The sequence below is a fragment of the Neopsephotus bourkii genome, unplaced genomic scaffold, assembly GCF_033783945.1.
Source record: "Neopsephotus bourkii isolate Nb327-2 ecotype Australia unplaced genomic scaffold, CSIRO-AGI_Nbou_v1 NB_1181, whole genome shotgun sequence".
Classification (NCBI taxonomy): domain Eukaryota; kingdom Metazoa; phylum Chordata; class Aves; order Psittaciformes; family Psittacidae; genus Neopsephotus; species Neopsephotus bourkii.
The window spans coordinates 4,692,743-5,163,965 of record NW_026901666.1 but is presented as its reverse complement, the minus strand read 5'-3'; the positions used below and the strand labels follow the sequence as shown (position 1 = coordinate 5,163,965).

The following is a 471,223-nucleotide window of genomic DNA, read 5'->3' as shown; positions in this document are numbered from 1 at the left end:
TGCAGGTTGCTGGAGGCCATGTCCAGATGTGTTTGGGCATCCCTGAGGGATGGCACTTGGAGACATAGCACCCACTAGCACTTGGAGACCTGTCCCACTCACACAGTGAAGCTCAGTGTTTCCTATGTAGTGCTTGTGCACCTAGGTAATAAAATAAGAAGCACAACAGTCAATGCTTAAATTTGTCATTTATATTCCATGAAGTGTTTAAAAGTCTTGCTTAAGCCTGGTCTCTCTTTGAAAAATCAGATCCTGCTCATAGAGTAACAGAGTATGACCTTGTTGAACCATGATTCCCTAAGACCAATCAAACCACTAATGATGGACGTGTGGTTATTTCTGGACATGGAGTTCCTATTACTTGGTTTAATTTCAGTTTTTCTTGAGCAAGTGTGGCCATGGAGATCTGTGGGATTTTTTCTGAATTTGGTAACAGGGACCAAACCGAGGCACTGGAAACATCAGTGTCTTTGGCTACTTCATTCAACAGACTTCTGAAGAATTTTCTCATAGAAGGAATTGGGGGGGCAAGGTAAGGGTTTGCCTTTCAGGTGTGGTTATGGTAATGGATGAAAGGCAATGAAGAGCAGCAAGCACACAGAAAAAAAAACAAACATGCAGAAAATTTGTACTGAACCATGGGCTGGCTGCAGAATTATTTCCTTGCTTGCTAAAATCTAGACCAACTCAGCCCTCCTGCTTGTTTTAGGCACAAAGGGTGCAGACTGGACTTGCTCTCCAGGAGGCTAGCAGGTCTAAACCTGACTGACCCAGTTTGTGTTGAGGAAAAGCTGATGCCACTTCTTAAAACATTATGATGATCTGGCTAGCCCAGAGGAGAAACAGCAAAGATGGAATATTCTCATATGACAAATCTGATGCACATGATCCACATGGGAGGTATTGAATGGAAAAAAGGGATGGGGGCTGGTGGAAGAAAAGCAATGCTGGAGGGGACCTGGGATCCCGAGGGGGTTGAGGCAGCAGTGAAGGTCAGTTCTGTCCAGAGTTGGGCTGACTGAAGTGCATACAGCAGGCCTGGGGAAAGTATAATTCTCTGCTTACCACTAGGGATCTGCTTGTGGATACTGGGAACGGTTTGAAGCCCCCAAGAGATGCATCTTCGAAGTGAAGCATGTCTGGTGTGGGGCCACATGGAGGCTGGGGAGGGGAAAGTAGCCCAGAGTTTTCTTTCAAAGGGAAGAGTAAATGTGAGGACTTTATTTCTTCTAAGGTAACATGCACAGTATTTTGAAATGGGTGTAAGGAAATCCTCCCTGCAGTAAGAATTTCCCTTCCCAGAGTCCAGGGAACCTGTATGTGCTTTTCTGGTTTTTGGTTTTTTCTGTTATGTCTTCCAGAGGTGATTACAAGCATTTGCGCACAGCTGCGAAGTGGAGATGTTGCGTGCAGGCTGACTCAAAGCATGGAGGTTTGAATGACTGATTTTATTTAGAAAGTTTCAAATCCACTTACTTTCCAACTGTGCTGGTTGTGCTCATTTATTAACTTCCTTCTCCACCTCATTTACTGCGTGTCAGATGTTCACACCCAGGAAATGTGTGCTTGCATAACTGAAACTTTACAACTTGAACGTTTAGTGGTACCTTCGGCTTCGAGGGTTTGGGGTTTTCTTAAATTGTGCTTTGCAGCCTCCCTTGTGCATGCAGCTTTATGGTAATAGCGTGCTGTTAGAGTAAAATGGACCCACTCTCTTCCTCCAGCAGGTTATAAAAGCTCTGACAAACAGCCCTGTGCAGCGTGGGAATTGGCTGGGGTTCGGGGGGAGGTGGGCAAACAAAGTGCTTCAAGCGAAAACATGAAGCAATGACAAGGAGCCAGGCTGCACGGATAAGAGCCAGATCTGTTCTGGTTTTGGTTCTTGAATTCACTTGTTTCATTTGGGCTATCGGCATTGTCTAAATACCATGCATAAATACCTGTGGTAGCCAAGTGCTCATTTCAAGATCACTTCTGCATGCCATTTTAGAGAAAAATAATTATTAGCTTTATATTTTTAATAATTCTCAGGGAATAATCTTGGCATGTATGCATAACTTCAGTATGAGGCTTTCACTGTTTGGAGGGTGCAAGTAAAGAATGAATGTGTATCGCATCCTGTAAAAGCATTACTGGTTTTGATTCTTAATTTGCAGCTAGTGTTTTGCAGGGCATGACTGCCCTTGCTCCTCTGTGCAGGAGCAGGACCTAATCCCCCAGGGATCTACTCCCTATACAGGGATCTAGTTCCCCTGCTTCCAGTATTCCTCCATGCTCTTCCGGCTCTGCACATTGCAAGATCTCAAGCCTGAGCTCTGCAAGACGGCCAAGTTATGCATTTGCACAAGTGATCTTCCCAGTGCAACCAGCCAAGATATTGGGTCTTGGGAGATGATGACTACACTGATGGTGCCGGACTGCTTTTCTTTTTACTTGTTGGGGTACCACATACCCCAGCACTTAAGGGAAAACCCTCAACATTGCCTGTGCAGACATTTAGACGTGAAGAGTCTTGTCTGAGCATTTTGACTTGAGGCAAATAGTACTTGTAATTGCATATAAGTGGGGAGACCCTAATTTTGAGCTAATGAATTTTGTGCTAATAAATTATTGCAATTCCTGTATGCTGGAGGGTAAGGGGGCTCTGCTTCCACCTCTTGGTGAAGCAGGAGAACAGCCGCAGAGCCACAGCACCCACTCTTGCAGATGCTCACCTGGAGATGTTGAGTTGTCCACAAAGAAGGGAAAAAGGTGGGCTCAGACCTCAGACTCCTGGTACATGTCATCCAGAGACCAAGGAGGATCTATGTCCCTCTTCATTGCTTGGCTAGAAAATGCCACAGCTTCCCTAGTCCTGTGGAAGGAACAGACTCCCACTGATGGAGAAGTTGTCTAAGCCCATCTCAGGGTTCCCAGGCTGAAATTCATTGTTGCCCATCCAAGAGGGATTAGCATATTGAGGGGAAGGTGTTGTTTGCCTATGGATTTAAGGACAGAAAAAATGCCCTGTTGTCTAGGCCAGTATGAACACACCGTGGTAGCTACAGGGAGCCACCAGGACAATCTCTGCTCCAGAATTAGCATGAGGAACATCAATTGCTCTTCTTATGGAGACCTGATGTTGCATTGTCTTGAGCAGTGTATGAAGAGAGAGGCTGTTTCAATGGTGCTGTCACCACTTGCTGCAAGGCTTACAGTGTGGTTTCCTACTGAATCCTCTCTAATCCAGGGAGCAGAGCAGATGCTCCACTGTGGAGCTAACTCATTTTGAGACAGTTACAGTTCTTGCTCACTGTAAAATTATTTCCAGATTAAACATACATATATGAGGTGTTATTTAGAGCAAGCAATTCACTGTTTTTTGGCTAATTGCAATCTCAAAAGAATAGATGCATATAAAGATACAAGGTGAGATGGGTTAAGATTGCAATCTAGCGAGGTGTTGAAATATGTGCAGTGATGAGAGAGTTACATGGACTTAACTGGCTTCTGTATTTAATAGTTGTACAGATACAGCTTTCCTGAAAGAGAAGCACTGACTTGCAAGAGTCCTCCTTTTCAATAAGCAAAGCTCCTATAACAAAATCCTGCAATGCTACAAGCAGCTTGTATCTCCCATACAGTCACACACGCTGCCGTTGCCTCGTATTTAGAAAACTATGTGATGTTCTGGAATGAGACCTGAACACTGATTTGTGACAAGTTGTGGTCCTAAATTTGCAATAATGAATCATAGATGGTTCCATATCAGTAATTTGCTTAGAGAACAGTGTGAGTGTTGCCTGCATATGTAGCACGCTGAAGACCTTACCTGAAACCACAAACCAGAACAGCTCTGAAAAAAAATTTGTGCCTTGGCTGAGAATGTGGAAATATGAGCTCTTCAGACCTCCACTTTGGATGTCCATGGCACAGTGCTGTGTTTTCTGCATCATGAATCAATGCCATATTGAGGAACTATGCAAAGGTTCAGATGTGGAATCAGAAATCTATAACCTGTGTTAGATGAGGATGAATTACTGGTGGCGGGTAAAGCTTCTTCATCACCATGGAAACACACGTCCCAGAACAGCAAGATGACCAGTGGTTTCCCATGCTGAAGATTCAGAGCCCGGTGAGATCAATGGCACTTTGCACATGATAGCAGAGCCTCAGGGACTGCAGAAGCAGGATCACAAACTTGGAAGTGAAACTGAAAGTAGGATCACCAGAGAAAAGGGTTTGGGAACTTCTGCTCTGTGGTTGGTAGCAATGGTGAGAGCCTTCACAACATGTAAATCCCTCAGCGGGAATGTGTCTACCACCAGGTTACGTTATCTTGCCAAGCTCAGTAACTTAGAGATGACCAAAAGCCTCAAAAAGCAGGATCTGAGCTGGGGAGAAGAAAGTTATAACCCAGATCAGTTAGCAAACCGAAAGTAGAAAATGTAGGTTTGAGTCCATGAGCTGAATTATAGTGGGAATTTAAGTCCGTATGTCCTCCTGGAAGGCTTCTAAGCACCAGACTGCTGCTTATTCCTACAGGCTTCTATGAAAAGCTTTGGGTTTAATAAATCTATTTTTTTTTCCAGGAACAACATTTTGTTATGAAAAATCCTCAAAAGAACCTGAAATTGTAGGCTTGCTAAGAAAAGGCATGTATTATTTCCAACATGTTGGCACTTCTTACAAGAACTCAGTGAGTTGTTTTGGTGCATGATTTTGTTAACCTGTGTCTATGCTCAAACTACACTGGTCTTCTGGGCTCTTATTCCTGCATATAAGCTGGTTTCCTGGCTAGTGCGGAGCTTTATGAACTCTTCTTGTCCTCCTCACCATAAGGGTTTCATAAATAATCCATGTGTTCTCCCAGTTCTCATACTTACAACTTTTTTTGCAGGGGGAGAAAATGACTGCTCCCTCCAAAGAAATCCCAGCTCTTGCTGATGCTATCTAGCATTTTCACATTGTCATAATTTGTCAAGCTCATTTTGTGGTCCTGCACAAGCATGCATCAGGGCATCTGGGTTTTGGCACACCACAGACATCACCTGCTTACTTAGAAATCAGGGGGGCTGCCCCTTTTTCTTTTGGGTCCAGAACAGGGATTTTCAGACTTTTCTCTGGAGGTAGGTGGGTGGTGTTAGAAGCTGGGCTGTGATCCTAGGGGAAATCAGCTTTGAGCTAATCAGCTCTGTAAAACCTCCACATTTATAGGGTACATGTATTATTTCCTTTTTTTCCCCTATCCTTTTTTGTTTGATAGAAGGTTTTTTCAACTTCCTTTGGTGTCTGTAGCAGAAAGAACTGCCCTTACGGCAGCTGCTGAGGGAAAGCTGTGCCCTTCCTGTGGCATGAAGCTTGTCTCTGGTGGTGCTTGCTTCAGGTAGCTACATGTGTGGCGTAGGTGCTATGAATGACCCAATGAGATGACTGCAGTACTGAGGACTTCTTACAAGGGGTTGATCAGAGGTGAAGAGAGAGAGGAAGGAGAAATCTTACGTGACTCTCTGGGCCAGTTCTTTGAGGGTGATGTAGAAGTCATTTGCCTGTGAGGCTCTCCCTCTGGCAAAGCTTAGCCTTACAGCTAAATATTCTCAGGAGTTCTGAACACGTGAAAGCCGGGATGACTGACACATCCAGCAATCTGGAAATTTCCTGATGTGTGTTTGAATGCAACTAAAGACTTTATTAAATGTGACAAACTACTGTGAAAACTCATCCACATCTAGAATTAAGTTTGTGCATCCAGGCCATCGTACAATTGCTTCTAGAGGAACTCATTCAGGTCTGTGGGAGCCCTGCCTTCAAGCTTGCCATGTCCTCTGTTGCCCCTTATCTCTTTTGGAGGACCAGAACAGCTTCAGAAGACCTGGCTATAGTTCTTGTAGTTGTTAGTATTCCATCTTGTTTCAAAAGTGCACCTTGCCCGTTCTCCTAAACTGGTGCAATTGGAAAGGGTAGATGAATTCAAGAAATTACAAAATTATGCACTCTTGCATATTGTAAATGCATAAAATACTGTTTTTCAGCCCTTACCACATAAAGAGTGGTTGTAATCACCTGGGTGCAGCAACAGTCAAGACAGAGGCTTAAGACAAGATTGGTGGGATTGCTGTAACCTGAAGTCAGCAATACTAAGCTGTTGCTGGCCAATCCGTGTGTCCATCTGAAAAACGTGAGCAAAGAAAACAACACAAAGGTTCGAGTTTCCCCTGTGTCCTGGGGCAAAAGTTTTGGAGATGCCAGAGATTCAAGTAGCCATGCATTTCTTAAGGTCTGAAGTTCACATCTGCCTTTAGTGACTTGGACCTAACCTTAACGTAAGCAACTGCTTTGGCATGTTACACTAAGGCTCTGTGTGGATGGTGTTGCAATGTCCTTTGGGCTGTGGGAGAAGACAGCACTTGAAATATGCATGTTTGTGCAAGTTCAATACAGCTTGCCTTAGCTGGAGCCTGACTTCCTTCCTTGGATGAAGCCAGAGATTTGTGGGTTCTAATAATGTGGCAGCTATCCAACTTGGCGTATAGAAACTAGAAGGGTGCGTCCTTGTTCCAGTTGCATAAAAATGTCAGAGTGTGTGAAGAGTAGATGAAGGTAGAAGGAAGACCTAGTTTATTTTCTTTCCTTCAAAGTGTATTGTGTTTCTTGTTACTAAGAATAATTTCATAATTGCAAACATATGGTGAAAATTTCTGAGTATCAGTAGGCAGCTGGGGTCTGAACCTGGGTCACTGAGGGGGGGAAATCTTGTGGCAAAATTTCTTGACATTTTTAACATAAGGAGCAAAAGGAATAGATGTTGGTTATGGTTATTTGGGTTGCTGATTTCTTGGGTGAAGAAAGTGTCTTTTGTGTCAGATACTGTGGTCACTTACGCTCTTGTGGTTGCGTGCCATGGAGCTTGTGTGCTATGGGTGTTCAGCACTGCCAGCCATGTGATGACCTGGCTGGCCCATGGTGATCTCAACGAACAAAACTAGTCCATCATGGGCTGTTCTTTCTTTGTCTTCCCAGCTTTCAACACACTCAGGGTCATGGTGTTCAGCTGTACCCTGTGGCCGTATGGACTAGATGTTTCCTTCTGAGAGCAAGAATTGAGACTGGTTTAACTACTGGTTTTCAGGAACAGAAGCTTTAAAACAAATCATCAGAAGTACAAAACATGTTGTACTGAGGTTTCATGTTTTACTTGTTACTCATGTTCCAAATGCAAAACTGGAGAGTGCTTCAACATCATTGTCACAATGTTCTTCTCCATGAGGAAAAAATGCCTTTGGTCTACTGGGAACGACAAACAATGCTGGCAAAAGGAAAGTCAACAAGGCTAAAATCAAAATGCTTTTATTTACAATCGCTCGTACCAGGGCATCTGAAGGCTTCTGTTGCAGTGCAGAGTCCTGTAGGGTTAAGTGCTATGCCGAAATAGAACAGAGCAGGCTTCCAGGCCCTGAAGTGTTTGAGATATGTGGGACTCCTCCACTGGCCAGATTGACAGTGACACAGTTGGAGACCATGTCACAGACATACTGGTTTTAATCAGAAAAAATAAAAAACAATAAATTTATAGACTTCTTTTTTCAATTGCAAATTAAATTTATCCCATTTTGTCAGCGGCTTTGAATGGCCACTGAGGAAGGATCCCTTTGGTGAGACAAAAAGGCTACAAAAATAAGAGAAATGAACGTCTGCAGCTGAAGAGCTTGACTGAGACTTGAAAAGTTTGCTTTGGATGGGAGCCAGGTCCTGCTGAGGTCTGCAGGAGTTTTGCTTTTGGCCTGAGTGGGGACAAGCTTTCACTCTTGGATATCATGTCCTGATGAAGAATTTAGTCTGAAATAATTTTCAAAACTTGTATTGTTTGACTTGAATCCAAGCGGGTTTTTGAAACTGAGTGGCTTTGTGTTACTTATTGACTCAGATTGTTCCCTTCAGCATCTTCCAGGGGTAAGCTCTCAGCAAAGGGCCACGCATAAGTAAAGATCAGATGTGAACAGGCCTGCTGCTGCATTCTTAAACTGACAGCTTCTTTAATCATGTGTGCATAAGAATTCCTGTGAGTCTGTTTAAGCTGTGTATTTTTCGTGTGAGATGCACCTTGGAGCCCTAGCACATGAGAGAGCTACAACCTGGTCACAGCCAGGGTCTGGAGAATGGCATCATCATCAGATCTTCCCCCTCCTTCCTGCAGAGGTCCTCTCAGGCAACTTTCTGAAAGAGGAAAAGTGAAATAGTAGAAGTATTTGATTCCTACTGCATGTGCATGCTCTTCTCGATTATTTTCCCCTCCTTTTTGAGAACATGGTGTCAGGAAAAGCAACTTGTTCAACTCACTGTCCTGAAAACCCTGGAACTGCAAGGCCAGGTTTTTCCCTCGGTATTAAGACCTGCTCTGGTATCACACTTCAGCAGTACATAGAATCATAGAATAGTTAGGGTTGGAAAGAACCTTAAGATCACCTAGTTCCAACCCCAACATAATTGTCAAGGTTTAAGGTTTGCCTCCTGAAGTCAGCTGGTTCCATAGCAAACCCTCACAAACTAGTATTTTTTTACTGAAATACAGTTTGAAATAATTTTTACAGGTTGCTTTTTGAAAACCGTGAAAACTGTTTGATAAAGATTTATAAGGCACAGGCTCTGTTCTGTTGTGCTTGAAGTTGTCTATCGTGGAGTGAATGATTTAGATTTAAAATCTGTGAATCAGTGACTGCAGTACAGGAGCTATCAAACATCAGGAGGCTTTCTTTTGCTAGAAGAACTTTGTTTTTCTCTGCTCTAAAATAAAACAGTGATACGGTCCTGCTGTGCCTTAGGCTGTCTGCTTAAAATCAAGGAAGGGCTAAAAAGACTGGCCATCTGGAAGCCTGTGCAGAAGGAGCATGCAAGTGTAGTTTGATGTGGAAGAGCATCTTTTGGACGTATTTTTGAACATTGGTCAACCCACTGAGGGCTTTTATGTGTGTGTGTGTGTTTGTTGTATGTATATGTGTTGAGTTGATGACAACTTCTGAGAGGCTTTTGCTTCATATTCTAGTCCTCATCACTTCCTTCCTATTTTGTTACATGGCTGAAGGGGAACACTAGGACACGGTATTTCTGCCTAGAAGCAGCTTCCCTCCTCGTGCTATGACTAGCACCAAAACCATTGCCACAGAGAACGGAGGGTGATGAAAATGCATTTTCTCTTCGGTCTAGGGTTTTATTTTGGTGTTGTTTCCCTGGCTGATTTCTCCCATAATGAGGACAGTGCTTTGCATAGCTAGTTTCACTGTTGTGATGAGTGGCAGTTGCACTTCCTCTCCCATGCATGGAGTGATGGATGGTCTCACCCTCGCCTTTTCTTCCCTCAGGCTTGCAGGGGTTGCGGGGGGCACAGCTGTAGCAGCTGCTTCTCATGGGTTTTTTGGCTGCAGCTGCTGCTGGGAGTAGGGATTCCTCTGGGTCAGTGATCTCCCAACTTCTTTGATCATGCACCCCTAGCTGCAGAGCTTTTGAACATCTGCTCAAAAATGAGCTTTGGAGACCACTGCTGTAAGTGATGAAAGCACCAGGAGGCTGGTGGCACAAATTTAACCAGATCTCGTTTTTACCAGGGCACAGTAAGGTCTTCCTCCTCTTCCCAGTTTTTTTGAGAGGGCTGGCTCCTGTGACTACAAAGCATGAATTGGAAAGCACATGAAATTGCTCAGCACGCTTTGCCTTGATGCTGCTTCTGAGATGAGCAGAAATTTGCCACCGTTCCTGGGAAAAGGGATGAATTTTTAGCACATGCAGCATTCTTCTTAGGTTGTATGCCTGAATGTTCAAGACCTGCACATGATGATGCATATTTGACTTAACCTGCACATTTGACTCCATGGAAGGTGCTGTGTCACTTATGATTAAAAGACTTCTCAGACATGAGGATTTAGAGCCTCAAAGTCACAAACATCCATAGGAAAGCATGGCAGCTCTTTTGTTTTTAAGAAATATTGGGCAAATCTGATTTTTTTGTTTCTTTTATTTTTTTGTGGACATATGCATGACACAAGCAATATGAATTCCACCTCCTAACAAATTCTATCAACGCATGCAGCCTCCATGAGGAGATGATTCTTGGTTTCTTAGAGGATGATGGAGAGAAGCATTTGAAAGCTGGTGCAGTTTTTTGGAAAGGACAAGTAGGCAATTTTCCTCCTCTCAATATGGTCCATATAGAAAGTGTTGAAGGACTAAAGGACATCAGGGTGTCATGGACATTTGTGCCATTAACTGCTGTTGCTTTTGTCAGCCATATGTACAGCTGCATTCTTTTTATAGTGCTGCATATGGCACTATCATAATTGAATTTTTCATAATAATTGATCTGACCTGTATCATTCTGTTCACTTTAGCAGAGCTAATTCAAACAGATTGAGATTAGGACCAAAAATATGGTCTGTTTAGCAGAGGAACCATAAAGAGCCTGACTTCACAGTAATGACGATGAACAATCTGTTTTACCCAGTCCATTTTGTACTATTTATATGTAGCACATGGTCAAGACTGATACCAGTTTTGTTTCCATTTGTGTATTCTATAAAATGTGATACAGGGGGAGCAGGTGGCTGCCTCTGTCCACATTAGCATCGTTGTTCCCCCCAGCAAGGCCAGCAGGTCTCGGAGTCTGTGGTTGGTGACTCTGCCTATGCTGTAAGGGATTAGAGCTGCAGTGTTTTTCCCCTGGACAGTGGGATATTAAAGACTCTCATATCGTTTGCTTAGCTTCATACAGCAAACTACAGGAATATCAATGAAGAAAATAGGAGGAATTGGTGAGCTGAGTCTGGCCTTGTAATTAGAGGGAAAAACCTCTTTGGTGATCTCTGAATCTCCCATTGCTGAAGCCAGAGCTTGGTTCTTCAGTTCAGATGCTCAAATAAAGAAACAGTTGTGTTGGGCTATGGACAACAGAGAACATTAGAATTTGTCCTACAAGATTAGGAAGCTACAAAAACGAGCTGCAGCTACTTTCTCTCCCAGTGCTCTCAGCTGCAGCTGAGAATCTAGACCAGACTTTATTTTTGGCAAGCGGGAAAAAATAAATCTCCTTTGATACTGTGCAAAAAAATGAAAGTAAATGTTGAGCCCCGTGTCTTGAGCAAGGATCTCTTCTGCTGTAAAACACCAGTGTTTTAGAGCTGAAATCCATTTGCTTTGATCACTGATGGGGGGTAATAAAGAGACATAAAAGGGATTTATTGTGAAATAATGGATTTGATCCTTAGTAATCTTTTCTTTGGGATTAAATTTGGAATCTTATTTTTGTGATCTCTGGAATTCGACTATGCTGGCGTAACAAATCAAAGCATGTGAGTTTCACTGCAGGATGAGGTTGAGCCGTGAATAGAGCCGAGTGAATTACTCGCACAGAACAAAGGAGCTGATGAATTTACAGTTCTATTTTTAATTACACAAGATCCACAAGCAAGCATAAAAAACAGAAAAAAACCCAACCTACCCCCGGCTCAAAGCAGAAAAGACCCCAGGCCCTCTCCATAGCACACCTGAGCTGTTGGGATCTCTGAGAACTATTGGTTACAGCTTCTTTTTTGAGGGTGTTCTGCTTATGGGAATAGCAAGTTCTGTCTGATCCTGTCACTATGACTGTGGACATAAGACGTAAAATGCTGGTGCAGATACCTGTTCTTTCCTATCTGGTATACCAAACAGTTCTTTCCAGAGAGGTTTGGCAATCCTGAGCTTTGGTGCCCACATTCACAAGCCTTAGGTGTCTCAACACATGGTTAATTCGGCCCAATATTTTCTGAGAAATCTTCCTGAGCAGTTTGTTTATGGTTGTGTTAAAACAAAATAGGTACAAAATGTGCTGTGAAACCTTGGGATGTAACTCTTGAGGTCCCAAATCTGTCACAGAAAGCTATTCCAAGGAACTTCTCCTGGTTTCCATGCCAAATTTCAACTTTCTGTGCTTGATACCCATTAAAACTTATGATACTAACATGGGGATCCCCACAAAAAAAAAAAAACCACAGCACAAACTTGTGAAGGACTTCCTGAAGCTGGGAAAGGCATGCCGTATAATCTCCCAGGAAGCAGCCAGTGACTTCAGCCTATTTTCCAGAGATAAAATGGTCTTGTGTTTCCTTTGGGGATAAAAAAGTGTTAAACCTTTCAATTTTTGGTTCTGAGAGAGTGAGCTACCTTTCCTATCAGTAGCGTATATTGAAGGGTTACAAACTGTGCATGAGTAGCTTGGAATAAATCCTGCTTGGCTAATGTTCAGAAGCTTTTCTTGAGTACATTGTGTCTCATTATGGCTGCTGAGAGCCTTGCACATCGCGTACAGCAGACACCACTCCAGTAAAACACCACTGAATGCCACCTGGCAGAACCACGGGTGTAAGCTATGCAGGTACAAAGACTGGTGTGAGAATTTCTCCCCTTTAAACCCTTAAGAAACAGCCGGAAGGACGATTAAGATGTAAAGCCTCCTGCTCTGGAATGGGTGTGCTCATGCATGTATCTTGCCTGCTGCCATTTGTGCAGAGCTGGTAGCTGTGTATATATATATATATACCATTGATGGGGGTGCCCAGCAGGACCCCCAAGCCCTCATGGTGCTTCGGACCTGCCTTGTGCACCACACTGCTTTCATCTGCTCAGTTTATAATGCCTATGGCTGCTTCCTTCCCTTTCAGCCACATTGGGGAACATTGCTCAGACTTCTCGTTTTTCTACTGTAGAATTTTGCTGTTGAATATTCCCTGGCCATTCCTCATCTCCTGTGCCTTTTCCTCCCATCTCCCACACATGCCCTTGGACAGAGCGCACCCTCAGCAGCTCTGCAGACAATGCAGAGCTTGGGGGAGTGGCTGACGTGCTGAAGAGCAGAGTGTTGGTCCAGAGGGATCTCGAGAAGCTTGGGGATTCAGCCAACAGAAACTTCCTGAAGCTTAGCAGTGAGATTTGTGAAGTCCTGCATTGGGGGTGGGAAAACCCCATTGAATAGATCCAGGCTGGAAAACAACTGGCTAAGCAGCTCTTCTGGAAAGGACCTAGGAGTTGCAGCAGATGCTATGTTGAATATGACCCAAGGTGTGCTGTCACTGCAAACAAGGCAAATAAAATCCTGGGCTACCTTAGGCACAGCATGGGCAGGAGATCAAAGGCTGTTGTTATCCCCTCTGTTCAGTGCCAGGGAGGTCATGTCTGGATACTTTGTCCTGTGTTGGACATTAACCACAAAGGTGATGCTTGGAGTATATCTGCAGAACTCTGCCAAATGTTGAAGGATCTGACACAAAAAGACCCCAAAAAGAGAGAGGACACAACCACAGAAGACATATCTGCTGGTAATACACTAATCAAAGAAAAGTCTGCATGGAAAACCACTAATTATATTGATATCACCTCTAATTAGGTGAAGTACCTGAGCTCCAAACTGCTGGAACCTGGTAGGGCCTTCTGGGGAAGTATAGCTGTATGCTTATGCTGGTCTTCAGTGATAAGTACTTGTTAGTGACTGCTGCTCAAGGCATGATCAGGGTACATGTTTGAGCAGAGATTGTTTTGTTCTTCTGCATCTTCCTTGGAAGCCCTTCTTCAGTGAGAAGGGTGGTAGACAGGTAGAAATGTGCCCAGGTTTGGAGAAAACTCAGAGGAGCTGTTGGAGGGGGAGCCTGAGATAGTGTGCAGGAAAAACAGGAGAGAGGATTTTTGCCCCATGCCTACCCTGCAGGGCTGGGAGAAGAGCTGCTCTGAAGAACTTCCTTGGAGATCTCTCCCCTTGGATCTCCTTGGAAGTCAAACTCTGACTTGGTGGATGCGAATGTGATTTTTTTCCTCCTGTTCTACTAGCTCAGTAGAGAATTGCCTGGCCATTGTGCCTGTAGACATCCTCAAGCTGGCTCAAGCTCAAGAAGCTACAACTTCTTCTGTTTTTCCAACAAAGATGGCAGAGTGCAAAACGCAGAAGCATCTCCCTCTCTCTGGGGAATCCCTTTCTCTTTGGAAGCCAGAGCCAGGTTCTTTCTTCTTGCCCCCTGCTCCACTGCCCCCTACCTTGTGTTTCTTTTCTGCAATGACATCTCCTATCACTGTTTCAGGTACATTTGTGGCTTTTTCCCCATTCTTCTTTTGCAAAACAGACCCAGTGCCCCTTCACAGAATTTTCTTCCTAACCTGAGCAGAAGACTTGTCACCAATGTCCCTCCAATTAGCATGCTTGGAGGAAAGGTTTTGGGAGACATCCCAATCTGGCTGAAATCACCAAGAGAAATGCATGTTGACTTTACTGGGGATTCTCTGTTACCACAGTCATGCTGCACAGATCTTTCAGCCATCTGAATGTGCTTCAGAGACATGGGCACTGATCCTGCAAGTTGATTTTGCAACCAGAGGTGAGAGGACTGAAAGGGAGGAGCTTGTCTGCAGGTCTCAGGTGAAGGTCACAGAGTTTTGCTGCCCATCAACCTTTTTTTTCCCTTTGGTAGAGGGTGATGGTTCCCAAAGATAAACACAGCTTATTTATTTAGAGAATTCTTGTTTAAAAAAAGGAAAAGGAATGGGAGGAAAAAGCAAACCACAAGTGCTGCCTTTCAAATGTCTGTGTTATCAAATATTTGGAAGTTTGGGGTCTGTAACTAAAGGATGGAGCCACAAGTTTCCATTAGCAGACAGCTTAACAAACGAACACACATGCTAAGAGCTGAGCAATGCAGCACCAAACTCGCCCTGTGCGCTAGCCTGTATTGCATCCACAGAGAATTTTTTTTTCTTTTCTGCAACGTTCATTTAATTCCTAGATTTGGATTCTTTGATCCAAAATTCCTGATCAGGAGAGTGCTCTGATGCTTGGGAATTTTGCTGAAGCACAAATTAGGGGTTTGTGCCAATGTAAGTTACATCCATAATGAAGGATCAGCAGATCATGGTTTGGGATGTCTGGAGTAAAGACCACACAGCATCTGTTTTTTCCCAAGGGAGTCACTCTCTACAGGAAAGCAAAGCCCACCTTTGCCCTGAACTCATGCAGTAGTAGTAAAGGAAAAATACACAGCTGTTGGGGAGGATCATACGGGCTTCAGATTTTGGTGGTGAACTTCTTCCAGCTTCCTGACCTGGCATTCCCCTTTTCTAGTACATGTTTTTCTATGGAGGTTGTGTCTGGCATTAACACTAGTTCTAGTCTAGGCTCACAGTGACTCACAAGTGACAACCTAGTGATACAACAGCAGATGTGATTTACAGTCCATAATGACTTTTGCATGAAGCAAAAGGGCACCATAATTAGAGAATCTGGGTCCCTACCTGCTAGAAGGAGGTAACAGTGATGTCTGCAAACCATGTCATGTTTTGCTTATGTTGTCTGAATACTTGTGCCTGTAATTTTTTAGTAGCTGGGAAGAAGTTAATCTAGTCACCGTTATGCCAAGAGGCAAAGCATACATGCTTATGCTAGGCTCCGTACTGGTCCCTTAGCACACCAGTGTGAACAGTCCTTCCATGTACACAGAACCTAAAGAGGAGGCTCTCTTCTGCAGCAGGTGCTGAATATCCAAGCAGTGAGAGCATGCCCAGGTGGAGGTATGCAATTTCACTTCTAATTCAGGTTTCTCAGCAGCAGCACACCTGAGGATGAATATATGGAAGACTTGAGAGAAACAGGGCAGAATCTCGATATGAATGATGTGGGTATAAATGACCATAGAAAATGTGGAAAAGCTGAATCTGTAAAAATACCCTCTGCTGTTGAGAAAAGCTTAGCAAAGAGATTTTCAGGTCAACAGTACTGTTTTTCTGAAACATAAGGGCATTTCTCCTGCTTTGTTTCAAAGCATTGTTCTGTAAAAAATCAAAATTCAGTTTAGCTGTTTAGTTTTTAAGTGCATGCAGCAAAGTTCATGTAAGGGGAATGAGGATTCCCCCCACTTCCCTGAGGATCTCTTTCCCTCTCTGAGTGCCTCTTCTCTGATCCTCCCCATGCCATGGTCAGGGACTATTGTGAGACCTCTCCAGAGTCCCTGTGGCCCTACCCAACAATCCCAGATCCTTCTCATCAACTTGTAGGTTGGGTGCTCCAAGCCCTAAGCAATTTGATAGAGGATTATCTTTAGTAATCTTTCCGTCACCTCTGTTTCTACTCCATAGAATCAATACACGATGTACCTAATGTAAAGGTACACATTGCATTATTGCACTTACTGCTCCAGGCCTAACAGCAATAAAGCATCCTGAGATGCACGTGTATTTGATTGCTTGATTTTTCTTGGAAGCAAAGAATTTCCCCCTCCTGCAGTGGAGCCCATGCTCCCCAAGTACTCCCTGCAGTTCAGGAGGTGAAACCGTTTTTAGCCTGTGGGTATGGCAGGCTTCTCAGTATAGTCATGCAAATCTCTTTCTACTGTTTCAGCAGTGCCCCGTGCACCAGCTGTCATGAGCTCTCAGGCTGGCATCTCGTCCGTGTATGCCTGAGCTTTGGTGTTTGCCAGCCACCCTAAGTGTGGTTAGCTGCACAGAAACCCAGTGCTGTCTCTCAGCAGCCAATCATGTTGTGGAGAAAGACACCATGGTTTGAAACTGCCTGAGTACTTCTTGTCTTCTGATTTGTGGTTCTCAAAGCCCGTTTTGATTGCTCCCTTCACTCTGCCTAACAGACACAATGTTAGAAGCTGTGCTTCATGAGCTTCTGATGATTGCTGCTGTACTTATCTGCTTTTCTCTCTTTCTTTTTTAAGCATATCCTCACAGGTGCTTCACTTATCTCTGACCAGCCCACGGCCCCTCTGCTATCTTTACAGGTTCCTGAATGGAGAACTGGTGTTCATCTGTTTTCCTTCTTATGTTCTAAGCTGGTTTGAAGGAGACATGTACATGCACTTGGCTGGACTCCAGATACTGCCTCTTTCCTGCACAAGAGGTTAAAGATAAAATCAAAACAGCCCAAATACACAAGCAACAGTTGAGTATGAGCTCTCATGCTTGGGAGTATGAGTATGACCTTGTCAAACTTGGGAGATGCATCTTGACATCCAAGGGCATATTCAAGGCAGTGAGACTGGTACGATTTTTCAGGCTTGTGGTTTTGTGCCTTTGCCATGCCCAGTGTGTGGTTTGTAGTTTACATTGAGGCATCCACACTTTTTTCCTTCTTTTGAAGAGCAAAGATGTTGGCCTGTGCTTCAGCTGAGTGGCCACTGACTTTCTTTGGAAGCATGTCAGCAGTTCAGGCAGGATAGCTCCTATAATTTGAGTATAGATTTAGTCCCAGGGACTCAGGGAGTTCTTTGCTCAGTATTTACTGTGGAAGCCTGAGATAGTATTAAAGAGAGGAATAGTCTGTGGATTTGAGGCCTGCTGCTGTAACTTGCCTTTTTCACTTCCCAGCAGATGTCCAAGTCACTTGGATGTCTGTGAGACATTTCCACGTGCTCTCATGTTCCCACGGTCTTCACACTAGTGTCTCCAGATTTCTGGGTGGGAGATGCTGAGGTACAAGAGAAACAATTGGAGATGGTCTTAAGTCAAAGTGAGCACAGGTGGGATCCTGACACTGTGTACCTGGGGCTAGATGAGAAATTGCCAGTGCCACCATGTACTGGATCTTAAGTCACTTTGGAAGCATTTGACATGGTGCTCTGAAAAAAACAAAAGCGAAAGACCTCAAATGTTGCAAAATTCACATCTCAAACACAGAAATCTCTGCTTGCTTTCCCTGGTGGAAGTGATCCAGCTGGTGTCTGGTTCTCTGAACATCAGTTGGGAGTCTTCTTTCCCACTGAGTGCATTTACTGCTTGTTTATCCCACTGAACATCAAGTTTGGAGAATGGTTTTGCTACTGGAAACAGTAGAGATCAAATAATGATGCTGAAGTGCTCAACAGGGGAAGAAAACAGGTATTGACACTGGATGTAAAGACTGCAGAGTAACCTGGTAGGAGGTCCACTCTGTAAGAACCATATCTAAATTATTAACAAACCCCCACACTGCTGATAGTATCTGGATGCAAAATGACATCTGTTTCTGCAGCGGCAGTGGGGCAGCCAGGAGGGAGCTGTCAGCCAGGTGGAGACCTCCACCAGTCTTTGCAGGCTTCTGGAAAATTGGACCTCAGCCTGTTGATGTCAAGGTGTATATTAATAATTGATATTGAAAATCCTCCATGATAAGTAGCAGGTAATGGAAAGCCCACATATGTATTCTATGAAGCATGAGAACCCAAATAGCTCAAGTTTAGAATCATAGAATTATAGAATAGTTAGGGTTCGAAAGGACATTATCAAGTTCCAACCCCCCTGCCATGGGCAGGGACACCCAAGGACTCGTCCAACCTGGTCTTGAACACCGCCAGGGATGGAGCATTCACAACTTCCCTGGGCAACCTATTCCAGTGCCTCACCGCCCTAACAGGAAAGAATTTCCTCCTTATATCCAATCTAAACTTCCCCTGTTTAAATTTTAACCCATTACCCCTTGTCCTAGCACTACAGTCCCTAATGAAGAGTCCCTCCCCAGCATCCCTATAGGCCCCCTTCAGATACTGGAAGGCTGCTATGAGGTCTCCACGCAGCCTTCTCTTCTCCAGGCTGAACAGCCCCAACTTTCTCAGCCTATCTTCATATGGGAGGTGCTCCAGTCCCCTGATCATCCTCGTGGCCCTCCTCTGGACTTGTTCCAACAGATCCATGTCCTTTTTATGCTGAGGACACCAGAACTGCACACAGTACTCCAAGTGAGGTCTCACAAGAGCAGAGTAGAGGGGCAGGATCACATCCTTCGATCTGCTGGTCACGCTCTTTTGGATGCAGCCCAGGATATGGTTGGCTTTCTGGGGTGTGAGCGCACACTGAAGCCAGCTCATGTTCATTTTCTCATCGACCAGCACCCCCAAGTCCTTCTCTGCAGGACTGCTCCGAATCTCTTCTCTGCCCAACCTGTAGCTGTGCCTGGGATTGTTCCGACCCAGGTGTAGGACCTTGCACTTGTCATGGTTAAACTTCATGAGGTTGGCATCAGCCCACCTCACAAGCGTGTCAAGGTCCCTCTGGATGGCATTCCTTCCCTCCAGCGTATCAACTGAACCACACAGCTTGGTGTCATCGGCAAACTTGCTGAGGGCGCACTCAATCCCACTGTCCATGTCAGTGACAAAGATGTTAAACAAGACCGGTTCCAACACACAACCCTGAGGGACACCACTCGTTACTGGTCTCCAGCTGGACATTGAGCCATTGACCACAACTCTTTGTGTGTGGCCATCCAGCCAGTTCTTTATCCACCGAGTGGTCCATTCATCAAATTGATGTCTCTCCAATTTAGAGACAAGGATGTCGTGTGGGACAGTGTCGAACGCTTTACACAAATCCAGGTAGATGACATCAACTGCTCTACCCCTGTCCATCAGTTCTGTAGCCCCATCATAGAAGGCCACCAAATTGGTCAGGCAGGATTTCCCCTTAGTGAAGCCATGCTGGCTGTCACCAAGCACCTTGTTGTTTTTCATGTGCCTTAGCATGCCTTCCAGGAGAATCTGCTCCAAGATTTTGCCAGGCACAGAGGTGAGACTGACTGGTCTGTAATTCCCCGGGTCATCCATTTTCCCCTTCTTGAAAATGGGGGTTATATTTCCCTTTTTCCAGTCGTCGGGAACTTCACCTGACTGCCATGATTTTTCAAATATGATGGCCAGCGGCTTAGCAACTTCATTTGCCAGCTCCTTCAGGACCCATGGATGGATTTCATCAGGACCCATGGACTTGTGCACGTTCAGATTTTTAAGATGGTCTCGAACCAATTCCTCTCCTACAGTGGGCCCAAGGTCTTCATTCTCACAGTCCCTGCGTCTGCCTTCCAAGACTTGGGTGGTGCGGTCAGAGCCTTTGCTAGAGAAGACCGAGGCAAAGAAGTCATTCAGAACCTCAGCCTTCTCCAAATCCTGTGTAGCTAGTTCACCTGAGAGCTTCCTGAGGGGGCCTACGTTCTCCCTAATCTGTTTTTTATTTGCTATGTACCTGTAGAATCCCTTCCTGATATCCTTAACATCCCTAGCCAAGTTTAATTCTAACTGGGCCTTAGCTTTCCTAACCTGGTCCCTAGCTTCCCGGACAACATCCCTGTACTCTTCCCAGGCCGCCTGTCCTTGCTTCCACTTTCTATAAGACTCTTTTTTCATTTGAATTTTCCTCAGCAGCTCCTTATCCATCCAAGGAGGTCTCCTGGCCCTCCTGCTGCACTTCCTTCTAGTTGGGATGCAACACTCCTGAGCTTGTAGCAGGTGATCCTTGAAGACCAACCAAGAGTCTTCGGCTCCCCTGCCCTCGAGGGCTGTATCCAATGGAACCTTACTAAGCAGGTTCCTGAAGAGGCTAAAGTCTGCTCTCTTGAAATCCAGGGCAGTGAGCTTGCTGCACGCTCTTCTCACTGTCCTGAGGATCTCAAATTCAACCATCTCGTGGTTGCTGCATCCAAGGCTGCCCTGCAGTGCCACATTTCCAACGAGCCCTTCCCTGTTGGTGAGCACGAGGGCAAGCATGGCACCTCTCCTTGTCGGTTCCTCTGTTACTTGCAGAAAGAAGTTGTCTTCCACACAATCGAGGAACCTCCTGGATTGCTTCTGATGGGCCCTACTGTCATTCCAACAGATGTCAAGGTGGTTGAAGTCACCCATGAGAATGAGGGCCTGTGAGCGTGAGGCTTTTCCTATCTGCCTATAGAGTGCTTCATCCACAGATTCCTCCTGATCAGGCGGTCTATAACAGAGCCCCACAGTAATGTCCCCCGTAGCTGTTTTCCCTTTAACCCTGACCCACAAGCTCTCTGCTATCTGCTCACCTGTCCCCAGACAGAGTTCCATACTCTCCAGCCTATCCCTAACATAAAGGGCAGCTCCCCCTCCCCGCCTGTCAGGCCTGTCTTTTCTAAAGAGTCTGTAACCTTCCATTCCAACACTCCAGTCATAGGAGCCATCCCACCATGTTTCTGTGATGCCTACTATATCATACCCCCGTAGATGAGCACACATCTCTAATTCCTCTTGTTTGTTACCCATGCTACAGGCATTTGTATAGAGGCATCTGAGCCGAGCTCCAAATGAAGCCGGCTCATTGGCTGGAGTGGCTGGAATATCTCTACATTACCCCAAGCATTTATTGTAGGTGCTGGCAACTGACTGGGAGTGTTGGGATGGAATGATGCACCCATTACTTATTGTTTTAGCTTTACATAGTTATTTTTCTTGCCTAAAAGGTGCAGTCTTGTGCTTAACGTTGTGTGATAGACCTAATTCCTTTCTGTGGCCTGCCCACCTTGGAGGGAAGATTGCGGTTTGCTGATCTAGCAAGTCCTGATATTTCTTTTTCCTACCCATGATCACACAAAATAGTTTCTCAAACATATATGTGTCATGCCCTCAATTTTGATTAAAGAAATATTTTTCTCAGAGAGAAAGAGGAATCTATAGGAAGGTTCTGCTCTTTTCAGCATTGTTAGGACAGGAGCAGAACAAACTACAACCTACAAAGCACTGCAGGCTGATGTCCTGATGATGCAGAGTCCTCAGCCCATGAAAAGCAAGAATGGCTAATAGCACAATGCAAGTAAAACTATACATTTCTAAATAAGTGTCTTCCTCTGGGCTGCAGTGGAGGGGTATTTATTTGCACGGAGGTAATGTTTCCACTCCTGTCATTGATATTCAAATGTTGTGCGTCCAATTCTGTTTTCATTTCATGCAAAACCAATATCTTGTTGAAAGAATAAAAAACAAGTGATTGTGTGTAGGAGGCCAAAGCACCACTGTGTGAATCTTCTGGGCTCAGCAAGAGTCAATATGTAACAGCTGAGCCTCTGTGCCAGAAACTCTTCTGTATTTCCCTGCCTCACTGACATATGTTGGTCATGCATTATGCCTGCCTCTAGTTTATTATGCAATAAGTAAGTGCAATGCTAAATACAAAGATTTAAATGTTGTTTAGGTTTTACAAAAAGTCCAGAGCAGTCCCTGAGTCACACTTAAAGAGCAAGGAAGCCTTACCAAAGAAATGGCTTATGGGTGATTTCACCAGGACATCCTTGTGCACAGCCAGGCAATACCAAAAAAGGTATTCCTGTATGTGTTTTCCAGATGTATTTTACCCAGTATTGGTTCCTGCATGAAGCCTTTATACCCTGAGTTGTGATATGATTGTGCTTGAATTGTTCTGATATGCAACATAGAAGGTAAGAGTTGCATTGCAGGATGGGCAGGGCATCACGCATCTTCCAACAAAGATGTGGTAAGAAAGCACATGAGATGATAGCACATTTTCATCTCAGATTCAGTCCAAATCTGCCACAAGATCAGAATTTCTGGTCAGATAAAACAGCTTCTGCAACTTAAAAAAAACAGAAGTGTGTATATATATACACACACATGTAACTTAGCAGATTTATTTAGGCCAATGTTTTGGAGCATGCTCTCTTCTCTCTAAATTATTTCATACAGTGGTGCCCACTGCAGGAATCTGTGGTCATCACTGAATTAGAGCTTACATGTAAATAACACAAGCATCAGGGTGACATTATTAAATAAAATTATAATTAAGCTATCCTGATGAGGAAGTCCAATTCACAGGCTGAAGAGTCAGGTCATGCTACAGCCTTGTGCTCATTTCCAGATGCATCCTTCCCTTCCTCCTGGGGCTGGCCTCCCAGGGCATCGCCATGGCTAAATCCTCAGGCAAAAAAGTGGCCCCTGGGTGAGTCCTCACTGTGACAGTGAGGGAGTGCAAAATTCCCAGCTGTGCTGCACAGTGGCCCTATCAAACCTATAGCTAGGCCCCATCCATGCCAGCAGACCCCCAGAAACAATTCTGAACGTCAGTGCTGTAGAAGCAGGTAGTAGAAAGAAAATTCATCCACTTCTTGCCAGGTGACAAAATGTTAATGCAACCCATATGCCCATACGTGAAAAAGAAACTGTATCTTATGCAAACCAGCTGTCCCTCAACGGAACAGCCTTGGCACTTCCACCTTGTCTTACATTTTTTAAGAGGGGTGTAAGGCTAATGAAGAAATCCCTGTAACAGCCCTTTGAAGTAGGGGCAGCTGGGCTGAATCCTTCCTCTTCCTCCAGCTATCCAAGCACCTGTGGCAGGGCAGGTGGGATTAGAGGCAGGACTTTATGGTTGGAGAAAGAGGATGTCACAAATGGATGGGAGCCCACCAAAGGGAAGAGGGTTTCCTGGGCTGGTACATACAGCTGGCAGCTGTTCTGCCAGAGGAGACCGGTGAATCTGTGAGGAAGCCACTGGAGATGTCAGGACCTCCTGGCACCTCAAAAGTTTTGAGCAGAGCTCAAGCTGAACAGGCTTCTCCTGTGTTTAATTTGATTTTCCTTGGGTTTTCAAAAAGAATCCTTGCAAAAATGCCTTTTCTTGAGCCTGGAACAGTGGTTAATAAATAAAAAAAGTACTGGAATTCCACTTTCCACTTGCTTAACTTCAGCATCTTCCCAGGCATGCTTCCGGAAAAGTACATTAATATAGTGGTTAAACCAAAAGATGCTACTACAACTGTCTCACTATCCAATATTGGATACTATGACATACCTGCTTTAGCACACCAGCTATAAAATACTGGCTTGATCTCCCTGGGTTGATGATTGCCTTGGTTATTTTAGCCTTAACAGGTTTATAACCATTTGAGTGATGGAGACCAAACAGGCCCTGATGTAAAATAGAAGGAATCCTCCACAAATGAGCATATTTACCTTATTTACAATTTACCTTATTAACTAGGTTAAAACCCTGGCTTGCTGCCTCTGTGAAAAGACAAACCAAAAAGTCAGCTAGAGGTGCCCCCATCTCCATTTACAAACCCAGGCATGGAGAGAACATGTGTGCCATGGACACCAAGAGCCTCTGCTGTAAGTAAGGATTTCAGTATTTCTAGTGAGATTTGGTATTTGGGGCTGGACTCTGCTCAGAGGGGTGCAGAAAGAGCCCCAGAGACACCAGCACAAGCTGCAGCATGGGAAATCCTCTGAAACTGAAAACCAGGCTTTTTAACACATTTGTTAGCAACCTGCTGCTCTGTTTTGCAGAATGGTAAAGCTGAGGGACAATGGTGGAGAACTGGAGATTCACTAACTGGTTGCAAATTGATGCACAAAGGGAAAATAACTCAAATGCCATGTATGAGATGGCAGGCTCTGGCTGATGATGAGCACTGCAGAATGAGATCTCGATGTGCTGATGGATGGCCCCATGAAAAGCACCAGTACATTGCTCAGGAGCACCAAAAAAGCCAAAAGACCACAGGGAATTACGAGGAAAGGAAAAGAAAGCATCACAATGCTAAGGCACAAATCCACCATGTTCCTATGTTTTGGATGCTGGGTGCAGTTTTAGTCTTCCCATCTCAAAAGGGATAAAGCAGAGCTGGGAAATCTTTGGGGAGGGTGAAACATTTGTAATGGCTTCTGTAAGAGGGACAGTATATAACCTCTCTGTCTATAAAAAATTAGAGTGCACTAAATAATCAGATGGCACTAACCTCAGCTGGAGGTAGATTCAGGTTAGACAAGAGGAGGGTGTTGTTCTCAGGATGTGTATTTCCCCTGCAGGGTCCCCTCGTGCATGGTTCTGGGGATGTGATGAGGTTTTGTGAGTTTAAAAAGGTGATGAAGAGGTTCATAAATCAGGAGTCTTTTCAAAGGTACTGCTCACTTCCAAAATGACCTATTCCATAAGATCCCTGAGCAGCAAAGTACCAGAAACTGAGAGCACCCAGGTGAAATTTCCATGCATGTTTTTCTTATTCTTAAGCCCTTCCCCAGGTTTTTGGCCAGAGTTTCAGACAGTATCCTGGGCTTAGTGGATTTGCGCCAATAGAACCATTTTCATGTTCTTCTGACACATGAAATCAAAGAGAGGTACCCTTGCGAAGAGGATGTAATGAGCAAGCCACCATGCTTCAGTGATTTCTGCTTTACATCATGATTCAAGCTAAACATTTAATAATGAAGCCCTGAATTCAGAGATTGAAGGATGAAAAAATAAAAAGTCCAAACGTGTGAAAGGGTGAAAAAGCATTCTCTTTCAATAAACTTGTGTTGTTAGGTTTCTGAGTAAAAGAACTACAGGATATCTCACAATCATTCAATCATTCATGAACTGAATCTGTAAGCAATATTGACAAGATAAAAGCCACTTGCACCAAAATGCTGAATAAGCAAAGAAACCTATGCAATTTGCAGTGTGTTCATGGCTTATTTTGCCAGCAGAAAAGGGTCTCAGACTTCCGGGTGATTCACTTACTGCTATTTGGCTCCACTTCAGAGGTGAAGGTTTCGGAATTACTCACAGCCCCATGCTAACGTATCGGAAGCCATGTACCGTTACTGAAGTATCTTGCAGTTTTGCCTCCTTTGAACCTCCAAGAGGTACTGACAGGTGACTTGACTTAAAAATGAGACCTCACTACTATTTTCTTTCCCAGCTTGATGCAAGTTTTATCCCAGTTTTAAGCAAGTCCTTGATTTAGACATACTGATTTGCTCATGGCTGACACTAATGAAGACTCAACAAAACAATCTCAGTACTTCACTGTAAAGAGACAAGTGGGTTCATCATTGATGATACAGTCATCACAAAGATTTTTCCATAGTATCAGAGCCTCTCTTTTCTAAGACAACTCATATAAGGAAGGAAAAGTCTTTGGTGCAGAGTGTTTGGGGCATGGGGCATGGTCTGGCAGAGATGGGACAACATAGAATGAGAAAGCTCAGCTTCTAACAAGCACAATCCTCTTTTTACTCTGTATATCATTTTTCCCTACCCAAACTTCTTACCCAAGAAAGAGAAGTAGTAAATGAGAAGGACATGTACTTGGTGGTGGGAAATGGGAAAAAGCGGTAGTCCTGTTATGGAGGAACTGGACTATTCAGTGCCCAGTTGTGAATGCTTGTATGTAGAAACTCTGCACAGAACAAACCCAGGTTTATTGTAGCTGGTCAAACCCAGGAGTATTAGAAACACCTGAGCTCTCTCACTCAGAGGGATATAGGAGTGTCTCTTCAGCTCTGCAAGGCGAGGAATCCTTGAACCAGAGAGCTAAGATCCAGTCTCCACTGTACCGGAGCAGCCAAAGCTCAGCATTGTAACTTCATTGATAAGGTACAGTTTCAGTGGGGTAAAATAGCTGAAAAGCACTGAGTTTAAGTTGCTGTAATTGCACAGAATTTTTTTCCTCACTCTGTGTTTAGTTTGTCTTTTCCCTACATACCTATCTAGGTACAACTTATACAATCTTGAAATGCCTAGAGCCATTCTAAGTAGTCCTAGTTTTGTGTGATCTTCAGCATGTCCAACACAAGCTCAATGCACATTCACATTGGAATTGCATTTACATATGTGTAAGCATGATGCCTGTGCTGAAACTAGAATCTGACATGAAAGAACCAAGGAAAAAAAAACAACAAAAAGATACCCAACACAGCTTTCCTCAAGCCATGTATCTAAAACACTTGCAACAGGAAAGTTTGGAAGCCAGAGAAAATTATTTGTTGTTCTGCTAGATACAGTTAGTTTTAAAGCCCACAGATGTATTTCTTTTCCTTCCATGGGTCTGTCATTAGAAAACTACAATGCACCCCACACAGACCTATTTCTAAAGGTGTAAAGCTTTGCCCACCATCAGAAGCAGAAGGGCTCATAGGAGATACTATAGTGGGGATCCTGTTGCAATAAATGCCTCAGACTTGCAAGGTTGGGAGCTGTAGTAAAAAATACTCAATGGCATCTCATCCCATGTGTATGGATTCACAAAACAACTGTGACTATGAAGCCACCCAAGGCTTCCCTGCCAAGCCAAATTCTGCTTTCTGGGGTGCAGGCCGAGCCTCAAGGTGTATTGCATGAACGTACCAGCCTGGTGCTTCTCTCCTGGGGTGGAGAGGCATGGTGACAGCAAAGCAGGCACATCCAGGGTTCCTCTAATTCACTTGTGTTTCACCAGCAGTGAATATGAGGCTTAAGGGTGGGTTGAACAAATCTCCTGCCTGCCCTGCACCTACTGTCTCTGGGCTGCCATAGGTCATAACATGGGTGCTACTGCTGATCTTAATGTTATCTTCATGGATATCTCCTGGCCAGATCCAACCAAAACTCTCTAAGGCAGTGCAAGGCTCATCTTTTCTACAGGTTGCTCCTCCCAGCACTGGAGCTATCTCTTGTTGGGTAGTGAGGAGGAAGATTGGTTCTGACAAGAATTCATGGGTTTCTCTAAGAGCCCTGGCTTTGCCCCATGTAGGACTCCTGGTGACAGCGTCCCTAGCCTCTGTGTTTCTGCTAGGAGTAGGCTTTTCAACTACATGGTCACCTTTGTTTGCTCCATGGAGCCTCCTTGGGCAAACAAATATTTTTATTAATACTCATCAGCAAAAATATAAACAGATACTGAGTGATATCCACAGGCTCAGTTCTGATTATTTGACCTCTGGTTTCTATTGACAACAGCAAAGTAAACAATTTCTGTAGCGACTCAATGCTGTTTTCAGCCAGGAATAAACAAGAACATGAGATGCACACAGTGAGGTATAAGTTATTAAACCAGAGACCTAAAGCCATTGAAACCAAAATGCTGCTCTTCGCTCATCTTTCAGGCTTGTTTTAAACCACGGCAGTTTGTTCAACATGTTTAACATGGACAATTTGTTTAACAGTGGTATAAATTTGAGCTAAGGCATCTTCCCCCCTAACCATTTTCATGTCAAGTTTTCAGATAAGCCCTGGAGTCTGGAGTCAGCTGTGAGTTTGAGGAGTGTAAATGGGCAGTGAATTTTCTGGCAAGCCTGTGGATGTACTTTGTATGTACTTGCATAGCTGGGTATCTTCATCTGAAAACTTGGCCAGTTCTCAGCTGCTCTTCATGTTTCTGAGACTGTCACCTACAAACATTAAGGCAAGGTAACACTGGCAGATGCACTGAGGACACATTCTAGTAATGGAGAGCCTCTCCAACACTGCAAAATAGAAGGTGAAAGGAGAGCTTTGCAAATAGCTTCATTCTGGAGGATCCCCATTGGGTTTTAGTGCCTCTTACGCCATTTCTATTTCACAGAGGGGCTCAGCTGGGATCTAGGAGTGGGTCCTTGGCCTCCCATCTAAACTGTCTGTGTTTGCTGTGCCTTTCTGCAACCCACCAAACCCTCCCACCAAGATCAGCTCAGAGTGGTTTGGTCACAGTAGCTGAACGATTATTTTAATGCAGATCTGCACAACAAGTGAAGTTGCAGAGAAGGATGTCCTTGCCAGATCAAAGTGAGTCTATGAATGCCTTGTTAGGAGGGACAAATCAGGGTGTGCTCATACCTGTAAAGTATTCCTCCAAATTAGAAAGTGGTTGGCATAACGTAAGGTTAACTCTTGGCCTGATCAAGTATGTGGAACTGTTGCAACAAGTCCAGAGGACAAGTCCAGAGGAGGGACACAAGGATGATCAGGGGACTGGAGCACCTCCTGTATGAAGGCAGGCTGAGAAAGTTGGGGCTGTTCTGCCTGGAGAAGAGAAGGCTGCGTGGAGACCTCATAGCAGCCTTCCAGTATCTGAAGGGGACCTATAGGGATGCTCGGGAGGGACTCTTCATTAGGGACTGTAGTGATAGGACAAGGGGTAACGGGTTCAAACTTAAACAGGGGAAGTTTAGATTGGATATAAGGAAGAAGTTCTTTACTGTGAGATTGGTGAGGCACTGGAATGGGCTGCTCAAGGAAGCTGTGAATGCTCCATCCCTGGTGGTGTTCAAGGCCAGGCTTGACAGAGCCTTGGGTGATATGGTTTAGTGTGAGGTGTCCCTGCCCATGGCAGGAGGGTTGGAACTAGACGATCTTAAGGTCGTTTCCAACCCTAACTATTCTGTGATTCTATGAGTCTGTATTTTAAATTTAAATCTTAAAAATAAACCAGAAAACCCCAAGGTCTGGATTCCTGAGAAACTCACATCTGTTATACTTCATAAACTTGCCTAAGCCACACAGATAAGTAAGTTTGCAAGATGACAACCCGAATACCTGGTGACTGCACAAGAGCGGCAACTATATCTGCAAGATAAAGGCAGTGCCAACTGCAAACCCAGCTTTCAGCTTGTATGAGAAATAAGGGAGAGAGCTGCTTCTGGAGGTTGCACTGAATAAACCCTGGCTCTAAGTTCAGATCCTCCAGCAGGTAAGTGCAAAATAACAGTTAAAACACCAAGCAAGCCACCATCCTTCTGCTGACCAGATGTGGTGGTCCACTTTTTGATCTCAGGCAGCACTTCCCAGTTTACAGTTTGAGTCTGTGCTGTGTGGCTTGTTTAATTTTCTGCCATCCCAAGACAGCAATGTTTGCAATACTTCACAGCTTCCCTACAATAAACAGCCACTTCTAATGCTGTAATAAGAAAAAAGGTTTGTAGGAGGTGAAGTATGGAATCTCAGAGCTCATCTGCCAACACTACCCATGGAGAACCCAGTCCCTATGAACTCTCATCCTCTAGACTAACTGGTCCTAAAAGGAGGCATACTGGTAACAAACAGAAGTTGGATGAATCAGAAGCAAGTTAAGTCTTCAAAAATCATCTTGTCCAGCTGGCATTACATAGATATCCTGGTAAGGAGATCTTCAGTGCACAATGGTGCAAGCTATTCTTGATGGTCACCTCCTGTAGGACCCACCCCTCCCTTTGCTGAGATGAAGGATGCTCTAGCATCTGATGCACCATCTGCCTGGGGTTTGCCCCAGATATAGTCAGATGCCCTGTGATCTCTGTGACCTGTTTGAAAAAAAGATGCTCTTGTTTTGGTTGAGTCAAAGCCATTGATTTCCACTTGTGGCACTGGAAGAGCAACCCCCCTCTGCTCTTTTTCTTTTTGAGATTAAATAATCAGTATTGGCTTTTAAGGAGTCACTGTTAAGGCTAATTCATTGCCTCAGTGCACATGCATCTCTTTCTGAGTTGATGCTCCCTTGAGTTTAGGATGCATACTATTTAAAGTTGCCTTTTCAGGCTTGCAAGATACTACTTATGACATGCAAACCAGTGTTTTGGTGCAACACAAGCCCTGGATTAAGATGGAAGCATTTGCCGAAGTTTCATTCGTAGTGAGAAAGGAAAACCCAAAAAACCCCAAGCAGAGGAAATAACAGAAAGATATCCCCAAAACTGACCCAACAAAACTACTCCACTGCTCCAGGGGCAGGTCACAGCATGGGGTGCAAGTCACAAGGCAGGATGCTCTGGCCTGCATTTCTGTCTTCAGATCAAGTAAAGACAGTGATCATGCAGTTTGGTTTCAGGGTGTTATTTAGGACTGATCAGAAATATTCCAGTGGAAGCTTTTCCTACGGAAAAAAAATTAAAATTGCAATCTGATGAACTTCAGGCAATTTTCAGAGTGAAGATCTCAACAGACTTTCTGCTGGAGCAACCGGTGGCTTCCCAGGCAGCCTGGCAGGTGGATTTCCAGCAAACACCCCCAAATCTCCTCCACCCCCTGGGATCCCAAAACGTTAGGGGAATCACAATCCCCAGTTTTGGAGCAAAACCAAGGGAATCAAAGATCAGAGAGGCTGGGGAAAGAGTCTTTATGGTTTGTTAAGATGTGTTTTCTTCCAGATGATGCAGTCAAATTCAGCCACACACTGGATGCAGAGCAGCAGTCAGTGCTTTGATACAGAGGTTTCTCAGGAATAAATTTCAGGAGACCTGTTTATTTGTCTTGCTCTCTTTTCTATCACACCAACCTGTCTTGTCAAGCTCCTGAGACTATTCCTTGGTCTTTGTGCTCAACCACTAACTAAAATCATAGAATCATAGAATCACAGAACAGTTAGGGTTGGAAAGGACCTTAAGATCATCAAGTTCCAACCCCCCTGCCATGGGCAAGGACACCTCACACTAAACCATATCACCCAAGGCTCTGTCCAACCTGGCCTTGAACACCGCCAGGGATGGAGCATTCCCAGCTTCCTTGAGCAACCCATTCCAGTGCCTCACCAATCTCACAGTAAAGAACTTCTTCCTTATATCCAATCTAAACTTCCCCTGTTTAAGTTTGAACCCATTACCTCTTGTCCTATCACTACAGTCTGTAAGGAAGAGTCCCTCCCCACCATCCCTATATGCCCCCTTCAGATACTGGAAGGCTGCTATGAGGTCTCCACGCAGCCTTCTCTTCTCCAGGCAGAACAGCCCCAACTTTCTCAACCTGTCTTCATATGAGAGGTGCCCCAGTCCCCTGATCATTCTCGTTACCCTCCTCTGGACTTGTTCCAAGACTTTCATGTCCTTTTTATGTTGAGGACACCAGAACTGCACACAGTACTCCAAGTGAGGTCTCACGAGAGCAGAGTAAAGGGGCAGGATCACCTCCTTCGACCTACTGGTCACGCTCCTTTTGATGCAGCCCACGATACGGTTGGCTTTCTGGGCTGCAAGCGCACACTGAAGCTGGCTCATGTTCATTTTGTCATCGACCAACACCCCCAAGTCCTTCTCCGCAGGGCTGCTCTGAATCTCTTCTCTGCCCAACCTGTAGCTGTGCCTGGGATTGCTCCAACCCAGGTGTAGGACCTTGCACTTGGCATGGTTAAACTTCATGAGGTTGGCATCAGCCCACCTCACAAGCGTGGCAAGGTCCCTCTGGATGGCATTCCTTCCCTCCAGCGTATCAACCGAGCCTCACAGCTTGGTGTCATTGGCAAACTTGCTGAGGGCGCACTCAATCCCACTGTCCATGTCAGCGACAAAGATGCTGAACAAGACCAGTCCCAACACCGATCCCTGAGGGACACCATTCGTTACTGGTCTCCAGGCGGACACTGAGCCATTGACCACAACTCTTTGCGTGCGGCCATCCAGCCAGTTCTTTATCCACCGAGTGGTCCACCTATCAAATTGATGTCTCTAAAATTTAGAGACAAGGATGTTGTGGGGGACAGTGTCAACCGCTTTGCACAGTTCTTCCTTTCCCACATGCCTGTGTAAAATAGCCTATAAAGTGAAATATCTTTAGACCTATGCAAAAACAATGACCTGTGCTCTTCTAAGTAGGTCTTCCATATGCTTTTCCACAGGACAGTGAGAGAGAGAGACCTTTTTGTGGCTGGGCAGAGCTCTCCATGGGTCTCTAGCTCTCCTAAGGCTGTACAAGGAGGTTTGAAATTCAGGAGAGGTTGGTGTTGGCTGCAGTGTCCCTAAGCCAGGCTCATCTCTCCAAGCCCATCTCTAAATGTGCACTGCAGGATTTGCTGCATTTCCCAAAGGCCTTAGCAGGGAGTTGAACGATTCACAAGTTTGAGGATGTTGCTATATAATTTAATGTCTCCAGAGAGCAGCCACCTTAACCAAAACCACCTGACATCTGTTTTGGGTGAGACTGGCATGCCCTAGGCATTTGCACCAGAATCATGGGAGGGGCAATTTAAGGAAGATGCAGGAAAGTAAGGAAGTCATGCCTCTGTAGAGGAATAAATGAGAAAAGCCAGTTTGTTGTGGTGGAAGACCACAGCTGCTTGTAGTTATTAATGTCTTTCATTTTCAGCACAGAAACGGTATAACCTGTGGTGCCTCTGCCATGAGCACCTCCAAGAAGGAGAGCTTCCCAAACTAAGAGAAGCAGTCTTTGCCATGATTCAAAAATGGGAAGGGCAGTGGCAAAAGTCAGTGATGTGTGGCTGAGGCTTGCCTGGCATTTCAGGGAACGGCTTGGGTGGGTTTTAATTTGCTTTCAGTTTGTTTGGATAATGTTACCTCTTTCACTGGGCTTTCTTCCTTTCCATGCTGGGAACCTTTCTGCTCCCACTCCCACCCAACTTGTCTTTCCTTAAAACACAACTTTCCATGCAGAGTAGGGAAGTAAAACCTCTGAATTCCATTGTTTTATAACCAGTTAGGATAACGTTAATTGCTCACAACTAGTCCAAAGAAATCTCAGATACCAAAGAACCTGCAATAAAATGCAATGTCTTTGAAGACTGTGCAAAACACCCTGGTTTTAGTATAGTGACTGCTATTAGCCAAGAATAATATGCATGTATCAGTCTAATGTTCTTAAATCTGAACTGCAGATGACTAATTAAGTAGACAAATCAATGCCTGATAGAGTTGAAGGGTTACAGCAGCTCCATGCTCCGCACTGACCTTTCAGTAGTTGCAAACTGGCTGGCTCTCCCATCCCTCCCCCACAGGCTGGGAGAGCTGTAAACATCCCTGTAATAATGAGACAATTGTAATATCCTATTTACTTTGCATTAAGAACAAGCCCAGCACAGGCTTAGGTGGCCCCAGGGGCTGGGCAAGCAAAGTCTTTCTGTGCCCTCCTGCCATGACCTAGCTGAGGCTTGCCCTTAAGCCCATGAGAGCACCAGGGACCATTGCACGCAGAGAAATGCCTCTGGTGCTCTTGCTCTGCACCTCCAAGCACGTCCAGCTCCAGCATCTCCAGGACCCCTTCTCTGAGATTAAAATAGTAACTCTATTCCCTCTTTGCCTCTCACCAGCTCTTCCCATCCCTGATTTTCCCCTGGGTGCAGGAGCAGAGGGTGGGGAGGAGAGCAGGAAGTTGCTGACGCGTGTGGTTGGATTTCAGTTTGAACACTGTCCAGAAAGGAGCACCAAATATTAGTAAACAGATCAGGAAACATCTCTGTGTTTGGCGATAACTCTGCTTTTCCAAGGCAGCAATCTCCAGTAGTTTTTCCGCTAGAGAAGACCTGCTTGGTCACTTTACTTAGACTGGAGCAGCTCAGATCCTGGACCCCCTTCAGACCCTGACCTTCAAATTCAAGTCTGTCCCCTTGGGGGCACTTGCTGCACCTCCTGACTTAGTGTATGGAGCCTGCACAGCAGAGGGTGCATGCTCTTGTGCATGCCCAGGGGATTACAGAACCCTGCCGCCATGTCCAGTATCTTTGTAATGATCCAGGCTGAAAAGGAAAGGATCAAGATGGTTGGCCTATTTTGCTTTTCAAAAGAAGATTATAAAGCAGTTTATTTGCCATGTGTTAGACAAGGAATTACTGCATACCAATGTGCTCTTTAGAGCAATGAATAAAAAAAGCCTACCAAGTCCCGGTGGTTCAAGCTGCAGACAGTCCCACTTGAAAAAAGACCCGGGAGTGAATCAAGCACTGAAGCAGGTAGCTGAACAAAGTCCTAGTTTTACCATTTATCAGCTAATGGATTTGAGATCAGAGAGCAGTAAAGTCATATGCTTCATAGGTAGAGCACATCATCAGCTCAGAGAAGCACATAGGATTGGGAACTACAAGAGGGATAAGATAGCAAACAACATTGCCTTCCAAGGAATTAGTTTGCTAAAATAAACATCTAACCTTGTCTAAAGCCAAAGCAAAAGCCATAGATCTTCCAGTGGAAGGAGGACATGGCTGGAGGACGTGGATGGCATTTCTGAATGCTGCTTGACACTGAAGGAGTGACTGGCTCTTTTTGAAGAACTACCCTGACACTACTGAGGTTACTGGAGGGCTTTCTATTATCCTAGCCATTGAAGATACACCCTTCTTTTTCACTGTAAACATTTTACCCAGCAGTGCAACTACAGTGAAAAACCTTTTGATTAAACCTGCAGATAGATCCCACCCAAGGGGACAAGGCACATTGTCTTGTGAAGGTTCATGTGTCAACTAGCTACTTCAGGTGAGAAGAATCATCCCAAACAAACACATCTCCCTGGTGATGCTAAAGATGTTCACATAAGGTCCTCACTGAAAACCCATCAGAGAACACACCATGTATGTGGGTCATCTCTCTGTTGAGTCAACCCACTAGCCGTGATGTTATTATTAAACTATTAGTCCCCTACTATTGTTACTACCAGTAGCAGTAGCAGCAACAACAACAACAACAATAATAATAATGCACTGCATTTAGTAATAACACTTTTGTGGTTGTTGCACATATGCCTTCTGAGAGACCTCTGGGCTGGAGAAGGAGATTCAGTTTCCTCCACCAATGGACAACATGAAGAGTATAATGCATCCAGCTTCCAAATGGAAAGCCTCAGCTCTGCACATACCATCAGCCAAGATGTCTGGAAGAAGGATTTTTAATCTGGCACCCATTGTATAGTTATGCCTGCATGCACTGTCTACATGAATTGCCCTGTAGAAGCATGCAAGGGGGATCTGATTGCTTTTTCTGGTGTATTTTCAAATGGTCTTACACCACACTGCCAGACCGGGAGGTATTTTGTTTCTCCAGAAGGCAGGGAAAGAAGCTACTGAATATATGTACAAGCCAAAAAATGCCACACCAATTGGTGAGAGGAGAAGTTGCACCAGCTGTGCCATGCACCCCTTCCTATGGCACCATGACACCCTCTGTGTGCCACTCCTCTGGCTTTTCTACCAGGTGTACAAGATCAGCAGTAGTTTTAAATGAGGCCACCAATGCTGTCTACAATAATTAACAAATGACATGCCCATTTGGGAACTAGGACCTCCTCTGAGATGCCATCACATAAATCACCTTTTGCTTTTGCCATTTCAATCTCCTTCCTACACTTTTGTCCTACCTTGTCTGGTTTATACAGATACGGCACTTCGGACACAGAGAACTGCTATCATAAAAGAAATTAAAGGGGAGCCCACCTCTCCTCCATCCCCTCTGGGTCTGGCCTGACAATCCTGTGCATGGTTGTGGGTCCTGATTTTGCAGGGGCTAAACCCTGCCAGCACCCACTGGGGTAGGACCTGTGCCGTGGGTCAGAGTGGTCTAAGCAGACCTCCAAACCACAGCCTGAGTGCAGGGGAGTCAAAACAATGGATGCAATTAGCAGCCCAGCACCTCAGCAGTGGGTAAGGGTGGATTAATTTAGGAGTAGTCTCATCCTTACAGGCAGTTTTGAGAAGGTTATTTTCATTGCACTACTCGCTCTCTGCAAAGGTTTTCATCCTGTGACCCTGGGACTAAGGGTGAGATTAGGAACAGTTCACATGCACTGAGATTAGACCCCAGATTTCCCTTCTGTGGCTCTTTGTAATGCAGTGGCATGCCTACGTCCATTTCTAGTTCCACATGCCCTCATTCTTCTGTCAGCAATCAGAGATGTTACTGTAGGGAGGTGAAAATTCCCTCTCTTGCACCCCATCCTGGGCATCCTTTATCTCCAGCAGTGCAATGTTAGGAAAACGTGCAGGTTTGGTGTCCTGAGGGAAGCCTGCAGGACCGGCTTTGCCATAAATCATCTATAATCAGCCCAGAGCACATGTTTTGTTTCGGAAACACCAACTGAAAGCATCCCGAGGAAATTCCTCATGCAGCTTCCAGGGCAGCTGGGAAGTTAATGCACACATTCAAGGCTCTTTGCTGGTAATGGGCTGCCGATTAGTCATGCATTCACCTTCTGCAGGGATCATCTTCAACTCTCATTCCCCCAGTGAAAGGGCTAAGCGTGCCCGTGTGTTTTAACAAGGTTTGCAAATAGTTTCTACCCATCTAGCCTGCATGTCAGGCTTACATGCAGCAAACAAAAACTATGCTGAGGCACAGGATGGAGCCTGAATCTTTTGCTGGCAATGGCCAACTGGGAATAAGAGTTACTTCTTTACAGCAGATGTGTAGCTCAAAGTTCACCATAAGTGCACTCACATTGAGAGCACAGCATGTATTGTTCTACAAGCAGGCTAAGCTCAACCCTTCAAAAGACTACAGAACAACTTATTTCATTATTTGAAGAATAAAGTAAGCGAGAGAGAGTGACAAAATTAACCCTCTGTTCGCTCTGTGGAAGCAGGGATTTCTTTCATGACCGTGAGTTAAACACCTGTGCTCACACATGCATGCAGAAAATCTGTCATACGGTCTCCTGTCCCTGTTTTTCTCACTAGTTTAGGGGTTGAATATCATATTCCATCAAAAACGACTAGCTGGACCAAGGCCAGATAGAGCACCCCCACATGAAGCCCTCTGTGCATACACTGCCTCAGTGAATAAAGCTTGGGATTTTCATCTGCAGTTATGACCTCCAGGGAAAATCAAAAGCAGCAAATCATGTTGGTTTTTTCTCAGAATTATCCATACAGAAATAGATTGTTCTCTTACAGACCAAATGAAAGAATACCTGCAGGCAAGAAAGGCAAAAGAAAACAAGTCCCATGGGAAAACTTCACCTGGGTATTTTTAGGTAGATTTGAGCAAAGAAAAGTACATTCCTACAATTGCCAGCAAAACCACTTCAACTGGTGGACCTTTGCCTATACTATTTATTTGTTCAGAGGAGGAGATGAATACATTCCCTCACTGTAACATTGACTTTAGCCTGATGCGGTTCCCTCTCATCCAGCATGACCAGATTCTGCCCAAAAGCTGACCCTAGCTCTTATAATTTGTAATAACTGCCATAACAAACCACCTTTATCTGCTTTTCCTGCAGCCATGCTCCAGCAGCACACCAGTGACTGGGGATAGGGAGGTTCACCTCCTGGTGTTTTCCTGGGGCACACATCCACCTCCTCAGGCTTGGCAGGACAAGGCCCATCTGGTTCACCTTGCTCTCTAGCCAGAGTAATGCAATGCCAGCAGCAACAAGGACCAACCACATCCCCTCCTATACACAACCATGCATCACTTGGTCATGTGGCTGGTACAGGAATTATTCTTGATATTCTCCCTGCACGACCAAATTCCTCTGTCTGGAACTAAGCTGCTCACTCAGCATGAGTCCTACCTGCAAGTTTAGCAGTAATGGAAAAACTCAGGAACACTTCACACCTAAAGAAACATCCATCCCAGGTCAGAAGGTTAATAACGGGGGGTTGTCAAAGACCAGGTGTAACATGTGTCTGCAAGGATGCACACATGTGGAGGGGTTTGGCAGAAAACTGCTGCTGCTCCAGATTTCTCAGTGAGCAGGACAAGGGAGTACATCATCTACTAGAGCTCTCCTTTATCCTCACAAATGCACCCCGTGCAGTGATTCCCCACCAAGAGAGAGGTAAGCCCCACTCCACCCCCAATATCTTCTCCGCTGGGTGAAGTCAACTCAGGTGGCCAGGAAGATGTGAGCAGGCCAGTCCCAGGGACACCCGGCTCACACAGGGAAAGGCTGTTCCCTTGGGGCCCATCAGGGTTTCCTGTGCTGCAGTTTGTGCAAATGCACAGCTGTGTCCTCTCATGGGCTCTTTGCCTTCCCTGTGCGAAGCTCCCCTGCCCCTGGGAGGGAGCATCCCTGGTCCTGGTGTGGCTCTGGGTAGTGCAGAGAGAGGAGGGGGCAGTTCCCTTGAGGTGTTGCTACTGATGCCAGAAAAGACCTGGGGTGCTAGTTGCATTGGTATCACTCTGCCAGGATGGTATCAGGTTGGTCTGCCTCACAGTAGGATGGTGAATACTCAAGGAGGGCGTCAGTGAATGGCATCTGTGTCCATTGCTGTAGTGGGGACACATGGGAAGCAGAGGACATGGTCCTTGGGGGTGGGAGCTGACTTGTAACGACCCTTTGTAGCCTCCTCATGAGCATCTGCCATGCAAAAGCGGTCCTGCCATGCAAAAGCGGTCAGCTCCCCCTTGCAGAGCAGCAAAGCAGATGGGTCCCTTTCATTTGATCTTTTGCTTCCACTTTCCAGTGCTTGGTCCTGAGGATGCAAATATGACAAACTCTCTTACTTGGCAAAACAGCCAGGAACCATCTCTTGCCACATCTGGGGTAGAAACCCCAGCTTTCTCCATAGCCCAGAGTTGTGTCCTGCTCCAAAATCCCTTGGCAAGTCCTTCAGCAAGGGCCAGGGTACTGGCTTAAACACTGGACTGTGATAAGTTAAGGGTTTTACTTATACTTGATCCAATGTGATTCACATTCCCAATCTGGACTCCAAAACTGTCTTTGAAATAAAAGGAGAGTGGGATTTGCACTGTGCAGGTGTGCTGAGGGAGGCAGCAAATCCAAAATGACCAGGGTGCGCAGGGTGCTGATAGTCCAGGATTTGGACCAGAATTGCTCCAGCATCTCCCTTTGAAGAGCAGTAATTATGCACAGCCAGTGGCTATTTCTATAACACATTTATGAGCAGCTTGAGAACAAAAATCTCTTTGTTCCAGAGGATTTCTGAAACTCCATTTCTCCTGTAATGGGGAATGGCCACATGCATGCTCACTGCTTGGTGGCTGCAAATGAAACGCTGGCTGTGTTTCACTAAGCTTTGAGATACTGAGCTGGGATTTTCTGTGCACTGAAAAGGTGAAGGAGAGCAGCTGAACCCCTCCTCCCCTGCCAGCTCATCCCCTTTCCCTCTGCTCTGGGCAAGGAAAGCAGCTGCTGGGACAGAGGCTGACCTATATTCCAGTGCTGAGCGGTGCCTTACTGGTCATCACTTTCCCATCCCCCCCCCAGCCTGGGCTTAAAAAGGCAGAGATGGCCAAACCTGTGCACAATGTGAGCGTCCCTTCCATGCCCTGAAACAAGCCAGAGGAAACAAGACCTCAGACCTTGCAGCAGGGTGTACTTCACTTTAAAGATCATGATGTGCGTGATCATCCTGGAGGGGAGATCTGAGTGGGCGATAGTGCTGAGAAAGGAAGGATGTTTCGGCACTGGCACAGGTGAGGGAGGAGGTGCCATTCAGCTCAACAGGAACCCTGTGCTGAAGAGATAATTTCAAGCTGAGCTGTGGTTTACCGCAGCGTCCTTGTGACCGGCTGAGCGGTCGGGTGGCAGGGGCGGTGGGGGACACACTCATTTTCCCACAGCCAGGTCCTTGCGCAGATGTGTCAGTAGTTGGCTGGGGCAAAGCAGCAGCTTTCCGCCCACCCACGTGGCCCCAGCTTGCATGAAACCCCCGTGCATTAAACACCCTTCTCCAGATTTCCAGAGCAATCAGGGAGAAGGGTGACAGCCACACACTGTGTGGTTCACAAGGACCTGGGTTTCTTGCCCCACTGGGACAATGTGCAAAGCTTACAGTGATGCTCAGCTGTTATGGGGTGAAAACTGGGGAATGACAAGAATCACGAGGCTTTGCAAGGATCTTTGCAGACCTCAGCACCACAACCTCCAAGATGACAGCAATCTGCTGAACACCTTCTTTCCTCAGTGCTAAATCTCTCCACCTGCAATTTGGTAATAGCTCTCCTGGGGTTATTTCTCACCTGGTTTCATTCATTTGCTTCCAGAGGAGAAACTTTGCTCAGCTCTTTCCAAAAACAAAGCCAGTCACCCTCACTCCTCCTTGGCAGACTGTTTCACTGTCATGTATAGCTGCTTCCTCCAGAGTGGCTGCAAGCCCCGGCGGTGTTGTGCATCACTGCAGCAGTGTCATCACTGGCTGATCTTGAAGGTGCCACCTGAATGTGAAAATGAACAAAAAACCCTAAGGAAGCTAATAGTGAGGCAGTGTGCTCAGACAGGCAGAGCTGCAGAAGGCTCCAGGATTTCAGGGCTTCAGCTCTGCCACGCAAAGCCGCTTACAGATGGCACATCCGAGACAGAACCTGGATTAGAGGCAAACCCAGCTCTGGCCTCAGGGAAATCTCTGTGCAGCAGCTCAAGGTGCTTGCTGGGCAGCTCAGGGAGTGCCCTTAACACCTCTGAGAGACCTTGGGCTCCTGATCCCAGCACCAGCCTCCCAATGGTGTGTCATCAGCCATTTGGAGTTTGTTACACTGAACTGTGCAGCATGGAACAGCCCAGCAAATGCTACCTTTGCCCAGGCACCCGCAAAGCCCTTCAGTGCCAGGACTCAGTCTGCAGCTGAGGTCAGGAGCAATGACCCAGACACAACTGCATGATTTGGTTGCCATGGGGCCAGGTTCCTCTTCTTCGCATTATTTCAAAGAGGGACTCATCTGGCAGCATTGCATGCCAAGTTGGTGCTGCTGCTTAACGATGTCTGCTTTTACGCAGGTGCTGGGCCAGTACAATGCTGTCACTCCGTCAAGAAGTGTGGTCATGGTGGAGGGTGGGGATGCCCACAACTTGCCCCTGAGCAACCTGCTGTAGCTGTGGCATTGCTGGGAGCAAGGTTGGGCCAGAGACCTTCGTTCTCAGTCACACATGCCCTCTAGAACAGCCAAATATGATGATGCTGGCACATCCCAAGGACAGCAAGATCTCTAGCAAATCCTAGCCCCTGGGAGACCAGGTCTGGTTCCAGTAGCTTTGGCTTCTGTGATGTTTCACAGCTCAGTGCTATGGAAACCTATCATGTATTTTCATCTGGGCAGCACCTCCCATCTGCAGCTGCTTTTAAAAAGTTAAAATAAAATCTCTTATTTTCATATGCTTGCACAAAAACATGGCCCAGAACCTTGGAGACATGCAGTTTGTGAATCAACGTGAGCTGAGGAGCTGGGCACTTGTCTCCTCTTCCTAGCTTGTTTTAGAAATGGACCACATTCCTAAAAAATGCACTAAGCACACCAAGAGGTGTGCAGATGGTTTTACAGGTCTGGGAGAGTTATTTCGATTAACAGCTACAATATGCTCCCATGCAGGCAGGGTTGTAGCAAGACATCCTCTCTGCAGCCTGGCATATGGGCAGAGCAGCCCTGGTTTGAATGGAAGGGCTGGGGAGGGGTTGGAAAGGGATTCCCCCCCCAGCAAGCATGACATGGGACATGTCCACTGGACATGACAGAGTCCTGGCCTTCAGCTGAGAAGGTGCCTATGGACTTATGCTATCATATGCAGCCACAGCTTCTTACCCTGCAGCTCACCTAGAGCTAGTTTCGCCTAGAGTGGAATGCTCCCCTCCAAGGCACTGCAACTCACATGATGAGCATCTGCACTCAGTTACCTTCCTTGACTTGGGAAGAGAGAGGTGTCTGACAGTGGGACACAGGACAAGCGTATCTGTCCTTGCTGGGGCTGCAGGTGTGAAACTGAGCGTAATGAGAGCTCTCTAAGCACATTGTTAATAGCACTTTCTGAAGTCAGGTTTTAAGGCTCTGATGGGCTCTCAGCAGTGTTCTGTGGCTTCCTGTTAACAGCTGGTTTCTAAAATACTTGTATCTAGTTCACAGTACTTTTAGTCCACCTGAGGGATCTGCAAGCAGGGTCAGATGCCAGGAGTGGGTAGAGACCACTCTACCCAGAGAGCAGGGTGGGATCCTTACCCATAGACTTTAACCTTATGCCAGAAGGATGCCCTTCAGGAGAGTCTGCCATGACTTCAAACCCATGTCTGCCAGGGTCTCCTCCAAAACTTGTGATGGCATGGGATATGACGGCTCCACCTTAGTACCCCTGACATGGTGTCAACAGCATAGACATGTGCCACATGTTCTGCCCACTAGGCTGAAAAGCACCAAACATCTCCTTGCCCATGTCAGAGATTTCAGTCGGTACTGTTTCCAAAAACACCTCTGCAAGAGCAGCATGGGGATGCACCTCATAGAAGAAGGAAGGAAGGCCTGCAAAGATTACCAAGGATGGCCTACGAGTGGAAGAGGTGGCAGAGTAAGGGGTCTGATGGGTCAGTACAGCACGCTTGGCTTTCTCAAATGATTGAGGACCATGCAACATCTGTGATGCAAAAATTGCCTTACATGGAGACAAATGTTGGGTGGATCATATCTGGCTGAGCCACATGTTTCACAATGTTTCTATTAGTGGGAGATGACAAGGTGTACTTGTGTCTACCAACCCTTCCTGCCAACCCCTAGTCTGCTATTTGACCAATAGTAAAAAATCTTTCACAGTGAAACACACAGCTGATGCCAGCCTTGGTAGGACAGTAACCAATAAGGAAGGATTGCTGTTAGAGACCTAAAGGTACAGTTAAACATTCAGAGATCAGCAAAATGCATCTCATGTACCTGAATACATTACAAATGCATTTGATGCCATGGGCCAGCCCTTCAAAGCGATATTCACCGGGTGGAAGTCAACACAACTGTGAGTTAAAAGTCTTTGAGCATTTATGGCCTGTCTTTCCTTGTGATAAGGAAGACAATAACATCATCATCTCAGAGCTGAAACACTTTAATTCAACTTTGGGCACTAGCTGTGGCTTGTGACATATAGGAGATCAGACGCAGCCGTCACCCTTGTCTGGGAACAAGGAGATAGTAGTTGTAATTGATAGATCTGCCAGTTAATTGAAAATTACGTTCATCCAGGGGAAAGCCCAGGAAATAAACCAGACAAGTCTCCTCTGTTGCCACCCTTTCAGATACAGTGGACTCTTTGAAACATCACCACTTGCTACCCGCCTTGCGTGGGAAAGTTAATACCGTTGTCTCCCTGTTCACATCTAGAAAATGAGATAGCACCACAGGAACCCCACAGAGACCTTAAGTGCCTGCTGCCTGGAGCGCATCCAGAGGAACACGTCCATGAACTTTTCTACTCCACCTCAAAGAAACAAGGCGGTTTTGTTTAAATCATCTTAATCTGGGAGGAAGCTATAGGAAAAAGGCATTTTGATAGACTGTAATGATAGAAGGAAGGGTGGGAGCAATTTGAGACTTACTGTGATTCACATTTGAAAACCTCTGAATTGAAAAATCTCATAATTCAAAAAATCTTTGAATCTGTGATCTGCTTATTAATGGGTATTTTGAGGTCTCACAGTGACCAAAGCTGTAAGATTGCTGAAAGGATGGGGTCAGAGACATCTCCACTTATCTGTCACTTGTGGTATTGAAAACTGTTGCTGATATAAAGCCCCTGTGACAGCATCATAGCTCTTCAGAGCATGCCTGTTTGTGAGGCAGTGAGAGGAACAACACACAGCATTAAGTCAAAGATGCCTCATTTCCAGTTTTCTGCAAGTCACATGCTTTCAGAATTGATCTCTATTTGGAGTTTTAGTGGCTTGGCTTGCTTCCATTCAAAATGGAAGGGGAAGGAAGTGCAAAATCCATCTTTGCAGAAAGGAGCAGAAAACAAACAGTGATGATAAGGAAAACAGCGCAAGCAAAGAGTCTGTAAAGATCCCCAAAAGTTACAGCCTGCTCCTTCACCCTTGCAGGAAAAGGACCCACATCCTTCCCTGTGCACTAAGGCAGAGCTCGCATGAAGGCAGACTGGTGGGATGGGTCCCCTGCCTGCCACAGTGACATCTTTAAATGGAACTGATAATCCAGCAGAAAACTCTCTTGTGCAGCATGTTACTCCTTTGGGGGTCTGCAGGACAGCCAGGTCTGGATGGAAACTGACGAGCACATATGAAAAATGGGGCTTGGATGCTTCTCTATGCCACCCTCTGCAGGGTAGGGCTCTTTGATTAAGGCTTTCCAACACTACAACATAAACCCTTTTTTCAGCTGGGACTTTGGTTGCTTTCAGACTTGTGCTAAATCAAGCCAATGCTAAATGCTTCACCAAATTAGATTTATTCCATGACCATGTGGCTCTTCATGGATACTTTGATACACGGAAGATAGGAGTTCACATGCCTTTGTAAAAGACTTGTGCACATACATGAGCACCAATCTTCCCCGTTTCTCCACAACATGCAGTGATTGAAAGCTGAGGGTTGGTTCAGATACAGTAGCAACACCTAATTTTAAACTCAAGGTCTTCATCGAAAGAATAAAAAAATATCAGTAAAACTGTATGCTGTCATGTGATGTCCTTCAAAGATTTTTTAAAATTAATTTAGGTTTTAAAGTTCTTACTGTCACTTAAAATACTGCATTAGAAACAGTCAAATGCAGCAGACAACACTGTTCAGTTACTGTGAATACAGAATGTCAGATTTTTGTGAAATGGAAGAGTAGAAGAGGCTGAATGTACTTCTCCAATGGTTAAAATTCTGTCTGCTGAAAACAGCATTTTGTTATTTTTAGTGCTGTAGTATAGAGAGGTACTAAACTTGTGACACGTAATTTAAGAGGAAGGGCAAGTTAAAATCAAATTTAGAATAAATAAATTATTTCTTGGTTAATTTCTGAGTAATTTCAAAATTTACTTCACAAACACAATTTAGCACCTTAGAAATACCTGAAACTGTGACCAGTAGCATTTTCAACACCATTATACTTGCTGATTATTTTTTAGTATTTCAAATCAAATTTCTTGTTCATTCCCTCACACATGTATTTATATCCTTCCCTGGATCTGTCCTTCTCTTTCTACATCTGTTCTGCCAAGACAAAGTATAGAGCTGTCTAGAACTCACCTTTCTTTCAGACTGGCTGTTTATTTCAAATTAGTTTAAACTCAAAGGGGTAATGATGCAACTGCTTGAAATGTCAGCCCAGTTTTCATATTAACACACTGCCATTGACCATGCTTAGATACAATACTTTTCCTCCTTCCTCTTGGCATTTGCCAGGCAAAGAGCTTCCATACTGGCTGCTCATACCCTGACTCCTCCACCACCTGGAAGGAGGAAAGGGCTGCTCTTTGTTTAGGAAAACCTGGACCAGCAAAGAGCTATGATGCACTGGCAAATACTGAATTATTTTAAGTTCACCCACTTTCCTGGCCAGTCTGCTTTACTGTGTTAAGCTCATGTCACAGCCCAGATGTCAGTGTCTATTCCCAATCTGCAACCAGGACTCCAGAAAACTGTGGGCAAGAAAGCTGATCAGCAGACAACTACTAACCCTCATTTATACATGGTCCATGCCTGAGACATGGTTAGACCTTGCACAGATCATGCAACTTGAGAAGCATAGCAAGGTATGCCCCATCACTGATTCCACATGAAAACACCACGTCAACACAACCCATGACCAGGGCTGATCTGCACCAGAAGAAATACCTGCATGTACATATGAAAGTTCTGGGATCAACTGTGCATGTTCCTTCTGCCACTTCCAGGGCTCAAAATGCTTGGAGGAGTAAACTCTGCAGCTCCATGGAGTTTTGCGTTGTTTTAATTCAGGCCCCTCTCCTTGACATAATTTTCAGGGGCTGTAAAAGTATCAGGAGACTCTCTGAAGCTCAGTGCTTCTGACTAGAGCCAGAAAAAGTTTCTACTTCAAGTAAAGTAACCACGCAAAATTAAATTCAATTCCCTCCCAATAATCATTAAAGCACAACAGTAGATCTTCCTTTATTTATTTTTGCAAGATAGAGGCCAGTGATGTTAACACCAAACTAGAATCCAATCCAATATAGCAAAATTCATCATAAATCTAGACTAAGTTTAGCAGCTGACTTTGTAATTGCTATAAATGAGACTTCACAACTTCTGCAAGACTCATAGCAGAATCTATGCAGCCATCAAAGTTGGAACGAGTAAATCCATCGCCCCCACAAACCAGGAGAGGTTGAGTATGAAGAATCATTTGTCCCAGAGAACTTGGCACAGCTTTTGTAACCTGCAAAAGAAAAGCATACATGGAGATGGAAAATAGTGTTTTATTTACCTGAATTTCAAACCAGAAAGGTCTGTATTCCTGAGAAACATGCCTTCAAACGAAGAACCCTTTCCAGCCCAGACTGTAGGTCCAAGCATCAACGATCAGCATACCATAGCAAAATACGGTATTTGTCTTCTGGAGTTACATAATTAAAATAAAGCTTTCCTTTATGTGGAAATTTAGAAACTTCACAGCCCTGCCCTGTCTCATTCTCCATCAGTCTCAGCAGAAATGAATTGCCTGACCCTGGATAAACAAGTCATGGAGATCTCTAAGCCAAAAGGTATGAAGATAAATGATCTCACATCAGTAAAGGTGGGCTTGTAATAACTGTCATGATGACCTGCCTATGCTCCATGTTGCTGAATAAGCATACACATAGCCTTGGGACAACCCACCCTGTCTCCAGCTCTGTTACGCTGGTCTCCTTTTTCATCTGAGTAGCACAACAAATTTTAGACACTGCTAGAGATACAAGCAACACCTTCTCCGTAAGTAGCATGGGACAAGTTCTGAATAAAGTTGCTTTGACAAATATTTAATATCATTCTCAATATATGCACTATATTCATTTTCAATATAATTTCCCTGGCACTTCACCCTCAATTAAACGTTTGTCTGTGGAGTGGCAGCTCTTGAGCAGTTCTGTATAATATGTCTAAAAGGGAATGGACTTTGCTTTGGCCAGTACCTATTAATCTGAAGCTACCTGTAATTCATGTGGAGAACAAGACCTTTTGATGTTGTATTTCATGACAAATACCAAAGTACGTCAAATGGCAGAATAAAAGTATACATCATTTGTGGTTTTACCATGCTTGGCTGTGTCACACATTGTTGTAGGCTGTTTCAAACCTGAGTGTCCATTCTGCACTAAACCAGTGCATCCCAGAGCAGCACTGTTGAATCTCAGAATGGAGATAAGGCAGCAGGAATGGCCTAAGGGTAAACATGAGAGCAAGGCAAACTCAGGCAGAAAGGATAAAAAAGATAATAAAATGGGGGACAACTTGATGATGAAGTGATCAGAGGAGGAAGGCGTGAAGAAATAGCCTGAGAAAAGGAAAAAAACCCAACAAGACCCATAAGGATGAAATACTGAAAAAGGGGAAAAAACATCTAGAAAGACAGAGAGAGAAAGATGAAAGAGCAGGAGCACAGCAGTAGACCAGCAATAGTGATCAAACCCTAGAGATCATAAAGCATGATGAGCACAATTTTTTTCAGTTGTTTCTTGACTTTCTGTCTTTGATACATAGATATGTTTTAGATCCAAACATATCTTTTGGTCCAAAGAAATGTTTTGGATTCCTGTGCAGTAAACCATTATTGTATCCCATCATACAACTGCCAGCTTTGGTGAACAAGACCTGAAGTCCAAGGCATCCTGTTCAGTCCAAGGAATTTTTCCATTGGTTCAAATGTACACTAAGCTAGCCAGTACCATTCTGTTACATGCTATTTCCAAGTATGGGTCAGCTGCAAAACACGTTTATGTTACTGGCTGAATTTTGTGTTACTGGCATGTTAGCATCTCTTTAAAGGAGGTAATTATCTGAAATTAAGTTGCAGCCAGTTGCAACCAATTCTCCATTATTTAACTTAGCAGAAGAGTCTATCCATGTATGGTAAATCCAGCTGGAGATTGTCTTTCTCAGCACTAATTTTAGGTCAGTAGTTTATTCCCAATTTTTTCTTACAGATTGAGGTCACTAAGCATAAACAACAAAGAAAGAGTTTAGCAGGAAAAGGCTTTTTGTGTGTCCTTCCTTCTTGACTACCCAGTGCGTATTTGATGCTGACTGTATTGAACAGCTTCTGGTTTGTCATACTGGTTTGACCACAGGATGAGTATTTTCACATCTCAGCCTGCATCTTCTTGCCTGTATGGAAGATTTTGTGCTCAAATGTAGTAAAGGCCACATTCTAAATATAGGGGCTGGGAAAAGAAATGATCCTACCCTTTCTTTAAGTTTTTCTGAAGGTGTTGTTCAACATAAATTCCGAATTACCCTCAGCTATATGGCCCAGCCTGTTGGATCTCCATCCTTAAAGACTTCAAGACTCAGCTAGACAAAGCCATGGTTGAGGTCACCTAGTACTGGTGACAGTTCTGCTTTGAACAACAGGTTGGACTAGAGACATGAAGAGGTCCCTTCTGACATCCCCTCTGAAGAGGTCAAATTTGTATGATTCTGTGTTTTCCCAGTATCCCTAAAGCGACTCTGCCAAAGGAACATGATGGGTTAGGGACTGTTGGCTCTGAATGCTAATAGTGTCGTAGTGTAATTAAAGCAGAGGATCCAGAACTGCAGCAGTAGAAGTTTGGAAGTCCTAATCCCTCATCTGCCATGGATAATTATAATGTCTGCATTTTAATCCCAGGATTGTGTTTGGCCATGTGAAGGATGTTACAGGCGGATTTAATTAACAAGTAGGATAAATCCTGTCTAAGAGTCAAGGGAAACATCCACCCATCTTATCAGTTCCCTTTGCTCCTGTGGCAACCGCTTATTATAACTGAAAGCAAATATAGCTTTAAGAGAAAGAGGGAGCTCTGTCCCAAATATTTAATTTAGGTAGTGATTATTTTATAGGGTGGCATTAGAGATCTCTTTATTGAGATAACAGATCTGACCTACACTGACCTGTTTGCAATCTAAGACATACTGACATTGATCCACTGAACTAAAGACTGGTGATAATTCCTCCTGTGACACAGCCATACAGCACAAGCAGCTGCTGAAGTCAGTGGTTTTGGTTAGTAGCAGCATGTTCAAAAGCAGGCACAGAGGCAGGAGAAAAAAGTGGGAAGAGCTGTAAATTGTACAGTGGTTAGAGAAAATAATAAAGTATCATTCAGCAGTATCATATCTGGATGTAATCTTTCAAAAGATAAACAGAACACACACCTAGTGATTTAGGGAGAGAACAGTTTTAAAGCAGTTGTGGAAAATCAGAGTTAATTCCTACAGTCACCGTTCCAGCTACCTCTAAAAGATGAAGCAAAAGATACACGATTATAATAAATCCTGTATGGCCGTAATTTTGAAAGGCTTCAAAAAGCATAGTTGTTTGGTATAATGCTATTGAGAATGCAGTATTTTTTTTATTCAGTCACAGGAAATTAACTGCCATTCTTGTATTTTCCTTTATTCATTTAGAGAAAAGATTCAGAGCAGCCCTGCAGAGAAGGACTCGGGGGTGCTGGTTGATGAGAAAATGAACATGAGCCGGCTTCAGTGTGCACTCACTGCCCAGAAAGCCAACCATATCCTGGGCTGCATCAAAAGGAGCATGACCAGCAGGTCGAAGGAGGTGATCCTGCCCCTTTATTCTGCTCTCATGAGACCTCACTTGGAGTACTGTGTGCAGTTCTGGTGTCCTCAACATAAAAAGGACATGGAACTGTTGGAACAAGTCCAGAGGAGGGCCACGAGAATGATCAGGGGGCTGGAGCACCTCCCGTATGAAGACAGGCTGAGAAAGTTGGGGCTGTTCAGCCTGGAGAAGAGGAGGCTGCGTGGAGACCTCATAGCAGCCTTCCAGTATCTGAAGGGGGCCTATAGGAATGCTGGAGAGGGTCTCTTTGCTGGGGACTTTAGTGATAGGACAAGGGGTAACAGGTTCAAACTTAAATAGGGGAAGTTTAGATTGGATATAAGGAAGAAGTTCTTTACTGTGAGATTGGTGAGGCACTGGAATGGGTTGCCCAGGGAAGTTGTGAATGCTCCATCCCCGGTGGTGTTCAAGGCCAGGTTGTACAGAGCCTTGGGTGACATGGTTTAGTGTGAGGTGTCCCTGCCCATGGCAGGGGGACTGGAACTTGATGATCTTAAGGTCCTTTCCAACCCTAACTATTCTATGATTCTATGTTTTCATGGTGAAATGAATCAGAATGGGCCATATATCATGCATATACTCACATGTCACTTTTGACACTATGCTAAAAGTGTAAGTAGTGCAAGGAAAACACAGATTAAGCCCTTTCATTGCACACATAAACAAAGCAGCTGACTTTGAGAAATTTTATTTGACAAGTTATTACTGCTCTGTGACAGCAGCAGTATCGGGTGTATTAATTCTGTTTAAAAATACTTGTTATTTAGCACTCCCTTTCCAGAGGGGTAAAACAAAGGTCTGTTTACTGGAAAGACAATTGTGTTCACAAGTAGTTTGAAGCAAGCAGGTAACAGCACAGAAGAAAAGAGCAGAAGTCACAACCAGAAAAAGATAACGTAAGAGTGACAACTGTACAAAGATACTGTTACTAGCAAAAAACCCCTGTGAGCTGATAAAGAGCAACATAGAAAACACACCATGATTTTTGTATGAGTCAGAAAAATAAACTTTGTGTTAATGAGAACAGGTTCCTAAACTGGATGCAGATCAAAGGGTATGAGCAGACTTCACAACAGTCATCTCCAGTAACTTTTCCAGATTTCATAAGAGGAAAAATTTTTAGGGGACTGCTTTAAGTAAATATTTTGCATCAACATCCACATTGAATTTCACCAATGTAATTTAACTTAAGAGGCTTTGGTAAACACGTAGATACACTCCAATACTTTAGGAAATTGCCAACAATTCCCTCGGATTTCTAAAAAAAGTCTGTAAAACATACACATTTTGCTATTATTACTCTTAAGCAGTTTACTTAAAAATATTTTTCGCATAACATACTATTAAATTGAACTGGACCAAATCAAACAATAACAGTTAGTACGTCTGAATGCCAGGACTTCTGCTACTCTGTGGTAAACGGGGAATTTTGCTAATAATGCCACATACTTTCATATACAGAAGAGACAGATCAAGTCATATTTTTAATTATCAGCTAAAATCCCACTGAAGTATGTGGGATATACTTCCTGTGCACTGCTCCTGTCTCTGCTTGCCAGGAATGCTGCAATGTACTGTTGATCAAGGTCCACTACATAAAAAAGATGACTAGAAATGATCTGGCTGTTGTTGGCCAGCCTTAGATGCTGTAGGTATAAGCTACAGCCAATTGCTGTGGAAGAATGAATTGTGGATATCAAACAACTATCCTCTTCCCTCCTGCTCACTGAGGATGAAAACCACTGAGTTGTATGATGCCCTGTTTCTTGCGATGCCCTGAAAGTCTGTACTATAGCACTACCCCAGCAGTGTCCTCCCAGCTGACTGATACCACCTGAGAGTACCTGAGAGTATCTCCATTTCTGACACTTGATGCTGGATGGTTTAGGTAGGGATGGCATAATCCTCTCCAGGTAACTGAGAATTAACTGCTGCACCTCTGTAGGGTCTGAATTCAGGTATTCGCTTCCAAACGTCACAGTTGTGTGAACTACAACTGAGGGCCCAATTTCAGGAGACTCTGAAATAAAGAAGAGAGATGTTTTTGAAAGATTACTCATTAATACCTGCCTTCCCTGCATGCTGACAATGTGCCTCTAGCCCAGGACTCAAAAACAAAAATATCTGTGGCACCACTGTGTTCTTCCAGCTGGAAAAAACCACAAGGAGTAACACCACAAGTTGTTCACAAGAAGCACAGTGAAGAAATACAGGCTTTTTCCGAAATCTGTGATGGTTTTCCCCTTGCAATAACCCTAGTTCCACACATCTCCTAGAGGAACCTCAAGGCATTCCTACACCCTGTAAGTAGCAGCTGGAAGGAGCAAGGAACACACTGGAAGTCAACTCTTCCCCTGTTTCCTCCAAACCATTTCAACAGGCTCTACAAAGAGGGCAACCACCTGATATTTGTGGCAAACTGGCAAAGGAAAACAACAAGAAAAAACATGTAATTTGTAGACATTTTTCCATTCAGGTTTACAAATAGTAAGAATTCCTGCCCCTACAACAGCAGTGCACTTGGAGGCATGTGGATCCTGCCACCCATCTGCAATGTAGCTGGGTTGGAGGTGAGGCTTCTCAAGGGGCTACACTTGCATCTGGAACTCATTTCATCACTAGCAATGGAAAAGGGGAAACCCTTTACCAAAGGCTGAAGCTCACCCAGCTGTGTGGTAAGATTAAGGCATTTACCATGCAACAGTGTTTACATGGTTGAAAGACTAGAAAAAAACCAATACTTCATCTTCATGGAAGGGAAGAAGTGGAACAGAAGCCAGGTCAAGTTAGACTGAGAAATCAGCACTTCGTTTTGTCCTGCACAAATGAACACGAATTTTGCTGATCTAGCAGCTTTCAAGAAATTGACATGCATGTGTTGGGGAGTGTGAACTTTCAATAACTTCTGCCCTCAGGCACATATGTGCAAATGAGCAAAACCAAAAAAAAAGAAAAAAAAAGAAAAGAAAAAAAAAAGAACAATTTGTCCCTTAAAAACCAACGAGGCTGCAGTGTCAGGGGAGGAACTGAAGGCACCTCAAGTGCTGAGGTTCATCCCAGCGGACTTACCCAAGCTTCGTTACGACTGGGGCTGATTGTAGGTGCTCTATAGCAAGGGACATTGGTCCCTGATGGCATGTTGGCTTGGCACTTTACAGACATCTGGACAGCCAACAACCAGTGGCCAGGGACACTGCCTAATATAGGGGATTTTCAAGCTCAGTGATTTCCGTGTGCCAAAGAATGATGAGGACCCAGAATACTCTTGTGTGAGCCACTCCTGCTGGGGTTGTTTCACTTCAAATGAGCAGGATGCATTTGCTGGTGCAGGGACATAACCTGGGTTCTGCTGTATTTCAGCTGAGAGCTCAAACTCGACAAGCTGGTTGTTAAATTAAGTGATCCCCTCTCACTCCATCCAACTGAAATTTCATCTTTTGGAAGCTAAATGTTTGAATTAGCACATTCCTAGAAAAATATTTTAGTTTCAGCAAATGAGCATTTTATGACCAAAGGATCCACAAAGAAAGAGGCAGCTGAACACTTTCTGACTAGTTCTGGCCATCAGATACCAATCTTGATAGAACTCTTTTATCTCTCTGTTGGTGTGTACAGCTCCAGCTTCTCCAGCTGGAAATTCCCTTTGAGAAGATGACAAATTCCAGCTTTTCAAAGGCAACCAAAATGTCTTTTTGTGGTAAGCTTTCTGTCGTTGGCTGATACTTCAGAAGACACTACTGAGGTGCAGCAGTACCAAGCATGAAAGCAATGGCTTTAACTTCCTTAAATTAAGGAAGGATCCCTTAATGAGTCTCTTGGGTGGGCAGCTCAGTCAGCCCTTGCTCTCAAAAACTGGGAAAATGTGGCAAAAAAGGTGGGAAGATGTTTCCTGGTTGTGTTCAGAAATGCACCCTTACAGACCATGTCTGCAGGCACCAAGCCATGGAGTTCTCCTTTTCTACATACGGCACTCCTAAGAGCAGAAGATCATTCACTTCACTCCCTGGGTTGGGCTTGCAAGCTCTGTTTTCAGCAAGTACTACAGCTTTTTTTCTCGGCGATTTCCTGAAGTGTCCAGAAACTGAGTTTGCTTCCTATAATCTGAGGCGCTGATTTTGCTCTTTGTATTTTAGGCTTGAAAGTAAGCCTAAGCTACCGGGGATGGACAGGCCCAACATACCCACCCAACAGTGGATTTGGGCTGAAGACAAGGCAGATCTGGGGACTAAGTACTACGAAACAAAGATCACTCTTGTCTAGAAGAGGAGTCAACCAAACAGGTCACCTTCTTCCCTGAGCCCTGGTTAACTGATTGCCTAACACCCAGCCTCAGCCTCATCTTCCTGAGAGTTCTTCTACCACCCCAAAGCCTGGTTTCACAGGCTAGCACAGGGCGTATCTCTGTTCACACAGCTTTTCCAGTTGTCTGGAAAAACAGCAGAAATGCTACTCAGTCTCTCCTTCCCATTTTGGGGGAGAAAACAGGTATTCTGACATTCCTACCTACAGATTCAGTGACAGCAGACCAAGTAGGGAAGCCTATTAGGTGTGTTGGAATTTATTACAGTGTGCTTGGTATTCTGGCAAATTCTTCCACATAAATTTGGCAAAAAGGCTCGCTAAAAGACATCTAACTTTTTAATAACATAAATACTCATTGCTTGCTGTGACTTGTTATAGCCAATGGTTCTTGGACACGGCCGCCTTCTTTCAAATCTCTCATCTCTTCCACAGCATGTACAAAACAAGTTTCAGGAGAACAGGCAGTTCGTTAAGTTTTTGATTTCTTCTTTGAGCTACTGATAGCTTGGAGAGCTTCCAGAGGCCACTGAGTCACAGCCTTCCAGTACTAAAACATGCAGCCTGCAAGGATCAAGTTTAGCCTGAAGCCCTTTTCTTTCTCTTGCAAAAACACTGGCTTAGAGGGGAGTTTAAAATACACTTTTCCCTGAAAACAATGGGTGTATCTCACCCTTGATGCACTGGGTATGAGCGACTGTTCAGCCACTGCAGAGATAAAACCATCATTTTTCTCCCTATGCATTCAGATCAGGCTGCAACAGCTTAAAAATTATAGCTTCTGGCAGGGCTTGTCATGAGATTTTTATTTCTTTTATCTGTGGCAAGAATGCAAGCCATCTACAGTCATGCTAGTAGGTGACAAAGTAGCATGGGAGATGTGGCATGTCCAAGAACACTTGGCAGTGTGAGGGGTAATGATCTAAGGGTGAATGGAAGCAGAATAAGAGCTTTCAACTTCTTCCAGTTCTCATCCCAGCTGCATGGCGAATAGTCTGATCAGTTGATGCAGTGGAAGGCATAAGATGCCAGGTAGGTCACACCTTGAATGAGATGGCAGTTGGCTGTAGCTTATACCTACTTGCTTAATGAGCAAGGAGCTACCTTGCCAGAGTTGGCAGCAGTTGCTGAGGGACCCCAGTGGGATCCTACGAGAGCAGCACAATGAGTTTGTGCCTGGCTCTCCTTCCTTTGTGAGCTGCATCACCACAGTGCCTACCCCCGTCCCTCCTGGTCTGCCTCTCTTGATTTGCACCAGGAAGAAAGTGACTTTTTGTGCAGAGACCCTGTTGAGGCTGCAGCCAGGAAGGGAAGTGCTGGTATCATTCTGTGCAGCAACAGCAGTTTGGCAGACATAGTTTCTGCCCAAGCTTTGAACTTTCCTCCGTGGCACAGGGAATATCCAATACTCTCAACTACAAATTTCCTTCCCTTCTGCATTAAGCTTTCCTCATTCTAATTTCTTTTGTTCTCCTGCATTGCACAGGACCAACACAGGATAGTAGATGCAAAGTGACAAATGTTGAGAATAAACACTTAACTTTAAAGGTCCATGTAAACAGAAAAGAACTGCATGATTTCTGGCTGATCCAGCCCAGCATTCACTCTGTGACAGGGAAAGTGTCGCAACAGCTGCTACATCCCTGCCGGGCCCAGCAGCAGTAGCTGAGCCTGTGCAGACCCTGGAGACTGTGGAGTAGCTTGTTTATGGGATGGGAAGAGTGGTGGAGCCAGGGTCTGATGTGGGCCCCAGATTTAACACGGCCACCATCTTTGGGATATCTTGGCTCATTCTGAGCAGCCTGCAAGACTAAGCAAAGTAGTAGAGATGAATAAATCCCTTTTTTTTAGGTCTCAAAGTATGAATTTCCACCACTCCCCCACAGAAAAGTATAGTTCACAAAGACCTTATGGGAGATGCTAAAGCACCTTAGAGCAAAAGTCCAGCTGCACTGTCAGTATGATCAGCAGTGTCTTCCCCTTTTAGCAAGTCTGAAACCACATACATGGATGTCCTGGGTTTAGCAGTAGCAGTCATTTTTCTCTTTCTTGGTAGCTGGTGCAGTGCTGTGTTTTGACTTTTGTGCTGGGAACAGAGCTGATAAAAATGATGTTTTCGTTTGGCCAAGGACTTTGTGGGCCTCATGCTCTGCCAGGGAGGAGGGGAGCCCGGAGGAAGCAGAGACAGGACACCTGACCCAAACAGACCAAAGAGGTATTCCATACCACAGCACGTCATGCCCAGGAGGTAACTGTGAGTTACCCGGAAGGGCTAGAGGGCCTGCAGGGTTGGAGGAGGTATCGGTCGGTGCTTGGTCGGGCTGGGGGGGCAAGTTATCGGTTGCCTGGTGATGAGGTGTTGTATTCTCTTTCCTTGTTATTACCTTTATCATTACTATTACTGGTGGTAGCAGCAGCAATTTGTGTTATACCTTAGTTACTAAACTGTTCTTATCTCAACCCGTGGGAGTTGCATTCTTTTTGATTCTCCTCTCCGTCCCTCCAGGAGTAGGGGGAGAGCAAGAAGGGGGGGGAGTGGGTAACAAGCTGTCTGGGTGGGTTCAAACCACGACAATGGAAAAGCAAATGGATGAATTGAAAATACAGGAAATAAAACAAATGCAGAATTAAGTAAGGGGGGAACTGAAAAGTGAGATTCTAACTGCATCTTCCACATCCTAAAGGAAAGGTGACAGAGATGACACAGTCAGACTTTTCTTAGAAGTGCAAAGCAACAGGACAAGAGCCAACAGGCACAACTGCATTGACAGAAAATCCCAACTGGACATGAGGATACAGCCCTTTCCCATGGGAGTGGGGCATTCCTAGGATGGGGCCTTGAGTGGTGGTGGGGTCTCCATCCTTGAGGTCTACCCTGATTCACCTGGACACCCGCTATAGCTGTGATGTTTGCAGTGCTGGGAGCAGGGTCAGACCAGAAGCCCCAACCCTGCTGCCTCCAACTGGGGCTTGGTAGGTTTGTATAAGCCCATGAAAACAGACGAGGAAGACTTCCAACACTGAGTACTGTGAAGGAGAAGCTGTCACAGGTAGAAGATGTATGAACTATCTGGAAGGGGTGTCAAAGACACAAAGCATGAAAGCAACTAGAGCTCACTATACACTGCACTTCAGCCAGTTATAACTGAATTAAGTACTAGCAAAGTCTCCCAATGTTGAACTCTCTGGGGAAACTGAATTTTAACCTACAACCTGGAAATGAGGGGAAAGATGTTTGGACTGTAAGTGGAAAGTGGCCATCAGCTTCTTAATATTTGGGACTGCCTCAACACTCATCATTAAATCCCAGCTGGAAGAATCACACAGGCTGGGTAAAAAAAAGAGGACACAATGCTGACAGCAAGAATTTATGCAGGATTAAGCCTGTTAGGAGTATTATCTTTCAGGAAAAGGACAGGGCTACTAAAAGATGTCCTGGGGAAAAGCATAGAGAACAAAGCCCAGGGCCACATCCCCAGCATAGTGGCTTGTGGCTCAAGAGCATCCAGCATCAGAAAGGTGGCTCCTAGCTTTAAATAACATATTTACTGTAGGATAATAGGTAGGATAGAAGAGCACAGTGTCCTGGGTGAAGCTGCTCAGCAAAGCTGCTTGGGCTAGAAGTGCAGCTGTCACTGTTATGGTGGGATAAAAACAATTGTGGGCAAATTCCTCCACACACTCTGTATTGCAGGACAGTGACAATGTGAACAGCCCCTGGTGCCAAGTCCTTCCATGAGGACCTTCTTCTGTCCTGGGAAGTTCTCAGATGTTTAAAGTCAGTTTAAAGTCAGCTTCTGTGGTGGCCGTGTCCTCCTTACCATCAGTCTCAGGGAAGGAAGCGGAAGGAGAGATCACCAAAGCATAAACACCTCAATAAAACAAAACATAACTTCTGTCCACAAAAATCTTCCCCCTTGAAAAATGTAAAAGCTACTCTTCCCTGGAGAATCTATGCCAAGGTCAGGAGGGTTCGACTAGATGATCTTTGAAGGTCCTTTCCAACCCAAACTGTCCTATGGTTCTCTGAAAACCTGAAGTCAGAACAGATACTGACAAAAATACAAGACATGGTTTTGCTCCCTGCCCCTCAGGATTTTTGAATCTTACTGGGAAGATGTGTTTTGCCATTCAAAACCCATTCTGGTCCTGGGTAACATGGGGAGAAGGGCTGCATCACTGCCACACCAAACAAACCCTCGAAGCCAGGCTGTAAAGGAAATAGTGCTGGGTTAACATGGAGGGCAGCATAGATGCTGGAACTGTATCCTTACTCCCTGGGAGGGGTCAGCAAGCTGCCAAAAGACATGCATGTAGGCCTTATAAAACTGTATCTAAAATAAAAAAAAGGAACAGTGATTAACTTTACCACACCTAGCAAGCAAGCTAGCGAGATCTAGGTTTGCTTTCAAAATGCCATGCTGCTAGTTAGCAAAACAGCAAGCTTTCCAAGTTATCCTCAGAAATTCTTGTGGTTCATAAGGTCCTGTATTCTCCCTGGAATAAAATCTGCTCTGTCTTGCAAAGCACATTTTGGAAGACTCCATGTAAAGAATGGCACTAACATTTTTATATTCAGAAATTGAGTATTCCATTATCCTTACAGGCAGCTTCATTATTAGTTTTCTAAAAGGAAGGCAGGGCAGGCAGGGGATTACAAAGAACCTGGCCATGTAATGAGGTGAAAACCTAAATAACTCTGTAACTCTTCCATCTTCCTAAAAGTTCTCATGTTAGTACTGAGAAGATAAAGGCATCTGTATTTTAAAATTAAAAAGGATACTCAAGAATTACACTGATCCTGAAAAACTGCAAGACAAGTCTTCCCTTTAAATTATATAACCTTGCAATCCTGAAGCAAAAGATTCCATTTTTATCTGTCATCTATCTTTAGTCTCCAGAATGTAAAGAGATGCAAACATTGCAGTATTACTTAGATAAGGCTTGAAATATTTTATACTGAAGAATTCCCACTGTCCCAGTGACCAGCTATAAATATTTATAGGGTGTTTAAGGCAGCCAATCACACAAATATTTAATATTCATTTATACCACATAGGGAATTCAACATACAGCTCTTGTAGGCTCTTTCTTATGTAATGCTTAAGCACATTACCTCTGCAGACAGAGATGCAGTTTTAAGAACAGCAGCTGAGATCCTCAGCTGATGCAAAAAGCCTTCCTTCTCAAAGGATCAATGTGCTCCAGATTACAGTAGTAACAACAGTACAGAAAAACAGAAACAACAGCTTCATTATCGATACTTCCACATAAATTGGGAAGAAAACAGATGTCACCCATAGTTATCAGTAAGGAACTAGGCTGTGTCACAATGAAGCCAACTAATGGTGGTAACGTGCTGCCAAGAAGAGCTGCCAGGGACTTCCCTGGGTGCCTTCCCCACGTGGCAGACTAAGCTGTGCCTAGGTCAGGCTCACTACCTCCTCCCATCACAGCGAGGGTTAGTCCATCACCGAAGATTCCTCTCTAACAGTGTAAACAAAGACAAAACTCTTCCAGGCTGCTCTGTTTCACCCCCCTGGACTATCAGAAAGATGGAATGTTCACCTGGCTTGTTCCCCATTACAGAAGTTCATGGAACATGCTGATGAGAGTTACGTTGAATGCAAACTTATGATTTAAAGAATACCATTACACATTAGATGTCTGAAGAACCAGCAGCCCTTGAGCAGTCTGCATAAAGAAACCAAGGGAAAAAGAAAAAGAGAGGAGATGCTTCCATATATCCTAGCCAGAAGAGGCATTGAGGCTGCAATTGCCATGCAACAAGCAGCAATTCAGAGCTCTGCAGCTCATCACAACACAGCGAGGTGCCAGTGGTCCTGGGGGAAGTGTGCAACTCTAAGAGCAAGTAAAGGCTGAGATTTCTACAGAATTACAGACTGCAACTCACCAGTTCTGCTAACAAACCCATTCTATTGTATAATTATATCAACAAGGCTGTTTCGGGTATTTCACTGATAAAATGTGAAACCTGTGTAAGAGAAAGTTTTATTCTCTGCTTTAACAAATGAGTCAAAGCAGGGACTACTATATCTCATACAAACAAAAAAAGTTGGGACTTCCACAGTGAGGGCTAGACTTTCCCTTTTATTCTTTGAGGGCTACACTACTTGACTTTAGGTAGACGCCATATAGATGGAGCTATTTTTTTGATAGTTACGTGTTTTAATTAAGAGTCCCTTATCAGAAAGCTAGAGCTATTTCATTTGGATTTCTATAGTTCAATGCTGTTAACTAAAATATTAGTATCTGAGGTGGTAACAAGGGTTAAATAAATCTCCTTAACTGCAGATACATCAAAGTATGTGTAGAAACACCAGAAAAATCAAATTTCTGTTTGTGTCTGATCCATTAGTCAGTTTTACTTGTGCTTAGAGAACTGCAGCCATGCTCCTCTATCTGTTGAGGATGTACACCATGTGATAAGCATTGCAGCCACATCTGATGGGCAGCAAAGCAATTTTCCCTCTTAAGACTATTGCAATGGAGGGATGCATGCATGCAGGTGCTTGAGAAAAAACACACAACTGAATATACAGGGACAGTGTATATGGCATAGGGGAGGAACGGTGGAAGTGGGACCATTCAGACATCAGCTGGAGAAGGTGATAGCTTTTTAGGAAGGATGACTACCCTGAAAGATCTCAGCTGCTTCACCCAGGAGATCCAAAATAAACCTTAGCCTGAGCATTTCTGCTGTCTCTCTCTGAATGCTCACATTTTCATTTTCACCACCATATTCTTCAGATGAATCACAACCAGTCAAGGTTGAAGAATGGAAGAATGGGAAGTATGGTAAGTGGGGCATGGTGTTAAAGCATCAGCAATGGGACACCCCCCCCCCCCCCAAAAAAAAAAGGGTGAACAAAGGACAGCAAGGTGCTGCTGTACATTGAAATGTTCTGGAGGTCAGGAGCATGGAAAGAAAAATACAAATGCAAAATATTTGCACATGTGCTAAAACAAGCATAAAGGAACTTCATATTCATGTGTTTTGGCTGCAATACTCCGCACATGTAAATAAATTTCACACTCAGCTCCTCCTCTTGCCCATGATTTCTTGATGTATGTGTGTGTGTGTATCTCTATTTTCAGTAGAGCTGTGCATGCATTTGAAGTGAATCGCTTGGTGACCACTTCTGATTTTTATACTTCTTTATGTCAGCATCGCTGAACACAATAGAGGCATGCTTTCCAACCCTCCTGTGCTCAGCTCAAGTGCTCACAGCCAGAAATACTGCTGCAGCTAACACGTACTGCTGTCTCCCAAGTACTACTTTTCCTGGAACCAAGTGTAAATCTGCAAAATGCAAGTTCATTGGAAGAGACAGCACAGTCAAGGCAGCTGGTTGTCTGTTTATATTTCAGAAGGAGAAAGACCTACCAGAAAGAACTCACCTTCAGTTGCTGGCCCCCAGCTTGTTTCAGCCCTGTGAAGGCATATAATTTGTTCTTCTTGGAAAATTTTGTTCATATAAACAGATCCCTTCACAATATGAGGGAAATTTTAGTGAAAAAGGTATGTGTCAACACTTATGTTCTGGTTGTTTCTATATATTAACAATATGGCACAAATAATACACTTTCTATTTGGTTAAGTTGCATTTATATGCAATTTATACTGAAAAATCAATATTCAGTATTCAATAATTCCATTTTAATTCCGTATTTGTTGCTGGCACTTTGAGGTAACATATGCAAGCAGTTGAGGAAAGGACAGGTGAATTTCTCCCTTGGGCTCTCTTCTTCGGCACAGCTAGCATCAGGCAGCTGGGATTGACAACACCAGTAGGTGCTATCAACTATCAACTACTTATCATCAAACACAACAATGGCAATATAATCTTACATGCGAGAAAATCTCCAGCTGCACATTGTCAGTTACAAGGAAACAATGCCAAAGAAAAAAATAGAATCACTCTGTATTTGGCTTTTCTTAGACTTTTTTTACATATTCACTATTGGTCCCTGCTAGAGAAAGCATATCAGGGTAGCTGCATCTTTATTTTGCTCAGTTCAGCCATTCTTTTGGTTCAAAAACTTTTCCTTCTTTTCAGACCAACAGGCTAAATTCTTGGGAAAAATAATAAAACTGGGCTTCCACAGTGGTGACTTGATCCATCTCTCCAGCACCTTTGCTCCCAGTATAAACTGCTGTTTCTGGAGGCAGTTCAAGTGCTATTGCTACCCAGCTGGCTTTGGTGCAAAGAAGGACATATTTGGAAGGGCCAACTTGAACTGTACGATCACCACAACAAGGAGGAGTGCAAGGTCCTGTGTCTGACACAGGACAACCCTATGCATTAACTGTGCTAAGCAATAGACCTTTCTGAAAAGATCATGCTGGTTATTGGTGGATCGACCATTGAACATAAGCCAGCAGTGCAAAGGTGGCAAATCACATCACATCAGGACCTTGAATAACATGATAGAATTTTGCAGCTGGATCTAAATTCAAACTTTGCATGAGAATAGGACCAAACAACCTCTAGTCGTCCTTTCCAACCTGAAGGACTGTGACTCTTCAGTTGGTAGAGGCAGGCAATGGAACAGAGGGTGATATCCACAGGCTGAACATTGGGAAGTTCAGATTGAAGATCAAGAAGCATCTCTTCCTCCAGCGGAGATGCAGCCCTGGGACAGGTCACCAGCAATGTGGGGGACCTCCATTCTGTTTTTTTTATTTTTAAGCTCAGAGAGACTAAAGAACAGCTGCCCCGACCTTGTGCTAGCACATCCTGCTGTGAATGGGAGCTGAAGCAGAGATCTTCAGAGGTCCTGGCCACTAGAACTGCTGTTACACTGTGACACATCCTTATGATAGCTTATTACATTAAATTGCATGTTTACGGTGAAAAGAGGAAGGGGATGCTCAACCTTATAGCTGTTTACTAGCATGGTGACAGTGTGTAGATATAAGGGTGACGGGCAAGGTTTTCAGTGCCCTGCCCATATGGTTATAACATAACTGAGGTCTGCAGACTGGCCAGGAAACAACGAATCCCAGCTGAACAAGGAAGACTACAAACAGAAGTCTTCTAGGTCTGAACCTCAACATGCTTTAGCACAGTGAATTTGGCAATACTTAATAATTACATATTTAGCAGCAGTCTATTATGAAAATCCTTCCTTATTCTGGGACAATGAGTAACAGTGCTTTGTAGGCCACCACAAAGGTGGGTAGGCTTTTACCCCTACTTCACGGATGTGGTTAAATCTGGGCATCATTGCAACGTGAGCAAGTAACAGAACTGGGAAGTGGTTTCAGCTCCTAATTAACTTGATGAAATTCAAATGCTGGTGTTTTTTTCTTGAGCTATTTTGTGCGAACATATTCATGGTATATGAAATACATTTAATAAATAAAACATATACTTTCTCAAGTACCACCTTCCAGAAACAGATAAGATGTGTGTGCCCTGTGGGCTGGTCTCCAAGCTTTACTGAGAAGCTGCACTTGTAATGGTGCAACCATTACAAGGGTTCTCCATGATTATAAAAGCACATTGGCTAACTCTAAATTAGACTGAATAGCCTCGATTATATAACTCATTACTACTTGCAAGCATGCTCTGTGGAAAGGACAGGAGTTGTAATGTAATGGATGATGGGAGATAAATTGGCACGTGTGTGAACCAATGCTTACAACAAAGGAACTCCAGCTCTTTCTTGGAATAGCAATATTTTGATGTCTCAAATCCCCTGACACCGGTTTTACAAATGCAGTAACGTAAACCATGTGCTGGGTGGTGATTTTCTGAGGACCTTCCCGCTTTCATTGTGTATTTTATTATAGGCCAAATGTGACATGAAATGCTATCCACTGTGGCGTGGAGTTAAATAATTGCTCTGTTGAGAATAGCAACACTCAATTAAACAGCATTTTTCATGATCTACACCCTGTATTGTCACTGTGTTTAAGGGAAATAATGGGAGCACTGACCTATATTGCGTTTCTTATTGTCGATGGAGATGAAGCGTACGCAGGGATTATCAGTGATGTACTGTGCAGCCCAGGGGACATCAATCCGTGTACCGGCTTCATAGAAAAGTCCCAGAGCGTAGCGGGAGGAGTAGCTCACAGATTCCAGTTGCTGCTTTTGACTTTCATTAATTACTGTGGAAAAAAAAACAACTCCATCAGTCAATTCCTCTTCTCTCAGAACATTAAATATGTGAATGCTGTGGTTACGCTGATTATTCCTTCCTGAAAATGACCAGACTGCTAAAACTAAGAATGTAATATTAAACCTAGTGCTTTGTAACATTTTTTCTGGGACACCTCTTCATGAAGTGTTAGTGGTGCATTACGCAGAGTACGGCCTCCACATGCAACCCTCCCCATCTGGTGACAGCTTATCTCCCAGTTCTCCCCTCGTTGCTTCTGAGTTGAAATTTCAATTATGGGTGACTTTTTTCCAAATCTTTTCTCAAAGGGTGAATAAATGGGAATAAGCGGCTTGGGTTGCCTCTAGCACATCAAGTAAAATATTGTATAACTCTTCAAAACCTCAAATGACTGCACATATCAACAAAATGAACACAAGGGACTCTTGAACCTCTGGGGAAAACAGCCCTGCAACTTCTGTGTTGCTACTCAAATGGACGTAGAAAACACTTCAGTACACGAAGGGCTCATACTGAAGTTCAGCTCCTTCAGCTGAAGATACTTTGCAGCAGTTTAAAACATTTCAGAGCAAATATGAATCCACTCCTCCCTATGATTAACTCTTATATCTTCTAATTACAGTAAGATCTGCTTTTTGTCTCAATTTTATAATCTTCATGAAAAGCTGTACAAAGTAGCATTAACCCCACCGTGCATTCAAATCTGATTTTCTTTCATGCCAAAGAGAAGTAGAACAGTTTGATTAATTGTGGAGTTAGGTACCACATCTCTTCCTACTGAATGGATGGCCAGTGCTTCTGGGAGCTGGAGCAGGATGCGCGAAGACAAGAAATCACAGTGGTGGTCCCACTTGTATGTGAAACTGCATGCTCAGTTGGGCTTGTTTGGAGATTTCGTATTGAGAGGTGAAAGAACAATAACTGAGGTGCTTCATTTTATGTAAAATTCAACTGACATGATGAATAGCTTGTATGAAGAAATGAGCAGCTGCCAGCTATATCTACCATGGCACTTCCCAAAGGTGTTGAGTGGTAACCTCAGAAAGACTTCAGCAAAAGTCCTGCCCCAAGACAGTCCAGCCTCCTGAGTGGGACAGGCTGAGGTGGGCTGGAAGGGGCAGCTCTCCATGCAAGGCTCCACAGGTGAGAGGCATCTGCAGACTCATGCACGCCAAGCTGGCCAGGAGTCACAGCAGTGAAGGCCAACTAGCCCAGTGTGAGAGCATCCAGCAGGTCAAGGGAAAGTATTATTCCCCTCAGGTAAGGTCTCATCTGGCACCTGGACACACTGTGCAATTTGTTGTGCCCCCAGTACAAGGGAGACAACAACAAACTGGATAAAATCCTGTGCAGGGTCACCAACGGGGTCCACTAAAGGGGTTGTCCACTCCCAGGAGATCAGGTAGACACGGCCACAAACAACCTGCTGCAGCTGCAGCGTTGCACCTGCTGGGAGCAGTGTTAGGCTGAAGACCCCTGCTCTGGTGTCTCCAGTCAAGAGTTGGTGGGCCTTGGTGATTCTGTGTACCGTACCCACACCACAGTCACCTCCAACTGATTGCAGTTAATGTGCTTTGAAGAACGCTGATGTGACGTGACCATGTCATGACTAATGCTGCTCCTCAGAATTTGCGACCAGGACAGCTTCATCTCACAGTCACTCCACCAGCACATTCTCTCCCCAGAAACTGGTATTTCCTGCTGTGCCAAACTGAGATTCTGTGAACCAGGGCTGTAAATCAAACCTCTGTTCACGGTGTCAGGATGCAGGCACTCCTGAGTCATGCAGTGCCAGCGAGGAGCAGGAGCCCAGAACCACTGGTGGAGCGTTTTCCAGCAGGATACACATTTGAGCGCACATTCAGTTATGCTGAAATCCTCAACAACTGCCACAAACCTGCAAAACCTACCTACCACCAATATGCATCAAGCTCCATTCTCACCACCATTACTGGTATACCGCTTTCTCAAACAGCACCAAGACTGCATGTATTCCTAGTCTATTTACATGTTGATGACAACGAGCAGGGGAGACTGAGCCCATCCTGATGGAGAGAAGGGCTGCTGTCACCCCAGATCTTACCAACCTGTGGGTGACCATTTCAGTCTACAGGTTCAGAGTTCAAAGTCTGTCATGACTAGTCCAGTCAGGCAACATTCCCACGTGGCCTCCCAAAATGTGTAGGGACACAACTTATGTCCCTGTTCAAGGACGTCTGACAGTCTCACTATGTAAGCCATGAAGCCTACTATGTCTCAGAAGCCTTGGTGAACCACCAGAGAAGGTTCACTAAGGATACTGAGGTCACTCATCACAGACAGGTGCCTTCTACAGGAGTATGCATGGCCTGCAGACTTTCACAATCTCTCACCTGAAAACGTACCAGTCTACTCTTAGGTCTCTGCCCCATCCTGTTGTTTCTCTAGTTGTGTATTTTTTTGAAGATGTCTCTCCACATTATTGCTCTGTACTTCATGAAGAAGACCAATTCCAGAGGCTGCTTTTTGCCTCCTGCCCTGAAGCAGTAACCTCAGGTACAGAGTGCTTTCCTAACTGAGATTACTGGCTGGTCTCCCCCACCCCACATGACATCCATTCCCATACCAGCCTTACCTAATCACCAGCACATGAGAAGATCACTGGTTAGGTTCCATCTCAAATCCCATCAGATATAAAGCTTGAAATGCCTCATAAAACTCATAAAAAGCTGGGGAGAAGAAAGAACAAGAAATAAGACATCTTGCACTGGGGGGGTGGTGCTGGAGCTGCCTGACAGAGGAAGCCAGAGGACAGGCCATCCCAGGAGAGCAGGACTGGCTGAGCAAGCATGATGGGGTTTGAAGAAGCTCCCTTTCCCTCTCCAGTCCAGTGACCCCTCTGAGAAGGTGTTTAGGCCATCTGCCTCCCACCTTGCCCTTGCATCTTTCCAAGGAAGATCAACTCCTTTCCATGGACCTCAGGAACTCCCCTAAGCACTGGGTCAAAGACCCTTAGACCTCTGCTGTCACCTTCCCTTGGCAAAGCTGCCTGTGTGTAAGTTATGGCACAGAAGGGTTCCTGCTTGTTATACTGCTGGTCTGTGACCAAGACCCAGTAACAGTATAGCATGGAGAATGCTGTTGGTATGCTACTGCCTTGAACAGGCTTTTCCACCACACATACATGCTCTCTGTGGAAGAACAACCCTGTACAGTATGTTCCAGAGAAAACCAGAAAGTTTTGATTGCAAGAACTTCTCTTCAAGGTCATCTCTTCTTGCTTCATCCGGAGCATGTCCCAGATGACTAACTGTTGGCTCCCATCTTGCCCCAGGACTTCAAGACATGATGTAGACACTCTATCTGTGTCTGCAACCTGGACAGCTGGTTCTGAAAACCGTAATGTGCAAAGGACCCTGCTCAGGCTCCCTCTGCCTTCATAGAACCATAGAACACGACAGGAAAGGATCCCAAGATCATCTAGTTCCAACCTCTCTGACACAGGCAGGGACACCTCACACTAAACCATGGCACCCAAGGCTCTGTACAACCTGGCCTTGAACACTCTCAGGGACAGAGCATTCACAACTTCCCTGGGCAACCTATTCCAGTGCTTCACCACCCTAACAGGAAAGAATTTCCTTCTTATATCCAGTCTAAACGTCCCCTGTTTAAATTTTAACCCATTACCCCTTGTCCTATCACTACAGTCCCTAATGAAGAGTCCCTCCCCAGCATCCCTATAGGCCCCCTTCAGATACTGGAAGGCTGCTATGAGGTCTCCATGCAGCCTTCTCTTCTCCAGGCTGAACAGCCCCAACTTTCTCAGCCTATCTTCATACGAGAGGTGCTCCAGTCCCCTGATCATCCTCGAGGCCCTCCTCTGGACTTGTTCCAACAGTTCCATGTCCTTTTTATTTTGAGGACACCAGAACTGCACACAATACTTCAGGTGAGGTCTCACAAGAGCAGAGCAGAGGGGCAGGATCACCTCCTTCAACCTGCTGGTCACACTCCTTTTGATGCAGCCCAGGATACAGTTGGCTTTCTGGGCTGCAAGCGCACACTGAAGCTGGCTCATGTTCATTTTCTCATCGACCAGCACCCCGAAGTCCTTCTCTGCAGGGCTGCTCTGAATCTCTTCTCTGCCCAGCCTGTAGCTGTGCCTGGGATTGCTCCGACCCAGGTGTAGGACCTGGCACTTGGCATGGTTAAACTTCATGAGGTTGGCATCAGCCCACCTCACAAGCATGTCAAGGTCCCTCTGGATGGCATTCCTTCCCTCCAGCGTATCAACCGAACCACACAGCTTGGTGTCATCGGCAAACTTGCTGAGGGCGCACTCAATCCCATTGTCCATGTCAGCGACAAAGATGTTGAACAAGACCGGTCCCAACACCGATTCCTGAGGGACACCACTTGTTACTGGTCTCCAGCTGGACATTGAACCATTGACCACAACTCTTTGTGTTGCAGCCATCCAGCCAGTTCTTTATCCCCCGAGTGGTGCATTCATCAAATTGATGTCTCTCCAATTTAGAGACGAGGATGTCGTGCAGGGCAGTGTCGAACGCTTTACACAAGTCCAGGTAGATGACATCAACTGCTCTACCACTGTCCATCAGTTCTGTAGCCCCATCATAGAAGGCCACCAAATTGGTCAGGCAGGATTTCCCCTTAGTGAAGCCATGCTGGCTGTCACCAAGCACCTTGTTGTTTTTCATGTGCCTTAGCATGCCTTCCAGGAGAATCTGCTCCAAGATTTTGCCAGGCACAGAGGTGAGACTGACTGGTCTGTAATTCCCCGGGTCATCCATTTTCCCCTTCTTGAAAATGGGGGTTATATTTCCCTTTTTTCAGTCGTCGGGAACCTCACCTGACTGCCATGATTTTTCAAATCTTAACATTTCAAAGCTTAGTAACTTCATTTGCCAGCTCCTTCAGGACCCGTGGATGGATTTCATCAGGACCCATGGACTTGTGCACATTCAGGTTCTTAAGCTGGTCTCCAACCAGATCCTCTCCTACAGTGGGCCTAAGGTCTTCAATCTCATAGTCCCTGTGTCTGCCTTCCTCTGGGGCAGCTTGCTCCCCTGGGGCACAGGGTTCTTGGGTGTGTAGGGCTACATGCCAACCTTCCAGAGCAGCCTGGCAGGGTGACCACCCCAGGCTGTGGCAGGACAGTGATTTCATCACAGCTTTTCATGCCATTCAAAGGTTTTGTGTTGACCCAGGCAATGGCAGGACTCCCCCAGCTCTGTAAGCCTCCTGCAAGCTGTCATCTCTGTCTTCCATTCTTACCCTCTTCCACAGCTTCTCTCCTGCTTCTGCAAGCACCCAGGACTGTGAGATTTCATGGTGTGGCACCACTGCTTAACAAAACCTGTGATGAGGAGGGGATTAAGCAGGGATGCAGGGCAGGCTGAAGGTCTGTCCTGGAGGAAAGGATACCAGCGTGACAGGACCTCGCACATCCCACCTCACTAGAAAAGCTCCCTGGCCTGTGTTAACTTCCCACTCAAGCAATGAATTTAAAAGCACAAGCATACAGCGCCAGCATCAAGGAACCGTCCCGGGGGATCTTTACTGCCAAATCGGAACACGATGTTAGTGATTTCAGCAGTGCTTGTTCCAGTTCCTCCTGGCAGGCCACAAGAGTCTGGACAGGGAACAGAGCTGCTGCTAAACACACAATGCCTGGCAGAAGGGACATATCTCATCCAGAAACTCCGCCTGTCCTCTTTCAGGTAAGGGCTCTGCACAGCTGGGTTTTGAGATGTTCATCACCACCAGGCCCCCTTCTTACAGCTATAATAAATAATCACAATGTTTTATGCATTCTTGCTGTGCTTCAAAAGAACATAAATGTCCTATAAACAAGCAAATAAATATGAGGCTGTAATATCCCATCTAAAACACTATTCTTTGTCCGGGTTACTTCGGCAACTCATTTCCCCTCAGGGAAAAGAAAATAAACAAGAACTCCTCCAGCCTCCAAAGCAAATTCCCCCAGCAAAGCTCAGCATCCAGAAACCTCTGCGCGGTGGGAATGCATCTGAGATGAACTGCCCAGCTGGCGGGGGGACTGAGAGTGGCCTCTGCTCCACAGCACACATGGGCTGCTGCGGGGAAAGGGACTGGTGGGTTTTAGTTTGCTCAGGCAAATGGCTTATTACATGGAGTGCTTCAGCAGGTACAACCTTCACAACACTAAGTGTTACCAAAGCCAAGCCTGCCAGTTGGCTCTGAAGTACCTCCTTTAAGACTTAACATTGTTTTATGTACCTGTCTTTGCAAGCTATAAAGTTTCAGAAGGTGTTACGGGTCACTGGAGATGGATGCTGAATAGCACTGTGGTAATCAAAAATAAGTTACAATTTTATCAGCTTTAAGTATACAGGTACACAGTACACACGCACACAGGGAGCTCGGCTGGGGCTTGTTGGCGAAAGCGGGTGAGGGAAGTCAACAATCCCAGCTGAGCAACTTCCCTCCCAGGAGAGGGATGAAGAGGGAGGGCAGGCGCTCTAAGGGTGTGGGCACCAGCCAGACGTGACAGAGCTGTGACTTAGTGGATCAAAGGGCTGTAACAGCTAGGGTAGCCTGCTCACAGCAGAGAGGGAAGGAACAGCTTCGGGAAGAAGTTACTTTCCAAAGCCTTGGGGAGATTGAATAATGTACAGAGTAATGACGGCTGGTTATACTGGTCAGTGGCAGAAGGCAACTCAGTGACAGGCTGCTCACTGACAAGAACTGTTGTAAGACTGAGGTTTTTCCCCTGCTCCATCCATTATGCATTTTAGCAAGGCCAACAAGTTGATCTCAGGACATGAAGTAAGCCTTCATTTTGGATTTCCATACTTTTATTGGAAAACCAGACTGTTGTTTTAATATTGTGTATGAAGCCACAAAACTATTAATTTTTCCCTTTCCAACAGAAATGGTTAAGATTATTTTAATAACATTTTGGAAAATAAAACCCCAACCAGCTCTCAGACCACAGAAGTGCCCTGCATAAGAATCAGCCATACTGACATTTTTAAAGCAGTAAATGAAGGCATGAAAATCTTTTATTTTCCACTGAAAAATTGAGCTACAGCTGCACTGCAAATGCCACTGAAGTAAATGTCCTCTGGAGATTTCATCACATAAAAGCAAGGGGCACGTATAGTTTATTTGCTGTTTCTCTAGACACTGACAGCAGAGTGGATTACTTATCTGTAACACACAATAAATACAGTAAGGGCCTTTTGTCTGCTGTTCCTGTACTTTAATGTCACCTTGCTGCCTCACTCATGGTGTGGGAAGGAGAGGACCAGAGATCCCATTAGGGCCAGCAAGAGAGAGGAGAGCCGAGGCTTGAGGCTTCAGCTGGCAGCACAGGCACCATGCCATTCAGGAGTCCAGGACTGAACCCTGCCTACCATCACTGAGGCCAGGGAAGCAAAAATAAACCCAGCTGCTCTGATGGCTAAGAACCAACTAGGATGATCAAGGTTTAATCCTCAATGTTTAGTCACTTCCCAGCAAGTAAGGGAGGGTACTGCAATATGCACCTTTATCTGGAGAAAGGCACCGCAGAAGCTAGGAAGCACCTTTATCATTCCCCACTAGCTTGTGGCAGTTGTTAGAAGCTCTAGCAAGGACTGGACTTGCAACTTTGAGCAAGCAGAGATGGGGAAAGAGACATGATGGGTCAATAAAGGATTCAGGTCAGTCTGGTAACTGAAGCAGACAGGTTACCCATAACTTCACACAAAGTCCTATGTACTTGTCACTGTAAGTCGCAGATGCTGGGTACAGGGAGAAATCATGTTCAGAACTGCAGGTAAAGGCAGATGCTACAATGTAAGATGCATTCAAAATAATACGTGCTTTGGAAAGTTTTGTTATTCCTAATTTAGTACTTCTAAAAGCTTGTGGATACTTACCTCTCTCAAGCCACCACCTGATTTCAGAGCTCAGCTGGGATGCTTGCATCCAGCTCTTGCATGCACATAAGGATGTGTAGGCAAACTTGGGTAAACAAATTGAGATCCTGGTTTGAAAGACTTCCAGGAATGGGAGGGAAAATGCTCTTATATTGGTCCACCATCCAGTCCTGATGGTACATAGGATGTTGTATCCTGACAACCAGCAGCTCCAAAAAAGACTACATACAGCTGGTGTTTTAATGCACACATCTACCACTTGATATGCTCAAAATCACTTACTAGGTATGCCAAGGTAAATCCAGAACCACCTAGACTTTACCAGCCACTGAACACTAAGAAAATAAAACTTATAGCAGTACTTTAAAGGAATGATAGTGCTACCAAAGTAGCAAAATATGAGGATGCTGGACTTGCAGTTTTTTCTTTCAGGAAAAAATTGCCCTTTTTAGTCTTAACTTTTTTTACTGGAAGCTCGTAATTCTTCTAATCTGACAGCTTCAGCTTTGGTTGTAATAGCATTAGAGCCTGGCTTGAGCTTTATGAGTTTTCCAGAGTATCCTCCCAGTTCAGTGTAACTCCAGCTCCTTGTGGGCTTGTTTTCAGCACTTTCTTAAGACATTCCTAGCAAGCAGTCTGGCACAGGTGTGTATGATGGTGCTAGTAGTTTCTGCTAAGCACAACAGCCCTGCTATCCCCCTGTATCTCTCCACAAGGACTACAGGAGGGAAAAGGTTCTTCTACAGTCACCCTGTGTGTTTCCTCCCTGCTCGAGTTTTAGTAAGCAAAAACTTCAGCTGAAGCTTTGCCAGTGACTGTGGCTTATGCAGTGCCTCAGAACCAGCTCCAGCTCCCACTTTGTCATATTTGAAAAGGAAATATTCCTTTCATCCCTAGAAATGTTCACCATCAAGGCTGGATGGCAAAAGGTCCCTACAACCTGGGAGGAAACCAGCTTTTATCACTGCCCAGCCACCCCAGTTTTCAGGGCCTTTGCTTCCTCTTCTGAAAACAAAATCAGCCCTGTACAACTCCAAGTGCCCACCTGCCATATGATGACACAAAGAGAAATAAAATGTCCTGCCCATTTCCTCTTGTTCTCTCTCTCACCTTCTGGAAAATTCTGTCAGACATACAGATTTAAGAAAATCTGACAAATTCATGACGGATCGTGGTAGGTGTTGCTTATTTTCCAGCAGATGGATAAGCTGGTGCACAAGCCCCCCTTTAACTCCTAGTGCTCAACTCAGCCTTTGACTAGGAAGGTTTCTCTTCACCTCCTTCATTTTTTTCATACTTCATTTCTGTGACCGCAAGCTTCTCTTGCAGCTACATTGTCAGTAACCCTGCCACTGACTTTATCCTCCCCAAGGTTTCATTATTTCCTTAGACTGCTTTGCTTAAGATTTTATTTGCAGCATCTGACAGTGACACGCTGACAGTGAGTCTAAACGCATCAATCAGATGATATTGGTGACAGAGTATTTGTAAGTGGCTAGTGATCACCATGATTTAAAAAGTTCAAGAGGAAACTGTGGTTAAACTGCAACAAAGATATTTTCAGCCTAGATACCAAGTTACGAGATTTTAACAAGATTCTCGCCCAGCAGAACAGGCAGCTCGGCTGAGCACCTGGAGATACAGTTTACTGTCAGAGCTGACAGAGGGCTGCCATAGCTCTGTTCAGGAGACAAATTATTCAGGATGGCACATTATCATAACCTTCACGTAACAAAGCCTCCTTGGATGACAACCTCTTTTTCCTTAGCTGTCTTGTGGAGGCCTTTTCTACTGTTCTCTTGGGCAAGAAGGCACTGCCCTGAGCTCTCTCTAGTTGAGTGGTGACAAAGGACAGATTTCTCAGGCAATCCCCCTCTGCACAGTCATCAACCCTGACACTGCGCCACAACACTGGCCCTCTGCCACCGTGCTGTCCATTTCAAGATGCAGACTGTTCCTGCTTCTGCCTTTGCGTAGGAGGGAGCAGAGGTTATGAGAAAGGCTTCAGTTTTAAGTCCAGCTTCCTTATCAAAGAGCTCAAGATTATTTTAAAAAGCAGCATAACAGTTAAATGCAGCCATGCCTATACCTGCGTTAAAATACTCACTAAAAAAAAGTTACACCATGTGTTACTTTTCCTTTGCTTATTATGCTCACTTTTTTTTGAATAATCCTGCCTGGATGCAACACGATGCTCCCTCCTGTGTGTATGCAACATCCAAACTAAAATTTATTTCAAATCACTGCAGTCCTGGCTGACTTGGCACAAGTCTTTATCTGAAGTTTGTCGCACATGGAGGTAAGGTACGTTTAGAAACACAAATGATTAACTGGAAAAGAAAGATGCTGGGGAAAAAGAAGATAAGTTTCTTTTATTAAGTTCATGATTTTGAGAACTAAGCTTGAATACCTGTCCACCAGCAGCTCCTAACAAGATGATTAACAATTCACTATTACACTAAAACCTTCATCAATTTTCACATGGAACATTTACAGTAGTCTCCTACAACACCACACACTCTGTTTAAGTCAACTTTTACTGTCATCAGAGAAATGAAATTGCACCATTACTAGGACTAGGGACAAAGCTGGCATGAGGACAGATTACCACCATGTCCAGCCTCCTGGATGAAGGGCAGGTGAGAAAAGAGGAGAGATAAGGAACCAGGGAAGATCTTGGCCAAACATTGGACAGTGCTGCAGCTGCTGTGCTAACATTCATTTAGCAGTTCTGAAAGGGCCATCCTGCTCTAAGAGCTGACACATTTGGGTGTGTGCACCCTGCCATCACCCTAAAGGCCAAGCCCAGCGCCTGCCTCTTCCAGCCCAAACTGGCAAATAACTTGGAGTTTTGTTGTAGGAGACTGGTATGGGAGGATGCTGCAAAGCTATCATTGCCTTCTCTCCCTTTAATTACTTCTGCTCGGGTCATACTTCTTACAAAAACAACCAACCTTGGTCCAAAGCAGTATTTGTTTTTTACTTTTAATATATAATTAATTTTTTAAATTTAACAGTCTTCTGTCCTCTTTCCCCAATTTCATAGCTTACTCTTAACCTGTATGCTCAATTAGACACAGCTGAGGAGCTCCATGCTGTTCTCTTCAGCATATATTCTTGGCGTCCAATTTGCAGATGGCTTTAATGCATTATATTGACATTAGATTCACAATTTTTGTGGTTTTATTTATGGAGAACTTTTCAGACTCGTTATTTGGATGACTGGGTTGTAAGTGCAGAAGCTAACAACCAAAAACCTAGTAATTGCTTTGGTGATGCCATCAGAAGCAACACAGCCCCTGAAGATGTGTACAATGACAGCACATAACTTTTTAGCCTCACAAACTTGAAGCGTACGCAATGCTCACACACAACACACCACAGAAATCCCATTCACTGTTGGGTTTTGTATACATGGTTTTGATTCAAAATTAATGACATCTTGGTTTACAATATGAATCTCTGTTAAGCTTCCACCTCGGGAAGAACAGGATATGACATTATAAGCAAATAAAACTAAAGGAGAAGACAATAACTGAATTTTCACAATCCAAACTCTTCTTACAGTTACACCACCACTAGGGAAAGAAAGACAGCCTTGTAATGGTTCAAAATGCCTATGACTTAGCTGGGAAATTTCTTCCAGTTTTAACTGGGAGTGAGCAGAGATATCTGACAGACTGGGCAGGTCAGGACAGACTGACTACTTCCAGCAAAGGAATGAAACCACCCAGGATTATCCAGGGGATTTTGGACATGCTTGGAAATTAGAATCCCTTACAAAGAACCCTAACAAATAAGTCAATAAAGTCCAAATAAAATATATAACACACATGTACACTCCAGTTTCTAGTTTGCAATCATTCATAGGTAATGCTATAGAATATATATATGACATGCTATCATAAAATGCTCAGTAGCATGACTGCAAATACAGTTTCCATACTATAGGCAGAGCATCATTTATTATGCGTGACTCTGTCGCAAAGCCTGATAGTTTCTGTGACTGAAGACAACAGAAGCTGAAGGCATCTTTGACAAAATCTGATTTTATCCTGAGACCTCTGTATAGACTTAAGATCCCATCTTTGAGCTAAGAGACTTGGAAAATTTTAGCTAAAAAATTAGTAAAGCTCATTCTCACATTTCCTCTGGATTAATTTGCAAATTAATTTGCAAAAGTTACTTTGTAACTTGATGTAGGAAGGAAGCTCTTCTAAGTCCTCTGTAATGACATGGCACAGCAGGAAGATGAATCTGGATTAATTTGCAAATTAATTAGGACTTAGAAGAGCTTCCTTCCTACATCAAGTTACGAAGTACTACACACAGTTCTGTTGCTCTCTGGTGCCAAAATGTAAAAAGCTCATTATTTACATAATCGACATCATAAAACATTTAGCAAATAACTTATGCACCTACTGTACACAGCACTGAGCTGAATAATGAAGTTGAGAGGATATATTTTATTTAAATATGACGCTAGTTGCCAAAACAGCATTAAAAGCTTTTCAAGACAACAAAGAAAGATGTTGACTTACTGCTCTGTGTTTTGACTCGGACAGAATAAATACATAAATAAATTGAATTAGATTTACCTGACCTTTCTGGCTACTGGGCTGCAGCTCCCCACTAACTACAGCGGAAGACCATAAAGGCGTGCAAAGCTAAAGCGTGGCAACTGGAGGCTCATCCACAAGGTCTCAATAGAGACTGACTCCTTGCAATGCTTCCCTATTACTAAACTGAAGTCAGTACCCAGTGGTAATGCACACTCACAGAACCAAAATGCAGCTTTACAGTAATGGACAACACAGTTATTTCAATTTAAATAAGTACTAGAGAAAATGCTCTCTTGCATTACTTACTGAGGAAACATTCAGCTGACCACTGGAAATTTCTACTTAGGAACAAAAAATTAACATATTTTTCGCTTTTGGAAGACGTCTACCTCGTTACCAGGAAAACGCAAAAACCACAACTGTACACAATATCAAAATTACAGACACACGAAGAACGTATCTAGCAGCATCATTATATCCCCCTCTTCTGTTTTCAATTTATTTAATTCATATTTAACATTCAGTTTTCTTTCACAGTCCTAGGGAGAGATAAGCTTATATTTTCATCAGATCTCAACTTCTCACTGAAGTTGGTCAGATTACGTGTCTATATCAGATATAGGAAGTTAAGATCCTTCCTTTCAATTGCTTTAAATATTTGCACTTCTGATCATAAAATGAAAGGGGAACAGAAAAAAAAACACTGCCATTTGCAAATAAAAAATAGAATGCATTACAGAGACTAGCATCTGTATTAACTTAAACCAGTATCTGAATGGAGATGGTGGATTATGGTGAGAAGCGGCAGTGTTGGAAGCAGTGCAGACATGAATCTTAGAAATGAGTGGAAGAATACCTCCAGAAGATGCTCCAATCAACTTGCATCCTATTTGAGTAGGCCAACTAGACAATCACACAACCAAGAGAAAAACACTAGAGAAAGAAGTTTCTCCCTTCCCATCCCTTCTCCTAACACTTACCTGGCTTTCTGTCACAAGGAAGACCCTGTGTCAGCTCCGAGTGCATCCCTGCCCACCATCAGCACTTTTGCTGGAAGTTATTTTGGTACTGCAAGCTTAATAAGACCTTGTATTTCCACACATTTTGGTAAGGAATACAAAAACAGGAGGTGCTCAGCCTAATGAAACCTGAACAGTAGCCAGAGTGTCCAGCTTTGGTCTACATCCTCAGCCTTTGACAATGACCTGTCTTGGGCAAGTCATGTAGCCTTCTTATACTGAGGTTTCTTAGTGCTAAAATGAAAATAATTATAATGATCTTTTTAATAATGTTGCGGGAATTAATCAATCAAATTTCTTCACTGACAGTAGATGTAGTAGAACTGAAGTAAATGTAGATAAGAAGTGGTCTGCTGCCAGTCCCTTCCCCTGTAATAGTACAGCTATAGTTTCCATGTTTTATATTGGTAAGGAAAAATTGTGTTAAATACTGGTGGATCTGTCTACGGTTTTAATTATTTAAGAGAAACGATTATTGGGGAACTAAATGATCTTACTTGTCTGCAGGGAATCTTTGGACACCTTTTACTAGAATTAATTATCTGTATTTTTGTTTTTTCAATTCATCATAAACACTCACAATTTTTTAATATTATTAACGGCCATGAACTTCCATCCACCACATAATTTCGCTTAAATGTTTCCAAGCTGCTCCTCTTCAGTTCATTAGTTTGGCCTGAAGCTACCTATATGTTTTATAATCCTCAGATAGGTCATCTAACACCTCTGCTAATTTCTACTTTCTTCTACTGCAATAAACCTGGACCTACTGACAAGAACCTCACTGCATACATCTTTCGTAAAGGAGAATGTTGGACCTAGCAAGAATAGTGTTCTTGCAGGATTACTCTCCTGACACATGCCTAGGCACATCTCCAACCACACTGACCTTGCGTGGTCACTTCACTGAAGAAACGTGAATTGCACTGTATCCAGATTTTGCAATACCTTGAAGTTGGACACCCGACTTCTCTAAGAGATGTAAACCATGATTTTACAGTCAAACATGTACATAACTATGAATATCACATGGTATGGGTGGGTGGTTTGTGGTTTTGGGGGAGTTCTGGTTGGGGTTTGTTTTGGTTTTTTTGATCTGCAAAGAATGATTCCCTTATGGAGCAAATGGGAACCAGCTGCCTAATCTATTCTGCTTCCACCACAACAAAGCTGAAACCAGTATTAATGCAAAGAAGCAAACAAAAAGCAGTGTAGAACCAATTCCAAAGTGAAAAGGGATTCTGAAATTAGTAAGACAAGTCCTGAAACATCTTAGATGGTTCTGTCCTTTCTCTTAGATTGGTGAGCTGAAAATCAGTAAGCAAGAAATATTGAATCCTACTGTTCATGTCACCATATGCTGAGGAAAGTGTCCACTAATTAAAAGCAAAAGGATCATTATCAGAAAGCTACCAGTGAGAAGTAGAAGAATGGCACTGGCACAGAGTAATGCAAGTACTGAGGTGCTAGAAAATTCATGACAAATCACAGACAAATATTTGCAGAAAAAAAAGACTAAATTATACTTGGAGGAAGTCTGTGATTTTCTACTGTTGGGATAAATCTTCTCATCACAAGCTTAAACACTGAATACATTTAAATGTAATTTAAGCTCCCAATGAGGCTTTCAAGTCAATGTTTTCAAAGGCATACAAATTATTTCAAAGGATGGGCTTGTATTCCACTACGACAAGATGGAGAGAACTGTGCTTGGTTTGTCATTACACTTACTTGGAAGACAAACAGTAGGAAGATGCAATAGGCTTCAAGGAAAGAGAGGAAGTCGTAAGGTAGGAAGTGAGAGACATTCAGGAAGATGACAGAAGTTAAAGACACTTGTTTCTCACCTCACCTTACGCACACACCTGTGTGTGTAAACACAACGCCCATACCAGGGCCTACACTACCTAGCACTAGTAGCTTTCTGGTTATCAGCCTTTTGCTTAATCACATCCAAATACTCCTTGTATCAAGAGGACTTTTATGAAGCCTTTAATTCACCCAAAATATTTTTTAGAAGCAGCCAATAAATGCACCTGCCTAACTTACTAGTATTTTAGGGGACTGTGGGGAAGGAAAGAAAACTTTATTCTCTCTAAAGGAAAATAAAACTTTCCTGAAGAGCAAGTTTATTATAAAACATATCTAATGGGAAAGTTTATTTTTAGACCCTGTCTGCACTGTAATAATTAGTTCATCAGGATCTGGGACAAGCAGTTTCAGGAATCCATATCCTGAGATAAAGCTAAATAATACCGGAGTGTCACAGGGCTGATGATCTTTATAAACATGTCATTAATATCTACAGATCCAAATTTAGACAGAATTTAAAGCTTAATATTCACAATATTGTGTACAAAATGTTAAAAAAATCAAATCCATTTATTTTAATTTGAGAAATATCTAAGCAGTCTTGAAAGATACAGAAAATCCACTTGCTGGGAAGAAGAATCACATAGATTGTGGCTATATTTCTTTCTGGTTTCTATTTTGCCTTTTTTTTCCCCTGCAGCTGAATTAGTTATATATAAAGTTTATGGGGCTTTCCTCCTAGAAGTTCTAATAAAGCAAAGACTGAAAAGCTGAAACAGTTTTATCCTTTTACTATTTACAGAAGCATATTTGGATTCTTATGTGCATATTTCAGTAACTAAAAGGGTAGGGGAGTGAGGAAAACATTGCTTCCAATGTGTTCCAGCACTGCAAGTGGAAGAATTAGATGCAGTGTATAGAAAGGGATAAGAAGGAGAGAAAAGGGAAGAAACCAGGGCTGAATAAAGAAATACAGAAGAACAGATGAGAATCAAGGTACCAGACAGTATGTACAGAAGTAAGACAGTATGAAATACAAGGCAACAGGGCCTGAGAAGACGAAAACATTTACAAACAAAAAAGCTTAAGGAAAATCACTTTTCAAAAAGCATGCAAAGGATGAACCAAGATAAATGTGAACTAAATGAGAAAAAATTAGAACTGAAGTTAAGAGAGAGGCAGACCAGAACGAAGGCTCACAGCTTAGGTTAACAGACACTTCTGTGCATTTCCATGGCAGATGTTTCATCTCCCTAAATTTAGAAAAGACAATGTGATGAATCCTTTTGCTGAATTGGCAGGGTACTTCATTTTCAATTATGCAGTTCAAGAATTAAAGTTGCCTTGGCGGGTACTAAATGTCTAAAAGCCTCGACTATATCCTGGTACCTTCACTGTAGACAATGTGTGTTTTGGAGATACTGCTTCTGCTAAATTAATTTTACTATTTTCTTCTTCAACTGCCCAGTGTTCTGCAGCACGTACCAGTCAGAGGGTCTGCGTACTTTCTTCAGGTCCAGACCTTAGCCACATAAACAGGCAAGCTCTTTCCCACTGAAATTTAAACATAAATTTAATGTTGAAACAAGGGACACAAAAGATGCACTGGTGGAATAAATCTAGTTTGTTGAACACTGCTGAGATTGTTATTGGTAGGAGTCCATCCAAATGGAGACATTTAAGTGAGGTTTACAGATGTCACTGGTTCCTTAAATAAAAAAGATGATTGGAACTTACTTTGTTTTTGCAATTGACTTAATCTAAAAAATCCACAGCAGTTGCTTTTAAAATGTCTCGCATAATTCAGGCAAGTTCACTTGACCACAATGAGCTCAACATTTAACGCCGGATTGCCTGCAACTGCAGAAAACTACACATCATGCTCTCAGTGGACCACAGCAGCCCATGCTGCTACTGCTAACGTCAGTGTGTCTGACGAGGACTGCTCTGCTTCATCAGACAGCTTTTGCCTGCACCACTTCATGTTTTAGAGCTCAAATGGGAAATAAGTTTATTGAGCTTTATACTGGATGTCTCCTATCAACCACAGCTTAGTGGAGCAGCTGTCATAGTTACCTTTATAGTTCAGGGTTAAAACTGATGTTATTGTCTTAAATTAAATATCTCCGCTTACTGATGTAAAGTTTAGAGAAAACCTGCAGACTGCAGTGACCAACACTTCACTGAAGCAAAGACAGCTACCAGTTTAAAAGATTAAATCTTTTAAAGATTACTCTCCATAACTTAGCATTTAGTTGCCAAATATAAATTAAAATTTCCACCCACCCACCCATCCTCCAACAGGGAATATCTCAGGTTCCAAGGAGACATTGTCAGAACTTAAAACACCTCTTTCATGATTTCCACTGTAACTGCTGAAAAGAATAACCTAGGGAGCTGCTTTTCTTCCCCCGGATATGTGACATGAGTTGCTATTTACTCTTCTGAACTGCAGAACCATGACAGAACAGATCTCTCTATCATAAAGTACCTTAAAAAAATAACATTCTGTAACCGAATGTGCAGTACCAATACCAGACCCAACAAGTTTCAATTTAATTCTACAATTTTAGAAAACAAACCAAAAGGCTAAGAGAATAAACAAATAAACCTGAATAATGTTTCAGGCCCACCAGTAGATGCAGTGGTAAAATACACTAAAATACAACAAATGCAGAAATTTTCATTTGTATTATTGTCCAAATATAGAACAGGAAGAAGACACTTGTATCACATAAGGACAGATGACAAAGCATCTTCAAACACAGAAATACAGTATTAAGAAAGCTGTTACTATTACAAGGACTTGACTAGCAACAAATAATAGTGGCCTCTGATGCAGATTTTTAACTTATCCTGGAATTCTAGGGAAATCAGAGATGTGGAAGGGTTTGAATATCATGCCAAAAAGAAGTGACTCAGTGACTCAGGGTGCAAAAGCTGACATCAGTCCCCAAGCATAGCAAATGAAATCTGATAAGGAGCTCACTTATTAGAAACAATAGAATTAATGTCAACATGACTCCAAAATAGGTCTTCCTGATCAAACCTAACGTCTCTTTGGAGGGACTGCCCATTTGGTTGATTAAAATAAGTACGTACAGGCAATACATGAATCTCTGTAAGGTATATAACTTAGCCCTTATGTCATAATGCTTAAAAGAGAGCACCATAATACAATGATAAAGCACATGCTGAACAGGTTAGGGACTGGTGGGCTTGACAGGTCTTGAGAAGCAGCTGTCAGTGGATCTCTACAGAGACTGGTAAGAAGCTTAAAAGTATACAAACAATTTAATTGTTGAAAAATTAATGGCAATGAAATTTGCTAATGGCACAAAGTCTGTCTGAGTGGGCAGTCATGCATGATCTGTATCACCATGCAGGAAGCTAAAGCCGCAAGTAGGAGGAGAGCTTAAATTTGTGTACAACACTTATCAGATGCATACTGAAATGCTGTGTCCAATTTTGATCTTTAAAAAGATCTGGAAGAAAAAGATGTCTTAGATGGGACAATTAAAGAAGCTCAGCACTTCTCTAGAGCGAGAATTGCCATCACTAGGAAGATCTGCAGCCAAGACCGCGAAAACACTTCAACAGGCAACACCTAGAAAGAAAAGATTTCAAAAGCACAGTTGGTTAACTAACAGGTGCTTCATCCTTGATGGTTTCTGCAAACCCAGAATGCTGAAGTGCCAGAGGGAAACCTAAGTATGCTTTATTGTCATCTGTGTTACTGAGCTTTATACATAAAGTATCTAGATGAAAGATGATTGTGACACACCAGCAAACAGACACTGATTGAATGATCTGCTTGATCCTTTCAGACTTTAAGCAATTCATAAGACCTGTCTGGTATCAATCCACAATTTTCAATGAGTCTGAAACAATTTCATGTTTTTTCCTAGGTATAACCTGCTCTTCATCAAAGCAGGGAATGAATTATGGAAGGGCAAGCACTCAAAGTCTGGCTTTCCTTCCAAAGGCTTGGTTGATTTATGCTCTGGAAACATATAGAATGTGCTCTCAGAAAGAAAGGGAACTCAGATGAGAAGCAGAGGGGAGTTTGCTGCATGTGCCTTTTCAACCACAACTTTAGACAGGAGCTGTCTCCTTCACCCTACTGCGTCAGCCCATATGACTCACGTAAGTCAAGATCAAAACATGACTTCTGCACATACGACAACTGACTTTGTACCAAAGATATTACATGGTTCTTAGTGATTCTGGTTCTTCATACTGTATGCAGTCTGACCGAGGAAACCCAGTATTCAATTACTGACTTGATCAAATAGCTGCTATTATTTAACAAAACAGCTTTCAAGAACAGTTATCAAACAGTCTCTCATTTCAAGAGAGTAACTGTCTGGCATTACTGAATAATTCTTAATGAATGGACAGGCCAAGAAAACTTCCCATTTTTTGGCAATAGAGCCTTAGCTGAAAAGAAATCTTACGTTTGTATAAAACTTTGTAAGAAGGGGGAGGGAGAAGGATGGAAGGAAATACCTTTAAAAAAAAACCAAAAAAAACACCCAAGTGTATCTCAGATTGCCTGCTTGGTAAGAAAATGTCTTAGGCTGCGAAGAGTGGAGGTGAACAGCAACTGGCATCAACCTGTTGCAGCCCTGCCACTTACTTCAGCTTGGTCCACTGGTATTACTGCAGCCTCACTGCCCAGAAAGCATGGTTCTCTCTTCTTCACCAGGACCGATTCACATAGCCCTTCTGCCTTACCACTTTGCAACCTGGATGAGTGGCCATGAGAGGAAGACGAGAGCCCACAAGCAGCCGGGCATTCGAGCTCAGAAAATAGGATTCAGGCTCTGTCCCTCGGCCCTCGTACAGCCGTGCGCGCAAAGCACTGCTAGCACCGCCATCTGCTGCAAGAGAGCTGAACGTCAGCCAAAGGCATCGCTGAAACACAGAGCCGTACAAACCACCTTCAGTCCTTAGGCATGAATGGTCACGTAGGAAGGTATTTAAAGGCAACTGTCTGCGCTGTGTGAAGCATTATGTAAGCATCAAACTTCCGAACCTCCAGCTCCCGAGTCAGGCACCGAAACTAAGTATAGGGCCCTGCCTCTTTACTTTCTGTGTCTTTTTGTTGTTGTTGTTTGTTTTGTGGTGTTTTTTTTTTTGTTTTGTTTTTCCATATTTCAAACTTTTCTCACAAGTTACACAAAGTCCAAAAATAAATTTTCAGACATGGTCCAAGTAGTTTACACTGTAAGGTGACTCTTTAACTCTGGATTTAGAGAACAAACCAAAACCAACCCCCCTGTTTTTTCTGTATGTTGCAGAATAAACTTGATACTGCTGTAACCACATGAAAAAAGTACTACCGTGATAGCTACAAAAACAGTATTTCTATTTCTCAATAGTTGCATGATACAATCAAAGCTCTCTGCCAATAACTGCCAGAGAGAAAACTCCTGCCACCCCACGCTCCCCCCAACACACTCATGACAGGGAGAAAAAAAAAAGTTAAAAGTGTTAGTAGAACTATGTTGGGAGATTTAAAAACAAAACAAAACCAACCCAACAAACCCCCAAAAAACACCTTCTGTGGAGTAGAATTACATTTCAAAAAAAGATCAAGCTCTTGATCAAGCACGACAAATTTGGGACCCAACATCTCAACTCACAGCAAAAACACCACTGATGCCCACGGGAAGTCTATCTGGGCCAAACTGTTTACTGAAAAACTATGTAGGTTGCAAAGTAACCGTGGCAATATGCACCACTTCACTGGAAAATATGATACTGGTCATTTCCTGGGCAACATTTAACACTGCGCTTTTATTATGTGTTGCATCATTGTTAATTTACATCTAGTAAGGAAAAAAGGTTAAAAGGCCTTCAATTAACACACTTAAAGCTGAATAAAACTGCCACTAGATCTTCAGGCTACTGTTCAGAAGGTTCGCTCTCAATCACTAGGATTGGAAATGACTTATTTTTGGCAAATCCCTTCATTCTGTGGAACATGGACTTGCCACAAAAGCAACAAAAGCCCACTGAGTGAGTGGTCCAGGCTTTGTGGAGTATTATGACCCTTTCCTGGATCAACTTGTGTATGTTCAAATGTAATCCAGAATAAGCAGCTAAATGTTATCACATTAATAGTAAATAACAGCAGTGCTTTTCAATTTAAACAGACAACCCAAAACAGGAAACTTCTTTTTGAAGAATAAATAGGCAGGAAAACTTTGTTATGTTTCAGAGCATTCTGATGAAAACCAACTGGCACAGGTTCTTGTCCAACAAGAATCTTGGAACAACCAACTTACCACTGGAAACTGATCCGGTATTTTCTCACCTAACTAACCAGAAGTCAGAAAGACAAACAAACAAAACCAATGCCACCACAAAGAAAACCTCTCTCGTTATGTGGAAGCAATTCTTTCCAAAAATCATGTAATCGTGTCTTGGACATTAACAGACGGTCAGCCTGTTAGTTCATACATAATGCACCTGCTTAATAAAAACACATTATTCTAGGTTTCCTACTTACATCTTTGGCTAAAAACAAAGCAGAGCAAGTACATCCTAAACACGTAGAAGTTGCAATTTATCTCTCATGCTCATTTGCTTAGCATTAACACATGCCCCTTCCTACCCTTGCTCTGTTTTGATTTATGAGAAGGGTAATAAAGTACAGGAGCTATCTCTTCCGGTGTTTGAAATCAATCTAGCATATCTGGTCCAAGTCCTAAAAATGAGGCTTTTTATACCATCACACAAATAAGAAAAGAGACTTCAGTATTCAAATTACATCAAATCACAGAATGACCATAATGGATATTTCCTGGTAAGAAATACCCTAAGCAACAGTCAATATCAGCCACTTAAATATGTATTTTTTATAAAACAGAAAACTCTTTATAAATAAAATATTTACCTATATGATTGCCATTTCTTTACTGCCATACTTAAAAAAAAAAAAAAAACAAAAAAAACCAAACAAAAAAAACCCCACGCTTTTTAAGTTAAGAAAACACTTCACGGTTGAAGCTTTCCTAGTCCAAGTCTCAGCCTGCAGCAGATTTTGCAGTTGAGTAATAAACCCTTTTAAAATACGGTTTATTACAGAAATACTGTCAGAGCCATAATTAAAAGTAGGCGCCACAACAGTAGAGCTGCTTACACAACAAATGGATTCTGCTAAGAACATCTGGCACATGCTGACCGCTGCACTAAGTGCTTTTATTTAAGCCCACCGTTTCAAATGGCACTGTCGGTACAGTCATCTGAATGAGATCATTCATACATCCCACTGCACAGCCCATGGAGCACTTGACAGAAACGAGAGAGATGAAACGGTTGCTAATGTCACTAGCAGCAGTTTGAAACCATGAATGTGCATATGTCTCCCACAACAAATGAAGGGATCGCTGTTGTCTGGAAAATGAAAAAGGCCCTTTAAACCACACTTTCAGGTCTGATACTTAATTCAACTTCGGCTCAAATCTGGTGCATGGGTTACAAAGAATTGTGCTCCTACATCAACAATATTTGTTTTCTTAAATTTTCATAAAGGGTGAAATCCTGGCCTCAGTGAAGTCACAGGAAGTTTTGCTAATGGCTTTAAAGCCCAAGTTTTACCCAAAGTTAACCAGAGAATCACCTGCTCATTAGAAAAATCGAGGCTTTTAGAAAAATGAAGCTTAATGACAGAAATTCATAATATGATGATGAAATGGATCAAGACTGATAGAGTCTGATAAATGCAAAGACAACCTCAGTATCCTTCTATCAAAGAAGTTCCAAGTCTGACTGTAAAAGCTGGCCTGTCCCAGGCAAGAATCTTCCCAGAGCGCAGTGACTCCCATCTTACTACAGCCTTCATTGCAACACGCGCACCATGTGTCTAGGTTTAATCCCACAGTTCCTTATCCTGAGGCAAACAGGATTCTTTCCCAGTCAATTATGTTAATTGCAAAAGAACTTGTCTGTCCCTAGGGAAACTGTGGGAAGATCACCGCATCACCAAGCCAGCGATTCTGGCCACATCCTCAGTACCACTATAAAACTGCAGGGAAAGAGAGAGAAAAAAGGGCTTTTGCTTCAGGCTTTACTAACGCTGTCAGCTGTACAAGCTGACCAGCTTCAGGAGGATGCAGAAGGTTGTCTGAATAGATGATGTCCCAAGACACAGGCTTTTTGTTTGTTTGTTGTTTAGTTTTTTTCCAGGGTACAACGCAGGCACAGTCTCCCCTCAATTTCTGCAAATGTCACTTGGGCATCAGTACAAGTGTCCCCATTGCCAAATTCCTTTTGCATTTGGTCTTCCCAAAAAAAAGGTGTTAGGTGTGTGCAGGACACCACAATCATATAAAGCATGCCTTGACATTCAGGTTTATTCAGTGAAAGAAATGCAGTGCTAGTACATGAAAGAAGCCCTGTTTAGGAATATATGAAGACATGAGATTGAAAACCATGTCTGCTAATGAAAAGGTCACAGTCTGTGCTCTATCCAGCCCACAAAGAGAAGGCCAAGGAATAACTTAATCCCACTGGGATTGCATAAGTATGGGAAACAAACATTTAATAGAGGGCTTTACACTTTGCCATACACTAGTTTAGTAAGATCTAATGGCTAGTTAAATCTAGACTCATTTCAAGGCATGACATAAAGGGAGAAATAAATCAATCAAAGGAAAGGAAAGGAAGATCTCTTGCCGTTCCCAAAAACTGAAAATCACAAGCCAGAGAAAACCCCACTAAATCATACCAAGCATTGTTTGGATCCTCCACCACTGAAATGGTTTATGCCAAGATTTCAAGTTTGTTTCTAGACTGGCCCCAGTTAAAACAGTATTATGGCCTGCAGGGGACTGTTTTATCTGGTCATAGATGTCCTTCTGGGCTTTCTAATCTGTAATCTGATTTTCAGTCACAGAATGGCACTATTATATACTCTTTGTTGGCTCCATCCTTGGAAGTGCCATGCGGTGCAGGATGTGGTAAATAAAAACTACATAGCACTTATCTTTAAACCTGGCTGGGATGAGATATGATAGAAAGACTATTTGTGGGCAATTTAAATGAATGTACTATATTTAACACAGCAAAAGGCACATAACAGGATCAAACAATTAAGATTTACTGAGAAAATACACTAATTCTAGTTGTTTAGAAGGAGTAAAGATGTCCTGCCCCTCAGAAAGCCACTAGATTTTCATTTTCCATTCATCAGTTTCTCTCCAAAGCCTGGGACTGAAAGAGGTATTTACTCATGTTGGGTTTAGTGACATCACATTTACGAACATATACATTCTCTGTCACACTGACAAATTTTGGTGTGTGAAACCAGAACTGAAAAATACACATACCTGAGTACAGTCTTTATCTTCAGCATTTAACCAGCTCCAACTTGCTTCTGATCACTTTTAATTCTTTGTGGATTTGCCAGAGTGGAAGTGGCCAAGTGGCTCTTCTACCTGCGCAAGACTGCTATGCTGCTCACTATTTCAACACGCTACACACTTGGCACAATAGGGGCAGGACCAGGTCTGCCAAACGCTTGGGTAGATTTTTACAATAAATAATAAGTCTATTTGGCCCAAGAATGCATTTTATTCAGTAAGTGCCCTATTCTTTCTCCAATTCTTAAGGTGATCAACAGACAAAAAGACGCTCTTATCTTGTATTTCACTTTGAAAAGAATGTCTGTAATTAGAAAGAAATTTAACTGGTACAAAGTTAGCCCAGTGGAAAACTGCAGGAACAGTGAAATGATCAAAGTAGTTTGTAAAAACAGACAAAAATAAACATTTGCTTTGTTTATCCAATGGGGCTCCGGAAAAGACATATTAAAGAGCATTTGAAGAGTACATTTTACAGCCTAAATAAGCATGGAAAAAATTTAATTCCAAATCTTGAGCAACTTATCTTTTGTGTATAACTTAAACGATTCATCACTGCTCTGAAATCAGTAGCCTCCTACTTCTTGCATGATAAGCAGATCCCTGTTTATTAAATATCAAGTAGCCCATTTTAATTTCACAGGAGTTGTATATACAATTACTTTAAGTTTTTCTGGAAGGCAGCACTGGATTCTTTTAATCTACTGATGTCTGTACTTCATGAGCTTATGAGTGGGAGCTCCTTTAAAATTAACATGAAAGAACTATACACACATAAAGAGCATATTCACAGCCAGACAAACAATAAATAGCTCAATGAGGTCAGACTGTGATATTACAGCAAAGACTTGTCTAGCATGTGTGCGTGTTATTTAAAAGTTCAAAAAGTCACATACATTTTTAACAAACTGAAAACATACATTATGACTTGATTACCATCCAGTCTTTGGAGCAATAGCTTAGTGGACTGGAATAATAACCCAACTTGAAGTTTATGATGTCCCATGTTTTTTTCTGCCCTAAAGGCTTAAGTCCCATGCAGCTCTGTAACCAGACAACAATACCCACCCTTTACTCACTCAACCTGGGATTCCCCTATATAACAAACTTCCTCCACTGTAACTAAAAGAAACTAAAACCAAGAATTATGCAAATATCTCCCCAACATACATACCTGTCTGAGAAAAAGGAAAATGAAAATAATTACTCCACTGTAGTTTAAATTCTACATAATGATTTTCTCTCACTTCATTTAGCATGAGAGAAACAGGAACACTCTGACTGCTTTGTGGTTAAGACTCAATGCATTTAGCAAACTTCCATGATCCCTGCAGTAGATTTAAGGCTCATGGGCTCTGTTTCATGTTATATTAGAAATTCCAGAGTTTTGAAAAAATTAACTCCTCAACACAGAGAAGTGCAAATGTAGCTGTTTAACCACCCTGACACCTTGTTTAAAATAAGTCTATTTCATTAAGTAAGGAAGTAAAAATGCCAGCATCACCCTTACTACATTTCCTCTGGAGTGCTGGGGGGGGGGAGCACATCAGCATGAAAATCAGGCAGCATTGTCAGCCCACAGAGAGAACTGTGGGTATCTGCACCTCCAAAACCTGGGAGTTGTGCACAGGGCCAGGCCCATCCTGGGTAAGCCAACACAGAAGTGGTCCGGCTGTTCCCAGCTTCCTGGAAGCCTCACTGAAAAGGGAATTTTTTTGCTGTCAGTTTGCAGGATTTGGGAAAGACCCTGGAGGGGGATTCCACCATCAGACTATGCTAAAATGTTGAACAACCTCCCCACAGGAAACTCAGCTGTCAGGGTTCATTTTGTCCTTCTGTTTCACAGACTTCATGTTTCTGAGATTTTGACAAAGACTTCTGCAGTACAATCCTGCTGGTGGCCTCACCTCCCCCCTCCTTGTGCCAGCTGCATCTCTTGAATAGCCCTTAGAAGCTGACCCACTAAAGCCATCCCTATAGGTAGGTAGGTGGCTGAACACAGGAGGAGCAAGCACCCCTACATTTGCAAAGGAAAAGGACCACCAAAACACAGTACATCCTCTGGGCCTCCATGACAGAAGCAAATGGGAAAAGTAGAAGCTGATTTTTGTTTCCCCCAGTGCACGCCTTTGTGCCATCTCTGGGAGCACACTTGAAGCTTTATGCGTATCCAGCTACTACAATACCTTCTCTCAGAATCACTGAGATGGAAAAGGTCAAAAATACCTCAGTACTAACGCCACAACAGGAGGAATATGCTCCTAATTGAACCAAGTATCTCTAATGAACAAAAGTACAAAATCACTAATTTTAAACTGATACAGTTACCAGCTTCAAAATCAAATATATCTTCAAACATAATAACTGCTGACTTCTAGAAAACCATTCAGAGAAGTGCCCCGTGGTGTCTCCATAAAATACAGTTACCTGTGGCAGCAGAGGAACCTCTTAAAACAGTGTTGCATCCTTTGTTTCACCAGTTGACACTATAGTGATTATCATTTCCAAGGGACCTAATCTGTACCTGAATTTAGACGTGCTTTCTCTACTTGCTTTATTGTTTAACTTTTAGCTGGCGACACCCCTTGGCACAGGACAGAGCCAGCCATAAAACTAGTGTCTACTTAAGTAATAAATCACTGCTTGCAGCACTCTCCAACGTTGCCATTCCATTTTAATCATAACTGAATTTTTGAAAACTGTTATTGATAATCCAAGAATACCTCTGTCCTGTATCAGTGATGAGATGAGATGCAAAGAGCTGTTGGACTCGATGATCTTAGTCTTTTACAACCTAAATGATTCTATTATTCTACTCATTCTGGCAAGTCCCTGATACCACTGGCTTCCTGCACAGATGTTTGAGGACGTCTCAGTCTATTCTAACAAGCATTTCAGCCCAATGGGCCTGCAAAGGTCTGTTTGAACAACCCCCAGCCTCCAGAAGCTCCAGGATGTGTGCCAGACAGAGAAGCTGTCTGTCAAGTCAAACCGCCAGCCTCACTGTAGTTTGGCGGCCATGACTTCACTGCTCCCTTAAAACATGGTAGATGTATGGGTTTTCTGCTTAATTGGTTTGAAGGGCTTGAAGCATTTCCACATGCCCCCTTATTTTCACACTATATAAAATATCTGCATTTAAAGAGCTATAAATTAAAAACCAAAACAAACAAAAAAACCCCACACACTGATTTTAAGGTTTTTATAAAACCTTGTACTCTGTCCCTCGATTTGTAAAATGTATACTCACAATGGAGGGTACCAGCAGGAAAAATCTCAAATAGTTCATGCATTCACATTAACCAGTAACAAATATGAACCACTTAATAGAATTCCTTTTACCTTAAAAGGGGTGGAATTTAAGATGCAGTTTTCAAACTGGCTATGAACAAGACTGCAGAAGCACAAAACCAGGTAACTAGGAAGTTGATTCAGGCTACCTGAAACACCATGGGCTTCCCTCAACAGCTCCTTCATGCAACTGATGGTACTATCATCAACTGAAAATTAAGTTTAAGGCCTGCACTCACAGATAACATTGCTGCACCTCAACTTTGGCACTATCAGACTGAGCATGCCAGCTGGCAATATCTCATCTGAAAGATCACACACATCACTGACAATTTTCAAGTTAAAAATCAAGTTGTGTACACATGATAGATGGAACAGGGAGGCAGTTTACAGTTCAAATCACTTGCCCAAACAGGCCTGTATTTAAAGGCTGCACGAAAAAGTCTCATGCTGATTTTATGTACTGTGACTAGCTGTTTCTAAAACGAAACCTCCATCGTGACGTGATCTGATCACTGTATTGTTTAACCAGTCACACTGGATTCACTCCAAAATTTCAGGCAGTCTGTTCAAAATTATCTAAACTGAAGCTCGCTATAATCACATCTGATTTAGCCTACAGCTGTGTTTTACCGACTTGACTAAAAGAATGAAAACAAAGGCCCAGTGAAAACTAAAGCCACAGGTAGGCCTCACCTTCAAAATACTAAGCTCAGTATTGTTCTTGTGCTACCCAGCAAAAGTCACTAATGTTGCTCATTGTAATAAGGGTGGATGTTAAGGCAGGACTTCATTTAAAATAGCCTACGAATGAGAAGCAATAGGCAATAAGTATCTATCTGATATAGTGAACAGCAAAACGCAAGACACTGTAGCCAAAACAGCTCATCCCATCTGAGGTTATTGCAAGCCTCACTTGCAAAAAAGTAGTACTGGTTCCCATATCAGAACATGCAATAAGAAATCCCATTAAAAAAAAAAACAAAAAAACCCCAACAAAATCCAACATACAAACACAAAAAACCCACACACAACCAAAAACCAAATCAAACCCTCAAGAGTCAAAGAACATCTGAAAACACTGAGAGACAACAGAGATGTCCACTCCCATGCTCACAAATAAAGACTACTGAAGCATTTCTTTATTCCCAAAACCCCGACATGCTACTGCCTGGACACAAGCATATGCAAATGATCCCTGAAACAAGAATAAGCAAAAAAAAAAAAACCAAGCAAACAAACAAAACTAAAAAAAAAACCAACCTAAAACCACCACCCAAAAAAAAAAAAAAAACCCAGAAAAAAAAGAAATAACCAGAAATTTGTATTTGCCTATCTTCCAGAATGCATAATGCCCTATTATGCTTGTGCGCATGAAGAACACAGAATATTCTCTTCATCATGATTCTAAAAACAAAGTTTCAAATCACACAGTGAACATCTTCAAACCTTGCACAAGATTTCTAATCCTAATACAATTGATGACTCATGATTTGTAGCCTCAGTAAGTGAAACTGCTGACATCAAGATCATTGCCAACTGTGAGCTGGCAAGATAATTATGTTCACTTAACTGTCAGCTAGCCAAATGGCTCCCAAAAATAGAACCAGAGATATGAGGGCTAATTAGAAGTGTCTGAACTACCAGGGTTCCCGTATTACTAACAAATTAATAAATAAATAATTGAGGAGAACTCAGCAGGTTTCCACTCCGCTACAAGCATGCTAGTAAATTATTTTCTTTACAGCATTCAGAGTATTAAAACTCCAATTTAATGACTGAGCCTGTGAAAAACTTCCTGCCTGGCAGTTTTGTCCTTTGTTCAGAGTGGAAGATTTACAACTAACTTTATTTTTAATGAGATGCACTGCAACTAAAGCACATCTCATTCCTTGATCACAATGATCAGACGTCTGTAGAGAGAAGATACAGACTATAAACTGTATTGAGAGCTTTTGAAGTACAATCCACTGTAAGCATCAGCTGATAATGAACTATTAATTACCGTGCATTTGTAAAAACATTTAAAATTTAGGGCTGGTCAGATTACACATAACCATTTACTATGAAAATGCATGCAGTACTGGATTACTTCCTACATTATCAGAAAGTGCAGAATTGTATGTGAAATTGTAGCCCATATGCAGATGACTCTTGGAGCTCAACCCAAATGCAAACTTAACTCCTTCAGCAAGAACCTCATCTTGCATCTATGCACTGCAGTCTTCTGCACTAAAGATGTTTAATCTCCTTAGTTTTCTTACATCCCCAGGACTCCCATTTCCAAAAGTCCACATCCCTTCTGCTACTGCCTGATTTGGACAATAATAACACGGGCTTACAATAGCTGGATATCAGCTATCGTTTTCACTACTTTTTATAGTACCTTCAGATGCTCTAGGATGAACCTGTTTGGGAAACATCATCAAGGCAGTAGTTTCTACTTTGTGCTCTAGATGAGATAGTGCTGTCTAAGCAGGACAAAGGCCTTCTAACTCAGAGCTCTGGTCCCTCTCTTTATGGTCTCCTCATTCTACATCCCACACTGCTGATGCTCCCATGCTCCACACCCCATATTCACATCATGCTTATTCCTCTGAACTTCTCCCACCTTCCTGCCATTTCTCCCATCACACTGTTTAAGCAGAAACTTCTGGCAAGCCACCCAGGACTCATCCTGCAGACACCCACCTGCATGCACAGCTTCATTTTATACACAGACAGTAGAGATAAGGGAAAAGCAAAACCTTTCATTTCCTAAGGGTGCTTGTTACAGCAGCTACTGTGCAAAATTCAGCAAACTTCAGTGAGCTGTTTGATTTAGAGATCACTGTTCTCTGTCATAAATATCACCACCTATGAAAACATTCTCATAAAGTGCAAAAACTTAGTCAAGCCACAGAAAGCAATATTTGCACCACACTGAAATGAACATGCCAAAATGAAGCATTTTTGGTATCAACTGGTTCCCACAGAAAGGGAACACTCACTCCAATTTCCCCAAACAGAAAAAAAAGCAAGGAAAGACATTTTTAGCTTGTACAAAAATGCAAAGAACTGATATAACCAACAAGGAAGTGTGGCTTGCGTGTAACACTATTAATCTAACTTGACTGAACAATATGTATTTTTTCATTTCATTCTTCCGCCTCCACTTTTTGTTTGCTGTTGAGGACAGATAAGTGCTACTCTCTCGGCACAGGCATTTCACTAAACAGTAGGTATTGTAATAGCAAAAAAAATCTTAGTCCCTCAGATTTTGCAGAACTTTACTTCAGGTCTATTTCACTGAAGGATCTCAGTTCCAGCTTCACTCTGGAAAAACACCTATTTACAGAACAGCACAAATGTTCCCTCTGTAGAAGGTGCTAACCCAGCCATATGAAGTATTTTTAAATCCCGATTAAATTCTATCAGCTTCTGCCAATCATGTACTACAAGTAGCAATAATAACTGGGACAAAGAATACTACTTCTGGAAATCAAGCGGCGTGTACAATCAGAAGTATGGCTGATTGAGCAAGGCATGTAAGGAGACCTAGCACATAAACAAAAGCACTATGGTCAAGTTGAAAGACTGGTTACTAAGCTGGAGACTGCTTAATAAGCAAAAATAGAAAGCAGTTTTGATCTAGGCTAGCCTTCAGGAGCAGCACATTTAGTACAGAGACAGAAACATTAACTGTAATTTTGACACTGAACAACAAAGTGTTAGTAGCAAAAGTTGATCACATTTTCTAACCATTGAATTATTATTTGTCTTCCTCTTGTGGTGGTGTAAAAGCTACCAAAGACACAAAAACCTTTACTAAAAGTAAGGTGAAGCAGGCTCTGCATGGAGAGAAAAAGAAGTCCTGTGATTAAAAATGCCAAGCCCAGGCTATACTTTAGACCTGACCAGAGCGGTGCCCAAGAAAGCAAGACTGACATGCGGATAAGACTCCTGGCTACCTTCACCAACCTGGGAAGTGTCCGTCAACCACAGCACTCCATAAAGCCAAGAAGATAGACATCTTGCTGGAGATGTTTTAGTCAGGCTTTCCTTGGGTGAGGCTGCACTGAAGACTGATGATAACATTATGAAATGGATGGGGAGCTCTTCACTCACCAATGTGAAAAACAAAAAAAGCCAATAAGCAGCAGGTGACACGTTAGGAGTTTTCCTATGGAAAAAGATAGAAGGGACCCATTTGTTCTAATAGTTAGCCAGAATTACAGTGTGTATCTATTCTTTTTTAAGGGATTTTTCAAAATCAGTTCACAGCTGTATGATCTTTTGAACCAACTTTGTCAGGCTACTAAATTAGCTTTTTCTATTTACTCTGAAGTGTCTTTTTAGGGAAGATTTAAAACTGAGGCAACAAATAAAAATGCTAAGTCGTCTTAGACATGGAAGTGTCTTAAATAACTGTCGCTGTGCCTTTGATCATTTAAGGGCATAAGTTTGACACAGGCTATAGAGAGAAGTCACAGCCTCTATTAGTTCAGCAGATACAGCATAATAAAAAGAAGACATACTTCCAAGGCTCACTAACCTTGCCTGCTTTTATCAAGTCTGAAACAGAAGCTGTAAATGTCAAACTAAGTACTAACTGAGAGCAACTGTTCTGACTGTAACTTTATTATGCTAATCTAGTAACAGTTTAGGTTAAAAAAATAAATAAATTGATAATTATTTGTCCTTTCTGCAAGACTCACGGATGCATCATCTTCCTCTTTGCTAACATCCTTTTACTACACTGGCATCTACTACCTTTTCTTTCATACTGTTTGACTGAAATACAGCTTGCCTCCTTAGGCAGGATGTTACGCAGGCAATGTTCAGGTTTGGGTTAATCTTCTAGTGCTCTGCCTGTAACAAACACAACCAAGTTCTTCAAGGCAGCCTGGGGATTTCAGACATACTTCCCATAGTGCAAGGTGGATGAATCCTGTAAACCACACCAAGTGCCTCAGTCACCTCTGAATCTGAATGGGATAACACAGCCTCTGGGCTATAATTTAGCCATTTGTTTCCTAGGAAAAATCAAAACCTTTTGCTGTCCCCACCTTCAGCTGGATTTATCCCTTTCCTGTTCTCAGCAGTTCTGCAAAACTCATCTTCTTAATTTCTGGCTTTTTTAGATAAAAGAGGCAATTGCATCCTTCAGTACTCAATGTGATTGAAGAATGCAACAAAGGCAAAATCTAGTAATGATAAAAGAGTCAACAGAAATTGTGCTATCAGCTATGACCAGGATGAGTTGAACAAACTGTCAGATCCAGTATCCTCTTTTTTGCTCATTATTAATTTGTCACAGTATTATTTTTAAAGTAAATTTAGTTTTTCTATGTACTTTTACAAGACTTTCTTACCCCCGATTTATCACAGTTCTGAGAAAGCAGGCATTACTGCATATTCACATAAATACCCAGCACGTGCTCGTAACTCCTTCTGGGTTTTTTCAGATGCTCAAATTTTCCATCAATTTTAATAACCAGCATTTCTTCTACTGACTGCTGCTCAGTTCTTCCTTCTTTTCCTGAGTTCAGAGAGTCCACATCTTATTTCCTCTTTCTGTTGGGACTTTTTTTTGTGTGGACAGTTCCTGAATTTTGTACTTTTTACATTTACCAAAGTTCCCCAAGATAATTAACTAAACCCAGAAATTCATACTCAGTGAGTATTGCCTCCTATGAATTTCACCTCAAACATTCCATGTACAATTAAGGCAATTCAGTTTAAAATTACTTTTTAAGTAAAACAAATACATATATCTGAATTGCAGATAAACATGTACCAAACCTGGCAGCGCACTTTTTCAGTGAAGGCCATGCTATAAAGTGTGAAGAGGTGACAAAGACATAAGGAAGAGACTCAAAATACCTTCCCACAGGAATACACATCCCTGTTCTTTACTGCAGTCTAAAATACACCTTGCCTTTTGATTCCAAGCGCTTCAATCATCTTAGCCTATCAGTATCATGGAAAGCTAGCAATTACTCTTATTAAACTCCACCAATAATGTTAATGGAGGAAAAAAACTCTCAAAGTATAGATTTTCCTAGAGCTAAACATATACTATTATAAAGCTGCTGTAACAAAAAGGGAGGTGTCAGAAATTTCAAAAAGAAATTGGTAAAGCCTTCAAGAGTCCATTAAAATCTCCCCTGGGAATAATCTGCAATCTGCTCTACTTCATGCAAACACCGGATTAAGCAACTGAGTGTAAAACATAATATAGGATTCTATTTCACTATGGGTTTCCTTCCCCTCAATCCCCCCATTTCAAGTGATTCAGCAGAAGCACTTTCTTCACACTACCAGCAGCCCTGTTACTTTGAGGAAGAAGGATTTAACTGATCACAGCATCACACAAATTTCACATATGCCTGTGATCCTGTTGCTAGCACCAGTCCGCGCTATGCTCTCTAAAACCAAAGTTCGGACTCTGTTGCTTTAACAGATGGCAGGTCCTCCTATCTCACTATTATTTGGTGCAAAAGTGAGATGACACCTACAGGGTCCTTCCTTTTCCCCCTCCTTCGCTTCCATCCCTTTTCACAATATCACATTTACACACTTTTCCAACCTACTGTCATTTTCACTGGCTTTAATGCTAGACATTCTAACGATTGATTTCTAGCAGCATTGCAAAATATTCAAATGGCATTTGCTCATGATGGCTCCAGGCATATTATAACATCTATGTTATACAGCCTTTTTCATAGATCATATCCTGTTATTACTATAACACCCTATTGGCTGTGAACCTGCATCCCTCAAATATGTTTCAACGAGTTGTCAGCTGCATTTCAAAGCAATCAAAGAGTGAATGAGGCACCTTAAAAATAACAATTTATTATTACTCATCACCTTGGGAGAGGATATGCTTTGGACTCATGAAAGCTGATGACTGTCTTCCACTTCCCTCTTTCATAAAGCAGCTTTATGTGAAATAGACAAAACCTGCAGGCTGCTGACAGTCAATGGGACTGCTGTAACAAAAAGGGAGAAATACAGTAACAGAGTTCTGAGAAAATACATGCAGGAACACGCATGCTAAGTAATACTGCAACTCTACCATTAAAAAAAATAAAAAATAAAAACCCAAACAAACGAAAAAAAACCAAACCAAAACACAATACCAAAAAAAGAAGCAAGTACAGGGGAGAACTTCAAAGTCAAAACTGGAACTAGAAACAAAGTGTACCAATTTTCTATAGCTGTCTACTGCTCTGGAGTGTGACTCAGCAGAACAAAGGCTTTTGTCTTCTTTTAGAAAGAGTCCATATTGCACAGGAAGTTGAAAAAGATCTGTCTGGAATGTGACCACAGTTCCATTTGTTTTCATGGGGATGTATCACAAAAAGTCCCTAGCTTTATAGAAACATTGCCATGACCCTGTTCTACATGAGCTGATCAGATCAGGATAAGGTCCTCTAGAAAACTCTAGTTTTCCTGTAAGCATGGAGAAACAGTCAACGGAAGAATAGAAATTCATACAAAAGAAAGAGATGAGCGTGACAGTCATAGCTGAGAGAATTCAATTTCTTACTTGCACTTAATGAATCTGCAAATACCTGTATTTATAAATTAAAATAGAAAGAACACTCCAAGGAGGACACAGGTACAGGACAAAGTCTGTGCTGTTACTGCAATCCAACACTGCATAACAGTCATGAAAAAAATGCCAGCAGGTTTAAGACTACACTTATATGTGAAATATTTGTACTTCCCTTTTTATATCCTATCTGTCACAGACATAAATGTTGAAGAAGGCTGAAATGGGAACATGAAAATCAAATAGTTTTGAAATCATCAATTAAAAAAAAAAACAACCACAAAAACAAAACAAAACAAAAAAAAACTTGCTTTAACAGTGCCAAGAGATGTTGTTATCCACTTGGATGTGATAAGACAAAGAAGCTGTAGTTTATTAGTGTGTTTAAATCAAACATCATGAGGCAGAAAATGCAAGCAAGCAATATGTTAATTTAAGGACAGTTTTTTCATGTTCATACACACACACTGTATTATCAGCATTTGGACCAGTCTCTATCACTCTTCCTTCTTCTCTAAGCAGTCCCGTATCAGTCATCAGTGAATTTTCTGATGAAAACACAGCATTATTCCACAGACAGAAATTACCTGCTAAAATACAAAGCAGCATACTGCCAGTTAAGAAGCCCATGTTTTTTCCACTATACAAAAGCTCATTTTCTTTACCTTAGTGAAGTAACGTGCACCCTCAGTTTGATGCAATAAAGCTCCATCTACTTTAATGCACTTTTTTTGTTGCTGTTTTTCTTAGAAATGTGACTGTGAAATTTCAATCCTCCCCTTTTCCTGCCTGCTGAAGGAAGTGCTGGAGTAGACCTCAACGCAAGAGTAAGGGCCTGCAATAGCACATATGCTAAGCTTTGCAGAGAAACTGACAACAGAATAATTTCTCTAGTTGTTCTGCAGAGTACATCACACAATTTTAACAAGAATGATATGATATGATTTGGTTTCCTCTAATTTTCTCACTTGAAACAATTATGAAATGGTGTTAACTGGTACCTGTGATAGATGCCTGATGTTTTAGTGTCTAGTACTTCAATGCTTTTCAGAGCACGTACCTGATGATGCGGAGAGAAAAGCATCAATCCACTGTGCTTGCTAAAATAAGTGAATTAATAACAGATTTAATCCAGAACTGGTTCAAAAGTTTTGTAGTTTGACCTACCAGATACAAACTTTAACGATGCCCTGTGTAGCACTCTGCAAAAAAACTATGAAACCCAACAAACCATTTTGTTAATTCATTGTAACACTTCACAAAATATGCCTCTGACATGCCATAGTAATGGTTTCTTTTACTGAAACCACGTTCTTCTTTTTCCTTCCTTTTTTTTTAAATACGCGCTCTCATAATGCAGGAAGGCAAACACAGAACATGGTCAACGAAGATAAACTAAGTCATTTCTCTCTTGTAACACAAGTTCTTTTAGTAACCTAAAACATGCCAAAGGGGAAGTCACATAATTCCTTTCAATCTATTTAATTTTCAATTCTTGAGTTATGCAATTATCTCTGCTGTCAGCAGTTGTCTTTCTTTGGCTAATATTACATAATATGCAGATATATAAAGCTATGTGTTACCATCATGTTGAGTTTCCTTCTATCCTTTTGTATCTATCTCACCTACTATTAAGGTTGCCCTTAATAAAAGGGGCAACAATAAAAACAACACTTCATAAATGCTGCAGTCTAGAGATGGAAAAATTAACACTGGGAACACAAACAGGCAAGCCTAAAAAGTCAGATTATTCAAATATGTGAGAGGTAGCAGAAAACACCTCAAGTCTGACAACAGTATTACACAGGGCAAAGATTAATACAAATACATTTAGAAAACACTGTATATTTTACTAAATATTCTGCTGCATCTCCATGTTCGTTACCATCTATAACTGAGTTTGTCTGCAGAGCTAGAGAGCGGAAAAGCACCAGACAGGCTTTCTTGTCTCAAAACTGAGTCTTAATCGAACCTTCCTATCCTACTCTGTGTTCATCTGTGTGGTAAGCGTTAACCTCCACTTGCAAAGGTTGAGATGCTAATAAAGAGAAGTTAAGCTTTCCTCAAAGCTGCAAACAGCACTGGCATACAAACCACATTCACACTACAGAGTTAACAAGTGTTGTCAGAACATGGACCTATGAAGACTACTGTTCCATTAATAACTGGGGTTTTATTTGTTTCTTAAGCAACTTTGTTGACTTGTAGACAAATACATCTAAAATATAATCACTAACAGAAAAGAGCAAGAAACGGAAAAAAAAAAGCTGTGCACATTTTAACACTTGACCCACAATCAGTACGTTGTTTCATGTGGCTTCAACCGTATTACACGTAAAGGGTGCCTTACCCATTTTATTTCTTTTGTTTTATCACACATTGTTTTATTTTACATCCTGTGTCTCATCTCAGACTTTTCAAAGGATTTAGACGTACTATCAAGCATACAACTTAAAAACCTGGTTACCCTGTCTCTTCTTTTACTTGTAAGGTTATTACTGCTATAAAGTATTAATGCTCAAAATGTAACAGTGGAAAAAAGAAATTGGCTCTGTGAAAGTTATTGACAGTTCAGGTGCAACCAACAAGGGGATTAAAAAAAAAATCCACACAAAACCAGATGGAATTAAAAAAGATTAAAATAAAATAAAATCCCTGCCATTACTACATCATACCAAATGCTGTATTGAAAAATCAAATTCTCCCATTCTCCTGCCACAACAAAACAGTGATTGGAAAATTGTTCATACCTTTTTCAACTATTAATGGCAACTATCGATTCTAACATCTAAATCGGACAAAGACTGCTGCCCAGGCTTATCTCCCTCCAAATCCCATTAAAAAATAAAATGCAGGTACTCGCTTAAAATTGAACCTTAAACCCCACAAAGTGTATCTTGACATTTGACTTTACAGCAAAACACAAGTACTGCCGGGGTGACACCAAATAAAAATTTAAACAGGGAGGTAACATTTATGGATAAAGGCAAATGACAGAAAAGAACAAACACTAATTAAAAGAAACCAATTATGTATCTCATTGCCTATAAGCACATGCATATCAGCAGCAGTTTTAGTACTGGCATATTTATGAGGGTTTAAAAATATAAACCCAAGGCCCCTAAAACTGGTATCAATACAAAACCCAGCTCAGGCCAGCAAGCCACACAAAATTCCTGCTTAGAGGGGTTCCAAAACCCTAGGCTACTTTAACAAACCTCAAACTGAAGCTGTTCACAAGGAACTACCAGACTTCTTTCCCATGGGATTACGATGGCCTTTTACTACCTCTTATATGTTTAAAAAAAAAAAAAAAAAAAAATGAAAACCAACCAAAAAAAAAAAATCCAAAAAACCAGATGTGTTACAGCCATTTTCCAAATATCTGATGGTGCTTCTACTTTTTCCACTGTATCCAAAGCAGAAAACATGGCATTGTGTGTTACCATCAGAGAGGAAAGAGCTAGAAAAAAACCACACATACTTCTAAAGAACAAAGGGACAAAAACTTTGAGAGACTGAAGTTTAAAAAGTGCTATCTCCTTTGTTTGCCACAATTATGACCTTTCACAGTGTTTTAAGCAGTATACAAATTAAGACTAAAATGCCTTCCCGGAAGCATTTTGACAGCACCACAAATACATAATTTATTAGTCTACCTTTTCCCAACCTTACAGATGCTAACCATGGCAGGGTACTGTAGCACAAGCATGATGCAAACAGACTTACACTGACATCTAAAGGTATCTGTTATATGATGCCCAAAACATGTTTGGGAAGTGCTATATAAAGTGCCTATGTAGTGCTAACAATACAGAGACTTAGAAATGTTAATTCTTATACCCAGGAGAAATTACACTTTCAAACATGAGATACTTTAAAATGTTTAAGTTTCCATACCCTATCACAAAGAGACAGCCCTCTGTAAATGCAAGGGAATACTGACATACAGAATACTAAAAGTTACCAGAAAATTGTATTTCTGAAGTTTAAGCAAGGATCTAGTTGGTAGATTTACATAAGCTGAAATATAAGTTTGGGAAAAGACACTGAAACCCTAGGAATCTCAGTTCAGTCAGTACTTAATTCTTCCAGTGATCCTTTGCAGATAAACTAAAAATATTCAAAACCCAAATTTGAGGCAACTTTCACTGTTTGAGTAAGAACTACATAGCATTTCCTTCAGAGTAGAATACTAAGTTTTTACTCACACGATTCTGTCTTACAGAAACAACCAACCTTTCCAACTGAGCTGGGCATTCTAAATTCTAAAAGTAGTTCAGCTATTTTGAAAACAAGTTTCAAAGCTATTTTTTTCCTGTTTCTAATCTGCCTTTGAGCATAACACATTATAAAATGCCAATGTTGGTTTCAAACTTGTTTGCAGCAAGCATGCCTTAATCAGAATAGATGAAATGGGGTTTGATCAATGTTCCAAAATACACTTTCTACTGTGCTGGTGAGAAAAGGATATGCAAACAGCCAGCAAATCTATTTCTTTTATGCTTTACCAAGTCATATAACACTTCCTTGTTCTGCAGTTACTTACTGTCTGCAAGATGCCTGAACCACTTGCTAACTGCATATAGTTAAGAAAATTTACTTTGCTAAAATTTCCACAAGCAGCTACCCTGCTTTACTTCAAGTATAAATCCCAATGAGCAGAGACCAAGTAATCTTTTATGTAGAGGTACATACTTATCCTCTTGTACCTGGTCTTCACAGAGGAGCACCAATCATCCACATATCAGTTTAGTTGTATTTTTAAAGCATTACTTTTGGAAATAGACTTGGAAGCTACTATTGGCATGTCCCTTATTCTTTTAAATATATAAAGTGAAAGGACAGCTTTGATCCCTTTAAATAAGGCAGTGAGTTCTTTACATCTTTAATAATTTGTAGTAATTGAGACCATTGCTATAATATAGGGTGCTTTATCAACTAAGTTAATGAAGTCAACCAATCACATCTTTGTTTCTTACCTAGCCCATTCCATTTCCTAAATTAAGTAATCTCTGGGACTGCGAGACTGCCTGCTTACTCTGCTAGCAGTAGAATGGAAAATCCACTTACACACACAATGCTTCCTGAATCATAACCAACATTCAAGCCCTCCCTAATCACCCTAACAGCAAATCCTGATCAGTGAAATCCAAACACTTACGATGACTCACCAGACAGCTGCTAGTAAGCTACTAACTAGTGTTTTAAATCTTCTTTCTCTCAAGTTTGAAGAGAAGTATGAAGACTTCTCATATGGAGTGAGATAACTGAGCATTTCAACGATTAAAACTTCAGTTCAATAAAATAAGGTACAAAAGTAAAGCTTAGCACATCCTTGGGGCAAACAGGATATTTTTGAAGTTTACTGTATTCAGCAGCTATATTTTCATTATTCAGTCCAGGCATTACAAGCTATATGAACTAAAAAAAAAAAAAAACCAACAAAAAAAACCAACAAAAAAAAAACCACAAAACCCAACAATAATAAAAAATTAAGCCATACGTAGAGCCATTCTGCAAACCCCATGTGCAAGCATTCAACCCCTCAAAAAAATCATGAGATGAAGAATTTATGGCAGATAGTAAAACACCTGCTAAAGAAAACAGAAATTCAGATAAATTTACTTAAGACCCAAAGATCTTTGGGAAGTCTCACATGTGTTGTTTATTAAAAGCTCAGGCAATATTTATGGTTTTCAAACACATCGTTAAGGTATATGACAAACACAAGACCTTAAGGCACACCATTTGACACAGCATGCTCATTCACAGAGACTTTAACCTCCACTCTTGGTCATCTAATCCAGGCACAAGTGAACACCCCTGGTCACCGGCTACCTTTCAGGAAACCCATGTGAGTCAGAACAGCAGAGCAGGTCGTACGATTACAAGCCTTGGAACAAGATTCACTCTGTCAAACGTACCACCAACATGAACCAACTTTTTAAAGCCAACTTGTGTTACAAAATACTGGAAACAACAGTTAACCTAGCAGGGAACTCAAATCTTAAGGAAGAGCAAGGCAACCACAGTAAACACAACCACAGCAAATGCAATTCTAAGGCAATGCAGGTAACTCCAAAACACCACACAGCTAAAATACTAACAGGCTGTGATAATATCCTGGATGAAAATTATGAAAGAAAAGGGCCACTGTTCTCAGCTTCTCTGACAACATAAGCCACTGCCAGTGCTGTCTGGTCTTTTCTGCTACTACACCCCCTAGCCTAATTTCAGTTGGGTTGACACAGCTGCTTGCTGGCCACACAGGGAAGAGGATTAAGGATCTGACCCAGATTTTAAAATGGTGAGGAATAAAGAACAGGCAAAAAGAGAGAGGACAAAGGAAACATGCCTGTATCCTACATTTCACAGTCAGCTTCAACTGATGCAACCGCAAGTTGCTAAATAGAAGGGTGTTCGCATCTCTCAGGTTTGCCCAGCTTTAGAGGCCCTCACAGCCACAGACTAAACCCGATTGACCTGCTGATACAAACACACGCTCTTTAAGCTGTGGAATTTTTCTCCTAGTGCTAGTTTTCAGCTACATCAGTGAGCTCACACATCTGACACCTTTAAGGCTGACAGTGAGCATTGCAAGGCTTTTGCAAAGTAAAAATCTTTACTACCTACATCATCTCACCTGGGGGCACATGAAAAGAAACAGAACTGAAGTTTCTACAGAAAGTGCCCGAGGGTAAATTATTGCCAAGGTTTCTTTTAATACAAGAGCATACCATATATTCTTGGAAGTTATGATGCCAAGTATGAAAAGCTGACTGCAAACTCAATGCAAATTTTATGTTTGACTAAATGGAGCCAAAATCTCATTAAGTTTAAAATTAATATTCATTTCTTCTTCCTGCTCTAATCCAGTCATGGACTGCAAAAATAATTTGCAAGTCTGCATATGTATCCATGGGACGTAAAGATAATCTTTATAAAGCACAGGCTCAACTACAGTGATGTCAGTGGCCAGAAACAATTAAAAAAAACCTACAAATCCACAAAACCCCATCCAGTCTAGAGGCACCGCCTAAGCTATGAGAATATAGCATAAAAAATGCATTCCAGTGAAGACTTCTACCTGCCTATTTGATTGCGGCACTAATTAAAAATAAATAAAATCCCAAAGCAAGCAATGAAATGTTAAAGCTGTGCGCAAACCTGCACCAGATTTCTTAAAGGTTTTCAACTCTATGAAAACAGCAGTTGCATATTTCACATCAAAACAAAGACTATAAAGTCAAAGTCAACCCATGGTCACCTTCACACATTTCTTTCCCAAGTATGCTGAGCAGGTGTGGTAACAGAAAAGGACAAAGAGCTTTTCTAAATGCATTTTCCCCATCTTCTCTCCCTGCCCCCAAACCAAAAAACAAATCCAAAACATACCAAAACACAAAGGCAGAAGTTAAAACAAAAAAGAATTTTACTCAAAGGGAGAGGCAAAATGTACATTATTATTGTTTCCCCAAGATCAACCATCAAAACTAGTTGAGATTCTGGATCTAAAATCCAAGTCTGACACAAATGACTTAAGACTTTGTGAAGAGTAAGTTTTTAGTAGCACATCCAAGCTTCTTAGAACACAGAAACTATCAGCTCATTAAATGCTTTTCCCATGAGACACAAATAAAGAAGTTACAAAATTGCTCAGTTTGGTCGCATTTTTTGGCAGGGAACTTACACCACCACACCACCGCCCGCCTCTACACTCATGGCAAAAAGCAGCTTTGGAAAGATTTCTCCATCTAAATACAATCCTTGGACACTACCAAAGACTGTGCTGTTGGGGAAAACTGAGAGGTATCTGTGTTTATTGTTGAGATAAATAAATTTTAGGACATTTATTTGTTCTGTTCCAAGTATGTCCTGTGTTCAAATACCATCACCTTTATTATTTAGAAAAGAAACCTAATATGTGCATACACACATGGGCTCATGTCTAGCTGATCCAATATTCCCGTGGTCCCATTCTCTATTTTGGGATACACTACTGGAATAACGTAATGAGACAATACAAGCATTAAAATTCTGTGATCAAGTCCCCTCGTATTGAAGCACTCCGCCAACCAGCACAAGCACTAGGGACAGGAAGAAAAGCATGTCCAGGTTATGGTAATTACAGGTAGCCAGATTAGGCTGAATTAAACGTGTTAACACAGAATAGCAGCACTGCCTTACATGGCAGAAGTTAATGTTTCTTAAAACTTGGTTTAGCTAAATCAGAACAATCTGCCAGTTTAATGTGCAGGTGCTCTGAATCTCTCTTGGGACTACACGGGAAACCTAAGTTTAGAATTCAAACCACAGATTCATGAGCATTTCTTCGCTCATATGGCTTGATCACTTGCACAGCCCCTGTGCTACTCTCCTATCCTTGCTGAAAAATGCATAATAATGTATAATGTGCCATTATGTCTGTGGGCCACATGGTGAACTGATGATCACACAACTGCTAAAAATAATTCCCTCGCATTCTGGGGAGAAGAGGACAGGGGGAGCTGCATTATTGTTGTCCCACTTGCTGGAGATAGGGTAGAGCAAGTAATGGGGACTGCTGGAAGAAATGTTTCTGCAACATCACTAGGCACAAAAAAGGGGAGAAAAAAAAAATAGTGGCTGTGATAGAGAGAGACACCCCCTCCCCCCCCTTGCAAGGTTTCTTTTTAAGGTCGTCCTGGTCTGGCCAAAGAATCTAATGTAAGTTCGCCTTGGAGCGGGAAGCAGTCGCCACACTCTCTCCAAGCCTTAAGACAAGGCAGAATACTTTAGTCTTCCAGCAGTGTATCTTGCTTTTTATCTTCTGTTTTACTCTGAGATCTGCCAAATCGAAGTTTCAGCTTTCTACCAAAGGCAAGAACTGTTGACTGACAATAAAATGCAAAGTAGCTCTTTTTATAATAAATGTTCTATTTCATTCTCCTTTTCAAACTTCTTATGCTCACACACACCAGATTTAATCCTCACACTTCTAAGACAAAGAGAGTTACTGGAATCAGTGTGGTAGCCTGATTTTTGAGAGGTTTTCAGTGTGTTCAATTAACAACTGCAGAACGAGTCTATTATCAGCACTCTAGATAAAAAGAAACACCTAGAAATGGGATAAGTCAAACACACTTTCATGAATACACATGCCTACTTCACCTTTTCTCTACAATTCCAGCTCCAGTAACCATTTAGAAAAAGACTTCCTTAGAAGGAAGGCTATACCTTAGCAGCAGAAGGCTGAGAACACGTAACAACTGCAGCTGCGTTAAAGACTGACATAGTGGTTTCAGTGCAGCTGAACAAACAAGTTGTATGCTCCTGTTCGTCCTTAGACCCTCCTGCTCCCACATGTGTAGCTCCACCCTCTCCTTTCTGCCTTCATTCTCATGCCTGCAGTATCATTCCATAAGCTAATCCAACTCCTTGACTGAGCAAAAACACCCCCAGAGAGGGAGAGAGAGATCCTTGTTGATCCGTGCATTGAGTCAACTCGCAGCAGGGTACAAAACACCACAGTGGAAGGTTAGAGGTGGAGCAGACACCAGCAGTGCAAGGTAGGGACAGGATGCCATTCACTGAATCACAGGTGAAATTCACAGCTAGAAGCAAAACAGAAAACAGCTCATCATAACTGTAACAGCTCTCCCCAGGGCAAGGCCAGAGGGTTTCACTACTAAGACAACCTAGGTTTCTGCTGCAGCACTGATAATCCAGAGTGTATTGCCCAAATTTACCAACACAGAGCCTTTCGACACCACCTCGGTCAGTACCAGGATGCTTCCACGTCAAATGAGTGACAGCTTTTTAAAGACCACATTAATATCAACAGCTAGTCTAATGCAAAGCTAATAACTTCTATTTCCAGATATCACAAATATTTGCACTGTGACCTCAGCTCCTAAGGTCTGATAAGTAACAAATCAGTGTACATGCTTACACTAGACATTTCAGATATGCTAGGTAATGAGAGCAAACGCAAAGCCTGGATAAGCCGTGTTAAGACTGGAAATGGAACTACAAAGTTCAGAATTTGTCATCATGCTATCCAGAACCAAACACATACACTCAGCAAGCACATGGGACTCGGGAAAAATTATCAGTTGTGCTTTCCTAATTCATATTATAAAGCCTCCCTGTGCAAATACAGGCCTGCTTTGCTTGTATCTTCTTGTTAGCTTGTATTATTTAAAACATGTGGGACATTCACAGAGATGGAAAAAAAAATAGGTCAGTCTTGAAACAGAAGCCAAGCCATTCTGTTTCATTAGCAGATTAAACATGCAGAATTGTAATTTTAAATTCCAAGTAAAGCAACTTAATGAAAACATTATGAACACAGATAAAAACTACTGTATATTGCTGCAATCTTTATTAGCCATGTTGCCAAATGTCATACTAGAAAGAGAACGGATAAAAAAGTTCATCAATCAGATTTCAAAATGCACAGAAAATATACTGTTTAGTGATCATATGGAATCTGGTATATAAATCTAAGATTTTTGTGACATCAGCAACCAACAGTCCCGTATGCCTGAAATACTACTAGATGATGAACATTAGCAAAATCTAGTTCTTACATTTGCAAAGATCCTACTTTGAAGCAAACCTACTCCTTTCCCAACATCAAATTTGCATGACAAAACTCAAACATTTTCCTTTTACCTTCTGTGCAATCACAACACTTACTACCAAATACAAACAAGTACACTAATTTATTTATTCAAGCTAGATGTCCTAAACATCATTTGACTGCTGCCACCTATTGCTGTTCCAAACATGTTGCAAGGAGCTAACCCTCACCCTTCTCCCCTTCTGCCTCTATCCTATACCAATACTCTGCTATTTAAAAAGCTTTAAAATTTACTAACTCTTCACATGCAGCATGCCACGTAAAGAAATGAAAGTGGTGGAAAATTAATCCATTTCAAAAAGATTATTTTTTTAATTAATTTTGTTTGGTAATTCTGCTGTAACTTCAAGTAAACACAGGGCAAATATGATTTCTGAATGAAAACCAACCAAATCAAACCAGTGAAGGGTAATTTCACCAGATACCAGTGTCAAAGACCCCTAAGAATGCCTGTTTCACAGACTACCAGTTCAACAACTTTACTAGTTTAAGATATTTCAAAGCTTAGGACTTCCAGCAACTGATGAGTTTATTTGAGCACAATAGCTATAGAAGAAAAGAATACAGGTTGAAAATGAAGAAGAATAAAGATAAATAAATCTAAAAATACTGGCAATAATAATAAGATGTCCTAAAGACACTGAAATAAAGATACAAGTTGGCATTTGCAAATGGAAGAGCAAATCAGCCACCATACCCAAAGGCAGTTACATTAAGAAAACTCAATTGCATTAATGCTTTTCTTGAAGCATCTAACTACAAATACAGGAGCCTAAATTTCAGGAGACATCTCTGAAAACACAGTCATAGGTGTCCAAACTGGTTTGTTGTTGAAGAAACATACCGCGTGTTTATGGCAATTATCTATGGGACCACTGCATAGAAGCATTCAACTATTTAAATATTCTCAAGCGAAGGACCAGTACCAGTATGACAGAGTTAATCTGAAGGCTCAAGCAGGAAAATGGTGAATTCCTGCAAGAGGTGAACTACCACTTCTGGTTAGTCATTTGAACTCTCCAGCTCAGGTTCTTTCACATGTAAATACCAGAGGCTAATGCCAATGGATCAAAGCATCACCTACTCCACACAGCTCTTTCTTTGCACCTTCACTTATTTTACAGCCTTTATCTATACATTAATGCTAACAATCCCTCATCATAATTCATTTAAAACTTCATTTTCTTTGAACTGATAGATCCAATTATACCTAAGTGGCTAAAATGGAACCTGGCACAGGTCCACAGTTTACAGTTCAATCTCTAGCGTGCAGCAAAACTGACCTGAAAATGCATCTCAGAGAACAATCTCAGATAGAGAAAGCAGAGGAAAATTGTGGCAGATATGGAATGTCTTTAAACTAGCTGCCTCTAATTAAGAAGCTGTCAAAGTAAGGATGATACACTGAAGTAAAGGAGGGCATGTACCAAAGACGTCACAGTCAAAAACAGACTGTTAGGGAAACAGACAAAGCCTGTTCCACTGACACTGTTCGTCACAAACCACAGCAGTGACCAAGATTAATACTACCACAAGGCACCAAGTCACACCTCATTTAGCTTCAGCATCTTCATTCTATATAATAAAGGCCTGCAAGATCAGCAATGAAGGTAGCTGTGCTCCTAAATCCTGCCCCTCCTTCACTTTAAGCGCTTTGCTTACAGTCTCAGGCTAGTTACACGTGACCTCTGAGCTAGCCACACAGACTGCTGTTGCTAGATAGAGAAAGCCCTCCCCTTCCTCCAACTCTGCACACCCCTCATTTTAGCTGCAGCATGAGCACAGCAGCAAAATGATTCCTCTCGCCCTGAGTGACAGCAAGGGGGAAGTCTTCAACAAGGAGCAGGAACCTCTCCTTCCAGGAGCAGCTGGAATTGCTAGTTTGCATACAAGGAATGCAAAAACATGTTTTTCATTAGAAACACTATTTTTGTCGCTGGATTTGGAAGACCAGAGCATACAGATGATTAAACTCTTTAAAAGTAAGGAAGCAGCCTCAGCATACGTGCAGGCTAATACTACCAACCAGGGAGTCATCTGGCAAGTCAGATCAACTTGCATAGCCAAGTGAAAACTAAGATTTCATCTGCACCAGAGTGGGTTTTGGGTCAAAACAGGGTGCACATATGACTCCCAGCATGGTACCCACACAGTACTGCTGACAGAACAGGCAAAAGGACAGTGTCACTGTAGTGGGGAGATGACAACTATTCCTTTCAGTAGCTGTCCACAGTTAATTACCTTAAGCTCAATGTGAAATCATACCTTAAATCCTGAAAGAGGTGGATCCAGGAAAGCACCGTTCTCTGTCAGCAAAACTCAGCTCTTCAACATGCAATTAATATAAGGTTGAGATTTAGAGATACAGTGATGTACCCTGACCCTGTGTAAGTCAAAAAGGACCAGACATCTACACCCTGTTCAAGTTCTGAAACATCTTCCTCATGTTCTCCTCACCTACTGTCCCACTGCTTTTTCTCTCAAAGGAACAGGAGTAAAGAAGTCAATAGCTCCAATGCTAAGGAATCCCTGAAGATGACTGGGGAGTCAGCCCTGTTGCCCAGGATAAAGAATTAACAATTGGCTGGGAATCTGGAAGCCAGTCTCACACACAGTACAGGCAGAAAGAGGGAGAGATAATGGGAGGAGAGGAGGAAAAGACAAAACTTGCTCAGTTTCCTCAGATAAAAGTTAACCCTGAAATTATACAGAAGATTAAGAAAAGTATGTCATGGAAAGCACCTGCTAGTTCTACCACTCCACCAGCAAGTGAAATGAACTGTTAACCTTAATTACATCTTCTGAAGTGAACCTGTCCACTTCTTGAACATGAAAGGACTTCATCAGCCCAAATAAAATAACCTGCAAAGGTGTCAACTGACTGAGGAAGGCCTTGAGATGCAGACTACAGGAACCTCAGGAAGACTTAGAGAAAAGAGTACTACACTACCTCTCATTTTCTTCTGTTCTCAGGATATTCACTATCGACCACTGATAGAAAGGACAGGATGGGACAGAGCCACTCCCTCAGTCATTTACTCCAGTAATGACACCACTGAGCAATCAGCCACCTCATCACACCTGACCCCTAGTGCTTGTACAGTTTGGGCTGTTGAGGTTTCCCGTTTGCTCTGAGCTGAGCTGATGTCTCTTGCAAACAGGAGAATGGCCCAACCCATTGTAGTTGTTATATACCACTCTCCTCCTACTTTCCAATGCCTGCAAAAGCATGCTTCAGTTAGTGACCAATGTTTTTAACATTAATTTACTGTATCTTCATGTAGCAGAACAGTACACATGTGGCCATCAAAAGGAAAATGTGTTAATTATGGAAAGGGTATCTATACATTTACCCTGCTCACATGACTCAGAGTATGAAGTGAAAGAGCATGCTCACCAACCAAGAAAATTCAGTGGTGGTATTGCTACTTTCCATGGTAAAGGGACAAGGAAAATGGGAGATCTTACAAACAATGAATGGCAGAGAAGTTCTGTTTTTACAGAAAATGCAATGCTGTAATGAAAATGCTTCTCTCCATTACCACAGTCAGACATCAATTTTCCCTTTGCTACCATAACACACTGTGCTGCATGCGGTTCAATATCTGGCTACCATCTATCCTCTCTGCTCCCCCTCATCCTCTTCCCTCCTACAGGTCCTGGTTACTATGAAACAACTTCAGATAGACCCTGCTAGTCACAATACACTTAAAGCTAGTAAAACATACCTGGATCTGACACTTCTTTCTCAGCAATAACCTTCTCTAAGCCTCCATGACACTGTTATATATATACACCCCAATAAATCACCAAAGGATAACTGAAATTTACTCACATCTGAGGAATACAACCCTCATGGGACAGTCAGAAAAAACAAATAAGCCAGAGGGTCTGAGAGGCTTTCATCTTATAAACTAGAGAGCAAGAGTTCCAATCCAAACTTTTTACCTCCCTGCATTTCATATGCTTTTAGGCTCACTCACTACAATGCCCTCACAATTTTCCCTACAGCACAGCTGTTATTCAAGTTTTACTCTCTGGGTCACCATAAGAGCAGACATACCAAAGGGAGCACGGAAAATCAGTATAACATGTCAACAAAGAGACAGTGACAAAGAAATTAACACACGGGGACCAGCTGAGGCCCTTGTCCAATTTTCAAGTTACAGAAATACAAGTCCTGGTTTAGAAGTAAAAAAAATAAAGATTAGATTAAAAATTGACTCATCCATTTAGGTATTTTTGCTATCAAGCTCATGCACCAGATATACAACCTTGAAATTATCCACCTCCTATCATTTTCAGATTCACCTATCAACAGATGGCTGAGCCTGATGAGTGCTTATTTGCTATACAAGGTGCTCAGTTGCCATTTTGGGTTAGATACCTGCGATTCTGAGGTATTAACTTACTGTTTACAATGTCACCTTGCAGGTGAAGAATTTGTGGAACAGGCATTGTGAGAATAACTATATCAAATAGCTCTGGTGGTCCCGTTTTCCTGGAGACTTCCCATTTCCCATCTCGGAGACAGATGTGAGTTACATGCTGTTCATAGAAGACATCTGCACCTGCTTGGAGAAAGAATAAGTTAAATACATGTAACAGGGAAATCCACAGAGAATTCACATAGAGATGCTTATATGCCAGCAGTGCAGCCAAAGTCAGTGAAGTGCTTGCAGGACTTGGAAATTTACAGGGCTCCCAGACATGTTTGTCCGTATCAGCAACTTCAAGACGTATGTAAACAAAAAAGGAACTTGAACTGTTTTTTATATTTAAATCTCAAATGAGAATGTTCAAGAATACCATTAAACCCACAGCCATTAAAACCTTTCATTTCATACAATAGCATCTAAAAAGTTACCTGACTGCTTTAAATAATATTTGACAACTGAGGAGATCCCCTGGGGTGCCACATAATTGCACGAGCCTTTTTTCACTACCATTCCTTCAATGGGTGCAGTCAGCTGCTGCAAGATGCCATGAGACAGAAGTTCCTCGTAGAAGCTTAAATGGAGCAAACGACACAGAGATGAAGATACGCTGCATGTAAACTCATAGCAGCTGTCATTATTTTTCACAATTAAATTTAAGCACAACCTAACTTTCAGATTTAGAGAACAGTTTTTAATGACCCCATGCAAACTGCATTTCAAGCGAGGCTATGCAAGAATGAGAACCATAGCTATAAAACAACAAACTAGCTTGCTGCTTTATTAGTGGCTGAGCTTTACACAAGACCAAGCCTAGCTACCATGCCTGTAATAGAAACTGTTAGCACTTCGACCTGAAGGTTTCAGGACTAATCGAGGCAGGAGGACAAACGACAATTACTTAAAGCTCTGAGTATCAGTATAAACTGCACTGCCACCGTAGAAAGCAGGAATATTTCAGCAGCTGGACGCAAGTGCCTAAAACACACCTCTTTTTCCCTGATCTCCACGGAAATTTTGCCGTTTTACACCGTAACACTGTTGTACCACCATCCCCTGCCCCAGCCTGAGGCAAACAAGCCTCCACACTCAGCGAGCACAAGCATGCCCCGCCAATGCAACCCTTCCCTACCCCTGCCGACAGCCACCGCTGCTCTCTGGGGCAGACACCTCACGCTTCTTTCATACCTAGCTTTCCAACACAATGCTTAGGCTACTCTTTACTCTTGAAAGCAGATCTCTGGTTTTAAGCAGGGGGACCATCAGCACCTGCGTTCCCCACAGTGCAGATCTGCATCACGGGTGAAAACAGCCGAGCCGCGACACCCGCGGGCAGGGCACGGCATCTGGCCACCGAACCCGTCCGACCCCGAATACCAGCCCCCACTTCCCCCACCCCACTTTGCACTTGAGAGGGGCGGGGTGCGGTGGGAGGCAGCCCGAGGCCGGGCCGGGCCGGGTCTCACCTGCGGCGCGGCTCCGAGCGCTCCGCCTCGAAGGTGATGTACTGCGCGCCCAGGTCGGCAGTGCACGCAGCGTCCCGCGTGCCGCGGCTCGTGCTCATGCGGCCCCCTGCACGACAGCCAGTCAGAAACCGCCACGTCACGCCAAGCTCTTTCCCCCCCACCCTCTCCCACTCCCCGTGTCGCGCCGCCTGCCGGACCGACCTGCGCCCCTCGCCTTGTCCCAGATCTCGACGCGGCCCAGCCCCGCCCCGCGCAGCAGCGACGCGCAGGCACCGCCCGTCAGCCCCGCTCCCACCACCAGCATCCGCGACATGGCCTGGCCTGGCCTGGCCCGGCCCCCCGCTCGGAGCCGTCACCTCTGCACCGCCACGCCCCCCCCCAGTGGACGTACCCCGCCCATGGGCGGTGCGGATACGGGCAAGCGCAAACACCGTGCACAGAGCATGGTTTTGGTCTGTAATTTCCCCCATTGTTCCACATACTCCACCCCGTGACTATAGGCACTCAAAGGTCATAATGCTCAATCTGATGTAGGAACGTCTCGTACATATTCACTCAAGGGAGGAAGTCAATAAATCAATTGCTTTATAATAATTCAGACTTTAATAACCACTACAATCACCAGAATAAAGAGCAAAACAGTCAATCCCAGCAAAGTGACAGCAGGGTGAAGAATCCTGTTAGGAACCAAGGCCGTCACGCTGCGGCAGCACAGGGCACCCGCTCTCCTGTGCGGAGCCGACCCTGCAGTACCGCACTTAGGCCACGAGGCGACAGCACCGGCAAGCACCCGGCGGGCGGCTCCTGCCCAGCGGCAGCACCGGCGCGGTTCTTTGCTCAGCGCGCTGAACGCCCGCCGGTAGCCCGTACATCGGGCGAAAGCGCAGTTTCACCACCGGGAGGCATCACCGCGCAGGCACGGCAGCATCGTGTTAGGCGCGGAGCCCACTGCAGTACCTGCTTCCTTTCGCCAGGCGGCAGCAGTGAACAGGAGCTGGCGTCACACCTCGCATAGGCGGAGACCGAGCTCGAGCACCAAACCTCGCGACTGCAGCGAGCGTGGCACTGGGCATGCGCCCTCACACAGGTCTCGCGATAGGAGCCTCTGCTACGGGCGGCTCTTCTAGTTAAGCTAAAGGGTATGTGTATCTCGATAATAGATGCGCGCGCACATCCTTAAGACAGCCACTGGTCCAAGGGCTCAGAATGGCACCGAACACCACCCTTGGTCCATACCAACCCTAAGATGGGATAAGGCAGTCTACACCGCCACATTCCCAACAGCATCATGATGCCACACCTGGAGCTCTAGCCACAGCCCTGAGGATCAGGTACGCACATCTGAGAACAGCTAGAATCAGCAACTAACTGTAGCCATGGCCCCTGTCTCCAAACCCAGGGAGAAATATGGTGCAAGAAGGAGACAGCATCACCAGAGCACACAAATGCATGCTCTACTCCTCACTGCTTCCACCACTATACCCCAGTGTTACTCCTTCATTGACGCTGGAACCAACAAGGCTACCACAGTTGCTTGCACATCCATGGAATGCTATTTGTTATAAAGACAGAAAAAAAAATCAGAAATATCCTCCAACTCATCAATTCATTAGGTTAGCAGAGCTCATGTTGTAACTCTACAGACTGCATATGAAATACTGTCTGCTTCAGTGTATGGTTTTATTAAGCTATACCAACTGACTCAAGGGATTAAACATTTTACTTTTATTATAAACTCAATTTCACTTCCTTCAGAAATAGAAACATCTTCACATATACCTAGACCTTCAGTTTTCAAATGAAGGTCTGAAAGAGAGCTGTATTTCAGCTAACTGCTGGAACTGTACTTCCACATGTTGGCACTGAACCTTAGCCAATGCCTAAGGTTACCAGAATGAGCACAGAAAGGTGCACTTCCCTTAGCATTTCATTTTCTTTCAAGTTTTACAGTGACAGACCATCTCATGTAATGCTACCAAAGTTAACTTTAAAAATCACATGAGCTCATTTAAACTGCTGAGGCACATCCTTTCTTCCGTGTAAGTCAGTTTCATAGGCTGCGACAATGAACTGAACTAAAGGTTATTTCAACATACTGCGCTCTTTACAAAGACATTGTTACTGTAGTAATTAAAAACCCCCAACAAATATGCATAGCAAAACCAACCTGCATACACGACAATTTGTTGTACCACCATTCATATAAAGCATTTCAATCCAAAATGGTCAGAAACAATCTTAAATATCTGCATAAGAATTTATAAACATTAGTAAAGATATACCACAGACTATAGCTTTCTAAGTTTTCAAGTGTAAGTTCTGGTAGATATCCATGTTTAAATGAAATGGACAATACCAGTAGAGATATATACCTCTATCATCTTTATTTATAAAGAAGTGACAACACTAAAAAACCACATTGATAGCCAGTGCTTTGAACAGTGAAGGTGGGATCTAAAAAAGTCTGATTAAACTAAACAACCTTAGGTCTTTATCCAAGTTGCATATCTGCCAGGAATGCTGAAATGCAAGAGTTTACACCTGCAATATTCCATAATGGAACAGCCACATGATATCAGATACAGTCTCCAATTTCCAAACCAATACATAGAAAAAAAAAAGCCATCACTAAGTATGAGAAGACCTCAGCAAGTTCTTATTGCTTTTTGTGTTAAATAATAATCTTCAAATAAACCAAAACCAAACAATCTCGACAGTATCTTCTTGCTCATCCTCCTGTTCATTCATTAACACTGGAAGCAATCAGTTATTATATGATGCAGCAACACAGGCATTTAAAGAAAAAAAAAAACTTATTTAAGTACACGGACATCCCCACCCTCCCTGCCCACCCTCACCCTGAAACCCACTATAACCACTTACTGCCTGGAGAGGACCAAAACTCGGTAGACAAAACCAGAAATCTGACTACAGGAAGAAGGAAACAGAGGGAGATATAGCTTCCTTAAATATTCAAAATCTGATGTCTTCCAAAACAAAGCACATCATCCTCATCATTTAAAAAGGGAAGTTGCTTTATATCTAATCCTTGCACATGCTGAGTAGTCCTCAAGTCCACTGAGCTCCACTGTGCAGCAGTCGATTTTGAATTCAACAATGCTTCAAAAACTACAGTAATATTCAATGCACTTTTTACTAAGGAGAGGAAAAAAGCAAACGCATGTTGATGTTGTTCTTGCCAATTCAGCATTTCTGCAGCAATTCCATTTGTCTCTTGCAGTGTTAAAGTTCTAACAGCATCAGTCTTCAGAATCGTCCTCAGAAGCTGTCGGAACAACACAGTATAATTAGAAGCCTTGACAAATGTCTGTGACTTCCCCTACCTTGAGTGATAAAAATAAAGGTAATTTTATAATATTAAACAGCAGATTATAATGCCTGCCTAAACCTTGTGTAATTACACAGCTTAATTTTTAAATGCATCTCATGTCTGAAAATTACAGCATTTTCAAATCAAATCTTGACATTATGAAATGCAGCGTCCTCCTGCTGTTCTTCCTCAAAAATAGAAGGAAGAAAACTTAATTACGCCAGAGATTCAAGTTTTGTGTAGTGTTTACAGTGGCTAATTCCAACAGTAGAGGAGAATATATTCAATCCATGACAGCAGCACCCAACACAAGGGAAAGAAATTACTTGAAATTAACAATTTGGATACTAAAATACCTACAAAGATTCAGCAGTACAAGCTTTTTTTTTTATGTATATATACTGCTTAATGCAATTAAGTCAGGCCCAGTCACAAACAGTTCCTCTCTCCAACCCCATTCTTTCAGCATATTCAAAATGAACACAAAGCCCACCTATGCACAGAATTTTGTTGCTGCAAGGTGACTTATAAAACAAACACATATTTAAAAATAAAAATCAGCACATATCTACAATAGGCTTGTAACGTGTTAAGCTTGTCTGTAACAGAAATTTAATCTGTCCTCTTAAGCAAATTCTGTAGGCAATAAAGTATTTATATTCAAGTAACTTGCTCCACCTCTGTACACAAAACAAAACAAGGTAATGTCTGTCTGCTCATTTCTCCAATTCTTCAAAGAGAAATGTAACTGAAGAACCATCAATGACAATTCTAAACCTCAGTATTCCTCAACTGCAAGTTAGATAAAGCCTGAATTAAACACATATTAGATTACTGTGTAAAATGGCAAATAACATTAATTTTTACTCTAACAAGGATGCATGTAACTCAGGAATAAATTCCGAACTTAAGTCCACCTTTGCTTTGAATGCAGAAATAATCTTCAAATCATCTTTTGCTCCTTGAACTAAAACTAAGACACACACACAATATCCCTTATCATAGTCTAAATCCAATGCACTGAAAATTCACATACAAGCTTTGCATGTTTTCAAACATTCACATGCACACTAGGGAAAAAGAAAAAAAGCAAGCAAGCAAACAAACAATGGCAGATCAACTAGCTACCCTTCTACTACCTATTCATTGTGCCCAGCATATAGTTCTGAATTCAAACACACTGAAGAAGCTATTTGGCAAAAAGTAAGCTAGTCCTTTGCCAAAACCGGCACCTGTTAAATTTCATTCCTGAAGTAGGTAGGCCAGACCAAGGAATACATACGGGTGTAAAGTGTGGATAGGGAAAAAAAAAAAAAAATGGAGGGAAGAAGAGGAAATGGCAAGAGAAGTATGTTAATTTAAGTGCAGTGAAACTCAACTTTGAACACTTCTTTTCTACTAGGACTCGTGTAAATGGCTACAACCCGGAGATCACCACCAGTTCCATAACTGTGTACTCCTAGAATTACAATAACCAAACTGTAACTAGTGAGGAATCTTGTTATCACTTGCAGAAAACGCTTCTGTGGTCCAAACAGAATGCTGTTGGGAAATTAATCATGGAGAATTAAAACCTCAGAATAATTCTACTGATAATGGAAAAAGCACTGCTGGGTAAAATAAAGTTTTCAGTAATTAAGTTCAGTATTATGAATCTTGGCAAGGAGGATTGTACTCATTTAGCTCTGAGTTGATCTAATGGGAGGGGAGAGGAAGAGGGGAAGCACCTACTTTCAATATCTTCCATATGTGCCTGAAGAGTTCTTGCAAGGTTAATAAACTAGAAACAAGGCAGAGAGAAAGTAGTTTAAAAGTTGCAAAGTTATCTGCAGAAATTTGCAACAAGTTAACAAAGTTTTCTTCAATTTTCCTTTACTTTTCACATCCCAAAACCTAATCCCAGTTGTAAAAAAAAAATTAAAAAAATCAATGCAAATCTAATATAAATCCCACACATTAGGCTTCAAAGTGCTATTTAAGTTATTTCAGTTTCCACTCTTATGTCAAATGTTTCTGGTAGCAGTTAGTGGCATCATCTTCATGTTCTACAGTCTGTAAAATAGATCAATTTTGAAAGTAAAATACATGAACAAGTGTCAGTGTTACAATAACTGTTCCTAGAAATTGTAATAAAAAATAAATAAATCACATAACCTGTAAGGACTGCATTATCTGGATCCATTTCATTTACTTGACTATTACTGTGGCAAAACAAAGGCCTCTGATTGAGATTAATGAAAAATGCATAAATACACTAAAGATTTTAACAGTTAATAAGAAGTTTAAGAGCACAATTACTATTGAACAATGGTGGCAGCTTAATCTTACAAGGATGTGGTATCAAAATCAAAGCCAAAATCCCTAGGAACACAAGCTCTTCAGGCATATTTGAATGTCTCAACCACATTGGTTTTGGTTGGTTTTTTTCTGTTTTGTTTGGGTTTTTTGTAAGTGACAATCTACATCACAGTTTCAGTGACAGTCCAGATGTTGAGACACAGCAAACAAAATGGAACAAGAATATAATGCTACAGTTCCCATAGCTCAAGTTGCATGCTTGGCATCAAACAGGCATCGGTGTTCTCACTAGTTTACAAATGCAGTGTCACGCAACTGCATAATGCTGCCTCCTACCACTAAAAACATATTATTTCTGCAATACATTCAAGCCAATAACCTGCACAGGATGCTTGCTAATATTAGATTATATACCTCTAAACCTGTAGCAGAGTAAAACTAGACATTTTGTTTGTGGATCATGGAATACAAGCTCTACGTTAGATGTGTATGGAAAAGAGAACCACTGTTCTAATACAGTAAGAGATTAGAGCACAATCCTGTCTCTACCCTAGACGGCTAGTACCTGATAGCAGCCATTCCAATAAGCCTTGGACAAGCTAAATATGGTAATATTGTCACTTAGTATGTAATAAAAAACAAACAAAAAAAACCACACCAGCTTTTCAGGAGTTCAGTTGGCAAAGGGTACCAAATAATTACCTAGAGTCAAACAAACGTGTATAATACAGGATTTCTGAATAAGTCACTATGTAACAATAACTTTCTATGGTGATCTCTTACTGGTAAAATGTGTACTTACCGTACTTCTAACTCAAGTCATTTAAGTAAGAAGAATCCAATCAAATACAATCAATAAAAGTACTGCCTAACACCAGAAAACCATACTATAGCTGGTCAGTTTCAGAATGTAATACACAAATACATTGTTAGGCACAGTCCAGCAGACCAGCACTGCAAGGTCCAGACCTTTGCAATGTAGACTGGCATAATGAAAAAAAATCTATCAAATAAGGTAGTCCAACATTCTTAACTGCATGTTTTGTACAGAGGGAGGCTACAAGCAAAGCAATGAACTACCAATAACCATGACAAAAATAATTTTGCAACACAGTAACTGCAGTAAAGTAGTACCCCCAGTTTAAAAATCAAAACATGGAGTTACTGCATCAACAAACCCAGACATAAACTTGTTGAATAAGCATGCTTCCTGGGTATCTAGTTCTTAGGTTGCTCAAGGTAACAATCTAGCTCCAAGTTCTCTTAACAAGCAATTCCAGCCATAAAAACACTGCATACTTACTCTAACACGTGTGCTGGCCTCACTTGCTGTTCCTAGCATATCAGAAAAGCGCTGCTCACATAAGTGTAACAACACTACAAGGTAGAGACCAGAGCTGATGAATTCATAGTCTGCCTTAAAGGAGATGAAAAGAAACATTCAGAATGTCAGTGATGTTTGCATAGAGTATTCAAGAAGTAGAACAAGAAATAAATTTTACTGGAAACTTTATATATTTGATCAAGCTGTTCCAGGAAATACTAAAAAAAAGTATTAAAAAAAAAATTAAATTACTGAAAAGCTACTTACACTTCTGGTTCTTCCCACCCACCCCAGATCTAACATGTTACCCTTGAAGATTATTTGTAGAACTTTTTCTATTCAAGACTTATTAGCATGATTAGTTCCCAGGAAGAAATCTAAGAATCCATGTATTGTATCACTGGGGAAGATAACAGCAACAAACTTTGCTGGTTTCTTTTCAGTGTTCCCAGCACTTTACAGAAAACCAAATTAAGGGAAATATTGTAAGATCTTTCTGATGTTATAAATGCTTTGAGAAATTATTTCCCCTGTTAAGATAACCTTTGAAAATGCCACTGCTGAACTGATCATTTAGAATCAATTCTTTAAGTAAAAGTTTCAAATTTCTTATTTCTATTGAAACACAGTGACTGTAACACTCAGCAGTGCTAAAAATTAAGATGGTGGCACTCTTGAGAAAGACTTTTCAGAGTCTCACCCAAGTACTGGGAACTAGAGTAGTAGGGTTAGAGCTTCTGCTAAACAGTAAAAAAAATAATTAGAGATTGATTTTTGCCCTCAAAACTGATGTCACTATTTTCTTTCAACTTCTGAGGTGGGTAAATTTCATTAGTCTGTCTGTATTCATAGAATAACTCAGAGAATAAGAAAAACTCTCTGAATAAACTTCATTAAAATAACACCAGTTTTTGTTATTTGTTCATTTTCAAATACTATACAACCCAGTAGTTCTAAGATGATGTATTTTATATGACAAGAGTAATACTAATGGGCCTTTGATTATTTTTAGTTTAGGAAGGTACTTGAAGGAGCAGCAAGAAGATGTTAGTAAAGAGATTGGTTTCTACCACTCTAATGAAAACAATAAAAAGTTTTTACGTGATGTTATGTTTAAAAAGTGGTATGTTTAAAACAATTACTGAGGTGTGTTAAAAACAGCTAAAAACAAAGACAATGACTTAATTTAAAATTCAATCTAATCATACTACTACTACCACTACACCCATGTGGCAGACACACTGGATTGCAAAGCTAAGATGACAGATCTGCAACAAAGAAAAGGATAAGATATATTACACTTACTGAAAGCTCAGCTATAGGAAGCACAGCAGGAAGATAGAATTTGTCTGAATATTAAGGAGAAAAATCTGTTCCATGTTGACATTACTTTATATGCGTAACAGTCCTTCTGAAAAGGAGATGCATTTGCCCTCTCTAAAGAGCACCCTCCCAGCACTAAACCAACACTTACCAAATTAGGCAAAATATACTAACTTGTTCATTTGCATGTGCCCTATAGAGCTCATGAATGTCAAAGTCTTCCAGATTCAGATGCAACTTCTCCTTGCACAGTTCACAAGTTGTTACTGCTTCCAAAGAAGAACCTGGTGGGGAGGAGCACGGGAAAGTCAGTATCAAGTTACAACAATCTATGACATGACATATGACAGAATTATACAAGCATGGCAAACTCTAATTAAATCTTGACTTAATTTTGCAGAGCAAGGTTAGAAGAAAGCTTCTAATACACACAGAGCTACTATCTACTAATACCAGAATTTAAAAGCTATAGCACGTTTATTCTCTGCCCAGCTCCACATTTTGTTTCATGTTCATGGCTCTTACTGGAAGTCTGGCATAAAATTGTTGCTTGAGCTGTTTGAATTCTACAGTGTAACCCAAAAATACACAAAAGTAATAATAAATATACTGGAATACCTTAAAGTTATGGCCAGAGTAGCATTTTGTCTTCAAAGAACCAGGTTTAAAGCAAGCTGATCCATAGGCAACAAGATGAACAAAGCAAGTTTATGGTGGATTTCATGCCTTATAAATACTTCAAACTAACTTCTTCTACAGGCTGAGCCTTCCAATATATCCCTACTCTGATGTGGGTCCTCTAATAATGAGTAAAAAAGTAGAAAGATGCTAGCACCTTCCTGTGGAAAAAGTATTCCATGATCTTCATGCCTTCAACCAAGCCAACTTTTTTTAAATCTTAGTATTATTACAGATAACTTACATTACAAACTGGTCAATTAATTTATTAAAAACATTTGTACTGTGTGCCATTTGTGAAGTGTTTCTTAAAATTCTACTGCACTTTGAAATTGGTTTTTGTTTTTTGTTTTTAACAGTTTTAAACTGCCTTGAACAGGAGGCAGTAACATTTTTGGATTGTCAAATCCCCATCATTCTGCTAGTCAGCCTGGTTATAAGTCTAAACAACTAGAACCACATCCATGAGAGTAGGGAACAAACTCGCACAACGCTGTAGAGCAGCTCTAGAGCTATGCTTCTGCAATGTTATATTTTGTCCAATTTCTTAGTAGACAATCCCAAAAATGCAAATGTCTACATGACAGTTATTGGATCTACTCACATGAGAAGCTGCAGACATACAATAACCCTGTACGTGCCACTCTGTTGTGTGTCCCCAGCTATCTGTTTTTCAAACAAATATCTTGATACTAGAAGAGTAATTCTCCTGATAAGCCTCCCAGTGTAACTGGAAGTCTATCCTGGTCTTGAGTCTGCTTTACCTGAATTAATCTTGGACTGCAGCCATTTTTTCATGCACTCCTGGTGAACATACTGCAGACTTCCAGTGCACTTGCATGGCTCTATTAAAAGGTTGTCAGAACTTGAAGAGGACATCTGACAGATTCTGCATAAGTCACCCTCCTCATCTTCAGAATCTTCTAAAAGCAGGCTGAATAGGAGTATCAACAAACAATGAGACACACTGTATGTAAGACATTTTATAATCACAGTTCCATTCAAACTTTTCTCAAACCAACAAGGACTAAAACAAATTTCTCTGAAGACAAGTGAGAACACAGCTGACACAGGACTGAGTTGCCACTTAAAGTTTCCTCTTAACAAGATTACAGAAAACTCATGTTAAGTCAGGTACATTTCATTATCTCAAAAGAACATTCTAATTTACCTCTCTTTAATTTTCTGGAGTCTTTCTGGATCTCTTGATGGTGGTATTTTAGATTTGCTATTTTCTTGTCCTTCAGACTGATTCCAGCCAGAGGGAATAATATCTACAGTTATCATAAGATTGTCAGACAGACTGTTTCCTAATGTTGGAGGCACTGCAAAGCGAAAGAGAGAACCAGGCAGAATTCCAGAACTTCTCCTACTGTGGGTTGAATCTGGTGGGGAGGCAGTAGCTGTAGGAATACCAGATACTGCAGGTGTTGGTGGTCTGTTAACAGAAGCCCAAGGAGGGATATCTGATGCTTCAAGAGAGGTCTCCTCACCTGACTCTCTTCTTCTGAAGATACGTTGTGATCTAGCAGTTGTATCAGAGGTCGAGATCCTTGCAGATTCATCTCTCCCTTCTCTTCTTCTTCTGGAAAAGAGTGGTGTACATCTATTCCTCAAAGATGATGATAACCAGGATCCTGTACTCCTGCTTTCAGAGTCTGGTCTGTAACTCTCCCCATCTGAATCAGAGTTATGACTTTGAGAAACTCCTGATAAACCCCATCTTCGTCTAAGAAAACTAAATCCCTGAGAAGCCTCAGATGTCTGAAGTCCTGGAACTTCTGGAGTTGCAGCTCCATTACTGCTCGACAGAGTAGAAGCTTGAACTCTCGGGACTACTGTTGACTCTTCAGAGCCTAATGATCTGGTATGCAATGAGTCTTGGCTAGACCTTCGAGAGAAAAATGTAGATGACATACTGGATGCTAAACGAGACAGAAGCTGTCTGGTTGTGCGCCTCCCTTCACCATCAGCTGCAGGCTCATTCAGTGACCTCTGAGAAGATAAAACCCTTTCAGAACCACTTGAAGAAGGAGTTTCATCTCTAATGGCAGTAAGAGAAAATGCTGGCTGCATGCTCCTCTGGGGAGATTCCAATTCATTTCTCCTTTGCCTTGAGGAATAGCTGAATCTTGAAGAGCTCATGTTAGAGTCTCTGTTGAAAAGGGATGGCTGATGATCAGAAGGCAACTGGCGGTTCATGGATGCATTCAGCCTCAAAGTGCTTAATGAGGTCTCTTTTGGTCTTGCTCCCTCTGCATACGAAGAGGCAGGCCTGTCTTGAAGATCTGTTGCAGAAAAGCAGAGAAAAGTAGTATAACAGGATGTGCTCTAATTGCTACATTTTAGATGGGTAACTCTGCAGAGTTCCAATTATTACATTCCAGATGGGTAACTCTAAAGCATAAATACAAAGGGCAGGATTTTGTGCTCCTTCATCAAAATTCTTTCAAATTTGGCAAGTAAGATTCCAGAGTAATATTAACTTTACATTTACTTACCAGAATTCTGAAGTTAAACTGAAACCTAGACTTATTTTAGTCTGGTAATCCACTTGGAATTTAATATCCCCTCAAATCTTCAGATTATCTCACTTTCTTATATGCAAATATGAAATTCTGACCATCTGTCAGAAGTTACATAAGAATAGCATATGTATTAAGAACAGCACACTATATACAATACTATTTAAAACTTAAAAGTCCATTCTGCCTATAAACTGAGAAAGATAAATCAAAATCTCAGCAATGAGGCAGACACAAGAGCACCCAAAACAAATGCATGGATAAAGCCAAGTATATTCCTCATCTATTACAACAAGCTACCCTTACTCTTCTCATCATAAAATCATCAAGAGCTGCAGTTAAACACTTCTTAAAGGTAGCAGAAAATTACTGGCTTTGGATAACAGAAACTGAATAGTATCTAAATAAGATGTGTATCTTACTACAATGTTTTAAACCAAGAATGCAAAAATAAAAAGAATATCCTAGAAATACTATAATTCCACTGCTCCAGTCTAAAAGCGTTATCTAACTTTTATCAAAGAAATGCAACAACCAAGTTAGCTCCCATGTTCAGCTATGTAACTGGCTTAAGCACAATCAGAGTTACCCATTCTGGATTAGTAATCTCATCTGCTCTCCCAGTAACTTTGATTATCTATACTCAACTAGACAATTATCACCACACTTTTGTGTCCTCCCCTGCTTATTAAGTGTGGACTTATAAGAAAGATTGAGAATAGACTTCTTGCAACAGGGCCTGTAGCAACAGGACAAGGTGTAATGGTTGTAATCTTACAGAGGGTAGATTCAGACTAGATGCAAGGAAGAAATGTTTAACGGTGAAGCTTGTTTAACACTGGAATAGGTTTCCTGGAGAGGTGGCAGATGTCCCATACCTGGAAACATTCAAAGTCAGGTTGGTCAGGGCTCTGAATAACTTGATGTAGTTGCAGTCCCTGTTCATTGCAGGGCATTTTCAACTAGATGACCTTTGAAGGTCCCTTCCAAACTAAACCATTCCATGATTGTTATAAGCATATTTTCCATAAATTCCTTTAAGTACCTCAACACATTGAGAAGAACTCTACTGTAGCTGAACTGCAGCCAATATTACATGAAGCAGCTGGGCAGGCTAACATCAGCTAGTCTCCTTCCTCAAACAGCTAGACTGGAGTGGGGGCGGGGGAAGGCAGGGAGGGAAGAAAGCAGCTGAAGCCCACTGACCTCATTAGAATGGAAAATACTTCCAATATTTTAACTACATAACAAGCATAGAGAAAAGACAGGAGGCAGAAGATTTCTCTACATACTCTGCAATTTAAACCTTTCGTGTTTGTAGCTTTGACGCCGTTGCTTTTTTTGGACAGGAGGAAGGGGTTGTTTGTGTTTGGGTTTTTTAGTTGGGCTTTTTTCGGTTTTGGTTTTCCCTTTTTTTTTTTTTTTCCCTTTTTTTTTTTTAATGGGCTGTGCATTGCAATCACTATTTATTGTTGAAACTATGTGGAAGATTCTAACTAAAGAAACATCTGCAGAGATGCCAGGCATCTGCCATATGGTTTTGATTACACAGCAAGGAACACGGTTGGGAGTTATTTTTATAGCACTTAACAGTGTCACTACTCCTAGAAAAGCAGCATGCACAGCACAAAGCAAGGGTCTCCTCCATCCATCTCTCCCATCAGGCTCTACCACATAAACTCCCAACTGCCCACTTACTAAAGCAGTGCAGAGTATGATGACATTAAATCATACCCTTGTGGTAAGGAAAGACTGCAGGATGAAATCTGGAACTAGTTTTTATCTTTTCTGCTTATCTCCTATAATTGTACGAATGTTTGGGGTATTTTGGGGGGGTGGGGGGAGTGTTTTTTCTTGTTAGATAGGTTTTGTTGCTTGGTTTGTTCTTTGGGGGGGAGTTGCATTGGTTTTTTTTTCTTTTACATGTTGGCGTCTTATTGTTCGGTTTGGTTTGGGGTTTAATTACACATTATGAAGTACCACTAATGCATCTGCAAAAGGAAGCAGATCAAGACAGACAACAAGCTTCCTTAAAGACGGCTCTGAAAGGCCACAGTATTGAACAGAAAGTGAAAATGACAGTACAGAAGTTAACACTAGTTCTAGCAGTTACTGTGGAACAAGCCTCTAACCTAGTGTAAAGTATGTGTTTATTCATTATTTTCAGTGTTGTAGCAGTTTCCCCTAGTAACTACTCAAAGAGAACCCAAATGGAAAGAGATCATTCATTAAAACCCCTTCCTGTGTCCAATTAACATATTTTTTCCCCATATGTAAACACAAATCTTATGATGAACAAGAAGCTTACTGACTACTCACATTGTTACAGCGGCAAGCACCAACAGCATTTTCTTATAACTGAATGCATCTATAAGCTAGAACATTCATATATCCTTTGATGGTTCAGCCAACCCACTGAAAGTCACCAGGCAACTTCATTTTAAAAGAGAACCTTAAAATCAAATAGATATTTTGGCTTTGTGTTTTGAATAAAATATTCAAAGAACACATGAAAAAGCTAACAAGCATGCTACCTATGGGTTTACAGGCTTACAGATGTACAATACATACATGTTGCAGATGAAAAGTCACTGTTTCTGTAGCTGTGATCCACCAGATTATTAACAGACAGATCTGTTCTTCTTTCCAACTCTCTTCGTTCTCTCACCAGCTCAGTTCCAAGGGAGCCAAGCATCACCGATGAAGACCTAGGAATCCTACTGCATCTCCAAGAAGAATCTATAAAGAAAAAGTAAGCAAATCTCCTGTTTCTGTAATCATTTAAACACCAATTAAACCTGCAACTTAGACGCACATACTGGTTATACCATATCAGGTGCAAATTTACAATGCCACTAAGCTGATCAAGTGGACAAGAGTAAACAGCACCTACTTAATCTTGCTGTGAGTTAGTTCTGAAAGCTGAACAGGAAAAAAGTAACAACACTTTTGTCAAGAGTCAGACCATTTAACACTCATACAGTAGAGGAGGAGGAAGAGAAATAGCATCTTGCTTCTAATGGTAGCTAGTTATTAAACAGGCTTTGCAATATGGCAAAACAGCAGCATGAGACTTAGTAAATGCTGCCATTCTAATGATGCTTCTAAAATTCTTTTTCCAGAAAGACAGCCAAAGCTTAAATGCAGCTTAGACACAACTATGACTAATACTGGTTTTGCTCATATTGCAGAGTAAACATTTCAAAGGGGCACTTGTTTTTTTGCTAACAGCTCCAACAACTGAATAGTGACCTGTACTTACTTTGACTTTGAACAAACTCTTGCTCCTAAAAAGGTGTTCTTCAATGGCTCTGAAAACTCCACCTCGATTTTGTTGTACTGACTTATAAATCCAAATTTAAACATTCATTGGTCAGCAGTACAATGAACAACCAATCTAAAAACGGAAAGACATTATGGTCCTATACCATTATAAGAAATGTTACTGGTTTCTTACTTTTGGTGAATGATCACCATCAGCAATACTGGGTTTTGAGCAAGAACTTTTATTTCGGGGGGGGCAGCTGTGTGGTTCCATAGGTGAATATAAAAAAAGAACCTCCATGCATCTTTGCAAGGGTAATCTGAATTAATTGAGCAGTCTGCTTAGAATTTCCAATTAAGTTTTTGACTGTTATTTCCTGACCCCTAGGCTTTCATTTGCATATTGTTTAACCCACATCTATCCAAGTATAGCATACTTATTTACAGCTTTAATGAATACCTCACATCTTCCTTAAAGAGCTCCTGATGTAGAATGTTTCTTTTCACCTAGCCTACAGAATAAGTTTAGGCCCTGTTAAAAAAAAAGTAAATTCTTTCTTCCCTGACCCCTAACAGCAGTGCTCTAACCAGCCATGACACTGCTTCTTGAAACAAAGTAAAGTTAAAATTTCCTTTCTGCTGTCCCTGGCACATGTAGTTTACCAACACCTTATTACTCATGAAATAACAGTAGCTACACTCATTCTTTCCTCAAAATCTTAACCCATTAAGATACATTTAAACCATGAAGTTCAGCTTTAGTGCAAATGGAATAGGTACAGGTAATAGTTTTGAAGGAACATGAGTACAATTGGGTTTTCAAAAGACCACATTAGCAGCATTCTCAGAACTTCAGATACTGCCATCAGTGCGAATATACTCTTCTGTTAGGCACAGAGTTTTAATATTTAGAAAAACTAAATCATGATATTTCAAAGCAAGTTTTTAAAACTTGAGAAAACCTGATCTTACTAAAGACAATTTTTATGTAACTCAGCTCTAGTAAGCAACCTCTCACCTGAAAAGGCAGTCAAGCCATTATTTCTCACAGAAGAGGTAGATGTACAAGACAGCTTAGGTCTCTTTGAATCACTATCTCGCTGCTGGCCATGGAGTCTTGAATATGCTCCCTGAGTTCTCTCAGACTCACCATAACACCCAGATGTGAAATGAGAGGAAGATGATGTAGACTGAAATAAAAAAATTGACACATTATTTCAGGTGTACTTCCACTGAACAAAAGCATACATAATGCAAGATTCACAAAAAAGTAAAGAATAATTTTAAGACGCAAAAATCACTATCCCCACATTTATGCAATACAGCCTTACCAAAAAAAACCAAAACAAACAAACCAAACTTGTTTCTATTATAATCATCATTATTTTTCCTTTACAGATAGATCTCACTTGCAGGGGAAAAAGATATTACCGACCTGTAAGATGCTATAAACATGATCAAATATAGCTTTGCAGATCTCCGAGTTAACCATAATTTTGCTGTCCAGAAACAGCAGAAACTGATCACCTTCATTTTTTTAACAGCTTAACTAATCAAGCTTATTTTTTTGCCAATCCAAAATACACTTAGCTAAGGAATCAGGTCTAACTTCTTGTAAGCTGTTTAAGCCACATATATTTTTATTATATTAAGCTCAAGTGTAACCAAAACGGTTCAGGGTAAAGAATGGGCACAAAGCAATTTTTGCAGGCAACAGCATTGGAAGAAAGTTTTTTGGTAACTATTACTAAATAAAAAAAGAAAAAAATGGGCTAGCTGTTTGTCTGGTTACTTGTAGCGAGAACATTTATTTTCTATTCAAAATATTATGTAATTTTTTAATACATAAAATTTGAGCTCAAAAAGCTCCGTTGAACTGTTTGTCTTCCCAGATAGTATCTACAACCAAGATCTTTTAAGGATCAGCCAGATTAAGAGTAAATGTTACAGTTGTGTCTTATTTTGTTATGTTTCTTACTAAGCTTATGCCAAAACTTTTTAGTCTTTAAAAACTAAAAAGCACTTCTCTTATCTCATCATAAAAGACAGATTGGAAGACAGAGAAACTACAGCAAGCAGTAAGCCAGGTTCATTTCCCTCTTGAACACTTCTCTTTTAATAATTTGCTGTTTGATAAGCAGAGATTTCAGAGCGTCTTTAGCAATATTGATGTGCATTAGAATCGAAGAGAAAAAAAAACCTAACCTTAATGGGAAAAAAAAGTATAATTTTGAAAATTCTACAGCATTAACTTAACTAGATACATAGGCCACTTGCAACCACAGCACTGCATTTCATCTATAGAGACACCTACTGTGACTTCCCCCCTTGAAGGCCATCATCTCCACACTAGCTCCTCCCTCCCCTTATTTCAAACTGTCACCTTTAAGTGACAGTAAGAAAACAAACAGTATTTAAGGTGATAGCACTTGCAAGTACCCAAATATCTTTTGCAGTTTGAAAGTGAGCAGAATTTTCACTTGTCCAGTCTTCCCACTAAGTATCTTCACAGTTGTCTGCTTTTCTCATTTTAGTATTCCTCCTACAATTGGAAGTAGTTTTAAGCTCTACAGTGCTTAAGCATATCAAAGAAGCAAACTAATTTATTTTTGCAGTTATGAAGGTACATTTCAGAGCCCAGCTAAGACAAGCTGTTAAGGCCCAAGTCTTGGATCACAGGTGACAGTTAAGCCTCTGTTTTCTTCCACAATATGCTGTAAAAGCGGCATCGACATAAGCACAGTCAGACTATGAACTCCACAACTAAGTTTCCTAAAGCAGATCTCCAAAACCATGGACTTATGTTAACTCACAAAGCTGGTAACACGGAAAAGCAAAAAAAAAAAAACAACCCTACACCTCCTAGAAATACCCAATAGAACAAGCTGAGCATAAACGGTATTAATTTTGCCATCCATCAGACTGTAACATGATTTAGTAAGACCTTGTCCAGAAAGATTACAGTGAGCCCCTGCTAGCAGGTTTGCAGATAGAAAGCACCAAGGTAAAACCCTTGTAAAAGAATTAGAAAAGGAGAAAAAAAAAAAAAGAAAAAAGAAAGCATAATACATTAACAACTCTCACCAATCTGCTCCTGCTTCCCAAAAATCTTCCAGAATGTGGATGATCAAGTGTCCCTGAGTAGTGAGCTGGAGAGGATGTTGTAAGCTTCCAAGGAGTTTCACGGGTGTCTCTTTCTCCAATACCCCAATCTCTACTGGAACTATTCAATACACTGGATTCCTGAAGAACAACATCAGTGTCATACACAACTTTAACTCAAAACTAACTTAATATCCAATCTGAATATTGAAAACACAGGGAAGTGGAGGTAACCACAAATCTGGAAACCCTTCATGAGAAACCCCAAGGGATACCCAAGAGGAAATGAAAGTCTTAAGAGACAACCACTGGTTTTTAAATTACTTCCTAGCAATTATCAGCTCCTTTATCCATCCTCTGATTTGACTGTGGACAGTAAAAAGTTGAAGTGTAAGGCTTTTGAGACATTACCCCAACTCTAAGTTACTCTAGCAACAGGAGAGAATTAAGGACCTCACTTTCAAGTGTTAAGTAAAAAAAACCTATACGTGTAGAAAATGATACTCTGTGAAAGCAAAAGTGGCTACTAATGAAAACGGGAACCGTTTAACACGGAAATCTGTCTGTCCTTAAGAGAACCTCAAGGAATGAGGTTCTACACTACTAGTTTCACTGAAAGTCAATAAACAGATGATAATTAAGGAAAGAGATTGCAATTTAATTTGCGCCACAGAATAATCCCCCAAATTGGTAAAATGAATAGAATTAACAGGAATCAAACCTTTTTATTTTTTTTACAGCTAAGCAGAGTTTGTAAGTGATTACTTGTCCATCCCCTTTCTAGGAACTATTAATACTACAACTACAGCAGTTTCTGTCATCATTTTAGAAGTTTAAGAAATAGTAATTCTCATCATTCTCACAAGCAAAATTAAATCTGAAAATAAAGTATCAGCCAGTAAGTTCTGTCTTATTTCAGAGTCTCAGTGGCATTCATCAGGTTTCCAAACTATTTCATATACGGATAAACTGCCATGGGTACAAGACTACACAGCTTTAAGACAAAAATAAAGCTCTCATAAAACACTCTTAATACAAGCTATACCTGCATTTAAGTGCTCTTGAAATACCTTCCTTTTTCTCTACCTGTCAGATACTGAAGATTTGAGAATTTCATTTAATTTTACACATCTGGATCACCACAGTAAAGACTTTACTCCAAGCACAATACACCTACACTAGCACAGCAAAGAAAGCCAGTTCATGGAACTACACCATCTACTGTTCTAATGCCAGCACAGCGCCTGCTAGCTGTGACACCTCTGCACTGTGTTCATCGTGTCTTTGACAGATGTCCCAAAGCCAAAACAGAAAACAAGCAACATACTGGGAATCAAAAAGTGGCTTTAAGACAAAGTAAATGATTTGTCATGGTGTCAGGAAAGCTCAAACTAGCTGCTATATCTGAAACTAAAATATATATATATATACACATACACACACACATATATACATAAGAAATTTATAAAGAAAAAAAGTATCTCCATTTGCTCTCTTTCAGTTCATCTTAACACTATTTAACACCCCTTGCTAGACCCTCACTGTTAAAGCAATACACCAGATAGTCTATTTTTGGTGTCTACTTTCACTAGCAGAAAAATGCGCTCAGGAGAACATTTTTACACATTACACTTGACCCTATCACTCCACCTAAAAAAAGAAAAAAAATAAAATAAAATAACACAACCAACAAAAAACCTTAATGTCTTGCAAAATGGTTAACAATATTGAATCATCAAGCATTGCATTTTAGGGTTTTTTTCTACATACCATTACACTATTTTTGTATTGTAACTCACCCAGAAAAAAATGCTTGCTATTCAGTATTCATCAGATTCATTTACAATTAGCTTGCTTATTATGCCTCCTCAGATGAGGAGAGACTATCACCTAGACTGATCTCAAAAATGTGTGACATACACACACATACTCAAAAGTCTGACAGCAGTCTCAAAAACTGTTTTCAGTTAAGTGATTATCAGGTATGGTCTCCAGCTGCAGAAATGACTTTGCATTAAAAAGCCAACTCCCTACATTGTCTTTCCTCTATATAACCAAAGCACTACTGAAAGCCATACAGTTTTTTTCTTCAAAATGACACATCTTTTAAATTGCTTGGAACTGAAGCAGCTCTTAATATTTTAAGGTAGTTTCTTAAAAGGATTAATCAAACAACAAGGCCCAACCATTCCACTCCTATCTGACTGGACTTTATTTAGACTACTTGTATCTTCTTGCCCTGGCCACCTGCAATATAAAACAGCTCTGTAAGTACCAAAGGTTAGTCAAGAAAGGGAGTTTCCTATGCATTTATCACTAAGCACTAGTCTTGTGTAACGAGCTCTCAGACTACTTTATGAATTAGAATAGAAGGGATACAACATAATCTGAACAATCATTTTCTCCTCCATTTCAACTCCAAAGTGTTACAAAGATCATTCCTCAGATTAGAAATGATTTGTTCATTAGGAAATAAATATACAGTGCAGTGCACATACTGCAGTTCATGTAGTAAGTGAGGTAAAGTAAGTAAGTCTCCTGTGTTACAATTTTGTTAACAGCAGTAACACATCTAACTTCACAGCACCAATTCAGCTCACCTTCTGATGAACAGCTTTCAGTATGAAAGGCACACTGTGTGGACCCATAAAACACTATAAAAGAGTAGGACTCTGATTCAATTTTGCCGAGCAGACGGTCAGTGAAAAGCTTGCAGGAACCCAAAATGCAAAAATGACTGAAGATTACCCTTATGCATTCTCTATTGCCTATTCTACTAATGACCACATATATGTCTGGTATGGCAAAATAAACTGTGCTAAAAATAATTAGTGCTCTATTACTTGTAAAACTATTTCTGGAAAAGGCATTACATAATACAGTGTCCCAGATAGCTTGTCAGCAGGGACCTGACTCATAACTATTTTATTGAAGAATATGAACATTTAATCATGGGGTTGAATTTCTACTATTTCTAAGACCAAGATGGGCTTACATTTTCAGACTCAAAGTTGAGGTGAAATTTGCCGACAGGAGCAGAATAAGAGATTTGAGCCAAACAGCCATCTGTTGTTTCTCAGTGCCCAAAATAATTTTTCAAGTAGTTTAATCTCTGCTTCCCATAAAACTCTTCCAATGTGAATGTATCTGTAAAGTGTTAGCTCTTACTCTTAAGCATGGCTGTTCTCCCCCACAAAAGCAATTTAGTTAGTGAAAAATATTGCATGTGAAACAGCAGATGACTTTACCTCAGTCCTGTTTATTGCACAGAAAGCCTGGATATATTAGCATATTGACATGATAGTATCATATAAAAGCCTAAAGGTCATCTTCTTGCCTACTGTCAATTCATAGAACCACAACATATTACTGTAACTTCTGCATCATCCACAAAAGTGTAACACCCTATAGAGATCAAAGTTCAAACAAAATCCTCACCTCCCCACAACAGAAAACCCCATTCACCCAGGTTTAAGACTGCAGTGCCTAGTGTAAGATCCATGGTATCAGAATGCCCTTCATTCATAAACCAGCTGATTTTTAAAGGTGCAGCTACAAAAGTCACAAATGGCAAGCCTAGAACTATGAATTCACACTGCAGAATACTGTTACTGGCCTGGTTATTAGATCCTTGCATTTTAGAATTAAACTAAATGCAAGGCCCTGCATGGGACTTTTTCCCTTTTTTTGGGGGGGGGGAGGGGAGGGGGACAGGAAGAGTTTGATTTTGGGGGCTTTGGTTTTTTTTGGGTTTTTTTTTCACTTTTTTGTTTTGTCTGGGGTTTAGGGTTTTTCTTGGTGAAAAACAGACATTAATTTCTACTTTACAGAAAGAGACATATTACCTGGTATCCAGATTCTAATCTCCATGAAGGTTCTCTTGCACTGTATGCACCAGCTAAACTGTTTCCAGTCAATGTTCTAGATCCTAGTGAAGAGCCAGAGGCCTGAAGAGAGATCCTTCGAGGAATTCTTGAGGGTTTTGACTCCATTCTTTGTATCCTGTAGAAGGACACACCAATTATTTTTATTTTTAAAAACAGGGATCCACATGCAAAACATGCACAAGTCATTTTGAGTGCATCATAAATATGATGCACACATACAAATATTTACACAGCCCTTTGGTATGACTATACATCATCAAAATGGGGAAACGAGTTCTTACTCTAGCTTTTGTAACCTTGTCTTTACATGTTGTCCCATTCCATGTTAGAAAACTTACAAAAACAGCAAAAAGGGCTATGTTACATTACAACATATTCTTGCTATTCTATGAGAAGTGGAATGTCCTTAAGAACCCTGTCACACTAGTATTAACACAAAATGGGCCAGGAGTCAGTGAAAGAGTCACACAAACACACACACACAAAAATATCAATAAAATAACTTTTTCAGTCTACCTGCCTCAATGAAGTATCTAACTTTCCTGAGACAACTCCCCTGAAATTAACATATACAAAAGACTACCTGGTGTCCCATACGTATATGTAAATCTACCTTTGAGACACTGAGCGTTTATTTGCTCTTGTTATCTCTTGGCATTTCAAGATAAATGCTGGTGCCTTTTCTCTGCGAGAAGTGATCCTGTAGAAATTCCCGTCCTCGAAAGAATACTCTGACTTACTGTTGCTCAGAAACTCCGGATAGTTCACTAACTGGCTTGCTAACATCCCCAGATTCTTCCTCCTCAGCATGGTACTGCCAGAATTAGACCACAAAAGGTAGCTTTTAAATAAAAAACTTAGTAGAACTGCAGTATCCTCATTGGTGTGGTGTGGGAAGAGTAGCACAGTAACTAGCAACTCTGAAACAGATGGCAGAAAACTCCATTGGTACAAGGTGATTTGCAGAAGTGGTACAATCTGTTTTATTTAACCACTTTTAATTTTGGCTTCAACCTTCTGGGAATGGGAATAAGCTATATTGGGGGGGGGGGGGAAGTCACTCAGTAAAGCACATTTTTTCCAACACATCAGCCATGCTCATCAGTAACACAATCTGTGAAAAACTGCTGCATCAACCCTAACCTATCTCATGTTTGACTGCAGTTCCAAGTTGAGTTCACATACTTTTAATCTTGGCTGAAAGTCATATTCCATTACGTAATCTACCTGGTAAAAGCTAGTTTGTACTGAACCCCATTGATTAAACTATTGGGCAGCTGACATTAATTTCCTTAATGGAAGGCTTTTGTAACAACTGTACTGGTGCATGCTCCAATGTGAGCTGTGTCGTAGAGCTACCAACAAAGTAAGCCTTAATACTCAATTTTTCTTGCAAGTAGAAATTTTGTGGGTTTGGGGTTTCTTTGCTTGTTTTTTTGCCACATAAACACCACCCTCATCCCCAAAAAACAGAACATACAGCATACCAACTTTAAGTAAACATTTATATTCTTGTACAAAAGACCTACTGGGTTGTATTATGGAGAAGCACACCAGCTTTTAGACCATGCTTCAGATATTAGCAACCCATTCACTTCTGCCAGAGACATGCCTGAGCTCTTGATCACTATTCCCAAGTTTACTCAATACAGTCCTACCAACTATAGCTGGTTTCTCTTACAATCAGTTAAACAAGACCAATTCAGGAATCTGAAATTCTTACTTGCCTAACTTTGGATTAGGAACCTGAAATAATGAATTCATTAAATTTCCCAGATCACATTTAAACCTGTAAAAGAATACTGAGCAACTGCATGCAATTATCAAAGTTGTAAATACAGCCATATTTATAAGAATGCTCTAAGCAGTGTTCCAAAGTACACAAGAACAGTGTTCCATCATGAAAGTTTAAAAGAAATTCAGTAAGGACAAGTCTAATATTCTAAGCCACGTCACTTCAAGTGGATCATGTGTGCAATAAAATGCGTGCAATAAAATGTGACAAACATACTTCTTCACATTTGTAACATTAGATAAGACACTATAATGATGGTTAACTTAAGCTTTAGAATAATCTGCCATTAATATGCACTGCCAAGTCTAGTACTCATCTGATGCTTAAGTGTGAAAAAAAGTAACTATTTAAGTTGCAAACTGTGAAGCTAAATTAATGTCACGCTAAGACAGACCAGAGTGTATGGTGGACAGTCTTGATGAGATCTGACACCCAAAGCACTGTTTATCTACATATTACCCTGACACAGAAAAATAAGGGATAGATACACAGAATAACAGATCAAATTTTTTAAGTACCTGACAAAAAGCAGCAGCATGACCATTTTTGTTACATAACGTTCTGGATCACTTTGCTTCAGACAGGTATGGAACCAGATAAATTAAGTAACATTGATAAAAAAAGTGAGACACAGGCATGCAGCATACACAAAGGTCCTAGAAGGGATGGAAGCTCCTACCAGTAGAAATTCATGGCCAGATGAACCGGGGGAAGACACACACGTAGAAAGTTGCAAGAACTTCAAGACTAACTTAGAGATCACCTCACACTAAAAAAATTGCTTATGAACCACCCACAGGTGAAACAAAATAAAAGCATTCAGATAGGAAAGGACAAGGTGAAAGACTGTGGACACCAGAAAACTATCTCTAAAAGCTGAAATAGAGTGCAAAGTTAGTAAATTGTTTCTACAAACACACATAAAAAGGCACAAGAGTAATTTTCTCCTCCAGAGGTAACCCCAAGAGGACAATACTATCAATCAGCTTAATCTTTTACATTAGCACAGGTTGCTATTTTAACCCGAGTATGTTAGGATGATACCATCTATACATTATTTTCTTTATCCAAGGAAAGAAATCTTGCAGAAACTATACACAAAGATGTTTAGTTAAAAGGCAGCAAGTTAGAAAATGCTAAATTTAATATGTTAGTTTATGCATGCATATTATGATTAATTTCTTTAACACCATACACTTTTCCTGCAGTCCTGGCCTCAGCCAGCAAATAACACAGAGCTGCTAAAAGGATGAATCAGAGTTGGGTAAGAACAGACATTTGACAAGAGGAGCCCTGCCTTGTTTGATGCAGAGGTGGAAAGGAACTGAAGGGGGGAGGGAGGGGGAAGAGGAGGAAGCCTTATGGTCTAATCAAAGAATTTCTGCTCAAGGAAACTGGATTTTATCTCTGCATTGTAACAAAGATTCAGGGGCATGAAGCATGTCATTCAAGTTAATTAAAAAAAAATATGACTTACACTGATCATGGTAACACACTGAGGCAGGTCAAGGTGAACACAGAATCACAGAATCTTAAGCTATTACAGAACACCACACAAAACAGTGGTCTCAAAAAAAAAAAAAATCCTATTATTAAACCCACAGTAATACTTGTCTGCAAGGGGAATAGTGTGTTTTTATAGGGTATTTCAGAATGAGAATGGTTCCCTTTTACAGTATCAGCATCTTAAGGAGTTTTTTTGAATGATCACAAAAGACACACAAATTAAAACCTTGAACATTTTGTTTACAGGTGAATTCAACAACTCCCAAGCGGTAATTAACATGCTGTAATGAGTTCTTTAAAAACAAAGCAGCCACCTCAATTTACACAAAATGTAGTGAGACAAAAAAAAAAAAAAACCAACAAAAAATCAACAAAAAAGCCCACAACTCTTAAATAACTTCTGAGCAACAAAAATAGTAACAGCAACAAACCAATCAAACAAAAAAAAAACAACAACAAAACACAACTAAATCATGTTGCAATCTTAACTGATTTAAAAGCCTGTTATTGCCACAAAAGAAAGGAACACCTTACTCAAATATCACACCTACTGCGTCCTTCACTGAGCACCCTTAACACACAACCCTGACAAAACACTCTTCTGGCTCCATCATTTTGACGCTACTTACTCTACCATCCAACAAATGAGAAGGGAAACAGCAGGGTGAGAAACGCTTTTCTCAAAGTGACTTATTTCATCCATTCATGCCATGTTACACAACTTAAAAACCAAAAACTCATGGAAAATATACGGAAACAACTCTTGTGTCTCCTGGAATAAGGGATATATAGGATGCCTCTCAAGAGCTGGTAAAAAAGAGAGTTCTGAAATCAAACCTTTTAAATTTAAAGTTGTACCTGGGAAACACACTGCCAAGTTGTAACAGGAGGTGGAGCTGAACAGCCTATTTTGAGCACACAGCTCAAATGTCCTACCCTTCTTGATCTGTCATCCCTCCAAATAGAATATAAAAGATCAACTAGGGCTAACAGAGCCACACATACAGATAACAAGAGAAGAAAGTCCAAGAGGTCTTTGTGGGAAAGCACAGTAATCTCAAAAGGCAAAAATAACATAGACAACAAATACATAAAATAAAAACCTCTAATCCCTCCTCTCTTTTGCCCTGACCCCTTCTACCAAAAACTGAGAGGCAATTTGAGGTAGTCATGTCTACCAGTAAGAAGAGCTTTAACTTCCACTCTTCGAGTAGTACGTGAAAGCATTCTTGTACCCTAAATCAGAAAGGAGCACACACTTCAATCCCAGCTTCTAAATTCAAGTTTTCTATCTTAGAGCTATGCAATGGCACCTTTACCTAAGACTTACACTTTTACGTTTACAGATTTTCGTACGGTTTGATATAGAACTGGTAAGTCTTTCCCCCCGAGCAACTTGAGATCACGTGTCCTCCTCACTGTTTACTCACAATCATGATCTTATGACAAACAAGATGGAATGCAGGGACAAGTCTCTCAGCCTGTGCAATTCTTTGTTGAGGTATTTTCTCAACCTTTAATCAAGGAAGGCTGACAAAACATCCAAACTCAGCAGCCTCTCAGGAGTACCAAGAGCAAGAAAAATATTTACAAGTGCCGATCGTTTGTCTCCGGTGCTGCAGCTAATGCCATGAAGGCTGGGCTATTCCAATGTATCGGAGCTAGTAGGTTCAAGGCAGCTGGCGCTCCACAGAGCCACTGAAAAGGGCACCATACACCTCTTCGCCGGGCTGGAACGGAGAGGCTCTGCCACCAAGGCTTAGGCCCCTACCGGAGCCCACGGCCGCACCCGCGATGCAGGCCCACGCCAGGCCGAACGGAAGCACCGACCGCTCTTGCCCCAGCCCTACAGGGCAAAAAGCTCCTCAACGGAAGGAAAAGCACGGAAGGACACAGGGCATCATACAGCTCAGCGGCCAGAGAAGGAGCGGAGACGTAAAGCCACCAGAGGTACTTTGCAGAAAGAAAGGCGGCGGAACCAGGCGCCTGCCCAGAGACAAAATGGTTCCCCCCAACCCTGGCGCGGAGCCGCCAGCCCCGGCTCCGTACACAGGCACAAGCTGGGCTGTACGGAGCCATCCTTCCCTCGCCAACACCGTAAGCAGTCGCTACTCACTCTCACAGCACAACCTTCGCGACGCAGACACCCAGAAGCTAAGGGCCAAATTGGACTGGGCCCACAGGCCGCCACACGAAGCAAAGCCAACCCAGCCGCCTCCCTGCAACACAATGGCGACAGGGCCGAGGCTGCGCAGCCGTCAGTCACCGCCCGCGCCCCGCCCGAGCTCAGCGCTCGCGAGAAATGCTGCGGGAGCACCGTGTGGCGGGGTGGGGGGTCAGTCTTTTTGTCCGGATAGGCCGGAGGGTGGGAGGTATTGAGGCTTTATGGGGTTTCTTCAGCCTACCTTAGCTCAGGTGTTAAGAGGGTACGGTTGCGGCACGTCATGAAATGAAGGCGGTCTGAACAATCTTTACATTAAATATAGAATTCCTTCTCTTTTCGTGAAGAAATACCCCAATAACAGCAGTTCAATGTTCAGGCTTAAGACTACAAGTAGAGGTTTGAGTTTCCTTCCTATGCTACCTGCTCTTCCTAGTGTTAATATTGTTTTATAACTACATACACCGTATCTCGTGAGCAGCCGAACGTAGCCTGGGTATGATTGCAGTTCCCTGAAGAACACGGTGGGATGAGGGTGTTGGGGGAAGCTGCCGCAGCTGCACACCACTGGAAGTGCCATTCGTTCATTTCAGTTATATTCATACTAGTTCTGTCCTTTTGAGAGTAATGGGCATTAGCAGACATTTCTGCTTGATGGGAAGGTTTTACATGACTTATGAAATCCTCCACAAAATCTCCATCAATCCTGAACAAATGATGGTTTCCAGTGTCCCTGCTCAGTATGGCATAGATCTCACTCAAAGCAGAGATCTCACTCAATTTAGTGTTCTCTGAACCAGGCTATGAATAAGATGAGTTGTGTTATTACAGTGGATTCTAGGCTTCTATCACTGCAGTCACAAGTCTCAGTATTTCACTAATCTAATATCTGTCACCACTACAGCAGGGCTTTCCTGAATCCCAATGTAACTGTGAGTGCCCTGGATTGCATTGTTGCATGTCAGATAAAGGGGTGTGCAGTAGTAGTGGGCTGGCCATTCATTAAGGAAGCAGGCAGGAAAGAAAAAAGAAGAAAAACACCCCCCCAAAACCAGAAAACATGACCAGCCACCCTGGCACAGGGCTACAACAGATACAAATCCAATGTGTGCATGCCTAATAGCTCTGACAGATCTAGGACACATGTAAGACCAGCCAGGCTAGTTAGAAGCTAGCCAGGTGGCATCTCTTAAATTATAGGATAGCCGTATATTTAGCAGTATCCTTGATTCTGTTTCACATTTATGCTTTTAAATGTGTTTTCCCATATATGTTCGGATTGTGACAGGTTTTCTTCACTGGTTCTCTTCCATAGAGAGATGATGGGCAAAGTACTAGGGGAGAAAAGGACAAAGGGCTGCCAAGAGCTGTAAACAGAGAGAGAAGCAAATGAACAAAAACTGGTAGGAGAGAAAGGCTGATGAGCATGTTGCCTTTCACCAGCATGCCCAAAGCGGTGCTTACTGGACTTTGAAAAATCTTGTCTATAGCAGCCAGAAGCAGGCTGCTGCCCCTGCCAATACCATTTATTTGGCATATCTGTCTCCAGGGAAAGAGGACAGCTGGGAATGGACTTCATGAATTATTTCAGCAGTAGCAGCTGCCCTTTTTCCTGATTAGCAAACAAGAACACTTATAGAAAGAGTTAGATCTACATTAAATTAAATTCATAAAGGAGGCTTTCTGTCTTTTAGGCATGCACAAAACAACTGCAGTTCACAGATCAAGTAAAACTTGTGAATGTAGAGGAGAGAGCATACGCCCCTCCTGCAGCCAGAACAGATCATGGCCAACACTAAGCAAGTCCATTATGCTTTTTTTAAAAATAAAAAAAAACACAACAAGTTGAAAGGTAAGTAAAGTAAGCTCTATTTAAGACAAAACTTCAGAGCTCTTCAACTCAGTCTCACTGTCATCAGAAGAGGATATACTGGGGGTGCTAAGAAAGATGTTATACCATTCACTACATTAACCCTGTCCAATGCAATGCGCAATTTTTATTATTTGAGGGTCGATGCAATACCCTTTTATTAGCAATCTATGAGCCATTTGCTGGCCATACTCTTGTCACAACTTTGTTCCTCTTAGAATAAAAACCCACTATCATCTGAGCTCATAGTCTTCCTTTTTTTTTCTTTAATCTGCATAGTCATCAAAGATCTACCCTGCAGTAATGCAATACCACATAAGTAATTTAATTGCAAATATAGAAAATGGGTAAAGGTTAAGATATAATGATCAATATTGCCACATTGAACAAAGACCTCTGCATTGTGAATCGTTGCTAAAATGTACTTGTAAATGGCAAAGCAGCAGGTTTAGAGGACCTCTGCTTCATCATGTCCTTTAATCACATCAACAACATGGAAATAAGCAGATTCCAGTCAGATAGTTATTAACAGAGTTACTATCCCTAACTAACCATCCTTGCAGAAAAGCTGTTTTTCCACAAATGACTGAACTTTTCACACAGCATGTCCTTACCTTCAGTAGATCATAGTCTGAAATGTTAAGGTGATCTGGAATTGATGTTGTCAAGTAGTCTAGTTTTTAATCTACCCATCTACTGTCATTCTTAAGTAAAATTGACTTCTAAAAAGCATCTGGAGATAGACACTTTCCAAAGAGTTTTCATAACATTTCTGACCAGACTGCAAGAATTTTATTAGAGCACTATTTTTTTTTATAATGCCATTTAGATTGCATCTTGAATTTTCATTTGTTATGAAGAACTTCAGGCAATATCCTAAGAATTGTGACCCCCTTCTTTTAGTGAGAAATGACAGCAAAAAGGGTCCCAAATCAAGAAAAGGTTTTTGGATGTGGCATGTCTTCACACATACGGTCCCAAGTATTACAGCAATCATTCACATTTATAAAGCAGGGCACAGGGAAGAGGAAGACCTCCATGGAGGGTAGATGTTGTGACCTAAAAAATGGAAAATGCATCCTTGAGTCAAAAGTCAGTCCATTCAACACTCGCTCTGAAATACAGGTTTTGGAATACACTAACTGCAGTGTATGTGTAGCTTAGATTGCAGAAAAGGAATAGGTTGACTAACCTGCAGACAGACAAAATCAGGGCAATCTCAAATAATACTTTTAATGGTGGGGGGGGGTGTTGTGCAGTGATGAGTTACTTTAGGTTATACATGAACTTATTATTTCTATTGTATCAGTTTAAGTACTATGGAGATGGTTCCTGTAGTTTATACAGATTGTGAGGTCTATATTCAGTTTGTATAACCCTTGCCTTTTCTTCTTTGTATTGTACTTTACCAACAGGCTGTCACATGCACTATAGTTATTGAGCATGACACTAAATGTACTTCAGGTTTCCCGGCTTCCAGCTGGCCAGGAGGACTTGTGCGATTGCACCTGCTTGACTTGCTAAACAATAACACTGCACCATACAAGTAACCATAAAACATGTTACAGAAAGAAAACTGGGATGTGAGGAAAAGCAGAGTTCATGTTAGAATGTCTGTGGTAAACATTGCACATGAAAGGTTTTTGAAAGTGGACTGTGAATTAGGAAGTTCTCCTCAGAGGACGAATCCAAATCACAGTCCACAGCTTAAACAAACCTTGTTAAGTATGGTGACTGTGAAAAGCTCATTCTAACCACCCAAAACACCAAGTACACAGTAGAGATATGAAATATATATATATATATTATAGAGACAAAAGAATTTAGAACAGATAAAGCGATAAAAAGACTACTATATTACTGCCAGTGAGAAACACTGTATAATTCTTAAAAAAATTAATAATGTACCAAAATATATGTCTACCCTTTACAATACAGGCATTTTAAACATAGTTTGTTTTTTTTTACAGCAAGGTCAAAACCACTGCTTTTAAACTACTTGATACAGGAAACATATAAATAAAAGCTAATTTTGATATGGGAAACTTTGAAACTAAAAGACTTTTTAACTTTATTGAAATCAAACTGAAATAATTCTGGCCCATACAGATGCCAGTTTTGTGAGATAAAACACTGGTACACGCCCATTTTAAAACAGTTTTCCTCTTGTTACTATTTCTTCTTGTTACTATTCCTCCTATAAATCTATTCTTCCTTTTCAGTATCCAGAAAAAAAAAATAAATCATTGTCCACTGTTCCTGATAATTATTTTTTTTTGCATAAAAATATTTACTTCATTCTGTTACCAGTTAATTTTAATCAAGAAAGTTTTGTGGGTTGGCTGATTTACATTTGTTCTTCCTTTAAAAGAGTGCAAAGTAGAATCCAGTTAGAGCATATAGATAGATTAAATTTGTCAGGTAATAATACTGCTGGTAGATGGACAAAGTTTGTAGCCATATCTTCTTTTAAAATTGACATTTTTGGCTACAGATACATTTTGCAAGGTAAAATAATGCCTCTTAAAAATTACAGAAATATTTTAGACTTGTTAAAAATTACTTTGTTTTATAAAGGTGGTTAGTTCTTTTTTACTGCACTTAATATTTCTGGAATTTTAATGATATAGGAGGTGTCAATGTTTTAAAATCTTTGTATAAAGTCTGCTTCCTTCCAGTGCATACTGCAACTCAGAAAGAAGTCTAAAGCTCTATGAGGCACAAAATTCAACTTTTAGTAATGTTTTATTCACCAAGGAATTCTTACAGCTCATTTGAATTAAAAACATCGATCAAAACACTTCGAATGGTTTGTCTTCACAGAATACCTATATTCGCATTCATTTATGTGGAATAACTAGTCTTCTTTCTAAAGCCCAGGCAAATATTAAACAGAGATATATAAACTTAATAATTAAGAACTAACATATCTTCAGCAGACAACAGGAATCACAACTGTTTATCCCCTTTCCAATAGCTTTTATTATGTGCTCTAAAAACAAACAAACAAAGCCACAACAAAGCAAAATGAAAAATCCCTGTGTGTTTTGATACTTTGTATACAAAGCTTCCTAATAAATAGGAATAATTCTTCATCTGAAATCACATATATGGTTTGATTTGCATTTTTTAATATATAAAGCATTTTTTAATATATGAAGCTTGTGAAAAGTCACAAATCATTTTAGAGAAATCAGAATGTTTAGACAGCAATATTCTCTTGTGTATTCCTACCCAGAATGATGTCTTCAGTTTAGGGATAGTGCTTGCAGATTTCAGAATACCTGATCTCTGCAGATACAGAAAACCCTAGGCGGCAGTTAATTTTTTTTTGCTTAACCCAGACTAGAGGAGTGGAAATTTCTCCTTTGAAAATGAAAATGTCTTTACTAATTGTCATTTAGGAAGAAATTTTTACTACTGAAAACTTGGGTAGCCTGAAGATAACCTTTCTATGTGCCTAAGTTATAAGAATCAATTAATTGTACAAAACTAACACATGTATATACAAAAACATATGTGGTTTTAAAAGTTTTTGAACAAGATGTAAGGTTTTACTGAAATCTATCTGAGCTCTGTTACTGAGGATAGTATACAAGTGAGGGTGGGGAGTACAGAATGGTTTACTACTGTGTTGATGAGAATGTACTGGAATCCAGGAACAGCATAATTATTGTTATTGTGTTATTGTGACTAATTTAGTGTTAAAGCAGAGAAGGAAGTAGGAGGAGCAAAGTATCACAAATTATTAGTCGTGTGTACACACAACATGGGGGTCATTGTGCTTTTCCTGTATTTGAAATACAAGCAGGAGGGTTTTTTTCTCTCTCTCCCTCTTAAATAACAACTTGCATTTATTTATTTATTTGTTTTCTTCATTTATGTTATCTCCATCGCTTTTACAGATAGGAACAAATGACTGATTAAAACAAAAAAGTTTTTCAACTTGCTGAGACTACACCTCTCTGTTGGTCCTGCTATATGGTTGAAAAGATTAATATCCCTTTTTCGATGTTCAACTAAGAAAAAGTCAAAATGAATAACTGTGGTTTTCTGTGTACTTAGTAAGAACACAGTAAATCTCTTCTTCTTGTGCCTAACACATATAAGAAAATAAATATCAAGAAGATTTGACTTGATTAATAAATCAAGTGTAGTGCGTACCGTTGTATGTACCTAGAATATGTATTTCACCTGTGGAAAAGCCACTCAGCTACTCCCTGCCTGCCTGCCTTTCTTCTGCTTTACAGTGCAGATGTGGTAAAGAATGTAATTTTTAAAAAACATGTAGTTATTGATTTAAAGCAAAAAGGTTTATACATAAATACAACAAAGGCCTCATTAGACTTTACCTGATAACAAGTGATTTGCACTTAACCCCCCCCCCCATATTTTATATGAGATAAAGATATTGTAAGTTTAAAGATAGCTCAAGATAAAGAAATTGAAGGAGAAAAGAATATGTTTTTGTTTTGACCAACGATGGGGAACCACCAGTCAGAGAGATAGGAAGAGAGAAGAGAGGAGCTGAGGCCACACATCTGCTTTTAGTGTAAGTTATTTTTGGAGGTTTTCATTGGGGAAGCCCCTATGGGCCTGAGACAACATATCTTCTCCTTTGCCTCCCAGAGAGGATTGGAAGTAACAAGAGGACAACATGGACAATGCTGGAAACAGATCAGGGAGTAAAGGTGATTTTTGACTCTGTGGGATATTGGACAACTGAGGCATTTTTGTTGTCTTTTGTTGAGTTTGATGTGATGATACACACTATCAATGTTTCACAGACTGATAATGGACACTCATGGTGTTTGTGGGAAGAGGCACCAAAAATCAGGCTTGCAGCCCAGAGCTATGCATCAAGGCCACCTCTTCAGTCTTCATTTTTATGATGACTGGTTATTTTATGTTCACAGATACAGACTGATGCTACAAGATATCCATCTGCTCTTTTTCAGGTCAAGCCATTAAAGCTCAAGCAAAAAACATAACCAGTTTTAATGCCTCATGCCTTTTTTTCTGAAAACATGCTATAGGCAAGTTACCTGAAGCAGGTTCTGCATTCATCTAATTTGCAGGAACTCAGGGGTTTCTCAGGCAGCACATAAAGCTGTGTACTCCTGAGTTCAGTGTGAAGTCCCAATAAGCAGGTCCAGCCTTTCCTTCTGCACTCTCCTACTCTTAGTGTGCTGAATCACACTAAGCTGTTTTGACCTCCATACAAATGTTCTCATTTATTTTTATGTCTCCCAATGGAACAGGCTGCCTATAGCATACTGCTATTATTATATGCTGACTTTCAGGATCTGCTTTTTGCCAGTACTTTATGTGAGGTCAGTGTAATTTGCTTGTATTTGGTAGGAGAAAAAGAAATGTTTTCACACTATACAACTCTAAAATATTTTCATACTTTATAATTTGTCTGTTTTCTGCACTCATCACTCTTTGTGACAGCTTTTCTGTTCCTTTCCACAATCCCACACTATCCCTCATCAGAACCCAAAGTTGCAGGCTGCTGCATGACTGTTAAACGAAATCTCAGGGAGAAGGAACTGGGGGAGGGGAAGGGGTTGTTGCATTTCTTGGAAAGAACATTTATAAATAAGAGATGCGAGTGTTAATACGGTGACTAATGAATGGGAACTATTAAGCGGCAGCATACCTGTGCAATTACGTTCCACATTGCCTGTCATGACTGGTAAAGCCCAGCATGCTTTGCATGTGAGCAGAGCTGTACTTTTATCTGTTTCTAAAAATGAGTATGACTGAAATAAAAATGCAGTGTGTGTCCTTGCCCTGGCACAATTAGGCGTACTGTGCTGCAGGGCTGACCTGATAGTTTTGAACAAAACCAGCCTCTGGCATAGGTTCCCACATGCATACTATAATAATGGACTTAGTACTCAAGTCTATCAGAGCTCCTCATGGGCATTAACTTCTAGGTGAGGATGCGGTCTTACAAAGAGGTGTACTGCTAGTCTGATTTAGCGTTATCTCTGTATCTAACATTACACAAGGATAGTTAGATAGTCTGTCCCACCCTTTGCAAGCTTTTGATACTTTCCATATAAGTGGATTTCCAAGGATAAAAATGTAGGAGTTGGCACTACTCCTATTATCATTCTTTTATATTTATGGTGTTCCAGCTGTACTATTCTTAATAGTTTGTCACTAAGTGTGTGAAGAAAGCAGAGGTGGTTATTGTCTCTGTCTTCACCTAAAAATCAGCGTGACTAAGAAGCAAAAAAACTTGCAGATCTTGCAGTTCTTCAGCATTACCCCAACATGGAGCATACACAAGGAATTTCTACACTAATTCCAGTAGAGAAACACTTGTGAGTGATGTTTCCTATGCTGTTGTTCATTTATGTTCTACACTGTTTTTCTGAAAGAAAAAAATTCATGTGAGTGTGAATGATGGGAAAGAAAGATTCCTACAAATTGAATATTAGGCTGCTGACATACTGTGATCAATTAGTTTTTAAAATATGCTAAACACAAGTCTTCCAAGGGCATAGGCAAGACTAAATAATTTAGCAAATAATTTTCTTACTGATTTAGTGTTAATAAAATGTTAGCTGTCGGCTGTATCATAGGTCCTATGTATGGTCCTCTGTTTTGGATTTGTGATGAAAATAGCGTTGATAATGAGAATGTTTTATTGCTGAATAGCGCAATCCGCATTCCCCATCCCTCCTGCACTGCTCACAAGGGAGGAGATAGAATAGTCAGAACAAAAGAGTAAAGTTGAGTGTGGGAAGAATGGGGGTGGATGGAGGGTGATTTTGGTATTGTCTTTGTTTCTCACCATCCTGCTCAATTTTAAATTGGCAATAAATTAAAGTTAATCTTCCTCCAGTCAGTTCTGTGTTGCCCTGATGGTAATTAAGAAATGATCTCCCTGTCCTATGAGCTATGAGCTTTTCCATCTTATTTTCTCCCTTTCAGCTGCTGAGGAGGGGGAGTGGTAGAGCAGCTTAGTGGGTGTCTGGCAGCCAGCAAAGGTAACCCACCATATAGACACTGTTGGAAACAAGATACTGGCCTGGGTATGCTCATTTTCTAACCCTGGATAGGCAGATTTGTGTGTTTATTCACATTCCTTGGATGTCCCATAAGTAGGAAAGGTGTCAAACTAAATCTCTGCCAATTACTGAGTTGTTTCTTTCTTGCAGTGCAAGTTTGATAGCTTTACTGGCAAGATGGCTCTAAAGCAACCTGAGGTGGGGTCTCTTAATTAGACTGGGCAGTTATTTGACAGAAGGAGAGTGAGAGACAAATAACACATAGCTGTCACATAGCAAATAGTTTTACTGTTTTCACTATGTCTGATTCACTATACGGCTGTTGGATATATCAGTACAGCAAGTTGAAAGTAATAAACTATGGAACATGGTGAACTCAAAATTGCAACTAATTTTGATCGGGTCCATGTATAGAAACATTTAGGAGCTGAATTGGAATTTAATTTTGTACACCTGGGAGTAAGACTCAGAAAAGAAAAAACAAACAAAAAAAAAAAAACAAACCCAGACAGCTAACCTCTGTTTTGTCTGTGCGTGGCTGAGTCTGTCTTTTCCTCTGGCCTTTTGCATGCACTTGCTCTTCTGCCACTGTGCATATCTAAAGACATTGCCACATGTCTCCAAGACTCTTTGCATGCACAAAATAGGCATTTTTAAGTCCTGTAATGAAGATTTAACAGCGTACCTAGCACACAGTATATTCAGCATAGCGCACATTAACAATTTAATTCATCTGGAGAGAGAGGTAGTGATCTCTACTGCTTACAAAACAGCCAGATGAATAGTTAACTTTATTACTGCCAGGTATGTGCCCCTAAATAAATTTGAATCTGCCTGGAAGGACTGAAACAAAAATCAGGACCTATAGTTAGTGACATATGGCTTTTCCATTTAAGGCAAGCTTGTGTGAACTTTGTAAAGTCTGAAACCAATTAATTAGATTATTTCCTTCCTAATACTGTATCTAAAATCATTGGGCATCTCATATGTAGTGGCTGACATAAGAAGGGATTCATTTGGTATCATACTGCCTTGATCCAGAAAAAGTGAATTTATATGTGTTAATTTCTGTTCCAGTTACTGTAGTACATCTAGCCTTTATCCCCATGCATAAAAGAAGTGGCAGCTGTTAATACCCTTCCCTTCTTCTTTTTTATATGCAATCTCAAAGATGATTTTTGTCCTCTCTGGCATGCCAGAAAAAGTGTGTGATCTAGAGAGGTCCTAAAAGATTTGACCTAGTGCCTGGCCAATGGTAGACAGTGGAGAAGGATAGCAGGGCTATCCAGGAAGCACTGTTACATGTGAGATAGCATGTTCCCACCCTGCAGATGCCATTTTCTTGGAGGTTTTTTTTTTGGCCAAAGTCCTAGGAGAAATACAGTCTTTACTGAATACAGGGCTTATTGCTTATTGTGTTCCATTTAGAGCCACATGCTAGTCTCTCGGAGGTCTATGTTCATCCTGGAAATCAGGACCTAATATTCAGGAATAATTAAATGCAGGCTTCTCCTATTTCATCATGCGTCTTAACTGTATAATTTGTTTTTTAGGAAAATAAGAATGCCTTTGTCTCCCCTACTGTAATGTAATTTATTTTTGTTTCTTTCTTAATTTTAAATGTCAAATACAATATAAAAGGCTTCCATTTTGACGCTTTGTACATTTTTTTTGTGTTGTAAAAAATTGTTTTATCTAAGCTTTATAGCCTGAATAACAAATATATAACATCACATTCATAAGACAGAATAAGAAAAATTAGGTCTTACATTTAAATCATATTCTAAATATAGTTATTTAGCACTTCTTAAAGTTTTCATTATTAAAGACTACTAACAAATCTATTGCTTCCTAAAGAAGTCAGGGGTGGGTTTGGCCACAAAGTGTGAAAATAAGAAATTATCACAGCTAGGAGTATCTACTTTCTTTGTAAATGTTTGTCGGGTATATGGGAACTAAAATGTTTGTGAAACAATCACATTTTTCGAGCTACTATTCATATTATTGCTACCATAAAAACCTTAAGTGTTTTGACTGCTGATTTAGCTGTACTTGGCAGAAAGTCATAGAAAGAAAAGGCCTGGCAGAATATTAGCATTTTTACTTCTCATTAAAGATGTGAAGAATAAAAAATCTAAAAATGCAACCAGTAGCATTTTACTCCTAAAACAATGAAATGTGGGAGAAAAGGCTTTTACAATGGGAGCAGCTCTTACACACTGAATAGCAGCTGGTAGAGGCCTATTTAGAAGACTTATGTGTGAATACTATGCTGAACAAAATGTGGAATTTAGGCTGTTGTTAAATGCAGATAAAGGTCAGAGATCATGATCTCCAGAAACGATTGTCTGCAATATTTCTAACTTCCTTTATGCACAGGAGGGATGTGCAATGCAAAACTCTAGACAAATCAGTGCAAAATAAGGTTTTCTTGGCAACCGGGAGGAATTTACTGCTCCTAACAAAGACCAGCATACAAATGGGTTTGAAATTCAGACACAGACAACTGCTGGAAAAGAACTGCAGAATAGTATTTGTCTTGCATCAGCTGGCTGCTAGGAAAAGGTTATAATCTTTATTTTCTAGGAAGTTTCCTCTTCATTGTAGGAGTTCCTTCTTATGAGTTCATACTTAGAATTTATAACTTCATTTTTTAGTTGTAACCATTTACAAATGGAAATAATGTTACAAAAACTGTAGTTAATATGTATTAGCAGACCTATCCCATTTACTTTTATTATAAACATGTGTCTAAACCTTCCTACCCACAGTGTTGCAGAAAGGCACTTACTATATACCGTAGTATATTTATAATCTTATCTATTAAAAATGAATATAAATTATGTTTTGGGTTTGTGTGTTTGTTTGCATGTTTGTTTGTTATTCATGTATCCATCACAGATATATGTTTTGGTTTTGACCTGTTGTCGTGGTTTAACCCCAGCCAGTAACTTAAGTACATGCGGCTGCCCGCTCACAACCCCACACCTAGTGGGATGGCAAGGAGAATTAGTAAAGGAGGTAAAACTTGGGTTGAGATAAAAACAGTTTAATAATTAAAATTAAATAAATAATTATTAATATAGCATAATAATAATATTTTTAATTACAAGGGAGACAACAAAGAGAGAAATAAAATCCAAGAAAAACAAGTGATGCACAATACAATTGCTCACCACCCACTGACTGATGGCCAGCTCATTTCCAGGCAGTGTTCAGTGCCTTATGACCAACTCTCCCCAGTTTCTCTTTGCCTAGTTCAGGTGAGTTGTCCTGGCTGTGTTCCCTCTCAGCTTCTTGTGCCCCTTCTCACTGCAGGGCATGAGATACTGAAAAGTCCTTGATCAGGGTAAGCGCTACTTTGCAACAACTAAAACAGTGGTGTGTTATCAGCATTGTTCTCAGACTAAAACCAAAACCACAGCACTGTACTTGAAAGAAAATTAACTCTGTCCAGCTGAAACCAGGACACCTGTGCACATATTGACATCTTATCATGCTCTTCTAGTAAAAACTAATATCTGGTATCTGCTAGTGGAGTACTTACTGACAAATTGTAATTGATCCTGCAGACTTCACTTAAATAAATAAGCTCTGTATATGTAACTGACAATTTACTAATAAACTTATATTTACAGATGTTACTGACATCCTCTATATGACAGCCTGGGATGTTCATACTTAGAGCTGTAGCTTGATAGTCAAGGAGCTGCCTTTATATGCTATGTATGTTATGGAACCTCTCACAGAAAATTGTATTGATACAGAGATACTGCCTGTACCAGCAATGTGTTCATAAGTTTGCAATAGGAACTTGGTCTTGGACACCACTGCCACATATTAAAAAGCGTATTTTATAGTTTACTGAAAACATACTGATTTTCTCTGGAAACAGTTTTGGGACAGCAGTTTTAACTAGTTTGGAAATGTAGCCTTGTTTTTACTCACTGATTACCTTGAGATCTTGCCACCGTACTAGACTAACTACAGCAATTTTTTTGTCTTGCAAGGACTGAGAAGTCTACTGCATTTCTCTTTTCCAGTAAGACCTGCAAAAAATCAGAAAGCATTTTAATTTCCTTTTTTCAAATATACATAGTTTTAATGTGTTTGTATAAATGTACTGTTCTAATTAATATCCATCTAACATATTTATGATCAAGAAAAATCAAGGATTCTAAGGCATCTTAAATGTTTTCAAAGAAAGTCAAGCTGCATAAGATTAACTTATGATTGTGATCATAATTTAAATAATTTTTTAAACTGAAAATGTATGCAAGAAGAACTTGACATATGGGCATGCATGGAAAGGCTTGCAAACATTTCTGCTTATATTGCTTGCCTATAGAGCACGCAGTAAATGTATTATTTAGCATAAAAGGCCAATCACATCTACTGGTAGCAAAATTACATAGCTTATTTTGTGTTTCAGGGAAGACAGAATTCATCATGTAAGCTGTTTCAGAATGGATATGGTTTAGTACATGGCTATTTTACCCATTTTCATCTATGTTGCAGCAATTTAGATTTCTGTTTCATGTTTCCCTTCTGATGAAGCTCCCTGTACCTGCAACATAATGGGCTTTCACATTAATCAGAATAGAAAGAAAGAAATCTTTATTGGCCACAAGTTCAGTTTTATGCTAGTGAAGCTTTTCTAGTTTAAGGCAGCTATACAATGAAAGAATTACAGAACGTAAACTTGTTTAAGCAAGCTAGAAATTCACACCACTATGCTGAGTTTTCCTTTACAGTAATTTTCAAGACTGCATGGGGAAGCAGTGGATGATGCTAACGTTCCTTTGCCCTAGAACAAATAGGATGATCAGTTCATGGCAACTGATGCGGTTTTTCTGATCTACCAACTTCTGCATAGTACTATTGGACTTAATAACAGATGAGATACAGTATCAGCCAAGTAATAATAAAATGGTAGATATCTTCGAAAGGTACTGTACAGCTAACTCAGCTAAAAGGTTTAGAATACAACAGAATATATCAGTTGGAAGGGACCTGCAGTGATCATCTAGTCCAACTGCCAGACCAACTGACCAATTCAGGGCTGACCAAGCTAAAGCATGTTATTAAGGGCGTCGTCCAAATGCTTCTTAAACACTGACAAGCTTGGGGCATCGACCACCTCTCTAGGAAGCCTGTTCCAGGGTTTGACCGCTCTCTTGATAAAGAAATGCCTCGTAATGTCCAGTCTAAACATCCTTTGACGCAGCTTTAAACCATTCACAAGTTTCCTATCGTTGTATACCAGGGAGAAGAGCTCAGCACCTCCTTCCCACGATTCTCTACCAGTGAGGTCACCACTCAGCCTCCTTTCCTCCAAACTATGCAAGCCTGAAGTCCTCAGCCACTTCTCACAGGATATTGCTTTCAGCCCTGTCACCAGCTTTGTTGCCTCATCTGGACACACTCACGAAACTTCACATCCTCCTGAAACTGTGGGGCCCAGCACTGCACACAGTATTTAAGCTGAGGCCATAGCAATGCTGAATAGAGCAGGATAATCACCTCTCTGGCCAGCTGGTTCTGCTGTGTTTCATGCACCCCAGGACGCAGTTCGCCTTCTTAGCTGCCAGGGCACACTACTGGCTCACACTGAGCTGCAGCTCATCAGCACTCCCAGTTTGCATAAAGCCTTTGTGAATTGCTTTGAAAGTATAACATAGACATTCATGCTGGACTACAAGAAATAAATGAAGAAAACAAATGCAAATACTCAGTTGTGAATTCAGGAAACATGTTATTTAGGCTAAACAGAAAAATGCTGGATCAGTTTTAAATAATGTCAAGTCATTAAAAATGCAAACTATGACTTGGATCTATAAGAGGAGCTAGGTATATAATAAAAGAATTGCATCTTTTTGTGGTCAGCTGACCCCTTGCCCAGGAGATGTAAAAATTAAGTTCAGTCTCCTTCTGGAGAAACCCTCTCATATGTTATATGAAATGTCCTCACATTACACTATTGGCTAAACTGTATATATGAGAAAATGAGGAGGGTGGGTTCTGTTATTGGAAGCTGTTATTCAGAAAAAGGTAAAAAAAATATCAATACCAATGAAATGAGGAAATGAGATTATCCCTTTCAAAACATTATTGCTTTTACCACTAATAATCAGACATATGCATAATTGGTTTGTTTTCACAGAAACAAATTATTCTTCTGGATTAAAAAAAAGTTTTACATATAGATTTTCACATCCAAGACATTTAAAAATTAAAGGGTCTATTTGGGGGGAAAAAAAAGAAAAAAAAGATGATCTTAACCCCATTAACATGTAAAGTAAGTAGACAGGAAACAGGACACTAGACAAGGAAAGCTTATTTCTCACTAGATAGACAGTGGTCTTAGCAAAAGGTGATCATGTATTTAAAGACTGTATCCTAAGCCATATGTACAGGAGATCGATGTAAAGACGATTAATACGCAAGTGCTTAAAGATTTCTAAATGTAAGATTCTCTTTATCGGGTTGTCCTGGAAAATAAATTGCTTATGTACAATTGCAATTCAGCAGATGGCACCCTTTCCTCTGAGGAGCTTAAGTACAAATATCCTGTACTGTAATGGGAGACAGTGTTCTTCTACAGGTGATAGGCTATTTGTTTTTCAGTTTGGATATAAAATCAAGATCCTTGGCATCTATAATTACATATTCTAGATCATTATTTGCAAGAGCTTAAATAGTGATACTTGTGTACTCCTTATATTCTCATTTATGAACCTCTGTCTTCCTCTTGCACTTTCAGATTTAACACTATTCCTCTTGTTTGAAATGGTCTGTAATGCTGCTATATATTGTCAAATAGATGTTGAGTTCCACTTCAACAACGTTAGCACCAAGTGGCAGGATCCTTATATGTAGTTTGCATCTTGGCTTGTTGTGTTGCAGTTACAAAATATTTTGACTCTTCAGAATGAAAATTGCTACGTATATGTAAAATAATTGTGTCTATAAAAGAGATACTTCAAAGCCTGGGTAAATAAAATGCATTTCTGTTTTAACTGAAATTTCAGTAGATTAAAAATAAGAAGACTATAGACAGCACCAAATAAGGAGAGAACTCTAAAACATACAGGCTGTCAACTACAGAAATCCATTGGAAACTTTCAGGTTTAAGACCGCTAGGTGGGGTTGTAAACAATATTGTCTTGGTGTTATTTGTTCGATTTGCTAGATTTCACTGAAAATATACACTGCCAAAAAATGTATTCTCCAGGAAATAAAGAAAGCAATAGTACACCAACAAAACAGAAATAAGGCTTTCATAGTAATTTATTTACCTTAAAGTACCAAATTCCGTATTCTAAAACATACACTAGGCTCAATGACCCTATTGTGTAATCACACAGTATCATGTTGTGCCTTTTTTCCCCCCCTTTTTGTATCTCAGTATCCATTTTCCTCACTGATGCAGAAGGCTTTTTTCCCCTTTGTTGTAGCAGTTTATTAGCACCAGTTGACCAGTAACAGTGACTGAAGAAATCAGAAACCGTGTGCTGCAGTAAAAACTGATTTTCATGTAATCTTCCTATTTCTTTTCCCCCTTGTGAGGAAAAACATTCAGATGAATAGATCTTGCTCTGAAAAGCTACACACTGAAGCAATTTTATAACTGAATTCTTATTGATTAACTGTATCTTAGTGATGTACAAAGAGGAGCAAGACCACACAGCAAGACAAACCCCAATCCTAATACTCTCAAACTGCTTTTAAATACCCTTTGAGAAATTGCTTTGTTGTTGCTTTGTTGTGTAATTTATGCATACTTTTTGAACGTAATGTGAGAAGGATAAGGTCACTTATTACATCATTGAAATGGCTGAGTCTGTATATTCTGGGGATAAGGTATCCTCTTTAATTTTTTAGCATATTCGTTGCATCTTTTAATAAATTTACCCCTTTTCTTTGTCTTCCTTACAAATAAGGCTTGCATCCATGTAAATGCATGCAAACACACCAGTCTTGTTTGTTTATATGTCATTAGCAATGTTAAAGATTCATTTTATAATATATGAGAGACTTTCTATTCAGTTACAATCATGAGGGTTTATATTATTTTCTTCTTGCCTTCTGAGTGTCAATCAATTAAGCACTGGTCATCTTTGAAATCAGTCATGGATTTTTTAACTGTCTCCTGCTTCATCTTCAAGATCATCTGTCTTATTAGCTCAGTCTATAATAAGAGCTTAGCATATTGCTGAACAAGTAGTATTGTCTGGAATTTAAATAATGTAGATCCAGTCGGAAAAATATTTGCATTCGAGGAAGAATGGATCAAATTATGGATCATTGCTGATCTATGAAGATAAAAACCCTGGACTTGAATCTAGCTCCAGAGAGCAAGCTAAGGATCTGACAGAAAGAAAGCTTACATCTTATTTTTTTATAACATACCTCCATCTACTTCTATTTACTGTGCAAAATCATAATATTCTTATGCTAAGATGTATATATATTTCTGTGACCACACTTGACGTAATTCAGTTTAGAATGTGTTGTGTGTGGATGGTGTCATTTAGTCTCTGCATTATTGTCATTTAATAATATAAAGAACAAATCTGGTACAAAATACTCATAATTTCTCATAATTTAGGGCATATTCATGGAATTTGTTAAATCACGTAATATCTTTTACTTGATATCAAAACCATAGATAGGTTCTTCTGTTTGCCTTAATATATAAGCATGACTGGCAATTTCGTATGAGGAGATAATGCAGGGGAAAAGAGAATACATGATTTTAGTTCCATCACCAAGCTCTGTGAGCTGCAAGAGGTGAAAATAAATACTCCTTTAAAGTAATCAGTCTGTATTTATCATTGTCAGCTCTAACACAACAAGTTAAGGATAATGTTTACTTTATGATAAACAGTCATCCGAGCAATTATCCAAAACAAATACATGCAATTAACGTTGATTATGGTCCTGAATCTGAATAGTTACTGACCTTAAAAAGAAAAAAAAAAAAAGGAAATAGAATTAGAAAAAAACAAACAAACAAAACCACAAAAACAACCAATAAACCAAACCAAACCAACCAAACAAACCACAAAAAAAAAAAAACCCAAACCCAGGGGAACTGGGTTTGCACATTACATCCTTCTAGCAATTTTGTTCCATTTGGGCAACAGTTCTAGAATTTTAAAAGCTTAGAGCCATCTAAAGATTCACACAGGATTTTTAAGTCTGGATTAAACTGATGTTCAAAGCCTCACTATTTGATTGGTATAATACCAAGTGCTTTACAAGAATCCAAATTGCTGTTTTCTGTCTAAGACTAAAATAAAAATTATATTGTGGCTTTCCAAAGATCTGTTTACTAATAGGCTCGGTGCTTTTTGCAGTGTCTTTTCATCAGCTGGGCGGTTATTATCTGGTGTGATATATCGATGACAATGATCCCTAAAACCATTTATCAGTGGGACTTCCTGTGCTCACCTTCACCTGTCATTACATGCTAAGACATGGCAGTTTTGGCTGAAACAGCAGTTGGAAACTTACCTGCAATGCAAGGTAAATCCACTCTGTAGAAAGCTAATGTTTATGGTGCTGTCAGGACTGCTTCTGAATGACAGAGGAAAAGATGACGTACGACACAGGGAAAAACTAACCACTAATACAGGAATTCACTTAATGTTAGTCTTCTTATTCCACCCAACTTCTGCTGCACATCTCTTTATGAAGTTAGTAAAATTGGGAGTCCTCCAAACAGGAACTAAGGTAGCTTTTTTAGCATTACATTTGACCAACTATTTGTTTTATTTTTTTGTCCACTTTTGCCAAATATATGATTCTTTCCACTAGTACTTTATAATGGGAGAAAGGAGTATCCTGTAAGATCCAACAACCCAAGACTCGTAACAAACCATCACTGTTGTGAAAGTAAAAAGAACAAGCATGAGGCACTCGTGTTCATCATGTGGAAAAAAAGCTAATGGAATAAAGTATAGCAATAATGCAAAAAGCTGAAAAAGAATAATATTATTTTTAGGAAATGTCCTCAATTTTGTACTAAAAATAATATATATATATAAAAAAATCTATTCCAGCATCTTTTCCAATCCTCTGCAATAAAAAAATACAGATAGCAATATATACACATTCTTGGAGGAGTCTGCAGTCAACCATATGCATCCATTAAGGACCCAGCAAAACAGCTAGTCCCATGCTGCAGGTGAAGGTCAGAATCAGTCTTAAAAATTTGTCTGAAAGAAATTTTAATAGAGATTCCTTTTCATTGCCTTAAGCCGTTAATCTTTCTCCCTCAGCATGCCTCTGGTTTATATTGATCTTTTGCAGATGTCAGGAACACATAGCTCTCCAAAAATACCCATGTGTTTTTGACTGCCTTCTTCCTTTCTCGTTGCACAGTTGCCTCCTGCTGCCTTTACAGTAAGGTTCACTTTCTGCTCCTCTGCCATTCCTCATAATCACCTTCTTTTGGACTTGAAAAAGACAGGAATAATTGTGTAGTCATTTACTGGTTGCTTTTTCTTTCACACATATCTGTCTAATGTAAATATTAAGCATACGTATTCCAATGTTTAGTTAGAGACTTCTTGTAGAATTACAGGAGTGGATGTGTTCTGGCCTGATGGACGGACTGTAATGGAGATGTGCTCTCAAAGGGAACAACTGTGTATCTCTGCTTACCCTGTAACTGGCGCCACTCTGAACCCTGCATAGGTTCCATACTCTCACCAGCATGGCTGGGAGACATAATTCCAGAATGCTTTCTGAAAGGCCCATATAAATGCTGTCTTAGTCAGATTGTTCAATGTCTTGAGCAATTTCAACCCATTTTGAAAGATGGATAGAAATCTCAAAGGTAACTGTGTTCCTGAAAGTTTTCTAAAAATCGGTGACTGTACAAAGGTGACTGCCAAAATAACGGTAGCCAGGATGCAAAATAACAGTAAACCCAGGATGCAAAGCAGCAGAGATTTCTAGATCTGGGAGTGGACAGAAGGAGAGAGAAGTTGCTTGCTGAGACAGAGATGCTTAGTGAAGATCCTGGGGAAGCGGTATAATCAGCAAGAAAACTTACTCAAGGCCTCAGCGGCTGGATCTTTCCAGGCATCAAGGAGAGTAATATGAATTAATACTTTCATAGACAAAAAGAATAGCAGGATGTACATGCCACATGTTCTAGTTGGAACAAACCTCCTAGCTAGTCAAGACTCATACAGATCTACATTAGCATAACAGGTGCCCTGGGAAGGACGTAACAGTTTTGCTTTAGGAACACCAATAAACACAAATTAAAGTAGCTCTATGACTAGTGAAACTAGCAAAGCCTAGCTACCTTTCAGTCTTCCAGAAGGCCATATTACAGCTTCCTCTGTAGTTAACAAAATGTTAATAGGAGATAGGACATGGAATCAATGCATAGGTATTTACATAGTTTTTTGACTAAAATCTCAATTTCCTTATTCAGTTTCCTTGAATAAGTTGAATTTTTAAATGAGGATTAAGCTCATGGAAAACCAAATGTTTAGCTCATGGAGACAAAAATACTCCTGAAATTAGCGACAAAATAAAATAAATTTGCCACCTTTTCACAAAGTGAAGACTTTGAGAAAATGTTTTTATTTAACTTGCCGTGCTTTCAAAGCAGCGGCAATAAAAATCAGCTTTGGATTGAGAGGCATGAGTAAAATCATTCTGGTCAGAAATGCCAGCATTCTGAGAGCAGGAATCTTCAATGAAACTACCTTTCCAGTCACAGGTCTCAAACTGCTACAGTGTAATTTTAGCAATGGCAGTACACATCAAATTAGAAGAAAATATTTTAAACATGTTTGTATGTTAAGGCCTTGACTGCATGGCAGTTGCCCTGTTTGAAAGCAACCAAAGTCAAACTACAATGCCGGGTATGTCAGCAATTGCTTGTGTATACTAAATGAAGAAGAATAACAAGCTTCTGCTTCTTGTACTGTAACAATGTACACACCAGAAAGGCATATGAGGAATTTATCAATTCAGAGGCAAGAAGCAGGCTACAAGTAATATTTTTTTTACAGGTGAAAATTAATCTGGAACAGGTATAGACACTTAAGGAGATTCTTTATAACATGGTGATTAGGCCATGAGCGAGACCTTTTTTACATGACAGCTTATTCCGGAACAAGTAGTTCTGATTTGGCATATGAGTTTATATGTATTAGGAATCATTTCCTCATTTTTCATATGTAGCATATTGAGATCCATATGTCCTAACTTTCCTTGACCAGTCTGGTTACTCAGATCAAGCACCTGTATTTTGTGAAGATCTTTGCTCAAACAGCAGCTCTAAACTTACGTCAGTTGCAGTTGTGAATTCGCTATACTTTCAGAAAACAGTGGTCAAACTGCATATTTAGGTAATGAAGATTAGTTACTGACCAGCTCCGAAAATTCTGTTTAAGAACTAACATTTCTTGTCGGAGGTAGAGATAGAAATTCTGCTCTCCTATGTGGTGTTCATTTGCCTTAACTTAAAGAACAGCAACTCAGTGTTTTATTAATCCTGTCCTCTAACTGTAGCAAGAGTCAGGAATTCAATAGACAACTGCCTCCTTTGTTTACAGCCCTGATACCCTACCAAACCACACTAGAATAATAAGCTCATGAGCACAAGGAGGCCAAACTGATGTCACACATACAGATTTAGTTCTGTTTGTTCTTAACTCAGAGAGCTTGTCTTTCGAGTCTTGACAATACTTTTTTATATAACAGCAAAGGCCAGTGAAGAGGTACAGGATTATTTCTATAATATATGTAGATTTTTGGTCCTTAGGCCTGCCCAGTTTATCGATGATTGCCATGTAATAGCTGTCAACTTTGTAGTCCCTGCCAGGAAGCTAAATCTGAGGTCTTTGCCTATGCAGTTTACAGAAAAATTTAAGCCAATGGAATAGGAATCAAAGTTGTCAGTTCCCAGTGCTCCCCTCCAAAGTCTGTTCTTTCTTCTTTTACATGCCACCCAGGTTTTAGGAATCCAGGCACTTCTTCCTTGGCCATCCAAATCTCTATTGGATTGGAGTGTTATTATAGACATACAGATCAGTATATAGTCTTCTGTGATGAAGATCTTGTGCATATCAGCAATCTCAGTACTGTCCTTTGGTATGGATTTTCAAGCATTCATGAAAGAGGGGTATTTTGAATTTTGGTTTTCTTGGGTCAAAAAACCCCACAATTCAAAAGATGACAGACAGTTGCATTTATTATTCTGAGTACATTTAAATATATAAATATAAGAATATATGAATATTTTTATATATTATATAAATATATATATGAAGCTACAAAATGTGAGACCAGCATAGCTGCACTTGTAGATCAGATTGAAATGGCTCTCATGAACGCGGTTTGTATTCCACTCAAATTAAGAACATATGGGCAGGTGCGGAAGAGAGAATTTCCAGGGCTGACTGCATGAAGCCAGCACTTCAAAGCATAAGTTGTTAGTGGGCTAGTTCTGCTGTGCTTTCAACCTAGCCCCAGTTGAAATCCAACTAGTGAGACTTGAGAGCAAAAAGCCTCACTTCTCAGCTTTCTCAAATTGTGTATGAAGCTTAGTCTTGTTAAACCAAAGCACATGCCCCCCAAATTATTTTGATTTCATATACTTAATCGCACATAAAAGCCAAGAAATCTATAAATGCTGATGACTGCAAGGGACAAGATCAAGGTAAGTCTCAGACCACCTTAAGAGGTAACTTAATGGCTGATAGTAAATACTACCGGTGTGCTTACAGAACTCGGACTTTCATGGAAGGACAAAGAAATCAAAATTCAGATTACTTTTGTCAATTCATTTGTCTTCAGACAAATTGGCGGAAGTTAGGATGGCTCAGAGAGCTGAATTAAAAACCCTATTTTTATCTGAACTCTTCAGTAGATGAATGGAAAAATATTAGTAAAAAGCAATGTGTAGCTCAAGATCTCAGAGCAGAAGCATATACTTTTGTACCCTGTAAGATGGAAAATTAATGGTGGGTAAGAACAGATTCAGAAGTTCAGTGTTTCCTTAGTAAACACATTTTCTTTATAAATGCCCCATGGAAGCAAAGGCAGACTATGGAGGGCTTGCTCAGTGATAAGCTTCAGATATAACTACAGGAATTTTTTGCTAACAGTTTTCTTGCCAGCACCTGGATCTCATGACAATAGTGCTGTAATGGTACTATGAAGGTTATCTATTAATGTTGTCTGAGATTTACCTTGATCTTCTCTCTTGCAGCCATCAGTATCTAAAGATTTCTTGGCTGTCTTCTATGTGTACTGAAGTATTTGGAATGAAATCATTTGAGGTTAGTCTGCAATGGGAAAATTGCCTGTTGGCAATTTGTCCTTACTCTTAAACAATGCTCAACACTGGACAAACTTGTTGAACTGCCTCTACTACCAACACTGATTTTTCACAGCACATAATATGTCTAATAGAGATCAAGCCTTTTTTTATACTACTTTGTCATTGGGATTCTTCATTCAATTTCTTCATTGGTATCTCACAGGAAGAACTATTTCTCTTTCTGTATGTCTTGAGAAAAAGAGAAAAAGATCCAAACCTGGCTTAGGGTTCTTGGCTTCATAGTTCAGACTGCACCTACACCCAAATACACATTTTTCAAGTTTAATCTTACCTATTTGCCCCGGAATGATAAAAAATGCTTCCCTAGCCTCTTGTTAAGTTAACGAACATTAAGAAAATTTCCTGCCATAACCTTCAGTACTTTTACTGTAGTTCCATGCTAGAGCTATGTCTAGCAGTGAAAAAAGGCTAAAAAATATGCCTAGTTTAGCTTTTTCAAACTCCTTTCATAGAAGATAACACCTTTTAAGAAGCAAGTACACCTACTCACCTGTATGTTTAAGTGCCTTGAAAAATTAAAGAAAATAAGTCTTTTGTTTTCCATCTAAACTATGTGCTGATGTCTACTTTCCTCCATTGCCTGCTTTCCTCCATGTGCAAATCTGCTCTTGCCTGCTCTAAACACTCACATATTTTACATTAAACATTTCTCATCGTCGCCTAGCACTTTTCATGTACCTAAATTGAGTCATTCAGAAGCACTGCCCTCTTTGACACCTGCACACATTTTAAACAAAAGAGCATAAACTGGATTTCACTGTATTTGGAAGAATTCTTGCCAGTGAGTGAGGTAGCTGAGAAAATTTAATTGTGCAATAAACCACTCCAGTTGAGTATGAAGTCACTTCCTGTTGATCTTACTCTAGCAAAACCAACTTCAAGCAGAGATTTGGTTTAATAACAAGGTGGGACATAGACCCAATGTTTTCAGGCACTCGGTGGCTGGTTTGGAATACAAAGTCTGGAAAAGCAAGGGTGAGTCAAGTCCAGAGCTGTCTGTCAATGGTGCTGTTGTGCCACACTGCACAACCAGGCAGCAAGGCCGTGCCTCCCCCCTCACAAGCGGGACAGCCAGCATGGCTCTCTGACTTTAAATGAAGTTTTGCCAATCACTGTGAACGTTACTGGATGGCTAATCAAGTATACAAGGCAGCTCTGCCCCACCATCCCAATCCTGCCACAGGGCTCTATGCTACACCTGGTAGAAGAAGAGTGCGTGCTACGAGAGTGAGTAGATGGGCAAGGGCTGTCATGCAAGAGTTCCACAGCACTGCAGGTGTTAGAGATCCCCACTATGGGTGTAAGGTGCAGTGAGGGTCCTGTTTCCTTACATCACCAACTACATGAAACCCCTGTTGTTTTATGTGAGCTTACAGCAGGCCTTGTTTGGATATGCATGAGTGTAAGGGAAGAGGTGGACACTGGAAAACAGCCTTGGGGCTTCAGGAGTAATGAAGGTACTGAGATGCTCCTTGGCTTCATGCTTCACCTTGTACTGGCATAGGACTGTGAAACCCAGGTTGGCTTTAGTTTGTGTGCTGTCTTCAACAACTAGAAATCAAAAACATGGCTGAATGTGGGCCAGTGACTATTAATATGGTAAAATCAGAGAAAATGTGCAGTGTCTAGCAGTTAACTCTATAGGGATTCCACTATTTGCTCTAACTTCTTTCTTTAATAGCTTCTAAAAGCTTTTGGTAAACTGCTGAAAGGAGAATAAAATTAGTATATATAGGTTATTAAAAATGCTGGGGAAAGCATCAAGGTTATTTTTAACTCTTGCATTTCACGAAAGTATGCAATCATATATTATCTGTTATGCAGCTGTATTTATATTTGCTGAGTAAGATTTCATGTTGAAATTCAAGACTAGACACTTGAAATGTTTTGGGTTTGGGTTGGGTTTTTTTTAGAATTTCTCTGTTTATGATAAAAAATAATGGCATGACAAGCATCAAAGGAACCTCTACTGATTTCTTTGATCAAATGTGACCAGAAAAATAATTTTTAGAAGCTAAAATTTGGACTGACATGCTTAATTTGAGAACAGTATCTATTAGAGCCATAAAAAGTTCAAACATTATACACTTTTCCCACTTATGAGAATTCTTATGTGCTTTCACAGAACCACAAATTAGTTGTTTTACTATGCCAGCAAGTGCTTCAGGCAAAGTTTTGTCGCAGAGCTTTGCCAAAAGCTCTCTGTAGGGGATAGTAATGAATTTATGCCATTTTTACTTACAACAAAGGAAGACAGTGTAATCTGGGGGGGAAAGAAGAAGGGAAAAGGTAGCAGGAAAGCCAAGACCGTGAAAGTTTTGAGTCGTCAGTATGTGTAGGTCAGCTTTCTCCTTTTCTTGTTACATTAAGTAGCTTTTGGTTACAACTGTTTGCCTAAGATACCCTCAGATATATAACAATAAACCTAGGGTGTTTTAAATTTTCACTAGTAAGGAAAACCCTTTTCACACTTGCTTTTGTATCAAGAAATGCTACTTATCTGATGTACAAAGCAGCGTAAAATTTCCTTACTACATGTTTCCATCCTTTCAGAAGCACTTTTGAAAAACATTCAAATTCAGATAGCTGCAATAATAATTTCTAGATCTGCAGTGCAGCACTCTGCCATCCTGAAAGAAGCCTGATCAGTATTTGGGTTATGTTGTTCCATGCATGGTGATGATGTTCTGGGGGTTCCAAGTGAGTGTCAAGAGTTGAGAAATCAAACTGATGATGCACAAAATGTGCTCAGATTAAGAAATAGTGGATTAGCAAGAGTTCCTGAAGGCTTGGAGATAGGATAAACATTAAAGACAAAAAAAAAGGCAATAGTATTGCATTCAGACAGAATACTTCTCAACTCTTCTACAAACTGTATAAACCAAATTCCCAGAAAACAGTTAGTTTACCAATATGAACAGCTAACCTTAGTACAAAATTCTTCCTAAGAAGTTTTTGCCTAGTGTTTGGAAGGTGGAACTTTGTAAGACTTGGAATCCCAAGATTATAATTTCAGCTCTCAGTTCTGTCCACCTCAATCGTTACCTGTAAAAAGGACACTATCATTAGCATTTTTCAAATTTAAGGGTTACTGTTTGTGAAGCAATGAAGAAAGAGCAAGTAAACGTAACAGAGATCACATTTACTTTTGAATCTAGCTGTCATCTAAGAATAGCACTCATGATATAAGGGAAAAAATTAAATATACTAATTGGTTGATTCTGTTATGCTAATGACATTCTTTAGACTAGTATTAGACACGTCTGTATTTCTTTCATTTAATGGTATTGTTGGAAAAGCCATTATCCCAATGGCTCAAGAAATGAGTCAGAGCACTTTGATATATTGTGTACTTTGTCTTAAATTACTTCACCAGTTATTGTGTTGGCCATATTTAATCAAATCAATAAAGTTATCTGTGATGATACAGTATCAGAGTAAGTTAAATAATTTTCTGGGAAAAAGTAGTTAATAGTTACTTCTGTAACTGGAAGTTACCAGGGGTTAATTTGATCAAACATACATGTGTATGTTGGATGAATGTTATTTTAGGATGTTGTTCTTTTTCTTTATGAACATGGTTTTGTAAATTCATGCAACTTTTCCTCCAGGTTAGCATTCCTGCAGTTATCCTTATTCTGTTTTACATATTTTCTATCTTACGGATGCATCAACAAGTTCTCAAAAGATAAAAGTGTGTTTATAATGTCTTCAGCAACATTATTTATCAACACAAAAAGGGTAGACTAAGAGAAAAGCTAGAAGCCTAAGTATCTGAACTGCATAAGCAAGTTTGAGCCTTAGAACTAAAGGTTTTGCAGGCATCAGAGATTTTGCTGAACTTTCTGTAAGAGTTCTTAATCTTTGTGACCTGGACAGATTCCAAGCTGGCTAATTACATAAGGTTATTTCCTGCATAGTTATAGTTTAATAAGAGATGCCATCACTTCCTGTCCTAAACTATTGTGTAGTCTTCTCTGCTGTGTTAACAGCTGTTGTACTCCACCCCAAAAGAGCTTCTTTTCACTCGTGGGCGTAATTACTACAGATTCACATGAAATTCTGAAGTGGGCTTTTTTGAAACCTTGCGGTTAAAAGAGCAACAGGCAGGGAAAAACCCTAAGACACTACATCCTTTGATCAGAGAAAAGTCAGCTTTAATTTTGGTCTAGAAAAAGGCATAAAGAAAATAAAGCAAAATATTTTATAAGGTATTTTGTAGATTTATACATGGAAGGGGAAATGCTTAATATGTCTAAGTAGCAAAAAGCATCTGACTTTTGGAAGAAGATAAAAATGAACTGGACTTGCAAGGTAGTATTTCCCTGTCTTATTTCTTATTAGAGACTTAAAAAATACACAGAAAAACCCCTTCCTAATTTTGTCTCTTTCACAGTGAGATGTGCGGTTAGAGGAGTGCACTTTCTAGTAAGTGCATTTGTAAGCTGTCTGTAACATAGGTTGATGCAGAAGGTGTTTAGTGAAGATTTTTAGGCTTTGATAGTATGTGTGAAGTTGCAGCCTAGGTTCTTTCCCATCCTTTGGAAGTTCTTATTTTGGCCCTTGTTCAGATCATGTTACTTCAAATCTGTATTTTCTGCAAAGAGGTGGAGTTGCTCTTCTGGGGTTTCATTTGGCTCAGCACCTTTGCAAAGCTTTGGAAGAAAAGCTACCTACATACTGATTTCCAGCAATTAGACAGCGTTGCTTAATGGAAGCAACTTAGTGGTACACACATCAATCTAGCTGTTACATTTGTTTTATATTGCTTACAAACTCACATGTGCTTTTAAAGATTGCTTATCCTTTTGTACTTTTAACATCTTTCATTATAGTGAGAAGTAGATCCTTGTTTCACCACTCTAGGATGACATAATAAAACCAGGGGTGTAACAGCATAAAGCCAGGAGTACTTAGACATACTAACTTGTATAAATAGCCATCAGAGTGGTAGCATTAGGGATTTAGGGACTGTAGTGATAGAACAAGGGGTAATGGGTTCAGACTTAAACAGGGGAAGTTTAGGTTAGATCTAGGGTAGAAGTTTCTTACTGTTAGGGTGGTGAGGCACTGGAATAGGTTGCCCAAGGAAGCTGTGAATGCTCCATCCCTGGCAGTGCTCAAGGCCAGGTTGGACAGAGCCTTGGGTGACATGGTTTAGTGTGAGGCATTCCTGCCCATGGCAGGGGGGTTGGAATTTGATGATCTTAAGGTCATTTCCAACCCTAACTATTCTATAAGTCTATGATTCTATAGCCTCTGCAATGCCAACAAGTATCTGTGAGGAGAATAAGCCTCTTAAACACAGAGTAAATTCAGCAAAAAGGCTATGTTTTTAACTGGTTTACACTGTTACTACTTTTGAATGTAATGATTTAAAATATAGATTGCACATTAAAATTGAATTATATATCAATTTTTAATGAAAATTGGGCTTTAGTTTTTTTTTTTTTATTAATAGCATCTTCAATGCTACCTGTTTCTAACCTTGATCAGAGGACTGACTAGTCCTACTAACTTTGCAAAGGCTGGTATTTTTTCTTTGATAGTAATGTTCCTCTGGTCCTTACTGTGTGTCAAGTCTGTCTTAAGGTATTTAATAAGAAGAAAATATACGCTTTGCAAACACTGTTCTAGGACACTATAACTGAAGTGTATAGTACAGTTTCTATCCTCTCGTGAATACTGCCGCCTTTTAAAACACTTTGAAAGACCGGAAAAGAAGGTCTGTCTAGAACAGACCATGTTACAAGATCAGAGTCTGGAAATGTTTATGTGAGTTTTAACTTTACTCAGTGACCTTAGAGCGTAACCCCACAAACAGCTGAATTGCTACAAATGAAGGGTTATAAACCTCTGCTGTTGACCTGTGAGTAGGGGTGGAGAAGAGACGAACCTCTTAAAATGGCTTTGCCTCTGGGGAGATCATTACAGTGAACTCCACCTAGATAGTCCCATAGGAATTTTGGGCTTGACGTTCCAGGCATTTATGTATAGTACATAATGGTCCTAGTGACATCACTATGATTATTCAAATGTGAAGGTTACATGTCTGTAAATACGGAGCTTATTTGGTTTTATTTCTGTTTTCTCCCGATTTGGCAATTAAGTTTATGAATGCATTGGTGGGTGCACCTAGTTGAAGAAATATTAATGATAGGGTCAATAAGCATAGCAGAAAAGACAAAAAGAACTACAAAACAATACTCTGACATGGTATATTTTTTTTTTCTGGCACTTACACTGGAAGCCTGATAAGAATGCTGTTAACTGTAGAAAATTTTAACTGTATTTGTGATTAATGAATCACACAAAGAAAGCAAAAGAAACAAGACCCCTGTTTTTGTAGTACACATACAGCAGTCTGAATTAGCATTTTTAAAAATTGAGAATTACAGGTTTAATATTGCCTGGGGGAGAATAGCCAAATTTGAAAGCTAGGAACCCTTCCGATGTAATAGTTAATCACTTTAAATGCATCAGTAGCATCCACTAACAATAGCTTCTCTTGAATAAGCATATTAAAATGAAGGAATTCTTAATAAAATTTTAAAACCTTAGTAAGTTTTGCAGTAGTAGAACTGATTTCTTTGGGGCCAATGGAAAAACACTAACTTTTTAAGCATATTTTGGTGTAGGCTAAAAAATACAACATAGTTACCTAAAACTATTTCAAACAGTTGACTGAAGGCAATGAGAAAGATGTTCATATTTTGATGACAAGTATACCTCAGTGGTTTAGATGACTGTGAGGAAAAGTATGTGTTGGCTTGTGGTTTTGTATTCAAGTTCATCAAATTCTGTCCTGCTGAGCGCTACACAAAATAAAGATTACTTAACATTGTCCAAACATACACACGTCTTTATTTTTCACAAGGTACTATGGTTTGGCTTATTAACAGCAAGAAATATATTTAGAATTGTTATTTAGAGTAGTTGTAATAATAATAATAGATAATAGAATTTATTTTAAAGGTTACAAGCAGAGATATTTAAAATGTTACAAGCAGCAATATATACATAAGAGCTAGTAAATTTGACAGTGAATTATCCAAATCCATTGTTTTTTTCCCCTTATAAAATCCTGTTATCTCCTGAGTGACAATATTGTTTTCTTGGAAAATGCATGAGTTTTTGATGCATAACATTCTGAGCAAAACATCTTTTTATTGCACCCATACTCGTTCTTATCCCACACTTTTTTCAAGGCCATTATTAGTAAATTTTGAGGTTAGAGAGGTACTGACCCAATCAAACATGTACGGAGCTTGGCCTCTGAGTTAATTAAATATGGGTTAATAACATAAGGAAATCATTGTCCTTATTACAGTTATTAGGTAGTTAGTCAAATTATAGCTTCAAAGGAATGCGGAGCATGGAGAACTCAGGACTAAATTATGCATTTGAACCTTAGGCCAGCTTTTACTGTTGAGACAGTTTTCTGCTAAAAGAAATTGTGTGTCATTGAAATTAAATGCCTTCCTGGGGATGGAAGGTTCCATTTTTTAATGAAATTACTGAGTGTGGTGTAGTGAAATGATTAAAATCAGTATTCCGGGAATGTGGCGGACAAAAAAATCAATAAATGCTAGCAAACCTTTACTGCTGGATGTGAATTCTGGGAATGAAATAAACTAGTGCTAAAATAATAATTAAAAACATATCGGCACATTAATGTATTTAGCATGAATCTCTTGAGAGATCATCTTCACTAATTTTTAGCATACATTTTACTGTGTAATGAGAAGCTTTCTTTTTCTCATATCCGTATTAGGCAGCATTTTTGCCCTTCCCCCCATGTTCCTGCACTGCAATCATTGTGCTTGCACTTATTATGTTACAAATGACCGAGGTAAGGCTGACATTCTCATTGCATGCAAAAAGAGCTAGTCTGCCAAGGTTTTTTTTTTTTTTTCCTAATGAAGCAGCTTTGTGAAATCTCCCCATGTGTTAATACTAATGAAGATCCTCCAGCACAATTAAAATCACAGCCAGTGGCTGAAGAGGAAACAGAAAACAATGGCATCTTTCTACATATGCATATTCCTTTATGCTGAGATCAGCTTTATTTAGAAATAATGTTGATTTAAAAAAATGCTTGTATGCAATCTTTAACAAGCTGCACATATTCTTGAATTCTACAAGTATGATTTTTACTAGATCACACTGAAATCATGTAGATTTTCTTCATTGCACAGTGGTATAACTTTATAGGGTTAGGGTTTATGGGGAGTAATCGTTTGGCTCTTGAAGTGTACTTTAACCCTGCCTGAGTCTGAGGCTATGCCAAAGAGAGAGAGAGAAAAAAAGGAGGATACCATGCAGGTAGTTTGAAGGGTTGCTGTAGAGAAGCACAGCTTTATGTTTTTCCAAATTACCTGTGTACGTTATTTCAGGAAAGACGAGAATGTGGTTATTTAAAGGATTAACTGGATTTAAAATAATAAATTATTGTGTCAATAGTTGGTGAAATTAAATACTTCCTCATAACTTGCACTTAATTCCCCCACCCTATTTGCCCCTTAGATTTAATTTATCTAGTTATTCAAAAGTTGAACGTTGCTTCCACTGGGAATTTCTGGTTTGCTGGGCTTCTTTCAAATGTCTGCTTTTTCTTAAATGGTTCACCTTTTCTTTATCTATTTTTTTCCCTATGAGACGGATATTGTTTGCATCACAGACTCTTTGTTGCTGTATTACAATTTATTATTTTACTTGAATTTAATCTGCAGCCCAAGAATTGGATACTTAAGATCGGCAGCTGCGTTCTCTCCCGCCACGGTTAGAAACGGCCAAACGCAAATCTACACCCTTGTCGCTGTTTGTCAGACCGGGGCCGCTCACAACTTTCCCGGACCCGGAACGACTGCGCAGAGCGAGCGAGGGCTGTGCCTGCGGCACCACCCGCCCCGGCCCTTCCCGAGCCCACGGGCCATTTGTCACCGGGGCTGGAGCGAGACGAAAGACACTCTCGTCTCCCGCTCCCGTTCACACGGACGTGCTCTGCCGGGCTGGCTGACGTCACTCGAGCTGCCGAAACCGAACAAACCCGAGGAGAGGAGCCATAGGCTCGGCTCGGCCGGCGCGGGGCACCGAGCGCCGCCGCTGCCCCCGCCCCCTCCGCGAGCTGCGTCGGAGCCTGTCGAGCTGCGGGGAGGGCCGGCCGCCGGCACGCACACCCACCCCGCCCGCCCGCCGCCACCTGAGCCGCGGGCAGCGCTCTCCCTGAGCTGCGGAGGTGAGTTAAACCGCTCCTCCCGAGCCGCGCGGATAGAACTGGAAGGGGGCTGGTGGTGGGGGAGTTTTTCCTCAGGATGAACGCCTGAAACGTTCCGGCGTTTTGCCGCGCTGAGCTCGTGCCCGGGTTTCCCAGTTGAGCCTGTGTCTGCTGCGCTGACCGTTTCCCCGCCGGTGCGTGTCGCCCCTTTGTTGTGGCGGGCCGGCCGCGTCCCTGGGCGCGGGCGCCGGCCGTGCGGTGGGGCCCTGCCCGGGTAGGAGGCGGAGGGGCCGCGGGCAGGCGACTCCTGGGGAAGCGGACGGGGCCGGGGTGTCTGCAGACGGGACGGCGCGGGTCCCAAGCGATATTAAACTTTACTCATGGCCGCAAACCCGTCCCTTGGCCGGGCGGCGCCGGTCACGTCTCTGCCGGCGGCCGCCCGCAGCCTTTTGGGCGGATCTTTTGTGTGGAGCAGCGCGGTGCGGTGGGCTCCGCGCCGGCCCTCCCGCCTGGCTTGTCCCCCCGCCTGCACACCCGCTGTCCTCTCGCTCCGTCGCCGAGCTGCCGCGTTCCCCTCGTCCGGCGCCAGCCGGGGCTGTCAGGGCGGCCGGTCTCGCCAGCCGGCAGTGCGCGGGCGCGGAGCGGCGTGAGGCGTTCCGCGGGGCTGTGCGGAGCGGGTACCGGCTACTCACGGGCGTCTCCTGGATCCGCGGCCCCGAGCGCGGGCGCGCAGGAGAGCGTCGCTCCGCGGTGTGCGGCGGGGCGGGCCGGGAGCGGGGCCCTCCGCCTTCATCTTTTGTGCTTCCTTGTGAAGAGGAACAAGCAGCTGCGGCCCTGGGCCGAGTTGTGGAAATTTATCCCTTTGTGTATATTACAATATCCTCCATTTTTCTGCCCTCTAAACAACGAGCCTTTCGCCATCTTGGGCAAATTTTTATTCCGAAGTCTGTCCGCCTTGGTTTAGGAGGGGATGAGTGGAAATCCTGAAAGTCGTTCTGGATAAGACTCAAAAGTTTAGGAAATGTTACAGGGACAGACAGTGACGTCATGTAAAGTTTAAGGGGAATTTTTCCAAGAGTGCGTGCTTTCCCCTGGAATTCCTGATCTAACGCGTTGTAAACCGTGCTTTGAAGAGAAAGGTTCCTAGCTGAGACTGGACGTTCAGGAAACATTGAGAATATGCTTATCTGGTGTCTGGTCTTGTAACAGGTAGGGAAATAATTGTGCTTTTGGATTATTCTACACCCCCACCTGCAGCAATTTTTTTTCCTTCCCCCCCTCCCCCCCCGGCCCTCAGCATTTACTGTGTAATCCTTGCTTAACTGTTTGGCCGTTTAAAATAACATGCCAAAGTCGTTAGATTAAAGAAGGAATCATCTGGAGATTTGCATTATTTTTGTTTACAGAAAGTAGTAATCTAATGTGAAGCGTACATGAAACACTCGGTACAGAATCTTCCCTGAGGAATAAACAGTTTCTGTTTGGAACGAGGAACATGGAAATACACAGTGGTTCCATTTTTGAATGACGGGCTTGGGGGACGTATTTGGAAGCAACAGATTTATTAAGCAATACTGTGAAAAGGTTGCACTTGGAAAGTACCTGTTTGTGTCTTACATGTAGTTCGGGTTATGTTCCAGATACTGTAATGTGGGTGGCAAAACCCAGTTACTATGCTAAACTCGTTAAAAAAAAAAAAAAAAAAGTCTTTACCTCTAGCTATAAGCTCTGTGTCAGCTGCTGTGAAAAGGAAACAATAAAAGGTTCTGTTCTGTTAATTTACTTCTCAATTGCACTTTTTTTTTTTTTTTTAATCTCATAGAAGTTTTTCTGTTCACATGATACGACTTAGGGAAACACGGGGTACTTGATAAGGAACAACTATTGTAGGTAAGGTTCTGTTTTTCCATTCTTTTTTCCTGTACTCATCTTACTTGCTGCATATTTACAGTCACACTGATGAGAACATGAAACTGCCTGTATTTAATTTGCATTTTCTTTGTCTTCAGGGTTAGGAAAAACATTGACAACCGTTAACACAAGAAAGTAATAGGAATAGGTGTTAGCACATCAAGACTTCTTGCTATCTAAGTCAGTACCAAATGAGATATCTAAAGTGTCCTTAAGGTTATGTTGGAACAAATGTCAGATACTTACCTCGAAGGGGGGTGGTGGTGTGTGATTGTTTTTTTTTGCTTTGTTTGTGTATTTGTTTTCCCCTAAATGCATCAGAAAGTGTGGTTGAATTATTTGCTAGCTACTCAATATTAGGTAGATGAAAATGTTTAAACAGTTGAAAACACATACAACAGATGGTTCTAAATTATATATTTAACAAAGGTCTAGAAGATTTGACAGATTATAAATGGTGAGCAACAGAGGATAAGTGGTTTCAGAAAATGATAGTACACTTGATGTCTCGTACCTGTAATAAACTACATACATGTTTTTGTCACAATGCTGCAAAATCAGTAAACTGCATGGTATTAAGAAAATGGTAGCCAAGGAAATATTTGTGAAGTGTGTATAGAGGAAGATTAGAATTTAAGGGATCTCTTTGATGTTCAAGAAATTTTATGTTCACTCCAAGCAGGGGGTATTTGTTTCATCATAGATCGTACCAATTCCTTGGAAGCAGTGGAGTAGTAATATCAGTCTGTGATGAATTTCTTCATAAATAGAACTCTCTGGAGAGTAAAAAATGTTTCTTCAGAGGATTAGTTAACGTTCCCTTTTCACTACTGACCCAAAGTCTGTTTTGAATGGCACTAAATAAGGTTTTGACATTAATGGATATGGAAAATACACTGGAATCGTGGTACTGGTGTTTCTCTTCCTTTTCTTTTTTTTTTTTTTTTTTTTTTTTAAATCTAAATTCCACTGTGCTGGATTCTGTACAAGTCAGTGTTCCCACAAAATAATTGTTTGAAAGAGTCGCTCGTTTAGATTAATGTAGGCTGTCAATAACATTGTAAAATTATTTGAATACTGTTAGGGGAAGGATAACTAAATACATGCTTTGTACCTTTTTGTGGTAAATGGTTGGTTTTCATGAAGGTGTATATTAATTTGATGTAATAAGATGCTTTGCATTTTCAAAAGATAAATTAGCAATATTTTTATGTTATGGAGGGAATAAGCATTGGTTGACCACTGTACATATATTTGATCTGTATACTGACCTTATGAGGAAAAGAAAGTGCTACAAGACTGGGTTTTATTTATTTATTTTTTTGTCTTTTGGGGAGACACTGAAAATGCAAACAAAGTAATGGAAATCTTTCTTTTTAGGTCCTGTTGCCCTTCTTCTTATTTTCTTTGTTTGAATGTTTATTGTAGAACTACAGTGTAAAGGAGCAGATGTTTTGCAAAATATCCTGATGTGTTGTTTTTTCTTATGGGAGTGCATAACTGTTCCTTCTGATGCATCGACTTGACAGCTGGCTGATTTCATGGAACTGCTAAGAAGCCATTAGTGGTGTCATTGAATTGAAACAGAACAGTCACTCCCAGCTTGAACTACAATTGTTAATGTCTTTGTTGCTACTTTTCTGTTCCTACACAAGATGGGGAATATCACAGCAGCAAAGAAAAGGAAGTTTGTGTTCCCTGTCTCATCTCTGTGAGTTAGGGAAAGGAGGCATTAATACTTGACTGCTTTAATTTTGCAATATTCTTAGAATGGCATGTTTGGGATTCAGAGATCTTGGCTGTTGGGCTGTAGACTTAGCGTAACCAAAAATGCAGTTTGCTACACACACACTGACACAGTAATTGTCCCACAGTCCAAATTACTTCATTGTGATGCCCAACCATGAGTCCCCCACAGTGCCTAATATGGGTGTCTTTAAATAAAATTAGAGAAGTTGGGTTTTGTTTTTTATTCTTTATTCTAATAGAATAGAGTATTCTAATAGGATATTCTTATTCTAATAGAGGATCATAGAAGAGTGGTAGTTTGTGCTTTGATCACTTAGATAATTTGGTCCAATGAAGATTCCCAAAGTCTGCCAGTTTTCTCTCAAATGTGGTTCAACTTTTGAGTGAATTTTGGTTTAATATTGTACAAGTTATGTGATACATCATAAACTAGTTCCTGACTGTAAAATGCATCAGAAGAAACACACAGGTATCAAGGGCAACAGTGGTTTTGTGATTGTTGTATAGTTTACTGGTTTTTTCCTGGTGCTTAGAATGTTGTAAATGTGTGTTGGTCAACATATTTCCGAATTGAAATCCTGTGGTGAAGATAACATTGTGTAGAATTCAGAGTACCTAAGTACGGATGATCTTCCCCACTGCATCAGAGAAGGAAATGAAACGTCCTCTTTGTGACTGTCATTTACACTTTGAAAAAATTTTTGTTTCTAATACAACATTTTTGCTTTTAAAATGATTTTCATTGTATTCTTTCTGTGCAGTGGTAGAATGAAAGTGCATCTTTAAGGAGTTCTTTGCTGGTTACTCTTTGCTGATGAGGAACAGAAACAAGGATACTGTGTTAGTAAGATTAGAGAAAATAAATCCTTTCCTGTCCTACTCCCCCAGTCTTTGCCTGCTATAAAAAAAAAAAAAGAGGGAAAAAGGCAAAACCAATTTAATGTGGAGTAACCAGATCTGCATAAGGAAAACAGTAGGTTTGCATAATTTTCTTGGGAGGGGGCTGGGGTGTGTGATTTCTTGGTACTTTTTGAAGGTAAGAATATATTAGATTGCTTTTACACAGATTAAGACTGATGAGCAGAGGGATTTAGTTGTTTAGTGGTAGTGGTAGAAAGAAAAGCTGCCTTTGCTGTCTTTAGTTTGTAGCATGCCTCGTAAAGTCTCCTTGAAAACTGAAATGTGTGGTTTGTTGTTCTGCAAAGAGTAATACTACTCAAATAGATAAGTATGAATGCACATCGTTGTTGAAAGAAATTGGGACCAGGTTTTCAGCCAGCCTCTGCAGAAAGGCTAAGCAGGATGTAGTGTTTGTCTGTTTGTTTCTTAATCATAGGATTTTAAGGAAAAAAAAAAAGTTAAAATTTTAATCCAATTAGTACATGGTTTCACTTATTAGCTGTGTTAAGTTCTTGCTTACTCTTTTATCTCTTTACTGCCCTAAATTTACAGTTATATAATGCCATGGTCTTCAGCTGTTCCTTAAAAAGAAAAAAAGTCAAGATAGTTTTAAAAGTCTAATACAGAAGTCCCTTTGAGATTTAAGTGGAAATAACAACAACAAAAGTGCTAATTTTACAGTAACATTTTCATTTTTTGTTTCTTTTTGGGGGAGGGAGGAGAAATTGTGATTTATTTTATTGGATTATTGGCATTTCATTAGATTACCAAGTGAAAAAAACACTTTCAGCAAGTGAAGAAATCGTGCTTGTTTCAGTTTTTTAATGTAACAACAAAGAAAAGCTGATGCGTGTCTTTTTTTCCTTGCTTAATTTAACAATTAATTTATGGATTTGACAGAATTTGTAATACAAATTTCTTTTTTTATATGAATGTTTTTCAGATCAGTGGAGAAAAGACAAATATAAAAGCAAGTATACTTTTTTAAACCTTGGCTAGTGACAGGTGAGCTCTCAGATATAAGTATTTGAAAATATGCACTTATAAAAAGATGTGCTGGGCTTGTCAGTGTCCATTCCCTTCTTTCAGGATGATGCCTGTTGCCATTAATGCAAAATCTCTCCCATTGCCTTCCTACTCACGCCCAGTCAGGGCCTCACGAATGTCTTGTTTTCTGTGTGTAAAGGACATAAGACTCTCTTTTCACTTGATGTAGGTCAGGCATTGTAAAGAGCTGAATGGGTTAAGCCTTGGTAGTTTGCAAAAAGGGATTGCAGAGATTTTTCTAGCCCCTGAAGGAGGAATCACACAAAACCTTCACATTCAAGCTACTAAAAACGTAAAGGCACCATCTGAAAAACTGTCTACCTGATGGACTGTTTACATTAGTAATGGTCTCATTGAAATCAGTGGTATAAAGCCTTGTCTCAGGTAATGTTTGCAGTATAAAACATTAGGTTTAGAAATAATGCAGCAACCATCAGATAATGTGGTCTTTTGGAGGCTTACACAGAACTTGCTTCTGCTTTGGAATTGTTGGAAGGGATAATGAAGAATTTTCTTTTTTTGGTAATGGAGATCTCTGCCAGTGTTTTCTTGCAACTTACAGGAAGTGTAAGCTACATTTCGTTTAGAATATCTATTAAATAAGGTGATTTTAAGACGCAAAGTACTATGTCTAGCTGTTCTTGAGCTAGAATCTGAGTTGTGAGACTGCTGGACAAGAAGGTAAGAGTTTGAAATCTTGTAGGGAGTATTTTTTCGTTACTTTGAATACATACCCTGTTTTTTGGATTGTGATCCTATTAATCGATTTGTATTACTGAATTAATGTTTTTTTAACCCCGAAAGATCGTTTAATAAATAGTGTATTGCATTTTATCAGAAACTTATGTTAGAACAGTGGTGTGTATTGTCCAAATATAATCAGCAAGATAACCCACAACCCCCTCCTCAGGTTTTTCTTGTACGAAGGAAATCCAGTTTGCCAAAAATTATCGCAGTGGTCTGCCATGATAGGGACATAATTGTGTGGATTTTGCCCCATTTTCTGTTCTAACACTTTTCCACAAGCATGCGCTTGTTAATCAAAGACACCATACTTCTGCTGAGGGCAGAGAGGTTCATCAAATTGGCAGCCAGTTTGGTGTAAAGAAGAGTGTACTGATGCTTTTAACGTGCTAGGACATAAATAAATCTAAGGTCTTTGTATGCAAACCCTGGAGGTTAATACTGCATAATTCAATGTCCTGTCTTTGTTTTTATGATGGATGCTTTTAAGTGTTTGAAGCTTGATGCAAGCCTTCAAGCAGGTCAGGGCTGACCATCTGATTGGCTGAAGCAGAAAAGCGTTAGCTTGGCAGAGGGGTTTTCATCTGTGCTGTGGAGGGCTTTTTTTTTTTTTCTTTTTTTGGCTGAGAGATCATTGTATTGCTTGAGCTGTTATAGGAAAGTTCTAGAGATTGACAACCCCTGCTGTGCTAATGGACTGAGTGTATGAAACACCGATAGTTTGGTCCTGTGTGTTCTGAAGCTTACTGCTATTTGTATCCTTAACAGAGCTAACATGTAGAACAAGCAAAAACTACTGGGATTTCCCTGTAGAAATAGTGCTGGGATTTGGCTTTAACATGAAGTGGTTGCATATTCATAATTTAAGAACAGCTGGTTACAGCAAGCGCACAGTCATTTGCAAGCTATTATAAACCATTCTACTCACACATGGAGGCTGTGCTTAAGGTTTTTTTTTTTTTATTGATCTGCCTGCATTTGAAATCTGGTCACTGCAGCCACACAGGCCTTTCATTTTAGTTGTAATTGCATCATAGAACAGCTTCAGTATTAAATATTTAGTTTTAACTAAACACCGAATAAAATGATAAACTGTGGGCTTAGAAGAAACAAAGCGTAAGGGTGAGCAGCAACATACATCTTAAATACGAAATCTGGTTATGTAAAGCAGCCTAAAAAAGTAACATCAACCAACCTTTGTAGTTTTTTGGGAGCTTTTGTTGTTCTGAGTAAGAAATCTGAGATTTACCCAGGGTTACCTTGTAATAGTTGCTGAAATTTGTAGGTTTTTCTGTGTATTGTATTCCCAATGCTTTTGGAAGAACACTCGGAAGTGTAGCATGTGATTATATTACACAAAAGGATGATGTATTAAAATAGTAGTAAGCACAGTCTTGCTGAGCATCGTATGGGAAAATAGTGGATGTATTAGAAATGACTCTACTCTTACGTGGAGAAATCATCTGTCATTATAGTGTGAAAAATACATACTTGGAAATATTGGTTAGTAATACATATAGGGTGTATTATTAAAGTTGACACCTCCCATCCCCCTTTTCAGTTTTGTTTTTCCAGGTTAGAAATAAACTGAGCATTTCCACTAGCTTGTACATTTACTTTGGTAACTTTTCTGTATCATTGTTTGCACTAGTGACTGGAACTTCTAAAAGGAGAATTATACTTTTTACTGTAAAAATCAGCTTTCTGAACATGCTGTGGGATAAAAGTGAGCCCAAAGTGCCCACTCTCACACATCTTCTGATCCAGTATGTTGCAAGTTATTAACTCATATCCTGGCAAAAGTAAAATTGTAAATAAATTCTTCATATATACGGTTCCAGAAGATGGGAAGCCATTAAAGAAAGTTCCTTACTATGTTAGTTGTCAAGTTAAAAATATAAGTCATGCATGTGTGAGGTTTTGGTTTTTTTTCCTCCAAGCTGTATCAGTTAATTAATAAAAGGTACTATCACTCCCTACAGCTGTGGTCTTTTCTAAGTAGTTACAGCAAGTGTAAGAAATGCAAACCAGTATTTTTCCATTGCAGTTCTGATGAGTTTTCATCCTTGGAGTTACTCTTAAGCACCTCACTACTTTTCAGTGTTGATGAAAGAGCTAGATCAGAGATGATAGTTGAGACTACAGCTGTGTGGTTTAGGAGAAAAGTGAGGCAGAAGAGAGCTCAGTAGTTAGATCTTCTGAGGACTCAACCTCTACAACAGCTACAATGCCAGAAACATACACTTTATTGCAGTTACAGGAGCTTCCAAAGCAAGGAGAATTCCGTTTTCACTTCCCAAGCTAGTATTAGAAACAATAGAGAGTCCTATTTGGCTCTTTCAGGGAAATAACTTTTAAGTGAGAATCTAAAGAAGTAAATGCTAAAACCCCCATGCCCCCAGCACTGAAGTGGAATAGTCTGCTTAGTAATCATTGACAACATCAGACAACAGTAGACAGTGATTGATTTTTATTTTTTTTTATTGTATTGTCAATATGCAATATAGACCATGTTAAAAAAGCTACGGTTCCAAAGAAAGCCTGAGAAACGGGAAGAAAGTTGAGATTCAGAGTCTTGATAAAAGGCAAAGGGTTTAGATTACTGGGGGGGGGGGGGAGTAAAGCATTCCATCAGTTCTTTATCTTTCTGGCAACTTAGTAGAGGAAGCACTTGGTTTTAGTCATAGTCATACCTTGAACGTATCGGAGAAGGATGTGAAGGTTAAGGTTTTGTTTGTTTGTTTTTTAATTAATTTTTTTTTCGCTTGCCAATTGCTACCAAATAAAAGCAATACTGTTTTTTATAACTTACTTGCTACTTAATGCATGTAAGAGTCTTTGGAGAAGTACATTTTAGGGAAAAAAACAAAACAAAAGCTTAAGGGAAGAACAGGTTTCCCAGAGAAGTGATAGAGTCACTGTCCTGGAAGTGTTGAAAAACCATTTAACATGGTTTAGTGGTGGTCTTGGCAGTCCTGGTGTAACAGGTGGACTTGATGATCTTAAAGGTCTTGTCCAACCTAGTTGATTCTATGAATGTATTTCTAAAATGACGACTGTTACTGAAGGTGCTTTATTGTTTGGCATTTAAGTGTGGTATTAGCACTATATTTTTCTGTAGTTGTCATCTTTATTTTCTTTTCTAGAAGTGCTTTTCAAGCCTTATTTTCCCCCCTAAGGTTTAAATGTTAAAGGTTGTCTTCACTGAACGAGATGTGTTTTTTAACAGGAGTGGGAAGTATATTCCATAGTTGAGCCTTGTCCATAGGGTTAGTTTTGGACTAGTCTTTTACAGCTGCACGAAGAAGTTCCTGAGAAGCAACTCACTTACTTTAGGGTAAAACTAGTGTTAAGTGCAATCAGTTATAAAATGCTCCTTCTGGCATTAGGAACTGAAAGGAACAGATTACGCTAGGTCATTTTTTTATTTATTTGTATGTGATAATGATACAGAGCAGCTTGAAATACTTTCCTGGTTTTTGTTTTTTGAGAGATGTTTTTTATGTGTCAAGCTGTTTCTGATTATCTTTGAGGTAAATTTATAGTCTTTTGACTCTCACAGTTGCCATAAATTTTCAGTGTTAACAATCGTGATGTAATGGATACACAGCATATTGCAAAGTTTATTGTGTTGATATAAGTGGTTTATACAGAGTATCGTTTAAATGTAGCCTGCAGTCTTTTTGCAGTCATGGAAATGAATTATGTATTGTGAGAGATCTGTTAATAGTGTAAAGACTTTATAATAAAACAGGCATGAAGGGGGGACAGTCACTTTTTCTTTTCCTCTGAATGCTTAATTTATATAATTATTGTAGTTTTGGTATCTTGTGAAGTGCTTTAAATAAATGAGCAATCATCTTATGAAATGATCTGTGTTATATATTTGTAGAATGAGAGAACGGTTTGGGTTGGAATGGACCTTAAACATCATCTTAGTTCCACCCTTTCTGCTATGGGCAGGGACACCTTCCACTAGACCAGGTTGCTCCAAGCCCGTCCAAGCTGGCCTTGAACAATTCCAGGGATGGGTCAGCCACAGCTTCTTGGGCAACCTGTTCCAGTTTCTCATCACCTTCACAGTAAAAAAACTCCCAATGCCTAGTCTGAATCTCCCCTCTGTGAGTTTATAAGCCATTCCCCTTTGTCTTATCACAACAGGCCTTTGTAAGCAGTTGTAAAATGTTGTAGGAGACATTTAGAATGCAGGCAAGTGGCATTTCCCAATATGTTTGGTAAAGCCAAGTTTTTGTTTTTGTTTTTTTTTCCTTAATTTATTGCCCTCAACAGAACTGGCCTGTATTCTGTTAATTTTATAAAACTTGAACTGGAAGAAGGGTTCATTCTTAAGTATTTGTTATCCTTGTTGTGTCCGTCACCAAAAGAATAACATAGATAATTTTAGTGCTAGGATAGTTAGGTGATGTTTGTAAATCTATATGTTCATTATATTATGTTACATTTGTACACAGAATCCTGTTCTTTTGTGTAGCAGACCCTTACAAATGTCTGTTTCTATATATAATTTGAGTGCTTCATAACTCAATAACCTGTAGTTTTTGCTTAATTTTTAAAGATCTATTTGAGTGCCAGATTTCAAGTCTGATTCTTTATAATAGTCACTTCAGAGGTTTTAGGAAAATGCCATATGCTAACTTCTGGGGGAGACCCATGACAGAGAAGGTGATCCAGAAATAGTGAATCAGTATTCCTGGTCAAAAATAGCACTTCAAGTTGTAATATGTTGTTTAGCAAGAACTGCTGATTGTGCAAGGCAGTGATAAACCCTTAAACGTGTTTGGGTTTGTTTGGTTTTTTTTTTTTGGTCAGAGGTGTTTCAGAAGAATGTTTGAGGTATGCAGTATTTGATGCTTAGATGTAAAAGCTGCGTTTTATTATGTTGGGACTTAGCCAGCCTGGAGATGCACAGTGACCCCTGTTTTGAGTACAGCATTAGATGGGTAGGTAGTTCTTGCCAGCCTAATGGAAATAAAGGAATAGTTTGGAGAAGTTACCTGTGTTAGTTATGTTACTTACGATCTCAGAATGTTAGTGGTAGAAATCAAGATTCGTGTGTCATTTTGGATGTGCAGTGATCTAGGACTGTGTTGAAAGGTTTCTCTGGCTTGATAAGAAGGGGTAGTTGCTGGTGTGACTTACTGTCACATTTTTTAATTGGTATTTTTTAATTCTAGATTTGATGATGGTCTGCTTGGAGAAAAATGTAGATTGACAGCAAGTAAATGACTGGTACTTACGAGTTGTTTGCTTGTCTTGCTAGCCGTGGAAAGATAGTCACAGGATCAGTTAATGCCCGTTTTTCAGGTCAGAAGTATTCAAACTTAACCTGTTGCTCTGAAAAAGGGGCATAATGGGCCTTTCATTTTGGGTTTCTTCAATTTCTTTTGCAGTTGGTATAGTGATCAGGTCTGTCTAGACCTGAGTCTATTGGCTGTAACCTTGCAGTATAATAATAAAAGTTTATTGAATATATGTATTAGTGTTTATGAACAGAAAAAATTTCAAAACTGACTCTAAAATATGTGGTTATGTAGGCAGAGGGGCATCAGATTATTTCATGTATATGCACAGTTCTGTAATAAAATTAACATTTTGCCAAATGCTGTGTAGATTTTGGTTAACTGAAAATTTGACTTACTAAATTTTATTCTGAAAGTGCAGCAACCACATGCAGATTAGAAATGAGTTAAGACCTCACGCTAGTTAAAACCTTTTGAGCTGTTGCAAACAGTGTACTTCAGATTCATAAAATGTGTTGATTTCTGCTGTTGGGGAGTTTGTCTTTACAATGAGTAACGTCACATTTTTTGATTGCTTGGTTTTGTTGTGGGATTTTTAAAATTATTTTAATAGGATGTGATTTGACAGGAGCTTATAGGGTACAGGCTGAGCTTATCTGTTAAAGAAAAACCACCATGCTTGTAAAAGATCAAACTGAACTGGAAGTGTCTTGGAAACTAAGTGGCTGTATGAAATTAATCACTGATGAGTTTGAAGTAATGCACATGGAGCAGGGAGGAGCAGGGAGAATAGCATGAAATAAACATACACTGTAATGGGTTCTAAATTAATTACCTGCCATCACGTAGAGATATTGGAGTCATAATGCATAGTTCTGTTAAAAACATCCGTTCAGCAGCAATCGCAGTGCAAGTTTGACACATTACTGGGGGAGGAAAAATAAAAAGACAAACCAGAAAATATTGAGGACATATTAATTCAGGTCACCTTGTCAAGTAGAATAAAAAGCAAATAAAACTGAAAGGAGTCATCAGTTTTGGAGCACTTTCCATTATGAGATGAGAGTATATAGAAATCTTCAGCTTGGGCTATGACCGACTGCTGTGAATTCATGTTTGGAATAGTAACGTAAATAGAAAACAAATTTTTCTTGCATCTCGGATGTGACTGAAATGTAACATTGGAACTAACAGAACCAATTTGGTTTATTAACATAAAGCAAGAAGTAGCCCTTTTCACTTTCTGATGGGCTGCACTGTGGAATGATGTTTGGATGCTGTGGAGAGCAAAATTACAATACACTTTGAATTATTAGCTATATTAATAGAAGATGTGTTTATCAGTGGCTGCTGAATGCGGTGATTGAAATGCAGTGTTAGTTTATTAAATCTTCTTATTTCTGCTTTCTTAGAGAAGGATATATACCTCTGTTCTTTCTCAAAATGTTTATTACTTGTGTAGATGGTCCTTTTTTCTGAATTAGTTGCTGTTAATTTAATTTTTGTTAATATTTGATGTTTTACGTCTTTGATATGTAGGTGGATTAATAAGGATGCCAAAAATATGAACATTCTTCTAAGGCTTGAATTAATATAGTTATGTGAGGGATTGAGAAGTAATCAGCTTTAGTTTGTGATTGTTCGTCACAGTTTTTTCAGTCATCACTGATTATTCTGTCTTTTATTCTTGGATCCTTAACGGTGCTCTTTTTGCATTGAGTTTGTTAATATGTGTTCTGCCATTAACATAATGCAGTAGAGAATAATTTTATGTACTGTAATTTCAGCCTTACAGATTTTTTCCCATATCCCTTTCCTTCCCTCTCTCTGTGTGTGTACATTTAGTCTTTGGGTATGTAACGTGTGATATTTGCAAATTCAGTTTTTACCCCACCCCTGCCATTTAAGTATTTTTTTACCTTCTCTCCAGCTCTAGGAAATCCTGGGGAAGAAGGTATTTTTATTCTGCTTCTTGAATAAATTCTCCTAACGCCATAGCTGATAAGATGAGCCTCGTGTGTTTTGAAAATAGTCTGGATCTCAAAATATTGTCAAAATTGGAAGGGGAGGGATGAAGATAGCGCATTCCATACGTAGTCCTTAGCCTAATGTGTATATTTTACATGGATCAGAAACAGCCTTGAACTGCATGTTGTGGTGTCGCTAATATTAAGTAAATATTGGTATATGTAATCCTCCCTAAAGCTAGGGTTTCCAGCTGGAAACATGGTGGGAAAAAATAGAATCCTCAAAGGTTGTAGGCCAGAATTTCCAGGGTCAAAGGAGAAAAGCATTCAGAAGAAATGCTTTAGACCAAATGCATAAACCAAAGGGATCCCTTAATTTTGCTGTGTTTTACTGGCAGAGGCATGATTAAAGTTTTGCCCGATCAGCAACCTCTGTTTTCTCTGAGATGGTGGCCAGGTGTAACTGTGACTGGGTAGTACTTGCTGAAAATACTTTGGATTTAGTCTCTGCTGCTTGTGGCAATTCAGGGCTGAGCTTCTCAGAAACAAAACAAAACAAAAAAGACCCAGAGAAAACAGAAGCTATTTCTGTTCTAAAGTAAGCGTGGGACAAGCTCATTTGTTATGGTGCCAGATGTGCATGACCAAGTAAGTGGCAACTATGTGCATGGCAGTGTGTGTGTGTGTGTGTGTATATATATATGTTCTTACATACGAAGGGGGAAGAAGGAAGAAGGATTTTGTGGTATGAAGAGTTTTCATTCTGTGCAGGCTCTTTTATAAATGAAGAGTTTGATGCTTCAGAGATACTTCTGTGGTTATTTTCACAGACTTGTTTTTGACTTCTAACACAGGACCTCTAGCATTGTAATTCACGTGTTAGCTTTTTTTTTTTAATTGTGAAATAGCACTTCTGTCCTCTGTTGTTGTTGATCCTTTTTATTGTATTTGTTTTTCCTGATGCCACATCAGTTACCATGGGAGCAAAGACAGAACTAGAGAGCTAGCAGTCAGCAGTTGAACTGACTTAAGTTTCTCCTCTTTCCAAGGGAACAGATGATTTATAGGGAAGGATAAAGTAAATACTTAAATTACTCTGGCAACTTGTGCTTTACCTTTCTGTTACTTATTTGACTTGGAAAAAGACCACTTCCTACAGGCCTCAACTGTTAACCCTCGACTGATTTTATTAATTCCTAAGAGCACTGACTACACTGTTCTGTTGTAGGCTTCTTTTGTTTGTTTTGTTCTGGAGAACTTTGGAAAGTATAGACTGCTTGCTTTGGTGCATTTGAATAGCTGTTACATTTGAATATTTCTCTTTGACAACTGGAACTGAGCCTTCATTTAAGCTTTGGATAGTGTGTAGGTGTTTGTGTCTGTGTATTGGCACATATACACATTTAAATATTTGGACCACAGAGTTACAAAACACAACATTTTTCAGTGTAGATAATGCATATCGTAGCTATGATATAACAATTTACATATTAGAGGTAGAAATTAAAGCATGTACTAGAAAAATAACAAGAAAATCCAGTTCTTCTGTAGATTTGGAATCCTGAATTTTTCTCACAAGAGTTGAAGTCTCATCTGAAACAATGTCAGAAGTGCTGGAATGAATTTTTTACAAGAGAATTTTCATCAAGACTTTGAAGCATGTTAGGATTTCGGTTTAAAAAGGAGGGGTTTTTTACATATAAGAAGCTCTTTTAAAATAAGGCTTTATGTCTTGTATGTGTGTTAAATATGTTTTTATGTGAGCTTTCTTTATGAACTTCCTGAAAAGGTCTTCAAAACTGAACAGAATTTTAGAAATAGGAATAATGGGAAACTACCAGTAAAAACATCACAAACTGCACATATTCCAGAGGAGGGCCATGAGGATGAGTAGGGGACTGGAGCACCTCCGGTATGAAGATAGGCAGAGAAAGTTGGGGCTGTTCAGCCTGGAGAAGAGAAGGCTGCATGGAGACCTCATAGCAGCCTTCCAGAGGGGGGCCTATAGGGATTCTGGGGAGGGACTTTTCCTTAGGGACTGTAGTGATAGGACAAGGGGCAATGGGTTAAAACTTAAACAGGGGAAGTTTAGATTGGATATAAGGAAGAAGTTCTTTACTGTGAGGGTGGTGAGGCACTGGAATAGGTTGCCCAGGGGAGCTGTGAATGCTCCATCCCTGGCAGTGCTCAAGGTCAGGTTGGACAGAGCCTTGGGTGGCATGGTTTAGTGTGAGGTGTCCCTGCCCATGGCAGGGGGATTGGAACTAGATGACCTTAAGGTCCTTTCCAACCCTAAGTATTCTGAGTCTATGATATAGGTTAGTTACTTGGCCAATACAAGTTATTTTCATTGGGAAAACATTGTGATAGCAATGTAGTAAACACAACTGTTAGGTGAGAAGTAGTGATTTCCTGTAGATCTAAAAATCCCCAAAAGGCAAACCACTGTAGGTGTCAACTCGAAGAGCATGGTGCTAGCATTATATTAAATGGAAATGAAAAATGTCCTCTCCTAAAGACTTTACACAACATTGCTAGTAAGTTGGAGTTAAATTTGCTAATGTGTTTGGCTGTAGTAATAAATAAAAATGTTGAAATTACTCATGTCCCATGGGGCTTACAGTAGCTGAGGCATGGAGTTTGCATCTGGGTTAGAGGAGGCCTGTTGTAACTTGTTCTTAAGAAAAGGCTAAAAGAGGCCACCTGCTATATACAGTTCTCAGCCTGTTTTCCTTCTGGTTCACCTGTGAAAGGAGAACATTAGAACACGTCAGAAACTAGTGTAAACATGTTGCTCTGTGTTGTCTTTTTTTTGAGTGTGGCAGGTAACCTATCAGTGCTGTCAATGTGAACGACATAGTACTAACAAACAGAGTATGTTTTGGGGGTAATTGTTCTCTGAAATGCAGCTTTTAAAAGAAATATACTTCAGAATTATACTTGCTATGACATTGCTCCTTGATTCAATTAGAGGGTATGCGTTCCCAGATTGTGTTTCAGTTAAGGAGATAAAACTAGGGAAGGCTCCTGCTGGACCTGTTGTTCATGAACAGAGAAGGACTTGTGAGTGATGTGGTGGTTGGAGGCCGTCTTAGGCATAGCAACCGTGAGTAATAGGTAGTTTTCAGTTCTTGCAGAACTAAGGCTGGGCAGTCAGCAGAATCGCTGAGTTGGACTTGTAGAGGGCAGGCTTTGGCGTGTTGAGGAGACTGGTTGACAGAGTCCACTGGGAAGCACTCCTGAAAGGCATAGGAATCCAGGAAGTGCAGGAGCAGGCTGTCCCCATGTGCTGAAGGACAAGGCAGCAGGGAAGATGTCCGGCCTGGCTGAACAGATGAATAGAGAGCTTTAGCTGGAACTCAGGAAAAAAAATAATAAAAAAGTTTATGACCTTTGGGAGAAGGGGCAGGTAATTCGGGAGGATTACAAGGATGCCGTGAGTTTATGCAGGGAGGAAATTAGAAGGACCAAAGCCCTTAATCTGGCTACTGCTGTAAAAGTCAATTAAAAATGGTTGTGTAAATAAGTTAGTAACAAAAGGAAAGCTAAGGGCAGTCTCCCTCCTTTACTGGATGTGGGGGGAAACATAGTTGTAAAGGCTGAGGTACTTAATGCATTCGTTGCCTCAGTCTTTAATAGTTTCCAGCTCCCTGAGCTGGAAGACAGGGACAGGGGTCAGTATGAAGCCCCGTGTAGTCCAAGAGAAGATAGTTAGTGACAGGCTACACCATACACAAGTCTATAGGGCAGAGTGTTGTCCAGGATCTGGCAGAAGTGCTCACTGAGCCACTTTCAGTCATTTATCAGCAGGCCTGGCTAACTGGAGAGGTCCCAATTGACTAGAGGCTAGCAAATACGATGCCCATTTGTAAGAATGTCTGGGAAGAGTGTCCAGGGACCTGCATGCCTGTCATGTCTGACCTTGGTGCTGGTTATGGAGCACCTGAGTGTCATCATGCAGCATCTACAGGACAACCAGGTGATCAGACCCAGTCAGCACAGGTTTATGAAAGGCATGTCCTGCTTGACTAACCTGATTGCCTTCCATAACAGGGTGACCTGCTTTGTGAATGAGGGAAACGTGTGGATGTTGTTTACCTGGATTTCAGTTAAGTCTTCAGCAGCATTTCCCACAGCATTCTGCTGGAGAAACTGGTTGCTCACAGCTTGGTCAGGTATACTTTGGTGAATGAAGTTAAATCCAATTCCCATTGGCAGCTGGTCAGACATAGGTGGTGGTCCCTAGGGCTCAGTCAGTTCTGTTTAATGTATTTATTGATCTGGATGAGGGGACTGAGTGCACCCTCAGTCAGTTTTCAGATGACACCAAGACAGGCAGGAGTGTTGATCTGATAAGTGTAGGAGGGCTTCACAGAGGGATATGGTCAGGCTGGGTTTATGGGTTGAGGCCAGTTGTAGGAGGTTCAAGAAGGCTGTGCCAGATCCCCATGTAATAGCTCCATGCAGCAACCCCATGCAATGCTCCATGTTTGGGGAGGAGTGGCTGGAAAGCTGCTTGGTGGACAAGGGCCTGAAGATGTTGGTCAGAAGTGGCTGGACATGAGCCAGCTTGTGCCCATGTGGCCAAGAAGGCAAGTGGTATCCTGGCCTGTGTCAGAAATAGTGTGGCCAGCATGACTAGTGTAGTGATCGTCTCCCTCTGTGTACCTTGAATACTGTGTTCAGTTTTGGGCCCCTCACTCCAAGAAAGATATTGAGGTGCTGGAGCAGCTCTAGAGAAGGGCAGTGGAACTGATGAAGGGTCTGGAGCACAAGTCCTGTGGGGACCAGCTGAGGGAACTCTGGTTGTTCAGCCTGGAGAAAAGGAGGCTTAGGGGAGACCTTGCTCTGTACAGCTACCAGAAAGGAGATTGTAGTGAGGTGGGGGTTGGTCTCTTCTCCCAAGTAACAAGTGATAGGACAAGAGGAAATGGCCTCAGGTTGTTCCAGGGGAGGTTTAAATGGGATATTAGGAAAAGTGTGTCCCCCAAGATGGTTGCCCAGTGCTGGAGCAGGCTGCTGAGGGCAGTGGTGGAATCACGATCCCTGGAGGAATTTAAAGGACATATACATGTGGCGCTTAGGAACATGGTTTAGTGTGGATGTGGCAGTGCTGGGTTAACGGTTCAACTCTGTGATCTTAAGGGTCTTTTCCAACCTGAATAATTCTGTGAGTCTTAAAGGTGCTTTTTTAGTTGTCATTTATATTCCTTGAATTGGGGTGTGCATCTGCTAGAAGAAAACTTAAGCGGTATATATTGATCTCGGGTGACCCCACTGCACAAGTTTACCTTTAGGTGTAGGGCACCTGTCATAACTCAGATGCAGTTAGATTAAGCCAGTACATCTTAATTCTGAAGATTTAAGTACATGCCTGTGTTCATGAGCAGGCATTGACCTGTGACACTTAAAGGAGCTAAGTGTGTAAAATTGTTTGGCAGAATTTCAGCCTAAAATTGGTCAGTGACTGGGCTCTTTCCATGATTCAGTAGTAAACAAATACTATTTTAATTACTCAAGGTATTTTTTTTTCTTCAAAACATAATACTTATACTTTTCTCATTAAAAAACATCAGATTATTTGTCAGATCACTGGCTGATATTTTCCTTATTATGATAAATGTTTTAGGCTACTTGAGCCACAGTTAGAAGAATGTAGGCTGTAAAAATTTTTAGGCACATTCCAAGTTTGAGCATTTTTAGTTAAGCTTTTTAAATGTAACTACCTTTTGTAGACACAGTTGTTAGAGAAAGAAGGAAAGTAGTATATGTGGCTGTACATCCAGTAAATACGATAGTGTTTTGAATAGGGTAGTACTAAAGCTAATAAGCTTTGTACGTAAAAGTTTGGCTTGGGTGCATGTATGCTATTCACATTTTGGTTCTTAATGATGTGGTACCATTCCAATTAAAAAGCTGCCCGTGATGCATGTAATGGCATTAGTTAAAAATCAAAACACACTTCTGAATACTGATTCTACATAATGTTTATTTTTGAGAAACCTAAAATAGTTATTGTCATGGACACAGAGCCTTGTTAGCCTTGGAGTTGCAGGTTGACTTATATTTGCACACTATTATAAACAGAGATTGAACTCAAATGCTGCTTATGAAATGGAACAAGTAATTTCTGATAAAACTCAACTGCTTCTATAATGCTTCTGGTTACTGCTAATTATGAAGGAGGGTCTTTTGTGGCTCTTTCCCTTTTAAGTATCTGTTGTCAACACATGTAATTTTATGACCACACTGCGTCTGTTCACCTGTTTATCCATGTGCTGTCCATTCCATGCAGTAACTTTTATTTGCCATTATTTTTTAGCCATAATTAAGACTAGGCTAGACATTCAAAGAAAAACTTCCACATTTTGTGAAAATCAATTACAGTATTGAAGAATATGGAGAGTTTAGAGCCACCAGCTGAGGAAATGGTAGGCAATGTTAGCATTACCTCACCCCTGCCCCAGGCAGTTCTCAGGTGTCTCAGTCAGTGTGTGTGCACCACTGTCCATCCAGCAAGTGTATCTCCACTGTCGTCACTGTCCTTGCCAAGTGGGAAGTGGTTTTTTCAAGTGGGCTTGTATTTCCTGGGGAGGATCTGGTTTATGGCAGGAGGAAAATAAAAAGACCATCATAATGCTGCTTACAAGAGGATTTTTTTCTGCCATCCCATTCTCAAAAGTAACATGAAAGTAAGGAAACCTGTAGTAAAAAGCTTTTGTGTGGTACCTTCTTACGTGTGTTGTGGGTATAACAAACTGAATGTGGATTCCAGATACTAAGGTTTAATTTTTGGATCAAAATTACGTTTTCAGAATAAATTTGGTATGATTTCAATTAGAAAATGTTGGTTGCTTTTAAGTTAACAAGAATAGAACAATGTTTACGTATGTAACTATGAACAATAAGCAGTCCAGTTATTTCTGTTGGTGAAAATGCCTTTGAATCATTCCCAAGTGTTCACATAAGTATTTCTTACTGAGGGTGCAGATATGCTAATATGTGACTGCTAATTTGTCATCTTTTCATTCCAGTATTACAGGAGGGAATGAAAATTTGCATTGATGTATGAAACAAGACCTTGTCCTTATGAAGTACGTGCACATAAGAGACAGTGTTCCAGAGCTTTCATTTTAGTGGGGGATTTTTCAGAACCGAAGTCTGTGTGCTTAGCAGAAATGAATTGTGTGGATGGTTAGCTTATGGAGAACTGATCGCAGTTTCATCAATAAAAACGGGACTTGCCATTTTATTTAGTCACATGTAAATGAAAACCCTAGGGTTTCAAAAAGTATAGTCATAGCTATTTTTTAATGTGAATGAAGGGTTTTTTCCTTTTTTTTTTTTTTTAAGTATTGTGGATTGGATCTCAGTGATGCATTAGGTCACTGATTCACTTCCATACTGTAAACCAGACTACCAAGAGTCAGACTCGTTTGTCAGATACTAAAAACCCTGCACAAATGGCTGCTTTATTGTTACATAAATCACACTGGTTTGTGCGTGTGGCAGTAATTAACTTCTGCTCATGTTAGAAAAGAAGTTGTCATGTCACTGCTGAAAACCAGGTTTCAATGTTTTTTTTATTCAGCTAGCAAGTTAGGTGCCATTAGAGCAGTATAAATTTAACTGATTTTGAACAGCAAAACTTTAAGACAATTTTTATGGGACCTGGAGAATTATTTTTTTTTTAAACAATACATTTAAGTTCCTTTTTTTTCTTTAATGGACTGTGTTGCACAGAAATCACATCTTTTAAAGAGTGTGGTCTCTGATTGATTCATTTTCAACTTCCCTGTGGCTTGCTTTCCTTGTTACTTTTAATGGGCCATCAAGAAGCAGTCAGGGGTCAGGTTACCAGGGGTCTGTAAATTGCAAACTGAAAGCAAGTATGTTAAGCTTACAACAAATGTATATGTCTTTACCATCTTTTCTTTTAAATAAGCAATAGTTTGTTAATGAAAGTATTCCAGAATGGATTAACACTAATTTGCTTTAGTGTTGTTTTTTTTGTTTGTGTTTTCCCCTTCCCAAGGTGTTCAGATATTCATTGATAATTCAAGCAATATTTAAAAAAGCTTAGCTTTTTTTATCTCTCTTAGCTACTGATACTCTGGTTAGATGTTCTTTGAACTTGATTAGTAGCAGAGTTAAATCAGTGCTAAGAAGTGGTGAAAGTTTCATTCTTTAGCTGAAGCTCCAATCCTTAAGAAATGAAAAGATGGATATTCTAGTAACAAGAAACACTTGCTATATTCAGACTTCAGCTAGCTTGTGGCCTCTTGCCCCATAGCGATTTGCAGTGGTCCCTTCCACCTGGGTTTTAGTGCCCTTTCTTTATGGTATTTTCTCTTTCAATCATCGGGCAGAGAACTTTCTCCTAGAGGTTCATAAGTTATCTTGTCAACCTTTGTCTTAGCAGAAACCCAAGCCAAAACTGTGTTCTTACCCTGAACTTGAAAAGTCACAAGCTTATTTTTGCCCAGAAAGAGAAGGGAAGCAGAAGGCAAACAGAAATCTGAAACACAAAGCTGTAGTTATTTTCAGTAGGAAGCTATTGAAAAAATCTTCATGCTTGCTGTAATTCATGCTACTGTTTGCTTACTATTATCATCAGAAGCTGTTATACTAGGCTGATTGATAGGAGAATTTATATGAATGGTTTGAAGTAAAAAAATTATGACTACCACTAGTTACTTTCTTTAGACTGATTTTCTGCGCATATATTTAATTTTAATTTTTTTTCCTTGTTTTGTTTTCCTTATATATGGCCAAGATTAACATCATCAAGGCAGCAAGACTTGGCTCATAGGAAAGAAGGGGCAATATAGAGAAAACACTGTCACTCCTGGCATCAGTATCCATCACTCCTACCTCATTTTCAATTTTCTGCTAACTAGTAAGAGGTTAAATTGCCAGCTTGCTTTATGCTTCACCTTCCAGTGATGTCTTGTAGTGGGTTGTTTTGGTGCTGCAACACTGTCGAGTCTTTCACTTTCTAGTAGTATGGAAAACACCTGTATTGTATCTTTGAACTAGCTGCTATCATAATTCTTTCTCCCATAAGAATTATCTTAATTCATAAGATGTTACTATAATTCTTTATCCCATTTCACTGTTTGACATACAGTTAAACACATGCTGAAGGAAAGAGGTGAAATTTGTCAGAAGTGTAGAGTTCTGTGTCGGCTTCTGAGCCCCTCATTATGGGGAAGAGATGGAGCTACCAAGAACCACTAAATGGCTGTTAAGATGTTGAAGGGATTGTAGCATCTCTCCTGTGAGGAAAGGCAGAGAGCGTTGGGAAACTTTGGCCTGGAGAAGAGGCTCAAGGGGGTCTCTCCTATGTGTATAAATACCTGGAGAGGGTAAAGAGGACAGAGCCAGGCTCTTCTTGAAGGTGTCCAGTACCAGGAGGCAACAGGCACAAACTGAAACACAAGAGGTTCCCTCTGAACATCAGGAAACACTTTTTCACCATGAGGGTGACTGAGTGCTGACATAGGTTGCCCAGGGAGGTTTGTGAAGTCTTCACCCTTGAAGATACTCCAGAGTTGCCTGTTCTATACTGACACAGTACTGGACATCTGTCTGTAGTGGGCTCTGCTTGAGCAAGGACATTAGATGAGATGACCCCCCCCTTTACAATCTCCACCACTCCATGTGTCACTTGTTTTATATTTTAGGATGTTTTGGTGAATTTAGTTTTGTGTCAGAATGATACTAGGGGTGCATACAGAGTTGCAGGTTTTGGCTAGAAGAGTAGGATATTGCTACAGTCTTGAAGTAATGTTTTTTAAATTCAGAGGTCTTTAAGTTTCATTGGAATGAGATGCATGAGGATTGAAGTACAGTCTACCCAATGTGATCTTTAAAAAATAACTTTGTTGTTCTGTTATTTCTTAGTTTATACTCTTTTGACAGTTAATGCACAATGTTCCAAGAATTGAGAACTTCATAAAAGTGTGCCTTAAAAAAAATTGACGTATGTGGAAATTACAAAATGGCTTTTCTTGCCCTGTTGTTAGATTGTGGTATGAGAGATCACAACACAGGTGATCTTAGTAACTTTGTGATAAACTGTGTGAGTGAGTACAATGAAACCTGAGCATTATAGGTTAGCCTTTCTTTTTGTTCTTTTTGTGCTTTTCCTCAGAATAATAAAAATGTTGTAGGTTGACAGAATGGAGCTACAGACAAGAAAGTTGTGTATTTAGTTTAGGCACGGATAAAGTTGAACAGAATTAACATCTGTTTTCAGGGGAAAACAAAGGAGCTAAGTTTAATAAAAAAAAATCAACCCTTCTCCCTCTCACCTCAGGTTTTGGGTAAGGGAGAATGTACAATTTAAATAGGTGCAGTAATCCACCAAAGACAGAGCTGAAGAAATTGCTACTAAGCTTATAATACAATAATTGCCAAGTCCCACTACATGTAAATCACTTGTATCCGTTTTTTTTCCTTAACCAGGCATCACAGAGCTATGGTATAAATGACGCTTGGTATAAATTAAAACAGTACTTACCTTCTCTTCGAGAGAAAATATTTTCCTCTTACTGGGAATATAGTTGTTGGCATATCTCTCAATACTGCTGCAGTGTGTAAGACTCCTTCAACTGACAGCAGTCTTATCTGCTTTGTGGCTTTCTCAGTGCCTTTATTTTGCATGCTAGCAGAGAGCAACAAAACTTTTCCTATTCTGGAGTTTTGTGTGGTAGTGTCAGCTTCAGGGAAATGATCTTTCTGTAGTTCTGTGTTTAGGAAACTGTGGAACAGTCTTCATCCAACCAGTGGGTTGCTAGCATGTTTTATACCTGTACTTCTCGTGTGATATGCTAAATCAACTATGTATGCCTGTCATATGGCTCATGTAATGTGTATTGACAGTTGAGGGATAAAAAAATGAAAGTGTCCATTGTACAATTGTTTTCCTGTAAGTCAGGCTTTTATATTGCCTTTAATATAATCATTTGCACATTGATCAATTGAACTTTTATTGCTCCCAGAGTGTAATAAGTTACTTTAAAGTAACTGCTTTAATTTGTTAAAGTATGTTCACTAGCTTAAGCTTTTTACAGTTAATAAGTTGACCTTTTATAGTCACTCCCCACTTCTGCAAACATGAAGACATTAAGGGTAATATGTAAACATACTGTCATTTTGAAAATCAGAAAAATCTGTGTTTCCCCATGTTCTTCGCTGTGCTAAAGTTAGCTTTCCAACTTCAGTGCCTTTTTTTTGGTAAGGCAGTAAACTTAAGAAATTAAACAAATACTTGAAAAAAAAGCCCAAACAAACAAAAAAAAACCTGTCAATAATAACAAACTTAATTTTTACATCTTTTGTTGGTTACTTAGAAAAATAATGCTGCCTTCACCATACATATAACTAGGAAACATACTTTATGATCCACTATCTTGTAATTTTCACTGTGCTTAATAAGAACAGTGTTCCAGTCTAAACGTACTGGAGTGATGTAAACCAGTGAAGTTTACTACAAGATTTGTAACTAAAATACTTTACTAAACACAATTAAACTGGAAGGAAGATGCAGTATTTGAACCAGAAATGGTGTTTGTTGTTACCACAGCTTCTTCATATCCTGATGCATTTTTTTTTTATGTATTACTGCTACTTGCCTTTACTAGGTATTTTTTAATGGCATCTCGCAATACAAGGCTATATAACTCAGATTTGAATATGTGCTGCTTCTCTAGTAGCCTGAAAGCAGCAGACTATATCATTCTCAAGGACAGAATTGAGGAGCATGCATTGTGAAATACAGATGAGGGGATGTGATATTACTAAAGGCGTAAAATAAGTATTTCTCTGATCCAGTACAGGAGCCTATGATAGTTATCTTGGAACGAAAAGCAAGAGCTGTAAACCGTAGATGTTTGGCCTATTGAAGGGTATGTGCGTGTGTTTGAACACATTGTTTTGTGGTGACTTGGTTTGTGGATAGGTGGAAACTGTTGGTCCCTGTGAGCAGAATATTCTAGTGCCTAAAAGTGTTACACATTTATGCTTAAAGATGATAATGTTATCTTGGGCAGGAGTGAATTAGAATAACAATTTTTATAATGATCTTACTGTTAAATCTATTCTTGGAATTTTTGTGATGTATCTATAAAATATACGTATTGATACATAAATAATATAATCTTAGCATTATATAAGATTGTTTTTTTCTGGAAGTGTTTTTGTTCTTGGGTTCTTCAGTAGTCCCTTGCCAAATAAGCTTTCAAATACACTGCACGGGATTTATTCCCTTCCACCTCCCAAATTTCTGCTTGTAACTTGTTTTATGAAAACATCTTATGTCCTACCTGCTTCAGGTCATGTGATTTCTTGTGTATTTTAATCTGCAAAATTATTTTTTTTAATGTGTTGCACATCAAGAGAACAGTTACAACTAGTGATGGAAAGTACCCATGCTTCTGCATCTAAAATAGTACTTCTCCATTGGGTCTAAATTAACTTTTCAGTGTCACACATTATGGGTGTTCTTTTTCTCCTATGATATCTCAGGTTCTAAATGGTGGGTGGCTAGTAGGGTAGGTTTACATTAGGTATTAGGAAGAAGTGAGGGTGATGAGGCACTGGCACAGGTTGCCAGGAGAAACTGTGGCTGCCCCATCCCTGGCAGTGTTCAAGGCCAGGTTGGATGGGGCTTGGAGCAGCCTGGTCTAGTGGAAAGTGTCCCTGCCCATGGCAGGGGAGTGGAACTGGGTAATTTTTTTATTAAAAAAAAACAAAACAAAACAAGAAAAAACAACGAACAAACAAAAAAAAACCCCTCAACCTTTCCCCCTTTCTCATAGGTTTGTGTTTTTCTTATTTTCTTCCCCTGATTGGCTTTTTAATCCTTATTTTATATCTCTTTTTCTCAGCTATGTTTTGTCTGTCTTTCATACTGTGCATGTTTCCCCAAATCATGCCAAATGCAGTGAAGTTTCAGTTGTGACTGAGGTTTCTGGCAGATAGGGCAATATGTGAGACAGTTACTGTGTACTTTTGGCCGACAGGAGCAGCAATGAGAATGCTGAAGTTGCATCTTGATGCTCCCTCCTTTTCTAGGGGTTACAGCATACAGAGAAATACGTAGTCTCAAGGTAATGGTCAGTCTAAAGAGAGGATGAAGATTCAGTGCAGTAATATTCAGACTTTCTTTTGTTGTTCAGCTCGGGATGGGTGTTAAGGGATTAAATGTGGTGCTGCCTTTGCTGGAACGGAAGCTTAGTAATTTTCACATTTTTTCTTTCATCTCCCACTGATGATGATGGCAAAAGGAGGAACAGTATTGTATTTTTACTGACAGTGTTCCTTTCCTCAATTTATATTGGTATGATAAAGTTGTTAATCAACATGTCCCCACTTCTTAGAGAATGTTCTTGACATCATTCTTGTTTATTAAATGTACAGAAGTGACACACAGGGGAGGCTATATAGAATGGCCAATGTTTTTTAGTCATAAATGTTCTTGCTGATCCCTGGAAGTGCTGAGTCAGAGAAAAATTCTGTCATGTCTGAGAACGTGGGAGTCGATGAAAACTAATTAAGTGATGCAAAAACCTTTCAGCCCTTTTAGCCAAGCTTTGCCAAAAGATTGTTCTTTTCACAAGTCTTGAATCTTGATCAAAATACCTAATCATGATGTAGACGTTCTTGTCATTGCTGATATCACTGCTTTCATCCATCATAACAGTGAAAGGTCCTGATGTAGAAAGGTTCATGGCGCAAGTGTCTGATGTGCTGACAGAGCTTTGGCGATCTGTGCAGCTTTTGTTTCTTCCAAAAGATTCTTTTTTTTAACGTAGTAGCTGAGTCCAGGAATCTCACCTTGTCAAGCTGCGTGAAATGGTCAGCGCTGTGAATGGAAAACCCTGCCTCAGCGTTCTGAAGTCTTTCACTTTTTAGCTTGAGTTCGATTTTGGTGGGAGGAAAACGATGTTACAAAACTGGCATGTTTCACATGAAAAAAACAAAAATGACTTGAAGTAGCGTACTTTTTTACTACTACTGAACTAAAAGCCTCAGATCAGTAGTTAAGCTTATGTGGCCTGTTGTATTGAAGGAGAAATAAGCATGAAGGAGGGTACACTTTGCTCTTCACACGGTGTGCATGAGATTTTCAGCATTTGGAAATCAGATTATGTGTGATCTAGTGTGAGAATAATAGTATTTTTAAAAATACTTGAAAAATCGTCAAAAAGCAAATTTAAATTAATGAAGATTTGGGGGAAGGATATCATGATCATGTGTTGCTTGTGCTTTCATGAAGCAGTGCTGGCATGCTCACAATAATAATTCCTGAATTTAGGACAGTTGTCATAAAAATGGATAACTCCCATTTTCTGCTGCTGAGAAGGTGATTTCTTAGTACAATAAAACTGAATTAACATTTCTTACCTTCCTTCTGTTCTTACAAAGTTGAGATGTTAAATGTGTCAGTTTCCTGCCACCTCTAGAATTTTGTTAAATGTAGGTGAAAAATGGTTAGTTATTTGAGCAATGATAAAAAGTAATAGTGTAAGTGAGAAAACAGGGTATTTTGAGGGAAGACAAGTTCCGTTTGGTTTTCTCCTTTCAAATACTTCATAGAGTGAGGAACGTACAGTTCCAAATGAGTGGAAGAAACAAAATGAACTTACATTTTTGGTCTTAAGCTAAAATTAAGAGACACAGTGAAGCTTGATAATATTCAAGACCAGGTTAATGTGTTGGTTTTGGGGTTTTCTGGGGTTTTTTGGTTTTTTTTTTTTGTACACCCCCTCCTCCAGTTGCATTGTTCCTGTTTAGAAGGTACAGCAAGAGCTGTAAAGAGCTTAACCAATAAACAGCTGTGCATGGCAGCAGATGAGTGACTGATACAGGTGACTGCTGTATCTGTGCTGGCCAATAGTCTAGTGATTCACAGGGGTGAATGTGGCATCTCTGGGTGGGAAGCATTTTGTGCAGTGGCATTAATGATTCTCTTGCATCATTGTTGCGTTGGGAATCTCCTGCTAAGGACTCATCTGAAATACAGTATATTTCTGTTTTGTTCTGGAACAACTACTCATGTTCAAGGAACTTGAAACTAAGATAGGTGAGAAGAACTAGGATCCTGAGGGTAATTTGGGGATTTACAGAAGGGTCTGAAAGAACTTGGACTAGATTAGCTTACTAATGAAAAACCTGAGAACTTACATATTCCTGCCCTATAGGGCCACAAACTTCAAGAAAATCAGCATAAAGAATACAAAAACTGTGGGATTCAAGTGAATGGGATTAAACTGATAAAGAGCATGTTTTGTTTTGTTTTGTTTGGCTGGAAACCTGAGGAGTGTAAAGATGGGAGAAGGAAGCCAAATTTTAAGGTGACGTTATGAGAATGATCCTTTATGAGAAGGATTGTATGATGTGGGATGGGAAGGAAGGAGATTTGATCTGGGAAGCCTTTCGAGTTGTGTACATTTTTTAGTGTTAGTACACTGGTTTATAGAACACCGTGTTGGAAGGATCATCTGGTCCAACCTTTCTTGGAAAAGCATGACCTAGACTAGATGGCCCAGTGCCTTGTCCAGCGGAGTCTTAAAATTGCTCAATGCTAGGGAGGCCACTGCTTCCCTGTAGAGGTTGTTCCGATGGTGTGTTGTTCTCAGGGTATGGGGGAAGAATTGCAAGCAGGTAGAACCCAACTACATAAGTCTTTCAAAAGAAATTAAACCCAGAACCCAAACTCTTGGGGAAAGCATGTGATTACTGGTACTTAAATATTGCACATACTGACGGATGCCCAGTCTTTACAAGCAGTATTACGCACATTGCGGAAATATGCTGCTGAAATACTAAACTGTTGGGGAACTACCAGTTTCCAAAATCAGAAGTGATAATTTTGCTTTGGCAGATTAAAATTTTTCTGAAAGTGCATCACATATTTACGCAAAGCTTTAATGTGAACTGTACTGTTGCAGTGGAGATCTTCTTTTTTCCAATCTTTTGTTCTAAATCCGTATCTTTCATTTGTTCTCCACACATCAGTTTCTCAAAGAACGTAAAACCCTTACTTTCCTAAACTGTGTATTTTAGGGCCATGACTTCTCAATTCTGTTCAGCTATTCTGGTTGAATGGTTTTCCAAGAAGCAGATTGTCATGTGTTAGTCTTCAGTGACTTTTCTGCTAAAACCCTTGAAAGTATCAGTAATGGTGTATCTTGTCTTTGAGAGAGAAAGTTGCATCAGATTTTTCAAATATTTATGTAAGTTTTAGGGAACTACTGCCCCCAATTTATCAAATGTTCTTTCTATCAGGTTTTTGAGAACTACTAGTTATAAATGTTAACAGAAGTATGAAACAGTTGGGCAAAGTTCCGTAATCTCACTTTTTCAGTCTTTTATAATGCCATGACTTTGTTAGCTCTCCCATCTCAGTAAACTTCCATAACAGACAAGTCCTGAATTACTAATGAAAACCAGGAAGAATATAACTTGAAGACTCATGTTCTTTCAACCTTTGTTTGCAATATAATTAAAAAGGGCACCAAGTCATTTTTTTGAAAGACAGGCGTATCTTTTGTAGCATGTTTGCATTGGAGAAAGAAGCAGATTGCAGTCAAGAAAGAAATCCTCTTGCCTCATAGCTTTGTGAAAATGGTGCAGTTTTTGCTGCATTTTGCAGTGCTTTCAGATTCTAAGTTTTGATTTAACTGAGAAGATGCCATTGCGAGAATGTAAACCAGTTATTCTAGTCTTGCTTAAAAAAACATCTTGCAAAATGATAGCAGTAACAAAGGTGGGAATTCACCCCGCCCTGTCTTCCCACTTAAATCAAACCTCAAATAGCTCCATTAGCTCCATTTATATGCTAATACTAAGTACAGGAAACTTCCTTTTTCTTTGCTTTGTACACAGTAAGGAAATAATGCAGGAAGAAAATATAAGGTTACCTTAGCATTGCATAATTAATAGTGAAATCTGAAAATAAAAAGAATGCAGTCTTTTGTGTCCACATTAGCTGTCTCCAGCTGAGAAGCAACCATGGCATCCCTGTGCCTGTGTAATGCAGTGCAATTCAGCACTTTGCCTACGCCTCTGCTCTGCTCTTGTGAGACCTCACCTGGAGTATTGTGTGCAGTTCTGGTGTCCTCAACATAAAAAGGACATGGAACTGTTGGAACAAGTCCAGAGGAGGGCTACGAGGATGATCAGGGGACTGGAGCACCTCCTGTATGAAGATAGGCAGAGAAAGTTGGGGCTGTTCAGCCTGGAGAAGAGAAGGCTGCGTGGAGACCTCATAGCAGCCTTCCAGTATCTGAAGGGGGCCTGTAGGGATGCTGGGGAGGGACTTTTCCTTGGGGACTGTAGTGATAGGACAAGGAGTAATGGGTTAAAACTTAAACAGGGGAAGTTCAGATTGGATATAAGGAGGAAATTCTTTCCTGTAAGGATGGTGAGGCATTGGAATGGATTACCCAGGGAGGTTGTGAATGCTCCATCCCTGGTGGTGTTCAGGGCCAGGTTGGACGAAGCCTTGGGTGAGATGGTTTAGTGTGAGGTGTCCCTGCCCATGGCAGGGGGTTGGAACTAGGTGATCTTAAGGTCCTTTCCAACCCTAACTATTCTATGATTCTGTTCTGTGCTGCGTTGATACTGGGAAATACAAACATAAAAAAAGCTTACAGTCTCCTCTTCCAGGCACTCTGTTTTCTGTTCTTTCTGTTCTTTAAATATTCAGCTTCCACCTGCGTCTGTTGAGTGTGGAATGTCCTCCGTTTCTGGCTTTTTAGTTTCAAATTGCATTAGGATTTTGTTTGTGTTTAAGGATACTTTGTTTTATGCTTCATGGTGATTAGTTCTAAAAAGTCTAAAAAACTTAATCACAATAAAATGCTTTGCTGTTGGGTTTTATTGCTGGAATATCTGAGTACTGAAAGTGAAAAGAAACTACTTGCAGGGACTTACATTTTTGGACAATTTAATGAGAAGTCTGGAGCTTTCTGTGTGTGTATGTGCAGTTCTGTCAAGGAGTAGAATATTTAGTGTGAAAACAGTGTTCTTTGGTCCTTCTTATTTTTTTCTTTTTTTTTTTTTTAATGGGCGGAGAAGTTTGCGTTGTGTAACTTCTTGAAGTTCATGTCAAATAATCTTTGAGGTTGAGTTTTAGCTTCGTTTTCCACTTAGTACAGTGTTTGTATACCTAAAGCACCTGTTTACTCTCTACTTTGGATGCTGGACTAAAATTAGTCTGTGTGCTTCTAATCAGGGAGAAGAAAAATACTGAAATGAGTAAGGAATGTATTACTTGTAAAACCAGATGCTTCCTTTGGTTTCAGTTTTAAAATTTGAAGGCTTTAGTCTTTGTGTATACATATCTGCAGGGAATAGTATGATTTTTAAATCTCACAGTCTCTTGTTATAGTCATGTTTTCCCTAGTTTTGCCCTATAAATTGAAGTTGGATCTTTTTGTAGATGTCTTTTTATTTGTTTTTTTTTCCTTGTTTATGTTTGTTTTTTCTTTTACACTTCTAAAAAACTTTCAGTAAGCATAGAAATCTGGATTATGCCTTGAGCTTGCTTCTAAAAATAGTTTTTACATGTCTATTTTATACCTGTAGTGCAAACCCTCACATAGCTAATGCGGATGCAATTTTGAGTAAAGCAATCATGAGGATGGACTCTAGAGGAACTTACAATCCGACTCACATTTGCTGTGTTACGTGTGCCTTCTAATTGTTAGTTATCTATGTTGGTGACCCGGGTGCATCTGTCGGCAAGTTGTAAAGTGAATGGTAGAAATGTGCGCTAGGCAGCTGTAAGGTACTGAAGCCCCACAGCTATTGAAAGGATGTACTGTTATTTCCACCTGAATACTTACGTTTGTTTGCACCATGTAATCCATTCTGGTTGCGATGATCAAAAATTGTTTTACACTTTTATTAGAAAAAGCAATTTATAGTCAGTACTGCTTCCATGTGGTTGGTACAATTTTCTGTCATGCCTTACTTGGGCTTGCTTGTGCTGAGGTGTTGCTGCAAGGAGCAGTTCCACTGCTGTGGCTGCATCCTTACCCTGTTTTACGTTGGCTTGTACTGCTTGCTCAGCTCAGTGAGGTGAATTGATCTGTTGGAAGATGTCTCTGTGTGTCAGTAGACTGCAGGTTGCTTTACTGCAGCACATCTCAACCTCTTATAAGAGGCTGTTCAGGAGCAGTATTGCTGAAATCCCAAGCATTTCAGAAGTACCTTGAGACATGTTTTGATAGTGTCAGAATAGATGGTTTATTTAGAAGGAGTTGCAACCAGAAGCAATGGGATGAGAAGGAGAAACTGGAGTATGGTCAGTTAAAAACTATAAATAGACAAGGGAATAATTTTGGAAGATGTAGTGTCTCTTTCCTGGAAACTTGTACAGATCTCTGGGGGCTAACACATTTGCAATGGAAGTAGATCACACAGAATTCTGAACCAGCTTTGGACTGGTTCACTTATGTCTTAGCTGACCGTGCAGAGGCAGTAGTATGCAGCTGCTCATGGACTGAAGGGAAAAGCAGTAAATACTTGAAAATGAGCTGCACTGTGTTGTGTGCTGTAAAAAAATAGCTGTATTGTTTAGCTTAGCTTAACCTTGGCTGAAAACCTGTTATGCAGTCACAGTGGGATAGTAGTGTGTGTATATCCTATTTACAGGAGAGTCTTTTGCCTCTCAAGAATCTTATCAAGTGCTGTGGTAGATCTGTTTCTTTTTACTGTTGATTTTTATGAGTTAGAAGTCTCACTACAATTAAGTTTTATACAAAGCAGCCTGAACATTTGGTTTGTGGTAGCCCAGTTTAAACTTACAGGGTACAGACCATGAGGGTTTCACGGTGCCCCACACTATGAGTATTTCTGACGTTGTCTTAATGTTCTTTGTTATACTAAGGTCCTCTACCTTTTCTTCACCCCTTCCTCATGTGTTTGCTTATAATATGCAAATGTCCAATTAGGTGTTAGTTTGTTAACCAGAAAATTATCTTGCTCTTGAGTGCTATGTTGCTTTAGGAAGAAATGCACAACTGTATTTACTTGGAGTAAAGTCATTTCTTTCAAGCAAAGCAGGTTTATTATTTACCAATTTCCAAGATCAAGTGTGAAATACTGGGTTTGCACCACTGATAATCATCATCGAGTCTCTTGGGAGCACCAAATAACATGGGGCTGGAAAAAGGGGAAGACGTGAATTCTTCTTCATGTGTAACCTTCAGATAATTTTTTAAGTCAAGCTAATTGAATCTGTTATGTATCTGGCAGACAGGTGGAACGTACAGATGATGGCAAATGTAAGGTTCCTCTGTTTAAAATAAAAGAATTCTTAGAGTTCCAAAAGTTTTATTTTCTGCAGCTGCTGTGAAGGGAGAGAAGATACTTTTTTTTTTTTTTGTTAATGTGTTACAGGAAGGTGAAATTCCATTATTGGAATGGGCAGTGTGTGGCTGAGATTTGCTAAGGTAATAAAGGTAGATTCAGAAGTCGCAGGGAAACTGAGCTGGAAGTGGTGACACTAGATGACACAACTTAAGCCATTCTATGTGCTTTCATGATGGTGTGTTTAAGAGAATACTGTGACCATTTTGGAATGAATGGTATGGTTAAAACCAGAAAGAAGAGTTTCAAAGTAATGAATGCATTTTGCATAACATTGGTTTAATCTTGTGATAGAAATACAGAACATACAGCCTAAATGACACTGTTGAATCTTGGGACTTGGAGGGTTTGAATGGCACCCATCTTGTTTTAAAAAAAGAAGTATAGAGTTATTCTGAGGATACAGAGTTATTCTGAGGCTAGCTATGTCTACATAAAGTGCCATTGTATTTAAGAAAAATTCATGAGGCAAGTTCCAAACTATTCCAACACATAATTTCAACATTTCTTTGGTGGCAGGGAGGACAGGGTGTGGTGGGAGAGATTTCTTCAGCATACAAGTTTCTTCTCCCTTTCAAAAGAAAAATTAGTTGCTATGCCTATTTTAGATATCTTGGGCATTTCCTGACTCTGGTGAGTGCTCCTAATGTATTGAGGTAGCTTTCTGTAGTAAGTGAATAAAACTCTGTAAAATTAAATTTTTGGTCTTTGGGAAGAGAACAACTTCAGTAATCTAAGACCATGCATTAAATATCTGTTATTAATTAAGAATGGACAGTGGTCTTTGATTAACTTGGCAGTTTGTTTATTGTAAACATGTACAGCTTATGGGAGAAGGAACCAGAACAGTGTGTCATGTGTTTTGTACCTGTTGCATTGTATGTGCATTGGTTTACTTGAGTAAGAAATGGGAAGTTAGATTTGTTCTTGCATAAATATAATAAACATCTCTATTTTTGTTCTTAAAAACTGGATTTATTTAGTCAGGTTTACAGGTTTTGGTAGGCTATTCAGTGTCTTCAGGGTTAATACCAAAACCAAAACTTAGCAGTGGCACAGCTATAAATGAGGCTACAAGTAGAATGTGTATGTGAAATTATTACAGGCAGCAAGTATTTTAGCTTCAGTTAGTACAGGAAATACCATGTTTCCAAATTAGAAGAAGAAATAGGACTTTGTCTTCTGCTTCCTGAAGGACAGTTCAGGGTTCTAGTCAGCCAGCACAATGGTTGTTGAGACATCAGAAAAATACATACTTTCTTAAGCTTTTCCTCTCAAAATCTTTGCTCCCACTTTTTAAATGGCTAGTTTCTGTGTCGCATCTCCTTCCATCGATTTTCTTTCTTGTTTCTGGTCTAGCAGGTTGGGGTTTTCTTTTGGTATTGTCAAAGCATGGCAGCAGGATAGAGAAAGTAAACAGTAATGTTTTGATTTCTCCTTGGGAAAACAGGTGATTCCTTTCCTGTATAGGTTGATGATGATGCCACTGACCATTTTGAGGAATGATTTTTTTTTCCTGGCTGCCTTTTGGCAAGGGTGAAAAATGACTTTCCCTGGTAGGCCTGGGAATCTAGTGTGACAGTAGTGACTGTAACAAACAAAAAATTGTTGGTGTTAATGCCCACATGTTTACAGGTTTTAATTTAAAAAATAATGGCTGTTATTGCTGTAATTACCTACTAGATTTAAATTGTTACTTCACTCACCTAACTCTGTAAGTTCTTGCTCATGTAGATGCCTGAAGTTTTGTTTGTGTAAGTTTATTAGTATGCTTTTGTCAAGAAAGCAGTTTTGTCACTGCTCCACTGTGAGATAAGCCAGCTTTATGCTCCTGTAAGTGTGATATTGTAGGAAGAAATTCCAGAGTAAACCCATCCATGTTTCTGCATATTTGCCTTTAAAAGAAAAAAAAAAAAAGAAAGAAAAAAAAAAAAAAGGAAGTGTTCAGTGTAAACTAAAAGCCTCAAACAAACCAGTAAGTCCCTCTCCACCTTCCCGTTCTACCATGGCATTTTCTGTTATGTAGGCAACTATGCTTAGTTTGAATTGTCTGCCACTGCAGCTGAAGAGAGCATTTACAAACTTTGTATAGCAAGTGTATGTTTAATGCTGCAAAAGACATTTTTAAAACATCAGACTGTGAAATTTCACTGACTCTTTAATTAGTCAAATTAAATTGAATTAGAAAATCCCAGCATTATCAGATTTCTAATACTATAGCAAGTAAGAAAACTGTTGTATTCCAAATGTTACATCTGTTATGCTGGTTTTCTTCCCACACAGTGTACATGAACTCTGTGTTTAGAAAAACTTGATCTTCTCAGGGAAAAAAGGTCTTGGAAGAAGACAATCCACTCAAGTGTTCAAAAATTATTTTTAGCTTTAAATTTTCAGTGGAATACATGCGGATTTTGTACTGACATAGGGATGCTTCTGAATTCTCATAGCATGAGAATTTGAAATACTTATGCTAGAGAGCATGTGTAATGGAATGAAACTGGTTCTGTATAATAAAAATTGAAAATTCACGTTGATTTCTGGGAGGTTAGATCGGCTGAGAAAGTTGGGGCTGTTCAGCCTGGAAAAGAGAAGGCTGCGTGGAGACCTCATAGCAGCCTTCCAGTATCTGAAGGGGGCCTATAGGGATGCTGGGGATGGACTCTTCATTAGGGACTGTAGTGGTAGGACAAGGGGTAATGGGTTAAAACTTAAACAGGGGAAGTTTAGATTGAATATAAGGAGGAAATTCTTTCCTGTTAGGGCGGTGAGGCACTGGAATAGGTTGTCCAGGGAGGTTATGAATTCTTTATCCCTGGCGGTGTTCAAGGCTTAGGTTGGATGAGGCCTTGGGTAATATGGTTTAGAGCAAGGTGTCCCTGCCCATGGCAGGGGGGTTGGAACTTGATGATCTTAAGGTCCTTTCCAACCCTAACTATTCTATGGTTCTGTGATTTTAAGAGTCCTTTGATTTATTGTGTACATCAAAGGGGAGCACATTGTACTATAAAATTCACAGTTTAGTGATGGTAAAATAGGTATGTGTATTTAAACAGCTGGTTGGAAACAAAAATGTGGTTATGTAACATTTGGCTTAAACTATTCTTGTTTTAATAGCTTCATGTCTGGCTGTGGGAAACAAAGTGTTTCACTACACTAGAAATACTTCACTGCTGTGTTTGGTGGGGTTTCTTTTTGAGAAATGTTGCTGTTCTGCTTGATGCGTCTTTGCCTTGTAAAAGTTGCTTGAAAGGATGGCTCAAGTGATCATTACTTTGTTTTGTGTTTGCAGCTTGCAAAACAGCAATGTCACAGAACTGACCACATTTCATCACAGTAAGTAAGCCATAGTAATAAGCATTCTGCTAATTTTCTGAGAAGCCTGACTTGTATAGGGAAATGTTATCTGCTGTATGACTTAGTGCTAAATTCTGCATCCAGGTCCTGATTTCAGCAAGACATTAAGCACAGTCGTAAGACTTCTAGGTTCATTAGTCCACATGTGCAACTCTTGAGTAGGTCTGTAACAATTAATACTATTGTAATTATTTCTAGATTTCTTTGGTGACTTGAAATATAAATATTATAAAATGTAGTCTTGATGTGTTGCACATTTTCAGTATACTGCTAGTAGGTTGATGCCTGACATTATACAGCTTAGGAAATATTTAAAATGAACTGAGAGATTGTGCGGAGGGTTTTCATTCCAAAAGCAGTAATAGCAACTTTGAAAGGTATTTTGAATAGTCAGAGAATATGTGATATTTTGCTATGTGATGAGCATGAATTACCTTATTGTATTAATATAGTTTACTAGACTGTTAGGAAGAGTTCTGGATTCACATCAATGTGCTTGGTATTTTTCAGGATAACTAAAGAGAAAAGGTGTTTGCGTCTTAGTCCAGTTACTTTGCTTTGGACAAGTTAACAGTGAAAACTGAAATAAGGGATTTCAAAGAGAAATCCTGACTGGCTTTGCTTAGCTCACAGATGCAACTTACAGGCACACTTTTTGACATTTATGTTTGTCAGGTACATAAAATAAGGGAGGAAGATCTGAAACGGATTTGAAATGGTTTTTCAAGTTTATTAGTATTGGTGCTACTCATATTAATAATCCATCCTTTATACAAGTGCAATAATATTGCCCTGAAAATAGCATAGCAAATAACATACTTAAATTTGTAATTACATAATGTAAGTTTATGTACAGTAATGAGAGATATTTTGATTAAAAAGAGCCTTGTTTAGGTCCGGGACAGGATACTGTGTGATGCATCGGGGTCTTATGTTTTATAGGGACCTTAATGTCTTCACCCCAGAGGTAACTTTACAATCAGTAAAGATAAAATTTGCGCTGACAGTGGGAGCAAAGAAAGGCTAAATCAGTCATCTTTTTTTTTCATGCTGATTAAAATATTTTTGAAGATTGAACTTAAAAGGCTCAGGTTTTCTAAGTACTTGAAGTATATAGTTGCATGCTTTCTGCACAGTGCAAATAAAAGCTATTTAAACCACTACATGTGATTTAATACAGTATTTACAGGAATGGTAAGAGCACCAACATCTGAATTCAGAGAATGTATAGGCTCATATGGAGACAGTAGGCCTATTAAATAGGAGGGGTCAAGTGAATTAAAAGTCAAAAGAACAGTTTTCTAGTGAACACATTGCTTAGCAGGCAGTGATACGAGAGCAGTTAAGGGTGGGAATTAGGACAGCCTGTTATTTTGAAGTGAAGAGCAGCAATCTGGATTAAAAAAAAAAGGCAGAACTAGGAAGGTCATTAAGTAATTTGCAATAGTAGACAAAAATGAGAACTGTATTTAGGATTTAGCATTTACTGTAGGCATCAGATGTGAAACTTTTTGTATTACAGTAGTATACTGTCAGCTTCTGGAAGGCAAGCCAGTTTTAATGAAAAAGCTTTCTTTTCATAAAAGCTAAACCCTGTTGCTACTGTGTTAATTAGGTAATGTATTTTCTGGGGCATATTGAAACTGAGGGACTGGTACCTTCTCACCCTGTATGTCTGACAACAGATGTGGAAAATTCCTAGAAGAAGCTTCCAGTTTTGTTGGGGATAGGGGGCTCTATAATATCCAGTTAGTTTTAAACATTACCACTATGTTGGGCTTTAGAAATCCAAACTTCCCAACTTTCTGTTTAAATCCTACTTTGAGGGGCAGTTTTCCTTAGAACTACAACTACAGAATGAGACCTGCCAGCTAGCTGCTGCTGACATCTCTTACTCTGTGTGAGAATCGGGATGCATGCTGAACAAAAAAGTGCCTTACTCAGTAGAATAAGAAGAACGCTCCATAAATGGTCAAGTTGCCATGTATAACTTTTTTCCCTTTAAATATGAAATTGGAGAAGAACAGGAGGAACCTATAGAAAGATTTGTGCTTTTTAATCAGTTTTCCTGTAGGCCTTAAGAAACATGCAGGGGAAATAATAGCCAGGTGTAGATCTCTTTCTCTCAACAAGCCTATTTTAAGGTTGGCTGTTTTCACTAACTCAGTATACCAGTTTATTCTGCTTGTGTGCTTATGGCCAGCTATAAGTAACTTAATGCTTTTGTGAGGGATTAAAATTGTCTGGTCTCTGAAAAAGAAGAAATAATATGTCTGTAGTCATCTCTCACATTTTTTGGGGTACAGGCAGTTCTTTAGCCTACAGAATATACTTTTTGTTACGAAGCAATAACAGCCCTTCCATCCAAAGAAAGAAATGGCACTTCAGTATGCGTTCTGTTGTAACAAATAGGTTGCTTAAGGGAGAACTTGAAAAGATTAGGAAGAACAGCAAGTAATTCCTCGTACTTTGTGAGTTGTTGGGGTTTTTTCTTGGTCTGACTTCATGTTAGAGTTATGCCATTTTGGATAAGAGGTTCTTGAGGATACTAATTTCTACTCCCAAAATACAAAATTCTTTTAATTCCTAATGATAGCTCTTTTTGTTTGTTCCAAAAGGTGGTGGTGGTGAGTTCTAACAGTGCTACTTTACCTGTGGAAACAGAAATAGTGTAGAATGTTGACACAGTACTTGAAAATTATGCAAATAATGTTTTCTATAAATTTTCTATATGGCTGTAACTAAACACTTTATTAATGGCTATAATTAAGTAAGTGATTTAGATCAGCTGAGCAGAAGGCTGAACAAAATTTTGTGGAGAGTTAAGGTGAAGTTCGGAAGAGAGACCTTGCCTCAGAATTTGACCAAAATTGTGATTACAAGTTACATTTGTGAGAAATGTTGCCATTACAGGAATACTGGAATTGGTGAATGCTGTGGTTAGCAAAAGAATCTCGTAGGTATGACCTATGCTCAAATTTTTCCATTTTTTGTGGGGGGAGAATGGAGGAGAAAATGAAATCTTGAGCAAAGGATAGGAAGATGTTAAAGGGTTTGTCAATAGCACTTTCTACAGAAAATAGAAGTAAGGATTTGACAGGTTTGAAAACTGCCCAGTTTCTTTTCACTGTAATGGAGTTATACATTGTTGTGTTTTGCCTAGGTGACTAGGAGTGTGAAGGTGAACAACAAAAGTATGTTTTGAGTTTTTGCTGTCAGACCCAGGAAAGAATTTGTATTTTTGAATTACTGGTTCTAAAGTACAGAAGCAAGTTGCCAAGAGAAGCCCTTCCCTTAAATGAAACTTAAGTGTGTATAAATCGTAGCCTCTTTGCAAACTAAATAAGAAGACGGCAGACTTGCAGAAATGTGCAGATTAGGCCAACATTTTTTAATCTTAATCTTTCTTTTTTGTTTTGTTAACCCATGTGCTTTATCACTTGTCAGCTGCTGTGTCTCAGAACAAAAGAAATGACCAAAAAATATGTGATTGTTGAACTGTAAGTGAAATCTAATAGGAAGTCTGGGTACTGGCAGTTAAGGAAATGTACTGTACCAAGAGGTAAGGGGAAAAGAAAGAAAATATTGGGTGAATTTGGGTTAAAAAAAAAAAGAAAGTTTGATGCTTTTATGGCAGTTTAAGTTGGATCCTGTCCCATAACTGTTTAAATTCTTCTTGTCAGAAGTTAGGTTAAGCATCTAGATACATAGCTGTATTTGCCTTTTTAATTATGCAGAGGTTTAATGTGAAGGTGCATTTGATTATGGAAAAGGAGCCTTCTTACACTTCCCCAAAACCTTCTGGGGCCTACAGTACAAGAAAGACAAAAGACCTGTAAGAGCAAGTCCAGAGGAGTCCACAACAGTGCTCAGAGGGCTGTAATCCCTCTCCTTTGAAGAAAGGCTGAGGAACATTCACACGTTTCCTCCTGGATAAGGGAAGATTGCAGGGAGACCTGACTGTGGCCTTTCAGTATATAAAGGAGGATCATAAGAAAGGTGGAGATATATATATATATTTTTTTTTACCAGGGCCTGTAATGATAGGACAAGGGGAATGACTAAACTGACAGAGGGGAGATTTAGACTAGATATTAGGAAGAAGTTCTTCCCTGTGAGGGTCGTGATGCCCTAGCACAGGTTACCCAGAGAAGCAACCCCATCCCTGGAAGTGTTCAAGGCCAGTTTGGACGGGGCTTTGAGCAACTTGGTCTAGTGGAAGGTGTCCCTGCCCATGGCACGGTGGGTTAGATTAGGTGATCTTTAAGGTCTCTTCCATGCTGAACCATTCTGTAATTCTATGGAATAGTGAAATCGTTCTCCTAATTTCTTATAGTAATAATATTTGAAAAGTAGCAGTTTGATTTTTTTGACAGTGTAGGTGGATGTACATTTAGCAAGCTCAGAAAAAACATAAAAGCTTCCAAAAGAGCCCATCCCCCAAAGAACGTGAGAATTTACTTCGTTCATACATGTCTAACACCTGCAGATTTAATTATATCTTTACTTCAGTATAATAGCAACAATTAACATTGACTAAAAAACTAAAAATAATACCATTTTAAGTTTTATGTGCTTACAGTAATTATACAGAGTGTAAATAAAAGACAGAAGGCAATTACACTTTTTTCTTAGTTTTGCATCTCAGTTATTTTGAGAAAAATCATCTCATTAAAAATTGAAAGAAAGGTAGTTTATGGCTGCATGTTTCTGATTTGTCTGCAAATATGGTCATTGCATGTGTAGGTCTATATGCTTGTATGTGTTTGGACTTATTTATCAATGAAAACAAATTAATATGCAACATAAAGCAATTATGGGATTGAAATTACAAAATGACTGAAGTTTCAAGGAAATAATAAACTGTGTATTTCTCTGTGAAATACCTAGTTTTATTGCAGTTTTGTTTTAAAATAACAGATTACATTTGATGTATTGCATTTTATAATAGGAAGTCAGTTTAAAAAAACAACCAACCAAAAAAGCAGCCACTACTGACAAAACATCTGGAGGAGTTACTCTCAGCTCTTTCAGTGCTGCTGCTGCAAACCAGATTTAATAATGGTTATTTATTGAAAGGGTTAAAGAGCAGATTTTGATTGTGTATTGTCAATCCATGATTAGCATCTGTTAGGAGGAATAAGTGGTTTGTTAAGCTTTACTGTACAGATGGCAACTGGAGGAGCTCAGATGTAAATTGAATTTTTGGTAGTATCACTGTATTGTTAAGGCAAATTGATTCTATCTTTGCAATAGCAGTGATCCCTTTTCACAAAAAAAAGTGTTGGTTTTGTTTACAGTTCCTTCAAAAGTTTAAAAGTTCAGAAATGTGTCAAAGTACATATGATTAAATGAGAGTTTTCACTTTGCTTTGATTTCTTACAGAAAGCAGTGTTCTCTTAGCATTTAAATACAAAGCTTTGGCCACTTACGGGCAATAAATATTTTTTCTAGTTGAATTTCAGAGTCTTAATATAAAGTAGCTCTGTAATATAGATGTATAGGTTAAGAAGATATATCTAGTCAGCCATCGAAAGGATAGTTTTCCATATGTAAGTTGTTGCAACCTTACCTGTTGAATCTTAAGTCTTCAGGGACTTTTCTGCTCATAGCTAATCTGAGCACTGTGTTCCTGTTTCAACTAGAAAGTTGCTTTTAGTATGACTTCACTGCACGAAAGCTCCAGAAAGTATGGTTTACGTAAGGGTTGCAGGCTCAAGGAGGGAGGTGCATTGTACGTGGTTTATTTCTATTTTGCTGTTACCAGAATTTGTAATATTACTGTGAGTCATTTGATATTTGATTATATTGTTGAAGTCTTAAAATTCCTTAGGCAAAACTAAATTTTCTTTAATTTATTTTCTGAGGAAAGTAGTAAATCCTGGTATGGTAATGAAGAAATAATGGAATCAAAAGAGTCAAAACTGAGCAGGCAACTGGGACCCTTAATTAAACAAACAATGAGAGTTCTTTTATTTTAAACTTGATAACTGGAAGAGCTTAGATGGCTGTTATGTGAGAAACTGATGTGAAAACATAGCAGCTTGTAATGGAGCAGTTATTGATCAGCACCTCTCTTCAAGGACAAGGGGTAACAGGTTAAAACTTAAACAGGGGAAGTTTAGATTGGATATAAGGAGGAAGTTCTTTCCTGTTAGGGTGGTGAGGCACTGGAATGGGTTGCACAAGGACGTTGTGAATGCTCCATCCCTGGCGGTGTTCAAGACCAGGCTGGATGAGGCCTTGGGTGATATGGTTTAGTGTGAGGTGTCCCTGCCCATGGCAGGGGGCTTGGAACTAGATGATCTTAACGTCCTTTCCAACCCTAACTATTCTATGATTCTATGATTCAACCATATGTGAAAGGCACAAGGTCTTGGTTTATTCTTGATTTGTGGTTCAAGCTCTCTTCTTTCATTGCTTGTAGTATTGGTAGGCCATAAACAGTTTATCAATTTATATTAGCAGTAAGTGAATAGAATAAAATAACTTTCAGAAACTTTTGCAGAGCAGGACAGACTGGGAACAATAGCAGAAAGGCCTTTGGGGTTTTGGCAGACAGCAAGCTGAACGTCAGTTAGCCATACACTCTTGCAGCAAAATAAGCTGACAGCATTGCGGAGCGAGAGTATTAGCAAGAGTGTAGGCAGCAGTGTGAAGGAATTGAGTCCCACTGCCCTGTTTAGCCTTTGTGAGACCACATCTAGAGAGCTGTATCCCAATTTTAGGGTCATCAGTGCAAGAAAGATAGTGACATACTTTAGTGAGTCCAGGGGTTGGCTACCAAGAGGAATGGGGAGCAAGAGTGCATGACATAATACAGATGTGTGAGAGAATTGGAATCATCAGCCTTGAGGGGGCTTAGGGAAGCTAGTGGTTATCTTGAGGCACTTAAAAGGCGTTAGAAGAAAAGTCAGATTCTTCTTGAAGTGTACAATGAAAAGAGGCAAATGACACAAATTATGCAGAGGTTAAATTTGATTAGATAGAAGGGAAAATTTCCTGACAATGAGAATCATCAGACTTCATGAACTGGCAATTTGCATTTCAGTGCAGAAGATTAGTTGTATCCTGGGCTGCATCAAAAGAAGGGTGGCTGGCAGGTCAAAGGAGGTGATTCTTCCCTTTTACCTGCTCTGTTGAGATCCATACTGGAGCACTGCATCCACTTCTGGGATCCCCAGTGCCAGAAAGACATAGTCCTATCAGAGTGGGCCCACAAGAGACCACAACAGTGATCATAGGGCTGGAACTCCTCTCCTATGAAGACAGGCTGAGAGAGCTGGAGTTGTTCAGCCTGGAGAAGAGAAGGCTCCAGGGAGACCTGGTTGTGGCCTTTCAATAGATAAAGTGGAATCACAAGAAAGATGGAGAGAGCCTTTTTATCAGGGTCTGTAGTGACAGGAGAAGAGGCAATGGTTTTGAAGTGAGACGGTATGTTTAGATTGGACACAAGGAAAAAAATCTTTTCAGTGATGGCTTTGAGCAGGAGATGGGACCAGATCACCCCTGTAAGATTCTTTAAACATAAGCAATGTTATGATTTTATCTTAAATAGAAATTTTATCTTTTTCTTCAACTTTGTCTTTTTGTTCCAAGGATTTTTAAGGGAGAAAGGTAGAATTAGAGTAGCATCAAGGAACTGCTGAGTCAAGCCAGTACGTCACAGCTGGGAGTATGTGGTATAAGACAGCTACTGTTTTGTAAGACTGTGAGAGTATTGGATTTTTAAGAATGATTGGCTCTTGTTTTTTGCACTGCCCTTCCACATCCTTTCTTACAGTGTTGTCTCCCAGATCTGATGCTGAATACCTTACCTTCATCACCTCCTTAGCCCTGCTGCATTGTAGTACATCCTGTCCAAGAGGTGTTTGCTTTTCTGTTGTGCCTGGTTTTTCCCAGTTTGGGAAAAATTGTCTTAAATTTGGATGCACATTGGTGCTGCTCTTCAGGTTTGATTCTTGGGTGCAAAAAATAGCGAAGAAGGAATTTCTGTTCCGTATCTGATTTGAGACAGTTATGTTTCGTGCAGGTGCTCCCTTGTATTCTGTAGTTTGCCGAACACTTTAACATCACTAAAACTGCAAAGTAATTAGCTAGTGGTAATGAGAAGATGGGTAGGGGTAGTTGAATTGCAGATGAGATAAAAAATGACTAAAATGTATATTGATAGTAGGTGTAAAATTGAACTAGTTTGGTGGGGTTTGTTTTGTTGGGTTGTTTTTTGTTTTGTTTTGTTTGGGGGTTTTTTGTTGTTTTTTTTTTTTGTTTTTGTGAGAGATGTCATATGAGAGTGTCAGGTGGATAGCTGTAAGTCATAAAATAAACATGTTGGATATGTATCTGTGTATATTTGATCCTGCCCTTTCTAAGGCAAGCACAAAGGTAATGCCTGAACTTGTACAACCTTATACTGCAGTCTACCCAAGCCCTAGTGTGGTTTAGCCAGAGAAATTCTAAGGGCCAGTGTATTTTGGGGGATGAACAGACATTTCCCCCCTGCTATGGATTTAGAAAAATATTCTTGGCTTAAATTGTGGTTATGTTTGGAATATGAAGAATAGCCTGAACAAAGTGAATAGTGGGCAGACAGCATGTAAAATGGAACAGATTCAATTTATCAAATATCTGATACTATTACTTCTGTAACAGGAAGAAGTAAAGGTAGACAATGAGAAAAAAGGATGGGAGGCAAAATTGAGGTTGTGAAATACTTACTTTACAGGTGTCATGAAGTAAATTTTTGTAAAGTTGGTTGCAAGCTTTGTTCAGTGTTCAAATATTTTCCTCCCATGTGTTTAACATCATGGAGGTTTGTACATCAGTAGTTGGACATGAAATCATAGACATATATATTTGTAACAGAAAATTGTTCCTCCTGTGATCCAGTTTCACTTTAAAATCAAGCCACAAATTTGCACGTTTAAAAATTATTCTGGAGTACCAACATCTACCTGAATTTCAAGACCCCAGAAGTCGCTATGAAGGAATACATTAATTGAAGTCTTGTTATGAGCCTGATGGACTGTGTTTCCATACTTGAAGGAGAGAGCATGTATGTGTTTATATGTGTGTGTACATGAATATATATATTTAGATATGTAAGAATTGGTTTTATTGATCCATGTATAATCTTTTTAAACTGAGAACCTAATTATTTAAGTATTAATTCAGCAAGACAACATTCTCTTTTCTTTTTTGTCCCACTTCTAACCTGGAATTTTTATTTATTTATTTTTAAAAATCATTTTGTATATACATCAAGCAAGGTTGAGCTGAATGTAATTTTGTTAGTTTTAATGAAGCTGTGATAGTTTATTCTGCATGGTGGTTTCTAATAAGGATCTTCCTAGGGATGTATTGTTTATTTGGAAAAGAAAAAAATAGAGTTTGTGTGCCTGTGTATTATGTAAATACAGATTTTAGAATGATCATATGTTTTCTAACTGTTTTCACATGTTTTGTTAATATTTGAAAGGTTTTCTTTATAGGTTTAAAACAAGCACAGCAATGAAAAAGATGCAGAATTTAGAGGTTTTAGTATTCTTGTACCGTTCAGAGGAAGTAAAGAAATGGTATGTTAGAGCACAGCTTAAATGCGTGTCAGTTGAATATAGCATGGGCTTAGTGCTTGTAGAGAGGTTCTGTGTATCATCTGTTTTAGATGTATTACAGAGGTGATGTCAAGGTGAAAGCAGACTTGCAGAATGGTTGGAAATCATTGATATTCTGACTCCGAGGCTGTAAATGGCTCTGTGGCAGATGGAGTCTTTGTCAAGGAAGAAAAATGGCAGCTCTGGAACATCATAGATGTTTTTGCTTAGCAGTTCAGCACATAGGCTGTGACCTTCCAGTGTTGAGGAGTTCCTCCTGTGCTTTAATAAATTGTCCTGCGTTTTTCTTCTTAAAAGTAGATAAATGGTAGTCATCATAATTCAGTATAATTTGGGGTATTTCATAATGAAAAAACATAAGCACACCTGATTGCCGTTTTTTTAAAAAGTAAGCTTTGAAGGATGCTTGCAATTTCTGCATGAAGTGCTAGAAATAGCTTTTAACTAAGCATTGTGTGTTACTGAAAATGAAGGCGTGTGTGTTTATGTGCAGAGATAAAACTACTAGAGCAGCACAATACTAAAACTGTATAGGGGAACTGTTAATACTTTGGAATATGATTTTAAGCCACCACAAAAAAACATGGTCAAATGGAGAGTGTTAATTTTTAGAATATGGTCATACTGTGGACATCTGTATTTATTTTATTCCATCAAAATGCAGCATTTTGGACTATATATTGAAGAAGCTATTTATGATTAGCTCAGAGAGGATAAATATGGTTGATAAATTCAGTCTTACTTCTGGGTTCATGTTTTTTCTTCATTGATAAGTATTTGAGTGTACATCTTTTAGTACCTGGCAGCATCTAATTCTGCGTACTGTTGATATGGTTTCATCTGTGTTTTGTTATGAGGTTGAGGCTATATTTGTAGAATAAGGGTTCACTTTTATCTGGTAACTTGTTTCTATATTCTCATTCCTGTTAACTCAGTTTGTGCCAGATTGTGTCAAGTTATGAAGTTTGATGTCCTGTAGTTAAGATATATGCATGATTGCCTAGTGTCAGCAGTTATGTACCAGAAATCACATATTTCATACGTACAGTAGGTGTGGATATCTTAGGGATTTTCTTGTTTAATAATTCGAATTAAGGCTATATCCTTTAACAATTCTCTATATTCATTAGTACCATATATGCGAGTTTGATCCCTAGTAAAACCATTCTTATCAGTTGTTTGTAGTACATAGCTTCAAGAGCCTATAGCACCTTGCAGAAGATGCTCAACTGGAAAGTTGACCTGTATTACAGGGTAATAAGTCATTGTTAAAGGTGCAGGCATTTCACAACTGCCACCCATACTCTTTAGCCTACTTGACAATTGTTAGAATTATAGAAAGCAGTCAGTGTTCATCACAGAAGAAAATGACACAGCACTTTCAAGGGTCAAGGTTGTTGCATTAGAGTGTCTCTTTTCCAAACCCTGGAGGTTGTAGTCTTTGCTTTTAAAGGTGAGCCCACTATAATTAACTGTGCCTCAATCTATTCAGTTTCAGTCATTTTGAGGTGTAACATGGATGGCTTTTTTGACAGAAGGACAAATGCTTTGTAATTGAACCAGAAGCATTTTTGTTAGCGTGTGATTGAAAAGAGTCTTCCTACATCTTTTTATTAGGACCTGGTAATGCACAAATGAGGGTAAGACTACTCCATGTGACATGCCTCGATGTTTATATCATGTAGCTGCATATATTTAAAAGTGAGAGAAATAGAATGAAAAATAAGGCCATGTGTTACATGCTTTCAGCTTTCAAAGCTCTCGATGACATAAGTGCTTGTTAACTTAGAATCAGAGCACATATGAAGAGAGTTTATGGAAATTTTTATGCTTTCAATTACTTACGTAGCTCATTATGTCCAGTACCTTGATGGTTGTGTACTGATGATTTGATATGACTGGCTCTGGGGATGTTTAAATCCATTTTCAGACATTTTGTGATTTTTCTCCTCTTATTTTTAAACGGTCTCTTGTGCCTTCTGTTCTGTTTCCTGTTGTGATGGCCATCGGAACTATAGAATGAATGACTGAATAACTTCCTCATATTGTAAAGATAAAATCAGAAAAGAAATTACAAATTACTTTTATTTATTCCAAAGGAGTTTTGTGTGCAGTTTTGCTATACTGAAACCAACAAATTGGCGGTTTGTCTTCGTGGAATTAGGGTTTTGGAGTGTTAGTTGAAAAAGAGAGAAGAAAAAACAAAAACCAAACAACACAACCCTACCAAAGAAACCAGCAAAGACTTATTTTCTACTGTTTTGTATTTTTTGGTATGACTTTGGAACTTACCAACAGTAAAGCTAACTTGATAGTGGCATTATAGTAATGAACTCTTCAAAATGAGAACAGTGCAAAAAACTAATGGGTTTTATTACTAGTTTTTATAGTTTAGGGGTGAATTCAAAACAGAGTTTTGATACTGTTTTAGCTAGGGCTGTAAATAGGTTGCTTTTTCTATGAAACCTAAGGCAGCCTATATCCCACAAAGCCAAAATATGGTATTAGTATAATGAGAAAAAAGGGTTTTTGAAAGACTTTTGTAATGTTTTAATTTTTTATGGTCAGCTCTGAGTAGTAGAGTAAGTAATTCCATTCAGTATTCATCCCTTTTTCACTAAAGTGTTTCGTATAACTGCATATACTGCATGCTTATACATACTGTTACTGAACTTGCTGGATTGTTTTATTTGGTCTCATGATGATTTTGCATGCTTATGCAAAGCAGTTGCACTTTTTTTCATGTAATGGTTTTAAATTCTGTTTTTGTTTAATCATTAGATAAATGTAGAGAAGATTTTTTAAATGTGTTGTTCCTATATTAAATCCTTGTATTAATTGGTGTGCTCTGAAAGTATAGTTTATCCAAGTGACACACAATTTTTATTAGATATTCCTTCTGTTTCTGCAGAGAAATGAAACTCCTTTGTCTCCTTAGCACCCATTGATTTTTCTTTCAAGGCTATGTTAACAATACTGCAGAACCCATGCAATTAGAATCTACATTTAGCAATAAACAGATAAATAAATTTTGTAAAATAAAGTGTTGTACATACGGTGCTAACAAAATGTTTTGCAATATTGCTGCACTTGAGTCAGTGAAACCAGGAGGAGGACAAGATACTGAAAGGTCGAGAGAAAATGAGAAAAAGAACAAACGACGCAAAAAGAAAATGACACTGAGGTCTTGGTTTGATACATATGTATTCCAGGTTGATGGCTGATTTCATTAGCAAATCTCATTGTTATGCAATGCCTGTTCTTCTGCAGCAAAATGAATATTGTATTCTCAGAGGGTCTGTGAGCATGTGTATGTGTTTTATGATGATAGATAAAGAATATATATTTATAGTTCTAACATTCCAAAACTTCTGAAGAATCCTTATATTTTCAAAATACTGTTATATTTCAATTTCCTGATAAAATGGTAAATTAATGGTTATTTTTATGGAAAAAAAAGCAGTTTTACACTGCATTTCTTTGCCATGCTTGCTACCTTTGTTATCTTTCCCTCCAAACCTTCACTTTGACTAAATAATAGTTAATACTGAATTCACCATATCAAAAATTAAAATTTAACTATAAGACTACTAGTCTCTGTAACGCTTTTTAAAATGGATGTTAGTAATGCATATAGAACATCGAAACAAATGTCACCTTGGTCTCAAATGTCATCAAGTGCAAATCTTTATATTTAGTTAGAATATACTGAAAAATATTAAACTGTTTATTGTAAGATAATTATTATGGAATTTATTATGAAATGCCGTATTTTGGTACATACAACAATGGGGTACTTAAGATACTGAAGTGCTTAGGTTTCTTTTGTTTTCAAGTTGCTTGTTAAAACTACTGTTTCAGTAATAGTAAGACATTTTGATGAACACTGATCAAAATGAGAAGGAACTTATGAGAAGGTTTTGATGCAGGAAAATGAAAATGTACTGAAATTATATAACTCGGGCATTTTTCTATGCTCTTCCAGAATATTCCCTGTATGAACTGTGTGGGGTCAAAATCTAGTAGCAAATGTATGAAAAGCTACTAACGAAATAATGACTTAGGATTTTAAGTAGTTTTGTGATTGGTTTTAGGTAATGAGCCAGCATGAAGAATGCTTTTTGGCAGTGTAGTAAGGTAAAGAGCAGACTAGTTTTTTTGGTTTTTTTTTGGCCACATGAATTTGAGTGACTATGGCTGCCTGTTTCTCAGTGATATTTCTATAGTGGCTACTGTCTTTATTCCGTTTCCAAGATACTATTTTAAGGCTCAGATTGATAGATGAAGAGTCCTTGCTTTAGGCAGATAGGTCAATGAGGACCAAAGGGCCTTTAAAATGAAGCTAAATCATTAGCAGTATGACTGACCAGTATATGTGAGCAGACCATGGAGGCAGTAGAACAAAGAGAAGATAGCTGCCTCTCTTTCCAGTTGGGAAAGCAAGCCTCTTCCTTCTTCTTTCCTAGGACGATAATCACTATGAGGATGTAAATTACTTACTGTCCACTGATGGTTTTTAAAGATTAGTTGGTTTAGTTGTTTTTTTGATGGTGAGAAACTAACTGAAATGAGATAATCTGTTTCTTTATGTGTCTTAATGTTTCCAGATGTGGAGACCAGTTTCAACATCTATTGTTTCTCTGTGTAACAGTGGAACCCAAGAATGGTCTCTGCAGTAACATATGTGGGGAAAAAAAATTATACTGAGGTTTGTGAATGTTGCCAGAATATAATTTATAGGGACAGAAATAGGACTTGCTTTGCCATGCTGTTGTGTAAAAGGCTCTCAGGAGTAAAAAGTCTTTTGGCACAGGCTGAGTATGAGGAAGAAAGTTGGTTGGTTGGTGTTCCCCCCTGCCCTCCCCTCCTTTTGTAGTTTAGTTGGAGTTCACCTCTATCAACTTGTTAGCATTTCTTGAGTAAAAAGATGATTTAGAACTTCTAGTGTCCCACCTCAGGAGTTCTGGTGCCCCCCATTATTTCTGTAAGTAATGAATTACCCATTTTGTCCCCTCCTTATTTGTCCATGCAGCTACTGTCTGCATGTTAAACTGCTAGAAATAGATTTATTATTTAATGCACTACAAAGATGACTGCAGGGAGTTAATACTCCCCCAAGCTGTTGCTGCAGGTTATATTCACAGATGATGCTGGATTTAGGTATTGTGTTGATTCGGAGAAAACTCCAGGAACAAACTTGCCAACAGAGTTTCAAGTTGACAAGCAGGTATTCTTTATTGCGGCGTCGGGAGCACGGGGGATAGCCCCTCCTAACGTGTATCCCCCGTATTGCCATGCAGGCCATCCGTATATGGTCACTGGGCATAATACATCATTTTACAGAAAGTTTCCAGCATGCATACAGAAAATGTGGTGGTCTTTAAGGGTCGTTTACTTTTCCCAACAAGCTAAATTAACTAATATTACAGACATAGAAATCATCCTGCCCTTCTACTTATCAGTTAGTTTAACTGCTCCCATCCTGGACATCAGCTAGTCCAGGATACTCCCCAGTAACTGTTTACACCAGCTAAATGGCTTTATTAACACCAAACATAGCAATCATCCTGTCTTTCTACTTAACAGGTTATCTGTGTCCACCCTGGACATCTGCTAGTCCCAGATACTCCCCATCCCCAGGTCCTGTTTTTTTTATTCTGCTTTTCTTACACCTTTTATACTAAGATCCTAAGGACCTGAAACTATGTCAACTACTTTAAAGCACCGATGTTATTTTCCATTACAAAGCCATCACACTTAACACTGCTTAGAACTGATTACATTTTGTGCTTTTGTGCCTCCTTGTCTCAGTGTTTATATTCATAAATGTTTACTATTTTAAGTGACTGTTTTTGCAGTGAAGTGATCTCATCAAGGTGTGATGCAAAATATTGGTCTCTGGCTTTGCTGGTATTCACTCAGGATTGCATAGAGATTATATGTTCTCAGGTGTGCGTAAGCAACATTCATGGCTTAGTTGGTTTTATGTTTCTTTATCACAGGGTAAGCTATGAAGTTCTAAATAAAAACTTCATTTGGAATAGAGCTACTTGAATGATATAGGTAGCCCTAGAGAGGTTTAGATCTCTCTTTTGGGGTTGGTACTTGTTTTTTTGCTCAGTGTTGAGGTGCTGCTTATACTCGGTGTGGTGTGATTCTTTCTGAAAGTTCTTTGCAGGAATTGTAGCATACCATGATCTGTAAGAAGCTGTTGATGTTTAAAATAACCCCAACAAACAACTCGAGAAACAGTAAAGTTTTCAGTATTTTGTATTTATGACCATAGATTTAGTTCCCCTGGACAATGTTTACAATCTCAATAAAAGAACACTTCAGTATTTTACTCACAGTTATTGTATGTATTATTTAAAAAATACTTTACAATTTATTTTTCAATACCCATATTTACAGCTAGACCCATATTCGGTATTTATTGTTAGGATTTGCTATGTAGAAAACTGATAATCTTTAAAAAAAAAAAAATCCCGGAAAGACACTAACTGTTCGGTTTGGCTCCACAGGTTGACACTGACATTTTATGAGGGCAGGTGCTGATGGATGTTTAAGGCATAGCTCAAGCAGTGATTTTTTATTTTTTTTAATCTCATGTTTCAGTATTCTATTAGGCCTGTTTTATAAACATAGTTTTTTCATGGACCTGAGGTGTTGGACCCCAGTATTTTCAAATGCTCTAGAATTTGTCTGAGAACATCAATTGCTGAACCATTTTTCATACTCTCTTGCTGACTTAACATGGAAGTAGTGGGTTGTAGTTCAGTGTATTTAGGTTCTCTCATGGTTGTACTGGTAGAAAACACAGCCCTGCTTCTCACATCTTGCACAGATTATAGTTTAGCTAGGGTCTTACTCACCCTAGAGTTCAGGAACTCAGTATGGGCCTTCCGCTTGGCTGTTTCCAATGTAATATTTTTATTTCCCTTTCTTTCACTGCTATCTCAATGCAAAACAGCTGTTCCAGAGTAAATATTTTTCCCATTATGAGCCATAGGGATTGAAATAATTTTAGAAAAATCATTTGTAAACTAGTATTTTAACTATTGTACACGAATCTCCCTGAGTCTCATAAGACTCAAAGTCATGGTGGCTGTATTTCAGTGTGCAGGTTTCTGGAATTAAATGCAATTCCTAGATTGAGATTTTTAGATCATTATCTCCTAAATCTTGCTGCGAGAGCTTGGTTGCAATGATACTAGTATGAAACTTGTCCTCCTTATATTTACAACATACATTGCTTCTTAAAACTGAAACTACTGGGAAGAGTCTGTTAATATTCCTTGTCTTTGCAGAAGTCTTCTCATTTGGTGGTTTGGATTTTTACTGTTTTCTTCAGAAGCACTGAATATTGTTTGATAAGACTGCTTTCTCTTTTTTGTTAAGATGAGTAGCATTAGAAAACGAGTGAAATGCTGAAGTTTTGATGTGGTTTTACTTAAGGTAATGCGTGATATCCAGGTGTTTGATTCGGAAATTGTGGCTGTACTACTTGTAACAAGCACAACTTGCAAAAGTTATACTTTGGGTATTGTTTTGGTTGCAGAGATCCCTCTTGTTAACATATTTACCTTGTTTGGGAGTTTGTGGCGGCACAAGCTTGCATCTTCAGTAGCAGGGTTTGCTGATGGAGATGCACCTTTTCATATTTCATAATCTCTCCATTAATGCTTGCTTTGTTTTTTTTTCTCACAGCTTTCCTTTGTTCCTTTCTTAAGCTTAATGTAAAAAATAGCTTCAGTGTACTTATGTCATCCTTATTTAGAAACTTTAATGTTCTGTATCTCAGTTTTCTTCATACATGTTACTTTGGTGCGTTCCCTGGGTCTCTTTGTTTCATGCTGCTGTTTTTCAGAGAGAGTGAGAATTAATCAGTTGATTGATCCACACCCTTCCCCTGTCTTTGCATATTTCCTCTAGTATGCAAGTAATCTTTTACTTCACGCTAAAGTTCAAGCGCCTTGTGCTGTTGTGCTACAGGCACTGTAGCATTGTCACTTGCATCAGTCTGTTGTGTAATAAGTTGATTGTATTTATCCCGTAAAGAAATTCTGTTTTCTGTCAGTGGACCATATGCTTTATTCTAGTTGCTTAGGAGTTGCAAGATTATAGGTAGGAAACAACTAGCTTTTCTCACTGCTGTGTATTTAGTCCATCTGTGATTATTTTTCTTGAGGGGGAAAAGTGTCAAGCAGTTAAAAAAAAGGCACTTTCTTTTTTGGGCCCCTTTAAAAATTATGTTCTGTAAGTCAGTTTTTATAATTTCTGAGTATTGTTAGTACATTTCTTTAACTGTGCTTTTTGGAGATTGATGCTTAAATTCTGAGCACAGCATTTGTTTTTTTTCAGTTTCAAGTTTTTCAAGGGTTGATTCAGGTTACCAACCCTAGCACTTTCTCCTACCAGAACAGTTTTGAGAGCAGTTTTCTCCGGGGGTGTGTGTGTGTGTGTGTGTGTGTGTGTGTGTGTGTACGTAAGAATCATGTAAAAGAAAATAAAATATTTCTCTTGGGCTTGGTTTAAAAAAGAAAACAACCAAGTACGTACTGATGAGTATGGAAAGAATGTCCTTCATGGTTCAGTTATTCTTATGGTTTTTGCTACCTTGTTGCCCCACGTAATTACAGAGCCGCTAAAGCTGCCTGCCTGCTTGCGCCTGCTTTGGTGATGCGTGCGGGAGTGTTCACTGGTGATCTGAGTGCTCCACCTGCCTTGCAGTTTGTTTACCAGGAAATCAAGATGTGTAAACTGCAGGAAGTACTGTTTGACCCTCTCCGACAGTATCTCATTACAATAATTGCTAATCTCTGAATAAGACAGCCATGTTTTGTGTGTAGCACAGAGGGGAGCTTGTGGTGGATTTTAGATGCTTCCTCAAATACAGCTTTGAAATGCTTGCTTGCGTTTCGTTCTCAGGGTAGCTTTTGACAATAAACGTCTGGCGACCTTTGGGCTCAGCAAAGCTCCGGCACGATAGCATGTGCTTTCTTCCTTCTTGAAGGGAGGAAAAAAGCAACAAACCAACACCAAAACCCCGGCTTGTTGTTTTGGAGTGCTGTCTCTAGCGACAGGATAATGGCTACTTCCTGATTAAACCACTTTCCACAGTAAGCTGTTAATGTTCTGTATCTGTTCTTCTGTCATGCCAAGTGTTCAGTGCTTTTTCTTCTGTGCTTCCTTCCTTCTCCTTCCCTCTTCCCCAGGTTAATAGTTTGAAATGTTTACAGATTGAAGAAGAATATATAGAGTTGCAACTTTCAGTTTTTCAGTATTCTAAGACAGACATACTACTTCTTTGTAGTGTTTATCTGATAGTAGTGATGAGCAAATATATCTGATCTTCATGAGAGTAAAAAAATCCCAAACCATTAAAGTCTGTTAGGTGCTAGACAACTGGTATTAACTTTAAGAATTCTGATGAATACCCACTGGACAATTACAGTGATATAAATTGCATGTGTTTCATGCACATGCCGAAGTACTGGTATTTCATAGCTTATTTTTATCACTTGCAGAATTGTTTAATGTCTGACAAACTTGTTTTTCAAGCAAAACAAAACAGCGTTTTTGTTAGCTTTCCTTATATGCACAGGAAATGTCCTTTTTCTGTATTTATTACAGTTGATGTGTTATTTTTACTGCAAGTAATCTGTTGGCTCTTGCTGATGAGGACTAGGTGGGTGTGACAGCTATCACTCAGTGCACAAGTCCGGTTTTATTTTGCTCCATAGTATCAGTCTAACAGATTTGTTATTGTAATTGATGGCTGCAGTGCATTTTTGGTCTTACTGTGCTCAGTTAAATGGGTTTACAATGTTTTTTTTTTTTAAATGTTGGTCTTACCATACACTAGTAGAAATGACATAGAATTTACAATAAGTGGCACTGTATGCACAGTGATTAATGTTACAGAACCAATGCATGTTCTTGGTTATTTCATGAAAATTTATGAAGGTGCTAAGTGAATTTTTTCAGTAACAATATAAATTCATATTAAAGTAATATTGTGTCTTTTTCTTTTTGTAAGCTAGTTAAAGTGTGAAAAAAACCCTGTACTGAATTCATAACTAAAATCGTTGTTGTTCAAAATGTCCACTTTTTCTATTACCATACTTTATGGATCTTATTTTACCATGGAAAGAGGATCATGTATAGTTTTATTTAGTAACAGGAGGTATCCACTATGTTGACAAATACTGGAACTGAAAATGAAATCTAAATCATATTTTTATATGATTCAGCTAAAAGAAATAGGTATTTTCATAACAGTTAAAATATATTTTCAGATTGAATAGCCATTATTAAAGAACTTGTAGACAGCATATATGAGAAATACATGTTTGTTCACACTGAGAAGAATGAGTAGGTAAGGAGGAGACTGTGTTTATCCAGCTTGGTGTACAAAGAGGTTTTTGGAGATGCTTGACCTATTAGTTCATGTGGATTGTTCTATATAGGGAAAAGGGTGTGGACAATAGAGTTGCTAGAACATGTAGATACAGGTCTACTTTGAGGGGAACAAAGCAGTAAAATGCCATGGGGAAGAAAAGAAGAGGGGTACAACCTACGTTAACTTGTGAAAGGGGTTCTCGTCTCAAGTGATGGTGAAGACCTGGTATTTCAAAACTTTCCTACAAAACAAGAGTCTGTTAAATTTTTTAACAAAATACTGAACTCCTGTTACTAGATAAAATTCTATATAACTTCATGTTCTAACTAAGTAGTAATGCTCGATACTGACAGTGTCTAAGAAATGTCCTGATTTGGGTGCCAGTGAAACATGTGTGTTGTCTTCCGGCAGGCTTGCACTCTGTCGCTGTGTAACTGGCTTCTTGTACTCCTGTCAGTTTTTTCCAGCATAATACATACAATTCTGGCATTTTAAAAACATTTCCCTTGCTATTTTTATTTTTTGCATGCTCTATCTCTATAAAGTGTCTCAAGCTCAAAGCTCAGTGCGTCACAGCTGAACGTGTTGGCTCAAAGCTTCAGCTTAGCTTACTTAACCAAACTGGATTCCTGTAAAACAGGAGGGGCAGCCCTGATGGGTGCTGCCTTTCTGTGCCTGTCAGTTCTGTGTCCCGCGGAGAGGGAAGTGGTAGGGGCAGCTGCAGTGGAGGATGCAGCTGCTCTTGCTGCACAGGAAAGGGCAGATCCTACTCCAGGGTGCAGCCACAGGCTGTCACTTGTGCACTTGGTGTTGCTGTCCTCAGAAGTGAATGCTCTGTGACAGGAGTGGGGACTGCTTAGGCTTCTTCCCCATCTTGCCGAAGAGGCAAGCTATGGTTTTAACTTTTAGTCGAATATGACCGTGATGTACCAGCTTGCCTTTGTAGAGTGCCTTTAAATTCTGGAAGAATGGTTTATGGGAATACTGTGTACCACTGTTGATCTTTAAATTATTACCAAGCTTTGCCAAGAAAACAACACCTGATATAGCTGAAACGGACTCTGGTATTTAATCTAGTATTATTTAATAATGTAGGAAAATGTAATGTTTACCAGTGGCTTTGGTAGAAGCCTGAGATCTAGATACATATTCTGACAATACTTTTGTTTTTGTAGATGGAAGTATGGACAGTTTATTATCTTATTTCTCACCAGTATGTGGAAATAAAAATGCAATCTGTCAGGTTCTTTATGTTTAACCACTTCCTTCAAGTGTGTAAATAACTTTGAGATGTCAGATCTGCATCTGCTTGGTTTGTAAGAACAATATTGTGAATGGAGTCAGCGAGGATAGTGTTCTGACGTGGTAATAACTGTTGTGGCTCCTGTTGAGGCTTGGTTTTATTTCGTTGTATCTCAAGAACCCCATTATTATTCCTTCTAGTTACTCTTTTAAGGTAAGCTTCAGTTTCAGTGGACTTCCTTCTCCCTTGTTACTGTTGTTAGGTTTGTTTTACTTAAATGTTTCAGTTATTGTAAAGATCATAATGCCTTAAAGAAACAATGAACAAATCAGAAAGCTATTTTGGAAATGAGGGTGGATGCCAGTGATGAAGCTGATGTAAATCGATGGGTAGTACAAAACACTTCCTTCTAGAACTGGTTCTGGATTTCCAAAGACCCACGTGAGTGGAACAGTGTTAATGTGGAAACCATTTATCTCTGTCTCAGATTTGCTGCTTCAGACTATTAGTGGGAGCCATTGCATTCCTGCTAGATGACACCACAACGTGCTTTAAGAGTTTGAAGCTGAGGAATTAGCATTCCTCAATGATAAAGTTCTTTAATCAAGGTGCCAGAAGTCACTTAATGACATGAGAAGCTAATACACTTCTTCACTATCACATAGGCTAAAAGTAGTCTTTGCTGGCATTGGAGAACTGACTGTACAATTTAGATGTTTGGATTTTTCTCTTTGTTTAAATGTGAAACTATTAGCATTAGAATAATGAGACTGAAGTTTGGTGCTACTGTAAAAATCAGGACCCAGCACAAAGCGTGGGACTGCTACAGGTACATGTTCAAAAGATTTTTTTTCTCCCGAGTGCTTTTCTGGAACTCTGATTTAGTATCCAAGAACTCATTTCTCATCAGAGTATGCTGGTTGTTTTAGTTTTAGCAATTTTGTAGGTGTAAAATAGTATCTTAATTGTTAATGATGAAAAACCTCTAAAAAAAGTAGCAACTAATGCAGACTCCAGACTGTTTATTATAGAATTGATTGACATCCTTGCCCCCTTCCTTCATGTTGAAATACATGAGTTCTTATGGTAGTTTGTAAGTTTAGGACTGCAAGGTAAAAAGGAATCCTTTTCTCTGCATCTTTATTGTTTGAAAGATTTACAGGAGTGTGCCCGTGGAGTAGCTCCAAGTTGGTTACTTTTGACTAGTGTGGAGTTTATACATACACATAGATAGCTGGGCTTGTAGTCACTTCTTCCCCCAATTATCTTCCCCTTAGGTTATGCTTTTAAAGTTTAACTGTTTCCATTGATATTTTCATGTTTTCTCTGCCTATTTTTTTTAATATGTGCTCCCCCCCCAACATGTAGCAAAATAATACCCAAATGGGAAAAAGTGTTTTGTAGTGAGTTTTTTGTATATGTACGTTTAAACAGATACGTTACGTTTCACAAAGATAAGCAAAGTTCAGTTATGGAGATACTGACCAGTGTGTTTGGCACAAGCATGAATTTTAGGACTTTGGAATTTGAACAGTTGCCAGGCAAACCTGTGCCAGCTTTTGCCATCAAAGGTTCAGCAAGACCCTTCCTCTGTTGGTTCTTTTTCTCAAGCTCTGTTGGTACCTGTAATTGGAGCTAAGCCTGGATTTGAGCTTGAGGAGTTGAAGTCTGGCTTTTGAAACATGGGAAGAGGTGTACGGTACGATGGCTAATCTGGCACCAAGTCTGAGTGACAAAAAGTCAGCAAAAAAGCTGAAACTCTGCTGCTGACAGATGGAAAGTCATGTTTTGGAAAAGCATTAAAAGGCCTTGACTTCATCTGTCCCAGTTTTGAACTTCTTGGCCACAGCATGTAATTCTATTTTGTGTTACATTTGCCATTTCGTTCTGTATCTTCTCCGGGACACTTCTTAGAGAATTAAAATGCTTGAAATTACTGTCTTGTGCAAATGCACTGCTTTATGTTTATTGGTGGGAGATGAAGAAACAAGTTCTGAGACTGAAAAGATTTACTGAACTATTAAGCAGAATTTTTAAAAATAAATATACAACCATCTTTCTGTCAAAGCATGCTTTTTAGGGCTTTTTTCCTTAATGCAGGCTGAGTTTTAACAGATATTTTGAACACTATTCAATTAATATGTTTTTGAGATTTGCTGTTTTTCATAAACTACAGTGCTTCTTAAGAATTCAGAAATGAATTAGAACTGTAGACGAATTGTGCAGTGGTCAAGAATACCCAACTGCGAAGCAACCCTGCTTCATCCTGTTTGTTGACTCTTTAATAATAAATGCCATTACGTAATACTAAAGGAAGTTAATGTTGAGAGCTACGTACATAAACAGTTGGTTTCAGAATATAACTATTGATTTACAAAACAGTCTGCATAGATAGCTTTTCTGTGTTTTATCATGTTTATTTGGTGCTGATACGCAGTTGTTCAGAGAATTTATTTAAATATATTTGAGCTGGAAGTTTCTTATAATTGTAGGAGTTCTAAAAATATTGGAAGATACAGTATTTTGTGTTTCAAACTTGACTCTTATTCATGTTTAATCAAAATAATACGCTTGAGAATGTACTGGCCACTCCATCCCTCCCAGTCCACATCCTGTGGTGCCGCCATCCTCTTTTGGCGTTATTAGTCTACAAGGTGATGTTTTTCCTTTGGTGCCATTTCGTAGTGTAATTATTTGACAATAGGTTTTCAGAATTCATTAGAAGAAATCTGAATTTGTGTTCTTGAAGGTTCCCATTAAATTATCTGTTATTTGAACTCCTTTCAGTTGAGTGTAACAATGTAACATTTGGATATTTTTGCTGTGTTAAACTTTTTGTGTGTATAATGGACTATTAGGTAATAAATAGTCTGTTGTATACCATGCACACAGCTTTATAAACAGTGAGAACAAAAGAAGAATTAAAAATAGAAGAACACTAGTTCAGCTCAGTAGATCACTTAGGGTAGCTAGCTACCTTAAGTACTTGTTTCTACTTGCATTTAAAAATGAAACACTTAGGGTTCACTCAGGTGTCAATAGTATTTAGAATTACATGTGAAGACTTCAGTGGTCAATTCTGTGTTTATTTAGAAATGGCTTATTCTGCTAAGACAGTCAGGTTTAATTAAAGTGCTTTGCTGAAAGAAGAGAGCTTGCTTTAGCATCCCAGTCCTTGGACAGCTGTTCTTTTGCTGTACAAATACTGTCAGATAAAACAAAATGGAACAAAATGTTGGAATCTTACTTACTGCTTATTTGGGGTTGGATTTGGGTAGTTGTTTTTTGTTAGCTTTTTTTTTCTTGAAAAGTCAGATACAAAATAGCTACTAGAAATCATTCCTACCTGTTTAGACAGTGCAAAAAATTACCATTGCTTATTTAGATAGCATCTTGTTAGATGATGTGCCTATAGAGAGGAGTTGGAAAAGCCAAATCCAGCTGTTGTTATATGGAGAGCTTTCTAGCACATGGATGATCCTGTAATATCAGGCAAGTTAGGAAAGGAGGTAGCATCGCTGTGATCCAGTACAGTGAACCACAATGACTTTAAAACAGCATTAGTTCAGTAGAAGTTAGACATCTTAAGTTAGTATATGACCTTGCTAAACTGGCTTGCTTCGCTGCGGAAAAAGTTCTCTTGGTGCTTTTGCTGTTCGGACAGCTGGGCATTTTTTTTTTTTTTTTTTTTTTCACAGCTGACCTGATGTATCCTGTGGAAAATTAACACTTCAGGAGCCTCTGCTGGTGTTAATGAAACAAGACAAAGCATTTACCTCAAGGTATTGTTCTTCCCTTTGTTCTTCCTGGACCATGATTTTATTGGATACTTGAAGTTGGAGGGAAAACAGCAGAGGAGTTTGGTTAGCTGTTTTCATGTTAAAGTACAAAAAGACTCATTAATGCAGTTCTCAGTGGCAAGTCCAGGTCTTTAGTTATGTGAGACCCAGGAGCTTTCACCTAGAGCTGCCAGGATACCATGTCTGTCTTTTATTGTTAGAACAGCTGATGTCTTTAAAGCAAGGGTGGTGAGAATTTGAAACAGGTAAATAAAAGTATCCATTTTTATTTCACACTCCTGATTTTAATGGACTTGGCTGCCCCAGGACTGTTCAGACACTGTTTTGCTCTTCCTTCCTGTTAAAGCCCAGTCAAAGCAATTCTTTGTGGTATTATTTTGGCACTCAAGTTTTCCTGCTTTAAAGACCTGCTCAAGAAGCGTGTCAGAAAAGGCTCTGCTGCTGTACTTTGCTGAGTGTTACAGTGTCTTAGTTTCTATAATGATGCTACTCATTTTTGTCTCTTCTTGGTAGGTGGGGAAAAGTATAATAATATAAATGTGCATTTATACTTTCATGAGTTCTAAATTAATTTCTTTACCTCTGTGAAGTATCTAGGTATTCTGTGCATAAGTAGTGCTTAGTTGAATGAAAAGATTAGCTTGGTAGATAGACATCAGGAGGCAAAATTTTGGATGCATAATGAGGAGTAAACAGGATAGTTTGGGTAATTATATGCAGGAATACTTGCTCCAGATATAACATAAAGCTTTAGATATGAGAAGGGAAGACAACCAAGTGATTCTCAGGAAAAGAACCTGAAAAAGTCTGTTATTTGGAGACGTGAACAGGATACAGGTATCTGCAGAAGTAGGTGACGAAGCTTGATAACAGTCATAGAGTGCTAGACTAGGTAGTGGCCAGACAATGTATTACCAACTAGTCCTCTTAATAATGTTTGGAAAATGGGGGCCTGATGTTCATAGTACTGGGATCCCTACCACACAATTATGTTTGTAAGACTGTAGAACAAACTTTAATTCTTTCGAGTCCTCAAACATAAATTATGCTAGCTTCTCAAGGAATACATTGTAAGGGTGCTTAGCCCTCCTCCCTGTCAGTTACTTTCTTGAGATTTCCTATAGGAAACCTACTTACATGTCTATTTATGGATTTAGTTCAGTTTCCTGTATTGTAAGCTACAATGAAACAGGCATATCCACAAAGTATTGCCAACAAGGAAGCGATGCATTGTCTTTTTATCTCAGTGTTAAAAATTACCTGATTATAAAATGACTGGATAAATCGGGAACAAACCTATTGTGTATCTCAAAATGAGAGGAAATAGAATGTTTAACATCTTATTCTTGAATACAATAAAAAAGGAATAAAAATGTGGGCTTTTGAATACCTGAAGTACTACAGATACTCTTTATACTTCTTAATCTTAATATTCTGATTATTTTTGCAGCTAACCTTAAAAAATGAGGTTTTGTGTGGAACAGCCAAATAGTAATTTCTGTAAAAAGCATGCTAGTGAAATCACATGCTTGTAGTTTATTTTCCATGTTCCTTCAACATTTAATGACTGATTTTTCAAAGTACTATTGGAATAGGATTTCTAATGTGGGTTCCTGGTAGCTATTTCAGTTACCCTAAGAAAAAAAAAATTGCAATTGTTGTGGTTTAAACCCAGTCAGCCATAAATCAGCCATGCAGTCTCTCTCTCATTCCCCCCGTTTTCTTTCCCCCCGCTCCCAGAGGGATGGGAAGGAGAATTGAAAGAATGTAACTCCCATGGGTTGAGATAAGAACAGTCCAGTAACTAAGGTATAATAAAAACCCATACTGCTACCACCAATAATAATAATGATAAAGGAAATAACAAGGAAAGAGAATACAATACCACCCACCAACCGATAATACCCAGCCTGACCGAGCGCCGACCGATACCTAGTTCAACCCCGCAGTGAACTAGCCCTTTCGGGTAACTCTCAGTTACATCCTGGGCATGACATGCTGTGGTATGGAATACTTCTTTGGTCAGTTTGGGTCAGGTGTCCTGTCTCTGCTTCCTTCCGGCTTCCCGCCTCCCTGGCAGAGCATGAGGCTCAGAAAGTCCTTGGTCAGACTCAACATTTGAGCAGTAACTAAAAACATTGATGTTATCATCACTGTTCTCAGGCCAGAAGTCAAAACCACAGCACTGCACCAGCTACTAAGAAGGAGAAAAATGACTGCTACTGCTGAACCCAGCACAGCAATGTATTTAAAAAATGATTAATACTTTGATTTTTGAAATCACAGAGGTAGGTTTAGATACAGTTTGCTCAGTGTCCTTGCAAACTTAAGTAATAGCATAAAATGCTATCAGTCTTGCTTCTGTAGAGTAAGATGTAGTAGTTGTATTAGAATTTAGTGCAGATGAACAAAGTATCAAAGTCTCATAATCAGGATATAAAAAAAATAGTTGTGTAGAGAATGAAAGATCAACTTTTTCCAGAGAACTTGAAACAGGTTTTTAACTTGCCTAGGTTGCATCATCATGCACAAAACCACAATCCTTAAAAACTGGTATTCATCCTAAGTCAGTATAAAATATTGCAGTGATCGAATTATTATTGTTGTTATAATTGTTATTATTTCCCTCCCCCCTTAGAACAGGAAACATTAATTTTGATTACAGAATGGCAGAATTGACTCTTTCAGGCACTTCCCAAACTCAGGTTAAGTGCCCAGTTTTTACATTTGAATGTTCTGCAGATACTATTATTTCAGCCTCTGCAGGTCATGACAGAGTCCAGGTTCTGCATCAATTTTACGCAGTGCCAATGCTTATTTGCTGTTTAGAATCTGCTTGGAAGTGTTACAGTACAGGTATCTAGTGCTATTATCTCCACTTTATGAGCTAAGTCTCCATGAGCCTTAACGTGATCTCCACAGAATAGTACTGTACCATCCTCATCCTGCTATCTAAAGCATGAGCACTCATCTCCTTCAGTGGTACGAATTGCACACGTTTGCATTGGTCAAAGTGAATTATATGATGGGGTCCTTTTCTTGTTACCTGGTTAAAATTTGCTGCTCTGCAAGGAGTGGTTTGTTCAGATTAACTGTATTAGCAGGCTGCTTTTGCAGGGTGAGCATTCCTGATTGTGTTTACATCTGTGTAAGAAGCTATCTCCAGTAATCTGTTTTTGTGTTTTAAGGCTGGTGGTGTCAGCTTTTCCTGTCCTAACCCAGCATAGAAGTGAAAACAACAGAAGGCGAAGGAGTGCTTATTTAAAATAAAAGCAGTGACTGCAAAACAGACATGTGTAAAGCTGTTAATCACGTACAGAATAACAGATAATAGATGTATTTGTGTGGGGTTTTTTAAATAATTTTGTTTATTTATTTAGATCAGGCTCTCAGTATTGATATTTAGGGTTTGAAGTGTTTCTTTTAAGTAGACTTGGGTCATTTCAGCATCGACTCCAGCAGTGCTGTGTTGCCTGATAGGTACCTGGTGCGGCCATTCACTTTTTGTGGTACAAATCAGATAGATCATATTCCATGCTACCATTATGCAGCTTTCAGGAGTACGTTCTGAGGTTTATCAAGAAGTGAGGATCACGGGGGATTGTAATTTAACCTGGCCTGTGTGCCCCTTTACCTTGCATGGAATGTAAAGCAACTGAATCACGTCGTTTGTAAGTTATTTTTCCTTAGCATAATCATGAAATATATAAATGCAGAAGTATTCAAAGTGAGGTTTATTTCTAACTGAAAATAACACAATTATTTACAAAGTAGGAGAGAATACAGTCTTGAGTTGCAGTTTAATTTGCATGTATCATTTAGTGATAAGTTTATCTTGTTAGATGGAGTCAAAACAGATGCACGTTTTAAAAATGTCATATTTTTTCCTGAGTCTACTTAAAATGGCCATCCATTGCAGGGACTTTTTGCAAGGATTTGCAGGGTTAGGTCAAGGGGGAATGGCTTTAGACTGACAGGAGATTGAGATTAGGTAATCGTGAAGATACTCTTCCCTGTGAGGCTGATGGGGCACTGGCACAGGTTGACCAGAGAAGCTGTGGCTGCCCCATCCCTGGAAGTGTTCAAGGCCAGGTTGGATGGGGCTTTGAGAAATCTGGTCTAGTGGAAAGAACCCTGCCCATAGCCGAGGGTTAGATTAGATGATCTTTAAGGTCCCTTCCAACCCAAACCACTCTTATTGTGGTTTCAGTAGATGAGCAACTGATTCCCTTCTCTGTTTCCATTTTTGCCCAGCCAGTCCTGACTCAGTTATGTCAAGCATAAGATTTGGATCTACTTTTAAATGGTTTTCAGTAAGTCACCTTATGCAAGTAAAATTCATAGAACCGTGATGTGATACATTTGTGATTTTTATGAGTATTTTCACTGCTATGGATTCTGTTGCAATCAACAGTGTGTTGTTATACCACTAATTGAATATGGCCTTATCTGAGAAAGGGGAGTGCTGCAAAGAGCTTGGAGCATCGGGTGCTTTGTACAGAGTAACTGACAGTAAGATATTAAGGTCATTTGTGGATAGAAGTGTGTTTATAGTTGGTGAGCAAAAGCCAGTAATGCTGCTGATTTACTAAAAAAAAAAAAAAAGTTTTATTGTGGTGGCTTTTTTCCCTAGAGAGTTTTATGTGACGTGCTTAGAGTAAATTATCAGAAGTGACATAATAACAATGAAGTTCTCCAAAACTTGAAATATTTAGCACTTGACCTGGGCTTTAAAGCTTGTACAGCATCTGAGACACATAAAGGGAATCTCATTAGTTATATTGAGACTTTTATTTAAGTTTAAAAATCTTAGATGTCTAGAACATTGTAGCAGTAGTAGACTGCACGTTGGAAGGTGTATAACCAGACTTCGTCACTAGAGCAGGGGGCATCTCTGGGAGCCTCCTGTGACCGTAGCTTGTCTGTAATGAACTGCACCAGTTTCTGTGAGCACTGCACTTAGTTCTCTGTGAGGCTTTGGTAAGGGTAGTTGCTTGTGTGTACTTTTGAGCATACCACTGTATTTACACCCACTCTTCCTTGGTTCCATGGCCTCTGTGACATAATGGTGCAGAACCCATGGGTGCTGCTTGGCCTGCTGGGTCACCTCTGTGGCCATTGCTCATAGTCTTCATTTACTTGATGTGTGCTGACCTTTTTGGGCTGTGCCCCACTTTGAAGGAAAAGAGTGAGATCTTTAGTTTTACTTCCTAAAATGAACCTGCATTTCAGATTTGCCATGAACTCTGCTGTGCTGGACTCTGAATTCTGAGATACTGTCGTGTGCTTCCATTCAGGTGCAGTATGATTAAATAACTTGCTGTAAGACAAGAGAACACCAAATGCTGTGGGGCTCTTCTCCAGTTGACAGTCAAATAATTGTTCCAAGTTTTCACTTTGCCGTTGAGGAAGACTGTAGGGTGTTTTTAGACTTCCACTTTCAACTTCTTTTTTCACTGTGTTAAAGGTAATCTTTGCAATAATGAAGCAATACATGCAAGTGGAAAGGTTAAACTGGAAGCTGGAGTTATGTCTACTCTTCAGATTTTTTTCAAGACCCCTTATACTATAGTATATAGTATATGCTATATACTATAGTATTCACACATCCCAACTGACATTGACGGTATGCTGTTGTATCTGTGATAGTACCCCATGAACGGAGTTAATATCTCTTTAAGAATATGTTTTTTTTTCTATGTTAGTATACATTTCAGTGAAGGTTTTGAGCATGGATTTGGTAGGTAATTTAAAGAAATCTTACCTTTTAAAAAGTGAAAATTTGATTTGAATGTTGTTTCCTTTAGTAAACCCTCTCATGTTTGTAGTGTTCTTATTTTTATTAAACATCAGTAGGTTTTCTTTTGTGTCTTCTTTTTCTTCCCCCCCCCCGAAAAAAAAATTTGTTGTGTAAAACGGCACATACTTCCTGCTTTGTTCCACATTAATGAGAGATTGCTGACTGTTTTCATTGTGTTCAGTTGCATTCATTATTATTATTTGCTGTGGAAAAGTCTGGGAATATAACTGGAATTTTCAGGCAAAGCATTGACACAAATCAGTACATATTTAAAATAAAAAAAAAGTATATCCCCCCGCCTCAATTTTTCTTTTACAAACTTTAGAGTTTATGTAAGTATTGACTGGTAAAGTAAACTAAAGTGAAACAACTAATATATACTTGAGGTTAAAAAGAATATGGATCTGCTGTAGCTGGAATAGACTTTCTGAGTCACAGAACGCATTAGGTCTACAATGTGATTATTGCTGATCCTGACTAATGACTGTTTTGGGGATTATCTCTTTTGGTGTCAGCCATCTGCTGTGGTTAGAGTAATTAACTAAACATAATTAAGGGTTGACTTAGTTTGAAAGCAAAAGTATGTATGTCTCTAGGAAAAGAATATGATTTCTTCAGTTCAGAATCATTCAGAAACCACCAGTATTCTAGTTTTCTATTTATGACTTTAAACAAGCAGCTGAATGAAAGGTTGAAAATGCAGTCTCCCCATAACCAACCTCCAAACCCATGCAAAATGAAAAAAAAAAAAGAAAAAAGGAGTGGGAAGGGGGTGAGGGAGGAGGGGAGCCTTAAAAGGGCAGTTTATTACTATTCTCCCAGTTCTTATTTGATGCTCTGTATTACCAGTTCAAGCAGATGGCTTAGGTTGGTTAAAAATCTTGCAAGTATAGCTAGATTTACTTTTCTGTATTTAAAAAGGTATTGATTTACCAAGGATATCCTCCCATTCATGACAGCAGTGTGGCTTGCTTATAGGTGATTTTTAACTATGCTTATTTACAGATGGTAAAGACTTATTTTAATGCATACCTTTTTATTTTTATTTTTTTTTTTAAATAAATTGGATTGGTCTGGATGCTTTGTCAGGAAACATAAGTAAAATACCAAATTTCAATCCTGAGTTTTTAATGCAGTGCATTAAAGCTTAGAAATACATTCCCTTTTAAAAGTGGTTACTGTAATAATACCATTAGGATGTGTTTATGATTTCTCTTACGCATTCCCTATCTGCAATAAATCCACTGTGGACAACCTTACAAAAATGAATACCAAAATACAACAAAACCATACTTTTTTATACAGGAACTGCTTGTTAGCCTCAGCTACATTAAGTCATCCATAATGTCTAAATGAAATGTACTTTGTTATATTAATTTGTGTATTTTATAGATCTCTGTATACTAAAGATATTTTTTTGTGTACTGTGAAATCGTGTGTTTGCAAATACTCAGACTGAAATCTGTAGGTAGATTTAAATCGTAATCCCTTATGAAAGGGATTTCTATTAATTATTATCCATAGGAATAATTACAAAATTGATTCGAAGTATATGGCATCTAAAGTCTACAGTATGTGTGGTGTTTTTTCAGTGGCCTGCTTCCAATGAGTAGCAGTTTAGCTGAATTATAGTCAAAGATTACTGAAAATCAATGAGGTATTCCTTAGCCACAAATAGAAGGTGTTTAATTGGAGAAGAGTGTGCATTTAGGAGTCCTGAATTAAAAATTTAAAATGTTTAATAATATTTTGCCTTGATAAATTCTCTGTAGGAAACAGTTTCTGTAATTTCTGCTATTGTTCTGAAGAAAAAATTCATAGCCCTCATATTCAGTGTAGCAGTAGATACTCTTTCGTACTATATCTGTGCAAGTAATTGATTTTTCTGTATTTGCAGAAAAATTTTTTTTTTTCTACATGAAAATTGTATGTGATAAATGGAGCTGTAAAGAACAAAAGCAATGAAGTCTTTCAGTGCTATTTTCTGCGGGATGGTTGTTTGTAGTTTGTGTAACGGGTAGGCAATCCTATATGATGAGCCATAGTTCCCTTGTAGAAGAATTGTCGCTTTTGATAGAGGGAAGAGTCTGGAGATTCTAGCTGGTACATAGAAATAGCCACATACGAAAACTATCTGTGATAAGGAATTAATGACAGTTAAGATAAGCACAGTGTATCTTCCATATATTTTGTGTGTTTCTGTATGAGTTTTGCTTTTCTACTTCCTCTGGCTTTCTAAGATTCATTTTTTGTGGCTGAGAGGAAGCAAGGACGCTGCATCTTTGTTGAGAAGTAGGTAACAGCTCTTAATGCTGGCTTTCCAAATGAGTATTTGGGAAGTTGCTGTTTTAACGTAACTTGGATCACAAGTGCTGTTTAACACATCAGTTTTCTGAATTGATTAATGTTTGTGAAAGTGTGTCCCTGTGTAGCTGGCATTCTGTTTTACAGTGGGAGTGAGATTTTACAGCAGTTGACTTCTGCTTATCATCTGTCCTTGTCACATTTCCAGTGGTAGGTCTGAGAAAGGTTGTTGACTCTGTAGCTGAAGAGGAACTCCAGGACAGGGACCAGTTTCTCAGGAGCTTCCCTGTTAGGATTTAACTGTGCCTAGTCTTGTTTCCTTTGTAGATTTCTTCTCCACCTTATTCTCTGATATTGACTCAGGTCAACTGTGGTCCTGGCAGATTGAGCCAGATGGTCTCTTGACTTTGCTACCACTGTGCTTAGACATCATTTGTTTGGCTGGGATTTTAAATTATTTGAGAAGCTAATTCTCAGCAAGTAACATTATTTTTACTAACAACTTTATTGTGTGATTTTAGTTTTGAAATACAGATGCTTGTTCAGTGAAGTAAGTCTGGTAACTTGTGGTGCTTTATTTTATATAAAAAGCTTATCAGGAAAAAAAGCTACCAGATTACAGGAGTTATTATGTTGATACTGTCTCACCATAATTGCTGGGTCTTTTCCTAAATTAAGAGAGTAGATACTGGCCGTTTGGCATGTGTTACAGGTTCGGTAAAGCTGGGTTCTATCAGGGAGCAGCAAGAGAAGGACTGCTTTGTAAGGAGGGACTAGGTGGCAGTCAGGGATGATGCAGGCAGTGCTTTTCCTGACCCCGGCACGGTCTCTGTGGATGCGAATGCCTGTGCTGGTCACAGGATCCAGAAAAAACAAAGGAATCTGTCAGTCCTGGGGTCTATCCACTATTCTGATCAGGAATAGAGAAGGTAAGAGCTGATGCAGGCCTTGCGGCCTAACCAGGAGGCATGGGCACAGCCCAGGATGTCCTGATTCAGGCAAAGGCTGAAGGTGCCAGCCAGAGCTGAAATGCAGCTCTTGAGCAGTGGGAGTGATGATCCCAGGTGAGGCTGTGTTCAAATCAAAATACGATGTAGCTCTTCATAACACTACGTAATTCCCTTACTGTGCTGGATTCCCCTGGTAGCTGAGCACTGTTTATGTGATGCACCTCTCATGTGAACATCTTGTAGGAACTACACCAGAATTGAGTGCAGATTCTGAGACATGGTCAGCACAGGTACTCCTGTAGTCCCCTTGTGAATTTAATTTCCTGCCATAGAAGATATTTATTTCTGTCTTACAGATATGGAGTCTGGAGAGCGGTTAACGTCATCGTCAGTCTCCTCTACTGCAGCTGCTTCAACTCCAGCATCTTCTACGCCATCTGTAGCTTCAGCTGTATCGAAAGGTGGCCTTTCCACTGGAGCTGCATCACTCAGTTCCACAATCAACACATGTGGTAAAAATGACTCAATTTTATATTGCAATATTATTTTTAGTGTTTGTCAACACTTGTAATTATTATTATAAGTCAAATGTAAAGAGGTTGCACAGATGCATCGAATTAAAATGTTGTGTTTTGGTTTTCCTTACTTTCTAAGTGACATTAATATCATGTGAATAAATTTTACATAGTATTTGTTTACTAAAGGAATGAAATTAATTTGAAATTGCATATTTCAAACGTAATCCTCAGAAGCAAGGATGAAATTAAGGATTGCTCTGTCAAACATTGTGCCACTCTCAGATTAAGAGCTAATAATCAGCTTCTTGAATATATGTCATGTTCTCAGCAGTCAAACCCAACCCCTATTGTGTTTTTATATCTGGAGAACAGCTTCTTCTAATGGAACTTGAGATTAAAGGGTGAATTTCAAAGTGTCGTAGTCTTAGGTAAGTCTTGACTAGAGGGAAACATCTTGCCTTGAATCAGAAACTTATATGGAAGATTTCTCTATGCAAGAATCTTATTTTTGTGAATTAAACTCATATTTCAATTGCTCGGTTGCATATTTCATCAACAGAACAAGAAGTAGTAAGTAACTCTTCCCTGCTGTTTCTTTCTTCACTTTGAAGAACAGATCATAGACTTCCCCCCCCCCCCCACCCCAGTCTGAATGCTACTGGTTCTTATAAAGTGTACGGTAAATAGGAAGTTTTTAGTCTTAAATTCATGGTAATCCACTACTTTCAGATCAAATTTGGTTCTTGCTATAGAGTGAACAAGTGTTCATTCTCCAACTGAAAATCTATTCTGCCCTGATACTATAGAACCACTGGATTCTGAGTTCCTACTACAGCCTGCATTTGTTAATTTGCTGCTTTTTTGGAAAGAAAAAGAGAATTCAGAACATCTGCATACCTAGAATTATGTCTCCACTATTTATTTTATTTACTTTCAAATCAGCCAGAAAAGTTCTTAACTAAAACTGATCCAGAGCAAACAACATGGTTTATTTTTCAATAAAAATAAATTTTTACTTTGCTACAAATTCAACTCCAAAAGACTTCATGTCTGCGTTCATTAGCTTCTGCCAGTCAAAATGGTTCTCTATAGTGGTTCCCAGAATGCAGTAGGAGTTCATTTACATGTGGCTATAGATGTACAGCCCCAAACTGAGTGTTTATGTGACTAGCTTACCTGTCCTTGCTGCCTTTGCTTTGTAGATATTACAGCATGTGATTTTGTGTCGCCTGTAACATTGTCTGTATATAATAGGGTGTATATTTGATCTGTTGTAATACAATAAGACTAAAGCAGATGAATAATGTAATAAAGATACTAAACCATCAGTTTCTTCATTACAAAATCCAGGTACTCCTTTTCTTCAGTAGTTCTAAAAATTTTATTCTCAACTTTTACTTAAAAAGCTTTATTTCTGTCTGATAGCTAATAGGGACTCGTAGTAACTACCAGTATTCATGGGTTGTTTCCTTTTTGATTTTTTTTTTAATGTAATTCTTTGCCTGACTGCATCTGATCTTTAAGAATGTATATATTTTCTCAAGGACACTTCAGATTCCTAAAAATAAGATGGATTGTAGTTTACTGTCAGTATGCTCCCATCAGTTTTATTTATGAGTATATCCATTTCTCTATCTGACACAGTACACTATGGTTACTATTGCATCCACTCTGAAAAGGTATACACTGTCCTAGAGAAACTTGACAGAAGTGTTAGGCTGTCAACCATCGGCAGACTTGTTTACCAGTGAATGACCTATGACTGGAAGAGCAACTTCACTGAGTCAAAATGTTCTTGAATTTACAAGATACTGTGTAGTCAAGACAGACCAGTATGTAGCCTGTTCCTAAACTGAGATATTATTCACTTCTGTGATGTTAAAAAGGAAAAAAACCCAACCCAACCCTGATGTCTGTCAGTTAAATTATATTCGCATTTAAAAATTCATTTTTCTACCATTTAATAAATGAACCATCTAAGAATGAACAAGGCGTCTTAATCCATGCATTAGATTAGAGAGGTTCTTTTTATTCTAATTCATCTATTTATTTTCCTTTCAGTAATCAATAGTCTATTAAGTAGTCTCTACAATAAACTTGATTTGCATACCCTGTCAGGTTCCAGCGATGCATGGTGGGTTAGGACTGGGAGTCTTCATGCTTTCCAGGGAGATTACACTACAAATAAATTATTTTGGCATATTCCCAGGTCAAATACACAAAGCACCTGTGTGAAACCATTATGAAATATATCACATACTGTTAGTATAATTGGTTAATACAGCACTAGTTCCTGAATAATTAAAGCATTCCAGTCAAGTGAAGAGATACTTTACTTGCTTTTGTCTTAATTCACCCATTGCTGAAAATAAGAAGGTGCATTGTAAAAGAAAATTGTCTCTGGTAAAAGATTTCAGTTCATTCTCGTGAGAGTGTTAGCAACTTTGGAAAAATATAAATCAACAGCCTTTTCTCACATGAGTAATTGATACCATAATTCTATGTTTTGTCTTCATGAGGATTAGTAATACCAAAGTGTGAAACTGTTCAAAGCTGAACAATCAAGTCTTACTGCTTTGATATTTTCAGACTTGAAGAGATTTTTATTTTAATATTTCAAAGAGGAGGAAGTTCATTAACTTTTTATTTAAAAATAAATTAAAATCCCAAACCAGATGCTGCTTCTATCAAAGCAAAAATCTCCAGGTTTTTTGTAGTCCACGGTTTCCCCTTGAATAGACCCACAGGGATTTAAAAATAGTGGACATAAATGCACAAAGCCAAAGGGTTGTTTTAATTGGAAAAGTCTCTGAATTTCCACTAAATGATTCTATGATTCTGTGATTCTAAATTTTCACATTTTTTACACACTGACCATTATTTTGTGTTTCAGGCTTACTATAAAAACAACATTCTGGCTTCTGAAAAAATGTTGAGAAAGATCAGATTTAGCGCCTATATTGTAAACTGTATAAACAAATGTCTTTTGTGGTGGTTTTTTTTGTAGTCCTTGGTTGTATCAGAATTTTCATATGAGGCTTGGAAATATTTATTGACTTGATTTTTAGGATTCTTAATGCTAAGTGACAATAGCAAAATTGAAATGGATACTTAAAAACAAAGTGGTCATTTACAGTTTGTGGAATTTTACAGCAGTTGCAAATGTTGAGGGAGAATGTGGTGGTAACAGCATTTTACACTGAGGGACATTCACCAGTACTATGAAATTGTGCATAGAAGTTCTTTGAAAGACTTACTGTTGGTGGGAGGAATGTAGAAGGCAAACTTTGCTAGCACTGTAATGATTAAAGAACACAGAAATGAGGAAAATACACATTAATTTCTGTCACCCTAAGCAGTTCTCTAGATTTGCTGTGTAAATTGGAATGTCCCTAGCGTTGTTAGAAATACCATGTTATTTTTGTATTTCTGCTGGTTGTGCATTGGTGCTTTGTATTATAAGGCATTATTTAAGCATTTATTCCTTTTTAGCTCTTTTGAAAACCTCATACAGCACCGTGAAGTTCATTAATATTAACAAAGGCATTCACAGTTATCATTCCTTGTTACTAAGAGACCAGCATTGTTGAACTGTATGTTGCCCTTTGGAGTAATGCTTTCAATCATTTATTTGTGTTAGTGGTTAACAGAATTTCAAAAGCTGTGCTCAAAAATATTTAACCTATTTGAAGTAAGTCAATAATGTTAAGGAGTGTGGTTTAACATAAAATTTTGCAAGGCAGAGAGTGTTTATGCTAAGTTAGTAACTTGAAGAGTAAACACTAAAATAGGAAATACTAGAATTAATTGCAAGACGGACTGTTGGTGTTTTTAACAAGTAAGAAAGAGGAAAAAATGTCATTACAGGTAAGTTTATTGTTAAAGAACTTTGTTTCCATTTTCCCTTTATTCTGTGTTTCTAAATGCTTATTTAAAAATTAATGGCTTCTCTTCTCTGAATATATTAGATAATGGCTTAGGCAGCACACAGTGCAGCTGTTTGCTCTTAAAGGCCAAGGTGATGCATAATATCATACAGTCACCTGCTCTTTTTTTGTTGCATGATGAAGAAAGTTGATAAACTTAAGCTCAAGGGGTATTTTAACTTCACTTGTCTTAAAAGTAATATGCAACATTACAGTTCATTACTGCTCATCAGCATCATTGTCATGTTTCCTAATTTAACTGTGTAGCAGATGGTAACTAACATGTAGTATTACTAGTTCAGTATGGACAGCACTTGTATTCAGTATGTATTGCTTGTACCTTTGAAGAAGGTACATAAATGGGGTTTGTTTTTGTTTTGCCTTTTTTTTCTTTAAATGCACTAATTAATTAACTGAGGTTGAAGACATTTGAATTAAGTTCAGCAAAGTGAAATACAGTGTTTTTAAACTTGGGCCGAAAGTATGAAGAAATACTCCCTGTATACATCCCAAAACCCCCATAAATTTGAAATTGGTAAGAGGAATTTCTCTACATTGTGTATGCAATATTGGCATTATGTTGCCTTGTAGGTGCTAATAAATGAAAAATCAAAGGGAATGCACCTGTGTTCATAACAATTAACATGATGAGATACTGCAGTCAGGGGATCACAGCAAAATTATTCATTGTCTATAGTAACACAGTAAGATAATTCAAAAAATCTAGGAGGAGGAAAAGAATTAACAGGCACGGTCAAGTAATGGTGTCTGTGTACAAAGTCCCCCAAAAGTGCCTTGTGCAGGTGCCTTTGGTGATAAAGTGAGTTGCTTGGAAAACACCGAACGTGTGGTCATTTGGATATTGTCTTGAGTTTACATGGAGAAGCGCTCATAAGTTTGCAGGATCACAGGAAAGTGCAGGTTGAAGGCCTCTAGTCTAGGCCTCTTCAGGAGGCCTCTAGTCTGAAGAGCAGAATCCGTGCTCACCAGACCGTGTCATGCAGGGCCTCACCTGGTTTGGTCTTGGAAACTTTCAAGACTGGGACTGCATACTGGCTTGGGACAACCTGTTCCACTTCAAATAAACGCACAAAGAGGAGAATCAGAAATTGAAGCAATACTGAAATCTGAAAGCAGTATTGAGTAGTCAGGTTTTTTGGTGGCATCTTGTAAAGTCAGTAGTCTCCCACCGCTTAAAATATTAACAGATTGCACAGGAGAGATGAATACAAAATGGTGCATCTTACTTCCACTGTAAGACGTCAGATAGCTAGTGTTTTCTGTACTCTATAAATCTTACCTCTGAGAATAAAGCTTTATAAACTAAATACTGTAATGCATTCTCCAATGTATGCAGTTAAGTCAAAATGCTTCTCAATTCATTTTTTCTGTAGTTTGAAGGAAAGAGCTATCTGCCAAGAAGTGAGACTCTTGAACAGACCTCTCCTTTTCTAGCCTGGTCAGGCCCTGCATGTCCATCTTATCCCTCCAGTACCCTTCTGGTAGAATTTAGGACTCTGGGATTTCACCACCAGTAGAGTTTAGGAGTGTCAGATTAAATACTGGTCAAATCCCACAGCAAATACTGCAAAGAGATCTTGAGGTATTTTAAAAATATTGTGTGATATAAATAAGACAGCTTTGTCTTATTATGATTACTACTAATAATTTGTTATTAATAGTAATTAGTTATTAATGCCAGAGGAGTAAAAGCAGATACAACTGCAAAAAGCAAAAGCATCTGAAGGAGAAGCATGTAGAGGTGAAATAAGGAGGGGTAAAATACTTCACCAAGCAGTGAATACTGATTCATTTGTAATGTTCTCATTCAGTAATTATTTTTAAATTTGTATGAAAGATTGATTCAGTTATAACAGCCATCTAATACATGTTAGTACAGCAGAGTTAACAGGTGCTTGTTTTAAGCATTGTTATAAGGGGTGGTACTTGTTTATCACAGCTTCCATTGACTTTATTCCATTTTGCAAGAGACTTTTCTACATTGTAAAGATTTTATTTCTGTTGAAGAAGGAATGAAAGAACTCTGCGCTTGACCTTAGACTATTTTCTGATCTTCTCTTGATGCTCTTAGAAGTTTTAACTAAACTTGGGTCACTCATGTCTGTAAAGGCAGCTTTTTATTTTCATGTACCTGGTTAAATAAGTGTGTGTGTGTGAAATTAATAATCTTAATTTGATTCTTCTGTCTCACTGAAGGATGGTATTTTCCATAGATCTTGATAATCTAGTAAGTAGCTCAGAAGTTATCTTAGGCAGTCTGGCTGTATGTAGTTATAATCTTGCTTAAGCCCTTGAACAGCACCTTTGTCATAAATGTAGTTGCAGTTTGTCTCCATGTGTACTGTCTCATATATTGTCCAGTGACCATTGTTTTTACATTTCTTGGCTAGTACATTTCAAGGCAATAATTCTGTAAATTTGTGGGACCCCTCAGAATGCATGCAGAACTATTCAATATATGCTCAAGTTCCAAATTTAAGATAATGTGAAGTTTTTGCAGATCAGCTACAGACTGCTTACCATACCATGCTGAGAGTTTTGGAATTGTTGTTCTGGTGTGTCCAGTCTTATGTTTTCATTGCTGATGTTCTAGCCATTTTTGTGGGGTTTTATCAATTAAAAGCTTTAATTTATAACATTTTAAAATCACTGTGAGGTACAGTTTCTGTATCTGTTGACACTAGCAGGTTAAAATTTACTAGTGTTTTTCAAATTTCATTTATATATTTATTGAGAGTCTCAATTACCTTGGTAGTTATTTCTTACTTTCCTTAGCAACTTAATGTGTTTCATAGCAATATGAAAAAAAATATTGAAAAATGCATTAGTCTAAATCCTGCTCAGCTATATGGTTTAATTCCTTTAGTTACACTGGTATTTTATGTGTGTAAAATGGCAGAAGTTCTATACATACAGCACAGTTATCATCCATGAAATGTATGATAAAAAGCCTAGATTTTTGGTGGTTTGTTGTTTGTGGTTTTTTGGTGGTTTTTTTTTTTTTTTTTTTTTTTAAGAAATGAAGCGTGCCTGTGAGCCAAACCACAGGTTTTTCTCTCAGCTCTTCACAGGGATATTATGCAAAACTGTTTTTGTCCTGAACGTGTGCCCCAACTTAAGCTATATTTCAGGGTTATTAAAAGATTCTATCATAAAAATTAAAACATAAATCATAATTGCACTTTAAGCCCTAAAGAAATAATTTTCAAGCAGAAGAAAAGCAGTCAATCACAGAAGGCAGAAAAGACTTGCTTACCACCTAGTCCATCCTAGTACTTGCGTAAGATTGCACCTTCTGATGTATTTCTATTGGTGTTGCATAAGGAAGTTTTCACTATAAGACTGGAAAGTATATGCACAGATCTGATATTTTATGCATAAAAAAGCACTGTGTCTCAACATCTTTTTTGTATAAATCGACGGTACCAAACCACTTATCACTGCTAACCCTTTTAACACCTTCACAGAGCTGTATGGCCAGTATAGGACCTGGCTAAGAGATAAAACCATCTCTTGCATGAGTTGAATTATTTTATGTGCACTTGCTTGTTAGGTTTAGGTTTTACATTTCTAGCCCTTGTCACAAGGGCATTTATGTGTCATGTTTATGATTTTTCTGCTTCTTGTAATGTGGTATTTCTGCTTTCATTAGTGGTGGTGGAGAGAGTTAGTTTTAAGAGAAGTTTGGAAGACTTTTTTTCTTTCCTGAGAAAATATGCCTGCATCTTTTTTCAAAGACACACATTTTCCTTTCTCATATATGTAACTTTAACATAAGATCTTCTTTCTAAAGTTTCTTTCCCATAAGAGGGATATGAAAGGTTCTTCCTTAATTATGATTTGTGGGTTTTTTTTCAGTGTTGACTAATAAATGTGTTACAATATGTTGTAGCTGTTATTTCAACAGATATAAAAGATGATCTAGACACTTATAAGGGGTTCCTCTGTGCAGATATGCACACTGTTTCTGGGCTCTTGTTTATGCACAGAAACCATTATGACAAGAGCAGTGCATTGGATATTTGCCTCTTACAGGGCTGCTTAGGCTTAGCAGTGCCTTATTAAAAACGAAACAAAAACCCCAAAATAGTTTGGTCTTGCAGAGCTTAAAGAATTTTCAGAAAAGGATTCCATAAGGGTTGCACAAATATTTTAAATAGTTTCTGCTATAGTCAAGAATGTTAAAAGTTAAAAGTTGTAGCGTCCAGTTCTGGGCCCCTCAGTTCAAGAAGGACAGGGAACTGCTTGAAAGAGTCCAGTGCAGAGCCACAAAGATGATTAAGGGAGTGGAACACCTCCCTTATGAGGAGAGGCTGAAGGAGCTGGGTCTCTTCAGCTTGGAGAAGAGGAGACTGAGGGGTGACCTCATCAGTGTTTACAAATATGTAACGGGTGGGTGTCAGGATGATGGAGCTAGGCTTTTTTCAGTGATATCCAGTGATAGGACAAGGGGCAATGGGTGTAAACTGGAGCATAGAAGGTTCCACGTTAACATCAGGAAGAACTTCTTCACTGTGAGAGTGACAGAGCACTGGAACAGGTTGCCTAGGGGGGTTGTGGAGTCTCCCACATTGGAGATATTCAAGGCCCGCCTGGACAAGTTCCTGTGTGATGTACTCTAGGTTACCCTGCTCTTGCAGGGGGCTTGGACCAGATGATCTCTTGAGGTCCCTTCCAACCCTTGGGATTCTGTGATTCTGTGACAGTGTCAACTCATTTGAGTTCATTTTCCTGAAAAAAGGAAATTACCATTTAAGATGGAAGCTTAAAATAGTGACAAAACAAAAAAGAATGTTAGTTTTTTTAAATAAGAAACCTTTATATCTTGCTAAACCACTTGAATTTATGCAGCAAGCAGCACAGATTAGCATTGTTTCTTGTTGTGAAACAATTAAAAATAAGGATGTTACAGAAAAATACAGACTTCTTTTTCCACTTCCACTACTGTATTGTAGCTAGAAAATCCAATATTAAATATGTCATTTCTTGGGGAACTGTTTCAGATATGTATTTGTGGTGGAGGTCTTGGAATATTTCAAGACTGGGATTACAGAGGTGATTTCAACCTGTTGTGCTTTTTCATAGCTCTGATACAGAAAGACTGCTGAGGTAATAATGTTCAAGAGGGACCTGTGAATATTGATCCTGCTTGAAGACAAGCAGTTTTATTTTGGGGTGATCACTGTCACATAGCCTTCTATGCAGTATGTATTTAAATTAAAAATGCATTGAATTCTGTACCAGAGTGACTTTAGTGGCTTAAGACAAGAATTGCAGGAAATTCATGTCACTTAAGAAGTTCCTGAGTGTTGTGCTTTCTTCATACCCCCCTGGATTTAGTAAATCTGCTCTAGATTCTGCACAGCAACATGCTTACAGATGTATTTAAATATATTATTAGAACAACTGAAGTTTGTTTTTATTTCCTTTGTGATGCAGAATGGTGGCGAACAGCAGACACGCACTCTCGTCCCGGGGCAGCTTTTTTCCCACCACTCTTGGGAGTTCCACCACTGTTTGTGCCTCCTGCACAGAATCATGATTCTGCTTCGTTCCACTCAAGAGCTACAGGAAAAAATAGTCGAAGCAGTACAGAAAAAGGTAATGGCTAAGGCTGGAGAGGGAATAATAGCATTGAACTTCTGCATAGGCAGAAAGATGTGGAATTTGAGTTTTACACCTCATTATTCTTCCCATTCCTAACCAGTTTTGTGAAAATAGATTCTGTTAGCTAGTCATGAGCCATACAGTTATGGGCTTTCAATAAAGGCCATAAAAATGCTCTTTCTACTAATACTAACCGGTCTCCCCTTTCCCCCCCACCCTCCCTTTTTTTTTAATTCCATAGTTGTCCAGGACTGAGTAGTAGGGAAAAAATTTCTTTTAAAGTTTATGGTTTGATTTAGGAGGCACTTTACGTCTCTAGTGAATGCTGTTCCTCCTCATATAAGCAGCAGACATCAGGCAGTAGTTTTTGGGAGGTGTGGAGGGAGGGATGGCTACAGCTACAGGATAGGATCTCAGTGAAAACAGCCCAGTTATATTAGAACAATTTTCCTGCATTTTAGACTGTATTTTTATGTGGTGGTATTGCACGCCTTTTGAAGATGTAAGATACATTTGTTTGATACTAGGTTTGTTCAGCTTAGAGGGAGCTGAGGGGTGACCTTGTTACCGTCTGGTTTCCTCGTGAAGGGGGTGGAGAGGGAGGTGCTAGTCTCTCCTTTCTGGGGTCCTGTGGCAGGACACAAAGGGGTGGCATAAAGCTGCATTGGAGGAGTTCATGTTGGATATTAGAAGGATGATGTTCACTGAGAGGGTGAGCAAGCTTGCCAGGGAAGCAGTCATGGCCCCAAGTCTGTCTGTGTTGGAGAACCGTTTGGGCGGTGCTCTTAGAGCTGTGGTTCAACTTCTAGGTTGTCCTGTGCACTGCGAAATCAGAAGTTGGGTTTGATGATCCTTGTGGATCCCTTCCAACTTTGGATGTTCTGTTCTTTATTCTTGATGGGGTTTTTTTCTGATAATAGTCTTGGGATTGCAGAGTAGTAAGTTTTTGTGGTTAGGGATATTTTCTTAGAAAACAGCAGTTACCATGACAGATACATAGGCAAGCTTGAACATGATAGCATTCCCCAACTTCCCCCCAGCCTCATTTTACACGTTGCGAAACTCATATCTTGGGCTTCATGTTGTTTTCTTTGGAGCTTATTGATACGTCAGAATTGTAAGCAAATTATTCTGTGAAATATTTACTGGAATGTATATTTTTATATACATTATGCATTCCTTTTATATATATCCTCTTCCTTCAGTATCTTATTTTTTGGCCTCTGACTAAACTCAGCGATAGTTTGGACTTAAAAATGGGCAACTTCAGATTTAATTTTTTGTCTTTGTCTTTTTTTTTTATTATTTCTCCTTACCGTGTTAAATGTGTTTGTCCTTTAGATTGTGGGAGCTCTATATGTTTAAATTAAAATAACTCCATGAGCACAGAAAAGCAACTCTTGGATGGCATATTTTTTATGTATGTGGGGATAGTCAAATGAATAGTCAGATAAATAGTCAAATATCTTCCTAATGTGTTTATGGAAACTGGATTACTGTGACTGCGACATCTCAAAGAAAGTATCTGCTACTTCAGCTTTTTCTTTTTTAAGTGTTGCTTTCTAAATCTGTCATCATAAGGTATAAATGGATCACTGAATGGGAACAGTGCCACTGCAGTATCTGGTATCAGCACATCTGTACTATCCACTAGCATTGCAACATCTGCAGGACAAGTGAAAGCTATAACCTCAGGAGCAGGAAGCCGCAAATACAACCAGGAGCAAAGCAAAGTTCAGCTTTTGGACACCAGGGCTGATAAAATCAAAGATAAGGTAAATATACAGGGGAAAAAAATTAAGATTCGAACAAAAGATTGGCATGGTAATTGTCTGCCTGTGTGCACAGCAGCAGCATTTCTAAATGTTCTCCTCTAGTAGAAAATGTTTCAATGTATGTTGACCCAAGCACTCCTGAAGAACTTTGATAGTCAAAACTACTTTGTCAAAATTGGAAATGAGATACTGGGAAATTGATTACTGTTACAATAGAAGCTAAGGGAGTCACTTGCCTAGTGGCAGCCATCTACGCTAAAATACTTTTATTTCTTGACTGTCCCTTTGGGTCATTAAGGTCTTTTGTTGGTACTTATATTTAGTCTAGATTATTGCTTTCTGAACTACGGACATTTTCAGTTAGCGTAACTATCCAGCAGATTTGCTAAAGGCAGTGAACCAAAATCAAATATAAATTTTATTTTAATTGAACTCACTTCAACTTTTATAACTATGTTGTTGTCACTAAAGAAACTAGTTAAAGTGAAATTTGCTCTTTGGATACAACTTTTGTGTATATTTTGAAGAGTCTTTTATTATCTCTTTCTAAAGAATACATTTTTTGAATATTCTATATGTGCTTGGTCTTACATATTTCATCAAAAATCTATTTCAGATGGGTAAAATAGTACCTAGTTTTTGGTCTGTACTTTTCCTTCTCTTTCTTATTTTGTGTCAACAAGGTATTAGAATTTCAAGTTTGTTTTTTTTTTTTTTGTTCTAGACGTCTTTACAGAGAGATTTTTCTTCTCTTTCTCATTCTGTCTTACATAATTTCATTTAGTCTGAATTATTTCTTCTCTATGCAGTTTACTTCCTTCCCTCCAGGTGCTTCATCTTTTTTGCTGGATTTGATAGACGCTTATTCATCAAGATTAATCCTTTTATATCCACTAAATGCATGAGTTTAAATTTTCTCCATTACTACATTTTCTCGAAGCTGCTAATTTGCCCCCCCTGCTTGTGGAATCCCACTAATCCAACTTCTTTCTATTGGTTTTATCTGTGTCAAAAGGTTTTATTTGTTCATGAAGTAAAAGCTCCCCAGGAAGCAGTTGCATTTCACAGTGTAGTTAAGTACCTGATTTGTTTTGAAGCATTTGATTGCTTACAAGTTATACTAAATTTCATATCAAAATTAGCTGTCCCTCTTCTTACTTGAAGTAGTTCTTAGGGAATCAGACTTATGTGTCAGGTGTTGCTTGGCACTCACCGCCTGCATTTTTTTTTTTTAATTTTTATTTTTTTTTTCAAGAATGTTCCTGACTCTGTTCTTTGCATTGTAAATTTCATATGTTCTTGGTTGCAGTATGGAAAGATAGATTTTTAAGATTTTGTAAAGGAGATGGACAGCAAAAGTTTTAAGTGTTGAGGAGTGGAAATAAACACGATCACTTAATAAGCTTATCTGACATACTCTTCTTTTTCCAGACCGTTCCTTTAATCTCTTATGAAGCTGATGTTAGAAATACGTATTTCATTAGGATTGTGAATAAACAGTGTATTTCCGATTTTAAAATTACTGGAGTGTTTTGGGTCTTTCCTTTTCCACAGGGAGAGGTAAATGGAGAACAATGAAGGGGAAAAACTAGAATAGAATCCTAGAGATGTGATTCCCAGAGGCTTTGTTTATTTCACTGCTTCAGATCATGGTCTTGTGTTTCATTTTATATTCTCAACTTTCATGAAGAACTATTCTGCATCTGTGCCAAATATTAGGAAGATGCTTAAAAATATTGTAAAGGTCATCAGCAATAAAACATGTAAAACATGCCATAGACTGGCACAGTTTTGGTTATTTTTTTAAGTGTCTACGTACATTCAGGTCGTTGTCTTTCACGTGAAGTATCAACTGACACCTATCTGAATTGAGAATTGAAACAATCCCAATAAAAACTTAATTCTTATGATTTCCCAACATTGGAGCAATGCCTGTGACTTATGCATAAAATCATAGAATCATAGAATAGTTAGGGTTGGAAAGGACCTTAAGATCATCAAGTTCCAACCCCCCTGCCATGGGCAGGGACACCTCGCTCTAAACCATGTCACCCAAGGCCTCATCCAACCTGGCATGATGGTATGAAATACTACTGTGTTCGTCACAGCAAATAAAGAGAGCCTAGTTAAAAAAAACAAGATACAGATACCAGCCAATTGATAAATGGATGAGACTTAATCCACCTATGCGTTCTATGTTTTGTAGCTATTTCACAAAGTAAATGGAAACCCATTCCAAGGCAGCTGATCAGTTGCTCCCCTCCAATGGGATGGGAAGAAAATTGGAAAAGGAAACTTTTATAGAAAGTTTCGTTAAGAAAGCCTATATTTACAAAGAACTGTTTCTCTGTTGTTGTTGTCTGGATTGTTACTTGGAGCTGCTGCAACTTTTATGCCCTACAGTTACCTGCTGTTGCTGTACACCTGTCTTCCTTTTGACTAATTTTAACCTTACAGTTCCCACAGTGACTCCACATGTCCTTTTTAGGTGCTGTGTAACACCTTCCTGCTGCTGCCTGACATCTGTAATCCTGTTTCACATGTTTCTCTACCTTCCAACATCATTCTACGTACTCTCTTTAATGATTAAATACACTTTAATGCAGTAATACATATTTTCATGTCTCTCCCACGTACTGCATCATAACACTGGAATCCATTTGTACCTCTTTCAGATGTGTTTGTAGAATACATGTTTGTTTTAGTTAGCTATGTTAGAATTTTAGTTAACTAAGCTGGTTTAGTTAGAAAGTTAAGAAGCCAACTTTCTTCATCTATTGCCATTCAAAATCTGGTCTTGCAGTGTCAGTGTTTTGGAGTTCCTGTGTTTTTTTTATACCTTTCTTCTCTTTCTACAAGAATCTGTGTTGTTCTTTCTGTGTTGGTTTGCAAAAAAGCTTTTGGCTTTAAATTTTTTTGAAGCAGTACATTCTGTGTACTTTGCTAGACCTGAATTCCAGTTTTCTAAGCCTGAATTTGTTCTGTTGCTTTGAAAGGTAGTGATGCCAACTGTTCTGCCAGTGTGTGTGGTCAGAAAAACGGCAGAGACTTGTGCCCAGTTTTTAATTTTCATAATCTAGAGAAGCTCTTCTTTCTGGTCAGTTTTCTGCAGATAGAGTTGGTTGTGTTCAAGGGTAGCAGAACACTTCACTCCAAAGTCTCACTGGTTTTTGTTTAACATATTATGCATAGTAAAAAGATGATATAACAGATTAAGCCTAAACCATTAATAGAGCATTCTTTTTCCTGGTAGAAGCCCAGAAAAAAAGCAGTGGAAAGCTCTAGTAATAGTGACAGCGATTCAGGCTCCTCTTCAGACACCACAAGTGAAGGCATAAGTAGTAGTGACTCTGATGATTTAGAGGAGGATGAAGAAGAGGAGGACCAGAGTGCTGAAGAGAGTGAAGATGATGAATCAGATTCTGAAAATGAAGCACATCACAAAAACAAGAACAAGGTATAAGACCATGCTCTGCTGCTCAGAGTCTCGTCACTAAAAGCTGTTAATGAAACATTGACGTGTTCATGTTTGTACCAGTGAGCCATTATTTAACTACATGTTAATGAATGATAAGAATACTCTTTCTGGTTTTGCTTCAGGGTTTTCTGGGGTTTTGGAAGTTTGGTTGGTTGGTTGTTTTTTTTTCCTTCCTTTCTGTGCATGCATGTGTGTTTTTTGTTGTTCTTTATGGGCTAGAAGTTTAACTGTTGATAGACTGTTCATCTTGTTATAAAGTGGGAAATATAAAGAAATTAAATGCTGTCACTTAAACCATGGTTTAGTTTTTTACCTTCCTCTTAAGCATTGTCTTGACATGCTGAAACTATCTGGAGAAAAAAAAAACCCTCAAAATAATAAATATATGACAAGATTGATTTTATAATTATGATTGTTCATTCTCTGCCAAGAACAGTATAGTTGTTCCATGGGGACTGATGATGCACTACTTTTTTTTTTTAAGGATCTTTAACTGATCTAATGTAAATAGTCAAAAAAACGTATTTTGCAGGTGCTAATGCATAGTGGCGTAACAGATACGAAAACCGATGGACAAAAATCACATGAAAAGTCCCAAGAAAAAAGAACACACCAGCAGATACCTCTTGTGTCTGATTCCCAGACTCACTCATCATTCCAGTCCCAGCAGAAGCAGCCTCAGGTTTTGTCACAGCAGCTTCCATTTATTTTCCAAAGCTCTCAGGCAAAGGAGGAATCTGTGAACAAACACACAAGTGTAATACAGTCTACGGGATTGGTTCCCAATGTGAAACCATTGTCTCTGGTACATCAAGCCAAAAAGGAAGCCTATTTAAAACTCATAGTTCCTTCCCCTGATCTACTCAAAGCAGGGAATAAAAATACCTCTGAAGAATCTATTTCTTTGACCAGCGATGTAAGATCAAAACGGGTGAGTGAAAAATCACTGGGTTTGTCTGCCTAAGAAGATGCAATATTGTGCTATCAAGCTCTTTTTTAACATAATGCTTTAAAATTGTATGTATATTTATTTTCATACCTTTTTTTTTAGAGTCGATAGGGGTTTCTGAATGATGTAAAGGAAATTGTGTGGTAGTTTGTTTGTTTTAAAGAGCAGCACATATGCTTTAATTTTAAAGATGTTTCACTGTATGTTGCAAGTGTCTTGAACTATTCCACTTATCTCAGAGGAGCACTTTATCTCAGAGAAAAGTCATGTTGTTGGTGCATGTGCCTGTATGCATACCCTGATGCATACAGGACGTAATTTTATACACAACTTAATGTCATATAATGCCAAATTTGAGTTTCATGCTTACCACATAGCTGAACTTTACAGCTCTGCTGAAAGCAGTGTACTGGTGAGAGTAATGGGTACAAAGAAAACTAAGAATTTTCTCATGCATCTATCTCTTAAGGAAAATAAGCAGCTAAAATCAATATCAAAATAAGAGAAGAACTCACAGGCAAATTGGCGTATTTTTCCTTTGCTTTTAGTTTTAGTCAAAATGCTGATTTAATACTTTCCGTATCTAGTACATAAGCATGGCTTCGCTTTGTTTCAAGTTGGATAATTGTAAGTCAAGGTAATTAAAATTGCCTATTTTAATCATGATTTTAAACAAAGTAGCTGAAAGCTTTTTTAAAAAAATGTTGAACTTAATCTTGGGTTTTGTTTGCCTTTTAAAGACAGAACGATATTAATGCATTGAGCTATTAAAACTCCATACTGAGTCATACTACCATAGTATAAGTAAATTTGATCTTTCTTTTTGCTAGTTGTGAATCTACAGTGTATTTACATGTGTCTGTCTTAACAATTCCATACCTTAAAAAATTTTCTTTTAGTTTATTTTGTCAATAGTGATTATGGTCAGTAGTTTGTAATTTCTATTCAGTTAGACCTGAATGGGGATTGGAAGAGAATAAAAATCTGATGTTTATGAATGTTGCTGTTTATATATGCATATATAAAAATATATATATGTTTAAATTTAATAATTTAAATGTAATATAAATTTACCAAGGTAAGGTTCATTATGAAAACAAAATTTGTTTCAAACTAAGTAGTACTGATGAAGAGAAAATTGAACTCTGATTCACAGCTAACTCGCAGTCCTCAGGGAGGACTCACATCACATAGGTTTTTATTCCTAGATCAGATGGAAAACAAAGAATCATAGAATAGTTAGGGTTGGAAAGGACCTTAAGGTCATCTAGTTCCAACCTCCCCCCAATGGGCAGGTACACCTCACACAAAACCATGCCTCCCAAGGCTTTGTCCAACCTGGTCTTGAACACTGCCAGGGATGGAGCATCCACAACCTCCCTGGGCAACCCATTCCAGTGCCTCAAAACATGATTTTTACTTTCGACTCCCAGTTACTTTGTAAAATTCAAATAATCTAGTAATTTACCGGGAATGGTTAAATAAATTTTAATTATGAAAACAGAAGTCTTTGCCATTGGAAGAGGCTTCTGCTGTCAGATTCAGAATACAAGTCTCTGGCTAATGGTACATCACTTTTTTAGTGGTTTGATTTCTTTCAAACTTTTACTGGAGACATGTACTGTGTGAATATTTTATAGGCTTTTATAATTTCATATTCAGTTTTAAATACTAGTTATTTCAGAATTTTATTGTATTTGACTTAGTATTTAAAAATTGATTTTAAATTTACTGTCTTTATCCATTTATTTTTTATTTTCCCCATCAAAGATGATGTATCTTCTTTTTCCTTGCAAGAGTCTTGAAACTAAAAACAATGTAAGCTTTACATGGATTTCTGCGCCACTACTGAAAGAGTTTTACTAGAAGAACTTTCAAGTACTAGTTCTTCAGAGTTAAAAGAAGTCATAGCATATCACAGTACTTCTGAGTAATGCCTTTTTCCTCATGGTTTTTTGATAGAATTTTTCTATGCCAAAAACCTTCTCTTGGTTTTCTGCTGGTATTGTAGCCATTACTGTGTTGTATGAACAAATTAATAATGCTACTCTTACTTTCATTAATGAGATTTTTATATGCTGAAATGAGTAAAAAGATGTTTTTTGCTATACCAAGACATGCCTAGTCTTTTTAAAAACTTCTTTTTTCAAGATATTATATATCTTTATGAAAATCAGTCTAGAGCAATGTAGCAAGTGATAAAGCTTTCCTACATAATTTAGAACAGCTTCATCTTGGGTTCAGTTTGTCTTTTCCTACTTGATTTATAGTGAAAATCAGAAGATTTGCATAACTTGCAGTTACTCAACCCTTTTGTTGTAGCTATCACCTACTTTTGACCTACTAAAAATAGTTTAGCCAATGTTTGAGTTCACCAGCCTGAATTAAAAAATAAAATAAAATCCAAACAACAAAATAATCCCACCCACCACATTTTATTCCTTTGTCTTCTCCTTTCTTTAGGAACAATATAAACAGACATTCCCAGCAGCACAGCTAAAGAAACAGGAGTCGTCTAAGAACCTGAAGAAAGTTATTGCAGCTTTGTCAAGCCCCAAACCAACATCTAATTCACCAGCTCATCAAAAACTCACATCCCTGGAAAACAACCATTCTAATCCATTCCTGACAAATGCACTTTTAGGTAATCACCAACCCAATGGAGTTACTCAGAGCGTCATCCAGGAGGTTCCTCTTGCACTTACTACGAAACTGAAATCCCAGACCAAGATCAATGAAAGTGTAGCCATTTCTAGTAGTGCCCCCTTTTCTTTGCCAGTAAACTTGAGTGCTTGTGGGAAAAAACCAACTTGTAACCGGACACCTGTTGTGCCCTCTACCTCTCCTGTGTTACCTGGTTCAGGAAAGGATAAAACAGTCAGCAATAATGCAGTAAATGCAGTAAAAACACAACACCGCCTTCCTGCAAAACTGGTGGTGGAGCAGTTCAGAGGGGTAGACTCAGATGCCCCCAGCAGTAAGGACTCTGACGACTCAAATGATGATGACGACGATGATGAAGATGAAGATGAAGATGATGAAGATGATGATTCTGATGATAGCCAATCAGGTGGTTTAACCTTTTTAATAGGAAAAGCAGAAACTTTATTTTTTGAGTGTTGAAAACATACATTTCCCACCATACTTTGTCATAGGGGTAGGAAATTTTAGGGCAGTATGGCCCACAGAGTGTCCTGCAGATATCATGGAAAGTAGCACATATCTCCCACTTCTCCACTGTGTCATATCCAAAATCATGTTTACTTTCAGCTGTCCTGGTAAGACTGCTCCACAGGCTTCTGGAAAGGCTGTCAAGAGACCTTCCTTCCAGATCAATCACCCTGCCTGCAGCTCGTATACTGCATGTGTGGTGAGGTGCCTAGGAGGAGGATGAGATAATAGGCTGGTTTATATTTAATTATTTTGGCAAGCAGAGCCCTTCTGCAAGTGTGCTTCCCCAGACAGAGAGGGACTAAGTAAGTAAAGGCCTTCAGATTGTCAAGTGGCAAGAGCAGCATCTTTCTAGGCTTCATTCAGGAGCACAGTAGTCAATGAGCAAGATTAAAGTACCAGGACAGTTTAAAGGGCTGCAGTGTTCATAGCTAGCATTCAGACTACTATTTTAAGGGCTCTTAAGCTATTCACAAAGGCAAGCCCTTTAAAGAGTCAATTGTATACACATCCACTCCCTTCTCCTTTGTGTGCTGATATCCCTTGGGTCCAGCTCCACCTTCATCTTTCTCTTTCCCCTCTCTCATCCACACACCCTGTACTAATCCTCTTTTTGTCTCAGCTGTAGTCCATCCTTATCCTGTTTAACCCCTACTCTCTAACTCTTCCTTTGCCCAGTTTGCCATATTTCCAGTTCTTACACCATTCAGTCTGTACCCAGTTCCAATGTTTGCTTCGTCTTCAGGCTAGATTTTACATCCTGTGAAGTGCCCTTCCAGGATCACAGGGAATATCTTAGCTGTAGCTCATTCTAGGATAAACAGTCTCTTAAAATGCTGCAGTGTGTGTCTCTCATCTCCTCATGAAAAAAAATTCCATCTGAAACAACAGTGCATTATCATGCATAATTACTTTATGCTGTCATATTTGTAGTAATTTTAAAGTTTAGTTAGTTAATTATAACCTTCTATTTATACCCAAGGGATGTTATTAATAAAGAATTTCAGTCAGAGAAGCTTCTTATTTAATAAAGACAAAAGGCTTTGCAAGTGTTAGAACTTAAATGTATTTGCCATTAGTTATCAAGTCATAATGTGCCTTTTGCTACCCTTTTTTTTTAAACAGAGTCTGACACTAATTCTGAGTCAGATACAGAAGGGTCTGAGGATGAAGATGATGAGGATGATAAAGATCAAGATGAATCAGATACAGACACTGAGGGAGAAAAAACTCCACTGAAACTGAATAAGACTTCATCCTCTGTGAAGAGCTCTTCCACTGGTCTTGCAGCTCATTCTACCCCGCTTAATCTCCAAGTAGCAAAGGCTCCAAGCTCTGCACCAGCTGCCTTATGTCCCGAGTCCCAGCCTGCAGTTTTTCTTGGGACAGCACCATCTTCTCTTACACCAAGTACACACTGTGGTATCTGAATGTCTTTTGTTATAGTATAGTGTAACATCTAATTGGCATGTGTTGTAAAAGTAGTTTAGATGTTGTTATTAGTGATAGACATTAGAAGAAGATTTTTTACAGTAAGAACAAGCATTCACTGGGACAAACTCCCCAGGAATCTGGTACCCCGTCACCGGAGTTTTCAAGATGTGGTTGGTCAGGGTGCTAGATAATCTTATCTAGTCTTCTTTCCCATGAAAGATTGGGCCAGGTGATCTTTTTTAGGTCCCTTCCTGGGACCTAAAACAGCCTGGGCTGTTCTGTGATCTTTTCATGGGCTTTTGCTTTACATTAAAATCAGTAAGCAGAACTGAAAGTTCTCAAGACCTGAACATTACACTTAGTCCAGGACATTTTAGCTCATATAATTATTTGAAAAAAGGTAGGATGAAATAGTGAGAATTGATACTTATTACATAAAAACTCTTTGTTATTTAGTCTTTGTTATTTACCATTTTCTTGTAAACTAGTTATTTATTTTTAATTTCTATGCACTATAGTTTGCATTCTGAATCTTCTATTTCTGTCTCTTCCTTGACAAATTTAATAACTGTATTTACTTAAAATATAAGTTTATTCTTTCAAAAATCTCGGTAGGATTTATGGATTACATGCAAGGAATTATTGTACATTTAGCATTTGCCTGCTGTTATATAGTATTTATTATCCTTCATATGGTTACTAGTTTGTAAGATTTAGTAATCACTACTGCTGCAGAAAAGAATGCATTTTTGGAGTAACACTCCTCAATTTGCATGGTAACAATTAAGTTGTATATTTATTAGTTTGATTTAGAACCTTGATATTTAGTGGACATCCAAGTAAGTAGATTGTAATCCAAATTGTTGAAAGAGAAAGTTAATTTTTTGCTCAGTAATCTGTGTTGATTTATGACGCGTTGGAAAGGCTGATAGATTTTGCCTGTTTATGGACGTGGGAGGTAGAATTTTACTTTGTGTCCTTTTTTAGGTGTAGTATTTTCTTCTGGTAAGAATCACCATAATACAATTAAAACAGTTTTGTGTCCATTTTGCCTAAAGCTAGGCAGTCACTGAAGAGGTCTTGTGTCTCTTCTCTGTATTTGTTTTTCACTGGGCAACTTTTCCCCCTCCCATCCACCCTCTTTTTACTTGGACATGCAGTTTTGCTCCCTCAACTGTGACTATTAGAGGTAGCAAAATAGTCAGTCATGTTAGTTTAAGACTGCAGAGGTGTCCAACAAGTTTGGACATGCATGGGCAGTTTCTCTGCTTTCTGTAGAGGATTATTAACAGCTGCATCCAGATCATCAGGCATCTCAGTTGGAAACCTGTGCCATTGCCTCATAGGGCACTCCTCTGGCTGTAGGAGGTTGGAGCTAGTTTCAAGTATTCAGTCTGATAATGATACTCATGTCCATTTCCACAGGAAGAGAAACTACACAAGGCCCAAACTACCTTTTTGAGAAAGGCATCTTCCAGAAAAGTCTCTGTTCGTAGTTCCTGCCCTATAGTTCTTGGAGGCCTGAGAAAAGCATCAGCCTTTGTCACTCCCATGGATTACCCACATTTGGGTAAAATCCCACATTTGGCATTTGTCTCTGTCATATTATTGATTCAGTCTTCTGACTAGCACCAAACACATCTATTTGAAAAGCTGGAATTCTGAAAACTTTCTTCTTTGGCAGTTGACTGCAATCAGTACACAGTGGTCTTTGAAGGCTGAGCCTATTGTATTGATTTTAAAGTAACTCAGTACACTCTGGTAAAGAAAACCAGATGCGCAAAGAATTAGTTTGGCAACATCTAAAGAGACTGTATTTTATCAGTATCTAAATAGAGTGCCAAACAAGGCAAGCAGTTAAATATGGCGTCATTAGGAGGGGTTTTTTTGTTCACAATTTTAGAAGAAGAGGTAAAAAAAACTTAGAGGAAAATGTATTCCAGAAGGAGAATAGTTGCATTAATTTTCTTGGTCCTTGAGGTATGTAGTGGCTAGAATGAAAACACTGGTTTATCTTTTTGGGTTGGGGATGTAAGGATGAAAAGGATATTTTAGGTATATGTTGTTTTCATTTTGTACATTCTCTTAGGTGTTAATAAGAAATTCTGTTTCAGGTATTTCAAAAAGACGAAAAGTAGCAGATGAACGGGAGCTGCGTGTTCCTCTCGAATACGGGTAGGTTATGTATGTACTTGATATTCCTTTAAAGAAGGTAATACCTTCAGAAGTCAGTTGGTAAAACAATGACAGTTTAAATATTTTTGAGGCTATTTAATAAGGGAAGGGTTTCAGTGATTTAGATTTCCAGCTCACAGTGACTGGATTTTTTTAAAGTATAAACATATTCCATGTGTTAATTTTTGTACATCAAATTTGCTCTTTTGCAAACGTGACCTTAGCATTTTTGCCACCAGCAGTTAAACCTGATGGTTAGATCTGAACTAGTATACGCTCCACATTAACTGCCTGAATTGTAGTACTAAGCTGTTTAAAATGTAGTAGTATGTAAGTAGCTTGATATAAATAAATCCATATATAGTCAGTTTGGACAAACTACATAATAACTTCTCGTTTTGTCTATTTGATGTATGATATGCTTGACACATTTTACATATATGCCATTTTCCTTTCTTTGTAAAAATTTTTAGTTGACGTTAATTGTCTGATTAAAAAAACCCCACAAATGTATTGTTGTATGCAACTATTTCATATTACTGTAGCTGGCAAAGAGAAACCCGAATAAGAAACTTTGGTGGTCGTCTTCAAGGAGAAGTAGCGTATTTTGCACCTTGTGGAAAGAAGCTGAGGCAGTATCCAGAAGTAGTAAAGGTACATTCCTTTTTTAACTTCTGTGTTCTAATGCTACTAAGCATGCTTGCAATTAAAAAAAATGCTTTTTTTCCCTCCAATATTTCAAAATATCCTGTGATGAGAGGTGTAATGTATCTCAGTTTGTTACTGATTTGATCTCCTATAAATGCATATCCCTTTTATAGAATATTCAAAACATTACAATCACAGTTAGCTGTACATCAAAGCTGGGTTGTAATTATTTACAAGCTGAAGTGGAAAAATATGTGATTTTTTCAGTATCTCAGCAGAAATGGAATAATGGATATCTCAAGGGACAATTTCAGCTTCAGTGCAAAAATAGGAGTGGGTGACTTCTATGAAGCCAGAGATGGACCGCAGGTATCCACTTTTTAAAAAGTAAAGTCTTTGATCCAAGGAACATTAACTTACATTAGGTGAAGTAATTTTTGCCACGGTCTGAAGCATTACCTGTTTTTTAGCTAATTCTTTCTAAAAATTGTGTGTATTTCTTAATAGTAGTTACATGACATGCCGAGAGCTTGATCCTGGGCGGTGTTGAAAACCACTCCTTTCAGTGATTTTACTAGGAGATTGCAGGAGTTCAGCGTGCCTTATGATCAGCTCTGAGCCTTGATTTATCTGGGATGAAAGAACTCTGAGCTACGTATTTTATCATAGTGGTCAGATTTTTCTGACTAAAACACTATTTCTTCCTTTACTGTATAAACTTGATAGTAATTTATATGTATGCCTCAAATCCTACTCTTTTCATGTATTCATGTGCATGGTATATCTCTGTGTGTGTGTGTGTGTGTGTGTGTGTGTGTGTGTGTATAAATACGTGTTTAAATACAAGTGTTTCCTTTATCGCTAGTATCATCTGAGCTTCCTGAAGCATATTTTTACAGGAAGTAAAATGCTGGCTTAAGCCAGTTACTCTTTACCTTAGTAGAACTGTTACACTTTGTGTAGATAAACCACACAAGGATAAATAAAATAAGAATTTTAAGGAAATGAGTACTGAGTTTTTGCCATACTATGTTACTGTGTTTTGGTCACATTGCTGTTACTTCAGGATGTGCATGAAAGTTTCGTACTTCTAATTTGCTTCTTTAAAATAGGAGTATTTTGAGTATGTCACTACAGGAATGTGGACAGACATCACTCTCTCAGCAAGCTTGAATTGAGGTTGTAGTTAAGCCTTATGTCCTTGTGATGCTCTGTAGAAATACACAGTATTTATAAAGTATAAATTTGAAAGCTGGGTTCATAGTAAGCAGCTACTTCCTAGATAGTGTTTCATGTTTCCTGGATTTTACCAGGAGTAAAACCTTGGTAAACCCTCTTCATGTTTGGCCTTCATAATATAACAGCTGCAAGTTCATGTGGTGTGAACTTCATTATATACCTGAACGGCTTGATAAAAATAATTACTTTAATTATAATTAATAATTCCATATACTGTGAACATAATGTAATATCAGGGTCTCTGCTGTCTTTTTACCTTGTTACCTTTTCTGTGTCTGTTGCCCATATTACTTCGTTAGTCTTGTCACCTTCTCTAGCTATATTCATGAGTTAATTTGCAGGTTTTTCCCTTCAGTACTAACACACTTGAGAATAAAGGCATTGGGAGGGCAGGTTCCTGTACACAGGGTTGGCAATATGAATATTAAGTTGCTGTACAGTTCACTAGAGTTTCTACTTGTCCAGTTTGTGGTAGGTTCCATTGAGACTTGGTTAGACAAAGGAAAAGTTGGTGGGGTTTTTTTTTTTTGTTCTTTTGTTTGTTTGTTTTAAAAGAAAAAAAAGCCTGAGGGTAGCTGTTTCAGGTGTGCTAAAATTATATGTATGAGGCTTCGAATGAGGATATTATAGTGTAAACAGCTGAACTACACTCAGGCTGATAGTACACGCTTAGTAACACAAGTGTGTGATATTGATACTTCCTGAAGAGAATTTGCACCCTTTTTACTGAAAGTTTTTGAATTGTTCGGCTGCCAGACAATATGCGATAATAATATCTTCATTCATGTCTGGAGGTAATTCCAGGACTTTTATTTCTGTTTGTGTTGTAATTTCAGTTATTGCATATAGCCTTTGATGGTTACTGTTCCCCTTTCTTTGTTACGTATTTATGTCATCTTTTGGGACATGCAGCATGCATCCAAATTGACTGGGTAAGTTTCACAAAGCTCAAAGGTGGAACAAGATGCAAAGAAAACTATTTGAGGGTTGAATCAGTTATAGTGAAGAATTTACTCATAGCAAGCTAAAAATGTATGGATTACCCACTTCTGATAGTGCCTGTAAAATAGTGCTTGTGCTTAAATAAAGCAACTGGATATTATAGGTTATTAAAAGCCGTGATTAACTGCTTTAAAGAAGCAGCATATCTGGCACAAGTGGACCATGAAATACTAGGGTTAGAGGAATGTTTGAAGTTTGGCAAATGTGGAAATTCAGTGACCTGACCTGGAGGCTTTAACCTGCTGCGGATTACAAAGATTAGTGTGTATATGATTTGGCGTGATGGTGAGAGCACACAGATCCTTATGAATTTGAGTAATATGGGTAGGAATACTGAACCACGTAATAGGTGGAAGATTGTTGTGTGGATTGATACTGAGCTGTACCCTCAGATTGCACCTTGCTGGCTTTGATTAATGTACCACAGCAAGGGTATCCATCACAGAATGTTTGAGGTTGGAAGGGACCTCTGGAGGTCACGTTGTCCAAACCCCCTGCTCAGGAAGGATCACCTAGAGCCAGTTACCCATGAATATGTCCAGGCAGCTGTTGAAAATCTCTAATGTGGGAGACTCCACAGCTTCCCTAGGCCACCTGTTCCAGTTCTTCATCACCGCCACAGTCACAAAGCATTCCCTAATTTTCAGAGGTAACCTTCTGTGTTTCGTTTGTGCCAGTTGCCTCTCATCCTGTCACTGGGCACCTCTGAAAAGAGCCTGGCTCTGTTCTCTTTGTACCCTCCCTTCCGGTATTTATGTGCATTGGTGATATCCCTGAGTCCTCTTTCTCCAGGCTGAAGCAAGCCCACCTTTCTCAACCTTCCCTTTCCGTGGTCATTATGTAGTTAGAGAAAACCTGACTTAATGGAGTTCCATTCAGATCCATTTTAGTTGAAGATGAAGTATCAGTAATGGCAAAATACACAAGTTTTTAACCTGGATTTAACTCTCTGGGAGTAATCATTCAGTCATGGTAAACATGGCATGCACTTTTTTTCCTAATGAGATTTTGCATAAAGCTGGGAAAATAATATAGTATTTTTTTTGCTTGTTTGTTTGTTTCTTGGTTTCATTTTTTCCCACCGAGTCTGAATGCTTGCCTAGAAAGGCAGCTGAATTCAGGAACAGGAAAGGAAGAAAGTGCTTGAAGTACTTTTTTGCATCTCCTTAGCGTGAAGTAACTCCAGTGTATGGTAGTCTTTCTCAGAGTATGCAGTTGTGATGCTACCTCAGAACAAATACGGTGCATCTTTATAAGGTGTGAAGTCTACTTCTTTTAAGCCAATTTCTTAAGCTTACTGTTCTTTACTTGTAAGGCTTATTCTGTGAATAAGTGTTTAGAAGTCTCAAATGTTTATTACAGATGCAAAGAAATACCATACAGAACAGCCAACTATAAAATCACCTGTCATGTGCATTTGTAATGTAGTAATAATTATTTGCTTCCTGTTCTAGAAACTGCAATTTAAAATATCCTGGTTTGACTTCTGCAGTTCAGAAAGTTTTGTTGTTAGCTTTTTTTTGGTTGCAAATCTAAACTGAAATTAATGAGAATGAGGATATCTGGTTCTTGCAAAGTGCCTGTGGTTTTGTTCATTAGTTTGGTTAGCAGACTTTGAGCTTGATTATGCTCACATGAATTATCTGGTCCCCTTTTTGGGAAATGTCCCGAGTACAGTACAGTATTGCGACAGATGGTAGACGTCTGAAGGTGAGAAATTGAATTTGGTTTTTATTTTTATTAGTTTCAGCAATAAAACCCAACATTTCACAGTGTTCCATTTTTTTCTCTAATGTTTGTATAGCAAAGCATAGATTTTTATGAAAGCCCTTGATTTTCCTGTGTTGGGACACAATCCCTGTATGTTTTCTTAGGAATATAGAAAATCCATGGAGTATCAGATTGTACATACTTTTAATAGAAATGTATTTTGGGTCACATTGTAAAAGGTACCTAAGCACAAAATACAGATGGTCAATTAACCCTTGTATAATCCTTAATGGATCTGTTCTTGACTATTTCTGTCTTGTGCTCTCTTAAACTTGTGGAAACTTGTGGCATCACAGTGTTCTTCGATGGGACATTAAGCAGTCTTCTCCACATTTCTTGAAATGCCAACTCCTTTTGCTTATTAAACTTTCTACTACATAATATACATCCATGGTTTCTGTGGCACTAACAGTCTTGTAGACTTCTTGATCTATCTTTTTCGCCGCGTATTTGTCATCATTAATATTATTAACTATAGCAGTACAGAGCAAGAGCAATTGCAGTTGCACGTTCTGAGGTGCTTCTTGAGATACAGTGGCCTCTCCCTATGGGGAGTCCTATTTCTCCCACCTCTGGCACTTGTGGTTTATGTGGTAAGATTTCCTTAAGTTGAAAGTTGGTGTAGGTAATAAGTACTATATTCAATCTAGCTTACTTTGCTCAACAAACTGAACCTGTGACAAGTTGTAAAACATAACCTAGTGAATTGAAAGTGCTCACCTGTGTGTGCACACCCACTCTGTTGAAGTGGTAGACGTAACTGTTTACATTAAAAAGTCCTTAGTGATGATGCATTGTACACATACTGTCATGATTCTAAACTTGTTTTTAGGAACAATGCTAATAACAAAGCCCTTTGGAATGTCTGTAAACTAAGTACGAGGCGTATTCTTGGGATAGTCTTAACTGGGAGTGATTCAGTGTTCAGAAAAGGTTACTCTGCAGATACAGATAGCTTCCTTGGAATCTGAACGTGTGATAGCAAAACACCATTTCTTTTTTTTTGGCTCTTATGAAACATCTATAATTATGAAGGAGGAGCAGAAAGAATTAAAAGAAATTGTCACAATAAGCAAATACAGATGTGGTTTATGGTACAGAAAATGTTATTTCAGTATCTATGTACACATAAATGTGAAAACTTTGGTGATGAAAATGTATTTTTTCTGAACAGATATTTAATTAGTGTGTTTTATAAGTTACTAATTTTCATTTTTGCTTTAGCAGACATTTTGAAAATCTTTTGCAAACCTTTTTAAGGCAAATTATGAAGTAGTCCTGAAGGACCAAGCTTATATATTTTTTTTTTCCTCTGCATTTTTAAAAAACTTGGGAAAATGGTAGGAGATATTACAATTCTGAAATACTTGTGTTCAGTCAAACAGGATCAGACAGACTGTGCTCCTGTTCTGCTCAGTAGGAATAATAAACTACTTTTTATCAGTTAAATTAAGGCTATTTCAATTTGAGGACTAACTTTGGTATTTGTATTAACCAGATATTTCAGTATCTGGTTTTGATATTCCACAAAAAACCAGAAGTAACAGTGAAAGAAAGAGAGTTGACTGTATTGTTGCATAGCTTGTTTAGTTAGAGAGTATAGTTAACATAACTTTGAGTTTAGATAGTTTTTTGTTTTTTGTTTTTAATGTATAACTTCTGATTGCATCAAGTTAGTGCAGAAATTAATTTTCTTGCAGTGGATGACGGAGAACTAAATTATACTAAAAAATCTTCAGGATTAAAATTATTGTGTTTTTTTCAACTCAGTTGTTGAAATCCGTAGCACTTCTATGTGTCTGAAAACACTACTGCAGTTGCTTGCTGTGTATGTCAAAATTTCTGTAAACACTAACAGCTGGAAGACAATGACTTGTAGCTTGACATGTTTTTTCATTCACATTGAGCAGTGGGTTGTGTGAAAGCAGATTAGGTATTTTTTTAGTTTATATAATAAGGGAAAATTTATTTAACCTTTTAAGAAGGGTTGAGCAATTTTATTCGGTCAGAAATAACCAAAAATAATGCAGTAGTGGCATACTTGCTCTCTAGGTAGTAACTGTGTACGTCACTGAGTAGTTTTAAAAATCTTGCATAGCAGTAGTTTACAAAAGGTCATAACGATAAGCTCTCAGTATATAGCTTCGGTGGATCATCAGAGCATTCACTGTGATTGTACCACACAAAGGTACGTCACAGCTCTCGCAATTATATATAAAATCTTGAAAAAAAAATAGATCTCTCACTGTATCTCAAGTATCTTAGATTTATTTTTCCTTTTTTTTACTGATGTTTATAATACCTGTTTGTGAAATGTGTCCATTAAAAGGGTGTGCAGTGGTGTCTTCTGAAGGAAGAGGAGGTCATTCCCCGTATCAGAGCTATGGAAGGGCGTAGAGGACGACCACCAAATCCAGACAGACAGCACTCTAGAGAGGAGTCAAGAATGAGACGACGCAAAGGCCGACCTCCAAATGTTGGTAGCACTGAATTTCTAGACAACAGTGATGCAAAGCTTTTAAGAAAGCTTCAGGCTCAAGGTAATGTTACTGTTTTCACAAAGGGTATCAGTACGTAGAGAGTTAATGCCTCTTCTGAAGAGGAGCTGTGTGTTTTACTATGATATTAGTGTACAACATTTTATTTTGGAAATTTATCGCATGCTTTTATTGAAGCCTTTTTCTTGAGATCAGTAGATGTATATATGATAGAAAGGGAAAAGTGTCTTAAGAGCTTACTCTATAGTTACTTCATTTAGATTTGTAAAATAGAAAAAAGCAGACATCCAGTAATCTGGTTACCACTGATGTATTTTTAAATTGGCAAAAATTAACAGATCTTTCCCTTGTATCAACTCAAACAACAATGGACTTAAAAATTGAGAACACTGAATTGAGCATTTCTGTGAAGGTTTTGACATTTCCAGGGAAAATGCTTTCCTTATGAAATCCCTGTAATAAGTAGTAGCAATGCTGAGAGTAGAACTTCAGTGTTATCATCTACTGCTGTAGATCAAAGGCATGAGGGCTTGGTTTTAAATAAACATTAGGTACATGCCTTCTGAGTTTCAATTCTTTAGTCCATAAGTGTATCAGATTTTCTGAATGCATCTACTTCAGTATGAAAAATTCTTACAGCCCAGGAGTCAGGATCTTTGTTTTAACTTAAGACTGTCTTTCATGTGCTGACTGTAGACATGTCTGGGTAGCTACCTTGCATTTTTTATTTTCAATGAATCAGCATTACTGCCTGATGCTATCACTTAGATATTTTTTTCCTTCAAAAATCGTATTTTCTTTTAAGTAGCAAATACCCATGTTAGTTTCTGCTGTTCTGTTCTGATATCTTTGTCATGCAAATGTCTGGAATATGAGCTGCACCTTTATTGTGTGATGGCAGTGTTTTTATGAACTCTATGGATTTTTATTATTCTTTTTTAACAGAAATAGCTAGGCAAGCAGCACAAATAAAGCTACTGAGAAAACTCCAGAAGCAGGAACAAGCTCGAGCTGCCAAAGAAGCGAAAAAACAGCAAGGTAAGTATTAGTTGTGAAAGTTCTTGCATGCTAGCAGATTATTTTGAAAAGTATTAATGAAAAGTTACCTGCCTCTTGTCATGTTCTGTTGATACTAAAGTTTGCTTGCTTTTGTTTGTTAGCTATTATGGCAGCTGAAGAAAAGCGAAAGCAAAAGGAGCAGATTAAGATAATGAAGCAGCAGGTAAACTTTGTTAACTCAGGTCTTAAATATGCTAATTACAATGTGAGTGTTTTAAGTCTAGTTTTAAAGAGCACACAGTGTATATACTTAAAATTCTAAACTCCATAGTTGTGCTAGGACATCCCAGTTTTGTCTTGGCTTGATTTAAGCCACCCAACATAAGTAACTGCTTGCCAATATCAGTAAGAAAGAAATTAAAAAGCTGTTACTGAATCACAGTGATGCTGTCTTCCTTTATTTGATTCTGTGAAAACAGTGTTAAGTCTGTTTATGTAAATAGTGGAATAGTGTAATTATCTTCTGGGGCAATTCTGGCTCACTGTGAGTGGTTTTAGGTTGTGCATGAAGGGTTGTATATTAGTGTGCTAGCGAATTAATACGTGCTTTTACACATACAAGTATGGTTAAATGCTGTCATAGCAAATACTTCCAACAACTGAAACATGAGCACTTGTGCATAACTGTTGGTTCCTTCAGTGATACACCAGCCATCATCTAATATAGTAAAAATGCTAAACATACATTATTAAATGAAAACAAATAACTACGTAGGGTGTGAGACTTGATGATAAAAAATATATGTATGAACTTGGTCATTTTTTAAAAATACAAATTTCATCAATTTTTTTTTTTTTTTAAATAACTTTCTTCCTCTTACAGGAAAAAATAAAGCGAATCCAACAAATCAGAATGGAGAAAGAACTTCGAGCTCAGCAAATTTTAGAGGTAAAAGTAATGGCTCAAATAGAATGTTGACATTTGAAAGGATGTTGTATTTCAATAATGACACATGCAATTAGGAGTGTAATTAAATATAACAGGCTGACAGTCTGGACTTCCGAAGGCAAGTTCAAAACTGTGTCTTAAAGATACTGTTCTTAAAAAAATCTATATTAACTGTGACCTTTAAACTTGCAAGTGCTCACTTGAGTTCCCAACTTTCTACACAGGTAGTCTTGTATTTGCTAAAGTTAATAGCATAGCTATTCCTATGTTGGAAAACAAGTCTGCAGTAATAGGTTATTAAAGTAGTAGCACATGCTTCTCTGTGTGAAGTGCAGTGGATTTAAAATACTATGTTTATATATATGCTAGAATGTACTGGTATGCTATTCTAGTTTGCTAATATATTAGTAAAGATAGATTGCTAATTTTCAAGTCTTCGTTCACGGAAAGATTAATGGTGATCTTTTTGCGATTTATACTTAGTTAATAGCCAGCTGAAGTTATTTTTGAGTGGAACTTGAAATTCTTTCTTAATTTTTAAAAAGTGGATTGTGGATCAATTGAGTATGAAAGCTGCTTTGAGGAAAAAACCTGTTCCAGTGTACATGATACGTAATAATGTTTTGAACTTTTAAAGGCACATAACTGTATTTCTAGTCAGATTATTTTCAAGTTGTGATGGTGCTGTTGTGTGACCTGTTTTGCATGCACAGGCAAAAAAGAAAAAGAAGGAAGAAGCAGCAAATGCCAAATTATTGGAGGCCGAAAAACGAATAAAGGTTAGTTTAGAGGAGCTCTAAAAACAAGAACTGTGTTACTGTGCATAATACACATTCATTAATAAAAGCAGTAAATTTGAAATATGATTAATAGATAATGAAACATAAATTGAAACAGCATATGAAAAATGTATGATAATAGAAATCATTAGAAATATGATAACGTTCATATGGTAGAAATATGTGAATCATATATGAAGAGAAGTTTGTGCGTGTGACATACATACATTCATACATATAGACATGTCGGGAGACAGTAATTTTTAATGTGCCATTATGATGAGTTTTGCTTTCGTGACACTTGGTTTGCGTAACTTACAGTCCTTACGCAGTAAAATTACTCACAGTATTCTTTTAAGCATGCCATATTAAAACATTTTGTTGCTTCTTAACAAGAGTAGTCTTTTCTGGGCTGTACGCATACAAGACTACAGAACTCTTACGAATGTTGGAAAATACAATGTGTATATATATACATATATGTACTTCTTTTACTGCTTTGGCATTCCTGGTGTATTTTAACATGGAACTCCCAACTCAATAGACTTGCTTTCATGTATACTATGTGTACTTCTCTGTGGTCAGTTTAGGGGGGGTGGGAATTAAGAATTTTAATTCAGATGTGCATGTTTTAGTGTGGTAGAAATATACAACTTGGTAAGTAAATTTTGATAGATATTTTAAATATTTTTTTGTTCTTTTGTTTAAGGAAAAAGAGATGCGGAGGCAACAAGCTGTTCTTCTGAAACACCAGGTTCGTATACGTTCAGTTGACCATACAGAATGCCAGTTGTGAAATACTACTTAAGCTGTAGGGGTGGGGGTGGAATCTTCAAAATATGCCCTTTTTAAATTTCTGGGTTTGATTCCTGCACAAATTTTCTTTCACCTTATGATTTGTTGCTTTGCTTTGGTATTGGGGTCTTTTGGGGGATTATAAAGTGGTTTTGTGACTTTGTGATTTCTGTTTCATAATGTTGTGCCAACTCTTTCTACCAGGAGTTGGAGAGGCATAGACTAGATATGGTATGGGTATGTTTATTTTTGTACATCTAACACCGCATTGTGATTTGGTTGTGATATGGTTGTCATAGCAATGCATAAAATGTAGCACTGGCTGCTGTCATATTACATACTGCTGCATGGCTTTACAGCACAGTGCATTGCATACATCTGCTTGTCTTGTCTGTTAAGGAAAAAAAAAGACATGTCTTGAACATGTATATAAATTGAACATGGCAATATTAAATGAGTTTTTTAACCAGAAATCTGTGTTACTGATTTCCCAATAGGAATTGGACTACTGTATAAAATTAGGGATTAATAAATGCAAAATTAATAGGTAGGCATTTGGATAATTTTTGCAAGCCTTGTCCCATTCACTGGGAATGAATCCAAACATTTTAAATACAATTTGAATGAACCTGTTCTGGAAATCAGAATAATGTCGTTCCTAAGTTTGTAAGGTACTGAGGAAATCAGCTTTCAGACGGTGGTAAATTCATAATAAGTATACAGTGAAACATTAGAATGTAATCCTAGTCTCACTGAATTATATGATAAAATTTCCCTAGCCTTTACTGGGGCCAAGATTTATTCCACAGCTTTTCAGGCAAAATCTCCATACTTAATGCTCTATGGTACAGCTCCTTAATGCATTTAGAGTTCTTGACATAATTTATTGACGGACAGCCATCAGTAAATGCAAGTGTTCTTGCATATGTATATGAGCCATCACTGGCTTGGTTGAAACTGATCTAGGATTGAGAAAATTAATCTTATTAATATGTTGCTAGTTACAAAAATGTTAGTATTTGCAGTGTTTGAAAATGACCAGTTTAAAATTTCTGCTGAATTGGCTATTGAAGAAATAAATTGCAACTTCCCTAATAGCAGATGTAAGGTAACTGACCTGTTCCAGCCAACCATTATGCTTTTTGTTCTGCCAGCTTATGAAGGAGCATCACAACTGACCATAAGTAAATCTGTATGCTTCTTTTTTACACTGTCTCCATGTTCATTGCTTTACCTTTTTGCTTTTGATTGTTCCTGTATTTGCTTTCTAAACCTGAACTAAAACATGCACAGACTTGGCCATTCTTGTCCTATATTTAGTATTTATTGTGACTTGTCTATTAATGCTAAATTTGTTACTCAGCATTTTTTACTCATTTGAAAATGTGGATCAGTTTTTTTTTTTTCTAATATTACCTGCTTCAATAGGAGCGAGAAAGGAGAAGACAGCATATGATGCTTATGAAAGCCATGGAAGCACGTAAAAAAGCTGAAGTGAGTATTAACCTCTGCAAGTTTCAACTTTTCTTGGTTTCAGTCTGCTGTGATCTGTGGAAGTGTTTTCAATGCACCTGTACATGTAATTTCGTTCCTGTACATGGCAGTGGCTGGATGAGAAGTAATAGGCACAAACTGAAATACATGAAATTCTGTTTAAACTTAACTTCTTTTACTTTGAGGGTAAAGGTTGAATGGCACAGATTGCCCAGGTAGGTTGTGGAGCTGCGACCTGCTGTAGCTGATGCTGCTGGTGGGGGTGGTGGCAGGAGGATGATGTGACAGCACACACAAAGGGATGGGAACTGTGTGATTTCAAGAGGTCCCTTCTATCATCATTGATTCTGATGCAAGAAGCTGATAGTTGCATAGTCACTTCAGAGTCCTTAGGATTTCCTGGAAAAAAAGCTTTATTTTCTTTTGTTCATATTGTTCATGTGTATAAGAGTAAGGACTTTATCATACTGACTTGTCAGATTATCTGAAAAAAAGTACATAGTGGAATAGCATTGATGATAATACCAGAACTGTACTGTATCATTGATGAAACTTTCAGTAGACCATGTAAACCGATTTACATCTTAATTAATCTGGAGGCTGTCTTAATTTTTAACCCTGATATTATCTTTAGGGGGACTATCAGTGCTTGAACATAATTGTTAACTTCTTCAACCTTACTTTATACGTATCTCTGTATCCTGAAACACCTTTAATCTCTGTATCCTGAGACTTTTCTAAATAAAGATAGCTAAGAAATTGAGCTAAAATAACCATCATTATAGCATATAGTTGTCAAAGAAATTGTTTTCTTTGACAGCTTTTTTTCTTAGATTAACTTTAAATGGAAGTGACAGTCCAAAAGAAAAAATGAATAATACTTCAGTGCAAGGAAGTATTTTAGGGTTAATTCTTAAGCTAACTAAAAAAGGTGCCTACCTAGATTTCTTGGTTTTAAAGAGAGAGGACACTCATGAGTGAGTGATGATTGGAGGCTGTCTCAGTGTCCTGGGTTCAGCAGTAGCAGTTATTTTTCTCCGTCTTACTAGCTGGTGCAGTGCTGTATTTTTGGCTTTCAGCCTGGGAGCAATGCTGATAACACTGATGTTTTTAATTGTTGCTCAGTAATGTTTACTCTGACCAAGGACTTTGTGAGTCTCATGCTGTGCCAGGGAGGAGGGGAAGCTGGGAGGAAGCAGAGACAGGACACCTGACCCAAACTGGCCAAAGGGGTATTTCATACCACAGCACTTCATGCTTGGTATATAAAGTGGGGGCAGTTACCTGGATGGGCTAGATAGCTGCTCTGGTCGGGCTGGGTATCGGTTGGTGGGTGGTGAGCTGTTGTATTCTCTCCCCTTGTTATTTTCCTTATTATTATTATTATTATTATTATTGGTGGTAGCATAGTGGGTTTGTGTTATACCTGAGTTACTGGACTGTTCTTATCTCAACCCATGGGAGTTACATTCTTTCAGTTCTGCTCTCTGTCTCTCCGGGAGTGGGAGCAGGGAGGGAGGCAGAAGGGAGGAGAGTGAGCAAGTAGTTGTGTGGTTCTGAGTTACTGGCTGGGCTTAAACCATGACACTTGGTCACAGCAATGACGAACTAGTCAACTTTCAAATCATCAGTGATAGGAGAAAAACCACCTGCAAGACTTCAACCCAGGATATGAGAATAGCAGACTTACGGCTTCTGAAGGAGCTAATTAGGGAGGTCCCCATGGAATGTGCTTTTGGTGGCAGTGGGATACATGGATGCTGGTCACTTTTTAAGAGCCATTGCTTAAGAGCGCAGGAGCAGGCAACTCTAAATTGTGGGAAGTCAAGCAAGGAGGGCAGAAGACTGGCTTGGTTGCAGGAATCTTCTAGAACTTAGGTTCTAGAAGAAGGATAGGTGACATGGGAGGACTATTGGGATGCTGCTTGCCACTGTAGGAAGAAAATTCGGGTGGGCAAAGCTCAATTAAAGTTCAGGCTGGCTAGTACTGTGAAGGACAATGAAAAGGGCTTTCTGAAAGATGTTAACAGGAAAAAGGAGGAACAGAGATAACATTGGTTCATTACTTGATGTGGTTGGTCACTTCACAAATAGGGATATAGAAAAATCAGAGACGTTGTGTTTAATACCATGATGTGCTCTGGGGCCAATGGAGCGCAGTGACAGAAGGCCATGACCGGGGTGGGGGTGTGATAAAGTCCCAGCTGACTCTGAGTATGTTGGAGACTTGCTGTTCCAGCTGGGTGCATGTAAGTCTATGTCACATGATGCAGTTCATCCCAGGGTACTGAAATGTACCTCTTTTTGTTATTTTTCAATGACATTGGGAATCTGGAGAGGCTCCAGTCGACTAGAAGCTGGCAAATGATGTCCCAGTTTTTAAGAAGGGAGAGAAGGCAGATCCTGATCTCACTTCAGTGCCTGGTGAAAGGTTGTTATGGGAGTTACTGAAAAACATGTCAGAGACAGTGCAGTCATTGGCCATAGTCAACATGGGTTCATGGAGGGAAAGACCTGCTTAACTGGCTGAATTTCCTTTTATGACAAGGTCACCCATCTAGTTGAAAAACAGAAGTCAGTATACGTGTATGCGGGTTTTAATTTTTAGCAGAGCTTTTGATGCTGTCTCTCACAGTATCCTTCTGGACAACATGTCCGATGTACAGCTGAACAAGTGCATAATATGATGGGTGAACAATTGTCTCATGGATGGGATTCAAAGAATTTTAATAAATGGGGTCACATTGCACTGGTGGCCAGTCACCAATGGGGAACCCCAGGGCTCAATTTTAGGGCCAGTGCTCTTTAATGTTCTCATAGATTGTCTGGATGCAGGAGTTGAATATACATGAACTATGTTTGCTGATGATATTACACTAGGAGGAGCTGTGGACTCCCTTGATGGTACAGACACCTTACAGAGTGTTCTGGGCAGACTAAAGAGCTGGGCAATCACCTACTGTATGAAGTATAACAAAAGCAAGTGTCAGATTCTCCACCTGGGATGGGGTAATCCTGGTTATATGTACAAATTGGGGGTGGAGAGGCTGGGGAGCATGTACATGGAATATGTACCAGCAGTGTGCCTTGACAGCCAAAAGAGCCAACCATGTCCTTGGGTGCATCAACCGCAGATTCACTAGCCTGTTGAGTGGGTGATTGTCCCACTCTACACTGCAGTGATGCAGCCTCACATTGGGTACTGTGTGCAGGTTTTAGGCACCTCAATATAAGAAGGGCATAAAACATTAAAGTGTATCTAGAAAAGGATAAGTAAGATGGTGAAGGATCTCGAGGGCAAGACTTCATAGGAGTGGCTGAGGTCACTTGGTTTGTTCATGCTGGAGAAGAAAAGGCTGAGGGGGGACCTAATCACAGTGTACAACTTCCTTGAGGGGGGGCAGCAGGCTGAATGGCTGATAGTCTGATCCAGTGTTGTAATGATATTCTTACTCTATTATAAATTGAATAGTAAATATTTATTGCAGCTAGTAAACTTAGCATGGTTAAGGTTTGAATTTTTTATCATAACTGTAAATTAGTATGTTGGCACTTAAATATCCGTATGTATTTCTCTTGTTTCTGTCTGACAGAATTTCTGTTTGTCAAAAAGAAGTTGTAGGAAATGCCAGTTGTCTTTGAGACCTTGACATAGGTTAAGATGCAAGGCAATGAACCCTTTAGAAAGCAAGTTAGGGAGTATTTTCCGTTTTAAAATAAATTTACTGATTTTGTGTGCTGCTTTAGAGTACTGTGATTTTTCCATACAAGGTGTATACTGGTAAAGAGAGAAAACCATGGTTAAGCTGTGTCCCCTCTTATGAAATCATCACATATATGAAGGCCTGCATTGTCAATACAGAGAGTGCTTGCACAGCCACAAAGCAGCCGTTGGGCAGATGGGTAATTCTGTACACGACTGCTTTTTTTTATGCAGATGAGTCCTTACTTGGAGTTTGGTAGTAATGAACTGAAGAGACTGGGGTAACCTCTTAAACTGACAGAGGAATTGAGAGTTATTCTGAATAACATGCATCAGCTTAGTTTGGATCTTTAGCTCTTCTGTTTCCACAGGTGAAAAGCACCTGTAGTGTCTTCACCTGTTGTGTCAGGTTCTTAGGTTGTGACAATCACACACACATAGGTTTGTGTATGTGCACACGGTTCCCTGATCTAAAGAGGTAGCATTGGTATATGACAAATTCCATGCATGGTTTCTTAATACTTTGCCTTCAGTGTCAGTTGCATAGAGGTGAGCAATGAGTTGTGTAAGCAGGACAGCATATCAAAACCAGACATGTAACAGCATAACCCCCGGAGTCAGGGATGGGAAAGGCAATGGTAGCTCCAAATTCAGCAGCAGCCTTAGCAGGTTAGAGAGACAGAGTTTATATAGTATTCTGTGGGACATCAGTGTAGAGGCTGTTGGGAGAGAAAAATAATGAACGCTTGGTTTCTCACTTGATTATCCCTGTATTCCTGTTGTACAGAGTAAGATACTAATGACTGTTTGATTTTCATATGGCATGCTAAGTATGTGGTAGTTCAAGGCTGGAAGCTATGTGTCATGAAAAGATCAGTTGTGTTTTGTAAGCTGTTCATATCCAGAATATGTCTAATGGGAGTTTTTAAACCATGTGTTGTCTGCAGAGGTTTTTCCAGCTACTGCTTTTTTTGAGTGGTCTCTGCTTTTAGCCAGATGAGTATTGATGATACTAGTGTGTAAGTGGGGACTTTAAAATTGGGCCTTGAGTGTATGGCATCTCTTTACTCAGTCATCTTTGTGAAATGGTTTTCCACAGTCTTGCATAATACCTATTTCCATGTGGACAGGAAGGGGGGGGTGGGGGTGGGGGGGAAGTGAATCTTAGATTTGTTCACAAATTCTATGATTTTGTTCTATTTCTGTAGTTTCCCCCTTCCCTTTACTTGAATGCAGATTCCTTAATGCTGTGGTAGTTATTAAGATTACGTAAGTAGTGCTTTTCACATTCTTAAATTGTTCCATTGTAAGTACAAGACTTGTATTTTATTTTCTACCCTATTAATTCTATTTAAGGAAAAAGAGCGGTTAAAACAAGAGAAACGTGATGAAAAAAGATTAAATAAAGAACGCAAACTGGAACAACGCAGGTTGGAATTAGAAATGGCAAAGGAACTAAAGAAACCTAATGAAGATATGTGCTTAGCAGACCAGAAGGTAATCGTAATGATGTAAACTTATTTTCTTGCTTCTTGTTTTTGTATTATGCCATTGTGACAATAACTTTTATTCTCTTGCAGTCACTTCAGAGCATTCAAGTATTGGTCTAGATAACTATTTAAAATACATGCAAATACAAGATAACTACAAACACTGAAGTAGAATAAGTTTTGTTCATTAAAAGTGATCTGTTGAAAAGTGACCTGCTTCCCAAAAAGTACTTGCATTGATTGCTTAAAAAATAAATCAATTACACTATGACTTGTTTTTACAGCAGGAACATGCATTATGTCTCAGTTCGTAGACACTACGTAGAGCTTTTCTCATATGTGCAACTATTCTAAACTGCTACGTGAAACAGTTACTGTCCCAGTCTTCTGTGTTCTTAGTTCTTGTCCTTCAGGACTTTACATACCTCAGCTTTGAGCTCTCTCCCTTCCAGAGAATTCCCCTCCCTATGTCCCCCAAGAATTTTTATACCACCTTACATAGTATTTTAGCTCAGAATAGAGCCTGAGAGCGTCTCCTGGCAAAAAAGTAAGTATTTACTAATATCTTCCTTCCTGTAATTTATGAAAAGGTAAACATGCTTCAGCTTTAACTTAAATTTACTGATGGGAATGTGAGGGAGCAGCTTCTCTATAGCCTTTGCCTTCTAGCATTGTCGTGCTGTAGGTCATATGGAAGTATCAGCCAATTTCCTTAGCTAGTATCAAAAAAGTTTTCTGTTGAAATAAATGCTACTGAATCTTTCATGTTTTTTTTTTTTTACTTTTCAGCCTTTGCCAGAGTTGCCTCGCATCCCAGGCCTTGTTCTCAATGGTAGCACATTTTCCGATTGTCTCATGGTAGTGCAGTTCCTACGTAACTTTGGTAAAGTTCTTGGCTTTGATGTGAATGTGGATGTCCCTTCCCTGAGCATTCTTCAAGAGGGTTTGCTAAACATAGGGGACAGCATGGGAGAAGTACAAGACCTGCTTGTAAAGCTTGTCTCTGCGGCTGTTTGTGATCCAGGACTTGTTACAGGCTATAAGGTAAAAAAATATATAAATCTGTAGTAAACACCCTGTGTTTATGAATGCATTCTTGATAATGCATCTTTGGCACTCTGTTTGCATTTAGATTCTCTTTCCTAATTCTTCTCTTTGGTGTCACTGTTCTAATGTTATTCAAAGACTGTCTGTGCCCTGTCAGCCTTCCCAGAATTTACATACTTCTGGGCATTTTCTTTACCCACCCCATTTTTATTTGGACCTCTTGGAGGGTAGTAGTATCACATCTGCGGTCACGTCTTTCATGCCACCTCCACCCCCTATTTTTTCCCTCTTTCATTCTTACCCTTGTGTTACATTCTCAGTGAGTCTTGCTGTTCCTTTCTCCAAAGTCTGCTGTCTACATCAAAACTCTTGATGTATTCGTGATTCTCTTTGTTATCATATTTTTTTTGAGCCAACATAGCTCTTGTCTACTCCAGAATGCTACATAGCATGATTGTACAAAACAGTATTCATCAAGTTCCAGTGCACCTTTTTTCATTTAACTTATTTCGTTAATATTATCTCTGTTCTTAAAAACTTAGTGGTGAAGACAGTTTATTACTGTAATCAAGATTCACTTTTGAATAATTTTAAAGAAAAAAATCTGATTTACAGTCCTTATGTGAAAATGCAAACAAACCCACCCCACTGTTTTATAAGCAATAATATAGCCTGCAGAGGAAAATAGTATCTTAAGATGTGATTGCTTGAAATGTCTTTATTCTTTTTAGGCTAAAACTATTCTTGGGGAGCACTTACTGAATGTTGGTATCAATCGAGATAATGTGTCCGAGATTCTGCAGATATTCATGGAGGCTCACTGTGGGCAAACTGAGCTGACTGAGAGCTTGAAGACAAAAGCTTTTCAGGCACATACTCCAGCTCAGAAAGCATCAGTATTTGCTTTTCTTGTCAATGAGTTAGCATGCAGCAAAAGTGTAGTAAGGTAAGATTTTTCAGAAACAGGTCTGTAAAAACTGTAAAAATGTTATAGTTCAAAGTTACTCTATATGCAGTGTTCTGTTTCTTGATGTTCTTACAAGGAAAGCTGAAGTTTCCTATGTTACTGTACTGCTTCTTACCATTGTGTACTTATAATATGATGGAAGAGTGACTTTTCCATGTTTGGTCTGTAAGTTTATTTTCAAAGCTTGCACCAAAATTTTTCCAGCTATTTTGGGAGGAGGACATGAGATTGACTGCAAATAAATTTACTAGAGATTCTAAGGAAGAATAATTTAGAAGAGTTGTAGAAGTCTTCTACATTACCATTTTTCTTGGTTGTTTTTGGTTTTTTTGTTGGGTTGTTTTGGGGTTGTGGGTTTTTTTTTTGTTTGTTGGTTTGGGTTTCTTTAGGTTTTTCTTTTTTTTTTTTTTTTGTTTTGTTTGTTTGTTTTTTAAGATCTCTTTTAGATACTTTTAGCTGATGTGGCAAGCCTGATTTATCATGGTAGTAATTCGAGAAAACTCATACCTCATTTGTGGTCAGTAATATATAGCATTTGATAACTTTAAAAACCACTATGTTCAACGACTTTTTAAAATCTGACTGTGTAATAAAAACTTGGGAAGTGCCTATCTTTGGGATACCTATACTTCCATATACTTACTGTGGTAAAGTCTTTTATCATTTAATTGTGCTGTTTTGTTCCCTGGTGATTTCTGCTGCTTTTGTTATATTGTGCTGCAAAAGCAATCAGGGTTGTTGTATAATCAAGAGTGAAAGAGATGCCTCATTTTTTTGCAAAGTTGAAGAATAGCAGAAGTGGGCAGTGGAAGTGCAGTGCATGTACTGTGCAAGAGGGTTGATGTGCATTAATCAAATCCCTCATAGTAAGAAACTTTATCTTATTACATGTTATGAAGTGTTAAGTCAGATTTGTAGAAACGATTATTCAGAACTTTTGTTTCTTTATTTTCATCATAAAAACAACTATGACCTGTTAAATTGTTGAGACTGAGATGTTTCAGAAGCGAATGGTCACTGCTATGAAGCACTATTTTGTGTTCTTCAATGTCTTCAGTGGAAAGTGAACATTAGTTTGTAGATCATGTGGATCCTAGTTAGAATACCATAGATGTGGTATAACTTTGATGTGTGATAACTTTGCAGCTGAGGGATAGCTGCTTGGTAGCAAATAATGCTTTGTAGAGGCTTGACACTGAATTAGAGCTATTGAAAGAAAAGTCAAATTCTTTGAATGACATACTTCTTAAGGAAGGAAAGCTTATGTGATACTGGGAATAAAGATCACCTCACATAGGTGCAGCAGCACACTACACTGCATTCCTAGTATTGGAATTTCCTGGCTTCAAAAAACATTTATTTTGAATTTTAAACATTTCTCTGATATAGTTCTTTGAGACAAAGTATCTGTACATAAATGTCTGTCAGAAAAAGGTATGTAAGTTCACCATTGATGGATTATTTTGTCTTTGACAGTGAAATTGATAAAAACATTGATTACATGTCAAACCTAAGGAGAGATAAATGGATGGTTGAAGGCAAACTTCGGAAGTAAGTTTTGTTTCCTTAAATATCACGATATATTGCTTTTTTGCATTTAGAAATGCTGCTACATAGGCAATTGGTTCAGAGGATGAAGTTAGCTGATGCAGTTACATGTTCACCAAGAAATAGGTAACTGAACTGTTTAATTAAGGTGGATGCAGATTCAGAATGTGCAGTGCCAGTCTTTTACTATCTGTGAAAGATCTGTGGGACTCAGAGGGTTAGTGTCTCTCAGAATTGGAGCAAAGTCAAGTCCATTTTGTATTCCTTGATAGAAGGTAAAGATTTCTTATTTGGAGTATTACAGGAGCTCTCAAATCACTGCTGATGTTATCAGACTTTATTTGTAGGTACCATAATTACCAATGTTCATTCTATAAGGCATTTTGAGATGATGTGATTTTCATGCAACAGTTGCCAATCAAATTTTGTTAATTTATATTATGTAATCATAGTATTTCCCATCTGTCAGTGTTGCGTTGTTCCCTATAACTAGAGATCATATGTAGAATGCAAACTTTGAGATTTTTTTAATATTTCTGTTTAAGGTAAAATTGGAACTTTTAAAGGGTTGTCAGTTTCATACCCACTGTTCCCCAATCCTACAAGACAAAATTCCATACAGCAAGCATACTGGCTCCAGCTACCAGGAAGCTAGAAGGCATAAAGTTGATGAATCACAGGGGGTAAAAATATATGGCCAGACTCTACTTTCTTTTTTTTTTTTTTTTCTTAGTCATCTTTACTTCTTGCTAGGAATGGTAAATCCTTTCTTAGTCCTTGCTTTAGGTACTTGTGTTTCTAATCTCATGTCTCCCTTTTTTCCCTTTAATATATCTCGAAAGGAAGAAGTAAAGAAGTAAAGAAGAAGGACAAGAGGGAGGTAGAGGAAAAAATTAGACCAGTAAAAAGAAATTCTCTGCTAATACTGTAGATCACAATCTGCACAGGGTTAATGTATTTTATCTTTTAGGAGAATCCAAATACCTTTTCCTGTCTTCATCTGTGTCCCCTCTAAAGGGTATAGTTTAAAAAGTGTTTCTGAAGTTCTAATGTAGCCGACTGTCTATTAGTGGAATGAAACCCTTACCTGTCTGTCTCCTTAGGGACTGCTTAGTCCTTCTCTCCCTCCGTCAAACTGTAAGTACTTGTAGATGTACGATCCTCCCCTTTCCTCATGATCTCTCTTTTCTTCCCTTTCAAATAGTGGGCATAAATACCCTGAAGTCCCAAGTCCCACTCTTCCTTTCTACAGTTATTTCTCCATGTCTTGGGTTTCCCCCAGGTATGTGGATTTCAGGTTGCCGTACTGCTGTCTTTATTTTCAAGCATAAGTAATGTGGAAATGCTCAGCAGCATTATTCTTCTGCTGCTTTGAATTCACTGGACTTGATTCAATCATCTTTCACCTTTGGTTTAAAATCTTCTGATTTTCCACAGTTTTTTTGATGAACTCTAAGAAGCTTTTTGGAAGAGCCTTCATTGATCAATTTTAATCAATGCTTTCTTCCTATTATATCAGTTGGTGTTTGACATGAACTCTCAGAAATGTTCTGGGGCTTCTCTGAAAAGAATCTGTCCATTTCAGTCTTCTGTGTGGTATTTTTTTTTATTGCTTCCAGAATTTATTCTTTCCCTTGTTATCATCCCCATCCATTTGAAAACTCAGTCTAGTTTTTAAGCATCAAAGTCCCAAACAGTTTTGCATAGGAGTATCTGGACTACTTGCTGTGTGCTCAACAGGTGTGTGCTCTTTTCATATACCTACAGACCTTGACAAGACCCTCAGCACCAAGCCCCATCATGTGTGGGAAGTGCATAGTGGTAGAACAGTGGATGCAGAGGAATGGGTTTATTTCTTCTCAGTTTGCCAGTGTTTCTTGTGGTAAATCTTCATACCACTGTGTCCAGACTGTCTTGAACTCTTCATGAGTTTTTTTACAAGATCCACAACTGGATTTCAGGGACAGGCGGAGGGAAGAGGATAAAAAAAAAACCCCAAACAAACCACCTGTGTTTGTAAGACAAAAAGCAACATTAAAACCCCAGACTGGAAAAAGGAATCATTGTGTAAAAGCCTATAGGGATGCCCTTTTTTTAAACAAACAACTCTGCTGGGTTTTCGGTTTGGTTTTTTTTTGGTCATTGTTTTTGTTTATTTATTTATTTATTTTGGTTTTGGGGGGTTGTTGCTGGTTTCGGGTTTTTTTTTGGGGGGGGGGTTTGTTCCTCTTGGGACACCAAACCAACATACTTTGATAAGCGTAATATATATGGTTGGAAACTGTATTCGGAGCTACCAGGACTGTTTCTGCTATGCTTGATGGTCTGTGATAGGTTGCATCTTATTCCTTTTCTATCACTTCTAGATGTGATTCTTGGTACTAATCACCATTTTTGTAAAGGCATCTGTCTCATACAATCAAGCCTTCCTTCTTTGTGCTTTCTGTATCATATAGTCAGAAGGCTCACCTGAGAAGATTCAGTTATTTATTTATTTTTTAACTAGGTAATCATAATCTCAGCATCTCCTTTTCCATTACATGTCTTCTTGGCATGTTTTTTGTAGTTTGATCAATATAAAAAGGGATAAAATGAAATACAGCTACTTGAAGGACTAGGTACTATCTGTTTCTTTAAAAGACTTGCAATACTGCAGAACAAGGTTTTTACTGCAGTGGTGTTCTTTTTAAGATGCCAGTACTATGGCATGCGCCTTGTAAGTTGATTTCTTTCCAGTGAGGCCCCCTCAACCGTAAATGATGATGGTATATCAAAAGCAGTGTTACATAAGGGGACAAATTTACACCCCAAGTTTGGGCAGGAGGTGGTAATGTTGATTTGGGAAGCTTTTATTTTTTGAGATGCAGGCTTAAGTAAGTTAAAAGTTGCTTAATATTTGTGTGCAAAAATTACAAGGAAGCCATGAGAATTAAGTCAAAAGTTGAATTTTTGTGTGGCTTAAGCCACACATCTGATTATCTGATGGGCCACACTCTCTTCTTGTAAGCCAGTAGACTTTATAATTTTCTCAATAGTTGCAGATGTCACTTTAGTGTATACCTGAAAGTGAGAAAGATGAAAGAGTTTTCTGAGTGAAGGTTTTCTTCTCTCAATGAGCCATATGTTTAAGTAGCAGCAGGAAAAGTATGCTACCCCTTGAAATACCTGGACAGTGTTTAAGCTACTCTCTTATTGGCTTCACTCGTTTGGATACAGACTGCTGCCTTCTTATACTTATGGTGCTATTAAAATAGAGCATCTTTGATTCATCTCCATCCTTGCAATTTGTCATGCAGGCTTCCTTTAGTGCTTGACAGCATTCTGTCTCTTATTTTTGCTTTCAGCAAAAGTAGCCTTTTTCTCGTCTTCTCGTTTCTTTTAGGTATATGAAAGATGTGTTTGCCGGTTGTTGCGCTTCCACCTGCCAGCTTTATTATTGAATTGTCTTCCAGATAATTTTAGTCTAACTTGTCTCCAAAATTGTCTTGCAGCAGACAATCCAATCATTAACTAGTGGCTTTGTTTTGGAGTTAATTCCTGTATATAGACAGGAATTTCCAGTCCATATGAAGTGGATTTGATGGTTTGAAGTTGTCTTCATAAAAAGGAAATTTTTGTCTAGAAAACTTCCAGTGGAAGCCGAAATAGTATTTATGCTCAGCCATACTAAGGCTCTTTGCACCAGACCTGAAAATGTTACTTGCTTCAAATTCACCAGAAGGTCTGAGAATTATTATTGTTTTAATTAAAAACAACAGCAACAAAAAATTGGCTGCTAAAATAGCTAAAAATTTGTTTGTATTATAAAAATAACGTAAATCTTTCTAAATTCTCCAGTGGATTAGCCACTGCATATAAAACAAGCAACCAACCAACCAACCAGAAAAATACCCAAACCACCAAAGAAAACCCAAACCCAAAATAACAAACCACACACACAAAAAAGCCCCAGGCCAACCGTTTTCAAGCAAATGAAGTCCTCTTGATGATTTCTTGCTACCAGTCTTTTTAAAAAGTGCTGCTACCAGTGGAGCAGTGACAGCTTCATTTAAATCTGTGCTGTTGAGTACTGGCTTTGTATGTCGGTATTTAGAAGGCTGATACGTTTGTCTGTATGTCCAGAAGCCAATACTTCTACAGCACTTGCCATACTTGTAGCCACTTGCTGTATGGAATATTGTTTTGTAGGATGGGACGAGAGAGAAGTAATACAAGGAAAAATTACGTACTGGTAATTGTGTTTGTCGTTACCGTTCTACTTTTCCCATCCTACCTTCTTCCAGTCATCTCTTCCAAAAATCTTTGTCTTTTCTACACGTTTATGAATCTCTTCTGAGACAGTTGCATTTTTGGTCTGCATTACAAGTGACTGGTTAGGGCTGGCTGTTACTTACACCTCCTGTGGTTCAGCATGTTTGCCTGCTAGCTCCCCGATAGGTGGAACTATAATTTTTGCTGTGTGGAATCTTGTCTTATAGGGGTTTTATAGAAGAAGAAGGTCTACTACAACCATAATTACTGGTATGTAAGTTTCCCTTTTCTTTTATAAAAGGAAAAATGAGAGTTTGAGTAATCTCCTAGTAGTTTAGGTAGCTCAGATGTCTCAGAAAAGAAAGTATGTCCTAGAAAAAGAGGTCAGCCAAGAGACTAAGGTCAAATAATGAATAATACTAAATTAAAAATGCATAAGACTATGAAAAGGGAAAAAAATAAAAAATAAATAGTTTAAACTAGCCTTGCTTTTGCTATGCAGATGTAAACAGTTTCATTTTTCTAGTTGAAGACTTTTGCCTTTCTCCCTTTCCCCACCCCAGACACAGATATTTTATGATCATATTCTTAAATGCATTAAACCAAAGATAGAGAAGTTGAAATGGTTCTTCCTTCTAATTGTCTTTCTGACTATCCAAACTCCCTCTTCCGTTTCATTTCTTCTAAACAATTGTGCAGTAAAATTCACCTGGAGAAACAGAAATTCTACTCAGAAGTGAGTAAAAGGTTTAACGGGTTTCATTACGTGAATTTTTCTTACTGACTAATGGCAATAAATACCGAGAAAATATGATGTCACTTTAGAAGAGCTAATTTGAATCTAAAATGTATGATTTGCTTTCAGTCACGTAGGAAGAAAGGTATGTTTATGCTAGAGACATACTCCATAATTTCACCCCTTGTCATATATTTCAAGGCTTAGAATCATTCATGCAAAAAAAACTGGCAAAAGAGATGCTACAGGAGGTGGAGACATAGGAGAGGAGCAGCACTCTTTGGAAACACCAGCACCAGGCCGCAAACGCAGACGAAAGGGAGGGGACAGTGATTATGATGATGATGATGATGACGACAGTGATGATCAGGCAGATGAGGATGATGAGGATGAAGAGGACAAAGAAGATAAAAAAGGAAAGAAGGCAGAAGTTTGTGAGGATGAGGTGGGGAATTTTAAATATAGTGAAACTTCACTTAGTAAATTAAAACTTAGCTTCCTTCTGTTTCTCTGCAGTATGGCACTGCTTCCCAAAAAAACTCACAATAAAAAGGAAAAATAACTTATCTTCCAGTATTTTTGGATTTGTGGAATAAGTTTATTTTCCAGATATTCCCCCCCCCCCCTTTTTGGGGGAGCTATTATAGTATGGGTTGTGATGTTTTTTGTTGTGGTGGTTTGTTTTTTCCTGCTTACTTGTCTTAATTCTGTTGAAGTTCTGAAGGATTGTAGCAGAACCAGAGAGCTACGCTTTTGTTAGCAAATAAACATAACTGTTGTTTTCTCTTAGGAGACTAAAGGTCTATTATTATTAGACTAGTTAACAAAGTATGAAAGAAGTGTAGTTATCTATTATAAAGCTTACCTTTGACCTTCCTAGATCGTTTTTTTCCCATGACTTTTATAGATTAGTCACTGCCCAACTACATTTGATCACAAGATGGTAAATTTGACTAGTCAGTATCGGGTAAGATACAGGAATGATCACTGAAACTTTTTTAGCCTGTTAAGCTGAATTGTATCTATGATAGTCAAAAATTTATTTATTTATTTTAATATAGAAGTGTTACAGGCCTGTAAGATGCACTGTAGAGCTCTAGAATTCTTGAAACCTGATAAAGGAGTAAAGCAATACTGAGCACTAGATTTTAGTGCACTGAGTGTTGGATTATTTGTTAGAAAATAATCCATTTATGCAGGGTTACTGAAGTTCAGAGTAAGGTTTTATGGGTGTGGTGGATGTGGCTGCTTGAGCAGTGCATCTATACAATATGTTATGTGAACTCCAGTCTTCACGAACACTCTTCATTAGACACAACTGATTTCTAGGGTAGGAACAGCCCTTTGTGCTGTCTTTATGGATTTATTTTCCATACTGTAATGTGTATGAATTTAAGAGAATACCTTAGAGGCATAACACAAAGCTCTTAAAAATTCATATTTCAAAATTAAAAATAAGTAACATTTTGGTTCCATTTAGTACAGTCTCCTGTTTTGGTGCACTGGGCATTTTGTAGACAAAAGTTCTGGAACTCCAGTGGAGACAGAAGTTCATTGCATTCATGCTGTATGTGTATGTTATTTCAGAAGACTTCACTCTAGTACACTCTTACAGAGCCAAAAAATACACCACCAGTATCTTCTGGTGCAAGCAACTGGTAGCTCCTAGGATTTTGGTTGTATTCTTTTGGAACCTTACTGTTACCCCCAAAGACTTTCTGGAACTAAATTAAAACTCTCTTTATAGAATGACTGTAATTTTTAAACTGTGTCACAAAGGAGGACACCATAGACTTAATCATGGGTGCATTTCTCTTCAGAGATTAGCAAGATTAATACTGGAACTTCTGTAGGAGACTTGTAATTTAAAATGGCTCTACAGTTTCTTGTAGACATTGGAATAAAATGAACAAAGACTAATAAAGTTTTAACAGATTCTGTTATTTCATGCATGAAGACCATGTACAAATTAATTTGAATATCCAAAAAGCTGCCTAGAAATCAAAGATTAGATTTGGTAGTCCTGAGTGTTAATGCAGAAACTGAATTATTTCTTCCAGAAAAAGAATGTTTTCAGGTGAACATTTGACCACAGGCTTTCTCCTTTGTATGCATCTGGGATGGTTTGGAAAGATTCAGGATATATCTTTTTTCAGTTATGTTGATCCTAGTCAAATATATTGAAGAAGTACAAAATTTGAAGTTTTTTACCCTTAGAATTTACCTCTCATTTTCTGTTACATTTTTAACTGTAATATTAGTAAGACGTGGCAGTGTGATTTTATCCTGAAATAAATTTGGCGTGACAATATATTTGATGCTTACAGGATGATGGGGACCAGACAGCAAGTGTTGAAGAACTAGAGAAGCAGATTGAAAAACTGGCAAAGGTGAGGGGTCATTTGTCTTTACACTATGGCTTTGATCACTGGGTGTCATGAGTTAGAATGTTATCAGTAATTTTCAATGCTCCAACTTAATTGAAATAAGGGTCAGCTTTTGTTTCATGAAAATATGAATAATGCTACTGAATTGTGAATTTTGTCTACTGGCACTAGGTTGTTAAGACTCAAAAGACAATTAGAAATCTCTTGATAATGTATTTGCACAACTCAGAATAAAAAGTATGTAATTTTTATTCAGACCTAATTGATGTACTTTTATTTGTTGATCTTAGAAAGTGATGGTAAATTTTGTGTACTAGAAGCAACGACTTCTGTTATACAAATGATTGCAGTTCTCATTCCCTCCTACAGTTAGCTAACTACTGCAACCATGTTCCAAGCCAAGAAGAAACTGCAATAGGAAGAGAAATGTAAATGAGATAGAAAGAGAATGTAGTAGATGGGGTACTCATGGCCCATGCTTTTACTCCTCTTACTAGAAAATTTGTCATTTAAGACTTTGTTTCCTGTTTTTTTTCACATTTATTCACAATTTATTCACAATTAATTTCACAATTAACAATTCAGACTTAGACCTGACTTCCAGCAGTGTCAATTTAGCAGAGCAAGAATTGAGTAAACAAACTGAAATTCTTGTTGGCCCCCTTCAGAGAACTGTTTGTGTTTGAATACAGAATTTATTTTCAGACATTATTGTTCTCACTCTTTGATGAACCAGTTAAAATTATCTCACTAGTTTCCCATCGGAAGCTGCAGTGTCAGCTGTCTTCAGTGCTCTGTGTACCATTTGCTGTTATTGTATAATTGAGAAGATTTCAGTGCTTCTTGTGCAGTGAAATCTTTGATCCTTTTACTCTTGTAAATTCTGTGTTTACTCACATAACACAGAGAGAAAATATCTCTTAAGAGAGCTTCATCATGTGACTCATGAACTTCTGTTCAGTCTGGCAGCCAGGACATGTTTTCTGTTATACCAATTTCCCTTCTCCCGCCATTGAATTATAATAGTTTACCTTTTTCAAAACAGCAACAAAGCCAGTACAGAAAGAAGTTATTTGAAGCTTCGCACTGTTTGCGTTCAATGATGTTTGGTCAAGATCGCTACAGGCGCCGATACTGGATTCTGCCCCAGTGTGGTGGTATTTTTGTAGAAGGCATGGAAAGTGGTGAAGGTAAGAAGCATAGTGGGATAATATCACATCGGGGCATACTTTGCCAGGATGTTCCTGTGCATCTGTGTAGGCTGTAATTTTGTGTAGCAAGGTCTTAGGCTTCACCTTCAGCCAGAGGCTAAACAGGCTGCTGTCAGTAGGCCTGTCTATACATGTGGTGCTCACTGCTCTTTCTGATTATGAAACATCAGCTAATACCTTTCAAATTGAAGATTAATATCTTGGAAGTTTTCAGCTGTTACAGTTCTGTATGTTATGCTTTTTAATTTTTATCAACATGTGATCTTTTTTGGCTCTTTCTGAACTATTCAAATTTCCTTGTGGTGGTGAACTATGCATATGAAAACTGTGATGACCATAGAATGCAAGAACCCCCAAACCTTTTTATCTTCAATTGTGGTATTTTGTGCAAACATACAGCCTATTGTGTGCTTAAAAATTTGATACATGTCTAGAAAAAAATACAAAAATTATTTTCACTCATTGGAGTACTGTGTTTTCTAATAAACAGTATGGTTTAATCTCTTTATTTTACCAAGTGATCTTTCTTTCAAGGTTTGTTGTTTTTTTGTTGGTGTTTTTTTTTCTAAAATTAATATGTAATTTTGTGGTTGTGACAGTTGTATAATAACTGTTATTGAACTTTTTCACACACTTTAAATTGGATAGATGCATAAAATATGTATTAATCTGACCTTTTAGTAGGTATTAGCATTTTTAAACATAACCATGCATTTGGTCACAAAAAAATCCTTTCTAATTCTGATATCAATGAAGGAAAGCTCCATTACTCTTAGAATTTCATCAGAATAACAAAAAAAAAAAAATCTGATATGCATCAGAATAGCGTAATCTCATGAGCATTGCATATTCTAGACAGCTATTTAACTAAAATAATTAACATTACAGAATGGAATGAAATCTGAGCCCTGTTTTGGCCCCTTCAAAGTAAGCCTTAGAACTTTGCCTAGACCTAATCTTGATTTTCAAGTTATCTTTCAAAAATGGGCAACATAAAAATTAATTTGTCTTTTGTTCTGCATTATTTTGTGCTGTATGTTATGAACTGTTCTGCACATGAATAGTTGGATACAGAAGGTAAATTGTTATATGCTGTGCTGCTTGCCTTCCTTTTGTTCACTTTTTATTTATTATGTTTCAAGCAGATGAATCCCCAAATGCTTCAGAAATTGTACACAAAGAAAAATCTTTGAAATACAACTCTGTCTTAAGACAGTAAAAACAAAAGAACACACAGAAGTTTTAGCCAAAAACTGTTGTGCAAACCCATATTTTTTAATGTATTGTTTTAATGAAAGCTTAATTTCCCTGAATAACAGAATGGACATACTCTTAAGTTCTCAGCTAACTCCCTCTTCCCCTCAGCTCCTAGTTTGCCTTTCTACAGTTTATCCACTCCTAAATTCTTTATGTAAACATTGGACTTGTGAGATATAAAATGTTGGATGATCTGTCCATCTAAAAAAATACTTCTCCTTCCCTCGTCTTGTAGTCATTTTGGTTCATGTGCTGATACTCAAATTGTTTCTATCTTGACATATGCCACAGTTGTGGACACATTCTGAAGTTTTAATGGAAGCTGGTCTAGGCTGTCCAAAGGGACCTTGAAAGGCTTGAGAGGTGGGCTAGTGTGAACGTCACGGAAGTTCAACAAGGCCAAGTGCAAGGTCCAGCACCTGGGTCAGGATGATCCCTAGCACAAATACAGGCTGGGCAGAGAATGGATTGAGAGCAGCCCAGAGGAGTAGGACTTGGGGTTTTGGTCGATGAGAAGCTCACCATGACCTGCCAATGTGTGTGCTTGCAGCCAGAAAGCCAACCGTGTCCTGGGCTGCATCACCAGCAGCATGGCCAGCAGGTTAAGGAAGGTGACCAAAAAAAAAGGATATAATGGATCTAGCATGTGTTGAGGCAAAAATGAAGTAATTCTTTAATGATTGTAATAAAAATGGTCTAAATTAGTTGGTCTGTTATATTTCATCTGTGTTTCTTGCACATTTTTAGGCCCAGAAGAAATTGCAAAGGAAAAAGAGAAGCTAAAAAAGGAGGAAAGCCTGCATATCAAGGAAGAAGAATTTGAGGCAGAAGAAAAATTACACTCTTTGAATACAATTCACTGTGAGCAAAAGGAAGATCTGAAAGAGAAGGACAACACTAATCTGTTTTTACAGAAGCCTGGGTCTTTTTCAAAACTAAGCAAACTGTTAGAGGTAGCAAAAATGCCACCTGAATCTGACATTATGTCCCCTAAACCTAATGGCAGTGCAGCAAATGGCTGCACATTATCTTATCCAGGTAACTCAAAGAACTCTCTCTGCAGTCTTCAGCCTACTATATCACAAAGCACCATTGAGAAGTCTGATTCTAATAATCTTTTCAGTCCTAATGCAAGTGGGACAGGAAAGTTCTATGGTTCTCCACTAATTCCAAATGATCAGTTGTTAAAGACTCTTACTGAAAAGAGCAGACAGTGGTTCAGCCTTTTACCGAGAACACCCTGTGATGATATATCAGTTACTCATGTAGATACACTGGCTACTACAACTTCGGTTACTCCTCAGTCACATCCACCATCAAAGTCACCTTCACCTGTTCCATCACCTCTTCTGGGCTCAACTTCTGCACAGAGTCCAATGGGATTAAGTCCTTTTGCATTGTCACCACTGCAGGTAAGGAAATAAATACGTTTTTGAACAGTTTGAATTTGCTATGCTTATTTGGGCGGAATTTCTGTTTAGACAAATCACTTCACAGAAGTGCTATAATTTTATTTTACTTTCTTTTTTCTTCTAATACCTAATTCCATGTTACAGAAGTTTTACAATACTGTATGTTTTTTGATTAAAAAAAGATTACAATAGGTAAAACTAGGTGAGCCAGTGTATGGTATTTTGTATTTGTGGTTCAGTTATCTAATTTTCCTTTTAGGAGGTTGGCAACTGGTATTAAATCAAAAGCAAACTACTTTTCAGAAATGTGACACATCACACCCTGCCTTTAAAAGCTGCTATTTTTTAATAGTTAACAGGACCATAAAAAGTATTATACATTAGCATTACATTAGTTTTTATTAAACTAATCAAAGTACTGTGTAACAGCTTCCTTTATGTTTTGATTATTGTTAAACATAGAGCATCCTAATCACAATTCAGCTTTCTTGGTAATAATAATGGTTGTTGTGATTGTGTTAACAACATATTCTATATAGCAGGTGAAGACTGGACTGCCTATGATGGGACTTCAGTTTTGTGGATGGCCTACAGGAGTTCTTACTTCAAATGTTCCATTTCCATCTCCTTTACCTGCTCTGGGATCAGGGTTAGGATTATCAGAAGTGAATGGTAACTCATTCTTGGCATCTAGTGTTCCTGCAAGTAAAAGTGAATCACCAGCACTACAGACTGAAAAAATAGCTTCTGCCCCTTCTATGACAACTGAAGTAGCCAAGCCAGTAGATTATCCTAACCCAAAACCTATACCAGAAGGTAAGTACACAACAGTGAGATGGAATTACATGTAATCTCTACAGTGCCACTACAATGTTACAATTCAATTTATTTTTTTTTTTAATAATTTGCCTATTGAGTTTGGCTGGGTGATTGATTTCTCTAATCTGCTTGTGTGTGATCACATAAGAAATGCCTCCAATGTATATGCTTGTCTTGATTTAGAAATGCAGTATGGGTGGTGGAGGATTACTGATCCGGAGGACCTAAAATCTTTGCTTAAAGTGCTGCATCTCAGGGGAATAAGAGAAAAGGCCTTACAAAAGCAAATACAGAAACACATGGATTATATCACTCTGGCCTGCATCAAAAATAAGGATGGTATGTAACTGATATTTATGTTACACGTGTTGGGGCATAAGACAACTGGCATAGAGCTCTTGGAGATACATAGAGTAGCGGCTGGAGAAGAAAGATAGAGGTCTCATTGTCTGTAGCTACTTTTTTACCAGCCTTGTTCCAGAAGGTTACAGAAATGGAGAAATCCTGTTTAATATAAATCGCGTTAGTGGCAGAAGCGCCATTAACTTCTTTAAGCTCTTTCCATCTCTGTAAGTGCAGCCTCTCCTTCCCCTTCTTGCCTTTAAGTTTCGAGTTTGAAAACTTGCAGAATTTGTTATCCGTATTTGGTATCTTAAGAGTAGTACACTTTTACAAGAGTTCTTCAGCATTTGACTGGAGTGACAGGAAAATCAGTTTGAATTTACTCTGAGAAGTCATAATGCTAATAAAAATGATGTGATTCTCAAATACAGTTGCAATTATTGATATCAATGAAAACGAAGATAACCAGGTAACTCGAGACGTTGTGGAAAACTGGTCAGTAGAAGAACAAGCAATGGAGATGGATCTTGCTATTCTTCAGCAGGTGGAAGATCTAGAGAGGAGAGTTGCATCAGCTAGTTTACAAGTTAAGGTAAAACCAACTTTTAGTAAAATGTCTCTTTAAGTGGTAAGAATTTAAAGTAGATAGTAGCAGTCCTCTTGCTGGTGGTAAGTGTCTTCTTATTTCATCTCTACTTGTCTGCAAATAAACCGAATATACTGCAGCAGTATCATGGATGTTTGTCTTTGAAACATTTTTACTGCGCTTAAATCTTCAGCTGAAGATGCTCAGAATGGCAGTTCCTGGAGAGTTCTTGTACAGTGTGCAGTTCCCAGCACGTTTTGTTAACCTGTGAATGCTAAGATTTTCTTGCATGTGGATTGCTTAATTATAGTGCTTAATGATAGGTTTACCACATTTCTGCCTGTCTTGCATGATTGTTGCTGTTAATGTTTTCAGAAAAGCCTTCCTTGAGTACTATAAAGTCACGGAGAACATGGGATGGTTGTGAGTGTGAAAAAGTTAGGAATTCATTGGCTGTCATTATGATTTGGAATTTTTTGGTGGTGTAAGGATACCAAATTGCATGTATTTATGCATAGTACAGATGTAGTAGTATCTGGGATCCAGTGTGTTCCAGGGGTGGGTGTTATTTCTGTGACCAATTGATACTGTTTCTTGAGCCTGTTGTACAGATAGACCTATTCTGATGTTTTGACCAGTAGAACAGGATACTTCAAAAGGACATAAAAAATGCAGACTGTTGCAGAAAGGTTCCTTCAGAAAGTCTGGTAATGCTTGTATTTTTTTGATTAATTATTTTAGTTCTCTGGATATTTTGGAAACTGTCTCTACAGATGGATTACAAGTAACCAAGATCTACTGGAAACAGCGCTTCAGTTACTTAGTTTGATTCCATAAACCAGTTCCTCTGTTTACACACAAAGTTAACAGCAACCAATAAATGCACAAACCTTTCTATTAACATAGGGTTGGCTGTGTCCTGAACCTGCATCAGAGAGAGACGACTTGGTATATCGTGAACATAAGTCAATTACTAGATTGCACAAGAAGCACGATGGAGATTGTGCTGGAGGCGGAGAAAGCAGTACAAGCTCTCTAGAGCGGAAGAGTGACAACCCTCTAGATATAGCTGTAACCAGGCTTGCTGACTTGGAGCGGAACATAGAGCGAAGGTATCTGAAGAGCCCCTTAAGTACCACCATTCAGATCAAACTGGATAATGTGGGCACAGTTACTGTCCCTGCTCCTGCACCATCCATTAGTGGTGATGGTGACGGGTAGGTTATTGAGATTAACTTGAAAAATTATTGTGCTTCTTTGCTAATTGGAGCCTATTTTCTTATTGCCTGTTATCTATGTACTTTCTTGTATGTCTGTGATCCGTATGGATCATGTTATTCTGCATGGTGCTTTGTAAAGATATTTTTTGTTACGTTTGTTGATAATCTCGCAAAGTTATCTTACATTTAACTGGTTGTGACTAAGCTTTGAGGCACGTAGCCACAGTCTGTGCACTACATGAAATTTAGTTGCTTAAACCTTATACTTATTGGCTGTGTATGTTTTGTCATTGCTTGGCTTTCAATGTGATAATGATTGTTCCACATTTAAACATAAGCAAACACGGATGTGACCTACTTAATTACTGTGTATTTCAATGCAGAACTGAAGAGGATATTGCTCCAGGGCTAAGAGTATGGAGAAGGGCATTATCAGAAGCACGCAGTGCTGCACAGGTAGCTCTGTGCATTCAGCAGCTACAGAAATCAATAGCATGGGAAAAATCTATTATGAAAGTTGTAAGTGTTTTTAATTAAAAAAAATAATACTGTAACTGAACTATTTTTGCTGTATCCTGCTTTCCTTCTTCAGGCATTAAGATACCATAGTTGTTAATGCATTTCTTATTACTGTCGTAAAGCTTAATACAGTTTAACTACATTGTGCATAGAAAAATGTAAGCCTAATGGAAAAAATTGTCTCTTGCTTAGCAAATTCAGCATCTTGGCCTTTTTAAGATAAAAAGCCCTGTAACTGGTTACTTTATTTAAGACGGTAATTACTCTGTTGTTAATATTTACGTAAAAAAAGAGTCATATCTGGCTCTATCTGATGGAATATTTCTGATCTCATCTGTGACATAAACTTTATGGAGGTTCAGCATCACATACCCCAGTTAAGGACTTAATTTTTCAGAAAGTTGAGATGTTCCAAATGTGTGGCTTCTTTGCATGCGCACTTCTTGCAACTGAACATACAAACTGGGCAAATAGGCTGAAATACCTGTTTCCTAGTACACTTCACATGTAGATCTGTGTTAACTGTATGTACATAGAAGGAATGCAAAATGCATGTATCAGAATTTTCATGGACCTCTGAATCTCAAATTTCTGAAAACAAAAATTTTACTACAGCAGTAGTGATTCTGACATGGTTAAGAATGGCCAGTGCTACGTACAGGGTTGCTAAAATGATTCTTCCATTAGTGGTCTTTTCCCTAATTTTTTAATTTCTGCCAATCCTATACAGTTTCTAATTACGTCTGGAAAATTCAAGGATGTTTTTAATAAAAACTGTAGCCTAAGGCTGTACATTTGAGTTTATGTAGCTCTGAGTTTAAAGCTCTGTCTTTAGAGCAAAAAGTTTATGAATTTCGTAGGAGCAACTGAAAAGGTATTTAAATGTTTCAAGGTAGTATTCTGTTATCCAGAAAAAATGTACAGTGTCATGCTCAATTTGAATGAAATGTTCTGTGCATTTAATTACAAATTAAATGTAAATATTTGGTGAAAACACATGGAGATCTTTAAGTTCCTGAAAAAGAAATCCAGATATAGAAGAGTATCAAAATAGCACAAGGTATTTAAGAAAATCAGTAAGTCATAAGATATTTTTAAATTAGTGTGAATTCTGGGAAGTGCTAGGACCATTTATTTTGCCTTTTGGAATTTGTTCATGGTGGCCTTTGGATAAGATCCGTACTGATTATTATTTTAAAATGCTGTCATGAAATACAAATTATTTTTATGAAATAGCAACTTGTATATTGCATATACAATATTCAGATGTGTTCCCAAATGTAGCCTTTAGATTAGTTCCTTACATATATTCTTTTACAAATGTGATCATTAGCAGACTGCTAAAATGAAAATAATTTTGAGAGTGAAAAACTGAATTAAAGCTATTTTTAATGTATTATATAGTACTGCCAAATTTGTCGAAAGGGAGATAATGAGGAACTGCTGCTCCTTTGTGATGGTTGTGATAAAGGCTGTCACACCTATTGCCACAGACCCAAGATAACTACCATACCGGATGGTGACTGGTTCTGTCCTGCGTGCATAGCAAAGGTAATACTAACCATAAAGGTGAAATAACCTTTGTGTAAATGGTAGTTATAGGCCTACCAGTGCTTTTTTCAGTGAAAATGTGTTTTATGTTGGGCTGCCGTTAAATAGAGATTAATAGTTTAATTCAGCTTGGGTGCTAATCACCGTCAGTGCCAAATGCTTAAAAAAATTACTGATGACATTTGTGAAATAAAGGAATTGTGTTGCAGTGGTTTACAGTAGGTAGTGAAATCTGCATATTCTTAACCTGGAAAAATACAGTGTAAAAATACAGGTTTAGACAACTTTAAAGAGTATTTTGATAGGAGAATGTAAAATGTTACAGTTTAAAAATTGTTCAAGCTATCTAATGTTGTCGTAGTAGCACAGGCAGAGTTTAGTGCTTTTGATGCTGCTGTTCTTTCTTCATGAGTTTTTTTTCTATATTTTCATTCTTTGATTGGCAGTGAGTCTTTTCAGTGGCATCACGTGCTTGACTTGACATGCCGCAGAGTTCCTATTCTAACAAGTAGAAAAATTACTTCACTGTGCTGTGTTATGATGCAGTCAATACCCATAATCGTAATTTCATTTTAAATGTATCCTTTAGTTTCATTTTACTGCCTAGATGTGGTTCTTTATTAAATAATGTTCCTTTTCCCCGTTTCTTCTGTTGTCATACTCAGGTTATGTTTGTAGTTGTCTTGTAGCCAAGCTGTCTGGATCTTCAATATCAAACTTTCTATATCAGTTGATTCCATCCAAGACTTTCAAAAAGCTCTTTTCCAATTTTCTGTATCTTGCAAATAATACAGCTGTGGTTATATCAGTCTTTTAGGAACAGATAAACATTTCTCTAAAACTGTGCCAGCCTGGTTTGTTAGGAGATGCTTTTTTACCAGTCTGAAGGTCAGTGCCTAAAGCACCATTACTTGCCTTTAGAGAAGAGCAAAAAGTGAAGTCTCTGATATTAAATATTTCAGTTGGTTTGGTGCTTCTGTTTTTCTCTGATCTTCATTGCTGTCTATCAGTAATAACATATTTCTGTAATTTCTTGGTTATTGCTTATTTCAGTTCTCTCTATTGCAGGCAAGTGGTCAGACTCTTAAAATAAAAAAACTTCAAATCAAAGGGAAAAAAAGCAATGAACAAAAGAGAAGCAGGAAATTAGCAGGAGATACAGAGGATGAAGACACAGCAACTACAAGCGCCTCCTTAAAAAGAGGAAAAACAGAACCTAAAAAAAGAAAAATAGATGAAAATGTTTCTGTAAGCCAATTAAAGCAAGAAAATTTCACTGCTATTAAGAAAGCTAAAAGAGATGACTCCAAGGACCTGGCTATATGCAGGTAAAGTAAAAATTCTAAACTTGAGTAAGTGTTGTTGAAGTAAGTAGTGCCTGATTCTTTTTGTCTGTGTTCTGGGGAACAGGAACTTATTCTTTGTTGTGTATCCATACAGACTGTGATAATTTGTGTGTCTATATAATGGATTAATGTGTGCATGATGGGAATAATTGCTGTATTTGGTAATGAAGCCGAAGAGGCAATGTACCAAATGTTAGAATGTAGTCTGTGAAACTTGGTAGCACTGACAGCATTCAAGTCATGATTATATGCCATGTTCAAAAGGCACTGAATTTCAGAGGAAGACATAGCAATAGGAATGCATCTTCCTTTGTAGTATTGCTGGTCATTCAAAAGTGGCACATTTTAGCCTTATCATAGTTTTGGGAAGCCAGTATTTTTCACTGAAAATTATTTTATCCCAGTATTTTACTGGAAACCCAGTAAACCTAGTTTTACTGGTTTGCAAATGGTTTACACTGAGGTTCAAAGTATCCAATTTGCAGGGCCAAATTTTTCTTTTAGAATGCTGAGAATTTCATCTTATGTGGGTTGCCTGGTGAGAACTTAATGCTATTTTAGATACTCAGTTGTCTGTCTGTTCTCAGCCTTACACAGGGCACAGAACAAAGTGCTTTCCTTTTATAAAGTGGATAGGTTCATGAATTTATGGAACAGTGAAAAACCTCTGTAAATACGTGAATAACTTCAGATACTGATTTGAAACCTTATTTTATTCAGCATGATTCTCTCGGAATTGGAAACTCATGAAGATGCCTGGCCTTTCTTACTTCCTGTAAACTTGAAACTGGTTCCTGGTTATAAGAAAGTTATTAAAAAGCCTATGGACTTTTCCACCATTAGAGACAAACTAAGTAGTGGACAGTAAGTAAACCTGCTGTAAATTTTACTTTACATTTAAAAGAATATTTAAACATTGAAATACTCTTTTTTTCAAAATGAGTTAAACTTTTTTTGCCTGCCTGCTCTGGCACTTCTATGATTACTTTTACAGTCAAAATAAAACTTCGTATCTAAGTGAAATAGCATGTGAGGAGGGAGAACCTGTGGAACTGATTGCAGAACAATAAAGTTGACAGGTTAAATGCACAAAATCAATCAGCGGGAAAAACTTCCTCATCCTGTCTCATGGAGACATCTCAGTGTTATTACATATAAGCAAGAACCAACTGTGTGGGCTTTAATCTGATGGAGTCCCTGTAAATAATGTAGCTGGGGAGTTGATTAGTTGTGAGAGGCCGGGTAACATTCCAGTAATGGTGGTTAATCATTTTATAGTCCTAGAATTAGACTGCACAACTTTCTGAAAAAGACACTATATGCCTCTGTTTCCCTTTCCTCCTTGTTACATCCCTGTGCTTTAACAACAGCCTGCCACCATAGAAAATTCTGTCCTTGATTGTCAAGACTGACCCACTTCAGTGTCTGTCAGCTCCACACAAAGCAAGTTCTGTAGGATAGTTCCTGTTAAAACTTAAATTAGAATTTAAAAACTTTAGCATGTAAAGCATTCATTGAATATTTTGTGGCTGGCTGTAAATTCGCTGATGTTAAGGTAGTTCATTCTCAAGTAGTTACAGTGTTTTTTCCTTTTGATTCTCAGTGTTCCAGAAATCATTCACCTTTTTCTTCTTTCAGGTACCCTAATCTTGAAGCATTTTCGCTAGACGTCAGGCTTGTTTTTGACAACTGTGAAACCTTTAATGAAGATGATTCTGACATAGGCAGGGCTGGCCACAACATGAGGAAGTATTTTGAAAAAAAATGGACAGAGATTTTCAAAGTGAGCTGAAGTTACCAGAACTTTTTCTTCTTCTTTTCCCTATTGTTTTTTTGTCATTAAATGAGGACTGATGAGACCAGCAATGTGAACTGTATTTACATGAAAGTGCAAGGCACATGCATAACTAATGACTGTTTTTTTCCTTTAAAATATCACAGTTGTGATACTAGTTCTAAAGGCTTCACTCCTACAGCAACCATGGCCCCTTGGTTATTGGTTTGTGTGTTTTAACAAACTAATTTAGGTAGAACAGGGAAGCACACCCAAAGAATTTCAAAGAAAGGGGTGTTATAGTGCAATAGCAATTTAAAATATATCAAAACGCACTGAATATTCAACCACCAGAGCTCTACTAGGGGAAATGGTTCTTTTCCCTTTCAATAAATATCTATTTTTCATTTTTTTACTTTGTAGTTTATTTTTTAGTGAATGTATTTAATTTTATGAATTATTTATGATTATACAGCATTCAGAATCTTCGTTTTCTGTGAAAAGGAAGAACTAGAAAATTGCTTTAAATCTTGAAAATACAACAAGGAATGTTTTAAAATATAAAACAAAGCCAAGTAAAACTGTTTACACTGATGTGCTGTAAAAGCACTAAAAATTAAACTTTACTGTAGAGTTACAAGTACATTTATATATATGTTGCTGCATCACTTGTGTAGTTAAATTGTATTTCAAGACAGTGAAGAAAAATTGAGACATGTATATACTGTTCATTATTGTTTATATTAAGTCTTGTTTTAAATATGTATGATGTGTACATATTGTTTGCAGACATTATTGTTTATGCCTTAGGAAGACGGTAGCATTTTATTTTAGTCTTAAGGTAATTATAGCTATATGGGTTGTACAGTAATTATCCTCTACCAACACTGTGGAGTCTCCTTAATCTTGGTAGTGCCTGCCTTCAAAACAGGGTGTAGGGGATATTAGTTTTCCATTTTTCTATTTTGTTATATGATTTCAAGCCACCACGGCCTCAAATTCAAGTATAATCATTTGTATCCATGTGGAATAAAATTGTGACGATTTCCTACGCACACAGTATTTTTTCATAGAAACATTTCCCTCCATTTGCCTTGCCACAGAAAATAACGAAAAAGACATTTGTAACCACTGTGTTTTATCTACTGTGTGTTGTGGTGGCCTGTTGGGCAGATAGATCAGATTATTTTTTTTTTTTGTACTAATGTAAGAGTACTTGAAGTTTTATTTAAAGAAATGTTGTGGAAAGGTAGCATTCTTTTTCTTTTCCTTTTTTAGGAGTGTTATTTTTCACTAGTATGTGTGGCACGGATACAATAAAAGACTGTTTTGCAAACCAGATTTTCTTGGCGATTTTAATACTTCAGATCCTGTATATACAGGAATTTTTAAAATGATATCTTGGAAGCCTTGCATTTAACATTCAGTTCTTATTATGATACTTCTAATTCTCCTGGCCCTTTAATGGTAATTCTAAAAGAAGCAATGCCAAGCAGTTAGAGTGCAGTTCAACTGCCTGTTAGAATGAGCGTAAATAACATTAGCTGTGGCCTTCAGGTGTACTTGGGCTGCCTAGCATTTGACCAGTTTCTACCAGTCCTGTTCACTGTTACAGTCTGAGTGCCCATGATAATGTAAACGCATGCCACATGTAATGTTTCTTAAAAGCACTGACCATGTAAAGGTTTTGCCCTATTTTTTTTTTTTTTGTTGTCTCCAGAAGGGTGTAAGTCATAATTCTTGCTGTGACTGAAGAAAATAAAATTACAAATGAATACTGTGGAACCCCAATGCCTATAACTCCCTCCCCAAGTAATGTTTCGGAGTTCTGGGTATGGAGGTGTTTTTTGTTTTTAAACTAGAGTTTTTAAACCTTGTTTTATATATGCTCTTGCTGTTACGCTTCTTGTCTCTGCTGAGAAGGAAGTCAGTGTTTGGTTTCTAGTAAAAAACTTGTTTCCGTTGCTCTCCCCAGAACACCTGGTTAAATAATACTTTTATTTTCTAAAGTCCTGCTGAATAATTTGTGCTGCCTAGAGTAAAACAATTCGCATTTGGCTGTCAGGCAGTCTTGCATTCTAACATTAGCTCCACCACTGACTGCTTCACGCCTTTCCTTTTTCTGAAGACTTCAATAAAAAGGTTTGCCTACATGTTCCAGAGGTGTGAAGATTAATCAGTGTTTTGAGCATATGATGATGGTAGGCTTTGTAAGAGTGTTAAAAGTATGCTTAGATTATTGGGAGAACTATTTCTTTGATGCAAAACAATTGATTTTTATTTTTTTTCCTCCCTCAGATTCTGTACTGGTTAATGCTTTATCTGCCGTACTAGAGCTAGCACTAGCTCTCACAAAAGTTAGAACGTTACCAGCTACACTGCATACATAGCTGCATTTTTTCAGCTTGTATCCTAACTCAGTGGAACAGTTGGGAGAGTTAAGGTGATCACAGCTACTGTAGCTGCAGCAGTGAGGCAGGCCATCACCCCTCTTAACTTGACATTACCCATGTATTGCTTTCTTCAGTAAGAGGCATGCCTGCATTACTATTTCAGTAAAACTAAATTTACAGCGATTACTATATTTGAATGGCAAGCTTGAATCATACACATGCCATCAGCAATCTCCAACAAAAAGAGCAGGGATTTAACCACTTAACCACTAGAAAAGCTTGCTTAACTCTTCTTCTTTGCTGACTTTCTTTCCTGATGATGTTTCTGTCTGTTTTCTTAGAGGAAAAGTTTTCCAGTGTGCTTTCTTTCTCTCTGAATGAAGTGTGCAGGTCTTAGTGTAGAGAATTCATTAATGAGTTTCCAAACTTTATTTTAGTACCCTTAATGGTGCTTAATGAAGAGTGTTCTGGTTTATGAGTATGGGTTCTCTTTTTTTCTATTGGCATCTCTTTGAAAAAAAATACGGATGATATAAAAGCAGCAGAAAATCGGAAGTTGAGGTGTCTTGGACAAAATATCTTTTAAAAGAAGTCTGAAGATTTTTCTTTAATCTTTTCACATGATTTTGGTAGTTTAGCTATGACAATTAGAAGGGCAGAGGTCTTCTATAAACTGTGAATGGGGCACAGAGACCTGAGGAACAGTCATTTTATATGCTGAATGGGTGGCCTCAAGACTTTATCAAACATGTATCATACCTGAATGTTTTAGTTCCCAAAACATGCCAGCAAACTGAGGGCTAAAATTTGAAATCAGGAACACCACAATTATGTTATTTGATTGTGTAACTCTTCTTGAACTACCCTGAATTCAGACTTCCAGTGTTAACCAGAAATGTTTACAGCTGGTATGTACTTTCAGAAAAATTGTTTTATCTTTCATGACACAAATTTCTTGTATTGTCCGAACTAGCCACCATTACTAGGTATGATAGAAGCTAGATTCCTGGGCATGATTCTGGTCACAGTGTCTTACTTAGCAAGTAATTTCAGGTTTCTCATCTGTACAATATTATTGAACAGTCTTTAAGTGCATATGTGTGGTATTCACAGTCCACACAGTTTATGCTTGTGGTACTCATGATCAAATGCCTACCTTCCCTTTCAGTAAGTCTGCCGTCCCATTCAGTAAGTCTCTTAACAACTGATACACAATTCTTTTAAAGTAATGAAGTGTTTTTATTTAGTAATGTTTAATCTTACAGATTTATAAATCAATACAGCACATATGAAATAGACTGAGTACTAGCCATCACCTAGGATTCAGAGTAATTAATGGGCAGTCATCACCCAGTGGATCAAACAGCAAGCAGTCATGTAACACCTATAAAACAGAATGCAAGATTGTACAGATTCCAACATGGAAGGTAGAGCATTTACTTGAAGGGAATGTTTTTTGGGCAAAGAGTGACGCCGAGGAAGTGACTTCATTTCCCTCAAGAAATGTAGGTATCATGATAAACCATTTATTTTGCATGAGTTGCTATAGATGTATCTGGATGTGAAAATGGCAGTGATGTGAACTTCATCATGTATGCTGGGGTTGGGGAAGCTGTATGTGAAACCCCTTTAATTAAGCAGTTAATAGCAAGGAACTACACATGTTCATTCACATTCTCAATCTTCATTCACTGGTTGGAGCAGCAAGCAGGAGGCCAGCCCTGGCCTTGCGCTCTGGAACAGAAGGCTGTGCAGGTGCACCGATGGCAGCTGTGGGGAGCATGGATGGCCTTCTGTCCCACCAGTTCTGAATGGAGTCCTGCAGCCTTGCTAAAACCAGCCATCACTCCTGCTTGGAAGCCTGTGGCCCTCCAGTGAGTGGCACGGTGCAAAGTTGTTCAGCTCTGAAGATGCAGCAGTAGCCCGGAGCTTAACTGCACCGAGGCCATCCTCACCAGCTGCCTTCCTGCTGCGCCCCCCATTCCCTCCTCCTCAGCCTTCATCAACGTACTGGCACCTGCGAAGAGGCCTGTGTCATACAGCAGTGTAATGCATCTCAACAGATAAAATGGCTGCAGATGTTACGTGGATCTAGGCCACCGAAGCTGGAAAAGGTTTGGACGACAGCTGTGGGCTCTGTGACATAAAAGCAGCATCCGCGCCGAGGCTGCTCCTATGCGGGCAATGGCGGAGGCAGTGAGGAGTCGGGTAACGCGACAACTCTTTCTCCCCCTCCGGCCCTCGAGCCATGGTGCAGCCCAGGGCAGGGACAGCAGCTCGGGCCGCACTACACTGAGTGGGAGGGGGTGGGACAGATGGCTGAGGAGGGTGCTGCGCGTGCGCAACAGCGCTGGGCTGTGGCGTGGCTGTGCGCGGGAGAGTTCGGGGGCGGCCGGAGAGGGGTCCTGCGAGGATTGGCCTCAAAGGGGAACTCGAGGCAGGTCTGAGAACGGCGGCCTGAGAGGCAGCGGTCCAGTGTCCCCTCAACCTGGGCGGGTTCTGACGCTGACGCTGCCTCTGCGGAAGGGCCGCCGTGGCCGTCCGCGCAGCTGAGACAGGGCCCTCCCGAGCGTGTGCCTGAAGCCCGCCGTGAGAGTCCGGGGTGAGGAACCCGCCTATTTCCGGGCTGCGCCTCCGGTGGAGTGGCGTTAGGTGGTGGTAGGGTGTATGTGGCGGTGACAGAAAAAGGGCTGTCAGTAACGTTGCTGTAGCTTTTTTTTGTTTGGTTGTTTTGGTTTTTTTTTTTGTGAATAACTGCTGATGGCCCATGGGTTAGCAGAATGTTGTAATCGCTGGAGAAAGTAATGCTGTAGTCGTGAACATCCCTCTGGTGGCAAATGTGCCAGGGTCTCTTTGCTCCCTCAGCTAGTTTAAACGATAGAGACCTGAAATCTCACATTCCTAGGTTTGCTTTTCTGCAGGGAAAATCTCGTAACAACGAGGTTAAGGTGCCTTTTCGGCCTCACCTTTCCAGATGTCAGGGTTTGTCTGACTCTTCTGTTTGTTATAGTTAAGGTATGTTAGTTTTCCTTCTGCAGATGTTGTTGGCATTGCTTAATCTGTTTAATGGTTTTAAAGAGAAAGTTATAAAACTGGGAGAATCCTGAAGCTAAAATAGTAGTCAAAGATGTGATCTCTTAACTGGCATGCTGTAAGCTGCCAGGCGCTGCCACCCGCCTGTAAGGGAACAGTTACTTTGCACTTACAGGTACCTTTGTGTCTATGTGTGTATATAAACACGTATGTGTGTATGTATGTATGCATTTATACATATGCATATTTATGTGTCCACATGTATATGGACGTGTATGTATATGTTCATATCTAAACCCAGATGTGTGTGTATATATATCAAAACATACCTGTTTACAGTTGCATCTTTACTCTGAAATTATTGCTCACAATAAAGCACTTAAATCATAGCCTGCTGTTTTAGGTAAGTTAACTCAGTATAAATAGTATTACTGTGTTTGTTCAGCATAACCAACTTTCAGGAGTTGCAGGGTGTGTACTTCCTTATTTTCAGGAAGCTTGACTGATCAGTGTAGGGAGGAACTGGTTGGAATGTACCTTTTAAGGGCTTTCCTGGACATCAGTTTTATTCTAAAGAATATATACAATTGTTTGCTCAGCTGTGCTCTAACAAGTGTTCTTCGTGCAATGTTTTTAAAAGGAGTGTATGAAACTGTGAGGTGTAATTCATTTGGATGTACTTCAGCAAGCTCCTGATTAGAACAATTTCCAGGAAGCTTTTTGGTACTGCTTCCTGATTACTTTTTTGGGAGCCTGTGATGACATGCAAGTGTACTTCTTTTGAGTTGTAAGTGGGAAGTGAGTACGTATAAGTGTAGTATAGTATAGTTGCTAAAAGTGTTCATACAGAAGTGTGAGAAGTGTTTTTTCTATATTCTTGGTATAGCCTATGCATTGTTCTTGAGTCTAATTGATTTCCAAATGATTTCTGCTAGAGCAGTGGCTAACTGAAGACATTTCTCATAATGAATTAAAGCAAATAAATAGTGAACATTATCTTTGTTTGCTTTTGTAGGACTCTCCTAATGTTTGCATTTTCCTGTAAAATATTCTGAACAGGCACCCCTTGATTTTGTGCTCAGTTACTCTATTTTTGTTACCTTCATTTGCTTCTTTTTAGGTGGCTTGTAAGTTTGTTAGTACAAGACTTACCTTTTTTCTGTACTACACTCAAAAAACAGTGGGGCCGTATCCTGGTTGCATCTTCTGTGCCCTGTAGCACAGAAATGTTAAAGAAGAGCAAAGATAAAAATGACATTGCTTCTCGGCAGTACAAGGAAAGCACTGTGCGCACACCCAACTGAAATTTTCTCCAGCTGTCAATTGATGTTTTCTGTCATAATGTTTGTAATCTTCTGCAGTACTCTGATCAGCTCTGTTCCCCCCTGCCCCCAATCAGTAGTTTAGATTCCCATCTCTGTATGTGTCTCTGTCCTGCTGCTTTCTGTCTGTTTCTGGATCATTCTTCTCCCTATGCATAAGAATTAATATTGCTTGCTTTCTTTTTCACTTATTACCACCAAGAAAAAAGAGAAGGTGTAGGTGATTAGGAGGGACCAAAAGCAGTGTCTTTTCAAGTTCTAGTAAAGCAACTGTGGCTCTGTCACTTACCACTAAACCACCCCTCTGACTTCCAGTGAGGCACTCCTACTCCTGACCCTTACACTGAGTGCTCCAAAGCCTGCCTTTCTTGCACTGGCTGCTATATATGCAGAGGCACAGCATTGCTGAGAGAGGATCTAAATGTTCTTTTTAATATTTGGATGTTGCAGGGATGAGAAAATAAATTATCTCTTCCTCCCTCTGACAGGGGTCACACAGTTACCTAACCAGATCTCTCCAGGAAGAAGTATAGCTGGTTGCGATACATATAGTAACTTGTTTTCACAAGAACAGGGAAGATAATAGAAAGGAAGGTGCAGCGGCTCTTTTCCAGCAAATCAGTAGCTGTCATATCCTGAGACTATACCTTAGGTTAGCTTCTATTCATTGTTCTTTCTTGCTTCCCATAGCTATTAGTTCAAAATAGCTCTTAGTCTTTTGAAGCAAAGATGAAGTGAAATTGTCTGTAATTTGTGTTTCATTTGTAGCACATGTTTGTGGCCTCCTCCTAGCTGGGTATTTAGCAGTCTGTTTAATGGGCTTAGGTTTCTAGGTATGATGTGACATGTTTCTGCTAATTCCACACTTCACATTTTGTTGATGTGGATGGCTTGGAAATAGATCTTTCAGTTAGAGAAGAATGGTTTGCAAGCAAATACAGAGACACCTCATAACTTTCAGCCTAGATCAGTAGGGAAACTTATCAGGCTTTTTAAATTTAGATCATATTTAATAAAAATGTATTGCTTTAATAATCTAGTAATTGGTATATTTCTAATAATTGGTATAATAAGGTAGTGACCTTCTAAGATGGAGTAACTGCATCAGTGGATAAGGGAAGAACTTAGCAATGTCTACCTGGATTTTTGTAAGGCCTTTAATAAGGCACCATACAACATCCTTGTCTCTAAATCAGAGATGGGTTTGATGGATGCACTGTTAGAAAAGTAAGGAGTTGACTGGCTGGCCATGTCCAAAGGGTTGCAGTCAATGGCTTAATGTCCAAATGGAAACCAGTAACAAGGGGTGTCCCTCAAGGGTCCGTACATTGACCAGTACTGTTTAGTATCTTCATCAGTGCCATTGCCAGTGGTAGTGAGGGCACCCTTAGCAAGGTGGCAGATGACAGAGAATATCGGTAGATGAAAATTTAGGTATGACCTGACAATGTGTGCTTGCAGCTGAGAAATCCAGTCATATTCTGGGCTGCATCCAAAGAAGTGTGGCTGACAGGTTGAGGAAGGTGATTCTGCCCCTCTACTCAGCTCTCGTCTGACCGTGGGTGAAGCACTGCATCCAGATGTGGGAGCCCCAGTACAAAAAGTCACGGATCTGTTATAGTGGGTCCAGAGAAGACCACAGTAGTGATCTAGAGGGCTGGACCACTTCTTCTGCAAAGAAAGGATGAGAGCATTGTCCATGTTCAGTCTGGAGAATAGAAGCCTCTGGAGAAAGGCTGATTGCAGCCTTTTAATATATAAAGGCAGATCAGAAGAAAGATGGAGAGAGACTTTACCAGGGCCTGTGGTGACAGGGCAAGAGACAATGTTTTTTAAGTCTTAAGATTGTGAACACTGGAACAGAGAAGCTATGTATGCCCCATATCTAGAAGTGTTGGATGGGGCTTTAAGCAACCTGATCTAGTCGAAAATGTCCCTGCCAATGGTAAGGAGGTTGGACTAGATGATCTGTAAAGGTCCTGTGAACTCAAACCATTTTAGGATCCTAAGATTCCTGGTGCAACCTTAATTAATGCTTTGATTGTTTTCTACAGTGTCCATTTATTCTACTGTTCTCTATTACAGATGCAAATATAAACAAATCTAAACAGTGAAATTCTTTGTGCAAATAAAATAATCAGAATAACTTGTTTTGCTGTTACTCAAAGATCAAGTAGCCCCTACGTTATCTTGCATGTTGCACCACAAAATGTTGTTCTAACCAAACTGTAAACCCCTCATGTCATTGCTGTGATGAATCTCTGACTTAAGTTGAAGGTAAAATAATGCTTAGATGGAAAGTGATTCGGAGGAAACTCCAGGAACAAACTTGCCAACAAAGTTTTCAAGTTGACAAGCAGGTATTCTTCATTGCAATGCCGGGATACACAGGATAGCTGCTCCTAACGTGTGTTCCCATATTGCTACACAAGCCATCCTTATATAGTCCCTGGGCATGCATACATATTCATGAGGCTACATATGGATTACATTATTTTCCAGAAAGTTCCCCTCATGTGTATAAAATTGTGGTGGTGGTCTCTGAGGGTCGTTTACTTCTTCCAGCAGTCTTCATCACTTCTGGCAGCCTTTGAAGCACACGCAGTAGATGCTTCTACCAGCTTAATTCATTGGTTAGGACCACAGACATAATAATCCTCTTGTCCTCCTAATCAGTTAGTTTAACCGCAGCCCATCCTGGACACCTGCCATTTCCAGATACTCCTTACATCCTGTTTCTCCTTGCATCCTGTTCTTCTAGACTGTTTTTCATAAAAAACTATGTCAACTGTAACGATTTATCTTGTACAAGAATTCTCAGTATGTTCTCTAGCTGTACTCTTATTTTTTTATCCATGTATCATGCACCTCAGTAATTTTCTATTGCTACTGTTACAAAGCCATCAAAATTAACATTACTTAAAACTAATTCTAAAGGTTTATATATTCCATTTTGTGATTTTGTGTCCCCCCTCGTCTCAAAAGTCTGCCTCTGCAAATGAATTTGTGTTTGGGGTTTTTTTCCTGGAGAATGTGTTTTCTTAAGGTAGCATGTTTCCCTGCTGAAATAAGAGAACTAAGTCTAACTGTTAAACTTTTTTCCAGGTATTTTTGTTGAAAGTAAATAAAATGGCAACATTAATACACACTTTAGCAGATCATAGTGATGATATCAACTACTGTGCCTTCTCATCATCGTGCTTGGCTACTTGTTCCTTGGACAAAACAATTCGTGTATATTCTTTAAGCAACTTTACTGAGCTTCCGTACTCGCCTTTAAAAGGACATACGTATGCTGTCCACTGCTGCTGCTTCTCTCCATCAGGACACATTTTAGCTTCATGTTCAACTGATGGCACTACCGTGATTTGGGACACTCGGGATGGTCGGATGCTGGCAGTGCTGGAGCAGCCCAGCAGGAGTCCTGTTAGAGTCTGCCGATTTTCTCCCGACTCCACCTGTCTGGTGTCGGGGGCAGCAGATGGGAGTGTAGTTCTTTGGAATGTGCAGTCATTGAAACTCTACAGGTGAGTGCCAAATATTTTTTTGACAGCATTGTTTGCGATGACAAGAATATGTAATTTATGTAGTATTATGCTCTGTGTACAGGCTTGCAACTCACACCACTGATTGATATCACGAAGAAATAAGGAATAAGATTTGGAAGACCAAAAGATTATCAATAGGAGAGGGAGCTGTGTTGAGTCTCTCTGATTTTTTTTATTTTTTTTATTATTTTTTTTTTTTTAGGTTCATGGAAGTGTTTTTCTTGGTTCAACAAGAAATGAGGATGCATTGCATACTGCATGTATTTTGTCAACTGTAATATGTAATATACAGTTAGTCAGTGCAGCCTGGCTGTGCTGTGTGCCTTTGTATTGCGTTATACACAGTGATTTTTAATTAACATTTCACGTTGGTTTCCAATAAATATTTGAAACAAAGCAGATGAGCATTTTTAGTGATACTGCACAGTTGAAAGGTATGAACCTTAGGGTGATCTTCAAAGTCATCTTCTACATCTCTGTATTTCAGTAAAATCTTCAGGTCAGTTGTAATCTATACTTAGGCAAGACATTACTTAGATTTTAGGGCAGCGATTACACAACATCTCTTTGAAGTTAGGTAAGAAGTTAATAATTTGAGAAAATTCGTAGGATGTTTTGCTCAGGATGAGGGAGTCTCCATTTCGGAAAGCCACATTTCTTTGGTTTTGGTTAAAATTACTGCCCTGGGGGGCCATCTCACATTTTTCCTCCTGCAGTCAAAAAGGTGGTCCTCGTTTCTGCAGTGTGCTTATTTGCTTATTTTGCATCGCTTTCTACAGTTGTGAGTTCCTCTCCCTTCTGTTGCTGTGTTCCAAACTGCAAAACTCAAAACAGTTTGGCTTACTGTATCAGACTGCATTTTAGAGATCACTTCTTCAGAACAATACTTACTCTAAATTCACAATCCGTGTGCTCTTGCTTTTCAGATCTGGGAATGTTAAAGATGGTTCTTTGGTGGCCTGTGCGTTTTCTCCTAATGGAAATTTCTTTGTCACTGGATCATCGTGTGGTGATTTAACAACTTGGGATGACAAAATGAGATGCCTGTGTAATGAAAAAGCACATGATCTTGGAGTTACCTGCTGTGATATTTCTTCACAGCCAGTTTTGGGTTAGTTAATTGACTCTTTAGGGAAGGAATATGGAAAAAAAAATCAATTTCTCTCTAGCTTTTGTTTTCATACTCTTTTTGTGATCAGTGCTCAACATAGAAACGGCATTAGGTAGAGCTGATGTTTTAGAATATTCAGAATATTCTTAAGTAAAAGTTGTGGTCAGGTTGATGACAAGGAATGTAGTAGGTCAATAAACAAGGTGATCAGCATGCTCCTGGCAGCTTTCAGTAGCAAATTATCCTGTCAGGGTTCTGGAAGGTGTTTGGGCAGTGTCTATAAGTGAAGCCTATCTCCCAGGGCTAATGAGGGTGTTAGAAGATGCAGTGCTTGATTACCATTCCCATTTTACTCTTTCAGACTTTGGTTCCCCAGGGTGCAGGGCTGGGTTAAAGCAGTGCAGAGAACTGTAAATCTATTCAGCAAATGCTTGAGCTGTGGGATGTGAATATAGGAGACTTTTCCTTCACCTGACTTTCTCGGAGGAATTTAGGGGAGCAGCAAGCACAGAATCTAGTGTATCCCACTAAGATGTGGTACTGTTCAAATATCCTACAGCTGATTTAGCTGATCTGTAGAAGTTCCATGTCAGTTTTGTCATTATGTGCGTCTTCACAGCTGTGATAAGCAAGATACACCAAGAAAGGTGTAGGGACAGCAGTGAAATAATCAGTCACAATAGAAATGGGTATAATCTGTAAATGACATCTCTAGATCTTTCTTGGTGGAAATACTGCTGGAAAAAATCCATCATGAACTAAGACCTGCATCTGAGGGCAAAGAAACATGTTGAAGCTGAACCACATCAGAGTGTAATTTCCAGTGCACCCTTTCCTATTGAGATTATCCTCTTGGTTTAAAAAATACATTACCAAGTTTTCAACCTTCTGCCAAGATAGAGAGAAATAGGCAAGAAAGCGAGTATTTCCTACACTGTGGTGTGGGGATTTTTTAGGTGACTTATGGTCATTCCTGATTTTATTTAAGACATATGTTACTAGAATTCAATAGTTTTCATTTTTGTGTTTTGCTGTTTAAGACTTGGTACTGGCAGAGGTAATGCCACTGAAGTATTTTTACAGTGACTTGTGTCAGGCTTCTGTGCCAGCTCCATGGAGTGGAAGAGCAGATTTGAATTGATGCAGGACTTAAGAATAAAAGAAATAATTGGTAATGGGCTGAAACAATGCATTTAGAGTAGAAGATGATAATTCAGAAATATTCATTCCCTCCCTGAATAGGGAGGGAAAAGCTATTGCTGTTGTATTTCATCTTTAATTCCTTCAGTGTTCCTTGAGTGGTAGGCTGGACTGCAACATGACTTAATTTATAAAAATGAAAAGTTGAACATCTAAAATTAGAAAGTATCCTGTCAGATGTTCTCAAATTTTGTACATGCATATGTGATTAAGTTTGGGAACTACTGAATGTAATTTAGGTTAAAAGACTATATTGGTGCACTTGGTAGATAAATTCAGCATTTGCCATCAGCCCAGTTCTGGTCCTTATGTACTTGTTCAGGAAACAGTGTAACAGTGACACCTATTTCTTACTTTTAAATGGTTTGAGATCTTCTGCAATTCTTTTAATTAACACTTCTTAAAAGTAGTAGTGAGATTAAGGAAATTACCAAATTCCAGTATAAGAATGCTGATACAGTTTACTGATACACTCTTATTTTCAGTGCTTCTGATTCCCATTAATATATTTGAATTTTATCAGATGGTGAACACGGATTCAGATACTTTCAGATGGCTTCATGTGGTCAAGATAATCAGATCAAACTCTGGCTTATTTTGTTTGCAGATTTCCTAGGTGTGTATACTAATTTGTATGGTTCGGGTTTTTTTATATATTTTTAATATATTTTTAATATTCCAACATTGGATTTGCAGCCAAACTAAGCACAAGTTAAAGTTGTATTTTAATTGTTTAGCAGGAGAGCAGCTAAGGCATGCGTCAGTTTGTGACATTTGGCCTTTTAGATTTTATTTAGTGATCTATTTATCAATAATTGCAAAAGTAAAGGTTTAAAAAAAAAAATCTAATTCTCTCAAGCTTAATGTTGTGATAAATATTTGGTTTTAATTAGCATTTTTGTCTTTTGAGAACCAGTAACATTTCTGCCGTGACCTTTGAGCAGGTTGGTAGGTTGAAACCTCTTAATCTCTCAAGCCAGGGAGAGGTTTCCTTTCATCTCTTAGTACATTTTGGCTCTTGAACAAGAGCTGGAGAAATGAAAACAGTGTTGGCTCCTGCTGAAACTGCAGTGTAGATGTGTGACAGATACATAGAGACGAGGCAGATGGCCAAAACCATCTTGAGTGCGTATTTTTTAATAATCTGTTTCATATATAAAACTGTAAGGATGAATATATGTGTACACATTTAATTCTCCAAGCCACTGATAAGACATGGTAAGACTACAAAGTGAGGAAGTCAGAGATGTTACAATTAAGTTGTCTCTCTGATCTTTTATCCCCTTTTCTGTAGGCAGTATGTCACAAAGTCAGGTGTTTGCAGCTTCATGCTTTTAAAAGCAGCTTCCCTTACACCTTTTCAAATGTGTCCATATGCAATAATTTACTTTTTGTGTTTTTAGGTGTTGAATTAAAATATAAATGCACATTGAATGGACATTCTGCCCCAGTTCTGGCTTGTGCGTTTTCTCATGATGGGCAGATGCTAGTTTCAGGGTAAGCAGTATCTTTTACTTGTTTAAATTTCATGCAGATGACTGTCCAGGTTCATGCTTCAGTAGTGTAAAACAGAACAGAGTTGGACATTTCAAAATATATTTCCAGTAATTAAGAAATGGTTTTGTAACCTCCAGAATTATTGAAGTGTTTTCTCAGTTGGTCTGTGTCTTGTGAGTGGTTGAGTTTGAAATCTAGGGTGTTGAAAGCTCTGTTCTCTTGAATATTGTAATGATATAAAACCAGGAATGGTTTTGGGGCATTTATGTGGCCTTTCGCATGGATACTCTAGCATATATTTAAAATACAAATCTACATTGCAGTCTTACCATCTCTTTGGGACACCATTTAGGATTTCCTTCTCACATACTTTCATGAACTTTTTAGAAAGTTAAATACCTGGAGAGTTTTGTCTTTGATGGATTTGCTTGAAATTAAATATTTCTTCACTGATCCACATCAATAGTATGGCAACATAAGCCTTTTTTTTCTGTAAAAAATACATGATTGAGGTAACTGTAGACCTGTGGTTTAGATGTCGGCCCTGTACAGAATAATGGTTAAGACCCAAATTAACCATGATTGATCAGTTAGAGACTAATATTACTACTAGTCTTTTGTTAGAGGGTGATAGGGCAGTTGCCAGTGTCATTGGGAGGTCACTCTATTATGTTTGAAAGACCCAGTGGGTAGGAGTGATGGGAAGATTCCTGATGAGTGGAAAGATCCAAATGTCACACTTCCAGTAAGGGCAAGGTAGCGGATCCGGCAATCTACAGGCCAGCCAGCCTAACTCCAGCCTCTGGGAAGGTTATGGAACAAATCCTGTTTCCCAGCACATTGTATGTGGGCAAAGCAGCAGGACTTGAACACATCAAACAGGCTGACCAGTGTGAGTGCCTACTGTGGTGAGAAAGCTGGTTATGTGAACAAGGGGAGAGCAGCATGCATTTTATACCTTAGGTTTAGCAAGGCTTTTGGCATGGTCTTCCAGTGTGGTCTTATATGAGGGAGAACAGAGATCAGAAAACTGGATCATAAGTTTTGTGGAAAAATAATGGGACTGTCAGCTCAAATAGTTGTTGGGGATCACCAGCACAAAGATAAACTGGCAGCTTATTATTACTGGCTTTCCTCAGGGATTGAGAGATTGAAAGAGGAAATTATAAATCGGGTAGGTATAATAATTTATGATTTTATGAATATTAATGACTGTATACTTTTATTCTGCATTTCTCATGAAAAGTGCTTAATCGCTTCTAAACTGTCTAAATGGCAACTGGAAATAACCAAAACCTGATTCAACTCAAGTTTTTAACTAAGACTTTCTAAACTGAAATGAAAAGAACTCATGTTGCAAAGGAAAAAGGAAAGACTGCAGTAACCAGCAAATAAGCTTAAAACCCCAGAAACAACAGCTTGCTTTGATGTTTTGCTTTTGCATTCTTTTCAAGGGAATATTTCCCAGAATTTAAAGGTCATTGAGAATGTTTATGATCTAGAGTTATTTTATTTTGCATTAGATGGATTATCGTTCTTGCTTATATTGTCATAAGTGAAATGTCTTATCCATAAAGTCTTTCAGGAAACACTGCTGTCATGGTGAATAACTATGCAATTTATATTTAATGAAATCTTTCATGTTTTGATTGCATTGCACTACTTTATGTATTGCACCGCATTGCTTACTCTAACTTGCTTTGCAAGTGAAGAGATTTCAAAAATAATTAGAAGTGCTGAGAGCAGGTCGTGGATAGCCAGATTCTGTGCATCTGCTTTACAGATACTGCTTGCAAAGATACAAGTAGCTATGGTACAGACAGGGGAGCAGTGGAGTGGGGGTCAGTTTGCAAGTACTGTGCAAATCCTCTACATCTGAAATTCTCATGGAAGTGCAGAGCTCTCATATTTACTGGTTTTTACATGATGATGGAGGTACAGTTCATCAGTGGTGGTGTTCTAAGGTGGGCACGGGTGGAGAGGATTTGGAGATCCAAGCTTTCCATAAAGGGGAGTTAAGGAATCTGTTTGCTCTTATTTTGTTTGTGGAAAAAGTTTTTTCTTCCTCCTCTTACTTAAAAATTGTTTCCTTTTTCCTCTCTGCATCATTGTAATGTCACTGTGTTGGTTTGTTCTGGTTTTTTTAAGGTCTGTGGACAAGTGTGTCATAATATATGAAACTGTAAGTATAGCATACTGCAAGATCATTCACTGGATTCTTGTCTTTAAATTGTTAGCACTGCTTCTTCAGTGTCTTATCAGCATAAAGAAATACTAAAGACTAGAAACTATACAGACCCAAAATATTTACTGTGCATTTGAGGGGTGTAGGAAAGGAGTTTGAGGAAAAATGCCTCTTGAGAATTGATCAGTCTTTCTCACTTTTTATTTATAGTTCTTTGAGGGGTTTGTTTTTTGATTTCTCTGTGGCTACTGGATTCCATACTTAAATGTTACCTTCATGTTGAAGTAGGTTTTTTTGTGATCCTAACTTTATCTTAGCTTCCAAAGCAAGAAGGACTGTAGCTTTGGACATAAAATCAGGAAAGGTGGTCATATAAATCTTTAGTTGATTATATATAAAGTGCACATAAACAATAAAGAAATCAAGAAAAAAATTATGTTAAATACCATGTCTTTAAAGCATATTGTTTAGGCATTTTCTATAATACACTTATTACGTACTTCATGAGTCACCTCTAGGTGATATTTACCTTTGGTACTTTAAGTACTTAGTACTTAAATACTTTGGTATTAAAAATAAAAATAATTTTGCTGAAAACAGAGGATGAACAAATTTTAAGCTCTCCAGCTTGCTCTGCACATACTGGTGTACTGATGAAATTTTTCAATTATAGTTAAAGTTTTTCATCCAAATCGCTAATTTGGTACAGTCCCAATGAACATTGCTGGGAGGAGAGATTTCAGTCTAAAATAGGGCATCTTCCCCATGATGGATGGTGCAGAAAACTGGAATGCTGACCAATCAATTAGTGTTTCAGAATAACTTTGCTCTTCACCTTTCCAGTCATTTTCACGTTTCCAGTCGTCTTTCCAAGCATCTTTTCGTAAGAAGGAACTTCTTTCCAATCATAAGTAAAGCTGGATTCGGAAATTTGGGGTTTAGTAGCATCTAGTGGACAAATAGGTGAAGCGCAGGGGTGATTTATGACTGGCCCAACTGAAAGATTGTAGCATGAAGTCTATTTGAATTTTAGTTACCTCTTCACTTTTGGTCATTTCTAATCCTAGATTTGTAGAAAAAATGTTTTCATCCACATGAGCAGCCAGCCAGTATGGATGGAAATAATTCAGTTGGTACTTCTGGCATTGGTATGCTGGAAGTCTCGTGTTGGCTGATTGTTAAAGGATAGCAGTGCTCCCAGGAATTGCATGGGGGGTTCAAGCAGGAGATTGAAATTGCATTTTGGATGATGCTGCTCATAGCCTTGGCAAGGTTGTGCAGCTTCTCTGAAGGCAACTTCTGTTATCTTCCAAGAAGCAGTACTATTCCTTATTTTGAAAGAAAATGTACAAATTAATAAAGATTCTTTTTATTCTTCAAGATTTAAAATCACAAATGTTCTTTTACAGAGTACCGGCAATACCCTTCATACTTTGTCTCAGCATACCAGGTAAGAATTCATATGATTATTCTGTTTTACTGTTAATAAATTAGATTCTTTCCTTGTGAGTTTTTACACATTTATTTTTATTTGTAGATATGTTACAACTTGTGCTTTTGCGCCACATAGTCTCTTACTTGCCACAGGTTCAATGGATAAAACTGTGAACATATGGCAGTTTGACCTCAAGCAACCCTGTGCAGGTTAGTGTAAGTACTTGTAATCAGTTCCTTAAATTTAAAGCATGATATTGGTGACTGCCTTCTGAAGATGCAAAAACCCCATCTTTTCTCACACCCAGTTAATGTGTAATCTCAGGATTGTGTGCACATTATGTATCTTTCTCTGAATTGGTCTTACCAATGTCCTACAGAGGTATTATCTCATTTATCTTTTGGGGTTTTTTTTTCTATTTTTGGTTGGGGGTTTTTTTGTGTGCTTTTTGTGTGCGTTTTTTTTTTTTAATGTGGGAGTTTATTGTTACTATTTTTAGAAAAGATATACTAGAGTATTTGAGTAATCTGCAGTATCTTCTTGTCTGATATTCACCATTTCTTACTCTTTGGACAGCATTTAAGAGATGAACATTATTTCCAGAGTGCTGAAAGATTTTTTGGACAAGTATCATTGACAATGAGTTAAAGGGAAAATACACTAATTGCAAGCATAACTGTCAAAAAGAAATACCGCTTACCAGTTGTTACAGGTGAAAATACCAGGATAATGAATGTTACAAATATATCGGCACCTAAAGTATGTAGAAAAGGGTACCTAGACCTTTGTTCAAAGCACAGGAGGAAGTGTGGACTTTGGTCTGCTTTTCTAAAGAGGTGTGAAAGTTGGTTTCAGTGTCTGCTGATGCTTTTGTCTTCTAGTTCAATTCAAATTTGGTGGAAGTGTGGGCATCTGAGAAACTAAATTCCTCTAAATTTTGAATATGGATAGGTAAAAGACAAACCCAAATTAATGTTTCTCCCTGACATAGTTGTCTAAAGGCATTACCTTTAGGAATGTATAGTACTGAGAACACTTGAAAAACAGTGTTCATTACTGTCGTTGTTCCTAGAACTGGGTTTTTTTTTTCATTCTTGTTTTTTGGGGGGCCGTGGAATGGTGGTGTCTGGGGGGGGGGGGTGTTTAACTACCTTATCTTTCCTTTCCAAAGGAAATACTGTAGAAAATGCATCTAAGGTGGCTGTTGAGGACTGGTCAGAGGATGATGTTTCGGCCTGGCTTTGTGCACAAGACTTAACAGACTTTGTTGGGCTTTTCAAAATGAATAACATTGATGGCAAGGAACTACTGAATCTTACCAAAGAAAGCCTGATGAATGAATTAAAAATTGGTAAGAGTACAGGAATGAAAATAGTTTTAAATCATTAGTATGTGTGTGAAATGTTTGAAATGTTGGTTTTCCTGTCAGTTTGTGGAAGTGCCATGTCTATAATACCATGTGGTCAGCTACCTAGAATTTAGCAGTGAAATTCTGAAGTGTTCTGTTACCATAATGGAAGAACACGAGATGTGTTTTAAGTTTTACTTCTTTTGGAGATGAAGCATTCGATGCTGACATTTAGTAAGCATTGAGCAAAGCTTGTCTGGCTTAGTCACATTATAAAGCCTTAGGTGTCCTACTTAGTACATTGTCCTGTCACTTTATTGCAAAACTGTCATTACTTTTTAAAATGAGTCACAAGGAAGTGCTGTATTATGAGTGATTACACAGAGGTAATTCTGAAATAAGACATTTAAAGATGGTGAACTACACTGGAACTTCGTGAATGTTAGTTCTCCATTCATTTTGACTGGTAGGTTTAGACATAAATTAGGTGCTGGTATGTTTTCCAGAGTGAGATCAAGTATAGCAAAAGGCTGAATAAGTTAAGAAACCTTTTAAAAAGCACAATTTTATTTTTAGAAGTCAGTATTCTTCATTGTAGGAAAACCGCGCTGTTCCTTTTTTTGCTTTGTGTGTGTGTATGTGGTACTGGTCTGTATCAGATCATAGGATTGCTGTGCATCTGCTAGCTTTGTTGAATTCTAGAAATCAACAGACATGCTGGGAGTCTTTCAGGCATTGTCATCCACAAAAGGCACTTGACTTTATCAGTTTCTGCAAGCATTTGCTTTAACATTAGAGCAACTTAAACTGTGTTGCAGCAGTCACCAGCTGGGGCTAATCAAATAATGCTGACTAGAAGGTCATTTGAGAATTGAATGCAATGTGACCAGTGATGAGAACTGAGCTGCTGAATATAGCATGCTCTATGGGGGAAAAAAATCAACAAAAACATGTGTTGCCTGATAGATTTGTAATGATGCTATCAAGAGCAATTCAACCTCAAATAAGAAAATAAAATCTGAGTTGTGGGAGCTCATCGTGAGGCAGGCTATAAGATGCAAAGGACGGATGTGGCTTAGGCAGAGCACATCTAGAATATGGGCTGATTATGGGAAGCTGTTTCTTTATGACTCTTCCATTTGCTATAAACTGATGCAGTGAGGATTGATTCTACATGTGAGCTGAAGTAGCTTCAGTATATTCTTTCCTATTACCAAGTAAAATGCTCACTGCTCAGTCTGTGTTCTCAGGCTTTTGGTCTTTTGCCATGCTTTTCTTCAGTAGGTGCATTAACACCCATCATAAGATTATAGGATAAAGAGTTGGATTTTCACAAGTATCAGGCAGCTGCAAGTTCTCACTGAAATTACTTACTGTCTTAATAAACATAAGCTACTTCACAAATATGAACCAGTATATATGTAGTGTGAAGCAATGAGTTCCACTCTCGTAGAATCCTAAAATGGGTTGGGTTGGAAAGGACCTTAAAGCTAATCCAGTTCCAAGCCCCCTGCCATGGGCAGGGACATCTTCCACTAGACGAGGTTGCTCAAATCCCTGTCCAACCTGGCCTTGAGCACTGCCAGGGGTGGGGCAGGCACAGCTTCTCTGGGCGCAGCCTGTGCCAGGGCCTCGCCACCCCCACAATGAAGAACAACTCCCTACTATCTAATCTAAATCTTCCCTCTTTCAGCTTTAAGCCATTCTCCCCTGTTCTGTCACTATATGCCCTTGTAAAAAGTCCCTCTCCAGCTTTCTTGTAGCTGTTCCTTAGGATACTGTAAGCCTGCTGTAAGGTCTTGTCCCCAGAACCTTCTCTTCTCCAGGCTGCACAACTCCAGCTCTCAGTCTGTCTCCATAGGAGAGGTGTTTCAGCCCCCAGACCATCATCGTGGCCTCCTCTGGACTTCCTTCGACAGTTCCACATTCTCCTGCTGGGGGCCCCAGAGCTGGATGCAGCACTGCAGGTGGGGTCTCACAAGAGTGGAGTAAACAAGGAGAGTCACCTCCTTCGAGTTGGTTAATTAATGGTTATATGAAAGGTGTTTTTAAAGACAACTAATGAAATATGCTGGCCAAAGGCACCAAATCATTCAGATCAATCAGTTCTGAAGTGGTAAATGCTTGTGATTCTGCTTCTACATATCATTCTACAACTATATTGGCGCAGAATAGAAATTACAGCCTGATACATTTGAGTTGAAGAGTTGCTCTCCATCTGCCATGGCTCAAACATTTACAAAATAGACAGGAAAATACTATCTGCCTGAAACTTCCATGCTTTTTGGTGTTATTTAAATTGCAGTTTAACTAAATTTTGAATGACCATGTCCTTTCTCTCCTTGATAACCTGTTTTCTTTGCTCTAAAAATGCAGCATTTACCAGTTCCATAAGATCTTGCCAAAGAGCTCTTGATTTTTTTTTATAGTCTTTGCAAAGGGAGGTTTCTTTGTTTGGGGGTTTTGTTTCTTTTTAGACCATTTTACTTCATGAATGATAGGAGAGTTTTTTCTTCTTTTACTAGCTCCTTATTTCTTGTCATGTTAGTCTTTGCTCCAGTTCTGATTTGCATTTAATAACACGTGTATCCTCATGCCTGTGAAGCCATTTAATCTAAGAGAAATCAGTCAGCAACTGGTTCACATAACATTTCGTTAGTTTCTTTGATTGTTTTTGACAGCTTTTTGAAAGAATGCTGCATTACCATGCAAATGGAATTAGCTTCTTTCCAACCTAGTTGTCATATAATATAAATACCACTGCATTAAACTCTGGAAGATGTTGAGCAAAAGTAAAGTGACAGTTACATACATTCTGGCTGAAAAGCTGGTGTACATTCAACGAAGTTCAGGATTCCCAATTCTGAACAGGCCCAGCGACACACTGCAATTCTGTGATGCAGCTGCATCAGGAAAAAAAGGAATACGTATGCTCTTCCAGTTCAGAATAGAAGGTGGAGGTACATTGTTCCATGCCTGTCTTTTTCCTATCAGGCTAACTGCATGTGTTAATGTAAGGTGATTCTTGACTTCATTGTGTTTGCAGAGTGAGAGGAGGAGGTGAGATCAGGTCCGATTTTTGGAAAACCACACCTTCAGTTTAGGGGTTAGTGACATAGAGTATTTTGTACTGTAATATCACAAATAGTAACAAAGTTGGAGGCATTCCAGATACTTTCCCTTCCTGTGCAGCACATTGAGAAGATTTCTTTTCATGTTACTCTATACTAAATTAGGTTAGGTATGTAAAGGGGACAGATTATCTTAAAGACACTTCAACACTTCCTCTCTTACTGCAGTGTGTCCCTAACATAAGCCAACGATAAGTACACATAAACTGAATTTTGAAGTCCCTGATCAGGCTGATTTGTCTTCTCTTCATCAGCAATGTGCTATCAAAATGCGGGGGCTTTATCTCCCTCTTTTGGTTTTAAGGTTTTACTCTGTACGTACAAAAAGTATGAGTAAGTTCTTTCCTGTTTCACAGCTTTATGAAGAAATGCTGTGTCTGAGAATGAGCTTGAAACCAACATTTTGGAGCAGAATGTGAATCACTTGTAATTTCCCAAGCCTTACATGTATTCTGAAGTAGGAGTAAACTATAGGGGAATTGCTCTATATCAGTTAAACAGAAGATTGCATGTGCTTTGCCTATACCAACAAAATCTTATTTTAAGCGTTCTTTTATAACTAGTTTTCAAAAGATAATGTGTCATGGATAATTCTGTAATCCCTGACTAGAGAATTAAGCAGGAGGTAGTTAACTGAGCTGCAAATGGGATGCAATAATCTTTAATCTGTTTGCATGAGAGGAATTTAGGAAAGTTTCCCATGTGATGAAGACTGCAGAAGGTGCCCTCAAAATCCAGTCATAACTACAGAATTATTTGGTTCCATTTTTACTGCTTTTTCCTTTGATTATATGCTTATTTTTCTTGATTCCAGACTGATCTTACAGCTTTTTACAAAACTGCCATGCAGACTTTTCCTCAGAATAAGCCTGAACTTTTATTGTATTTCAGCACTGTATTTCAATCCCTACATTGTTTTTATGTTTACATATTTCATAATTCTTCCTAAGAAACACAGGTTGATTTATTTTCTTTTGCATGGACTTTTCTTACTCTGTGACATCTTTTGTCTTTGCTGATTGCAGTGACTTACATATCAGTGTGACTGAGTTTATCCCTTTGCACACGCTGCTTGAGGCAGCTGATTAATTGCTGTAGATTGCAGTAAAGCTGGGAGTACTGATGTGTTAAGACCAGCCCACTTGGCAGTCTGCAGGCAAAGTAAAGCAGTTGGTTGGAAGACTGTTGTATTAAGTCTTTACTACTGAAGATGGAAAATTAACCAGAGTGGGAACTAGTATGGGAAGCTGTGACACATCACATCTGCAGGGTTTTTTGGCATAAAACAGTTTTGAAAAGGAGGAATGTTTTATGCTGCTGCAAGATGAAGATTGCTGGTACCTGGGATGCATTTCCAATCTTGACAGGTTAAAATCGTAATGTGACAGTTATAGAACTATAAAATTGCTTTTCTCACTGTCACATTTCTTTTTTCCTCTTCCACTCACGATTAGGTTGGAAAAACCAGCTGCTATCTCAAACATGGGCACAGCTCTTTTTTTCTCAAATTTCCTTACCCTTCCAACAGTGAATCCATTGAAATACCTAATTCAGAATAAAGGCTGTTGTGTGGTACCGTGCTAAAGGCCTTACAGGAGTCTGGGTAGATGCTATCAGTAGCTCTTCCCTTACTTGCCAACAGAGTCATAGAAGGCCACTGGATTAGCCAGGTGTGATTTGGGCTTTGTGACATAAATATGACCCTGCGCCATGCTGCAGGGCAAAACTGGTCTGACGGTGATGAGTCCTCACACCAGTGGTTTGGTGGTAGGTTATCTTCTATTTGAAGGGGATTATGGGTGTTGCTTGTGCACTACTATACCTTCATACTGTTCTGTATATAGTCCAGTTTCAAGGGAGAAATACTGCTGCCTTCTGCCCCATCTCAGTTTTACCTGCAGTTCAGCTTTGCATATACAGCAGTGTGTGTGATTCTGTTATGCGTCCACTAAAATGCAGTTCTGCCTGGGAGCCAGATCTTTGCGTGATGTTTCACTTGCATTCACTTTGCTGTTTGTTTCCATTAGCGCACAGAGTTATCTTGAACCAACAGGAGTGGCCTTCTGTAGCTGAGCTGTTTGTAGTGTGGACAGGGGTGTCTGCAGACTTTCCTGTATGAGGTGAGGGTGGTGGGTTGGAGTGGGGTCTCCTGTAGCATGACTGCCAGTTATTTCAAGAGCTCTTTGCCTTACATGTCTGTGTTGTCTACTTCATGTACCAATAACTTTCTAGAGTCTCTAAGCCTGTGCAGGAAAGTCCTCCAGAAAATTGAAGAACTGAGGATGAAAACAGTCTCTGTTCCCATTACAATCCCTGATGAGTTCTTATGTCCTATAACAAGGGAGCTTATGAAGGATCCTGTCATTGCAGCAGGTATGTCTTTAAATGACGTTGGTGAGAATGAGTTATGTAAGGGTAAAGATAGGTCTGGGAACACAAAAAATGGGCATAACTATCTTGGCAGTTGTAGAAACTATTCTAAATAGCTGTTGCAACAAAAAGACGCCTGTGGTAAATGTTTCATTTGCTGTATTAGATTTTTCATATGGTGAAGAACACTGTACCAGGCAATGTGCTCCATATCAGCTCGACTGAGGAGGTTCTACAATGTTGGTTTTTTTAATATGCCATCTTCTATGAGCCTTTGTGATTGGGCTTGGAATTCTGTTTCAGAATTGTCTTGGTAAGCGCAAAGTGGAATTGAGCACATGGGGGTGGGGGTGTAGAAGCGAAAACCAGGCTCATACTACTTGTAGTACACTGTGTATATGGCACTTCAACGTTTGTACAGAATGAGATTTATTTAAATTCAGCAGGACCTTGGAGCTGAGAGATGCATGGAGCAGAACATGTTCTGTAGTCAAACACTGTATGCAAAAGCAGTGTTGTATAGCTCTGACCTTGGGGAGTGGTCATCAGAAGACCAGTACATGTTTTTGATGCTCTGTAAGCAGTGGCTGACTTCAGGCTGTTTTGAGGTTTCAGACCAGACTTTTGAGATTTAAAACATTAAAGATATGAAAACATTTGCTAACTGCTGGAGTGATAAGCACTGCAATTAACAGTGATTGAGCCTCCTAAGCAGTAGCACTGAGAAAAAGGAGAGACTTGAGTATCTTTTATTAAATATAATTTTGAGATAAGGATACATAGTTTTAGAGCAGGACAGGTTTGTTGAGAAGCTGTAAATCTTTGCCAGACACTATTCTAGTGTATATTAGAAAATCAAATAGGCATTTTGAAGAGAAACTGTTGACATTTTAAAGTGAAATGTTCAGTGTCTGATCAATTCTAGTTATTTACTAACTAATAAATAGTGCCTGCTTGGCATTCAGCATTCATGTCAGCAATATGATTGCTATCTCTAGACATGGGATTCCTCTGCTTTTCTGAACCCAGGATGGGCATAGCTGGGAGTGCCACACTGGTTTGATGGAAGTTGATGAATAACAACAGAAATGCTAGCAATTGCAGCAGAAGGGTTGGTTTGTGGCAGGACAAGCGAGATACAGATATTCACTATCTGGCTACTTCACTGAGAAGTAAATAGTGGCCCAGCACTGTAGAACTGAAGCACCTGTAGTATGAACACAGGCAGTTTTGCAGATTGCCATTGGAGGAAGTTAGATATCTTTGCCTCTGCTGTGTAAAATTTAAGGAAAGTAAGTAAAAAGGTAGAATGCCACATGCATGTTTCTGCCACTCAGGTAAGAAAGATTTTTTTCCCCATGTTAAGTGTCTCATATTCAGGAAAGGGGAAGGAAATAAGAGTGTGGCACTGTGTTGGTGGCCCGGTGGAGGACACAGGTTTGTGTTTCTGTGCAAGCCTGTCTGTAGCTGTTCTTTACTAACAAACAAACAGCTGCTTCCGTGTGGCTGGAAGGGCTGAAGTCCTGAAAGTGGGCAGGTGCTGAGGGCTGAGTGAGTGCCCAGCTCGGGCTCGGTGGCCAGCTGTGTGCAGCAGCATTCCGTGCATTCCATACTCCTCCTGCTGCGCAGGAGCAGTACAGATGCATTAGATGGATGTTAGTGAGCTTTCACCTCACATCACGAAATGTTTAAATGTAAAAAGGCTAAACACATGCATGATATATCTTGGTGCTTCGCACTCACGGTCAGCTTTCAGTGTCTTTTGTTTACTATAAAGGGTTCCTGAAGTGAAAATTACTTTTTGAAAGTTACTCAGGAAGTTCAGTTCCAGCTAAATGGAAAATGGAAATGTTTGTTTAAATTGTTACCAAAATCTAACAGTTTTATTAGCCCAAGGCATACAGTAACTTCAACACCAATATGCCATTTCTGCATTTTTGGTAAAGCACAGTTTTATGTTTATTTCAGGGTGTTTCCTTCTCTCCCGCTCTTAACGAACTCTTTCTAAACAGAGGCTGGTTTTATTTCCAACTCTTCCATGTACAGGAATTGTTCAGTTCCCTTTCTCTTTCCTCTCCCCTTGTCCCTAACTAGCAGACACAAACCTGGTGATACATTTCTGTAGATACTGGGGCAGGGGGAGAACATCACTTTCAACTGCTTGGTGAGGCTTGACAGTGTCTGGGGTAGTGGCTTCAGCATCACTTAGAACTAAAGAGCAGATTTTCTTTCTTCAAAAGGAACTTTTTCCAGAGGAGCTGAGCAAGCCCTGGTGTTACAAACACTGACTGCCAGTGCAGGCTTCTGGCTACTTCACCTCACTATTCCAGTGCTTCTCACTTACACATGCACGGCTACAGGCACAGGACCCTTTGCAGACAGCTCTGATGATATTTTTATAGCCTTGTAATGAACTTTAAGCGTACTGTCTATAATTTCCTTAACCACAACTAAGGACATGGGAAGCCTTTATGTAACTGCACCCCGTTTACCACTTGCTTACCTTAGTCACAAATACATGCATGGGCATGACTGAATTCCATGATCTTGTCAGAGCCGCTCCCTTGGGTGGTAAAGGGCCAGTTTAGCAATTGTGGATGGCAGATTTGCCTCTGCTATCCACAGATAGAGGGGCAAAATGCCAGGGCAGCCCAAATCACCATAGCACCAAAACATCAGTGTTCCAATTCAGAAAAGGGAATTGACATTTTGTGTGTCCTTGTTGCCCTCACCCCATGCTCACAGCCAGACCTGGCTGTTTGGAGGAAGGTTCAGGCCCAGCTACAAGAATCTCTCATACATACACTGCTTTAGAGGTGTCCGTGAGCTGATGGAGCTGTAACTGGCTGATAAATTTGCAGTGGTTTCTCAAAGAGCTTGTACTTGTTAGGTTGCCAAATGCAGTGTCATTTAAAAAGTGAATCAGATGTTGATCTTAATACTGCTGTATAAAGTTTTACTGTAATACATTTAACTATGTAATTTGAAGCAAATATGGGCTATCGTAAAGCTTTCACAAACCATGTAATATTTCTGTATCTTAATTCTCCTGTTTGGAAATACTGATTCCCTTACACCCCTTTTAAATTTAAATAGTGAAAATCTGTGCCACGTGACAGTGCCCAAGAGTCTGTAATACCAGCTTTTGATGATGGTTTCTTTGTAGATGGCTATTCCTATGAAAAGGAAGCAATAGAACACTGGATCAACAGTAAGAGACGATCTAGTCCCATGACAAATCTTCCCCTCCCCTCTCCTATGCTTACACCAAACAGGACACTAAAAATGGCAATCAGCCGCTGGCTGGAGACTCAGCAGAAACATGTGTAAACCACCAAGTTCTTAAGTCACTTGTTCAGATCAGTTGAAATGAAACTGTATGTAGCTAAAAAAACTGCATCAGAAACAACTGGAGGGTTGAGGGGTGGAAATGGGGTTTCTTTTCTCAGCAGTGGCTGTCATTTAAATGTTTGTTAGAAGGAAAACCTTCACTGTTGGAAGCTCCGAGAAAATGACTGAAAAGCTTCTGTTATTGCTGATTTCACTTGGTGGTGTTTCTGGTGTTCAAATAAAGTTTTCTTACAATTTCATCCCTTTTATGAGTTTTGAGCCTTGATTTTGCCAAGTTAGTCTTGCAGAAGGTAAGAAATAGCAGAGTATATAAGCTGTATTTCTTTTTCTAATTTAAAAACCAAAAATGAGTCTTTGTCTGTTCCCTATTCCTGAACATGTAGCTAAAAAAGCTGGAGAGTTTACTCTGTAACCATCAGGGACTGCATCTCCTCCCACAGGTGTATTAATAATCTTTATTTTGTATGGAAAAAATACAGTAGCTGTGCAAAAATAGAACTACAGGACAAGACTAATATAGGAGTTGTACAAAGTATCAAAGAAACAGTAAACAATAAATAAGCTAAAGCATAATGATGCAAACTCAAAAAGAAGTTGTAAAAGGGGCTACGGCTGTTTACAATGTCCAACACTGTCCACAAACAGGATGTGAACTGCGCCTGTCACATTGACCACTCCAACCTACCTGTACTCACAGGGATGGCACTACAGCTCCTTGTTTGCAGAACAATCTCACCAATTTAAAACTGAATTTCCTCTGAGAAACTTCACAACTTCATCCTGTCACACAGCTGCATGTACACTTTCCCTAAAACTTTCATCTTCATCCATTTCTTAGGTTTCCCATAAAAACAATTCCTAAAGATTTCACTGCTGTACCTTTTTCCACAATAAACAATAAATCATTTTGCTTTAAGATAGCACCCAAAGGTGATTAGATAAACTATATAAAGTGCGATTATTGTTAATATGCTGTAATATTGTGTTCAGTGCAATAACCAATATGGTCAAAGCCTTTCAATACACATGCAAATGTCGCCGTTTATTTTACTTGAGTTCTGCTAGTTACTAAAAATAGTTATATTTACATGTCCAAACATGGCCGCTTATATTGTACTCAGACACAAATTATTTATGCTTCCTAAATGTACATCATGCAACCCAAATTAGATCCCACTAGAAAAGTGATAAAATACTATCTTTGATTTAAAAAAAAAGCATACATATACAGATCTGAGTATTATGCAGCAGATTATCTTTCTTAACACTGTTTTGAGAAGTAAGCACTTACTTAAGCATTAGAGAGGCACAATTATTATGTGAGTAAGTGGCAAGATGTAATATAACCAGAGATTAAAGCCCTATGTAAAAGGAAAGTCTTACTTGATGGAAAGGCTTTGTCTGCGCGAGGGCCTAACGTGGTGAGTAGGTGATCGTCATGGACTCTTTTCACACAGGTTTGCTGTTCCAGTTACTGTAACTGCCCTGTGATGGTAGGACCAGTTTGAAGTGGTTGTAGCCCATTGAAAACTGGCCAACATGGACTGCATACTCACAAGTGACCAGCCATCAGTACTTTGTACAGAAGTAATACCCTATGATGTCACGAGCCAAGTTTTACAACGCTGTAAATATACACAGTAATATTTATACATTTGATTCAATGAATGATCGCTTTGGTTTCGCAGCCGTGCCATGGCTCAGATGGCCTTCCTTACTGCTGTGAGGCTGTGATACCGCATCTGGGTATAAATGCGGTGCCTGTTTAGGTGATCTACTGTCTTGACAGTGGGTTGACATTTGGCACTTGAGCTCCTCGCGGTCTTTAGCTTGCAGACCATTCTGGCTGCTGTCACCTGGGGCAGCACCAGTAGAGGAGCTTTTAGTTTGGTAGTGCTTGACTGAGAACTGCTCAAAATTGGAGGGCAGAATGCCCCCAGAAGCAACATGTGTTGATAATCCCTCCGATGCCTGAGAGTGCCAAGTACGACTGGACTGAGTATTTTGCTGCTGAAACCTAGCAGTCTTATCCATGATCCCCATAAATGGGGTATTGCGAGGTCTGTGTTCAGCAGTACCCTGAACCTGATGAATGTTACTCTCCTTCAGTCGAACGTCTGGGCCCAGCCCCTTAATACTATCTGAAAAACTACTGGCTGAACTTAAGCTGCTGGTTGAGCTGGTGAGAATCATACTACCGGCTGGAGAACTACAGGGGACAGGACTCTGCTGCCTTGCTTCACTGAAATTCATTGGAGTAGAGGCTGCCAACCGGTCGGCGGTTTTAGACTTACTTGCAAAAGAATGTGAGGACAGATTCTCACTATGCTGTGAATGAGAACACTGGCTGGACACAAACTTCTCGTTGTACAGTTCAGAACCATGACCTGCGGAAACGCTTCCGGATGATAACGTGCCTGTCCCATCCAAATGCTGAATTTTACAGTGCCGGACTGGCAAGGGACTTTGGGGGAGATGCTGAAAAGATGGTTGTGTCTTTGCATTGCATGGACCGCTTCCCGGTTTTGGTCCAGGCTGGATGGAGCTCAGGTGCTGATTTGTTTTCACAATCTGTGCCTGCTTTGTTGGCTGCATGATCAAGCCTGGCTCTCTCAGGTATTTACTGCCTGCTCTGCTTTGAGGGGACACAGATCTAGCTTTCTGCTGAACACCTTCTTGAAGGGTCCTGCTGTACGATGAAGCGGCTAAGGAACACTGCGGCCTTTGTGAACAGGAAGCAGATTCCTCAGGGTGTGACAGTTCATCCTCCCGGTCTTGAAGATTAAAATTGTCATTCACACCTTGTATAATGCCCTCTTCCTCATTATCAGAGTTGGTAATTTGCTGTAGTAGCTGTGGAGACTGATGCTTCTGTTGCTGTGTCCTCTGGAACTGCTTGCATTCCTCTTCTACTCTGGCCAGGAGCCGTTTTATCTCTTGATTGCTGGGACACAGCTGTGTGGCTTCACGCAAGTCAGCAAGAGCAGCAAGTAGCTTTCTGTTTAGGGAAAAAGAAAAACCACCCCACAGTTAAACTCAGTCAAAACCAGGGGCACATGTAAGTCTCAATGTTGCCTACAATTAATTCACGCCCCTGACTTTCAAAGGCATATTCTGATCTGCCATCTCTGGCTGTAGTTGGTGACAATATAAGGCTAGGATCTTCTCCAAGCGACAAAATTCTTTCCTATGGTGGAAGCTCAGACCCAGCCCTAAACCCTTCCCTGGTATCTCAACAGCTTCTTGAGGAAGGCAGCAGCAGTCTGCTGCTAGCACTAGGAACTGACGGTTTGTCTTGTAAATGCTTCACTGTTGCCTTCCGAGCAGCTGACTGAACTCTGCTTCATGATTAAAAGGCACCTCTCCCTAGACTTCAGCTACACCACTGCAGTTTGCTGTTTCTCAAGGTCCCCTTGTTTTTCTCTTGAACTGCTGATGATTCAACATACCCTGTCCTACAGAAGCACCCAGTAATAAATCATAAATAAACTCAGTAATAAGTAATGCAGTGCTGGAGTTTGGTGGTACACTGCTGCCAACATTCTGCTGAATCCCTTGGAGTAGCAGTCCCGTTTGCTCTTACACTCAGTCCCTCTTTGTATTGATTTGTTACTTCCTTAACTACCTACTGTTTGCCTAAAATATTATTCAGTATTGCTGTTTGGGGCTGGGTTGGCTTTAATTGATACTAAGACCTAACACAGATGGAAAGAGCACAAGGAAAAGAACTTTTTCATTGCAGATTCCAAATACAACTAGTGGAAATGACAAGGAACTACTGAAAGTGTTAGGAAGATGCACAGAACCAAACAGTACCTGCTGTTCCTCTTAGCTCTTGCTCTAGCATAATAGGCTTCGTAAGACTTGGGTTTCAGATCCAGTGCTTTAGTAGCGAACTCTTCAGCCATACCAAAGTCCTAATAATTTCAACAAATGTACTCATTATACAGTGACAACAAAAGAAAGGTGCATGCCCTGTACTCACAGTACTGCTTCAGTAGTGTGGATACCTTACACAGTACAGAGTCCCTGTATCAGATAGCAAGAGCAGATACTTTCTGAAAACCTGAGACCAGACCTCATCTTGCTACCCTTGCCTCTCGTGTTTAAGGGAAATTGACTCCAGGGTAGCTAAAAGCAGTGTTAATATAAGCAGGATACAGTTATCTTCAACCCACAGACGTTACAATTCTAGAAAGAGACTTCATGTTTAAAAGAATATAAACCCCAAACAGCAAGGTGTTCAAATGTCTTTTGACAAAAGGCCAGTTAAAGACTCACAAATTTAGAGAAAAGCAAGAAAATTCAGGAAATGGCTTGGCCTGCCTCTGACAAGGTATGTAACATTTTGAAAGAGGAATTGCACTGGATGTGATTTATTTGGTTTCATTTAACAAGAACACAGAGTAAGAGTTTAGTAAATTGTTGGTTAAACTGGAATTGACAAAAGCAGGGTTTAAACGGGCAAAGATGGCTATGGGGAAGCTGAAGGCAAAACCAAGCCTCATTTTTCTAACAGCCATGTACAGCACAGGGTGTTCACAATACTGAACTATATGGAGCATGAGGATATGGGAGGTTGGGAAGTATTAACACCAAAAACCCCTGTCCTGAGACAATATGGAAGGACAGAGCATTATGATGAACTTGAGTTTTAGATGGAAAGTGATGCACTTCAGGGTTAGCAAAATGCAATGAGAGTTTATCAGTGGGATGTGGTAAGGAATGCACACACACACTAGTTGTAGTAGCGGCAGCAGCATTTTCCATTTTGTCTTTTCAAAAAGTACCAAAACCATCCATCAGTTTGTCATTCCAAAATAACTGGATTTCCTAAGAACATCTGTAACAGATTCCCCAGAGCAACATGACCTCATCTTATGAACTGTCCCCATTTGTTGACACAACAAAGCCCAGAAGCAGGATACAGTGAAAAGAATTCTAAAATAGCAGAAATAAATGTCCCAGGTACAAACTCAGTAATGGAGTAGAGCAGAAGTCCAAGGTTCCCTATGCCGGAGAGGCAACAGATGAACAGTAAGAGCTTACATTTGTTTTCCGGCGACATCGTGATAAATTTAGGTATAATGAAACTCTCAGCTCATTGAATGCTTTCATTTCTTCTCCAAATCCTTCCCTCGGAAACTTCCTCAAGGCATACTGATAGCGCTGTGCTGCTTCTTTCATCTTGCCTTTCTACAAAGGTAGGAAACAAGCAGCTTTTCAGGAACTCTGAATGTCGCAATACTGTTGCAGAAAAGCACACTGATACTTGACATGTACCAAGAGGTGCTCTTCAAGTAAAAAACACAGCACCACATTTAAATAAACATATACAGTATGACTTGCACACAGACAACAGGTGAGAACTTTGATGTTAACTGAAGTCTGTGTTTGTTTCTAAACTCATACCCTTAATGGTATTTCAGCAGGATATACTGCATTAACACATACTACTTGTACGAGAAAAAATCAAGTACAATTAATTATTTACTTATTTAAAGAGAGCAGTCCAGTACCCTGATGAGGTAACTGATTATAACTCTAAGGCCTAGGTTTTGGGAGAATCTAATTCATGACAGCAAGGCCTGAAGGGTCTTTCTTTACTATGCAAAGCCATTTGATACAGAAAAAAGAGATCAGATAAGGTGGCAGATATCTGACGGCACTTATGAAAGATCCTACAAGTTACAGGTAGCTAGAACAGACTTTGAATGATGCTTCTATAAAGCCATTCACCACTAGTAAAGAAGATGTCTCAGTTTACCAAATAATGCCAGTTACTCTTCTAAGCAATGTATCACCACTAGTAAAAAGAACATATCAAAAGAGCTGTCACCTCAATATATACTTAAACAGCACACAAAAGAACATTATGCTGAAGAAAAGGACACGCCTAAATGTCACTTAATTCAACAAGGCACTTTCAAACGAGCACCTTATATTCTGAGTTGCTCTTAAGCAGCAAGTGACTGCTGCAAATGTTCAGACTGACTTGCTCAAAAGAAAGAAAATGTACTTATCCACCTTGAAATTTTCAGTTACTTATTTCATTTACACAGGAGTTTTTCTCCTCCTCAGTGATTCCTTCCCAGGGTTCTCGAGATTTGTTGGCCTCATTCCCAACATAAAAGGATGTGCAAGTACACATCTTGTTTGAACATAAAGGAGGTATAATGACCTTTAATCCACATTCAGACAGAAATTATAATGTTCTGCTGGTAGAAAATAAAAATAATTTAAAAAAATCTACCTACTTTGTACAGTATATTTCCTTCTTCCATCAGTTTCTGCAGCAGAATAAGCAGAATATCGGGTTTGGAGGTGGCCATTGCCCATGCTGCATTTCCTGCAAGTTAAATTTTAAGGATCTCTGACAAAAGGGAAGCAACTGTGTTTCTGGTACCTATTGAACCTAGAAAGCCTAATCCTACTTCAGTAGATATTCCACCTGCATAGAACTATTCGTAATAGTAGTAGTAGTACTGTGCACACATGTATTTAAGATAGACAGGTATATATCCATACCTGCCCTGGTGCCACACATAGATAGAGAGCCAGGTATTAAATGGTCTGATTCATTCCATCCTTGGTATTAAGGAGAACATGTCAGTATAAAAGTCACAGTAAAGTCCAGACCTAAGTAAGGATCTGTACTTGATCATCTGTAGTACCCAAACAATAATAAATGAGTTAGAAGCACTACAGATTCAAGAATTACCCCTTCCCATGGCAGGGGGGTTGGAACTAGATGATCTTAAGGTCCTTTCCAACCCTAACTATTCTATGATTCTGATTCTATGTACACATCTGCACCAGCTATTTGCCTACAGATTGTACATCATTTGGATGTACAATTTTAACCACTCTTTGCAGTTCTATAATCTATTAAAAAAGTTATTTAAATGTAAAACTTCTTACTCTAAATAATTCCTAGAATTAAGTATCACTAATGGTACAATGATCATTTCCTTGTTTATCATGATAGAGTAACCATGTAAAGACTGTCTCCTCCAAACCTCTTCATCAACACATCAAAGAAAAGAACACAATACTTTCATTTCTTCACTTCTGAAATAAGTCTTTAGTGTCTGCCTTTAAGAGACAGATTTCTGTCGTGCGGGCATCTGCAAACCATACAACCTGCAAAAATCTAGTGTGCACTTCCAGATTTATTTATTTACTCTACAGAAACAACAGTAATTCTAGCAAAGCAGATACTGAGTTGCTTGAGTACAGGCCAGTTTTACTAACCTAGTTTAGCTCCTTTTCTCAGCAGCATAACCACTACAGCTGTGTTACGACATCCAATAGCTCTGTCCAGTGGCCGCATGCCGCTGTGATCTATGTGCTCAATCATTGCTCCTTTATCTACCAAATACTGCACCTGTGACAAGAAACAAGACAGGCCTTGTAACATTATTTCTGGTATGAGAGGCAGAACAGTGGGATAGTTAAGCTACCACCTAATCCCTCCATTCCCTCCTTTGGTTATGGTCTGCGTGCCAACAGGCAGGGGCAGCAACTCAAGCCCAAGTGTAACAAACACAGTGAGAACAGAGCAGCAGTGCAGGCCCTGTGGCTTTAGCTTCAAGGGCAGTGTAACACTAACTGTTACCAAGTTTTGAAGTGTAAGGACAAACACCTCAAAAAACAAGTCTGTAATTTCAAAGATACAAACTTTAACCTTATTGTATCCTTTTGATCTCAGCTACAGTCATGGTCCATTTCAGATTCAGAAAAACTTCACCTAAAATGCCTTAAATTCACCTTAAATTTTTGCATTTTAACATTCACTACAGAGGAAGAAGTTAGTATGTGAGAAAGGTACAGGACTGGAAAAGGAACTTCAGTTGTTGTCCTATTTCTGAAATGACCTGTGAAACAAATTGAGAAGTGAATTTTCACCCCAGGCCTTGTAGTTTCACATATCAGGCTGACAGTAACACTGAGATGTGCTCAGTGCCATCTTTGCAAGATGAAAAGCATCAGCATTTCTAACAGTTCTTTCCCAGTCACGGCAAGCATGAAAAATACCTATCAAAGGCAACTAATGATGCCTTATGATGGAGAAGCAAAATCTTTCTGCATTTCATCTATTCTGGCAATATTATTCTTCCTACACCTCTCATTTTGAGTCTCTTTTCCATGAAGGCACCCAGCTGACCCTGCCAGGTCACCTAGATGGCTTTTCAGAGCCTGAAAAAATAAAAAAAGGTATTTTCCTTTCATGCCCAAAAAAGCTCCTTTTTCTTCTTTTTTTAATTCCAGTTCATCCAAAGCAGAAATTGTAAATGCTCCTTTTGACTGAGATTTAAAAGACTCACGTACAACAGCAGACGGTAAAACATAACGGGATAATGCTGGACTTCTATTACCACTACCCCTGTACCAAAGCCTCACTGAGAAAATGCTTGCACTGCAGTCCAGTTGCTAGCAGTGTAAGCATCTTTGCTACTTCCTCATATTTCCTTCCTGGTTTGTTGGCAATCCTTCTTCTGAGCTTTGGTCTGTATTATGAACATTTTAACAGAAGCTGTTTTCCTGCTGTTAGTTCTACTCACAATATCAGCATCTCCATAAAAAGCTGCCAGGTCTAGGGGCGTTCGTCCGTTTTTGTCTGTCTGATCAGTTGTTGCACCTTTCTCAACTAAATACTGAACCACTTCCCTGTGGCCTTTCAGACATGCCCAGCTCAAAGCTGTCAGTCCTTCTTTGTCCAGAGAGGAAATAGTTGCACCTATAAAATGAAAATGATGTTTGTTATGAAGATGTCCTGTTTAATCAGCAAAACTACTCAACTCATAGAGATGCAGTCTCTGGTACAGCTGTGCAGCCTTGAACCACTATTTACTTCCTACCTTCGGAAAGCAGAAATTCCACAGTGCTCAAGTGTCCTTCACAAGAAGCCACCATAAGTGGAGTTCGGCCTTGCTTGTCACTTAAATTCACATCAGACCCATGCTCCACTAGAAGTTTAGCAATCTGAAACAGAAAACAGCAATTTAAAAATAAATTGACAAATTTTATCCTTAAGAGAATGAACTTTTAAAGAAGAGGACTAAGGTGTTATTTATAGCCACCACTGAGAAATCTGTTTGCAATTCAGAGCCTTCTCCAGACAGGAATGGCCAGCATGAGGAAGGCTCCTGACTCTTAAGGTTCTCTCTCCATTAATAGAGAAGCAGTATGGAGGATGTGAAATTGCCTCTTCTTGGTCTAGGAAATATTTTTAGCTCCCATGTATTATTTTTCAAGTACATTATAAAAAAGATTGTCATACAGCTGATATACTTTTTAATCCTCTGTATAAAATCACAGACTGGTTTGAGCTGGAAGTGACCTTAAAAATCACGCTGTTCCAACCCCCTGTCATGGGCAGGGACAGCTTACACTAGACCAGGTTGCTCAAAGCCCCGTTCATCAGCCTACCGTTGAACACTGCCAGGGATGGGGCAGCCACAGCTTCTTTATTTACCATTCTCTGTCATTTTAAATAACTTTAAAAGTGAACTTCTGAACACATTCCCTTGGTGTTGATGCAAACACGTATTAGAAAATCTACACTAACTTATAACAGGACTAAAGATGGGGAGGGAAATCGAGGACAGCTTCCCAAAGGAATCCATTTAGTTCACAAAGATGTGTCAGACCTGCCAGTGCCCCTGCCGCACAGCACAGAAAAGTGGCGGAATCCCCCTCCTGTTAGCTCTCGTCACAACAGCTCCACGTTCAAGAAGTAATTCGCAGACTTCCAGTTTCCCTCTTCCTGCAGCAGCTGTCAGAGCTAAAAAAAGCATTTTCATCAACATCATCTCTTTCCTGTTTTACCACATTTTTTAACAAATGCACATTACGTGAGTGTGACTGAAGCCCCAATCTTTTCAACTCTGCTGCTCTGTAGTATTGCCATAAACTGTTTCTAGCCTCAAGTGAGTTAGTCAGAATCAGATTAAGTCAATAAACCACGGGGGGGGGGGCGGATATGGGATGATTCTCAAAGATAAGAGCCATATCATGTGCAGAGACTGTAGCTTTAAAGGAATCTTTATGAACATTTTGGATAAACCCACCTGTCTGTTCTACTTTCTTTTTCATTAATCATTTTGTTCAAGGCAAGAAAGTTTCATTTCTTTCCATCTGGCCCCTCCTAAAGGTGAAGATGGAAGCAGCTCTGGGATCCAGCAAAGGGACTGTAACTCAAGTTTCAGGAAGTATGTTTTACCTGATCCCTAGCTGTGATTTAGTACAAAACATCAGATATGTAGATCCCTGCAGAAAGTCTGTGTCTTGGACGATTTAGCTTTAGCTTCATTCTGCACTAGTTAAGGCTGTTTTCCCTGGTTTTCATGGTGAAAACCACAGTAGGTTACGAATTAATAGTTCTAATTCCTGCGTGTTAACCCTTGCTCTAGACTTCAGGGGATTTCTGTACATTTTCCCATACACAAGAGACATCAACATTCTAATCACCTTAAAAATCCTTCTTTGAACAGAACAGTGTATGTTGTCAGAAGCGAGTGCTCTTGACCTCTACCTCAAATGCAGTAACTCTGCAGCTTTTAAAAACAGATACTACTAGGAGCAGATACTTTTTCCGCCCTGTCTGGAAACACCAGAGTATCACAACTGCATATACACACCTACACACACTGGAGACAGAACAGCTCAACACAGTGTAGCTGCAAATATGTCCACATAGCACAGGATTAAAACCCCTGTTTTGATCTTTAGACATTCATAAGATACAAATTACTGCACATCTGTGTTCACAATATGTGGCTTATGAGAAAGCAGGCTTCCATGCATTCAACACTAATACTGTGGGACTCAGTACCGTAATGCTTAAGTGTTGCTGTAAGGCTGCACATTTAAACAATTTGCCACCTTCTCCTAAAGCTTATCATACACCTTTTCATTGTGACACTCACTGCAGGCTGAAAATAAAAGTATATTCCCCACCATGATTTTTTCCCCTTTTCCCATCAACTTATTGTGTGTTTTAAATGGAGCTTGAAATTAAAGTGGCTTTTTTTGTTGTTGTGCTAAAGCATCATCAGTAATGTTAACATTGTTTACAAAATGGGTTCACGCACTGACTTCTGCAACCATCAGCAAAGGACCTGCCCCTCTGTTTTCTAAATCCTAATACCACAGAGTTTCCCATAAGAAGTCGGTCAAATGGTGAATGTCGTGTTAGTCTTTCTTCAGCATTTCCAAACATGATAGTTTTTTTCCAGTTGCTACAAATACTGCAAGTGAATGAAATTACAAACACTGCAGGAAGCAGCACATTCCTTTGTTTAGAACTACAATATCTAACCCGTTCACTCTTTACCAACTGGTATTTTGCTGTTACGTTTACATCAACTGTTTTGATCTGAACAACTGGAAACTCCTACAGATACCAACATCAAAGGGAAAACAAATTATCTCATTGAAAAACTTCACAATTTTTTACTGTCAGTAGCAGCATTTTAGCTCACAGTGTAACCAACATTACAGCAACAATGTAACTCCCTATAGCTAACCTAGGCATAAGATGACTACACAACTCCTCCAGTTAGCTTTAACATCAGCGCTAAACTCTGCTCAGGAATTCCATCTATTCTACTCCAAATATGACTGATCTGCCTAATGGTACTCTGTGGAAGTTGAGATGCTATTTTCTATCGTTTTTACTAGACAGTAAATTATGCTCAAATTTAGCTAATCTCTATAGAACACATGAGGCTGGAAAATATCTCAGAGACGTCTTTAACCTAAGATTATTTTTTTGCAACTGAGATTAATGTGGATTTTGAAAAGGGTAAACTAGGGAAATGCACATAACACACTTAGAAGTCTTCCACTGAACACGCTCACACTTCATCTATTACATGACTTTTTTTATCTGCTCGAATTTGCTGTTTAATTTGCCTTAGACCTGTATTTCATACAAATGTGGCCTTCAGCACCGTTAATGGGCTAAAATACTGGGAATGGCAATGATGATCTCTAGCTGTCTTTCCCTCCAAAGACTCACAGTATAAAATGCTATTGAAACAGCCTCCACGATGAGCAGAACCAACTCAGGATTCAAGCAGGTAACAGCAGTACAAATATATGAACAGAAACAAGCTGTTCTGGAACATGTCACTACATGAAAAGGAATGATCTTGAAGTTTGTTCTCTGCTATTTCAATGTGTGATGGATTTTTCTTTTTTAAAACAGCTGCTCACAAAACTGTTCCTCACTCTATCTGCCTCATCCTTCTAATTTTACCATTATCCAGTTTCACATCATACTCCCATTTGCAAAATAGGCTGCAAAGAACCATTCAGTACAATGCAAACGTACTTCACCCACACATGCAAAACTGTGCAGATGCCAGCAGCATATAAATTAGAATTCTTTCCACATAAATTTTGTACATTCACTAACTGACTATTCCGTGTAATGGTAATCCTGTAACTACCGTGACTCACTCCACATGTTTTTCTTGCCCCAAACTTACTACTCTATTTCGGAGAGCAAAAAAATGTCGCTGGGAACTTCTCATAGTTACCTGGACAAAGACCTTTGCCACCTTCACACTGCATAAGGAAGTACTTACTTCATTAGCAAAGATATCCAATACATTAAGAACTTAAATACAAAATACTGTCAAGAAGTATTAAAGGAAAATTAATTTGGAAAGAGATGTATGGGGTTTGGCATTCACTGTATTTGCAGCAACAGTTCCGTATACGCACAGGAATTAAGAATGTTTGCTTCTCCGGTATGTGAAGAGGTTACTGACAATAATTAAAAGAGATGGTTTTCACACCTGCTTGTGCTATCTCAGCTTTTTAAAATGAATTCGAGATACTACTCATACGGTAAACCAGGAAACCTTCCAGCTGCAGGCTGCACAGCTTACAGCCTGTCTTTAAAAAAAGATTTGGCATTTCCACACAGAGGGATGCCTTTTCATCCACGGCCTCGTTCGAATAAATGAGTCAAGTGCCTCGCATTTCTTGCAAACAAATGAGATTTAACAAAAAAATAATAATTAAAAAATTCTCAGATAATCCTAAGAAATGTACATTGCAGCTCGAAGCACTGTATTTCCACATATAATTTCCAGTTTAATTAGGAAGTCACTAATTTTCAGTAATTTTAATACAAAATAACTCTTCTTTCCCATACATGAGAGGAGTGGATTTATTAAGTTAAAAACTCTACACTTACACACTGGATTTTATTATTAAAACTGGTATTTCCCACAACTTCTACCACAGAGAATTAAGTTCAAAAAATCAGAATCTCTTATTTTTAACTCTAACTAGGGAAAACATAAGAAAGAAAATACCTGTTTCTCCCCACAAGGCATCAGTGTCATTGATGTCTATTCCATGATCCTTTTCAATTGTCAAGATGTAACAAACCACCTGTCAAAATCAGTTAGCAGAGATGTGAGTCACTAAACTATCACTTGCAAGACATAACAAAGGATAGAAGATTTAAAACAATGCACACGAATCGAAGAAAATGAACAGATATTGTTCATAAGCCATCAAGGCAAGCTCCGTATGATTTTTAGTATGACCTGAAGATGACTGTTACTGAACGTAGTTTAAAAAAAAAGCCCAGCACCCTTCTGTGAACTAGTTTGGGATGCTTTGCATTATTATGATTTAATGAGCTCCTGTGTGACCTACATACACCACAACAACCAAGGCAAACAGTGCCAAAAATAAAAATAAAGCATCCCACTCCTAAAACCAGGGAAAGATGGACATTTTCAGGCAAGAGTAACTATTTATGATTAATGTGACCTATTTTGCTGATATTCAGCAGTTGACTTCTTTCCTTTGAGTCATGGATAGCAACTTTTACGAGTGAAGGAATTATCAATTAATTCAAGTTAATCATAGTTCAGAATCCTCCAATTTATATTGTGAGACAGTGATGGCTTATATATTATGCAAGAAATTAATTGCACATAGGCATTTTTATATTTGAATCAAGATCAGATCTTATGGCAATTAAAGAATAGATTTAAAAGAATTTAATACTGAAATGGTTTTACTGAAGAGATTTTAAGTTTCTACTTTTGGCACATCACATACATACACGGGAAGTCCCATCAGCCTAGTGTGATCTTTACTCAAGTATCTTTATTTACCAATTACTTTTATACCAAGGTTCAGGTTTATTTTTCCAGTGAACAGAAGACATACTTGTATTACCTTGTATGATCTAAACCATTTTAAGTATTTCTTACTTTCAGTGTTCATTTTACTGAATAGTACTGTAATGTTGACAAACACATCATATACATACATACACCCCCAAATTTCTGTCTAAAGTGACATTAAGCTGAAGAAAGCTGAAGTCTATAGTCTGATACGTGCACCAGGTTAAAAATTTAAGCATGTCCAAGTATGTGCAATATGCAATATGAAAAACCCCCCAAACAATCCAAAAATCACCCTGAAGTAGAAACATGCTAGAGTGGATCACAGATACAGAATATCATCATTACCACTAGAGAGTTAGGACAACAGAAAACCAGTTAGGAACAGACAGGAAAAAAAACCACAGAAAATTACATATAAACAAATCCTGAAGCAAATAATATAACTGGATAGTTAACTACAGCATTTACAACTGCTGCCAAGAGTGCACACTACTTTAAATACCAGAAGTTTCATTAGTTCTGCTCTCCAGACCTCTTTCAAAAATAGCTGCAGTGTTATACAACTCTGATAAATTCGAACAGATTTGGACATGTATGAATTACCAACCTACCTGACAGTGTCCCATACTGGAAGCTGCTGTTAGAGCTTGTTGCAATGCCTGGCTTCTTCTTAATGAATTCTGTTCTTGGCATGGAGCTATCCAAGCAACATTGAGCAAGTATTCAAGGATATCACAATGCCCTCTCAGTGCGCTATGGACCAAAGCACACTGGCCCTTCTTGTCTACATAGTCAGCCTGCATTGTAGGTGGAGGGAAAAAAGGTGTTCAAAGTTAAAATGTCAAGTGAAAGGCCATGAGAAGAACTCGCAAGCACTACAAGAGAGTGAATGTCACTCCTATCTTCAAGAAGGGCAAGAAGGAAGATCTGGGGAATTACAGGCCAAACAGCCTCACCTCAGCTGCTGGGAAGGCAATGGAAAAACTATCTTTGAAACAATTTCCAAACACATGAACTACAAAAAAGTGATTTGGAGTAGTCAGCATGGGCTTTCTAAGGGGAAGTCATGCTTAATCAACCTGTCAGCCTTGTACAGCTAGATGACTGGCTTTGTGGATGAGGGTAGACCTGTGGATGTTACCTACCTCAACTGTAGTAAGATTTCGAAACTGTCTCTCAAAAAACAGTCATGGACAAGCTGATGAAGTACACACTTACGTAAGTACACAGTGAGGTGGACCCAAAACTGGCAGAATGGAGGGGCCAGTGGCTTGTCATGAGTAGCATGTAAAAATGTTTCATAGAAGCCTGTGTAGATATTCTTCCCCATACACTGCCCCAAATTAATTATATACTTATGTAATCAACAATTTTCTTTGGTCTTTACATGGTTTTTTTGACTGCAAACATTGCCAATTTTGTGCATGAGCTTACCTTTGCACCTTTTTTGCACAGCAGTGAAACTATGTTTATGTGACCTGCAGCAGCTGCATAACTAAGTGCTGTCATCCCATTTTCTGAAGTTCCATCAATAGCAGCTCCAAATTCTAGTAAAAGAGTGACCACTTCTTCATGTCCAAGGTGTGACTGAACACACAGCACTGGAGCATTATTTAAGACTTCCGTCCTGTAATTCACATTTGCTCCTGCCAAGATCAGCAGCCGGCTCACCTAAAATTCAATTTAAACAACTTTTTATTCAGATTTGTCTGAATTTATTAAGAAACTTCGACATCTTGATTCAAATACTCGTATATTACTTCCCAATTCTGATGGGAGATTTTATTGGCAGACATCGACTTTATCACATATCTAGCAATATGAAAGTTTAAAATTGTCCGTTAGCAAATAACTAGTCTGTTAGTGTGTACTTCTAATAGAAAACTTACCTCTTCCCTGAAACTCACTACTCTCTCATGACAATTTCATCCATGTGACTTGCTGCTACTCTGCAGATTTATGTCTCTGACTCCATTAACAGAGAACCAGATTGCATAAAAAGCAATCTCTCTGCCCAGAGAAGCTGTGGCTGCCCCTTCCCTGGCATTCCAAGGCCAGGTTGGACAGGGCTTTGAGCAACCTGGTCTAATGGTATGTGTCCTTGCCTGTGGCAGAAGGGCTGGAACTGGATGGTCTTTAAGGTTCCTTCCAACCCAAACCATTCTATGATTTTGTGATTCTAAAATAATTATCAGAGCACGCATATGTGTGTGTGTGCATGTGTGCACAAAGTTCCAACCAAAAGGCTTAGCAATCGGCTAGAATTGCAACTTACCAACTTAGATTTCCCTATCCATAATACAGGGATTCAAACAATAATGCAAAGTTCTGACATTTTGCATCCTTTCACTCTCACAGTACCTCCCCTTTATACTCTCCCTTACAAGAAAACATGGCTGAAGTCTGCCCAGCAAATCAGGTGGTACATCTGACCCCCTGAAAGTGCATCCACACATTTATCTATACTATGGAGACTGGCTACATCAAAATCAGGGTCAAACCCTTCTTTCCATCAAAACTATCAAGGAAAACTTGACTTCAACAAAAGGTTCACAAAGACTGGTTATAAAGGAGTTCAGTTACAGACAAAAAGAGTGGTGGCTTTTTTCCTCTAAGGGTTAGTCTCAGCATTCACCAAGATAATTACACCACCAATGTTGCTGAAGCAGCTGAAGCACTGATTGCACACAAGTGCTTTATTATCTTACCTTCACGTTGGGGGTATAGATGTTCCTAAGCGAAGCAAGGGCTGCAGACAGTCCATCAGTGCTATAACCAATCCACAAGGCTTGGAGATGACTGGAAGAAATTCCAGTCCTTTTACTGAGACCCTACCAGAAGAGACATAACAGGAAATCTCTCTATAGGATTACAAATACTATACAAATCTACAACTCACCAGCATAGAGGGAAGTTAATATTTTGTCTGTTAGCACTACCAAGTACTTCATATAAGCTTCTAATAAATTATTAAAGCAACATGGAGGACAACCTCTATGACTCATTCATACGAATAGGTTACAAAACCTATTAAGCTGTAAACTTTACCTTAAAAATGTGCGCTTTAAGTATATGATGACCAAGTTCCATAGTTTGTTGACGGTTTAACTTTCCCTCTTGTCGAGAAAACATGAAAGCCAGTAAAGCATGTCCATTCCTAGTAAAAAAGATTAAGAGAGAACTGCTTTTATACTTTCAGTAAATATCTTAACACATCTGTATGCCTGTCATAATAGCTCAGCTTTCTTTGTCAGACTACTGAAACACACCACTTCATCTAAACAATATTTTTTACATAATGCAAAGAGAAAAAAGGCAAATTTCAAAGTTGAAACACACTCCTAATATTTCTTTACTGTCACCTCACCAGGGGCCTATGTCAGAACCAATGCAGGTTCGACACTGATTTGTAAACTGCTCTCCTTTTGTCTTGTTTCATCTCACAGTACACTGCAGGTAACACAGATAAAACACAATTCTACAGGATCTGAATCCTTCTGAAATTTGAGATAAAATGTATATTTAGTAATTCAAACGACTACATAAAAGATAACTGCAGTTCTTTGAACATCATTTAGTGGAGGTTTCATTTACCTTGGCTCACATAAGAAGTCAGTATTTTCACCATCTGCTCTCCAAACAAGCCATTCTCTGAAGGAAGGATGGCAGAACATACGTGTTTTGTCACGTCTTTTTATCAGAAAACATGAAAGGGCTTCCATCCTTTGGCTGAAGTCTTCCCACTGCTGTTCACCATTTATCTGTCCTGCATTAATAGCTTGGAAAATCTGGTCATCTGTCAGGGGATGTAGGGATGCCAGTGCCACATTTAATATTGGCAGGGCTCGCTCAAAAGCAGAGTTTGTCATAAACTTCATATTGCACTGAAGTAAGTACAGCTCTGATAGAGACACTGGAACAACCTTGTAGCTTGCACTTTTGATTACTAAGTGACCTTTTTGGAAAAGATCCAGAGTGAGTTTCAAATAGAGGTAAGATCCCAGGCTTCTCAGGATCAGGTGATTACTCACTTTCCCAATAATAGCTGCATCAGCTTTTCCATTTAAAGATATGTTGTTTATAATTTCCTGGCTGTTATTAATTCTGTACTGAATATAGGCATTCAAGTCCTCATGAATTTCTTTATTGTCTGGAAAATTGTCCAGGGATATTACAATAAAGGGCAGTGAACTTACTACTTCCTATGAGGAGGAGAAGGAGAAAAAAAGAAGGAAATTAAAAACCAAAGCAACCAACCCAACACACAGGCATTACAGTATTTCAGCACTAACAACTCAACAACACATCTCTGCTATATTTCTCTTCCTTAATGAGCACAAGACAGATTACAAAAATTCAGTATCTCTGTGATGGCTTTGCTAAAGCAAACTTACTCTGATTTCACCACTTCTTGTATTATCAATTCTACTGGCATACTCAAGAAAGTGATTCGAAACAAAAGAGGCCTCCAATATCACACTTTTGTACTGTAAATAAACAAGCAACAACAAAAGAAGGGAGGAAAAAAACAAACCAAACCAAGAGCCTTTACTCTGAATTCCCATAAAACCAGCCACTGGAATAATATCCCTGGAGAAGTGGTGGACAGACTCAGCTGTACAGGGTGCTGGTAGATCTAGCCTAGACTGTGTTTTTACCAAGAAAGGTAGGACAAGATGATCCTTGAGGTCCCTTCCAACCTGGTATTCTATGGTTCAGTATTCTTCCTATTAATGCAGTTGCACCAATGGGAAAGATCACTTGGTCTTTAACAGTAAGAGAAGAGTTAAAAGGTGTATTTACCTGGAAATTAGTTCTTATGGTCACAATGAGCTTCAGCCAGGGAGGAAACTTACAGATTATGCTTGAGATAAATGAAGAAACTGTGTCGCCATAATCAGGTTTATGAAATTCAGCATCATTTAAACCATCTATCAAAATTATGTAGTCCTCCTCAGGAATTTTCCGCTCTGAAATATGAAAATAAGAGAAAAGGAAAGGATGAATACAGATTTTCCTACATTATTAAAAGTGATGCATTTTTAATCCCCAAATTTTGAGCATTCAAGAAATAAAAACCTATCTTTATATGCAGCAATATGTCTTAAGGATTCAAGCATTATTTAGGAAACTATAAGCATTAAGAGATATAAAACAAACACGGCCATAAAATGACTATAAATAGAAGCAATCACAATAGTGTTTTTTACCGCACTATTATTATGGATCTATTTCACAGCTGATTTTAAAAAGAGTTAAAAGATTAAACAAGGCTGTTAACCGAAGAGATGCACATATATGGGAAGAAGGCATATGTAGGTTATTTAAGCCATTAGTTAACACTGCTTTTGATTATTAGCTATTTACTTAAAAACTTATCCTTTATTTGACTTACCAAACAAACAAAATAATTTACAATTTGCAAAAATCATAAGGCATTGGTTTACACTCCCAGTTCTGACAAGACGTTATTTTGCAACAGCGCAAGAAACTAGCAATATTCATTTTGAGCACTTGATAAGGATGAAAATCCTGGGGGTAAACATAAGGTTTCACAGGAATTTTGTTGACTGTCAACAAAATTCAAGAACTGCAAACCAGTTTTCATGAGAATGACACATGCTCTGTTCGCACATTAGCAAATCTCCCCATCTTGCCATATATCAAGTACCTGCTCAAGCTGGCACATACTCTGAAGCTTGCTGCTGTTTTCAAGGAGTTTGCTTTTTTTTGAATATAAAAATCATGTTGTTACACACTGTCTTGGAAAACTGCCATATCAGTTTTAAAAGCAAGCAAAAAAACACATCCACTCTGCAGGTGTTTAGGTGCAGAAAATTACAAAACAAAGAAGTGTGACAAAACTCAAAAGCATCTGAAAACAAAATCCTTTAATGCAAATGTGCCAACCTTAACTTCAGGGTACAAAGGTATCCTTGAGTTTTCTGGGGGGGAAAAAAAGTTTCCATAATCTTTAATATTAAAGTTTCATAGAATTTTATTTAAAAAAACCCATCAAACAACTGTTCAAAAGCTACCCATTGTTGTTACAATGACCACCATTAAGGAATCCCTTTCTCCAGGAGTGTTTTGCTTTACTTATTTCTCTTAGGGCATCAAAATACATATTCTTACTTTTTTTTCCACTTTTTCTGCAGTTCAGATTCAGTTTCCACTTTCTGCTTAACCTACCTTTCCTGAGATTTGAAAGTGGTTCCAACACTCCCCTTTTAAAAGCTGCTGCTGGATCCTGGACACACGATCTCAGGCTAAGCATGCTTTGTAAGTGAGGTTCTTTTATTAGAAGATCTCTGTAGGCTGTTAGTTGATTTGAACGACAAAGTAAAGCTGCAACACTGTGGACGAATTCTGGTACAAGACACGTGTATGTGTTGTCAGCTTGACAGTAGTGATAAGCAACAACCTGCAGAATTTAACAAAGAAAAGAAAGAATTACCCCTTCAATACACACACTGGTTATGAGTTAGTCTGATTACTGTAAAAGTGAATTTCTCTTTCAGCTACGGAATACTTTTTTGGGTTAGAATAATTATCCAACTCCAAAGTGGTCTCAGATGGCCCCTATCAAAAACACAGAAAAGAAGGTAATGGAACGGATTTTGACCTTGCAGTGTATTCAAAGAGGAAGCGAAACCAAAATGTCAGATTCTGGCAGCAAAACATAGTCATTTGAGTTCATGTGATTTGGATACAGTGAGTAAACAGCTAACTACTGTAAGAAGAATAACTTGAGGCTGACTAAGCAACCTATTAGCTATAATTTAACAGCACTGGGTCACACAACGTATTGACCCAAGGAATCACTTGATCATCATTAAGGCAAAAGTAAATGACAGACAGCTATTAAGGGTGTACTCATGTAGCAAATAGCGTAAGAGGACAACTGGCTTTATTCTGCTTACCACAAATGTGTGTGTTAATTAAAATGTAACATAGGCCATATTTCTTTGAAAAGAACCAAACCCCAAGAAAAACATGGTGTTCACAGTAAATGGTCTGCACTCCAGTGCTGTCGTAACATCATTTCTGAATAATGCACATCACCTTAAAAACTGCAACAATAACCTCATCATGTTTTTCTCACAACTATTGGCATAAAGCGTGCAATTCATATAGCAACAATTTTTAATAATTAGTCAAAAAACCCCACAATTATCATAATAACCTAATGCAAAAATAACTTTTGCTTACTTCAGACTCTCAGAGCATGGAAAATAGAAAGATTACATTCAGACTCAACCTGTACCATAGAATATAGACGGATTATACACAGACCAAACATTTTATCATCTTTTTTTCCCCAAGATTTTTGCCTTTGGAAGGTACGCTGAGTATCTACCTGTAGAGAACACATGGCCCTTTTTGGAAGTAAAGAATCCTTCTCTCCCATACACACATAAAACAGAAGTGAAATTTTTAATGTTAACTCTTTCTAAGAGCAAGCAGAATTCAAGGAACAGCTTGAAAGGTAGAAAAGGCCAGTAGCTGATTTCACCATTTTTGAAATGTACACATCTTTTTGAAGTGTCCAAGGTTACTGCCTGTTCTCTCACCACTGACCAATAGCACATCCAGGCAACCGTCTGCCTCATGTTAGAGTCCTTCTAACATACTGAAAATCTATTAGTAAGTGGAACTCACCTTTGAAGCAAGGCGTCTCACAGGATCACCTGTTTGATTTTGGTATTCAGGAGTACTAGGACAATTCAGTGTCTTCATTGTACTGGTACCATTTGCTGGAGGAGCAGATGGGGATAACTGACTTAAGGGAATGTCCTGACAGGAATCACCACCTATTTTTAAAAGACGACACATAGAAGAGAAACCAAGTTTGCTGATGGCAGATTGTTTTCTAGGAAAACATGACAGAATATATTTACTGCTAAAGTAAAAATGAAAACCGAACAGCAGTATTAAAGGCAGCCTGCAACTAGTCTGATAAATATAGGACATTAAATGTCACAATTTTAAAACAATTCCACTGACTTTAGATCAAAACTATAGAATTACTGAAAGCAAACCATGCTGACGTGAAGTGTGTCTTTATTAAATTTGTACATACAACTCATTTAAACCAACAGTTATTATATGAGTGAATTGTCAGGAAATATAAACAATATATCATTATTATAAGATTACTTGAAGTGTCAGTAGAGGAAGTAGCAGTACAGTCACATCATCCTTTCAGTTATGGTAGGCACTGGATGACTCAGGTGACAGAAGCCTACAGATCCCAGCAGAAGACAGAATGGGTTTCTCCATAGCTTTATTACTGCCTGTACTGAAATGCTATGGAAAATGCGTGGTACTGAAACACGTTTGGTCCACAGTGGCAAAGAAACACGTCACTTGTCACTTTCCATACTAATGGGAGAACAAGCTACTACAGTCACAATACCAGAGTTTAGGGTACACACTGCCTGACAGAAGGAAGAGATTCTACATAAAGTCTTCATTTTACAATCTCTTTTGTTTGGCTGAGCCCCCACTATATTATCTGGAAGGTATTTGTCAAAACATGCAATTTTAACAGTTTCTTTTCCTCACGGGAGGGAACAAGTATTTGCAAAGGAGTTGATGAGGCCCTTAAGCCAAAAAAACCCCAAACAACAAGCTCTTGTTATCAGTACAATAACCCAAACAGTTACTCAGAAAAGGAACATACTTTTAGGACATGAATTAGGGCTATTTGAAGCTATTTGCCTCATGCGACTTCCATGGCAACTCAGTGCCACCAGCCGTGAAATAATTGCAGTCTTCCCAAATCCCACATTTCCAGTAATAACTGCTCCCCTGATCTCTGATGGATCAGTATTCTTCAGTTTTTCTTCAATTGCTTGAAACAGCCATTCTCTTCCAACAAATACGGAGTCTGTTGTTATGCTTGGCACTTCAAACAACAGTGGCTTCAGCAAAATGTCTTGAGGCTTATAGGGGATGAAAAGAGCTGAAAAGAGATGACAGGGAGAAAAGTCAGTTAGAAGAAACTTGACATGCAATAAAACAGCACTGTTTCAGAAGATCACTTCATTGAGTGACCTCATTAATAGTGTTCATACTCAGACTTCTCACAGCTTTCATCATGAAAAATTTACAGACCAATTTGCTCATCTCAGGTCACCTCCATTATTCCTAGGTGAATTAAATTACAGAGGAAAGAAGCTACAAGAGTAAATCTGAGGAGTTTTTTACAACTGAAGCAAGTCAGTAAGTCACAGAATCCACAGGTTTTCTTAAAAATGCATAAACAAGTCTATAAATGAGGAAGTGCCAAACACTGCTCAGTCAGAATGAGCTACACTGCTGAGCATCTCAGTTTCAGGTCTTCAGATCTGTAGACATTTACAGAGAAACAGAAAAAAGGTACAGAGAATAAATATTTTTTGCTATTTTAACCCTGTAGTTTTAAAATAATGTGGAAAAAAAATTTACTACTCTGTAGTTCTGTACTTTTGAAGCCACAAGAACAAAAATTACACAGCACAGCTGAAAGTGTAGTCATGTTTGATTAATCTATACATTTGGCAAACAGAAAACCTATAGTTCAGAACAATTTGGCTTTGGTTGCATAAAATACATTAAAATTTACAGAAATAATAATGTGCACTAATATAATGCTCTGAAGAGCATTCATTAACCAAATCTAATGTTACACAAATGCTGTTTCAGCATTAATCTCCAAGTATGAAAAAACAGAAAAGAAGACAGCACAGCACCTATATACGATCAGTTTTACTAGGAATTTGCTTAAATTGTTCTGTTTTAATGGTTATGACAGATGAACGCGCCTCCTTGACCAAATCTGTGGCAGTCTGGTAGAGGCACTCTTGGATTATGTTTCTCAGGTGCAAGACCTTAAATTTGCCCTTGCTGAACTTCGTAAAGTTCTTGTTAGCTCACTATTCCAGCTTGTCCAGATCTTTCTGCAGGGTGGCTCTCCCTTCTAAATGGCCACTTCCCCACTCAGTTTGGTATCACTGGCAAACTTCATAAGGGCACACTTAATCTCATCTTCCAGATTACTTACAAACACCACTGGGCCCAGTATTGAACCCTAGAGGACCCACTGGTGACAGGTCCCCAGCTGGAAAAGGAGCTGTTCACCACCACATCAGGGTGCAGCCAGTCAGCCAGTTTTCCCCCCCACCACAGAGACCATATGTCAGGACTGTAATGCATCAGCTTCTCTAGGAGAAGGTTATGGGAAACCATTTCAAAAGCCCTGGGAAAAACCTAGGTAGACAATGTCCACCATTCACCCTACATCAATCAGGCAAATTGCTTTGTTACAGAAGGCAATCAAGTTTGTCAAGCCTGACTTGCCCTTGGTGAATCCGTGCTGACGTTTTCCAGTCGTGTGCTTCATTTGACTTACGACAGCCCCCAGTAGGATTAATTCCATAACTTTCCCAGGGACTGAAGTAAGACTATTGGGCCTACAATTTTCTGGATCCTCCTTTAAGCTCTTGCAGACGGGGGTACTGTTAGCCTTCTTCCAGTCTTCTGGGATGTCCCCTGATCTCCATGACTTCTCAGAGATCAAATATGTGTTAGTCATAAATAAGTCTAATGGTATTAGATCAGCTGTGTTTTTCTAAAACAGAATTCTGATGACAGCCTCCTGAAGATTTTAAATGCAGCACAGTATTTCTTAAGTTGCAGTACACTCTTACCTGAATGTCACATGATAAAACATAGTGGTGAAGAAAATACTCAGTAGTTCCTGAATTAGTATTACACAGTTTCAGTGTGGAGATGCACATGATCAGAACTACACTGCTGGATAAACAATATACTAATTTCTTACTAAAAGCCATACATTTCATTTTTAACCTCAACATTATGCAGGGAAAAGTATAAGCAAGCATTTTATTTTCAGATATACTGAATGATCTGTCAGGAGCACTCTAAAATAACACCTCGTAGGACAGGGGAGTTTATAAAGATCACACAATATCCATGTTACAAAACTACTGAAGAATTGCATGACTGTGCCAAGACAGATGCAGATGTAAACATGCATACCTTTACTTTCCTGCTGCACTCTCCCGCCAGCAGTGTTGTGCCAAGGTAAACGAATTGAAGTGCGTAAGGGAGTATTTCTTTGTCCGTCCAAATAACTCAGATCTTCCAGTTTGGTTGAACTTGTTGCTAGAATATTAAAGGATTGAAGCTTATTTTTTCTGTCAGCGTAAGTTACAAAGAGCATTTCTATTTATTACCATTCTTTCCTCAACACAATACTTACAGATAAGTTTTTCTAGACAATGGCAGTGGTTGAAGTCATTTAGAATATTTACAAAATGCTTTTCAATCAAGTTCGCTAAATATTTAGTTGGACGCTTCCCCTTTTCGGTGGCCCTCACATCTGCCTTAACTTGCTCACGTAGTAAACAGTTCTCTTGTTAATACAGTTTCTTTTTTTTTACCATAAGAACCACTGTATCAGTGAGGTCAAGAAGTGTTATGAGCATGTTCAGTTTATTAGCTGCTGGTACAGTATCTCTGAGGAAACATTTACATTCTTTTTGTATTAAACGCTATAGAATTCTGGATAACATTTTTTATTTTCTTAATTTCTTAAACCAAAATGATCGCTATACGAAAGAACTGAAAATCCAGAGAATACATTTGCTGAGTTATATCATGGATGCATACTTTTTCACCAGAAATGAATATTCACATTAAAAAAGTTTTAAAATTGATATCAAATCCAGAATCTTCCATCTGTTGGAGGGACAACACAGCAGGGCAGAAGCAATTCAGATTTCTGGAGTGTACTGACAACAACTTCCTGACATAGGCCAGCAAGAAGCCAAAAAGGAAAGATGCTCTATCCATGAACAGGTATTTTCTGCTTCCTCCCATGTCATATCCTAGGGCCAGCAAAACTAGCATCCATCTCCAGTTTTAGACAGACATGCAGATCAAGTATGTGGCAAAATTATGAATCACATACAAGCAATTCAAATGCTCTAAACGATAATCGGAGCAGAACACATAAGCTTGACATATTCATCATGTTCATGAGCTAGCAAGTTTTCTTCAGGAAGAGAATAACAGAACTCCAAAATAGGAAGTGAAACACAGTAAAGGGGGAGTGCCAGCAAGACACGATTCACTGAATCCTAAAACAACACTCCTGCTTCTCTAGCAGGGATTGGAGGTGTGACAACTTCCAACCCCATGTTCATCTAGGAAAAGTTTCTTCCGTCACCCTTATCTGCAAGGATATTGCAGATTATTTAAATTCTTGCACGTGTACCACAATTATCCAAGTTTTAAAGAGAAAGAATTAGCATCAGCACTCAAAAGCCTGAAAAAAAAGTCATTTACAGCTTGAAAGCACGTTAGATTTCACAAAAATCTGCACCAAACATCTCTGCACTGTCAAGAGACTGGAACACCTAAAATCAGGATAGTACATTTCCTTTGACATGGGAGAGTCCACACAGAAAATTAACTTTTCAGCACTATAAACCCATAGTTTTTTCAGTCCCTTGTGAACCTGGGCATTACTGTATTCATAATATAGTATGTTGCTGTAAAATAATCCTTCAACCACAGAATTTTGAAATAATATTCTATTAACTTTCATGGTATTTTAAAGCCTCAAATTACCTTTGTTAAGACTCCAGTGAGTGTTCCAGTATCTTTCATAACATTTCATGAACCATTCTAAATGTAGGAATGGGGTTATTTTGTTCGTTTGTATAAGCATTAGATTTTGGCTGTTACTGACAATTCTTAAGTTCTTGTTAACATTTACAGAGCTGCACATTAGCATCTTTTCCTGTTGCAGTTCTAGTATATTACAATTTGTTAGACTGCTCTGGGATAAACACATTATATACTCCTTCCTCTAAATAGATTTCAAGTCAGAAGTGCTTTTTTCAGAGATATGCTTATTTCACAACACTTAGAAAAAGCAATAGTAAGGTCGCATACGTATCTATCAGAACTGGACAGACTCACATATTCTGAATGGATGGTTCAACTAAAAGGCAAAATTTCACATACTGCTTTAAAAAATACGTATGTCACTTGTTCAACAGAGATCAAAGTATGATTTTAGTCTTGGCTACGTCAGACTTACAGATCTAGCAAATGTGAGCGCACACAAGACAGAGCAACCACCTTAAGGATTAGCTGACATTAGAGACAGAATAACTGATGGACTTTTAAAGTACTGAGAAAGTCCTAACCAATACCTACTAAAAAGCACTATAAAAGCCCTCTGTACAACTATTATAACAACTTAGGTAATGCTCATCTAGTCAGTTTAGGACATGCTTTTTTCATTTTTTCCTATAAAAATACTTTCATACTAAGAACAGAAAGATTCAACAGAAATGTCCTATCATTAAAAACATAATTTGTTCTACCTCAGGACTTTACCTGCAACGGAGTTTGGACGAGGCATTATTAAAGAGCCAGTATTTTGAGCATAAGGAATAGGACCCTCTCCTGTTGGTACTTCTTTTGGCAAATTCTCAGCAGATCCAACTGCTTCCTCTTCTGCAACTGGTGAACAGTTATCTGTTCTTCGATCATGACTAATCCCTTGATGTTTCCCAGCTCTGAAACTCCCATCCTTGCTCCATTCCAAACTGGATCCACTACGATCATCATTTTCTGATGAACTTGTTATAGTTGCTGAAAGAGAAGAAAAAAAACCCCAAACCCAACTAAAGAACACATCAAAGGAAAATAGTACACTCATGTTAATTTTCATACTCAAATAGCATTTGGGGCCAGTAGATATTCAAGTATCTCTTCATGGGGTATTTTGTTAATTTTAAGGAATATTATTTATCTAGAAGAGCCAAGTAACACAGCTTCTCAGATAGGGAAAAACACCTGAGAAAGAAGGCAAAAAGAAAATTGTTCTGAAGAATCCAGGTGTATCCTTAAGTTAATGTAATTTGTGACGGGAGGAATAAACAAAACAAAATGAACACCAAAGCAGTTATGACTTTATACAAACAATCTATTACTCTCCCAAAACATGTGTCAACTTCATTTAGAAATTCAAATTCTGTAACAGATCTTGCAAATTTTCAAACCATTCTGTAATCATGGAGACAACAAAAGCCTACTAAGAAGTAAGAATAGCATCTAGAGCAAGAGCAAAATTTAAATCCATCTTTTTGATAATTCACATTTTTAAAGACTAATATTTTACAAAAATAATTCAAAATTCAACTCTTTGAAAAAACTTGCACAGTTCTTCCAAAGCTGGGAGGCTTTCCACAAGCCTTCTTGTGATCAAATGTCCTGTATATGTGTGAAACACATGATAAAACTTCACTGCTGTTCAGAGACCTAGCTCACCTCACATAGATAGCGTAGCTACATTAGGATGGCAATCTGCCTGCACTCACATACCTGGCAAACTTATCTTGATAGAAAGTTGCCATCAACTGAGCTATGTATTACTCCTTTCTTAAGTACCTAACACATTTCAATGTCAGAAAAAGCACAGAAGGCTATACGCATGTTTGACCAGACCCTGCAGAATATATGAACAAGATTTCAGATTCTATTAAACATACTGATTCGGGCTTTTAAAGCATTTCAGTGTACTGCAGTATGAAGTAAATGAGAGGCTCAAATAAAAGCTTTTTACTTGTTTGTTTCTGATGTCATTATAAATTAATCAGAAAACATTTGCAAATTATTTCTCAATACTAAGGGAAACTTTCTGGCAGTAAGATGTACGGTTTTTTGGTATGAAAATTTCAGATAATGCGAAATAAGTAACACAGAGCTAGACAGAGCCTCAGCTTAAAGACACCTGAAAACCACAGAGGTGGTTTTGCATGCTGCATTACAGAACAGTGGTTTTCCACTGCTCTAGTGATTCACTAGATGAAAGCTAAAACAACACTAACTGAAGCGCTCCAAATATTCCAGTTTGGTGGCTGAGGGTTATTAGAGTGCATCTTTAGTTCCTCAAGACTGTAGTTAATCAAGGCCTCCTGCAATAACTGAAGGTGTGAAGAATTTATACTCCTGAAGACCTACGTAAGTAATGTTTGATAAAATTAGGCTAATGTGCTTGCATAAGAACACTGCAAATAGATACTGGGTTTTGTATGTCTAATAGTGAAATTACTGTTTCATTTAAAATGTTTTCAACACTTCCGTTAAACTTTCACAAAATACCTGAACAACAAATATTTATTACAGGTTAAGCCAACACTCAATGCTTTTTGAACACTTGAATGCAACAGAGAAAGACACAGAATGAAAGAACATCAGGACTATAGAAACAAAAAACCAAGGAAACAACCCCAATGCCAGTTCAAATACCATCTTTGTGAACTGTGGGTCCTCCCCAGGCTAAAATTTTAAATGTTGAAAGCACAGATGTGGTGATTCTACATTCAACTGACCAAACCATTAAGTGCAACATTCCACCATATTAGACTGCTAACAAAATGCAAATGCAGACTGTCCCTTAAAACTCTGGCTTGTCCCATCAGAATAAGCACCAACTGCTCCTCCACATCAACTGCGCTGCAACTTCAGCCCTGCAGGATGAGGAAATACTCACACAACTTTTCATTCTTCCAGCTTAGGCTCACATTCATAAGAATTTAAGATCTGATGCTTAAATTCAAGAGCTCATATTCTAAGAAATACCAATAATATGACATACATTTTACAGGCAACAGAAGAAAAAAGGTTTGAGACATCCCACTGGCCTTTGCACACAGCTCAGACTTTACTTCCATATGACAAATTTATTTCATTTTTATGATGGTGTCAAAAAAAATCTGTCTTGTCCTGAAGCATGAAATATTTAAAACTATGATTCCTCCTGGAGTGAAATGTGACATGAAGAAACCTCACTGCTCAAGACTTCCATACTGAACAGTGGCTAGTATCAGTGGCTACATATAGTGGCTACTGGCTACATTTTGGCCAGTAGCCCATTTTTTTCTCCTACTTAGCTCATTGCTGAAGATTAAAACCTACCTCCATTACCATTATGTCAAATTCTAATAGAAGCAAGGAAGAATTCAACTGCAGCAGTAAAACATTAGAAAACTAAAGGAAACCTGAACTGTAAGTAAAAAGAGGAAAAGACAGAAAAGACAGATCTCCTATCAGAGTCTGCTGGCCCAGAAAACATAATGGGAATAGAAATACAATGGAAGCCCACAAAAGCAGCACAAAAGTGCAAGCTATTTTCATGGTTGGATGAACTCTGTCGAAGACATTAGAAAACATATACTTGCTGAACATAATTTAAAATGCACATTTAGTACTAATAACAAATTTCAATGCACAGAAATGTTAGTATTTAAAAAAACAAAAGTACTTGTCAGAGAGATGCATCGGCCTACAAGGATGCTGGAGAGAGACTCTCATTAGGGACTGTAGTGATAGGACAAGGGGTAATGGGTTCAAACTCAAACAGACAAAGTTTAGATTGGATATAACGAATAAATTCTTTATTGTAAGGGTGGTGAGGCACTGGAATGGGCTGCCCAGGGAAGTTGTGAATGCTCCATCCCTGGCAGTGTTCAAGGCCAGGTTGAACAGAGCCTTGGGTGGCATGGTTTAGAGTGAGGTGTCCCTGCCCATGGCAGGGGAGTTGGAACTAGATGATCCTTTCCAACCCTAACTATTCTATGATTCTGTGATCTTATTTCTCTCCTTGGTTTTTTGGAGTTACAGATGGAAGGGGTGCTGCCATGGGTTGCCAATGGACAGGGCATGTTCAAATTCTCCCTTAATTTGAGACATAAGTGACAGCCCCGCAGAGGTGTGGCAGACGATTTTAATACTGTCCCATGATCATGAACCATATATACTTGACTGAATGACTGATACAGATGTTGGCCTCCCCACCCTCCTACCTTCTCTGGGTTTCCCTCCACTGCTCTCACACTCATACACTTAACAAGTCCACCATCCTCTCCTTTCCCTGTATAATAAAGGACTTAGTTTCTTCTTTCTCCTATTTTTTTAAACCCCTTCCTTTTAATTAGTTCAATAAACAAATTTTATCACTAGGTTCAAAAACACTTTCTTAAAAATACTAGTATTTAAAAAGTTATACAATGCTATACAAATGGTATACTAGCATATTGCTATATATAGTGTATATACAGTGTTTTATATATAGTATATACAGTATATATATACAGTATATATACAGTGTTATACTAGTATACAAAGTTATATAGCTGTCATACCATCATACTATTTTAAACACATACGAAGCTAGTTCTGACCTCATGTAGAATATGGATATACTCAGACTATTTCAAGCTTGCATATCATGGGTAGTAGGTTCATATCAGTATCTGTAATTTCCACTTGAGAGAAGAGAAGCTCTCACTCAAGAACAGGTTTTAAAGAAAAAGAAAACAGCTCCAGTCTATTAACCTTCCTTTCCATAAGGAAAGAAGGAACCCACTTCACTGCAAAACCAGCAGCTGCTTGGATGTTTAGTCTTGGATGAACTTGAATGAGTCTTATTATTGATAACGTGCATTTATTTATGCCAAGACTTCATAGAATATCTGCATATGAAATGCATCTTCTGTGCCATTAAGCTGCGTGTACAAAACATGCATGTATATCCCTCCCCTGGGCTGCAGCACCTCCCAAGGAGCTCAGTAAGGCTGAAAATAGGTAATTAACAGAGAAACAGGCTCCCTTTTTCTCCTTCTGTACCATATACCAGAGAAACAATTTAGTGTATTAGGAATGCCAATATTTATATTCACACTGACGTTCCTCTCACTGATATGAACAAAAATTGCATACAAAACAGGAGAGAGTCGTTAAAACTTGAGGGTTTTTTGCAAAGTCAATGAAGTTTTTCTCTGCAGCACCACTTTAAACAAATGAACAATGACACTGGTTTTGATCTCCAAACAGGTAAGTATTCCAAACCAACATGACTTCCCTTTTTTATAAAAAGGCAATACTCAGCACCTGGAGAAGCCTTGGAAGTCCCAAATTTACGAAACATGCCTAAGCAGAAATTCCTAATAGCTAGTCTACATATCACTTCCAGAACTAGTAAAAGCTTAAAATAGGTGCATTTATAAAGATAGAAGTATCTTTGTAATAATATCCTATCTGGGAAGCCTGTTTTGTTTTAATGTCACAACTCTCTCAGACCAGTTTGTCACTTGGAAAACCGATCTAAATTACTCTAATAAAAAAGCAGAACTCCATAAAACATTTTAAACAAGAAAGTAACTAAGGTATATTGACAGGTATTTTTTGCAACCAGAGCTATTACTGTTTCTTCTAGTCATACATCACTATTTTTATACCAATATACTCACCTGTACAATCATTTCAGTTTGTTTGATACCTGCATCAGTGCAAGCAAAACTGGAAACCCTAAATTCTGACAAAACCTACAACTAATGTACTCTGTTCTCAAGTCAGGCAGTGACTGAAATCTGTAAATCCAAGAGCAACAACTCTGATATACCCTTTCAATTACATCAAAACATTAATGCTAGCTCAAAACTAGATCTTGCACAAAATTGACCACGGACAACAGGTTTTATCAATCTTCTATGAAAAAGGTTCACAGAATCATTTTCTAAAACTGAAGTGCTTAAATGTAATACAACGAGTCTTTTCACCCATGAAGAATACCTCTTCCAGGATAGCTGCTCAGAAAAAACAGTGTTATGTCATAGCTTATAACCACCAATTCATTTTATAATAAAATGCAAGAACATCTACAAAGTCAGAGTAAAGTGTTATCAACTGTGTTATGAAAACATGTATTATCACTACTTAGCAATCACTACACCAATGATCATCATGGTAGTATTCACAATGACAAGCAGAGACCACTTTCACTTGGAATTCCTCCTATAAACAAGTTGTAAATAAAAGCATACAAAGTTCACAAAGACAATGACATGTCTCAAGTTACTTTGTCAAGTCTAGGCATCTGAGATTTAGAATTCCTTCCCTTTTTCAGCCTCTCTAAATTTAGTCCACATTTAGTCCAGAATTAAATAAAACAGAAAGCTCACTTCCGTATATTGAGAAAGCATCTGGTTAGGGGCATTCTGTGCTTTCATTGGTAAGCTTAACAGCTGTTACAAAATAAATTTTAAAAGGGATCAACTGGTTAAGGAGTCAGCACTAAAAAAAAAAGCAATAAAGAAACTTTCCTACAACAGTTTATAACAACATGAAAAATATGCTTTTCACACCTCAGTCTGACCTTTCAGAAACTAATATTAAAGCAGCCACCTGCGTGCCTGAAGGTACAGGCAGAGAGCGATACAGACGAAGTCCCACCAGGGCAGAGAGCAGTAGTAGGGAAGATGGCACAAAAGAGGCAGCAAAGAATTTAGCTCCTTCCTTTAGCACCAAACAGACTTACTGAAATATTCAGTGAGTTGGTAAATGGAGCTATGTAACAGCTGGTCTGTGATGGCAGCTGCCTCTCTAAAAATAACAGTCCCTGTAAGAGATGCATGTATAGCCTTGGTTCAGCCTTCTCTTTTGCAGAGGACCACACAATTTCACCTCTTCCATGATGCCCCATTTTACCTTAATTTTCATGCCCATTACTCAAAAGTCAGCACTAAGTTTAAACAGCTTGATTTAGGTTATTTTCATAAGAAGTAACATCAATTATTTTTTTCCTCAGCTGGAAATGAAACCAGCTTCAAGCTAGGCTTGGCTTCACCTTTACAAAATGCATTATAGAGACATATATAATGGAAAAATGTGAAAAGTAGAAGAAAATAAAAAAATGGAGAGAAACAGAGGAAGCCCGTTATTTTAAAAGGAAAACATGGAGAAACTGGAACTGCACCAGGAAAACAAAAGAAGACAAATGCACAACTAACTACAGCAACAGTTACAAAGAATATTATTTCAGTCTTTCCAGTAACTGAAGACTTGAAAAAGGATCCATGGACAGCATAAAATTTATCACAATGATAGGAAGCAGCTGTTCAGATTCGTACTATTAAGATTAATTTATATGAATTGCTTTACTAGTTAAGATCCTTACCTATAATTCCACTGTCTTTGCTCTCCAGGGTGGAGCTCGGGCTGCTAATGGTTCCACAGGGACTACTACCCTTGTTAGCGGCTGTTTTGCCAACACAGCTATTGAGAGTGGAGCAGGGACTATCAGTGCTAGGTGATGTAGTGCTGCTTGTGAGGGTGGAACATGGGCTCACTCCTTGACTGGCTACTGTATACTGCAATGTGAAGAGAAAGGAATAGCTATTACACAGCGGGCAGTACACTACTATGTGGAAAATCAGAAACATCAAGGTGAAGAACAAAGTAAGAACAAAGCAAAGATCCCATTTTTCAAGCAAAAACTTCAAGAAGCAGCAGATTTGTCTTTACTGAAAATCATAATAACAGCGTTTTCAGCTTAATCTTAAAAAGTGACCCTTGAAGGAAAAAAAAAAGGAATTCTACAGTTCAGGGGAACAGTTGCGGTGAGGCAGATTTCTTCTCTATTAAACGTCTTGCTGGATACCGTTCTCCTCCACCCCCATTATTTATTTAACTTTGGGTTAAAAACATCAGAACTGGAGTCTTATTCACTGAAACCCAAACTGATGCACTAAGATTTATGAGATCTGGGACTAAAAGTGGAGAGAGGAAGGGGAAGAAGGAAAGACTGGTAGTTACTGTGCAGCTTTGATTAGCAGATGAGTTTCTTATGGATAGTAGCTGCTTGCTTCTCCCCAAGTCCTCTACCCCCAAATGACAGACTGTCAAATGGAAATTAACTTCCTAGGAAAAAACAAACACACACTACCCCAAAAGCATGCTCCTATTTTAACAAACCCCTGAAGTTTTTCATTCTCATGAATTACTGAGAACAGAAGGTAAAAAAAAAAAAAATGTTCCTCCTAAATACTAAAGGCAGAGAGAACCCTGAAGCTATTCACATTCATAGTAATTAGGTTTAACGTCCAGAAATGATGAGAAGCCTATTCTTTCTTTTTTTAAGAATGCAAAATCAACTCACAGTTTCAAAACAGACACACTCATTATAATTAATTTACAGTTCTACTACCATATGCCTATTAAAATGCATTGTGTTTTGTTATCAAGTAACTGCAACCAGCAAACAGAGGAACTGAATTAACATTAGTCCTCTCAGAAATAGGATGAACATTAAATATACCATTTTCCATTATCCTACCATGACTTCATTTTTCTCTTCTATATGAGCAGATGTTGGTATGCCTTCTCCCAGTAAAAAACCCAATCTTGTCATCAATTCTTGTGCTGCAGGAGAACAACTCGAGTCTTTATCAGGCTTTGCTTTGGAATGGGGAGAAAAAGATGGTGAAAATTAGAGTCTAATATTTGGAAACTGTTACAAGAGATAGAAAAAGTACAATCAAATATAAACATCAGTTCTTCTATCTGTGCTATTTCTACCAGAGAAGCTAATGCCATTTAAACTTTTTGACAATCAGACTTTTTATTGTTGGTGGGTCTTGGATCTTCTGCATACCTGCACAAATCTAGGGGACAAAAAAACCCCACCCTGCCAGTCAAACCAGAAACAGGTTCAGCGCAACTGGTTTGTGTTGGGAACTGCCAACAAACACAGCCCATCATGATTTGCTTAGGGAAAACACCTTTTGCTAATATAATCTGGCAAGCTAGCATCTTCTATCATTTTCCTTCTTTGATGTCAACAGTTTGGCATTATCTACCAACCCATAATCATCTTCCCCAGCAGAAAAATTTGTATAGCACTTATTTTGTCCACTAAAATATGCAGGCCTGTCAATTAATTAAGGAGCATCACCTAGCCACTTGGAGAAACAGCAGGAATCCTCAGCTACAGCAATGCTGGTTGCAGTAGCTGCTGCCTGACCCTGAAAAGAGGGAAAACCACAGGAGCCTATGCTGCTGCTTCCCAGCCAATGCTTCTGGTTCCTGAATGTCAGCACCTTGCAAGTAGAAGCAGCAGGGACATCCAAACAGTTTTATTACTTCAAAATTTGGAGGCTTCATGCAACAAAAAGTTCCAATGGATAAGGAAGAATGAAGAAGAATGTAGAAAGGGAGAGAGATGTCAGTATAAGGATTTGCTGATGAAGTTTAAAAGGCCCACAAAGCCTCTTAGCTGCACTACCTTCTACACTATACACAAGCAAGAGCCAGGGGAAGGAAAAGGAAATAATAATTTGAAAAGGCTGAACTGCCCCTTTTACTTTGGTCTTTCTTTTACGGCTTGACTAAGCCAAATGAATGTCATGACAGTGTTTACTTTTCACAAAGAGCACATGGCATCTAACCACATTACACACGGCTGACATTCAGTGACATTTGCAATAAACAGCACATTTTTCCCCAAGCTGCAGACTGTAAGAAAAACAAAGCAATGATCTAAAGTGAACAGCTTGACCAGTAAGCATTACTTCAACAATTTTTCAACAATTACTTCAATAATATTTCAATACTATGAGTGACATAAACCCCATGGTTGGCAAATATGAATCATTTACTAGTCGGTCATCCATCTTCATTTTGCTCCAGCTCAATGCCTACTTGAATGCTCATATTTCTTAATACTGTGGACAGCTTAAGGTTTTACTCTGGACAACAGAATGACTTGATTCTCTCTTAATCCCCAAAGGATGAAATTTATGAAATGGTGTCTTTTTTGAAAGGAGATAGCAAAAGGTTTTTTATCTCAGAATAATTTGCAATTTTACAGGTCTTAGAATATTTGAAAACACATTTGGAAAAAAAAAAACGTTTTCTCTGTAAAACTGTCATTTCAAGGATTACAATTAATCTTACAATCCTGGAAATCACAGAGTTCACAAAATCAGCATCTTCATTCTCCTGTAAAAGCTGCAAAACGCTATTATTGCTATACTAAAATACTAATCTTTGACAAGTCTGAATAACTGTCAGGCATAGTACCGAATTTAGTCCAGGAGCAGAGATACAAGCCAAGAGTCTGAGGTGTTCAACCCAGCAACCACTGTTTAATCCTTAATGGTGGAGACCTTCATCAGTCTCACTGTATGGGAGTACAGCATTGTGAAGAGGAGGACCATGGTAAGATGGTCACCTTTAGATTAGGGAGATGAAGAACATGCTCTCCCAGCTGGACATAAAGCTTTAATGCCAGCACTAAGACAGCTGTTAAGATGGAGGCACAAGACGGACCAGAGAAACTATAACATACCAGAAGATGACATACAGAAGATGATGGTGAAAACAACTACGATGAGTTCTATTTTCACTAGTACAGATCAAAAACAAGGGGCTTTTAAAAAAGAAAAACATTGGGGTTTAAAACTGTAGTTTCCATTAAAATTGAAGCAAAATGAAAACAATTTTTCAGCTGGAACCTTGCCAGTTACATGCAATGACTTCAACAAGGTCAGTTAAACTGAAAAATTAATCTAAAAATACAAAGTATACGAAATCCACGTTATAGTGCATATAGTCATATACCAACAAACAGGTCATTTGACAGTGAATGTCATGGTCAAAACAGAAGTCACACTCTGCTGTACTAGTCAAATTTGATGAACATGTCAATTCTGGGGAGGTAGCTTTTCACTGTAAGAGCCAACACAGGAGGCTACTGTTCCTGTCTTCTTGTTTAGCAAGCTTTTACAAAATTTCTGAAATGAAGCATTGTACCCTGTGCAGAGCTACACACCTGGGCTCAATTTACATCAAAAACAAGTTCAGAAAAGTTCTAGTATGCATATGCAGCAGTCAACAACACTCGGACATCATATTGCCTGCAGTACACACACAGGTCCAAGCACCTGAGACAGTTCCCCAGATTATGCAAGTATAATGGTAAGTATCTCCTCCTTACCACAGCATGTTAAAATCTACAAAGCATTCTTACAAAGAGTCTTATTTCCTTACTGTGCAGGCCCCTTTGTATCGCTGTCTGAAATGAACAGCTGTTCTACCAAGTATCGCTGAGCTGCATCTTACCATTTTGACTGGGTTCTCCTTGCTCCGATCCTTTCCTCAGTGGTAAAGCTGCCTCACCTGGCACTCTAGGACTTTCCACATACTTGGGCTTCCTAATCGGACCTGCAATGGGAATGAGCTGAGTGTAACTAATTTTTTCCAGATGGACCACAAGTTTCAGAGGTACACTGTTTACGTCTGCAAAGTAAGTGGAGGAATTATTTTTTACATACACAGCTGCTACTGTAAAGATGAGGAAGCTGCTGCACTTCCACTCTTGTGAGAAAAACACTCTTCAGGCTTTTTGGAATGCGAATCCTGCTGGAAAACAAACCCAATCTGCTTGCCTGAAAAAAATTCCTGTATATATGAACTGAGTAACTTTTTCAAGTTCAAACGGACAACTTTCAGGGGGCATCCTCAGATCAGAGCTTTTATTTTCCGTTGTAACAGGAAAATAATTTTATTATCAGCATCTTTGAAGCCAAGAAAGAAAGACTACTACTAGGCAGCTTGCAACAACAAGACACAAGTTAAAACCAAAATTGCTTTATATTACAGTGTATTTCCTCCAGATACTGACACATGCCCTGATCATAAGGAATGGTAAAGATGAGTTAAAAAAAAAAAAAAAAGGAAAACATTGGTGGCTACTGAAGGTTTCTGGTTTCATTAAACAGCAGTTTAATGCTGAGATACATACCAAGTAAACATACCACTTTCGGTATTAAGAAGAATTAGTAAGATGAACTCACACACACATACTTATAAAGAAATTTGATTCACTCTTTCCTCTCACTTTTAGCATCATGATTTGGTTTCAGGCTGTTTACATCCCTATTATTTTATAAATATGGTGTAGTAGCAACCACAGAAAATGGAAAGTACACAATTTGTGTAACAAAAGGGAGAGGTGCTGCCCTCTAAATGTTTACCAGAAAAAGCATAGGGGTACTACTCAATCAACACTTCGAGCTACAAACACAGGGTGAAATTCTGAACAGAAGTCAGCAACAGATAGCACAGACAGCTACACTGCTTACACTAATGCACAGTATGCCATAAACCCCAAACTCCATCATATATTTACTCACACGCAAGACTTCTGTATCAATAAATGCATTTGCAACCTAAGAGTTTTGAAAAAGCGTGAACAGAGAAACTTGACAAGTTACACACTGGAAGGCTAAGATATGTAAATGGTATGCAGAATGGAAACATCGTCACTAGTGGTACTGAAAACTCAACCCCAAACTTTGTCTTAAATTTTCCTTAACACAATCCCAATTTCTTGCCATGTGTGTAAAAAGCCACTTGAAACTTTTAAAGTTCTATTGAGCTTAAGGTATGATAAGCAATTCCAGTAGTTCATCCAGAACCACCTAATTATTAGCTGGAAGTACCCAGAAACATGGTTAATTGCTGGGCTTAACAAAATATTAAAACAAAGGTATTTCTGTGGATTTCACCATCTTTGGCAACACAGTTTTTCCCTTCTTCTTTAAATACAACCTCTTGTTAAAGAGCTATAATCTTAAATTCTGTCATGTAACATCACTGTAAAAGTAGGAAAGTTTCCTCACTTGCAAATATGTCCAACATGCTGCAGCCGAATTATTTTTAAATAGGTACATTAAGCCACAGTGACAAAGCACAAGAGAAAACCACGCTACTGGCAGCATTCCACTTCTGTATCTTGCATGTTTATATATTACTCTTATTATTTTGTTCATCATAATAACTAAAGCAGAGACTCAAACGCAAGCATGCAGAAGTTGGCATATTTCATGTGAAACATTTCCTGCGCTACTACTTGTGGTCAAATTTATTTATTTATTTGCATCAAAGAACCTCAAAGTTGAATTCTGTCAGACTCAAATGGGAGAAGCTGAAATGCTAGAACTCAGCTCAAATACTGTACTATATCTTATCTCTTGGTCATATGGTTTAGTTAGGCAATCCTGCAAGGAGCAGGGAGTTGGACTTCATTATCCCTTCAAACTTGAGATATTCCGCAATTCTAAGGCAGAGAAGGCACCAGAAACTCATACTGAACAATAAAAAGAAGAAAAAATCTTGAATACAAGTGCTTACTAACTGAGCCTCATATGTCCTCATCAAACTAAAAGAAGCCAGAGGAGTAAAAAAATATTCATGTAAGAGTAATTAAGCAGCATTTAAGCACTATAAAAGGAATTTTGAACAATCTGAAATACCAGCTGTCAGGACAACTGCCCTCTCTGGTGAAGCACTTCCAGATGCTGGAATGCGAGGTTTCCCCACAAAACTCTCATTTCACGCCACCCATTGCAAACTGTCCTTACAGGATCAGGTCCAACCCAAAGGAATCCTGTCACAGCCGTACTTCCTCACATAATCACAGTGCAACTTGATTCCCCAAGCCAGGCTCAGTTTCTCTTACTTCCCTACTCCTCTCCTCTGAGGAAGCTCTTCTCTCCTTGCTTTCCCACTGTATCCTTCTCTCCCTTTCCCAGAATATCTCACTCTGCAGTTTAAGTTCAGCAGAAAAGACACAAGATCTCACAGCAGGATCTTGGCCTTATCAGAAGCATCTAAATTGTACTAAAAATCTCAAGCGCTAATAATTATCAACACTATGTTATACATGCCTTTTATCCCCAGATCCTTCACCTGATCAAATGCATTAGTTTCCAAGTTATGTACTTTATTTATAACCCAGAATCAGACCTACTTTCAGAAGTCTTTTTTAAAATCACTTACCAAAAAGAAAGTTTAAAACTACAGTGACTTCATCTTTAAAGTCATGCCCGCCCTTGGTTTTCAAAAAGCATTCTCTTTAGACTCTTTATTTAATAAAATTTGATAGACTTGAAAACAAAATAAAATCCTAAGATCTCAGCCACGTGTCTTCCCTGGTCAGACTGGTTAAGTTTGCACTGACATGCTGTTAAGCAACTGAAGCTCTAGAATAAAGATGTGTTTCCAAGCTCCATTTTTCATCAGCAATAAGCCTATACTGAAAGCGGGTGATGTATTCAAGTACTAATTATTTCTTGTATCTCCCAGTAACAAACTCCTGACAAGGCTAACTTGTCAGTAGGCTACTACCTTGTTACAGCTACATATATTTTTTTTAAAGCAGAAAAAAATTAATAAAACAACATACAGTAGGCAAAACCACCAAGCCTCTGAAGCAGCAGACCTACAATGCTGCTGCAGAACATGGATTTTGTTATTACCAAACTGTGCAATTTTCAAGTTGTTTCACTTCCCAACTCTACACACATTGCAGAACTAGTGACTGGTAGTGGAAGGTCTTTTGATAACAGTTCAGCTTACAGTTTATGAGAAACAAAATGGCAGCAGGGCAAGAAATGCTGACATCCGGGATGTAAGTCCCTTACTTCTGTGTCCACACTTTAACTGCAGAATGCCGGCACTTTGGATCTGAGCATTGACCAGTGCCTCCAATGAAAGACAGTGCAGAAGCCAGGAAGCTCCAAGAAAGCTAGATGCACTTGTGTGTGACCCAAGGGCAGTTCACAGCATGCCTCTGGAGCAACAGCTAGTTACACTTCTGGGTATGCGTCCTCCATGTCCCATCCCGCCTCTAAACTGAGCTCCTGGTACACCAGCTGAATGAACTTAGTCCTTCATTCCCTCAGGACATCCTGGATCAGGAATAATTTCACAAGAAAGCAGCTGCACTCAGCCACCTTGTTCTGACAGTATCTGTTTCTCTCTGCGCAGGGAAGCCTATCCACTGAAGAAAGATAGGACATTTTACAGGCTCCTATGAAGGAACAACACAGTAACATTTACATATTGCATCTGTAAAATAAGGAAAATATCCCCAAGTCCACGTTTTATCACACTCTTTTGTGCACTTGAGTATCACTGGTAAAGATGACAAAACTGTGGGCATTTTAAAACTTTTTGTGTGCATTTTTAAACTTCCCTGGCTTTTCATTATAATCACAGTACTATACTGATATCTGGTTAGAGAATCACTGAGTCAGCACAAAACGAATGTTAATGAAAACTGTGTCCTAATGGTTCATAAGTCCACACTGTGATTTCACAGGCTTATGCCTATTTTTAACAAATGCATCCTCATGAGTTTTGCCTGATATAATCTTAAAGGAAACTTTTAATAGCAATGTTTTTGATGGAAACATTTAACATTCATAATGTAGCTTACACTGGTTTTACATAAACTTAAACTTACAGAAAAAGGGTTTCAAAATTACAGTCCATAGTGTTTAAATCCCTTAAGCTTACAGAATGACACATTAGATACTGTTTCATTGAGAAATCATGCAGTCTTTAAAAGAAAGGAGCAAAAAAAAAAAAATTCTTTTATGTAGGAACTACAATACCGTGAATAAAGTGCCAGACTGAAAAGCTGATTTTAAAAATATAACCTTTTCAGTAATATATATATATTTATATATACATAAATAAAATTTCCTATGGAGACCAGCTGAAAAAAGGGGAAAAAAAAAGCCAAACAGAGAAAGGGTTTAGTTATCAAGCTATTAAGCAAGATCTTTTCTTGGGACAAAAGTTCACAAACCTATCAAGTAGAAGCTTTAAGTTTCAGGACACAAAAGAGTTCCAGCAGATAAAAGTAGAAGGCTACTGGTATATTCCCAAATAACTGTAAAAGTAATATTTCACTATCTTCACACTATTTCTGAAGCCAACATTTGTCAATCATGAGCACGCCTCAGTGCACCTGTACAGCTACTAACTCTTTTAGTATACAGGAGTTAACTGCATCCACACATGCTACTGCAGCATTTGACAAATGATGACTTCTAATTAGTTTTACAGTGATATTTCAAGAAAACAATGAAGGATAGAGCTGGCACCTTTCCTTAAGTTAAATATACAAATACAACCAAAGGTACAGTTTTCAAAACAAAGGAGGTGAATGTCCCATTAAACAATGACAACAAAAATACAACCTCAATAACAAAAGAAGAGTTTTAAATAGAATAGGGTAAAATGTACTGGAATCAGGGAAAAATGACTGAAACACCTCAAAACAACAAACAACAGAAGAGGCACAAACTGAGCCTCAGACCTAGTGGGTAACTGGCTCACTGTGCTGCTGCGTTGCTAAGCACTACTCTGCCACGGCAGCTCTTCAGGTCTCACCTTCCTCCCTCCCGCTAGTAATAGAAGGACTTGCCTCTCTCCCTCCTTTGAAAGTACTTGCAGCAGCTGGATAAAACGTAACTAGTTCTTCTTAGTATGTGGTGTGCAAGTTGCACACTGCAAACAACTTCAATAGGCTGGCTTCCCTCCTCCTTGCTGCTAATATGTAACTTAGGGCTGCACTTCAGGCTTTTAACTTTTGCTCCTTTTCCTGTCTGCAATCTCCCTCCCTAACAAAGTAAACCCCATTATGGGTACACCGAAGAGAGACTGCAGGACACGTGTTAAGCTAACTATACCACATCACTCTCAATAAGGTAGTTCTCTTGTCTTCAAATAGAATCCTTCTGCTTGGCTCAAAATTCAAGGGCATGCCAAAGTTCTCCGAGACATCCCATACTTTGTTTATTAAAAAACACAGTATATTTAGGCTATGACACTTGCAATCATACCAAGTGTCCCATTCATCCTTCTGGTAGCAGCCTTTGATGATACCTAAAGGCTCTAAAAACTACACTGATTTCTTGTTCATTTTCGTAAGTACTTCAAGGCGGAGGTCTGCTTTTAAAGTCAACTTGCAATTCTCCCCTTTTTGGCCTCAGGCTCCCCGAGGCAACATGCTGCCCTGTCACACTGCAGCTGGCATAAAGAAGCATTGCCTGTTACACCACAGCCTTGTACCTTCTGCCCCAGGTACAACCTGGTTCTACAGGAGTACAGATTCACTTCCTCATGGGACCTACCTGTTCTTTCAGATCTCCCCCTAAAAGTGCAATATGGGAATACAGTGATAACCTCATTTCTTAGTTAAGAAATACTGGGCAGGGAATGTAACTCATACATGAACACAGGTTTATATTTCTACCTAAAGACTGTAGGATGATTACATTTTTTAGCTAAAACATAGATTAGTTACCATCACCAGAGGGTGCTCTTTCAATGCTATTTCATAACAAATACATGGGGCATTGGCCCTGGTGAAAGCAGCTAAAAATACATTCCTTTGAAACAACAATCACATTATTTAAGGTGACAATAGTCCAAATCAGTCACTCGTAGGCACAAGTATAATTACATATGTCAGCAACCATTCCAGAAGAACCAGAGCAACATGTATCAGTCATGTAAGAATAGATCAGAATGGAAATATCTTCAGGACGTACTTTTAACCCTCACACTTTAAGCTGTGGAGGAGACCCTGTACTGAATTTTCTTCCCCACAAACTACTGTGGAAGCAACCTACAGTACTTGCAAATCTGGTGCACAACATCACAATAAGTAGGAAAATTCATAGTAAGTTTATTTTCATCAGCAATCTAGAATAGGAGACATTAATTATTCTATGGATAAAAAACGACCCATTTAAAGATGAACTGTATCTGCACAATGGAAGTTCTCTTCTGAAAACGTAAAATGACTGAATCAGACCTGATAAAAGGTTCATCTGGAACAGTGTTTCATTAGCAGCAAAACCCAGAGAAAAATCTAAGTTAGGGAAAACATACTTCTTTGGTCCACTTTTTGTGACTTGTGCTAAGTAGCTTATCATTTCTCAAGTTGTAAGTGGTCACTTTCTATTTAACAGTGCTAGATGGATTTTCTTTCCAAGAATTTATCCCTGCCTTCTTTTAACAATCTGCACCATCCACAAGTTAATCCAGAACTGCATGAAACAGTAATCATACTGTCTCCTTTTCCCTAAAACTGTCCTTCTTCCAAGCAGAAGTATACCAACTGAACCTATTTAAATGATTTTAGAGCCATTGTACACCTTTAGTCACTCCTGCAGCCCTTCTCTAGCTTTAGTGTATGTTTTTCAAGTTGATATCACCAAACCTACTGCAGTATCTTCCTGGTGTAGATGAGCTACAGATTTATACAATTCTATAATGACACTTTGTTGTTGCTGTTGTTGTTTATGACCTATTGCTTTCCTGATTTTTAATGGTTTTTTGACTGCAGAAGAGCTGACTTTCCAAGAAATTATTGTAACTTGTGCTTTGAACCAGCTTTCCTTCCCATCTGCATTAAATATTTGACTCTGTGTCTGCACTGACAGATTGCCTGACCCACATGCAGGACCTTCCACTTGGAAAGCTTACTGCATGCAAGAGGAACTGGTTCCCCACATTCTCAAGATCAATGCACAAACCTGAAGCCTTAGGTGAAACCAGTTCTCTTACCTAGTCTAGTCTCAAGTATCAGGTATGTTGATTACCTTGTTTATTAATAAAAACTTTTAATTACAGTTAAACTTAAAAACTAACAGTTCTACTGCACATTTATGGAAGACTCTTCCAGCAGTCCTCTTGGGCATTCAATGGTGTCTTTAAAAGGAAAGCTGCCTCCTTCTCTGTTCAAGCATGATGGTATCAATAATTTAAGTCAGTAAACATTTGCTCCAAGAGCAGCAGCAGTATCTTTCATTCACACCTTAAACTCCAACAACCAACTTTTTTTTTAATCTCTATTATAAATCAGTATTTTCATTCTTTTAGCTGACCTTTCTAGATCAGTGTATAATCAACTATTACCCCTTTAAGAACATAAATATTGGTTTTGTTGCATACCTGTAAGATTACCAGTCCAAGCAATGCTCCTTCTAGGTTTATAAGTAATTCACCTTACTGTGACAGTTTTTAATTTACTGCTTCCCTTCCCAGAGCTGTCCTGCTGACAACTTTTTCCTTGCTCTGTTTGTTTCTGCTTTTATCCACCTCCTCCTCAATGAACTATTTCATTAAGGAAGCTTTTGACTCCAAACGAACCAGTCACTTTAGTTCTGCCAATAATTTTAGGCTCCTTTGTAATTTAAGATACAGTTTCTCTCTTCCCTCCTTTTATAGTTAGAGTTGAGGACTGAACCAGGGCCAGAAACACTGGTACTCTTCCAAGCTCTTCTCACAAAGAAAAAGCTCCTCCTATGCAAATAATTGAAGCATAATGTCACTCATTGCAGATTGTGCAAACGGATGGTACAGCTTTCCATGTTCCAGTGAAGAAATTTGCTTGCTCTCCGGTGGTTTTTCCTGGGTATGCGTTAGGAGGTTCTAGTGGCTGACCTACTTTCAGATGATGGGCAAAAAGCAGCTATGACCACACACACTGCAGCAAAGACACCCTCTCAGTTGTGTACATGAGTCACCATGCCTCTCCACTGCAACAGGAACAATAAAACAGCTAACATCGATAACATAGTGGCCTCCTAGTATATGAGTACTCATCAGCTTGGTCTCAGGCCTGAACCCCTACCATGAGGGGTAGCAGATGACAGGAAGGAAATGGAATGTGGTGTGCCAGAGATTAGGATAGCAGTTTCAGAGAGCCACCAAAACCAGCAAGTCCTGTGTTTGCCCACGGGTTCCCCAGACCAGCGATTTCCAAACCTGCTCTCAACAGATAAATCTAACTCCCTCATCAGTGAGGTACCCAAGTGATCTTCTCAGCAAGATGAGTCCAAATCTGAGATCTGATAATTACATTATTCACAGAACAAATATGCCTATGATGGAACAAATCCTCTTAGTCTAAATGGACAGAAAACACCAAGCTTCCCACAGCACGTCCTCTGCTCAATTACAGAGTTTCAAAGACTTGAAAAAATCTTAATGGTATGATTTATACTGAAAAATACATCATTAAGTAGTTTCTTTGTCTTCATCTCTTAACTGAGAGGACTAAAATGAGAATTTTATTCTATCACTAGTCAGGTAACTTCATTACTACACCTTAAATTTAGAATCCTGTGTTCACATTCTGTGGAATCTTTACTTCCTTCATTCACCATCTCCTGAAAAATCTTTAACTTGCTATTTGTAAGCTACTTAACCAGAGTGCTTTGAAATCAGTACATTAATATACTCTCTTTTTATTACTCCCACTCCAGATGCTAGACAGGTAATTTATAATAACTCATCTTCTACCAGGTATAGTTTGTTGAAAGTCAAAGAAATAGCAGAGAATGTTTCCAAGAGAAACAGCAACCTACACTCTGCTTTTAAAAATGTGTGTTACTGAACTATATCATAGAGTGGGAAGGTTATACCTCATGTACTCAAATGTACCTAGAATGCAGTTAAGTTTTCCCAACAGTAATAAAACTTAGAGTTAGATCCTTACCTCTTAAATCTTTGGCAAAATCCCATTTCCTTCCCCATTATAAGGACTTTACCCTACCTTTTAAAATTGCTTAGGATGACAGTCAGTTGTGGTAAGAGAGAAATAACAAAATATCATTCAGTGGCTCAAAATTTTTACATGAACTGTCAAAACCAACCCCAAATTACTTAAGTGTGAAGCAAGATTATAATTTTTAATCTTTGGAAAAAAAAAATATTGACAGGCAACTTAAACCAAGAATATTTGTTACAAATTGTATTTACTATCCTGTGGAATTCTTTGAGCACTATTTTTCTTTAATTTTATGTCAAATGGGTCATTAACCAAGACATTTCTCAATGCTGACAAAAAACAACATTCAACACTTTTTGTTCCTAGAGCTTATAAACTTTACAACAAAGAACCCAAAACTGTTGAGTGTCTCCACAAGTAACAGGAATATGGACAATTTCACCTGACACTCAAGCTCTGACCTGGATGAACCCAAGTGATGCTAGTGTGTCGGAATGATATATATGTGCACAATGCTGATAAAAGGGAACCAGATGGAGCACCTTATTTAGCAAAGCTCACACATAAGTACACAGTCACTACTAAGGACCCCACCACTGAAAATTAACAAGTTTCTTGTCACAACTTCAGCAGCAACTTACCTATTAATACATTTATGTTTGCAGATATGAATCAAATAAATGTACTGTATAAGCCACAAACAACACTCTTACAGTCATTAATATATATACAAACAAAGGTTTTTGCAGTTGTCTTCTACCTAACTTCTGTACTAATCATAAATAACCAGTTTTAAACATATTCATACATTTCCATTCAGGTATTCATTATACCAGTTACAATAATTCTTTGCCATATGAAATAATACATTCTATTTGATCATCAAATCCCTGGGAACACACAAAAAGCATTCAGTGGTCTTGGTCTTACTGCAAAAGATTAACATGATTTTACCATGTTACTTATGTATAAATTGTACCAAAACCCAAGTTTAAGTGCCATGAAGGTGTTGTTAGTTGCTCATCAGCTTCATTTTACCTGGAGATTTTTTGTTTGATCTTGACTGCATCAAATAGGACTGGCGTGGCAGCAGAGGTGAAGATGGCAGTGACATTGAGACTCCTTTAGCCAAGTTCATTCTATAAGTGTCCTCGGAGACTGGCTGATTGCCAATGAGAAAATCTGCATTGTGGCCAGATGTTGCTATAACCTGCAAGGCATTCTCTGGGCTGGAGTCACCTGCTAAAAATAAATTTTTGTCATCCGTTATGTGATATACCAAAATAAAAACCAGACAGTTGCATTGAAATACAAGTATTTAACACAGGAAAACGTATTTGCCAGCAACAATTCAGCATGACTCATCTTACTGTGCACCCTCCACTGCAGAATCCAGAAAAAGTTAAATAAATAAGTATGAAAGCTTTTGTTTTACTGTAATAGAAGCAGCAAGTTGGAAGTAAAACCTCACTTTCAACAAAGTAAGTACTTTTCAGATTTCATCCTTATAGGTAAAACCAAGTTTCCTAATAAGATAAAAGTATTTCTACAGCTGAAAATTTATTTCAGGATCACTGTGATATCTGAAAGTCAAGACCATCTGAAAATAATTTAACTTGTTAAAGGAGCAATTTATCTGGGTTACCCCTTATACACAATTAAAAGGTAGATCACTAAAAGGCAGATCACTAAAAGGCACACTCATATATGGCCAGCCTAAGCTTTATTTTTCTGTGGATTTTGTTTGTTATTTTTTTTTTAACTGAGGATCCAGTTATGTGCAATTTGACAGCAACAGTAATTTTTTCCTTTTTATCTGAGGAAAATACAAGCTATTGGTTCACAATGTACTAACTGGTACATCAAAACAGGGAAATACACTCAAAACAGAAATTTCTTGCTGGTGCAGAAAATGCAATTTCAGCCAAATCAAGAATATGTTTTCAAAAAACAGAGAAATATATTGCTCACAGTAATGGTTAAAAGACAACAGAAATATAAGTTGAAAGTGTCAGGTTTTTCCTAGTCAGATGACAGAAACACAGCTGAAATACAAAGGTTAACAATTAGATACAGCCTGGTTTAATACTTAAATTAGGATATTGCTCAATTATTTACATGAACTACTGTTGAACCAGTATGACCAAAGGTAAAATACAGCAAAACAAGATTGATGCACAAAGGCAAGAGAACGCCAGAACATTTTTTAGACAAGTCCATGTGCAACAACTAGCATGGTTAAGCACCAGAACACAAAGTACAACTGGAAGGACAGACAAACAAAGGAGAAGCACTATCTTTTCAGATATGAATCCCTCACACCAGATTCATTTTCTTACACTAAGGAAACACTTCAGATAAATGTGGCTCTACAAGACATATCTCATGTTCATGTTACTGTTAGAAATTGAACGCAACAATTGAACAACAGCTGTTCTCCTACCAGATAGGAGTACTGGGAACACTAACTGCATACAGTGAACTTCCACAGTGTGTCAGAAGGAAAAAAACACAAAACCAAACCTGACCTCCAGAGAAGAGTAAAAATATTTTTGTCTATTTAACTACAGCTCTCTTTCTTTTAGAGGTATGCATGGAAGGTAAGAAAACCAAGCATGCTTGAATGGTAAGTCTACTCTATTTCCAAAGGTCCGTGTATTTAAGATTACCCGGGGATTTTCTTAGCCATACTTATTTCCTCAAAAGAACCATATGGGAGGACTAAATATGACAAATGGTCTTGAAGAACACTATGCTAAATTCAAACTTCTCTTTAACATTTTGTAACTGTAAAACTTATTTTCTTATTCCACTGAAACAAACTAAACCACCACCTTCCAGGAGTCCTCCTCTCCTCTTTGTTCAAACAAAATTCATAGTAATAGGTAATAATTTTAAGGAAGCAACTGTAGTTTAATGAAGTCAAGATGGAAATCAAAAACTAAGTAACTAGAACTTTATCTTCTTTTTTTGAAGTTCATTGTAATTATTATATGAGTGTAACTATTGGTTTAAAAACAATCAGTATTTTAGCAAGCTAGCTTTAACACATCATTCTTAAATAAAAGTACAGTCTAAGTACGTATTTAGGAGAAAAAAACTATTTTAAACACTACAATCACATAGATGAGATTTTTTTGAAACACCAAGATACCTAAGTTAGTGAATTCCCATTCACTTTCGGTGGAAATGCAGAGGCTAAGAAAGTTCTTTTAGAAATTGAACTTTCACAGTAGCTGTTCTCAAACCCAGGTTTAACATTCAGTGTATTATTATTTACTATTCAACATAGTACATGTGGGCTTGCTTCGCAAACTGTTCGAAATCACACAGACACTCCATTTTTTTCCTTTGAATGCAAGCATAAAGCCAAGAAGCAGCACAGAAACACAACAAACTACAATTAGAAAACACTAGCATTCTTGTTAAGAGTTTCTTACTAGATACATTGCCAAGGTTGGAATTTGAAAATTGTGTAAGTATTCCAGCTGGAATGTTAGTGAGAGGGTGCAAGAAACAAGAGAACAACAAACAAAAATCACCTCCTCCACCTTCAGGATTAGTAACTAGACCTACAACTCCCTCATTTCTATTTTTCCTTTTACTAGGACACAAACAAGTAATGTTTAATTTGTTGTCTTCTTAGGAGGCTTTTGAATCCTGGACTCAATTTATCCTTCTCTGTTGCATAGGAATATGTTTAAACAGTCATGTGTTCTACTGAAGCAGAAAAAAGCTTGTTACACATGAAAAATGGTGAGAACACTATGGAATAGCAGACAGCTGTTAGACACAAATCATTCCAAGAAAGCAGAAACTGCACAGCTGTGTTTCTAAAGCTGTTAACTAAATGCTACACTAGCTTACCCATCAACCCCACATTTGTGACCTCAGAAAACAGGAACAGCAGGAATAGAAGGGAAACAACACCACAACCCTCCAATACTGTCCCAGCCATAGGCACAAACCAGATCTTTTCCAAGGAAAGCAACTCCCCAAGTCCTTCATGATCCAAGGACTCTCTAAGTAACAAAGTAACAAATGGCAAATGGAAGACTGTGGGGCTGGGATGCTAAACTTTACATGGCAAGAGGCTGTTCACAGAGAGTAGAACTGTTGCTGGCAACTAAAAGCTGCTCCCAGCTGACGAAGTCTCCAGGTCCATGGAGAGCAGCTAGTGACATGGTCAGCAGGACAGCTGCTTGCTTTCCTTCCTCTCTTCCCTACAGAGCTACTCAGGGCTATTCTTCCCCCTGGGTTTCTCCCTTACAGAAATACCCCAAAATGGACGAAGACGTAAAGATGTGAGGGGAGGCCATCAAGAAATAAGTATGTAGGAAGGCAGAACTGGGAAGAAGATTTGGAAATACACGCTGTTTCTAGCTAATGCTAGGATGACGCTCACCTTTATTCACTGTGTAGGATGGGAGTCACAGCTAAAGGAACAGCTGTTTCATGCCAACTTAAGACTGCCAGGTACCACGTTCCCACAGAGACAAACCAGTTCAACTGAATATTAAAGCACTTGCCTCAGACATAAGCAATTTCATAACATGCTTAGGAGTCCACACCACAGTGAGAGTGACAGGAAAAAACCTAATACAGGCAGATGACCTCTATCTCTTTGTCCTATGGGCTCTCTAAATGGACCTACAAAATTTATCATTCTTGCACTTTAGCATGAAGGGAAGTTCTATATCCACACAAATGATGTTATTTATGGCTGGCTATAGTTAAATTAGACATTCGGTAATGTAGGATGGCAAGCTTCATTTTTATATGCTTAAACTATTCTTTCCTAAGTCTCTGAGTCTATCCTGTACATTTAATCTTGTATTTAATACTGCATTTTCTATTTTGTATAATTGGGCTGATGAGCAAATTCACACATTTTATTCAATTTACAGGAATTTTGCTGTAAGATACATGTACGATAAGACAGACACAAAATTAGCAAGCTTGTGGGATCCACAAGGTACATTATGCTTTCCACTTGATATTAAGGAAACAATACTAGGAAAACGCATGAGAAATAGCTGTCAAAATGCAACTTGTTACAATGACTGACTGTAGCCAGATGCCACACACTGATGCACACAGAGAACCAAAATTATTTGTTACTAACTTAAAGCTTAGTAATTTCTAATATTTTAGCTACCAGAAAAATACTTTAAACTTAACATGACATTTCTTAGTCTCTATCCCAACATAAACCAGACAAACATCAGCTTTGGAACAGGAGGAAAATGACTTCTCACAAGTTTTTTGATAACGTCAAACTAAAACATAAGGACATGTCCTGTGAAATCCCACTTTCTTATTTTTAAAAACTCCAAGCTGTACATTTTCCAGTGCCAAGCAGCCTCTGGACAAAAAACTCTTCATAAGCATCAATCAACACCAGAGTTCTTATCCAGTGGTCAAAGTAACCACGGAAACAACTTAATAGCTTCTAAAACCACCCACACAAAGCTTTGAGAATGGAAATCAAATCCCAGTTTAGTTGCACCTAGGGATGTAACTGAAAGGCATAATCTGATTAACAAACTACTTTTTTTTTTTTTTTTCCTCAAGAGACAAAAAGATACAAGGATGGCTGACTAAAGTAATGATTTTGTAGAGCCTATTATCCTAAGAGAGAAATTGAAGTGTAAGATTAAGCTAATCCTTCTATTGAATAGAGAGGATAACTAAAATGAAAACCTTTACAGTGGGTATGTCAGTATTAAACATAATAAACCACATCTAGTTCTTCATTCAGTATACACTGCTTAGAAATCAGAAGAATGCTAACTACCAAAATACATGTAAACTGGAGCTTGGTGCAGATTAGGAATTTGGATTATTTGAATATGAAGGAATAGGACTGCAATCTTCCAAATAAAGGTTTAGCGAAAGCTAGACCAATGAAAACACAGACTCCTTCAGTCTGAATATTGACAGTGACTGCAGAACAGACAGCATTCCACAGACTTCTCTCAGTATGAATTTCTGGGATATTCGATTGTGTCTTTTTCTCCTTAAGCTCTCTACTAAGGTGAAACAAACGACTCTCAAGCCGCTTAAAAAAATGTATCTGACGTAAAATTGTGCTACAGCAGAGGAAATCTTAAAATTCTGCAGTTCTGCTTAAAACATTTAAAGAAAAAAAAAGGGGGGGGGGGGAAAGGTTAACTGTTAACAATACAGGATCCTATTGCTGAAAAAGCCTCCTTGCAAGCACCCTGGGGTAAAGTTTACTGACACCGCCTCCCAAACTAATGTGAACTTGACTGTAACAGCCCAGCTCTGACCAGATTACTCTGGCATGAACTTTAAAGCAAAGCAGTGGTATACAAACTTTGCCATGTAATAGCTGCAAACTTTGCACTTGTGTAACTCTGCTATACATACTGCTATAGCCACTGCTCATTCTCCTTGGGAAGAGAGAATGTTAATGGGACTGGTCTACGGCTATGTGTCGACCAAGGCCACTGCTAGCTTTTGTTGACACTCCTCAGAGATCAATACACAGTGAAGACAAGAAATAAATCAGTATTCTCCACAGAGAACACAACCAGCATTAAACCTGACGGCTGGCTCAGTCTCCATCTACGTGCCCATATTCTGTCTGCAAACTGCCCTGACACTTCTGTCAGAATGGAGAATGACTGTATTTGTTAGCCTTTGTGTATTTGTATATTTGGTGTGCTGTTAAAACTTGCAAGAGTGGCAAAGCAGTGGAAAAGGTTGTTCAGGGAGGCTGTACAGCCCCATCTCTAGAGACTCTCAAACTGAGCAGACACAATCCTGGGTCATCACAGTGCTGCAGTTCCACGATAACTTCTGCATACACAGCTACCACAAACTCATTCTCTGTGGAAAATCTCTGCCATCAAATGCTGAAAAGGTGAGCTTAAGAAGTATAATTCCTCTGCTATTTTAGAGCAGCCATTATGGTGCAAGTTGAGATAGAATTAAGTAACACTGACATGGGGAGTGTGCAAAAGACTAACAAGAGTACCTACTGCTGATAATTTTGTTAACAGCATTACACGAGGCATCTGTTTTCTTTGCACCGAACACCCCATGGTCCCTCTGCATAAACTGCTGAGTTGCGAAGAACAGCCCAAGAAGCAAACTGTTCCCATCTACAGGCAAATGCCTGTATCTGCAAACAGAAACATGCAACATGCAAATGTGCCCACGTGTTACTCCTGACAGTCTTTATTCGAAGCAGAATAAAGGTAAGACTTTACAAACAAGTTCAGAACGAAATCATGAGTGGAGAAACAGAAGCTAGTTATATGGCATGAGGAAAGTCATAAAGCACTTTGCAGCATGAGGCATCACTATGTATACATAGTAAGAAACTGTTGAAGGATTACAAAACACAGCGGTTTCGATATTTTTAAAATGTTTTTTTTCTAAGTTCCATCCTATTTTTCAACAGAATTTAGAGGCAACTGCAGACAGAACTCTGCAACATGGTTCAGTGACTGTGTATAAGGTGCTTTAACTGCAAAACACTGATAATTGCACATTAAAGGATTTATGTCCTTCAAAAGTAAAATGCTTATGTGTTTGTGCACTTGTACATGAACAACCAGTTCAATTTAGTGAGTCAGTCTAGGAGGACAGAAGAAGCCAAGTGACCTGGGCTTTCCAGTTCAGACAAGGTAACCACTCACACTACTACCAACATAGATGAGGAGCTGAAGAAAAATTCATGATAAGTGAAGGAGTTCATCAGCTAGCCTTCTGGGACGAGAAAATAGGCTTCTGTCATGTAAAATACACGCATCAGCAAAGATCCACGTTTCATTCTTTGGCTCTTGAGACTCTGGAGAGACCAGAGAAAGGGAGAAACTGGCATGGAAAGGGAAGAAAACTCATTATAGCCTGAGTATCAGAAGCAGTGAAGCGCACTGAGTGTGAAACCAACCAAGTAAAGATTAGAATAAAAGGTCCACATGGACAGTCTTTGCCAGCTATGCTGGTACTTGACATTATTTGCTCACTTTCTGGCATTTATTTCTGAACTCTGGATTACGTTTTCAGTACACAAAATACTAATGTTCTCTTGTAGTGTTTAGTTTTAAAAACCCAACCAATTTTTAAAAATAAACAGACATTATTAGAAATACTGAAGTAATTTCTTTTTATATATTTCAAGGGCAGGATTTTACCCCTTACCCCCTCTCCCCATTTATATACATGGGATATATCACTGGAATTAGCTTCTGGGAAAAGACATTTACCACATTAAATACTCGCTGCTCAGCAAAAAAAGGAGTTTAAATTCTTAAATAACTGTCAACAGCCACAGAAAGTGGGCAAAGCAACACAGGGTAATCAAAACCAGCTCCATATTTTATGCATGAAACAATGCTTCTTCTGTTGCAAGACATTTTTAGAGTAACAACAAAAAGTCAGACTGAAGCTTGAAAGTATTCCAGTAGAAGTTCAATGTTCCAGCTAGATGATGTGTATTTTATGCACCAGAAAGTCCCTTTGCACTGAAAATTCAAAGCCTAGGACACAGAGATTTTGGACAAAAAAGCCAACTGAATTTGCATATTTACTTTTAAAATGCAAACTTACTTTATTTAATCATTTCAAGCCTTTCAGTCTCCCAGAAGCAAATCTGAGTATCTTGATGCTCTCAGCTTGGATATAAATATATTAGTCAGACAGAAATCCTTAATAAAACATAAAGCAAGAAAGGTAGGTTCATATTCGCATTTAACTTAAGTTCAGCTGAGAGGCAAACCTTTACTGCTACAGGGAAATAACTCCAAAACCACTTGAACAAGTAGCAAGTCTTAATAAAAGATTGCACAGAAACTTCACTTTAACGTAGCAATTTAGTTGCCATTAGCAAAAAAAAAAAAAAAGGTGAATTTGAGCACATTTATGTCAGGCTGGTAACAGAATCCTATGGTAACAGGAAAAAAAGAAAACACAGAACGGCAGAACATTCTGCAAGTGATCCAAGTTCATGCCTTTGAGCCGTTTTATTTTTCAAAAAGAATATTAGCATGATTTCAGTTTCTTAATTGTATCTGATCATACGTAAAAAAAGGAAGACATTTCAAATTCACATATTGCATCTAACTTTAGTATATAATGTTGATAAAGAGCAAGGCATGCAAACAAAATAACTAAGAGTATACTAATCTACAACAGAACATAATGCAGAAATAAAAGCATCCATTCTATCCTAATGTTCAAAAACTTTGTACACTCATATTTAGGTCAAAGATATTTAGATAAAGATATCGGAATACAAGACAATGAAAAGGCAAAGGAAATTAAGTCTCAAAAGAGCAGTGTAAAAAAATTAAGTCTGATCTACAGGAGAATCAAACAAGATCTAATACAGATCTGTTAATATGGAACTTTTTTGTAGCCCAAATTTAAAAAAAATCTGAATATGAAGTCAATCACTGAAAGTCTGATGCATATGAATACATAAGCACTTCAATACCTTTTATTTCAGCATCCAGAAAGTAAAACCACTGATCTCATTTCTCCAGATTACCTGCCTTTAAAGGACTATAGTATTGCATTCTAAACATGATCTTTTTTGTTGATGTTATAGTTTGTCCCTTGTTAATTGGGTACCATGTGAATGGATAACAAGCCTTTAAGCTGGAAAACTTTAAAGTCCGAATTACTTACCACATTAATTTCTATTGAAATCAGTAAAGTTTCCATGCATACCATGTACTCCATTTGAAGTTAAATTTCTGCTGGGATTTAGTGCACGAAGAATACAGCAAACTAAGCACAATACTTCCATTATTTTTGTTCCTTCAGGCCTGCTACTGGGTCAACAGAATGACAATGCTCATGCTATTAAAAAGCCATCTGAAATAATTAGGCATGTTCTGCAGGAATTTAATACACGGGATTTTCTTTTCTTTTTAAGTTGGAATACATTACAAGTATTTTATATTGAATGGCCTTTTGCTTAGTAAGTAAAAAAAGGCAAGTTGCTGAGTTTAGGACAGTTAAAGGAAAACATAATTACAGACTGCATATAAAACCAACAGGAAATACTAATACAAACCTATCTCTAGCATTTTAAAGCACTTAAGAACAAGTAGCTGAGTAGAACTTCGACTAAGAGACTCACAATTAAAAGCTATTGTTTGTGTATATTCTGAAACTTATGTATATTCTTTATACTGTCACCTCATCACAGACAAGGCTTGCAGGTAGCCCTGCAGGACTTGAGGTCTAACAGTCTTCTGGCCCTGATTACTGACATGAAGTTTCTGTGCTATACTAAAAGAAAAAATGTCAGCTCCTTCCAAGAGAGACCGGAGGCAGAGAATCTCCCAGTGGCTACAAAGGTGAATTTTCAAACATCAAGGAAATAAACAGGAAAACATGACCCACTTTCAACTATGAAAACACCACAGAAGAGAGCAGAAAGAAATTTCCAACATAGTTAGGAAGAAACTCAGGGTAGAAATAAAGAGATGAGATTATCTTAAATCTAGAAAATTAAGTCCACTAAACAAAGACAGACAAAAGGCAATGAAGAAGAAAAGGTGTGCCCTAAGCAGAAATAACAAGGACTACTGAGAGTCACTCTGGCAGGCTCCTGATCAAAAAATACTAGTTCTGCCACTTCTTAACAGAAACATACCTTTGAAGGAATCTCTAAAGGACTTGATAACTCTTTCAGAGTTTAAACAGATAATATTTATTTGATGTTTACAACCTGACAAAGAGAACAAAATACCAAATTTTTACTTTGTTTTTGAGACTGAATTAAAACCTTGAGAAACAAATGGAGATAATAACTGATATTTCCAGTTCAGTGTACATAAGGTATTATAAAAACAGATATTACTTTCCTGGACACAAAAGTTAATGTTCCTGTCTGCCCTCTTCCTGGTTGGTTCCAAACATCCACAAAATAGTTACTTTCAGCTACTTTGATCTGACAGATGCAGACTGTAGGGTTCCCCACCCCCCCCCACCCCCACCCCCCCCCCCCCCCCCCGTGAGCTCTGTCCTTTACCAAGTATGTACACATCACTTCAGTGGAAGGAAGGGGGACAAAACAAAACAAAAATCAATCTACAGATACTTATTTCCATAGAATAGAAGTAACTATATATGAAGGGGTGTAAAGACAGGTTGCTTCATACTGCAGAAAAACCTGAAGAAAGCTGGATGTAAAAGCTAGATGCCTGGGTCAAAAACCTGCTTTCTCTGAAATTCTGTTTCTTTGGCTCATCAGCTTACCCAAGTACAGTATCAATTACCTTCTCTTGAAATCCACGTTGAGAAGTAGGTTTAGTAAGTTTTATTTTGAAAAGTTGTTCTATGCATACACAACATACTGTCACCACTGCCCTCTTTTCATCTACACTCATAGATGTTTGCAGATACACATGAATTTTGCTTCATTTGGGTTTTAACTAACCCTACGATAGCCACCTACCTATCAAGGCCTCCCAGCAACACCTAAATCAACACATTTCAATGAAAGAAGAAGAATTGTTCATTAAAAAACTGCAAGATCTGAGCCCAACTATGCGTTGCTAACATACTGCTACTGGAACAGCCTATGGTGCCATTTTTCTATCCGAAAGTGAGATTTCCATGTGACAGTCTTCCACCTGATTTGGGCAGAAGTTGTTTATAAAAACCACGAGTCTTTAGCATAGCAGTTCAGCCTCCATAAAAAAAACATCAACCTTAAGTCTTGCAACCCTTTTTTTCCAAGATAACCCTGAATTAAAAGTTATTACAAATTATAATTAACATAATTAGCAGCTAGATTTCAAAAATGATATGCACACTTCAGCTCTTAAGCCCTTACATCTGGGCAAATGAGGAAATTCCAACATCAAAATACATACAAGCTATTAAAAAAAAAAAATCCTCATTTCTTTTTGTTCTTTAACCTTTTTAAAGACTTCAATACTACAGTTGTGCCTTTAATCCAGGAAAAAAAATGCCACTCCTATTTGCATTGGTTCCACAAGGCTAACACATGTAAAACCAATAAGATACAGTTAATGCACAAACAGGATGCTCTATTCAGTAAAACAGGAATCATCCCACTCAGATTTGGATTACACAGACTTCCAGGCATTCCTTTTATGCACGAGTAAACCCATGGGACAACAGGGCTTACTTCAGTTTAAGAACAAGCTATTGCAGTTTAACTTAAACCTCTTCCAATTCAACTTCAGTCCCAGTGAAACAACCCCAGTGGTCTGGCCAGAGACTTCAGGAGTTACTGCTCTTCAACACCTCAGCATCTCTCATCTGTCTATTAGGATACAAAGTATGAGAGATTCACCAAAAACACCTTATCATAACTTTGCAAGCACATTCACACAGTCAATTCTGGAACAGCTGTGGCAGCTTAAAATATTACTACCTTCCAGCTGTTCAGCATTATTTCTAAACTGGGTACATAGTGAAAACAGATCACAGGAGTCTTCCTGGTCGGGTTTAGTCTGGCACTGCTGAGCTGTGTTCACTCATCTACTTCCTACTAAATTCTGAAAACTTCTTCAAAACTTCATAAGCAAAAAGATCAAATCTATGTGTCCTCAAAGCTGAGAGAAGCATCTAAACTTACTACTGCATAATGCTCTTAAATGGTGGCTAGAAGGGTGGATGTTTCCACATTAACTGTCTCTCAGGTCAGCTTCCATCATTAGCATGCATTTGCACTATCTTAATAGTTCTTTAGCGTAGTAAATTTTAAGAGAAGCTGCTGTTAATAAAGACCTGAAGGGCCATGAAATGGGACAACCCTACAATTAAAAAAAAAAAATCCCATTTGTCATTGTTGAGTTAACCAACCAGGGAGAGGAGCAAGAAAAAATAAGTTCTGCAAAGCCTAATGGCTCCTTCTCTTGCTTCATACCTTTGCTGAAAGCTGAGAAATGTCTTACAGCTGAAAGAGTTGGAAGGTTCTTTGGAACAGAAGAGAAAACTATTAAACTGAATACAACTTTACAGGAAGTCCTGGATGTAACACAGAATGGAACGCACACATTTCTTCTCAAACTTTTCACATCTTCAAATGCAAAATAAGCCAAAATCTCTGTGATATACTGTATAAATTACTTCCTTTTAAAAAGTGAGTCCTGCACTCCTCCTTACTCTAGGTTTCACCAGCCAGGCATTATTATTCCCAATACTTAGGTTTCTTTAACATTCAATTCATACATGAAATTCTAAAGCTTTGCTTAAAAAGCAAAACAAAAAACTCATACAAAAATGAAACCAAAGAGTCCCACACTTAGTGTTCAGAAATACAGCATCACTGTATTTCTAAAAACAAAGGGAGAAAATCTTTTCTTTGCTCACATTAATCCAGACAGATGTGGTGAGATCCTAAAATAAAATAAAAAAAAATTTGCTTTCTGACCTACAGGAAGAAGCCTTTTCAAGCTTCAGGTTTTAATCAAAGCCTGCTTGAAGCTCTGTTCCAAACAGCCTGATTTTCCTTTTGAGCTTAAACCAATTTCCATCTAGCATTTTAAGGGAAAATGTACCAATGAAAGCCTCACCACAGGAATCTTTAGCCCACAATGTTTAAACAACTCCAGCTGGTAACTTCAAGTCAGCAGTACACACAAAATTAACAGGATGCCTTTCGTCTTGCTCTGTGATCACTTCTGTGCATCTTTGATCTAGTGTCAATGGTTTTTCTTTTCAGGATAGCTCTCATCCTTCAGTCACTCAGAAAGAAACCTTGGTTGAGTGTAAACTTCAGAAGACCACAGAAATTCCTGAAGAACACATTACCTGCCAGATGAACACAACTGCTTTTTGCAAAAGAACACTTAAAATGCCCTCCCCTTGTAGGACTCAGAATAACTCAATAAAGTTTTAAAAGCTGTGATGCAAGCTACATATATAACTTGTTTGTCAAAATACGACTGCATCGTTTTAAAGGTCTTAAAAAACCATGAATGGGTTAGTCTATATTCTATACTTACAATATTAAACAAATATCTAGTTTTACTTTCTTTTTTTAATCTGGGAGTAATTAATTTGTATTGCCAAACAGCATAAAGTCACTCTTACAGATAACTTGGGCTATAATTCATCAGAAAATTGGATGGTATGGCCCAGCAAAAGCAATCCAGGAGGTTCCTTGATTGTGCGGAAGACAAATTCCTTCTGCAAGTAATAGAGGAACCGACAAGGAGAGGTGCCATGCTTGACCTCGTGCTCACCAACAGGGAAGGGCTCGTTGGAAATGTGGCACTGCAGGGCAGCCTTGGATGCAGCGACCACAAGATGGTTGAATTTGAGATCCTTAGGACAGTGAGAAGAGCGTGCAGCAAGCTCACTGCCCTAGACTTCAAGAGAGCAGACTTTGGCCTCTTCAGGAGCCTGCTTAGTAAGGTTCCATGGGATATAGCCCTAGAGGGCAGGGGGGCCCAAGACTCTTGGTTGGTCTTCAAGGATCACCTGCTACAAGCTCACAAATGTTGCATCCCAACTAGAAGGAAGTGCAGCAGGAGGGCCAGGAGACCTCCTTGGATGGATAAGGAGCTGCTGAGAAAAATTCAAATGAAAAAAGTCTTATAGAAAGTGGAAGCAAGGACAGGGGGCCTGGGAAGAGTACAGGGATGTTGTCCGGGAAGCTAGAGACCAGGTTAGGAAAGCTAAGGCCCAGTTAGAATTAAACTTGGCTAGGGATATTAAGGGTAACAGGAAGGGATTCTACAGGTACATAGCAAATAAAAAACAGACTAGGGAGAATGTAGGCCCCCTCAGGAAGCTCTCGGGTGAACTAGCTACACAGGATTTGGAGAAGGCTGAGGTTCTGAATGACTTCTTTGCCTCTGTCTTCTCTGGCAAAGGCTCTGACCACACCACCCAAGTCTTGGAAGGCAGACACAGGGACTATGAGAATGAAGACCTTGGGCCCACTGTAGGAGAGGAACTGGCTCGAGACCATCTTAAAAATCTGAACGTGCACAAGTCCATGGGTCCTGATGAAATCCATCCACGGGTCCTGAAGGAGCTGGCAAATGAAGTTGCTAAGCCGCTGGCCATCATATTTGAAAAATCATGGCAGTCAGGTGAAGTTCCCGACGACTGGAAAAAGGGAAATGTAACCCCCATTTTCAAGAAGGGGAAAATGGATGACCCAGGGAATTACAGACCAGTCAGTCTCACCTCTGTGCCTGGCAAAATCTTGGAGCAGATTCTCCTGGAAGGCATGCTAAGGCACATGAAAATCAACAAGGTGCTTGGTGACAGCCAGCATGGCCTCACCAAGGGGAAATCCTGCCTGACCAGTTTGGTGGCCTTCTATGATGGGGCTACAGAACTGATGGACAGTGGTAGAGCAGTTGATGCCATCTACGTGGATTTGTGTAAAGCATTCGACACTGTCCCACACGACATCCTTGTCTCTAAATTGGAGAGACATCAATTTGATGAATGGACCACTCGGTGGATAAAGAACTGGCTGGATGGCCACACACAAAGAGTTATGGTCAATGGCTCAATGTCCAGCTGGAGACCAGTAACAAGTGGTGTCCCTCAGGGATCGGTGTTGGGACCGATCTTGTTTAACATCTTCGTCACTGACATGGACAGTGGGATTGAGTGCGCCCTCAGCAAGTTTGCCGATGACACCAAGCTGTGTGGTTCGGTTGATACACTGGAGGGAAGGAATGCCATCCAGAGGGACCTTGACACGCTTGTGAGGTGGGCTGATGCCAACCTCATGAAGTTTAACCATGCCAAGTGCAAGGTCCTACACCTGGGTCGGAGCAATCCCAGACACAGCTACAGGCTGGGCAGAGAAGAGATTCAGAGCAGCCCTACAGAGAAGGACTTGGGGGTGCTGGTCGATGAGAAAATGAACATGAGCCAGCTTCAGTGTGCTCTTGCAGCCCAGAAAGCCAACCGTATCCTGGGCTGCATCAAAAGGAACGTGACCAGCAGGTCAAAGGAGGTGACCCTGCCCCTTTACTCTGCTCTTGTGAGACCTCACTTGGAGCATTGTGTGCAGTTCTGGTGTCCTCAGCATAAAAAGGACATGGAACTGTTGGAACAAGTCCAGAGGAGGGCCACGAGAATGATCAGGGGCCTGGAGCACCTCCCATATGAAGACAGGCTGAGAAAGTTGGGGCTGTTCAGCCTGGAGAAGAGAAGGCTGCGTGGAGACCTCATAGCAGCCTTCCAGTATCTGAAGGGGCCTATAGGGATGCTGGGGATGGACTCTTCATTAGGGACTGTAGTGCTAGGACAAGGGGTAACGGGTTAAAACTTAAACAGGGGAAGTTTAGATTGGATATAAGGAGGAAATTCTTTCCTGTTAGGGTGGTGAGGCACTGGAATAGGTTGGCCAGGGAGGCTGTGAATGCTCCATCCCTGGCAGTGTTCAAGGCCAGGTTGGACGAGGCCTTGGGTGATACGGTTTAGTGTGAGGTGTCCCTGCCCATGACAGGGGGGTTGGAACTTGATGATCTTAAGGTCCTTTTCAACCCTAACTATTCTGATTCTATGATTCTATGTGTTATCCAGCATTAATAGTCTGAAGTTAAATATTTAACTGTGAAAAAGATGTGACTGCTCCTCAGGTCCGTCAGCCTTCTAGCTACTGCAGCAGACTTCAGAACGGCCTGCACAGAGCATGCAATTTTAATTCTCAGCTGCCAGCACCTGTACTTCTCTAACTATTGTTCCTTTTCAAAGGACATTGCTGCTCCTTCGCTGTCCTCAAAAATGGCAATTAAAGAGCTCTTGGTTACCCTTTTCTCTGAAAGGCAATACAGGTAAGTCATAGCTTTCTAAATTTATGATTAATAGTAAGGTAAGCTTTAAATTAAAATTTATTAATGATTTAGCCTTCAAAAATCTCTGTAGTTAAAGACTAGAACATGACAGAAGTTTGATAACCAACTTAAAATGTTTTCACTAAATTTACTGTCAATAATTTTTTATCTAAAAAATAATGAATAATTAAAATTCTATCCCACGTAATACATATGGGCTTTTTTCTACGATATAATTGAGTAAGTAGTTTAAAATATATTTCTACAGTTCAGGGTTCTGAACCTCTGGCTTTGGGCCATATTTAAGCTGGCAGGACAATACACACAGCCCTCAGTAATTCTTTGGTAAGAACCAAGCGCAACCTGCTCCCATCTGCCCTTCTGGGCAGCGATTTGGGAAAGACTGCACCGGATACCACCTTCCAGGAAGCTTCAGATCTGCTCCTAAGCTTTCCATGTGAGCAGTGCAGGCAAAACCAAGCAGAGGGCCAAGGGCTGACAAACCTCCCTAATGCTGGCATCAGCAAAGGAGTCTCCCACAGCCCTCCAGATAGGGCATCATTGCTGGGACAGAATACATTTAATTGCTGGGTTTATAACACACAACTCATCTACATCATAAAATATGTCATTAATATTCATACCTGAGTCTTTCTTGTTCCCTTTTCCACCCTCTCGGCTCTTTTTTAAAACTGCCTTTAACATTTTAAATGTTGCTCCTAAAGGATAATAAAAAGAAACAAAAATAAATGTAACATTAATAACATCCACTCACACAAAAACGAACGAAGTAAAGACAGGGTCAATGCAAATAAAATAGGCAATCAGAAGAAACTTTTTGATAGTTACATTTATTTTTTACAATGTAGCTTGATTAAGCAAACTCCTGATGCACAAGGAATGTTTTAATATTTGAACTAAGCAACTAGAGTTCGCTGTCTTCTCATACAGAAAAATAATACAGCATTCTCCACATTCCACATATAATTAAGGTTATAAGGCTAAACATGGTGTAAGATAGGGAAAGACACTGGTGAAAATAAAGCAGAATAAAGGGCTAACTCCTGAACGGGAGTTCATCAGCATCGCCAGGGGAGCAAGCAGCACGTTGGAAACCTGCGACCAGCTGGAGACTCCAAACTTCAGGTGTGTGGAACAGATGGGTGACATGGAACAGGGTATCACCGCACAACTGTTCCTTACCTATATGCAACACACTGCTGACCAACACAGAAACAGCTGAACATATTCCCTAAATTACTGCCCTGCTATGTACATGCCCCTGTGCCCATCTATCCATGCCTGAGAGCACACACACATTTCTGCCTTCCACATCTCAAATTTAACAATCAAATTAAAATGAGCAGCTGCTGCAAACTTCAGAGGATTAACAATTTTAAGAAAGAAATACATCCGGGATGTAAACCTGGAAGACAATTAAGCTGCTTCAGGTAACTATTTTCAGTCACAAAGCAAGGAAAATGATACAAAAGGAATTATGAAGACTACTTCCTTCCCAAAAAGCTTTCTGGTGCACCTATAAATTCTAATTTCTTTTCTTTTCTCGATCAAAAAAAAAAAAATCCAAAAAACCTGCCGCACAGGAAATGCAACTGGAAGGGGGAAAAAAAAAAAAAAGAAAAAAGTGTTTTGACTATGCTAGTTTACACAATGGATTGCCATAAACCCCACATGGAATCAACAGGAAAAGCAAGAGTCTTCCATTCAAAAAGTATGGGTTCTTCAGAAAGTTCACTTATTTTTATGAAATAAATCAGAAAGAAAAATCAGTACAACATGGTTCTTAAGCATCTATGAACAACCTGAAGCACATACAACATGTACGCATTAGAAAGCTATGAGGTTTCTCAAGCCTGCATTATATTTAATGCCCAGATCCCCAGGTCAGTTCCATGAACACAGGTGTCTGTTTTTCGTGTGGCAGAGCAGCACCTCAAGCAAGATGAGTTACACTCCTTAGGATCACACATCACTAGTAACATGGTTTAGTGGTGGACTTGGCAGTCCTGGGGTATGGGGGTCAGACCTGATCTTAAAGGTCTTTTCAACCTAGTTAATTCTATGATCCCAGGGCAAGCTTGCAGTAAACATGCTACCTTCTGTGCTGTGTCTTGGGCAAAGTATCTAAGGATTACACACAGAAAGCAAAAGCAAAATTTAACTGCAGCTCTGGTCACTTCCTTTGAAATACCATATACTTCATGTTGCCCAACAGCTAATGACTGGGGGATAAGAAAGACAGCTAAGTACTGTATCTTCACTCTCACTCACCACGTGTTCCCCACTTGCTTCCCCTTTCCCAGTACACAATGCCTTCTAGTTTTGCAAAGGCAAAAAGAAGTACTCCTCCCTTATACAACAGCTCTTCACAAAAAGCAGTAACAAGGAGAAACAAGTCATGGCCTCAGGTACACCATTACAAAAAAAAGAATAAAAAATTTTCTGAGAGACTCAGACATGGTCAGCTGGAAACATCTTATCTGATGATACAAGAAAATAAACCACTTTTGTAAGTTGTATGAAGACCAGTACTGCCCCTAAGACAAAGAAAGTCATTATTCCACTCTGTGACGTACTAAGGAGGCCTCTGGAGGCGCCTCTGTCCCATTGTGTGCTCCAGAATTCAGGTCTGGAGCAGGTGGAGGGAATGGAGAAGATAATGCCAAAGATCAGTCTAGACACTGCAATTGTATTTTTAAGAGCAGAAGACTTGAGGAGAGACCTAACCTCATTAGCCTGTTATATATTTTAAGACTGTTACACAGGAAGGAACAATCTATCCTATATATCAACTCTTGACAGACCAAGTAATACAGAAGTTAGGAAATCAGAAATTTGAAGGCTGGATCACAAAATCAAAATTTGTGCTTTTTTTATGCATAAACTGTGCTAGATTCTTCCATTCTGTAAGCACATCCTGCCTGCTCCCCTGGTATGAGGGACAGCCAGATGCAAACTAAGACTTTGTTTAACCTAGGAATACCCTTGCACACTGCCTGAGCCCAGGAATGCTACACTTCGTTTCTAGCCCCACCACAGGACCAGTATCACACACAGAGGCAAAGGACCACTCAAACACCTTAAACATATTTTTATTAAAATCCAAATGGTTCACTTCCCAAGTTTATCAAGTATTCTTTCAGAATAGCTTCCTCCTTGTGCATATCATGTGGGCAGCAGTGGCTGTAAAAACAGGCACATCCAATGTGCACTGCATATAAGCTGTACAACGTATTACTACAAGCGATGCAGTGAATGTTCTTTGCTCAAAGACCAGGCTTCTCTAATGCTTCCCAAATCACAGAACTGTGTAAACTACTGTGGAGTACATCACTGCTACCTAACAGCTGTAATAGCCATCTCCTACCTATCAGCCAAACTCAGCACCAGCATTCTCTTTCCTACCTTCCTGATCATTTTTAAAAGGGTCTTTCTAATTTTAGTACAAAACCCTTAAAAGAAAAAGAAAAAAAGCCACAAGAGGTTTAGGACAAGAGGCAATGGCTTCAAGCTGTGCCAGGGGCGGTTTGGATTGGATATTGGGAAAAATTTCTTCAGAGAGAGAATAATCAGGTATTGGAATAGGCTGCCAGGACCAGTGGTGAAATCACCGTCCCTGTAAGTGTTCAAAAACTGTGTAGATGAGGCCCTCAGTGACATGGTTTAGTGGTGGTATTGGCAGTCCTGGGGTAAAGGTTGGACTTCATGATCTTAAAGGTCATTTCCAACCTACGTGATTCTGTGCTTCTATGAAAAAACACGAAGAAACAAACAAACAAACAAACAACCTACAAAAACAAACCACCAAACAAAACCACCTCACAACAACTGACAGCAACTGCTGTGATTCACCTCAAATCCTTCCAACCACTTCACACCATTAGGATACTGGTCCTTGCATGAGTTTGGAATGATTACAGACTTTGTGCTTCATATTTAAACACTGGTCATTTGTCCAGAAACATAGATATATAAATTTCACCTAAATATTACAACTTGAAGGTCTTGCGTTCTTTGGAATCCATCTTTACATGTAATTGGACAGTTCCTTTAAATTAAAATTTTCTCAGGTCAGGTCATTTCAGTACATTGTAATTGAGGTAATTGTACTCTAGGGTATTATAGCTTTTAATGTTACTAGTAAGCATTCTTGGTTGTTAGAGCATTTAGTGAAGAAAACTGTGTTCAGTCATATAACGCAAGGCTGAAACATAAAGTGTATGTAGAAGGATGGGAAGTCAAATTAGAGCTGCAGAGACATTCTTAATTTGGCATTTCCCAGTTTCTGCCTGGCTTTGAAATATTAATGTTTCCTCTAAAATTATTCAGTGTATATTGTACCAACATACCCCAATGCTGTATGGTAAATTTTACTTACAAACATTTTAAAATCTTTAAAGTCTTGCTGAACAGTAGTGACTTTATTAAAATCCAACTGGTATCACCATACGATTTTTTGGAAGAAATAGTACCTGAAGGGTTGCTAAAGTTCACAGAGCATGTCTCATCTAGCTCTGCCCTACAGAGACCATTGCATGGTTTGTTTTTTTTCTTTCTTTCCAAAAGCGATATAGCTTAGTGGTGTAACGCAACTGGAACCAAATACAAGAAGGCAATTATTAAAAAGTTTGGCTTCACAGAGCTGATCATCGTGGGGGGAAGCCTACTGCAAGCAAAGACAATAACACTGATGCAAGAGAACTGGATCTTTCTTAAGAAAAATACGGTAATCATAAACCACATTTAAAGGATCTTGAACAGGTGCAATGCTAAAGCAACCTTCCTTAGCAGTTCAAAGAGAAATGTGAGCTTAAAAATAGTCAGTGGAAAAAGTAATGGGTGCGAACAGTAATCCAATGAACAAAGAGGCAATCAGCACAAACTGAAACACAGGAGGTTCCCTCTAGACATCAGGAATACCTTCTTACTGTAAAGGTGACAAAGCATTGGCACAGGTTGCCCAAGCAGGTTGTGGGGCCTCCCATCCTCCTTGGAAGTATTCAAGGACCATCTGGATGTGGTCCTGGACAAGTGGCTTTAGGTGATCCTTCTTGAGCAGGGAAGTTGGATGTCCCACAGTCCCTTCCAACATCAGCCCTTATGTGATTAATGATGTTGAGCAGGATTAGAGTCAATACTGACCCACAGGGTACACCACTAGTTACTGGCCTCTAATTAGCCTTTGTACCCCTGACCACATGTCGCATGCATTTCACACTGTACCATTTACAATGCACTATTCCCTTTGAGCCTATACATCCTGCAGGCCGTTATACTGCATGTACTGCTTTTAAAGGATAACCCCCACTCACACTCCAAAAAAGAGAAATGCCTTGAAATGTATTTAACATACTGAGGGAGGGGGATGGGAATAGCAGGAAATACAGCACTAAATCCCTTAGGTTGGTTCAAATATGTTCCCTTTGTCCAACAAAACTCGCCTCAGATCGAACTCCTAGCAGAGGCAACATACAATCCAGCTCAGGGGCTATAGAGAGGACACTTTCTGCCTCTGAGGAGAACAGCATGGACTAGAATAAAACCATTACAGAAGCTGTAATGTAGTAGAAAGTACATTATACCTCCCTCACTCTTACTTTAAATGGCATATGCCTCCCAGTACTACAAGATAAAAAAAATTCTAATTATTAGATTCCAAAAGGAAAGAAAAATAACTAAGCATCTAAATACACAAACACCCTCTCCCAGATTACCTCCCAAGATAAAACATCAAAGAAAATAGAAGTCCAAATGTATTTATTACACTCTCCTTTTTAAATGAAAATATTTTTCTTTTCCATATTTTAACCATGTGCCATGTTAGAAAGTCTGCATTATGCAACGGTAGATCTGGAGCTGTTAATGAATTTCAGAATCCGAGTACAATACTCTACATAGCTAGATCAGAGTGGCAAATAAAAACAACAAAGAAAAAAAGAAAGAACACCTATACAAACACATCATATTTAACTTTCTTATTTTGCAAACATGGCAAGTATAAATTTCCTATTAGGCAGAACAGAGAGGCTTGATACAGAACTGAAATTTTACAGTATATAACACTCCTATCTTAGGATACAGGTTAGGGGTAATAAGAGATCAAACAAAAGGAATCAAGGACAATTCCATCCTAGATTTTCTCTTTTTGGAATTGAGGCCAACTTCCCTGCTGTGCAGACAGTTGGTTCTCCAAGGATCTGTTCCACTACAGAACAGAAATGGCACGCGAGACAGTTGCTTATTCAAGACACATACTGTGCCAATACCAAAGTTGCCCATTACCTGGGAGCAAAGTCCATTTCCTGACTTCTCCCCTATAAAATGCTGCAAAAAATGAAAGATAAACACTTCCAAAGAAATTCACCTTTTGGTATGTCAATTACACCCAAGGAGAGACAAAGCGCTAAGGGCTCTGGGCAGGCAGAAAAATACAACAAAATAAACTGTCCTTAGGCCAGCACCTTAGGTTTTTCTACATTCATTCACATTCCACAAAGGTGTGTACTTGAACCATTTAGGAAATGAAGCAAATTCTACAGTTTCAAAATCCTGATTACAAATAAGCTATGTGTTTTTTTAAATAACCAAACCAAACCGAAAAGCCCAACAGCAAACTTAGTTACACGAACTGTAAAGCTTTAGGACAGGTATCCAAAAGCATTTCAGCTTCAGGGAAAAATTTCTTCATACCCATCTTTCACACTTCAAGAAGACTGACTGAACAGCAATACTGTATATTTATACTTCCTTGTCCCTTGAAGCAGACATGGGATATTGGATCTTGTTTTGGTTCATAGATATTTGTATTAGTAGGGTATTTTCCAGTAATGCTGGCATTTTGTCTTTCCTGAGCACACTGTGTTTCTGCTTTCCCCACAACTAAGCTTAAAGAAAATCATTCACTAAGATTTCAGAAGTTTCCAGCTACTGTAATTGTTTTGCTTTGATAAACAATTCAGTTTTAGGTTTTCTTGGTTCCAGTTTTTAAATTCTGCCCCTGAAACCACTTGCTTGATGTTCAGTTAGGTTTTCCCTTTCATTCATGATTTCAAGGCATTTTAAAAACTTTAACTATCATTTCCATTTTTCAAACAGGTAGGAAATGTGGACTTATTATCCAAGGGTAAATATTAATAATGTTGCATAAGAAGGAAAATACCTCAACATGCTTTTGCTTATGCAATCAAAGATCATGGTAGCTGCTTACAAAACCAGATCCCCCACCCTAGCTGCTCATGTCAAATACATTTTAAAATGGGTGCTGCCCTGCCACCAGTTCAACTGTCATCTTCAGATACACATGACATTTCATACAACTGCCTTATATTCACAGCATGAGGGAAAGAGGCAGAAAGTCCTTCAATTTAAGACTTCATTATGATCAGCTTTTTGTGAGGGACTCCAGAACAGGACCAGGTTTATAAAATACAAATAGTAGGTTATGTAAATTGCTCTGAGCACAGACATACAGAAGTTTACTTCATTCCTAATCTTTCACAAATTAAGTATTTCATTACCTATGAAATCCCTTTTGAAAAGCAGAAAGACAGAAGAAAACATATCACCATGTTTTTACTCTGCCTGTGAGTCTCCCACAAAACTCAGCAACTTCCTTGCATAAGAATATTTTCCACGTATGGCATCTACCAACAGATACTAACATCAGTAACAAGATGATTCATAGCTTTTGTTCCCATTCTTAACTTTTGGTCCACCTTCCCTAAAGGTTTGCAGCATGCATGTTTTAGACACATTACTATCACACTGGGTATTTGCAGAGATGAAGCCACAAGAGTCAATCGCTTCTGGAGAGATCAAATAAACTAATCCTTCCAGTAGGCTGTATTGAGCCAAATTTAAACAAATTCACTGAAGTTAACCAGCTATTATTGAAATTATTTTACAATTATGGTCTTTACCCTTTTCTTTTGTAGGGAGATCAATGCAGATACAGAATTGACAAGCTATACGGCATTTGTTCCTTACTCAATAACCTAATTATTATTATTATTATGTGAGATATTTCCCCCCATTCTTATCCAACACTCCTGAAAGCTAAGCATCAATTTAACAGGAGACTGTAAAAGAACACCAAGGTTTCCAATTTGCTGTTCATTTCTAAATAGTGGAATTCTGCCCTGAAGCACTATTAAAATACAATGAAAGAGGTGAAAGATGAGGAAGCGTGAGAAAGATCTCATTATCACGTAAGCTATTAGAATGTGCTTTTGCGGTAGCTTTTTTCCCACCAGTCTGGTTTTAGATTTGACTTCCCAGATGACACAGAAGTACCTATTCTATCCTGCAACCACCCAGTCTTCTGCTATGCTACTCTTTTACCCTACTGCTGATTATTTTCTCCAGTGTCTCCAAGGACTGCCAATGCAGAGGAAAAGATGATCGGTGTCTTCACCTGACTGCTATCTAAATGTTCTTGGTCAGGTGCCAGATACTGGAGAAATGACTGTTTATCAATTTTAAATATTACTATTCTTCAGCTACTTGTTACTACCCTGAAGCACTGAAGAAATCGATCTTACACTGAAACAGATGAAGAGCACTCTCAAGCCAGAAATATTAACTCCAAAGGTCATAAGCACCTGAATGATTCAGCAATGATACAGATGAAGAATCATCCGCTGAGTCATTTGCCTGTCTGTGCTGGGGAAGAACAGCAGCAGTTGTCAACAGAGGAGCCATAAAATCTTAAAGACTTGCAGCTGTTTCTCATAGGAAAAATATCTGACTACAGATGAGATTGTACACAAGTTTATTTGTCCCTTTCTCCTCCCATTCAGCCAAGCCCCTCCAGAGAAATGCCAAAACCATACCTTCTTACCATTTTCTACAGAACTTCCCTCCTTTTCAGTTATGAGTTACAAAAAAAAGAAAAAACAGAAAGAAAAAAATATCCCAAATCAAACTAACAAAAACCAGGAAAAAACCCTGCTTCTCAGCTTTACTGAATTATTTATCCTTGCTATTTAGGCTTCTCTCTGAACCTCACCCCTCTAGCTCTTGCCATTTACAAGATACCGTCAAACTCTTCAAAGGATCAAAAGATCCACTGTGCTCTTCCAGTCTCATCTCATTTAGCCTAAATTCCACTTTCACCAGGACTGTTTTCTCCCTTTGGTTTTATCTTTAGTTGCCACAGAAGTAAATTACATTCTATCATTCCACTGCCTTTTATTCCTAAATCAAATGAATTATCTCTCCTCCAACTTTGCAAGAAAGGGATCACTGTGCATAGACTTCAGCAAAACAAGTTTTTACTTCAGGGGACAAAAGGAGGTCAGTGGGTGTGGTGAGAGCAGAATGATGACAGGTGGGAAGAGGAAGACTGCTTGTCTTCAGCAACAATCCTCACCTCCATAAAAAGGTTACAAAACAAAAAATGTAAAAACTTGTCCCCTCTTTAAGTGGCAGGTCACTAGGCAGAGGCATTCTGGAATGAAATTAACATCACCAGGGTTTAAAAAAGTACTGAGGAAACGCAGTCATGAGCATCCCAGCCAGCAATCCCCCAGAACCAGTGGGCATCACAGACAGTTTGCACTGAGGCAGGAGGAAGCAACGGAAAACGAAATATGAATGAAAATGAAATGAGTGAATGAAAATGAAATAGGTACATTTTTCCATGCCTTTGTCATAATGGTCATTTTTATCCCATCTCTCTCCATCTCCTCATACTAAAACAGGAAAAGCAACAAACCCTCTACTTCAAAATCAATTATTAAAGGGTCAAAACAGTAGGCAAGAAAACACCATTTTCCAGCTGGCAGAAGTGACACCCTGCACACACCATGTCAGCAGAAAATCAAGAGCCTATAACTGGATGAAAACTAGGCCAGGAACTGCTATTTCAGCTTTACTAGCACACAGAAAATGAAAGGAAGACCAAAAAGGAAAAAAAAAAAAACCCACACTAACCAAAATCCTAACCCTATTACTCATAGCAATCACATCTTCTATTACCCAGTAGTTGTATGTTATAGGTATGACAGCACCGTCCTCTCCAGAAAGCACAGAAGATGAGGCGTACTGAAACAAAACATATCTCTTGTTTCTCAGCTGTCCTAATTTCCAGGTGAATGTCAGCAAGCTGCTTGTAAAACATGATTCACTCCAAGCAGTCAGAAGTAAATGTAATGCAGAACGCATCCATCTCACATTATACAGGCTGTAGTTCACACAACTCAGCAGGCAAAACCACTTTTCCTTCATCCCACCACTATACATCAGTTTAAACCTGCTTCCTCCATACTGCTGCAATTCTAGACATTGTTTCATGACTCAGAAAACTGAAGACAAGATGATCTAGCAAAGCAAAAATGGGGAAAGTCAGCACACCGGTATCTGCAATAAATGACCCAACATTTTAACGGAGTGTGGTCTCTGGACTAGACGGCATTATGCAGTTTCCAGTATAGAAACTGCATTAGAACAGTTGTAGGTCCCCCATTTCTTTAAAAAAGGCTCAACAGGCAGCCTGTATGGGTTAGTCTCTGCAATATGTATTTAAGCAAGCTTTTTCTGCTCCTGTGAAACCACATGTACTATTAAGGAATCACTATGGCCTAGAAAGTTAAGTGAGGGAAGAAGCAGAAGAAATCAATTTAGATTTAACTAATATTTTTAGTGTTAAAGTCAAGCAACATCAGAATACCTACTTAGCAAAAAAGAATTTATTACTACAGGATAGCCTACAAACTTCATATAATAGTACCAAACTGACAGGAAACACAATATCTGTAATAATTTTAGGCAGAATTTTCAATGGGCTACATAAAACCTACTTCTGATCAGAGATCCTCTCTTCTTTGTGCTACAGCAAAGAGAAGAACACAATTTCTTGTACAGCATCAGGAGCGATGTCTTCACCACACGAAAATTCTGAGCCCAATGACGGTTCCTTTCTTGTGCATGGCAATGCAATCCTACCAGCTGATTAAGAAACCCTACCCGGCATATTGGATTTGTTACACTTTAAAACTCACAAACTGTCTCTTAGAGCTGTACATACAATTTGTATACTCTCCTCCATGGAGAAAAGCACTAAATTTCATTTAGCAGACAGCAAAATGACATCATGACAGTTCAATTATTATCAACTTTCAGTATGTGACAATTTTTTTTAAGATGGTCAGTGTTTTCCCATCAGACAGCGTACACAGAATTTGTCTATTATATTCCAGGAGAGAACTGCTTAACTAAAACTCAGTTTTCTTTAAGTCATACCATCAGACTCCTCTCAAAGGATGGACAAGTTCTCCCATCACACAGTAGGCAAGTAGGTGAATACTGCATTTCCTTCATACATCACTACTGGGAAGATTATACAGTCCACCTAGTGAGGCTGAATACTGATGACTTAATTTTCCTAGACTTACTAAATGTCACTAAAATCCACAAGCTTAGCAAATGAAGTACTGCAGCTGGGATAGGTAAATCACCATCTGCTTGTTTGTTGTGGCTTTTAGACTATTGCTGACACAGAGAAACAAATAAATTACTATTTCTTTCGATCACCTTAAGGCTTTAAGGAAGTTATATCATGTAAAGGAATTTAATTTCATAAAATACTTCATTAGAAGAAATTATTAGGCTAAACCAATAACACTTTCAACTTGCTTAATGCTTTCAACTTGCCCAAAACTGCAGATGAGAAAACATATCCTACATAAACCTATCCAGGTGCCTGGACGTAGTCTTATTTTCAGATTTAAGATGTGTATTTGAAATCAGAGCTTGCAAAGGTGCCACTATTATTCCTTTTCAGTTCAAAGAACACCAACCAAGATCTTCTCAGCCTCAATATTAAAAAAAATCCCAAGAAAATTATGCCTGACCAAAGCAATGTCTTGAGAATTTCAGTGGAGTACACTGGTAAGATGAGGCAACTCTCAAAACAGTACTCTAGGTAGTATCCAAAAAAATCCCGTGACTTCAAAGTGATCTGACGCCACAGGTCTCTTCCGGACCTATTAAACTAGCATGCGGTCCAACAAACACCGTGATTTCCGTATTTGTTTGTCTACAAAGCTACACATAACAAACCAGCAAACCAAAACTAGAACAAAGAAAAAAAAACATGAGGCAGCACCACATTTGAAGAAACTTTGCTCTACTTCAAAATGAGATGATTCTACCACCAGACTATTTATAAACACACAGCATGACAGTCTTCAGGCACACTTTTAGAGAGGGGATGCTTTGTATACCTCAAGTGCCACCTGCTGCATCTACTGTAGCAAGTCTGGCAGAGATGCCACTTTGTATGTGCAAAATAAAATAAAATTTAAGAAATCACTGAGTTCCAATGACTTTAACAGACTGATGATCCTTTCAGAAAAGAAAAACAAATTCCCTCCAAATGGTAAATGAAATCATTTGCTACGAAGCCGAAGCAGGCACTACTGAAACCTGGCAGTATTTGATTAATAGATGCATACAACTCAACGAAAATACTGTAGAACATAAAATGAAAATATGTTTGTCTAGAAGTGAAGGTTTCTTCCACAGTCTTTCATCTACTGAAAAACAAATTCACAGTAAGCATAGGCAGTTTTCCTGGCAGAATTACGTTATACAACAATAGGAAAGGGGACCAGTCAAAATGCTGCTGAATTTAGAGTACTGATACATACTGGCACCATACACTGCCTAACAAAAGCCAGTGCCGCACAGTCTTCAGGTAGCTCAGCAAGGCAGATCGCCACAGATGATAAGAAGGTCTCTCAGAAGGAGAAAACTTTCATGATAGTTGACAGTTGGTCCACTCAGGAGTTTGAAAACAAGACTGAAACAAGTCTAAAGCAAACGAGGCAGCAATACAGCTCCCTTCAGTTTGTCCACGCTGGTACATCATCTTTTCACTCATGTGCTGGCTGTGTAACTTTCACTCCTATATTTAAACCAAAGCTAAGCTTATTCCTGGATACTTTACCAATACATTAAGGAAACTATACAGCAAAGCCATCAACAGAATTAATTATCATCACTCCCATCCAAGTGATGCAAAGTGGCAAGGAAGCAGTTTTGTTTGTGTAATTGGACATTGTGGGCCCTCACACACCTTCAGGATTTCCTTATCTGCTTTTTCATGAAATTTTCCTCTCTTTCAAAGAAGCTGTTGTTTTACTACTAATTTTCTCATAACACTACAGGCCTCCATTTAGACACCAATGCCCAATATAGGTGCATGTTCTGGACTATTTTTTTTTTTTATGTGTCAGCTATCCTTAGAAATCCTGGGACAGTATGTTTTCTATAATCCCTAATCATAAAATACCTTATCTTGAAATGGCTGGGAATCACAGCCACTTGCTTTTGCCAAAAATCAAATGCAGAGCTCTATCCAAACTTGGTATACGAAGGGCACATTAAATACTTCCTGCTTCACAGGCCTAAAAATAGAGACAAACATATCTATTATTAAGTAAGCATTTTTAGAGGTTCCAGTATGACTTTTAAGATATACTAGTCTGGTGTAAAATTGATGTTGCTACTTTCTTCATTAGGATATGTATCTTCTAGCCTCAGTTACTAGAGATAGATTGGTATGTGTGCAACGACAGCTTGAAATATCCATGATGACAAAAAAGTAACCACAGTCATTAAGACTTCTTTGGTTATGGTAGAGGAACAGAATGCCAGAGGTTGGAAGGGACCTCTGGAGGTCATCTTGTCCAGTGCCCCTGCTCAAGTAGGGAAAGTCATACATGATGATCTTGGAAACCTGTATCAAAAATGCAACGCAGACAGAGTTCTTTCCTTCAGAAAATGCAACTGCCTAAATTGATTGGTTACGAAACAGATACCTGCTCCCCTCCCCCCCCAAAAAAACCACCAAAAAACGTGGCGCCAGATGTAACTCCTACATGACCCTAAAAGGCAGAAATAAGTAGGACACAAAGCTCATACATACCAAGACTGTTATCATTGTCCAGAACACATTAGCACAATTGAACACACACACACATACACACACACATAAAGTGGTAATCCAAGTGGATAAAATAAACTAGTGAACTTAAGAATTTAACATTAACATTCTTGAGGCTGCCTAGAGACTAAACATTTAAGTTACATGATCTAGAAGGCAGGTGAATCAGAAAGTACCCTAGGCATCTGTATATAACTACCTCTTCTCCCCCAGAGCATCTTAAAACATATTACAGCTCATAACAGCCTGCAGGGAGGGTAGTACTCTTATGTCTATTTAAGAGGAACAAAAAGCAGTTTACTCAAAGTCATACTGGACAAGTCTTTACAAGATGGTCAAAGGGGTCAGCCGCATATTTCTACTACATCGTGCCAGTGCTGCTACAGTTTTCTGTGTTTTCTGAACTGCGCTGCAGATTCAGATGAGCAACAGAGACAACACAGGAAAAAGAGCAAGATCTCATGGCTGGTACAGAAGGAAGGAAAACCACTCCTCTGAATCACAACAAACTGTTAGATTGGCTCAGCTGTCTCCTGAAATCTCACCCATAGGAATGTGGCAAAGGAGAAATACTACCCTCCTCACTTCTCATCTCAAGACCTTTTCTATGTCTGCTGTGAAATGTAAACCTTCCGTTTTTAATTATTTGATTATGCTGTTTTATGGACAAGACTCAGGCATTCTTCTACAGTGTAAACTACAAGGAAACACTCTAACATCCATATTCTTCCAATTCCTTTTCCCTTAAAGAACTTTTCATTTTAATGTACAAAGCAGTAGCATCAAGAGACCTTGCCACAGTGCTAAAATTAGCTCTGTTTGAACATTTATGACGGGCAGTATCTACCACAACGGGCTTACAAGCAAGCCCTTCAGTCCTGCCACAACCGAACATGTGGTGTACTCTCTTTACAAAAAGCAGACTACTGAAATCAATTAGATTATTCACATAAACTAGATACAGGTTTTAGCTATCACAGACTTAGCCATAAGTCCACTACAGACCTCACACTAGGGAGAACAACGTACATGGAACATCCCAGAGGCTGCTCTTGAAGAAAAATTAAAGGCTTGTCTATGCAAGGGGAAAAGTGCTCCACATTCACACCCTGCCTCATTCTGCAGTAACTCCCTGGTGTAGGCAAGATCTTACATGCTCTTACCAAAAATATGAAATACCTGGCAAGCCCATATTTATTAAAATTTTACAGTTGTCCTATTGCTTTCAGTAATTAAGCAGCCAAGCACCACTAAATTCTCTAATTCAGATGCCAGAAAGCATACCCTCTCCACAGGCAAGTGTCCAAAAAGCCCACATTTAAATCCTCACAACCAGAAATTAACTATCATCCTTCAAAAAATTAACTATTCATGAAAATCTCAGGTCTGTGTACAGCTTTACAAGTTTGTCAAGACTGCCTCACCTTAACCTGTTAATGGGGTGCTTGCAAATCCCATGTAAATCAGGTGAGCCGAGTTCACTGATTTACGGAAAAAAAAAACAAAACCCCACAGATCTAACACCAACGAGAACTCACCTCAAAATCCCACAAACAAGAAAAAAAATGCAGATAAACAAAATTCAATTATTCTCATGGGGAAAACTGAGAATTTAAGAAAGAAGGTGCAAGCTTGCTAAAGAAAAAAGCATTTAGTTTTCCTATTAGCAGAAATGATAAAAATAGGAAGAAAATAACCCTGGTTTTACCGGATTGGAGGGACAATGTTAGATTTCTCAGATGCCAGTTAGGCAGAGTCTTGGAACACTTCAATACGAAAATGAGCTCTCTCAAGAAGCCCATTTGCCCAGTGTGATCCAAGATGCAACTCTGCTGCAGAGGATGCAAGAGCTTTGGAAGAATCTTCCGTGCAGCCACAGGGGTGAGGGGAAAGAAAAAGAAAAAAGTCCTAACAAACCATTTAGTATATTCCTCTGGTGCAGAGCTTTGAGTTCCAGCAGAACAAAGTAAGTTAATGTCACCTTGTCCTTCTTTCCCTGTTGTCTTTTAAAACAAAATACAGCATTTCTGGTCAAGCAAAAATAAACCCAACATTATTTAGATCTTCTTTTCCCCAAACTTTCATAATATGTCTAGTACCTCTAAATAAGTGTAAATAAAGTGCTGCCATCACTCATTGATTGACTTACTTCAACCTTACAGAAAATACATCTGTAATGTACTACAGTGGCCCAAAAAATAGCTTAGACAGAGAATAAACAAAAACTCCACACACCAGGTTTGCATTTCCAGAGTTTAAAATGTATCAATGGATTCTGAAACTGTACATTAGTTTAGTATATCATGCTGGAAGACATAATGTTCTTGTATTCCATTATACCTTTGCCAAATTTAGTTTATCTGAGGGTAAAGCAAAGTTTTCCCCCCGATGTCTTTCCATTGTCTCCTGCATTTTTCAAACCAATTCTTGCTTGAACACAAAGATTCTGTATCAGTAGCTGGAAAGTGCTGAAAATTTTGCTTTTCCATAGCAAAACCATGTCTACACTTTGTGGCAATAATATATTGTAGAAAAATCCAGGAACTCAGGCCTTACTAGCACAAAAAAAAAAAAAAACCCTTTGTGACCTCAGTGGGAATTTAGCCCAATGTAAAACAGACCTTGAGGCATATTAACTAAATAAACTCAAAGGCATTTCTGGTGTAAAACAGTCTCCCTCCAAAATCCACATTAAGAATATTTTGTGTTTTGCCATTCTTGTTCAAAACCAACAACCACCCCCCCAAAACAAACAAATACACACAGAAAACAGCAAAAATCCAAGTCTGAACCAAATCCAACTCACACATTAAACTCTCTAGAAACTTCCACCTCATTTAAGTTTAAAAAAGGTCATATTTTGCTTCTATTTATTTTTACTTGTGCATTATTTAAATCCTAACTTACTAAAGTATGGTCAGAAATACAGACTGGAAGGAAAGGAACCTGTGAAGAAAGAAATTAATTAGTTTCATTGTATATGACTGAAAGAAGAACAGCTCAATCTTCAGACCTCTCAAAATCTGGTATTTTTCCAGATAGAACAAAGTGGTTTAATCTGGACTCTGTCTTTTCAGCAATTAAACACCTCAGCTATTTTAAGTGCAATGCTCAGAATTTGACTTAAAACTACCAGCTTTTGACAGTCACAGATATTTAATAATTAATAATTATATAAAGTACATGGCAGCAAAGTTCCACCAGAAGCTAATACAAGATTTAAAGATGCAAAACTGTTCAAAGCTAAGCAGAGCACCCTGCAGTCTAACTCCAGCCACATAGCTGCAGAGTTCACATTTACACACAAACATGCACATCAAAAACTTTCTTTCAGGGCGTTTCCTGTGTTGCTAACAAGTTCCAGCTTCTCTCCTGCTGGATCTAAATTTAACAAAGACTGAGTCTTAAAAAAAACTAAAAAAAAAAAAAAAAAAAAAAAAAAACAAACCAAAGAAAAACCCCACCAACAAACAAAAAATTAAACCCCACCCCGACACCATATACACAACTCCAATGCAATGCAGCAAACATTTTACAAGCACCTTTGTTTTTAAAACTCTTAATTATCAAATATACTAAATATGCAGCAAACAAAGAAAAAAGTAACCCTTTCGCTCTACATCTTTCTGAAATGGTGTTTAAATGCTACTAGGTACAGGTAACACAAGCACTAACAACAGCTGCTAACTCAATAAGCTTAAAAGCAAGTGACCCGTATGGAGGAAGTCAGCAGTTTAACCAGAAGCCAAGGCTCCCCAACATGGCCAAGTGTGCTTTGACAGACAAGTTAAAAGGACTAACCACAACAGTAGCTTGGATTAAGCAGGAAAGACTCCTTACAAAATCTTCAGACTTTGTTAAAAGCGTGCTAATTCCTGAATGTTGTAATTGCAGGTTTGTCTGAGCAAGGGAGGGGGAATATACAGGTAGAAGGGAAAGGATAAGAAACAGCTTGAAGTGAAGGAGGGTCTCATTCATCTACTGAGCCCAGCGACATATGTGCACATGCACACACCACCCTTGTCCCAACATGCATCTACCCATAGGGCTCCTTCTTGAGACCACCCACACGGGCCATTCCCACCCCATCAGGGCAACTGTTTCACTTCCTACACAATGTGGGACATGTCACACATTCACCTTTCATGCTTTTCTTTGAGAGGTTAATTCTTGCAATGCTGGAATATGACGTACCTTTTTTTTAAAAAGGTGTTATATTTGACTAATACCTGGATCACCAATGAGAGGGAAAATTCTACCACAGGCTAAAATGAGACTGACAACTCTTCTACCATAGGCTACAGAGGTTTTTTCTCTTATGACACCACCCTGTAATTCAGAAATCTAAACCATGGAAATTTGCATTTATTCACAAGTTCTAACTTAAAGGAACAACATGAATTCAAGGCAGCTGACAAAAAAAAAAAAAAAAAGCAGAGATTCAAAACAACATGTATCTGTAGCTTTGTACCTTGCTTGGTTGCCATATTCAAGACCACTATAACTCTAAGTTGGATCTAGTTTTCCGGTTTCATGCATGTCTAGATACAGCTGAATTCACAGCTGTGAAGACACATGAGGAAGAACTAGATGGTTTCAGGACCAGCCCTAGTCCCCAAATTATTTTGGTCTTCTGTATTTCAAAAGTGCCCAAGAAGTACTTCACAAAGCAGCGCTTCACCAAGTCAGTCACTGTGCAAACACTGAAACCCCATAACCCCCAGGCCTGCTGACACAGCGTATTTGCAGAAAAAGGTCAAATGAGCAATAATTTTTTGAGCACTGCCACCAACTTCAATAACATCATGATCCTAAAAGCAGCTCTTGATTTGACTTCAGAGAAATTTCAATTTCTGCTAATAGCTATGCAAAAAACTCATTCACTGCTATCACTAAACTGACCCCTGTTTAAGACCCTGTGAGATTCTCAAGCTGAAAACATTTTATAGTCAATGAAACATAGCAAACTCTTCTCTGCAAACACTTGAGAACTGACATCCCACGCAACAAGGCACAGATGAGGAGACGCTTCAAATCTGGAAAGCTGGTTGATCTGCAAGGCGCTTCATCCAGCAAGCTAGTGGAACTTCTGTTTTCAAATTGGCACCCTCTTTAGAAATGATTATTCCAGATCAAGAAAGGCAAAGAAGTGAATTACTAAATTGGAGATGGCACTATCTCTGGAAACAAAGCACATATTCCAGCAACTACTACCAGTCACGTAATGAAGAAATAACCAATAGACAATTTTTGTTACCTAGCCTTCTGCTTCCAAACCTGTACAAATATTACTTGCACACAGGAGCTTCTTCATACATCATACAGGGAGGCCAAGCACTGAAGTTAAGATATTGCAGTTTAACACTCTAGTACCAAAGTGCCTTCATAGATCAAGCCTATACCTTAATGTGCCTCTTCTCAATAAGTGCAGAGAAGAAAACAAAAACAGAATTCCCAAAACACAGCAAGAGAAACAGGACTTTTAAAAGTTAAAATCATTACATTAACATGAACTATAATGATGAAAGAGTGACAAGGAAGCCTATACAGCACAGTAACCTGAAATAACTACAAAGCAAACTCAGCACGATTAGTCTCTCTATGCAGCTGAAGTGGGGGAAAGCAACAAAACATTTTAGCTATGATAAGGGGATCACTGGCATGCTATCTTGCTGAAGCACAAAACCAAAATGGCAGACAACCTGTGTTTCATTTCAGACTCTCCCTACCTAAAATTGTCTCCATCCTAAGCAAGCAGGAAAGGTACTCTGCACTAGACTCTTAAAGGTATATGGCAAAGCTAAATACCTAATACAAAGCATCTCACCACCTCTATAGCATCTTTTATACTTGGATAAATAATCTAATCAGGTAAGCATGCTGGACTATCCTCATAGAATTTCCTAAGTACAATGAATACTGAAGGATTTAATCAGCCATGCTAAACAATGAACTTTAAAAGAAGGTAGCAACATACAGCAAGTAGACACATTAATATTAGGCCACACAATAGACATTCTGCATTAATGTGCAACTGATCCCTTTATTTACTTCCTTCAAGACAATATCAGAGAGTTTAAGACTCCACCAAACTAAACTTTTTTCCTTTTTTTTTAAAAAGGAAAAAACCCACAAAACACACCAACAAACAACAACAATACAAGGCACTTTTCAAACTAAATACAAAACCAGTGATGATCAGAGAGTGTTTCAGTGCTTGCTTCTGGGTTTTATTTTCAGTTTGGTGTTATACTATGCCTTACTTATTGTTCAGAAGTCAGTTTTCTATCAGCAGTGCCTTCTATACACAAACACATTTTTTAAAACTAAGACTTTGCATTTGTCAGGCCATATATTTTTTAATTGCCACAGCTTTGTGATAAATAAACTCTCCAACCTCCATGTTAAATCTGGAGAGCTGAAAGCAACCAAAAGACATAAACTAACCCAGTTTTCTCAACCCTTACCCACACAGAAAACCCAAAGCTGGCCTTTCTCCGTTTTCCTGGAAAACATAAAGGTCCAGCTCCTGGTAGAGCTTGGAATACAAGTTTTTAATCAAGGCAGCACTGCTACAGAAAAATCTTAATTGTAAAGCCATTAATATCTATTTCAACTTACAGATGTTTATGGGTGTCATTGCACATAACCAACAGATCAGGTTGATGAGTTTGAAGGGCTGCAAATTAATCTTTCATCTTCAAAGAAAGGTTTAACCTTGATGACAGGAAGAAGTTCAGCTAAAGAAAAACAGAACACCTCTCCTAAGGCTGTTTAGCTGTCTTCAGAAGTATATACTCAGATCACAGTGTTGCTATGGCATCAACTTTGGGACTGTGGTTCAACACACAAAATGCCTTTTTCCTACAGACTGCTATGGGAAGCTGAGCAACTCTGGCCATGAACCAAATGTTTTGGCTCAGAAGCAGACATAATTCCTCACCATTTGGACATTCCAATGGTTAGCTAAACTGAGGAAGCAGGACAACAAGCACTTTAGGGCATCCATGTAAACGAAGCTTTATATGCACTGCCCTAGCAGCAGCAGAAAGAAACTGTATTTGCACTTCCCTTGCTCACTAGCATTATTTAATAACATAACCCTATTTTTCAAGCTCTCAACTGTCAGATCAGAAAAAATAGGAAAAGTTCATTTATGACAGCTGCATATCAAGCTACTGTGGAGGACTGCAGAATCCAAACATTTATTTTCCTCATTACCTGGTATTTTTAAGCATCAGGCTATTTTTAAGGAGCCGCTATCAAAAAATACGAGTTAATGCAGGCCTTTCACATATCCTGAATAATCCTGCAAAACTCTGAAGTAGCCTGGATGAGTAAAACATTTAACATACTCCAAAACAGTAGAAAGCTTGCAAATCGTTTTACATCCAGCAGTCACAGGAGCCCAAAGCAAACCTCCCACATTGCCAACTGTTAGCTTTCCAAATGGTAAAGCAGCATTTGATTCATCAGTCAGAAAACACAATCTCTAGAGTAGCCCAGATGAATGCCACTTTTGCATTGCCACGAGGGGGAGAAAGAGGTGGGTATAAAACAGAACAGGGTTGAGGGGACCCACTCAGTATGACACTGAGCCAGATCTAACCTCCTTTCCCCTCCCACCCCCGAGGTTCATCCTCACAGAAAGATGTGCCCCGTTACACTGTATTTTGAAAACAATAATTAAGGACCCACTTTACTCTCTGCCCAATAAATATGTATTATGAGGCTACAGCAAACAACTAACTGAAATAATACTACTGAGAAATCAGAACGCTTTAGGAAGTAAGCAATAAAACACAGTTACTATACATTATTAGTAACTTGCATATTAAAAGAAAAATGAAATTATCATTTTATCCTTCAGATCACAGCAGGCAACGCTTAGAACCACAAAGGCAGGACCTTCTGTTTCAGTAATCAAAACAAGGTCATCGCCAACAGATGTACACATGCAGCTACACAGTCCATTTCAGTCTAGAAAGGTAAATAGCTGAACAGCTTCCTTCTTGCCAACCCTGCCTGGAACATCTCATGCAGATCCGACGCCTGGTTGAGCAATGCACGGCTGCATTTGCCATATGCCTTAACTTTAGCTGCCATACTAATGGGACAGTCGTGACATGTCTCCTGCTCTCAGCAGGACTGCTTTGCGTTCTGCTATCACAAACGAGTAACCACAAAGAACTCAAGTTTTCCAGAATGCAGAATCTCTAATGAAGGAATAAAAATTTTACTAGTTACAGAAACGTGAAAGTATGCGCTGGGAGGCGGAAATCCCGGCCGCCCAGCAGCCCCGGGCCTCGCCCCTGCGGGAGCGCCTCCTCCAGCCCCCCCCGGCCCGGGCAGCCCCCGCCGCCCGCCCCCAGCCCCTCCGGCCTCCTCTGCCGCCGCAGGCCGCACCTTTCCGCGCTCCTCCCAGCCCTACCCTCACCTGTGCCGGCCACGGCCACGGCCACGGCCTGGGCCCCGCCGCAGGGGCAGCCGCCGTCTCAGCCCCACCGCACGCCTCAGCTCCCGCCCCGCGCCCGTCCAACCTGCCCGTACACTCTCCTCGGCCAAAAAGTTTTGAGTGGCGTCCCGCCGACACCAAGCCCCCGCGCAGCCCTCCGGACAGGCCGGCCGGGAGGAGGGGGAGCGGGAGGAAGGGCTTACCTCCGACTGCGGTACCCGGCCCCCGCGCTCAGGCACTCCCGCGGCACGGCCCAAGCAGGGCTCCTCCGCGGGCAGCCGGGCGCGTCGGCGGGATGAGCTCACTGGGAGCCGGCAGCAGCAGTCCCCGCCCCGCGCACCCCACGGCCGCCACTCCACAGGGCCGCTCCGCGGGGCGGGGAGCGCCGGGGCGGAGCGGAGTTGGACGGCGAGGGCAGATCTCGGCGCTGGCTTAACAGGGGCTAGTAGCTCCCCGGGCCCAGCAGGGCGGCTGCGCGTCCGGAGCTCCATAAGGGGCGGTCAGGGAAAGGTGGGCAGCAAGGCTGCTGCTACGACGTTCGCCTTCCGCGGCCTGGTGGGGTCACCCCCATGGACGTCACGTTTCTTCGTAGGCGAATGTTCCACCAGCAGAAGCACTCCCTTGGGGACTCGCTTACATTGCGGTTTCCTGTAAGAATTTGCAGAGGACAAAAATGAGTGGAATAGGAATAATAATGACAGAAGATGTATCAGAGTGATCCAGGTTACCTGCTGAAGTGGGCCATGCAAGGGATTTAGGACAGGCAGTTTGGGAATTCTAAGTTCAGGAATGAGGACAGTGTCCCAAAGCCACGATATAGAAAGGGACGTGCTCCATTCTGAGAAGTAGCACTTATTGACAGGATTTGGGGCTGTGGCAGTAAAGCCATCCAACATAAAAGTTACTGCACCAAAAAAGACCTAGTGCGCTCTTTGCCTATGTGAACAAGGATTAGTGAGCATGGGCAGGGAGGTGGTATTACTCTGAATATAATCATCATGGATTATACAGCTTTTGTAAAACCAGCAGTAGAACACTGTTTCTGGACTATCCATATTTTCCAAGGTACTGAAATATTAGGGTGCAGAAGAGAGCTGCAAAACCAATCTGAAGGATGAAGATGATGCCTAGCAGTAAGAGTTGAAGTATTTAGCTCTTCCATCTTTATTGACAATCTGGGTGAGGGAATTGAGTGCACCTTCAGTAAATCTGCAGATGACACCAAGTTGGCTAGGAATGTTAATTTGCTGAAGGATATAAAGGCTCTATGGAGGGACCTGGACAGGCTGGATAGCTAGGCCAAAGCCAGTGGCATGAGGTTCAATAAAGCAGAGTGCCAGGTCTTACACTTGGGCTACAACAACTCCATGCAACACTACAGGCTTGGGAAAGAGTGGCTGGAAATCTGCTCAGCAGAAAAGGACCTGGGGGTGCTGACTGGTGGCTGCTGGACATAAGCCAGCTTGTGCCCAAGCAGTCAAGGCAGCCAGCAGCATCCTGGCCTGTATCAGAAACAATGTGGCCAGCAGGGCCAGAGCAGTGATCATCCCCTGTACTGGGCACTGGTGAGGCTGCACCTCAAATTCTGTGTTCAGTTCTGGGCCACTCACTACAAGAGAGACACCGAGGTGCTGGAGTGGGTCCAGAGAAGGGCAATGAAACTGGTGAAGGGTTAGCATGCCCAGAGCACAAGTGTTACGAGGAACAGCTGAGGGAACTGGGGTTATTTAGTCTGGAGAAGAGAAGGCTTGGGGGGGACCTTATCACTGTCTACCTGAAGGGAGGGTTGCAGTGACGTGGAGGTCAGTCTCTTCTCCCAGGTAACAAGTGATAGGACAAGAGGTAACGGCTTCAAGCTGTGCCAGGGGAGGTTTAGGCTGGATATTAGGAACAATTTCTTCACCAAAAGGGTGATCAGGCATTGGAACCAGCTGCCCAGTGCCATGGTTGAGTCACCATCCCTGTAAAGGCTCAAAAAACATGTAGATGAGGTCCTTAGTGACATGGTTTAGTGGTGGACTTGGCAGTGCTGGGGTAACAGTTGGACTTGATGATCTTAAAAATCTTTTCCAACCTAATTGATTCTATGATGCTATGAAAAGGTGGCTTAGAAGAAAATGAAGCATTTTTGTTTTACTTTGGTGCATTAACTGAGGTCAATGCCACCTGTGATAACCCCCACAAGTTGTGGCAAAGTAGCCACTAAAGAGCGTTATCTCTAGCTGTTTTTTACATTTAGATAACCGCCTCACATTAATGGCTTTAGTGTTAAAGTGGTGGGGTTTTTTTTTTAAATATTAAGACATACGTTTAGCAGTAATGGTTTGAATGCCAGCGTTATGAGCACAACAGTTAGTAATATTAACAGAAATATTCATCTTATGTGTTCTCTCCCAACTTCAGACTGCTTGCCTCTTCCACCCCAAATGTCTGACGCTCCATTTATTACCTGGACAAGGCCAAAGTACTCAGTGCCAATACCTCCTCCAACCTTCCATGCCCTCCTAGCCCTTCCGGGTAACTCCCCAGTTACCTCCTGGGCATGACATGCTGTGGTATGGAATACCTCTTTGGTCAGTTTGGGTCAGGTGTCCTGTCTCTGCTTCCTCCCGGCTTCCCCTCCTCCCTGGCAGAGCATGAGGCTCACAAAGTCCTTGGCCAAACCAAAACATCATTTTCATCAGCTTTGTTCCCAGCCCGAAAGTCAAAACACAGCACTGCACCAGCTACCAAGAAGGAGAAAAAATGACTGCTGCTGCTAAACCCAGGACACTTCCCTACAGGTAATTTCTAGAATACAATTTCACATAATTAATTAATTAATCCTCCTCACACCAAACAAGGAAAATGTAGGGACAATCCAAAATACATCTAAATTTTTAAGGCTTTTCTCAGAAAACTGTAATTTATTTTCATATGCAATTCATCATGAAAAACTGAATCTTAATTTAACTACAGAATGCAGTGCCAGAATATTCTAGAACCTCTTCTCCACTATCCATGCATTTCACAGAGCATCTTTCAATGTCAGGGGTACAAAAGAGACTCCATTCTGTGTGTGCGAAACAACTTACAGGCTTGTGTACAAGAAGAGCATCCTCTTAGGAACATCTGACAAAAATGCCTTGTGTGGCATGAGCACAGCACATTGACATGGAGGCAAAGCCTCTCTGGCTCACAACCACAGAGCCGTTGGTTCTCTTGCACCTCCCTCACTGTCACTTCAGCAGCTAAGTAGCTGAAGACTTGTCCCAGAATGTGAGTAGGATGCTGCATACAACTTGGCCTGCAGCTTTTCTTTCTTCCAGTAGAGAATCCTCCTGATCACATTTTCTTCCCTCTGTTTTGACTATGTGATGAGGCATATGTCTGGAAATAAAGGAATTTTCTCTCTCTTGGAAGGAAATGTCTTAGTTCTGGCACCCCTTTATGATTTTGTCTTTGTCTCTGAAACCTGAGACAAAAAAATGAGCTACGACTCCACCGTTCCGGGATCTATTACTCATCAGGCCCAGTGCTCACTGTCTCTTCCTCTCTGTATGAACCCAGAAGTTTTGAAGTTATATTTACAGTGAACTGGATTTCAGTCCTGCTGTTCCACAGAGAAGCTCAGAATCAAAATATTTTTTAGGGCTTGATTTTAGTGCTTCCCTATTTGTCTCAGTAGAGCAATGCTTCTGATACCAGCAACATAAAGATTTTTGCTTTCATCAGTAGCTTCCTTTTGAGAAGAATTCAGCCCCCAGCTGTTTTTCTACTTTAACTGTTCTGCCCTCTGCTCCTTCCAGTCATTTGTTCAGATCATTTGTCCATTCCCAGCCACTGAAATTCTTCAGCTCTTTTTTTGTCTTTTTACAAAGGTTATGGCTGTCCTCAGAGTCTCAGAATTATCATGCAATCTTCTAGTAGTTTTAAAGCCTTTGGGGTGGGGGAGACAAGAAGAACCTCAGATACAGCTGAAATGTAACGGCTGCAGTGTTCACTGTAATGCTGGGGACTAGGGAAATAAGAAATCAAGCCTTTTTACTGTTTCTGCTCAGTGTCAGTGTTGTTTATGTTAGCTTGGGCTTCTCATCTTAACCTGCTATATCAATGCTTGGGTTTGGAGGGTCCTTCAAAGCAGTTAGTTTTGTAAATTCTAGGAGCTTTCTTTCAGTGTAGATGCTTTTATCCTGTCAGATTCATTCTCATGCAAAATAATAATTTGGTAGAAAATTCTCCGTTTACTGATTTTAAGAAAACAGCTTGTTCTCTAAATAGAATCCGCACCACTTTGTATTCAATAGCTTTGTGACTGTTGGATTTGCAGATGTCTAAGAAGATCTAAGTTCTTATTTATGTTTTTTTGTCTGTAAAAGCAGCATTCATAATGTCTGTCCAGTCCACTGTTATTTGATGTCTGTCGTCTGTTTCCTTTTGTGATGCCATTTTTGTGTAGTAGGAGAATAGGAGGAGGTAGTCTCATTTTGGCTACCTGTTTTCAACCAATACCATTCCACTGAAGTATTATTTTCAGTTGATTTTATATGAAATGAACCAACTGGCTCTAAAGCCAGCAGGGAAAGTGAGGAAGGAGAACAAGTACGCATGCAGACATGGATTACACATAGGCCCATTTTTTCTATGAAACCAGGCTAGAAGTTGGACACATGCTTTACAGGCAAAACAAGATAGTCTTACTATCAAGTTACAAACTACCTGTGTCAAACTACTTTATGATCACTACATGCGCCAACTTATGTCTTGCACTTGCTGTCCGCCACATATTCTTTATAGAGCCTCTGTAATTTCAGTGATAACACATCAGAATTTGTTGTATTTGTGATGTTTACTCTCGTATGATGCTTTTTTGTCATCAGTTTCCATAGGTGTAGATGATACTTGGCATAAGGGTTAATATAATAAATAGTAAAAAATAATAATCAGTGATATCAACTAAAATACTGCAAATACCCTTACATTTATTGCATTTGTTTCCATTAATAGTTTGTTCCCTATGTTCTTTTGTGGCCACTGTTTCCCAGCTTAATTATTATTATTGTCCTTCCTGATGCTTTGCTTCTCTTCTGTCCACCTATTCCCAAATCCTTCAATTACGTACATTTGGAAAAAAAATATGGGAAGCTGACCTCTGTGGAAGGTCTGGTCGTTTAAGCTTATTAGTTTAGAACAGTATATGCATTTGAAACAGCAAATGCATGCAGTGCATCCAATTTTGCCAGACGTATTTCTAAATTCCTTAAAGCCAAGGCCTGCAGAGCTTTGGGACATTCTGCCACCCATTCCACCCACACACCCCTAGCTACCCCCTTTTTTTTTTCTTCATTACAATGCAAGGCAGCAAGGCCAATTTTAGGCTGCTACTAAAGGACCAGCAGCCAGAGTTTTCAGCATAATTGGAGGGCTCTTCATAACAAATTTTAAAGCAGTGTGTTTAGAAACCTCAGAAGGATTTTGTATGGATGAGTTCAATTGCACACACACTGTGGGTCAGCAATTATATGCCTACCCATCTTTGGCTGGCACCCATGAACAGCTCCAACAAAATCATCTCTGTCTAAATTTGGCTTTTTGACTTGTTTTAGTTTTTACAGCTGAGATCCACAAAGTAAACAGAGTTAAAAGTTCTCAATTTCAGCTAGTTTTTTTTTTATAGATAATCTTTTCACTGCTTTTGACATTTCTTGATAGTAACTTAAAAAGAACAAATATTTAAGGCTTGCGTAGCTTAAAGATAGTTCAGTTTGCTCCAACTCTTTAATTTTGAAAAAACATACCAAATATGGAAAATCTAACCTAGACAGAATTTAAGAAAGTTATGAACAATGAAAGTAGAAGGTTTGATTTAAATTTTAAAGTTAGCCTTCATTTTTGTGACTGCTCTATTTCAGTATACAGTAAATGCCTATTATGCATCTAAGATAATGGCCATTATATAAAACAGTTTTTTATAATAGCTTCAAAAAAGTCTTAATCATTCCATTACATATAAATAACTTCTGAACTAATCATCAGAAGTGAACAGTGTATAAATGATATCAGTTTCAGAAATTTCATCCGTTTATGTGTAACTGTTGAATATGAAACACTGCAACTTTTCAGTGTTGCCTGGTTCATAAAGCAGTAAATTTGTTCTGAAGTGACCACATTTAGGAGCGTAATGTGAAAGCATCTACAAAACCAGCAAGGCTTAATAGTAAAGATAAGGAATCAGATACCACTTTTTGCTACCATCAGGTTATGCCTTTTGCTTCTTTACAACTTCTAGGGAGTCATGTCTTCTGTGAAATACCAAATTATGTTTTCAAAAACGAATCTTTTTTTTTTGTCTTTGAAACTTCCTCAGCAGATTAAAATATACCTCCTCATAAGAAAATAGCTGTTTTCTGAGGTCTAACTGGCAAAACCTTAATAAGCCATAGGTATATAGCAGCCTCTTGTGGCAAAACCAGTATACACATAAAAGTACTGAAATTTCTTAAGCTACTCTTGATATGAGTCATAAACCTCTATAAAATCGTGTTAGCAAACAACTGGAGAATTGGAAAGTCTTTGTTAGGTGGAGGGTCTCTCTTAGCTGGAAAGTCAGCAATGCTTTGACTTCAGAATTGGCATAGTCCTTCCTCTTCAACTGAAGAATGAACTAAACATTGGTGGCCTGTTACAAATGAAGTGCCAGACTGAAAATTCTGCTAGTAAAATTATCTAAAAGTTTTTCATTAAAATTCAGCAAGAGTGGAATAATGATGAGGAGTAGAATGCATGGCCAGGTTTGACAAGAATACTAAACATGCTGTTGCATTGGATCATTGTTCTCTTTATGGTTTTGCTGAATAAAGGGAAAACTATGACTGGTTTCAGTAGGGAAGTCAAAGTGCCTTTAAAGTTTACGTAGCTGAGCAAGACTGAAAACAGTACACATCTGATTCAATAATGTGTTCTTCAGAATACTAGCACAGCAGCAGCCCATCAACCAACAGTGGGGAGGACAAGAAGCAGACAATGCCATAGGCCTAGAAGCCAGAACAAATGGAACACAGATATCTATACTGAACCCCAACAACACCTACCCTCTTCAGAAAAAATTAAATCACAAGTGGTCCAGAAGCATGAAGTACACATTTCTGCAGCTAAACTGATCAGCCGGGGGGGGGTATTATAGCTCATTCCAGACCAGTTTAAGGTTACACACTGCCAAATTCCCACATAGCTCTGTGAAACACCATCCACCCTCCATGTGTCAGAGTCTTAAAGGTGGAGACTTTCCTCACCCAAGAGGAAATCCATCCCCGCAGAGAAGCACAGCAAGGCCCATATGTCTTACTCAGGCCATCAAATAGAATGTGTGACATTACCAAGTTTACCAGTACATTGAACCAATCAACATTTACTGAAATTAGTTTTCACTGCTTTTACTGCCACTTGGCTTCAGTCATTCCTATCTCTGTAAGGTGTTTTGAGGTCTACAGATAAAACCAACTGCATATTAACCCATATTATGTACATCAACATGATGAAATAATGATCAACAGAAGAAATAATTTCCTGAAACCATGCCACTTTTGTAGAATGCCTGCATCATTTGTAATAACCCTCAGGAAGACTGGAAATAGGCTTCCTACAAGGTTTTGGTCTTTTTAGCAAACCAACTGTGCTTGTTCATTATGTTCCATATTTAATTTTAGTTATTTAAATAATGAAGGCAAAGTACTGAATTCAGAATTGAACTAAATAAAACAAACTTCCTAAAACATAAGACAACTTAATAGTATCATCAATGATGGTGCAAACACAAACTAAAATTGCAGTGTGGAAGGCACAAACAGGATGAAAAACTTAAGTTGTCTTACAGTTTTAGTTTCTTCTTTAGCTTTTGTTATTAAGAATATTATTATAAGCAGGACACCTTAACAAATAGAAATAAATTATTATAAAATAATCCACTGACAGTGCTGCTGTCAAAATACGAGTAAAAAACAGACTTGGTTGAAAAAGGAATGCTCTTAATTATACGATGGTCTCAATTATAAAATACATTTAAGCAAAAGAGGTAGCTTGTTCTCTACATAAATCTTCCAGATTCCAGCCAAAGTCTAGGAAGTGTTACTGACATGAAAAGCAAGTATGAAACACTACCTGCAATGCCACCACGTTGATGGCATCCTACAGAAGCAGGAAAAACAAACCCCAACCTATCAGTTGCCAGGATTTCCTGCTCCACAAGGTGTGTTACAGCAGAAGAGGAGCTTGCACCTGCTTTACATTTAGAAAAATAATGAAATAATTTATCAAAATTTGGCCTCCTTTTTGTTAGATCCTCTTTTTATACCTGAAAATTTTACACAGGTACAACATGGAAGATACTTTACATTAATGCAGGCTTTCTGTGAGGCTGTTTGGAAGTCCCATACTACCACTTCATGTATGTCTGGCCATCATATTTGAAAAAACATGGCAGTCAGGTGAAGTTCCTGATGACTGGAAAAAGGGAAATATAACCCCCATTTTCAAGAAGGGGAAAATGGATGACCTGGGGAATTACAGACCAGTCAGTCTCACCTCTGTGCCTGGCAAAATCTTGGAGCAGATTCTCCTGGAAGGCATGCCAAGGCACATGAGGTGAGCACAACAAGGTGCTTGGTGACAGCCAGCATGGCTTCACTAAGGGGGAATCTTGACTGACCAATTTGGTGGCCTTTGATGATGGGGCTACAGAACTGATGGACAGTGGTAGAGCAGTTGATGTCATCTACCTGGACTTATGTAAAACATTCGACACTGCCCCGCACGATATCCTTGTCTCTAAATTGGAGAGACATCAGTTTGATGAATGGACCACTTGGTGGATAAAGAGCTGGCTGGATGGCCGCACACAAAGAGTTGTGGTCAATGGCTCAATGTCCAGCTGGAGACCAGTAACAAGCGGTGTCCCTCAGGGATCGGTGTTGAGACCGGTCTTGTTTAACGTCTTTGTCACTGACATGGACAGTGGGATTGAGTGCGCCCTCAGCAAGTTTGCCGATGACACCAAGCTGTGTGGTTCGGTTGATACGCTGGAGGGAAGGAATGCCACCCAGAGGGACTTTGACACGCTTGAGGCGGGCTGATGCCAACCTCATGAAGTTTAACCACGACAAGAGCAAGGTCTGCACCTGGGTCTGAGCAATCGCAGGCACAGCTACAGGTTGGGCAGAGAAGAGATTCAGAGCAGCTCTGCGGAGAAGGACTTGGGGGTGTTGGTCGATGAGAAAATGAACATGAGCCGGCTTCAGTGTGGGCTTGCAGCCCAGAAAGCCAACCGTATCCTGGGCTGCATTGAAAGGAGCGTGACCAGCAGGTCGAAGGAAGTGATCCTGCCCCTTTATTCTGCTCTTGTGAGACCTCACTTGGAGTATTGTGTGCAGTTCTGGTGTCCTCAACATAAAAAGGACATGGATCTGTTGGAACAAGTCCAGAGGAGGGCCACGAGAATGATCAGGGGCCTGGAGCACCTCCCATATGAAGATAGGCTGAGAAAGTTGGGGCTGTTCAGCCTGGAGAAGAGAAGGCTGCGTGGAGACCTCACAGCAGCCTTCCAGTATCTGAAGGGGGCCTATAGGGATGCTGGGGAGGGACTCTTCATTAGGGACTATAGTGGTAGGACAAGGGGTAATAGGTTAAAATTTAAACAGGGAAAATTTAGATTGGATATAAGGAAAAATTCTTTCCTGTTAGGGTGGTGAGGCACTGGAATAGGTTGGCCAGGGAGGTTGTGAATGCTCCATCCCTGGCAGTGTGCAAGGCCATGTTGGACGAGCCATTGGGTGATATGGTTTAGTGTGAGGTGTCCCTGCCCATGGCAGGGGGGTTGGAAGTTGATGATCTTAATGTCCTTTCCAACCCTACCTATTCTATGATTCTATGTTCTGTACATACAGAGATGCCAGGCATTGAATGTGCATGGGTTCATTTTTCCAGGACTGTTGCTTCTCACAAGCCTCTCAGAAGCACATGCTGAGCCCTATGTTGCATAACTCCTGTTTGCCAATACAGTAGACATATACTTCCAGAACCTGAGTTACTGTATATGCTTAACTCAGCTGTGTAGCACTGAACTTGCTAAATGTGCATTGCAAGTAGTAGTAGAGAGGTCCTTTTAAAACAGAAGTATTACATCCGTAAGCAATCAGTCTGTGCCCACACAGAAGCACCTCTGCAGCGTTTAACATCTTGCTTTGAGGAGGCGGCTGAGGTTTTTGGGCTGGAAGTCAGCCTGAAGACAGTAGTCCTCTACCAACCTGCACTGCAAGAAGATTATCGCCATCGCCATCCCCATATTACCGTCGGCGAGTCAGAGCTTAAGACAGTTCAGCAGTTCAGCTATCTGGGAAGCATCATTTCCTGGGATGCCACGATAGACAAAGAGAGACAACAGAATAGCAAAGGCATATAGAGCCTTCGGAAAACTCCATAAAAGAGTCTGGTGCAATAAACACCTGAAGAAAAGAACAAAGATCAGTGTCTATAGAGCCATTGTATTGTCTACTCTTTCATATGGGTCTGAATCATGGGTCATCTACCGTCATCACCTGCAACTCCTCTAACGCTTTCATCAGCGCTGGCTCCGTACAATTCTAAACATCCATTGGACTGACTATGTGTCTAATGTCACTGTCCTCGAACAGGCAGGGGTCACCAGCATCGAGGCCATATTGCTGAAATTGCAGCTGCGCTGGGCAGGGCACATCTCTAGGATGAAGGATCACCGCCTCCCCAAGATTGTGTTTTACGGTGAACTTGCCACCGGTAGCCGCAAGAGAGGTGCCCCAAAGAAGAGATATAAGGACTCCCTGAAACAATACCTTAGCCTTGGCCATATTGACTACCATCAGTGGTCCATCTTGGCCTCCAATCGGGAGACTTGGAGGCACATCATACATAATGCCGTTGACTCCTTTGAGAACTCACAAAGAACTAGTCTCGAGGAGAAAAGACAACGCAGAAAGAATCGCGCCCCACCTGTCTCACCCAAGGAGACCTTCTGCTGTGCTTTTTGTAGCCGGATTTGCCTATCCCACATTGGCCTTCTTAGTCATCAGCGTGCTTGTAGTAAGCGTGGGTAAAGCCCTTCCCAAATCTTCATTTGCGAAGTCAAGCCATGATGATGATGATGGAGACATATACTTCCAGAACCTGAGTTACTGTATATGCTTAACTCATCTGTGTAGCACTGAACTTTCTAAACGTGCATTGGAAGTAGTAGTAGACAGGTCCTTTTAAAACAGAAGTATTACATCTATAAGCAATCAGTGTGTGCCGTGATTTGTCAGAAAAGTAATTTCCTGTATCTGTCTTCTACACTGAGCATGCCATCCCTACCCTGAACATACTAATAACAGTTTAAATAACATTCATTTAAACCAAACAAAAAACAAAGTACAAAATCAAAGAAAGGACCAAGAGAAGGGTAGTCAGATCCACTCGTTTATTCACTGCTACTTGCAGCCACGTTAACATCGCATCACAACATGGTGTTTACACAGCTGCAGTGATGAAGCACTGCGGTAACAGGTTGAATTCCCACAGAGCAATTTGCTAGTAATTTTTCCAACCACACTAGGGATGTAAGGTAGAAATAAGGATCCCAGGTATCTCCATTCCCACAGTATTTGAGTAACTCCTCACAGCAGGAAGCAACTCCCTCCATAGCAGGGTGCAAGTTACCTACTTCTATAGTGTGCCAGAAGTCCCATTTCTTCCAGGCACCAGGAAATGGTATCCAAATGGTTTCTCCACTGAGGTGTGCGTTAAGCACAAAGTGGCCAGAACAACTGGGTGTCTGGTTTATCTAGCATCCCGGGGAAAGCTGGATCTGACTTCGGAAGAGACAATCCTTTGCCTGCAAGATGTCATTTTGCATTAAACCCTTGGCCGGAATATAAATAAATTTTCAGCAGCAGGTTATTTCACAGAAAGTAATCTTCTTAAAGGCCCTCAGAAACAAAAAGGATAAAGATTAGAATTATACAGATTTTACTAATAATCTTCCTGTAAGAAGCACTGACATACTACAGTGCACAGTGCTATTTTTGGCCTTGATAGCATGAATAAATCAATTCACATACGGACAGCTTTAACTCAAATAATTTACATTCATATTGATACTTATTTATATACAGTCAGCTCAGGCAGTGGAAAGTGTAGCATATATAAACGCAGAACTAGATGTTTTCCAAATCATGTAGCTACAACTTAAATATCCATAAAGTATATTGCTGCTGTTGTCCAAATAACAGTGACAGTATTTTACAAGCAGCTACCAGTTAAGAAATCTGGGGAAAAAAACCCCTAGCAGTCTTCATAGGAGCAGCACTATTTTAATCCTTCCTACTTATTCAAGGTGTAACCAAATTGTTTATTGCACATACTACTAATCACCACCTCCTGTGATCATAATCTAATCTTTAATCAACATATAAGGTTATTTACATTTTATGGATGGATGAAACGAAGCACACATTCATGTTAAATGCTAACACTAATCCTGGATAGCCCACCTGTGATCCCCCTGTGTAAGAGGGAGTGTTTCATATGTTCATAATAGCTTCCCACTGCAGTCATCTGGAAAGCACACAATAAAAAGAAGCCTCATTGACAATATAAACATTTTTGAGCATTACCTTTCATATTATGTCTACCTGGACTCCTCCACTACATTCTTAATGGCATATTCATCTGCAAACATTACCTTAATAAAGAAAAAAAAAACAAACCAAAGAACAGTCTCAGCAGAATTAAATTCAGAGCAAAGTCAGCTGAGCTACTCAACCAAACAATTAGCAGTAGGAGAGTATGATCCTCTGGACTGCGCAGGATTGACTGTACTGTCTTTTGCTGACAGCATAAGGAGGCAAGGCTCAAGGGTACTGCCTGTACTTGTATTTACAATTGCTCCTCCCTGTTATTAAGCGTGTATTCCTACCAGTCCATGCTCAGTCTCATTGCTTTTCAGGCCTGTATCCCCTTCTACCAACTTTAAACTCCATCGTCAAATCACTGCCTTCACCTTGACTCCTCCTCCTCCTTCATGCCTACCCTCTCAACCCAGAGGTTCAACTCCCTTTACTTCCCTCACTTACCCTCCCCAGCCCCAGAGGGATTCAAACAGACTGTTTTCACTTGGTTCTTCCTACTGTTTGGATCCCAGGAAAGGAATCAGATTTCCTTACACACACAAATGCAAGGAAAAAGGTATTTTTTTCCACTAAATGGGAATCTTTCCCAGGACTTGCTCAAGTTTCTTATTGTGCAGTACACCTAAGGCATGCATTCAGCATGGAACACCTCAGCCTAAATTGTGTTTGTTGTGTGTTTTGTTGTTTTGTTTGTGTTTTTGGGGGTGGGGGGGGGTGGTTTTGTTGTTTTTGGGTGTTAGACTTCTTAGCATTGTGTAATTACTGTACACTAGTAAAACCAGATTACACCTACACCATGGTATTTAAATAAATCCTAAGTACATTTAGCGACTCTTCTTATAAAGTATTTTATTGTCAGTAACAAAAATACAGTGAGATACAAGGCACATAGCTTTTGAACATTTCACCACCGTGTGTGAAGTGCTATTTTGTACAGAAATTCACTTTAAGTAAGCATGAGTATTTTAATGAGTATCTTAACATTTCCGTGGCTGTTGAATAATGTAAATTCTCTTAGGCAGTATGAACTTCTCCAAGGCAGGCTGAGGCTTTTGTTGAGCCACCTGTAAGGCTGCTGCATTAATTTTATGGTTCATCTGTAACATTAAAGGGTGGAGGGGGGAAAAGTTGTTATAAAACATAGCTTTTATGATATTTTCTTCCTAAATTTTATCATATAAAAGTAGTTTAAAACTTATCTCCACAAGAAGTTCAAATAATCAACAGATAAACTTAGGGCAACTCTGTACATTTCATTTTATTTTATGTTTTTAAAGTGGTATCAGCCTAACTACATTCACTCCCCCTCCCCCTTTTTATTAGTAGCTCATAGAATTTCCTGTAAAGATCAGGAAAGCAGAGCAAATAATCAGCATGCCAGAGTTAACAATAAGTTGCTTAAAATTCTTACTTTCCTAGATTCAAGTCATTGTCATTGCAGTATCAAATTATCACTTTTTAAACTACTGCAAAAGTTTCATGTAATGAGATTATGGAAACCAAGAGAAGGAAATGGTAGGTCAGAATAGAGAAGGTGGGGACAAGTAGAGGAGAAATAGCATGAGTTGTATCTGTTCTCCTTAACAAACCAGCCAATTCAAAAATTCAACATCTACATACTAAAGCTATATACTCATCTGTTGATGAAAGGCTTATGCTGGAATGATGCAACTGATGTATGCCTAACAGTCTAAAGACTGCAAGTATATGAAAAATAGATTCTAATTGTCAGATCTTCAGATTAGCATGCAAATTAAGAAGTTGCTTGTCAAATCAGCTCTTGCAAAACGTAGGTGTTAAGAGCCTGCATGAACAGCCTAGCAAGAGATACCAGACAGTGGTCTTTGTAGGTATAAAAGGGTCCATCAACAGCTCTGCAACACAATTTTAAATGATCTCGTAGTCTTTCCAAGGCAGAGTTCAAGAAGATGCTTGACTATCTAATGTCAGGCGTCGGGTGAAACAGCTGCATATGCAGCAGCAGTGGAATATTCTGTGCCTGTTGTCTCAGGGATCACTTGCAATAGTCTGACATTAACTTGCTGTCTTGGTATCCAATAAGCACTTGGCAGTGGCACTACCCACCTCCTGCAAGAGGCCATCTTTTCACTTCTGTGAATTGGACCCTTACAGCAGTTAAAGCTATTTCCACAGTGGAGTTAAAGACTTGAAGACCAGGTTCCTTTCTCAATTGTAATCCCAGCTCTGCCACAAATTTACTATGTCACTGATAATCCCATCCCCCCCCCCCCTTTCCATAAATCTAAATCAACATACCACTTTAAAGAACAGACACACCTTATTTTCTGTAAAAGGTGTACATATCTACCCTGGGGCTACTTAATGTAAATACAAATGGAATCAAACACACCAGAGTAAGGAGGAAAGGCTAGTTATATTTTCGCCATATAACTGCTAAAGAAATAGACTACCTCAAAAATATTTAGAGGTAGATGAGAAACTTACAAGTGTCAGATGACAGCAGTTTAAGGAAAATTCACTTTTTTTACTGTACAGTTTTATGAAGAAGCCCTGGCAAACATGTATCTTGTTTGTCCAGAGATACTTACTTTGCTCAGTGCTTCTGCTACCAAGACACCCATGTTCTGAGGTTTTGAAAAACTGGCAATGGCACTGTAAACCAAAACAAGAATGTATTTAGCATTTCCATCTCACAGGAGTACTTGGCACTTTCATTTTCCAGGCTTAATACAAAATATTTTGTAATAGAAATTTAGGCTTTGGAGCTAAATCCTTTAATCACATTAAAGACTAGGGTATTAAAAAAAAAGGTATGCTGCCTCAGAATAGAAATCTGTGTTGCAGACTTTTATTTAGGTAAACAAAAGGCTATATACATATATAAATATCCTTGAATATCTCAAAACAGACTTCCACCCCCCCCCCCCCCCCCCCCCCAGAGTAGCTTCACAGAAGCTGAGCACTGATATCCAGAACTCTAAAATTTGACTTAGGAATTTTCTTGATTCCAGTCTAGACCCATGAAAAAAATTCACCCTCTGCTTTTGGAGAGTGTTTCCTTTGACAGCAGCAATTTGTCAAGCAAAAACTTTTTGTGCAAGATTATCCCATTAACTTCTTCATACTCCTATGAAAAACAGCCATGTTACCAATATCGCATAAGCAAACGATCTCTGGATACAAAATAATTTAGTTCAGCAACAGGAAGAACTATGGATTGCATATTCTTCTCATTATACGATTATCCGCAGTGACACCTCTGTATCTTAAAAATGGATTCAAGAAAAATCATTATTACCCTCACACATGGACCCAGATACCTTAAATATGACTCTGAAAAATCAGATACTGCTTTAGCTAAGTTAATGGTTCTGTGTATCAGGCAAGGCACATTTCCTACTGAAATTTCAGCTCAACAACTGATGTAAGTTTGCCACACTGACAAATATGTGCTACGCCAGGTCTGTTTATGTCATCAGCTAACTATGACTATAGTAAAGACAGGAGTAAAATTACACCTAGACAACTGGCAATCAACAAAAACAAAGCCCTTCTAACTCGGGGGGGAGTGGGGGGGTGGGGATGGGAGGTGGAATCAAGCCACAAACAAACAAGCAAACAAACACCCCAACAACAGAAGCTATGAGAAAACTCAACAAAAAACAAAGAACGCACAAAACTTTGAATTGCTTCTCTTAAATAATGATGTATAGCCAAATGGAATGTATTTTCAGAGAACTGTCAGGCAGGCATCTAGTTATTAACATGATGCATTACATTCTATTAGGCACTATTATATTATATATTTATATATATATTAGATTTATATGATATATATTCTATCATATTACATAGCAACTTCATAGGAAGCACGCCTTTTCTTTTTTTTTTAAACTAAGTCTCAAAAGCTCAGCTCCTGCCAAGACCAGTCTCAGCTCTGAGTATCCACTTTAAGTTATGACAGTGACTTTGACCCTCAGAAAATCTCACCTGAATCAAAACCTCAACTACTTTAGTAGTAACAGACCACAGAGTTCTCTGTGACTTCTGTGATTACAACCTGAGAATGAAATCCAGCATCTCAACAAGGTAGGTAATGCTGTACCAAGTAACCACTGATTCTGGTGCAGAGAATGAATAAACAGGAAAGCTCAGCTTTATTCCAAAAAACTGTATTTTAGGTTAGTGTCCTCCAAGCCAGCGAGGAGAAAAACAGAAATCCAAAGACCTACAGTGTTGATGTCTGTACCCTGCCAAGAAATAAAATCATTACACTATTTCTTGGCATGGCTAAATACAGTTAATTTAAAAGTTATCTAACTGATTAGAACATTTTAGAGGAAAAAAATTAACATCTTGGTCCAAAAAACTGAGTTCAGCTGTCAGTCTAGTCACACACTTCCCTTTTAGCTCCTGGCATAATAGTCTATTTCACATAAATGTTACTGATTACAGTACTTTGTAGTGCCTGTCAGACACACTGATACCATGATTGCAATGTATACATTTCAACTAAAAAGGAAGCATTCTTTAAAACATCTATTTAGAAACAGCAGAAGTAAATCTGTTTCTCAGAAGTAATACAGGGAATTTAAATTAGTGCAGAAAAGAAAAACAAAACCCCACAAACAAACAAGTGGGAATCAGAACAAAGTCATCCAGACCCATCCTCACTAATCCAGGCTTTCTAAATGGTTACCTGTGTACTACAGAAACACTATAGTAGAGGTGGCTCCTTTCTTACAGGTAAGCAGTAACTGATGTCCCTAAATCCACAGCAGTGTAAGGAGTAATTCACAGCTTTCAGGATAATTCCAGATGTGCTTTAATAAAAGATTCAGGAGCTGCTTCAGTTTGGATGAGCCTCTTCAGCAAGTCCAGAGCAAGCTATCACAAGGACAATACAAAGACTCCTTGAAGGGAGTTCTATTCTTAAGAAATACAACAGAATATTTAACCTTGCTTTGTTTCTATTTTTATGCACAAAACTAGTACCAAATTTTGAATACAGGAGAGGCAAGTGCATCTTGACACAAATCAGAGCCCACTTCTACAGGTAAAAATTTGTTGCTTACAAGTGCTTTTTCATAGCAGGAGGACAAAGTCACTTCTAAAGCAACAACAGATGTGTTTCCTACTCATACCTAGTAAGATAATGCTCAACACTTTCCAAGGAAAGAACAAATTCTACGCTGTCCTCATTCTAAAGAGACTAAACCCCTTATCTCCTGCTCTCAGAAGTCTGCAAGATCGGACTGTACTTTCCTCTAGAAGCTGCGCCACTGAACAGCAAAAATTTAATGTTTTGGTGGGCTAGAGAACAGTGTACATTAGGTGCAGGAGCACTCATTAGAGAAATATATCCAAGTTTCAGCCTCAACTTAGACATAATTTTGAATGCTTACAAAACAGATAAAGGTATTAAAAGCACACAGTTTACAGTGCGACGTGGAATTTTAGATCCAGCTCCCCAAAGAAAGTACTTTAACGGTTACATTTTGTCTCATCCCCACAAATCTCAAATCTTTTTTCTATGAAGACTTTTTCTATGAATCTTTTTTTCTGTAAGTCCTCAACAGGAAGCATCTAACTCACTAGTGAAGGCAAGCAATACAGCAAGATACATGCTGGTTTTATCTGACAATGGGCTAAAGTAATAGGTCTTCTAGTTCCTCACAAATACCTTAATCATCATATGGAAGAGGATATATACGCTGCTTACTTGCACAACAAGGTCATCACTGTCAGAACACAGCAGATTTGTTCTGAGAGCAAATCACTGCATTGGGCTCCTTTGAAAAAAATCTTAGGGTCACACTGATTCTAAGAGCATCATAGCAATTATCCATATATCGGCCATCTTAGCTTTTTGTTGAGAGATATCCGAGAAAAAAATGTGTATTTTTCAGAAAAACATTCAGTCTTTGTTTGAAAAATCATGAAGAAAGTATTCCTTTTGATGCCCACTTCAACTAGTCACTGCTACCTTATTCAAAAGTAGAAAGATGCCTTCATTTTGGGGCAAAATAGCTTGAGTAAGCTTAGGAAAGAGAGAACAGAAAAAGATTTGATTTGAGACTGAAATAGGAAATACAGGCTACACAGGAATTAACACTTTTCGGGGGGATGGGAGATGTGGACTTAGTTTCCTTCAGAATGAGGACAGCCTAAAACTCATTTCACTGAAAACTGTTACTGGAAACTGAAACTATTACTTTATTAGGTACAGGTAGGCAAAACATTGTTTTAATTTCTGTTACATAACACGTGACAACAAAGAAAAGATTCACCTTTTATTTTTCACTGTGTGGCATTGTCCTTAGGTTTTGAAGTTGGGGCTCTTTTTTTGGGGGAGGGGTAGAAAACTTCAAGTTGATGATTACCTCAGAGTTGCCTCTATAAATTGCACAAGTTAATTGAAGAATTAAACTCTTCTGGGATTAAGAATTGTCTTTTGATTTCAACCGTCAGCCCATTACCTCTGAACTATGGGGCAGAGGGGAAAAAGCCCAGGAATGCAGTACCTTGTCTTGTCTTTTCCTGGGGGTTTAGCATTTTTCCCAACAGGTCCATATTCATGCTTTTTAGGCACTCTCATACCTCCAGCTTTGACTGCAAGAAGAAAATACTATTTATGTACAAATAGCTACAGAATTACTTATTACATTACATACACTTAGAGAAGAAAAAAAATACTTTAAGATCACATTTCCATATTTAACTCTATGCTTCACTTTTAAACATACACATAACACAGAAACAAACAGATCCAGCAAGGACTTTAAACTTCTCTGTCATGGCATACTCAAATCAATTTCCTAATACTATAATCAAGAAATTAGAGGGGTTTTGGTCACTGATAACTATAATAAATCTTACCACCTTATTATGTTAATATGCATTCTTCCCCCATAAATCTCAGATGTAATAGTTTATAATTTGAATTTTTAAAGGCAAAACAAACAAACCAAACTCTAAACACTTTCAGGCTGTCAAACAATATCACTCAGCAATGAAGGTTTTCACATGACTTACTCAAGGTATTCTAGAATTAACCTAATAATGCAGATAAGAACCAGCTGCATACTTACCTTGTTCTTGTGTTCTAACATGTTTAATTATATTTTATTAATATAACTGCCTATCACAAACCCAATTAGCACCAATTAAGCTACAGGGGACCTAACAATAACAATCTAAGTTCTGAGGCATGTCAGAAAATTCAGTTCTGAGCAAAGAACAGGCGAAGTTATCCAAAACATCTTGCTGAAATAAACACTTTCTCCCTGTTCATGAGGGTATTTCAAGTTTTAAAACTGTAAGAGTAAAAAAGAACAAACTTAATGTTTATTTCTCATTATTTTGAAGAAGCTCTTTCATCTTACAGCAAGGCTCCTATTTTTATCATGAATAATCAAGACTGGAGTTTTCAAACTCAAATATTTGGGGACAGGAGTTAATAGGGAATGGCAGAAAGTTTCAAGAATTACTCAGCTAAACAGCACAAAAAATATATTTGGCCTCTCACAGGGGGAACAGATGGGCCCATCTGTAACTACCACCCATTTTCTACCAAATCTGACCACTTGCCATATATTTCATGGTAGAAGGTTTAGTTTTAGGAAAAAGAATTCTCCTTCAGTCATGTCCAAAGCAGCTTCACAGTACTGGAGTTCTGCAATGTCTCAATTTGGCTTTTTAAAAATTACATACATACAGTTAATTATAGTGCTGTATTAGCAGCAAATGAATAGTCATCTTACAGGAACAAATACACTAGATATCTAGACAGAACCAAATTCTTTCGAAAAGCTAACTTCAAAGTCTCCTCTAAAATGGAAGTGTCAGCCTTTTCCAATTACCTGCCAGTAAAGAGAATCAAGATTTCAAATACCCTCAGCTCACAAGGTATGAAATTTCTTTGTCTTTCTAAGCAGAAGAAGGCTCAGGGGGAACCTTAACGCTCTTGATAACTGCCTAAAAAGAGGTTGCAATGAGATGGGGGTCGGTGTCTTCTCCCCACTGACAAGCGGTAAGACGAGGAAACAGCCTCAAACTGCGCAGGGAATGTTTAGACTGAATATTAGGAACGGTTTCCTCACCGAAATGGCTATAAGGCATTGGAACAGGCTGCCCAGGGCAGTGGTGGAATCACCATCCCTGGGCGTGTTCAAAAAATATGCTGATGAGGCCCTTAGGAATATTATTTAGTGGTGGACTTGGCAGTCCTGGGTAATGGTTGGGCTTGGAGTATTGTGTGCAGTTCTGGTGTCCTCAACATAAAAAGGACATGGATCTGTTGGAACAAGTCCAGAGGAGGGCCACAAGGATGATCAGGGGACTGGAGCACCTCCTGTATGAAGACGGGCTGAGAAAGTTGGGGCTGTTCAGCCTGGAGAAGAGAAAGCTGCGTGGAGACCTCATAGCAGCCTTCCAGTATCTGAAGGGGGCCTACAGGGATGCTGAGGAGGGCCTCTTCATTAGGGACTGTAGCGCTAGGACAAGAAGTAATGAGTTAAAACTTAAACAGGGGAAGTTTAGGTTAGATATAACAAGGAAATTCTTTCCTGTTAGGGTGGTGAGGCACTGCAATGGGTTGCCCAGGGAGGTTGTGAATGCTGCATCCCTGGCAGTGTTCAAGGCCAGGTTGGACAGAGCCTTGGGTGACATGGTTTAGTGTGAGGTGTCCCTGCCCATGGCAGGGGGGCTGGAACTTGATGATCTTAAGGTCCTTTCCAACCCTAACTATTCTATGATTCTATGAATCTACAAAAGACGAAGTAGCCTACCAGGAATTGCATCTACTACCAAAAACCACAAAGAAGAAGTTACTTATAAGAGTAATACAGGACTTTTCAGTCTTTACTGACTAGCCAATAGCTGCTACTAGCCTGTTCAAAGATACCCCTAGCAGTGGAATAGTTAAATATCGATGCTTTTGGAATATATCAGAAAGCTGTTTTGTAATTTGTTTTTTTCCCAAAACAATTAACAGATATGTCAAAGTTCCACCATAGAGCTCTATTTTTTGTATTTTTTAAGTGCCCTGTAAGCCATGTAACCTAACACTTAAGCACCGTGTGCCAAAAATCTTTGCTAATTTCCATATTTAAACCACCCTATATTTTTTAAGAAAAGAAATAAGGAAGGAGAAATATGTCCCTTCCCTCCCTGCAAAAAAAAGAAAAAAAACCAATCTAGAGCACCCAAACCAGGAAACCCAAACTGAAAACAAAGGCACAAAACAAAAACTTTGTTGAATCCCAAGGTTATATACGGATACTGTGGTCAGAATAAAGGTGTCCACTGTCTACCTTCAACCTGCTTTGTTCACCAAGTGCAAAGCTGGAACAACTTTTTTCTGCTCCTGCATCCCTGCTCCTTTGCCAGAGACAGTCACTCCACTGCAGGGGCAGATGAGCCTCACCATGACTCAGTTTGCTGCCATGAAAACAAAAAAACAGTACCTATACAAGGTCACTGACTATAGGGGTGTAAAGGTCCTTTCAAGTGCAACTCAACCATCCCTGACACACATACACACAAAAACCCAGGAAAGGACCAGACACAAGTAAAGTTGAGCAAAAGCTTCTTACATCACAAAATCACGTAAAAGCATGCTCAAAACAAACGAAATACACCACAACACCAGAAAAATACCTTTAAAGAAAACAAAACAGATGTTACAGCTAAGATGAGACACACAAGTTATGTCTCATGCTATTCAGGCCGTAACTGCTTCTAATAAACCAGGGAGGGATGGGGCGAACCTAACTGGTTTAGGCTCAGCAGCAGCTGTGCAGCAGTTCTAAAAGTTAAGTCTGCAGAAGCTCTTTAGACTTAACTCAATACACACAGGTAACAAACCGAGTACTACTGCTAACTCTGTGTTTTGAGATGCTAGCTCCACACAGATAATGAACAGGCAAGCACAGGAGTGGATTACCAGCTGTATGTGCTTACAGATTCTGCAACAAACCTAGGCATGCATTTAAACACCAAGTAGTACATCTTGACAAACCACCCATTAGGTAGAGCCATGCTTAGAGTATCACACTGAAGGCTTGTCAGCCTGCACTCAGAAGCACCATGTTTAGTCAGGTAACTCCAAAGGGGAGGTGAGGTAGAAAAAGAAAAAAATATCTATTTTCTGCATTACAGTAAGAGGCAAAGAATAAGACTGGCACACTAAACATATGTATACAGATTTCATTAAGCCACTGATACTTGTCTATTACTTGATAATGCATTCCTGATTAAGAAAGCAGCAGAGCCCCTGCTCCACCACAGAATCAGCTAGGCTGGAAAAGACCTTTAAGATCATCAAGCCCAACCATTACCCACGACTGCCAAGTCCACCACTAAATAATATTACTAAGGGCCTCATCTGCATAGTTTTTGAACACGCCCAGGGATGGTGATTCCACCACTGCCCTGGGCAGCCTGTTCCAATGCCTTATAGCCATTTCGGTGAGGAAACCGTTCTTAATATTCAGTCTAAACATCCCCTGCGCAGTTTGAGGCTGTTTCCTCGTCTTACCGCTTGTCAGTGGGGAGAAGACACCGACCCCCATCTCATTGCAACCTCTTTTCAGGCAGTTATCGAGAGGGTTAAGGTTTCCCCCGAGCCTTCTCCAGACAACAACGCCAGCCGCTCCTCATCAGACTTGTGCTCCAGACCCCTCGCCAGAGCCCGAGCCCATGGCGGTTCACTGCAGACCGGACGCAGCCCCAGAACACCAGGTGCGGTACCTGCTCATGTAGTGTGAACGCAGAGAGCACCGCGGGCTGAGCTTTGCGCCTACACCAGGCCGAGGGAAGCTCCGGGCCTCGGGTGCCTGCCGCCGCATGGAAAGGGGACGGAGCAGCCCCGACCGCTGCCACCCTTCCCTTCTGCGCCCCCACTGCCAGAACCGCTCCCCAACCCCACCGGTCTCCGGAGGGGCCGACAACAGGCCCACAGGTGCGGGAGCGCTGGCTGTGGCGGGGCACCGCGATCCCTTCCCAGCGAGTCCGTGGACGCTATCAGGCGCTACCGGGAACCGCGTTCGTACAGGAACGCTGATTTCAGCGGCCGCACCCCCTTCAGAGACCGGCCCCGGCCCCGGCCCCGGCCCCGGCCCCGGCCCCTACCCCTACCCCTACCCCTACCCCTACCCCTACCCCCACCTGCAGGCGGACGCCCGTGCAGCGGCGGGAGTGACGAAGCGCGCTTACTCCGGACCATGGCGACGCGAGAAACCCACGGTGGACGCAGGAGGACGCGAGCAGACGCGCGTGGCAGCGCCCTTGTGCTCTGAGGCGGGGCACGGCTGAGCAGAGGCGCGTGAGGCGGTGCGAAGGCGGGTCTGGTGCGGCCGTCCTGAGGTGAGGGGCGCGGAGGGGGGAGATGCGCTGTGAAACCGCGGATCATGATGCTGCGGCACGAGTGCATCACGTAAGTCAGGCGAAAATGAGGAAGGGGGTGACCAAAGAGAAAAATGAACCCTGTGAGTGGTTGGTGTTAGATTGACTGCTGTCCCGTCTCGTCCTGGTGGGAACTTCCATCACCTTTATCAGCCCTCGTTCAAGTTACCCTGGCTGTATGCCTTTTTCCTTTGTTTTGTCGTGGTGGTTCGTTACAGGCTTTTCAGATTTCAGCTACAGACTTAAAGTTTCCTTGAGCCTGTTTTAGTTAAGGTATTTCGCTTAGAATTTTTCTCACTTGTATGTGCCTTGGCTGTTTGGTTTTGGTGGGGTTTTTTTTGTTTGTTTGGTTTTTTTTTTTTTTTGTCTGTTGTTTGGTTGTTTTTTTAACTGTTGTCATTGCTTTTGTTGATTTGTTGTTTTGTTAATTTTTTTTTTAGCTAGGTTTTGATTATTCCCCTCCCATGACTGAGAACTTTTGAACCCCCTGGGTCATCTTGGCAGCATTTGACAGAGGACTAGAGAGTGCAGACCCAGCTCTGTGCTCCAGACTTAGTGAAAATCCATTTCTGGGTAGAGAAACTGATTTTCAGCTGTTAGTACCTCAGCTGAGGGAAAGGCTGTAGTAGGAGTTCACACCTCGGCAGACAGCAGAGAAAGTCAGTGTTACTGGACATTTGGAGTTCATGTGCCCTCTGAACCAGACTCAGGCACTTACTGGCTGTGTATTTAGTGGAAACATCCTCTTAATGTGTACACAGGCCAAGGAAAAGCCTATGTTAGTCAATGGAGTTAATGCTGACTGAAGTAGTACAAAAGGAAAATTTCATTTATAGTACCAGCTATCATATTATAGCATCTTATTTTTTGTCATCTTAGTGATAATGTGTATTTCATATGTATGTGCTTGCTATGCTGTCTTGCCGCACCTGCTAGCTACTTATAATGAAAACAATGCAGTTAGTGTAAAGTTGGGTCTGACTTTGTATCCTGACTGAAGAAAGCATTCTCTTTTGAGACAGGAACTAGTCAGCAGTTTCTCTTGGAGTGTTCTAGTGGTACTGCAGCAGAACTGTTTTAGCTGTCAATGATACAAGTGCAACCATGGATCTGTGGTCTAAATTTTAGGACTGATGCTGTAGTAGATATGAACAACCTCCATTCTCTTGTGTGAATATACATAACTGTGCATTTGTCTCCTAGGGTTCCACCACCAATGTCTGGTCTGTAAGTTTTACGGTTTTGCTCTCTAGAGGAGGTGCACACATATTTGAGGAAAATTTCACCTCTGTAGTTAATCCTTACTTGTTGGGGGAGGCCACAGGGAAATACAGAAGCTTCACAGAGATCATAGGAGACTGTTTTTAGTCATTCCCCCCCCCCCCCCCGTTTTATACAAGTATTTTTAGTAGTAAGGTTTTTAAGCAATAAGTTTTTTTAAGAACTATGTGATTAATTTCTTAATTTCTTAATTTCAAGCTAGAGACTGGGCGGAGCCACATTAATGTCAAAAAATGTAGTCTGTCGTTGTCAACGGGTTTTCCAAATCCTTTGGAGAACAAAGGCTGAGCTTTGTCAGCTTAAAGCAGACATTGAAAGATCCAGTAATTTATTATAAAACCCAGTCACCCAGTGAACTTGGAAATGAGCTGGTGCCAGCCTATGCATTACTCACCAGTTGTCTAGGGTAGCAGGCTCCAAAGCAAGGTGTATGCAGCCATGGCTTGTGTGAGACTGATCTGCTGGTGTGCACAATGAAAATTTTAGAATGTCTACCTACATTTATTGTCTTTACAAACAAGCACAAAGAATTTATACTTTACTAGTATGTAAGATACAGCTTGACTCTGGTGCCCTCACTTGGTCTGTACCTTCAAGGCTGTCACGCATGTTACCATCATCTCCTGGAGGCAGAGGGGTTCACAGTGATGGCCTCATTCGTTTGCTTCAGTCGATTGTGATGTATTGCAGTTTGTGTGTGCTGGTTGAGTGGATTATGCTTTATATTATTTAGTTTTAACTAAGATAACACAAAATGGACAAGTGGCTTAAAGAGATTCCTGCAAAGAACCCACAGGTTGAAGAGAACAACATAAGCACAAATGAACAACAAGAAAACGGTGGAGCTGGCACTTCACCTGCTCCAAGCTTGTCAGCTACGTTGCAAGGCAAAAACGGTGGTGATCTAATCAGAACTGAGGAGAAATCAGCCAAAAATGCCTGAAATTATTAGGAAGACTACTTGAAATATGGATTTACACCTACTCTAATTAATGATGAACCTCACCCCAATTGTGTATTGCACCCTGAGATAACAGCTAATGAAACTATAAAGACATCACAATTAGCAAAGCATTTAAAAATGAAGCATCCAGAAAATGAAGACAAACATTGATAGTTTTTCAGTGATATTTTTAGAGTTGTGTGATACTCAATCACATATATAATTTCATTAAACTTAATTGTAAACCTTTAGAAGCCTCTTTTGAGATTTATTCCTGTTGTGGTTTAACCCAGCCAGCAACTAAGCCCCAGACAGCCGCCCTCTTGTATTGCTGTGGTGAGATGGGGAAGAGAATCGAAGAGTAAAAGTGAGAAAACTCATGGATTGAGATAAAGACAGTTTATAGGGAAAGTAAAAGCTGTGCACATAAGCAAAGCAAGACAGTTCCTTCACCACTTGGCATCAGCAGGCAGGTGTTTAGCTGTCTTCAGGAAAGCAGGGCTCCATTATGCATAATGGTGAGTTGAGAAGACAAATGCCATCACTCCAAATGTTTCCCCCTTCCTTCTTCTTCCCCCTTTTTTATTGTTGAGGATGGTGCCACATGACCTAGGATATCCCTTGGATCAGTTGGGGTCAGCTGTCCCACTGTGTCCCCATCCAGTTCCTCATACACCCCCAGCTGCTTGCTGACAGGGCAGGGTGAAGAGCAGAAAAGGCCTTGAGGCTGTGCAAAAACCGCTCAGCAGTAACTAACACGTCCCTGGGTTATCATCAATGCTGTTTTCAGCACAAATCCAAGCCATAGCATGATAAAAGCTACTGCGAAGAAAGTTAACTCTATCCCAGCCAAAACCAGCATTCTTGCTTACTAGCGAGAGACAAAAATAGACATGCCATTGGGGAAACACTTTTTCTTTCTTCTGTGGTAATGATGACTGAAATAGCACAGGGAAAACAATATAGAGCCAAAGTAAAATGCACTCCTTTGTCAGCAAACGCTATTGGAAGATGCATAGAAAATATTGCTGAAGATCTGTAGAAGCAGGTGTTTGCACACATGTGGAGATTTGCTATGTAGCTGGCTGAAAGCACAGGTATTTCTGTCGAGTTTACTCTTAAGGCATTGTTGGATTCTCTTTCAGTAATGACGTACAGTAGAACTGCTTTATTTTGAACCACTAAAGGAAAGATATATTCTGGATATATTCTCAACAGCAGATGAGTTCTTTAATAAAAGCAATGTGTTATGGAAAAAACATGTAAATGTAACCACTGATGGAGTGGCTGATTTGGCTGGAATAGAGGATTCATGGGTAAGCTTGCAGGAATTGCACCAAATTAAATTAAAAAGCTGTGCTGTTCATAGGTAAGCTATTGCATCAAACAAGTTAGAGCCAGAAGTGCACAAGGTGCTAGAAGCTGTCATTGTCGATGACCTTTAAGTAGTACTATGAGGTGGGGAGTGACCATAAATATATTTTGTAGCACACATAGGTTCACCAGTTATCTCATGGCAAAGTGTGTTGAGGGATTTTCAAATTCAAATATGAGTTATGGATTTTTGTTTTGCTAGAAGCTAAGTGTTCTAAATTTGCTCACCTTTTCTGTGATAACTGGCTGACAGTTGAAAGAAACTGGTGATGTGAAGAAAGCGTTTTGAAAACAGATGTTTGGAAATTATTTACATGATACAGTGCCAAAAATATTATGTCACCTATAAAAACCCTCTGTACACTTAAAAGGCTTGGCATCAGAAATTCCTGACCTATTTAAAAGTCTTCCAAACAAAATATTTCAGTGGTTTTGAACCCATGAGTTAAAAATACGAAAATCCAACACTTCCGCTTGGTTTCAAAAACATCTGGTTAAAATCAGGGAATGAAAATTTACTGTGCAGATTTCAAGAAAAGCCTTTGTATAATGAGTGGGAGTGAAAAATGAGTATTGTGATTTAGTAGGCACAGCCAACAGCAAACTTCTTCCATCTGAATCTGCACATCTTTGTGAGTCGGTGTTTGTTTTCAGCCCTGGTGACTGTTAAAAACAAGTTTCAAAACAAACAACTTTGAGACCTTTGAATTGCTGTTATCACAAAGTGTTAAACCAATATTTTCAATAATAATGAAGCTTATTCAATCATATAGTTCTCACTCAAATATTATTTAAATTAGTATTTTATGCTCCATTATTAATTTTGTGTCAGCAAAAAGGTTTATTGTACCATTAATAAATAAAGTGAATTTTAAAACATTGTTTCATCTTTATCTTATCCTTTTTAAATGTCTTTTTGTGTATGATTTATAATGTACTTCATTAATACAGTACATATATGTAATTTATAAACTAATATCCATATATTGAGGGTGTGGGCTAAAAATGTTTTTTTTTTACTGATAGGCGTGCACCATCAGTAAAGTCTGGAGACCTGTTACAAGGGTTATATTTAAATTTTCTATTTTAATCGCAGTCTTTTGGGCATAACTGACTTTATATTGCTGAGTTTTTAAGCAGACAGTCCAGAAAGAATGTTGCTGAAATGCACCTTTTGTTTGATAAAATGAAGCTAGAATTTAAGAAACGGTTATGTAGACTTTTTATCCAGATAATTTCATTATTCTTCTTTGGAATGGCCCAAATAGGAGTCATGGCCAAGTCTGTTCAGCTGCTGTCTTTTCTGTTTTGTTGGGGTACTAGGATAAGACAGAGCCAGTGCCAGCAGTTTGGAATGGAATGTAGAGCTGTGGTAAATAGAGCATACCCAGAAAACCCTGATTCCATCCTGTTACAGTTACTTCTGCACCTGTGTGGGAAAACAGGGATTGCCTGTCTGTAGAGCTGCATTGAGAATTCTGCAAGAGTTGTTTGAAACTAGAATTTGACCAATCAGTGAGGTCATAAGCAGCCTATTAAACTGAAAAACATCACAGTCCACTTTTCAAAGACTAAATATGGTTTTGTAAATAGATCTTTAGTGCTAAAGCAGCAAAGACTGTAATACATGAGTAGTTTAAGCACACACATACCCCCCTCCCCCCCCCCCATCTTCCAGTGTACAAAACCAACTTAAGCATTCCTTATTGCTCTGTGTGCTTAAGGAAGAAATCTTAGTAAGAGTATGTTGGCAAAGGGCATGGTGATGCTCACAAGTTTTTATTCTTAAGTGTGTAAGAAAAAGAAACAAATGCTAAAGTCATAGGTTCAAAATACTCTTATTTCCTTTGGATGTACAATATATAAAACGCATATGCATCATACCAGTGAGGTACCTGTGCTTTGAAATACAACACAGAAGACTCGAAGACTCTCAGCTGCTTACAGATACTTTCACTCTGTTGTGAGTTACATTTGTATTTTTAAAAAGTTTCAAAAAACATTGTTAAAACTTACTGTCGCACTTCAAAAATACAGCAGTGCATCTTTTAACAAACCCATCTAGGTTATCTAATGCATAGTAATAAGATGGAATTATACTACTTAACCTGTATAAAAGTTTCACAGTTTATTAAAAATATGCAATGTGATAATGTTTAAATTACCAAGTATTTCATTACTTCAGCAAAAAGATCCAATTTTGTCATTCAGAAAATCTAACCTGAATTTCACTTGCTCTTTGAAAAGCTGTGGTATGGTATTAAATCTTTGGCCACAATGAAGTCTCTTTGCCTTCAGAATTTCACCATTAGTTAATACAGAATGTCCATACAGTGACTGTGACATTTGTCTTAAACAGATATATTTTCAAAGCAGTAACATCAGTGATAAAATTTTATACCAGTGAAAATAACCTTCAAAACAGCAGTGAACTAGGAACATCCATTATTTTTCATTGTTAGTTAATATAATAAATGCGTATAAATAGTCGGCAGAGGCTTCAGTTAAAATATTTCCAGCACTGTATGGCAAAGCAGATTTTTCGTGTATGATTTTACATGTTTTTTGTATGATTAGTACCCAGTTTTAAAATAACTCTACTGTGAACTATTACTCAGTAAGATGTTCTGAATCACGTCTGTGATTTTTATCATCCCAGAATTGTGATAGTTAATCCTGTTTCACCCTGTTTGGAAATAGCATCATTCAAAATATATGTCTTATGTAGGAATAGCATCACCAGAGATAAAAATATAATTATAATAATCTTCCAGTGAAATACAAGATATGGGAATAGATATAGCTAATTTGGAATTATTTCTTTGATAAACTTTTTCAGTTTCATTCTCAGTATTTAAAATGAAAAATTCTATTAAAGGATTATCTTTTAATGTTTACCATCTATGTTGTAAACCATGTTGTGGATAAAGAAATCTTCATCACAGATTTTGGCGTTTTCTTGAATCTGTCAGTGATTATAATCTTTTCTATTAAGATAATGATGCCTTCAGGTCCCTAGGCATTATGTAAGATGATGGGCAGGTGGAGTAGAATCACAGAAGGTAGTTCCTGTTCCATTCTTACTCTGTCCCTAACCAGACAAGTCAAAAAAGGTATGAGTGTGTATGCATTTGAATGCTGCATACGCATGTGTGCTGAGGAGGGAGAATGGAAAGCAGTATCAGAGTACTGCCAACACTTGCTCATACTTGTTGGCTTAAAAAGACAGCTATGAAAGCATTGCTCAGAGCTCCGTGGCTCATGGAAGAATATCTCCTGCCTGAGTCAGAGAGCAAAAATCTGCATATATTGTGATGAGACTGTCTTAATGTTATGTGGAAGCAGTTGCTAAAACTGTAACACATAACGCCAAAGAGATTTTTCTAGAATGCTATAAACATCTGCTTTGCTGTGCCAAAGCATCTCATCACAAAAATTATCTCTTTCAGATATTCTGAAAACAAAATATAAAAGAAGAAAAAAATCATTAGTCTCATGATTTATTTGGAATTCTTTTATTCTTGGATCTTAACAATTCAAAAGGAGAGAGATAATGTAAAAATAGGATGTGATTAAGTGGAGTCAGAAGGAGGGGGGGGAAAGAAGTAGAAAAAGTAGAAGAGAACATGAAACCAGCAGGGATTTACAGCACAGCAGGTCACTTATGGGTGATTAGTGTTATCTTGGATTTTTAGAGCAGAAAAGTTAAAGGACATCCAGTCTAAACCAGATCTATTTGATATTTTAGTTCTTTATGTATGAGGCAGGAAATAGTTTTGAAATGCAGCAATTTCCTCCCTAGAAAAGCAATTTACTTTGCAGATATTAAAGTCAATAGTACTGCATGTCTCTGCTAACAAGTATTTAGCTTGAAATGGATAGTGGCAATTTTGAGTGGGGAAAGATTCTTCTCTGAAGGAGAGATAAAATAAACTTTTCCTGCTCAGTGGTGAGGGTTTTTTCCTATTGATGTTAGTCTGCCTCAGCAGAGATAATACTGATTTTTTCAGTATATACATGAACTTATGTATGGCACCCGACTTCTATTGGAGCTGAATGGTTCAGGAGCTTGTCTTAAGGTAATGCAACATTTATTGTCTCTGCATCTGCTAATAGCAATGACAAATGAACCAAAGTCAGTGTCTCTTTACTCTGGTGAGCTATGCTATCAGAAGTTTCTTTTTCCTCTTTGCATGCTAGTCACTATTAGATATTGTCCACAGGTTTAGTTCCTGAAAGTTGAGGCACGCAGTAGCAAACCTGTTAAATCCTGGTATCATTTCCCAGCAGCAGCGTAGTTCTCGGGCAGACATCATAAAAGAGCTATGAACTTACATATTCCATTAGTAACATGTTTTGGAAAGTTGTGGTGGTGATTCCCATCTGTGGAGCTTTCAAATTTAAGGCCAACTTAGACCGTATCTACTCAGATCAGGCATAGTCCTCACCAAAGAATACTTTTTTAAAATAGCTATTAGTTTAATCTGCTGTCACAGCCTGCTACAGTTTTTGTGAGTGGACCTAGAATTCACATAGGAAAATGAGGTATCTTGGAGATGCTGCTGAATCTGCTGGCAGGATATGGAAGAAATAGATGTGAAGAAAAGTAAGAATGTGAAAACTAAAATAAATAAAGCATGGAAAGCAGAAGAATCTGGAAACCCCATGTTAGCCTGCTTACTTTGCTGCAGCTTCCACCTCCTTTTTCAAGTGTGGGTTGTGTTTTTCATAATGGAGGCAGATGTGGGAAAGCCTGGGGCCAGACACATAATTTTAACTCTGATAAGGAGACAGAAGTCATAGAAAAAAATTTTGAGTGATGTTCTCAGTGCTCTGGAACTCTTTCACCATTTGTGACAGTCCCTCATTTAGAATCTGCATTCTACAGGCAAGTTACTGTCTGATTGCAAAGTTTGAAAACTCACTCAGAAGAATCAAGAATCGACATGTTTCCAGGCAGACTGATTACTTGATCTAATCCAGCTAACAGCTATTAGCATAATTATACACCAGTCAGAGTCCACATATAAAACAAGCACTTCTGCACACAGGCATATGGAGTATCTTCTTCATGTATCATGTTTTGATATCTCTGTCTTGCTACATCTACTATTCGTGACTCTGCAGTATTTTCCCTTATCCTCCTATCTTCAGTATTGCTCATTTTCAAATGTCAGAATTACTCATTTGTAGCTATTGATATAAACTGATACTGGTTTTATGTCTGGTAATTGAATGGTGAAATACTATTGTTGTTTTCTTAAGCTCAGTTCCAGATGGACAATACATTTTTCATTTGAGTCAGTATAGCTTTCTTAAGATGATGCAGAAACATGATGGAACAACAAATATTCTGGTGCAGGTATATGACTTATGTTTTATTAATACATGCTTAAAAAAAACCCTCTTTTTTTTTTTTTTTTATTGTCTATTCATAGTAGTTCAGGGTAATGTTGCAAAGATTATTAAATATATAAAGCATGAAGAAGACCAGTTAGCGAAGGCAGCCTGGTGTTCCATGATTATTATATGGATACAGTTTGCTAGTGCATATGCTATGCATCTGACAAAATCTATAGGAAGTCTGGCTTCACATCTGTAAAGTTTACCTGTTTCTTTTGGAAAACCTGGCAAGTTCAAGTCCTGGTTCTGACCTGGATGCTGGTTGTTTCACAGACTACAAGAGAAAAAGAAATGTCCAGACACTATATGAGAGTGCTGACTAATCTTTGGATTACAGAATCAAACTTTTTGACAGAATGATAGAAAAATATGCCTTTGTCATCATGTGTTTTAGCCACACAACTGTCCTTGTTAATAAAAAATAAAAATAATAAAAAATAAAATACTGGGTAGTAGAATAAATTAATCGATTCTGAGGAATCCAATTGCAACACACTGAGCTGTATGGAAGCCCTCACACAGATTTCACTACTTTAGTCATTTTCCTCAAAGGTTAAACGTGGAATTAATTGTATTTTATTGCTGCTGATTATGGTTTTAGACCTTCACCCTCAGAAAAGAGCTTAATGGTGGGAAGCAAAGGAAAGCAAAATATTTTTTAGTATCTTGCAGGTTTTACATGTCATGTAATATTGAACTTGAAGCTGGCCAGCTATAAATTATGTGTCATCGTATGTATGTTTCTAAACAAGAACACAAAGGAACTTTTTGCGTTAGAGTGACAGCCAGTAGAGGGCACAGGATATACAGTAATTAAATAGGAATTCTTCATCATGTGTAACTTCATCCTGGACCCAGCTGTAAACAGCAAATGTATGGTTTTCATGATGGGTAGAAACTGATTCAAACTATCCAGTAATGGCCATTGCATAGCAGCTCTCTGAAACAGTAGTGATTATGAGATACTTCTTGGAAGTGTGTAAATGAACTGGAGAATGAAGGGAGAAGATTGTGAACTGGCCCCGGCTCTTATCTGGCTGGTTATCCATTATGGCATGGTTGGGATAATGTAGTAGTATGGAGCTAAAATGTAACTGCTGTATCTATGCAGAGGAATAAAAATGAAAGTTAAGAGGAAAATGTTATAATTGATAGTTTTTAGAGAATGTAATAAAAATTATACAAAGATACTAAATTGAATGATCAGGTTTAGTTTTTGTATACCTGTTTTTCTTGTTTGTGTTGTTATGGTAGTCATGGGGAGATTTATTTGCAAGATAGAGTACACCCTGTCCTTGTTTGAATGTACAGGTCAAGCTTGGGGGGTAAGTAAACTGCAAGTCTCTCTAGTTGCTCCCTGATCAGTTTTTTCAAAGGCAGTGTTGTGCAAAGTGGGTCAGTCTTTTCTTCTGAGGTGGCAATCACTCAGAAGAAAATGAACTCAAGGAATCCTCTTTTTCCCCCACTAGATCACAGTAGGATCAGCATGCATGGGGCAGTCACAGGTGTTATGGTATATAAATAATGTGTGGAAGTTGTGGAAATAGAAGTCTTGGGGAAGCACATTCTCCTTGTGATCATGTCGATATGCCATTTGGAAAAGTGCGGGGAGTGATTTGTCTGTACTGTGTTGACACGGAAACAAGTATTTCGTATTCTCATAAATGTAACTGTACATATGAACTGCCACTAGATGGTGATCGCGAAGCAGAGGATTTCAGCATTTTCAGGACTAACAGAGCTGGCAAGTTGAAATAACCTTTCACGGCTTGTCAATCTCCTCCTACCACAAAGACTTTGTAAACTACAAGACTTATACCCCTGTGCATCACTAGGACTGTTTTATGCTATTTGAAGAGAAATCTTCATCTTAAAATGTTTGTCCCCATAGCAGAACAGCAGCTTTAGTGCTAGTGGGACAGTTTGTCCCTTTAGCCCTACAGCTTACAGCCAGACAGGATCTAGCACTGTAGCAGACTAGTGTTAACTTGCACACCACCTTCTGTCCCATTGGACCAAATAGACTTTGTGGTCTTGTGAACTGCCACCATGTCTAGGATGTTATTTTAAAACCACTTAGATTAGGGAAAATCAGCACTAAGGCAAATAAAACTGCATGGCAGCTAGATCTGAAAAAAAACCCCAACAAACCAAACCCACAAAAAGCCCCATGGAGACAACTAGTGAGCATTTTTAGAGTGTCTTGCTTTTTTGTGACATAAGTGAAGCCAGTAGGCTCTGTTGAAGGCTATATTAGGCTTCATGTATGGTTTCAAATGTGGGTCATTTTCAACTTTGTTCAAACAAGTGGACTTAGCAGCTTATTTTTGTTATATGGGAAAAGTTTTGGTTTGGGTTTTGTTTTTTTTTTTTTTAAAGCCAAGAGTGGTTTTGCTTAATCTTTCTTACAAGCATCGTTGTCAAAATGCATGACTGGTAAATAGCTGAACAGGATGGTTGTTGCAGAGAATTACAGTCACATAAAAAACATAGGGTTATAACACATTTTCCTGTGTATGTTATGCATGAGCAGGGGTTAACATACCTATAAACTTTAAAATATTTTGGGTTTTTTTGTTTCGCATGTTTGAATGTTTAATAATATCAACAAGCTAGACAAATTCAAACCAAATGCCTTTTTGACAGTTGATGAATGGGCTTATCCCTGTTTCATTGTATGGGTTTATAATTGTGTACTGTATTTGAAATAAGCTAAATCGTCTTCTAAACAACATAGTCACCTCTCTGGATGAGTGAGAGCTTTAAGTCAATAGGATTGCTGGAGAATTTACAGCCAAACAGAAAGAATATATATTTTGGTTCTTTATTAAGCACCCATATACAAGGATTGATTTTTGGGCAGAGGGGAGATTGTCAACAGTAGTAATTCCGCATTTCATGCGATATGATGATCTTGCTTTCTTGTATCTCTCTGCCCATTCTGGGGGTGCACTGGCAGATTCTGGATTTAGTTAATTATTTGAATAATTTTAGGACATAGTCAAATGAACTGTGCTACAATGCAGTGACTTGATTATAAACTTTTTGTAATGACCTGGAGGTCTTTTGCATTTAGTCCTAATAGAAATCAATCTCTTCTCTTATAGTGTATGATTACTTTGTGCCAATGGACATGTCAATGATTCATTGCACACTCTGTGTAGTCAAGAAAAATGGAACCACATATGGCTTTAAGAGTTACCTGGAAATTAACCCATTAAATATCCTGCTGCTTGTGGTTTTTCACACGAAGTTCTTTTACGCATAATTCATGTAAAGTAGAACAGGCTACAAGGTGATATTTAGCATAAAAAAAAGACATATATAAGGGTATTTACTAATCTGTAGGGTGCCTTGAAGTAGGAAGGAGATATGGTGCCTGAGATTACTGGCCTGCTCTAGGACTCAGACTGGTCAGCTTCATGGCTAAGGTTGGGGAGCCAGCTGACCCTGACAAACTGATCTGGCCCTTTGGCTCTCTGTGGAATCCTACTGCTGTAGTCTCCCAGAGGAAATGCCTGCTTTGCCTTTTACAGCAGTATTAATTTATATCGTGAGGACAAAAAAAAAAAAAAAGGTTGACCTTTGTTTCATCCTGTGGCAGGATAGCACCCTTTGCACAAACAGCCCCCAGGTGATAGGACCAGACAGATGTTGCTACCGTGCTTGTTACTTGCAGCTGCCACACCCATTACATCCTTTTATAGCCACTTTCATTCCCTTGATGAACCACAGAAGTAAGAACTTTCTATTTTTGCAGTTTAATAGCATGCCTTACCAGTGAACACTGCCTTAACTTTGTAGTTTTCTGGCCTGAGTTCAGAAGGCATTTGATCAACACCTGAAACTCACCTGTCCACGTTAACTTGCCTGCCCTCGCTCTGTGGTAGCACTCCCCATGTTGTTAAATAATGCGTAGGAGTTGAACCAACTTTTCATGCAGTTTGAGCAGAAAGAAATGCTTTGAACACATAAAGACAGTGAAAACCTTAATACTGTGTATGCCCGTGCTCAACAATGGAATGGGCAGTTACGTATGATGGTATCTCTGAAGAAGCTGTTGCATTCTCTTTTTAAAACTCTGTAAAGTATTCCTGTTCTGATACTTTTTCTAGTCCTCACATCCACCTCTGGAGCTTGCCTACGCTGTGGTTAATTCCTCAATTTTCTCTTTCAACTTCACTCTCAGTCATTTTTTCTTTTAAACTAGGTTCCACAGTCTATTGAAAATGTCTTGATTGTTTGCTTGCATGAGCCATGTCACTGAAGATTTAATGTGGAGATTCATAGTATTCTCGCTGGCAAAATATTTTAGCACAGATAATCATCATCATTATTTGAATTATTAAATCCTTTTGCTATGGGGAAAGAGCCTATTTTGAAATATTTACAGCAACAGACTTCATAGTGGAAGAGCAAATGCTTAGTTTTCTGCTCTGTGTGCAGGCTTAGCTGTCCTCCTGATAATTCCATTGATGGAGCTATGAGCATCTGCTGTTTAATTGCCTAGGGTAATACTGCTACACTGCTGCTGCTGGGCAGATTTTCATTGTTCTTCACAAGGCCTTCTGTTAACACACTAGTGGACCTCAGAATCAAGAAGTGTCCACTGTGTTAGCGACCAGCTCATGTGAGCTGCTGGAAGTCTACCCTAGAAATTTCAGGTAGTCTGCACGTTAGCTATGATATGTAAAGCTTTCATTTGGCACGCTGACCTTTTCCCAGTGTATCTTCAGTAGCTAATGAAAAAAAAAATTCCCTGTGTGAAAGTACTGCAGAACTCATACAGAAATAGAAATAGAGATAAAATCTTGATCTTTTTGTCCACAATACTACTTTCAGTTGTTTTCTATCATTTGTGTAAAGTTTTGTATAAATGCATGTTACTGTCTGAGGACATAAATGTCCTATCTAGGATATGCAGAGGTTGCCTTTAAATTTGGTAGTCTTTAATTTTGCACTCCTATGAATAACAAGGAGGTAAATTAAAAACCTGAGTATTTACACAGCTTCTTGGGTAGATTTTGCAGTCTCCACTGAGTTCATACTATCACAGCTATGCATTTAAGAATAATCGAAGTAGACTGAACTTCGAATGCCCAGACTGTGCCGCTTGGACTTTTGGGGTTATTGAATTCCCACATGAAGCGGGTTAGAGAAGCGTGTCTTCATTACAGTGTTTCCATCTATACATAGGAAGGGATGGACTGACATGCAATACAATTTTACTAACACGTGACTAACCGATTTTCCTGCTCTTTCCTTTGGTGTAAGACACACATACATCAACCACATGTAACTGTGTTATCAGTATATTTTTAAATCTCTGTTGTCTTTAAGCTGTTGTGGCCAGACGATTACTTTTAGTGGAAGTTGAAACATATTAATATCATTAGGTAAATGATACCAAGGTAAATTCAGGGTTAGTCTGAACTGACTGCTTGCTGTCCAATATACTTTTTCCTTCTTTCGTGACTGTAATTATTGTCTTGTGTGGAATAGAGGAGTAATTCTCCTGTTTTGCAGTTCTCCGACCTTTGTCAAAGCTTGACCTTTGCTGAGAAACAAGTGAACTCTCCTTCACACATTTTCCACTCTGGTGGGCAGTTGTACTTGTAGATGACAAGGAGGAGCAAAGAAGAATGCCAAACAGTAACAGGTTGTGAAGGCTGCATCAAAGTGAGTCTTTTGACCTGTTTTGTTTCCCAGGCACAGATCCTCAGCCTTGCACATTTGTTTCTGACTTTTGCTTTTGGGGTTTATACTTCAGTTATTTTAATTTTAACTTTTATTTTTTAATGGATAAATATGATTAGTTGAAATGAGGCCAAATTCTGTTGAACAAAAAGAAATAAAATGTAGTCAAATTCTAAACAGGTTGGGTTGGGTTGGAGTATATAACACGTAGGACCTTCTTTCATAAGTTTTATTTCTTCATTTATTTAGATTAGATTTAGTTTTATATGAATTTGGTTCAGTAGAGGCTTCTGTTTTCTGTTCTAGGTGCTTATTTGGATATACAGTCCATTGTCTACCTGAGGTACATATATATGTGTAGGTTGAATGGTGTATTACTGTGAATATACGTTTCCTAACCTTCATTTTAATAGCAAAACAATTTATATTGGAACTTCGTATCAACAGCACATGAGGCTTATTTACTATGATAAACTTTAATGCAGAGTTTACATTTAAGCAGAGAGTATATGGCAGAAGTAGCAAGTCAATTTAAAGTAGAAGGAGGCACCTCACTGTTACATGAGACTGACTGATAGCAGTCAATGCTTTTTAATAATGCATTCTAGATGAGCTTGTGGATATAGTACAAATTTCTTCTTTCCTATACCCACTCTTTTAGAAAGTGATGCATCAACATGGAACTCTACATTGGTCTCAATCCAGGTGTGAGTCATTGCATGAGAAATGCAAGCATTCAGTGTGCTGTCAGCCATGGAAGAATGAAAAAATGCTCTTTTCCAGCTTTTTTTAGCTCTTTTCACCAGAAAGTTTTACAGAGGATGTAACTGTTCAATAAGAATGAGTAACATTATATTATGCAAAAATATCACAAGGCATTAAGTTGCTTTTTGAGTAAACTTATTAAATATACTAAGCTTCTTAAACATATTAAACACTGTTAAGCCTGGAGAAGAGAAGGCCCCAGGGAGACCATAGAGCAGCTTCCAGTACCTAAAGGGGCCAACAAGAAAGCTGGAGAGGGACTCTTTACAAGGGCCTGTGGGGATAGAACAAAGGGGAATGGCTCTAACCTGACAGAGGGGAGATTTAGATTAGATATTAGGAAGAAGCTCTTCCCTGTGAGGGTGGTGAGGACCTGGCAGAGGCTGCCCAGAGAAGCTGTGGCTGCCCCATCCCTGACGGTGCTCAAGGCCACGTTGAACGGGGCTTTGAGCAGCCTGGTCTAGTGGAAGGTGTCCCTGCCTATGGCTGTGGGGTTGGAACTGGATGATCTTTAAGGTCTCTTCCAACCCAAAACAAAATTCTATGATTCTATGATAGCAGAAGTTAGAAAAATGTAATAAATCCTTTTCCTTCAAACACCCTCCTTGATAACATGCAAGGTTAAGGGAAAAATAAGGTATGACTGGGTTTTGGTATTTCAGCTCTTCATCTGTAGGTGGTTTACTTTTTAAGGACTTAAAGACCTAATTTCTTGCATCGGAAAAACGTGTGTCATGTCTTTTCGCCTACCGTATATGCTCTAGCTGCTGAAATAGCTGATAGAAAGTCTGAGATGAAGTGCTATGGGTGCTTTGTTTCTTTTGTCACTGCCTACTTTAAAATACTGCTATAAAAGAAATTGTGCTCATGGCAGGTTGAAATTGAAGTACACAAGTCTCAGAGAACTCTCCATGTTTTCTTATAAAAATTGAGAACAAGGGCTATTAATAGTTAACATTTACTCTGGGAAATAATCTATTTCAGATGTTCTACTGAAACTTGTCACAGTTTTGTGGAGAAACACACTCATTCCCACACAGGCTTGAGGAGGGGCTTAATGAACAAACAGTGTAGTACTTGAGAAGTTGATACATGCCCTAGGTCTGTGTGTTACTTCAGTTTTACTTATTGGTTTGGTTCTAGCAGTGTGGTTTCAGAAGAGACTTCTGCTGTGGAAAGGTACATAGCTGATGATGGATTTAGTTGTTCTACATCATGTTTGCAAAATCCAGTCAGAACTCTTTTTCTGGGGTTAATCTAAAACTCCTCTGGAATGTTCCAGTTACACGTTTTAAGCATACCTGATTAGGTTTTATGAAAACAGCCCATGTAGGATGATCACACTAGCATGGCTGATTGTAAGGTAATTATCAACTTTACTGTTAATTAAAATGCCATAAAGAAAGCTAAGAAAAAAATTTTGATAGCCTGAAAAACCTAGTAAGTGCAAAAAAAGAACTCCATATTTTTTGAAAATACATACATTTTAAATGGATGAATCTCCAGTAAGTTGTATGTGTCTAGATATGAAGTATTTAGAATATGTAGTAAAATAATGATATCTTGGGATAAGGGAACTCACAAAGTACCACTTTGATGCTAATTGTGAGCAAAGGAAGAACCTTGCTACTGATTTCTGCGTTCCTTTGTGTTTGGAGAGACATATTTCTCCATACCTGCTATGAGAATGCTCTGAACATTACCTTGCTCCTGATTTAGGCTTCTCTGAGGTAAAACATCAAGGTCTTCTCCTTAAGAAATAATTACATACTGCAAACAGTGTTTTATGTACACCAGTCTTATACCATGTTTCCATACACTGAGGGCTTGTCTGGGAAAGAAACTGGATTCTGGCTGTTTTCCTGACTTACATTTCCCAGGCTTGGAGACTGATCCTTTATTTCAAATCTGTCTTGATGATTAGAAGTGCTAATCTTTTAAGAACTGGAGTTTTGGATCCAGGCTCTGACTTTACTCAAACCCTAAGCTAGTGGTGACGTACTCAGAGGATACAGCCAGGAGCATGCTTCAGATCAAAATGTCCTGCAAGTCAATGGCTGTGTTTATTCAAGACCACTCACCTGGTGACCACCCAGTAGAAAACAGATATATCTGCTCATGAGAATGTGACAGGAAAAAAAAAAAAAGGAATAATTTTACAGGGATACTGTTACAGGATCCACAATGCAGTATATATATGCTACATTCCCATTGTGTTGAAAGTATGATTTTGCTTTGGAAAATGCTGTTCTGTGCTACACAGAAAATGGCGGCGATCAATAGGTAGTGAATGTTGCTCAGTACTCATAGCAAGGCCTGAGGCCTCTGCAACTGATTCCTGTGAGAAAATTGGTCTAAAAGGCATCAGACCCTTTGCTGTAGGTCTAAACTGACAGAAGTCAGCTTTTTCAGGCCTCCTTTCTACAGTGCAGTTGCCATGCTTACACACTGCTTTAAAGGGGGAAAATAACATTTATTCTGAAATTGTGTCTGTGCTGTGGCCTTGCCTCTTTTGTGCCAAAATAAGCAATACAAACAGTGTAAGTTTTCTGATTCTTCTGAGAGTAGGGAAAGATGCATACATTAGAAGGATTAATCTCCAAGTGTGCTTTGATTCACAACCAGTTATCTTTAATGAAAGCTCACTGCATTAGGAAAATTATAGTTTGTTGTGTTTCTGTACAGTTCTTCAGTTCTGGGTGTTAAATCATAACTGTGGCTATGTGAATGGAGGAGAGTATGCAGAAGTTGACTGTGCTTAGTATTTTATGCAGTAATTATTTTCCAAGATGTGGTGGGGTTTTGTATTTTATTTTATGTGACATATATTAGGAATTTTAAAGCACAGGGGTAAGGAAATTGTGGGAGATTAAAATAATCAACAACTGGATATCAAGAACATAAGGCCCTGGAGTGATGAGGGAATTCAGTCTTGCACACCAGGGTGCTAATGCTAAAAAGGTATGATACCTCCCTGGCAGGAGATGATTCCATCGCTAGAAGCCAGAAATGGCAGAGGCAGTGAGCTGCATGTGTTTACGTATCAGTGAGCTCTGTGTGTTTGTATATTTTTCTGTTCCTTGCTCATGTGTAGAAAGGAACTTTTAAAATTAATGCATTTTTGATCAATCAGCCTTGATTTGAGTCCTGTAATTGTGTTCAAAACCAGCTCAACTGGGCTGGTTCCAATGGAAAGAGCTTCCTAACAGTATGTGAATGCTATGCAAATCCAGTAGTCTCCAAACACTAGTTTGGCTGTTATTTGGGAATGGGTAGAGCTCTAAATATTAGAAAGAGGAAGGATGTATATATCACATTGAAAATGAGGTATTTGCTGGTCCATGTGTAGAAGGAGCTGTTTGCAACTGCTGTGGAGATGAGCAAGTGCTAAGTGCTTTTTCTATCTGTTGGAATTAAAAGCCAGGCATGTTTTCCGCTCAGTCCAAAAGTACTCACCTTTTGTTCTGCCAGACACTGCTCAGACTGTGGACTACGCGTAGGCCCTTCCACCTCCTTAGGTCTTAACGGGCCCACCAACTTAGTGAACTACTTACCAGATCGTGCGGTGCTAACCATAGTCTTTTCCATAGTGTTTCAGCTCCTGTGTGGGAGAGCATGGTAAAATTTTAGCTTAGCTTAAAACATAAAACCACTGCTGTGTATTTTCTTAGCCATCTTAAGAACAGGCCATTAATTATATCTGTAAAGATACTCAGAACACACGGGCTACTTTGCTGTAAGAAAACAACCCTGAAATACAAGTTTTGACAGTCTTTTTTATACACAACAGTACAAAACCAGTAGGTTCAGCTCTGTTTTTTATCTTAATTTGACCTTGTCCCCTAGGAGATACTTTTTGTGTGGTCAGGTCTGGATGTTCAAATCCCATTTTATATACCTATGTTGAAAACCGTTGCTGTTCTATTTATTAATCAAAGAAAAAAAAACCCCTCAGTATCTGATCTTTAAAATAAATAGGGGAGAAACATGCATTAATGTGAATATCCCCACATAAAGTGTATAAAAGTACACATGCCTCAGGAGCTACACTGATCTGCTAAATACTTGGCTTGTGTTTACATTCCAGGTCTTTCATAAAGATGACAAATCTGTTTGCTGTCCTGATGTTTTCTGGAAAACAAACAGCTTTGCAAATAGTAAGGATGAAAATAAAGCAAGAAAATGAGAAAGTGATTTACATCAAAGTTCCACATACTTATCATCATAATGGCCACTATGCTGGGAATTTCAATAATTATTCTTAATCTGCTAAATGACTCTAAGATTAACTTGGTTTACAAAAAAAATAAATCTCATTAAGAGTCTCAAAAGATTTGTTTTTCCTTCTCTTGATGTTTTTAAGCTTTCCGCTCTCTAGTCACTCTGTGTTTCCACTTTAGCTCATTAACCTAGGCACTAAAAAACTCAGTTTATCCTCTATCATCTTCACTCCTGAAGGTTAATGGCAGGATGCAGAAAGCTTTTGAAGAGACAAGCAGATTTCAGAGGCATATTTTAATAGATTTATTTAAAATATAATACTGTAGTACACAGACAGATAAAATATGTAAACTATAGAATTAAAGCTGTACATCTTGGGACCTAGGGCGACAATCCAGGAAGAATATGTAATAGAGATGGTCACAGTCATTTGCACTAAGCTGCTTCAGACAAGCACAATTCAAGGAATTAAAAACCCGCCAAGGTGTCTTTCCCCCTGCCTCCCCTGGTAAGCCTTGGTAGTGCAGATGAGCTGCTGGCACATAATGGTAACAGAAGAAACAGTTCAGAAGCTTCACTAATAAGCTTGTTAATAGTCAGAATCAATAAAGCCTGACTATGATCATACTTACCATGCAAGCATTCAGTATAATTCAGCCCATGTTCTCAACAGGGCTCTCTGTAGGCAGGTACTTTAAGACCTTTCCATATCCTTGGTGATTTTTAAGAACTCTTACATGTTTGTTTTTTTTATAGTTGAAGGGATGAGTTGCATTACTGTGTCTTTTGTGTTCCCTTAACATGGCAGTAAAAGGTGACACAAGCACAGATGAAGGCAGATGTCCTGTGGACCACCCTGAAATGTAAAAAAATGCTCAGTCCCTGATTGCTGTGGCTTTTTTGTCAGCAGCTGGAAGGAGCCTAGGGAAGAAATGCACCTTTTGTCTAGCGCAAGGTACAGTGTGTCAGTGGTAGCAGTGATCTGTGGAAACAAGGTGTTAAAATACTTCATTCTGGCTCTGTGTAAAGGTATAAGTTGATGAAATATTAAATCTAGGGAGTCTAAATTCCTTAGTGTGGAAATAAATCTAGAATAGCCATAGAATCCGTACAGCAGGCAGGCTTAAACTTTGTTGTACAAGGTTATTATTCTAATTAAAAGTTACTCGATAACAATCACAAAAGTGAGAAAATACTAGGAAAAAAAATTATTTCAAGTTTGTATCAATTCTGTCACATTGAAACCAGGTTTGTATTTTTCTGGGATGTTTTGTGAGTTCTGTTGGAGATAGGCCCCAGGTGAACTGTATAGACTTAGAGAATTAGCAAATCAACCAGGCTGGAAAAGACCTTTACGATCATCAGTGGATAAGCCCATGTACTTTTGAGATCAAACTGATTACAATTATTTAGTGTTATGAGATCTGGATGTATAGGATTCAGTGTGGGGATGTGAATTGGTGCTGTTTATGTTGCAAGTTGAGCAAAACCCATGTAAATGAAGCCTATCAACCCAGGCTTTTAGAAGTCAAAAGAGCAATTCAACAGCTTGATTTTCCTCCCTTTTCCCCACCCCATAACTCATTAAAAATAATGTTTTATGTATTTTTGATCTTCAGAAATAGCATTGCCCACCTTATACAGCTTTACCCTGTCAGACCAAAGAACTGAGTGCTTTGCTCTGATAGTGGCGTGTTGGACTTGGCTAGGGCATGGGATAGGACAGATGTATTACACTTTTCATTGACTGCAGTGACTGCATTAATAAATACAAGAAGGATTCACCTAGTATTTTTATAGTGTACATGACATTGTAATATTATCATATTATCCTAAAGTGAAGGGATATATGTGTTAGATATTTGCTGGTTTTGTTGTTTTGTTTTTTTTTTAATCCTTTAGCATCTTCAGGTATCCTTCTGTCAGACTTACTGTTTTCTTCAGTATTTGAAAAAGTAATTAGTATTTAAAATCCCTTCCCAAGTAAAGCCTTTTTTTGTCAGTTTAGCGTAGGTTTTTGCATTTAACCAAGCAACTGTTGTTGACTCTTTTTTGTTTCCTGATTTATACATAACTGCAACATTTTGAAGGATTGATGTTTACTTCTTAGTCTGTTGTTCGGCTGTTTAATCATAATGGCTTTTTTTTAATCTTTTTGAAATGTTGTGATAGATACTATGCATTTACTTTGAGCCTTTAATATAGTGTCATTAAGGATTCTTCCTGCCATTCACAAACATCCCTTTCACAGTGCTTTTTTTTTTTTCCAAACTTGCAGGTTTTCTGTAATTGCCATTCCGAATGTAAATATCACTAATAGCTATCTGGCTTTTCCTTAGCCTTGTTTCTTTA

The 471,223-nt window shown here is 39.3% G+C and overlaps 6 protein-coding genes across 36 annotated transcripts; 2 read left to right on the top strand and 4 right to left on the bottom strand.

The window, feature by feature from the left end:
• Window positions 1-45,923: 45,923 nt before the first annotated feature.
• Window positions 45,924-116,423, bottom strand: RNLS (renalase, FAD dependent amine oxidase). 3 transcript variants are annotated; one of them, XM_061363847.1, is made up of 7 exons: window positions 116,291-116,423; window positions 116,090-116,195; window positions 115,055-115,197; window positions 114,600-114,761; window positions 63,868-64,041; window positions 51,446-51,621; window positions 45,924-46,217 (listed from the first exon to the last, which is right to left on the bottom strand). In XM_061363847.1, the coding sequence occupies exons 1-7, from the start codon at window positions 116,400-116,402 to the stop codon at window positions 46,065-46,067; spliced, it is 1,026 nt and encodes a 341-aa protein (XP_061219831.1). In that variant the 5' UTR covers window positions 116,403-116,423; the 3' UTR covers window positions 45,924-46,064. The 3 variants fall into 3 exon arrangements, with proteins under 3 accessions (XP_061219831.1, XP_061219833.1, XP_061219834.1); XM_061363849.1 differs by having other exon boundaries at window positions 114,600-114,758; XM_061363850.1 differs by lacking the exon at window positions 63,868-64,041.
• Window positions 116,424-118,457: 2,034 nt separating this feature from the next.
• Window positions 118,458-143,289, bottom strand: MARCHF7 (membrane associated ring-CH-type finger 7). Of its 2 annotated transcripts, XM_061363846.1 has the most exons (11): window positions 142,553-142,571; window positions 137,780-137,936; window positions 133,917-134,075; window positions 131,851-132,022; window positions 130,140-130,307; window positions 126,215-127,331; window positions 125,808-125,977; window positions 124,540-124,649; window positions 123,022-123,135; window positions 121,152-121,200; window positions 119,225-119,375 (listed from the first exon to the last, which is right to left on the bottom strand). In XM_061363846.1, exons 2-11 carry the CDS (start codon window positions 137,924-137,926, stop codon window positions 119,350-119,352), a joined length of 2,232 nt encoding a protein of 743 aa, XP_061219830.1. In that variant the 5' UTR covers window positions 137,927-137,936; window positions 142,553-142,571; the 3' UTR covers window positions 119,225-119,349. The 2 variants fall into 2 exon arrangements, with proteins under 2 accessions (XP_061219829.1, XP_061219830.1); XM_061363845.1 differs by lacking the exons at window positions 121,152-121,200; window positions 142,553-142,571 and adding an exon at window positions 143,239-143,289 and having other exon boundaries at window positions 118,458-119,375.
• A 32,064-nt stretch (window positions 143,290-175,353) lies between these two features.
• On the top strand, window positions 175,354-311,940 carry BAZ2B (bromodomain adjacent to zinc finger domain 2B). 17 transcript variants are annotated; one of them, XM_061363830.1, is made up of 37 exons: window positions 231,335-231,826; window positions 238,051-238,134; window positions 247,563-247,718; window positions 257,111-257,272; window positions 258,860-259,053; window positions 262,307-262,510; window positions 263,064-263,462; window positions 265,944-266,550; window positions 267,777-268,073; window positions 270,200-270,260; window positions 270,806-270,914; window positions 271,176-271,277; window positions 277,249-277,459; window positions 278,363-278,455; window positions 278,578-278,639; window positions 279,300-279,365; window positions 280,079-280,144; window positions 280,854-280,898; window positions 281,144-281,176; window positions 282,368-282,433; window positions 287,493-287,633; window positions 288,416-288,670; window positions 289,405-289,619; window positions 291,117-291,191; window positions 296,377-296,620; window positions 298,503-298,565; window positions 299,608-299,752; window positions 301,778-302,442; window positions 302,982-303,258; window positions 303,445-303,600; window positions 304,035-304,195; window positions 305,096-305,406; window positions 305,793-305,928; window positions 307,333-307,479; window positions 308,548-308,807; window positions 309,546-309,689; window positions 310,464-311,940. In XM_061363830.1, exons 3-37 carry the CDS (start codon window positions 247,565-247,567, stop codon window positions 310,615-310,617), a joined length of 6,480 nt encoding a protein of 2,159 aa, XP_061219814.1. In that variant the 5' UTR covers window positions 231,335-231,826; window positions 238,051-238,134; window positions 247,563-247,564; the 3' UTR covers window positions 310,618-311,940. The 17 variants fall into 17 exon arrangements, with proteins under 17 accessions (XP_061219817.1, XP_061219814.1, XP_061219816.1 ...); XM_061363833.1 differs by lacking the exons at window positions 231,335-231,826; window positions 238,051-238,134 and adding an exon at window positions 175,354-175,793; XM_061363832.1 differs by lacking the exon at window positions 238,051-238,134.
• Window positions 311,941-315,417: 3,477 nt separating this feature from the next.
• On the top strand, window positions 315,418-338,589 carry WDSUB1 (WD repeat, sterile alpha motif and U-box domain containing 1). Of its 3 annotated transcripts, none has more exons than XM_061363823.1 (11): window positions 315,418-315,594; window positions 320,453-320,874; window positions 321,822-322,006; window positions 323,730-323,822; window positions 324,610-324,703; window positions 326,852-326,885; window positions 328,298-328,338; window positions 328,426-328,532; window positions 329,495-329,674; window positions 335,035-335,175; window positions 338,339-338,589. In XM_061363823.1, the coding sequence occupies exons 2-11, from the start codon at window positions 320,477-320,479 to the stop codon at window positions 338,500-338,502; spliced, it is 1,437 nt and encodes a 478-aa protein (XP_061219807.1). In that variant the 5' UTR covers window positions 315,418-315,594; window positions 320,453-320,476; the 3' UTR covers window positions 338,503-338,589. The 3 variants fall into 3 exon arrangements, with proteins under 3 accessions (XP_061219807.1, XP_061219809.1, XP_061219808.1); XM_061363825.1 differs by lacking the exon at window positions 315,418-315,594 and adding an exon at window positions 315,799-315,974; XM_061363824.1 differs by lacking the exon at window positions 315,418-315,594 and adding an exon at window positions 317,861-317,999.
• Window positions 338,590-338,964: 375 nt separating this feature from the next.
• TANC1 (tetratricopeptide repeat, ankyrin repeat and coiled-coil containing 1) lies at window positions 338,965-425,525 on the bottom strand. 10 transcript variants are annotated; one of them, XM_061363812.1, is made up of 26 exons: window positions 425,329-425,525; window positions 403,346-403,420; window positions 386,971-387,174; window positions 376,677-376,778; window positions 373,891-374,012; window positions 372,733-372,925; window positions 366,108-366,365; window positions 363,735-363,860; window positions 361,375-361,656; window positions 360,351-360,502; window positions 358,881-359,112; window positions 357,492-357,658; window positions 356,283-356,890; window positions 355,737-355,845; window positions 355,397-355,519; window positions 354,123-354,359; window positions 353,300-353,485; window positions 351,858-351,936; window positions 348,177-348,310; window positions 347,385-347,508; window positions 347,088-347,263; window positions 345,778-345,910; window positions 344,781-344,872; window positions 343,573-343,719; window positions 342,340-342,440; window positions 338,965-341,521 (listed from the first exon to the last, which is right to left on the bottom strand). In XM_061363812.1, the coding sequence occupies exons 2-26, from the start codon at window positions 403,404-403,406 to the stop codon at window positions 340,171-340,173; spliced, it is 5,499 nt and encodes a 1,832-aa protein (XP_061219796.1). In that variant the 5' UTR covers window positions 403,407-403,420; window positions 425,329-425,525; the 3' UTR covers window positions 338,965-340,170. The 10 variants fall into 10 exon arrangements, with proteins under 10 accessions (XP_061219796.1, XP_061219798.1, XP_061219799.1 ...); XM_061363814.1 differs by lacking the exon at window positions 425,329-425,525 and adding an exon at window positions 425,108-425,162; XM_061363815.1 differs by lacking the exon at window positions 425,329-425,525 and adding an exon at window positions 425,108-425,162 and having other exon boundaries at window positions 386,971-387,171.
• A 13,103-nt stretch (window positions 425,526-438,628) lies between these two features.
• DAPL1 (death associated protein like 1) lies at window positions 438,629-449,044 on the bottom strand. The gene is made up of 4 exons (XM_061363808.1): window positions 448,951-449,044; window positions 444,306-444,393; window positions 440,370-440,433; window positions 438,629-438,896 (listed from the first exon to the last, which is right to left on the bottom strand). The coding sequence occupies exons 1-4, from the start codon at window positions 449,006-449,008 to the stop codon at window positions 438,777-438,779; spliced, it is 330 nt and encodes a 109-aa protein (XP_061219792.1). The 5' UTR covers window positions 449,009-449,044; the 3' UTR covers window positions 438,629-438,776.
• Window positions 449,045-471,223: the final 22,179 nt, after the last annotated feature.

Coding starts and splice junctions, on each gene's coding strand:
- RNLS (XM_061363847.1), bottom strand. CDS start 116,402: ATGTCGCGGATGCTGGTGGTGGGAGCGGGGCTGACGGGCGGTGCCTGC. Junction 51,622..63,867: donor CAATAAGAAACGCAATATAG/GTCAGTGCTCCC, acceptor TCTTTATTTCAG/AGTCTCCTGAAATTGGGCCC. Junction 46,218..51,445: donor AGAAATGGAGATACTCTCAG/GTACTCTCAGGT, acceptor TTTCTTTTGCAG/GTTACAAAAGCTGTGCCAAG.
- MARCHF7 (XM_061363845.1), bottom strand. CDS start 137,926: ATGGAGTCAAAACCCTCAAGAATTCCTCGAAGGATCTCTCTTCAGGCC. Junction 134,076..137,779: donor GATTAGAATCTGGATACCAG/GTAATATGTCTC, acceptor GTTGTTCTTCAG/GAATCCAGTGTATTGAATAG. Junction 132,023..133,916: donor TGGGAAGCAGGAGCAGATTG/GTGAGAGTTGTT, acceptor TTTTTATTTCAG/TCTACATCATCTTCCTCTCA.
- BAZ2B (XM_061363833.1), top strand. CDS start 247,565: ATGGAGTCTGGAGAGCGGTTAACGTCATCGTCAGTCTCCTCTACTGCA. Junction 270,915..271,175: donor AGTATCCAGAAGTAGTAAAG/GTACATTCCTTT, acceptor TGATTTTTTCAG/TATCTCAGCAGAAATGGAAT. Junction 304,196..305,095: donor CAGCTAGTTTACAAGTTAAG/GTAAAACCAACT, acceptor CTATTAACATAG/GGTTGGCTGTGTCCTGAACC.
- WDSUB1 (XM_061363823.1), top strand. CDS start 320,477: ATGGCAACATTAATACACACTTTAGCAGATCATAGTGATGATATCAAC. Junction 323,823..324,609: donor TTTGTTTGCAGATTTCCTAG/GTGTGTATACTA, acceptor TTGTGTTTTTAG/GTGTTGAATTAAAATATAAA. Junction 328,339..328,425: donor ACTTTGTCTCAGCATACCAG/GTAAGAATTCAT, acceptor TTTTATTTGTAG/ATATGTTACAACTTGTGCTT.
- TANC1 (XM_061363809.1), bottom strand. CDS start 412,530: ATGGTGTGTGCAGGGTGTCACTTCTGCCAGCTGGAAAATG. Junction 361,657..363,734: donor AGTGCAGCAGGAAAGTAAAG/GTATGCATGTTT, acceptor ATCTCTTTTCAG/CTCTTTTCATCCCCTATAAG. Junction 354,360..355,396: donor TCTATACCCCCAACGTGAAG/GTAAGATAATAA, acceptor ATTGAATTTTAG/GTGAGCCGGCTGCTGATCTT.
- DAPL1 (XM_061363808.1), bottom strand. CDS start 449,008: ATGGTCCGGAGTAAGCGCGCTTCGTCACTCCCGCCGCTGCACGGGCGT. Junction 444,394..448,950: donor GCACGGGCGTCCGCCTGCAG/GTGGGGGTAGGG, acceptor TTCTTCTTGCAG/TCAAAGCTGGAGGTATGAGA. Junction 440,434..444,305: donor CCAGGAAAAGACAAGACAAG/GTACTGCATTCC, acceptor TTTGGTTTACAG/TGCCATTGCCAGTTTTTCAA.